The sequence below is a fragment of the Mesocricetus auratus genome, unplaced genomic scaffold (genome assembly GCF_017639785.1).
Source record: "Mesocricetus auratus isolate SY011 unplaced genomic scaffold, BCM_Maur_2.0 Super-Scaffold_100008, whole genome shotgun sequence".
NCBI lineage: Eukaryota > Metazoa > Chordata > Mammalia > Rodentia > Cricetidae > Mesocricetus > Mesocricetus auratus.
The window spans coordinates 30,000,269-30,576,984 of record NW_024429192.1 but is presented as its reverse complement, the minus strand read 5'-3'; the positions used below and the strand labels follow the sequence as shown (position 1 = coordinate 30,576,984).

The following is a 576,716-nucleotide window of genomic DNA, read 5'->3' as shown; positions in this document are numbered from 1 at the left end:
TTTATAAACATTTGTACTCTTCTTACAAGTTGTTAACACAACCTTTCTGTCTCTCATATACTTTGTTTCTGTACAGTACTTACCAATTCTCATTGACTTCTTAGTGCATTTTCTTTTTCAAAATTATTATCACTTTCAATTAATTCACAAAATAATGGGTTTCATCATGACATTTTAATGCATGTACCTAATGTGATTTGATAATACTCATTTCCCATTTTCCTCTCTTATGTTTTCCTCCCCCTCCTGCCAATCTAGTTCTGTTTTTCAAGTAATAGTGCCTCTTCTACTTCCATTTACTTTTAAAAATTACTAGTATTGGGCTCAAGAGATAGCCTCATGTATATAGAGTGGTTTCTGCCAAGGCTGACAGACTGAGTTTGATCTCTGGGATCCACATAGTGGAAGGAGGGAACCACTTTTGCATGTTGTTCTGACTTCCACACATGGGCTTTCATACATACACAAAATAAATAAACAGATATGAAGAATATTAAGTGTAATAAATACATATACTTATTTATTGACATTGCCAGACCTCAGGATTTTGCCCCCAGATATCCAGCTACATAACTGGTTGAACATATGATTTATGATACGGATGGGTTATATACTACCACAGACTCAATTCACATTTCATGTGATCAGGTTTGATATTTTGGTTTCCTTCATAAAACTATTGAAAGTTTCAAAGAAACCTATGAATAAAATATTATGAAAATTTGACCTCTTCTTGATTTTACAGTATGAAGAGAAATGATCATATAAAAAATATTATTAAGTAAGGGAAGCGATAACAGCTGTTTTCTTATGTGAAGAAATGGAACAGCTCTATCCACAAAAGGAAATATTAAAGAATGTGACATTAGTAATGACTGTAGATGGAATATTTTCAAACTAAAAATCACTCCTTTTTGATGAATTTTGGATTTTAATTATGAGCACAAGGATAATGTGTACTTAGCACAAATGAATTCATTGAAGAACATTATTTGTTCATTATCGTAGCTACTTTAGTATTTTGATGCTCCTGGTGTGTCTGTTTTGTTTGTCCCTCCACTTGGTATGTATTTTGTGTTTGCCAAAGAGGAAATCACTGGGGCTATGTTAAGGTTTCATAGAATAGTAAATGACAAGCACACTGAATATTGAGATTTCATCATGGTTTGCAATGACTTTTTCCTACTGCCTCTACTATCCTTTATTTACTTTATATTTTAAAAATATTAAGCATAAAAATGTCTCTGTTTCTGTATTGTTCATTTATTCTAACAGTATTTCAATGCAATTATAGCCCCCATTACAATCCAACAAATAAAATGGATGAGTAATTCAAAGAACCTAAAACTTTTTAAATTTTCTGACGTTCACCCTTCCCTTCTGCCATTACTGCTTTGCCAGTCTCCATTGCAAAAGGCACTGCTTTTTCTGTGTCCCTCTTCCAGGAAGCTGTCAAGTCTTATGTTTTCCTGCCCTGTGGTTTGTCTCTTAAACTGGAAAACTGTCCTAGAACTTCCTTCTAAATCTTTTAAAAATGTCTTTTATTAACAAGATTAAGAACCCAAAAGGGATATCTTTGACTCCCCAGTAATAGTTGGTCCTATGATTTGAAAGAGAGAGGAAGGAGCAGAAGGGAGAGAGAGGACAGGAAAGACAGAGAGCAATAGAAAACCATCTAAGTCTCCATCTCTAAAGGAAATATATACTATCAAAAAATCAATAGGGAAAAGTACTTTACTCTTGTAGTATATAGGAAGTGAACATGCTATTGATGTATAATTCATCTCTCACTTCAAAAACTACAGGATGGTTGGGTGGTGGTGATGCATGCCTTTAATTCCAGCACTAAAGATGCAGAGGCAAGGGGATCTCTTGTGAGTTAGAGGTCTGCCTGGTCTACAGAGATAATTGCAGTACAGCTAAGGCTACACAGAGAAACTCTGTCTCAAAAAGCCAAAAAACAAAATAAAACAAACAAAGCCAAACAAACAAATAAAAAAACCCTACAGAATGATCTGAAAAGCCAGAGTGTTTGAACAGGAAGAGGTATGTGTCCATAGGGATGCTGAATTTGTATACATTGGCCAAGTCCTGAGTGGATGAGGGAAGTGTGTGTGTTTAGGATACTTTCTGGATAAAGGTGTCACATGTGACACAACACAGATTGACTCTATGTCTGTCTCCCTGCTGCTTGCAAGTAGCTAGTAATGCTACTTGGCTGATCTCCTAATAAACTACAGGTGGCTGGGTGTTGAGGTTGTGCCATTACAAATCATCTTCTGTTAGATCAAAGTGCAGAGGGAAGGACAGCAGGTGTGTAGTATTAATAGCTACATTTATCTCTCCAGTCATTAGATAATTGGTTTTGGTGTGGCTTCTTTGTAACAGAGCATTCCATGGACTCCAAAAGCATTTTGATGAGGCATAATGGGCTCCATGCTGGCAGAGGTCACCTGTGCTGAGCATAGGTGGTGTGTATTTCATTTTCTAATGAGGCACTGGGTTAGCAAACTGATGCAGGGAGCTATGTGTGACTTCTCGTTCATGTTCCTCTTCTGAGAACAAATACTAGAGATGACCTTTGTGTTTTTAGTATTTGAAAATCAAACCTAGTTTATGAGTCACATTTTTATAAGTTTTTCCGATTATTTTGCAACTGCTGACCTTTATCAAGTGTTTTGTGTATGTCAGACAGATGCTTTCTTGGTTTCTATACACTTGTGTACTTATAGTTCCAATAATTTTTGCGTCAACTACTTTTTTTTGGTTTTTTGAGACAGGGTTTCTCTGTATTGTTTTGGAGCCTGTCCTAGAACTCACTCTGTAGACCAGGCTGGTCTTGAACCCACAGAGATCTTCCTATCTCCTGAGTGCTGGGATTAAAGGCATGCGCCGCCAAGGCCCAGCTGCAACAACTATTTTTAATTAAAAGCAATGCTATCACGAGTTATAATAGTAATCAGATATTGAAGGTTGACAGGCTAAAAACATTTGTCATTTGCCGTCTTCTTGAATAACTTAAAGCTTAAATTGTTATGGAAAAAGAAACCTATTCCAGAGAAATGAAACATTTTTCTAGAATTTCCAGTAGTTCTCTAGGTTTATGTGCCATGACAAGTTAATCGCTGAGTTTTGCAGTGTTTATTTTTGACTCTGATAAAACTTGGATGCCATTTGACTATGTTTACATGTTTGCATTTGACATTGTATTTTATCAAGTTAAAGTAAGCCCTGTCAGGTGAAATGAGATGGATATTTCAAGACATGCACTGTGGATATGTCTGTGCCCACAGTTACAGCCCAGCACTGCTGTGGACTCATTGACTACCAATGAACAATATGTTTGTTTTGCTTTCATTTCCTAGCCCCCATACATGCTAAGTGGCCCTGGATTCATAATTATCTTAAGTCTTCCATGTTACTGTTCTTCAAATAATGACTCCCTTGACTTTAGAAACAACAAGCCAGCTGTCTCACTCTAAGACACTGAGATACAGATATTAGATGACATGGAACTGAAATGGAAAGATAGTAGATTTCTTTCCAAAATGTGAAGTGACAGAATGTGATTGAACAATTTATTAAATTTATAAAATATGAATTCTGTGACAGGTCTGTGCAGATGTTTAAGGTATGAGCTGTTAGAAGGTAGTGATCAAACTCATTGTCAGGGAGGGACATTTAAGGTATTCTCTCCACTATTGCATAGTTTTCCAGTTGTTGTCATCCTTGTAGATCTCTTGAAATCTTACTAATGCATCCAATGACTGATGCAAGCAGAGACAGACAACCACAGCTAAACACTGAACTGAACTCCTGGAACCCAGTGACAGGGAGGGAGGAGTGAAGAGCAAAGGGGTCAAGACTGCGCTGGTGAAAGCCACAGAAACAACTGACCTGAACAAGGGGGATCTCTTGGACCCCAGACTGATGGCTGAGAGGCCAGCAATGGACTGATCCATACCCCCTGTATGTGGGCGTCAGTGAGGAGGCCTAGGTAAAGTATGATACCTTGGGTAGTAGATCAGTATTGGCATACAAATGGACTTTGGGTGCCCATCCCACAATGAGGGATGTTCTCTCAGCCTGAACTCTTGGGTAGGGCCTAGGCCCTGCCCTGAATGAAATGACAGACTCTAGAGATCCCCCATGGAGGGCCTCACCCTCCCTGGGGAATGGAGTGGCCTTTAGGTGGGGGGCTAGGGGGATTGGGTGGAGGGCCAGAGGAGGAGAGATTGGATTGACATGGAAGCAAGCTTGTTTCTAATTTAAATAAAAAATTTAAAAATAAATATATGAACTGTTTTAATAAAATCATGACTGCTGTATGCTTTTACATCATTTCTTTTTCTTCTACAATGTTAACTTGAATAACTTTATCACTAATTTTTATTCTACTTATTACATCAAGAAAATCCATTTTATTAGAAATTTGGAAAGTTTTCTGCATTTGATAATAACATTTCTAGGTTATTTACATTTCTCTGTAACACAACATGAAAGCAAATAAACTTTCTATGGGAAGCAAAAGATTATGTGAGGTCTTTATCTTTATGAAGAGGGAAGCATGTGAGGGGTAATTTGGCAGAAGGTGAGGAACTCTAATGGAATACAGAGCCCTTCTTAGTCAAGCACAGGACTTTAAGAATCCCTCTTCATGACTGGCACTGCTTCAGCTTGTATTACCCGTGAGAGAAGAGACAAGGCAAGAGTTAGGGGAGAATGGCTTAAGATGTGTGCAAGAATGTACTCATGTAGCTATGATACCCCCAACCTCTGATCATCATGAAGAGTGAGTCTACCACCCTATTTTTATTGGATCCTTAAGGTGTGGAAAACAGAAATTAGATGGAATCTAATACTTCAAGATTTATCTCCCTTTCTCAAGGCCATAAATGCTTATTTAAATTTCTAGTTATTCTCTAACATCAAGGAAGAAGAAATAAGCTTAAAAGGTTGCTTGAGATGGTACCTCACACTTTGAAGTGCAGGATATAGGACTTTTGTTTATTTCATTGTTTGTTTGTTCTTTTTCTTCCTTGTGGTTCTGGAATGCAATGAAATTTTTCTCATCTGTAGCCTGTTACATTTTTCTTAGTTGGAAAAGTAATCAGATTCTGCAGTAATATTTACTTGTGGAACAGACACACAGACACATGTATACATATGCATACATATATACATGCATACATATATTCTCTATATTGATCATGGCTTCATAAGTCATTTCTGTAGTATGTGATACAAAAGTTCTACGCTGCCCTGTTTTTCTATTTATGTCTAATCAATAACTGCTTTGTTTTATTTGTAAAAGGAATTATGTTTTCCAAATGAATTATAAATTAACCATAAGAGGAAATATCTTTTCTATTGTTTTAGTGATTGTTCACAGAAATGTTTTTATTAAATTTGTGTGTGTGTGTGTGTGTGTGTGTGTGTGTGTGCAAGTGTATCTGTCACACAGAGCAAAAATAGAGGTCAGAGCACAATCTTTTGGGGTCAGTTATTTCTTTCTACCATATGGGTCCTAGGAATCAAATTCAGGCTATCTGGACTATGGCAGCAAATTACTTTACCTTCTCAGGCATTGTTCCTGTTCCTACAAATATTTAATGATGATTTTATAGGAAGATAACTACTGGATATTTTTGAACTCCACTATTGCCATCTTTTTAAAAGAAATGAAAATAGATTTTTTCATACATTATATTCTGCTTACAGATTTTCCTCTCTCAACTCCTCCCAGATCTTCTCTGTTTCTCTACATACTCTAGTGCACATGCTTTCTTTCTATCTTTCATTAGAATAAGACAAGGCTTCTTAATTGAAAAATATTCTTGAATTTCAAAAAGACAGGATTTCTATTCCAAGGCTTCTACAATAAAACAGTCACTAAACTTATATGTCTCTTTTGTTTTAATGCTTATGTACTTATTTATTGGTGATTTTGTTTGGATTAACTACAACTAAAGTAGGAAACAATTGAATTATCAGGCAAGTCACAAACACATCTTTTGTTGGCATAAAATCTAGATTGCCCCATGTTTTTAAATGACATACTCTAGGTTTACTCAAAGGGTAAGTAAATTAAACTTTTTCCCACTTCTGTTTTTTTCTTCTTTGTATTCTCCTGCCTTTTGATATTGTAAAGATAAGTCCCAGTCACTCATTAGTATTTGTAGTTTGTTTTCTCACACATCCACACTAGAAGTTCATACGACAGCATCGTGAAAAAAGTGTGTACTACTAGAAACAGAAGAACAGGAGAAGGAGTGGGCAATGTAGATTGGGATCATGATAGAGAACAGGAACAGAAAATGAGGCCTATATGTAAAAATTGGTGACATTAAAATATTATCTTAGATTTCATTAATATTTTAATACCAATGCTAATACCCTGTTCTTGATTTTGTTTTTGTTTTACAGGATCCCAACACTTTGTAAAACAGTGTGAAGAATGTAAGAGGGCTTAATGTAATTTACAGCTTTCTTATGAATATACAATAGTTTTTATGAAATTTTAAAAAATTAAAGTACTGAGGTGCTTAGAAAAGTCGTGACTAAAATGATTGAGTATATCATTAAAAACATCTTAAAAGATATATTTATTTATGTGGGTGAGCATTTGCCTGCAGGTATATATGTACACCAATTGCTTGCTTATGATATACAAGGAGATCAGAAGAGGGCAACCGATCCTCTGAAACTGGAGTTGTGGATGATTGTGAATCACCATGTGGGTGTTGTGGTAACCTCCAACCATAAAATTATTTTGTTGCTACTTCAAAACTGTAGTTCTGCTACTGCTACAAATCATAGTGTAAATATCTGATATGAGGCCACTAAATGGGTCATGATACACAGGTTGAGAGCCATTGCCTTAGAAGCATGTTTGTTTTTTAATGAGAGACAGAAATGGGATGAATCTAGATGGGGAGGAAGTGGGAGGAGTAATTAGGATATATTACATAAGAAAAAACTTATTTATAATAAAAAGGAAAGAATATTTTTTCATGATGGGCCTAAGTTATGAAAAAACATCAGTAAAATTTCCACATGAGTATAAAAGTTGTTGCAACTATATTTTAAAACTGGGAAATTCAGCAATAGAACAACTTCAAGATCTCTAGAGAAATAAGTTGTGTTTGTTCACAAATGCTGAGCGGAACAGTTGATAGTGGGTGGGTACAGAAGGAAAATATTGGGAGTTTATAGGGAAATATTTTAGAAGTAGATGAGTGTTGGGGAGAGCAGCAAGAACAGCACTCCTTGTAGCATGTGAATTTTGGCTAAAGAAAGTTAGGATGCTGAGTTTGCTCTAGTGCGTCTACCAGTGAGTATTGAAAAAAAAAGTCTGAATAAATAGTAAGAAAAGAACTACCTCTGTGTCACATGTGTCTAAGGGGGACTGGTCTGGTGCTAGAATAGAAATGACTTTAATATGAAAACGTTGAAGAGTCATTGGGCCATCACAGCATCAATTTTTAAAAGAGCAGACTAGGCCCTCTAAATTTTGGTGACAATTGTGTAACTTGGGCAGTCTGTGGGGCCACTGGCAGTGGGACTGGGATTTATCCTGGATTTGGAGCCCATTCTCTTTGTAGGGACACCATGCTCAGCCTAGATATAGGGGGGATGACCTTAGTTCAGGTTCAACCTGATATGCCAGGCTTTGTTGACTCCCTATGGGAAGCGATACTTTCTCTGAAGAGTGGATGGTGGGTGGGGTGGGGGGAAGGTAGGGTGAGCAGGAGAAAGAAGGGAGTGGGAACTTTGATTGATTGGCATGTAAAATGAGAAAAGACTGTTTTAAAATTAAAACAAGATTTAAAAGAAATAAAATAGAGTAGACTTGGAAAAAATATATATTTATATATTATATGTAATATAAATATATAATAAACATTATATATATAGTTACCATATCTTTATTGTATATATACAAAACAAAGATATGGTATACTTTCTTTGGAAGAGATCATTCTTTTGTAGCTACGGCTGGCATAGAACTCAAATCTTCCTGCCTGACCAGATACACAGATTTCTAAAAAGAAGATTATTTGGTAAAGTAATATTAGATTATCCAGGATTATAAATAGTGGTCTTGCTTGGTAGTAGCGCACTTAGTTCCCAGCATACTTAGTTCCCCTGATCAGAAAATGAGCTCATGTTGTCATTGAACAATGGTGGGTAGCACATGAGCACAGGCATCAGAGGCATCCTGTAGAGCTCTACCCTCTGGGAATCTCATTTGTCTTCCCCATTATCTCTTAGAGCAGTGGTTTTAAAAAAGCCCTGTCCTTGGGCTGTGCATGGGATTAGTGCTTGGGGAAGTACAATAATTCAGTTCTTATGTAATAACTAGATAGTCTGAATCAGAAAGAGGTGGCAAATAGTAGTGGTTTCAACAAGCTCTCTAAAGTGATCTAATGTAGCCAAGTTCCATAAATGTAGGCTATACCATTTTTTTCCCAGTGAACTATTCTCTGCTCATTAATTGTTAACATTTCATTCACTACCTTCTATGTTTCTCTAAATTCCTTTTTCTTTTCTTTTTTTTTTCAGACAGGGTTTCACTGTGTAGCTTTAGAGCCTATCCTGGCACTCGCTCTGTAGAACAAGCTGACCCTGAACTCACAGAGATCTGCCTGTCTCTGCTTCCTAAGTGCTCAGATTAAAGGTGTGTGCCACCAATGCCAGACTTCCTCTAAATTTCTTACCTAAACTTTAATTCCAGGCAATCTTCAAACTTACATGTTCATAATACTCACCTGAAACCCTGCTCCAAAAAATAATGACTGAAAACATTTTGACACTCTGTTGTTCTGGTAGAAAAACAAAATATTTGTGTTAGTGCAGGTTGCAAATGAAAGGGTGATTTTCATCTGTTAAGTAACTGATGGAATTGAGGTCCCAGAAAGCCTGCACACAGTTCTGTGGAGCCCTAGTTCTAGTGAATTGATTCAGGAAATAGTTGAGTCTTTCATGTGTAAACATTCCTAGACAGACATGACTTGCACCTGTTCAGCTACTTCAAAGAATAAAAATGCTTATATACTCGAGACAGAAAATGCTATTCATGGCCAACTCCACTGTGAGGTATCATATAATGTGGGACTCACAGACAGGTCAGTCACCATTTCTTATCCAAAAGTGTCAGGAATACGAATACAAAGGACTTCCTTCCTTCCTCTCTCTTTCTCTCCCTTTCTTTATATTTTCTCCTCCTCCCCCTCCTCCTCCTCCTCTTCCTCTTCCTCTTCCTCTTCCTCTTCCTCTTCCTCTTCCTCTTCCTCTTCTTCTTCTTCTTCTTCTTCTTCTTCTTCTTCTTCTTCTTCTTCTTCTTCTTCTTCTTCTTCTTCTTCTTCTTCGAATGTTAAGCTAAACAAGGTAGGGATGTCATAAGCTATTTCATTAGAGAGAAGTCACTTACATGAGAAGTTGAGAAACTAACATCAGCGCTCTGCTGCTCTCTGAGACCTGACTGGATCCTGAAGAGAGAGCATGTCTCCTTTCCCTCAGGTCTTTATCTCCTGTCCCTACTATATATCTGTGACCATACCCGAAAAGAAGTGGCCAGTGGTACAGGTACCTAAGATCTCTCCCTACAATTCCCCTTTTAGTCTAAAGAAAAGAGTTAGACTTAAAACAAAGCTAAATTGTGTCAATATATAGAATGTCTCAAACATATATAAAATATATGTACATAGAAGATGATAAGGATATTTATGCATCAAACATCATGAATAGAAATAAGGCTTTACACAGTATGAAGAATTATGATGAAAAAATTATAAATCACCAGAATATATAATAATTTACTTACATCCCATCCTAAGTTTATCTGTTCCATGTAAACTTAAACTTATCTGAAATAGATGCCCAAGTTTGAACACCTCCTTTCAATCCCAACCTTAAACAATTGAAAGCTAACTTGAACAGGTGTAAATTACCTTGTAATATCAACAGTAGGGAAAAGGGGCATAGTGTTGTCAGAATTACTTCCTGCTTAATGGGACGATGACAACCTCGTGGGATCCTGTAGGAAGAAAATATTAGTGTAGTGAAAGTCTCAAGTGAACTAGCCACAACATTTGTATCCAGTCTCTGATTGGCGGGAGATACTTGATTGAAGTTCTTGTCTTGATGGAAGTTCTTGTCTGAGGCTATGGTCAGAGTGTAATAGGAAGGCGCACCATATCAACTAATTAGTCTGGAGTTGTCTAGATCAATGTAGTTCCAAACAGGTTTCAGGGTGGAAATTGTCAGTTCAGATGCATGAATTTGGATCAGGTGGAATCGATGAAGTGGGGCCCCACTAAGATCTCTCCCTCCTCCTCCTCCTCCTCCTCCTCCTCCTCCTCCTCCTCCATCTCCTCCTTCATTTTTCAGACCTCTCCAAACAGCTGTATTTACAGAAAGTCACATCCTGATTAGGTTGAATCTTGATTTCTAACTGCGCAGTTTGGTGGTCTAATGATTTTAGTTTGTGGTACTCATAAAATTCGTATGCTAAAGTAGCTGGGATATTTTCCCCTTTCTTCTTTTTCACGTCCCCATTATTTATAATGAGTCTTCCCAGAAAGTTTTCGGTGTGTTCTTCAACTGCATGAATATGGCCAAAGCAGGCGAAATAATCAACTCCAGGCTGGAGCTGCTCAGCAGCGCCAACAAGCTACTCATGACTCCTGCAGATGTTTCTGCTTTGGGGGGCCAAAAGAAATTTTATAGGACTTTTCCTCCCTTTCAGGGAAAATTGCCAGAACAGTCAAGAAATGGGAAATATATAGGCATGCTCACATTTCCAAGTTTGGAGGGATATTATATCCCATAAAAGGAATCTTGAAGAGAAGAATTTCTGAAGACACCATTTCATAATAACTATGTAAAATGTTCACCAGGAGGAAAGGGAACCAAGAAAAGTGTGATTGCATCGGATTTCTCTGTGTATGGAAAACTGTGGGAGTGCTATAGTAGTTAGAAATGGTATCCATTCATGGCAAAAATGCACCTGGGAGTGAGGAAGAATTCCCTAGTCCATACATACACAAAACACAGTAAAATAAAAATGAGAGGAAAAAGACACAAATGCAGACCTCTGAATTTCTGCCTCTTTTACTTCATCTCTCTTCAATTATTGTGAAATGTGTGTCTACTGAAGGATATGCAGGTCTGTGGATTTTTATTGTAACTTATCTATTAACTATCTATTAATTAGCATCATACACTATCATTTTACTCCAGACATGAGAAAAATAGCAACAATTTCTTTTTGAGTAGGGATATTTGAGATTTTCCACTACCCTTAATCGATTTCTTTGATTTTGATGCTTTTTTTGGATCTTAAGAGATGGGCTACACACTACATGCCATGGTATTGAATATCAGACAGCTATTCACATAGTATTCATGGGAGGGAATCCATGCAGCAGTACAGAATCATTGCTATGTGAGTTGAAGTATTCTTGCTTTTGGAATATGGTTACAGATGCATGGTTACAGATGATCCATTTGTCTGGTTTGTGTAACAGGAGGTAATGGGACTGGTGTGGAGAGCAGGGCTTCTGGGATTTCTGCTGTCTTCTCTGTGTAGGAAAGCTCTCTGTATATAATGAGAGCACTGAGCAAAGCCATTCCAATAACTCTTGCTACTGTAAATTCAAAATCTGCCACAAACGATTAACACAGGGAATATGACTGATGAGAAGAGGTAGTCAAGCTTATCCGGTTCATCTTTCATATTTTCCCAGCTTAGGCTTCACATGCTTGACAGAATAAAAGTGATTTGAGATGATTCTGATGAAGAATAGTACTATTAAGGAAATACATCAGCAGGTGTATTTAAAGTGAACAGGAAGGTGTCCACTTTAAAATCCATTAGGATTTTATTGTGGGAAATGAAAGTATTAATTGAAATTTTAGCAAAATGTTAGGAAGCCCTTGGTGAGCTCTGAGAAGAGACCACCCCAACCTATAAGATGCTTCATCTCCATGACAGTCTATACTTTTTAATGGAGTCCAAATTACTTAGCTTATTACTGTATCTTATTTAATATTTGATGGGCAAATAGTACTTGGATGACATTAAGAAGTAGTCTACCAAATTAAGATACAATGTGTAAGGAAAATCTGGAGTTTAAAAAGCATGACATTTTAAAATTAAAGTTAATACACATAAATGCCACATATATTGTAAGGGATAGAAGGGAGATGAAATGAGTATTTTCTAGACATAAAATTTAAAAATCTGTCTTCTATTCCACAGCAAATGCTTTGATAGGAGGGAATTCAGTTCCAGGGTGGCAAGGTTGTTATTAACCCATTATATATGGGGAAGTTGTGAAATGAGAGAAACACTCATGGAAACAGAAGCTACCCAAGAGTTCTAGTTGGTATACTTGGTCTTTGGGTGTGTGAAGAATGATGGGGAAGGGACTTACTGGTTTAAAAAACTGGTTGGAGAAGATCCACTCTCTCAAGGATTTGCAGGTTTGAAAGAAATTGTGTTGTCCTTTTTGTGGTTTCACTGTAGGCCGATTATTTCCCTGTATCCCAATCATATATGTGTTCTCCAACTCGGAACATAATTTATTTCTCTTCACAGGCTTGCCTTTAGTTCAGTAATTAATGGTCAGCCAAGAGAGAAATAACAGAGACTTTCCCCTTAGTACCAGTTTGACCATGGCTATTAGAATCTTTTGTGACATGGTAGTTATAGCTGCTGGTCCATGGAGGCCTTGGCTTCTATGCCAGCAATTACTGAAGAAGCTATTCAGCCCACCTCTGCTCTGCATTGTCACCAAAAGCCAGATTATCACAAATTATAATGATGCTATTTAACTGATAGCTGTATGATCCCTTTCTTAGAATTTCAATAGCAGTTCACGATTACAGACTGAAATGTCACCTCATTCATCCCTAGCCAACATCAATTCTTCTTCTGTGACTTTGACTATCTTTGTCTTCATACTAAAACACAAAACACCATGCGTTCATATTTGTGTGGAAAACCAAATACCCAAAGAGATCACTATATTTGTGTTACACAGAAAGCTATGGCAGGGATTTTATGATGAGCTAATGTGGGCACACTGCTCAAATATCAATCCCTTATTCTGTGTTTTTACCCCCAGCAACTATGGATAACTGACAAAGATACATTGACATTAACCCACATGGTGCAAGCCAATGAATATAGTGCTGTTCACTTATTAACTGGTTGAGAACAATGAAGACTAAAAAAAATCCCTCAGTCCACATCCTTCCCATCAGAAACCTGAGGATCAGTAATATACATCTTTACTTTCACTTTGTAGTCTAAACAAACACCTGATTTTCCAATAGAAACATCACTGCAGTGAAGTTGATGAGAGCCAACAAAAAAAGAAAGCCAACTGTGACAGGGGTTTTGTAGTTTCTCATTAACCAAAACTAGTTAGGTAACACTTTTCTAATTATCTACTAGGTTCAATAATTTATTACTCATTTATAAATGTATTTTAAACATATTTCCATAAACAATCTTAGTAGACTGTTTCATGTTATGTATTAGTGATAGTATTATTTAGCAATATGAGTGACTTTTCATCTAAAGGTATTTGCATGAAAATTCCAGTATAGGGTTTATTATGGGCATACGATTTTCCCAGAAGAAAACTACTTGTTTCACTACAAAATATTTTATGTTAACCTCCTGCCCTGCAAATGTGATGCTACCCCGAAGAGTTCATGGGTCTTAAGCCTAAGAGAAAAAGAGAAACCAGAGCACTGAGAACGAGGAGAGCTCAGCATCATTGGACTCTAACACTGGATGGGAACCATCCCTCCAACTCAACCATCTGGAAATCAACGCATACCTGGATTTCTTTACATTTCATCCTTTGCCTGACCTTTTTCCCTTCTTTAGGATGCTATTCAAGTTTAAACAAGTACTGTCAGGGAGCAGATGGAGTCCACTCCAGGATGGGGAAGAGCCAGTAAGATATAATGCAAGGTGTTCCCTTTTGACCTGGAGGCGACTGTAAACCTGATCAAAAGGGATCATTTCCTCTAGGGGGAGAAGTAATGCAGGCTGCTGTTGGCTCAAAATTCCTTGCTAAAGGCAGCCAGTTCAGCTGTGGTTCCTAAGGAAAGTCCACTGCAGTATGTCCTGAAGCCATCAAGTTCAGATCCCATGGAATGCCTCCTGGGAGTCAGGCACTGGCCAGAGAACAGAAATGAAGTAGCTGTTTCCAGCAATTTACAGTTCTCTTAAATATGGAAGAAAATGCATGGAGACATTTTAGCTCAGCAGGTTCCTCAGCTGAAGACTTTAGAGAAGTTTCCATTGCTGGCAAGTGCATTGATAACTCCATATGTAAATGGATTTTCTACCATCTGAAACATTACAGTACTACTCAACCCAGCATAAGAGGATAAATCCATCCTGCATTAAGCAGCAATGTGTAATATTTATTGAAAATCTTAAACTGTCTTCCCAAATTAATATCTGATTCAAAAAGGAGCCAAATGTGGAACCAGTTGTCAGGATATACATGAATATATATTATCTTCATAAATCTCTCAAATAGAAGGGATTAAACAGACGTCACCTCTATTAGAAAAGTTTGAGGGGCCTATAAAAATGGAAATGTATTAACTGTGTCTATGAAAATTTATATATACACATAGCCGTGGGTTAAATCAAGCTCGGGACCTAATGCAGAATATAAAATACTCATTACTTACTTTTGCTTTTCTTAGAGATTTTGGTAAAGTGATCCATCCAACATTTGGTAAATGTGCTACTTGGGCTCAGATGTGTGAGTAGGGGAAGAGGGAGAATCAACAGGGGCTTTGAAAAAATGAAGACATAGCATTAGTTTATGGCGATGGATCCAATATAAAAAATGTTTGCTAAGGAAATCTTAATAAATAATCTGTGGTAATAAGCCCTACAGAAGAGAGGGAAAATTATTCTCTCTGATAGATTCATATATATATGTATATATATGTCATAATTTTTAAATATTTAAACTATGAAGACACTTGGAGAATGCCAAGATCATTTTCCCGTTTGGAAATGATTTCCTTTATAAAACTTCACTAGTTATTTCCATGGTGTTTTCTCAGATGTCTTCAAACCTACCAAACATATTTTCCAATCTTTATTATAGAGCTACTGTGGAATTATGTTACTATTACTAAAAGAAAAGATAATTAAATAGGATTGCTTATTCAATTATCTTTTTTTGGTAAGGGCAACACAATCCTACGGAAGTTCCTAAACAAGAATATATACATGTGTGTGTATATTATATATGTGTGTGTTTGTGTACATATGTACATATATTTTATACATACATATATATTCATCACAATTGTGTTTTGGTTTAAAATTGATTTTTCTAGTTAATTGAAGGTTTGATCATTCCTAATATTCTCATTCAGATGCTTCACACCTTTAAATTACTTGCTTAGCCCTTGAGGGAATGTCAACTTGCAGCATGGCTTTGCTATCTGACATCAAATGTTGTCATCTCTCCCTTGATATTGTACACTCTTTGAAAGTGACATAGTACTTCCTTGATTTTCCTTAGCGCCAATTATCACAGTTTCTTAGAAACTGGATATTTCTTTTATTTTTTTTCATCTGATCGGCAACTGTTTACTATGCCTCTGTGCTGTTTTGGATAAGATAATATGAATGGGAATAAGCCAACTACATGAATCTAGTTACTACTTTGATGAAATTCAGTGGTGAAATGAGAGAATCTTTGTTCATTAGTGAATGAAATATTGCTGTATTAAGTCTTTTGCTATTATATCTTAGATTGGAAAAGGCATTATTATTATTATCATTCAGTGAATAAATGTATATGATGAATATTATCTCTAACATGGAGATTTTACAGGCTTCATGCACAGAATGTGATTAAATTTAGAGACCATCTTTAAATAAGCTAAATGAGGTCATGATGGTAGATCCTTGTCCAATATGAATGATATCTTTATAAGAAGAGGAAATTAGACACAGATACAGAATCAAGACTATATAAATTCACTAGAAAGAAAGTACCTATCTTTCAACTAAGCACAGAGGCCTCCAGAAGAAGTTATAGTTTCTAGAAATGTGAAACAATAAATTATGTTGTATAAACAATTAAACTCATTTTGTGGAGATGACTTGACAATACATAATAAGCTACATTGTATCTCTGACACCTTTGTCTCAGGAAGATGTGTAGTGGTTGGATACAAGTCCTCTTTGAAAAGAAATACAAACCTGACTTAAGTAATGGATTATAGGTTCATAGCTAAGTGGTCTGATGGCACAATTTTTTGAGTCTTCATTTTAGTACTTATTAGTTAATATGGCAGTCCTGTATTATACAAAATAGATAAGCAGGGCAGGAACTGAATATCTCATAGATATCAATAAATAAAATGTGATGATGCAGACAGGACCATTTAAAACTTCACTTTATTTCTAATATCTTAAGGACACAATCAGATATTTATACAAAGATTTATCCTAATATCATAATTATATACAGAAGATGATACAACAAAATTCTAGACCCCTGTCATTATAGAACATATTATGCAACTGTATCTGTTGTATTTACAGATATTTTAAATATAAATCTTAGTGAAAATATGGCATATGCTACATTCCAATTGCTTTTAAAATAATGCATTACAGATATGCATAAAAAGCTAACAAATACATGTATCAAAATATTCAGTGATTATTATCTCTAGATTATTATATTAGAATACTTTTATTTAGTAATTCATCTATAATACCCAAATAATTTCTAATAAATGTCTTATTTCAAAATAAAAGTAGTTTCAAAACATTTTTTTATTAGTTGGAATTTTAAATGCCAAAATTCCATTATGTGATTACATGCTTTGACCAGATAAGCCACAAGAAATTTTTCTAATTAATGCTAGTTCTCAAAATATTATAGGTGATATGGCTTTAAATATGTTAAACAGTAACTTGTAAACTCTGATTAAAGTCTATATATTCTTAGTGTGTACATACACAAATACTTCTGGAAAACCCAAGGTGAACTCACAGTGAGTAAATAACAATGATTCAATTCTCAGTAGTTTGTTGATTCTATACTCAGAAGATTAAAACTCACACAAGGGCATGCAGATAAATGTTACCTCTGTGTTGGCTTATTATTGTGTTATTTTTCAAATTCAAAATATTTGTTTATTTTCCTTATAAACACTTTTTATGCAGTAGGCATTTATTAAAAATTCATTACTCTTACATATTTATTTATGTGTATGTGGACATTTATACTATATTTTGCATGTGGAAATCAAAAGAAATGTTGTGGGAATTAGTCCCTTCCACCATGTGGGACCTGGAGTTCATATTCAGACTGCCAGGCTTGGCAGCACACATCCTTCTTCCCTGAGCCATCTCACTGGCCCATATGGCAGGCTATCAAATTGATTTCTTAGCCATCTTTAGGAGGTTAGACACCAATTGCTTAGATATGCATATACCCAGCGTCCCCACTGTCTAAAATATGAATCAATGATGAATAAAACATAATCGTTGTCTTTTACAATAAGTACCTGTGTGGTAAAAATAAATTAAAGATATATCCAATGTAAAGTTTTTTTTTCCTAAATTACATTGTAGCCAGATAAGTTGTGTGTACTCTCTGTTTCATTCTGATGTATTTATGATATGCTAATTTATACCTGGCACTTCTTTCTCTAAATTGTTTATTCTATCATTACAAAAGTCTTGTCTCCCAACAAAACTACAAATTAAAATATTGAACCAAAGTATTCTGCTATACTTGGAGGCTTTCAACAATGCTAGGACCTAAGATGGGTTTTTACTTGATCAAACAAATAATAGAAAGAGTAATTAAGGGAAATCATAGTAAAAATTTATCTACTTAGAAAATCATGAGAAAACTTACTTAAAGGGTCTTTTTACAGCTAAAAGGCGGTGGTGCATACCTTTAATCTAGCATTTGGGAGGCAGAGGTAGTCCAATCTCTGTGAGTTCAAGACCAGCCCGGTCTGCATAGTGAGTTCCAGGACAGATAGGGTTGTTACACAGAGAAACCCTGTCCTGGAAACCAAATGAAACCAACAATTGTTTTTACCCTTATTGTGTGAGGGTTGGTTTGAGGGCATGTGCTATGCATATGTGTGGATCTTGGAGGACAATTTAGGGTCTTGATGACCAGAATTCAATCCCCAGAACACTCTGGTAGTGACTTTTGAGCTTTTGAAGGATGGATAAAGTTTCAGGTGAAAAAGAAAGGAAATGATGATGTATATGGGTCAAATAGCATCGGCAATGAAATAAAGGCAAGGGAATTTGAGGTAAATTATAGGCAAAATTAATGTCTTATTTTGGAAAAAGTATAGAATGGAAATGATGAAGCCTTGGCAGGCAGGTCAGAAACGTAAGCAGGAGATACAAACCTGAGCAGAAACAGCTCCCTGTAGGCCACTTTGTAGAAACAGAGGGTAATGGAAACACTATTAATTTGGCATCATTTTAGAGCAGGCTTGGTTTGTGACATGGATATGTGAACAGTTCATCACACACATGATTTGATATGCAGTTGAGAAAAATCATTTGTACAGATACATTTGCAAACAGAATCATGTTTAATTTTAACACATTAAGTATACTAAAGCAACTAACACAAATTTATAGGGAATCATTTTGTTAATAAGAAATGCTATATGGAATTTTCCTCTATCTAATTCAGTGTGGATTTTCCACATTACATTTTTAACAAATTTAATGCAATATTAAATTAATTTACAGATATTTACCACTAGGTGTGTGGGTCCATCTTCTTTAAAGATGGGAGAATGGTGAAAATACAAAGCTTGATGTGCTGATACTCTTTTCTCTTTTAAGTTTTACACTTTTTAATAGCATGCAATTATTTTGCAGAATTAAATATAAGCATATCTCCTAGTTAGGGTTATTATTGCTGTCATAAACCCCTATTGACAATTGACACATAAAACAAGCCTGTTTCTAATTTAAATATAAGATGAAAAAAAAAGCAGTTTGAGAAGAAAGGGATTTATTACACTCACATTTCTTTATAAGAGTTCAACATCAAAAGCAGTGAGGGCAGGATCCTGGAGGCAGGAGCTGAAGCAGAAAACATGGAGGGGAGCTGCTCATTGGCTTGTTTCCCCTGTTTTACTCAGTCTGCTTCCTTATAGAACCCAGGACCACCCTCCCAGTAACGGCATCACTTACAATGGGCTGGGTACTCTCCCATTTAATTAAAGTGTCCTACAGACTTGCCTACAGTCTGAAATTAAGGAGGCATTTTCTCATTTGAGTATGGCTCCTCTCTTATGACTTTATGCCAAGTTGACATAAAACTATCCAACATGGGGCCGGGCGTTGGTGGCGCATGCCTTTAATCCCAGCACTCGGGAGGCAGAGGCAGGCGGATCTCTGTGAGTTCAAGGCCAGCCTGGTCTACAAAGCCAGTTCCAGGACAGTCTCCAAAACAATACAGAGAAACCTTGTCTCAAAAAACCAAAAAAAAAAAAACTATCCAACATGGCATATATTCTAATATGGAGTTAGATAATAATTGAGTTCTACAATACCTGGAGAATAATTATGTCGAATAACGAACAACATAAAAGTATTGTATTTTACATATAGGAATATCTATTCAATCTGTGTATATAAGACTAAGCGAATTCAAATGAAATATAAAAAGCTATGTGTCTGATGTCAGAAGAAGTAAGAAACAGGAGCCACATCTCTTAGAATAGGAGTTATAGATGGTTGCGAGATACCATGTGGGTGTTGGGAACAAAAAAAAAAGGAATATAAAAAACTAAAACACCTTGTGCCTCTTTCTTTTCATTAGGAAAACAATAAGCTTGATAGGACTTAGAAGGAAAGCAAATTAAAATAGGTATCACCTTTCCAACTAGATGAGTGTACATAAGGACTCTCTTGTCCAGCATATGCAATTTCTAGATAATTTGGTGGTCATATGGTAGCCATAGAGGAAAATTATTTCATAGGAAAAATGACCAAAATTTAATTCATACTTTTATTTAGTCTATGTAGACAACACTATATAGCAAAAGTGGAATTTTCAATACACATAAAGAGCTATTATATTTTTAAAGTCTTTCCATCCTCTAGGTTATATACACATTAAGTAAACATTTCTTATTTTTAAATTACATTTTACAAATGTATGTGTGTATGCATCTATATATTTATTTGTGGATAGATGTTGAACACAGCGTGTGTGTGTGTGTGTGTGTGTGTGTGTGTGTGTGTGTATGGCAGAGGACAACTGTCAAGAATTGGTTCTTTCCTCCTGTTACTCTGCCTCTTATGATCAAACTCAGGCCACCGGGCCATCAGGGTTCCTAGCAAGTGTCATTATCAGAAGAGCCATTTTAGTTGCCCAACAATATTGATTTCTAAAAAGCAGTTCATTCATGGCTCTAATATGGCTTAATCAATAGATGGTCTCCTATTTGATTTTTTTAACCATTTCAATGGGAAATATTTAGTGGACCAAACTGTTTTATTCTTTAATTCATTCACTTTGGCCTAATTTTGAAGGCCTAGTTTTATTTTTTAATTCTTTGGGTTTGGCCCAATTGAAGCCTCTGCTAGAGTAAACTTATTTTGCTATTGTAGTGTGAGTTTATAGTCGGGAAATTCTGAAACTGAGAAAAATGTGAAAACACACAGTAACAATACCTTCAATAGAGCATGCTATTATTTCCAGCACTCAGGAGGCAGAGGAAGATGCATTTTTATGAGTTTGAGACTAGTTTGGTCTACAAAGTGAGTCCCAGGACAGCCAGGACTGCACAGAGAAAGCCTGTCTTGAAAAAACAGCAACAACCAAAAAAAAAAAAAAAAAAAAAGGAGAAAGAAAGGAAGAAAAACAACACCCTCCCCATGACCAAGCAATAAACCAAGAAAAAAAACCAACATCTTCAAATTATTAACCATAACTCAAAATTTCAGACACAGATTTTGGGTTTTATTTGTTTGTTTGTTTTGAGATAGAGTTTCTTTGTATAGCCCTGGCTGTCTTGGAACTTGCTCTGTAGACCTGGCTGGCCTTGAACTCACAGAGATGTCCTTGCCTCTGCCTCCCAAGTGCTGGGATTAAAGGTGTGTGAGCTATCACCTGACTAGGACTCAGTTTTTAAATGTGCAAAATGTTTTTACAAAGAATTAATATACCCTAATCAGATTTTTTATTTTTCTTTCTTCCCTATGTCTTGTAAAATTTATTATAGCATTAATGATATTTATAAAGATAATAATAAAAATTGCTGTTATCTGGCATTTTTGCACAAGGCTGTTAGTTGTTAAGGAAAGTATATTCTATTTAATGACTAGAGAGAATGCCTACATTGTAGATATTTTATTCTTCCTAAAATTCTAAAATTCTTAAAGGTTCTCTCTGAAAGAAGTAATTTCTGTATACATAAATTAGTACTTTCTTGCCAGTTTTCTTTCAGAATTTATTGGAAATACAGTTGCTGAGCCAAAGATTGTAAACGTATCTAGACACACTGATAAAGCCTGTCAAAGAAAATTCCAAAAAGTTGTATCAGTTTACACCACTGGGGAAGAAGGTGCAAATAAGCTCCAAGTGATGTCACTTCAGCATGCTATTCGTTTCAGATGCAGAAATATAATTGCTTTCATGACACTCAACGTTGTATTTCTGACTCCAAGTAAAACGGAAAGCCTGGCATACATTTATAAGTCATTTGTTTTTATCCCTCTATGAATTTTCCTTTTTGATACCTTTTGCACACTTTTCTATAAGGAGACATATTTCCATCTTAGAGAATCATAGTTCTCATAAAGGATTAACAGTGTCATTTGTCTACACTGTATGTTGAATTCCTTTCCAGTTCACCTAGGGATTTTTTTTTTGAGACAGGATTTCTCTCTATTGTTTTGGAGGCTGTCCTGGAACTTATTCTGTAGACCAGGCTGGCCTCGAACTCACAGAGATCCGCCTGCCTCTGCCTCCTGAGTGCTGGGATTAAAGGCATGCGCCACCACCGCCCGGCTCACCTAGGGATTTTAATGGAGTTTGAGATTATTTTGCTGCTCTAAAGTCTCAATTGTATATAGACATTTTTTTCTTTTTCACTTTTTTGCCATTTTCTATTGATCAGTACATTTTCCCCATTCCCTTTCCCTCCTCCCTTCACCCTTACCACCCTTCTCCTGACACCCCCATGTTCCCAATTTACTCTGGAGATGTTGTCTTTTTTTCTTCTTCCTATGTGGATCCATGTCTGTCTCTCATAAGATTTTTTTTCACTTTTGATTAATGTCATTTGTTTATATGCTTAAAAGAACTTTCAGATAAGTATTAATTTTTGATAAAGTAGTTTCCATTAAACATATTTATTGCTTTAATTCTAAGTCCCCATTTAGTAATAAAACAAAAGAAGTAATGATAATAGAGCAATAGCTGAAATTGAGACTCCAGGATACCAAAAGTGCTTCCTCTTCCATGAACTGTGAAGCATTTGTTATTCTCGTTATGAACTTATAACATATTTAACACTTAGGATACTTTTTTCCTAAAAACTGTAAGTTATGCCCAATGACTAGAAAGTTCAAATGATCACAGGCCTATTCGAGGCTTCTGAATTGCACACTCTGTGTATGTAGTATTTATGGCAACATTGACTATTTATGCAGTCTCTAATATTCTGCTTTCCAGTCAGGGCAACAGCTTATATGTTAAGGCTGAACTGTAATCTCATGATCTCTCCAAAAAATTTCCATTGAGTTTTTAAAGTCTGTGTATCTTGGCTGCATTTTCATTGGTATTTTATTCTTCTATGAGAATGGGAGTCTTGATATGTACACAATATACACAAATTTTAGTGGAAATCCATTTTCAAACTCTGTGGCCTTTTTCAAGGATCAAAATGACTATCATGTTTGCAGTAAACTCTACAACAACAAGTGTTAAAGGGAAAGACAAATCAGAAAGCCATAGCCTTAATCTAAGTAGGGGATTTTTGTAGTTTAAGAGAGATCACAATGCTAAACAGTAATGCAATTTGTAAAGTGGTTATATTTTGGTTGTAGTTCTAAAAAATTCCTAAACATGATAAAAAAATTCCTACCATCTCCAAGGTCTTTAGGGTGGAACTCTCTAATGACAAATTGTCATTATTCTGACGGGATACGATGGAATGATCAAGTTATACAGGGGAAACAAATTGAGTTTGGTACAGGATAAGTTTGGAAAAATCTCATCATCTGTAGGTACATATGGTAACACCTAATCACCAGTGTGATGGTATCAGGATATGGATGTAGTTTTCCATCAGCACAGTGGCTGGGTTTTAATCTACTGCTGTTTCAGCCAGCACATGTGGCTCTGCAGTTACTGGCCCACTTCTCCGGCAGCATCCTGGCCACTAAGGCCATGGCCTGGTAGGAATTCTCTTCCTGTAGGCACTGGCTACATTGCTTCCACCAAAACCAGCTTTTCATTAAATCTCTATCATTCTTTCTATCGATAAGACTTGGGAGTTAAAGGCTGGGGTGAAAACCTGCTTCCTCAGAGAGGTTGAGTAGCAACTACCTGACTTTCTTTTATTGCTGGAGACTCTGCCAAACCAAAAAACGTCCATGCCATACAATGTCTCTCCCTAATACGTCCTGTGCATCTCTCTATCATCTTAGACTCCCTCTCATGATTAGTTTCTATCAACTAGTTGGTAACTCAGTCCCCAAGGTTGATTTTATTTAATTAATGCAAACTCGGTCTCAGGGTTCACGTGTTATCAAATGTCCTGCAACAGGTAGAGTCGTGAGACGTGATTAACACATAAGGGTCTTTATAAGTGGGAAAATGCCTTGAGAAAAAGGACCTTTAGGGAGCTGTCATGACTATGCATCATTAAAAGACACAGATATAAAGGACATCTATATCCAGAGAGACACTGAGGCTAACATCTTGATTTCATTCTCTTTAAAAATTCACATCTGTTAGAAATTATCTTATTTCTGAGGCACATAGTTTATGGTGTTATGTTACAACATAATAGCAACACATTTCAAATGAACTAAAAACAATAATTTATTGATGTTCTGTTTTAAAAGTAAAATGTCCCCTCGGGCTCATGTGTTTGATTCCTTTGCCACCAGCATCATTTTGGGAAGTCATGGGATCTTAAATATTATGGCTACCCATGACACAGTTTATCCAGAAGTGGTAGCTGGTAACAGAACTTTAAGGTGATATGTGCTTCTTATCATCCCAAGCTCTCTGCTTCCCAATGCACTAAGATATGAGGAGTGTCCTCTTCCCTGCTGGTGGACTGATACCCTCTGTAACCACAAGCCAGAAAACATTCCATCCCTTAAGTTGTTCTGTTTGAGTATTTTGTTCAATGACAAGTTACGTGTCTAACATAGAAAATTGGGTCATGACAACAAACCTGATAATGTGTTTTTTTATACCTTGATTGTTTGGAGATGTATACTAGAGAAGCCTTTCAATGTTTTAAGTAAAGCTTAAGGGAGTTCTACAGGCTGACTGCTCATAATAAAGGCTGCCTTCATAAACTTTTAGAATACTTCAATAACCCTTTCATGAATTCAATAGAGGCTATGATCTTACATTGTACAAAGAATTTGGCCATTTCTGCCTGTGTTTGGATAATGGAGAAAGACTGAACTCAAAGATTATGAGTGCCCATCACACTGTGCAAAAGCTTAGGTAAAATAGGAAGGTGCTTCATGTAATTAGACTTAATAGTGCCATTGTGGCATTAAAACGGGGAAAAAACTATGGCAGTTGAGAAACCAAGGAAAGGGCAGAAGAATGACAAATCGCTGGTCTAAACTACATGAAAGGAAGTGGGGAAACCCTTATAGCTTCACAGTCACCATCAAGGTGTGGCTTAAAATTAGTCCCTCCTCTACTACTCTGGCAGCTACAGCATGAATGCTCCCTCTTTGTGCCCTGCTCCCCTTGGAGTCTGCAGCTTTCCTGGGTTAAAGTCACATAGGTTCTCTCCTGCAAGTTAGACACCACCTTTATAGCTTCACTCATAATTCTGTCAGTAACTCCATGTAAGAGCTCCAACAATAGGACTCTCTGTCTTACGATATTAATTTCACCTCAAACTTTGGTATAAGCCCACAACTCTTTAACCTGCAAACCTAAAACATAGCACAGCATGGATGATGCCAGGTTCTGCTTCCATTTATTTAGAAGGCTTTACCATCACAGCTTCAGAAGTCTCTGACTTTCAAAGTGATGGGCATTGTTAAAGAGAAAGACACAAGTATTCTGAATTGCATCTTTAAAATTGTTATAATGATGTCATACATCAAATGAGACTTTAGTGTAATCAGATCAGACTTGGATTATCTCGTGACTTTTCATTTGGTCTCAGACACAAACTAATTCTTCCTCAATTTCCATTTTCAGTTGTTGTCATTGCATCTGATTGGTGTTATAATCTGGTGGTATTAATACTATGAAAGAAAGAAACAAAAAAAACCAAAATATAAAGTTGTTGCATGCTCTATCTGAATAGATTTTAGATTTTCCAGCTTTACTCCATCTGCATTTTTCAAGCCTGGTTCATTTTGTTACAACAGAACTGATGCATGTATTGTATTTGTGCACTAGTCAACATCCTTCTGGCTTCCCTACTATACCAGTCCTTCAGTATATGATGTTCTGTGTTAGTATTTTAACATTCAGTGATAATTTTCAGCAACAAACATAGTCATACCAGGTATATTTAAGGATATTATCATAAATATACAATTAAGCAGGAATCAACTGTAACAGTTTTACAACTTTCTCTCTCAAAAATTCATCTCTCCCATTCTTTCCTAAATGTATTCCAGTCAAACTCTTCAAGGAGATATATACCACAAAAGAGCATGTAGGGAATTTCTGAAGGGACAGAAATGCCCTGTGCCTGTACAATTGTCAAAACATTTTTCACTAAGCCTTTAAGAGCTATGGTTTTTACTATTTGTAAAGAATAACACCAAACAAGAAAAAAGAAAACACTAAAAGGGGGCCATGGCCTTCTATGTGCTCTTTGCCTTTAAAAAGGCACATATGGATAGAATCACTATAAAGAGGGAAAAAGTGTGAGGACGTGCAAACCTGAATAAGATTGACTCGTGGCAGGGATAAAGCAACTGAGAGCAGAAACCTGTAATTTGTAGGTATTTTAATTTCCAAACTATGTAATTTTGCCCTTTAGGGATTAATTATCTAGATTGGAGGATAAAGAGAGTAAAGCATAACCATACTTATTCAGAGTTAAGAATTAGTGGGCAGTTAGGCAGGGGTTGGGCCCAATGAAATCCCAGAAATGATAGGGCGGTAATCAAATAAAGCATATTGTGAACTCATCCACGGAAAGCAGATGTCCCAAGAGCACAGAACTAGAGTGCTCAAAAGAGGAAGCATTAGTCCAGAGTGTAGAATGTTATAGGGCCAAGCTGTCCTCTATGGACAAACAGGAAGGAATGGGCATCAGCAAAGAAATCTCAGGCATTCAGCAGCTCAGTTACTTTGATGAAGTCAGCTTTCACAGGAAAGATATGTTTTATTATTAAATTTAAATTTAAATTAGAAACAAGGTTGCTTCACATGTCAATTCCAGGTCCCTTTCCGTTTCCCTCACCTCCTCCGGTGCCCTCCCACCAAACCCCCAATATCCCCTCATTTCCCCAGGGAGGGTAAGGCCCTCCAAGGGGGTGTCCATAGTCTGTCATTTTATCCAGGACAGGGCCTGGACCCTCCCCCAAGAGTTCAGGGTGAGAGTGCATCTATCATTGTTGGATGGGAGTCCAAAGTCCATTTGTATACCGGGATAAATACTGATCTACTACCCAAGGCTCAATAGATTACCTAGGCCTCCTCACTGACATCCATATTCAGGGGGTCTTGATCAGTCCCATGCTGGTTTCCCAGGCATCAGTCTGGGATTCAAGAGCTAACCCTTGTCAGGTCAGCTGTTTCTAGGGGTTAAACCAGCCCAGTCTTAATGCCTTTGGTCATCAGTCCTCCCTCTCTATCACTGGATTTCTTGAGTTCAGCTCAGTGCTTAGCCGTGGTAGTCTGCCTCTGCTTCCATCAGCCACTGAATGAAGGTTCTGTTTCCCAGACTCTCTGGCCATGGGATTGTAGGCTGGCACTTCCCAGATCTATGTCTAAAAATATTTATGAATTCATATTATGACAGAGACCAAGAGTGGTTGCATTAAAATGTTAGTCTATTTTGTTATGCACACATTTAGAATTTCTGCAGGCATTTTGACCATCAAAACATAAGATTAAATTTTTTTGAGATTACAATGTAATTATGACATTTGTCCCTTCCCTTTCCTTTCTCCAAACCCTCACATATACCCCTCATTGCTCTACTTTCCAATTCATGGCCTCTTTTTTGTTAATTGTCGTTGCACGAATATAAGTATATGCATATATATCTGTAATATAGCCTGATCAATCTATATAATGTTAGATATATGTTTGTTTTCAAGGTTGGTCATTTGATACTGGATAACCAATTAGTGTGTTCTTTCTTGGGGACAGTCTCTTCTCTGGCTTTTCTGTTTCTTAGTTGCCTGGAGTTCTCTGTGTAGCGTTGAGATCACCTGGGTTCTTCTTTGCCCACTTTAGTATACCACTGGTCTTAATATTTATTTAATTCATATTTGAGTGGTCATGATGGTTATACTGTTTGTGTACCAAAATAAACCACTGCAACCATTTTTATCAAACCCTTTGTGTGTGCGTGTGTGCGTGTGTGTGTGTGTGTGTGTGTGAATGTGGTTTCCACACATGTGTTCACAGGTATATATACATGTGTATATGCTCACAGAGGAAAGAGGAGGGCATGGGTAGCCTGTTCTGGCACTCTCTACTTATCTTTTCGAGCAGGTTCTCTTGCTGAACAGAAAACAAGACTGCTGGCCAGCAATCAACAGCATCCTGATGTCTCTGCTCTACATAGCACAGAGTTTCCAGACAGCATCAAGTTTCCTCTAGGTTTCCACCTAGGTGCTGGGATCCAAACTCAAAGACTCATGTTCCCACAATTGTTCTGACCCATTTTCCATCTTTCACTCAGATTCCAAAGCTTCTTTTCAGTGAAGCTTAAACAGGTCTTTCAAAACATGTTATGACACAAAGCCGATCACTTTACTAAGCCAATTTAGATTTTCATGAGAGTACCATAACTTTAAGTGTTTTGCATTAAAAGGAGGGAAAGCAAAGGCTTTTTGTCTAAAACAGCACTTCTCTGCAGAGGTTCCTAAACAAAAGCCTCATGACAAATGCTCACATAATCAAAATTGTGCTTATTAGGTAAAAAACATTAACACACTGTATTAATTTGATGTTTTCTTTGATTAACAAGCACTCTCACAATATAAAATTACTCTGATGTTATTAGCACAAATACATATGGCACTTTTTTCTCTGTAAATACAAGAGGTGGGAAATATTAAGCTCTTGATGGAAAAACAAGCAATCTATAGAAACTACATGTTTCAGCTTTATAAAAATAATTTTTCTTATTATGATTTCCATTATGTTAGTCCAAATGTGAACCAGCTCTTAAAATATTAGCTTAATGAAGAAAGGCATGGCTTCTATTTTGATTGTGTGAAAAAAGGCACACATTTGACTTGCTTAAAATGTTTCTCACAGTTGAATTTAAGATGATTTGCTTTAATTGTGTTCTTAAGAACACTGTATACAATAACATTGTATTTTTGAAGGACACACAGCAGATCCCTTGGCATAGGTATTAATTTTTGGAGCTACTGTATTATATTACTGAGAGTTTGGTGGTTTAAAACTGAAATCTAGTCACACAGTTGCAGAATCAAGAAGCTCAAAACTTAAGTGTGCCTCCAGGTCATGCGTCTCTACTGGTGTCCATAAGGCTGCTTCCTTACCCTGTCCTATCTATGAATGACAGATGTCCCTCTCTGATGTTTCTTGGTATTCAACAGGTGAAATTGATTCCCCAGCCTGTCACCAGATAGTGTTCCCCCTCTTTATCTTCCATCTCTGCCTCTTATGGGTTCTCCAATTTTCTTGGGTTAGTGTCTTTCCAAATACGGTATGACCTCCTGATAATTACATTATGTCTGCCAAGACCTCATTTCCAACTGAAGATACAATTACTGTTTTTTTTCTGTCAAAATCAGGACATAGAAACTTATAATTTGATCTAAATTATAGGCAGACTTTGAAAGTTCTCTAGGAAAGTCTGTAAGATAAGGGTCAGGAGGAACAATATCTGGCCTCTGGTTCAGCTGTAATATCTACTGCACAAATGCTAAGATGGAGAAGGTGATGTTAAACTTTGTTTGAGAACAATGAAAGAATCATAGGAAGTTGGACAAATAGTACAAGAAGTCTACATACATTTCACCAGGTTACATTGTGCCTAATGTTCTATCAAAATTAGGAAGTTGATATTACCACAGTGGATTAAGTTCTGTGTTGCTTAATCTCATATGAAGAGCCCTACAACCATTAATGCAAACAAGATACAGAACTGTCATCACCTCAGATACCTCCCTCTTCCTGTACAGTCCCATTGATAGATGGGATTCTATAACTTACAGAAAACCAGTATTTGGGGTGCATCTCTGTGAGCCAGGCTCTTCTGAACATTACAGTACTTTTGTACTCGTGAACTTATGACAGCTGTTGTGGTCTGTATGGTACTTATACAAGATAAGTCAATCAAAATCCTAGACTGCATGGTGGAGAGGATCACAAAGGTATCTGAGGAGCTACTGACAGCTGGTAGCTGCTGGGGGAAGAAGAGTCAGTTTTGTTTTCAGAGGAGTGCTTCTTGCCTGGTTTTCCTTTCTATAACACATGCTCACATTCATAGGTGCAGCTTTAAGTGGACTCTGTGGATTTAATAAAGAGGACATGGTATTGGAAGGGGATGTATTAGTGAGGTTCTGGGAAGAGCTGGGGGAGAATGATTTACAGATATGATCAAAATACATTTTACAAATATATTGTATGGAACTCTCAAGGAATAAGTTAAAATTCATTTTTAATGAATCAATAAAAAGATGGAATTTCTTTGAAACACATAAGGGGAAGATGAAAAACATCTTAAGGGATGATGAGAGATAATATGCATCAAGTACACTTGGCTGTAATTTCTGAAGAGCAGAAATCAAATCTTATTAGGCCCAAACCCAGGCTATTCAGTCATGAATTGTTACCTAAACCAACTCATGGTTAGTTAAATTTTTATCCTCTTTTCAGAATTATTGTGACTATGAAAATGGAAATGTCCTCAAAAATTTTAAACTACAATCCATGAATTTATTCTTTCTAACAGTTTGCTAATGGAAGCAAGGCATGTTTCCTGTGGTTACCGAATTCAAACACGGAGCTTGAGCAAATCCTTTTCATAATGGCCATTCCCAACTTTCTGGTTCCCACCCTCACTGTCAGCTTCAAATATGTATGTATACATGGGATGAAAAGTGAATCTTGAGACAGTGGCTTGAAAACATGTGAACGGGAAGAATAACAGTGTATTAAGATATCTCTAGCTTGCTGTTTTATCTTACTTTAAATCATTATCTTTTTAAAATAATCAAATAAATAAGGCAAAGTTATTCTATCATATTTTCTATATAGATACCAATAAGCAAAGCATAAGCAGTAGTCTTTTCTCTTTTGAAAATGCAGGAAAATGTGGTACATTTATACAGTGGCACATTGCTCAGCTGTAAAAAAGCAATGACCTCATGAAATTTGCAGGCAAATGGAAGGAGCTAGAAAAAAATCATACCAATTGAGGTAACTCAGACCCAGAAAGACAAGCATGGTATGTACTCACTTATTAGTAGATATTAGGAGTAAAGTATAGGATAGCCAACCTAAGGTCCACAGCCCCAGAGATGTTGGATAACAAAGAGGGTCCAGAGAGGGATACATAGATTTCCCTGGGAAGGGGAAATGGGGGCAAGTAGGGGGCTTGAAGTATGGAATCTTGAGGAACAGGCTGGGCTGGGTGGGCAGAGTGCAGGAGGCAAGGCAGAAGGGGAGAGTATCAAAGAGACATCTTGATTGGGGGCATTTTGGGGTTATGGAGTAACCTCGTGCCAGGGAAACCACAAATCCACAAAGATGATCTCAGCTAAGACTCCTAGCAATGGTGGACAGGGTGTCTGAACTGGCCATCTACTGTAATCAAATTGGTGACTATCCTAATTGTCATCAAGACACTCTATCCAGTGACTGATGGAACCCCATACAGAGATCCACAGTCAAGCACTGAGCTGAGCTTCAGCAGGGAGTCTTGCTGAAGAAAGGGAGGAGGGATTGTTAAGAGCCAGGGGGTCATAAGAGGGAACCCACAGATGTGGCTGACCTGGGCTTTTGGAAGCTCATGGACAATGGGCAAAACAGTTGGGAAGCCTCCATGGGACCATCCTAGGCCCTCTACTCTTGTGTGACACTTGTGTAGGTTGGTCTCTTTTGGGGGCTCCTAGCAGTGGGATCAGGACCTGTCCCTGGTGCTCAGCTGGCTTTTGGGAACCTGTTCTCCATGCTGAATGACTTTGCCCAGCCTTGATGCAGGGGGTAGAGCTCAGTCCTGCTTCAACTTGCTCTGTTTTTTGTTCAAGCCCATGGGAGGCCTGCCCCCTTTTGAATGGAGATGGAGCAGGAATGGAAACAGGGGTGGGGGTGGGGTAAGCAATTGTGGTTAGTATGTAAAATAAATGAAAAAGAGTTATTTAAATAAAATAATAATAATAAACGAAGGGTTAAATGTTAATTTTTTAGACTATCAGTTTAAAAAGGATTAGATTGATGTAGCCATCCATGCATCATAGTATCCGTGAAAAAAATCATAGTATTCTGCACACACTATTTCCTTGTCTTATAATTCATTTTATGTGGATATCAAGCTTAACAATTTTTTCATTGTTGACATACTTCTCTTCAGAACTCTTGAAAGATATATAGAAAATGACATAAGGAAACTCCAAAACTAAATTAAGAAGTTTAAAATAAATCTGTAATTGAACATGAAACCCCCTTTACTTAGCTGTTTAAAAGCTTTTATGTCCATATAGCATTATTGAATGGCTATTCCCTGAGTCAACAGAGATCTGGGATTTCTGGGTGAGTCTGCTAGAAAGAATTCCTGCTTCCCTGGAAATATCTAGTATTGTTCAATTTACCAAAAAAATATTTTGGTAAACATTTGGTAAACATTTTTTGTAGCACACATACTTCCTAGTTTTGCTACAATACATAATTATGCTAAAATGCTAACTACTGTTCAGCTGAAGTTAGAAGGTAAGAATGTCAAGTACTTATCATTCAGCATCATTTACAGGCTTGCTTTGGATCCTCTGTAAACTATTGCAATGAGTTCACTTTTGTACAGATTTAAAGCATATGGTGTCATTGAACTTGTCTCTAAGGGTGTCATGTGTCAAGGTCTGGATGGAGAATATTCTTAGTGATTCCCCAGTGAAACTTCATATCTCTTTTCTTTGTCATCTTTTTATAATTTAAAAAGAGATTTGAATCAGACAGAAGGATCTCAAAACCAAACTAATACATTTCTTTCTACTTCTACATTCGCAAGAAATGAAATAATTGTCATAATTGTCATGCTAACACAATTGTAGGTTTAATTTAGCTATCCCTAGGGGGCCCTTCCATTCTAACACTGCCTGTTTAGACTCCCTCAGGTTGGACTATCATGCAATTAACCAATTTCTTAAAATAAATATATGTGAAAATGAGCCTCACATTTTTGCTACTGGTAGCCTTGATATTTTGAAAATAGTTGAATCCTATTTAATGAATATGTGTTCACTGTTTGTAGTTGGAATGTATGTATATATGCCATTACATATGTATCTGTTTTAAGACAGGCTTTGTGTTTAGTTTCACTTGCAAGCAAGCTGGAATTGGGTTATAAATGTGTTATCATATAAAGAAAAAATCTGTTAATGTGACATTTCTACTAGAGAAGCTCAGAAGAATATATTCTTATTTGAAAAATAAATGCCTCCAAATATGTGAAATGCCCTCATCACTTGTCACAAGCTCCTTCTGTGGTGTTAGAATATTTTTCCAGTTAATATTAAAAATGAAGCATTCCTAGCTTCTAGTTTCTTCCCTCCTAAGTTTTTAAACACAAAATGAAATATAATCTGTTTCACAAGCTTATGCCCCTCTGCCTTTTGTAGGAATGATACTTATGACTCACTTGGCTATTACATACCTTACTCTTTCAATTTAAACAATAGGAATTGTTGAAGACTGAGAAAAATAATTGCCTATGATTAGAGTGAATTTCAATGTGGTTTAAATTCTCTCTCTCTCTCTCTCTCTCTCTCTCTCTCTCTGTGTGTGTGTGTGTGTGTGTGTGTGTGTGTAAGTCAGGCATCCTTATTCACACCCCACCCACCTTATTTTTGGGGTGGTCTGTCACTGAAGCTGGAGATCCTGTTTTGCTAGACGAGCTGGCCTATGCAATCCAGGGATCTCTCTGCCTCCACTTCTCCAGTCCTGGGATTATAAATTTAGGCCACAGTGCCTCGTTTTTCATGTGGGTATTGGGTATCTACACTCATGTTCTTATTCTTTCAAAGTAAGCAATATACCTACTGAGACATCTCTCAAGCTCCAATACTACATCTCACCCATTGAAGATAGTTTTGTCTTTACTGAAACATTGTTTCTCTTCACTGTTGAACACTGGTTACATTTTTCTCTTTTTTATTGTTCTCCCTTTAAAAAATCGCCCACATTTATCTCATGTTTTGTTTTCATTTACTCCTCCTCACTATAATCATCATTTTGTAGGCCAATTTTGCTTGGAAGTCACTAGGTAGCTTAGGCTGGCCCCAAACTTGTGATCTTTCTGCTTCATCTCCCAAATATTAAGATAATAGCTTTAAGCTACCATGTTCAGGAACAATTTGCTTTTATGCAACATAACTACATTAAGGTAAAATCTACTACAGAAGTTACTAAAATTGGCATAATTTGTAACATATATAGTGCAAATATACATGTTAATATGCACTATTTGAATCTACTGTTTGTGACTTACTGCATATGAACATGCATCTACGGTAGACTTTGTCACCTGGAGCTGGACATCAGAGCAATATGCACAAGACTGCAGAAAATTCATGCCTGGTGATTTATAGAGCTGTAGAAGCTCTTCATATTAGAGGGAAGGGAAATGCCCCAAACACTAGCAGCACCTGTCTTACTCTGTCTGTAAGTGACCTGCTTTCATTCAGCAACTATGAAGAAAGTGATCAAATGGTTCCTTATTGGTCTTCAGATATTTAATTTTGATAATTTCATGTTAACAAACTAATGCAATTCAATGTTAAAAAACTGATGAATAGAAAATGAGGATAGACATCACAAAAATTTATATATTTTTCCAAAGATGATATACCAATGAGTAGGGCATACATGAAAAGGAGCTAGACATCACCACTTATCAGGGAAATATGAATCATGATGATAATGAAACTGTCACCATTAATTTATGGAGACAAGTGTTATTACAAACCAAACTAAAAATGATGAAGAAAAGATGGAGAAAAAGGAAACTCTGAACAATGTCAGAAGGAGTGTAAATTTATAATTTGTGGGAAGACAGCAGAGATGCCTTTAAAAAAATTAAAAGTAAGAGTCCATGTAGTCCATCAATCCCACATCAGGGAACATATCTGCAGGAAAATACCAGGCCCAATATATACCTGAATTTTTAATTCAATTTTTAAAGGATATAAAAATGGAGAATTGTGGTGATATAGTAATTATGAATTATTAAAGTTTGCTTGAGGATCCAGAAAGCAAAGCTAACCACAAGCCATAGACTCAGGCAGTGGTGGCACACACCATTAATCTTAGGACTCAGGAGACAGGCAGATGGATCTCTCTGAGTTCAGTGTCACCTGGGGCCACACAAGTGTCAAGAGTAACAGAGTTCACACCTTTGATGCCAGCATTTGGGATTACATGCCTTTAATCCCAGTACTAGAGAGGTGGAGATGGGAGTGATATACCTGGGCTGAGAAAGAGGCAGGAGGAGACAGGAACTCAGAGCTTTTGCCTCTGAGGATTCGTGGATACAACATCAGCCATTTTGGTCTAAGGTAGAGGTAAGAAATAGTGGCAAGCTGCTTTACTTGTCTGACAATCAGCTAGACTACCTCACCCCAAAAAGAGATAATATCTCACCCTCTAACCTCTATTACCCCTAAACTCATGATTTAGCCAATACTAACTATCTTTAAATCTTCACACTCCTGTCTTTGTCTTTTATGTGCAGGCTTATAAGCATCTATTGCCACACGGAGCTTAATGTCTTGCTATATATGACAATGCTCATAAGCCTAAGGGTAGATGTGACGGTTGAAATAATTAAAAGTAGAGAAATCAACAGAAACAATGTACCTTAGTGGGAAATGGTATAAGAAAAAAGTTCTCTTGAAGAGATAGAAACATTTGAGTGTTTGTAGGGTGGTACTGAGGTCTAACATGAAGTGGTCTTGATTAGTCATGACCGTCTCTAGGCCTCTTGTCAATATGACTTCACTGCCACCCAGACATTAAAGTTCACTTCCTTATCTCTTGTCTACAACATGGACTTGAATTTATTTTGGCAATCCAGTTTTGACGAGGAGACGTCTAAGTCTTGCAGGTATAGGCTTTAAGACATCTTCAGGTGTGCCTTTACCTCCTTTGGACACTTTCTCCTTGACTTAGGGAAGTCTTATCTGACCTATTGTTGGAGCCCCATGCAATGGGAAAAAAAATCCAGCTGACAGCCACACAGCTATTAGACATAGGAATGAGGCTGTCTGGGACAACTCCATCCTGTCAGACTACCAGATGACAATAACACTGTGAATGGCCCCAGAAATAAACTGCAACATGTATCTAGCTAATCTTGAATTGCTCAAATGCAGAAGCATAAAATATAAGGAATGCTTGTGTGCCTGTCGATAATTTGGGGATTATTCATTAGCATGAATAGAGAGAAGAGAGATGCCTAACACTTTTTTTAAATCATAGTTTTAGTTTCCTTCTATTTGTTTTTATGCTCATATTAGATAAACTAAAGAATGTTTTATGCACTAAATTCAGTTAGTACTTGACCATATCTGTGTCATAACCATATACATAATTTGTATGAGATACTTAATCAGTACATTATATGTGCTATAACATAATATCAATCACTGCCATCTATTTTAGAGTATTTCCTACCTGTTTACCATAGAATGAACAATTCAGGCGCATATGGTCAGAGCTGAGATATTTCTCTGGTAAGTCAGGTAATAAATTTAATTTTACGAATATAATTTTGAAATTGATATTTTATATATGAGTGTCTAATAACAAAGCATGCTATGTTTTTAATTTAAATAAATGTCTAACACTAGAGAGCCTGGAGTTATGTGAAGGGTTAAAAAATTAAAATTAAGCTCTTGAAAATGAGTTATTTTGTTATACAATAAATTATTCATAAATTCTATGATTCTTGGATAGAATGACTTGATTTTTTATGACTATTTTCAAAAATTAGATTGGGTAAATAACTTTAAAGAAAGTCACCCTATTTTAGCCAGCTTAAATATTCTGACCAGTCATACCTTTGTTCTCCCTCTATCTATATTATCTGAATTCAAGTATCTTCTAAACTTGCAACAAAGCAACAATTGGATTTATCCCCACCCATAAAATCATTATTAAATTTAACTATAAAATATAAATGGATTTGGTGAAGTGCATTGTAAAATGAAAGCTAATGTTATTAGTTATTAGTCTTAGTTTACTGTCTTCAAAATAAATGTTTTTAACAGATTATCCAAGAAACAAATGAAGTCACCATGTAGTGCTTTGGAAATCTCTCACTAAACTCTCTGGGGAAGGGGAGGAATGCATGGTTAACAGTGACTAACCAGGCACATAGGAATTCATGACTTCATGCTGTCCCTATGCTGAGGTTGTACCACACATGTTACTGTAAGACATCTTGTGGCTGCTGTTCTAGATTGTAATTCATACTAACAGATGTTTGGGGAAGGAAATTATTTGTTCAATTTGTTTATGAGTCAGAGGATTTGTGTCTGAACATAATTACATGAGGTGACCACAATTTATGAATGAATTGTATTCCAGCAGTCCATTTTTGAGTCAGCTGTTTGGGATGAAGAATATATATTTTATGTATAAACTAGTTTAAATCAGTGCTTCCCAAGAAGACCACAAATAGCTGCTTTAGTCCATTAATTGGCTCACAGAATCTTGGTCCTGGGTCCCTAGGAAAAGGATTTGGAGAGAAATGTCCTACTTCTTGTCTGTCCAGTTTGTTTTGATTCTACCTAAGAGAGACCTTTATCTTTCTAGATTGACTTTTGCCGTATTTTTTTTCCAAAGTCACCTTGAATGACAAGTCAAGTCTGACTCATCCATGACAAACTTTAAGCTATTCTAAAATCATGGGTCTCTCCTGAGTCAGCAACAGGACACGTTGTCGTGAGGCGATGAAGAATGATTCTTTTAAAAACAAAACTTAATGAAATTAATAAATATCCCAAGAATATTTGTACTTTACAAATGTAATATTTGTTCATGTAAATTCCTGTGCTTGGTGGAATTTGTAACATGAAAAGTGAATAAGAAAATTCCAGATGTTTGGAGAGAGGGCCTTTCCTTGTCAGTGTTGATATTCAAGTCTTCCTATGCCCCAAATTGTGCTTGAGTCATCTCCTCTGATGAATTTCCCTACTCCCTTTTTCTTTATGAACTAACACATTCTGTAAAACTTTCACCATTCTATTTCTACTTTACCACCAACAATGAATATTTAGCTAAGAAAACAATGAGCAAAAATGATTTTAATGATATATAAATTGCAATTTCTTGGATTGTACTTTTTTCTTCTGTCAAACCAATAGAGGCCTAATTATTATTTTGTTTGTCTGCTTCCCAAACTAAGCAGTGTATTCCCATGGTCAGTCTAGAACTCACTATACTGGCTGAACCTAATTAATCCTTTTTAAAAGGTATTTAAGAGATAAACTTTTAAGATTGGTCCGTATTTCAAGCACATCATAGTAGAGACATGAAAATACTTGAGTTAAAATGTGCTCACTAGACTTTGCATGTATTTAGGGAAATGGACAACATGGTTCTTTGACTATTTTACTCCAGGCAGTTCTTGTCCCTTTTGACAGACATAATAATTACTTTAGCTTTTATTACAAGTAATAAATAGGCACTGTTTCTGTGCATAAAGTCATTTTGGTTTACTTCTGTAACAGCAGAAAGAAGTGAAAAGTTGAGAAAGGAAACTACTGTTATTTTCTGGGCAGATCCCATATGCATTTGAGAAAATTTGGCATGTTTGTAAAGACAACTAATTTAAATAAGGAGGAATACATAGAATGGGAGCTCCAAGCTTGCTTCCCACATGTGTTAGTGAAACTGAAACATATGAAGTATGGTTACAAGAAATCTGAATTTACAAACGTAACCTGACATGAGGGCAAACGAAGTTCTATCTAGTGAGCTAATGCCACATAATGCGGTTGCGATGAACTTATAATTTGTACAGACAGTCATGTTGGATCCACGTTTACAATTTAAGCAACCCTGCAGTTTGCAAAGTATTTGGGTGGCCCTTTCTGGTTTGCACGTGGACACCGACATACAAAGCATGAATGTGTGAGGTCTGGAGAGGGCAGACAGCACACGACACATGGAGTTCCTTGTGTATTAGCAGGGATCAGTTAATAACAAACAGCCAGGCAAAGCCTCGCTCTCCACTCGACTCTCTCAAGACTGTTTAATGCTATTAACTTCAGGCTTGAAGTCTGTGGCAGATGTCAATATATGGGAGATTCTTTTCTAATGGGATATCTGCTCTGCATTTTCAATCACTGTTAAATTAATTCTTTAAATTATGTTTTTGACAGAGCATGCTGCCTAAAGAACCCATCAGGAGTAAATCCATTGCACCAATCAATAGCTTATTTGTTCCAAATACTTGCATAAAAATTTGACCTTACTCAATAAATTACTTGTAAACTAAATATTCCAAACTAAAAGCTGGTCAGTGCACATATTTTTATAGCAAACACATCAACATTGTCAGGAAAAAAATGAAGTTGTTCTGAATCGGTCACTCTAACAAATTACACAAACTGGAATTTCTCATTGGAAGCATTTCAGCACACTAAATATGCACATGCATGTGTATGCATGTTCTCCTGCACACATGTATGCGTGTGTGTGTGTGTGTGTGTGTGTGTGTGTGTGTGTGTGTGTGTGCACGTGCATGGACACATGCAGGCACAGATGTATGAAAATCAGAGGACAGCTTTCAGGAGTGATGTCTGCTTTCTCCCTTGTTCATTCATCCTCTCTCTTTTTTTTCTGTGACGTCTAGCTCACTTCAGACTCTGGCCCCAAAAGCATATTCCCGACTTCCACCTCCCATCTTGAACTAGGGATGCTGGCATGGCAGTTGCTCACCAACACATCTGGCTTCTCACATGGGGTCTAGGGAGCAAACTCAGATTGTGAAGTTTTGTGGCCAGGATGTTTACCCAGTGAACCATTGTCCAGACCACTGAGTGCTAATTTTAAATGAAATTTGGAGACAATTCCTTTGGGTCTTAGAATGTGTAATTCTTTATGCATTCTATGTGTCAAGAAATATTCACAGTCGTTGATCTGGAATGTCAATAAGAACAGATAAGAAATATTTATCTAGCTACGTCCTATACTTATCTATCCACAAATATGTTTCAGAGGAAAAGCAGAACACGCACACATTAATTGCCTACTAGTATTTGAAGGTTTGTATAAAATGATATAACATCCTTGTGCTGTTGATATTACCACAGTTTGGAGCAGTAGGCATGATTGTGTCATCTGTTTCATGGGTTGTAAACAGAGGAGTTAGTAAGTAACATAGTTAACCCAAAGTTGCTATCAGTCATCAAAACAATGAATCTGATGTAATGAAATGAGGTTCCTTTGTCCATCATGGTTGCTATTCCATAAAAATTTGTGGTTTGATTTGCAGACCTGGTAATATAAAACTTACCTTAAAGTCTGATCTGGGATTCTGAGTTGACAAGGCTTTGGACTCCAACCTCTCATCCAGTTCTTTGCTTCCTCTGTTTCATTACATTCAAGCTATCTCCTGAGCTCCCTCCTGATTTTGTATATATGATTATTCTGTTTCTATTGCTTCTCGGATGTCACTTCTGCAACTTTTTTTTAAATATCAGAAATAGGATTTTTTCATGCATTGGCATTGATTTGACTATGTGGTTGCACAAGACATCCATTTTCCTTTGACAGTGGTGTGTCTTGTGAGGCAAACCTGACAAGGTGAGCTAGGCAGTGGTGGCACGCACCTTTAATTCCAGCACTCAGCAGGCAGAGGCAGCTGGATCTCTATGAGTTCTAGGCCAGCCTGGTTTACAGAGTGAGTTTCAGGACACCCGAGGCTACACACAGAAACCCTGTCTCAAACGCCCCTCCTCCCAAAAAGAAAGATAATAATATCTGAGACAAGACTTCCTTGAATACTCTCTCTGGCTCTAAAAGGAAGGCAAACAGGGATTCTCTTCATGGGTATTGTGCTTGTAATAGCGATTTCTAAAATGAAGCCACTAGATATTACTGACCAAAACCACACTAAGTTGTTGCATGGCCAATCTAAAGGCATGCTCCAGAATTCCTTTGTGTGAACTGATAGATCACAGTTTAAAATCTTGTTCTTCAGGCTATATTTGGATTGGCCTATGCAGAATGCAGACAAACAAATGGTCAATGGACAATCCACGATTGGAAAGCATCTTGGTGCTATGGTTTTTGTACATCTAATAAATTATTGCCACTTGAGGGAGCTTGCATATATCGTTCTTTCCTTGGTTCACAAAAGTGAATAATTCTTGAAGAAATAAAATAAATTGTTAGCATGAAAGAAATTAACAAAGGAAATGTCAAATGAGTAACTAAAGAGGAGTTTACATCAGTTGTTTATTACAGAATGCTGTGAGTCATTATAGGATCTACATAATAAGAGATGCGTGTTTTCCCGAGATTTTGGTTCAAGTTGTAACATATGTTTCCATACAGAATGTTGAAAATTTCTGATTGAACAAAGCATTTATGGCAATCACCAAACACTTTTACAGGGGAAAAATAGAAAAAAAGGCTCTTGAGGACTAATCAAAGCAAGATGGCCTTGATCTTGTTGCACTCGCTTCCTTCCAAATGCCAGCTGGAGTTCCCTTGTTCTAGTCAATGTGTGGACTCTAAGGGCAAAGATGAACAAAGCACCCAGGATTTGTGGATCTAGCGGTTCTTGACAGGTTGCTGTGCACAGCATGATTGATTAGCAGGATGAGAATAGAACTGAGAGGCAGGATGAAATCTTGCCAACCTGTGGGAAATGAAGGTTCTATTAATCTTTTAATTAGGCTTTGAATACAACAAGCTGATTTTTGCTTTTTAGAGTTTGTTCATCACTTTGAGAAATTTAAACTACTCAGCAAAAAGACAAAACATTTATTTAGTATATAATCATCAACTCTGCCCCATGGCATAGGACAAAGAAGTTACATTTTTTTCTTTTAGGTAGCTAAACAATTTGATTATATTGCTCTTTTAATGTAGAAAGGGAGGCCTTGACTTTCCTATCCTAATATTTAAAACAAATATTATTTTCCACTGATCCTGAGATGACTTTGAACAACTTAAGTCCTTGAGTCCCATTTATCTTATTTGCAAAATAGGACAATGTTACCTACATGTAAGCATAATTATTTTTAAACTACTACAGACCTGAGTAACCACCTCACAGCAGGCCTCAAATCTGATTAGAATCCTGGTCAACCCACATGCCCAGGAAAGTCACAGGCCCAAGAGGGAAACATATTCCTGTTGCTTTGCTAGCTGAACATTTTGTTTAACTGCCTTCTGAATATTTACATTGATACCCATATATTAGTTGTGCTTTCTACCATGATCAGGTAAGAATTATCTGCAGTGAGATGGAGTCAGTGTAGAACTCATACCTGGTCAAGTGTGTACAATAAGTGATTGTTGATAATCAAGCCCTAGAAGGGACATGCACATCACTTCCAGCCCCAAGGCTCAATGAACATCATGAAAAAGTTGTAGAAAGAATGTAATATCCAGGGCACAGACAATAGTGCTGTGATGCTCTGGACACGACACAGCCATTAAACGTTTGCAATTATGAATTCAGTTACCATGGAAGGGGTGAAGTTGTGAGTCAATGTATATTTTAACATGAGCATGACCACATCAAGGACGCTAATGCCATGGACCCATGGAACTGGCAAAACCTTCCCTTGGCAAGGCTAAGAGCAATGGCAAAGTCTCCCCCTAGACCATATATACAAATGGTGGACCTTTAGGTGAAGCCAGTGTATGTAGAAACTATCACCAAAACTTCCTCCTCTCATAACCACAATGTGAGATCGCTCCCCTACAGAGAACTTTACTGAGATTAGCTAACTGCCTCTCTTTGTGCTCTATACAACGGCAGTGAGGTTCCAGATGGTGCTCATGCAGCTCCATCAGAGTGCATGGCTCATCTAATTCCCAGCTTTTCTGAAAATATATCTGCCCTTTATTTACTCTCACGTTGCCTCAATCAGGTCAAATCCTAAGCTGTACAGGTTATGCCAACAAATTGAGCCTGTGGGTACCTATACAAAACCCACACAAGTTTGGCCTATCGATATTCTGCTATGTGTGGTACAGTGGTTCATGAGACTCCATTCTTCTCTGAGAGTCCATGGACAGTTAATGGTTTCTGGGGGGAAGGTGTGTCATTTTCTTCAGTGGTATAGCCACTGATATTGCCTGTGCTCTTACATGGAAAGAAGGCTTTTACTGGGTAAGGTCGGGGGAAAAGTATAATAAAGACTGATGGCAGAGGCATATTAAGTATATGAATGTACACAATTTCTAAATTCTAATTTAAAAAGAAAAAGAAAAGCTGCATTTCATTGTGCTTGGATAAATACGAATTGGCTATACACTATTTTTAAAATCTGGTAGTTCGATTATATTCTCTATCATATTGGCATGCTTCGTGGAAGCCTTACATGACTCAGGTAAGATGACTTCCATAAGTAACTGTAATAAACATGAAGAAGATTATCACAAATAAGAGGTAACATGTGTAAAGTAAAATATATTTATATTATTGTACTATTTCTAAGTTATTTCCTATAACAGATTATACCCTAATATCCTCTTCTTAAAATAAATATTAGCATGTAGTTCTTGGTGACTGAAAGGAATTAAAACAATTATTTAAGGACACTATGGTCAATGAAAAAACATGCAATTTTCTATTAAACTCAAGAATGAATTTTAAAATATACTAAAAGACAATAGAAATATAGTTGTGTTATGTAGAGTAGATCAAGTGTTCTTAAAAATTGTGTAAGAGGATGTGAGTTCTAGGCCAGCTTGGTCTACAGATTGAGTTCCAGGACAGCCAAAGCTACACAGAATAAGCCTGTCTTGAAAAACAAAAACAAAACTCCAAAAAAACCCATAATTTAAAAATAGTTAATTTATTTGAAAAGTTTAAATGATCTGGGAAGCATACATAACAAATCTATAAATTTGATTGTTACTGAAGACTAACTACTGACCTATGTTTCTTGATTATCCTAAATAGTTCATAATAGTTTTCAAAAACTAGAATTTTACCTTATATTTTTAGTGAACTGCTTAGGTACAAAACCTTAAACAGGAGCAGAAACATACATAAAACATGTTGTATCAAAAATGGTCTCAAATTTGTATCAACATGCAAAAGTATTTAAACAAGAGTAAAAACATATACAGTGTAACAGAATTGAGTTTAAATTTGTATCCTTATATCAAAATCCATGTCAAGGCAAAAATACCAGAGATTAATAGATTTTTATCCTATATTCCTATATTACCATAAATTGTAGCAATTATCTATGACTCACCAAATAACCAAAAGCCTCTCACCATCCAGCTCTTGAAAATGTGGATATCATGAATGTGGAGAGGACATCTTTAGGGTCCCAGAGAGAAAACTGAGATAATAGTCATGTCTTGGGAAAACCAGCATTAACCTTTGTTGATACATATCACCTGTCAGAATTCAGGTCTTGCCTGGTCAAATGGGATGCATATCATTTGGGAATAAATCTGCAGCCTCTTGTTTCCTGTGTAATCAAAACTCCAAAGCATTTCTGATTTCCATTTGACAAATACATTTTTTGACTTTTTAAAAATTAAGACATTCTTAGATACTTAGATTGCTACATTCCCACAGTCACTCTTTCAATTCCAGGTCTCTTAGTAGCTGTCCTTTTCTTTCGGCAACCAAAAAGTACAAAAATCAACACAATTGCACAAGATCCAGACTCCCTGTGTGTTTCCCATCTCTACATGGTTTACTCTTTTTTTCTTCCTTTACTCTCTCTTTAACACTTTATCATTTTTAAACGGTTTCTGTCTTCCTATGACTGTCTATACCCTTTCCCTTTCTTTCCTAAGCCTACTCACATTGCAAAACACACTGGAACCTGTTGAGACGTTTTTCCTGTCTGGACCTCTTTTACTGCATATCTCCAGTAGTGTTTGGCCACAGGAGCAAACTGTAAACTGTTAAGCTATTACACCTGGGTGCTCCAAATGCAGCTCTATCAGCTGGCTCCACCCACTTCTGCAGTAGGGAAAGCTAAGCCAGGTGGGAGCTTCATGATGAAAAACTGCATTAAACATTTCCATCTTTGGAAGCCCATAGCCGTGTTGCCGCAAGCAGTTGGTTTTTACTTAGCTTGCTGTTTCTAGTTCTATCTAGCTCTGCTGGCTGAAGAGTAGTTTCTTAAAGGAACCTTAGTCGTCTTCTTTTTGTTTTGTTTTTTTGTTGTTGTTGTTTTGTTTTTTTCTTTTCAGCTTTCTCAGGCCTTAGATGGATTATCCGAACCCCATGTTGGGTGCCATTTTGTAGTTCGATGTTTTACTCTTTAGGCTTTTTGAGGGGCCCATCACCCAGCTCCCAAATAACTGTCACACAGAGGCTTATTCTTAGCTATGAATGTCCACCCTTCGCTTGGCTTGTTTCTGGTCAGCTTTTCTTAAGTTTAACCCATCTACCTTTCCCTCTGGGCTTCTATCTTTCTTACTTCTGTATTTCTTACTTTCCTCCTTTCTCCATGGCTGGCTGGCTGGCCCCTGACATCCTTCTCTCCTTGTTCTCTGGCTGCCCATACTCCTTTCTCCTCCTCTTTATACTCTCTGCCTGCCAGCCCTGCCTACCGTTGCTCCTGCCTCACTATTGGGAATTCTGCTCTTTAAAAGAACCACCAGGTGTTTTAGACAGGCACAGTAACACAACTTCACAGAGTTAAACAAAAGCAGCATAAACAAAAGCCACTTGCTTTAATATTTTACCAAACACAGATATTATATACAGTATCTGTGTGTGTGTGCGTGTGTGTGTGTGGTGTGTGTCTGTGCGTGTGGGCATGCACATGTGCTTGTCTGTGCTGATCAGACTACAACATTGAATAACTGTACATGCAAACCAATTTTTCTAACTGAAAACTTTGTTTCTGATTTAATAAAAACAATTTTACTTAAATGTTTTACATTGCTGAAAAATAAACAAATGTTAAATTGACATGTGCTGTCAACATTAAAGGTACTTTCCATGATTTTAAAAAGTTCTTGCACAAAGTCATGACAACAAAAGCTCCCCCTCATTTTCTATTTAACAAAACTATTAAATAATCTAATTATTTTTATTCCTATGGCCAAAAATATGACTAATACAAAATGATTGTATGGTTAAACATAATTAACACTTCATTCAACTTAATAATCAAGCAGACTACATTGCTGAATATTACCTCACACCTTCCATCCTAATAGTTTTTTAAGTGACAGTGATAGACGAGGGGAAAACAGATGCAGTGTTCAAGACTTGTGTGCTGCGAGGAACCCTGAGAGCTTCTTCTCTATGCTTCCCCCATAGTTACTGCGAGCGTCCTTTCCCATAAATCACACTTTCCCTGCACTATATCATCATCATTGGCATCCAAAGGCAGAATCTACCAAAGTATAAATCACTGCTCAAGACAAAGTTGGTCACGCTGAACACCGTCTTCATATTTCTCAGCTTCTGATTAAAAATTAACCAGATAGTACATGGTTTGAATATTTATTAAGCATTGAAGGGAATGGATATCAATCTTCTGTCTTCATTTCTAAAGTGTAGATAAATAATTGCTTGATATGTGCTTCCTAGACTTAAGGTACATTATTGAGAACAGATTGAATCAGATTTAATTTCTTTATGCCCTCAATATGAATTGTGGCAATGATAGGTATACAATTTTGATTTAAAGCGCATTTGAGAACAAAACAAAACTACAATAACATAAATTATTAACTCATTCAATACATTACAATCTAGTGGTTCATTAGGGAAAAAATATGTCACTTGATCTTCAAAATTTAACATTTCCCCCTGGCAAGCATCTTAGAGTTCAATGCAAAGATTATGTGTTCACTGTACTTATCCGAGAGTTTTGTGAATATATGTATTGCTCATTTAATACATGAAAATCCTTAAGACAGGGAAATAACATCTTTATATTTTCCTTTTCAAACTCATGGAAACTGCTATCTGGACTCCAGCAAGTATTTAAGAAGCCAATGCAATTAAACAAAAAATGAGCAATATTCCCATTTTGATTCACTATGAACAAGTGATTAATAACGAAATTCACTTTGACAAATTTTAAATATCTACTAGAACGTGTTATTTAATTTTAATTTTAAAATATGCAGCAGTTGTGAATATACCTGTGGCTTTTATTAAAACACATTCTTGTTTTGATTTCATTACATAATGGCTCACAGTAAGTAAATGGAAAGCACTGCTCAAAATAAAACACTGTATCTTCTTGTTACTGTTCTTAAGTTGATACCCATTTTACAAATACTTTAAAATTCTATGGATATAAAGGCAATAGTCAGGAAATGTATAGTGGTTTCTGCCTATAATCTTATCACTAAGAAGGTGTAGAATGAGTGAGTTCAAGGCCTGCCTCAGTTATAAACAACAATAGATAATAATAGTAGTCAGTAGTTAAGACATGAGGATAGATATATAAGCTATTGAAATTGGAAAACAGTCTAATTGAACCACAATTAATACTTCAAAAATCTTATTAATTCAGTATGGAAGAGCTAGCTATTTCAATAAATAGCCATGGAACTGTGAGGTTTTCGTATATGAAAAGTTAACATTAATCATAGACTCAGATGGAAGATTTGAACTATAAAGTTTGATAAGTCAAAAGAAACAACAGATAAAAACCTGACTATTTATTTCATAAATAGAAATCCCCCAAAGCTACAAATTATGTGAGAAAATAAATTATTCTTTATCAGTACAAAACAACATTGATTTGTGAAATTATGGAGGGTATAGGAGCAAGACAAGTCACAGAGCAGAAAAAAATCTTTCAAGACACATACCTGATACAATATTTGCATTGGAAATTTATTACATCTTTAAAAGAGAACATGTCCTAATCTGGTAGTGAGGCACACCTTTAATCCCAGCACTCAGGAGGCAGAGAAAGGCAGATCTCTGTGAGTTTAAGGCCAGTCTGGTCTACAGAGGGAGTTCCAGGACAACCAGAGCTACACAGTGAAATTATGTATAGAAAAATAAAACCAATAACAACAAGAAAACAAGAGAAAAATTTGAACAACCATTTTTTACTATAGAAAAAAATTTCAAAATTAAAGAATATGCTTAACAAATGTAAGTCGTGCGTGACCTTACTATGCAGCTATCAGGAACACTAATATTTTTAAATGGCAATGACAAATGCTACTTGCAATTATGAGCAATTAAAAACCTTTCAAATTCAGTATTCTGAAAGCAGGAGAAATAGGCTTCTCCAGGGAAGAACATATCAAGTTGTTGTACAATATCAAATGACTAGCACTGAAAATAAACATATAAGTAACATTCCATAGACTGAGCAAGTTTTACTTAATAATGTATATGTATACAATATACATATATGCCTGTAGCATACTATTAATGAAAAAATAGAATGTAAACATAAATAGAGCATTGGAGGGGTATATGGGAAGGTTTGGGTGCAGGAAAGGGAAGGACAAAATGATGTAATTATGTTATAATCTCAAAATTAAAAGAAATAATGAGAAGAGTAATTACTCTTAGCTCATTCATAGAGATATGGAAATATGTTTTGACACAGAGACATGCATGGAAATGTTCTTCCATATTTATTATTATTAGTAAAAACATTCAAATATGCATTAGATAATTAATAGACAAATTTTAGTATATTCATTTAATAGAATATTATTCAGCTGAAACAAAGATCATTTCCATATTAAGCAAAAATTCATGCTCAAGCTTGTACTCATATTTGAGAGCTCTGACCAAGAGTACTGGAAGTCCAAGACAGCTCTCAGCTACCCAGTGAATTATAGGCTGGCTTGGGCTACTAGATACTACATCTCAAGAAAATAAAAATAGAAAATAATGCCTTATTAATTTATTAATATATCCAATAGCATAAATAAATCAGAAAAAATTTAAGTAGAAGAAAGCAAAATAATGCATATTACATGATAATTGATATTCACAAAAGCAAAGCCAAACTTTATAAACATAGAATATAGAAGAGTGTTTGTCAAGAATTTCGAATGGGACCAGGGAATAATTTTGTGTAAGTTAGAATGTTCTAATATACTATACATTTGTGTTTTTAGAACTGAATACATTTGTCTGAACTTGAAACTATAGAAATAAAATATCAGACACACCATACCAACATTGGCAGCATATTCTTAGCTGTCAAATGAATTTTTGTTCAGCTACCCTATACAAATGAAATATATCCCCACCCCAATCCTTTGTATATGCCTTAACTTTTAATTAATTTCAGAATACTTACAAGTGTATAGTATTAATTTACACTCTTGATTTATACAGCACATTTTTCTCCTGGAATTGAACTTTTAACACAAGTACAGGTAGATGTGGCCTAGTTTTTCCATACAGGATAGACTATCATAAAATGAGCCTTTATAATTTTAACCCAAACCAAAGAGAATGGTTTAACTCATCATTACAACTTATTCCTGAGGAAGGAAACATTTATTCATTCTTTTTGGATTAATGGAAATATGGCTCATAGAACAAATCTGGTCTGAACCCTATGTATAGGTTAAAATGCCTCTGCTACATTTTAATTATCATAATAAATAAAGAGGACACAGAGAAGAAAGAATATATAACAGAAAATGGATGAAATACATAAATCCCAAAATATTTGCTTATCAAAAAAATATGTCAACTCCTGACTAAATGATTTCCAAGGGATAATGGACTTAGCTATCACAGATACTCAAATGATATGCTTATTTGTTTATTATTTACTCTACTTACATATTATATTCCACATATACCAAGTGCACAGACTAGTCACATTCATACAGAGAAAGCAGCATGGTTCTAACTCCAAGCTGAAGGGAGAGAAAAATTGCTCTCTGGGTAAAGTTTCAGTTTTTTTTTAAATTTTTTTTATTTTAAATAGCTTGTTTTACATGTCAATCCCAGTTCCCTCTCCCTCCCCTCCTCCCCCACTCCCCCCCTATTGCCAAATCCTTCCACATAGGGGATATCAGAGTCTGTCATTTTACTCTGGGTAGGGTCCAGGCACTCCCCCTAAGAGTCCAGGCTGAGAGAGCATCCCTCTTTGTGCTATAGACACACGAAGACTGTTTGTATATCAGGGATAGACACTGATCCACAGCTCAGGGCCCCATAGGTTGCCCAGGCCTTCTCGCTGACATAAGTTGAGAAGAATTCCGAAAGCGGGTAGTAATGGTAGTTGACCAGCAATAGGAGTTTCTTAGGGGTCAGTGGATGCTATAGTAACAATGGCTAAGGAAGTACATTTTATGTGATGTATATTTAGCCACAAAAGCTTTTGAAAAAATTATTCCAAGGCAGAGTGGACACCATGGCAATAAAGAGAAGCCAAAAAAAAATCATATCTCAAATGTCCACATGCATTAAATCTTTACAAAGAAACATCCGGTAGCATGATATCTGATAATGGCCTAGAGAGGAAATTGCTTTTTAGTGACTTAAGAGTAGCCATGACATCTCTTGAATTACTCACATTGTATCCTCTTGCACCTGGGTTTCCTTTGGAGGTCACCCTCCCAGACATTATCCAGAGCTGACCCTGTTGAGCTCCAGCGCTCTGATGAGCTCATAGCCTAAGGTGGTGTAGGTTTAAGGACTACATTGCAAAAGAGTAGAGCTGTCACAGAAGAAAGTGCAGGAGTGTATTTATTTCTTCACGTAATCCATGCGTTTCTACTTTATGTACCTAAATTTCTCTAGGGAGTGACCCAAATTCACATAATGTTCCTATGTGTTACAGTTTGTATTTTGATCTCTGGTTTAGATGACAGAGGTTTTAATAATAACCAGAATACTCCCCAGTGAATGTACACATACATTGAAAAAATGTCATAGTAATTCAAATTAAAATGCACAATTTCTTGCTCAGAATTATTTTGTATTTCATTTGCTCCTATTATCACTTAAAAAATAAGAGTTTTCAGTTTGTAAGTGAACTAGTTCTGGCCTCCTTAAGGGTTGATTTTTGATGTCACCAGTGAGTTGCCACCTTGAATAGTCTTGACTAATTCTCCACAGGCATGAAAAATACAAAGGATTTTATTTGAATACAGTGGCACTGATTATGTAAATGAAAAACATAATGTGTAATAATAATTTACATAATAATGGAATACCTTCCAAAATCATTCTAATAGAAATATAAATAACAGAGCAAATCTGACTGATATCGATGTTTGTAAACAAGTAGAGCCCCACACTGAGAACAACAAGAAGTGTTCCAAGGATGTCTAATGAACACAGCAGATTATATGGAATGGACATAGGTGGGGCATTGTATGAGTGGAAAGCTTTGGCTCTGGGAATCAAAGCTGTCATGGAGCAGGTGGTGAAGGCTACTCACAAAATCTACATCACCATCACAAGGCCCACCAGGATCTACATCAATAATCACTGGTTCCTTCAGATTTTGCATCATCATCATATGTGGACACTGCTCCAAACTGTGTGGAACAAAACAGGAGGTATTAAGGTAAGCTGTGTGAATACTGTGTGTGGTTGTAGAATGTAGTTTTACCCATCAGTCGCCTTGGGCCCTGCCGCGCTGTCTGAACCCCCAAATAACACACAGGACACTATATTAATTATGAAGCTGTTGGCCATTTGCTTGTTTCTTACTGGCTAGCTCTGACTTACGTATTTAACCCATAATTGTTAATCTAAGTATTTCTCTTACTGGAGAAAGGGTCCAGACCTCTTACTCCTCTGGCGGCTAAATGGTATCTCTCTCTGCCTCTCTTTCCCAGAAGCTTCCTTGACTCCTAGTCCCACCTATCTTGCTTCCCTATTGGCTAACAGTGCTTTATTCAAACCAACCAGATACATTTTTACAGAATGACATCTCCCAACATGTGGTGTCAGTTTAGATTTCTTGAAAGGTAAAGTCTTTCCCCAGGGTAAATGCTCAAATTAGTGTCTACTACTGTTCTGTGTATAACAGCAAACTCAACTTAGTGTTTTCTACATCCCTTGATATTAGCTGGAGATTTAGCCAGTGACTGACATGACCAATTACCCTTAGACATTTTCCTAGCAACTCTGCTCCTTTCCTTCCTAAGGATTTGTCTATGTTACTCAAGATCATATTTAAATTTCCTAGTGACTAAATCAATGTGCACTTGAGAGTACATCTCTTTGCTTGTTTTAAGAAAGTGAGTTGATTTAGTTTAGTTTTTTTTTTGAAGCATCTTATTCTGGATAGTTTAGTGACTAAACTTAGTGACTAATGACTAAGCATAGATATAAGATGCACTTCTGCTCCTAGGTGGAAGATGACCACTCTATTAAAATAAACGTTCAAATAGTCCATTGAAACTGGAAAATAAAATGTCCCAGACACTGAAATATTTTAATATAAATTAAATATTTAATTCCTACAAGATGCATAAACATGGAAAAGTTAAAGGCAAGAGGCAAATACTCTTGTATTATTAATGAAGAACTGGTTTATAAGTGTCTCTGTGAATACTGAAATTTTGAGTAGACAATATGACAATGTCTAGAGATATGTGGAGAAATGCCTGATATCAAAGAAGGTACACAGTGAAACAAAGACCATGTTGAAGAAAAGACACATAACCATGTAATATGAGAACACGGATGAGTTTGAAAAGGTAGATTCATGTCAAGAATTCTTAGGATAGTGTAAGATTTTATATGCTTTATTTGGATGGACAGTTATTAAAATTTTGGAAAATGGGATAAGTTGGCCTGACATCTTTAATATTTAAGCCCCAGTGATGTGTTGGACAATGTTTAACAACATGCTACCAGGGAGGTAGGGGAGAGGGTCTGTGGAGACTAACATATGGTGACAGTGCCCCCAGCACTGCCGAATACAAGCTACCAGTGTAGCACTTGTCTTCCTGATTTGTGCCTTTCAATATTGCAGCCATCAACTATTTTTGCTTCTTGACTACTATACTGGTTATCTGAATATTAAATTTTGACTAACTTCAATTCATTGAGCTTTAAATTGTTTATTACTAATCAATTAATATCTATTTATTCTCTTTGTGTATAAATGTTCATGTGTGCATGCTCCAGTGTGTGTGTATATGTTCTTCCATATGTGTGACTATAGGCAGATACATAACCCAGCACATGAGCAGATATCAGAGGAAAACTCTTTGGTGTCATTTTTTCCTGACTCCCCTGGGATATAGAGATTGAACTCCAGTCATCAGTCACAGGCAGCACTGCCACCCTCAGTGGCACTTAGTGATTTTTTTTAAAACATGAAATTTGATCACTGCTTAAAAAATTGGAGTTAATAGGAATGAACTCAACTAAGCAAATTTTTCTCTTCAAATCTATGTTTTATGAACTCTGAAGATCAAATATTTCCAGTGAAAATGTAGAGTTGAAATTGAAATACGCTATGTGTAGAAAACCACACTGGATATATAACACTTATCGTGAACAAAAGGAGGCACAAATTCTGGAAATCAGTGTTTCGAAAAATTGATAAATGTTGAAATGTGGAATCAAATATTAATTTTAAATAGGTCAGATACTAGACTAATATGTATATCAGCAATTGATTCTTTGTAATGAAGATATTCACATAAATGAATTGGATCTATTTCATTACATTTTATATTTCTATGACTGCTTTGCCTGCATGTATATCTGCACCTTATGTGTGCCTGGTGGCCACCAGAGGCCAAAGGATGTCCTGGAACTGGAGTTCCAGATGGCTGTGAGCTGCTCTGTGAGTGCTGGGAATTGAACTGGGTTCCTCAGCAAGAGCAAACAGTGCTAGCAATTACTGATCCATCTCTCCTCTGGATTGTATTTCCTCAGTGATGATCCTCACTCTGACTCTGAATACATGGTCCACTGACCCATCATTAACATTACTTGGTAGCTTGTCAAAAATGCAGTGTCATAGAGCCATCTGATAGCCTGTAAATATAAGCTTGGCTTTAATAGGTTCCTTGTGAGTACACTACATCTTGAAAACATTAATTTGACAAAGCTCAGATTGCTCTTTGCCACCTTCCCTGTCCAGCTATCTCTCTCATCACTGCTCTGCCTAAAGTACATGGAGCCTTACTTGGGAGTAGTAAGTGGCACACATGTTCCCGTATCACACATGTACATGACTTCACTGTGGCATCTTCCCCGGCGCCCGTGCATCTGATGCTTTAGACAGTTTTTGTTGTTCTCTACAAACACTATGTCTGCCATCACATTTTCCTTTGTCTATTCCTAGTCTACATGTGAACATATTCTTTTTCAGAAAAATTATCCATATTTTTAAATAGCGTAAAAGGAAAACTGCCAGTGCTTTCATTATCGTATCGAGTAGCTCTTGATTAGAGCCCATGAATGACTGCTTTGATTTTTGCAGGACTGTTTTTTTGTTTGGATTGTTGTTGTTGTTTTGGGGTTTTATTGTAAGACATTCTCCCTATTGTTTGGCTAAACTATTATTTAGCGATTAATAGCTTAGGCCGTCTGAAATTGTGAATTAATTGCATATTTGTGACTAGCAACTGAGGCAATTTTTTTTTGTTTTGGTTTGGTTTTTCCCAGACAGGGCTTCTCTGTGTACCCTGGGCATTCCTGTAACTCCCTATGTAGACCAGGCAGGGCTCAATCCCACAAAGAACCACCTGCCTCTGCCTCCCGAGCGCAGGGATCAAAGTGTCTACCACCCCCTCCCATAGTGTTTTATCTAATGAAAAGGCAACTGTAAAGTTTTTACATACGTACATGGAGAATATTAACTTTTTTGTCTTTTGATATTGTCTGTCTAGTGAGATCATTGTCTTATTTTCTTTCCTTAATTAAATAGGTTTCTTTTCACTTTTTATTTGTTGAACATCTTTACTAAGGATTTTCTAAAGTACTCAATGCTAGTGCACCATGTCCTTGAGTATCTGTTATACACTCCTCGAATGGCTCTTTTTTGTTGTTGTTGTTTTTGTTTTTTGTTTTCTTTTCTAAAATCTGGCAAGTTTGGTTCTTACATTGTAGTAACTGTGGGTACTAATTTTATCCCATATCTGAAATGCATTTCTCTAAAGGGAGGCTTTTCCTTGCTAGCCGCTTTGGTTTATCACCCGCCAGTCGCCTGGGCTCTGCTGTGTTGTAGTCCCCAAATAACACAGAAGATACTATATTAATTATGAAGCTGTTGGCCTTGCTTGTTTCTTACTGGGTAGCTCTGACTTAAGTATTTACCCCATAATTGTTAATCTAAGTATTTCTCTTACTGGAGCAAAGTTCCGGGGTTCTTACCCCTATAGCAGCTACATCTTGACATCCTGTGTTTCTCCTACCCAGAGTCCTCCTGGACTCCTAGTCTCACCTATCTTGCCTCCCTATTGGCCAACAGTGTTTTATTGACATATACACAGGACTTCCTCCATCACATTTCTAATCTGTTTGGTTAATAACTTAATGATACCTATTTTACTCACTGTGAAACTTGAGTCACTTCTGAGGATGGGCTTGTGGCCAGGGTGTGTGCCATTGTGATGGCTATGGCTGCATTCGGGGTTCCTTGAACCCTGTCCTTACTGAATCTCCGCTCACCCCTTGCTCCTTTGGCATCACCACTGCTGATAGAGGTCAATGGTTTCCAGTTTTAGTTTTTTCTCCATCCAGGACTCGAACCAGAAACTTCTCTGCGCTCTGGTTTAAATATGGGCTCTTGTGTAGGAAAGGACTTTGATGTTTGCTCTGATTCAGAGGGACCCTCTGAGCTGTCTATTTGCTGTTAAATCTCTGACTTACACTTTTGCTCATCCACACGGAGCGACCATCCTTTTAATCACCTACTGCCAGAAACATTACGGATTTCAAGAGCGACTTCCAGTGTGAAGGTGTGGACTTTCTTGTACTTTGTTCTACAGTCATTTCCTGTTGCGGAAGTGGGTACCTGTTTATTGCTTCGGAATGCTTATCCTATTGGTAAAATCTCTGAGTCACGCTTTTAGAGAGGATGTCAAGGACAGTGGAGTGTCATTCTTTTGGGAATATAAATGCTTGGATAAGGAGCAGAGGCAGGCAGGTACACTGACACATACTCTCATATCCTTATTTACACACGGTCACTGAAGCCTAGAGGATTTTCTTCACAACTGTGTGCCTGTGTGCTCTTACAACAGTTTCAGAGCCTTTAAATACTGGTGAAAAGTTTTTATGTTTTATCTATTTTGTTTATTGTTCTTGTGTGTGAGGACATGCACATGTATGTATACGATGGGAAGGGGTTTGCACATGCCACAGTAAGGGGACAACTTTATGGGGTCCATTGTTCTCTCTTACCACCTTCATGTAAGTTTTGGTATCAAACTTAGTTTCAGGGTTCTATGAGGCAAACGCTTTACCCACTGTGACAGCTCATTATCCCTTAAATAATTTAATCTTTTTCCAGGAGCCATTTTAGTTTGTTTGTTTCCTTGCTTTACAGATCTCACCGTAGCATTCTGGAAACAAATTTCTAACCTTCATTCTAAACTCATCGCACTAAATGATGTACTGTAAAATTAAAAATTCCCATTCTGATGGTCTCCATAAAACAATTTTTTTCAATGGCTAAGGAAAATATTGGCCGTTAGACAGGTTCTTTCATTTACAATTTAGAAAAAAACCAAATACTTGACACATTTTTTTCTTCATGTTTATAGTCTAGCAAGCAGGATTATGCTTTAGTATTATGATAAAGACTGCAAAACTTTCATTGTTTTCAGTGTTCTATTTTGTGTATTATTTAATCTTTGTTGTTGCTATGTCAAAGTTTATTGAGCTACTTGAAATTTTCTTGGGAAAAGGGTACCCTGATTTTTCCTGAAGAATAAAACAATCCTGCTACCGGCTAACTTGACCTTGTTCAAAGTGTAATTGCTAATCTTATGCACTGTGGTAACAGTATAGCTACTTCTGTTTATGCTAATGCAATGTGATATTAGAGATTACCACACACTGTTGTAACAGGACACCTATGTCTGTTTATGCTGATGCAATGTGATGCTGGAGATAATATGGTCAGAATGTTTCAGTTACCTTTATAACCCAAGTTCCCCATTTTCATTGTATTTCATCTATATTGCCATATTTGCCCTTTCTGTGAACTGTCTAAACTAATATTTGGAGGAGTTATAAACACAGAGCTATAAATTCAATTGGATCAGTAGATACCCTCTCTGGGACCTAATTTCCTAGTTTATAAAATGATGAAGGTGAGCAAGGCCAGAGACCACAGTCTACTCATCTCTTCCTTAACAAAGTTTTGATAGATTACTTGGATTTGAAAAAAATCTTTCTTTAGATTTCTTGAACAGATATTTTCCTTTATCCAAGAATGACAAATAAAAGAATAAACTGAATAGAAAATATTTCTATTCTGAGATACACACATACAAAAATAAGTTAAGTCACAAAACTAAACATGCACATAACAGCAATACTGAACTCTGAATTTTAAATTGTATCTAGCACAAAATATTGTCTTGTATCCATGTGTGGGTCACTGACAATTTTTACCACTTACTCTGAGTTTAGAGTCATATCTTCAAACACTCATACTCAATTGTTTCAAATATTCAGTTGGTATATTCATATGTAGAAGGCCATGCCCTACTGTCAGTCTCTGCAGCGATCATTGTGGTAGCATGATTTTCTGGAAAAAGGCTTAGGGACTCAGTAATAAAATAGGACTAAACATTTTTTTAAAAAATTCTTAATTATGTGAATATTCTTCGCACAGGTAGAATGTGAAAAGAGACATTTTCAATTATTAATACATTTTATATGCTACTTACTGTAAAAGATGGAACACTTACTTAATCCCCTTAGTAACCATTATCTTTCTCCAATCATCTTGGGGCCAACTACATATGGTGAGCTGTGAGCATCATCACAACCTCATAGTGTTTATGGTGTCCACCTGCAAGGAAATCAGGTTTTTACAGGATGGATCTGGATCTCTGTAACACTAACAGTTCTGGTTCCATTTTAATAGTGTTTTGTTTATCAAGCAGGGCACAGTAACTGAACCTCTGTTTGATGCATCTTTTGAAAAGACCTTCTTAGTTACGTTTTCTAGTTCAAGCTTTATGCTTGGGATGTAAATCGTTTGCTTTAGCTTTGTAGTAATTAGAGTTTTCACTGAAATCAAATGTCAAATTTTATGGATAATTCTTAAAGACTATCTATAAATCTAGTATATATATATTAATATATATATCTAATGTATATTTTGCATAGACAGATGGAGAGAGCAGGTTCTGATAAACTGTAGCATGAAAGGACTCTATGCAGAACTAATGATTTAACATTTGTTTCTTGGTTCAAATAATACATAAAATAATCTGTTGCATAGTTAGGGAATAAAACTTTTGAGATTTCATCTGTGTCCTTTTGCTCAGCATGAGCCTCCTTTCCAATATTCCCTTGGGGGAGGATAACTGGTTTGGGCTCAAGATCAAGAGAGAGATTAAGAAGATAGAACACAACAAACAAACAAGAACAACACAGCAAAGCCCTGTCTCAGTCTCTGGCTTTACTTCCAAAACCTTAAACCCTTTGTTTCTATATGAAATTCAAAAGCATGGAAGGATCAAGGTAGGCCATGTGAGGAGAAAACCATTCTCATTTATGAGAAAGAGAAGGGAAAGGTTACTAGCGAATGACAGGTAACTGTGTTCAGTATTAAGAGGTATTAAGAACAAAACAGAAGAAGTAGGTGTGCTCTTTGGATGAGCAGTGCTAATTTGGCACTTCTTTTTCTTTTGTTTTACTGTTAGAAATGTAGACAGAAAGGGCTTTTAAAACCCAGATTCAAAAAAAAAAAGAAAAGAAACATGGAAATTTTAGGGTTGGATATGTAAGGCATTGCAAACACAAAACTCTGGTTTACATGCCATGGTGGTTGCACACAGGCAATTCTAGAACACAAGAGGGTCAGAAGTTCACAGTCACTGGTACAGTTTCCCTGTCATATATAGAGGATACCATGTCACTGTTTCTCTGGTTCTCATAATCTTTCCACACACACCCACTTCCAATATGCTCCCTATGCTTAGGTGTAATGGTTGTATGTGTAATTGGGCTGGCCTCATGGCGGTTAGTTTTTCACTGATATTAGGCCAGTTTGTCGATTTCTGAAATGCTCTCCATCTGTTTCAAAAAAAAAAAAGAGCTTCTTTGATTAAAGAGTGAGAACTACACTTACGTGAATGTATAAGGATAAGTATTTAGAATGCAGTTAGGAATTATACCAGTTTAGAAAGTGCCAATAGTAGGTTCTTTCCTAGGGTCCACAATCTCACTAGGCATAGATAGTTGGCTAGGTTTACATTACCAGGCATGATCTCCTTCATGGTGAGTGGGTCTTAAGTTCAATTAGATAGCACTTGGTTACCCAAAGACTGAAGTTTCAGTACTGTAACCTTGGGTAGATCTTGCTGTTCCTGTCTCTGCTGGGGTTCCTAGGTTTTCAGATGGATAGGACTAGTAACTGATTTTCTCCCTGGACAGCATGCGTACCAGCTTCAGCTACTGTGAAAACTAGTCTTTCTCAAGGGAGCTTCTAGATCACTTTGAGCTCAGTTCTATCAAATCAGGTATTAGAAGTGTGTAGTATCTTCAGCAATAGTGTCTGATCACCAAGTAATGGGAGCAAGCAAGGACTATGGCAGAAACCCACATTATTTTGAAGGTTCCTTCTCTTTCTCATTTGTCATATGCACACATACTATCAATTTTATTACGAAGTGTAGGCTTCAACGGACGCTGTAACGATACGCGACACACAATTACTGACAGTAAAGCTAAGTATTTAATGTAGAAAATTACTCACAAGATACAAAACCCAGAGGAGCCAAGCAGTTCTCAGCTAGCTGCCGGACCAGAAGCCGAACTCCAGGAAAAGAGACTGAGACTTCCTGTGTGCTGTCTTTTATGCCTTTCCCCCGTAACGCCCCTAGCCATGCCCAAAAGTGGGCCTGGCTAGTGACGTAGTTCCGCCTACGTATGTATACATCTTTACGTCCAGCTGTATACGTCTTTAGTCCTGCCTAAAGTGGGTGTGGTTAGCGGTGTGGTAAACCGCCCTTTTATTACCTCATCTGTATGCGCCTCTAATAAGTCACATGTTTAATGGCGGCATCAGACTTCCTCCTACAACGAAGACTAAAGTTTACTACAAGTTAAGTGAGATTATGTCTTGATGAAATAAAATCAGTGACAGCAAAAAAAGTTTATCAGAATTTTAAGATGCTATATCTAAGATATTAGTTTTTGCTTGTATATACTGTTCTTGGTTTTTTTCTTCTCTGTGTTATTTATTCAATCTAAGAATATATTTTTGTTTTAAGGTAATTATAAGGTTCATGTATTGGAAGCCTATAGTGGCATAATGATAAATCTTTTAAAAGTGCTCAATTCAAAAGTAATAACATTGATATAAGACATGAACAAAGTTACAAAAATTAATATAAGTAATATTTCTGGAATAAAGCACATGTTACACAGAAGAAATTGTACCTAGAAGCAAAAGGGGGAAACAAATCATGAAATAAAAACAAAAATGCACACATACACACACACACACACACAATGTTTGATGGTTCTCTGAGAAGTATTGGATTCCTCAAATAATTTTACAGTTAGTATACAGTTTCTATTAACTATTTAAATTGTTTTCTCTAATTCTCTTCCATAAATTGTAAGAATGTTTTGACTGAAACAGTACTTGAACTTTTTGTAAGGATAATGTTAATGAATAAAAATGAATTATGCATATATTTAAAAACCCTAATCTATGAGCTAAGCACTTCACTGGTTGTGTTGGCAGTATTGATTACCATGCATGGATCTTCCTAGAAGACATGAATGGTCAAGGTTTTGGGTGTAGTTCAGTGATAGAATAAATGAAGAGCATATATGAGACCATGGGTTCAGTTCACAGCACCGTGAGAAAAATTACAAAATAAAATGTTTTTGTAGCTTTAAGGTTGTAATTTGTGTGTGTGTGTGTGTGTGTGTGTGTGTGTGTGTGCGCGCGAGCGCATGTAAGTGCGTGCGTGTGTGCATGCATGTACTGAACCATAAGCTAATGAGTGTTGCTGTGGAATGACATATACTAAGTGAATTCTGTGACACTTAAAATGGATGAATAATAGTTTAAGCAGTCAATTTATCATGATACATAGGAGGTAATAGTCATGCAATGATTCTTTTCCCTTGATCAATTTTCAGAGCATAATATTATGCCATTCTTTCATTTCAGTTTGTTTTACATTGGTTCTTTCTCTGTTATAATGCATGTACATCCCTTCCTTCTATATTAAAATCTCTTCTATTCAATTGTAGTATTATTGGAACTGTTATTTTACTTGTTGATTTTCTTGTTGATTTCAAAAAGACATCTGTTCCTATTCTTTATAGTTTAAATTATTAGTTTACAGTTTAAACAATATTACACACCCTTGATATTGCTGCACACAATAAACGTAAATATTTTGTGTTTTTCTGAATAATACACACTTGTAGCCTAACTTTGATCAAATTACATCACCAGCAACAGTGAGACAATGGATAGAAGGATGTAAGTTGTGGACATGAAGAATGATATGTCCATCTGTGTGAAACATGTGCACACCAGTAACTGTAAATGTGTGTGGTCATCCAAGTGCCATTTAATAATATGTGTTTACAGGATACTAAATTTTAGTGCATCCACAGAGTTACTAAATTTTCTTGTTACCAAGAATTGCTATTAGGGCTGCCAAGTCCTCAAGTTTACTGTTAAAACTGCAGGAAACTAATCCAGCTGGAGCCCGAGGCCAAGTGGAAATGAAAGTCCAACATATTGTGGCACGGCCAAGTGTGGAGCCTCTGCTTCCTGCTCTTACTGATGAGCTTGGAGCCAAGAAAGAGTTTGGCTTGACTCATAGAAAACTGTGTACAGTGCCTAAAAGAAGTGGTCCTCCTTGCTAAAAGCTAGAGGTGGATGCTTCAAAGATTACACTGGTGATGGATATACACTTTAATGAAGTAGGAATGTGTTCATTTTCTGACTAAACGTAAGGTCCAGAGAATGGAGTCATGGTTTTTATAACAAATACCTGAATGTTTATAACCAGTCTGACAAGACCTGAAAACTCTCAGAGTAATAGTTGACAAAATCTAGGCAAAGTGAGTGGCCGCTGCTCTCTGAGGTAAGTTAACTGATCAAGGAATGCACTCAAAATGATTGACTGAATACATGTATCCTCTGTTACCAGCTATTAAACTTGAGAGCTTTGAAAAGGAAGATGATGGTTAGGTTCAGGCAATAGAATTCTGCAAATCTTTCCCTAAAGTAACAAAATTCTCAGTTTCCTGGCCACTTTGCTTAAAAATTCCTCTTCCTTTTAGAGTGAACTCTGATTTCAACCCTTTGGAACAGGATCACAAACATCTGACCCAGTGATATAATTACTTAATACAGTTGAACTCTGGCAAATTTGTTGTTTTTAAATCACTTAGACACATTGTTTTATAAGAATGTTCAAATACTGAGTTTAAATGTGAGGGCACCAGATGAGCAGCAAAAAGATGGCTACTGACACAACCTCATCTTTGCACTTGAACTCACTGTAACTCCTTACCTCCATAAGACTCGCATAACATTGTGCCTATCAACATTTCAACAGAGATGGGGAAGGGCTTACCATTTTCTTCAGTGACATAGCCTCTGCACTTACCTTTGTGCCAGTAAATAAACTCTCACCCCCTACTCAGACAAGAAACTAAACTAGTGACTATATACATAAACACAAAGACATGAAAGAGGGGAATTTATTAGGGTATACAGGACACAGAGAAGTGGCAATGGACATGATTGAAACTCGTTATATCATGGTATGATACCGTCAAACAATTGAAAATACATAGCAACATTTATGAAATGTATTCAGGAAAAGAAAGCTATCATTTGGATTATTCCAGTGGTTGTAGTCTTAAAGTAATGTAGAGTGACTTTTCGTATTCCAGTAAATGTGCTTAGTTATTTCATTTCTGCCTTATCTTCCACATTATTTCAGATGTAAAAGAAAAAATTAAATGTACAGCTTGTATAATTTTCTTAGTTTTCTGAGTAGATGTATAGAAACTTTATCTACACACAGGGGTATAGATCGTTGTATAACTCAATTGCCATCAGAGAGCTTTCACCCAGCAACAGATGGGGGCAGATGCAGAGACCCACAGCCAAACATCAGGTGGGGAATCCTGTGGAAGAGGGGAAGGAAGGATTGTGAAAGCCTGACGGATTAAAGACACCACAAGAAAGCAACAGAATATTTGGTTCACAGAGACTGAACCACCAACCAGAAAATATGCAAAAACAGACCCAGGTCCTCTGCAAATATGTGACAGTGGTATAGCTTGGTCTTCTTGTGGGACTCCTAACAATGGGATCAGGGGCTGTCTCTGACTCTGATATCTAGGACACATTCCTCCTACTGGGTTGCCTAGTCCAGCCTTAGGAGGAGAGGAGCACCATGGCTGGCTGATATACATAGGAGGGCTGCCCTTTTCTGAAGAGAAAGGAGAAGAGTGGATGGGATGGGAGACAGGAGTTTGGGGGAGGGACCAGGAGAGGAGGGCAGGTGATAGGGCTGAAAAAAATAGTTAATTAAGACACAATTTAAAAAGAATATGCAATCCAAATTATAAGCAGAACAGGACTTACAGCAATAACTAGAACTGTTAAGAAAATACATGCCACATGATAATGGATAAAAATACAGCTTGAAATTATATTAAGACAAATTTCAAAGCATCAAGTAAGAATAGGGAAAACCTCAAGTTCTTATTTTGCCCTGTCTGGACAAACTATTTTCAGCCATGTGAATAATCTAAAGGATGATCACAATAATATATTTAAAAACCATGCAATAACTTTTTCTACTTAAGACATAGCTAGTGACACTATTGTCTTTGAAATGAACCTATGCTAGGGAAATTAAAGATTTCTTATAAGAATAAATATAAGAACTATCAAGCAGGCTGTGGTGGTGCAAACCAGTAGGATTTGCTCCAGAGGCAGAGGCAGAGGCAGGCAGATTTCCAGAGAAACCCCGTCTCAGAGAAATAAATAGATAAATAAAAGTAAAAGAAATAGAATAATAATAATAGATAAATAAATAAGCCACGTAAAGATGGAAAATACACAGAGAGTCTGGATACTGTATGCTATTGTGTTTTTCAGTTTTTTGATTGCTAAGGAAGAAACAATTACTAAAGTACACTTGATTATAAATGTTGCTAAATTAATTCAACTTATATCTTTTGAAAATGCCTTGACTTCAAAATTTAAGTATAATGATATGTTACTTTGGAAAAGATATTTGTGTTTTCACAGAAAATGGAAAGCTGTGGATTCCTTCCAGGCTTCTGTGGTTTGATGAACCAAGACGCCCGGAAGCAGTGGGCCAGGTGTTCCAACAATTGAGACAGCTAAGATGATACAGCCTTACAGACCCCAAAAATAAGGACTTATACAGGTTTCTGAGTCTTGTCATGATCCCCCATGGTATGAACAGCGCCCCCATCCAGTTGGAAGCAGTTTGGAATGAGCGACATCCAAATTCCCATATAGTTTATAAATCTTTGTTTTCATTTGAATGGGGTTAGCTTATAATTGGTTAATGATCACAACCAATCTCCTTTTAAAGGAAAAAGGGGATTATGGTATGGAAATGAATACTTTGTATTGGTATGGTTTATTGATAACAAATTCAAGGTCAATTTTGTGATATGTATATTTCTCCTCTCGATTAAGTATTGTGCTTGTACTGATCTTTTAAAACGCAATGTATAATTAAATACAGACTATAGATAGTCACATATAATAGTCAGAACTTTTAGTTAGGTTAGTTAGGTTTTCTAGATACAGAGATATATTTGAGATAGATAGACAGTCTTCAAACCTTTCAAAGACCTTCAGAAAATGGCATTTAAAATGGTTTAGGGTTTTTTTCTCTTGACAATGAGAAATGTCTGCTTCTGGCAGCCACCAATTACGTCTGAGAGGAAGATGGGCATCGAAGAAACTCGTTATGGAGTTGCTTTTAACATGGCAAGTTAGCCATTTGGGTAAGAAATGCTCTTGCCTAGACTGTTTAACTGTTGCTATATAAACTGGATATGCAGGACTCATAGGAAAGTGACTGCTGAATTCAAATAGTCCTTCAGGGTTCCTAATTCATTCATGAAAGAGTCTATGAGACTTTCTGCAGGACACAGAAAAATGAATGACAGACTGCCAATGCAGATGGACAGCTTGAAATTTCCTGCTTTGCTAAGAAGTCTTCCAGACATACTATGGCTTTATGGGCTGAAGATGGATGCCCCAACGTTGCAGAAGAACTTCGGGTGACTGTCCAGGTAGCGAGATGTCTCTGTCAATCCTAGTGTTTATATATTATCCTTCTGTGGTCTTTGGTAGAGTTGAAGACAGATAGTTATAATCTTAGTTTTCCTTAGTTATGATAAAAGATAAGCTACATGTAAGACTTTAGACTCACAAAGATAGGATAGATGATACTTTCTTTAAATCTTACTAAATGTTAATGGACAGAATATTGTAACTATGTTCTTACTTGATAACTGTTCTGTTATATATAATTTGACTATGTTAAAGTTAAAACCTTTCTTTTTATTTAGACAGAAAAGAGGAGATGATGGGAGATGTCATTTTGTAAATCTGTCTCTTATTGGTTGTTGAATAAAGCACTGTTGACCAATAGGGAAGTAAGATAGGTGGGACTAGGAGTCGAGCAGGATTCTCTCAAGGAGAAACACAGGGAATCACCATGTAGCAGCCATAGGGATAAGAGGTCCAGACCCTTTCTCTGGTAAGAGAAATACTTAGATTAACAATAGATGGAGTAAATACTTAAGTTAGAGATAGCCAGTAAGAACCAAACAAACAGCCAACAGCTTCATAATTAATACAACATCCTGTGAGTTATTTGGGGGTTCAGACAATGTGACAGGGCCCAGGCAGATGTCAGGAAAGCTTCTCTCAACACATCTCTTTAAAACTTCGTGTTAAAGTGCTTTGTCATTGATCACATGGACCCAGCAAACCCTCCAAATCAAAGCACTATGCTCCTATGTGACAGCCATTATTAAATGCTTACCACACACTTCCGTGTTTTTGAGCCCCTGTCTGTTTGATCACTGTATGATGCTCTGCAATGCTGGGACACAAAACTGCATTCCGATTAAAGAACCAAGACAATACCATGAAGACTCTTTGGGGTTAGTTACTTGGCATTTCTGTATTAAATCTACCTCCACCCAAATCAGTAGGCTGTCTGCAAGGGCAACTTATCCTTACTCAGCCCACTGAAACATTCTCATATGTACTTAGAGATAATGTTTTGGCAGTGAGCAAATGGGCATGCTCTAGTTGAGTTCTTTAGTTAATGTTTACCATGACAATTCCTATTTAGAACTGCAGTAGACAAACAAACAAAAGTCCCACATTTTGATTGCGATTTTATATAGGACAGAGGAAAAGTACTTTTCAAATGATTAAGTTTGATGTCATCCTTCTGAGAATGATGTCGTAAGGCAGAAGGTCATGTTACCCAGAATGTGGGTGAAGACTAGAGATCCTCTGCTTACTAATATGTTGTGAAATCAGTAACAGTCTAGTGCCTTGCCTGACCTGACCTTACTCAATGAAATGCGATGAAGTCAGAGAATTCTCTTCTAGAAAGTACAGGTGAATTCTGAAATTTAGTACAGATTTCTTCCACACTGGAAAACTGCTGATTCTGAATATTTCATAAAAGAAAACTAGTGACAGTTGAAGTTGGCATTGAAATTAATATAACTTCACCTGACTGTGAGGATGCAAACTCCGTAGAGATACTTTCATGCCTTCAGGATTAAAGGCTAATGTTTGTGAGCGTGGATGGCGCACAGCTATTCATTAACATATAATTGATTTTGGAGGGGAGGGAGAAGAGAGGCATTCAATATTTTAAATCGCATGTGGAATTATTGTCTCCGGGAGCCACTTAATGGGGAAGGTACACAGAAGGAAAGCTGAACAAGAAGAATGCAAGCGTAAAGACAGCTACAACTTTACGCATGCTATTATGGACAAATGGCAATTAAGATTCTCTTAATTAGCCTGTCATTTTGTATTTGTCATCATAATGTTTGTTTTACAATGCTTTATTAAATCTGGCTTTATGACAAACAGTCTGTTGGCAATGTACCCTGCTGTGCAGCATATGGTGTTGCACCTAATGAATATTAATGCTGTAAAGTGGGAATGGTCCTTGGGGACCGGGCTGATGGCTGGGAAACTCCCGCATATGATATTATTATTCAGAAAGTTTCACTTTATATGTTTCTCATCAGCCTTTTTTTTTCTTTCATTGAGGCCTACTCTTTTGCCTAAGAAACCTCAAACAAGCTGAAAATGCTTGCCTTTTGGCAGTGTGATCCTGCTCTTCTAGGTCCCAATAAGATACTGTTTGTTTCCACTAACTGATTTCCCCTGAGGGTTCTCTTCATCTGCATGCTTCCTACCCAGGTGTGTCTGTTGTCCCAAGTAATCCACTCTCAATTAGACCAGATGTTTCACTTTTATACCTTTACAGTGTCTGTATTTTCAAATTCAGCAACAGGTTCTTATGGATTCAATCTGTGTTCCACCCACATCCAAAGTATTGGTATTAGGAAGCGAAGCCTTTGGGAAATAATTAGATCTTGAGAACTTTGCCCTGGTGGATGGGATTTGGGTCTTTATACAAGGGCCCCAGATCTCTCCCTCTCTCCCTGCCTCCCTCCTTCCCTGCCTCCCTCCTTCCCTGCCTCCCTACCTGCCTCCCTCTCTCCCTCCCTCGCCCCTCACCCCTGCCATGTAAAAAAAAAGAGCTATCTTAAAACAAGGCAGTTCGTCTAAACCTGACACAATATTTACTGGTGACTCAATCTTGGGCTCCCTATTATCTGAAATATGAGCTATTTCTGCCTTTCTAAGTTACTGAGTCTGTAACAATTTATTGTAGCAGTCCACTCTGAATAAGTAAGTGGTCACTTACACAATGAGAATGGTATATTCTAGTTATACCATTTTCTCCTCACACTGTCCCAAGATTGAAATTTCCTACAATTTTTAAATATCCTGATATTTCCTAATTAGAAAAGAGGAAATGAACTGGAGTCAGAAACTTCACAGTATAAGGAATATTTTGTTCTACATCATTATCTCAAACCACACTTTGGAAATCAATTTGTGTTTATGTAAACAAACCATGTTCAATCCAGGGTACTACAAAGTGGTTCCAAAACACACTGAGTTTTCCCCTCTAATAATATAACATTTGGATAAGCACTTGAAAAAAACAGTTTCGTTTATTTCTTTCTTTTAGTAATATAGACAGTAGTTATCAATGACTCAATCAAGAATTTATATGACATTATTTAGACATAATCATCTCACAAATATTGAAAACGTGCAGGCTAAAAAATGTTTTCAAATAGCATGGTATATGCCATCTTTCAAATAGATCTTTTTGTGTAGTACAGCTTTAAAAATGCTCTCATGTGCATCGTGTGAAATGGATGCAAATTGCATGTATAGATCAGCTTTGAAATAATGGGGTTACCATTTATCAGCCTATCAGTATTCTGAAGATCGCTTGCCCCAAAGATAATCACTAGGCCTTCTCCCATTCACTGAGCTGTGAGTTCATTTACTTCCAGTACTATAGAGGTGGGAGGGAATGGCATACATTCCAAAACTTGATTTCAGCATCATCCAGAACAGAACGTCATCACTCAATTCAATATAATGGCAAAAGAGATGTTATCTAATGATGAATAATGATGCCTTTATTCCTTGTTGGCCATTTTATGTTTACTACCTTCTGTACACTAATTCAGTTTTAATAATCATGTGAAGTAAATGTTTCAAAGCATTTAAAAATGGAGTTCTCTTACAGAGTTCAGTCATCATGATGCTGTGCAATGGTGTAAAGAAAGAAGTATGCTTCCAGAAAGTTTGGCTATCGAGAGCTAAAATGAAATTCCATGGTGTGGTCCACATTTCCACCCTTCTTTCAGATTAGTTCTTCATCCAAAAAATGGCTATTTCTAGTATAAGGACTCTTTGTGCATCAATTTGATGAATCCTAGAGTGTGTTGTACCAGTGGGCAGTGCCTAAGAGAACGTAAAACCATGGAGCAGATGGAGAGGAGCTATTCCTTAGTTCAAACAGGGAAAACAAAGATATCAAACTGAGAGTATGGGGGATTGCCTTTTAATAAACCCAATTATATTCTGCTAAGTGCAGTATTGGGATTAATCAGGCAATGTGGTTGCATACAATACATCCTAGACCAGCATCAGGAACAATAGATTTCAGAAAATACCAGAAACTATTCTCTGAGTCATACATGGTTATTTCTCTTTTCTTCCAACAGGGTATTTAGTGAGAAGCATTTAGTAATTTTAAATACAACTATAGAATAAATGCCAAAATTAAACAAGGTTTCACATTAAGCTCAAATTCTTCTCAGTTGAATATAACTTTTGATGTTTGAGGACAGCTTTATCTGGATTTTTAATCTTAAAATATTCTTCAAAACTTGAAGTAAAATGTTTTCTACCCTCTTCTTGCAGTGTAAATGTAGTTACTTTAATTAAATATGCTTGTTACATTTCTTCTTTCATAATTATACCACAATGGTCCTTGATATCATAAGTATGTGTCTAGACAGGTAAATCACACCCAGGGATTGTGTTCTGATACCCAAAGTAGCAAAAACTAACTATACTAACTACTGCTCTCTGAATTGAAATTAAGAGATTGTCTCTAGATACTCTCTTTATTATAAATCCTTTAGTAACTTTTCCATACTTAAACATCTACTAATTTCATCTCATGCCCAGGATGGTAGTTGGAGTAGAAAACAGAGGTAGTTTATTTTCAGAGCCTGACCACAGAAAATAATGCACAACAAGGCATCATTCAGCTGAAGACTGAATTGTATAACAGTTTGCATATTCAGCAGCAAGAGGGAGAGCACACATTTGTGGGGCAATCAAGATTGGGAATAGCAATGTTGCCAAAAATGAGCATTCAAGTGGTCCTTGTTGGCTACTCAGTGTATATGTGATCTGGGTTTCATAGGTCTGCTGTCAGAACCTTCTGGAATTTTGCCTGTGAGAGAAATAAGGTTGGTCCAGCTGCAGTGTGTTTCAGAGAGATAGTGCAAAAGAAAAAATGTATAGCTTTCATTGTGTTCTTGACATGCTGCAAAGGAATGACTAACCTGCTAGAGCTCCATTCCAATAAATACAGAAGTGAAACATTTTTGATAATTCCCTTAGAAAAACTACCCTTTCATGTCTGTTGATCAAGAGAATAACTAGACAGTAATAGTAAATTATACTCAAACCTGAGTATAGAGTGGGAGACACTAGTGTTTTCAACTTGTATGTTGATTTGATGACTATCTTTTATTTTTTGATTTTAGATTGTCAAATAATTTTTATTGCTAATATTGTGTTAGAAATCAGTGAGCAATCTTATTTTAAAATCTCTACATGATTTACTTGGTAAAAAAGATATAAAACAATTTACAAAAGTGTGTGTGGTTACAATTGTTGCAGTATAACAGTTGTATTATGGATTTTTCATATGATTTCCAATGAGTTGAACCACCACTGGAGAATGACTAAAAGTTTCATATTCCATATAAATCACTGAATTCTTTAGATTCAGTTTCTAGTAAGCAACACTTTGGGATAGTAATTAGCAAGCCTATCAATATAAATTGCTTTGTACTCTTTGAGAAAATTTTCATTCTTCCCAAGTGTGGCCCAGTAAAACACAACAACAACAACAACACACACACACACACACACACACACACACACACACCTAACTTACATGGATTCTGGGATCCCATTCTAGTCCAATGTATGCATACCAAGTTTATTATCCCAGGGTCTAATTTTTTATCTTAGGAAGTAACAATATAATTAAAATATATTCAAGTATCTATAGAAATTCTTATCTCACTCTTTAAAAGCAGTCACTATTTACTCAAGTTGGACTTTTATTTTGAGGTAGGGTTTCATTATGTATCCCTGACTGACCTTACTCACTTTGTAGACCAGGGTGGGTCAAATTCACAAAGACCCATCAGCTTGTTCCTCCAGACTTCTAGGATTAAGGGCATGCACTATCATGTCCACCTAAGAAACTCAGTATAAATGTAGTGTGAAGATTGCTTTATTTTATTTTGCTTTTCTTTTCAAATGAGTTGAGTTTTGCTCAATATGTTTGACAATAAATGACAGAACATTAGTTTAAATTAAGGAAAGTTGACTTCAGGAAGTTTACACCAAAATGAGATACATTAATTCATAAAAACAAAGGACCCAAAATCACAGGCACAAAGAAATTCACAGACAATCAAGGATGGGAAGCAGAAGGCTTCGGGTTTTCCTTGCATCCCTCATTGCCAAGTTTAGTCCCTCGTTGTACAGGTGAACTTCTACCCTGTGGCAATCAGAAATAAAGCTGTCTGTATCAAACACATGCACTCACTATCCACGAAGAACTACTTTTCTTCCCTAAGTCCCATTTCCTATACAAATACATAGCCTCAAAGGCACACGCAACTTTTTTTAACGAGAGCCAGTGGATGGATCTGTAATCTGTGAGCTCTTCTTGAAACCACAATGTTGAAGTATTGATAAGGGTGGCAAGCAAGAGGGGAACATTTGTCCAAGTAGTGGATTCTACTATAACATAATATTGAGTCTATTTCAACACTTTTCTGACTTTTATGAAGTTAACATTAATTCTCATGGTTTTAAAGAATTACAACGTTTTTCTGTTAATTGTTGACTACAATCATAGAGAAATGGTAGATAAAGAGAGTCTAGGTTGTTGGCACACATTCTGATAACTGCATTTTTAATCTATTAAGAGGGCATAATAATACCTTTCAATATGTAAACTATCTATTTTTCAAGTTAATAAAAGTTTCTGCAATTGAATATTTTTTGGTGGTACTAGGTAATATTTCAAAAATTTTAGATATTTCACTCATTTGTATGTAAAAGTATAAATTATTTGCAAATAAAATTTAGTCTTAAGGAGAATTTATAGGTTTTCCAAAACTAGAGTTAGTATATATATATATTTTACATGCTACTAAGTCTAATTGATTTTAATTATTCCACTATGGAATAATTAAAGCTATACTTTAGTGAAATTGTAAAATCCATTGTAGATTTCTAAGCCCCAATGTGGAAAACACTGTTAACATGTATTTATTTTTATTTTAAAAATTAAAGTTTAAAATTTGTACTTAGATTACATCAGTTTCAAAATACAGGAAAACAGTGGTAAACAAAAATAGATAATTTTCTTCCACAAAGATTCCTTTCTTTCTTTTTTCTTTTCCTTTTTTTTTTTTTTTTTTTACAAATTTTTGACTCCTTCAGGATATGGGTTATGGGTAGGAAAACTTTTGCTATGTGCTGAAGGAAAATGCTTTGTTTATCTTTGCGTCCTCCCTCACAATAAACACACCATGATATCCCACAAGGATTCATTATGTGACTTTCTAGACAAGCATTTAAAATGTCCTGCCAGTCATTAATCAAGTATTTATCAAATGCTTACTATATGACATGAACAATTCAACACACCGAGGCTGATATTGAACATGATATACAAGAAAATTATAGTTTAGAAGAAGAATGATTGGAAAGTAATTGCAGCTTGAGTCCTTAGAGAAACCCTGAAGAACTAAGACTGAGACCTAAATGACAGAAGTAGCTAACGAACAAAGTATCAGACAGGAGTATGTTCAAGGAAAAACAAAATTAAGCAATGCAACTGAAAAGATCAATCTCTTGTTAAGAAAGAGACACCCTGAGTATTTTCACAATGAAAGTCCATAAGCTTTCACAAATACTCTAGGGCCTTTGGAATCAGACAAGGATGTAATACTGTAAAATGAAATTTTATTTTGAATCCAAATTGTATAGAACAATTTTATTTGGATAAATTGAATTGACAGAAAGAAAAAGAAAATTAAAGGGTTATTAAGTAGGGGAAGGAATGATAGAGACACACACTCTGCTGATTTTAGAATTGGGCTAGCATGTCTCATCTCTGCAAATTGAAAAGGGAAACACTTTAGGTGAAAATTGTCCAAGCAGAAAGAATATCAACACTTCAGTGAAATGTACTACTTTCACCAGAAGACAAAGCCTAATACCAGACAACAAATGGAGATGAACTCAGTAGCTGTTTAGTAAACTAGGAAAGTAAACTCAATGGGGCATGGTTGGGGAGAAAGAAGAAAGCATTATTTGGCTGCAGTGCACAAGGAATGTGTTAGAATTCCAAAGGGAAAATCAACTTGGTGTTTTGGACAGACAGATCACATGGTGATTGCATTTGAAGTTGCAGTATTTGGATAAAAGCACATAGAAATGGAAAGAGACTTGTATATAAGGAAAGCAAACGGGGAGCTCAGGAAAAACGTTGTAATGCAATTTAGAGATTTAACAGGGAAGGAGAAGAGGTAGAGACTGAGTATTAGGGTGAGAGGAACATGAAGGGTTCAGAAGAACTGGTATTCCAAGTGTCATTTTATCATGGGTTTAACAACATGCATGTCTTTGATCAAAGTCTAGAACGGTTGGGAGCGATCATTGTTATTTAAAACCTCTTGTAAATATTGTCAGTCTTTCTTAAGAGTAGTCTGTCCCCTCCTGTGCTTCCCTATGAACAGAACCTGGGCTCACAGGAATAGCTGATAGCAATCTACACTTAGGTTACTCAGCCCTTGTAGAAAGTAAGTGACTCTGGACCACCCTGCTACCTGCCAAAATCCAGAAACAGACCTGTGGCTTATCTAGGCATGGCTTAAACAACAGAGGGAGGAATGTGAAAGATAAAAGTTAGAATCTGCATTTAGGTTACCAGAGAACACAGGATGACCTACACATCCCACTGACCTTGGCTCAGCCAGGCTTATTGCAGCCAGAGCACACCCCCAATTCCTTCCCCTCCTCCCTTCCCCTATATAAATTCCTTTGGGATGAATAAAGTTGTCGCCTTGATCAGACTCATGTCTTGGCGTCCGTCCTTGTGTCCCCTGCCCCCCATCTTTCTCTGAGGTGTCTACAAAACCCAGATAGAGTATCCTGTGGGTTGGGACATAGAACCATGGAATAAACACAGACGAATGAGGAAGAGCGTCAGTAAATATCTGGCAGTATTGGCCACAAAATGAGACAAATCCATGTAGGAGTTGAACATTAATAAGCAATTATAAGAGTATGAAGGTTGATGATAGATTATTATTATAAGATGAAGGTTGGTGATAGATTATTATTGTAAGAAGTCTTTACTTTTTATTTTTCTCTCAAATAAACTAACATATGGGTGTGCTGTCTTAAATTAATTCTCTACATTGGCAACCTCCAGATCACCTTATCATGCATCAGATTGACTTTGGCAGGAAACTGTCAACAAAACTGACACTTCATTGACAATCAATTGAACTTTCATCATAGAAATCCACTTGTTTTGAAAGTTCTGTGATCCATTCAAGGAAACCCTTGTTTAGCTGCAAGGACTACTATAACCACAGTTACTACTAAGGTCCACACTGCAGCTTCAGGAGGCCTTGAATTTGCCATGTACTGAGGCAACTTGTGGTAACCTGAAAAGACTCCACTTGAAGTAACATTAACCTGGGAGAACTCTTTTTCACACTCTCAGGATGGAAAACAATATACCTCCTAACAATGCATCCAGAACTTCACTGTGATTGGTAGACTGTGACCTATGATTGGCTTTAATTGTTTGTCTTTAGAGCATCTCACTATTGGCCAGGCTAGCCTTGATCTTGGGACGTTCCTCAATATCTTGAATACAGACAGAAGCCACCATGTAAGGGAATGGATACTTCATTATGAAAGGCTCATGATTCATTTATATTCAGAGTTTATGATTGGTGGATCTTGAACCTGTTGAGCAGAATGGATATGGTGGAAATATAATCCATCCATAAACAAGCCACTCACCTCTTCCTGACACATGAGCAGATTATTTCTGAGTTATTTTCCACTATTTTTGGGCTATGCCATGAGGCTTGTTTCTGTATACTACTTAAGGTATTAGTGTACAAATCACTCCAAAATGTTTGTCATGAATATTTGTTTTTGCAAAGGCAGTTTTTATTATGGGTAAAGCAGACAGAACTGTCTCCATAAGGAACACATTCACATGCATGCACGTACTTGAACACACACACACACACACACACACACACACACACACACACACACACTGTTTGAGACAGTGGCAAGTGCAAGAAGAAACATGAGAGTTCCAAAGAGTGAACAGATGCTAAGGACCTAGAACCAAATGGTTAAAGCTATAACACCAAAAAGTGGGTAAGAATTAAAGAAACTTGCAGAGTGGTAAATTATTGCCCCATACCCAAAGATATGAGCAATAACCCTATGAAATGGCTGAAGGAAAGACTCTGCAGGAGCTAAAACTGTGGACAATGGGGCTATGCAGAAGAATGATGGGAGATACTGAGCTCAACTGTATCAATAAGAGACACTCTGAAGAGCAGAATGCTAGTGCCAGTGTTTCAAATAATGAAAGTCCTTGTTGCTAACAGAGCTTTGGGGAGCTATCTGAGGTTAAGGAGCTAATGTCCTCAGCACTCAAAATTGAGAAGCTCTGAGAAGTCACTGGGCAGTGGTACTCTACACTCAAAGCAAGGATATTTTACTTCCACGGTGTAGAGCAATAAACCTCCAGCTATCAGACCCCAGGCATAGATGCTGGTTGTCACAGCTTAAAGTTGAACACCTCCTGACTTGGAAGCTGAGCTTGTAAACATCTAGAATTCAAGTCTATCAAATTAAGGAAACTCTATTTTTCTGTGATTTCCACCTAGATAAAGCAAAAAGAACTTTGGGAAATCTATTTGTGACAAATAAGTGAATAAATAATAAACCACGAAAGGTTTCCTTAGTAAGTCTTGCTGTGAGAGAGTACCTGAGGAAGAAGACTTTGGTGAGAGTAAGGACAGAGGAAGATGTGGAGCTGTCTGTTTTGTTTATTTCTCCTTTTGTTTTGAAAAGCATGCAGAAGTGATAGTATCATTTGGGAAGCTGTATGAGGAAAAGATGGAAAAGCTAAGGTAGTGAAATCTTTGCATGCCTAAAAGAGCTTCAGAGGAAGTGATACTTTCCGTGAACCAGCAGCCAGTTGCAGCTAAAGACCGGGGACCAAGGGAACATTTAGAGCAGGGCTAGGCATATCAGCACTTTGCTGTTGACAGAGGTGCTTTGCAAAGGGCAGAGTTGAAGGGCTTGGGAGTTAAGAGATTAGAGGAGATTAATGGACATGCAGTGTAGTGTGGGAATGTGCATTCACTTGATGATGGATGGCAGTGGAATCTGGGGCCTCCTCAAATGGCTGTGGAGAATCAGAACGTGAGGAATGATGGGATTAACCCTGAGAGTTTCTTGAGTGAAGAAGGAAAAAGTTCAAGCTGGAAAACATAATATTGCCATGCATGTTCACCTCCTGCAGCTCTTACAGTTTAGATGCCAAAGGGTGATTGAAAATTCCTCAGAGACCTTCCTCGCTGGCTGAAGGCTGACTCCATGCAATGATGAACTGTAACTTTTATACAGTAGCATGGGCATGAAGTGACTGAAAACAAAGGGGATAACAAGGAATCAGGTGGCTACCTGACAGAATGAAGAACAAGTGAATGAAAGATGTTATTAATAATTCATACACATCCTTTCAGAATGAACAGAACAGTTCTTTGAGATGTGAGGAAAAGTATTTTAAAAAATATTCATTAATGATTTACTTTTTGTTGCCTTAGAGCACAAAGGTATAGAATTTCTTTATTCTTTCAAGAATCATCTGACTAGTCATTTATGAAACATGGTATGAAATCTGTACTTATACCAAGAGTGATGGGATTGTTAATTCTATTTACAAGGTTTATCTTCATTTTCTTTATCAGTCAGTGACGTGCCAACTGCAAATCTTTCTTTCCTTTCTATTGTTTTGCTACTTCTTTCTCTTCTTCTCCATCCTCCTCTTCCTCCTCCCTCCTCAATCTTCTTACATGTCAGTTTGTTTCAACAATCTTTTTTTATTTTACATACCAAGCCCAGTTCCCCCCTTGCCTCCTACCACTCCCCTTACCCCTTCTCCCCCACCCTACCCCTATCCACTCCTTACAGAGGCTAAGTCCTCCCATAGGTAGCCAAAAAGTCTGTCATATCACTTTGAGGCAGGACCAAAGCCCTCCTCCCTGTATCCAGATTGAGCAAGGTATCCCTCCATAGGGAATGGGCTCCAAATATCCAGTTCTGGTCACACTTCTGGTGGTCCCATAAACTCTCCAAGCCACACAACTGTCACCAACATTAAGAGGGTCTAGATGTCATCCAGAGTCAGTGAGGTTCTACTACCTCAGGTCAGCTGTTTCTGTGTGTTTCCCCATTATGGTCCTGACTCCTTTGCTTATATTATTGCCCCTTCCTCTACATTAGGCTTTGATTATTATTAATTTCTTCTGCTGGGGACTGAACCTAGGACTTCATGTCTCATACAATGTGCTAGGTGAGTTCTCTAACACTGAGTTATTTTAACAATTCCATTTTACATTTATTTTGGGAAAGGATCCCAATAATTTTCCCAGACATTCCTTGTTCTAGCCTCATGGTCCAGGCTGACCTCATCATCCGGAGCACAGTTCTGTGCCACCAGGAAATGCCAAACTGTGACTCTATGATTTTTGAAACAAGAGGTATGTGATGTGGGAAGTCCTGTGATTATGGCAATAAAACACTGTTGGGCCAATAGGAATCTAGATAGGTGGGACTAGGAGTCCAGGAGAACTCTGAGAAGGAGAAACACAGAGAGTCGAGATGTAACGCCATGGAGTAGGAAGCCCGGAAACTTCTCCAGTAAGAGACATACTTAGATTAACAATTATGAGGTAATTACTTAAGTCAGAGCTAGCCAGTAAGAAACAAGCAAGGCCAACAGCTTCATAATTAATATAACCTCCTGTGTGTTTATTTGGGACTGATGCGGCTCTAGAACCAGGCTGGCAGGAAGGCTTCTCACAAAGAAAAATCTTCCCTTTACAGGTATGTTTTCTGTTTTAGTTTATTTTTGTGACAATAAAATTATGTTAAAACTAAATTAACAGCAGTTTGGAAGGCTGGTGTCACTGGCACTACCTTTAACCCCAGCCCTAGGGAGTCAGAGGCAGGCAGATCTCTGTGAGTTTGTGGCCAACCTGGTCTACAGGGCGAATTCCTGGACAGGCTCCAAAGAAATACAGAGAGAAAGCCTGTCTTAAGAAACAAAAAACAAAACAAAAACCAGTTTGGAATATAATGTACATTGCTATTCTTCTCTCAGATATTCACCTATCAGAAGCAATTACTGAATTGGTTAAAAATATTTCTACAGTCCTGGAGAGATGGCTCAGCGGTTAAGAGCACTAACTGTTCTTCCAGAGGACCTGAGTTCAATTCTTGGCTCAATGTGGTTGCCAGGAAAAAACATGGTGGCTCATAACCACCTTGAATGAGATCTGGAGCCCTCTGCCAGCATGCAGGCAGAAGACTGTATACACAGTAAATAAATAAAATATTAAAAAATATTTCTACAAGAAATAAAATTCAGGATTTTGTAGTTCAGATTAAAAAGAAGGGGGCCATTTTACTTAGTTACAATTTGTTTTGAACTGTGTTTATAGATGTTGCTTTAAATCAGTCATGTCAATGTTATTACTGCTCAGTTTATTATTACACATATATTTGTTCAAAATTTATTGTTTCCCCACTTAAATATTCATATAAAATAATTTTGCTTGATATGTCTTTAAATTAAAATTTTGATTTTTTTCTATTTTCTACTTAAATAATGTGTCACAAAATACATTATACCCTCTAACTTTAAGATAAGTATATTTGAAAATATGTTAGTTCTTCGTGTGAGTGAAAAATGAAATTATCAATGGAATAATATCATAATTTTAATAAACATAATTTTAATATCATAATTTTAATAAACCATTAAAACTTGAAAACATACCAGTTAGGTATGGGGAAATATAAAAAAAATTCTAGGTGCTTAAAAATAAAATGTGTCACCTAATTTTTAACTTAGCAACTTTCTATTTTGTGCTAATTCAAAATTGCAATTCTCTTCATAAACTGGGATGGCTTTTATTGCAAAAGTCAGAATCTCTGCATGTTATTCAGAAGAGAAGAAATTACCATCAGGAGTTTGAAAGGCTAAGGGAATTTGAGAAACATTGCAGGTAACAGAATAATCTGACAAAAAATACTTAGAAAATACTACCTTTAATATGTATTCAAAAAGATTTGCTCAGTGTATACAAGTGAGACTGTGAAGTCACAGCACATCTAAACAAAGACTTATTTGCTTTAAATATATTAAACCCTGAAAAGAAAGAGTTTAAATGACTAATAAAAAGTATTACACTTCTGGCTTATTGTTCTGTGTGATGCAACTTGAACTAGACAAAATTCTTAGACAAAGACATGAATGGTTTCTCAGCACTGGATCTCAGTCAGCAACAATAGTCACCCAGGAAATCGAAAAGTGTCCCATTGTGTTTTGTAGATGAAATATCTAAACTGCAGGACAAGAAGAGGGAATCCAAGCAGTGCATGGAAATAGAACTGAATGTCTAAGAATATATGTTGTTACAAGGGCAGCATGGGAGGAAGGGAGGGAGGGAGGGAGGGAGGGAGGGAGGGAGGGAGGGAGGGAGGGAGGGAGGGAGGGAGGGAAAGAAAGGGGGAGAGGTAGAGGGAGATGGAGAGGGACACAGATGGAAAGATAGGCCTTGACGTATGTACAGAGACTGCAGCCAAACACACCTGAATACAAGTGCAAATGGGAAATACCTGAGCCTAGGAGAGAACTGAAGACAGAAATCAGAAAGATGGTTACTCTACACTCACAGACATGTTTGAGGGTTGTTTTCTTTGCATTCACCTGTCCAGAAAAATCACAATTCCTAAGCCATCAGACACAAGAAAAGCAGCTTGGCAGTGGGAAAGAATTCATCCCAGAGTAATGGCTGCTCTGGGCTTAACCAACAAATGTTCTATACTTTAAAAAGCCCCCAAAGAAGCAAACTGTCTCTAAGTTACTGGGCATCTTCACAAAGCTTATGAATGTTTATAGAATAACATGGATCAGTGAGGACACTCAATCACGTAAAAATCACCATCAAAATGATTATGCATGCAATTAAACAGAAAACAGCAACCCATGGTGTTTCAATAAATTACAGAATGAGCTGCAGCGGATATTGAAGAATTTAATATATTTAATAATTAAAATGAACATTGAGCATGGCTAGGAACAAAACAGAAAAGAAATCAAAATAAAAATTCTAGACAAGGAGACCAGAATATTTGAGATTAGAAAGTCTCTGCACATGATCAGTTTAGAAATATAACACTGAATTTGAAAATAAGGAAAGAAAACTATTAGCAGCAAGCAGGGAGTATAGACTGTTAAGGTACGGCATGGTGTGAAGAAGCCTACTGCCTGTGTAATGGGAGGCCTTCTGAAAGAGGAAACCTAAGAACTAAATGAACACAAATCATACAGAAACTAGGAATGGAGGCACATGCTTGTAATTTCAACCCTTGGGAAGTAGAAACTAGAGGATCAGGGGTTCAAGATGATCATCTTCAGCTCTGGGCCAGCCAGGACTCTATGAGACCATCTCTAATCAAAAGAAACACATAAAGAGTCCTAAAGAAAATTGCCCTATGCATGGGGGACTCATATTGCTTAAAGTAAGGTAAATAGGGGTACACTGTAGCAGAGGCACAGAGAAAAATAACAAGCAAAACAAGAAGCATACTGTATGGGCTGGTAAAATGGGTCAGTCATTACAGACTAGTTTCCCCACCAAAATTCAGAGGAATCCTGCTCATAATCATGAAAACAAATAAAACCCTAAGCCCTGGAGCAACTAGTAATACAAAAGGCAGTTGTATATATAAAATATTAAGATTATACATAATACAACAAAAGTGACAAGGTAAAATTTCTCTATCACAAAGAAAGAATAAAAGGAGGAAAAATATGGCAAAGAAGACATGGAGCAAAATTAAACAAATAAAAGCAATGATGGGTTTGATACCAACAAATCCTTTCCAGTGATAATACAAAATCAAATGCCCTGTATACATCATTTTGAAGATTTGACTGTAAAACAACACTCAGTGTATGTCACCAATATGATATTTGGGTAAAATATATTATGATTATAAAGACACAGATGAAAAGTAAATGCTTAAAAGCAAAAGATGGAGAATGATCTATCTTAGTAGAAACCAAAATCTACTAAAGCAAAAAATATTTACTGTTCCAAATCTCAGTAACTTTCATACTATAATAAAATCTTTTTAATACTTTTTTCAGAGTTACTTATAGAAATTCAAGTAAAAATAAAAAGATTTGGATAACTACAAAAACACATGTCCCGGTTGTCTTTTGTCAAACTTTACAAATCTAGACATATCTGGGAAGACAGAACCTTACTTGAGATGATACCTCCATAAGATTGCCTAGTAGGCAAATCTATGGGCCATTGCCTTAATGACTGATGTGTGGCAGTTTGAATGAAATGACCTCCATATGCTCATATATTTGAACACTTGCTCCTCAGTTGGTGGAGCTGTTTGGGAAGGATTAGGAAGTGTAACGTTCTTTGGAAGAAGCCTGTTACTTCAGATGTGCTTTGAGGTTTCAAAAACTCATACCATTCCCAGTTAGATCTCACGGCTTCATACTTGTGGATCAAGATGTCAGATTTCAGCTAGTACTTAAAAATCCTATGGAACTGTGAGCTCCAAAATGAAAAGTTTTCTTTTATAAGTTGTCTTGGTCATACTGTTTTACAACAACAATAGAAAAGTAAGTAAGACAATGTTGGCAGGGAGAGTCCAGCTCACTGTGAGTAGCACCACTCCAGGGATGGTAGTTCAAGGCTGTATAAGAAATAAGGCAGAACTAGTTAGTAAACATCATTTCCTCCATGACTTCTGCTTCACTTATTGCCTCCAGTTTCTGTACTGTCTTCCTTGGTGATGGAATGTTACCTGAATGTGTAAGATCAAATAAAGTATCTTCCTATGGCCATGGTGTTTCATTACAGCATAGAAATCAATAACAGCATTGTTGGAAAGCATGACATACTTTAAAGCAACCAAACACCACACAATTCCACACACCAAAATGGAGAACACACATTAACAAGTAGTTTCCATAGTTCATATTATAGACAAGTTTCAGTACACTAAAATAATTCAATCTTGTTCAAAGTGTGTGTTAAGAGGACAATTGAGTTAATCTGGAAATTAAGAACCAATGATATGTGGTAATTATGAAGACTTTTAGAAATCATATGTGGGTTGTGGAGCACATCAAAGTAGAATAACATGTTAGACTTAATAAAAAGTACACAACATATGAAAATTTGTTTAACTACAGTTAAGGTAGTGCCTGGTGTGTGATTTATAGTGTTATAAACAGACAATAAAGAAAGATTTTTTTTCAAATCAATGGATTCTACATCAACCTTAAGGAAATATTAAAAATAGTTAATCTAAAACATTTCTTTCCTCAAAAGGACAAAATAATAAAATAAAAAGGAGAGGTAATTTAAAAATATAAGCACAATAAATAAAACTATTAAAATCAATGAAACCTATTCTTATGCTAACTAAAAAAAATTGGGTGAAGAATAACAAATTTGAAAAAATCTAGAGAAAATTGTAAGGATACCAATATATGGCTCAAGAGAAGAGATCTAACTAAATATTCTGTAGAAGCTAAAAGAATTATGTAGAAGTCATGAACGAATAACAAATCTGAGACCATACATGGAAGATAAAATTTTCTTGAAGTAGAAAATTACTGAAGGACAATCAAAAAAAAGTAAGGCCACACATGTTACTACATTTTGTGTGGGGCTGTAGTACAATGTGTGGAAAAGTAACCCAGAGAGGGCTGACTAAAGACTCCAAAAAAATGTTAGGTCCTAACAGATATGCTACTTTCTTAATTTGATCATAGATTTACAGATATGGTTTGTATCAAAACGTGCCAAAGTATACCTGTGAAACAGTGACAACTGATTTTTAATATGTCTTCCTCTTTTAGCTGTAAATCTGGATAGTTATGCTTACATGTTAATGTAGTTTTATGAACATTTCCATGCATTATGCTGGAAGCAAATTTCTAAAGCACTGATTTGGCCTCGTAGAACAACAATGTGTTTCAATGTGTTTTCCAGCTGTTGTTGTTGATTTTTTTCTGTATCCTGTAGATGTAATAAAACTTGAGTCATCACAAGCATATTCTCCATAAGGGTTTTTATTCCTAGGACCTGTGGTAGATTATTCTTTCTTCTTAAGTCGGTACTTTGTACTTCATTTGGTGGAGTCTAGTCATTTTGTCCCTTTTCTTTCTTTAACTTTCCAAAATACCATTGACAATGAATAAAAGTGATTTTTCCTTCATTTCAAAGAATAGAAGCTGAAAATGATGTTGCAAACTCAGTCTCTAGCATGAGAACTGACATGCAATAATTGCGGAGTGTTAACCGTACCAAAAGTGATGTGACTGAAGGGTTTATGAAACATCCATATTAAAACTCACTATCTTGTAATCTGATTACAACGTATAATTTCAAGTGGCACACTTAGAAATCACAAATTAATTAATTAACAAAAATCCCAGGGCCAGTTGCAAAATATGTCTGTGTGAATTGTTGATCAGAAAGGTCCAACAGTTTTCAAACTAATAAAAGCTTTTGGCATTCTTCTTAGCTCTCTACCATAATTAGATGATAACGCATCGCATACTTTGATTGCCAGGTTTAGAGTGTGGCTGTTGTTGTAGAGAACTCAGCTTCAATTCACAGCACCCTTATGATGGCTAAGTCCAGTTCTAGGGCACCTGATGCCTTCTTCTGGCCTCTGTGAGCACCAAGCATGCATTTGCTTCACAGATATATATGCAGGCAAAACACATATGCACATAAAAATTAAATTAAAATTAAAAGAATGCATAGATTGAAGTTGTCAATGAATGCATTTTCTTTTACAAGGTCTCTAAAACAATCACACTATATTTTTAAAACATGAAGTTTAGCAGCTATTATTATAATTATAGGCTAAATTAACAGTAGGATCTTTTAAAATGATAATACATAATTATCAATAGTTGCAAACAGATCATTTAGTTATGTGACAATATAGTATAAAGATATGAGAGAAACTCATTGTAAGTAAAGATGACATATAAATGAGAGAGTATTCTAACATAATTCCACAAGTTTAACAGAAACGTTACCTTTCATATATATTGTATCTAATAATTATACTAAGTTCTCACATAAATGAAATTAAGGCAAAGATAACATATAAAATAAATTTTATTCTTAATTTTTGCATTGTAAGTTGTTAAACTTAAGAAAGATGAACTTTTCTCTCATATTTTATGACCATTATCCTCAAAACACTTAATGATATTGTGTTCATAATTCAAATATTAAGCTATATTTTCAAAGAACTTTGCCAGTACTAAAGGCAAACACACAGGTTAGTGTACTAAATTAATGTGTGAGAATGAGTCAAAACTGAATAGTAGAAAAGTAAATGAAAATATAAATGCCCATGTAAGATACAGAAGTGAGTTAAAAACACACTTTACAGCTGTTACTGTTATCATAGCAAAATCATAGAGCCTGGCCCATGTTTAGTTCATTAAAGACCTCATTAGAGAAATGCCTTGATTTCGACCTCAGCTTCTTTCTGTGACATGGTATTTAACCTCAGTTAAGTGTAGCTCAAAGGCAATGGAACCACCTAAATAATTTCAAAAAGGACAAAAGACATCCCATCCAACAGAACCCATAGAACAAAGGGCAAACGATTCACACAGCAGCTGCAGTCTGAAGGTCGGAAACCCTTCATAAGCAAAAAGACTCTGCAGGGGTTATTTAAAAAGAAACTGAATTTGATTCTGTTACTTTTGCTAATCCGCTGTCTAACATTTTCTTCTCAAAGGGATATACACAAATAAAAACCTGTAACTTATTCTGAGTGAAAACACACAAAACTGCATGATTGATTAAATGCTGTCTTCACTTTCTGTTTTCCAAGTAAGCAACTCAAATGAAAGTTCTTTCATCTCTTCACTATAAAGACTATCCCTGGTAGAAAAGTGTATCGGAGGCAGATGACAGAAGTGAGGCTTAAGGTCATAGGCAAATTTTCAAAGACATACATTTCCTGATAGTTTTAATATATAATCCAAAGGAGGAAACCTCTCAGAAGTAGGTCAGAGGATACAGAGAAACTCATGTGGAGGATGAACATAGAGAGATCTGAGTTAAATTCAATGTGAAGACTATAGGTACCAAAATTGTACAGTGTATAGAATTCCCTTGAAGAGATTAGAATTCAGCTATTCTCTTCATAAAAGGAAAATGAACAGTAGCTAGGTGAGTTGGTGGAATGTTTGCCTCACTATGATATTGTCCATTTCTTCTGTTATTTTATAATATATCTTCAATATACATTATTAATTGTCTAATTTTTTTCATTTGAAAATAGTTTTGAGATTATATTCCAGCAGGTAATGCAGGTCAATATATAGTGATGACAGATCCATAGCCCCCCCAAAACACAGAGGATATGTGTCTTCATAAAGAGATCTGTGCCTTTAGAAATAAATGAAAAGATCTTGGAAAAAGTCATTTATTTGAAATGAACATGGTAAATTAAATTGCTCCCATCTGTTATATATGAATTTCAAGTGGTATAATAGATGAACAATCCTCATAACATTTTCATTTGGTGTTCCCAGCATTTTTAACATAGTACATATGACAATTCTCACATAATAAGAAGGAGGTTGTGGGAAAATTGGCCTTTATGATTACAAAGGATACAGCATTATATGGAAAGAAATCCTCAAAAAACTGCAATCTCAAAATAAGCACTAGAATGTCATGCAGGCAGGTTTATCATTTAAAAGTGCTTGATAAATTAGAATGCAATTCTAAGTAACAGATATGATTAGAAAAATGGCAGAAAGAGAGAAAGTAGGAAATGGACAGAAATAATAATAGCAGAAGAGACCATTAATTGGGATAAAGTACATCTCAAAGCTAGACATCAATGATGGCATTATGAAGAATGACACAGATTAAAAGGCCAAGGTTATCAAAGCATGTATGAAAGAAAATTGTTTACTATAAAAGTCTTTCAATATGTTTCAGTACTTAAAAATCTGGATGTGTCAAAAATATTTTGTCTTATCACAGCTCAGTGTATCAGTGCCTTTGAACTCAGGTAGGACATGGCACAGTTACCTGTTTCTCTGCCATCACATACTTTTGACTGATTTCTGGACAAAGAACTATTTGATAAGTTCATGAAGGATTGCTTTAGTTTTTGTGGTCTATCAAGGCTTAAGTTGTGAGCTAACTGGCTAAGAAATGTAAATTAGTACTTTAGATTAAGTTACAACTTCTCTCAGTCTAGGAAAACCTTGAGTATGAAACCAATATTTTTGTTTTGTTGTTTTAGAGAAGTCTGATTAATAACTAGGCTGGCCCATAAAAGCTCACCCTAGGTGATTATTCTTTAAGAGGATATAGGAAGACAGAAAGGATTAGTCTCTGGAAAGTACCCAAATCATGGACAAATATATTTGGGTATACTTATTCTTATGCTTCCTATTATGTCTTAATGATCACTTTGCTCTTCTAGTATTCCATATACTTGAATAAAGTCCTTATTGCAGGTTTCTTCTAGCTACCAGAACACTAGGATCCCATCAACTCAGTTCAAACAAAGCCTTTACTGTTATTCTATCCCACAGTATGACCAATCATGACTGTGGGCAGTTGTGGAAACTCTCACTTTCAGCTAAAGAATAGTGAAGATTTTAAAGAGTGCAGCTCTCTTCCTTTAGATCTGTAGTCCAAGACTTTTGTTTCTCTTCTAGTATTGAGTTACACATATGCAGAGGAGTTTTTATGGTTCCTTCTCAGATACACAGGAGCGATTGCACATGCACACATGTCCTATTTGTATGCACCCCCTTCCAATTTCTGCTCTTGTGACTGCTTCCTTTTTCATAGTTGCCGTGCCCGCTGTGCAGCCTGTATCAGGGAATGTGGCAAGGGTGTCAGGATTGACAACACAGAGACCAGAAGGCTCTTCAAGGAGGCTCTCCTTTATTCCTACTCTGGCTGGTTATTACATACCCTGACACCAGAGGTGGAGGTGGGTGGGTCTGAAGAGGCGGTTAGTCTTTGGAAAAGGTCGAGGACTGGACAGTTCCTGTGGGCCAGCCCTTTTCAGGAACTTATTGCCCTGGGCATTGTATTGTTTTTAGTAAACATGTTTTTAGTAAACATTGTCTTATAGCTGCCTGGTCCCAGGATGATGGGGAAGTGGGTCTCTGGCATAGGTCTGTTGTCCTCACACATAGTATCTCATAACAGAAGCAAGTGTCTGCAGTCAAATCTCTGTCTAAGAAGTGTGTTCTCTTTAGTTGGGTAAATCAAGACTCCATTTTAAAATTCATTCTTTCAGGCAGTGATTAGAAGAAACTGTAGTGAAATGATTATGATCTTGATGAAAATGAAGCAAAATATAACAGTACCCCTTTAAGAAAAAAATTTAAGTGTGTGTGTGTGTGTGTGTGTGTGTGTGTGTGTGTGTATGTGTGTGTGTGCCCACGTGCCTATAGAAGCCAGAAGAGACCATAATATATACAGGATGGGACCCCTGATAGCATTTGTTGTGTTGCACATTCTTTGTAAAAACTATTGATTGTCTACTTTCCTTCACTCTTTTTATGGAGCTATTTAGATATAGAAGTACTGCAAAAATGATGGCTTAATCACTTCCAAAGCTACCAAGCATAGTGACTAAAAAGAACCATGCTTTTAAAGCACGTTTCTGTAATTAGTAATTTATAGCCCTCTCTGTGTCTCTTTTTAGCTGGGTTAGCTCTATTAATCCATCTGTTGTGAGGATTTGGCAAAAGCTGAATATCGTGAGTGCTGGAGATAGAACTGTGTGTGATATGATGCCTTTGACTCTAGGGAATGCAGGATCCACCTGGGGAAAAGTAAGATGTGATGAGAGAAATAAAGTATTACTGTGGCAAAATGTGGGGTAGGGAATGCTGGGGTCCAGCCTGTATCAGTCCTACGATGCAGGGATCATCTATTCTGGACTGATGTCTTTGAGGCTGTGCTGGGAACCAGTCAAACAGCCTCCCCACACCTCCCACCCCTGGTCTCACCCTGAGTTGGTGAGTGTGGATCAGGGAAGTCCTATTATCATGTATAGCGCTGATATCAAATATTTCCTTTAATCCTCGAGACACTCCTAAAACTGCAAGTCCTCAGTCCTCACTAGCCTTATGGCCAGTCCTACTCAATCCTAGGTAAGCCTCTCTAGTCCTCAGGATGGGTGTGGGCCCACCCAGGGTCCAGGTCTTTTGTTATACAAACTAGAACTCATTCTCCACTGTGGCCAGGCCAACTGGAGGTAACCAGCCCACATGTAAAAGACAATAGGAGATTCGAGATACTGGAATTCATCTGAGGCCTCTATGGAAATATCATGTTCGGCCTGACAAGGGAAACTCCGCAAATGATGCAAACTGAATATCTATTCAGGTCTGGTAGATGCTTGATGATCATGCTCTTGAAGCTTTCCAGACATTCTGAAGAAGAAATAACATGAGATGGTGCTGAACTCTGGTCCAAATGAAGGAATTAGATTTAATAAAATAATATTACTAACAGTAGAAAGTGTTGTTCTATGCATCACTAAATTTTACTACATTAAAGGATTCTTATTTGGATGACAGATGAGGTATCTAGATGTAGTTTTGTTTCTATGATGCAAATTTCAAATTTGGGTGTAAATTTCCTCAAGGACATACTAGAAAAAATATTAACTAACTTTGAAGATGTATTTCACTCCAATAATCTGAAAAATATTTCACAATATTTGCATTTATTCTAACTTGATTCAAACTCTATGGTTACAACAATTCCAAGGCCCTAGAGTTCATTGTGAATTGACTATTTGGAAAGAATGGACTAACAGGTACAGGAGACCCAAGAGAAGGTTATGGTCATGATACATTGTATACAAGTAAGAAATTGTCAGATAGAATTATCAAACTTGCTAGAACCATTTTGGGGATTAAATTTGATCCTTATATTATTCAATAGTTCACTTTCTTTTTTAACAAACTGATCTTGGAGGATGCTGTTGTCTTTCCTGTTTTATTATTCAGGGAGCTATTCAGTGCCTAAGATTCACATGGTGACTACCAGTTAGTTATCACACAGAAGAGTAGAAGAAACAAATGGCCCCTCCAAAATTAAAGCCATAGCATAGTACATTGTCTGTAATGTGTCTATCATCTCCACATGGATGGATTTTAAAGGACAAACAAATACATACATACAATGTACTAATTCCCATTATTACCCCCTGAGCTACCACAGTTTGATTTAGGAAGTCATTGCCTATGTCTAGTTATTGAAATGTTTCCCCTTTGCCTTTCTCTAAGATTTTAAAGTTTCAGGTCTTAAAATGGGGTATTTGATTCAATCATACTTGATTTTTTAAATTTTAAATTTTTATTATTTAGTTTTATTTCTCTGTATATCCCGGGCTATCTTGTAACTAGCTCTGTACACCAGACTGGCCTCAAACTAAATGATCCACCTTCCTCAGTCCCAACTGCTGGGATTCTATGTGTGTATCACCACACCAGACTATATATTCTATTTCTATATAGAGTGAATCTAGACTCAACTTTTTTTGGGGGGCAGCATGTAATATAAGGTATATGATAAATTGCTGGGCTTTTCTTGTTGAAAGCAAACTCTAGAGGTGAAGAAGTATCCATTGTCCTAGACTCCAGAATGTTATTTAAGAGCCATTTGAAACTCCTAATTCTGTTGTAGTCTGATGCCTTCCTCTGAGAATGGATGAAAGGAAAATGCTAATGAATATGAGCATTAAATGCGTTGTATTCTTGAAGACAGCTAGAAGGTAAAATATTTCCAACAGACATTTCTCTTATCACACAGCCCATCCATGCTAAGAATGCTCTGCTTTCCATAGAAATTTTTCAATCAGGAAGTCCGGTGTAATAGTGCAATAGTGAATTATGGGTTTCCCAAATCCTTTCTCATGGATGGTGTAAACACATAATTTGATGATGTTACTTTTGCTTGCTCTCTTAATCAAACTACTCCAGTCATTTCTGCTGGGTGCTGTAAGTGTCCAGTTTGATGGTTTTGTTTTCTCTATGTTGCTTCAATGTATACACTGTATATATACATACTACACTTATTTTTACTTATAGATTTTATTGTTATGTTCTTACTAAGCTCCCCAGTTTCAAACCAAAAGTATAACTTTTATAGATCATACCACATGGAAAAATGTGTATACCCAATTTTACTAGCACCATTTGTTAAAGACACAATGGGATATTATTTAGTTGTAGGGGGAAAGAAAATCTTCTGGGAAAATGGTTGATGATGAAACAATAGTTCTGAGGGAAGTAGCCCAGATCCAGAAAGACAAACATCCCATGTACATTTTCTATATGCAAATGATAGTTTTGAATATTTAGATAAATATTTAAATTGGAGTACCCATCAAAGTCAGAGAACAATAAGGAACATTAGGGGAATTTCAAGAGAGGATGGATAGAGTGTAGGTAGAAGGAAAAAGGACGGAGAATAATGGAGTTGGCAGGGTTAGACTGGGTGGGGAACGGAAGAGTAGAATAGAGGGAAGACAAAAAGCTGGCACTAAAGAACTTTGAAACTGCTATATAGCAACTGACTACTGAAGAAGCTTCCATGTCTATGTATATATATTGTCTTCTGTTAAATATATTATACCTATCCCATAACAGAAGACAATGCTTCTCCCAGACAACATTAGCTATCAAATAAAATGCTCAGTGCCTAGTATGGGCTCCCTCTTTGCAAATTGTTGGTTAGTAAGAACTCATAGGTTCCCTAAACTATAAACTATTGTTATTGCTTTTGGTTAACCATTACAACATGATGATAAGACCCTACTGCTGAAGACAATTACATATTTGAGGTAAAAAATATGGAGACATCAAGCTAGTACCAATATGGAAGCTGCATCCCTACTGAATAGCTTTCACAGTGCTGGTCAATTCTGTGAACACTACTAGTCAAGACAAGGAATCATATTCCTACCTAGATGCAAACTCTGCAAAGTACCACTCCTGGCAAAATATTTTCACTGGTACAACATTTCCATGAATGCCATGGGAGTAAACAACCATTTTCAAATTAGATTTAGTGACTGTTCCACAAAATGGAAATGTGTAGTACTCAAAATCTCACTACATCGTTGGCCCTAAGGGAGAAACTAATTTTATTATTCTATTGAATAGACACAATGTGAAACTGCTGAGTTTTATTTAGATTTATAGATTAATGCATCTTTCAACCCTGGTCAGAAAAGCTTTTTCTAGTGAAAGGTGATAGTGATAGATACTAAGGACCAGCTTGTCAATGAGAAAATAAGGAACTATGGAGTGCTTTCCTGCGAATGGGACACCTCTATGACACCACCTTCACCCAATGCTCAGGCATTATCATGGAAGAAAGGGCAAAAAAGGTAGAGATAGAGGTAGGAGATGACTGCAGTGAAATAGTGTTTGTCAGATATGAGAGGGCTGTTGCACACATGAATTCATAGCAGTTGTTACTTTGTGAACAAGATCTTCACAAGGTCGATCCAGCACAAATGGATGACATTCCCATGGAGTTTCATTCCTATTGGGGAACTCCTTGCCCTTGATGAGTTTTAGGGGTGGGCAGGTTAGTTTTCTACAGGAATGGAGCCCCTGAAATGATGGCCATTCATGATCTAGTAGGCAGTATAACACCAATGCACATAGTGGCAGCACTAATTGGATTCTGTGGTTTTAAAACAAGGTGCATGCATTTGTAATAGAAAAGTACTTGAGATAGGAGAGACATTAGAGGGGAGAACATGAGGAGCAGCTTTTATCAAAATGTGTTGCAAGCTGGTTTGAACTTCAAATAATATAAACATGATTGTTTTTCTCCCCAATGTGTTTTTCTTTTTTGTGGCAGTTCTATCAAAATTCAAATCAATTTAGTTGCTTAAGTATGTTAATTTATTCTTAGTTTTATTCCATTACTCTCTGTGGTTCGTGCTATCAGGTGTATATTTTTCAAATTATACTTTCTCCCCCTTTCCTTACTATATATTGAAGACAGGTATAGTGACATCTTCAATATTGCTTTTTGTGGAGGATTGCTTTGCTTAGTCTTAGCACCATTTTAGTAGCTTGCCACATTTTTTTCTTTTAATTTGGTTCAATATATTTCTTAAAATTTCCTACAGAGACTTGTTTATTGACTCAAAGACCATGCAGAAGCATTTTCTTAATTTCCATGGATCTGAAGATATTCTACTTTATTGACTCCTTTTTATTGTGCTGTAGTAAAGAACACACCCATTATGATGATATGTATTTTTTAATCTTTTAATGTTTGTCTTATGTTACAGTATAAAACCTCCTGTAGGTGGGAGTTAGTTCTTACTTGTGGGTGATTGTGGCAGTAGAGGCATCATCTTTCATACTATGATGGTAGATCATGCTAGTGAGAGATGGAAAGGACATTCATTATCACCTTGTAGTGTAGTTCCCTTTTCTAGAGCTGGGTCCTGATTCTGGATTCAACCATTTCTGACAGCACTGCTAGAAGAAACTGAGGTGTACCATCATTGATGGGTACTGATATCTAGTTTACTCACTGCCCTTTGTTGCTACTGTTGGGAATTAAGCCATAGTTTCTGGTTTAGTATTTTGTGAATTAGAGTGCTCATTAACTAAAAGTTTTATTTCTTGATATGCTATGGGCTTCTGTGTGTATGATTTTCTGTACTGTATTGTGCCTGTCAACATTTGAGTTTCTGATTTCTTCAGCTTCAAGAAAGAATATATGATGTGTACACACACATATACAGATACACAAAAAACAATATCCAGGAAAATAGTCACTGTGATATTTCTGAGATTCCATATTCTTTCTAACTATCAAATTTATTCCATATTTGTTTTATTATATGCTGTCCAGGCTTTTAGTTCTTGACAGAGTTACATGCCACAGATCTTAGCACACTTGATGCCATGTTAGAGGCACAAAGGCACAATTCTAACTCAAGAGCCCAGCACACAGACCCCAACATCTTCCAAAATGAGAACAAAGACCCAATACATCATAGTCCATCATTAATGGTAAGTCCTTAAACTAACCTTGCTTTTTGTCTTCTGAGGCTCGCCTTATTGTTAACTATTCTTGTTAATTGAAGTGTGTCACTAGGATATGGTTTTTGTTCATAAGGTCCAAGACCAATAAGGCTTGTGGCTACACAGTTAGGGCAAGTCCCTTATGTAGCTTGTCAAGCCAGCAAATAAAAACTATCTATTTCCTTTAAAAGTCCATGTGTTCTCTGAATGAACTACACCCCAAAATAGGAAAAATAGGGAAATGTATACTCACCCCATACTATACTTGTAGATGCAATAGTCCTAAAGCATTTCATTTTAAATTTGGTATATTTTCCACCCTTGATACTTGCTTTTCAACTCAGAAATGTGCTCAGAATGGGAGAGAAATATTATATGCTTATACACACAGAATAGTTCATCTCATTTTATATTCATAGTATATATATTAACAAGCTGATATTAGATGCTGAAAGCATGCCTAGTTGCCCTTCTTCCATGGTTAAGAAGTAAAGCAACAGTTCATCAGTAAAGCAGCACTACTAATTCCTTGGAGAGGAATTTACACAATGTCTATTCATAAAACCGAATGCATCAAAAAAATCTTTGCTGAATGAGTAAACAGGTGTACTCAGAATGATATTATGCATTTGACATATGTTACTTCATTTAAATGTCTTACAGTGCTATTAGTTACATCATTCTTAAGATTCAGGAGACAATGTTTTAAAGATGTTCCATAGCATGACAGGAGTGGTGGAGATGTAGAAATTTTGCGCTTCAACCCTATGCTCTTTTCATTATCTGTGTGCTGCCTGGCAGAGAGAGAAAGCAAAACAATCAAGGAACTCGATTCTACAAAATGCTCCTTCTTAATATTTTCCTGTTCTGCATACTTAGAGATGAATGGGCCTGCCAGTCAATCATATGTATTTACAGTGAAATGTATTGTAGTATTATTCCGGAATCAGATGAAAAAATACACCAAGAACTATGAGGCAATCGGAATAAATGCTATCATAAGTGCATGGTCTTACACCTCCGAAAGGAAGCATTATTTTAAATCTGATGTCTTCGACTTGACTTGGAAATTTGATGAGATTATATTAAGTAACAGTCAAATTTAGCCATTTCTTAAATTTTTCAGATAACTGTTTCTTGACTATACATCTACGAATATACTATTTAACTTTCTCACTTTTTCCCTATTAAAAACTGCCCACTCAAATAATATCTGTATCCTCTTCCAGGAGCACATATATATATGGTGATGGTGGGAAGGGAATTAAAGCTTATCTAGTTTATCTGTGTTTTCCCAAATCCAAAGCCCCACCACATTTTCTTGAGCTCCCCGTGACAGCTGTATCTAAATCCTGATTCAATCAGTGCTTCATGTCAACTAACAATCCCTTAAGCACAGCTTATGTGAGTTTATATTACTCCAGTAATGACAGACAAAAGCATACTTTCTGCTAGTGATAAAACACTATGAAAAGATCAAGGCCACAGATAAAAGATTCTTTCCTATTCCTTGGCTGTGTTTTCAAGATAATATTGGTCTCACACATAATACATAAAATTGCACATTGAACATTATCTACACTGGGAGACTATAAAGTTAAGAGCATCTTAGCAAGATAGTAAGTCTAAAAGATAAATATTTTGCAGTGTGTGCTTTTAAATTTTGTGTTTATAATTTATTTGCTTTTCTATAATCTTAAGAAGCATCAGAGGCAGTGTTTTCTGTGCCATTTAAAAGTAATTAGCATGCAAATATTGCATGATATGAATTTCAGCCAAGCAAAATTAGAATTAGTCTCATTAATCAAACTGGATTGTGAAAGTTGACAAACCTTAAAGCTGGTAGTGTGAGGTTGTTTCATCCTAAAATTGTTGGCATATCCTTGGGAGAATGTAAATAAAAGTCCTTAATAGCTTACAATTCCTGTGAAATTTGTTTGGTGACAGAATAATAAATGTCTGTGCAATCCAAGTGGAAGGAGAGACTCCCTGTCTAGATGTGGCATAGTAAGAGTCCACAAGAACAATCAAGACAAGAAATATCAGTTTTAAAACACAGTCTGTGCCCTCCTTAGAAAGGACGGTTCCTACAGTAGAGGATCTGTTCAGACCAGTCATATGTCCTTTGGCAATTACTCAGCAAACTCAATCAAAAGTTTTAATAATAAAAAAGGAAAAGCAGACATAAAGTTATTGTAGATGATTAGTGCTTCTGATATGCAATAATAGAGAGATATGCACATTACCACGAACATGTATAAAAATGAAGTGATAACTTTTTATGCAATCATAGTACCACTTACTTGTTTTGTATATTTATTCAATAAAGGTTAATCACATTCATTATGAGCTGGTCACTTCTATAGTAAGGTTGATTTTTGAAAAAATATTATATATATATATGTATATATGAACTAGATTCCAAAGTGAAGCATATATATTATATTATATTATTTAACTAACATTTCCTATACTGTTTTTATATGGGGTCTAGAAACACTCTATAACTGGTCACTTATTAACTACCTGTCTCCAAAGTGAAGTTTTACTAAGAGTTTTCTCTAGGCTTCGTATCCCCATGACCATATGAAAAGGGTCTTGGAGTTTGTTAAAGGGTCAATGGGTTGAAATGATTCCTGAACACATAGCATATATTGAAGAAATTTGGAAAAGCCTAACTTTCAAAACAGACCACTAAACAGAGAAATTAGGTAAAGGTTTGCATTATATAAAGGTTTGTTTATTGTGAATGTAAAAGTTGATGTTCTATTTGCGCTTTTTACTTGGAAATTATTGATGAAATTCTAAAAACCTAATAAGTAATTTAAAGGCTTGTCATATAAAAGTTAATCTAAGGTGATAGAATCCACTAACTGAGGGAGAAAAAGCTTGTTCTGAATCATAATTTTTAGAATGTACTACAATAGTCCTTTAAAATGTCTCATTTTGTGGTGTAGCAATGTTTCTGTCTTGAAATAATTATTTTATAAAAATACTTTTCTTATATAGTACATTTTCTTTTGAAGTGGCTGAAGTTCTTACTGCTATGAGTTAATCACGCTGGTTGCTCTCAGTCAATCAGCTGGTAAGCAGTATAATCCACTGGAAGACTAAATATGAACTCTAATTAGTATCTGGATGTGTAATGCATTCCTTGGCTTGATTGTGTGTTTTGTATATGTCTCGTGAACATCTGGTGGATTAAAAACCCTTGTCAAAATGTGGAGTGTGTCCTTAGATGTACCTGACAATAGGCTCAATATAGCTGGCATTACTTTTAAATGCCAAAGATTAAAATTGAAAGAAGATTATGCAGACAAAGTTGTGCAAATACCACCTACATGCTGCATGTTACCATACCTTTTAAGGAAGTGTCATTCAGTAGGCTTATGAGTCTTTTTAAATATAAAAGAGACAAGAAACTGGAATACACAGGGTGGAGCTTTGCCATAACAATATAATGAATATATAATCTGAACAATGTAGACTAAAGTCTGGCTATCTATAAATTAAATGATAAAGGAAATACCAGTTTATCAGAGAGTCAAGTAGCTACAACATGCTTTGGGAATGTTATTGTAATAAGTAATTACAATAAAATATTCAGTTTTCTTGTAACATTCTTTCTATAAATTGTATTCTCTGAATGTCTAAGATTTACTGTGATTAACTATTAGAAAACTGGAAAGTTTAGATTCATTTCAAATTTTAAAAATTGTGTGGAAGTATTTTGAAAACCGTAAGAAATCAATTAATTATTCATTTCAACAGTGAGTAGAATATCAAGCATAAAACAGATGAGATTATAAAATCTTAAGTAATTTATCTCACTCTTTAAAAAGAGACGGTTAATTTTCACTTGTTTGTTTTCTCTTGGTTGGCTAAAGGAAGATCGCTGCAGCTGAAGAGTAAGATGTAAATGTAGATATGCTTCTCTCATTCAGCTCTCCCTCTTCTCTTCTCTTCTTGTGTTGGTCTTTCCTTCCCTTTTCCCTTCCCCTCTCCTCTCCAGAGCCAATTATCTTTATGAGGCTTGTAGTCATGCTTATGTAAAGAGATGGATACACACTAAGACTCTACTGTTTCACAAATAAACACCATGCTGTAATTGCACACAGCATAATTCCCACTGCCTGGTGATAGGGGATTTAGTGACTTAGAGTCCATTCCAAGTATTTGATGTCTAAATAGAAAAACACTTGATTTCATGGTTCTTGTTACATCGATTTTAGCTGATTTCTAACTGGATATTTGTTACAGGCATTATTTTTTCCTGTGATTGTTGTAATTTGTTATTTATCATCATTTTTTGTTTTTTTTTAATAAGGGGAATCTCAGGTTTTTTTTTTAATTGCCTCTGCTAGCTGTTTCAACCAACATAACATTGCAAGTTTTTAAAATGGCTTTGGCGAGGCAGCTATGGTTAAAATCCCATTTCAGCTGATGGGTTATTTAAGAAATTTCCCTTGGTATTTAGAGTAGTATAATTCACTATAATGTCCAAAATTCAATAATGAGATTAGCAGGCTATTCTGAAAAACCAAATAACAGCTTAAATGTTTCGTTTAACTGTATCAGAAAATGCGGTGAAGTTAGCTGAAGAGGATAGGAATAATCAGGAGTTCTTTGGATATGAATGTGGAATGTCTGCTATGAAAAGATTTGTTATCTTTGCGGTTATTGTCATTATTCATTAGTGTGTGTTATTCCTGCTACAGCATGCCTATAGAGGTAAGAGAATAACTTTCAGGAGTAGGCCCTTTCATTCCACCATGTGAACCATGATCCTACGTTAATGTAGACATATTTTCACTGGCAAAACAGTGTAGAGGTATTATTTCTTTGTCCTTCACTCCTGGCAAGGGCAAAGGGAGGGCATGAAGCGACATCGGAGATGATGGGACTGATATGCAAGATGTAATATTCACAAAGCATCAATAAAAAAGATAGAGAAATCTATGTGGAAATATAGTAGCTTATGTCTGAATAACTGAGTCAGTCTCAGGATCTCAGAAAACAATTCTTGAAAAGATTTCTTTACTAATTTGTAGGGCTGTATTTTAAATCTGTAAGCACATTACTATGATGTTGTTTGTTCAGAAGAACTAATCTACATGTGGTGGAACATGCTTGTCCTCCTAGTGCTCAGGAGACTGAGGCAGGAAGATCACAATTTTGAAGACAGCCTTTACTAAATATGAATTTTCAAACCAGCCCCAACTGCAAAAGCAAACCTTGTCTCAAATATGAGAAAAGGACACTCTTTTCAGTGAATGGTATTGAGTCCATTAAATATTTAAAATTTAATTGGTTTTATGCCATATATAATAAATATTTCAACTAGATTGTACAAGTAAATCACAAAAACTATTAAAAATTCTAAAAGTAATATATGAGAATTTTCTTCCAATTTAGCAAAAGGAAAGACACATGAAACCCATCCAAGAAGTGTTCACTGTTAAAAAAGAATGGTGTTGACCACTGAGACATGTGTTTGAAGTCCCAGCTAGCTGGGAGGCTAAGAAAGAATGACTTGAGCTTGAGATGAGCTAGGGCATCATACTGAAATACACTTCAAAGAACTAGAACAAAGAAAATCAAGAAATAAACAACAGAAAACACAACAGAAGAAAGAAAGGTCTATGTTAGATTACACTAAAATTGAAAAATTCTTGTAATGAGAAACTAACAACAAAAAGTAAAAACGTAATCCATAATTATAATCCTTATCATTATTGTATACTATTTAATAAATAGTTCAATACTTATAGGTCTTATGAACTTACATGGAACATATTTAGTATATACTTTAGTATTTATCATGTTACAACTATGTATATAAAATATTTAGATTATGTATTGTATTTATCTTAGATGTACATATTGCATATAGCTTATATTTCAGTATAATGACAATGTATACATTTTAAAATACTTAAGACCACAGTCAAGTATATTAATTACATAAAAATTCTCAATTTAATGGAATTGTATATTCATGTTATTTATATACATTATTTCTAAATTTGGCTGTATATTTAATATTTTTAAAGGATTGGAAAATATGAAATAATAGAAAAATAATTTACTGATAGTTCATAGGACAAAATATTCTTATTGAAAGTATTTTAACGTTATTATTCAGCAGGGAAGTGAAAATTAAAACCATATTGAAGTCTAGCTTTGCCTTTGATAATAACTAAATTTAAAGATGCAGATGTTGGTATTATCTTTACAAGCTATAGATAATAGCTTTACAAAGGCTCTGGTATACAAACTGTCTTCATGTGCCTATAGCACAAAGAGAGATGCTCTCTCAGCCTGGACTATTAGGGGGAGTGCCTTGACCCTACCAAGAGTAAAATGACAGACTCTAGATATCCCCTATGTGGAAGGATTTGGCAATAGGGTGGGAGGGAGGGGGGAAGCGGAGTGCGGGAAGAGGGGAGGGAGAGGGAACTGGGATTGACATGTAAAACAAGCTATTTAAAATTAAAATAAAAAATGATTTAAAAAAAGGCCAGTTGGAATTCTCAACAAAACTATTCTGAATAGTTCAAATATTGATACTGATTTTTAGCATATTTATACAGTGCTTGAGTATTGCTGTCTTAAACATGCCTATGCCCAGCATTAATACACAATATTTCCATCAAAAGATATATGGTGAGAATGTCCACATCATTATTTTTTCTACTGCCAAATTGAAAGCTATGAAAAAGCACATCATTCATAAAAGCATGAGCTGTGATGTAGCCATAGAAAGAAATATTGCTCATGATGAATGAACAATAGTGGTTGTGGAATTTGATCCAACACTCTAATGTCAAGCCAAAAAATTTACAAGTACAGATAACTATTGCATGGCTCCTCATGTGGGAATTTTCGAAGCATGTATAAATAATAATTGATATTAAAATTTTTGTTAGGCTTAGCCATTAGGTAGGACAGAACTCATGGTTTAGTGAAAGGGACAACACTGTGACATATTAAGTTTCAACTTTTTGGTTCGCTAGTTCATTTTTGTGTGTATTCCACAATGAAGTAAAAAATAATTACATATGCTAGTGGCTTGTCTGCTTTTTGCTATGCTTTGCAAAAGATGGGGTGTGGTGAAGACAGAATGAATTGGGAGATGCATAAGAGAATCTATAGCATATTTTGAGACAATGTGGCAGTTTATATAGATGTTATGCATGAGTATAGACCAGTGAAATGTAGTATACACTGATGGGAGATGTCATTCTGTAAATCTGTCCCTCTTATTGGTTGTTGAATAAAGCACTGTTGGCTAATAGGGAAGCAAGATAGGTGGGACTAGGAGTCAAGGAGGATTCTGGTAAAGAGAGGCACAGTCAGACACCATGTAGGCCACCAGAGGAGTAAGAGATCAGGACCCTTTTCTCTGGTAAGAGAAATACTTAGATTAACAATTATGGGTTAAATATTTAAGTTAGAGCTAGTCAGTAAGAAACCAAGCAAACGGCCAACAGCTTTATAATTAATATAGTATCCTATGTGTTATTTGGGGGTTTAGACAACATAGCATGGCCCAGGTGACTGGCAGGGAAAACTACACTCTACAATGCACTTTCTTTTTTTTTTTTTTGTACTAGACAACAAGGATGCAGGCAGAACCTTCACTCAGGTACAAATGTAGTGTCTGTGAAGAATGCGGCTAGTCCTTTGAATTGGGGGCAATACCTTGAGTCTTCCAGAAAGAAATGTGGGTGTTTCTTGAATATAATAATTCTAGAGTATGACATTCAACTGTCTTTATGGTAGTAAAAAGACATGAAAAAGAACTATCTGTCAGTAAGGATTAGTACCAGCGGGAAGGAATCTCACTGAACCCGACATGGAGATTAGGGTTCTACAGATTTCATTTTTACAAATCATAACTTTGATAAAGCCATATAACACATCAAGTTTTATGCAAGTTGTGTCCCACCACAGACTAGGTAGATCTATCCAGATCATATGAGTGATCCTCTGTAGTTCAAGAATTTCATTTTGTCTCACAACAAATATTATGCTCTTGAAATTTTTCATTAATTCAGAAAACTATACGTTGAACTTTTATTTTCATAGTTTTCTTTATGCCATCCTCCAAAACATGCCAATATTAACATTTTCCCTGTTAATGAAACTGACTTATTAGTCCTTGCTTCTTTCATTTTCCTGTTTTCCTAGTTCCAACCAATGAACTGACTGATTTTAGAATCTTTTTCTCATAATATTTCTTTCCCTTCATACAGTTCTGAAAAAAATAATTGCATAGAAAAATAATTTGTACCTCCAGGCAATTTCTTAAAACATAGTGATTACTATTATTATTGTTGACAGAGTTTGCCATGTTCTGACAGCATCAAAAACCACCATGCTTGAAGGAAATAAAAATCAAAATGTAAAATCCAGAATTTTCTATTATGTTTCACCTTTTACAAATATTATGTTATATGAACTTTAGAAAAGTGTGATGCTATAGAGTAATATCATGTACACATACACACCACAGGCCAGCCGAAACCTTTGTCAGTTTCCACATCATATTCTCTTATTTCTAATCAAATTTTAATTATGTAAGACCCACACAAATATTCTCATTATAAAATACCAAAGTGTTAACTAGATTATAATTGCTTACAATGATTAACCTAAATTTTATCTCTTAATGAAAACTAGATGTTTCTATAAATTGAATTACAATCTCAAGTATAATCCTTTAGTAGCCCTGGGCTATTTAGAGCAAAAAGCTTAACCATATGCCTCCATTAAGGATATTAGATAGATATATTTAATCACAATACAATTACTGTAAATTTAATAGAATACAATTCTAATGTAATAAATGTTATATATATAGATAATATAACTAGATATTTTATGATATATGAATATAACAACCAAATGTGATATGTGCATAAAAGTTTGTGTATATTTTTAGCTATTGATGTTGCTATTTATTACCTACATTTTAGTCATTGTTTTCCTTCCATGTAAGCACTTATTTATCTGCATTATTCATGATAATTATGATATTAACTGATATCTTATAAATATTAGTTCATCCAAGTTTTGCAGTAGAATCACACTAGGAGCTTACTGTGTGTTTGATCTAAGTGTTTCTTTTGGCAGTTCTTAGGATATTGTTTATTTATATAAATACTTTATTGATTATGATTAAATTAATTTTCCAGGTACCTGTTGTATTTTAATGACTAGAAACCATGCATATTTTCATAAACCTTAATAACACTTATCGTACATATGCCATTTCTGTAAGTAAAAGATTATTTTTTCTTGATTTTTGCTTGCATTTTTCCAGTTGATTAGAAAGACTAGACTTTTTCCATTTACCAAATGTATCATTTTCTCTAGACTTATTATTCACTTAACATTAGATTTTTATTACATTATTCAGGAATTTACTCTGTGTTAAAACTTTCTATTTTGTAAGGAAGTGCTTTAAGACTTGGGATGACCTCAAGGAAGGTGAATCATCCAATCCTGCTCTAAAACTCAGGAAGTAAACAACTCAAAAACTTCAGAAATTCAAGTTCTAGCTCCCAGCTGACAGCTCACAGCCATTTGTAACTGCAGTGTCTTGGCATCCAACACATTGCACCCTCCAGTAACACATATACAAATTGTGCACAGATGTATATGCCAACAAAACAAAACACACACACACTCACACACACATACATAATGTTAAAGATATAAAAAACCTGGAACAGTAAAATATTTTAATAAGTCTTTTATTTATTCTTTGGCAGGTTCTTTATCTTCTTTAAGACTGAATATTATGGCCTAGAGATGTTAGCTAAGCCAATAAAGAGTGGTAAATAGATAGTTGCCAATACACATTCACAATAGCACTTGAACAAGAACAGGAAAAGAATGCCACTGAATGTATACTGAAATGGACTTTATTCAAATCCATTCTGCATAAGTTTAGAGTTCCAGAATACTGTTGACCAGAAAGAAAGAAGACATTAGCCTTCACTATCCAAATTTCATAGAATCACTACCTTAACACACTGATTTAAATACACGTAACAATATAAACCACAGAGAAACAGATGGAGGTAGTTGGCCTAGGAATTCTCCCTGTCAATAGACAATTAATTCATAGACCACAGAAGTAAATTTCTTGATGTCATAGATGCTTTTTGTGGTTTCAGGAAGTTTTTTTTTTATTTTGGAATGTTCTGGAAAACATTTAGAACAGAGAAGACAAAAGCAGAAATAGTTTAGTAATTCTCTACATAGCCCAAAAGAATCAGAAAAATCTTGAGCATTCTTTGTGAAGAAGGGAAATTGCTCTGAGGTGGGGGCTAGTGCTAGGCATAGCAGGAATGTAATGTATATTACAGTCTGGAAGGAAAATTCTATAAACTTCAAGCAAAGAGTGGGAAGACCTATAAGATGTTACCATTCCTTCTGCTTTCTGCAAATAGAAAACTTGCCTAATCTATCCCCAACAAAAGAAAAGCAATAGAAAAAATCTTATAGTATTAAAACAGAACTGAGGACTGGAGAGATGGCTTAGTGGTTAAGCACACTGGCTGTTCTCCCAGAGGACCCGGGTTTACTTCCCAGTACCCACATGGCAGCTCACAGCTGTCTGTAATTCAAGTTCCAGGGGGAACAGAAACTGGAATTGATATGTAAAACAAGTCAATTTCTAAATTAAATAAAATTTATAAAAAAGAACAGAATTGAGAGGGAACATGAACTTGAGGGAAGGCAAAATAATTGGTTAAATAATTGTGAAAAGTTCAAAATAACTAACAATGATTCTGTTGCATATAAAATTTAGAAACAGGTATTCTATATGATGATCATGGCCACCTTATAATTATGAACTTAGTGATGTCATATCCTTTTGCACAGTGGGGTTCAGAAACCCATGCAATTGTTTCTCAGGAAGAATTCAGAAAAAATTGTAAATTAAGGAAGTAATTCTGGTGCAGACATAGAAGACCAGAATACTGAAAAAACTTTTCCAGTAAACATTGCATTTGTGCAGCTTCAGAGGGAAATGCGTTTTCTAACACTTATTTGAGAATGGGTCATTCATGTCACCTTCTTACCAAGTACCCACCTACGTTTTGTATATGACTTGATAATTTGTACAAGGATAAGCTTAAAAATATAAACTAATGATTTTGATATAGGAAATCTCAAGACATTCCAATACACATTGTGACATGGATATTACTGATTTAGCAAGATCCACAACAAGATTGGGAAGACTAGCTGGAAGGGGCTAGAGGGAGATGAGGGAGGAATAAAAAGAAAAGTCCATAAAATTTATCTAAAGACATTTTAAATAAATGCCAACATTGAAAGAAAACAAAATGTAGATCCTCCCCTAAATTCCCTATCTTAACATTTTTTTCAATCTTCCCGTAATAGTTTTAACTTGTTACTTAGAAACACCAAGGAGATTATTTCTAGGTATTCTATGAGGATGATTCTAGAAATGTTTAGTTGAAGAAGAAATATTCACCTTGGACATAGATAGCATAAGGGTATGGATTGTGGTAAAAAGGTGAACAAAACAAACAAAAAACAAAAAAACAAACCAAGTACCAACATTCATCATTTGCTGAAGACGTAATGCGACCTGCCATCTCACGGTCTGCTGTGATAAACCTGACTCTGGTTCATAGGCATTTGAAACTGATTTGCAGAGAATTGTGGAAGAGTTTTGAACTTTAGGTTAAAAAAAAGAAAACAATCTCCAAAATGGTATACATATATCTTTATTCAGTGCTATGATAGGGGTTGGAAGACTAGAATGTTGAAAGAAACAGAGATCATAAAGTTTCAGACAGAAACAAGAACGTTTATGAACTGGCCCTAAATACCATTCATATTATATTCTGGTAAAAAAAAAAACTAGTTTCATTTTGCTATGCCCCAAGAAACTGTGCCAGGTGGAATTCAGCAGTATTGAACTAATTTCGTTGACAGAGATTAATTCAAGAAAAAGTAATATTTAGGATTCATCGTGACCATTGTTCCTAGCTCTCATCCAGGACTATAGGAAAAGACAGCAAGGATATGGAGCAGCTGTACAGTTGGTGAGAAAAGAAACATAAATTAATTTAAATTTTCAGAAAAGGCAAATGCAAAAGCAGCTGAATTCTTAAGGGAATGAACTCCATTAAATTAATCTCCATGAGATCATGGGGGGCAATTACATTCCTACTACCACACGGGTTATTAGTAGCTAATGTGCCTTGCTTGCTAAAGATGGGTTGGTGACCAAAGGAGTGACTAATTTCTTGTACCCATTTTTGCCCTTGGCTTCCTGATATGATTTAATAAAAAATTGTTGATGGGTAGGTATTCACTCTGAGAACTTAAAGTAGAAATGACTGTTGTTGTGTTTAAAAAACTTAAATTTGCGATTCTTAGATTTTTTTGTAAGATTACCTTTTGAGATAAAATGATTGATCCTTTCTTTATTACTGCAGAATTCAGCCTACCAGTAAAAGAACTGTCTGAGGCATATACCTTGCTGGTTTATACTCTGTTAACCTGAAACAAGTTACTTAGACATTGAGTGTATTTGGGTCCTTGGGAAACACGTAATCAGTAGCTGCTCCATACCTCCTTACCAGTTTTTCTAACCTGATGAGGGTTAGTCCCTTGACAAGAGATCAATAAAGTTTTACTCCAAATGGCTGCACTTTAACTTGAACTGACAGTAAAACAGGATATGGTAGTGGCATCCATTACGTATCAGTTTTGTAGCCATTAAAAATTCACAAGAGGAAAGCAGATGAGGACAGAAGTAGATGGGAGTTGTGGGAGGGAATGGGAAGAGAAAAGGGAGGGATACTGTGGTTGGTGTGTTAAAAATGTTAAAATAAATAAAATATACATGTTGTATTCAAAGTTAAAAAATAAGTAAATTATAGATGTCTGTTAAATTAAAAAAAAAGAAACTCAAGTAAGGAGGCCATGTGGTCTTCTGTAAAGGTTTCAGGAAGCAATGTATGTTAGGAGGCCTTAAGAGGTCATTGTATAAAGCTACAGAAGTAAAGTCTAAATTATAAGATGTTAGAAATTCTGGGATCATGGGATTAGATCTCCACTAAGTAAAAGATTATTTGTACTGCAAAGAGCTAGATGCTTCCTTGGGCAATATTAAAAGCAGTGGTGATTTCTGAGCTTTGGGGTCAGAGATGCAGGAAAGATAGATAAAGCACAGAGGAATTCAGAGCAAAAGTCTTTATAATGCTACAGTCTTGGATACCTGTCACAACATATTTGGTATACCAGTGGAATATATAGAACCAAGGGTAAATTGTCATGGTTTGAATATGAAATGTGTTCTTAAAGGCTCTGTGTCTAAGACTTGAACTGCTGGCTGATTATTTTGGAAGACACTGGGAACTTAGTTGCTCAGCATTATGTTGTAGGAAATAGATTACAGAGGTAAGATTTATTGTCAAGGGCTATACCTTGTCCTTATCTCCTGTCTTCACGTCCTGGTAACTATGGAGTGATCAGTTAGCCTTCTTCTATTATGCTTCTTTTCCCAGTATTCCCTGCTTTGTCTCAGGCAAAATAATAGTAATAATAAAAATAACTCTATACTAAAAATGAACTGTACTTCTGAAACCCTGGAATCAAATAAATCTTTCCATTCATGAATTGTTTCCTTTGGATATTTATCAGAGATATAAGGTTAATATAGAATTCCAAGGCAAACTGATTTTTATAGGAAAGTTAAGTGTCACTGTATATTTATCAATCAGCAAATCTACCAGTCTTTTTCTGGGTGTTTATGAGTTTTACAGTGTATATTTTAATGACATTTGGTGTTGTCAGGGCTACTAACATATCTAACTAATTAAATTTGTATTTTCCTAATAAATATATCCCTTTATAAATGACTTCCATCTACATCTCTTTGGTAAAGTATGTGTTCAGACTTTTCACTAACATCTTTATGCTGGTGACTTATTTCCTATTTCTAAGTTTTACAAGTTCTTTGCATAGTTTGGACACTGGTGGTTCTTTTTCATGTGTGCTTTTTGCTTTATTTTTTTTTCCACCTGACTTTGGCAAAAACAAACAAACACACAAACAAACGAAACAATACTTTTTTTGGAAAAATAAGATGAATATTTTAGACGCATGCTGTTTTCACTCAAATAATGAAAACTAAACAGGGTTATAATAAAACAGAGGCAGTAGTGTTTGGCTTTAAGATGTATGAGCAGATTAAGGCAGAAATACATAACAAGACTGAAGAAATGGCTCGATGGTGAAGACTGTGTGCTGCTCTTGCAGAATTCTCAAGTTTGGCTCCCAGAACCCACATGGGTAACTCACATCACACTGTGATTACAGCTCCCAGGGTATTCATTGCTCTCTTTTGGCATCAGCAGGCACTAAACTGTGTGCAGACACACAAATACACATAATTAAAAATTAAAATCAAAGGGAAGAAAAATAGGTGATTTAAAGGACTCAAAAATAATTGATAGTCTCCTAAGGACAGAGGTGCTCTCAGATATATTGGTTTCTGAATCATTCAATTCCAGAAAATAGGGCTTTTGAAAACATTTGGAAACATCATTTTAATTTTTCTCCTTTTTGCATAAGAAGACGTCAATTTTAAATTCAAGGGTACATAAAAGATCAATTCACGAAGTTGGAAGTGGTTCACTATACACATTGTTCACTTCATCATTTTATTTAGTATTTATTTAAAGGTATCACCATTTGTTTTCCTTAGAATAAACTGCTTGTAAAGTAAGAATTTGATGCAAAGATTGAAAACTTAAATGCATTTTCTGAACTATTTTGCTTTTAACTTTTTGACTAGGAGTAATGTGAGTCACTTGCTTTTTGTACTACTCTGGGAAGTTCACTTTCCATTATAAATTGGAAAACATCAAAAATCATTTGTCAACAAACTTCTGGATTACATACCCCCCCTTCCACTTTACTTTGGCTTTAGGCTACTTTACAAAGAGAAAAGAAAAGCATTGGAAAACAGGGAAATCTCCAAACATTGGTTTTAATTTCTTATAAAAGGTATGTTGCTGATTAAAGAACTCAATTTTCTCTAATGAGAACCTGATCTGAACTAGGGCAAATCTCTTCATCTTTAGTTTGTGATGTCAAAAGTACAAAGTGAGCCATGAGCTGAAAACAGTCAAGAAGGTCTGGACGTCAGTTAAACAATGTGGGGTTTGTTTGGAAGTTGGGTTATCACAGGTAAACAGAGCCGGTGAGCATGCCAGCATGGCAGAACCATGGACAACTGCAAGAGTGATGTCAACTGTGTTTACTGTAGTCATTCCTTAGAAAGAATTCACAAACTAACATCTGAATATTTGGAGTGAAGCTAACAGGCACTGGTTGAAAATGCACCAATATGAAGTTACCCACTTTGAATGGTTATGCATCAAACAAAGGAAACACAACTCAAGTATATTGTGGAATGTCTGGGTACATGGCTGTGCTTCCCTCTAAAGAGGAACCTGCATTTTCATAAGCATCTGTCAAGTTCACACCATACCTACTTAAGCATGCAGCATGATTAATTTTTCTTCTGAATGTCCCATTAGGATAGGATTGCAAGACTCCTGTTCTTTTTAATAATAATTTTATTTCACAAATTTATTATATGCCTTAGGCATTTAAGAGACAATGAGAACCATTTATCATTTGTTCAGATCTTCTAGATCTAGATGCTCATCTTGTAATAATTTGCTTTGTAAACTGCAGAAGGTAATTTTCATAAGAGGAAGTAATGAGAAGTGACAAGTATCCTATACATACATTGGTGTAAATAAAAAATCAAACTGTGCCTCCATATGCTTTCCTAAATGAGAAAATTCAAATTTGCTTTGAATGAGGAAGCACTTTTTATCCGTACAATTCTGCACTTAGATAACAGGGAAATAGAACTGTCTTTCTTTCACAATCTCTATTTTCATTACTTGAAGCCAGTTCTTGTCATGTTTCCCAGGCTATCCTTGAGTCCTTGGTTGAAATGAACCTCTTGTCTCTGCTTCCAAAGTAGGTTTTTTTATGTTGTTTTTGTTTTTGTTTTTAACTGTGTGTGTGTATCTGTCTATATGCTTTTTCTTGTCTGTCTGGACATACACATGTATGGCAGACACATGAGTGGAAGTCAAAGCGCAACTGCGAGGTGTCTGTTTCTTAATTCTGCCATGTAAATATCAGGAACAGAGTTCTAATTCTTGGCAGCTTGTGGCTTTACTCTTTGGGTGACCTTGCCAGCCTAATTTCTTTTTTTATCAGTTAGCAATACAGAAAAATCCAAATAAAGGGTTTGAGAGTTACCCTGAATTTTTCTGATAATACAGGATGTTTTATTATGTATAAGTAACTCTTCAAAGTACTGATGCATCGTGGAAGATGAGCATGTTTCTTTCATGCTTTTGACACTGTTTCTGCACTAGAAGGGAAGAATGGGTGGACTTGTATGTTTAAGGGAATAGCAAGTTTCAGAACGGCTTACTATTTTCTTATATCTTTTTCTTATCATCAGTCTTCTGAGGGTAAATCTTCATGATGCTCATTAACTGAAAAACACATGTATAGATTCCTTTTTGTTTCTTGAGGTATACTTTTTATTTCCTGTATTGGGATCTCTCTAGAAGATATTTACCAGATCTTCAACTGTTCTAGTGCATATTAAAACACAATAGAAAAAAATCCCAGTTTTCTATTTGTAAATATATTCATAAAATTAATAAAAACATGTTTTTATTCAGAAAAACCTTAATTTACATATGAATGAACTTACATGAAATTATATTTATTTAAGTTGCAATTGACTGTTCTTGATATCTAATTGTAATTATATAACAGCATTGAACTTACCACTTGAAATATGAGAAGCCTACAGTCTTTTAATTATTCTTTTACTTTTGTAGTTGAAACAATTGAAGTGAAATTGTTATAATACTTGACAAGAGAAAGGAACAAAGGTAAGACAAGGGATGATCTTTTGTCATTGACCACCTCCAGCAAGATAATAGCAAGGAGTATGGACAAGCAGATACAAATGGCAAAGCAATATGTCAAAATGATTGGCTTGCTATATCTTTGAAGAACATATTTTTCCCTCCCAGTCAGACATCAATTTATGATATTCTATACATAAATTCTGAACCTATCATTAGAAGGAAACCTAAATATTTTCAGTTATACCTAATAGTTGAGAAATAGTTAATATATACTTTACAAATAGATATCTACAAATGTCTATTTGTAAATATATTCATAAAATTAATAAATACATGTTTTAATTTAGAAAAACCTTAATATACATATCAATCCATGTTCCCTCTTCCTCCCATCCTCCCATGCTCCCCACCAACCCTGCCATCCCAGGCCCCATCTACTCATCAGGAAGGGTGAGGCCTTCCATGGGGATCATTTAAGTCTGTCTTATCTGTACCTGTAGCATAACATTTTTCTTTATGTTATCTATATACCACTACTCTTTTCTGAAATGGATATTCATACTCAGTATTTTGCCATAATATATTTTCTTATGTAAAAATAATTAAGTTTAAAAAGAAATAATATGGCAAATTCAATTAATTTCTGCTAGTCCAATTTTAGCTCAATGCTTGTGATCTGATTTTTTATTGGACACTGAACAGCAACCTAATGATTTTATAGGAGATATTTACAATTAATTATTGGCATAAGACAGTACTAATTTTTTCATGATGCTCATCAAGGAAGTCAGGTCAATAAATTGGTGATAGTCTCTTTAATGCTTTTTTAAAATTTTTCCATTGAAACAATTCTCAATTAAAATGAAAAATTTATCAGTAATTTTCATTTACTAATTTATGTTTTAATAACAACAATTTATGTTATTTTATTTAAAATCATAATATATTGATTTATATGGCCCAACTTACACAATAACTTTTAATAATCAATTTCAGGAAATTTTTTATCACTTTTCAGAATGTGAAAAACTTCAGCAAAAGTCTGATAAATTCCAAGTGAACCAAAAAATAGCTTGTCGACTGCAATACTAACATAGATGCTTTCTGAATATGTGTGATTATAGTTAAACTAAAATGTCACTGATCATGTCATGTTAATTAGGATCAGATCTGCTCATGATCATTAAGGACGCTACAGCATAACTCCCCTCAGACACTATGGACCTTTTATGACAATTCTTGCATAATTATCATTGAAAGAAAATGTTCGTTTGTAGGTACCACAACCTTGGTTATTGAATTTAGCATCACGGGACTATTAAAACTTCCAGTTTCATGTTTGCTCATGATAATGAGAGAAGTGTCACCAATTATTATATCACTGATGCAATATGTATTTTAAATAATCAGACTCCATTAAGGGTTTGAATAAATCTCTAATGTACACTGTCTTAACCAATATTCAAAAGGACTTTGCAGTATAGGCACAGTAAACATTCCTGTTTCCAGTGAAGGTAACTTGGCCTTAAAGCTGAATATTTTATCTCAGCCACTATGTCAGAATGTGTCTTTCTACAAACTGACTCCAAGTTGTGTTGCTTTGGCACTGACTTTACAACCATAGTATCTTCCTATTCTATCTATATAACTCCATATTTTCTGAATGAGAAGTTAGCCAAATTTCAAGATATTATCATAGATTGTTTTAATTTTCATTTTTATCGCTAATAATGTTCTTTCCAAAGCAGTTTTATGAGTAAGTGCAATTTAGCTGAGTAGGAAATAATATGTGTTAAGTTTCTTGTGTTTAGATATCACCATGCTCTGGGCCCTCTGATATTCAGTAATGATAGTCAAAACTTTAGTGAATATTGTAATAGACTCATACCTATGCTTGAATGATTGTCTTTGCCTGGAGACATAAAAATATAAATCTTAGCTTCAAGTTTTATACATTCTTGTGAAAATGTAATTTTCAACAATTTAAGCTTAGGTGTGTTGACATTCTCTAATTGCACTGAAAACCCACACATCTGGTCAGAGAAATGGAAAAGAAAATTGAGGTCTGGAAACAAATCAGCAAATAAACAAAAGCCAGGACAAATACATGACTTCATTTTCTAGAATGACTGAAACTGAGCAACAGGCTTTGGGTTGAAGGGATACACATCTGAGGACTTGCTTAAGATATGCAAACACTGTGATCTGTGACATGCTACTTTCATTCAGTAATGATGGAACGCTACACCATTTAAGTAACACTATCATATTTTGGCCCAGAGGCAAGTTTAGGAACCACTGCATAAATGAAATAACCTTGTTATAAAGAGTATATAGGTTTTATGTTTAATACTTCTAGTAGAGCTTGCCCATAGCTATATAAGGCATGTCCTTGCTGACTTGAGTACTGGAGGAGTGTGTATGTGAGAAGTGTAGCAATGGTGAACCAGATGTTGAGTAACTTGAAAGTTGAATAGATTTCTTGAGGAAAAAAAACCCGTAATTTCTTAATGTGTCTCTGAGAGTGTAGATGACATCAGTACTTGAATCAATAGGCTAAATGAAGAGCATTGTCCTTACCAGAGTAGGCAGCTTTGCCAATCCCTTTGTGATAAAATAGAACAAAAGCCAGCAAAGGGCACAGTTACTTCTCTTTCCCTCTCCAGGTATTAGAATAGTCCTGTTCTTCCCTTGGACTATGGTATGATGGTTATTTGGGGGACTGACATGAATAAGAAGTTACACTGTGAACTCATTTTATTTTCTGGACCTTGGTCTTAGACAAGAATTATATCATTGTTTTTCTTAATTCTCTTGATGTCTGGTTCACTAATTCAGTCTAAAAGTAAGGTTATTCAGATTCACATTACTCTTGAATAAGGTATCAATAGACTGAATCCTTGTTGAAATGCATATTTTTCAGCCGGGCGGTGGTGGCGCACGCCTTTAATCCCAGCACTTGGGAGGCAGAGGCAGGTGGATCTCTGTGAGTTCGAGGCCGGGCTGGACCGATAGTCTCCAAAACAATACAGGGAAACCCTGTCTCGTAAAAACCAAAAAAAAAAAAAAAAGAAATAAAGAAATACATATTTTTCAATGTTATAAAGATCCAAATTTCTGGTAGGCAGTTAGCAATCTTGTTATAGCAAGAATAAAGCAATTTTCTTCCTTCCTTTATCTTTAGGACCTCAAACTGAAACAAAATAACATTATAAATTCAACTAAATACTTTTTGTAGATAATTACATCAGTCAATTCCTTATTAGCACCTTTCTATAGATCTATTTTCATATACATGTCCTATTGGTTTGTTTCTCTAAAGAACACCCACCTTATTAGGACCCATAAATTTGGCTTTAGTAAGGGCAAACAAAATGGAATGAAACAAAGACAAAAAAGAAACAGCAAAAGACAACACTGGATAAGACTGAGTGCTATTCCTGCAAGTTTGGTTCCTGACCCTCAAGTTGGGTGGCTTACAGCTGTGTGTAGTCTCAGCTCTAGTGGCACTGACACCCCTTTCTGTCCTCTGGGGTACTTGCACCTATGTTCACATATTCACAGTCACACCCACACATATACATAATTAAAATAGCAATAAATCTTTAAAAACTCGAAGTAATGATATCAATGACAGGTATACTTAAAAGCATCCTCCAGGAAGTCAGACACTATTACTATCCTATATATTAATTATAACTATCACTTAATGTCTTTTCTGAATTACGATACTTCTTTGATCTATGTTTGTGTCATTAATGAACAGCAATACGTCAAATTGTACATGATGTTGGATCATAAAGTATCACAAAACAATAACCAGGAAAGCTTACATACTACACCCAAATCCTTCCCCAGGTGCCTTGATTGGATGGAGGAAATACCAGAAAAATATTGGGTTTTATTTTTAGTTCATACAAGTGAAATCTTAGGTCTTTGAGAATTGCAGAATGGCACACTCAATTATAATTTCTATTCACAGGTGTGGTCAAAGAATACACATATCAAAGGAATCTTTTTGAAATGTATTTTCTCTTTTATACATATCTGGTTTAAGCCATCTGGCAAATTTGAACTCTAGACAACTGTACTTAAGGATGGGCTTGTCTTCACCTCATTGGTTAGTTCGGTCTAAATGTGACATGATTAAAATCAATATATTTCTGTGTAAAGAGAAGCTTTTTCCTTGAGCCGCTTTGGTTTATCACCCGCCAGTCACCTAGGCTCTGCCACGTTGTAGTCCCCAAATAACACACAAGATGCTGTATTAATTATGAAGCTGTTGGCCTTGCTTGTTTCTTACTGGCTAGCTCTGACTTAAGTAATTACCCCATAATTGTTAATCTAAGTATGTCTCTTACCGGAGAATAGTTCCAGGCTTCCTACCCCATGGCGGTTACATCTTGCTCTCTTGTGTTTCTCCTACCCAGAGTCCTCCTGGACTCCTAGTCCCACCTATCTAGATTCCCTATTGGCCAGACAGTGCTTTATTGACAAATGCACAGGACTTCCCCAACATCTCTGAAATATGATATTAATGGACGACATCCTTAGAAAAATACATAGTTTTCCAATAATATAGAGAGCCACATTCCTGGTAGGTACTCAATATTGCTTGCTACAGCAATGTTGAAGTGAATTTTTCTGTCTACATTTGTCTTCAGGACCTCAAACTGAAAGGAAATAGTATATATAAAGTTCAACTAAATAATATTTGCAGATAAAAACTGAACATGATTCATCACCTGAAGCAAAATTACTAAGAGCACATTCTCATTTTGTCTTCAGTGAGAATATGACATGCTAGTCATCCCCAGATAAGCAGAATTTTGAATTTCTGATCTTAAAATTTGAAGTTTGAATTTTTAAAAAAATTTTAATCTAACATGTGACTGTTTTGCCTGAATGTATATCTGTGCCCCACATGCATCTTTAATGCTTACAGAACCCAGGAAAGAGCATTGGATCTCCTACAATTGGAGTTACAGATAGATGTGAGCTACTATTTGGGTCCAGAGAATCAAACCAGGGTCCTTTGAAAAGGCAGCCAGTATTGTTAACTGCTGAGACCACTCTCTAGTCCTGAAACTTTTGATTTTAATATTAAAAATTCCTATTGCTCCTAAACATTTGTCATACAGAAACCTTAACATTTCCTTTATTCATAGAGAATAAAGAAATTTTACATTTTCCTAAATAATGCAAAGACATAGTCTTGAAACTGGCATTATGTTTTCACCTTCTGTGTTATATAATTAGATGTAACCTCTTTATCAATACCCTACTGCAGTTAGCACACTGTCTAAAAGCCATATATTTAGTCAGAAGCTTAAATTAGACCATACCAGTTAAACAAGATGATGCATTGTGATGGAAAGCCTTCTTCGCATGAGAGAATCTAACATTTATCTCATGGCAACAGTAATTCAAAATATAAAGTTCAGCTTCTCCTACCTTAATTATTTGCATTTAACACATTGCTATTCCATTGTCTTATCTCTTAGGTCTTTTGATTTGATACTTTTATACTTAATGAAGTTTAGACACAGCACACAGAATCACATAAGATCACTCTACCTACTGCCAATGGCCACTGCAGAGGAATAGTTCTGCCTGAGATGGTTAAACTGCCAAATGGCAGAAATTGAGACTGGCAGTCGGCTTAGTTGTTCAAAGATTCAATCCTCTATGAACATCATATGAAGGAAAATAATCATTTATGACCCTTATTTTTAAAATATCACTTATGACCTTTATTGACAATAAACAGATAAGTTCTGGATGTTTGAAAAGAAAAATTAATATATTAAAGAATATTAGATAGGTCACAACATTTCCAAATCACCAAGCTTATCAGTAAAATTCACTAAATACTATTTCTCTTGTAGGAATTGCCCTGATGGTGGGGCAGGGGAAGCAATTTGAGCAAGGGTTCCATTCTCCGTACTATGAATAGCATATAGAAATGTACAGAAAAGCATGCAAGCAAACACAATAGCTATGGGGGAAGGTTGCCTCTAAGAAAAAAAAGACAGTGTGGATGCAGGATAACAGCATTCTATAGATACAGACATTTGTAGAATATTTCATAATTATATGCTTGGATAAGGATGTAGAATATAATAGAATTTTTGATTAAAGTCTTCAAAAAGAGAAAATATAAGATAAAAATCAATGGAAAGCTACATCCCTGTTTTGACTTTTGGTGGTTGTATGGCTTTTATTTTAGTTAAAAAGTCAACATTTTAAGAAAATATTTAATTTGGCCTAATAAACCTCAGGCTGTCACATAAATTTGATCACTGTGAAATAACTCAATACACATTTGAGGGGAAAGAAATGACTTGTGATAGTGGCCTGAGTTGCTGTCTTGTACACAAGATATAATAAGGAAGTGACATTGTGCTAATGGAAAATGCATCTACTGGTTGCCAAGGTCATCACAACCTAATTGTCTTGCATTTCTATCAGCAATTTATCAAATATGAATGCCCTCTGGGAAGAAATGTCTGAAAACCCAGGGCACTATATGCAAATGGCTTCTTGTGATTTATAAACAAAACAAATTATCAGCATCTTTGTAAACTATGAGTGCACATGTTGGACAAGAGCCAAATGTCAATGTACATAATTGATAGCAATAATAAATAAAATGTACCATAAGTATAACTGCATCATGTTTTAAGTACCTTTGAAGGTTTACCAATTTTTAGGCTAGAACATATTTAATTAAAATGTTCTTAAATGTGCAACGGGAGAATTATAAGGAAAAGGTAAGGAGGAAATGGTGTGTTTATAAGTTAATAAAATCTTTAGAAAAAAATGAAGGGATAAACAATGATACACTTGCCATAGTGTAGAAACAGCTCATTGGAAGTTGTTGCTCAGATGATGCTGTTAGATTTAAGGGATTAAACTCAGCCAAAGCCACACATCAATAAGGAAACTAGATGAGTACTCCCATTGAAATCCTCCTCTTTCCTTCCTCGCATCTCCTGAATGGACACCTATCCGTTTTACTTCTAAAAACTAGATAAATTCCACATTCAAGGAGAGGGTGATGGTCTATGTAAGTCATTCTCTCTGTGTATAGTCTGACTCAGAAACCTAGGCATGGATCTGGAGGAGTGAAGGTAGCCTATGAATCTATTATAACTAGCATTCTACTAAATCTCAAGGGTTGACTGACACTTAGAAGGAAGCTTTCTCAGGCTATTTCTGATCAAATGGAATAAAATCGCACAGAAAATTAAAATGTTTGTTTTAATTTATTTCTGAAGTTTGTAATCAAGTGGGATTGGTATCTGAATATGTATTTTCATTTTTAATGATCTTTCATAGATTTTTGATGCTACTGTTTAAGAGGACCACACTGTGAGAAACAGACCTATGAAATCAACATGGTAATATTTTAATCCCTTACTTTGTTATTTCCTACTTTGGAACAAAAGAAATCTTTAAAATTTCTCTGAAATAAAAATATTTATTTGTTAACTTATACTCAAATCTACCAATTATATAATAATTATTTATTTTTGAAGGGCGATGTTTGTGTTTATCTTGAATGATTTTGTATGTTATGTGAAAACACATCAGAAAACATATCCCCTTCACACTCAATAAATCAATACACAGTATTAATTTTAATTTATGCTAATAATCAAATAGAAGGCCAGTGAAAATACAATAAAACTATATATAACAGTCTGAAGTTATAAATGTATGCTTAATTGTTAGTCTTAAATTATTTGTATATATTATTTTTTCTTAAAGCAGCAACTATATAAAGTGTATTTATAAAATTTTGTGCCTTTTGACACTACATGAATAAGCTGCAATTGTGTTTTAATTATCTATTGAGATATCGCTCAAACCAGGGCTGAAGAGATGGCTCAGTGGTTAAGAGATATGGCTCATGCTTTAGTTAGTAGCATATAGTAAGTGGAATTAATAGTAGTTTTCACTGGACAAATTAATTATAGCCACTAATAGGTCACCATTGTTGACACTCTTGTAATTTTTCTTTTCCATTTACCCCATAGGATTTCAGTACTTAGGTACAAATAAAAACTTTCCAGTTAATAAATCCTTATTTCTTCAAATAAAATATTTAATCTTGGATGATAACCCAGTACTACTAGACAAGCCAAACTAAAGAGAATGACTGCAAGAGCCAAAGGCGGTAGAGGAGTGTCTTTTTCAGACTCAAGAGGGTTGACACAAATATATAGACTCATGGAGACTATAATAGTATGCACGACTATGATAGTATGCACAAGACCTGCACAGGCTCAAGCCAGTAACACATCCCAGCACAGAGAAGGGGGAATTGGACAGAAATCCCACCCATAACCAAGAAGTTGTTTAGGAAAGGGAAAATCAGTTTTATACAGTGAAGTGACACTGGGTCTATCAAACCACAGGCCAGTTCAGGTCCATGCTTGGGAGTAGACAGTCAACCAAAAACTGACTCCTTCATTTTTCGTGTTCCTTTTTGCTTTTCTATTGTCTTTTGCGGTTTTTTGTTGTTGTTGTTATTGTTGTTTTGGTTTTGAGGGAGAGAAAGAGCATGAAGTTTGGTGGGTAGAGATATAATTGCAACTAAAAGCATATGGAGATGTTCAGTGCAGCCAGACCTCTAGCTGGGCCTAATATATCAAAAATAGCTTGAGTAATAATACATTTGATTATAAACTATGAATATGCTTGCAGACAATATAGGAAAATAGTCTAGTACTGAGGTTATTCCAGAGAACAAGAAAACCATAATTCTTATAGCTTAGTTTTCTTTCTATTCCTATGATAAGACGCAATGACTAGAAGCATTGGGGGGGAAAAGTGTCATTTGATTACATGTTACAGCCATCACTGAGGAAAGCCATGGCAGGCAAGAACCGAAGCAGCCAAACTTGGTGGTGTAAGATTCACACCGGTGGTACTGGTTTTGAAGGTAGAAAGGGGTTATGGAGAGCCTATGAGGCTTGGCACTTTGTGGCAGGGCTGGAGTTGCTGCAGGGATAGGCTGCGGGCGGAAGTGCAGTCTAGTTGCTGCAAAAGACTCAGCGTTATGGAGATGCCAGTACCATGGAATAACCACCAGGAACATCTGCAGTGGAAATAGAGCTAGCTGGAGCCGGGAAGGCAAACAGTGTCTGCTACACAGGGCAGATCCAGAGACGTGAGCCAGGCTTTTTGGAGGAGCCCAAGAGTGTCACTATCTCGGGTCCTGAGTAATTTATGCACTTGAAGATTGGTTGTGGTTTGTTCAGATTGTGACTGCACTCTGTTTCTTCCCTGCTGAAGTAAGAAAGTATTTAGTTATTTTGATTTTTCAGGACCCTACAGTTGAGAGACTTGGAACTTTTTTAAAAAAAAAGAGATTTTGGATTTTAAAGAAACTGAACTTTTAGTGTGTTTGTGTTAAAGAGTGTGGGACTGTTGAAGTTATCTGTGTTTTATAGTGTGGTTTTGATACTAGCATTGCCATCTTGGTGATAAATCAAAAATCAAAATTTCCAGTAGGGAAGTGATGTTTGTGTGTCAAACTGACAAGGGATTAGTTATTCTAGCTAATTTTATGTCAATTTGACACAAGCTGAAGTCATCTAAGAGGTTAGAACCTCAAGTAAGAAAAAGTCTCCATATGATAATTTGTAGATCAGACTGTAGTCTGTTTTATTAGTGATTGATATGTGAAGTTCCAGTCTATTTTAGGTGGGACAGCCTAAAATTTAATAGAGCCTGATTGTATCTCCAGGTTCCTGTCCTGATTGAATTCCTGACCTGATTTCTTCAATGATGGACTGTAATGCATAAATATAAGGCAGTGTGGTCACTGTGTTTTTGGACCCTGGAGATCTCTGGGTATTGGCTCTATGACCTGTACTATGCTTTAAATCCATACATTTGTGTAGTAAACATTCTCCCAGTTCTATATGTACAACATTTGTGTAGTAACAGGTCCTGGGTTCTCTTTGAGGTACACTTTCCTTGCGTTCCTAACCACTGACATATTGTGTTCTACTGACAAGGGTTGTACTTCTTCTAGAGTGCTTAGTGAAGACTGCTAAAAACGTGGTGATTGAAATAATAATCCTTTGCAGTCAGAAGGCAACTCTTGGAGAGTCTACACTGACAGTTGAAATTCTGTGATTGCATGGCATTGTTTATTTTATGTATTATACCCTATCTTTAATCATTTAAAGAACTGTGAAGTTTGATTTAAGTAAGGAATTACTTTATAAGAGATATGAAATTATTTAAGATATGTGAGATTATTTCTTTTTTAACTATTTTTATTTAAATTAGAAATATGCATGCTTCAAATGTCAATCCCAGCTCCTCCTTGTCCCTCTACCAGCCCCACCCTCGCCCCCACCCCCAGTCCAATTCCCACATCATTCCCCAGGAGGGTGAGGCCCTCCTTGAGGGGATCTCCAGAGTCTCTCATTTCATCCAGGGCAGGACCTAGGCCCTTACCCATGTGTCCAGGCTGAGAGAGCATCCCTCCATGTGGAATGGGCTCCCAAAGTTCATTTGTACGCCATGGTGAACAATAATCTATTACCCAAACTCTAGAGATTTCTGAGGCCTCCTCAATGACACTACATTCATAGGATCTGGATCAGCCCCCTGGTGGTCTCTTAGCTGTCAGACTGGGGTTCAAGAGCTCCCCCTTGTCCAGTCAGCAGTCTTTGCGGGTTTTAACAGCACGGTCTTGATCCCTTTGCTAATCACTCCTCCATTTCTGTCACTGGGTTCCAGTGTTTAGCTGTGAGTATCTGTCTCTGCTTCCATCAGTCACTGGATGAAGGTTCTAGGATGTCATATAAGGTAGTCATCAACGTTATCATAGGGTAGGGGCTATTAATGTAGTCTCTCCGCTATTACTTAGTTTTCCAGTTATTGTTATCCTTGTAGATCTCTGGAGATCTCACTAGTGTCAGCTCTTTCCTCAAAGCTATAATGACTCCAACTATTATGGTATCTCTCATCCTGGTCTCCTCTATTCTTACCCCGACGCAACATTCCTGCTCCCCCCCCCAGTCTTTTTCTACTCTTCTCTTATCCCCCTCTCTTTTCCCTGGGTCCCTCTCCCCTCGCCCCATGTTCTCAATCTGATCAGGAGATCTTGCCTCTTTCCAATTCTCTGGGGGTATAATGCATATCTCTTTCGAACTTCCCTGTTTCTCAGACTCACTGTCCCTGGGATTGTAGGCTGACACTCCCCTGATCCATGTCTAAAATCCATATATGAGTGAGTACATACCATGTTTATATTTTTGTGACTGGGTTACCTCACTCAGGGTGGTTTCTTCTAGTGCCACCATTTGCCTGCAAATTTCAAGATTCCATTGTTTTTGTCCGCTGAGTGGTACTCCATTGTGTAAATGTACCACATTTTCTCTATCCACTCTTCAGTTGCGGGGCATCTAGGTTGCTTCCAGGATCTAGCTATTACAAATAATGCTGCTATGAACATAGTGAAACAGACATCCTTGTTGTATGAATGGGCATCTTTTGGGTATATGCGTAAGAGTGGAATTTCTGGGTCTTGTAGTAGATTGATTCCCATTTTCCTGAGGAATCTCCATAGTGACTTCCAAAGTGGGTGTACAAGTTGGCACTCCCACCAGCAGTGGAGGAGTGTTCCCCTCTCTCCACATCCTTTCCAGCATAAATTGTCATTGGTGTTTTTTATTTTAGCCATTCTGACAGGAGTAAGATGGTATCTCAGAGTTGTTCTGATTTGCATTTCCCTAAAGGCTGAGGATATTGAGCACTTTCTTAAGTGTCTGTCTGCCATTTTATACTCCTCTATTGAGAATTCTCTATTTAGTTCAGTCCCCCACTTTTTAATTGTGTCCTTTGGTGTTTTGGAAAGTAGCTTCTTGAGACCTTTGTAAATTTTGGAGATCAGCCCTCTGTCAGATGTGGGGTTAGTGAATATCTTTCCCCAATCTGTGGGGTGCCTTTTTGTCTTGCTGACTGTGTCCTTTGCCTTACAGAAGCTACTCAGTTTCAGGAGGTCCCATCTATTGATTGTCCATCTCAGTGTTTGTGCTGCTGGTGTTATGTTCAGGAAGTGGTCTCCTGTACCAATTCGTTCAAGGGTACCTCCCACTTTCTCTTCTAACAGGTTCAGTGTGGTTGGATTTATGTTGAGGTCTTTGATCCATTTGGACTTAAATGCATAGCGATAGACAAGGATCTATCTGCAGTCTTCTACATGCCAACATCTAGTTATGCCACCACCATTTGTTGAAGATGCTATCTTTTTTCCATTGTGTAATTTTAGCTTCTTTGTTGAAAATCAGCTGTTCATAGGTTTGTGAATTAATCTCACAGTGTTCAAATCAATTCCATTGGTCTACCTGTCTATTTTTGTGCCAATACCAAGCTGTTTTCGGGACTATAGCTCTATAATAGAGCTTGAAGTCGGGGATGGTGATGCCTCCAGATGTTGCTTTGTTGAACAAGGTTGTCTTGGCTATCCTGGGTTTTTTGTTTTTCCATATAAAGTTGAGAATTGTTCTTTCAAGGTCTGTGAAGAATTGTGTTGGAATTTTGATGGGGATTGCACTGAGTCTGTAGATTGCTTTTGGCAGGATTGCCATTTTTACTACATTGATCCTACCTATCCAAGAGCATGGGATATATTTCCTTTTTCTTGTGTCTTCTTTAATTTCTTTCTTTAAAGACTCAAAGTTCTTGCAATGCAGATCTTTCACTTTTTTGGTTAGTGTTACCCCAAGGTATTTTATGTTGTGTGTGGCAATTGTAAAGGGTGATGTTTCTCTGATTTCTTTCCCAGCCCTCTTATCGTCTGTTTATAGTAGGGCTACTGATTTTCTTGAGTTGATCTTATAGCCTGCCACATTGCTGAAGGTGTTAGAGATTATCTCCTTTTTTATACATATGGTGATGCAGTTAAGAACTGATAAAAGCTCTAAATGTGCAATCTTGAGTGCTAGTATTCTTGAAGGATGTTAAATGATCATGATGCTTTTCAAGAATAATTTTAATTTGTGGAATCATGTAATCTCTTCACATTCCATGAATACATAAGCAGCTGGCCTGCTTTAAGCTATTTGACATTAGGGAGTTAGAATTCAAGCAGTTCTCTGGTGGGAAATTGAATGACAGTGAGGTGACTGGAATGTGGCATACCAGTGAGCTAGTTTTCATTGTTATAAGCCAGTGTTTCTCAACCTCCCTAATACTGTGACCCTTTAATACAGCTCTTCATGTTGTGGGGATCCCCAACCATATAATTGTGTTACTACTTCATAACTGTAATTTTGCTACTGTTATGAGAAGTGTTAATGTAAATATCTGATATGCAGAACATCTGATATGCCATCTCTGTGAAAATGTTGTTTGACTCTCCAAGGGGTCATGACCCACAGGGTGAGAACCACTGTTGTAAACAAAAACAAGTTTACTTTATCTAGTAAAATGGTAAGTTATCAATCAATGAGCTGCCTTTATCTAATAAAGGAGTGCCTATGTGGAAAAACTGGGTGACCTTAATTGCTATATTAATCTCCAAGCTTTTGTCCTACAATCAAAATGTGTTCTGAAGTCCTCAAACTGCTTGATTCCTGATAAGAACAGAAGAGTGAGAAATTTTTATGGACGAGAACAAATTCCAGGTGAATTTCAGGCCATAGGAAAACATCTTCAATTTTAGGTCCTGCTTATAAATGTATCTCAAGAAAACAAGATTTGGAGTTGAACTGTTGCCCTCTTACAGAAAAAAAATGTCTTAATGTCCTTTTCTGTCTCTCTTGGAGGCAGACCATTGGAATGGGCACTTTTCCTGTAGTTAGCTTTAGAATTTTGTTTCCTTGGTAACACTAGAAAGGGAAGGTTCACAATAGCTCCTCTTTATGATTTAAAAACCAAGCGTAATCATTAAGGCATTAGGGCTTTGTGGAGGTGAATTAAGAGAAAGTTGCTGCTCCTGGTTAAAAGAATGGAATCTTTGGCCCTAGGTGCAGACATGGTCTGTCATAAAGACTGCAATAGTATATACTACCGTTCTTCCCTTAAGAGTCAACTGGGCTTGTCAATCACCTTCCAGGAGATCACCTCCTAGGAAGACTGTTTCCTCTGCAGACACACTAAACAGATGAGAGCAGTAAGTAGCGCCTTAATTACAGAATGTATTTCTACCTCTCAGAAGCCACTCTATTGCTGCAGTTATTTACAGATCCTCACTGCTAAGCCCAGCTGTGTTTCTACATAAAAAAGCTTACCTTTTTCTTGTCTTTCTGTGTATTTCTCAGATAATGACCAAAAGCCTACACAGGCTTTCCCAGATGCTGGGCTTTCTCATTGCCTTTCTGAAGACACCCCTATGCCTTTATGTAGCTATTTTTTGACTCCTGCACCTACCTTAATATTGTTGGTTTTTTAAAATTTTACCATTGTTATTTTAAATTCAGTGTGTATGGTTATGGTATTTGTGCAAAGGAGTGATGAGTGCAAGGTTCACAGAGTCCAAAGAAGAGTATAGGATCTACTAGAGCTGTAGTTTAGGTGGTTGTGAACTGCCCAACACTGGTGCTTGGAATGATCTCTGCAAGAGCAGTATGTGCTCTTAATCCCTGAGCAGTCTCTCCAGGGTGCTACTCAGGCCTAACCTGATGTTATGCTTGCTCTTCCTTGTCTTATTGTATCTGTCAGCATTTATAGCTTACGTGGTCTGTGGATTTTCTCTTTGACTATAATACATTTTCTTCAAGCTTCTTTCTGAACTGTTTTAAAATGCTTTTATCAGTGAAACTAAAACATCATAAAATGGGATCCCAGTTCTCGGGTGACACTACTTTAGTATCTTCTTCTTTAGCGGTTCTTACCCATCAACAATAAACATGTTCATGTTTACTAACTTGAAAGCAAAAAGAAACCAAATGAAAATAAAAAATCCTCTCAGTGCTTTCTTTTGTAATTGTGAATATTTTTTGTCAATTTCTGTTTCCTAGAATCCACTTATGTTAACTGTTGCAAATATTGCTATTTTTAGCCGGGCGGTGGTGGCGCACGCCTTTAATCCCAGCACTCGGGAGGCAGAGGCAGCCGGATCTCTGTGAGTTCGAGGCCAGGCTGGACCGACAGCCTCCAAAACAATACAGAGAAACCTTGTCTCGTAAAACCAAAAAAAATTGCTATTTTTAGACATATAAGAGGTAATTTATTTACTTATTTATTTATTTATGAAAGTGGTTCTGGAAGTCTTGTTTAACAGATGACCTGATCCCTCCTCCCCAAAACACTGAAAATACAAAAAAACCAAACTCTTTTTAAAAAATAATAGAGATGGTCTGTATATATTTCTTATACAATAGATTTTAGTGAATATCAGTTATTACTTTTACTTTTCACCTACTCTTTGTTACTATTATTTTTTACATTTTTTACTTTAATTTTAAATAGCTTGCTTCCCATGTCAATCCCAGTTCTCTCTCCCTTCTCTCCTCCCGCACCCTCCACCATACCCCCCAGCCTCCCACCCTATCCCCACTTCCTTGCACACAGGGGATATCCAGAGTTTTTCATTTTGCTCAGGGCAGGGTCCAGGCACTCCCCTAAGAGTCCAGTCTGATACAGCATCCCTTTTTGTGTTATGGACACACGAAGTCCGTTTGTATGCCAGGTATAAACACTGATCCACTGCCCAGGGCCCCATAGGTTGCCCATGCCTCCTCACTGACTCTCATATTTGGGGTGTCTGCATCAGTCCCATGTTGGCCTCCCAGCTGTCTGTCTGGGGTCCAAGAGCTCTCCCCTGTTCAGATCAGCTGACTCTGCTGGTTTTGCCAGCCCATTCTTTGCCAATTTGCTCATCGCTCCTCTCTCTTTGTCACTGGGTTCCAGGGGTTCAGTTCAGTGTTTAGCTGTAGGTGTTTGCCTCTGCTTCCATCAGTCACTGGATGAAGGTTCTAAGATGGCATATAAGGTAGACGTCAAGTTCATTATCAGGGATAGGCATTTAAGGTAGTCTCTCCATTATTACTTAGCTTGCCAGTTGGTGTCAGCCTTGTAGATCGCAAGAAGTCTCACTAGTGCCAGATCTCTCTTCAAACCTATGACTCCCTCTATTGTGGTATTTCTCATCCTGTTCTCCCCCTATTCTACCCTCCACTTAACATTCCTATTCCCCCATGACCTACTCTCTCTTCCTCTTCTCCCCCTCTCTTCTTCCCAGTGTGCACTACTCCCCCACCCCTTGCCATGTTCCCAATCTGTTCAGAAGATCTTGCCTCAGTCCTCTTCTCTAGGGTACCCTCTTAGGTTATTTCCTGTTTCCCAGACTCTCTGTCAGTAGAATTGCAGACTGGAACTCTCCTGATCCATGTCTAAAATCCATAAATGAGTTAGTACATACCATGTTTGTCTTTTTGTGACTGGGTTACCTCACACAGATAGGATGGTTTCTTCTAGTACCATCTATTTTCCTGGGAACTTCAAGATTCCATTGTTTTTTTTCCGTCGAGTAGTACTCCATTGTGTAAATGTACCACCTTTTCTCTATCTACTCTTCAGTTGAGGGGCATCTAGGTTGCTTCCAGGATCTAGCTATTACAAATAATGCTTCCCTGAACATAGTGGAGCAGACATCCTTGTTGCATGAATTTGCATCTTTTTGATATATGCCTAAGAGTGGAGTTGCTGGGTCTTGTGGTAGATTGATTCCTATTTTCCTGAGGAATCTCCATACTGATTTCCAATGTGGGTGTACGAGTTGGCACTCCCACCAGCAGTGGTGGAGTGTTCACCTCTCTCCACATCCTTTCCAGCATAAATTTTCATTGGTGTCTTTGATTTTATCCATAAATTGTCATTGGTGTTTTTGATTTTAGCCATTCTGACAAGAGGTAAGATGGTATCTCAAAGTTGTTTTGATTTGCATTTCCCTGATGGCTAAGGACGTTAAGCACTTTTTCAAGTGTCTCTCAGCCATTTATAATATTTAATATTTCCAACATTACAAATGACCTCATTGCTGCTAAAGCTGGAAACTTCCAAGGTCTTGGCTTGCTGGTTTTTCCTGTGGCATTGTTATTCTTCCCGTTGATGTCATTCTTCCCTATGTCTCTCTTGTTTTTTAGATTTTCTTTTGTATCAATTCTCAGTAATCTTTTTGAGAAATCATTTAGTTTATCTAAACCATACATTACTTTGTAAAATGTTTATTTTATTTATATTCAAGTGTATGTGTCTGAATGTACAAACACACACATTAGTATGCCCACAGAAAACTGAAGAGGGAATTGGCTTTCCTGGAGCTGGAGATACACGTGGCTGTGGGTTGCAGAACAAAGATTCTGGGACTATAATGAGTCCTCTGCAAAAGCAGTATGCACCCTTAACTGCCAGCCCATCTCTTCAGGTTCCTAAACCACAATTTCTCTTGTGGATTAATTTCTTTCTTATGTCACCTTCCTTTTATCTGTGACACAATAAATTGTCGATAATTTTTAGTAAAAATCAATGTAATGAAGCCACCCTGTTAAGCCAATTTGTGCCTTAGTTTCTATTCTCAAACCTCCCAAATACCTTTGACACATGTATCAATTGTCATGTGTTTCATGATCTGGTTTTAGGTGAAATACGCTCATCCTCAACCTCTCAGCTACTATTGTGGTTTGAATAAGAGTTGTCTCTCATAGGCTCACGTATCTGAATGCTTACTTGCTGTTGGCAGTGCTATTTGACAAGGTTATGGAACCTTTAGGAGGTGCAGGCTTACTGGAGGAATAATGCACCCTAGGTGAATTTGGGAGTTCATAAGCCCTCCTCACATTGTCTTCTTTCTGCTTCCTGTGTATTTGAATGTGATCCGTCGGTCACCATGTTTCTTCCCATTATGAACACATATTCCTCTGGAATCATGAGTCAAAAAAACTCTTCCTTAAGTTGGTATTTTATCACAGCAATAAAAATCAAACTAGATGAACTGCTGGTTTACCAGTAACCCACCTGTCAAACTAGAATGACTCTCTGATATTCTGAATATTGCCACAGATGCCACATTTTCTTTTTGCTGATGCCCCTCTCCTCGTGCCTGCATAAGTCTACTGGATCTGAGATTAGATGAAACCAGTTCTTAAATTAATACCTGCACAGCTGTGTTTATTGCAACACTATTCACCATAGATAAGATATGCAAACAGGCTTGGTGCCAGTCAGCAGATGGAAGAATAATGAAAATGTGTTATAAATGCAAAGTGGAGTATTAGTCATCCACAAAGAAGAATGGAAACCCAAACTTTGCAAGCAAAGTTTATAGATTTACAAGTTATTATGCTAAGTAAGATAAGTCAGACACTAAGAAAAATACTTTGCCATTTCTTCATAATTGTTAGTTAAAAATATCAAACTAAAATTAGAATAAGGACTAGAGATTTATAGGGTAGTGTGTGGGTTGGTTACGGAATGGCTAGGTTCATTCATTACATACTGTATTTTAAGTGCCCTTCTTCTAAAATTAAAAACATCTTAATACTCATTTGGTACTATTAGGAAGACTCTAAGCTACAGTATTTTAAATTTTATTGAATTTTATACTGTGCTCTCTGTTGCATTTATTAGGAAATCCATAATTCTGTCAGTTTGGAGGAAAACTTGGAGAGTTAGAATGCTGTGCAGTAGACTGTGTCTGAACCGCAATCTGCTCTGACACCTTTACCTAATGATGCAGCACAGTTAATAGTGAGGGAAATACTTGTGGCTGGGTGACTTGTTGGAAAGGCTCTTTGGCATGTTCCAAGTGAATAATGGAATGTAGAATGCATGCATCTTTCTGCCTTCACATGTTTAGTCTTTATTAACTATAGAATCATTAGATCTCTTATTAGCTACAGGATCTCATTGTATAGTGCAAATGCTGGATGTAAGGCTAGGCTTCTGGCAGATACAGAAGGCACGCACAGGCATTTAGCATAAGCAGATGGCTCAAACTCACAAAAAGTGACACTAACAGCTTCATCACTTTCCACTTAACCTCTCCATATTCCTTCATAGTGAGTTCTTAAAGGCCAATGAACTGAAGTAAAAGCATGGGTCTAGCTCACAAATGGATTATACATTAGCATCTGGCAGGGCATAAATGCTGGTCAGCAGCCTGGTCTAGAAAGCTGACAGAGAAGGCTCTTGAACAAAATGCCAAGCCATATGGCTAGTTTATTTCCCAAACACCCCAAGGTCCCATATATATGTGAGAGAGAGAGAGAGAGAGAGAGAGAGAGAGAGAGAGAGAGAGAGAGACAGACTGACAGACAGACACAGAGAGAGAAACAGGCTAGTCTTGGACTCAAAGTACACAAACTTGTGCTCATTTAGGTTGATGTGTATGCCAGCTGCCAACCTGCTAGTAGCTGTTCCTGTTAGATTAGATTTGACCTCTTTCTGCAGGTGTGAGGCTGTGGTTTATCTTCCTGGAATTACGGACATATGAACTTGCCTTCCTTGTTTGAAGTACTCATGCCAGAACCTCCATTAGCAGATTTGCAAAATATCTTATTTATAGCCGTGTCATCTACATATGACTGTTCCCGAACACTGAACTCATTTCACAATCATGGAGACATAAGAGTGAGCTCATGAGCAAGAGCTTCATTAGTTTCAACACAAACTCTTCACTCGGGCAAAGGTTTTTCCTAAAAGACTAGAATTGTCTTAAAGGTTTATTACACATAAGAGTTATATTGTAGCCTAATTTATGATTCTAATTTCTTAATAGCTAGTGATGTGTGTAAGGTTGGGAAACAAGTCCAAAGAGGCACCTTTCACTGATATATTTAATAGTCTTTCCCATTGGCCAGCTTCCTATTAATGTAACAAAATCCTTGAGATATAAACTTTTAGAGAGTCAAGTTTTATTTTGTTTTATAATTTTGCAGGTTTTAGTCCTTAAACAATAAACTTCATCATATATGGCCTTCTGTAGCACAATGCATTGTTGCAGGACCATATGACAAAGGAACTCTGCTTACTTTGTGGCCAAAACTAACTAACAAAGGAAAAAGGAAAAGGCAGGGTCCCACTGTCACTGTTAAAGCCTGTCATCAGTGACTAGATAGCCATGCATTAGGCCCTATTTCCTATAGATGTTGCTTCCTTCTGATAGAACTATGTGCTGAAAACCAAATCCTTTACCACACAGGTCTTTGGGAAAAATTCAAGGTTCAATCTGTTATATTTTGTCTATTCCTCACCCTAAAGGCTTATTTATACTTATGTCATCATGAAAAAGCAATGCAGTTCATTTCTAAGAGGTATAAAATCTCAGTTATTCCAGAACTGCTCCAAAGTAAAAACCACAGTCTATTGTGAGACCTAGGGAAAACTCAGCTGTGGCTATATGTAAAAACAACAAAAAAGGAAAGATTTCTACATCCAAGATACATGGATATTATTCCTATCCTAAAAGGAGTAGAACAGAAAGATCAGATCAAAGCAAAAACAAAACAAATGTAGTAGATCAAGTATTTATTCCTAATATTCCATGCCTAACATTGGCTGGGTGTGGTCTTCTGAATATTGGAACAAAAGTGGAATATGCTTGACAATCTCCATTGCTTCCCTCTGTCTTCAGGATTTTCTTACACTGTTGAACGTGCTGTGTTAGAGCCTTGCCGTTGTAGATCAGCCATACCTCCCTAACCTTCTGCTCTTTCTGGGCTTGGTGAATGTATATGCTAAGAGGTGGTGTGATCCAATAGTTGTAGAAAAGAAGCTGGGTCGTAATTTTAACAGTATTCTTCTGTTTGTAAATCTCCCACTGAGCTGATATTCAGCTGACAAGGCCTTTACTTGTGTTTTTGTTTTGTGGTTTGTAGATTAGCATGGATGCAAGACTCAGTACTTATATAAGGAAACTCATCTCTACCTAGACATTGGGCCCATGCTATAAACCTCCTCCTAAGTATACATTCCATGGTTAATAGTTGGAAACTAACACAGCAAACTTTCTCAAAGAAAGGAGGATAACTAGATTCTCCTTACAAATGAGGATAGATAATGGTTTCTAGACTCAGTTGAGTATGTGAAAGATATTTACCCTACATCTTGCATTCTTATTCCATTGTCAGTAATGCCTTTTCTTTCTATTACTGACAGTGTAATTGATTCCCACCTTCACTTATGGCTCTTCCCAAGTGTACACCTAGGTCTATCTTAATGAGCAGCACTTTCCTCTACAACTTCTAGGACAAAGATTGCCTTATAAAAACACTATTATTATTTTATAAATATAAACCTCTGTGTGTGTGTGTGTGTGTGTGCGTGCGTGCATACAGCTGTGAGCATGACTTGATACACATGTGAAGGTCAGAGACAACTTTGAGTAGCTTTTGTTGCTTCCTGTGCTTTTGAGTGGAGAGTTCAGTGATCTTAGCCTGCATTTTCTGTAACCTTCTCTATGCCAGTCTATTCATGGGCGAGGGCAAGTGAGTTTTCCACTACAATTCGAGTAAATATCACAACTGTCATAGTGAACAGTTACAGGAAGCCACTCCTATCTCTTCAACAATCTTCTGTTAGAATGACACTTCATTCTCAGAAACTATAGTAATAATGTATATAATCCTAGCACTACTATAAATTGTTGATTAACAATACCCCACTTAAATAGATGTATAACTGACATCTGAAGCAATGCTTAAAATTTCCATCCTTGGACTACTCCTGGTACCAGAAATGATATCAGTTAATGTAAGCCCCAATAGTGAATACTACTCTGAATATTTAAAACAAGCCTAATTTACCAGAGGGAAAATTTGCATAAATAATAGAGAAAAACCTACAGAAAAATTTAAAGGAGAATCCAGAGAGTGAGCAACAGTGGGCATTTTTTATCATGACTATACTGGAGGAACAAACAGAATATTATTTCCAAAGTTTAGAATTGTAGAAGCAGTTGATTCTAGAGATATGACTGGGTCATTATTTATTTATTTTATTTATTTCCACATTCAACCTGAAGCTACTTAACAAAGGAGTCTGGAGAACGCAGGTTTTGATATATTATGTGTGTCTGGTGATACACAGAGCAGTAGAAAGGAAGAGATGCATCCAAGTTCAAAAGGCCCAAGGGGTGGCAGATGCTAATGGGCTGTACTGAATGCTGGTTCACATAGCAACAATTTAAGGGCTCATTTCCTAATACCTGTCAGACCACAAAAGGATGAGGTCTCAGTAGAGGTATTTGACTTGTTCCTTCCTTCCCAAAATAGTTTTACTTTTTTTCAGGATGGGTTGCCAGAAAACAAGGTAGCAACCTCCAACAACATGTGAAATTATAAGATTTATTACTCTTAACCAGATGGATAAATTTAATTCAACCAAAACCAAATTCCCATTGGTTTCAAACTATACACTTAGGGTTCCCATTAGGTACTCCCTTTCCTATTGTTTTGCAAAGTTATTGTGAATTTAGATTTCAACCAAAACTCTCAGTCATGGGGGACAATTCAGAACTCATTCTTCACAGTCAGATGACATATGAATCATAAGCAAATGACTATGTGGGTCATTTCGTGTATCTATAACATCAGAAATGAATACTCAAATGACTCAAACTCAGCCCAGTTAAGCATGTCTTTAACAAAACCAGTGAAGAAGAAAATAGTCAGGGAGATTAACTGGGGGACTGTTTGTTCCAAGGCTCAGATAGATGCTGTCATTACTGCCTGCTTGATGCGAAAAAAATTCAGAATCAGAAAACAGAATGACATTTGTCATTGGGGCAGGCCTTTGTCTTCAATTTATTGTAACTGCCATCTATCTCTTCTAACTATTCATTTCCCCCTGATTTCCCCTTATTTATACACCAATCTTATGCCAAACATGTTAGTGATTGTGATGTCTTATCTATAAGACTGTCAAATGTCAAAACTATGCATATTTTCCTTTAAGCTTATAAAGCAGATAGAGTAACCACACATAAGAGTAACAATTTAGTATTATTGTTCACATTAGAAGGCTTTCAGCCAGGCGGTGGTGGCCCACAACTTTAATCCCAGCACTTGGGAGGCAGAGGCAGGTGTATCTCTGTGAGTTCGAGGCCGGGCTGGACCGACAGCCTCCAAAACAATACAGAGAAACCCTGTCTCGTAAAACCCAAAAAAAAAAAAAAAGGTTTTCAGATGGTTTATTGAGATGTTTTATGCATACAGCATTTTTTTCTTTTTCTGTGAAAAAGAAGGAATTTTTACCTAAGTGCTAAATATCCACAAATATTCGTTCCCTCAATGCCTTGCAAATTCTTGCCTGGACTATAGGGGAATTCCTTCTAATCCAGTCAGGCAGGATTTACCTTACACAGTGTCTGTTAAAAGAATAGTATTCACTGTTTTCCCCTAACAGTGATTTGTTTGTTTGTTTGTTTGTTTGTTTGCTTTGTTTTTGTCCAGAGACTAGTTATTGTTGCATGGTAGTTTCTCCCAGAATCTTTATAATTCCAATTCTACTTTCTTCTCTTGTTTTTTTTTAAATGAAGAAACCTAATTAATGACAGTATAAAATTTTCTCATAGATCCAAGCTTTGTATATTTTACTTTCACACATTTACATTTTTGACTCTTTTATAAAATCGAAAATCTTACTTGTCTTTAATTGTTTTTTTCTCCACTAGTCCCAAAGAATCTTCTCATGTGTTCAGGATAAGTGAGCTCATATTCTGTTTATGTATCTATTTCTCTACCACTCTCAGAGAGCAAGGACTGAACCTTTTATCAGTGCTTGGGTCAGGGTGTCTCTCAGAGCCTGGCACATGGCAGAGTTTAACAACTGTTCAATTCAGCAGACTAGCTACAAGAATAAACATAGAGCTTACATGAATGGCAGCATGCAGGTGCTAGGCTGAAAGTGCCAACGTATACCCAAACCGTATTTAGTGCTGTAGCAAGCAATTAGTCTGAAGATTGATTTGAAACTCAGTGAGTAGATACCTTCTATATATAGTAACAAATTATACATATATACCAGATTTTTTTAAACTAAAATAGAGGCTAGAAAATTTCTTAGTATAAGAAGTTGGCAGTCTCTACCCTATATTAACCTAAATCCTTCTGTAAGATAGCTTGAGTTTGAAAGGGTCAAACATTCTTCTTTGTCATTATTTCATTAATTAGTATCAATGATTAAAATAGAGTAGGTATTCAAAAAGCATTTATCTAATTATTGAATATAAGCGTTCAAAATGTTTTAAGGTATTAGTTACCAGTGCCATAACTAACTAATGAAGTAACAGACACAGTAGGTAGAATGACAAATAATTCTAGTAAATAAAACTAAAAATGTCTGAGATTGTAGCTCAGGGATAGAATATAGACCTAGAATATACTACGTCTATACAAACACACACATACACACACACACAAACACACACACATACACACATACTACACTCCACATACACACTCCACACACCATACACATACATATCACACACACACACACTAAAATCAAGAAAGCTATGTTACTTAAGATGTGCTTCTTTTGTCACTTTTTAGAGTATTAATAACTGTCACAATAGTTGACCCTCTTTTGTTGTAAAGTAAGTTCATATAAGTAAATATTCTTTATATGAACTAAAAGTTTAGGACTTAAAGAAAAACAAAACTACAAGGGCTAGTGTCTTGTATTTTATTTTATTTTTTTTGGAGGCTGTCGGTCCAGCCCGGCCTCGAACTCACAGAGATCTGCCTGCCTCTGCCTCCTGAGTGCTGGGATTAAAGGGGTGCACCACCACCGCCTGGCCTAGTGTCTTGTATTTTACAGATAAGGAATTTGAACCACACAGAAGCTATTAGTGGCCAGATTCTTTGCTTCCCTGGTCTTCAGCTTGAACCCCAATAACTGTCTCTGGGTCTTTGATTTTTTGAGTTACAAGGTTGAATCAAGTTGAAGATACTCTCACATTTTATTTGATATATGTTGACATCTCTCTCTCTGTCTCTCTCTGTCTCTCTCTGTCTGTCTCTGTCTCTGTCTCTCTCTCTCTGTCTCTCTCTGTCTCTCTCTCTCTCTGTCTGTGTGTGATTAGTTATAAATTTAGCTTTTCCACGGCAGAGAATCTACTTCTGTAAGAAGAAAGATTCCACGGTCCACAGGTTTTCTACTAGAAGATGCTGAATACAACAAATTTACATGAAAGTGTGACTCGGGAAGAATTTTCTCTTCAAAACTTCCCAACAGTTAAAATTTTTTATGTGCTTCTTTCTTCTTTTCTGGGGGGTGGAAACTGTTAGGAATATTTTTAAGGCTTTGTTTCACACAAAAAGTTAATCAGATTTATGTTTCAACTCAAAGTTGTGCTATACAATTTTAAATTAGTAAGTATCATGCAATAGGTATGTATGTTAGGAAATTTGACTGTTATATGCCATTAATTTGACAGATGGTGTTCAATAATTCCTCTAAAAACCTACATGCTGAGTTATATTATTTGTATAATTATATGCCCTTATGTTGATAGTATAAATCTACAATAGATTATAGGTCACAGCTTGACATTCCACAATAATAGTAATAATAAACTTATAAGCCATACTGCTGTATTTAATGCTTATTTATTCTCTCATCTCCCAATGCCAAATCTTGTATCTAGTTCTTTTTACAGGAGGATTTGAATTATTTCTTTTCCCCTAATGATGCAATGCAACCTTTGCAGTTCTTAACTTGATTGTGATTGCTTGTGGAATGCATGCCTTTTTTTAAGCCAGGGAGGAAACATGTTTCCCATGAACTTGAAAAGGATTCAAAGAATCAAGTGTTTTAAGGAAAGGATAAAATTTAAGGTGTTTCTTTATATGCCCACAAATGAGAGGAGGTTTCCACAGTCTCAACAGGTTTCTGGTAAATCCAAATTACATGCACAATGTGTTGAAGTACACCATGACCTACTTGCCAAATTTCCTGTGGTATTAATATACAGGGCTGTTCAGATGGTTCACCTTCTTGCTTACTGATAGGTGCAGTTGTTTGGGTGTCAGATGGGACTCTAGCTAGCAGTTGCCTTCCTCTCTGCCTTTCAACACTGAAAATTGTTTTGAGAAAATCATAAATACAAAAGGAGCACATTGATAGCAGTAGGATGTTTGAAATAGGTGACATAACTCATCAAGTACCAACTCACTCACCTTCTCAAGGGGGAACTTTTAATATTGTACAACAGAAATTATAGAAGTTAAAAGATACATTTTCATTCTTCAACTTGTGTCACCTGTAGACAGGTATACCTTATTTCTATTACTGCTCTTTCTGTCTAGAAATATGATTTAAAGGTGAAAATGTAACCATTCATGGCTGGAGAAAAATGGAAAATATCTATGTAATGATGTCTAATGATATTCTGATATACTCACAGATTGGTGCTTAACACAATTGTCATCAGAGAGGCTTCATCCAACAATTAGTGGAAACAGATACAGAGACCCACAGCCAAACATTAGGCCAGGATTGGGGAATCCTGCTGAAGAGAGGGAGGAAGGTCTGTTGGAGCCAGAGGGTCAAGGACATCACAAGAAAATCCACAGAATCAAGTAACCTGGTATCATAGGAGCTAACAGTCTCAAGCAATAACCAGGTAGTGTGAATGGAACTGACCTAAGCTCCCCACATATATGGGTCAATTGTGTAGCTTGGTCTTCTTGTGGGCTTTTTAACAGTGGGAGCAGCGGCTGACTGTAACACTTTTCTTGACTTTCAGGACCTTATTCCTCATACTGGGTTGTGCTGTCCAGCCTTAATACTAGGGGTGGTGTTGAGTCTTACGGAAACTTGATAAGCAATGTTTTGTTGATACCATTATGAGGCCTGCCCCTTTCTGAAGAGAAACAGATGATGAATAGTTTGGGAAAAGATGAGGGAGGAGTAAATGGGAAGAGAGCAGGGAGGAGAAATTGTGATCAGGATGTAAAATTAAAAAAAATAAATTTAAAATAAAGTAAAATGGAAATGTGAACAAGTATAGTTGTGTTATTCATTTTCAAACTAGACACCTTTAATGGCAAAATAGCTTGAAGTTTTATTCTAAATTAAAATTTTATTCTAAATTTTCTTATATAGTTATGATTTATAACCATGATTTCTTTTCTTTAGTTTAAATTAGAAACAAGCTGGCTTCACATGTCAGTCCCAGCTCCCTCTTAGTCCCTTCCTTCCTTAACCCTCACCAGTGCCCCAATCACCTACCCCATCCCCCCTCTGCTCCCCAGGGAAGGTGAGGCTCTCCATGGGGGATCTCCAAAGTCTGTCATATTATCCAGGGCAGGGCCTAGACCCTCCCTCAGATGTCCAGGCTGAGAGAACATCCCTCCCTGTTCTGGGCTCCCAAAATCGATTCGTTTGCCAGGGATTAATACTGATCTACTATCCCAGGCCCCATAGATTGCCGAGGCCTCTTCACTGACACCCATGTTCAGGGGATCTGGATCATTCCTATGTTGGCCTCTCAGCCATCAGTCTGGGGTCCATGAGCTCCCCCTCATTCAGGTCAGCTGTTTCTGTGGGTTTCACCAGCTCGGTCTTGACCCCTTTGCTCATCACTCCTCCCTCTTTGCAACAGGATTCCAGGAGTTCTGTTTAGTTATAACCATGACTTCTAATTAAAATAAAACTCTGATAAGATGAAATAATTTCCAAACCTTTGGGTGTTGAGCATTTTAGAAATCTCACTAATAAATCTGATAGCTCTATGTTTATACTGTTTAAAATTTAATTAATTCTTTAAGAGTTTTTTTTATGGTGTGTTTTGAACTTATTCACTCTCACTCCACCAAATCTTCCCAGATCCATGTTTCCTTCCCCTTGAGCCTAACTTCATGCACTTTTAAATTTATTATTATTTTAAACATATCAAGGTCAAATATTCTTGAATGCATTGCCTTCCAGTGGAGCAAGGTCAACTTACTAGGGGCTACACACTTATAGAAAACCAAGTCCCTAACAGGTAACAAGTGCCATTAGCTCTATCACTAATAATGAGAGTATGAGCCCACTCCCATCTCCAAGTTGGGATTTATTCTGGCTTGGTTTTGCATGTATCTTCTGCAAGCTGTCACAACTGCTGTGAATTCATATGTGCAACTGTCCTGCTGTGTCCAAAACTACTATTTTCTCATAACAATTCACTGCCCTGGCTCTTATCCTCTTTTTACCCCTTCTTTTTGAATGATTCCTGAGCTTTGATTGGAGGGGTACAGTGCATATGCTCCATTTAGAACTGAGCATTCTCTAATATCTTACTCTTTGCACTATGCTCAGTGATTGAGTTCTATGGTAATTATCTGTTAGTATTCAGGCATCTGTACTGGCCTGCCTGTACAGGGGATCTGACAGGTTAAGTCCTCAGCTGCAGCTACTGAGAGCACCACCTGTGCATATTCACTACATTCTCATTTAAAAGGGCCCTGCCTACTCCTAACCTCTCTCTCCCTCCCTCTCTCTGTTTCTCTCTCTCTCTCTGTCTCTGTCTCTCTTTCTCTGTGTCTCTGTCTCTGTCTGTCTGTCTCTCTGTCTCTGTCTCTGTCTCTCTCTGTCTGTCTGTCTCTCTCTCTCTGTCTCTGTCTCTCTTTCTCTGTGTCTCTGTCTCTGTCTGTCTGTCTCTCTGTCTCTGTCTCTGTCTCTCTCTGTCTGTCTGTCTCTCTCTCTCTGTCTCTGTCTCTCTTTCTCTGTGTCTCTGTCTCTGTCTCTCTGCCTGTCTGTCTGTCTGTCTGTCTCTCTTCCAAACTCTTGTCCCCAGGAACCAGTCTCTGTCCGTGCCCACCCCTTTTTCCTTCCCCTTCTCTCTCCTCTTCCAATAAACCTATTATGAGTCCTGTTGTATGGCATGAGTTCTTTTCATGGCTTTTTAAAAATTAACAATTGCCTACTGCCAGCTTATTTTCAGATGAGAGTTGAGAGTGAATTGATCTCTGGAAAGAACTATAAATCATTAGGATCTGTCCCTACCTCCTTTTTTAGCTGAATCACAGTAAGAGAGTCTTCCTTTGGTCCTATTTCCTGTTTAGCTATTGGTTTTTGTTCTGATAATGATGGCAAGTATGGAATTTATCCAGTAGAGTGTGACTTAAGTTCAACAATAAAAATGTTAAAGTATTCTCATGATGTTTATGCCAGTGGGCAAGTCTTGCCAGGCCTATCTTTCATGAAACTTGTAGAATTCCTATCTGGTTTGATTGTTAATCATGTTTTTTTTTTACCTCTCCTGTACACACACCACTTTCTAGCACTACAAAAGTTAGTCAAAAAGGATACAATTTGATTTTTTTATGTTCTATGACTAAGATATGTGGTGTGATCAGCAATAAGGTTTTACCATCAGTTCTTTTTTTATGTTAGTATTCTTATTTTCACTTACTAACGGAAATTCAAACTTAGGAAAAGTAAATATTTTCAATAATACATTTCTCTAGAAAGGCTGGAACTTTGTTAGAATCTCAGTTACTTAATATATGGTTCTGTAGCATTCACTCTGTTATGGCTTAGAGAGCATTTTATCCTGTTTTTCTTTCACAATTGATAGGATATTTATTTCAAGAGAAACATTTTTAATATATTCTAAGATATTGTCCCTTCTATGTCTTTAAGATTATTTCATGCCCATGTATTTTGGGATTGTATTATACTCACATACATGATAGAGATAATCATATTTTAATATAGAACTGAGAATTTAATATTGTAAAATGTCCATCATTCTGCAAGTACATTGATTTTAATACACCCTACTTATTCTGATAGTCTAATTACACCAAATCTACTGCTTGAATGACAAACAAATAGAATGATTCCTGAACTTTTACTATAAATGTACTCATGACTTTGAATCTCAAACTTCTTTCTTTAGAAACAATCATTTTACATATCAATATCCCCTTTCCTCTCCCTCCCATCCTGCCATGAATTAATATGATTTACTTTAGATGAATGAAATATAATTACAAAAATATATATAAAGTTTGTTATAACATAGCTTCAGTGTCCTACTTTAAGTAATTTTATCATATATGTGGATATATAAGCTAATATACATAATAAGTTTATATTAGATACATATAAAATAGCACATTATATAAGTTCAATAGATTTAATTATGTAATTCTAATTATACAGTTTTTACTCCTTTTTTATTTTTAAAACAATCTTGTTTTACATATTAATCCCAGTTCTTTCTCCCTTCTGTCTTTTCATTCCCCAGACCATCTCCCCATGCCACCCTCCATCCACTCCTCAGAGAGGGTGAGACCTCCTATGGAGAATCATCAACATCTATCACATCATTTGGCACCAGGATCAAGGCTCTCTCCCCTGTATCTAGGCTGAATAAGGTATCGCTCCATAGGAAATGAACTCCAAAATGCAGTTCATGCTCTAAGGATAATTATTGGTTTAAGTGCTAGTGGCCTTATAAGCTGCCTAAGCCCCCCAACTGTCACTCACATTCCTGGGCCATAGTTCAGTCTTATGCAGGTTCCCCAACTGTCAGTCTAGAGTCAGTGAGCTCCCAGTTTCTAGAGTCAGCTGTTTCTGTGGGTTTCCCCAACATAGTCCTGACCCCTTTTCTCATATTATCATTCCTCCATCTCTACAACTGGACTCCAGGAATTCAGCCAAGTGCTTACATTTTAATTCAATTTTCTTAAAATTAATCAGGCAAATAAAATATTATCTTTACATTATCCTTTTTACGTTTAGCTAATAATCATCTTTGATGAGGTTCTTTGTTCTTTATTGTTTGAATAACTATTAATGCCTGTATCTATGTCTGTTAAAATGAACAACTTGTCTATATTTTTAAAGTAATAACAGTTAGCAAAACATTTTTTGTTTCTTAAGAGAATGTATTCTACCATCAATTTGAAATGTATTTATTCTGATTATAGATTGGTTATCTTGCCTTTCTTTGTGTCAGTTCTTTCAGTGTTTTAATTGTATCAACTCTCTGTCTCTTGGCCTTCATCCATTCTGTTGAAAATGCAGCTGTTAATATTATTGCGTCCATATTGTTTCCCATTTTTCTTCAAGGTAATATATTGTTTTGAATTTGAAGTGTTTCAGTATTGTGTGTGCATGTCCAGACGCACATATTTTCACTTATATAATGGAGTTCCATCACTAAGTTGAAAATGTAATGATACACATATATTTACATACATATATCTGTGTATATGATAGTTAATATATTCATTACTTATATTAAAATAATTTCTTCAGAAATTCTGCTAATGAGCCAGCATCTTGGGTCAAGTCTGCGTGAACAAAAGTTCTGAAATCTAGATGAAATTTCAGGAAGAAATTGATGCTTATGGGAATTTGCTGGGGAAATGGAAAGTGGCCTAAGTTAAGAAATCCCAAGTATTAGCGAGATAATTTTTTTTGAAAAATGAATTGCTTAACTGTGCAAAAATATTTTCAGTTCCTCTATGGACTTTAAGTCATTTAGGAATTTTGGTTTTACTTTAGAAGATTGAGTGTTCTCTATGTAATTTAAATCAATTCTTTTAGACCCATGTTGTGTTTCTTTGGGAAAATATAACAAATAGTTTACAAAGAATAGTAAACAAGGCTGTCAACATAGCACACTAACTCTGGGGGTACAGTAGTGATATGCATAGCTCGGTGCTAACCATTCCCTTCTAGTTGGACTTAAAACTGTTCAGAAAAGGAAAAAATTGTTAGTACTAAGCAGGGCTTGTAAGTCATGAGTCTTGGAGGACAGCCTGCAACCATCACTTTTCTAAACCAATATAATGCCTAACTACACTGTAAATATTTGTCCTTATACCCACAGATAAGCATAGTCCTCACCATTTAGCAAGAAAACTTAGCAACAAAGAGAGACCATTACATAAAACCTCAACCAATCAAGATGAAGAGTTGTGGAGTCTTCCCAAGTGATACATCTACACAACACTCCTATTCTTAAGGATTTGGGAACATCTTGGAAGAGAAAGAAGATAGAGTTTTCTATGACACTGTATCTGTTAGAAATGTCAGAAGCTACACCCTTGAAGCCTCCCCAACATGGCTGCCTAAGCATGATCTGAACAAGGATAACACTAATAAACATGCTAGTGTGGAAGGGGTAAAATTCATGGACCGCAACCCAAGGCAAAGAACTATAAGCACTAAGGAATGCTCAGAATGAGAGATATAGTCTTCCCCAGGGAAGAGCACACCAACTGGCCAACTGATACCAAGTGGTCAGAACTGAAAATAGGCACGTAAAACTAACATTATGCAGACTGAATGGGTTGTATTTATGCATTCATGTATATATTTATATACATAGTGTAATAACAATTAAAAGGAAAAGAAGCCATGAATGGAAAACAGAGAAAAATGGGGTCAGTTGTATGGTTTGATGAGAGGAAATGGAAGACAGAAACAATGTAACTTCATTATAATCTCAAAAATCATTGAGATACTGAGAAATAAAAAGAAAAGTAGATTACTGTACCCAAATAGAATAAAAGTTAGATTAATTATAATGGGACCACCTCATCTAAATAATTTAAATTGTAGCTATTATAACTTGGATCACTGAATACTTTTTCAATTTTCAAAATAAGAGAATATCAAAGCTAGAGTGACAATGGAATGATCTAGCCAATATATGAAAATCAGTTCTTTTATTTTAAAAAGGAAGTCAATTTATAGTCTTGCCAATTCTCTGCTACAGCACTGGTTTGTGGTAAATAGAATCCTGAAAGCAAGAAAGGGACACTCGGATAAATCTGAATTCTGAGTACATATGTAGCTTGAAAGTGTTCCCTTCAATTCATATATGGAAATTATACTCCCTAATGCCTGGTTATATGACCTCATTTGGAGAATGTGTGTGTGTGTGTGCTTGTGTGTGTGTGTGTGTGTACATGTTAGTGCAGTCAATCTGCTAGGCTCTCATGTAATGACTGATGTCTGCATAGGAAGCAGTTGGGATACAGAGGCAAACAATGATGTTCAAACATGAAAGCAGAGATCAGGAGAATGTACATGAAAGCCAAGTGGTGGCACAGATTGTTAGAAATTAGAACATACATATGGATCAGTTTTCCATTCACAACTTTCAAAAGAAGCCGTGTTTGCCACTGCTCAGCCTCATATTTCCAGCTCCTTCAACTATGAGCCAATAATTTCTATAGTGTCAGGAACTCAGCTCATGAGACATTTCCACCAGTAGTCACCAGTCTCAAAAAACGAATACAGATGCTATTCACCGTCTTGCAGAAGCAATCTATTTTCTCTAGCTGTGGCTATATTTTTCTTTAGAATAGTTCATCATAGTCCAGAAATTATGGTAGAAGATATGCACATTAAAATCTGATTCCTAAATATAATTATTTGAAGTATAATCCTTATTTCAATACTTGTTAAAATAAATACAGAGCATAAAATAAAGCAAACAAAAAATAGAATAAACAAGCAAAATCAGTACCTCAGCTCTAGAAGCCAGACAAGCATTGCTTCTGTAATAGGCAACAAAAATGAGCCAGTGGTGAAAACTATTTCATCCACAGGAACATTTTAGTGAATTGTCGATTATTTTTGCTAGGTCTGACATGACTTCATCTACTAATAGCTTGCCTTTTTCATTTGTAGTCACCTGAGTCAACAAAATATAAAGCCTTATATTTGATTGTTAACTTTTTTTCTAGGTGAAAGAATTTTCAGAGACTCAGACCTACATAATTTCATGGAAAGACAAAATGGTTTGAAAGTCTGTTCAGATACTTGTAGGAAACAACACTAATGATAGTTCTGTGGAAGGGATATTAGTAAGGTATTCTATAAATGTGTGAATTTATTTGGCAATCATAGCAAGATTCAGTGGAAGCCTGCTTGCAAGGTGAGTACCAATGTAGTATTTCTTGTGATCAACTGGGAAAGCTAATACAAATTACATGAATATAGGCCAGTAAAAACTGCTATTATATGGACTTTTCATAAGTAAAGACCTTGAACACTATGCCAGGTAGAGGACTACTATTGTCTTAGTTGTTGACTAAAATCAAAGTGATCATAAAAAGCATAATTGAATGAAAGAAGGTTTAAAGACTATTCATAACCGTATTTCCAGCTGCATGGATGTGATTATATTGTATATTTACTCTTATGATTTGATATTTATGCATTTGCATTTACATAAGGCATTTTTCATTGTTATTCATTTCCTTGTATTGAATACAAATGCAAAAATATCATTTAGTACTTTATTCAGTGTTTCAATTATGGTTATCTATATATCCATATGTGTATACATGGGTTGCCTTAAATGGATCCAGAAGATAAAAAATTACACTGAGATATATGCATAGATTATGAGACTCTGTGTCTCCTCTTCCACACCGAGTAAGTATGGGAATAAGTAGAGTTAGATCAATTGAAACTTTATTCAAAATTGAAAAATGAAAAGAAGCAGTGCTCATCCCAAGGATGCACTGCTGGGTTTATTAGTTTTAACCAGATCTCACAACAAATCAGTCTGCTCTTCACTGCTTGGAACTATATTCCCCAGAAGTCTCTGCCTTGTTTGATGTAAGACTGGATCTCTACTGAAAAGACAGAGATCAATGTTAGAAAGTCAGAAGTGAAAGAGAAACCAAATATCACCAAATCAATAGGACAGGAGGGCTGCCCACTATGAACTCAGCTGCTAATAGCTGAAAACACAGGTGCAAACTTCATAGGTGCTTAACACACTTAACATTCTATGTGGTTTACCACTACACTTCACCACAGAATGTTTCTTCTTGGCACTCCTGATATTGGGCATGGCTGGGGACAGAAACTTGCTGTCGCTGTCCAGAACGGTGAGAGAGAACCACATTGTACTTGCATAGCCTGTTGAAAGGTCATACTCAAAATTCAACGTATGGCCTCTCTTGGATGAATTTTGTTTTCTCACCATGGTGCATTCAAAAATAGCATAAATAAGACTGCAACAACTTGGTGATCATCTGGGTTGATTCATTAATTAATTTGAATACAAGATAATTTTATTTAAAATGTACTGTCTTCTTAAATATTGTAATATTTGTGTTATTGTAGTTTTATTTTTATATTATGGCTTATGGAAAAATAATTAAGTTTTACAATAGATGAATGACACTTCTGTATAAAAATAGAGAAGTTGTTGCTGTAAAATAATCTAAAAGCACCCATTGTTAAGTAATGAATTAGTCATGTAAACCTCAATTTCTGTCTCTTTTGGAACCAGAATCTCTTTTAATGATACTTTTTTGTTGTTCCAACATAATATTTTTATTGATTATTTGGGAGTTTCACATAATGCACCCTGATTACAGTCACTCCTCAGTCTTCCCAGGTCTACCCCTCATCGTTTTGATGTCCCTCACCTCAAAAAAAAAAAAAAAAAGAAGAAAAGAAAAGAAAAGAAAGAAAAAAAAATACCAAGTCCTATTAGTATTGCCCACATACTCATTGGAGCTGTTCAAATTCCCATTGGCCAGCACCTTAAACCAAAAAGAGTCCTTCCCTAACACCACCTCCCTCCCCCACCCTCACCAGAAGCCATCAACTATGAACAATTACACTTGAGGATCCTAATAAAAATGTTTGAGTTCTTTTCTTTTAGTACTTTACTTTAAATTGCAAATGTCATAAGCACTTAATACACTTTATGTACTGACCCAGTCTGTGGCTCATCATCACACATTGGTGTATAGTATCTCTTCTTGTCTTTTGTGTAATTAAAAATGGTTTGAAATATATGTGAAAAAGTTAATTTCAGCTCTAATACATTTGGAAGTCAGCAACAAAACTGGATATGTCTGCATTATTTCTGCTATCATCAGTGTTGTTTACTTTTACAAACACATTTTAAATGTCTTATTGTTATATGATTATTCATATTAAATGCAAACTAAAATGTTCAATAAGTTTTGTAGTCAATACCAATTGTTAAATTTATTCCAGCTTTAAAAGTATGATGCTTAGAGACCATGACTTTATAAGACAAATTTTAAATTACAAAATAAAATAGGGTAACAGAAATTACAATATATAAGGCCAGGTAAGCAATAAACAAAATGGTTAATTTTGAAATTGAATTTAAATTTTTTATAAGTCTACACCATCCTCAAAATTATTTCAACTTAATATTAAGAAAAAAATAATGATATCACAAAAAGTAAACAAGATCTATCGAATAAAATATAGCAAGTATTTACAGGAAACTGATAGATTTTAAAAATAATCATTTTAACAAGTATATTTGAGATCTGCAAAGAATAAGAATTGTTAAGAGCCATAGTCTTGTCTATGACCTTGATATTATAATCTATTTAAAGTAACTGAATTATCAGTGTCAATTGGATACAATGTAATTTTTGTAATAAACTATAATCCTTACATCAAAGTCATTTAGTAGCTAAACCAGTTATTGTTCCTTTCATATAAATGACAATATCGATTGCTTATGTAAAACTTGAATAGGAAATCAAAGGCCTTAAATGTGATGCAGCATTAGATGCCAGGGATGTTGCTATTGACAAAGGAAGAAATCTTATTGAGTTAAGATTCCTTTAAAGGGCTTGAGAGATGGCTTAGGGATTTAGAACACTCACAACTCTTCTGGAGGAAATCAGTTCATTTCCAAGCACCCATATACAGCAGCTAACATTAGCCTGTAACTCTAGTTCCAGATATCCAACACCTTTGGTCTGCCTAGACACCTGTGCTCACATACACATACCACACAAACCCCCACACACTCCTATTTAACATGAGGAAAACGAATCCTTGTTTGAAAATTAATTTTTAAAATTTTAGAGGTTATAATTACAACATTTTCCCTTCCCTTTCCTCCCTCTAATACCTCCCATCTACCCTTCCTTGAAGATATGTAGACAAGATTATAAATGATGACTGTCATCTTTCATAAGCATTTTGGTACAAATTGAGGGAGAAAAATATAAGAATGTATACATCATGTGAAGAAATAATATAAATAAAATCAGCTTTTGCAAAAAACAACAAAACTATAGTGAAAATGAACTCTAGGAGATCACTTCCTCCAAATATTATAAGTAATATTCATAAATATCATTTTATCAATTGACATGTCTACTGCTTTTAATAGAAACATAGAGCTGTGTAAATTCTTTCATCAAATTCTAATTGTAAGAACTTAACTGACATCTAAAAACTGACACTCTTTGAAGTGTATACATGTGTGTTGTTTTACTATTATAGAAGTTGACAGCTAAAGAAAATATTTGGTCACTAAGATATAAACAACAGAAGAAAATTCATGTTGATTTGAGCTGCTATGCTTGAATTTATTACTATATCTTTTACATCATTTGCCTTTCAATAACTATGTTTTAATTAATGCAAACAAACATCTTAGAAACAAGACCAGGTACAGTAACTGACTTTAAATTTATCAATTGGTTTATGAAACTTCTCTAATTTTGTCACATTTTCCTAGATTCTCAGCCTAATAATATGAATATGGGACTGAGATGATTTTTGTTTTGTTTTTACTTGACAGCAACACCTGAATGTTTACCACATTTAAGAGGTGGGCGTTATCTTTTGACACAGTTTGGTCCAGTAATTGAAAGTCTCTATTCCTTATTTCATGTCATTCATGTGCCGTGATGGAAAGAGTCTTGAAGTTACATGAAAAATGGGAAGTCTCAAGATATATGGTGAATATTTTCTTCTCAATTGAACTAGATTCTCCAAGGGATGGTTAATGAATGGTCAAGTTACCCTCAGGCTTCTGTTGTAGAGGAAGGAGAATTGGGAACCCCTTGTAACTGCCAGGTGTCATTTCCTCCCAAGTGAAAAAATATGTCAAAACTGGTCGTGGCAAACAAAATATTCCTAAATGCCCTTGGATTCTTCCAAGCCATGTACTTCAATCATAAAACTAAAATATAAAATATTTCCAATTATGATATCAACAATGAAAATTTATTCGGATTTAATAGCTTTCTCTATGACTGTTTAAGCAATCAACTTCCTGTTAGTCTTAGAAGTATCTTAAGCCCAAATCAAGTACAAACTTATCTATTAAAAACAAATTCAGTCACAATTAATTAAAAGTACACTGTGGATTCAGTGATGGAGGTGCTGAGATAAGCAATTTAGAAGGAATGTGAAACCCTAGTTAATATTATAAAATCAATACTTTTCAAAGAGCAAATAAATTTGCATATTGAAAGATGCATCAACATTGTAATATATAAATGCTTATGTTCTATAATATTTGGATCACTGCTTTTAAATCACACTGATTTTGGAGCACTGCTTAATTTACTCTCAGACTCATTGTTAATTTCAGTTCTGAAACAGATCTGCTAGACCTAGCTGTTCTAGGGTTTATTGTTTTTACTTTTCATATGAGATTTAAATTTTGCATAATTAGTTAATATTGCTGCCTATATAAGTGAGTTCCTCAAGAAAGACTTATATCTACATTAGACATCTTGCATTTAATATATTAAACAAAGTTCTTTTTGTTAAATATAAATTAGATAGTAAATGAGTTAATGAATGATCAGCAAACACAAGAAATATAATTTTGTTGCTAAGCTACAAAACTCATTGCTAATTATTGAACACATAATATGTAAAGAAATTTAAAAAAATCTTTATAGATCCCAGGGTGCTTTGGCTTACATAGTCTAGCCAATAACTATGAAATATTTCTGTTATATCACAAACACAGTCAAAGACAGTGACTACATGATTAACTATTGGTATACACTAACAAATTCTCCTAACAAAGAAATCTTAAGGGCTATATGGAATTTTCTGATACGTATTATACAACTCTAATGTGGGAACACCAGACCTTGAGCAGAGACCCACTTCCCCTTCTGCCTGGGAGTAGGCAGCTGTAAGACAATGTTTAGTAAAAACATGTTTACTAAAAACGATACAATAAGTTCCTGGGAAAGGCCTTCCCACGAAAACCACCCTGACCTCGACCTTGTCAAAAGACTAACCGCACCTTCAAAAACCCACACACATCCACCTCTGGTGTCAGAGCAGAACCAGCCAGGGTAGAGGAGAGAGCAGAAGCTTCTCTGGTGGGAGCCTTTCTTAGGAAGTTTTTCTTGAACCTTTTTGGAGCCTGTTTAAAGTTTTCTTTATATCATTGAACGAGTCTCTGTGTTTTCAATACCCGACACCCTCCGCACGTTCTCGGACACAGGCCGCGCAGCAGTCGTGACAATTGGAGGTCCCACTGAGATCGTGAAAGCGAGGTAAGTGGACGGGGTTAAGAAACTATGGGGAATAGTTCCGGGAAGCTAGAATCATTGCAGTATCAACTAAAAAAGTTACTTAAAGAACATGGGACTGCAGTCAAGTCTAAAACCCTAGAAGGCTTTCTAAAATCCATCGAACGAGCCAGTCCATGGTTCATTACTGGGGGAAGCTTAAATATTCCAGATTGGGAGGAGGTTCGCCGTGATCTTCATAGACTTTTACGAAAAGAGGGATCTGAGTCCTTGCCCCCTACGACATTCTCCTTATGGAGATTAGTGAGGGGAGCACTTTTGACAGATAAGGTTCGTCACCACCAGGTAGTTCAGGACACAAAAGAGGCTTTTTTAGAGTTACAAGAGACTGAGACTCAAGCCTCCTTGAGTTCAGGGGAAGAGAGTGAGGAAGAGACCGTGACTGAAACTAGAGGCTCCATTGTTAGTGAGGATGAGGGGGAGTCTCTTAGTAACAACAAAAAAATGGGTAGAGATCTCCGGGCACGACCCAAAAAGAAGGACTCCGGTCAGAATCGGTTATATCCTTCTCTATCAGACCTAGAAAATGGAAGTAGCTCAGACTCAGACTCGTCACAGTCTGAAAAGGAACGGTTACTTGCTGAGATCGTGACCCTTAAAAAAGAACTAAAAAAGATTTTAATTAAGGAAAGACAGGACAGGGAGAGAAACCCTTCCCCATACTCTGAAAAAAGGGACTCCTCCTATGAGATAACCCAGTCCTTCTCAGACCTGGAGGGAAGACCCAGAGGAGGGGTCCAATGCTGCCTGGTGGTGGCCCCAGTAATGGAAGTTCCAGATCCGAACAATTCTGGACAGGTCATTAGGCGTCATAACCCTTTAAATTTTAAGGATATAAAACAACTTAAAGAGGCAACTTTAAATTATGGAGCACAGGCTCCCTTTACACTTTCCTTAATGGAATCTTTTGCGTCTCTTAATTTGACACCTGGCGATTGGCAGCAGCTTTGCAGAGCAGCTCTGTCGGGGGGAGATTATTTGATTTGGAGAGGTGAGTTTCAGGAAAGATGCAGCCAGACAGCTCAAAGAAATGCACAGGCCGGACAGCCCCAGAGAAATGTGGAGATGCTTACCGGAAGTGGTCAATATGCCACCATTCAGCAACAAATGCAATATGACATCGCAGTCTATGCCCAAGTGGCAGCAGCGGCCCAAGGGGCTTGGAAAGCATTGCCTTCCAAGGAAGGAGGGGATCATCTGTCCAAAGTCCTTCAAGGACCTTCCGAACCTTTTCAAGACTTCGTAGACCGTCTCAGTCAGGTAGCAGAAAGAATATTTGGGGGCATTGGGCCTGCGATGCCAGTCATAAAGCAGATGGCATTTGAAAATGCAAATAAATATTGTAAGGAAGCCCTTCGCCCCTATCGCAATAAAAGTCTAAATGACTATATCCGGATCTGTAGGGACATTGATGGGAACTTCATCCAGGGCCAAGTGTTAGCTGCTGCTATTCGGCCCCAAGTGGGGAAAGAAAGACCTACTCTGGGAGGGAGAAAAACATGTTTTAGCTGCGGTAGGGAGGGACACTTCCGTAGAGAGTGCCCTCAAAATAGTACTACGGGTCTCAAGAGACCTGGTTTATGCCCCCGTTGTCGAAGGGGATATCATTGGGCCAATAACTGCTACTCTAAAACTGACAGGGAGGGAAATTTCCTTTCTGCTAATAATAATCAGGGAAACGGGAGGAGGGCCCCGCCCCAGGGCCCCAAAACCAATGTGTACGGGGCAATGACCCCTGCTCTGGGCAGTGGCAGGACTCATTTTCTCCCCCAGAGCAACCCCTTCATATCTCAGACCTCCTTAGAGCCACCTCAGGGAGCACAGGATTGGACCTCGCTCCCTCTGCCCGGGCAATCCTAACACCGGAAATGGGGATCCAGGCCCTCCCTACTGGGGTGCATGGGCCATTGCCCCCAGGCACGGTCAGACTACTCTTGGGACGGTCCAGTACTATTCTTCGAGGCCAGGCTGGACTGACAGCCTCAAACAATACAGAGAAACCCTGACTCAAAAAAAATTTTTTTGGTAACAGTAAAGAGGTACTGGTATTAAGTAAAGAAAAAAAAAGGACAAAGGTACATGGAATAAAAAATTTTGTTTACATTTAAATTCTACTTTGTGAGTCATCTCTAAAAACTTTTGGCCAAAAGCCTGGCCTCTCCACCTTGCATCTACAGAGTTACAAGGAGTAGGTACGGCTGTACCCCATGACTGTAGCTCAAATGGAGGAATGATAAAGAACATACAGGACTTTTTAACCCTTTAAGTTCAAGGATTGGCTGGAGTTGTTCTTTTACATAGATTTCAATTAAGGGAGCTTCATTGCAACAGACTAATCATTACCTAGGGAAAAAGGGTGACAGAAAGATGCATGTATGTTCTGTATGTATGGTGTGGCCACACCGGTATGTATGAAATGTGATTGTGAATGCGTGAGTGTGAACTGCTTATATGATTAAAAGGATACTTAAATCCCTTCAAAAATAGTTAAGAAGCTACCTAGATTGCTTTAAATATAGCCAAAAGGAACATCCAGCCAGTCTGTTAATGTTTAAAAAAAAATTTTAAGATGCAAATGAGGCCTTGTCAGCTAGTGAGAGCTCTGCAGGTTAGATTGGGAAAGACTGCTCACAGACTTCAAATAATTTTCAAAAGTTATTTGGACACAGTATAGTTTACAATCTTTGAGTGATTTTCAGAAGTTTTTGGGAAATATTTAATGGATATGTCCTTTTTAATGGGCATCTACAAATAATCTAAGTAGTAATCCCAATTTACCTAGATAGTTAACCAAGGAGGGTAGACAAATCCTTCTACTGTTATGGTCCAGCTTCAACAGTTCAAAAAAAACTTTTTTTAGAAAATAAAAAAGGGGGAATAATGCCCCCAGTCCCCACATGACTCATCAAATAATACACTCCTCATTTAAAAATTTTATAATGTAAATGCCAGTGAGCTTCAGACAGATTCTGGCATGACGGAACCTGAGCAATCATTGCTCAGGTCAAATGGAGACATCCATACACTAGACAGTGGAGAAGACCCTAATTTGGGGTCGAGGGCATGTTTGTGTTTTCTTGTAGGAAAAGAATAAAAGCTTCGGCATGGAGCAGAGAAAAACTGGACCTGAGACCATGGGAGCCTACCTAAGCCAGTTTGAGTGAGATCTCCTAAATCAGTGTTCCTGACCCTTGATGTCATCGAATCTAGAGCCCAAGAAAGAAAGAAAACAAGTCGGTTCCAGATTTCCAGTTTCTCAACAGACCTGCTACATCAACCTTCCGGACCCATGAGTTTTCATCGTAAAGCCAACAGAGAAAAAAGGACCCATTTAAAATATTTGGACATTGGTATGGACTATGATGAGTGGCAAAAGCCTCTTTTCAGTATTTGAACAGGAAATGGTCACTTGAAATATCAGACTTGATGGTTCCTATTTCTGGAATCACAACTAGGCCAGTGTATTTTTCTGGAGAAATGCAACTTGTCCTAATGTGACAGCTATTGTTCATATTTTTCATAATGCTACATGTGTAACATCAATGATTGTGCCCAATGTATCTGTGCAAGTGCACTTTCTAAATGCTTTCCTGAGCAGATCTTGAAACGATTGTAAACTTTATCAAATTGTAACAGAATGTAAATCACGTGCATGTTACCCTTGTAACAGATGAAGGCTGGTAGAATGTTATGGCCCAGATCTGGTGATGGGTATGGTGATGGAGAGGCGCTATGTCAATGGGGGTCCTGGAAATGGTGGCAGTGGCAATAGGCATTCTGGCTTTATGCCGAGCTCAAACGTGCCTTGTTCCAAAGACAAGAGATCCGTAACCAAGTATTGTTTAGCTTAGCCCATGGCAATCCCGATAGCCATGAAGGTTGGTTACAGATGATTTAAGGTTGGGGTATCTCCGATGACGGGTAACCTGTGGGGAAGACCCCTCCCACCTAAAACAGGGGTTCAAGGTCCCCCAAAGACGGGAAAGGGAGGGTGACCCTACTTGACCTAAGCCAGGAGTGCCTCATTTAAAAATAAAAAGGGGTGAATTGTGGGAACACCAGACCTTGAGCAGAGACCCACTTCCCCTTCTGCCTGGGAGTAGGCAGCTGTAAGACAATGTTTAGTAAAAACATGTTTACTAAAAACGATACAATAAGTTCCTGGGAAAGGCCTTCCCACGAAAACCACCCTGACCTCGACCTTGTCAAAAGACTAACCGCACCTTCAAAAACCCACACACATCCACCTCTGGTGTCAGAGCAGAACCAGCCAGGGTAGAGGAGAGAGCAGAAGCTTCTCTGGTGGGAGCCTTTCTTAGGAAGTTTTTCTTGAACCTTTTTGGAGCCTGTTTAAAGTTTTCTTTATATCATTGAACGAGTCTCTGTGTTTTCAATACCCGACACCCTCCGCACGTTCTCGGACACAGGCCGCGCAGCAGACGTGACATCTAATTGCAACAAATTTGTAATCAAGTTTATTTTCTATCAAAGCCAATTCCACAGGTCAAGAATATAATCAAAGTCAAATGTGAAAAACAATAGCAAATGCACAAAATTAATGCAAAAATTAAAATATGTTTTAAATGCTGTGACAGATACACATACATACACCAGGGCACCAGCTAGGAGAAATACATATGTGGGAATATTGAATGGTGAAGATATATGTGTGTTAGCCAGGAAAGAAAGATACATCAACGACATTTGGACAATGCCATGTGTGAAATGATTACATCGGTGTTTGAATTCTCATATCAGAAAATTCTCAAAGAAAATGTTTAAGTGTTTATTTTCAGTGGAACCCAAATGCAGTTATAAAGAAAGCATCAAATGGTTTCATGTAATCACACGGTGTCATAGATTTTTTTTTCTTCATTTTTTATTTTAATTTTAAATAGCTTGTTTTACATGTCAATCCCAGTTCCCTCTCCCTCCCCTCTTCCCGCACTCCCCTTCCCCCCTCCCTCCCACCCTATTGCCAAATCCTTCCACATAGGGGTTATCTAGAGTCTGTCATTTTACTCTTGGTAGGGTCAAGGCACTCCCCTAAGAGTCCAGGCTGAGAGAGCATCTCTCTTTGTGCTATAGGCACATGAAGACAGTTTGTATACCAGGGATAGACACTGATCCACAGCTCAGGGCCCCATAGGTTGCCCAGGCCTTCTCGCTGACACTCACATTTGGGGGGGTCCAGATCAGTCCCATGCTGGCCTCCCCACTGTTGGTCTGGGGTCCAAGAGCACTCCCCTGTTCAGATCAGCTGTCTCTGCTGGTTTTGCCAGCCCATTCTTTGCCAATTTGCTCATCACTCCTCTCTGTCACTGGGTTCCTTGGGTTCAGTTCAGTGATTAGTTGTGTGTTTGCCTCTGCTTCCATCAGTCACAGGATGAAGGCTCCCGGATGGTTATAGACATCAAGTTCATTATCAGGAATGGGCATTCGAGGTGGTCCCTCCACTATTGCTTAGCTTGCCAATTGGTGTCATAGATTTTTAAAGCCATTCAGAAATGACACCAATAAGCATGCTTACTGTGGAAGGGGTAGGCTGTTCACAAGAGTATAATCCAAGACAAAATACTGCAGGCAACTATCAAATACTGAATGCTGAGAAGAGGAGAAATAGTCTTCCCCAGGGAAGAACACACCAACTGGCTGTCAGATACAAAACCATCAGCCCTAAAATCATATACATACAAGTAATGTTATATGAACTGACTAGATTGTATTTATATATTTTGGAACACATGGACACACACACACATGTAACATTAATTAAAGAAAAAGAGGTTATGTATTTGAAATGGAATATAGATAGGTAGGTGAAAGAACTTAGAGAAACATGAAATAAAAAAATGAAGTAATTACAGTAATTAAGATCAAATAATTAAAATGTGTTTTAAAATACCATGACGCTAATTCCAGAAACAATGTAACACAGTGAATTTAATTAAAATAGATTTCTATATAGATGTTATAAACAAAATCAAGAGAAAGTAAATTTTAAAACAATATTTACAGGTGAGTTTGATTCCTACCAAATATTCCACAAAACAAAGCAAAACTTAGATCGACAGCTCAATGATAAAATGGTATTGAGCACTAAAACGATGCTACAAGAAAATAAAATGCAAAGGCAGGCTGGAGAGTGACTCAGGGGTTACAGTGTTTGCTATTATCCAGCATCCTGAGTTCCATTTAACTTACAAAAGAAATCTTCAGTTTGTTATTTACTTTAGCATTGCCTATATGTAGACAAATGACCATTTTAAGATCTTGAACAAAGTGAAGCAGAATTAAATTTCTTAATATGTGTGAACCAATATAAGACAAACAATGAAAGCAGCATTTTTATTGTCTTTTGGTGAAAATTGCGGAAGATTTTTAATAATGTTGGGTTGTTATCTTTGAAAGTTTTCAACAATAGTTGTTATTTTGTTGACATGAAACTATGCTGACAATATGAAAATGTTTTGGTTACATAGATTATAATAAGATTGATAAAAATGTATCTGTTTATGCTTTTAAATTAGTGACTTTATTTCAACTAAAGTCTGACTGTATTTTCTCTGTGTGGAAGAAAAGAGATAAACATGTTTTCTAAAAATTGATAACACTGAGGGGTGTGATGGGATAGGTGAGTTGGTAAGGTACTTGCTGCCTAAGAAGGAGGCTCTGAGTTCAGTGACATAGTAGCCAATTGTGACCGTGTATGACTATAATCCCAGAGCTGGCAAAGCAAACCCAGGAAGATTCCTGAGGCTTTCTTCCCTCTAGTCTAGCCGAATCAATGGGATTCATGTTCAGTAACAGACTCTGTCTCAAAAGACTAAAGCAAAGAGTGATGAGGAGTGTACTTGAGGTTAACATATGGCCTCCATATGTGTACAGACCTACGTACATGCATACCTCCCACATGCTTGCACATATGCACACCCATCAACATACATAAACCCAAGCACCCAGTAAGCTAAATTACAAGGCATAAGATGCAATAACAAAGGATACAATAATTGTGGCAATGCTCCCACAAACTTGATTTCTTGTATTGTTTTTTGAATTGTGAACAGTGTTCTTTCATACATTAAGTAGTGCAAGTGGTGATATGGATTTTTCTGTGAATGAATCAGAAGTAAAGAAATTTGCAGGTTCTCCATTAAGTTATCCTGATATATTGAGCATAGTCAGTTGGGCTACTCATTTGGGATTGAAGGATAAATAAAGAATTGTTTTCAAGAAGTTGTAGATGTAATTATTTTCTTAGTGAAGGTAAACAAAAAATAAAACAGGGAGCTGAGATGAAAAATGTGAAGTCAGATACTATAACCCAGGTGTAACAGTCATCTTATTTTTCACTTTCCTTGGTTAAGCTCTTATGCTGCAGATTGATAAACAAGGAGTCTGATCTTGTTTTCCCCAGGTATGGGATATACTTCTGTATTTCATTTCCATTATGTATAAACCAAGTTTGCCCTGTAGAGAAGTCTACACAAATGTGCTGCATAGGTTGTCTCTGGATCTCACTCAGTTGTCAAAGTAGTTCCTTGAACGATCACTGAGTACCATTTTTCCATCACCAACAATGCCACTCTAGATAATCATGGAGACAAACACATTGCTTGAAAATATGTGACTCTAAGGATGAAGATGTACTGAGATTGAATTAAAGCTTGGTAGCTAAGTTGGCCACTCTCTTACATTATCTAGAAAGGAGGGATTCTCACAAGTGTGGCTGCCTATCCAGACCCTTTTTCCTTCCTAGAGAGTTTATATCACCTAGATCCCTGTGTTATATGTGCATAGCCTCTTTATCAAGTCTTTGTATTTGGAAAGCAATCATATCTCTCCAAACAGAAAGTAATATTTCTTGTCATCCTTACACTTTTTTTAACTCAAGTGATGTCTCCAACTTTAGCCTGATAATCATACATGCAGACGTTTTTGTTCAGCATTCATAGATTTCCTGTGGAGGTGATGGGAGAGAAAGATTTACCTTACTTTTGAAATTTGGCTTTGGATCCCTAGAGAACACTGTTCCAATCATCAGTGTGACATGAAACATTAAAGTCCAAAAAGCTTGTCTTTAGTTTCTTTACTGTTTTCCATGTAGGCTTTGTTATGCAAAATTAGGTTTTGTTTTGTTACCAACACCTGTGTTACAACTTTGACTATATTACTGAACTGTGTCTCACCCAAAATAGAGCTGGGGGAGGTTACTGAGGGTGTATTTATAAGAATAGTCATAGTTACACCATTTATTTATTCATCTCCTAGAAATAAGTGGAAAACTGGAGCATAAATGGTAACAGTGCTACCTCCCAAGTTCATGCAAAGACAGAAAGGACTGTCAGGGAAGGCATTGTCAGAAACCAGAGGTAGTCTATGTTTTTGATGGTTTGTTTTCAGGTTTAATATTGAGGTAAATATGGGACTTAAAAACATACATTTTGATACTGAACACTAAAAGAATGCTAATTGATTAACAGTATTCTTGATATGAGGGATGTAGTGAGTTATAAACGATACAAAAGAGTTATAAAGCATGTTTTTTGATGGACAGAAAGAAAGCTTTGAAACAACTGTAGTGAGCAAGAGTGGATGAGTTGCTGGCCTATATGTTCTTTATCTGGGGCATAAGCAAGAAAAGTAGGAGAATTAGTAATAAATGTGATTTTTGTCGACAAAACTTCTCCTCAATTAAGAGGACATGTACATTTCTTTTAAGACATGCATATAGGTTGATCAATAAACAAAAATAATATTTATGAAAATTCAGCTTACATTGGAAAGAATAGGAGTGTTTGAATAAAGAAACTAAGTAGTAAGTATTTGGAAGGAGCTGTAGATATGTAGAGAGGATTTGAAGAACCAGGGAAACAGCTAAAAGGTTAGTATCAAAGACAAATGAGAGAAAACAATAATTGCTTCTATTTGTTGACTTATATGGAAATGTATATCTAAGTTAGAAGACATAATAAGGGCTCAGCTTCCATAATGCCTACCCAAAGTTCCAGCCCCACTGAGACTCACTCTTGGGATTAGATTCCACTTTCCCTCCATTAAGATGGGAATCTCCAGAAACTATTGGAAGTCTTGTTCCTCTATCTTTGAGGAAGGACATTTCCCATATATGTGTTTTCCTTTCTCCAAATGTCTGGGAGAATTTAATTATTCCCTTCCTTATCACCACTAGGCTCATTCAGTTATTTTGTGTCTCAGTCTATTCATACTAATACATTTTACCTGCAAGTAAAACATGCACTCTCAATGACTTTTCCTCTTTCTCTGATCCTTGCATGTTTCTCTAGAGAATTTTGTATTATTTTGTTGTTGTTATTTTGTTATTGGGTGGTGTTTGTTTTTCTATTAATTTTTTATTTTATTTTGTTTTGGTGTAGAAAGCTGGACCAAGTCCCTTTAGAAAAATGCTGTGTGTTAGTTGTGTAGACCTTAGAAGCTGTTTTGGTCTTCCTTTCCAAAATAGAGCCAAGTTTCTTTATTTTCTATGGCAAAGAGGGATTTCTAGCTTACATTCTTTTCTAAGAGCTGTATCAGTCTTGTAATTGAAGTCTGTTTAAAGTGAACATGAGGTCCAAAATTCCCTTCTTTTCTTTTCTGAGAGCCTAAGAATAAAGATATATGTGGAATCAATATTTCACCATCTCCAGTTTCTACAAAGGATCACAGACCAAGTTTCTGTTTTATTTTTGTTATAGTTTGTATTGCAGCCAGTGTAAAATGTAATAACAATTTACTTTGATATCGATTATCAACACTTAATGTTGATTTTGGACACAACATTAAAATTTATGAATCATATCTCACAAAATTCTGCATTGTCAAGTAAACAAAGCATAATTATTGAAACTAATTATGTTGTTTACACAGACTACGTAAAATCTGTTATTGTCATCCAAAATGCTCCATGATGATAGATGAAAGGATAAAATCAGACATTTGACACATTTTCAGTTATGAATTTGTCCATGCTTTATTCTATAGAATTGATTGTTGCCCCAACAGACATTTCCTGTAATTAACCAACCCTGTCTCTGACCAATTTTAACAGACATTTCATCACAAGGTGTTCAAAATAGTTAGATTAAGCATGTCAGATCAATTTCTAATTTTATTTATACATGGTTGATTTTGGAAAACAAAACAAATATGAAGGTCTTGATTCCAATTCATTTTAGCTTTGCACATTTCCCATTAGACATTAGAAATTGCTGAGAAGCATACAGCATCAGTAACTTATATGTCCCTGATAGGCTCCTATCACTTCTCTAAGTAAATGCTATCTTGACTTTAGCCACCAAGGCCTTGCTCCACTGAAACAAAAACAAAACGTTGAAACTTAGCATAACATGCCTCTCCTGCAGAGCCCCCGTGGACCAGGTGTTAAAATTTGGACACTTTTTTTTTCATGCCCTTGATATATGAAAACAAAACCAGAAGGAAGCTTGTTGAGGAAACTGTGTTTTAAACGGTAGTAGCTCAATCTGTTGATTTACAGGCTACTGATTTACAAGCTGTGAATGAATTGAAGCCTTCAGCCACAGGAAGCTCTGCCATTGGGAAACCCTATAGCTCCAGCTGGAGCCCAGGGACCTGGTTGACTGCTTACAGGAACACTCACACCAGGAACCCCTGTAATCAGAGTTGTTAGGCAGAAGGAAATGTCTTCAGTGCTCTTACATGGCTCTTAATCAGATACTGACAGAGGGCCTTTGATCAACACATTAGCACCGTGAGGTTAGCCATCGGGTTCACTCTGTCCATACAGATTTCACAGTCAGCTCCCAATGTATACAACCGACAGAGGGACCATTCAAACCCATCTTGCTGCTGGCATCCTTTTGGTCCTCTAGACCTCCTGGCTCTGTTGCGAGGATTAATGAATCACCCCCCCCCCTCTAGTATCTTGCCATTTCTGAAGTCGAACTGAGAGAGAAATGTGCGGAATTGTTGGACAAGCCTGCTTGTTTCTTCTTTGATATTTCCACATCTTAATTGAAACCCCAGACAAGGGACGCCAGGCCATACCCCTGTGTTAGGCCTCTAGAACTTGCTAGAGGAGAGAAAGAAACCTCAGGGAGGAATTAGCTACAGAAAGAGCTCGCTGGTGGGTCAAATGTCCCCGGCTGAGTTATTTTTCATTTGCCAGCTTGGTTGGTAGCCACAATCCGTGACTGGAAATGAAAAGTGCCATGAACTACAGAGCAGGGAAACCCAGAAGGTACTGAGGTGTCGGTGCAGAATCCTGGCAAGGTGCAGCTTCAAAGGGGAGGAGAGCACAGCTATACATTTTTCTGTGGCTTTAGTTGCTTGTGAAATATTCCAAACACATTGTATTGGCGGATAAGTTGAATTGACTGCATTTCGTCCTAGGGAAAAGGGAGTGAGGGCTTTCTTCATGAGTTTGGCATGGAGGAGGAATAGATAAGTAGAAGGTAACTTTACAACATCATTTGAGCGTGCATTAAAGAAGTTCATGACATGATACATTTACCATACAGTAGAAAAATATAAACACTAGTAGGTCATGAATTTGTATGGAACTATCTGGCAGAGCCATGCTTAAAGTGTGGTTAAAATGAGTTTACTCAAATCTCTGAAACTGAATTTTCTGTTAGAGGCTGGCATATCATTAACAATATTTTACCAAGAACGAATAACTCCAACAACTCGCCACTGGAGGAAGAGATCAGGTTTTAATAGTTTGCCTGTATTATTTTAAATGGTAATTATAAGTTTCAAAATCTGACTCAGTAATTGATTCACTTAGGTTTTACTTTTAGACATTAGAAACAGGAGACCAAGAAAACCTACAATGCTTTAATTAATGGCCTGTAAAAAAGACAATTAAAAAAATCACCGAGGAAAAGAAAAAAAAATGAGATAAGCAGTTATGGTAGTTTGAAGATAAATTATGCTGATCATTATAGTAATTAAAGTTCAGTGGGCCATACCTTTTCAACATGGTATTTGAAGTTCTAGCCATTGCCATACCACAACAAAGGGGGATCAAGGGGATACAAAATGGGAAGGAAGAGGTCAAACTTTCACTGTTTGCTGATGATATGATAGTTTACATCAATGACTCAAAGAACTCTACCAGGGAACTCTTACAGCTGATTAACACCTTCAGCAAAGTGGCAGGCTACAAGATAAACTCAAGAAAATGAGTAGCCTTACTATATACAGATGATAAAAGGGCTAAGAAAGAAATCAGAGAAGCATCACCCTTTTCAATTGCCAAAAACAACATAAAATACCTTGGGGGTAATGCTAACCAAACAAGTGAAAGACCTGTATCACAAGAACTTTGAATCTTTAAAGAAAGAAATTAAAGAAGCCCCCAGAAAATGGAAAGATCTCCCATGCTCTTGGATAGGAAGGATCAATGTAGTAAAAATGGCAATCCTGCCAAAAGCAATCTACAGATTCAATGCAATCCTCATTAAAATCCCAGCACAATTCTTTACAGACCTTGAAAGAATAATTATCTATTTTGTATGAAAAAACAAAAGACCCAGGATAGCGAAAACAACCCTGTTCAACAAGGCAATGTCCTGAGGCATCACCATCCCTGACTTCAAGCTCTATTATAGAGCTATATTCCTGAAAACAGCGTGGTATTGGCACAAAAATAGACAGGTAGACCAATGGAATAGAATTGAAAACCCGGATATTAACTCACACATGTATGAACATCTGATCTTTGACAAAGAAGCTAAAAATATACAATGGAATAAAGAAAGCATCTTCAACAAATGGTGCTGGCATAACTGGAGGCTGGCATGTAGAAGAATGCGGATTGATCCATGCATATCGCCATGCACAAAACTTAAGTCCAAATGGATCAAAGACCTCAACATAAATCCAGCCTCACTGAACCTCTTAGAAGAGAAAGTGGGTGGTACCCTAGAACAAATTGGTACAGGAGACAGCTTCCTGAACATAACACCAGTAGCACAGACAGTGAGATCAACAATTAATAAATGAGACCTCCTGAAACTAAGAAGGTTCTGTAAGGCAAAGGACACAGTCAGCAAGACAAAAAGGCAGCCCACAGAATGGGAAAAAATATTCACTAATCCCACATCTGACAGAGAGTTGATCTCCAAAATTTACAAAGAACTCAAGAAGCAAGTCTCCAAAACACCAAAGGATCCAATTAAAAAGTGGGCTGCAGAACTAAATAGAGAATTTTCAATAGAGGAGTCTAAAATGGCTGAGAGGCACTTGAGAAAGTGCTTAACATCCTTAGTCATTCAGGAAATGCAAATCAAAACACCTCTGAGATACCATCTTACTCCTGTCAGAATGGCTAAAATCAAAAACACCAATGACAATTTATGCTGGAAAGGATGTGGTGAAAGGGGAACACTCCTCCATTGCTGGTGGGAGTGCCAACTGGTTCAGCCACTTTGGAAATCAGTATGGAGATTTCTCAGAAAAATTGGAATAAACCTACCACAAGACCCAGCAACTCCACTCTTAGGCATATATCTAAAAGATGCCCATTCATACAACAAGGATGTCTGTTTCACTATGTTCATAGCAGCATTATTTGTAATAGCCAGAACTTGGAAGCAACCTAGATGTCCCTCAACCAAAGAGTGGATAGAGAAAATGTGGTATATTTACACAATGAAGTACTATTCAGCAGAAAAAAACAATGGAATGCTGAGATTTGCAGGCAAATGGATGACACTGGAAGAAACCATCCTGAGTGAGGTAACCCAGTCACAAAAAGAGAAACATGACATGTATTCTCTCATATATGGATTTTAGACATAGATCTGGGGAGTGCCAGCCTACAATCCCATGGCCAGAGAGTCTGGGAAACAGAAACTTCATTCAGTGGCTGATGGAAGAAGAGGCAAACTCCCATGGCTAAGCACTGAGCTGAACTCAAGAAAGCCAGTAACAGAGAGGGAGGACTGATGACCAAAGGGGTTAAGACTGGGCTGGTTTAACCCCCCAGAAACAGCTGACCTGACAAAGGTTAACTTTTGAATCCCAGGCATCAGCCTGGTAATCTAGCATGGGACTGATCAAGACCCCCTTAATGTGGGTGTCAGTGAGGAGGCCTAGGTAATTTATTGAGCCTTGGGCAGTAGATCAGTACTCACTCCGAGTATACACACGGACTTTGGACTCCCATCCAACAATGTGAGATGCACTCTCACCCTGAACTCTTGGGGGAGGGTCTAGGCCCTTACCTGGATGAAATGACAGACTATGGACACCCCCATGGAGGGCCTCACCCTCCCTGGGGAAAAGATGGGGTAGTGGGGGGTTGGGGGGAGGGGAAGGAAAGGGAGAGGGACCTGGAACTGACTTGTGAAGCAACCTTGTTTCTAATCTAAATTTAAACTTAAAAATAAATAAATAAAAAGAAAAAAAAAAAGTTCAGTGGGGAACTCCTTTCTTCCATTCCCCCAAACTAGTTATTATTATTCTAATTTGAAAGAGTAGTTAATAATTTAATACAAATTTCAATATTTATCTAAAATCAAGTCATAGTCACTTTATTGATTGAGACTCTGGAGTATATTTACAAGTTAACCACAATGTAAAGGAAGTCATTCTCAAAACCTTTGTAGAGTTCATCACTTAGATTATATTTAATTAAAAACTGATAGTTCTGTGCTTTGATGAGTTTTGGCAAAATCATGACAATGTTTTTAATTGACAAGCTCTTAATTGGGTAAAGTGATGTAAGTCATTAGATGTGCTGAGGAGATAACAGCATGTCCTTTGAAGAGAGTGTTGAGTATTGCTTGATGTACCTTGTGGGTTTATCTCATTGTGCATGTGTTAGACAGGAGTTTACTTAGATGAACTGTGATAATGCGTATATTTCCTGGAATGGCATTACATATATATATATATATATATATATATATATATGTATGTATATATATATACATATAGCTATGGACTATATATATATAGCTATGGACTATATATATATATATATATATTCCATATTCTGGGCAGTGAAAATAATCTTATATTGACTATCAGTTTCTGTAATTCTTAGCTGAGTCTGCTTTAACATCTTACTGTATTCCCCTTAAATTAGAAACTTAAAGCAAACCTTTGACAGTGTGTTTCTTTTTATTGTGAGAACTACAATTTAATGTGTCTGAAGATTACATTTTATCATAAACAAAGGAACTATTTCAGTAGAAGTGAAGCTAGCTTCTACTTATGTTGACTTAAAAGATATTGTAAAAATTGTAAATGCTAGGTCTTCTGGTTAAAGATAATGAAATAAAAGGTCTATATGAGTCTGGAATATGAGATAGTTTTGTTTTGCTTATTGTTTTTCAAGCAGTTATAACTGTATCCTATTGTCTGCCAAACCTCATAGGGAGAAAGTGAATAATCGAAGCGAATAGCATAGCTAAATGTAAATAGGAAAGAAAATATGCAAATATGAATGGAAAATGGAACTACTATTCTCCCTTCCCACATGAAAGCCTATCTTAAATGCTGTCTGGATTCCACATTGGAATATAGCTCAGAGTCAAGAGAGAACTTTAAAAACAGAAATCAGAGTAAGGGAGTTTGATTTTAGTAATTTGTATTTCTTTCTTCTTATTTTTTAATAAAACCACCATGGATACCAATTTGAAAATACAAATGTAATTCTGGAGTTTGTCTGAAGAGGCCAGGGCATAAGTGTGGAGCATTCTTGGAATTCAGTGCATGCTTACTCTAGTTCAAGGAGTTAAAGGCCACACAGAATCTTCTGAGATAGTCTTTTCACAATGATCATATCAGGCCTGAGGAAACAACATAAAGGGATTTTATAAATTTCCTTCTCACTGATTACATTTTAGGTCAACTTACAGGTCAAAAGGATTCAATTTCCAAGTTGGAGGCATGAATCTATTTCTTCATTACCTGTCTGAGAAGCCAAGGCCTTTCCGATGCTTCATTTCGGGGAGAGTTGCAAAGTTCAACAGGGCAACTAACATAGCTAGCGTCTCACTGTACATTATGACACCCCAGCCACAGGAACAGAATCATTCAGTACTCAACAAAATGCCTCCTTTAACTCATGCTAAATATTTGTTATTGAAAAGCCATTTTTTTAAATTTTATTTTCCAGTTTAAATTTAGATAAGAAACAAGGTTGCTTCACAAGTCAGTTCCAGGTCCCTCTCCCATTCCCTCCCTTCCTCCCGTGCCCTCCCCCCCCGTTATCCCCTCATTTCTCCAGGGAGGGTGAGGCCCTCCATGGGGGTGTGCATAGTGTGTCATTTCATATAGGGCAGGGCCTAGACCCTTCCCCAAGAGTTCAGGGTGAGAGTGCACCTCACATTGTTCTATGGAAGTCCAAAGTCCGTGTGTATACTTGGGATGGGTACTGATCTGCTGCCCAAGGCTCAATAGATTACCTAGGCCTCTTCACTGACACCCAGATTCAGGGGGTCTTGATCAGTCCCATGCTGGCTTCCCAGGCTAATGCCTGGGATTCAAGAGTTAACCTTTGTCTGGTCAGCTGTTTCTGGGGGTTAAACCAGCCCAGTATGGAGATTCCTCAGAAAAATGGGAATAAACCTACCACAAGTCCCAGCAACTCCACTCTTAGGCATATATCCAAAAGATGCCCATTCATACAACAAAGATGTCTGTTCCACTATGTTCATAGCAGCTTTATTTGTAATTGCCAGAACGTGGAAGCAACCTAGATGTCCCTCACCTGAAGAGTGGATAGAGAAAATGTGGTACATCTACACAATGGAGTACTATTCAGCAGAAAAAAAAATAATGGAATCATGAGATTCGCAGGCAAATGGATGACACTAGAAGAAAAGCCATTTTTGACACAAATATTTCCAATGGGAAAAAAGAATATATGCCTAAAATTTCCCCCTTTTTTTGGCAACAAATATGTGAAGATTTTCTTACATTAAGTTTGGAGCCATACAGGAAAAGATTGGACAAAAAAAGTGTACAAAAAGAATATGAAAATTCCCAAATATAGAAGACAAAATAACACCAGGGGAACAGAGAAAGCATGAGGCATCGATGGGATATGAACAAAGTTGCTAAAAAGCAACTCTGAATATTTTATAAGACAGTTTACTATTGCTGAATTGTAGAGAGCTGCGAACTGCTGCACCCTTAAGATGGTGCTGGCTTCTGCCTTTTGCTAGCCCGATAGCAAGTGCTCTCTGTGATAAACAACTCCTTATTTGGTCAAGGCTGGATATCAGGCTTGCTTCCTCGTATGTGGACCTATCTGCTGTCGCCACATGGCTTACCAGGGTTGGCCGCCCAAGGGCCTTTTTAAGCTGTGGGCGGGCACTCCCTGGGGTCAGAAGATTTTGTTCAAGGTCCTGAATAAACTGCTTGTGAGAAGGATTCCTGAGTCGCATCTTCCTTGCTGGTCGAGGTCGTGACAGTTGGTGGCCAGTACGGGGACGCTCATAGGAAGAAAGGAATTCAGAACTCACAGCGGTCAGGGGGTGCACCGGTAAGTCCCCAGGTAAGGCGGGGATCCTCGAAAAGAGCGGGATTATTGTTCTCATCCATAGAGAAGGGGAGAACGGTCAGCAGAGCCCCGTCAAAGCAGACGGGAAAGCAAAGCAGTAGAGCCGCATCAAAGCGGACGGGACAAAAAGGAAAGTAGTAGAGCCGCGTCAAAGCAGACGGAGTAAAAGTGAAACAAAGGGTATTATTATTTTTTTCTTGGCCCTTTGGGTGGTATTCAATTTTATTTTTTGGGTTTTCTTTTCACTGTTTGTTATTAAAACATGGGTAATTCCACATCCCGCCCAATTTTTCTGGCACTCAACCAGTTTCTGCGATCAAAGAATCTTAGACTAAAAAGGGACCACGACAAGAGCGGGGCAAAAAAAGGACTGGGACAAGAGCACTTGGTTTACTCCTCTCTGTAGGTAAAGAGAGAGCAGGACAAATGGTTCGTGGAGCAGCGAACCGAAAGTAAAAAGCAGCGAACCGAAAGTAAAAACATTGTTAGCTTGGCTAGCAGGGAACCCAAAGTAAAAGCTAAAAAGAAACATTAGAAGCTTAAAAGAAACATTGTTAGTTTGGCTAGCAGCAAACCAAAAGTAAAAACATTGTTAGTTTGGCTATGGGCGCTTCTCAGTTGCACCCAATTTTTTGGCTCTGAATGAGCTGCTTCGTTCTAAGAATCTAAGATTTTTGGAAGTTAGGGAGAGATCTTGATTTTACATGGGACTGAGAAACAATATGGAAAATACACAGAAATTCTGGATACTGTATACTATTGTGTTTTTCAGTTTTTTTTTTTGATTGCTCAAGAAGGTGCTAAAGTACACTTGATGATAAATGCTGCTGAATTATTTCAAACGCTCAGAGGTGGTGTTCGGCCTGTCTGGAGACTAGTAAAAAGTTCCCTTGGGGATCAGAAGTGTAGTGAGGCAGTTAAAAAGGGGAGAAATGCTTTAGAACAATTACAAGAGGAGAGATCAGAGCAGACAAACGGTAAAAAGGGAGGAAAACAGAAAAGAAAGATGTACTCAGCTCTAGAAGACTCAGAGTCTACGGACTCCGAGGAGAATGAGGAGGAACTCCAAACTATTGTCATGATCCCCATGGTATGAACAGTGCCCCCTTACAGCAATGAAAAGGTAGATTTGCAAACATGCAGACAGGATATCCACGACAGGTGTTTGAACAGGTGGATCAGATAGCCATTAAGGCTTGGAAAATAACTGCCAAATTAAGGAGAAGTGAGTGGCAATCTTGGCACCTGGAGGCTGCGAGTGGAAAATACAAGGATTATATGTGTTCCTGTTCAGTATGCCAATTTTACAAAAGCTACAAATTTGTCTAAGTATTTGTCCAGTTTTCTTTTACAGAATTGGTCACCTAAATTTGAAGATACTTTGAAGGAGTTGAGGCTGGCAGTGGTCCATGTGAATTCCACCAGAGTGGACCTTTCCTTTGCATCGGGATTATCGTCCTGGCCTACTTCTACAATGAACCATCTTAAGGAGTGGGCGGGTATAGGAGCATTAGCAGGTCTCTTGGTGTTGGTCTCCCTGGTTTGCTTGTGGTTTCTATGTAAGATTAGAGTCACACAAAGACGCAATGCAGCCATGATCATTCAGGCCTTTACCGCTATTGAAGCAGGACAGTCCCCCACAGGCATGGTTAGCCACCTTAAAAACTAATTAAATGCGCTCAGGATGCGAGGCAGAGCACTGCACTCTGAGTCAGCTAATAATGACCCAGAGAAGAGCATGTCTGATTGCATGCGGGTTGGTGCCCAAGAGTCCCGCCTCTGGAAAAAAGGGTATCGGACGGGTCTGATGTTTGTTGGGTGGATGACGCCAAACAAAAATCAGTACAATGTTCCTGTCATTGTCAGAGATCAGACCTCTACTCTTGCCTGTTGCATTTTAAACAAAAAAGGGGGAACTGTAGAGAGCTGTGAAATGCCGCACCCTTAAGATGGTACTGGCTTCTGCCTCTGCTAGCCCGATAGCAAGTGCTCTCTGTGATAAACAACTCCTTATTTGGTCAAGGCTGGATATCAGGCTTGCTTCCTCGTATGTGGACCTATCTGCTGTCGCCACATGGCTTACCAGGGTTGGCCGCCCAAGGGCCTTTTTAAGCTGTGGGCGGGCACTCCCTGGGGTCAGAAGATTTGTTCAAGGTTCCTGAATAAACTGCTTGTGAGAAGGATTCCTGAGTCGCGTCTTCCTTGCTGGTCGAGGTGGTCGTGACACTGAATGAAAAATGTTTACTTCATAGATTATTTCTAATTTTGAGATCTATGTTGTATTATAGTCACTGGAGGTAAGGTAGTATCACCTTGTCATTTTTACAGTTTAAAACTAAAGATCTTGGACCAATGAGGTGGCTCAGCAGGTGAGGACACTTGCCATTCAACTTGAGTCCTTGAGTTCTATTATCTTCACACACACAATGTTCTAAGAAGTTTTAAAAATTTAAGTTTTTTTATTGACTAAGTTTGATGATAGTAAAACTAGAGATTTTCCCACAAATTGATTAAAGATGATGATATACCTAGGATTCTATCACATTGATATTTTACTTTTCTTTGTTTACTTACCTTTGTTTTTAGCAAAATTTCCATGAAGGCCCCTGAGACCTTTGTAGGATTGTTTATAAGAAAGGGATTCCTATTTTATAGTAATTTCCAGTCAATATTTCAGTGTTACCTGTTGACAGATCAGAATGTATAACACAATTTTTCTTACAGGATGACCTTGAGATTACTCACATAAAATTTTTATTTGCTATTATGAAGGGACTGAGTCATAAGATAAATCTGTAATAATGAATGAAATTTGAGCATTCTTTATTTCATTCATTCAGATCATAAGTTTTAATGAAAACAATTTATGGGTAAAGACTCATCAGAAATTCAAAGAGAATACTGGACACATAAAAATTAATAAAATCAATAAATTAGAGATTTTTCTCTATGACAGTGCAGATGTGTTATTAAACTTATTCCTGGTGATAATGTTGCTAGCATTAGGCATTTGTACTGGCCTCCCCTTGGAAGTCTGAGAGGGTACACCCTCAGGCCTTCAGCTGCCCCCACTAAGAGCACCACCTTTGCATATTCACTGAGTTCCCTTCCCTCTTTCTCCTTCTCTCCCTCCTCTGTCTGTCTGTTCCCCCTCTCTATCCTCTTTCCTGCTGCTTCTACCCCCAGAGGCTGTTCCCCCCTCCTCCTCTTTGCTTTACCCCTTGGCTTGAACTCTGTCACATAGAGTCTTTCTCACACTCCTTTTTTTTTTAATTACAACAAATGTGACTGTCTCTGCTACTATGGCTGTTATCTCCAAATCTGCCTTCGTAACTATATTGACTGATCCTATAATTGAAGTCTTTTGTGGACTGGGCTGTGTTTGAAGGCAACTGATCAACAGGTGGCCATAACTAGCACATATTTGAAGAAACACTCTCTCAATTATTTCTTTTGATACGAATATTGTTACAGGGTATTTTCATTGCACTGTGTGAAAGGTGCCTTCTGATTGGTTTCATAAAAAAGTTGACTGGCCAATATCTAGGCAGGAGAGGTTAGGGACTTCTTTGCAGAGAGAGGAAATCTGGATGAACCTAGCCATGAAAGAAGCCAGTAAGACACAGAGCAAGACAGTTGTACGGATTGGGGGAGAGGTAAAAAGTCACATGGCAGAATGTAAGTTAACAGAAATAGGTTAATTTAAGTTATAACAGCTAGCTGGGAAGGAGCTTAAGCTAAAGGTCAAGTTTCCATAATTAGCAAGTCTCCAACTCATTATTTAGGGGATGGACATCTACAATGAGTCTGACAAGAAAGACTTGCTGCAGTTGACATCCAGTGCCTGACCCATATATCCAAACATAGGGTCTGAGAAAGCTAAAACAAATGAATAGACAGACAGATAAATAGATAGATAGAGTGCTGAATAGGGAGTCAGATGCTGCTTCCTGGAAACCGTGGTCTCTCAGGTAGGCCCAGTGCTTATGGCGTACAGAGATGCAGCTCTTTAAGAGTCCCTGCTATGCAGCAGAGCACTTAAATAGCATGCTACATGTGGGAGACTTGTTAGGAAGGCCAGCATGGACCTAGGAACTTCCAAGACTTGAGGTCAATAGATGAAGTTCCAGGCAGGGCCTGTGAGCATGAAGCTTGGCTCTCACTGACCAGAAAGGGGCAGAGAAGGTCACCAGGGCTATGTGCTAGGTAGAGTCCATGGCAGCTAGCCTAGCTAGACAGTTAGCTATTTAATGTTTATGTGGTAAGAGATGCTGCAGATCACACAAAAAAAGGAGAAAGGAAAAAAATAAAAAAAAAATAAAAGAAGGAAACAAAATTCAAGTCGAGGCCAAGAAAACCATTGAACATGTATGCTATGCTTAAAAATGTGCTTAGGTGGTGAAGACAGAAATGAAAATGGGTAGAAAGCCATAAAAATAAGTAGTTTGGAAAGAATATGTAAACTCTTTAAAGAGAGAATACAATAATATAAAAGAAACAAGCCACATAAGGATGGGAAATACACAGGGGTTTTGGATGCTATATGGTACTTTGTTGACTTTGAGTTTTCTCAGTGCTAATCAACAAACAAAAAAACTAGCAGCTGATAAGAGATATTGAATTGTGGAAAAAACTTAAGAGTATTTTTACTTCATAATGAAAATCAGGAAATGTGTTATGTTGGGGAAGAGGTTATGCATTTGTTTCCACAGGAAAACAAACAAAAAAACCTATGGATTTCTTCAATAGTAATACATCTCCGATTTGAATGGGGTAGACCTTCTGAAAATCTTGGCTTCAGACAAGAAGAAACTAAGAAAAACTACAAGACAGGTTATGTATATGCCGATCCCTCTACTATGGGAACAACTCAGAGATTGGATGGGACATGATAAATCTTGTTGACTACAGAGTTCTCATGACTTATTATTACATGATAACTTTTTATATGAAATAGATGGAGATTTATGTAGGGAAAAGGGACCAGTCAAAGAAACACACCCTGAGCAGAGCCAAAGAAATACACTTTGGCCCTGCAACCAGAACCAAAGAAATGTATCCTGACCCTGAAACCAGTGCCAAAAGAACCACTGCCCCTGGAATTAGAGTCAGTGAAAGAAATGCACCCTGGCCATAAAATTGGAGCCAAAAGGCTAAAAAGGACCAGAGAAAGAAACACACTTTGGCTCTGAAACCAGAGCCAAATCTGACCCTAATCTTGTGCAGAAAACTAACCAATCCCTGAGCAGAGCTCTAGCCAATCTGAGCCCAGCACTAAAATCTGATCAATCCCCACCCTGGAAGCCCTATATAAACCTTGTGTCTGTTCAGCTTGTGCCTGTTCCGGCTACCCAGCTGTCCTCTCCCACTCTGGCAGAGGGCAGCCACTCTCCTGGATTCTTCCCTTCCAATAAACCCCTTCAATGAGCTTTGGGTGAAGATCTTCTTTTGTGGCCGCAATGGAGCAGAGGCGACCGTGGACAAAGCAGAGCAGAGCTAGCAGGGCTGTAACACTTGCCAGGGAAACCTTCCCTTGACAGAGCAGAGTTGTTACTCTCTGCAATCCACTCTCGGGAGCAAAGCTGAACTGTAGCAACTTCGCCCAAGAACCAAGAAATCTCTTGCGGAGCAAAACTGCTACACTGGGTGAACATCTCCAGGGGGAAGACACTGTCCTGAGCAGAGCCGATACACTGGAGCAGAGCTGATACACTGGGGAAGCCTTTCCCCAATGCTGGTCTGTAAGTAGCTAAGTTAACTGCAACCTGAGGTGGTCCTTGGCTCCCGAGCTCCAGGATACCTTTCCACCTGAGCTGTGTAACACTCAGTATTCTGTGACTCCCGAGTGCCAGAATACCTGAACCACTCCTGTTCCATCCCCATCCAGCCCGAAATGCTTACAATTTATATTACAGTTTGATTATACAGTCCAAACAGACTTATAGATTTGACAGATGCCTTTAACTGATTTATGCAGATCATATATTCCATACATGTGTTAATGCAGATATTTATGTTTCCTTTAAAAGTTTGTATGTTTTCAGAAAAAAAAGAACCAGATGCAAATGAATACAAGTAGCACAGATGATCCAGTTTCAAAACTGTATGTGTTGCAATTTCCTCAAAATCTGCATTTAGTACAAGCTCAAAGCTGCTAGTTAACATGGTTCAGCCTCACAGACTATTCTACTTAAGACTTCAGATAAGCCTGAACTTTCCTGTTACGCAAAGACTGGAAAACAAGCTCTGTGGTGATATCTTTCTTGCACAAAAGAGCCTGTCTGGGGGTCGGAGAATGGAGCTTGCTACTAGCTAACCATAGAGGTCTGAAGTCTGTACAGACAGACAGGAAGTGACACAGCTGGAAGGAATCAGAATATAAGCAGGGGCAAACAGGAAATTGCTCTCTTCTCTTCTCTGTGGAGACACTGAGTCATCATCATGTAGCAGGCAAAGGAGTTGCAGGTTCAGTAAGCCAAGACCACATGGAAATGCATGAATTAATAAAAATGGGTCAATAATTAAGTCAGCGCTACCCAAATAAGAAGCCCACGCCAACAGCCAACAGATTCATAATTAATATATGCCTTGGGTGTTTATTTAGGACAGCAGGACCCTGTCAGGGCAAGAAAGCTCATGTTATATAGGTCTCCTAGGACTTGACCACTTTCTCAATTTTCTTGGGGTCACTTAAAGATGCCATCATCTCCAAACAACAAGATGTAATTTTAAGAGCCTGATTACCATATTCTTGAGATGTAAGTTGAGTGGTTTTTGTTTGTTTGCTGGGTTATAGATGCTTGTCATCCTTTAGGGAAGTTTGTTGCAAATTGTTACTGGTCATAGTCAACCAGGAGGAAACTAAAGCAAAGGAGATTAGATTCAAGGATCTCTTTCTAGAAAGATAAAAAAGGGGATATAGGAATGATATGATAAAGGATAGATTATTGAATCTACTTTTAAACTAAAAGCATCTATTAATCTCAAATATTTTACAATGGTATGGACTTTTATATATTGATACAAGTTTTAAGGTTATATTTGTTGTAACATACTATATGTATGTTCCTACTCTTAAGGTATTGTACCTATGCAATTCATTTAAAATGTAAAGTTCTATTCCTTGAAAGCTATTACTGTAAACTATTTAAATAATTAAGAAATACAGGTTAGGACTTAGTCATCTATAACAACAAACTTATTGTCATATTAAGTATATTTTCAATGTCAAACGAAAATATTTTTAGATTGAAAAGTGGTCTTCAAACTCTTCAGACACCTACATTAATATATTTAAATAACACACAGTTTGTAAAATTCTCCTCTAATATACACAAGGCCGTCATCTCAAGCACTTCATAAGCCTGGAATAGTGGTGCATGCCTGTTATCCCAGCACTTAGGAGGTAAAGGCAGGGTGATCAGAAGTTAAAGGTCAAACTCAGGTATTAGGTACTCTGTCTCATGAAACAAAAACAAATATAGGATTTTGCGTCCAATTTCCTAATTCAGAATTTGCATTTGGCAGAATCCTAGGCGATGCATTTGGGTATGCTATTTACATTTGGGAAGTTGCTTACTCAATAATATTCTGTAGTCGGGACCCGTGATTTGCTCGGTGTGAATCTGTATGTGATAATACAGCTTGATAAAGGATCTTTCATTGAAGAACAAGATTTCATACAGAACTGGATTGGGGCTGTGGGACAGACAAATGTGTGCATCTGTAGCCAATATGCAGAAGCCCCAAGAATTCCCCCTACTTCGTAGTTCCTTCCCCCATCCCTCTCTTTCCAAATACTTTCTTCTGGGTTCCATCTGTCAACCTGAGATTAAGGATGTCAGCCACAGCAGCAAAAGAAAAATCACTCCATCTTACTCTTGCCAGTTGCAGGATGCTTTGTGCATTCTCTCCCCTTAGATACTTGCATCTTGTAAGCCACAGCATTAAGATCTGGCTGAGTTTCACCACAAGCATTCAGAGGGAGGGAAAGGAGAGAACACATGTGTGATAGTAGAACAAGTAGAAAGGAATATGCAGCTTGTATTTTCATAGGTGGATACTATTTACATATTTTTCTCCTAGAATAATTCACAGTGGTAAAATAATTATATTGTTGACAGTTGGCCAACTTTAGACCAGATAAAACCTGGACTGGATATGTTAGTCACTAGGTGGGCTAAAGGGTGAGTCATTGTCTCCCAATGCATTTTCTTAATCTATGTTGTTGATTCCTGGCAGTGTGTGGGAACAGATCTGTTTGCTTCACCATGAACCTGACAGGTGTCTATGTAGCTGATTATGTGAGAACTCAGACTGAAGGAAACAGTCAAGATTATACTCATTTCCTGGGATCATGTAAACAGGACAGCACTGGGCAAATATCTGGAGCATCACCTAAGACTGGAGATCTCTTCAGGATACTTGAAAACTAAGGTTTGGTTATTTTATGGGTCTACAAGCCCAGAAGAAGGCAGAGAGTAATCCAGTAGGAGTAGAAATGTACTGAGTGGGAAAAAACAAGGGTTAATCACTGCTCTTCTCCCATAAGGAAGCCTGGTAATGGTGACACCTGGCTAGGAAGGCAAGCTGTGCATTTAGTAGGACTGGCCCAGGGAAAAAGATGTTGGGAATTACGCATCCAGAAATATAACAGACTTCAAAAGAAATCTCAGACACATGTTCCAGAGAGGTCTAGTGTGTGACAGACAGGGATAGCTTTCCCCTTCATGAGGCTGGCCAGACAGGATTCTGTAGAGGAATTTGACCTGGAGCTGGTCTTTTCGAATACAGCTTGGAGACACACAGTATAAAAACAGCATGTATACCTGAAGCAGAATTCTGCTGTCTGTCTGTCTGTATCTTGTTCTCTCTCTCTCTCTCTCTCTCTCTCTCTCTCTCTCTCTCTCTCTCTCTCTCTCTGTGTGTGTGTGTGTGTGTGTGTGTATGTCTGTGTGTGTGTGTGTCTGTGTTTGAGACAGTTTGCAAGGAAACCATAGACCTTCCCAAAGCTTAAATGATGGTGGCTCCTGCAGACTTCCTGGCAGTTCTTCCCAATGAGGTGTTATGTAGCAGGTGTTACCTGTTAATGTATTCCTAGCAGCCTGTCTAGGAATAAACAGAATTTATTTTTTCACTGGAGGTTGAGAGGCATTTCAGCAGTGTCCCTTCATGTTTCAAGCAGAGACCCTTTTTTTCCAGGTTCCTAGGTGCTAGGCAGCAATTTAGGTGAGCAGTCATAATATTCTTCTAGGCAAGTATTGTACTGTCATTGTAAGCAGCTTAGATTTTACTTCAAAGTCAGTTACAAAAATGCATATAACAAGACTCTAGTACTTCAGTGTGTGTTCTACTTTCTCATTATATGGGGTATATTACATGTGGTAAAGCCATGTGTTGTGTAACGGTTAAATGAGGATATTGGAATCTCCATTACTTCCAGCATTGTTTTTCTGTGTCTAGAAATTGTACCCCTTTTGTAATGTCCAACTATATTCTAGATTGTTTTAATCAATGACATAGAAGAACCCCAGGGATTTCTGTTCTCTGTTTTGATTCCCTGTTGAAACTCTTGGAGCTCTGCTCCCTCAACCCCTCTTGTCTCTGTGATCAATGTTTCATACACTTTTCTTTTTTTGTTTCTGTTGTTGTTGTGGTGGTTTTTGGTTTTTGAGACTCTTTCTCTATATAAGCTTGGCTGTCCTGAATCTTGCTCTGCAGACCAGGTTGGCTTGAAACTCACAGAGATCCACCTGCCTCTGACTCCCAAGGCATGTGTCTGAAACAAGCAACAACACAAAAAACAAAGCAAACACCACACAAAAACAAACAAAAACAATTTAAAAAAGAAACAAACCGTACCAACCAAACAAACAAAAAATAAAAAACTGAGCACTGATACATAATCATATCACAGTATCATTTCTTTCATAATAGTCCCGATGAGAAGCTCAATATAAGGAGACCTATACTGACAGACTCCTGACTCTGCTGCTCTAGCTTTCTGTGGTGTGAGGTACAGCAAGCCTGTTTTCTTTTATTCCACTGGGTTGGAAATATAAAATCCTGAAACAGAAACAGCCAAATTCATAATAAAAATGAAATGGGGTTATTTCTATTTGCTGTTTACTGCAGTGGCTTGGCTGTCTTATATGGGCTCCAGTGACCCTGTCAGGTACAAAGATAGATTAAGATCCTTCAAGACCAGCATTCTTCTTACAGAAAGGAACACAGAGAGGACTGCAACTGTAGTGATGGAGGCTACAGACTTGAAGGCCTTTTTTTGTTTTGAGGTTCAGAGAGAGAGAGAGAGAAAATGGGTAAGCAGTTTACATTTAAATTCCAAATATATATATATATATATATATATATGTCTGTTAAAAGAACCATTTATTTACTACCTAAATTCCCATCAAGTCAAGATAAGAAGTTAAAAACCCATACCATAAATATGGTAAATAGGGTGAAATAGAAGAAAGAGAAATAGGGTTGTTCTGCATAAGTTTTCAATTTGGTAAGGGAAGTAATATGTAAATATGATGAATGTAATAATAATAGATGACAGAATCATAAACACAACAGATCATTAGAATTGCATTTAAACAGAGGAACCAAGAGAGCCTTAATGCTCACAAGATTTGTTTTGTACAAAGAAAGGGTAGTCAAATATAATATACATTATACTCATGAATATAGGGAAATTTTATGTTGGGAAATTAGGTGGTTTGTGTTATACGATGTTTGAGCCTTTACTATAATTCTATAGCTAGTAACTTTACAAGAAGCATGTATGAAGACATTCTGGATTTTCAGCAGAGCAATGGTACACACAGACTAATGGAGGAGTATATGGTATACTTGAATGTATCTAAAATATAATTTGTGGATTAAACCATAAATAATATTAATTAAGTCAGAAACTCTAAAAGATAGCTGAACATGGAGAAAACACCTGAAAACCAAGCTCTTGGCAAATAAAGGCAAGAAGATTAGAAGTTCAAGGTCATCCATACCTATATGGGAGGATCAGGAGTATAAGCTCATCCTTAGCTAAGTAGTAGCTAAATGCTACCTGATCTTTAGCCTAAGAGAGATGCGCATGGTACCCCAGAAAAGGGGAATGAGGAAAGATCTCCTGAGAAGACTGGGAGCGTGGAGGGAGGGGAGAGGGAGCCAGGAAAAAGAGAGGGGGAGAAGAGGAGGGGTGGGGGAGGACATGTGGTACTAGGAAGGTTGAGTCAGGGGAAAAATAGAGGAAAGCAGGAGGAGAGATACCATAATAGAGGGAGCCATTACAGGTTTTGAGGAGACATCTGGCACTAGTGAGATTTCCAGAGATCTACAAGGATGACACTAATTGGCAAGCTAAGCAATCGTAGAGAGACTACCTTAAATGCCCCCTGATAATGAGTTTGATGACTACTTTATATGCCATCCTAGAACCTTCATCCAGTGACTGATGGAAGCAGAGACAGACACCCACAGCTAAACACTGAACTGAACTCCTGGAACCCAGTGACTACTGTGAGCGATTGGAGAAATGGAAGGAGATTTTCTATGTTCAGGCTTTCTCTCTGCTATGCTCCAAGCCTTCTCTCTGCCTCATGTTCTCCCACTCAGCTCCTTTTGGCTAGGAAGTCTGAACAAGATAATCCCTCCACTAATTTTGATGCAGCCAATGAGCCTTCTCCCTGTCGAACAAAACCCTCAGCTCACCCTCTCGCTCTGGCCCTTCCGATTTCCTTTTCTCCCTCTTCATTGACAAGTTACCCTAGTCAGCTTTCACTGGCACCCACATTCAGCTCACCACCAACAGCCCCTAGTTCTCCTACTACTCAGTCCCACTCCATTAAGGGACCACCCCTTCACCTCCCTGACCTAAACCAGCTCCAGTTCTTCCCTTGCTGGAGGTTGCCTGGGTGGATGGCTTAGTCAAAGTTCATGTCCCCTTCTCATTGACTGAACTCTCCCAAATAGACAAAAGATTGGCATCCTATAGTGCCAATCCTTCCATCTTTATAAAAAATTCCAATATATTACCCATTCATATAAACTTATCTTTCATGATGTTTATATGATTCTTACCAACAATCTCCTCCCTGAGGAACGCAGGTGAGTTTGGAAACAGGCTAGAATCTATGCAGATTACATCCATCAAACTGATGATACCTACCCAGTTGGATCTATGGCAGTTCCTGACCAGGAGCCTGACTGGGATTACAATACCCCAGGGGGCATCCTAGCTAGGAAGAGGTTTTTAATTTGTCTCCTGGCTGGTCTCCCTAAGGCTGCTCTTAAAGCAGTAAATTATGAAAGGATCCAAAGGATCATCCAGGACAAGGAGGAAAACCCATCCCAATTCCTACACCATCTTACAAAGGTCCTCTTACAATACACCAATGTGGATCCTGAGACTCAAGATGGGAACCAACTCCTTATGACCTACTTTTTTCCCCAAAGTTACCCCGAAATTAGGGCCAAACTCAGACGTCTAGAAAAGGGCCCCCTAACTCCACAGTCAGAAACCCTAAATGTGGCATTCAAGGTGTACCATGGAAGGGATGAAAGGCCCAAAACAAAAAATATCTGATGATGGCTAAGACCTCTCGGCCAGCCAAAACAAAAAGCCCTGGCTCCCAAAGGACAAAGACTCCTACATTAGGTTGCTCAGAGAAGGTACTGATGTGAAAATGGGTGATACTGATTTATTTATTTTTTTCTTGAAACAAGTTTTGGCAAATCGCTGGAGACCACACAATGACAGATAAAATAACACAAAGAAGCTTAAGTTCTAAGCATAGACTACTCATCTCAAGGAATTTAACTCTTAAAGAACTAGTTACTGAATGGCTCTTTGGGAAATGACATTTGCAGAAAATAGGATTATTTCAGTGAATGCCAGCTTTTGTCTCTGAATAATGAAGATTTAATGTAGATAAAAGAGAAAGGAACCACAGAATAAGTCCAGTGAACTAGGAAGTGAAAAGAAAGACATGCTACAAAGTAGATGCATCTTCTAGCATTTGTTCAACATTATCACAATGTTCGCTAAAATCAATAATTTCTTTTTGTCTTTGTGTGTGTGTGTGTACTGATTTTTGTCTGTGCAAGTGCATTTGCATGTATGGAAGCTTCAGTTGCTTCTTACCCTATTTTGTTAGACTAGTTTCCCCCCTGGGCCTTAATCTCACTATTTAGGTGAGGCTGGCTATCCATCAGAGCTGAGGTTACAGGCCTTTACGCTTGGAATTTTATGGTTTCTGTGGGATCCAGCAAGCATCTTACTAACTAAGCCATCTTCTCAATACTTGCTAATGTCAATGCTTATGAGACATCAAAACAGCTAATTCTCAGAAGCATTACTCACCAATGTTATTCTTAAAAAGTCCATGCAATTTTCAAGGAAAGAAAAACCAACAGTTCTCAAATAAGTTAATCTTTAGGGTCTGTCCATTTAATAAACTGCTTCAAAAGTTGCTGTCATCTAGAAATTTACTCTTCCCCAGAGACTGGACTTTTCATTGGGTAAGAACACATACACACATGTTAACCAGAAAGGAGGAAGAATTCAACAGTACAAATGGAAAGTAAGAATGATAACTGGAGGCCAAAGAGAGTAACGCAGAAATATCTACCAGTTCTGTGGAAAGAGCATTAGCACTGAGAATTTCAGGTATAATTGAGGCCAACTAGGAGTACAGAGGAAGGAGACTGGGGAGAGGAAACTTTGGAACAGTAGCAGAGGAATTCAAAGATTCTCCAGTAAGAAGGAGAAAAGATTACACAGTCCATACACAGGTAGGCCTGCAAACACACAAACAAACACACAGGCACACAGACATGCAAACACACACACCCACACACAAATGAGCCTTGTACACCTGGAAAAAGGCAGTCAGGCTGAACAAAGATAGGAAACCACAGTATTCTAAAACCATTAACAACAGAACACTGCTTATAAAAATGCACATATCTTAGTCAAAGAAGTGTTACTATCTTCTTAATCATTATCTAGCTATGAAGACCTAGAATCCATACTTACATGTGCCCCAAGCAGGAATTCAAGGATCACTACTGTTTGGCATCTTCTCATGTCAAATGTTGGTGAAATAGAAGAAGAATAAAAATACACTTTAAAAAAAGATTACAGATTGGGCACATCCTTGCTGACACTATAAGATGTTTTTAAGGATAAGTAGTTTAGCCAGGCAATGGTGGCATACAACTTTAATCTCAGCACTCAGGAGGCAGAGGCAGATGGACCTCTGAGTTCAGGACAGGCTGCTCTACAGAGTGAGTTCCAAAGCTACACAGAGAAACCCTGTTTTGAAAGACCAAAAAAAAAAAAACATAAAAAAAGAAGAAATAATTTACTATGAACTATATATTAAGGTCTTCAGTACACAAAATTACTCTGGTAAATTGTCAGCTAAGAACTAAAGAACTAGAAGGCCTGTTTTCTAATAAGAAAGTTATGACTTCATGTATACCATGATTGTTTGAGGGGCTAGAGGTGTATTCCAGTGGTAGAGTGCTTACCTTCCATATACAAGGTATTGGGTTTAATCTCCCATTCTTCAAAAAAAGTAAAGAAAATTGGACTGTTTAAATAATGTCTAAAGTTAAGCAGATGCATAATAAAGTCTAAGTTTATATAGTTCTACACAAGTAGGTAGGTAGATAAATACAGGCTATAAGAGGGGAGAAAGACAGAAGAATTGTTTCACATTTGTCTATACACAGTATGTGATAATTTTTTTATTAAAAACTGTGATTCATTAATGAAAAACAATGAGTTTTAGCAAGTTTATATTTTGAAGTATACTGTACGTCTGACCGGATCAAATAGCCACTTCCCTTAAATTTTCAAATCTCTTCCTGTTTGCTAAACTCGCCCTGTGACGGATATCAGGTATTGTAACACAGTTGCCATTGTGTGTATGTTTATATATGATTCAAGAACCAAAACACAAATAAACAAAAGAGCCCACTGTGTTAGCCTCAGTACACAGGGGATTCTATGCTCAAATTTAGAGATTGGAAACAGATGTAAACATTTCTAATTGTGCATGTTTCAGGCTGCCTTACATGTACAAATAGAGTTGCTTCAGAAATTGTGGGTGGGGCTACACTGTTTGTTTTTCAAAGTGTAGAACAGGAGATGGGAGTGAATGCAAGCACATTAATCATGAGATGAAATTTATAAGGAGGCTGCTCACTTGCGAAATTCTGGTGCTGTTTAAAAATAAAAGTTTTCAAGTTGTTTGATTTTAGCCCCCTGTTTTTGAATTAATATACTCTGCAGATGCAAAGGGAGTCTGGGCAAGGCGTTCACTTTTTCTTTTTGTTGTATCTCCTCTATTCCAGGTAAATGCAATTTGGACCTCCTTTACTGACGCATAGACACAATATTGAGACAAATTACAAAGCAACACCCAATAACAGGCATTAGCTTGTCTGTTGAATGCCACCATTTATTTTTTCTTTGTAGATCAGCTTTGATTTTTAGCTTACTCCTTTCTAAAGAACTATGTTTTCCATCCTATGATAACTATACTTAGAATGACTGTGCAATTAAATTCAGGGCAGTTGCATATAAATAGACAGGTATTAGAGTTCAGGACGTACATTAAATAGACATCTCTACTTCCTTCACTTGTGTATGTACAAAATCCTTCTGAAAATGAGAGCCAAATGTTGAGGTGAGCAAATATACAGATACAAAATTGGGAGCCAGGAAGTTAAAACACCAAAGCCAAGAAGCTACTCTTCCTGCTTGGCATCATCTATATGTAAAGCTCACTTATGTATTAGAGAAATATGCCACCTTATCTAGTCACTTTGTTTGTCTATTAGTACTGATGCCAGCTCTTCATATAGTGTAGATTAAATTACAAATAGGTTGGAGTGTTTTCTTTGGTCAAGGGACAACCAAGGATTAAATAGCAAGAAAGTCTAGTACAGGGTTCAGCAAACAGTGACCCATAGAGTAAATCCCTCACTTACTGTTTTTGTAAATAAATACATCTTCATCAGAAAACACTGTTGCTTATTTTCATTGGTTTTTCCATGTTAAAATGGCAGGTATTGGTAGTTATGACAAGACTCACGAGTTGCAAAGCCTGAATCTCCCAGAGAGTATATATAAAGCAGTAAAAAACCTGGGCTTAGAGAGCAGGAAATGTTCCTCCTAGGTGGTGCTCTTTGAAAGGAACTTGGAAGGTGAGAGGAGCTAACTAAGTAAATGAATCAGTGACTTATTCTCTCCACTGTGGAACCCAAAGTGTTTTGCTCAGCACAGCCATTGGAAGTGCTGTTCTCTAGATGAATTCCCATGACACACAGTGTGAGGTCTGGCCACATCTTATCAGTCTTCTCTTCTAATTGACACAGAGGGCAAGCCAAGATTTTTTCCTGGTTATGAGTCAGTTTTCAGGTCTGGAAAGAAATTATTCTGGATAGTAACGGCTCTTTCTGAATTTTTTGTTGTTGTTGCTTGTTTGTTTGTATGGAAACTGCTTTGAAAGAAGTTGTAATTATTAGTGGATCACATGAGAGTAATGTGTTTAATAGTAAGAAAATATGGAGGATGGCCTTCAGGGCTTTACTGGGTCTCTTATCCATCTTCCAAATGCAGACACATTGAACAAATATTCTTTTTCTGATTCCCACTCTTTTTCTCTTACTGACTCATTTTCTTTATAAATTTGCTTATTAAATATGGGTGGCCGGGAGTTGACTTGGGGTGGTTGTGGCCCAAATTGTCCTTGAATACAAGGAATGACTAATTTAAGCAAGAGTCAAATCAATCTTACTTTAAAAATACAAAATTTATGTTAGTGTATATCTCTCTTAAGAATTCTCTATTTAGTTCTGTATCCCAGTTTTGATTGGATCCTTTGGTGTTTTGGAGACTTGCTTCTTAATTTCTTTGTAAATTTTGGAGATTAGCCCTCTGTCAGATGAGGGGTTAGTGAATATCTTTTCCCAATCTGTGGGTTTCCTTTTTGTCTTGCTGACTGTGTCCTTTGCCTTACAGAAGCTTCTGAGTTTCAGGAGATCTCATTTATTAATTGTCAATCTTAGTGTTTGTGCTACCGGTATTATGTTCAGGAAGCAGTCTCCTGTACTAATTCGTTCAAGAGTGGCTGGATTTATGTTGAGGTCTTTGATTTATTTGGATTTAAGTTTTGTGCATAGCGTAGACAAGGATCTATCTGCAGTCTTCTACGTGTCAGCCTCCAGTTATGACAGCACCATTTGTTGAAGATGCTTTCTTTTTTCCATTGTATAATTTTAGCTTCTTTGTCAAAGGTCAGGTGTTCTCACGTGTATGGGTCCTTTTTGGGGTTTTCAGTTTGATTCCATTTGTCTATCTGTCTATTTTTGTGCCAATACCAAACTTTTTTCAGGACTATAGCTCTGTAATACAGCTTGAAGTCAGGAATGGTGATGCTTCTGGATATTGCCTTGTTGAGCAGTGTTGTTTTGGCTATCCTGGGTCTTTTGTTTTTCCATATAAAGTTGAGAATTGTTTTTCCAAGGTCTGTGAAGAATTGTTCTGGGATTTTAATGAGTATTGCGTTAAATCTGCCACTTATGTCTCAGGATAATCTGTCTTTCTTTTATCTGGGCAGTCATGCCATGACCACAATATATATTCATTTTTTAAAAAAAATTGATTCCTCTGGTAAATTAATTGGTATTCCAGAATAAGTGGTAGAAAACTTTTTTTCTAAGAAATATAAATTCAATAGTAATTACTGAAACGCTATCCAATGACTTTGAAATATTAACTTAGAATTTATTGTAGCTGTGAAAAAAAATCACCATGTGCAAAATACTTTAGGCTTTAAACTAAGAATAGTAGATATGTGGTGCTGTGTTTTAACCAAAAACCTTATCCCATGTCTGTAAAAGATTGTAAGAAATTATATCATTTCAGGGATCTATCATTTTCCTTAATATGGTATTACAACTATAAATAAGTTCTATAAAGTTAGATAAAATTTAGGTTATATGGAACCTAAGATAGTAATTTTTTGACACTATCAAATTTAAATGAACAGATGAGTTCTGAAAAATAATTAGAATTAAAGACACCTCAACAGGTGTTCACATGAATCATTATCCCAATGTTTCTCAGAAAAGATTGATAGTGGGCCCATTCTTTTGTTGACCAATAAAACACACTCAGGAATAGTGCCTTTCAATAATGATCACTCACTATTTTCATGAGTTTATGAAAAGGATCACTTTCTTGACTGCATTTGGTTCTCTGGGCACTTTCAGTTGGCTCCATGAGTTTTTGTGTATCAATGGACTATTTTAGAGGTTTTCTCACAATGGCTCAGCATTTGAAAGAGCAATGGAAGACTTTAAGCCTTCAGGAGTGTTAACAGAGATTCAGTCACATCAATATGGTACTTTGTGAATGTTACTGGTTTCCTGTGTCAGAACTGATGTCTCATGATTTCAATGAATGATGTCAGAACAGCAGAAGTGCAAGAAGCAGAGTAAGTGAAGTAATTTCTCCCTGTAGCAAGTATTAATTGTCTTAATTTAAAAAGCAGTGCATGGGAGAGAAAGACAACATGCCATAGACCTCACATGGATTTTTTTTAATTTTTAAATTTAAATTTAAATTAGAAACAAGGTTGCTTCACATGCCAATTCCAGGTCCCTCTCCCTTTCCCTCCTCTCCTCCCACCAACCACCCCAATATCCCCTCCTTTCCCCAGGGAGGGTGAGGCCTTCCATGGGGGTGTCCATAGTCTGTCATTTCATCCAGGGCAGGGCCTAGACCCTCCCCCAAGAGTCCAGGGTGAGAGTGCTTCTCTCATTGTTGGAGGAGAGCCCAAAGTCCATCTGTATGCCCGGGATAAATACTGATCTATTACTCAAGACTCAATAGATTACCTAGGCTTCCTCACTGACACCCACATTCAGGGGGTCTTGATCATTCCCATGCTGTATTTCCAGGCATCAGTCTGGGATTCAAGAGCTAACCCTTGTCAGATCAGCTGTCTCTGGGGGTTAAAACAGCCCAGTCTTAACCCCTTTGGTCATCCGTTCTCCCTCTCTGTCACTGGATTTCTTGAGTTCAGCTCAGTGCTTAGTCGTGGGAGTCTGCCTCTGTTTCCATCAGCCACTGAATGAAGGTTCTGTTTCCCAGACTCTCTGGCCATGGGATTGTAGGCTGGCACTCCCCATATATAGGTCTAAAATCCATATACATGAGAGTACAGGCCATGTTTCTCTTTTTGTGACTGGGTTACCGCACTCAGGATGGTTTCTTCTAGTGCCAATGGATGAGTTTTTTATTGGGGGAAACCAAATGGGAAAAGGGTGGGGGGAGAGCAGGGAAGGGCTCTGGAGACAGGAGCTGCAGAAGAGAAGACTAAGGAAGGGAGGAAGGGAGGGGGATATGGGGAGAGAGAGAAAGGGAGAGAGAGAGAGAGAGAGAGACAGACAGACAGAGACAGAGAGAGACAGACAGAGACAGAGAGAGAGACAGAGAGAGAGGCAGAGAGAGAAAGAGAGGGAGATGGAAGGTGGACAGGGCTCCTGTAAAAGGAAAAATGGTGTATGTGTGCCTGCAGTTGAGGACTTATCCTATCAAATACAGATGCCTGAATACTAACAGGGTCTGAAAGATGACATACCAAGGAGCACTCTGTGTGAGCTGTTCTTTTAAATTCAGGGAACTGTACAGTATATCCCTACCTGCATGTTAATTATGTATTCAGCTAGAATGAGCCTGATTACTTCTTTCAGAAATTTAATTAAGGGGGGGGGGTGTTGTGTGCACATGAGTGCAGTTGCCTGTGGAGACCAGAAGAGGGTGCTGGGTTCTCTACAGATGGATTTTCAGGTTGCTCTGAACAGCTAGGAAGCAACCCACACCTCCAGAAGAGTAATATGGGCTCTTAACCAGATCTTGGTTGGATAATTTTACCGTGTGTTGGAAATTCTGACTGGTTGACAGGTTAGGTAAAAGAGTGCCAGAAAGTTCCAAAAGGAGCTGGTGTGAAAGGATACAGATGTCAAAATATCAAAGGCTTCTGAGTTACAGACATTTCAATGTGTCGAGACATTTGGGATTAGGGTTCTGTAGCTTCCATGGTGTTGACCCTTAGAGATGAAGCAGGGCTTACAGACAGCCCCCCCCAGGCCTGTAACCCTGACTAACTGAACATGGAATGGTGGTGACCTTACTCCTAATTATTTCTTTCTAGTACATTTGTTTGTCAAATCAAGACACAGGGCCATCCTAGATTTAGGGCTATGAAGAGCAGCATCCATTATTTGACTGGAGAATCTGTAAAGTCACACTGTGAAAGGACTTTGTGCAGTGAGGAGTGGTGAGTTAGGTCATCTTTGAAATCAATCTGTCACAGTACTTTTCCCACACATATACACGTATATTGCAAACATATTTTAGAATAAATTAAGTGGATGTTGAAATAGAAGAGACATATCTGAATTTCAAAATGTCATTAAAACAGATTATTTCTATAATATGTGTGGAAAAGATGTCAGCACACTGACATTTCAGGTTAAGATAATAATTAGGCAGCCTTGTGATATGTTAAATGGACATATTCAAACATGCTTATTTATAAAAGAGTGTCAACTTAAAGAGACAGTTCTGGTGGCAGCACATAAGGCATTTTTCTCGGCTCTGTTCAGTTTAATATTTAGCACCATTTATCAATGACTTGTATGAAAACATGGTTACTCAAATAAATGTTGACAGGAGGCTGGAGGGAACAGATAATGTTCTGTATGATAGCATGATTATTTAAAAAATGCTCTCAGCCAGATGAGAAAAGATGACATCGAATGCACTGATTTTACAGGGATACAATAAAAAAATTCCCAAAATGTCAGAGCTTAATGACAGAATACTTGCCTAGGATGAATGAGGTTCTGAGTTTGATTTTTCGGCATTGAAAAAGAAATCCTCAAATATCTGACTATTGGCAGGTTTGGTTGGGTGAGCATGTAATATTGAATAATGTGTCAGTTTATATACTGATACTGGTAGGCCATATTCTATAAAATAGAGTATATTCTACAATAATGCTTTTATTGCACTTCTATGTAAAGTATAGGAACAAATCTATATTTAAGTTGTTATAGCAAGCAATAATACATGTAACATGATCATGTTATTTGATTTTCAGTTAGTTTCCCAATGCCATTTGAAATTCACTTTTCTTGAGTATGCAAATTCTCACCAATCAAGGGAAGTGAATTAAAAAAAGATACATTTGTGGGTCAAATAGCAGGTCCTGTATGAATTGTTGCAGTCTTTTGTTATAATAATAAATAAATGTACCTGCTTTGTAAGCTTGAGGAACTAGGTTGTTTTCCATGAGCGAATATAAAAAAGTCAGATGATGATGTAAAAGCAGGGACAGATTAGATTGGAGGGTCCCTGGAGCTCACTGGCATGCCTTCGAGGAAAAAATCACTGAGTTTCAAATGTAGTGAAAGACACTGTCTCAAAATATAGGTAGATAATGACTTAAGAGTGTTACCCTATAACCAACCACCTCTATCCTCTACATGCTGGGCACTCATACCCACACTACAAAGTGTATAATTCCACAAATATATGTAACGACATACATAAATACACACATTAACTTATACATACCCAGAAATTAATAACAAATATTTACATTTACTATCAGAAATTAAAACAAGATAGTTAATTTTTAAATCATATATACAAATAGCAAAGTTTTCAAACCACTATACCGTAGTGATTTCAAAATATCTTTTAAGTTACATTTTATGTGAAAATGATGCAATGTGGTAAGACATAGTCAAAAATATGTGGAACTAATAGTTTTAATTTAAATAAAAGATTAGAGTCTGATTTCTGTTTAGAATACAGGAAGGAGAATGACATAACTTAATCAGTATAGTCTGTAAAGTCATTTTTTTCCTGATTTTTTGATGAAAATTTAAGGCAATTGTGTTAGAGAATTTCTGACACTTGACGAGTAATAGAATCATTAAAAAATGACACCTGACTCCTAAAGAATTTTCTCAAGCTCTGAATCCCATGAACTATCTCATATTGAGTCTAAAGTTTGATACTGGGAAACCTCTGACTCCTAGCAAAGGATGGCAAGCAACAAGGGTCAAGCAATTCCTGGGCATTGCTTAGGCAAAGATACACACAAGGACAAGAGCTGTAAGGGTGAACATGTAAAGAGAACCTATGACTGGGGGACCACTTGGTCCACCAGACTCAATCAAAAAAATCAGGGGTACCTGGATTCATCCTCCCAACACTCAGTGTAGCATTTGGACATTATAATGTACACCTGTGATACTGGAATGGGAGACACTTGAGAATACATGTCTCACTGGCCAGCCAAGCTCACTGAAATGTGAATACAGGCTCAGTGAGAGATCCTGTCACAAAAATTAAAATAAGGAGGAAAATGTTTTAAAAGATACATGTGCTGATCCCTGGCCTCTGCAGGTGCTCATTCTCCCACATCCCCCACCAAAGGAAGACTTGAGTCTGAACAGGAAGAAGAATTTCAAGAAAACCTTCAAGACTAGCAAGAAAATGCAAATATAGGAATTTCACAGGATCCCAGAATTGGAAGCAAATGCTAAAATGAAAGCAAGCACCTCTATAAAACCCTCCTGAAAAGGAATATGAGTTACCATAGTTCACCTATCATATGCTTTTAAAAGTATGCATTTCCATTATGAAACACTCATGTGTTGTCATATCATGGACCTTTCTCCCAAATAAACTCAAACTAAACAGAGCAAAATAATAAAAAGGCAATTAGCTGACCAAAATGCATTCAATTAGAAATTAAGAACTGAGAAGCCTGAAAAATTTTCAAATATTTGTAAAACATCACATTTCTAAATACCCCCAAACAAATTAAAGGTAAAGTGGATAAATGTTAAACAAACAAAAATCCAACCAAGCAAGCAAACAAACAAACAACCCAAAACAACAAAATTCCCTTTGTCTTTCTGTTAGTCTTTCCTTCATGGACAGAGATTTGGGCATCTTGGAGTCCTCAGACATCACACCCAGCATACATCATCACTGAAGCCAGAAAGGTGAGAGTCATGATGATGAGAGACAATTGAAGTTAGCTTCAGGTAGGCGATGTAATCTGACTAGATGACTTTTTGTTGAAAGTAATGTAGAATTTAGTTTTATGATATTCAAATGTAGGTAACATAACACTGTATTATACATATGTACAGTAAGTCATGGTACAGTGAACTTGAATTAAAAACACAATCCAAAATTTACATGGAATGGCAATATTCTACTATATTTTCAGTAAAACAGCCATATAGTTTGTTTCAAAAGTTGTTAATTTTGTTTTATTTTATTTAAATTGCCAATTGTTGCAAATGCATTTTTAATTGAATTTATGTGTGTCTTGTGCTAATTTTTTTATAATACAACAGTTTTTAATTATTTTGAAACATTAGAAATTTCTTACCATTTTGTATTATGTCAGGAAATTTAATTTACTATTGGAAAAGAGTGTTCTCTTTTTTGTAGCCAAAACCACATTCAATTTCAAGCATTTTAAAATTAGCACTCAGATGTAAATTCAAATACATTTGTTCTTATAATTGTAAATATTATATAATTTCAATATCTTATACTCAAGTTAGTTACTCAATAGTTACTCCTATATTCAAACATAAAAGATGAAAAATATACAAGATTGTAGTTTTTATATATGATTCATAAAAGATACAGGAAAAGCTGTCATCAGTTATTTTTTGTCAAGAGACGACCATTTTTAAAGTTTTTCAGATTGCATTTCTTTTATATTTGCATATATTTACATATTATGATGAATTTAACACATGCGTTTCTTGTGTGGTTTTTCTTTATATATTTTCAATTTTCATCTGAATATACTTTCATTAGGCTAAATAAGATAGTTTAAGCTAATTCTTAGTGTATGCGGTTACTTTTTGCAACACACTGTTTAGCTTAAGTCAATTTCTTTTTTAAATTGAGAAAACTTCAATTCGTGGTGTTCCAGTCATGATTTACAATATGGACACACACATTTGCCGTGGTAACCATCAAGATACTGCAAGTTTACACTGTTTGCTATTTCTGCCAAATTAGATTGATGACTTTCCTATACATGCAGCACCTTCCCAGAATATAATTATCTCAGTAAAACAGCTATTCAGTCAATGCTCAAAGAGTTATTATAGTTTTGTATTTTTTTCCAGAACTTTCATCTCTAAGATGGTCACAGGTTAGTGTCTTTTTGTTTCAGGCTGGAATTTCACTCAGCTTGTGCCATCCTCAAGCCAGTCCTCATGACCTACACAAAGACCTCATAACTTCTATTTCACAATCTTATTTCCTTAAATCCATTATGAATGATCTAGAAATTGGAGCCTATGGGCTTCAGAATGGACTCAACCTCCAAGGCCTGCCCTTCAAATTAGCACATGACCAGTCTCTCCTCCATCTGCCCAGTGTGCAGCTGACAAGAAGCAGAGCCTCTTGACAGCAATATGTGTGTGGCCAATGGTTTCATGGAAAATTGGAGAAGAGAGGAGCTGTGTTTTCACTGTCTAGCAAGTGATTTTACATCAGCCAGCTTTTCTTAATAAAGGGTAACTTGAACTGCAAATTGAGGGAGCAAACATAATGATCAAAACCATTTTATATAAGTGCTATTGTCTTTGTCTCACAGTTAGGCTTCCTAACAAGGACCACACAAGTTTCATGGAAAGACAATTGTGAGAATCAACAGCCCTTTGTGCACAGCAGAGCATGCATATCATGCAAGGTCTTGGATTAGGTCATTGTTCGTTTTTCTCCAAATTGAAAAGGCATGCTATATTTCTGTGATTAACATTAAATTCATCCAACTCAATAGTGCTTCTCCTGTAGCATCCTGGTAATGCTTTAACTGTCTCTAAACTTATAGCAAAGTAGGCAGAATGGAATTTTCAGTCTCTAACCAAATTTGGTATCTTTGATAAAAAAAGGCAACATCAAACTTAAAGCAAGTACATAGCATATTGTTTTGTATTGATTACCTATTGATTTTGTAACATTTTCTTCTTTACCTCCATTGACCAAATATGCAGTGATAGAGTTCTTTTTCTGTCAGATTGGTTGTTTAAGAATATCAATAATCTTAAAAAATGTAGATAAAGTTTTGAATATCTGTTATAGTTAAGAAAATATGATTGCATCAATATTAGTTATTATTTAGATTTCATCTTACAATTATACTCTTTATTCTTTCCATAATACAGGGATTTCTCAGGGATACTTATAGGTAATGCATGGATTTGGGTTTAATAAGTGAAATGGGTGTATAGTTAGGTCCTAAAATGAATTTTTATGTCTACATCCTTTCCTCTTTTATTCCTACAGAGTGAATACCTGTTTGAGGAAATGGGAAAGTCCAAGGCCCCAAGGCATTAGGCAGAGATATGGAAGCCTCTCTGGAGGAAACAATAGATGTAAACAAGGGAGGAAGAAAGAAGCTCACCAAAATCCTTAGGAAAAAATGTTTTCAAATTTAACTCCCACTCAGCATATGCAAATTTAAGCAGTAATCTCAATGACTTTCACAAAACAACACTAAAAGAACAGATGAGAGACCCACCCAAGTTTACCTAAATGTCCTCTATTAAAACTCTACTTGAGGTTAAGGCTTATTTGCATTATTAACTGTAAAGATGACTACAATATAGTTTTATATATTTGAATACTTCTGCTTTGATAATAATCCTAAAACCTATTTTAAAAAATTACTTAATGAGGTGAAAACCATCAGATGTGTTTATCTCATTTACATCTCAGTGTAATAGGAACGTATTTTCACCACATCAAATCAGCACATTTTAGAACAGCAAGCTGACAACGTCAAGAAAGATCTTTTAAATCTCTTTTGATTGTTGTTGATACTTAAAATATAGTGATAAAATTCTCAGACATAAAACATGTTTTTAAACACTTTCAAAAAGAAAATAGACTGCCAAAATACAGTTTTGGTAGACCAAGAGAGGGAGTTTCAAAGCACTCTTGTAGAAGAGCTGGTGAGAATGTGGAGCTGGGTTCCTTGCCCACTGTACTTGGAGTGTGAGCCAGTAACAAATGTAACAGTTCATGAAAAAATTAACAACAGAGCTGTCATATATCCTGTTCCTTGGTATAAAACCAAAGAAGGTGAAATACGGATGTAGAAGAGAGATCTGTATTACCATGTTCATTGGAACATTATTCATTGAAATCAAAACAGGGAGATATCTTTGATCTTTGAGTCACTTAACTAATGAACAGATGAAAACATGTAGTATAAGTACTTGAAGGAAAAGTGTTCTATCACACACACACACACACACACACACACACACACACACACGAGAGAGAGAGAGAGAGAGAGAGAGAGAGAGAGAGAGAGAAAGAGAGAGAGAGAGAGAGATTTCTGTCATTTAGGATCACACAGATAGCAAAAGGAAATCACTGAGTTAAGTGAAATGAACTTAGCACAGAAAGGAAGCACTTCGTAAATTCATTTGCACATAGAACCTAAAAGCCGAATGGAGAATGATAGTCACCAGATGCTGGAAATATAAGTCAGCAGGAATTGGGGAAATGTTGATTCATGATACTGTGTTTCAATCAGATAAGAGCAAGATGTTCTTGTGTGCTATTACACAGTAGGGCGATTTTGAGTAAAATTTGCAGTACTTTTCAAAGAACTGCATCATAGACTTTCATCATAGACTTATGGTGAGCTTTAGGTAAGATGTACAAATTTGCGTTCTATGTATCAAGTAGATACAAAGTTTTAAAGGACTACAGATGTTGCCTCAGGGTAGAACACACTTTATTATTAAGAAGCATTGCATTCAATTCATAGTACTGGATAAGGAAAATCACTCATTTGTATTATGCAACAAAATTCACTGTTTCTTCTTATTTAACTGTATTTTCAGAAATATTTAAAATCTGTATATTATGCAAATAAACACAGACATCTCTCTCTGGCCATTCCTTTTTATGTGTCATAGGTTTTCTTATTTTCCATCTTATATTATGGTGAGTTTGGAGCTTGACTCTTACATTGTACCATAGGCCTACCAAGGATGGTTATACAGAGCCTGGAGAGATGGCTTAGCAGTTAAGAGCACTGGCTGCTCCTTCAGAGCTCCTGAGTTCAATTCCCAACAACCACATGGTGGCTCACAACTGTATCTATAATGGCATCTGATACCATCTTCTGGCATAAAGGCATAAATGCAGACAGAGCAATTAAATAAATAATAAATGAATAAATACATTTTAAAGGATGGTGATGCTGGTTTTCCCTCTTTCTTCACAGTGCAGATTTCATTTTCTTTCTATATCTGATATTCCAAAATGCTTATTCAAAATTAAAGAATGTTAACCAGCTTAACAGGTTTTTTTTGGTATGGAATCATCAATAATGAATTTGGATTTTATCTGGATATATAGTTGATATGTCAGACCAGAATCTGAAAGAACTCATATTTGGTGAGTGGCTACTCAATAGGGCCAGTTATGTATGTAGAGAACTTCACCAGCAAATGAAATGTGTCTCTATAGTAATACCTGCCAATTAGTGAAATGACTTCCCATTCCCTGACATAAACAAGATAAGAAAATTGATCGCAGTAACAAATTCATGGGAAAAAAGGAGGTGTTCTCTTTTAGATTTTGTAGTTGTGCAAACAGAAAATGATGGCTAAGCAGTAGCATTCAAAGAATGAGGACCATGCAACAGAATTGAACACGTCTCTTCTAGAGACTGCAAAATATTTTTTTCAATTCCAAAAACAAAATGTTTGTGAGTTTGGTCTAGCTTTGAATATTTGGTCAAATTGCTGTTGAATATGCTACAGACAGTCTTGGGATTCTAACAGTGAATCAGTGGAAAGAGTACATCTAATTTAAAGTATCCTACCTGAAAATCAAAATTTAAATAGGCAGGTTAAGGAAAGTTTCATGTGTGTTCATTTGGAGACAGTAGTGCTAGGGTATATCCAAATTTGAGAAATACAGGGTGTGGTGATGCATGTTTGTATCTACAGTGCCGGAAGAGGCAGACCCATGAGCAACTCTGCAAGTTACCAGCCAGTCTACACTACAAAGCTCACCTTGTTTACAAATAAATAAATGAAAATAGTAAATGAAACCAGGATACTATTCATCCGTGAACGTGTCGGAAATGATATGCATTCCATTAGCAAATGTTCCAAGAAGTACTACCCCTTAGTTCCTAAAGCAGGTAGAATATCCTGACTAGTTCTAGTTCTGTTTGATGACAACTCAATGTTCCTGGGAGTTAATATATTGTACAAAAAATGTTTATTATTTGGAAACACCTTGTTTTGTTTACTTGTTTTTGTTATTTTGAGACAAGGTTTTTCTATGTAGTTACAGATGTCCTGGAATTGGATTTATAGTTCAAGATGGCCTTGAGCTCAGAAATCTCACTGCTTCTGCCTCCCAAGGCATGAGACATCATCACCCAGCTAGAGACATCTTTTCCTAATGCTGTTCATCATTTTTCATCCTCAAGTGTCATAATAATACAAATTAATTTATGTTTAACAGATTTTGCAGGAAGAATCATATAAATAGTAATTTCAGTTGTTTAGTTTGATTTGGAGGTATAGGCTGATAAACTGCCTAGATATTCATCTCTAAAGATGTAGACATCAAGCATTAGATAATACTCAGAATGCCATTGTTATCTTTTCACTGATAAACAAAACATTTCAGGTGACATTTTTGCAGTATACTCCTAGGCCTATCTTTCTGTTTTTTGATATTTTTCTTTAATTTATTACTCCCTGTCCTTCCTGATTTTGCTATGGCTCTTACATAAAGATGGGGAAACGGACTGGAAAGAAACCAGATTGTACAGGCTATTGTCACCATAGCTCCATTGCTGTTCCAAATGTCCTTTCAATGTCACTGAAGACCAGGCATTAGTAGATTGGGGAGGTGATCAGATCACCATCAAGATGGGAAGGAGTTACTTGTGGTGGGAACGAGTCTGGAAAGAGAGACTGGGTACATAAATGCAGAGCCTTACATCATAGGACTCCAAAGCTGAAATAGAAATCTGTATAAAACTTGGAAAAAGAATGGTCCACAGAGAGTCAGAGGGCCACTGATGAAAGCAGTCCGTTGATAGGTGAACAAAGGAAGACTTTGTGTGAACACAGGCTAATTAAGTCTTGCAATTACTCAAAAGGCTTTTCTTTTGTGTGGAGGAGCTAGACATCTAAGAGTGATGTACAAGTTCAGATTGAAAATTCTTATTTATATTCTTGAAGGGAAGGGCCATTTGCCTAGGAGACAAAGCCGAGGCTACCGAATTCGTGCTTCGAGCCGGCATGAGGAGAGTGGGAAGAGGCAGGCTTCTGAAGTAGGTGAAATTGTTGATCATGAAAAGTGCCTTTGACTCACTGTTTCAATGGATTTAACCTTTATTAAATATAGAACCCCTATGAAAATAGCCATAATCTGAGAGAATTGCTTCCAATACGCACTCCTTTCTTAGTCGTCATAGAAAAAACAAAGCCTGATAAGCTCTCGAGACTAGAGTATTCTTCTCCCATATGGGAGTTATTATTTCCAGTTCAGTGTGTCTCAAAGTAGGGGTCAGGTCTCCCAGAGGCCATCGGGGTCTGAGAGGGTTAACACAGAACAGAACTACAGAGCTCTTCAGTACAGATGATGGCAGTGAGCTCCCAGCTACATAAACCAGATGAAAAGGCCTGTGCTTGCAGTCTCAGGCCTTCACTTGTTTTGCAATAAATACTTCAGGCACTCTATCTCAAAGAGGGGGCTCCAAACTACTATTAGAAGGCTGCAAAGAGCTTATAAAAGCCAGGCTTGTTTGATTTTCCATGGGGGAGGGGTGCAGCCAACAGGAAAACCAGAAACAAGGAAGGAGAAAACCAGATTCAAATGTGTAGGTCTTGGCCAAACTGTGGAGACATAGACACAAGCTTCATATGCTGCAGGGCTTCTGGCCCCAGGAAAAATGGACTCCTATTGCTTTCTTTGCAAGGTCTTCCCAACATGTCCATCTAACAAAGCTTCCTTCTAGGAATCTTGGCAGTTGTTGCTGTTGGGTCTTCTACTCTACTGATGACCATTCTATGTCAGAATAGAAAACTATCCTATAAATATCCTTTAAATTCATGAAAGAAGTTGGGTTTTGTTCCCAACTACCTCTAAGGACTTTCCTATGGTCTTAGAATCAATGACAAACAAGGAAGGTAAGAGGAAGAATAGAGACTGTGGGAGTCATTAGGATCAACCCTTTTGTTCATAAGCTTTCTTCCTAGAGCAACAGATAGAGTAACACACCCACGACCCACCAGTCTTCATGATGTCACTTAAGAAATTATGCCCAAGAAGGTAACTTTTTTAGACAATGTTTCTCTCTTCTCTTTAATGGAGCAAATCATCACTCTCACACTTTTAAACTGGGATGTCCTCCTGTAAGTCAGATAATTTGTTGGAGGAAAATGCCACAGACACTTTAGCTTCAATCTTTCAAAAATCCTCGTGCAAATGAGATGTGATAACTAGTCTAACCTCCCAGGCTTGAAAGTTGTCAATTGGCTCAAGAGGGTTACTGCTTGCTTATACACATACAAACAAGACAGTAGTTGGGAAATAGCTATGTTGTAGAGGATAAACGGAGAGTTGGAAGGAGAGCAATGAGGAATATATGTAATGTATTACCTTAATGTATATATTCATAAAATTGTCAAAGAATAAAAAGTACTAAAATCCTGCCTTATTTCATGCAAAAACGAATATGTAAATGAGTCATTCCAGGAGCATGTGTTAAGGCTAAGGACATTGATATAAAAACAAGTCTCTGATGGAATACATTGATGCTTGCATTGATGTGTGGTATTATTTGTAAAAAGCAGTACTTTTCAAGATATTCTCTAGGAAATTTTTTGGCAATATTATTACGCTGAGTGTTCCATATCCAGATTCTAGGGCCACACTCAGGCTAACTAAAGATGACTACCTGCATAGACACAAGGCTTCTAAATCTATGTTTGCACAGACATCCTCCATAATTCCCTTATTCTGAAGTTTGAGAGTAACTAGTCAAAAGAATGATGCATTCATTTATGATGGTAATGAGTATATTTTCCCATTATTCAGTTCTGAAAACAGCATTACTTCTTATTTATAAAATGTGATACTACGTTTGGAAGCACATGTAGAGAGTTTGGTGTGGCCCTTCACAAGACTTAAATTTTATTAAGCAAAAAATGTGTTCAATTGAGAAGTTAAGAAGGAAAGCTATAAATTATAGAGCTCTAAAGATGGTATATTTGGTGCACACTAAGAAAAATCTCACAGATTTAAATCTGTCCTTTGCTTTGTTCTGTGTGCCCTAGTGGACATGCATGTTTTATATTGAATAGTCATTTATAATCAAAACTGCAGGACATATTTTTGAAAGACATATCTGAATTCTAAGAACAACTAATAAAATGTTCATTTTCTACCAACTTGGGGAAAATACACATTTAATGAGTTATATTGTTTTCAAATATGTGAAGTATGTGTGAAATACACGGAACTTAGCATACCTAGAAGCATATAACTTTTCTAAAATGTCTGTGTTTTTTCGAGGAACAGAGGCAATTTGCCATGATCTTTTATTCTTTAATCAAATCTAAGTTTATCCAAAAGATTATTCAAGTTTCTCTATATAGGGAAGGCATTGGGAGATAAGATTCTTATTAAACTAAAATAGAATATGTATCTCTCTACCTGAAGCGTAGAGTAGCTTGTAGAATTGTTGACATTTATTTTACAAAATAATAGCAGATGGGCATCCTTATGGATCTGTGTTTTTCTGGAATAAATTAATTTTCATATTATTAGGAAATAATCTTATACTCAAATTATCTCATACTCAAAGTCACCTAGAAGATACTACATCTACCCTAAGATGCATTTTACTTGGACCACAATTGTTTCTTAATGCTTTTCTGCGCTGTAAATACATGAGGCCTGTGCGTTCCCTGCTGTGCTAGGTATGCCTCTCTTGGGCGAGATCTAAGAACTGAAGAGTCATTTACTTGTTGCGGAAAGTGCTGAATATGTAACTGCTGACTCAGCTGGGTTGGAGGTGGTAAGATTAATGGACCTAAACCTGTAGGGAAAAGCAGTCAGCGAGTGTTAAGGGCCTTCGAGGGAAAAGCATTTTCTCAGTGAAAGAGAGAACACACACTACCCTTCTATCTACCCCACTGTCAAACATCCTGTTGCATAGGTTGGAGTCTCATGTGCTGGTTCTGTTGGAAATTTATATCTCTGTTCAGTAATGATTCAATCGAGCACCAACTCATCACACATCTGATCATAAACTTTAATGGTTGTGGGACTTTTAAAGGGACCAACCTTATTTTCATTGACAACATGTGCGTTTCGCATAAAACAGAAATTTGATTAAAATAAAGTCTCTCAAGGTGCACATGAAAAATGAAACTGTAGGAAAGTGCCTGTATTCAAGTGGACCTGATTCCCACAAATACTGAGGAAGAATGGATGTCTACACAATGTAAGGGGGGAGAATGCCTTTAAAAAATTAATGCCATGACACCCACTAGTATTTTATTCTTCTAGGTATATTTACATTTTTCATAATAAGTAGTAACAGAAGATACTCTAAGCTTTAATTTAAGGTTCCAGTAATTTCTACAGCAGAAAAAAACTACATTTTCTATTTTGTACCTATTTTTTAATGGGGTAGTTGATATTTTAACACTTCTCCTGGACTTTCTTTGTGTGTGATGAACATTAATTCTACTGTTTAAGATTTGCTCATTTCTCATATTTTAGCTTCTCAGTATAAGGTCTGTATTGGAAAACTATAATATGTTAAAAAGGATTGAATGCTATTAGACAGTAACTACTTCAAAGGAGGGTCAATTACTGGGAAGACTTACTTATACATGCAAAATTAAACAAACAACAAAAAACAAACAAAAGACACTTACACTTCACCTTTGTGGATAGTATAAGAGTGAATGACTTAAAGCAGACTCAAGAATAGGATAACTTAGTTAACATGAATGATTCAGTATTGAGGCTTGCTCTAATCAAACTGCGTTAAAAATACCAGCTTTGCAGATACAAATACAGTTTGCATACTGTGTATATATTTACCAAGGCTTGTGTACCAGAGGTTTCTCTTTCTAGTCACCAGAGAATTCTATAGTGGAGAATTAATTATAAAGTAGTGTCAAGAGGATGTGATGGGCTTTGTATAATTTAAGATGAATTGTGGAATAAATTGTCTTCCTTGCCTCTTCTTGAAGAAAACAAGCATAGATGCTGTGTCGGTGTCTCCTCTACCTGTCCCCACAAGTGCTTCCCTTTCTTTGCTAGTAGAATCAGGTGTACCCCAGCAGTCAGATGAAAACCAGAAGGCACAATTCAAGAGCCATGACAGTTTGGAATCATCGGTCACAGCAATTAACACTGTGATCCACAGAGAATTACATACCTTGCTCTAAACTTCAGTTTCCCATGATAATGTGTAGAATTTTACTGAAGATAATCACACGTTTGCCTTAAAAGAAAGGTTCACTTAGGAAGAAATGAACTTTTGAGGTAAAACATCAGCTTTGTAGATGGGATACAAGTAATCCACTAGGGCTTATGGCTTCCAGGGGAAAGTGCTCAATGTTAAATGACAGAAAAAAATGCTGGAACCAGAACAATTTACAGAAAACAATGATAAGCGGGTGTAGAAAACATGGTTCCTGTATATTTTAATTATAGCCACTTATTTTCTTGGGTGTACTTTCTTTCCTGAGAGTTAAGTTTTAAGTGCAAGGAAGTATTTGTTCCCAGCTTAAAAGTAAGTTGTCTTTAAAATACATGCACAGATGTAACAATGTGTGGTTCCCATAGGACACCATGCTGTGTAAGTTTTTTTGTAGAATGTGTCTGTTCTGTTATCTCAAAGGACAAAGTCAAGCATGTGTGTGGTGGGGGCTGTGGTGCTGGGCAGTAGAGTGTTACCTAAGGCTGTTTCCATCCATCTGTTTATATAGCAGTGAAGAGATGAAGCATTTTCCATGATCATTCAATATTTTTATTTCTAATGTTTCCTTTAAGCAAATGCTTATATATTGGTTACTCTTTCTGCCTGACTTAATTTATAGAGAGTTGCATAGAATATCCTGAAGGATTTTAATCCCTCCTTTCAGAAATACTTAGGCCAACAAAAAAGAGGGTAGAGATAAAGTCATCATACCGGGAAAAGCTCTAACCAGTCCCTGTTGTTCAGTGTAATTTGAAATGGCAATTTGTCATTTTGAGTTCATAATATCTTTAAGCCAACATAGTTTCATGCTTCCTCCAAACAAACAGACAAACAAAATAAGTACTAGCTGCTTTAAACATGTCTCTTGCTTAACACTTTAACCTTTAATCTCTAAATCATCATCTTCTTCACTCACTAGGAAGCCCTGTTTGTCTTTAAATCATTAACTCCTTATGATTAAGACTAGCAACGAGAAGGAAAGAGATCTGTGTATGTGGGCAAACCTTGTCTAATTAGCATTGGCTTTCACATTGCCCTGCACTGACAATAGCCTTTCATAGCTTGTGTTATTTTGGCATAGACGATGAATGCCACATATAAAATAACTCTTCCTTATTATTTTATTGTTTTGCTATGATTACTCATTTTCAAGGCTTCTTTTCCCCCCTCCCATCGATTACTCCCAAATTACTTCGGCATTAAGACCTTCAGATACCTCATTCTTCTCTTCCTGGGTATGGTTACATTTTTATATCACCAAATCTAATATTTCTCGTTTTTACAGTTACATCTGCTGCTTTGGGTCGGCCTCAGGAGCCATAGTTAGTGTTCAGGAGAGAAATATATTATGAATTTCATAATATATACACATATGAATATACACAGTAATCAAATACTATAGGTATAAAGGAAACTACTTAAAGGAGCAAAAGGTTAAAGATTGGATCATTTTCATTATTTTGACTTAAAAATGAGCAATTTCAGCATTTGAATTTTAGCTTAAAATCCACAAATTATTACCAAGCTGTTAAACTCTCCTGTTAAAAGAAAAGCAGATAGATATGAGAATCACTGTCGTAATAAGCCTATGTCTCTGCTGTAGCATACTTTCTGTACACATGGTCTCTTTGAAGGTGAGGTTTTCTTATTTTGAAATAGAAGGCCACATTTGATGTTTTTCATCAACTATCTTATATGATGATAAAATGAATGTTCAATTTGGCTGAGGTCACATTTTAACTTCTTGATTAAGATAGTACTTTTACATCCATGTATGATGCAACACTTGTATTTCATTAATTGCACTAATAACATTAAAACAAAAGAAATCAGTTGCCTTAAAAAGGTAAAAATAGTACATTTAAATTATTTTCTTAAGTAGTTCTTGAGGATGTATTCTATACTAAATCTTAAAGCAATACCTGTTCTTAACTAATCTTATTTGGTAGCATGTCTTATTCCTTTGTTATTTATAAGCTTTTAAGACTGAATGATTTAATTTTCACTTATATTCAATGTAGAGCCTAAATTACAAAACTCAATCAGCAGTGAGTCACTAACTCACAGAGGAACTTAATTGTTAGTATTGTACAATGAATCCCACTTGTTTGTCTGGAGCATCTGGGCCCTTCTTTGCCACAAGTCCAGTGAAATGCCTGGCTGGGGAAGACAAAACCTGATACTGTTCAACGAGACAAAAATATAAATATATACATTTTCCCGAATAATGAGAGATGAGAGTTTTTTAAATGTACAATACATCATTCAAAAGTTTATTTTAAAATAATTGCTCTTAAGTGAATTTAGATTAAAACCACTGGCATGGTCAGAGAACAAAACTAATAGTAGATTATACACGGAGTAAAGTTTGGGTGGGGAAGAAACCCTTTCATCTTTCCATTTACAACATTCTGTATTGACAAAAAGCTTCACTGTAGTCATCTTCCACCCCAATTTGTGGGTACTTAGGGGCTCCTTGGACACAATAACCCAGCCAAACACTTTTGTTAAGTGAACTTCTTAAAATGCTGCTCATTTTTGAAGAAGAAAGGAAAGATAATACAAAGCAGAATTGAGAAATGTAAAGGAAGATGGATTTCCCTCACTATTTAATTCAATAGATAATTTCAGAAAAATTTCAAGCTTGTCCTAAATTAGGCCAACAGACATGTAAAAGCAGATGATTTTTGATATTTGCCTAGAAATTTTATCACTAGTTGCTTCTGAGTTTTGTTTATTGTACCTTCACATAAGCCACAAACTGATTGTTGATAATCAGTCACTTTAATACTCATTATTCAATGTTTCAAAAATGTTTTAAAGCAAAACAGAATTACATTCCTTTCGCTGTATCTTTCCTCCCCCCTTGAATGTTCCTCACCTCCTGCACTCTTGAGTTGATAGCATCTTTCTTTTTGATTATATTTCATTATATATGTATATATGTGTATATATATGTGTGTCTATCCATATTTATAATCCATATTTATAAATCCATGTATACCATATGTATGTGCATAAGTATATTCACAAATATATATAAATATAACCTTCTGAGTCCATTTTTATTGAGTTTGTATAGGGCTTCAAGGCTTACCACTCTACTTTGGACAGCCAGTAAGGATCTTCTTCAGGGAGGCTAACTCTTTTCCCAGCAGTCAACAGTTTCCTGTAGTTCTTCATTATTCTATTTTAAAACTTAAGTTATGACATATATTAATATTTTCCTTAATTTAGTAGAATTTAAGATAACACTATAATTATCTACAATGTCTGTAAAAATTGTGTAATAAAAGGGAATCTGAAAAATATATGACCATGGAAACTTTACTAGTTAATAGATAAAATAAATATACATAAAACATGCATTGAAAATGAATCTAAGTGTTTGTACTTACTTTGATTTCCAATAGAATTTTAAATAAAGATTCCTTCAGATTATATTTTGTACAACTATAGCACAAGAAAATATCACTTTGTATACTAAGTTTTAAATATTTAAGTATTTAATATCATGCTTTCATAAATCTTAAAACATCCGTGTTTGTGATATAGATTGAATTATCAACTGGATGTTATTACAACTATTAGTTGCAGCTTTTTTGGTTTTCTATGTAATAAAATAGACAATAGCCAAAGTTTCACAAGAACTTAGACTATCCAAGTGATTAAAGGTAAATTGCAATATAATCTCTGAACAAATTAGAACTGAGAGGTTTTTTTCCCTTTAACCTCTCACTTGATGTTTGGACTCTTTTTAAAGCACATCATGATGTCCTGGATTGATGAACCAGATCAAAGCAGAAGTCTTCCAAAAATAAATCTGCTAATTTCAACATCAAATGTGTTTTTAGGATGAAGGTTAGACATCCAGTTTTAAGCTATCAACTAACACTTAAATACTGTGTCTCTAATCACCACAGTATCGCAGAATTCTAGATAAAGCATGGAAGAAGGAGATGTGTATTTAAAACTCTCTTTATAGAGCGATAGAAAGAAAGGTTGCCCAAATATCATTCAGTTTAGAGATAAAGACAGTGAGTAAATAGGGTGTCCTGGCTGTCAGTGTAATTTTTTCCAGCATAAGCTGTTTTTTAGTAGAGAGTAAGAACCATTTCCATGCTCTACATGCACGGTATCATGAGTTCTTTGTATTACAGGTGAACTGAGACAAAGACGTCAGTTAAAGCTAGGGACATAAACCACTACATCATGCACAAAAGGTCTGTAAAAAGTATTCTAAGTTTGTGAGGAGTTTATGATGGTATTTAAGTTGAGGTGTGTGTGTCTGTGTGTGTGTGTTTTATTGAAGAAAGTGATTCTGTAAAGTATGACTAAAATTTCACTGTCTTCAAACTGTATTTCAGCTTGTCTTTTCTTTTAAATAGAACACATCATGGGAGCCAGTTTTCTGACTACATTCAAGCATCAGTTTGTCAATGTTATGCAGATTGAATATATAAGAACAACATTTATCTCAGAATTTAAAAAAAACAAGAGAGAAAGGGGAAAGTAATTATATTTTATTGTCATATACTATATGGTATTCCAGCAGCTGATATGAAATTATGTAGTTCATCACTCAAAGAAAATATTTGCATTAATGTCACACATTTTAAGTTTGAATGATGAGCATATTATAAAATACAACAATTTCAATAACTGATTTTGGAAAAATGAGAAGATATATATGTTAACAGAAGTTATATTGAACATTACATTAAACTGAATTGATGGATAAAGATGAATGGATATTTTTAAAAGCTTAATTGTAATTGTGTGTGAGGGAAGAGAAAGTGAAGAGAGAGAGAGAGAGAGAGAGAGAGAGAGAGAGAGAGAGAGAGAGAGAGAGAGTGAAGAGAGAGAGAGAGGGAGGGAGAGAGAGTGAGTGTGGTTGTGACCAACCTGGTGTTGGTACTCAGACCAAACTGGGGTCTTTTGCAAGAACAGTAAGTGCTCTTCACGGCTGAGCCACCCTTCTAGCCTCAAGATGAATGGATTTTAAAAGGCGAAGGTGATCACTTAGTTCATTTCCCAAGACATAGCATTTTCACCTTAAAGATCTTGAGATTATACTACTTGAAGGTATAAAAATACTTGGGTATTGAAGACTATGGTAGGATATAGCCAATACAAGAAAAATGCAACAACAAAATGACACCATATCACAGAGTGTGTATCGCTGTGATAAAACACCATGTCCAGCGCAACATGAAGAAGCAGTTATTTCATCTTACACTTTTAGGCAATAGTCCATCACTGAAGAAACCAGCATAGGAACTCAAGCAGGACAGGAACTGGAGTCAGGGACTGAAGAAGGAGCAAGTGAAGAGTGCTGCTTTCTGACTTGCTCCTCATGTTTGCTCAATATGTTTTTTTTTCACAGTTAAGGGCAGCATAGCCATTAACGGTGCCACCTGGGTTCTTCCACATCAAACAACAACGAAGAACATTTTCACAGACTTGCTCACAGGACAATTTGGTGGGGTTCTTTTCTCCAGTTTGCTTTCTTCCCAAAAGACTCTAGCTTGTGTCAAGTTGACATAAAAAATAGCCAGGACATAATGTAAGCATATTAAATCTGAACAGACATTCTCAAAATAGTAGAATATTTTACACAGAGGTGTATTAAAAAATACAACAAAGTATTTGCTGGAATCCAGGCTTAGAAATTAGAATGTTAGTGGAAAAATTTACCAACTATAATTAAATAGTGACTTAATTCAATTATATTACAAGATATAAAAGGAAAGTATCCTTATACTGAAAAGTTAAACTTAGCCTTTATTTATTCAAAATTTAATATAAAGGCATTTCTTTAGCATGATACAAATTATTTGTAAAAAGGCAACACTATTTTGAAATAAGGGAAAGGGTACATTATTACCATGATTTAGATTAGATTTAGATTTAAATTCAAGCAGTATGCTAGAAAACACCAAGATTTTAAAGAAAATGACATAGTTAGGATTATTATTCACAATCATTTTATTAAATCTAAGAGAGCTAATATGATGATACCAGCACACATAATAGAACCCAGGGACATGTCTAAAGATCATCCTCTACTGTTTCCACTAGATTAAGTTCAACAACTCAAATCAACACACATGTTTAATTAAATGCCTAATTAAAAGAATCAATTCAAACACAGCCTGATCATATGGACCTAGTTCTAAATCTAGCAAGAACTATATAATAAATATGCAACAAGTTAACAAAGACAATTGAAAACTATTATCGGGAGACATTTAAAACTGCATATGCTGAAATCTATAATGCTCAGAGATTTTTAATATTGTTCATAGACCATAGTAATCTATTAATTCAAAATATCTCTATTCAAATCACAGGAGAAACTACTATAGAACAGTATACTATGGAAGAAAAATGTAATAAAATAGCTAGTGAACCTTTGAAAAGAAGCTCTCATTATCATTAATATTTAAATAAAAGTTTGTATTTGTAGTGGCGCCCCTCTGTACACTGCCCCTCTGGTAGACTATGGCTGGAGCCCTGGCCTTGCAGAGATGTGAAGTTCTGGATTCATACATGAACATCCTCTTTCATGTCCTCACACGCCTTTGGGGGATTCAACGTCAGGAGCAAAAGTGGAAAAAGTTACCCTATGACACTGTTGGGTTTGTTCCTTTATGCTGATGATTCTTGTTGACATCCGTTATTGTTTTACTGTTTCAAATATATGTGGCAGACATAATCTGTAATGGCAGAGTAAGCACCACAGAAAGTCATGTCCTCCATGGAAGAATTAAAAACAAACAAACAAAGAGTTTCAAAGCTCTGGAATTTAATTAGCTGCATATGTCACAGCCTTTACTCAAGAAGAGAGAGACATCTCAGGAAGGACCAATTGCATCAGTTAAAATACCCAGTGAACAAGTTCTATAAAAGATCTCGACCAGCAAAACCCTTCCATCTTCCGTTATACTTAATATTGGTGAAATCAATCCTTCTAAGATCAGAAATGAATCCAAGTTTACTCTTACCAACTATTTACAGTATTTTTCTGCATGTTTTAGCCAAGGCATTTGGCAAGGAAAAACAATATGCACTCTGTCAATGAAATGTCCTGTGGAAAAATTCTCAAGAATAAATGACTTCAAAAAAGATTCAGGATCAAGATCATTATAAAAATAAATTGTGTTTATATATTCTGACTATGGAAGAAAACACTTAAGAACTGATTAAGCATGCAAGGAAGATCCACACACTGAAAATACCACTAAAGGAAACTCAGAAACCAATATTTGTGACTGAAATGCATGATTGGATTAATGAGCAAGTAGGTATTTTAATACAGTCAAGATGACAATACTATGAAAATGTATTCATTAAATCAAAAATTTTATATGAATTTTATCAGAGGTCTCTGAAAAAATACGCTAATTCTGAAAATCACATGAGTCTGTAAGGGAATTATTTAAAAAAGAAAAGAAAGTTATGTTTAAAACTTGGGTTTTCTTAATTTCAAAATATAAAGAATAGTGAATGTGTTATTCTCATAAGAATCTATGTATAGTTCAGTTTAATAAACTTGAAAGGTCCTAAATAAACATATAGCTATGGTCAATTGACTTTTAATAAAGGTACCAAGGAAATTGATTAGGGGGGAATAATGTTTTCAAGAGGAACATTTGGGTAATTGCATTTTCATATGCATTGGAATGAATTTGTGCCTCTTATTTGCACCATAGAGAGAATTAGTTCCAAAAGGAATCATATTCAGAATGTATGAGCTGAAAATAGGAAATCTTAGAAGAAAACAAAGACTAAAATCTTCATGATTTTATTTATAGTACATGGCACCATGCACAAGTGAAATATATTTAAAATTTATAAATATGATTTCATCAAAAGGAAATCTTTAATGTTTCAATGGACATATTCAGTCAACACAGAACAGTAGAAAATATTTGCAAATCAAATATGTGAAGTGGAAGAACCATATAAGCTAAATAAATAAGTTGTGGAGTAGCAATTAAAAGAAAATTAATCCAAAAAAGAGCAATTTTGAATAAACAAGCAAACTAACTTTGATTAAATAATCTTCTCCAGAGAAGATATACAGATTGCTACAAAGCACAGGAAAAGCTGGCTAATAAAATTAGTCACTAGGGAAATGCACATCAAATCCAGGTGAATACTTCATAAACAGTAGAATGGTTACATTAAAAATAAAATAAAAATTGTCAGTGGACATGTGGAAAAATTGAAACTTTCATATTTAGAAAGTTGCTATAAGTTAGTTTTAATGCAGATTCTGAACATCTTGGATGGATGAGCTTGGGGACCCTTGAAGAAGGGCTCTGCTACACTGAAAGAATTTATGCTTTTAACCTTTCAGCCTTTGCTCAAAGGGTATAGCAATACTTACCTGAATGGCTATACTTTCATAAAAGGACAGCAAGCAAACACTGCAGGCATTAATACATGCCAATTCTAAGTGCACACCATTTATTGGCAAGTCAACACAATTTTGTGGTTCTTCCATCAGAGTAAGTAGAGCTCATGTGATCAGGGGTTATGTTTTCCTCACAGAAGAGGCAATAAGCAGCTACATCTCTCCAGGTGAAGATTACATAACTTAGTAGAAAACTAGTAAACCCCACATCCATTTTATAACTGCCATATGTAATATACATGTACTTCCTAGGGAAAGCTAAAAAGAGAGTTTGAAAATTTTGAAATTATTTTTATTTATTTTTTGTGTGTTTGTGTGTCCATGTGAGGTGTATGCACATATGTGCATGCCTGTGTGTGCAAAGAAGCCAGAACCAGAAGGTGAAACCCTCAGAACCGGATTTACAGGATGTTTGCTTGAGGACTGGCTTGCTATGTGGGTCCTCATGATTTTGTAGCCAGGCCTCAAATCCTCTGAGTTTTCATTCCAACCATATAATGATTTTTGAGTCTGTTAATATTTAAGTTAGACATGTTAGGACTAGAAATTTCATGAAATCTGAAGTTTTAAAAATAAAACTTGCATTAATCTTTTTGGGAAATTTCTTAAAAGCATTTCCTAAAGACCAGAATAAGACAAACATTTTACAACAATGGATAAAATGTTAAGAATGCAATCACATTCCTGGCCATGTATTTACAAATTTGTATATGTAACGATGTCACCTAGTAAGTTCACAGTGGTAAGTGTAAACTCTGTGAGGGCCCCACGTTTCAAGGACAATGATGATGAAGCAGATGGAAAACTCCCCCTCTTAAGTAAGAAAGGCTACACTAGCAGTATGTAAAGAGATGTAATTGAATACATTCATAATTTCTTGTGATATTTTATCTGAAAGCCTATTTGCTCTTTTATAACGATATATACTAGAAAAAGATTTACTAGGTCAATCCTTCCACCAGTTCTGTAAATGCAACCTAAGCTCTTAACATAATAAAATAGAATACAATGCATACTCATTCCCCAAGGGACGCAAAGCAAAAATCAAGTGCCAAATGGCAACACAAAATTGTGCTAGTGTTCCCATCAAGATAAAGGAAAAACAAACTTGATTTTTATATCGTTTTATGCATTAAAAATCCCTAAAACTCTACGAGTTGGTCATCATTTCCCCAGGGGTGTACTGAGCAAGATGATGGGGTTTTCCCTTTTTAACTTGAGGACAGCTGTAAACAGGACTGAGAGTTCAGGACAGTGTCTGATTCCGTGAACCCACCCACACGGTTGTATAAACATTCAAGATCGTACATGTGGAATCACTCAGTTAATAAATGGAGGCCTGAACTTTGCTGCTTCCTTTTTGTCACTGTGCAGGCCAATCTGCTTCGTCACAGTGCATCCTATCGTACTGGAAAAGCAGCAAGCTTTTCAGAAATCAACTGCAAAGGTACCGGAGATACAGCTAAGGAGAGAGCTCAGGAGCTAAACTCTTTGCCTTGCAAGCCCGAGGTCCTGAATTCAATCACTAGAAGCCACATACAAAAGACCTAGATGTGGCGGCACACATTTATAATCTCAGAAATAAGAGATGCTGTCTATAGACATAAATACATAAACAATCAAGCAAATAAATAAGTAAATAAACGGTGCATGGTGCCTGAAGTTGTCCTCTGGCATTTACATGTATGCACACACCTGTGAAAATATATGTATACAAGCAAATGCACACAAAGTATCCAGTAGAAAAACAACTGACTACAAGAAGGCAGGAAGGGTGAGAGTCTGCTTTACGTTGGGAGAATCCTCTTCCACAGCACCCTATGGAATACTTGCACAGATCGCACTTCCAGGCACCCATTCAGAAGGCACTCACGTTTCCATGTTAGAGACAGCTTTGTGTTCAGAAGCAGGCGACACATAGATGGAGGGGGCACACCCCAAAAGACATACTCATATAATTTTACACAGCTAATGTTTTTATAGGAAAAGCTAGATTTTATTGTCTATCTACGGACACATACTCCCTAAACTTACAAAACTCTGTGAAATTATCAAAGCTTATTTCCAACCTTGAAGCATTCCACTTTAATCTGGTTACAACCCTGGATACACATGGCAATATGATGCATTGTTCTCCTGGTATTCATTCTTCATCTTACACTCTGGGAACTACATCCCTGCTACTATGAGCATACTCTGTGACATGTATTTCCCTGGGCAATCAGCATGTCACTTGAGTTTCAAGCTGAAGTTGGACATTTAAAGCTCCCTGAAGACAGTCTGAATAACTTCTCCAAGTAGTTTTTGGACATGAGACCCTTACTGTGAAGACCCAGGAGATATTTAGACCCAGTGGGCATGTGCGGAGGTATACCCTATAAGACGTCTAATGAATAATATAGATTTCACTGCTCCTTCACATTCAGACCCGAACGTTCTTCTTCCTTTTGCACGTTTACGTTAGAGAAATTTTACAGATGAAGGTTTGAAGATTATTAAAGGTTAATTTTGTTTGAAAACAAAGTGATAAAAGTTGCATCCTGCACAGCATTGTTCAAGGCTGACTGGAATCACTTTGACGTCTTGTGATGTTAGATAAAGGTGGTATGTGGAAGCTTGCTATTATCCATGAGCAGCTACATGTCTGGATAGCACCAACTTCTGTTTTGACTGATTTGTGTCTGGCTTAATGCTACTTGAAAATAAAGGCTTGTCTCCTCCACACACACAGCTAGCTATGCTCTCTTAGAATCATCAATCAGGTTTTCACTTCCTGGCTAGCAAAAGTTAAGGAAGTCCTTGAATTTATATTAGTGATCTCAGACACTAGACACTAAAAAGAGTGAATCAAGATAAAGCTGAGCTAGCTGTTACATAGGGCAGAATTTACTATTGTGAAGGAATCTGCATATGATAGCCTTCATTACCTTATCTTTTTCTGTTCCAAAGATACATTATCCTATTCCTGTGTAATTCACGATCTTCTTTATTAGACAAATGAAAAACTACCTATTCAGTATTTCTTTCAGAGGCTACTACCCAGCTGCACCAGACTGTTGCTTGAAGATACACAGAAAACAAGTCAGAACTAGCTTTACTGAAAAACAAACACTAGTATTCACTTTATGCATTGTGTTAGTTTCAATAGAAAATCTTGTTTACAAATATTGACTCAAACAGCGGTGGTGATGTCGACACGAAATAGCATTCCTATATTCAAGCAATTTGCTTCTATTACTGATCACGGTCTCAGCTGGAACCTATGTCTGTAATCTCTAAAAATCCCTTTGAAGATCTCAGTAGAAATTTTACCAGTCCCTGCCACAAAACTCAACATACTTTAGCTTGACTTTATAAATACCACGTGCCGTGTTTTCTAGACACAAAGAGTCTTAATATGGCATCTATATTGCATATCTCAGGATGACTGGCTGACCTGGCTGAAACAAGCTGACAAGATATGTGGAGCTATTTAAGGATCTGAATTATTGGCAGGAAACAGTCAAAGATGAGTTGAGGAGACCTGGGTGCCTCAGTCTGCAACAACCGTTAATTTAAAAAAGGGGTCATATCAAGGTCAAAACTATTGGCTGAATGTCTTTAGATTCTTTAGGGAATTGGGATATTTGTGCATATTAACATACTTTCCCCTCAAATCTATTGTGATACAGATCCCAGCTATCAGCTTGATGTGTCATGTTTTGGATTTCTATTTGCTGTTGAGAATATGGCTTGACTCTCCTTACACAGTGAAATAGTTCCTAGTACCAAGTGGCTTCACTTGAAGAATCTTCTCAAACTTTGTGACAGTACCCACTGTGTGTTTCATACACCAGGAGACTCAGGTGGCAGCAATAGCTGAAGGCCTAGATGAGAAACTGAGGAGCTCTGCTACCTACATAATGTTCCAAAAGGAATGCTATTACTACTTTTTCTCTGTCTGTCATTCTGGAGGTGAAAAAAAGAGGTGAATCTAGGCAATACAATGACCAAACCATTGTTTCCTGTTTGTTTTTAATTCCCATAGATCACTGTGTTATCATAATAGTTCCTCTTAGTTCCAATTGTTTAATATCAAGTAGGGTTTTCAAGGAGACACTGAGCCAATGCTAGAGTAACACAGAGAAATGTGGGACAATTAGAATTTCATTCAACTGCAAGGAGTGTCACATCCTGTACTTGCTAAAAGGAATGAAATCTTCACATGATTAAAGAAGCCTCATGGAAGACATGTTCTATAGGTCAGCTGTACCTTGGAATGATTTCTAATGCAATATTCTTATAAACGTATCTTTGAGGTCCCATATGCTTCTATTGTAGTTAGGCTCTGCTTCAGAATAAAACAACTCACACTAAATATCTGGGTACCTCTTTGTTTGAAAATAACATTGTTCAAGCTTCACTTAGATGAAATCTTAATAATTGACTAATAATAATTCAGTAATTATACATAAGGTAGCCCTGACATTTTGCTGATATTGCAAATCTCATACCATCAGTAAGTTTCAGATAACTAATATTCTTCTCAAATATGGTATTGTCTTGAATTATATACAGAACATAAAAGGAATATCTAAAATATGACATTGATTTAGGTGTGATGAAATACAAACTTGGTTCTGACTAACCAGACCATAAGAAATCCATATTTTTAATTCTGTCCTCATTAATCCAGATTCTTCTAGGCATCTTAACTTCATTAATACTTGAAAATAGTTAAGTAAAAAGCAGTTATAAAACTGCTGAATCAGAAAAATTTGAAAATAGGACAACAAAATATACACAGAAAATCGCACATTTCTTGACAGTCATGTTGCCTTACATATTTTGCTATAAGATTTCTAAAGGTTAAAAGGAAAACAAGCAAAGAAAACATGTCCACCTTTGACCAGGATGTCAGTACAAAACATTGTACTGTGATTCAGAGCCATGCGAGACAGCTTTTCCCAGCATGTGCTCCCTTCTGCAAAACAGATACCTAGTGAAAAGCATTCTCTGGTCAAATAAATTTGAATGATGTCAAATGAACTCGGTTAAACAGATGTTTTCAGAATTGCCCTTTATAGAGCCTTTAACTAAGAACAATGAAGAGATTCACCAACAGAGAGACAGAGCATATGGCCATTCCCAAACTGAAAGTCTCACAGCACCTCTGTTCCTTTTCTCAAAGGAAATTTTTGCACAAACTTATTTTCTCCCTCAGGGCCTCTGTGTGTTTCATTGAAATGTTCTTATGGAATTAGTTATTAGCAATACACATTCACAGGCATGCTTGGAAAGATACCAGGTACATCTCAAAATGATATTTTAACTATTTGTCTCACAAAACAGGATGTAAAAGTATTACAAGTGGCCAAATACCTCACCACAGAGGTTTAAACTTGATTATTTTATGTTGCATTGCTTTGGGTTTTTCTTTCTCTTTTGCTTTTGCTTAGAGATATTCTTTATAAGATTGATTGATTTCTAGCATACTTAATTCATGAAGCATTCTGAATATCATCAAAGAGAAAAGCACAAAAGCTATGTAATTTACCGTATCCAGCAGTGGAGGTAATAGTGTGTAAATACAAAAGAGTATTGTTACATATCTGTTGTATTGTTGGAGGTAAGTTAACATTAAGCAGCGTTGGGCTTCTACAACCTCAAAGAACCCTCATAATATTTGTATCCTCTAAATATAGAAAAATGAAAGTTCAGACTTTTGAATCATTGCTTATAATTTAGTGCTTACTTTTCCATTCACTGCATTTCTGAACTCTCCTTTCTCTATGTGAAGTAGTCAATAATCCAGTTTGATTCATTTCAAATTCTTTTTTCTTTCTTTTTTTCCTGTCTGAACCACAACCCAACAGAAGGTCAGGTTTTTTTTATACAAGTTAGAAAATACTATTCATTTTTCAGGAAATGATAAAGGCATCCCAAACTGTTTGTTTCTAAATCAAAGAAATGTAGTTTAAAATGGTCTTGAGATTTCAGATTACACAAATTAGAAAATAGTCTGAGGAGAGAGCGAGTTCAAGAGCAGCTCTTAAATATTTTCTTACTGTTTTTGAAATGTTTCAGACTCTAAAACAGTCAAAATTATTCCTAGACAATCCTAAACACTGACAGCTCAGATCAGAACTCTGGGACTGAAAACCCTGCTCAAACTCCAAAATTACGAGCAGCTGCTCCCTTTGGCGGCCTGAGAAGTACCGTGCTCTGGTTCAAGAGTTTCCTTGTCATGCAATCAAAGGACGGAAACATTAAGGCTGCAGATGGAGGGTGGTGACACACTGTAATTTCATACAGACACAAGACGGTTTGGTGACATAAGAATTACTAGACCATGAGCCCCTGGGTCCATGAAGTGGATTAAAGCTTTATTGCTCTTTGGAGTTCTGACAATGACAAATGTTCTCTCTGATGTTGGGATTATCTTGTCTAAACTTTTGTTTCCTCAGTTTCAGGTTTCATTTCTTGCCTTAACCATCTTCTAAGATCCCAAATAACTTCCTTTTGCCATTGTTATTGGGAGGAATTGAGTAACACTACTTCATTTAGTGCCTTACTTTTGGCAACGTATCCACGCGTAAGTCATTTTTCAATTTCCAGTTTTCTGATGTGGATTGAACGATAGGCTTAATCAAATGGTCACATGACTCACGCCAAACTATCATTAAAAGTCAAAACAGAAGTAAATTTGAAATAAAATAAGAGAATTCTCCAAAAAGAACTCAGATAATACATATTGTATTTCATACTAATTGATGGCATTAACTGACTAAGATTTTTGATAGCAAATTTTTAATATATATTAATGCATACTATATAAATGGGTGATTGCCAGTGTATAAATATGAGCACAGTACACATTCCTGATGCCTCAGAAATTCAGGATGGCACTGGATACCCTGCAACTGGATTCAAGGATGATTGTGGATCACCATTTGGCTGATTGGAAATGAACAATAGGTACCCTTGACTGTGGAACTGTTTTTACAATCGTTAACAGCAAACTTTTCTCTTTGTACTAATTGTACTTTCTTATTTCCTCATCATTTTGTTTTTGTCATATCATCCATATCTAGTGAAACTTTACTTCTAGTGGTTTTAAGGAGGTAGAATCTGCAGCTAGGAATGGGTATAACTATAATCAGGCAAAATTTGACAGCATTAATGTTCAGTATTTCCTACTACATATCAAAAGCTGTGTGAAGGCTTTGAATTTAGAAACATGTAAAAAATTTTACATGTTGCTACAGCTTCCAGTAAGCCAGCTTGAATTTTGTTTTTCTAAAAGCATTACTTTCCAACTAACCTTATAGAGATTGCATTTGGACATATTATAATTGTATATACTTTTTAAACATTTGAATAATTGTATATGGATAGCTGTAATTCATTTATCCTAGCTTCCTTGATAGTTTTTATATTTTATAAGAAAAAAACACACATTGTTAAAATCTTGGTCTAAAACGTAGTTTAAATAAGGGCACAGCAAAATGGCATGGACCTTGCCTTGGGAAGAGTTCAATGAGGATTCAATAAGAATGACTCCTTTTGATACCTTGATAGGGAGCCAGCCTAGTTTGAGAGAGAAATCTAGCACTAGGGAAATAAATGTTCAGAGACCCACAAGGATGACCTTAAGTAGGAATACAGGCAGTAGTAGAGAGGCTGTCTTTGATGCCCTTTCCCTATAATGAGATTGATGACTATCTTAGTTGCCATCATAGAGCCTTCATCCAGTTGCTGGCACCCACAGCTAAACACTGAGCCATACACCTGGAATCCAGTTGTAGAGAGGGAGAAGGGATGAGCAAAGGAGACAAAACTGTGCTGGAGAAACTCACATAAACAGTTGACCTAATCTAGTAAGATCACAGAGACCATAGTCGTAAAGCTGGGGAACCATCATTGGACCGAACCAAGCCCTCTGAATGTGGGTGCCAGCTAGGAGACCAGGGCAGTCTTTGGGACTTCTAAGAGTAGAGCCAGTGTTTATCCCTAGGGCATAAATGGACTTTGGGAGCACATTTCCTAAGGAGGGAATTGCAGCCTTGATACATGTAAGAGGGTCTAGGCTCTTCCCCAAATGATATGACAGACTTGGTGATCCCCCAAGGAAGGCCTCACTATCCTTGAAGAGTGGGTAAGAGGCGGGGTCGGTGAGGGGCATGGGAAGATGGGAGGGCAAAGGAATGGGGGAGTGATATATAAAATAAGATTGACTACAATAAAATAAAATTTTAAAAAAGAAAAAAAAAAGAATGACTCCTTTCCCAGATGCAATATGAATTCTTTGGTTTGGGATGTATAAGACACTATTACAGACTTTATTCTTTTCTTCCTTGTAATTTTGAAGCAATTAGTACAGTGATAGGTGCAAGAAGCAAATAACTGTTGAAAACATTCGCAAGCTGAATATAAAAAAACATAAAGCTCCACAGAGTACTAAATATTACTTTAAATCTGGGGAGTTCCAGGTGGCCCAGTAGGGGCAGGGTTGGATAAGGAGAACATTATGGTATTAGGGAGAAACCTGGTGTTAGGGAAATTCTCAGGAATCCAAAAGGATGGCTCAAGCTAAGACTCCTAGCAATATGCCGGGCGGTGGTGGCACATGCCTTTAATCCCAGCACTCGGGAGGCAGAGGCAGGCGGAACTCTGTGAGTTCAAGGCCGGGCTGGACCGACAGCCTCCAAAACAATACAGAGAAACCCTGTCTCGTAACCCCCCCCCAAAAAAAGACTCCTAGCAATAGTAGAGAGGGTGACTGAGCTTGCCATCCCCTGTAATCAGATTAGTGACTACTCTAAATGTATCATACAACACCTATCCCCCAACAGATGGAAACAAATGTAGTGATCCACAGCCAAGCACTGGGCTGAGCTCCTGGTCTTCAGTTGAAGAGAGGGAGGAGGGAATCTTATGAGCAATAGGGGAGGAGTCAAGATCATGATTGGGAAAACCACAGAGACACCTGACCTGAGCTAGTGACAACTGGGGAACCTGCATGGCCCAAACTAGGCTCTATGAATGTGGGTCACAGTTATGTGGTTTGATCTGACAGGATAGGGGAAGACTGGCAGTGGGACCAAAACTTACCCAGGGTGCATGAACTGGCTTTTTGGAGCACACTCCCTATGTTGGGATACCTTGCTTAGCCTTGATATACCGATGAGGGCCTGGGTCCTGACTCAACCTGGTATGCCAGAATTTTTTAACTCCCCACGGGAGGCTTTACCCCTCTGAGGAGTGAAAGGGTTAGGATGTGAGAGGGAGTGAGGGACTCCTTCAGAACCATCAGTGATGTCCAGCTGTGGAGGGAGGAGTGATGAACAGGGGAGTCAAGACCATGCTGGGGAAGCCCACAGAAACAATTGGGAACACAGACCCCAGTCTAACAACTGAGGAACAAGCATGGGACTGAATTAGGTCCCCTGCATGTGGGTTTCAATTGGGAGTCCTGAGACGTCTATGTGATCTATGACAGTATTTTTTCCTAATGCATGAATGGACTTTGGGAGCCCATTCCCCATGGAAGAGTGCTCTCTCAGCCTAGATACAGACTATGATGATCCCCCATGGGAGGCGTCCCTGGGGAATGGATTGGGGAGTAGGATTATGGGGAAGTGGGAGGGAGGGAGGAGGGAAAGGGGATTGATATGCAAAATAAGATTGTTTCTAATTTAAATAAAATTTATATTAAAAAGATTCAATTGATCAAAATTGAGATTTATAGGCAATATATACATGTTCACAATAGCTAAACCAAGAAACAACCAAAATGTCCATCAAAGGATAAGTTTATAAGGATAAGTATATAAGTTCATATATACACAATGGATATTTTCAGGCATCAAATCAGAAATCAGTGCTGCTACATGTAAGAACATAAATGAAAATTAAAAATGTTATAAATGAAATAACCAACATATATAAATTTGTTTGATCCCAGTTATATGTGGAATCATTGTCAAACTCAGAAGCAGAGTATAGAAGCAAGATTGCCAGAGCCTGGGAGAGGGGTGTTGATTGAAGTTTCAGATCTTCAGGAATATAAGGTTCTAAGGGATTTGCTGGACAATATTGTAGCTATGGTAAACAAAAATGTGCTGTACATTTAACATTTATTGGGAAAGAAAATCTTATGATAAGTTCATAGCACAATTTAAAAAATGTGAAATTCACTGATATGTTACTGATTTATTCATGAAATTTTAATTTTATATCTTTTAAATTGAGAATTTTAGTGGTGCCCTCAGTGGCTTGGAATAAAACCTGGAGTGATCGGAGGAAGAGAGGAAAACGTGCCAAGCAGTGAAGTGAAGAAAGCATGAGCTCAGCAGGCCACTGGAAAGAGTGTGGATGTAGAGCATTGAATGCTAACAAAGCATCTAACTGTGACTCACCTTTCTGCCTTGTGAATATTACTGTGACTATAAGTGATTAAGTTCATTTTTATTCAAAGTGATATGTACTTACAGACCAATTAGATAAACAGCTTTAAAATGGCAAGACTTAAAATGCCCATGTAGAATTGACATCAAATTAGACATAATTTGGAGGAATGCTGAAAGTTTGGATAGAATGATTTAAGAATAATTCTTAGTTAAATCTAAGGGAGCAAAATTTGCATCACACATCATATTTCATATAGTGAAATTTGTAGAGCATTGAAAAATGTCTTAGAACATTAAAATTATATGCAAGTTGAGCAAGGTAGTTTACCATTAGATATTTAAGTTATAATGGAGTCATGCGATTTAGTATGTCTTAGGCCCTGCCTATCATGTGCTACACACTCAGTAAATATTAATGGAAGACAATAAAGGAAGCAGAAGAAATGCAATAAAGAAGGGAAAAGAGAATGCGAAAACTTCTCAGAACTTCTGTTTTGTTTTCTTTTCTTTCTTTTGATTAAAACAGTGAAATTCCCCCAAAACTATGTATAGCCAGCTACATGATGCAAAACATGCTGTTAACTGTACCATTAAATGGTGCAATGATCCCCTGAAGGCAAACACAGGGCTGAGACAGATGTCCTCAATCATGAAAGTTCATACAAAAACATGTTCCATATGGTTTAGGACACAAGATGTATGGCTTAGCTGGCCCATGCACAAGAGGAACACACAGTTTGCAGTGGAAACAGGAAACAGTATGAGCTCAGCACAGTGTTGATAAGGGTGTCCTTCCTAAAGCAGCCATGAAGGGCTTAGCAACTTGAAGCAGCGCTTCATATATGCAGATAGCGCTCTGAATTTTGAAGTTTTATTTTAGACATGTTTCCATTGCCCCATATTTGAGAGATTTTAATGAGGGGTATGCTTTAGGTAACTTCATCATTAGATGCATATGCCCCTATCTTAAGTGAAAGTAGAAAAAAATTGTTAAAATTTATTTTAGAACTAAAAGACCAAATTGCATCCAGCCCTGTAGGAAATTGTCTGTCTCCCCCACATGTCTAAACATGAAGTCAATGTACTCTAGTAACGTTAGAAGATCAGGTCCAGAGATCAGCCAGTAGAATTCTGATTGGTGCTTCCTGAAATAAGAGGTTACTGTTAGGAAGCCAATAGAAGTGCCTCTTTCCCACAATTTAATAAGGAGATTTCCACCGTGAGTAAACAAAAGCAATCACAAAGCTGCATGAGGCTAAAACTTTACATAAGAAATATATTTTCTTCTATAGACAGCACAGTGATACAAATAGCAGCCCAGCTGTTTTTCCATATTCTGACTGCCTAGGATGAAATAGTTCTCTCAATCCGTACATATATTTATAAATCTACCAAATCTTCTCAGAGCCTTGCATAATTTTCTTTTAATTTTTACGATATGAGAAACGATTTAACTCTTTTCAGACTAGATTTATTAACATATGTTATACAGAAAACCATAGTTACAGAAAAGCTATTTATTGCACTTAATATCTGTTCTTTTGGAATATTTCTATCCTCTAAATGCATGTAGTCAAAGAACTGGAAATATATGGCTTATAAGTTAAAGTCAGGAAATGGAAACTAAACTTACTTTTGTTTAACCTGGGACAAAATTATAATAGCTTTCATAGAAAGTGGAGATATTCTGATTCACTGGAGGAATGGTACTGCATTCTATGAGTTTTGATTTAAGAAATGTCAAATGCCAAATGTTATTTTCTTCATAGAGAAGTATATGAGGAGGCTTGTTGTACAGTTTTGAGAAAAAATACTGGGAGGCTAATATAAAAATTTAAAATCTATGTTGCTTAAATTTCTACAGTTTGGGTTACCCAAAGTTTATCTTTTGAGTATAATTAGTTCAGAATTCAAGTTTAATAAACCTAAATTGAAGAAACAGAATCAAAGTGTATAATTAGGGACAGAATATATCAGTACTTAGATAGGCAACTTAAGGAAGGAACTTAATATTTAATAACCAACTTTAATTCTCTAACTTTATTAGTTTAATATACTTAATATTATTTGTATAATGAAGACTGATTCTACAATTCAGGAGTGTTAATTTCAGCTAAGAAAACATAATGTTTTAAGTTCTTGAGGTTACTCCATCTTGTAATTCTGTTCCATTGGTGGAAAGCATAACAAATGTAAAAGCAAGTACTGACACGATGTGCAATGCCTAAAATATCAGTATGCATTTACTTTACATTAAAACCAATCATTTTAAAAGCCCTCTTGAATTCAAATAAAATAATTCTATCTGAACGTCCCTAAATAGGGAGTCAGTAGTCTGCCAACCTAAGCTGCCCATGAGACTCGTTCCCAGGACTCTTTACTGATGAGTTAGCCCTGGGAATAGTAAACAGTTTCAGTGTTGGTCTGCTAAAACAGAAAGCAAGCTGGACAGACTTCAAACATAGAGGCTCACATTGGCTAAGATACTGAGAATAAGTGACTAATGAGTATTCACTTATATGTTTCCATGAACCTTGCCCTGCAGTGCCCAGGGGACATTGCAGATGTAAGTATGAAAAGAACTTAGCAAGCAGAGGATGAGGCAGGGTATCATAAAACTCTATCATTCAGATATGACATTGCTGATGCAACCACAAACACTCAATAATTATGGATTTTTGGAAAATCTTGGGCCACCAAATTTCCTCCATGAATAGAAATGTTTTTCTCTGTATTGTTTTTGGAGACTTTCCTGGAACTCGCTCTATAGACCAGGCTGGCCTCCATTCAAAGAAATCCCTCTGCCTCTGCCTCCCTAGTGCTGGGATTAAAGGTGTGCCCCACCCGGTCTTAGAACATCTAACTTTATACTTTGTTTCTATTGCCTTACTGCTCTAGAGCAAACAGGTTAATACCATGAGCTCTTAGAGCAGTGTTTTCTACAAAACACTTTAAATTTATTAATGTTTTTATTAACAGAAAAAAATAAGCTCACAACAAAACACGTAAAATTCTTATAGACATTTGAGGAATATGATGAGAAAAAAGAGTTGAAACTCCCCCAAATTTTCAAGTAACTTCCAAAGATTTCAAGAAATGTGCTCTAAATTGTATACACTTAGAACCTTACATTCTCTGCAGACCTATTCAGAAGACTGTTTCATAACACTTTTAAGATTTATTTTTCCATACAAACCTCTGCCATTTTCAAATATCAATATTTTATCATATAATATGTATGTTAAAACACAAAGAATCTCTGTAGAAAGTATCTATGGCATTATCAATTAGCACAGATAAGAATGGAATCAATATTTACATCAGTAATATGAGTTTGGATCTGGTTACAAAGTTTCTAAACATTTAATTATAATAATCATAATAATCAAAAATAATGGGAAAATAATTGTAATAAAAAATGGATAACAAAGTGCATATAATGCACAAACTCACAAGAAATTAAGAAAGAACAGTAATATTTTAATATGTAAAATATTAGAAAACTTGTTTTTCATATTTTTTCATAGTGTATTTATTTTTAAATCAAATGATTCAATTACCTTAATTAGAAAAAAGTGTTTGGAAAATGAATGAAAATCAAATTCAGCTCCATGAAGTAAAAAAAAAAAGACAGGTATGTTAATAATATAAAGACATATACATCCTTGATTTTAAAAACCAACTCAGCTACATTTATGTCAGATAAAGCTGTCCTTATATTCACACACTATATCACTAGAGGAAAAAAAGGTATATGTAATAATGAAAATTCAAAATTCAAGTCACCCAGAAGCCATAGTGATGGTAAATGTGTCCATACCAAAGAAAGAACTTGACAATAAATGAAACAAAATGGGGAGAGATGATAAAAGTGTCAGCTATGCAAGGATTGCAAAACTTAACATCCCATCTATATATAGGAGTGCCAGATTGGAAAACCAACAATGTTGACAGAACTGAGAAATGCTATTATCCAAAAAAGTCAATAGACACTGATAAACCAACCAACTAAGCAACAGTATAAAATAATTTATTTTATATATGTTCTCACAGAACTTTAACTAAGATATCTCCTAAGTTGAGAAATGATTTCAGAAGAATGAAGCTATATAGTCTAGTCTTTAAGTAAACAAATAAAAAAGAAACCAATGATACAAAGATTACAAAAATATCTGAATCTAGATAATGAAACATTCTTTTCTACTGGTTGACAATTTTATAAATGGATATAACTTATTATATTCAAATCTAACCCTTTCTTCTGCTCTCCTCCAAATTCTCTTCTATCTTCCCAGAACTTTTCTCTGCCCTTAAAAGAATCCAAAAATAATAATACACTAACTTCACTTTGTGATGCCTCTAAGTGTGTTGGTACAGGACCATTGACAAAATCATGGCTTTTTTCCTAGTCATCACTGAAAAAAAAACTGCCTTTACTTGTAAGGCAGCTATCAATTGCTAATAGCTCCTTGAGTAGGGATGAAACTTCAGCAGCCCCTTCATTATCTACGCCAGGATTTTGGCTGAATGATTTTGTGCATGCAATTACAGCCACAGTATGTTCTTATGTGCAATGGCACTGTCATGTCCAGCAAATTCCATTTTGCTGCAGACATCCGTTATTTCTGGCTCTATAACATTTTTACCCTCATTGGAGATATTTTATATGTCCTGTGGATAAGATGTGACATAGTTGTTGCACTGACAGAGAAACATTACAGAATTTCTTATTCTCTGTATGCTGCCTCGTTGTGGATATGTATATTAATAATTGCCTACTTTAAAAAGAAACTTTTGTAACCCACACTCCTACCTCATTCTTGATAAAGAAACCAGCAAAACATGTTGGAGAAAAGACAAAATCTTCAACAAATAATGTTGGTGAAACTAGACAGCTACATGTAGAATAAAAATTCAATCCCCATATCTTGCACTGCACAAAACTCAAATTCCAAATGAATCAAGTGCCTCAAAATAGTATCTGGTCCCCCGATGAAGGAAAATTAGGAAGTATACCTGAACTTTTAGCATAGGAATGTGCTTTCTGAACAAGAAGCTGATTTCTCAGGCATTAAGTTCAACAATTAAAAGTGAGACTTCATAAAGCTCACAACAATCTGTGTGTGTAGGAAATAGTCATTCACGTGAAGAAGCCTACAGAATGAAAAAAATATTCCCAGCTATACATGTGACAGAGGATTAGTAGTTAGACCACATAAACAACTCAAAGTAACAATATCAAGAAAGCAACCTAAGAAGATGAAAGATGAAGAATGGACCTCAACGGAGTTCTCACGTTATAAAATGCAAAGTGGCTGAGAAACATAGAAATAAAATGCCCAATACTCTTTTATTTTCATAAGAGAAATACAAACTAAATTTCCTTTGGGATTTCATTCTACTCCAGTATTAAATAGTTAAGAAAAAAATACAGTAAATGCTGGAGTGGATCATATAAAAGAGAGAACACTTAATTATTTCTTATGGGAGGAAACTGCTGAAGTTACTCTGGAAATTAGTGTGAAGGTTTGTTGAAAGTTATAAATTGATCTTCCACATGACCAAGGTCTACCACTTTTCAGCACATACTAGAAAGAAACTTGCTCATTCATATTGATGACTACCGTACTCACAAAAAAAAGAAAATAGAGACAGTCTAGACATACATCAACTGATGAATGGATAATATACAGATGATAGGATATTGCTCAGCTGTTTAAAGATTATAAAATTTGCAAGTGAATGAATGAAACTGGAAAAATTAATTCTTAATGAGATAACTCAGGTCCATAAAAGACTAATGTCATATATTTTCTCTACTCATTAATGTTAGCTTTGAAACTTCTGATGCATTAGTTTGCATAGACATCAGAAAATTAGTAAAGTGACTATGGGAGAGAGCTTTGAAGATAGGAGATATAGAATACAGTGATGCAAAGTGCTAAATCATAATAAATGGAATAGGGAGGCTTAAATTTGGGTGCAGAGGGAATGCAGGGAGGGACAAACAATGAACTTTTCAAAAGCTTGTATGGAAATCCACTACAGTAGAAGCTACTACTGTACATAAAACAGTTAAGATGGAGTTGGTCTATCAAAGGGTACCAATACCGCTACTATAAACCACAGACAAATATAAAAAATAAAACAGTGTTAATAATGAGGTGCCCCTTTGAAGTAGTTGGCCATTTAGTTTCTGTAGACCCCACATATTACAAGATATTGTCAGTGCTGTCAGTTAACTTCTAGAACCTGACAGTAAGATGCTGTTGCTGAAGACACCACATATTTGAGTTTAGAAGCTGGAGAAATTCAGAGGGCACTTACTAGGAATTCTCACCCCTATTGCCTATCTTTTATAGTGTTGGAAGATGCTATATATGCCAATGGGGATAAAAACAATCACCAATCCTACCTCGCTCTGAACTTTATGAGTCATAACAATGATTGTCTTGTCAAAACATGCTCATTGATGCAAAAGTGACATGAACATCATGGAATGAACCTACAACTTTCTGATTGGATTTCAGTTTGTCTCCACCAGATGAAGCCTGCACCTGTAACAAATATAGGGCCAAGAACACATGGCTAGACAGCCCCTAGGTTCTAGAAAAGAACCTACTACTACTATTCTATTAAATGCACTAGCATAGAGTTGATTTCTTAAGATTTATGGTATACCCACAAATTAATGATTCATCTAAGTAGCTTCTATTTGCATGAGACTGTGCTTAATACAGAGATCCCAACACGCTAAGGTTCAAAAAATAAGAGACTATCTGATGGTAAGCTCTAATTTGTACTTCTGTATCATGTCCTTTCCTCCCAAGGTTCAGGGATCATTGAGGAAGAGCAGGCCAGAAAGAGGAGCCATCCAGAGGAAGTGGATGACTATAAGCAAACAGTGTCCTTCAGAAACAGCAGGACAGCTTGCTCAAGACAGCAGCTCTTGTATACCATGCTCCAGTGAAAGGCCATGTGAACCAAAATATAAAAGCTGAACAAATTGGACTTGATAGAATTAAAAATGAATGATAGCATAAAATTGGTTTGGTAGGGAAGGGTGGGTTGATCCAGGAGGACTTGGGAGAGCAGAGTGAATGTGATCAAAATACACTATAGGAATTTCGCAAAGAATCAATACAAATGTGAGAAAAATAAAACAGTAACACCAAAAACATGTACGCTAATTCAAGAAAATAGCAGGCTATAAAATCCAAACAAAAACAATATATGTAGGAACACTGAATGTAGGTAACTAAGGCTAAAAACACTGTATTGTTTATTGTTCCTTCAAAGACAATTAAATTCCTGGACAGAAACAAAACTCGTATATGCCATTATGCTATAATAAAGACACTGGTGAAAAATATTAGAGAACATAGATTGAAAAGTTTGCCTTAAATTCATACTCACTATTGAAATCCAGTATTTCAAATACAATCAATTCTGTACAAATTATCTGCTGCTTTAATAAAAATAATAATACGTTCTATACTTTAAAATATTCATATGGATTACATTGTTTACTTAAAAATATCTTTATATATAAAAGATTCTCAGTTTGCTTATGTGGACATTCTTGACCTGTAGAGTCTAAGTTTGTTGATTGTTTTCTCCTGAAAATTCTCAAATGTAGAGTAAGGGAATCAGGAGCGAAGTGTGGAGGAATGAGTGCTTTAGAGCATTTATACTAATTTATTTTGTTGTTCATATCAAAAGGAGATTGTCTGTTTGGTTGGCTGGTGTTTTTGGAGCAAAGGCAATTCTCTGTCAATTTGTCTCTGTGTTTCTTGAAAACAGAATCCACTAATTGACTTCTTCCTGATTACCTTTTCAAGAATGTTTTCAGTGAGTAAATTTGGAATATAAAATATGTTCTACTGCAGCAGTTGGCAGGTTTACTTACTTGCTGTGGCAAATGATAGGCAAGATTGCTTTCAGTTACCCATAAAATATTGAGGCCCTTTATATGTGGGCTTTCTTTCTTTCAGCATAGCCTGTTGCATATGTAGGCATGACTTGGCTCATTCATAAATGTGCAAACTGGGGAAACAGAGCATGAAAATGATGACACTCTGAATACTGCTTCTATAGTGAAAGCCAAGTTTTTTGTCTCTGACCCAAAACCTCAGATCTTCTGCCAGCAGCCCTGGAAGTGTGGCAGGCTAACATGATGGCTTCGGAAACTGGGGAAAATCTTCCTGACGATAGTTCTTAATATTTTTTTCCCTCTACTCTCCTCCCATGTCACACAAGGGTTTTCCTTGAAACAAAACACCATTTTGTGAAGAAGTCCAGACCAGAAAATAAAAACATGTCTAAGTATTCCAGCTAGTAGCCCAGTTATGTCCTTAGGTGACAGCCAAGTAAGATAAACAGATATGTGGATGAATGAAACACAAGATGGCTCCAACGCAAGGGTGAGTTTTCCTTCTGAGAGCCAAGCTACATAGAGTAGAGACAAGCTTTCTGTCAGGGAAGTTTTAATGCTCCAAAAACATGATTGATAACTATCATTTTCTTTCAAAATCATAAAGTTATATTATGAAAGCCTGATAACTAGATAAGCGACTAACAAAATCAAATGAATAACTTATTTTTATAGTTTTTGAAACCCATTCATACACACCCTGTCTGAGAAGGAAACACTTCTCAGAGTTTTTAAATATTATTTCTAGTTTGGCATTTACTAATCCCTTAAGTATTATTAAGTCATTTGCCATACACTTATTTTTTTCTTTCATAGCAAAAACTATATAGTTTTATCTGCTGTCATCTAGCATAACCGTGTTTTTAAAATGTGTGTCATTTAACAAACTATGAGTTTATTCTATGGTCTAAAACTTGGAGAAGTCCATATGATATAATGGATCTGCTGTTAGCAAGTTCTTTCTAAGTGTTCAGAGAAAAGAGTGTTGAGATTAATGCAATCTCATGTTAAGCCCAAGACCATGAAAAGAGTGACTTTACCCATTAGTTTTTCAGTAATGCAAATTGTACTACTATTATTAGATGAAAAATTGCATTAGTAATAGTGATAAATTAAACACCCATAATCAAATAATGCCTTAAAAGAATTAATTAAAAGAAAATATAGTCTTGTAAGGTTTTTTAATAACTTGAAAATATTAAAGCAATATCTCCAATTATGTATGCATATACTAACCTCCATGTATTAAAATTCAAGTTTGGGCTAGTAATTTGAGTAAAGGAACATATCACCAAACCTAGTACCTGAATTTAATCCATGAGCCACATGGTAGAGAGAAAGAAGAAACTGATTCCTACAAGTTGTCTTCTACCCTCCATATTTGTACACACATAAACATACGCATATGTATATAAACATGTGTGTATGAACATATTTCTTAATCTAAAATACAGTAATTTTATTTCAGTAATATACCTACCAGGAAATACTTATATTCAGGAGCATAAAACAAAATGCATATTAAATAAAGCATGGACCAAAAACAAAAATGATACTGGAAGATTGAACATTCTCTGAAGGAACATATGCAAATGAATTTTGACTAGAGTCTTTTTTCAACATTTTTTCCGCTGAGCTGCTGATATGAAATATATATTTATGATACAAGAATACCTATGGCAGCTAAATTCAGATAGTGTTATCTATAACAATTTGTATTGGCTTCTTCCCAAGGCTTTAGATTTGCCATGTATGAGAATAAATGGGAACCATATGAAAGTCAGTAAGTTCTTGATAGTACATGACATTCTGTGTTCTCTCATGCTTGATTTCAGCAAACATTCCGAGGTTTTGTCTTCCATCATTGAGGGTGATGGACTTCAAAAATGTAAGCGTTTTTCTTTGGCTCCAGATAAGAATCCCAAACTTAACACACTTTCATAAATCACTGGTGTGGAAATCTGTCAGAAAACAGTTCAAGAGCCCTATTTTTTCTTTGTGGTATTCGGTGTTTCCAAATTACATTATTTGTTGCATGTTCCAGACAGCATGCTTGCTTGAAGTGTTCACCATATGTCAGGCAGATCGCTTACTATTGAAATAAAGTTCACTGAGATGAAATCAAGGGTAACTGCCTGTTCCTCTATCATGGCAGCAGCAATCAAAGCATTATGCAGGAGTGCTGTTACTAGTTGAGCTAACCAGTAACATTATACATATAGAAAAGTGGCAAAATGGTGATGACCCAACACCTCAATTCTATAAAGCATTCCATCATTATCCTTCAGATTTCATTGTCAGATGTATTACTACACAGATAGTTAGGCTAGTATTTTGGAATAAACATTTTGGCATCAATTTGACTTCTATCTACTTGTTGGGCATTTGCTAGCTGACTTGATATAATCAATGACACTAAGCCTCAACTCATAGAGTATCACGCAAAGAGCTGTGGTGAGATTTAGGTAATTTAAAATTAGTCTTGTATGTGGGAAATGCACAGTTGGTATCACTGAAATTATTTAGAATAAATATAGAAGGTTTGTAAATTTGTAACAGATAAGTAATATGTGTTGTCAGGAAGATTATTTTATTATTTGTTCTCATTATTTTTATTGCTCCAAATTTCATCAAAAAATAAACTTTTTCATAGAAGAAAGATGATAGACCACCTAGACTGATTTTTAAAAAGATATTCAATTAAGACTCTTCTAAAAATAAAGACATTTCTCTGTAAACTTCTAAGTAAGATTTCCCAGAGAATTTCAGTGAGAACATGTTTACAAACTTCTAAAAATCTTCATTTTATGGTGTGTTTAACTCCACCACTTATTTTCCCAAATTGTATCTAGCTCCTCTGGGTCAATAGAATGTGCATCCCAGATGCCCCATAAGAAAGGCCGTTTTAGTAGGCATGCTGATGTTATTTGTACACAGTAAGAAAGTAGAGAGGATCAGAGAAGTTTTGGCATTCTCCTTGTTAAAATTTTATAGCTAAGCTCTGGTTTAAGGATCTACTTAAACGACTTAGCTGCATGAAGAAAAATGGGAGCACTGAGACCAGTGAAATAAGTCCACAAAATTCTATGAAAACGAACCAGTTTTAGTAGAGATCACCACAGTCAATGATCCAATATACATAACTGAAACATTAACTGGCTTTACTGACATGAAGGAAATTGACAGTTTTCCCTATAGGAGAAAAGTTAGGGATATCATCCTTTATTATATTACCAAAGTTTATTATAACAATTCAACTCAAAATTATGTGTATGCTTATTGAATATCAGGCATGATACTATGAGCACTTGTTCTCAAGGAAAGAATTCTTTTCAAGATGCCATCAGGGCAGGATGGTGATGGGAAGTAAATAAAAGGTATTTAAGTATAAGATGCTAAATGTGGTGACAATATTAAACACATAATTTAAAAGATTTTTTTGTTTGCTTGGCAGTAAAAGACCAAGTCCCCATTGGAGAAAGGAGGTCTGAGAAATGATATATGTTGATTAAGATTATAAACAGAGGAATAGAAAGGATAATTATGTTATATAATATAAAAATTATCTGAGTACTATGTATAGTTTATAATAATTGTATGTCATTAGATAAATTATATATGGTTGGTAGATGGAAAAATAAGAGGAAAGTAGTATATTGTTCAAGGAGTATCTTATGTGCCATTGATCCAAAGTATTCTGTATGCTAGAAATACAAAGCACAGGTATAGATCCATATCAGATAATGATTTTGCTATCTGCTTATTAAGGTGCTTATCATGTTTTAAATGTGTGACTAATTCTCTCAAATTCGTATAAGGGATTCTCTAGAAAAACAAACAAACAAACAAACAGGAATTCCCATTAGATTAATAGTGATCTGTATGTGAGTTGCTTTTGGAGGAAGTAAATGTGCCTTTTATGGGTCACCACAGTCATTGCTTGCTTCATGTATTTATATATAGGTTTATATAACCTTGCTGGCTCCTGAGGCATCTGAGTTTGTGAGCCTCCTGAGGATGAACTGAAACTGTAAACTTGCTATGGTATGGCAGTCTGGCTGCTTAGTGAAAAATATGTGGGTGATATCAGCACTGGAGTGGGAGAAAGTTTAGGAGAATCCTTGAGTGATGGGATGGTGTCACGAAAAGAATGTAATTAGACCTGCATCTTCCCCTTGCACAAAACAACAAATAGAGAAATCATTGTGGCCTGAAACTCTGAATCTTCCAGAGATAACACAGGCCATACCCTACAGAATACCGGTGTAGGAACCGACTCTCTGAATAGAACTCCATTTGCCCAGGAGTTAAAGCCAAATATGAGTAACAGGAACTTCTGAAACAAGAAGTAGTCGACACAGCTATAGAAACAATTAGTTGGGTGTAAACAAAGCTAACAAAAATGGGAGAGAATCTTTAGCATCTGACAGAGGATTAGTATCTAGAACATATTTATAAAAAAAACATAGTCATAAAATTAAATGGCCCATTCCAAAAAATGGGCCTGGAAACTGACCAGAGAGGACTCAAAAGAAGAAATAAAAATAGCCAAGAAATTATAACTTTGAGATTTTTTCTTACCCATGTCAGCATGGGAAAGATCAACAAAATAACCCAAAACATGCTAGAGAAGGAAAAAAAGTAGAATTAAACCCATTTCACTGTTTTTGGGATTGCAAAATGGTCCAGTCACTCTGGATATCTTTATGAAGGATCCTCAAAAACCCAAAAATAAAACTACCTTATATCCCAGCTAAATCACTCTTATGTATATGCCCAAAGTATTGTCAACCTACTCAATAAATTCTTGCTTAGCCATATTCATTGTGTCTTTATTCATAATACCTAGGAAATGGAAACAATCTAAATATTCATCAACTGATGAATGGATATTGAAAATTGGTACATATACGGTGTATAATATAATTCAGCTGTGAAGAAAAATGAAATTATAAAATTTCAGGTAAACAGATGGAACTAGAAAAATCATATTGCTGGAAGTATTTCAGGTACAGAGACTCAAACATAATTTGTTCTCTCTTATCAGCAGTTTTTAGATCCAAGTCACCAGATGTTAAGTATATAACCTAGAGCAACTACAGAAATAAGGAAGCTAAAAGGGATAAATGTGAAAGGGGACTTTAATTATGGAGGGGGAGATAGCCAACACAAATTGATCTTAATAGTACTTTTGGAGATTTTTTGGTCACATATTGCTTTGTGCATTTATTAAAGCCATTTTTCTATTTTGCTTATATACTATCATTTCCAATTTTGTATTTTATGGGGTGTGTATGTGTGTGTGTGTGTACAATCATATCTGGAGCATGTACATATAGTTATTCAGTTTTTTGTTTCTTATTTGTTTTGCTTCTCAGTTTTTGCCTTTTGTTTTGTCCTTATTTTTCTTTTAATTTGCCTATACGTTTTGTTAATAGAGATAAGAAAGACATAGAATTGAGAAGGTAGGGAGGTGGAAAGGATTTGGGAGGAGTTGAGGGAGGGGAATAAGTGATCAGAATATTTTGTAAAAGTGATTTTATTTTCAATAAGAAATAAAATAAAAATAATCTCAACACCAATGACTATAGTAAGACTGTGGATTTCTTGTCACCAGGTTACCATGTGAGAAAAAAATGACCTGACTCTGGTGTTTCTATGCCAATAACATTTTCCAGGGAATGACTGAAGTGGAACAAGGACTGTCAGGATATACACTGGAGTTCTGAAAGCCTTGGAGCTCAGAGGTGTTAACTCCTGCATTGTAGGGCTGAACGAATATAGCAACAGAAGGGTGTAGTTTGAAACATTTGTGTGCAAACAAGAGTGGACTATACTCTAGAGAAGGCCACTGGCAATTTTGAGCTTAACCTCTTTTCAAAGTAGGTAAAGGTTATTCATGAAACCATTGTAAGCAGTTAACAAATGACTTGTTACTTCCAAGAATAAATTGTCTAGAAGTTTGGTGATATACCTCAGTGGCACGTGTGGCCTCCCTGGGAAATTGAGGCAGGAGAACTGAAAGTTTCAGACAACACTAGTCTTCATAGCAAGTTCACAGACAAAACACGTTTCTTATAATAACATTGATTAAAAGCTTACAGAACAAATGAATACTTTCTTTTTTCTGCTAAAATTTACTTACTTAACTATTACTAATTATTCTCTACTCCACTCAAGAGGATGAGATGCCATTTCTCCCTCAAGACAAAATTAACTTCTAATTTGTTTTGTGTTCTTTTCCTAATTACTTCTGCCTCTATAGGTCTTGTGGTTTAATTCGTTTCTCTTTGAGTTAAAAACTCTTCATTTTCATATGAATCACTTTCTTTAAGTACACTACAATGGCAAAAAGCTCATTTTACTTCAGATATCAAGTGGGTCTCAACTTGTAGCTTGCAATTTAGTTTTTTTCGTTTGTATTTTAATTCAGCCCATCTATACCACCCTGGCTTGCTTTATCAGCCACATTCTTTCCTTTGGACAGGAATGATCCTGAAGTGTCTAACTTCCTTAAACACCATCGTTTCTGCATAGTCCCATCACTACTTCCCTGGATAAACTCAGGTCTGAATTTTTATCAACTTGAATAATACCTACCCATTGTGACCAAAGCAAGGTTTAGGATCTCTGATGCGATAATTAGGGAACAATGATAATTTCACAGGAATCATAGTATTGACTTACATTAAAATTAGCTAGGGTAGTATTTTCCACTTGTAAAATCATAAAGCTTCAAATTAACTGGCAGAAATATGGGCTGAAGGGACTTACAATTGATCACATGGCTTAAACTTTGGTTCCATCTCTGCCAGATAAGTGGACTGGGGTAAAAGCATAATAATTAAAGTGTGTGTGTCTAAGTGTGTGTGTCTGTGTGTGTGTGTGCATGTGTGTGTATGTGTGTGTAATAGACACATAATCAAGAGAACTACTATGAATATGTTTACTTGCTATAAAGATAAGAATTAGTGATGATTTTCCAAGCTTTCTGATAAAATTGGGAAATAATGAAGAGGACAAAGAAACAAAAAGCACATTATTAATGACATAGATAACGCTTCATTAATTTGCTGCTTAAATTAGCACATATTTCATACTTAAATAAAACATCAAAGACCACTTCTGTATTCCAATCTGTAAAAATATTTTCATTATGTTTATTATAAAAATATAAATGTTCCCACTAGAAATCATTTTACATTAGTAAGAGGCCATCTACATTGTGCAACATAAACTAAGTGAACAATGTCTTGAAAATGCAAGTTTAAAGTAAACACGTACTACCAATCATAACGTATTTATACATGGCTTGATAGATACTTATTACAGCATAGACTGAGTGCGTTGCCAGAAATAAATAAAATCTATAAATCAAATTTAAGATACAAATCAGATAATATGGTACATAATTTTGTGAGGGAGTGGTAGCCTCATTGTTATGGGAAGGCAATGTATTTCCTGTACAAAGAGATGGCCATAAGCGTTCTAGTACCTCTACTCCCCAGTCCAGAATCGTACATTGCTATGTTTACATATGTACAGGGAAGGGATTATGCAAAGTAAATTCATAAGTGGTCAGATGGAAAAAAGTAACTGACAAATGAGGAGTAATGTACTGTGTAATCCACCTCTACTTTCAAACATTAAAAAAGAAACTCAGCCTAAATAAATGCAGTAGAGTCAACAATTTAATCAACTACTTATTTTGAAATTCATTGTTGATAAGTGTGTCTAGAGTACTGCCTAAGAGAGTGAACACTAGTATGAGAAAACTGGTATAGAAGATAGATTTAAAATTCCTTTCTAGTTGCTTTCAGGGGACATAAGCAAAATTTATGACTAATTTCATAATTATGGTTCCAAAATGGTCAAACTCTTATAAGTTCAATACAAATTCTAGTAGCATGACTTGATTAAAAGGAACATTGCCAAAATTCAGGAAACAATTTCACATCTGAAAGAGCATACCTCACCCCTAGTATACACCTAGAAAGGTCAGCATTTGGCAGTTTCCTCTATAATTGGAAGCTGTATTTCTTTAGTGTCCCATTTTCCATATAGACATACTTGTTGCAGCATCTTTTAACTGTCTTTTTTGTGACACGTGCACTTCTTGAATCTATGGAATGGTGATATCAGCATGAAAAACCTGCATCTAAAATATTGCCTCAGCATGTATGGTCAGCAGGATGTCCACCAGGTACATCCTTGTTAATATTAATGAATATGCTAATAATTGGCCTTTAGACAACAGCAAGTCTACAGTCTCCACAATGAGACATCTTTTCATTGCCTGCATAAGTGGATTCATTTTCTAGATGAGTTGCTATTTCAAAAAAGTTATGTTGAATAATATGTGTAGAAGTTCAATCATGCACCCACATCACAACAGGTACATTGAAGTGGAAGACCCAACAATAGTTTTACCTGATATTGACGATGAAAATATGTGATTAATTTTTCTACAGCCCAGTGATGAAATAAGTAGCTTAATTATCATTATTCTCTACAAATAGTTCTGAAAGTTTAAGCAATGGTAGATACTAAAAGACTTTTCAAAGTAAGTGATTTTTTTGACTTTATGCATTTACCTATAGGCTGCTGTCCATTAATGTGCCATTTAACTTCATTTTGATCTTTCCAGTGTTGCAAATCTAAGGATCTTTGACAAGCTACCTTCATGAATGGAAGAAGTTGATGTCCTCTAAGCACCAGAGCAGGAAACGTATGATATCTTGTTTAAAATTGATTACATACAAGCCAATATATTACACTAAATTAGGAGCATACAGTTAATGATAAATGTAGAAACAAAAATGAATGGAATAATTCAAGCCATAAGTGATTTGGTTACTCTATGAACATGGAAGAAGTTTCATTTTGTTGGTACATATATGTGATTGTTCAACAGTTGGTACACATCATTCTCTGGGTCTAGTTAAATAATGTTTTTTACTGCTGACAATTTGAGATAGCATTTGGCACTTGGCTGTAACAAAACCCAAATTAAATCATGAAGGCATAAATATAAAACAATAAGAACCATCCAATGAAAATAAATATGCACTTTCCCCCCAAATTAAGACATGTTTTACATGGTATGCTTAAGGAAGTAACAATTAAAAATGTATAATATTTAAAACAACTACAAACTTCTTTTCTATATGCATCAAACAGATACAGATAAAAGAGAATACTAAAGTGATAAGGTAGTAAATATGGCCAGATAGTTTGAGGTATAAATGCCTCTATTTTGTTTGCTTTTAAAGAAACAAAATACCTGTTACTGACTTCTTTTGTGTATAAAAATATCATGAGTCTTTTCTTCTGTGGCCATCCATAACAAAGCTGTCAGGTCCATTTTGCTAGTTAACTTGATTTACGTTTAAGATAGTTTATGATCAATGGCTCTACACTGGTCCTTCCATTTTGAGCTCAAGAATTTTAAATGACTCCATCAATTAACATTAAAAAAGCAATTACAAAACAAAACATACCCACCCACCCATCTGCAAAAATGATAGGGGAAAATAAAGAGATTTTTCAATCCCATTTTAAGGCATTTGGACTTGTAACTGAGTGTCTTATTAGACTGGAGCTTTCATCAGTGTGTCTCCATCATTTCTGTCTGTCTCAGGATGATGCTGCATCTTCCCCATTTCTCACGTCCTTCTTGCACATTACACTGGAACAGGGCTGTTCTTGGATTGGGTTTCTAGAGCTTTAATGCTGCTAATGATCTTCTTCTGTGGCCCAACCACAGTAACACCAACCTTTTTCACATCACTGTAAAACAGCAAAAAGTAACTGATGAGAATCGTGGAGTTCTAAAGAGTGGAGAAATAGGACACTCTTAAGTTTCAAATGGATATGATTTTATGGGTACCTGGGTTTTGAATTTGTTTTTAAATATTGATATGTTGTTATATTTGAGCCATTCTATCCCTATCATGTGTAGGAACATAGATGGTGTAGTGGATTAAATATGTTTCTCAAATCTTTTGTCACCCACACCTTTAAAATATGTCTTTATGCAGAATTAGGACTTTTTGGACATCTGATTCAGGGAAGGATTAAGGCATGAGAGTACTAGATAATGGTGGATACTAAATTCACTGTGTGTTTCTTTATAAGAGAGAGGAAAGCATACAGAGTGACATGGAGAAGAAGAAAATATACAATTGGAGGCAGGGATTGAGTTCTACTGTCACTCATAAATCTCTTCATTCACCAGAAGCTAGAAGCAACAAGACTGTATTTAACAGAGACTCCTGAGCAAGTTTACCAATGCCATGATTTCAGACTCTTTCCTCCAAAATCAGAAAGAATACACTTGTTATTGAAGCTGACAACTTTGTGGAAAGATGTGATGGCAGAACAACTAAACTTGTATTTATTAGCCCAACTGATAATAGATGATTATATATCCTTTTTGGAATCCTTCTTTCCTGCTTTCTTGAATCGGGACCACTTTAGGGGCTATTTTGAGTGCTGGTACGTAAAAACCAAGTCGATATTGTATTGTTTCTTGAACTCAGGTCTTAAGACACAGAAAGCTTCAGCTTTGTTCCTCTTGAAACACCCTTTCTGGGTCTACAAAGCTACACTCATAGCTATGCCAAGGTAGACATTGAAGTGAAAACACTGCCAAACCCCAGATGGAAACTCTTTATCAACTGAATGTTTCAGTCAATACTAGATCTAGAGCAGCTAGATTTGACTCTCCTCAGTTCCTAAATTCATTATCCACAACACTGGTCTGTAACTGAATCTGATGTTTCCTTAGGCTTTGTTTTTATACAGTCATAAATAAATGGAAAAAGCTATATCTTTATTAAATGTAAAGTAGTTTAAGCTCAGAGTTAGTCATTAAAATAAATATTATAATGAAAGCAATTTGATTTTAAATGGAAAGTAACTTGGGGTATGCTGCATTATTTCTCTACAGATGCCATCCTCAAACACATTCCTAAAGTAATGTAAGCCAATAGTAGATCTACACGTGTTTAGGTTAAATGCAGAGGATTGCATTTGATTTTAGAGAACATATATAAATGATTCTTTTCAGTTATCCCCTGTCTCTTTTTTCATTTTAAATAGATCCTCTAACTTCTTAACTTCTGTCTTTTCTGAACCACACTGGCAAGTTCAGAGTCTATCTAGCAGCTGCTGCAGTCTCAATAGCATGCCTTGTGTGTGCAGGTCATTTGGATTATCCTATCTTTCAAAACTCACAAATAAAGAGCAACTCCAGGTCAGGATCAGGGGCTGCTGTGTTATCTCTAACTCATACACAAAGGGAATGGTGGTAGCACTTAGGAAATGGCATCAAAAGATGCACAATAATGACCTGTAGCAATGTCTGATTGGTGTTCATTACCCAAGTTTAATCTGCTCCTGTCTCCACAATTTCCATCCTCTGTGCTCTCCTTCTTTCTGGATAGACCCCCCCCCACACACACACCTAAATCTACTATATGCTGTAAAGTAATATTTTAGTAATGTTCATTAGAAGTATTATATTGGCTTCATGTGAAAATTTGGGAATTCTAGTAGCTGTTGTTTTAAAGAAATTCCTAAATTTACTGAAATAATTAAAATGTATTTGTGAAGGAAACTCTCCTGACCTTTTCATGGTGCTTGGTCTACTGAGCAGGAAAACAGGAAGAAATTCAATATCCTACCCAGGTGTCTGACTATTCTAGGAGAATTTCTAGGGTTATTTGGTCAAGAGGATTATTTCTGAACTGAGCCTGGATAGCACAAAGAACATAGAAGTTGAGGCAATTAAGTTCAAAAGATAAGATCCTGAGGGCAAAAGGAAACTTAAAATGTCTAGTTAAGCATCTTACATCATTTGATGTGAAAATGTTGCTTGATTATGTTTACCCTGATCATAAGTGAATTAAAGACAGCATGCCTGGCTGCATATAAATGTGTCACTGGGCTTTGCTTTTATGTGAATACTGAGATTGGAACTCAGATCTTGGGTTTGTGCTTGAGTGACATTACTTAATGGACAGAGCCAACTCCCCAGCCAAGTAAGGGTTTTCTTTTGCTTTTCTCGTTTTTCTCCTGCTTATTTAATTTTGTAATAATATAACTAGAGACATGCAAAAGGTACAGATATGGGTACTCAGGGCAGAAACATTTTTCAGACAATAAATATTAATCCTACATTGTTCTTTAATTGAGAACAAAAGACAGAAATAAAAAGAGTTTAGGGGGTAGAGGACAGACATCTAAAACTATCTGTGGGGGTTGAAAGGGAATGCCCCAGTAACCTCATATATTTTAATCAACTTGGTGAGACAGTTTGAGAAGGATCAGGAGACATGACTTTGTTGAGGAGGTGTGTCAATGGGGATGAGCTATGAGATTTTAAAAGCTCAGACCGTTCTGTTAACTTTCTCTCCTCGCTTCTCTCTTGTCTTCTCCTCTCAATCTATCTCTCTCTGTCTTTCTCTGTGCCTGTCTGTCTGTCTTTGTGTGTGTTTCTCCAAATTTTAGATCACATGTAAGGTCTTAGCTACTGCTCCAGTATCAAATCTGCTGATATTCCCTGCCATGATGGTCATGGACTAACCCTCTGAAACTGTAAGCAAGCCTCCAATTAAATGTTTTCTTTTACAAGTTGTGTAGGTCATGGTGTCTCTTTACAGCAATAGAACAGTAACCAAGACACTCTCTGACTATGAAGAACTAACCTGAAGGAATGGAGACACTCAGAAAAGGTGAGTTTGCTTCCTGAATGCATATTTACCAATTATTCAAATGCAAATGATTATGAAAGAAAATTTTGTACCAGCCAAATAATTTATTGCTCACTACTGAAGTACTGACACAAATAAATCACCATTTTTTAATTAAAAGATGCTTTTGCTCACCTGTTTTGTACAAATGGTTTTTTTTATTCCATTCATAGCTTCTAAAGTCAGACTGCCTTTAAATTTTGAACTAGCAGTTAATCTTAAGAAGAGTGTTCTGCCTCTTATATTTCTATGTAATGTTTCATTATTCATTATGGAAAATAAACATTTGCATAATTTGCCTTTAAAAATCTGACAATTGGGTGGAATATTCAACTCTATTGTTATTTTTATCACATCTCTATGCTCTTAAGCAGGTGTCTTGTAACCCTAAGTGTTATGATATACAAATGTGACTAAAATAAGAATGCATAAATATGTTCAAAGGAAAAAGAACCTTGAATATATGAATATATCCTGTAACTGTTGCTGATCAAAACAACTACCACAGAAACTTAGAGTGCTGTTGACTGGTATGAAATCCACTCAGCAAACATCACCTTCCACTTTAAACAGGACTGTCAGTGTATTTTAGATGGACTGAAGTAAATTTACTTCCTGAGAATAAGTTATTCTTCCCAATATCAATAAACACTTTTACAAGTTCTTTTGTAATATTAAGTGTCTCTGATTAGAACATAATCATGCAAATTATTTGTTGCATACTTATGCATGGATTAACTATACTATGTGCTCCTCTTTAGGGGATCTAACATGTGACTCCCTACAATGACGTTGTTGAAGTGACTGTCAAGGTACCGTTCAAAGTCTTTACATATGTGCAATGGCTTTTAAATACCGCAGCTTATGAGGGTAAGACTTAAATGAACTTGAAATAGTGAATAGCTACATTCAGTGAAGTGAAGATCAAGGAGAGAAGGACTCTTGACAGTATTTTGGTCAGGTTGGAGTACATCTGCCCAACACAATCATCTTTCTTTAGACAGTGTCTCATTTTACATTGTATGATGGCTCTCTCACTCTACTTCTTTTGAACAGAGTTGATAAGTAATGGCAAGCAGGTGGCTTTTGAGATTCTAATGGCCAAACGGAAACAAATCATTACTTGTACTAAGTCTACTAGTGACTTAGTTAAGAGAGCTGCTCTATGCTCTATGCTCAGGTGTATGATAGGAAGACAGAGTTAAAGAGCTTTTGTGTTACCAGAGAAATACAATACGGTTTAGAAGATGAGAAAAGGATACCATCACATCAGCAAGTGAGGTAAATTGGACCTCATTTACAAAGAAATAAAGAACATGACCAAGTGTTGGGCTTTCCAGTTTCCGGTCATCATACCCTAAAGGTAAGATAAAGTATAATTATTTCCATTGGGATAACTTGGCTTGTTTCTCACTTTTGGGGTGCAGAATTTCATGTAAACCAGACTTGTCTCAAACCCTTTATGTAGATTAAGATGACCTCAAACTTCTGATCCTTTGTCTCATTTGCAAGTGCAGGTGTGTTGTAGGTGTGCACCTCCACGTACAGGTTACATAATCCTGGGGATTAAACCCGGGTCTCATTCACTCTACCAATTGAACTATACACCCAGCCTTCACTTGATTCTCTATAAAGCCCTTTCTCCTTTAGTCAAAGAGTTTCTCAAATCAGGAGATTCCCCTCAGAGTGACCCCAAAGAAACACCACATGCTATATTTGGTTATTATTGATCTTTAACATACAAAACTATGTGGAGAGTAACAACCACTGTGAATATCCTCCTCAGCTACCAGTCTTTTAAAGAAAACAAACATTTCCTGTTTCAAACTTATTGTTAACTTCACTTTTCTGCATGCTTTTCTTCAGGGAGCAAAGACTTAATTGATGCATGTCGATAGAAGACATTTAGCAGTTATGGAAACTGTTTTGGATTTTGACCTGTTTCTCTGTCTTGTATATGTCTAATTCGCTGCTCACTTCCGCATAAACACAGATGTAAAACTTTCATAAGAAAATCACAGGAAGTCACATACACAGGAATACATACTCTACCTGATAATGTTTTATATTAGGGGTTGGGGTTATTTATCTTCCAGCACATTCTGCTATGTAGGAAGACCCTATTCTGAAGATTTTTCATGAAAAGAAGGATACCTCAACATATATCAATAGGGGTATATACAAAGGACTCGAGGGTACTGCTCTATTGTGACAGTGGATGGTACTTTCGGAAGTAAAGCAGGTATTATAATCCATTACTATTAAACAGATACTAAGATATTTATAATCCATTTAGATAAAATGCATGGGACCAGGGGGAAGTTCACAACCCTCTGCTTTCTTGCCATTATGACACTTACTCTGTGGAGATCTTGGCGATGGTGTCACAGGAGCTGTACTCTACCCCTGTGAAGATTTCCTTACAGTGTCCTGTCCGGACGCCATTAAGCCAGTCACCTGTTGTGTGGAAGGTAGTGATGTCGACGTTGCTTTGGTCCAGAAGAAGGTTTGATGGCCTACAAGATAAGAAAACATCCAAAAAAGATAGATCAGGAGTGATTGGGTGGCCAAGTGTCAAAATTTGACACCAGCAGCAGCAGTAGGAACTTCCAGACTGCATGTGGTGTTCCTGTTTATTTGAAGAATTGATCTGCCATGAAGTCTTCATCTGTTCAAGCTGGCTCCTTGGAAGGAGATGGTAATCATAAGTCACCTAAGTGCTACCTTCTCTGCCCTTCACAGCTTTTAAAGCCATCAAGACATACCACACATATCTTTTTGTATTTGTCATTTTAATTCATTAGCAAAAGGGGTATACTTTAGAAACAGTTGTAGCAGGCATGACACAGTAGACACTTTGCTATCTGCGTCTTAATGCACTCTGTTTCAATATTAAATCCTTCACAAAGGGATGGTTGTTGCTAGAGATTGTATAGCTTTGGTGGGTAAAGAAGAATTTTAAATATAAGGTACATTTACAGCAAGATATGAAGTCAGCACAGATTGTGATAATACTACCAATGCTATTTAAAAGTAAAACTTACAAAAAGATTAGAGAATGTTAGGTCACTAATAATATATGAAATTATTCCTTATTGAACAGCACCAAATGGATATTGTACATGCACATGCAGCCATACATGTGTGTGTGTGTGTGTGTGTATGTATGTTAAGAGACATACAGATATAGAGGTAGATTGTGATATATTGACATCATTAGTCAGCATTCATTAGAACACGTTTAGGATTGATTTATAGAGTCGTGGTTCTATTAGCACATCCAGGAAGGTAAGCCAGATTTGTTGAAGCAAAAGTCCAAAATAAAAGGGAATCTTGGACACTGTGTTTCTATTCTCAAAGAATGTAAAGAAACAAGTTATTGGTAAACTCATCTGAGGTAGGGTGGTTGGGATTTAATCTCTCCTAGTTCTTTGTGCCCCCCCTTTTTAACTGTCCTTGAACTCATAAGAAATGGAGAATTTATTAACACATTTGGTTTTTTTCATGAGGAAGATTAAAAGCAAAGCAGTTACAAGGCCCTTGTTTGTGTATTAAATTTTTAAATTTATAAGCACTTATACTGTTCCAGGCCCTATGCTAAGCACATTACACAGCCATCAGAGTTAACCATTACAACATCAGTTATGTACAGATGGTGTATGCTTTGTAATAGATGCAGAAGCCAACACTAACACAAATTAAGTTACAATCTTGGTTTCCTCAGACAAAAGAGACAGAATGGGGATTTAGACACAACTTGTACCAGAATTGACATTCTGTACTGCTCTACTACACCATTAGGTTGAAAGGTTGTTTAAGTTGGATTTACTTTGTTTCATATTGAATGCATTCATAGATGTTGTGAAAGGTCAGGGAGGAATACAGTGTATAACAAATACTATCTATGTGTCCTGGGGGTTTACTGTTTTCCTCATTTGTAAAATGGGATAAATGTGATAGAAGTGATACAGCCATTTCACGGCTGGCAGACACATGTGTGGGTTTTATTTAGAGCAATGCTGTATCATAAATGCAGAGGTTTGCTATTATTTTGACACAGGTCAAATACTCATTGAGTCTGGTTTACAATTTTAAAAATTCAAGAAGAAAACATTATAGTAAATTCTAAGCTTGATACAGTGCTTGGATTGGCATGATATTGATAATTGCTGCATGAGAGGCTGTAAGTTTAGTCATGTGTAATACTATGTATATGATGGTACAGCAGCCCTGTAAAGTGGCTATTATTAAAGGCCTCATTAGAATAGTCAATAACCTTTACAAGCTCATTATGAGGTCACAGGCAACTGTTGTAAATGGGTGTGCTATTCTGCCTAAAATCATTATTAAACAGAAATTGCTGTTTACATTAGAACTTCATCTACCATAGCCTAATTTTTATAATTGTGAATATGCACTTTGATTTTTTTACCTCATCGGAATTATTGTTCAAAATCTTTTATCTTTTGTGAAGTTGGCATTGCATTTAAACTTTATTAATCTCTGAAGACATTTTAGTGTATTTTAAAATACCTAAGACCAAATGTGTAGTTCAGTTTAGAGTATATTATTAGCTTCCTTGATTCAATCTGTAGCAAGAAGTATCCATTATCATTGTTTTTAAAATGCTTTTATTTTTATCCTCTTTAAAACATGTGCCTAAACTAAATATATAATGTAGAGTGTTAAAATTCAACATTTATAAATATGGGAACTCAACTTGGTATCCAGAGGACTCCAAGATAAGTGAAGAATTATCAGTATGCCTTACTCCTTTACTTTTGAAGTAAACTTAGCTGTGGTTAATTATAGTCAATCTCATTAGGTAACCGAAGGCATTCAGCTGTACTCCCTCTCCCATATGAAAGTAATAGCTGCTTATCAAGTAGTCCATGTGGAGAAATGTGCCTATTGTAACCAAGAAAATAGCTCTGAGGAGAATTCATAAATTTGCCAACTCTGCATCTCAAATGTACTTTTAAATGCCAATCGTCCCCATCATTCCTTAACATACAAAAGATACATAAAGTATAAGGTTGAGGATTTTTACATTTTAATTTATTTATTATCACCCCTACCATGTGTGTGTGAGAGAAAGAAAGAAGAGAGAGAGAGACAGACAGACAGAGCGAGAGAGAGAGAGAGAGAGAGAGAGACAGAGACAGAGACAGAGAGAGAGAGAGAGACAGAGAATAATGTGTTGTAGATGCTTGCCACAGTGCACAGGTGGATGTCAGAAGATAACATGATAAGAAAGGTTTTCTCTGTCCACTCTTAACTCAGTTCATCAGTCCTGGCAGCAAGTCCCTTTACCTGCTTAGTCATCTTATTGGCCTAGAACTTGAGTTTTTAAGGTAGAATTTCAGAGCCTGCTCCAGTTCTAAGTACTATTAGTCAGCTACTGAGAAACCTATAAATTGATATACGAACAGATACATTAAAATAATTCCATTAAAAGTTTCAAATTTAAAACTAGTTTAAGGAAAGAAGGGCCATGTTACATTTCAGTCTTCCTCTATTTGTGTCATCTACAGACAATATAGCTGAACAATGGACTTTTTTGGACAAATCATCCTTTCTATGTATAAAGTGCACAGAATAGCAAAAAGAAAGTATGAGAAAGTTTTATAAGAAAAATGAAGTGAAGCCAAGACAATGAGATACAAAACTACCTAGGATGTGAGAAATATAAAAATACCCTAGGATGAACACACACAGTCCAGTTTCCATGTCTCCGGTAGCTGTTGCCCAGAACCCATGTCGTCTCTTTGTCCCATGAATAGTAATACTTTGTTATTTATGGGTTTGTGGGTACAAAGAATCAAACCCCAGGGAATTTATTCAGGATATTTATGAAGTGTGCCTAATAGCAAAATGGGAAACATTTTCTTCTCAGCTCAAGATGGTTTGTATTTCTAAACTCAACACTTTGGACAGACTCAACAAGAAGTTGGAGAAAATTAGTATAAACAAATTGAAATAGAACAGGACGTGTGGATTAGGGATTAGAGTGACCCCAGCTGAGTTTTTCTGTTTATGGTTTGGATCAAAGTACAACCAAGACAAAAAAAAGGGGGACCTAATTTTAATGCCAGTGACCTCAGAATAACCAGTCCTGAAAAGTATCATTTTTCCACTTCCCGGATTTCTCTAGGGATTTCAAATAAAAATTGGTTTCTTTCCTCCTCCGAGAGGACATCTGGAGAGTTTATCAATGCATAGGAATTTGTCTCTCACTGTGAAGAGCCTGTGATGTCTCTTCATGCGCACCAAGGGAATCCAGCTTTCGGGGCAGCTGCAGGCAGCAGGGTTTTTTTAGATCCAGCCCCAGACTTGGGGTCTGAAGGGGAAATTTATAGTCAGGGTGATGTGCACTGTGAGCTCACACTTTTACTAGACAAATTAGATAGGTTTCAATCCAAGCAGCTGTAAACGATGTCCTACAGAGTTCCACCTGATCTTTTACAGCTTTTCATAAATCAGTGCCTACTGGCCACAGACCGCAGTCATTAAAAAGAAATCATGGAAATTACATGTTTGCTCAGGGGAAGCAAAAAATAACTTTCCTCCCCTGCTTGCTCCCTCCTTGTATTTGGGTTTGTGAATTATTCTTTTATGGGCTTTCATACCCTTGCATTAAAGAGGTACACACATTTTTCTTCCCATCAACTCCTATTTTAGCTGCCAGAGCTTACATACCAATTAGCACTAGGTAGTGGGGAACAAATGTCAGCTACCGACTGCCAAGTCCAGGAATATCTCCTGATAATCAGCTTCTTTCAATAATGCCCCAGATTCATTAGGATTGAATCTTAAGTTAATCTTCTCAGGCTTTTTCTTTACAAATGGCTCTATTTCCATGCACTAAGATCATGAACTAAACATCTAGTGAATATGCTATAACATCTAGAGAGCTCACTAATATTGGAGACGCATGCTGCAAAATATTTAAATTTTATTTATTGAGAAATAGTTTCAAGGAATATTAAATTATTTCTTAAAGCCAAATTATTAATAACATTTTCCATTATTACATTCATCCTTTTGTAATTTACTTTTTAAATTTCAATTTGATGCCTGTTTACTAACTTTGCAAAGGAATGTTCAATATTCAATATATTTTAATGTGGATCAATACTAACCTTGTTGTCTTTATTTCTAAATCAAAATTCCAGATACTATTAAATATACAAACTTTCCACTGTTAATAGACAATAACCTTAACTAGACATATGCATTCAATATTATATAAATATATATATATAGAATAAACACTTCTTTATTTCCCAATGAAACGTTGCTATACAAATGTAACATTGAACAATGGAAGCCATTGTATTATTTAATTATCTTTATCTCTTAACAGAAACTTGAGTAGTTATAGCTTTATGCCCACTTTAGTCACTACATATTGTAAAATTAGTTTTTTTGATTTTAAGATTTCTAATATGAAGACCTGTGTATCCGGTACATTTGTTTCCCTGTAAATTATTCTGTAAATTATTTGTCAGAGGGCAAAATCACCCTGTCAGTTCAGAACTTGAGTTAAAAGTCATTTTGAAGAATAAGGTAGAATTGTTTTTTGGTTGTAGGCTTTATCTTGAAGTACAAAGTATTTGTAAAAACATCAGCTACTCTGAAAAATATTGTTTTGTATACTCAGAGGCAGGAAGTGTTTTAAAATAGCATTTAGTTAGTGTCATTAGCAGGGAAATGATGAGCATTGCTTGCTCTTACTCATATTTGTGGTGTCAATTTATTAACATGAGCCTTCCATAGTGAGCAATGCAATGAAAGGCAATCTTTACAATGATTTCAATTAACTCTGTATGACTTGGTCTTCAGGACCTCATCATATATACATTAATTAAAATATTTAAATCTTTATGCCACAGAATTGGTTAATTTCATTTTAATTTTAATGTCTTTTAAAATTCCTTATGTCAAAGATTTAGATTCCATGAGTCAATTATAACATTAATGGAAATAAGCTCATAGGAGTGGTAAGATAACTCAGTCGATAAGCCACAACCCCTGAGGTTCTCAACCTGTGGGTCACAATCCTTTTGTTGTTGAATGCATCAGATATCCTGCATATCAGATATTTACATTATGTTTCATAGCAGTAGCAAAGTCGCAGTATGAAGTAGCAACAAAAATAATTTTATGACTGTTGGGGTCACCACACCATGAGGAACGGTACTAAAGGGTCACAGCATTTAGCAGACTGATAACCACTGAGACTTTGTGTGTAAAAGGCCAAAGGGATGTGACAATCTACCTCTAATCCTAGGATCTGTCCTTTTTTAACCATCTTATTCTCTGTGGAATTTCCATCATGATCATTTTAACAAAGATACCTCAGAATCTTAAGGCAAAGGAGGGGGCTACATGCTTCCTTTCCATAGATATACATTATAATTGTGTTTTTCTTCTAAACTCCTCAATGGTGCCATTTTACATTTCCTGCCCTCTTCATCCTCTAGGCCTCTTATAATTCAGACAGTGATTCTCAGCATTCATAATGCTGTGATCCTTCCTTTCATTGCTGCATAATAACTATAGTTTTGGTACTACTGAATCATAATGTAAATATCTAACATACAGGATATCCAACATACAACTCCAAAGGGGTATCAATCCACAGTTTGAGAACCATTGTTCTCAAAGAACCAAAATAATTCCTTCCATTGGTGAATTCCAAGTCATTCTGCCCCTTCAGTTTTACAATTCTTACTCTTATACATGTGGCAATGTTTTGCCCACTATTGACCAATTCTTTGTACTCCACTTAACATTTCTCTGAGTTATGGTAGATACTATTTATCAAAGCTCTACAGAACGTTTTCTTTTTGGGTAGGAGTGACTCAACTGTGCTATGAATTTCGATACCCATTGATGCTTATGTCTCTTTTCTTTTTAGGATTAACATCTCCTGGTATTGAGTGATTGCACAAAGCCCATATAAACAGCCTCAAATCTTCCCAGGTACCAACAAATGTAATTATATTCAAGCAGAGGCCTTTGACCCTTTTAGTGAGTGTTTCAGAACCTGTAGAATTAAATTTAGTTACTTGCATGTTTTAACTGAGCCACTTAGAGGCTTCACCATAATCTTTGAATCCCATTGCAATACAGAAGTTGCAACAAGCTGAAAATTATAGTAGACTTGCAAATTAGAATTAGGGTAGCTCACTGTCAATCTACTAGAACTATATATCACCTTCATAAAGTCTCACAGTAATCCATGGCATGAAAGCTTTCTCAAAAATTAAACATCATTAGGAAGAATGAAAAAGGATGTATTGGTGATGAATACCACCAATTCGAAATTTCACCTATAAAACAAACAACCATAGTTTCTATGTCATGTCTATATTAATAGCACTCTAAACAGAGCTTAACTCATCTCCCCCTCGATGCTGTCTTGAACCTTCAGCTTCCTGTGGTACTTGGTGTTGAGCATGCTCAGTGCCTGCCCCTCACCCATCTATCCTCTTATTTTGCCTTTCTCTCTGTCCAGGATATTACAGGAGCCACAACCCTCCAAGTGTAAAACCCAGAAGCACTTACTAATTTGTTCCATCACTCTGTACCCGTACCTCTCATTTGCTACCATGTCATTTAGTATTTACGTTGGTAGAACTATTTCTTCTGCTGTATCTCAGCATAAGCCTTTGTTAGACATTCAAATTATTTCCTATTTCCTTATTTTTCCTTTGTCTACTTCTAGTTTTTCTTATATAGGGCTGCCACCAAATTATTGCCTTTTTTACATGGGTGAAAATTTACCTTCCTGTAAATGATATTTAATATTTATTATTATACAAAATACATTTTTAGGATTTTTTAATCCTTATAATCTCTTTTTAAATCCTATATTTCAGTAGAAATACTTCATTCCATGTAAATTGGATGCCCCTATTATGATCTTTGCAATTTGCCTTTCTCTGCAAAGTTTCCAGCCTGTGAAGTTTAATACTTTAAGTTGTTTATAGAAATTTTATATAAAATTCAAAAGTTATTTCTTAATCCAGCTTCCAGGGAATAGTAGGACTAAACACATCCATTCATGACTTCTAAATAATTTCTTATTTTCCTTCATATTCTTTGAGACATCCTTTTTTCCCATACTCAAATGTAAGTTAGGACTGGAGGTTGCATCTTCTACCTATATAATTACTGTAAGATTTAACATCCTTTTATGAAGGATGCTATTTAACTGCTGTTGTGTAAATTCATACTAATGTACTGTCAGCACTGTAAGCTCATATATGTCTTTTCCCACTTACTCTACTTTTGAGGAAATAAGTCAATTACATGAAAAGGAATGTAACAAAGTTTAACACATCATTCCTTCTCATTACTCCTTGTAATGTCTAAAGTGGGCTTGGTCCTGGAGGAATCCTGACTACTAGTAGACTACTCAATGCACAAAGATACAAAGAAAAGAAAGACTCTGTTGTGAACCAATGCAAATGAAGTGATAGTTTTAATGAATTCACACAGAAAGTCCAGAATGAAGACAATCATTCTGTAAAAGAATTATGGCTTTAAATTTTAATTATATTACCTGAAAACTCTGGCAACAAATACACGATGCATTAGCTGCCTCCATAAGGACAAAATGATGCAAAGGAAAATCTGGGATGGGAGAAAGCAGGTGCTCCTGTTTCTAAAGTGCTCCATGTACTGAAGTAACTGGATGTGCCTCTGAGGCTGGTGCCTTGCTAAGTTAAAGTGTTCAACTCTAAAGTTTAAAGTGGCCCCCTCCTCTTCACATGTTCACCTGCCCTCCAGAATGCAGCTAAGTAAATCAAATCGTGTAACTTCTAGGCTTCAGATATTTTAATGGATCCCTTATGCACTTGAAAAGGAATCCCAAAGTCTTCACAATGGCCTTAAGTGCTCTGGCTTCTGTTTGCATCTTGAGGATATGAGGAAACCATCCTGTCTCCACCGTTCTTCAGTAATATTACCCATCTCCCTCTAACCTCCTAGTACCTCTAAATCACTTCTCATCTTAAGATACCTTCAATTCACCTGGACTACTCGTGTGTGTGTGTGTGTGTGTGTGTGTGTGTGTGTGTGTGTGTGTGTGTGTGTAGATGGGGGCGCTGTTGACTCTTTAAATAGATAAGCCACTACTATCCTGAAGATAATAGCTCAAATTCCAGCTCTTCAGAGGGTGTGATTTCCACATAGCAACCTATTGACTTCATATTATAGTCTGTACTGCCTCCTGCATATTGTATATCTTCTGTAACATAATTGCCAATATGGCCAGGGCTATCTGGCTTCCTCATTTTCCAGGGACTACATAGTATCAATTACATAGAAGGTAGGTCTATCACAAGCGCCTACAGAAATTAGTGAATTAATAAAAAGTGTCACTGGGGAAAACAAGGATTTGTGAACCCTCAAAGTAGTCTATCAATTCTTCTGTGTTATAAAGAGAATATAAAATTTACTGTAAATTGGTTGAAGTTATATTTGTTTGGATAAGACAATCTGAGTGCTATATGGATAGAACAGGGAAAAAGAGAAGAGCAGCTTAATTAAGCAGTGGTCCAGTTCAGTGGAACACATGTTGAATGATGGTATGCCAAAAGTTACTCTTTTACTGCTTTGGGAAAGTAAATAAACACCAGAGTATTCACCTCAACTCCCCTACAAAAATAGTAGAAAGAATCTGGTTGATGCGGAACAGGGAAAGACGAATGTTTCAAAACAAAAATTGGAGATCTGTTGAAACCGCTTTTTGGGAAGTTTTGGTTTGAGGAATGTTACAGAAATAGGGATGCAGTGATCCATGATAAGTGCCCATACAGGTGACACTGAATGAAGCCTCTTAAATTCACTTGCCAAGAGAAAGCAGACTCCAGAGTTTTACCAAATAAGCAGATTCTAGAGTTCTTTCTTAAAAATTCAGAGTCAGACACACTCTGTAAATTCCCCTGGTGATGCCTGTCACCGTGAAATGTGAGAAATATTGTCATGAAATATATTTCTATGACAAAGATCATATCACATAGGAATGAAAAATTTAGAAATGTACAGAGACGGGGCGGGAAGTTTAAAAAGGGGAGGAATTTGCTCATGAAGTTCAGACAGACACTTCCTCTAAAAATGACTAGAAGCAATGAAGTGGGTAAGAGCAGGAGGCTGCCCCCATATCTCCAAAATACATAATAATTTTAAAACATTTCAATCAAGAATATTTTAAGAACACTGAAAATTAAAGGACAAAATGAGTTCATTCAGTTTTGAAAAAAATAATATAATCACTGTCAAACAGCAGACACTCTTATTTCTAAAGAAAACAATATTGAAATCCTTGAGTGGCAATGAAGATGGTTGACAATGACTTTGTATGGACTGGACTCCCAAGATAAATACCTTTGTAACAATAAATAATCATAGAATTCCTCCAGTTTTATATTCAATAAACTAAAATCAATCATGCTTTGTAGAAAAATATCTATCTTTTCCCCAGAATTAAATGTTTTGTGACTAAATATTTGGAAATTATTTAGGTAGTTGATGCTGTATTAGCAAAAAGTAATATAACATAAAAATCTATTTAGAAAGTCTGATAAATGTTGGATTCTAGTATATCCCGAAATTCTGTAATACAATGTAGGACTATTTTATCCACAAAATTGGGGTTAAACATCTCTAGATCATATAGTATAATTTATCTTTATATTGATAAGTTCATCCAATAGAAGGTTTAAATGTCTTCTTAGGAGATGAAGAGAGCTGAAGAGTAGTTTTTCTCTGCTACAGTTACAACTGAGCAAAGATCAAAAGAAATGGTTTCAAGGTGTAAAATGAGGACCATATGCTTTGGCTAGGAAAGGTCTATAATCCAGCCAGTTGTCAAACTGTCAGGTAGATTTTCACAGAGTCTGTGTTATCTCTCTCCTTGTGAAGTTTGGGACAGAGCTGAATCTTGGTCGAATAAATTATGGTAAATTTCTTCTAAAGGTACATCAATAAATTCTCTTGTAGTATCTGTTAAATGTTATATGAAACTAATAAACCATCATTCTTATGTAATGACATTAAAAGCATGATTTAGATTTATCTTCTTTTATGAAAATAACTCTTATAAATCCTGATCATGTATATTCACTATACTCAACTCAAAGTGGATTAAAGATGTATCATAAGATCTAAACTATAAAATATATATCTAAAAAACACTACTATATTGGTCTTAGAAATAACTTTCAGATATAGCCACCAAAGCAAAACCAACAAGTGGAAAAAAATAAGTATGATTACAAAAAATCAAAAAATCTTGCACAACAAGGAAATCTTTCAAGAATATGAAAAGAGAAGCTACAGAATAGAGAAATCTCTACATACCATACATATAATAGTAGGTTAATATCCAAAGTGTATAAACAACTCATGTGCTAACAACAAACACCCAACAAATGATATAATAACACACAGGCAAAAGACTTGCACAGACTACGTATATAAAAGAACCTGAAAAAGTTGTAACTGATGTGTAAACCATTCACCTACCATTGGGTCATGCAAACAAAAACCACCGTAAAATCACCTGCTATCTGGTAAGGTGGATATAATTTAAAATACAATATATTTTAAGAGATATGGAAAATTTGAATAAAAAGTAATACTATTGGTGGTTATTCAAATTCATGCATCATGGAATTTCCTCAAAAAATTAAAGGTCGATGTAAAGTATTAGCCAGTACTTCCAATTCTGGGTGGATAGCCAGAGGAATAAATTAATCATCTTTCAAAAATATCTTCCCTATTGCAGCAGCAGTCTTGAGGTAAAATAACATAAATGCCAGCAATAAATGATGAAGAAAGCATGACATCTCATGCATGTTCTTAGTATGTATCAATATATTTACCATTTATGACAATGGAAATGAAACTCGAGACATAATTTTAAGTGAAATAATCCACAAATGAATAAGGAACCATGCTAGGAAGTCACATGCTGAATCTAAAACTAGTTCAACAGAGAAAATAGAGTTTACCCTGAATCAGAGTTGAGAAAAGTTGGAAGATTATAATCAAAAGAAATACACTTGCAACATGAGACAAAAAAGCTGCAAGACTTCATGCACTTTATGATGATTGTGGAAAATAGTATATAAGAATTAGGATGGTGGCCTAGAAAGATCTTAAAGTGTGTCATTGTAAAGTTAACTAAAGGATCTTAAAGTTAAACATCTAAAATGATGAAGCATTGCCTAGTTTGATCATGCTAATCATTTTATAATACATGTCTATAAAACCACATTAAAGATTTGAATATGTTGAATTAAAAATTTAGCACACATACATGTGTACATGGGCCCTCATTTCCCCTTTGGCTTTATTTTCTAAAATGCTGTAAATAGTGCTTGTATTTTAAATATTAATTGTTTCTTCATTGTAGATTTAGGGACATTATTTTAATTTCTTAAAATATTTCATCAATTATTTACATGAAAATTTGGTCAAACCTCATAATTAACTGAACCTTGTGTATTACATATTCTCTCTCTCTCTTGCTCTCTCTCTCTCTCTTTCTCTCTCTCCCTCTCTCTCTCTCTCTCTCTCTCTCACACACACACACACACACACACACACACACACACACACACACACACATTTAATCATACACTCTTACTGTGGCTGATCTTCTGGTTTGTTTTGTGTTGTTGTTGTTGGTTTTTTGTTTGCTTGTTTTCAAAGTCTAGTGTAACTCAGTCTTGCTTGCTCTCATTATGTGTCTGAGAATGACCTTGGTTTCCTCCACCTCTCAAAGGCTGGATTTACAGGTGTGCACCATCAGATTTTGCTCAACTACTGGAAAATATCTTTAAGCAAACAGCTCACCACCACCACCCCTCTTTTCCTTAAACAATGAAGAGTAAAATAAGCCATGTGTTTGGTTTTCATATTTTCCAGACTTAAGCTTGAAGATATGGAAACTTCTAGCTAAGAAAATACTAGTATTTTCATCATTATTCTAAGTCACATGAGAATTCCTCCCCAAGTTGAGGAAAGACAAGCAAACAGTATTACTCCAGTTCCGAGAACTACAGTTTCTAAAAACACCATTGAATGGGGAGTGGGGAATATGCGTCATGAAGGAAGTCCAGCATGCATATCCAATGTGTCACCTTGCTGCTGCACTTGTGATGATCTTCAGGCTTCCTGGATTCCGGATGAGCTTGTCCAGTATGCTGACGATCTGCTCAAACTTGGGTCTGTTGTTCCTGTCTTTCTGCCAGCAGTCCAGCATCAGCTGATACAAGGCAGCTGGGCAGTCCATGGGAGGTGGGAGGCGGTAGCCCTCATCCACTGCTTTAATTACCTATGTGAGAAACAGAGTTTCCGGGGACAGAAGGCACGATATTTACTGGACTTTTTCATTTTCAGTGGTAGGATCATTTTAAAGTTCAATAAGACAATCTTTTTTTAAAATGCCCAAGAAGATAATAGCTGGCAGTATGCATAGCAAATTTTCATGCCTGAAATTACTATGTAAAGGAGAATTAAAGTAGAGATAGTTGTGTGTGTGTAAAGATCTTGGGCAAATCAAGGGAAAAATTAATGTTCCATAGTATATGAAGTTTGTTGCTACTAAAAATGATTATTTATTATACAGATTATTATATAAGTCCTGTATTGATTCAGGAAAAATAAATTAGAATGTAGATTCTAGCCATAGTACAGTTCAGAACTTTGTAAACCAGAGAAGTTCTCTTTTGTAAACTCCTATGGGCGGTGCCTTGTTGTTTAAAATACACAAAGGAGTAATTTTAATAACTTAAATCATAAACATCTGGAAGACTTCTTATCATTCAAAGTCCTTTCTTATCAATGACTGAGTTTCTGAATCATCCATACTGGGGGATAGAATTCTGAAAATTTATTCATAACAAGTTCCTAGGCCAACCTGAAGTTGCTGCTTCAAGTACTATGCTTCTATATGACATCAATTTGGAGAAAATACATGAAAAACTTAATGTGATTTTCTTGTATTTATTGAATTTAAAAATACTTAACATATTTGATAAAGTACATTATAGATACATATTATCTATATGCCAAAATATAGTAGAGGAAATCTCATAAGCAGTGACTTGAAATGGGCCAGCATCATCTCAGTTTGCTTTCTTAGGTTTGGGTTCACGCTCAACATTTCTGGTAAGCTTAAAGAAATATGCTATTCCAATATGCCAATAGTATCTTTTTCCTAAATGGTAGCAACATTTGATAAATGCAAACAAAATTCCTTTTTAAAAAAATCCTTCATGTTATAGGTATAACAGAATGTCAAGATTGTTTTTGCCTGCCTCCCTGAATTTTTGTGATTAAATTCATGTGCAAGCTTAGAGTATTATTAGGAACAATATGGTAGAGATTATTAGTTTTGTCTTTTTGGAATGAATACTAAATTTAAATAAGGAAAATACTGGAGCAGTTGTAAAAATTTAATCAAGAAATGATGGCAGGCATATCTTAATGTTAAGTAGAAAAAATTTTAGCTAAATATTGTTAATACTCTATGATGTGCCTGTACACACATAAACACACATTATTTTATTACATTCTTATTAGAATTTTATTCCTTAAATCTCTGCTTGAGGGAAACAAGTAAAGCTATAAAAACAACTTAATTAATACCCTTGCAAGATGCAAGACTAGTTTATTTTTTACATGTAAATATTCAGCTTCCATGTCACCAAGTAGGCACTACCTGGCTTCATTATGCTCCACTTCCTTGCACAGCTTGACGTTTTAATCTCAACCCATAACTCAAAAACTACAAGCACACTTACATCCTGATTGGACATCTCCCAATATGGTCTTTCTCCATAAGACATTACTTCCCAGAGAACAATCCCATAACTCCACACATCGCTGGCTGATGTGAACTTGCGATAGGCAATTGCTTCTGGTGATGTCCACCGTATTGGTATCTTCCCTCCCTTGGGATAGAAAAGTCACATGCACAGTGAGTAAATAATATAATATGTGGGCATTTTGCAAGCCCTGATGGAAGATCTCTTTAGAACAAAATTTATCCCTAAATATAACGGTAGAACACTGAAACCATGAAAAAATTATGTTGCCTAATGTCTACAGCTAAAGTCATCCACTTAGAATTGAAAGAAATCACAAATCAACTTTTACTGATTTACCAAGAAATGTTAGTTCAGAAAAATATTCTGGTGGAGGTTGCTAATAATTCAACTTTCTATCATTGGCAGAATGTTTATATATGCATCCACAAAAGACAATGTATCTGGTCCTTGATAGAGTGGTCCATAAGCATCCTGTCTTTTCTGTCATTCAGCTAACTTCCCGTAGGTAACTAGTTAGCATACCTGTAATCTTACTTAAATTCCATAGGTGAGGAAACAATGGAAAGTTCACTATTGGCTACAAAGTACCACTAAAATTTAGCAATTTTTCCTGTCATTGCTAACTAAAGCAGACTAAAAACAGTTTTTAATTTCCCCCTTTCCATGTGTTACTATAGCACATCTCTCTGCCTTTAAATGAACACAGAAAAATTGATGTTGAACATATTTAATTAAAAACACAAACTGCAGAAAAGGATTAAACCTAATAAAATTACTGCGGAATTAAGAGGAAAAAAAGAGTATATCTTTACAAATTGTTCAATTCCAGCCTTGTAGCTTCAAAATCTTTTTGTTCACCACTAGTACAAAGATGAAGTAGAACTAGTATAATGAACTAGTAAAATGTCCATTGACATAAATAAAATAAAATACAGTGTTCCCACGCTATCATTTGAAATCACAAGCCCATGAAAGCTGAATATGCAATAAAAGCAAAGGTTATGAGCATAGCACATGTGGGTCCATGCCGACCACACAGAATATTGCTTATATTTAGATTCATTGTCTTGGCAAGAGATCAGGCATCAAGAAAAGCTTACTTATCTTAGTTGAATTCCCTTTCTCCTATGCTCATGCTGCTTTCAATTCACACTGTTGTCTTTTTCTCTGGAGACCTTCTCCCCATTCAGTTTTCTGTCACTAGACCCTCCCTCAAGTGTTTCAAAATTGCACGTTATTATTGTCTACACCTAACCATGCAGAACGTCAACCTTTGGCCGATCTGCGGTCCAGCACCTACTGGCCAACCATTTGCCTTCAGTCCTCTATTTTACACTCTCCTCCTTTCTTGGTAGCTATCATTCCATATTAGTTTGTATGAGAAGAGCTTTATTGGAGTATATATGAACCACATAGCATAGCAGTCCCCAGACCCATTAATGTAGATGAAAATGGTAGGATTTTATTATTTCCGGAGAATAATATTCCATTGTGCACCAATGTTGCCTTTCTTTTTTCCTGAATTCCATGATGTACCTATGCTTGGTGAGACTTGAGAGCATGGCTGTCTTCTCATTCTTATTCCTTACACATGCAGGGTAACCTTAAAACCTGGTTCTCTAAAAGACTGCTCTTGCCATTTCAGACCACATATTCCAGTGTCAGGGACTCTGCATTCTGAGATGCTTTTAATCCTTTTGAGTGTAAATGATATTAGTGATCCCCAATTATGAGACACAGACATAGCTCCAGACAGTAGCAAATATCCACTGGGGAACAGCATCATCCTCATGTGAGAGCTGCTGCTTCAGATGGTTCATGTTAATTGTTGATGAGCTAAGGAAAAAGTCAGATGAATTCCAGAACCAGCGCTTTAATATGAACTGGTTGACTCACACTCCCTGCCTCACAGGCTGACTTTTCTGGGATGCAACTTCATTAAGTAAAGCAAAGGTACAGTTGAAAAGAGCTATTTTAATCCCTAGAGTTTGTTAACGTATTGATATCCTTTCTGGAATTCTCTTTAATTTGAATCATTCCTTCATCATTTTTCTCTGTCCTGGCCTTTTCCCATTCTTGTTTTCTTTAGGAGAATTTATTTTGTATTTTCTGTGCATCTTAAATTAACCTAATAGTTTAAGCATCATTTTCCTTCTCAGGTGGAGCTTGTTGGTGGCCTAACTTCAGTAGAAGCACTGACTCTGGAACCAGATTGTTCTCATCTGTCTGCCGATGCCTGCATGACAAGGGCATGGAAAAGTCTTAAAGAAATGTGGCTAAAAGAAGGCATGCCTCAGAAACTCTAATAATTGTCATAATGTACAATGCAGTCTTTTTTTTTGGTTGAGTAACTGCAGGGTTGAATTGAATGCATGAAAGACAGACTCACTATAATTCTTACAAACAATTAATTTCAAAACATATACATCATTCTACTCATGATTAACACAAAGCTTGTTTCTTCTTCATCAAACCACCTCAACAGTTCATCTCAGAAATTTTAAGGTTCCTATTTTGTTTTGAAATTGATTTAGAGTTTATTAATACATATATTAAATATGTGTAAGTAGTTTTTTAATAACTTTCAAACACAGGCTTCAATGAGGTTTGAAAAAGTTGGATCTGATGAGACACTTTGCTGTCATTATTACTTGGCACATGTGAAATCAAGGCAACTTTATTGCAAATTTATGTACTTAAACTTGGAACTCATTTCATAATTTACATCTTCTTGGTAAGTTACCACCCAGTTTTCAGAATATTTTAAAAGTACAATTAGTTATACAAATAATTTATGATGATGCATTTCCCCATATTTAAGAGGTTTTTAACTAAGCATTTATTTGAATGTCTTCTATGTCCACATTTAAACTCCTCAGATATTTATGCATTTGAGGAAAGTTCCTAGTTGACTGGAGCAAACCCAGAATCACAGCATATGGACTATATCTAAAATGTCAGTTTCAGAGGAATCTCCAGCACACTCTGGAGTTAATGCTTGCTTACCATCTCCGAAGTATCAAACCTAGTCATGTCTAGTCAGCATCTGTCAATGTGAAACTCTAAGAATTGGCAGTGTCAGGGAATATTCTGTTATTTGTCCCACTTGGATACTTCACGTTAGCAGGAATAATAGTGTTGTTTTCTGGGACCCATACTGATCCTCCTGTTTAATTTTGCCAAGTTGCTTGACATTTCTGAAGTTATTTTGCCATACATAAACCGAGGGCCATGGGGAACATAAAACTTAACTATATTCTGTTTACCTTCTCTAACAGCCTAACAGCTTGACTAGCTTATAAACCTTAGATCTTCAGCCTTCAAATTTCTGTGTTAATGCATGTGAACAACATAGATGCTAACATTTACATTTAAGCTCTTTAAGAGAGATTACATTCATACTAAACTCTGTATCTGCTTGAGCATGTAACTTATGTTACTTCCATACAATTTAAAGATTATTTAAAGGGGATAAGGAGAGAGCTTTATTATCTCTCCATCCCTCTCTCTTCCTCTCTCTCTCTCTCTCTCTCTCTCTCTCTCTCTCTCTCTCTCTCTCTCTCCCTCCCTCCCTCCCTCTCACTCTCCCTCCCATCCTCCCCCTATCTCTCTCTCTCTATGTGGTGTGTTTGTTTGTTTTATTTATTTTTTGAAACTTACTGGAACTAGCTCTGTAGACCAGGCTGGCTTTGAACTCACAGAGATATGCCTGCATCTGCCTCCAGAGTACTGCGATTACAGGCACGTGCCACCATAGGCGGTGAATAAAATGTTTTAAATACACATGGTTTGTGTTCAATGAAGTAATGTTTAACTGCTATCTTCCAATCTAGTATTACCAACAGGAGTTTAAAACATCTCTCAAGGCTCTAAAATAAAATAGTGAACTGTTCCTAAAAGTTCTAAAAAGTCAAAATTTTAGGAATTCATAATTTAAATTTGATAGCTTTCATAAGACCAGGGTTCCCACCCTTGCTATTGTTACATGCAATTCTTCAATACAGTTCCTCATGTGGTGGTGACCCCCAAATATAAAATTATTTCATTGTTACTTCATATCTATTATTTTTCTACTGTTATGAATCATAATTTAAGCACATGATATGCAGGGCGTCTGATATGCCACCACGGTAAAAGGGTCATTCTACAACAAAGAGGTCACAACCTACAGGTTGAGAATTACTGTGTAAGGCATTTGGCCAAATTTTAATTATTATGTGCCCCCCCATCAGGAGCTCATTTAATGTCAGTTCATTTGCTGCATGTGGGTGGCCTCTGGTTTGACTTCTAAAGTATAATGGCTCAAATACCTAAGTGCTAAAGTGTGCTAACTTTGTAAACCTCTACTAACTTTTTTAACCTCTGTTTGTGAAAATAACTCCCTTCTGATTTAAGAACCATACCGAGGATTCTTATTTCATACCTTTTGCCCGTCAGCTTTGTCAGATTGTATTTCAAATGACGAAGTACTTAAGAGGGTTAATGTGATTCAACCCAGAGTGATTGAGTGTCAGATCTGTAGACAAATATTAACCTCTTAGGTTGAAAGCAGAGCAACAGAAATAAATCATTTTGCTAAAGGTCTTAGCACCTATCTGTTATCATGAACTCAGCTCCACTCACTATAGTAGAAAGCAAGGCACAATCCAAGGAGAAGCACATCCCAGGGGAAGCATCTATTCTAATCCTAAGTAGCTCCAAACTAAGGCCACTGAGAGAACAGTTTCAGCAGATGTTGTTTGCCATGAGAGATCAGACAAATGGTTCTAAAGTAGCAGAAGCCCACCCTTGAACTCGAGATTTTTTCAACGTATTAAATGATTAAGAATTTATTAATAGACAGGAAAGTACTCATATTCAAACAATTCTGAGGATGCAAAAACTGTAACACAAATAAGCAATGTTTATGACCCTTCTAGATGCTCACAAAACAGCATAAAAGTTAGCTATAATGATGGGAAATGGGTTCTATAAGACAAAATAAAACCTGAAGAATACCATAAACTAGGGTCTAATATTTAAAATATATAAAGAGCTTGAGAAACTTGACATCAAGAAAATTAATAACCCAATTACAGGCTTGTCAAACTGGAAGGCTGCATGTACAAGAATTCAAATAGACCCATACTTATTACCCCACACAAAACTCAATTCCAAATGGATCAAAGATATCAACATAAAACCTGATACACTGAAATTGCCAGAAGAGAAATTGGGAAATAAAGTTGAGCTCACTGGTGCAGGAAAAGACTTTCCACTGAACACTGTGAGCACAGGTACTAAGATCAAAATTTAATGAATGGGACCTCATGAAAATGAAAAGCTTCTGCATGGCTAAGTACACTGTCATTCAGATACACTGGTATCCTACAGAATATAAAGAAATTTTTATCATCTACAAATCCAACAGAGGGTTAATAACCAAAATACAAAATGAATTCAAAACACTAGATACCAAAAAAGCAAAGAGCCCAATTAAACATGGTGTGCAGTTCTAAACAGAATTCTCAAAATAGAAACTCACATAGCTGAGAAACACTTAAAGAAATATTCACCACCTTTAGCGGGAAATACAAATCGAAACTATTGTGAGACTTCATCATACACCTGAAAGAAAGTCCAAGATCAATATAACAAGTGACATCTCATGCTTATGAGTATGTGGATTATCCATTGTTGGTGGGAGTGCAAACTTATACAAGCCCTATGGAAATCATTTTGTGGACCTTATTAAGACAAGGACAGCTCTTGCCTAAGATCTGGCTATATCACTCTCAGCATATGCCTAAAGGATACTTTATCCTACCAAATGGACACTTGTTCAACCATGTTCATTGCAGCCTTTTCAAAATATCCAGAAACTAGAAACAATGTAGATATCTCTCAACAGAAAAATGGATAAAGAAAATATGGTACATTTACAAAAGGTAGTATTACTCAGCTGTTAAAAAATAACATCATGAAATTTGTAGTCAAATAACTGAACAAAAAAAGTATCCTGAGTGAGGAAACCCAGACCCAGAAAGACAAATACGGTATATGTATTTGCTTGTATGTGATTATTAGCAATAAAATAAATGATAGCCAAGCTATGATCCATAGAAACACAGAGGGTAGGTATAGACTAAGGGAACAAATCTCATTAGAAAAAGAAAATTATATAGAGATACAAACGGCATTTTAGGCATGGTGAGATTACAAAGTAACACTTGTCCCCTCTGCTGGAAGAGCGGCAAAGAGATAAAAAACAATGAGCTACTCTATTAATGTAAATGTTCTTCCTTCATTTCTATGTGACTGCAAACTTATAAGATCAGATCTTGGCTCTGCCATCTCAAGTTTCTTAAGCTCCAGTACTCTGTCTGCAATAAAATAACCACTAATTTACTGCACAAATCTGTGAATCATACATTTTATAGAAAATTAATCCCTGCAGGGACCATGGTTTTCCCCTTCAAAATTAGAGCTATGATTTTCCATCACATCAATTCAGACAAATTTGTATTTCCCAGGCTAATATGATCATGATATCCATCTGTCTAAAATGAAAGGTAAGAATGTTTGTGGTGACTTATCAAATTTATTACAACATTGATAAAATATATCAACAAATCATTTAGACTTTCTATGAGTAAGTAGCTTAATTTTGTTGTTACATACAAGACTTGTTATGCCTAATATAAGAGAATGGGAAATAATTTGGAACTTCTATTTTTTGATTAGTATGAAAGTTTATTGTTAGCATACATAGAACATTGATTAGATATTTTGTTCTTACACTTTTCATTCGTGTGTAAATGAAGTATAGTGTATGTTATTATCTATCTAATATGTATTGTGTCACTTTTGATGTTAACAGTTTTTGGTTGAGAAACCTTCAAGAACAAAAAGTTAGGCTTACATCCTTCAAAATGGAGGCACTGTGAACAAGACAAGGCCACTTAACTTTTTAGCATTAGGCACCATTTTTACTGATTTAAAATGTGAAGTTATATAGTACCAAGATATCCATGATCAATGACGTCAGTAGAGTCACAGATGTAAAAGCTACAGAATATAAAATTTTCTTAATGACCAAATATAGGATGCTCTTAACTATCCTTGAAATTTTATTGACTGTGCTTAGTATGCGACGTCAGGATGGAGCAAAGAGAAAATGATGTCACACTGGAAGATAGACCAAAAAAATTCAAATGGCTATCCCAAGTTTCCTGAAACAATTCATGCAATCATTACAAGACAAAGATGGTTGAGATTGTCAAAAGGAATAGGTTACCTGAGTGCATGGTATATAATTAGGAAAAAGTCTACCCTTTCTCTAGTGGGGACCATGTATGTAACAGCTGATTTACAACTGGTATATTGGAATTGTGGATTCTACTTCAACATGATAGTGAAAATATTCATTGGCATAGAATCATGCTGACATGCATATTTACAAAATGTTAAACTAAAAAAGATCATACAAGCCAGGTGGTAGTGGCACACACCTTTAATCCCAGCACTTGGGAGGCAGAGGCAGGCAGATATCTCTTAGTTCCAGGCCAGCCTGGTCTACAAGAGCTAATTTCAGCACAGCCTCCAAAGCCACAGAGAAACCATGTCTGGAAAAACAAACGAAATCATATAAAAAGAAATATTAAAACTTATTCAGTGGCACAAAGTTCTCACCAATAGCTTCATGGCTCTTTTATTTTATTTTTTACTTACTGTTTTCACGCGTGTGTATAATTAATTGTGTGTATATGTATACTTATATGTATTTGTGTGTATGTATGTATGTGGGTATGCATGTGTGCATATATGTGTGGAGAAAGAGAGCAAGAGGTGAAGAGAGAGAGAGAGAGAGAGAGAGAGAGAGAGAGAGAGAGAGAGAGAGAGAGATCAGAAGCCACATATCATATACCATGGATTGTCCATGTGTTTGGAGGTCAGAATACAACTTCTATAATTAGCTTCTTGCCTTCTGACATGGTTCATTTAAAGCCATAGTTATGTGATAGAACAGGCTGAAATGAAGAAGACAGGACATATCGTAATTATATTGTTAAAGTAAAATGTAGAAAAAATGGAAAGAGGGAATTCTTTGTTGTTTGTTACTCAACAACAGAATTATTTTTCAAGATTTATACTTGTGGGGCTGCGTGTTCCAATCCCACTGACCAAGTGAATTCAGTATGATTTGTGAAGGTATAGACTGCAGCTGCAGTTATACTTCACAAACAGCTCTTTAAAACATATCATATTGCATAAAACTACATTATAATTTAGAATGACTACTGAAATATTTATTTAGTTTTGAAGGTACTTTTCCTGATAAAGCACCTGTAGCTATTGTCTGAAAAGAGTCCTTCAGGCATCTGTAGGGATGCCAAGAGCCATTTAGGGAGTCTATGAGCTTTAAACTATTTTCACAATAACCCTAAAACTTTATAGTCTTTTCACTTGCAACATCCCAAGAGTTTGAAGTGGGATTTTTACGGAGAGTCCAGAAAGCATAACATTGTAAAATGTGCAGCGTCAACATTTGCAATTTTTGCATAATTTAGGAGTGAAAGATGGAGAGAAATAACTGGATGTGGGTACTGAAAACAGCTGATTTCTGCATAAAATACTTATAAAAGTAGAATCAGACACACACGCACACACACACAAACATAAACACACACAGAAACTTGTCATGACATTTGAAAACATGAGGGGAGAGCATTATGTACCTTAGACCACAGAAAAGAGCAGTAATGGAGATATAGGCAATATGTTTAGAGAGCAGGCATATTTGCATCTCCATAAATGCTCTGCCCAAAGATTTTTACATTTTATTTATTTATTAACAAAATGATGTTTATGTGAGCCAGGTTTTTACATAAATACTCATGAATACATAGTAAATGCTCCTGCCTACTGATATGTGTACCCAGTCTCTAAGGGTCTTTAAAGTACAAAATTCACTGATAGAATTTCTGCACTACACTATCACAGGGATTCGGGGCGTGGGAGAGAAAGGAGCAGACACCCTCCGTCAACAACACTGAATCAAATATGGCTTGTGATTTCTTTGTTTGGTTTTTCTGTACCTAAAGGTGACAGCATACAGAAAGGCATTGGCAAAGAGTCAATGCATTGAAATACTGAATGCTAATTCCTGAACTGTAAAAAATACAGGCACAATGCAGAATGTGGTGTTACTTAAGTAAGTGTGGTGTCATGTTTAAAGTGGGATCGTCAGATTTATACAAAATATGTGCCTCTTGAAGTTTTTATTTTTTTTGTTTTTGGGAAAGACAATTATCAATGAATATTAAGCCAAAAATGATGTAGAATTTAAGCTTGATAGAACTGTTTTGTTTTAAAAACTAAATGAATAAACTTTATCATGTATATTATGTATTTTATGTGGCATCAGTTTTCTTATTTGTGGTTATAACCTTTTTATCTCATTCAAGTATATTTCCCTAATTCTATTGCCTAAATAATATTTTATTAATGCTTCTTGACACACTGAGGTTTAAATTTCAGAAGGAGGAGCACTCTAATACTATTTGTTTAAGCAGTGATCCTCCAGTCAGTATACATTCTCTACACAACTGCTTAGAATGGCAGCTCAGCTGTTTTGGTGTGTTTACAAGAAAAAATAGCAGCCCAATGACTTTATAATCATACTCATCTTAAGAGTAAATCATAAAATTACTGTACTAAACAAAGCTTGTTATTGGAGATTAAGTCAGCAACTTCCAAATTACTGTAGACGTGCAGATGCTTCTCAGAAGGAAGCTGGGAACCCCATGGGTATTTGAGAGAGTGCCAAAGGAACACAGGGATGAACTGAAATGCTTTGAGCAACTATGTGTGGGAAGGGAATGGATAATCTTGGCTGGTGTGGTTGGCAAGGATCTTCTGCCGCTGGAATTTCAACACAATGCCATTTGCATTTTTATTCAGAAATAGTACATAAGAATATTGACAAGGCAACTCCTTCCTTTTCTACTAAAGCCAAATAAATGATCCCCAAGTGTCTTTACTCCTAACAAAGTCACAACCAGTATAGTGCAACTGATCAGAAACATGGTTGAACCTCCAGAAAGCAGATGGTCGTATTTGTAAGCCCCTGTCAGCTTCCCACTAGATCAGTCATTCCTTTGAGTATTAGGGAATCAAGAATAGAATTGGGGTCACATTTAATAATACGTGCCACAGAGAAATTAGAATCTGGTCAAGAACAAGCTTGTATTATAAATAAGATCAAGTATACATCTCCTATCAGATGTGGTTTATTAAAACTGGAAGATCTTTTTGAATAAGACAGTTGTTACAGGGACAAAAGAAGCAACAATATTTCTGGACTGTTAGATGTTTATAGTGTTTCAAACGCTTGCAAAAGATACCTTTTGAGGATGGAACAGTAGTGGGAAGAATAAAGTCCCTTCTTGGCAGGGTAAGTAAATATTTTCCTTTGCTACATATGCTTTCTCCTGGGAGGAGAGTGTAGTCAGAAATAAGATGTTGTTTTTGTACAGTCTGTACTGACTGATATTTGTGGAGAGTAGAAAAGTATCAAGAGAGACTCTTACCATTGTTTAACCACCCATGTTTCTAACTTCATCAGGTGTTCAGAGCTATAGAGTTGATGTCACTTTTATAAATGCATTCTACTAGCTACAAGGTTAAAATTTTTCATAATCTAAAAGGAATAATTTCCTTACATACAAAGAATATATTCATTAATAAAGTAAACCTGCTCCCCAGAAACATATATATAGAACATATATGCAAAGGATGAAAGAAAGCCTCAAAATGGCATTAAGAATACCCTTCCTTCAATTTATGAATCTTTGTCGAGGACATTGCCTAGTGGTAGAACCCAGAGAATTTATCAAACATGACTGTTTAGGGTCTTGTGAGTGGTAAAATGTCCATAATTTAGGCATGCGGAAACCTTGTTGTGTTGAAGAGTGGCTTATTAGCCCAGGTGTGTTATTTCAGAAATGTAATAGTTGTTTGAGGGTCAAATGCAAATCATCATTTTTTCACACAATAAATGATACTTTAATTATTGAGAGAAGACTCAAACTTTAGAAAATGTAATTGATACATGATTTTATGTTATCATTTCTACTTGTTTATACACCCAGAAATTAACAATATGGAAAACCAAGATTGTGGGAATGCCCATTACTCACTCTAGTGGTGTAAGCAGCTTCTGGGTCATCTTCAAGCACCCGAGAGAGTCCAAAGTCAGAAACTTTACACACCAAGTTACTGTTGATCAAGATGTTCCGAGCAGCAAGGTCCCGATGGACGTAGCCCATATCTGAAAGGTACTTCATACCCGATGCTATCCCACGGAGCATTCCCACTAGCTGGATGACTGTGAACTGGGCATCATGTTTCTGAAATGCATTTGCAACACAGGCTAAAATGTGTTCCTTTTACTTTACAATGTCATATGTCGACATTTTTCATTATTGATTCTATATATTTTAACTAATAGTACGTAATACTACTATGATGTTTAGACGAATGAGTGCATAGCTAACACAGAATTGATAGTGATTGCACTATCCAGTACAGTATCATATAATCTGAATTCAGTTCAAAAGTAAGAATGTCTTGATCTTTGTATGATACTCAAGATCCTTCTCAAAACCCAAGACCAAAAACAAAAACAACAAAATAAGTAGATACCATGATTATCTCAAGTTGATAGTCATTTGGTTGAAATTTTATTCGTTTCTGTTGGTTAAATGTTTAATAATCATCAAAAAATTATATATGAGAAATATGTGTTTACCTAAATTTTATGGTTTGGCATGATCCTTAGTTATTGCTAATCAGAGAAATTATGAAAGATAAAATCTTAGAGTCGCGGACAGAGAAACTTTCCAATACACTGCATTTATATAGTAATATATAGTCTTAAAGTTGTGATTTGGGACAATACAAAAGCCTTATGTATTTTTAAAAGTTCCATAATACAAACCATTCACTTTAGAATTACAAGAAAAGATGAACTTTTAGAATTTTCCCTTTGCTAAGTAATTTTGACTATTACTTGAAATTTAGACATCAAGATGCTTAGAATAGTATTAAAATGTATCTAATATTTTCTATAGCTTACTTGTCAATATGCATATTTATTTACACTACATCATATAAACACATAAACATACATATGATATTTTACTCACACGTAAGAAACTATCCAGGGAACCATTCTCCATGTATTCTGTAACGATCATCACAGGCTTACCTAAACATTCAATATTTGATAAATATATACTCGTCAGTACACTTAGTTGGCATAACATACTTATATACTACACTTCAAAACATATGATAAACATGAAACTTTCATGTCCTCCAAACATTACAAAGTTGAATTAAAAACAATTGTGACTCAAATAAAATTTTTAAAAATGTATAAGGCTAGGTTCTAGAACAAAAGCCCATAACCTACTTTATCTAAATTAAATTATTTATTATAGTGTTCAAGAGTCAGATAATATCCAACTATATATCTTTGTTCTTTTTCTTCTGAGGTATTTTTAAGAATCAAATATTTTGTCTTCAACCTCATTGTCTTAGTTTCATTCCTGTTACTCTGATAAAAATACCTTTCCAAAAGCCAACAGGGGAGAAAAGGTTAATTTTAGCTGACAGCTCTACACCACAGTGTGTTATTGTGTGGAAGTAAAGACAGCAGGTATTGCAGTAGTGAGTTATTGTCACAGATGAGAACTGAGAGATACTGAATGTATGCATGCCACTGCACGTTTTCACTTTTCAAAGATGGCAGGACCCAAACCTAAGAAATGATGCCACCAACTTTAGGCTAGGTCATCCCACATCTAGAAACATAATCGAGATAATCTCCCACAGGTCAGGTCATCCAAATAAGTTCCTCATTGAGTCTCTCTTCAGGGGAGATTCTAGACTGTGGCAGATTGACAATTAAAAGTAGTCACTACAGTGAGGACACACAGGAATTTGGTGTTCAGTTATTTGGTCTTTAGTAATTGTGGAGCAATACGTTGTTTATCAGTCTCACGTGAATCCTCCTACTTTTCCTTTCCCCCCTAATTTTTAATGTTAGTATGCCACCTGTACCTACACTTTCGTGTAACACAGTATAACTGGTCCCCTTCCAAGTCTAGAAGACCCAAGATTAATCAGAACTGAGAGGTCTTGAAAGTCCTTATACATGTAACAGGCTTTGACCAAACAACCACATCCATTTAATTGTGTGACATAGCCATAAGCTTCCCTTTGAAGCTTCTTATCTGATATGGAGATATGTTTATGTTTGTTTGTTTATTTTTAATTATACTTTCTCCCTGGTATGTTTTTCTTCATTTATATTTAATTTTGATCATTTTAAATATATTATACCTGTTTTATTTTTTCTGCCTTATGGTTTTAGTTACCTTCTTTTTATTTTTAAAACAGTCTCATATAGTTTAGGTGGGTCTTGAACCCACCATGCAGCATAGACTAGCAATGAACTTTAGATCCCATCTCCTTCCAACCTCTGAGTGTTCCTTGTATACACATCTGTCACATTTAGTAGCTCCAGTGCTAGGGATCAGGGCCCCTGGCTTCATGCATGCTGGGAAGCAGTCCATCAAATAAGCTACACTCGCAGCTCTTTTGTCATTTTGATTCTACAAACAATCTTCGTTTCTTGACACTTTCCTTTTGTTGGTCAATATTGACACTGAATCCTAAATCAGTACTATGCAGATATTTTTACAGTACTTACAGCTTGAATCTACAGTAATAATTTTAGTTAGATATACAAACATTTATGCTATGTAAAATTCTAGGTAGTTTTCACATATATAATTCTCAACAGGTAGCGGCTGACTTTCAATAAGGCATTGCTTCATTTCTAGTCTTCAGGTGCCAGGTCAATGTATCTCTGACCTAGTCATATCTGAAAAATATTTTAGTCAAAATCTTCATCATTTACGGTTTGCTGTTGTCAAATTCTGGCCAAAATTTTGTTTGATAATTCTCAAGAAGTAATGCAAGGTTTACTAGTGCCTTAGAAACACAGTTGAATCCTATGCTGCTTTCCACAGCCCTGTCCTGTCCTGATTTAAGGAATGAATGAATGAAAAGAAACCCCGCTCCTCCTAAGTCTCTCCAGATTACGATCAGGGTCTGTGCTCCTTCATTACATATTTCTGGGGAGAATAATATGCTACCAAACTTACTTCAATAGTAGTCGACCACACTGCTTCCTTTGGCTGGTTACTGCATTTGTATACCACTCATCTCTCTGCTTATCACTGATTTCCTCCGACTCTCAGCCTTATGGCCATTTCATTTCTCATTAGCATGTCTTGTAAAACATTTGACAAGGGAACTAAAAGTAGCTAGAAAGTCAAGCCATTCAATTAAGCCGTGGCCCCATGACCATTCAGAAATAAGATCAGGCTGCCTTTGGTTCTTCTAATTTAGGTATTTGTAAACACTTCAGTTAAGATAGGCAAGCCTGGAAATATGCTTTACATTAAGTTCAAAGATCCGGCAACCCAAGTGGACAGACAAAGAGCACACAAAATCACTTGGAAAGCAATATCTTAAGAGTTTCCTTTGTGATCTCAATAAATATGCTTAGAAAAAAGACTCTGGAGTAGTGGTGAGAATTTGCTGTGGCATGCAGTAAATGCAGTGGGAAAGGATCTTCAAACATCAGCTCATCTGTGCATTATGCAGCGTGCTGGTACTAAAGTTTGCACGACTCACCCTCTGTACTTTGATTAGCACACAACACAATCTGCTTCCCAAAATTGGAGGCTGTATCATTTATGAACATGAGAGACCCCAAAACATAGCTGGGGATATGCACTAGGCCCAGTCGAAAATCAATCCTACGAGTGGCAGAAAAATCCCCATCAAAAACCACCAAGGCAGATTTCACAGTGCATCTTTATTTCTGCTTTTAATTTTACTCAGTATAGAAAGAAAATGGTTGCGGGGAGGTAGTCTCTCACAGATGTACACTAACAGAATCAAGTCAGTATGGTCTAAGTCCCTTTCTCTAACTATCCACAGTAGTTCAGAGATAAGTGAAATCACTTAATCACTGTCCAATGGAAATATCGAAATATTCCAGATTCAGCCCTGGATATTACAGACCACAAGTATCCTAATCACAATTTCCACAAAAACAAGATTTGGATGCTGTAATATGTCAGTTGTAGTCATATTGTCTTTACAAATTTCTAATCTTTGTTTTTGGGTTGAGATAGTTACAATTAAATTTAATTCTAGTGGTTCAGAAATAATACCAATTTTGTTTAACACTCTAAATCGCATGTGCTGTTTGCTGGTCTGTTTGTTTCATGACAGAGCTTTGCTGTGTATCCTGGTTTGCCTGATGCTTTCTGATTGACTGGACTGGCCGGAAACTCAGGGCACTCTTGCATGAGCTTCTTGTATAGATGGTTAATAAGGAGTAATTTTGTGGCTCCTTAAGCACACTTTTATAAATGGTTATGATATACAATAAAAACCACTGTTATTAGCAGACAGTACTCTTTCAGTGATACTAAGTAATCAGAGAATATTAGAAAATGCAGAGAAGGAAATTGGAACAAATTCCAAAAAATTACTTCCTGGTATTTCTGAGACAGAAGATATGAATGATGAAAACATGAAAGATTTTCCTTTGTATATAATAAATTGATACAAATATTTTAAAAAATTAAATATGTTTAATTCTTATTGGACCATTACAAAAACATAAGGTAATATTATTATTCCATTTTAACAAGGATTCTTTTATTGAAATAACCACTGTTTTATTCACTACTGTGTGTGCTAGTAAAAGCAGAGGCCAATCCCATTTGAATTAAGTTCTAGCTCCACTGCCAAGCACCAAGCCAGTGACAATTGCAGAGGTCATGTCTGTGACTGGGGTTTGGCTAAGGATGACATCTGATTTTGCTATGTGTCTGTAGCTCCAAGAATTCCTTAACAATCACACTGGCCATCCTAATACTGAATACTTACGTTAACTGATATTAAAGTGTGAATATTTTACTTAAAAACACCGTGTATGGTAAATTTATCCTCATGCGTGCATATATGTGTGCATACCCGAAGAATCCAAACATCAATTTCACCTCTGTTATTCTATTGCTTTCTGCCTAATTTTTTTGTGACAGTCTTTTCACTGACCCCGAAACTCACTGACTCAGCTAGAATGAAATATCCGTAACCTCTGGGGATCCCTTTGTCTCTACTTTGCCTCCATTTTACCCCAAGCAACTGAGTTCATAGTTGTGTGAACAGCTGCCACACCCAGCTCTTATGCTGAGTCATCATCTTTGTGTACAATAACTTTACCTACAAAGCCATATCCCCAGCCAATTAAATTTAAATATTTTCTATGGCTAGATGTTAAACATAACCATTAAAGTAGTTTATTTTATGAAGATATTAATACTTTATTTTTAACAAAGCAAAGCAAGAATTTCAAGATATTAATTATTAAACAAACCATTTTGTATTTTTACAATAAACAAAACTTGGACATAGTATACTATACTTTTGTCTGTCTTCTTGATTCCCCATTAATAACTCTTTTGTTTGTACATTGGTAACCAAGACTTTATAATTTCTATTACTATATATTATTCTGCACTGTCCCTGTTTCTACTTTTCTTCCGTTAAGAAAGTAACTTTGGGACAAGTAATAGTGGCTCACACCTTTAAAACCTGTCTCAAAAAATAAAGGACAAGGAAAGAAAAAAAAGGAGTGAATTGATGCTCTTGGAAATGCCCACCTCATGTGTCAAGGAATCACGCTCTAACACATGCTATAAGTTAAAAATATTTTTTATGTTATTGTTTCTTTGAGAATTGCAAACAATATTTTTGTTGTGTGACCCCTTCCCCACAACACACTACCCTAGCTTTGTGTCTTCCTTTTATTAATTTAAATTTGTCAAGCATAGGTTTAATTTCCTCATGGTGTTTGATTTCAATTTGTGGCCCTCCCTTGGAACAAGGTTGAACTACAAGTCTCTATACCTTCAAGAAGGTTGAGTCCCCCTCTCCCATCAGTTATTATATCCAATAGTTCCTTAGTTATAAGTGAAACTTTGTACCGTTTCCCACCTCCATGGGGAGATGTTTCCTTGGCTTGGCCTTGTGAAGGACATGTGTATGCTGTCATAACTTCTTGGATTAAAACATGGTCTCCTTGTAGCAGTCAACCCTTTTGGTTCTCATAGGCATTCTGCTACCTCTTCCACAGAGATGCTTGAAGAGGGGTGTGACATAATTGTGCCAATTATGGCTGAAGATGCCACAGTCTCCGTCTTTATAAATTCCTGGGTCTCTAGGTTCATCATTATATTCCTTAAATTGAATTTAATCTTATGATGTTGACATGAAATCATGATATTTCTATAAATGCCTCACCAAATCCTTTGTAATTCCAATATAGATATCCATAAGACATTAGTAAAGGGTCAAAAAGAAATAACCTGACTCCTTTAAACATATAAGGTACCATTCTCTTCTTATTTTTCTCAAAATACACTGATAGACCTTCCTACTTATGCTACAAGACATGCTGATTAGATATGTGTTGTGACTCAGTTGTCACTTTGCAGTTGTGAATGTGTGACAGCAACTTACATCATCAGCAATGCCAAAATGTGTTATTCTACCAAATCATTCCTATAATTGTTGAAAAAATTTCATGTACACACTGGTTAATAAAAAATTACTAACTCAAGCACAGATTAAACTTTTATAGAGAAGCAAGTGAAAAAATTAAGATTTTGTTTTGTCATTTAAATATGACATCTTCTAGTAATGTTTACTCGTCTTATGTGAAGGAAATAAAAACGTCTAAGCCTTTTGTACAGTGTGGGCATTCAAAAGGACACATAAGAAATCCTTTGATACCCTGTCTACAGCATTCATCATCATGCAAGGATACATATGAGATATATAGTAAATCTTCTTGTTGCTATAATTTTATTTTAATTTCTAGAAAAAATTCAAGGGGAAAATATACTAGTCACATCCAGTACAAATCTCTCTCTATGCTACTAGGTAAAAGTTGCCAGTGGTAATTATAGTTCGAGCCGGAGCATCATTTAACTAATGGTGTGATGGCAGAAATATCAAACATTTGCTGAAATTAAGTTCCATCCTTTTGAACTTCCAGTAAAATTGATAACACATGTTAGTGCCTAGCTCTGAGCAGAATGTGCCCCAGCTTTCTGCTACTTTGAAGATCACAGACTCTATCACCTTCTCCTGTTCAAGGCCATCAGGCTCAGCAAGTACCGTGCCATTAACATTGTTTATGGCTCAGCTCAAATAAATGAAAAAGTAATGACTATATAATGAGCTCCCCCCTCCGCAAAAAAATGACCTGAAACAGCATATTACGTAGGTTGAGTAGTTGCAAGCACAATTGATAGCAATAATAAAAAGAACAGGTTTTATATAAAAAAGAATTATTTTCCAGAATTTTCTTTTGTTGACTCATTGACTGGTGCTTGATCAGGAGTGTGTAGTCTCATCTGATATTAAGATGTCTCAATACCACACTTGTATCAGTATTCCTCTCACCTGAGGAAGCCTCTGTAACAGTTTGACTTGCAAGAGTTCTCCCACTGAGTAAGGTTGACTTGGAATGCAACCCCTGATCCACTGTCTCCTAATTAAAACATGAATTTTTTTCCTTTGGAAATGTCATTGTGTTCATGAAAACTAAGTTCCACTTAACACTGCTTGTGCATGCATAGGCAGGTGTCTCTGTACTTTATAGAGAGAATTACTTTAGAAGTCATAGAGTTTTAGGAAACAAAACAGTCATCAGGACAACCAACTTTCAGAGGTAGATTAGCTCCTTTCTATTAAATGAAGCATATTAAGCTGATACTAAAAAGGTTGAATTTCCCTCTGCCATGGCAGAGTGCCAAGCTTACCGCTTTCGACATGCCACTGAGGAGCTCACAATCGAATTTAAGCCGACTACTCTATTATGTTTACAGGGAGTGCTGTGGCTGTATTTATGGATTGGGCTTGGCAACTGCTCATGTTATTTGAGTAGGGAGATATAGCAAATTTAGAACTTTCACTCCAAGGAGTTAGTTGTAAACGACAAAAGAACTTTCAAGAATCAGACATCAATAAGTTGTTCAACATATCCTACCAGAATTTTAAAAATACATTTTGATCTGAAACCTTTACTTTTTCCTACATTTTTGTCTTGGGGATTGTTTTAGATATTTTATTGTTTTTTTTGGATCATTATAATTCAAAGTATTTGTCTACTTTTAGATGGAAAGACAATTTCCTGGAATATTCACTGTTTTGTTTTGCTTGTAGTGCCATAATCATGTTCTTATGCCTCAGCACAACAGGTTGCTTTCACTAATTCATTAGAGTGGAATCAAAGGGAACAATGCCAATGGGTAAAAAAATGGAACCCATCAATAAGTGTCACTTGAGGCCTAACCTTGTGTTTGATGATGACCTTTATCCAATCTCTCTTAAATGTATGTTCTGGAAAAATTAGTGATGATTCTATCCAGAGTAAAATGTAATCATTCTCTCCATTACTCTCTGATTGAAGTAATCAGTTAAGTAATTGAACTTCTATGAAAAATACAGTCAATACAATGACACAGGAAGCCTATTAACAACAAATATTGCCCCCTCCCCTCCTGCTCCCCTGGTTCACTTCCTTTTCTTTGCCTTCATATTCCTCCTCTTTTTTTCTTTGTTTTACTTATTTGTTTATTATTTTGTGATTTTTACATGACTTTTTAATTGTTTGATATTATATTATCATTACAAACATTATTTTCTTTTTCCCTTTCATCCCTTCATTCCTTTCCACATTCCCTATTCTTGCTTTTTCAAATTTGTGGCCTTGTTTTTACATGCATGTATGTATATACATGTATGGCACTTTCTTCAATCAATTCATTTTTGATTCCTGACACAACGAAAGAATATATTTGGATTCAAGGCTAATATAGTCATATTCCTGTCATTTCTACGATATTTTATCTAGTTTGAGGTGTTATACTATTATTTTTCTTTTAATATTCAGTTTTTGAGGGTGGTAAATGGAACTGAACTGTGCACAAGCATGTCTGGGCCAATGGATGATATCTGGTGTTCTCTATTTTTCTCTGTGTCATTCCTGAGAAACAGGGTTTCTCAGTGAACCCGGGGACTCAACTTTGTGGTCAGTGAATAGAGTAATCCTCCTGCCTCCTTCCTTTTCAGCACATGTGGCCATGCTTTTTGGCATGCAGTCTGAGTGTTCAAAGTGAGCTTCTCATGATTGCACAGCAACCGCTCTGAACCAATGACTCATCACCCAGCCCCTTTTTCAGAACTTAGCAGTAGCAGATTAATACAAAAGTTGTAGAAACTTGAAATGGTGCTGCATTATGGAAGAAAGAATTGTAAGTGGAATATAAGGATATAACATGAAACCTCAGCTGGGGAGCTGGCTTAGCAGCTAAATGCATGTGCCTCCAATTTGGACGATTTGAGGTATGTCTACAGGAGCCACATAGAGAAAGATGAGAGTTAGCTTCTTGGGTTGTTTCTGATCTCCTCACACAAGTGTCCTAACACACACACACACACACACACACACACACACACACACACACACACACACACACACTAAATCCATGCTAAAAGAGGAAAATTAAAACATGAAAACCTTTCTCTTCTATATTTGGGGTTAGAGTTAAAATAGAAAATTATATTTCTCAACATCTGTGGTGATTTCTAGAAAAGAGCCATATGTTGTATGGTTGTTCATGAAAATGTAAAGGAGAAATGATCAATTCCAATGCACCAGGTGGTCATGACAATGTAAGTGTTCCACAGTCCAAAGTGAAAGCCAGCAGGCCCTTCATGAAGTAAAATGAGAACCGCAGCAGTAAAAGCTGAGAATGAGAAGACTAGGTTCATAAGTAAAAATGGATTGCCTTTCCCAGTTGGACTCCAGATCCACAGAGAGACCACTTGATCAAGATGTCATGATTGACATTAAATGTCTAAATGACAGTGAAAATCCAATGAAATGTGACCTTATACATATAAACCAATTTTTTCTTTCCCAGAAGGAACAATAGAATCACTCATCTTCATAATCACACTTTTAGTGTTATGTTTTAATGAATTGTTAAAACAAAAATATTTCCATCAGCGAATATTTCAATATTACTGATAATACTGATTGAGAGTTAAGAGGCAAGAAATAAATATTTATAAGATTTAAGAAGGTTATGTTGTGTGTGTTTAGATTACTACACATTGTTAAGTTCTTAATTTTATTTATTTAGTATGGAAAAATCAAAGTATTCTTTAATTATACCATGCTTTTGTGTAAAGCGAAGTAACGTTTTAAACTGCACTAAACTGGTAGAAAGTATCAGGGGCCACTTGGAAAGGACTGCATGTAATGTTACAGAAAAATAACACTGTGCAAAATATAACGGGTAATGTCTGTTGGTAACCATAGAGTATGGAAATGTGGTGCCAGTGAATTATCCCCTGAAGGATGCCAAATTTTCTACCATATGTTGTCATTCACTGTATGGAGTCTGTTGCCAATTTCACTTATTCTTCACCCTGCGCTTCAAAATCTTGAGAAAAAAATATTCGCAGCCATTCTCTAGAGGTTTTCATTGGGACTGGAGCCAATAATCACAGATCTGCCTCACAGGATCCCTTTAGCCTGGCTGAAGAAATCATCATGGAAATAAATCCAGACCTCTGTGATGGCTCTGAGCCAGAGGCTCCCCAGCCCAGTAAGGAATCCACCTGGAAGCCTAGGTCGGAACTACCTGAAATCCACTGAGAAACGAAGAGAAGACTAATTCCCCATCTGACGTCTTGGAAGCATCCCCAAGATTCCTATAATATTACTATAGGCAGGAGGACAGCAAAGAGGCAAAATTTGAGTGCTTAAACCAAGATTGTGATTAATACATGACAAGGCAGCTAGTTGGGAGTTCCTTCAAAAGCCATTCATTGTTTATCCAGCTCCTCTGTGAACAAAATCCTTCTCTGCGATTTTCTTTAAGACAACCTTTCAGTCAACTGACTAATGTCAAAAGTCAAAAGGTTTTGTGATGTGCAACAGCCCTGCAATTCAGTCTATTGCCAGAAAAATGTGTGTTCATCCTTGACAGAATTCCAGTTAGCACCAAGCTACTGGTGATAAGAAAATCCTTCCTTGATTGACTTTGAGTTTATGTAATACCTATTCAACATAAACAAAAGCAGACATTGCGATTTGACTTACTTTTAGTGACAACCCCTTCTAGCCGGATGATGTTGGGGTGGTCAAACTGTCCCATAATGCTTGCTTCTCCCAGGAAGTCTCTCCTCTGCTTCTCTGTGTAACCTACTTTCAGGGTCTTGATGGCAACTGAGATTTCTTTTTTCGAAGGAAGTTTTAAGCGACCACTGCAAACTTCTCCAAATTCACCTGTTTGAGTATGAAAGAACAATAAATTATAATACAAAATTTAAAGATTCATGGGGTTCAGTGGATGGTTTATTGGGTAAAGTGTTTACTTGCAAGCATGAGGTCCTAGGTTTGGGACCCTAACACCCAGGGTAAAGACAGGTATAGTGATGCACATATACAACCTCAGTGCTGGGTGGAGGAAGCCCTGGGCTTGCAAGTCACTCAGTATGAGCACCAAATTAAGTGAGAGATTGTATCTCAACCACAAAACAAACACGAATAGTGATCAATAGAGGAAAACATCCAAAGACAACCTCTGCCTTCAATGTATACACACAAATGCATACACCACACACACATACATACATACATACACACACACACACACACACAAACACACACCAAAATCATCAAAACAGAGCACCCGTTGCTTTTGAATAATGCTGTTAAAGTATATATGTTTGCACTTCCAAGTTATTTTCCATAAGCTCGAAAAATTTTGGAAGACAGCAATTTAAAATTGCCTAGAATTTCCAGGATATTCATGGGCCTTTTGAGGAGCTCAACATGGATTAGGTCACCACATCATGAAAATGCAAGAGAAAATTTGAGAGAAGCATCTATCAGACTTTGCATTCCTTATTCTAATAGCTAACATGATTTCAGGGTTATCAACAGGCTAGCAAAGATATTAGGGTTGAACATTAGATTAATTTCAGATGTTTGAAACTATTCTGTTTTTACTGTGAGGGCCAAATTGGCTATAGACTTAGACTCACTGAAAATGAGAGTGTAAGCATCTGCTATCAATTCATTTTATTGGAGTATTGGTTTGTTGTATTATTGACACACTTGCTATAAAGTTCTCTAGGCTTCTGGGAGAAGAACAAAAATATAACAATATCAAATGAAGCATGGCCAGTTTTACCTAAAAACGCACCGAAGAAATATTTTCTTAGACTGGAATATCTCCATAAAGTTATCTTAATGTATCAATGACCTAAAATTGGTTGAACATGAACCATTGCTGAATTTTAAAGTTTCCAATATGGTTGATATAAAATTTCCCTGAATTGTTAGGACCCTGCCAGGTTACTACTAACATTCACCTATCACTCTTCCAATAGATATGTGGCACTGAACAGAAGCCCATTACATATAGTTCTCTGCCTCCATGGCAGCCATGATCGCTACAAAATAATACTACCCACAGAATATCTCTTCCTATTATTTTACAGATTGTTAGACCTGTGTTGTTCCATAATTAAAAATCATTCTTACAATAACCAGAAAGAGCTTATTTTGTAGTGTTTTTTAGATTAATCGTATGATAATTTTGTCTGTTTGTGGTCTTAATTTGCTGCGAGTTTCTTGAATATAGTGCCCCTTGTACCCATTAGGAAGAAGTGGTAAAAAAAAAACTTCTGTTTCTTTACTTATTTTTCAAATAAGTAACTGGTTTGACCCACAAAATAAGAGGATATCCTATTGACTCACCCGCTACATGACAACACATTGTTTCCTTCTCTTTAGGAAGTTTAACCTTCCCTGACTTCACCTAATTTTGAGAAAAAAAATCTTCATTGCTTCCAAAGCAATGACTTGTGCTATATGTTGACAAAACCACTTAAGAAATCAAGGAAGAACTAATCCTTATTTCTGAACTATAGTGTTCCTTAGGGTAAGGGCTATGAAGAAGGAATATTTTACATCATTTAAAACACACACGCATAACAGTTATATTGCATTTTTGTCAGATGTGTCAGCCTTTTATTTTTGATTTTTGGTTCTTTGAATTTGAAAAAGACTTTTAAAAGGAAAACCTAGATTTACAATTACTAATTTTGTTTATCAGGAGACTGTCTTTTATCCCGCCATCCCATTTAGTCAGTAGCTTTGTGACACATGATCAGCCTTTAGCCACTGCTACTGCTGTCCCCAGAATTCCATAAATAAAAAACAGCCATGGTCTGAGAGTCTGTAAGTCTGGCACCTTTGAAATAATTGCATTCCATTAAATGGTGCATTTTTTATTGGCTGTCTTTGATCATGAAATCAGAAAATGCCTGTTTCCATAGCAATACACGTAGGTCTCAAAAATGAGCAAGTTCATGTTCCTCGTGTAGCATTCTCACTGCTAGTTGGAAAATCATGATTAGCAACTTGTTGTTAGGAGAGCTATTGACATGTTAGTTACCTGCTCCAACAACTTTGTCGATGGATATGTTGGTGGCATCCAACTCCTTCGCAAACTCATGAACTGCTTGTGTAGGATCCTCATATGTATGTGGGTCAACATATGTTCTGAGACCTGGAAGCTTTACTATTACAAAAAGAGACACATGATTTTACAAAGTGAATTTCATAACATTAGTGGCTGCAAACATCTTTATCCCAATAAGTTATATTGATCTTTAGTCTACTAAATACTACTCTGCACTATTAAAAAATATGATAGAAATATTGTACTAGTTGTAGAAAAAACATTTTTAAAAAGTTTTCTATGATATAACATACAAAGGAAGCAAACTAAGGTATTTCCTCTGCTAAAACAAGGGAACACTGCAAATCTCAAGAAAGAAGATGACAAGGACATGAGTAGGCCAGGTAATTACCATCACGAGCCATCATGGCCACTATGCTACCAAATATTTCTGATTCAGAGGCACTAGACTAGCCTAATATCTGCTGCATTATACTATCTGATAGTAAACCAAAACACACTAATATGCTCAGGAGGCAGAAGAGATGTGTAAGAATGCCAGCATACTGTCAATGGACTGAAATTGCGTGTAACTTTCGACATAACTAAAATCAACATAAATAATGTCTATAAGTTTAGTAGTTATGCTGAAAAGTCATTTCATGCATAAACCATACTTGTAACTTCATGCCATGTTTATTTATTGAATTATTCTGAAGGTGAACATTACATGAATTTCTATAAATAAAGTATCAAAAAAATCCAGATGTAAATCGTTCAATATCATTAAGTATTATGGGATTTGAAAAAAAAAATGATCACCTTTGAAGAGATCACATTAATGAATGTTCAAACAATCTTTCTTTAAAAGAAACATTTTCAAACAAGAATGTAAGATCAACCCATGAACACACTCTATCTAACATTAACAAGTGGAAATTGATTGCCACAATATATTTGTTGACATTGTAGATAATTTTAATTTTGGTAACATGGATCATATTGTTTTGATATGATGTATGCATGCTTGAAAGATGCAGCTTTTCATTTAATAACACTTAAATGTAAGAGAACATCTTTTATTTAAAAAATAGTATCAGATACTGTAATTTCTAAAAATTACTTTATAATTTGTGCATATCTTTTCCAAACATGTAACTAAGGATTGCATAGGCCCAGTAGGCATCTGAGTTGCCTTTATGGGGTATTAAAAAAGTGTGGGAAGGTGTGATGAAGCCTTTAGCACCGTGGAGCATCAGCCAGTGAGCCCTGCATTTCACAGTAAATGTGTTCTTTAAGGCTGATTTTTTTTCATGAAACAATTATTCTTTTCTATGAAAAGAGATGGTGTCAAAAAATTGACAAAGGGAAGGATTATTCTTAATATTAAGCTAATACAGCTCCTAACTAGCAATACTATCAATACCAAGACAATGAGCCTAAGGAAAACAGTTATACCTTTCTTGATTTGGAAACGACTAAGTTACTAAAATATATTAGGAAGCAAATATGTGTTAGAATCTTTTAGCCTTAGTCAGAGTTTGACTACATTTAAATATTCATTTCTTATTACTGATTCGCTGATCTGCCTCTACATTTGAACAGTAAAGAATCTAGCTTTTTCGCTTACACGAAGTAACATTTTGAACATAATATAAAGTTGAATATTTTTTGTTAAATAATTGCAAATCTTTGACCTTGTTAAATCTGAAGAATAAAGCTCATTTTAGGGAAAGTTGATGGCGTTAGAATTTATAGTAATGTGAAATAATTTTTAAAATGTAATATCTGAAAATTTAAAGAAAATGTTTTGCTGATTTAAAAAGTTCTCAATTGAGATTTTAATGTCAATCCTAGGGAAAATATGTTTCACTAAATAATATGAAGCTTGGATAATTATTCTTCCTTCAGAATCTATCACATTCACTTCTATTTTTTAGCATAAAATACATTCATTTTCCATACACATGACATTTGTGAAAAATTATAAACACAAACCCATGAGTAAAATTGTCTGTTCACTAGGGACTTTGGCTGTTGATTTTTAACTGCTCACCCTTGACAGTCTGGGAACCTGGAGGCTTGGGCTGCAATGCAAGAAATCCCTTCACACCAATAATTAAGGGCACCATACAGAGTAACTGGGCTCTGCCATGAAAACCAGATAATAAACACATGCCCACGTGTTAAGCTGCACTACTTTACAGCTCATTCTGTGCAAACACAATAATTTACATTTCCATTTTACCAGCATGAGTTGCCCTAAGGACGGCAAAAAAAAAATTGTGAAAAATTGTCCAGGCAGTGAGGGCAAAGGGACAGGATCTTAAGAGGCAAAACACATTTCTTTTCTTTTGAAGCAACATTATAAGATTTGTAACAAGGCTTGAGGGAATAGTTCAGAGCTACAGCTTTTTAAAGTAATACCAAATAAATGGTCTGAAATAAACCAGCTGTATTATTGAGAGGCAGAGTGTCTATGACAGGCATACAAGTTGCTTTATGGTTTTAGACCTGAGATAATATGCATTTCTTTGTTTAAAATGTCTATTGTAAAGATACAGTGCATTTAAAAAGTTGTTACAAGAAACTCAGCCATAAAAAGCAAGAGTAAAATACTAGAACCTACTTAGAATTGGTGACAGATATTTATCAAAGTGCATATTCATAAGGCTTATGATCCCTGTAAAGATAGCTAAGTCACCATGGTCCAGTATAGAGTATTCACAGGAACCACCCACCTCTAACTAAGAAGGATCCAGGTCACAGGAATCAATGGTGCAACCTAGTCAGACTACAGAGAAAGAGAAGCCCACTGTTTCATAAGTTTTTAATTCATGAAGTGTGATTAGTAAACTGACTTACCAGGGTTGGAGTAACCTGTGTAGATGTGGCATTGAATTAAGCCGAAACCTTGCTGTTTTATTATAGAATGGTTATTTTATTACATCTCTACAAGGAGATAAATAAAAACTACTGCATCTGCAAACTCTTGTACAGCTTCCATATATAAACTTGCATTTTCATAAACATTTTCTCTGCTTTTACATTATGTAGTTCGCTTTCTACTTGTAAATAGGGGAATAACTTTTTTTTACATTAGATATACCTCAAAGGTAGTTGATAGGAAGCATCCTGTTGATTAGAAGACCTTTTTTAAAATAAAGTTTATTTAAATTAGAAACAATTTTATTTTACATATCAATCACAGTTCCCTCTTCCTCCCATCCTCCCATGCTCCCCACTGACCCCCCTGTCCTATCCACTTTCTGCTCCCCAGGGAAGGTGCCTTCCATGGGGGATCATCAGAGTCTGTAGCAAATGCAAAGTAGTTATTTCTTACAAGACTTCCTAGTTAGTTCTATAAAGGTGTTTTAGAGCAAGTGAGCATCCATCTACACTTTTGCTAACTTCTATAAAATCTTGCTGTTCTTCTGAAAGCCATTTATTAGTGTTTGTCCCCCTTGAATGAGCTGATTTGGAAAAGAGATATATGGAATGACTCATTTTAGCAGAGGGAATTTTTAAAAAAAAATACATCTTTTTGTTAGGCAAACTTTTTTTTTACCCAAAAGTATATTTCTATTACTAGAGGTCAAATTGGTAGAAACTGAGAGGAAATCCTTGTCTTTCCTACCAATTGGATGACACAAAACTTGAAAATAAACAGTTTATTCTAAAAGCTCTTTCCTGGTTGGTGGAACAAATGGAGTAAGGCATTTCACATAAACATTGGTTGTTTACATGTACTTGGCAGTTGAGAGAGGGAAAATGCTCCTATTTAGTTTTCAGTAGAGAATTAGTAATGAAGAGGTTGAGGGTATGCTTCCATTTGAGCCATGCAGCACACACTGTAGTTCTCAGGACACATGACAGACATTATTTGAACATAAACAACAGGTTACCCTTCTCTTTAAGCATGCTGAAAAGCAGCCATGGGAAAATTGTTTAATGTAGAGCCATGGATTTCCTCCTCTTTCTAAGATAAATTTAATTTGTGCATTTTCCCTCATAATACTACTCTAGAATTCTTTTTGTTAAAGGGAAGTTATCCAATCATAAATCAACAACCACTAAAGCTGAAATGTTAAAACAAAGTCTGGAAACTCACAGTGCCCATTCCCAAAGTGAAGTCGCTTCTCATCTGAACTGTGTTTTGATTTGTGATAGCCACAGAACCTAGAAGCAAAGCAAAGCAAGAAAATACTTAAATGTGCTATCCATGCTGAGAATATGTAAAGCCCTCCCCCAAATAAACCTTCCCCCTGAAACAATACATTAGTGAAAGCTTATTGACATCTTAGTTCTAAGTCCTCCACAGAAAGCCTCTTTTTCTGGGAACCCTGGGAGGGAGCCTAATGAGGAGATATGTAGAGTTGCCTCCCCACTGAGCAGACACCTCCAGTTCAGTTTTTATAATAGCATTAGAATGTGTTTATAGTATTTTTAACAACTACTGTTGGAATGAAGAAAGGATAAAGTCTCCTTTGGTAATGATTAGAACTGTGCCTTGTTACCAGTGTTTGGGGTGAGAAAGTGTCAAGGAAATCTGGGGTTATTAGAAGAATGAGGGGATAATTGGAAAAAGAAGGTGGAAACTAGGAGGGAGCTCAAAAGGGAAGTGGTTTGTGTTAGAGGGTGAGGATAAGAACTAATGGAGATCAGGGTGTTTGTGGTGAGCATGTGTCTCTGAGTAATGTTGGAAGTCTCACCAACATGACTCCCTAAATATAAGCTAGACAAGGATGGTAACAATAGACATGCTAAATTAGCTAGTGGAAAGCCCATGAGGCATCCACCCTACACAAAAAACCTACAAGCAAGTAAGGAATGGAGAGAACTGGAGAAATAGTCCTCCCAAGGGCTCTTTAGATAACCAGCACATCAGCTGGTTGTCTAATACCAAACTCTTAACCCTGAAAACAAGTGACATTGTATAGACTAAACAGATTATATTTGGGAATATGTATGTATATACATATATGCATTCAATAACAATGAAAAGAAGAGGCCATGAATTTGACAGAGAACAAGGAGAGGCATATGGTGGACTTTGGATGGAGGAAAGGAAAGGATGAATTGTAATCATATTTTAATTTTTAAAAATAACGGAGAAACAAAAGTGAAAGGGAAGATGGATGAAAATAAAAACAAGAAGTCTATGACAGAAGCATTCTAATCCCTTCAATGACTTCTTGGAGTACAGAGAAAGCCAGTTAAGGTCAATTGTTCAGAAAACTAAACTCACCTCCCAATCAAGACATAAATGACAACAGTAAGGACAATGATGGCCACTGCTGCTGAAATGGCAATCATCACTACATGGCTGTTTTCACCAGAAATGGAGAAAGCTGTGAGGTTGAAGGAAATAAATACAAGAACAACCATTACCACCACGACTGACTACATGACAGTGGCTATATATATTCACCCTACATGCTGTTTTTATCTGATACATAGTTTTTATCTGTGAAATAGAAACTCTGTCAGAAATAACACAGAAGAAATTCACTGAGTTTCAAACAAAAAAGACATATTTTGAATAACTTCATATCAATGTGTATGGCTTACTAATGAATTACTTGATTTTCACATCATCCACAGTACCCAAGAGTCTACACATGAAATATGGTGGCCTGCTTTAAGTCTGTCCATATTGGCATGAAACTCACTGGATAAGTCAGAAGTCACTGGCCAAGCACAGTAAACAGGGAGAGTTTCCAGTAAGAAACCAGATGAGCTTTGGGAAGAATCTTCCTTTATATCTGATGTGTCTGTTTATCAGGCAGGGCAAGCTTCATTTACACGAGAATGGATAAAGCTGGAAGGTTTTTTACAAAATGAAATTACCCAGGCAAAGGACAAATGCTTTGTGTTCTCATACACACAAATCTAGTAAAAGTCAGACACATGCAGTTAGAAGATTTACAGGTATCAGAGGCTCAGAGAGAGATAGGGAGGAGGAAAAGTGGCAAGTGGGAATTAAGTTCCAGTTAAAAAGGACTTTTCAATCTCATGCTAATATAACCACAGCTGTTATAATTTATTGCTATTAAATAAAAATCCTCACTACAAAAGATGATGGATGAAAGAAGATAATTTTTAATTATAGCAGGTTAACCTGTTAGATATTCTAATATAAATTTAAACATAATTTTATATACTTGCTACATATATACAATTATTATTTTTTCAGTTCCATATACAATTTGAAGAACACTAAGGTCAGGAAATGCTGATTTGTGTACAGCCATCGCCTGCAAACTCTCCCTGTGTTTCCTGATTTCTTAAATAGATCATCGTTCTTTGATTCATTCATTTAGAAAGAAGGCAAGGAAAATGATTCTAGTTCAAATCTACTCATAACCCAAATAATATATGGGTCATATCTAAAAGGGCTCAAATTTTGGTAAAAAAGAGGAAAGTTATAAATTTGACAATTCTATGAACTTCAGTTTTCTGTGTTCATTAATAAATATTCATTGAACACAGACACAACTGGGAATAACTGGCTTTGTTGAAGTGAGCACCATCAGTAGAGACTGTGTGGACACAGTCTCAAGTATTAATCTGCCCAGTTACAGTTTATGGAATTTTGACTGACATCAACACTTCTCTATCTGTAATGTAAACAACAAACCCCTGAGCAAAGAAGTAGACTCTGGTTGTTCATGGTGGAGCCAGGGTTAAGACTGTGGGAACTGCTTATGAGTCCCCAGATGACAGTGGCAGGCCTGCTTCCAGACCCTGCATTTAACTAGGTAAGATCAAGACTGCAACTGTGAAATCTCCTCCTCATTTTACTCCTGATCATTGCATATCCAGTTTGTCATCAAATGTTCTTGATATAGTATGCCATGTCTCCATTTGCCTTCTAGATTACAATTCGAATCTCAAATTTGCTCTCTGTTCATCTTTCTTCTTTTTGATCTTTCCATTCAAATATTCCTTCTACAAAACCAGTCTGCTGTACTATTCTTACACACAAACTCTTAGTTTCTGACAACTGTAGGACTGAGTATACATTTTAAACAAGGCATTTAGATTAGGACACTAAGTCTCAAGTTTAATCCATTCCAAAGAGCATCCTAACCTGAAGACTTCCAAAATGCTCAAAGTTCCTGAGAAAGTACTGTGTACACTCACATTGGCATATACCATTGTGCTGAAGAAATGCTGATTGAATATATGATGAAATCTTGATTCAAAACTGAAAACTGGAAGGGAGGGAGAGAGAAACAGAGAGAGACAGAGAGAGACACAAACACACAGAGAGAGACTGTGAGTAGTGTCATTGTTAGTATTTAGGCATTTTACTGGCCTGCCTTTGGAGTTCTGACAAAATACACCCTCAACTGCTGCCACTAAGTACACCATCTGTGCCTAGTCAATATGTTCCCTTTGAAAGAGGGCCCTGCCCACCTCCCATCCCTCTCTCCCTCTCTCTTTCTCTTCCTCTCTCTCTGTCCCTCCATCTTGTAGAGAGCTGTGAAATGCCGCACCCTTAAGATGGTGCTGGCTTCCGCCTCTGCTAGCCCAATAGCAAGTGCTCTCTGTGATAAACAACTCCTTATTTGGTCAAGGCTGGATATCAGGCTTGCTTCCTCGTATGTGGACCTATCTGCTGTCGCCACATGGCTTACCGGGGTTGGCCGCCCAAGGGCCTTTTTAAGCTGTGGGCGGGCACTCCCTGGGGTCAGAAGATTTGTTCAAGGTCCTGAATAAACTGCTTGTGAGAAGGATTCCTGAGTCGCGTCTTCCTTGCTGGTCGAGGTGGTCGTGACACCATCTCTCTCTCTCTCTCTCTCTCTCTCTCTCTCTCTCTCTCTCTCTCTCTCTCTCTCTCTCTCTCTCTCTCTCTCTCTCTCTTCTCTATCCTGCTTCTCATGTCCCAAGAGGCCAGGCTGCTCCATCCCTTTGCCCTTTTTATGATCCCTTTCCGCTAGTAAGAAAACCTTGTTCTTGAACTCTGTCACATGGTGTCTTTCTCGCACTGCTGTTTTCAAAATTACAACAGTCATCTTATCAGAAATGAACACTAGCTCTTTAATTTTAACATGACCTAACTATCTTTGGAAAGTTTTCTGCAAAACAAGTGCTTCTCGTATTTAAAAACCAACACCATGCCCAGCAGTAGATGGCCAATATAAAACATACACAAAGGTATTTTTGGTGGAGGTTATCTCATATTGCTTTGTTTGGACTTTCTTTATATTTTACCTGTCTTTTTCTTGTATAGTGTTTTTTTTTAATTTCTGGGATTTGGGGGTTTTGATAATGTGCAGGCAAGACCTTCCATATGTATACTCTTCTCATTATCTTTTTTGTTGTTTTTTGTTCATTTTATCATTTTGTCTATTTGTCTATTTTCTTTAAAGAGAGAAACAGACAGCAGAAAGGCTGAGAGAGAGAGAGAGAGACAAAGAGACAGAGAGACAGAAAGACAGAGACAGAGAAAAGACAGAATTGAAATGGTGGGGAGATGGGAATCATACCATACTTGCTGTTGAAATTTGAATAAAAAACCTGAATGACTATATGAAGGTAATATAATGACTAATATTATACACTGAGGTCACTGATGACTATTACATTTGTCATGAATTCCATTTGAATGCACTTTCCCATTAATTAGATCCTCCACCCTTTCTTTTTTATGTATGTTTTTTATTTAAATTAGAAACATGCAGCCGGGCAGTGGTGACGCACACCTTTAATCCCAGCACTCGGGAGGCAGAGGCAGGTGGATCTCTGTGAGTTCGAGGCCGGGCTGGACCGATACGGAGAAACCCTGTCTCGTAAAAATCAAATAAATAAATAAATAAATAAATAAATAAATAAATAAATAAGAATCACATGCTTCAAATGTCAATCCTGGCTCCCTCCTTCTCCCTCCACAAACCCTAACCCCACCTCCCCACCCCAAGCGCAATCCCCACATCATTCCCCAGGGAGGGTAAGGCTCCCTTTGGGGGGATCTCCAGGGTCTGTCATTTCATCCTGGGCAGGACCTAGGTCCTTCCCCATGTGTCTAGGCTGAGAGAGTATCCCTCCATGTGGAATGGGCTCCCAAAGTTCATTTATATGCCATGGTGAACACTAGTCTACTACCCAAAGCTCCAGAGATTTCTGAGGCCTCCTCACTGACACTACATTCATGGAGTCTGGATCAGTCCCCTGTTGGACTCTTAGTCATTCGTCTGGGGTTCAAGAGCTCCCCCTTATCACATCTCATTTCCCCTTTATTTTAGAAATCATAGTATCTTTACATCATTTCCCTTTTCCTTGTTCCTCCCATCCAAATACCCCTTGCTCATTTTCAAATTCTAACCTCTTTTTTTCGTGAATTGTTGTTACATGCACGCATTCTCTCTCTCTCTCTCTCTCTCTCTCTCTCTCTCTCTCTCTCTCTCTCTCTCTGTCTCTCTGTCTCTCTCTCTCTCACACACACACATCTATATATATGTATGTATTTTTTCCTACATATAACCTACTCAGTTTATATATTGTTACTTCTGCGTACACTTTCAGGGATGAGCATTTGTTATTGGGCGGCCAGTTGGTCTGCTCTTCTCCTTTTAATCCATGGTGTTACTAATGTACTCATGTGGAAAGTAAAAGGTTAAATAAGATGTTGTTCTGACATAGTAAAATAGTGGAAGCATATATATGTGCCACAGTCCTGTTTATCTGGACACTCTAGAATCTATTGAGGCAAATGGATATTATTAGTCAAGGATGTGATCCTAAGAACTATTATATCAGGATGCCCAAATATCTCAGATCATGTTATTAGCCCTGTGCATTTTTACTAGGCTTAGATACATCACCATACCAAAAATAATGTGATTTTTACAGTTGGACAAAAATATTTAGAAAAGAGAAAATGAAAGTGCCAGAAAAAATGGGAAGTTAGAATGGTCAGAAGAGATTACAAGGTTTCTCTTCAGTAGAGTGCTGGGCCTCGTGGCTCTTTCCAGGATAATTCAGGTCTGATTGGGGTGGAAATTTCCCACCTCTGAGAACTAGTTTCATAACTGTGGCCTTGGCTGTATAAAAACCATTGGTGGCATATATGTTTTTTCTACTGTAATTAAAATGATACCTATTCACTAGAAATATAATGAATCATCTCTTTTAGAAAAGTAATACATTTAATAAATTTCTTTGTTCCATGAGATCTTATCCACATAATGTACTACTTTGTCCTCTGGACATTTTTTTAGTATGCCTCAATTCCTTAATACACACACACACACACACACACACACACACACACACACACATACACACGTCTGTTCCAATTAATTTTAGTCTCATTTTAATTGTGTTAAATAAATCTTTCACTTATATTTATGTTTATTAGCACTGTAGTAATGACCCCTACCACAAACAATTCTATTGTAGCAGAAGCACTTTAAAAATAAGAAATAAGTACATTTCAAAAAGAGTAAAGCCATTGAGAAAATGCTTGCCAACTTTAGACAAATTTTATCCATCTATGAGTGAAATTGATAGTCTATTTAAGTTGCTTATGGATACAAATGAAACTATATCTACATTTCTAAAAATTTATAAAAATTTCCTCTAGTTATATGTATTATGTGTTAAGGATTAAACAAATCTAATGTAAAAGTTGTTAATCACTGTTAGGAATTCCAGGAGTTAGAATAAATTTAACACCATATAAATATGACACCACATACATAAGAACATACAGTTTGCTGAAGGTTCTTTCAATATACCAGCACTTTCTAATTTTTGGTTAATGTTAAAGATAATTGATCAGAACTTCATAATTTTGCAACATCCCACTTTTTATAGTAAACCAAAGTAATACATACAGTCTGGACTAGTTTCAAACTCAAACTTTCGGCTGTTGGTTCCATATCCTGCTGCTGTCCGAGCTCGAATTTGAAATACATAAGTTGTATCTGGCTTGAGGCTACTGATAGTAACGTTTGTGCCTCTTGCCCTCAAAATCGTATAACTTGTCTCTTGTTCCTGCTTTGGAGTAAGAAAAAAAATCATGTTAACACCAAACCTTCATAATGCTATCATAGTAGATTATCTAAAATTTTGTCTCAAAGTATAAGATGTCAGAAAGTACAAGTAATGTTAATTATTTCATTACTTGGGTACAAATTATAAGTCTAATTTAATGGAATGATTTACCTGTTGTACAGAAACCAGGAAAATGAGGTTTCACTTTTTTAAATTTCCTAATATGAAATTATACCTATTATGAAAATACCCTTTCTTCAAAATCAAAGCCGATATAAAATTTAAAGTAATTCTAAGATTAAGCTTATAAATACAATACTTCTTCAGAGTTAAATGGAAAAGAAATACCCCATGAATGACCAGTAGGAAATATATTACTCTAAAAATATCAAAGATGAGCTATTTTAATAGTTTAAATTGTTTGTCTCAGTATATCTATATTTACATTTAATCTGACTAACTATTATTTATTAGAGGCGAATATTTTGAATATCTTCATATCAAAGTCTGGAAGAAAACAGAGCTTCCTCTCTTGGGCTACAATTCTCAAACTGTTAAGTCACAATCCCTTTAGGGTCACATATCAGACATCCTGCATACCATATATTTACATTATGAATCATAACAGTAGCAAATTACAGTTATGAAGTAAAAATGAAGTACTTTTATGGTTGGGGGGTCATCTCAACATGAGGAACTGTATTAAAATGTTGCAACGTTAGGAAATTTGAGAACCACTGCTCTACATGGTTCATATGGCATATTACAATTCCTTTCATCAGGTAATGTTCACAAAATGAGTATATGTAGAAGTTCATTGTCCTTCGTGAATATACTCAAGTGGTAATTAAACAGGTATTTTCTTTTACTATTAGTTTGTATACATACAGAGGTCAAAGTTTGACATGAATTGTCTTCCTCAATTGCTTGCAGTCTTATTTTTGAGACAGGGTCTCTCACTGAGCAGGAAACTGATTGGCTAGATGAACTTTCCAACAGTCCCTAGGTATCCTGCTATATTCAACTCTCCTCTTCTTCAGGGATTCCTGGGCCCATTTACACCTGGATTTTTATGTGCTGTTAGGGAGCTGAACTCTGGTCCTCATGCTTACACATCAAACTGTTTGACCAATGAGCCATCTCATTAGCTCATAATTACAGATGTTCATTAACTAAATATACTGACTAGATGTTATCTGAGCTACTACATTAACAAACAGAATTGAAATTATTTTTATGTCATTAATTTACTTATTAAAAACATTAATATAATAATCAGAATCAGACCATATTTAGTCATATTAACAAAGTAAGCACAAAGGAAGATAGATCTTGTGGGAGATGATTTAGTAAAACATTCAAACTGTTTATTTGAGAATAATTTTAAAATTCATACCTGCATGCTATAAGAAGTACATAATATATATGAAGGAGTATAATCTGAATTTAAACTTATATATACAAAATCCTTTAATGTCTAGTCATTTTCCTATGTTACCTAATAGTTTTTTTAATTATGTGCTTCAGTTGTCTGAGGAGCAACTATATAAATGTGCTAACCTAGTAGGAGTTTTGATGAGAACAGACTTAAATGCCCTGTCTATTGTCATTACTAATTGGGTTACATTTGGAAGTGATAGTCACTGTAGGAAAAAAGAGGATTTGACAAGATGATTTCTAAATTTCTTCTACCTAAAAATCAGAGAGGCCATATGACCAGGTTATAAACAGGGATATGCCATGTGTAAGCGACATCATTGGGTTATTTGAAAGAGTGTATATAGCTCCTGAGATAATAGGGTTTCTGTCTACCCAGTCCAACTGAGTAACACTTTTCTCCCACCTTTTCATAGTATTTGACCTCATAGTCCAGGATAATTCCATTTGGGTGCTCAGGTTCTTGCCAAGATAAAGAAATACTGTTTCTGGAGGTCCGATCTTTCTTAATTGTCATGACAGGTGATGGAGCTGTAAATAGATAAAGGGAGAGATTGAGGGGTGGGCAGTAAGAACACAGGGAGAAGGCAACAAGCACAGGGAAGCTACCATTGCTCTAACCTTTGGCAAGAAGACCTTTTACTTTTCATTCCCATGGCTCACAAGCATTAATCTGGCCTCCTGTGCTGCTCCAGCAGCTGGATTGCATCCCTGATGCGTGAAAGCCTATAGAGAATGAGCTGAGACTTTCTGCTGCTGGTGTATTAGTGGCAAGTGACCAGATGTTTTCAATCTGCTACTATAATGTAAGCAGTGAAAAATACTTGATGTATTAAAACATGGAACCAAACATGGGACTACCTATTTGTTATAATGTTGCAAAGTTATTAATTCCAGATTCTTTAGCTCATTCTCATTGATAACATTTTCATGTGTAACTCTGGAAGTGAACTAGAATCCGTTATGTACAAGGAGTCCCATGATATCTATAGATAATGCTAGTATTTAGTGTATTATACATTAAATATGATACATAACATATTACAGTAGATCTTGACTTCTATTAGAAATTTCATGAATAAAAATACATATTCAGGAAACAATATTATACTTTTGAATTTTCATTTCTTAAGAGAAATTTAATAAGAAATAGAAAGACTGTTATATATATTAGATATGCATATGCATTTTAAAATAACTTTTTAAGTGATTCCATATACATTTTGCAAATCATAAAATGGCAATAGGAACTCATATATGTAGGCCAGATATGATGTAGACATCTTCTTTTTTATCTTAAGATGAAATATATTTGAAGAAAATTCCTACTTAGAGAGGGAGGAGTGATATGCAAAGGGATCAAGACCAGGCTGGGGGAACCCACAAAAACAGCTGACCTGAACAAGGGGGAGCTCATGGACCCCAGACTGACAGCTCAGAAACCAGCATAGAACAGAACCAGACTCCCTGAATGTGGGTGTCATTTAGAAGACCTGGGCAGCCTGTGGGGCCTCTGATAGTGAAACAGTATTTATCCCTAGTTCAGTGGGAGCCCGTAGAAGGCCTCAACCTTTCTAAAGAACAGAAGAGAGATGGGATAGGGGTCGGTGTGGGCCATGGGAGGAGAGGAGGGAGAGAGGACTGGAATTGATATATAAAATAAGATAGTTTATAATATATATATTCTTCTCTTTAAAAGGAAAAATATATTCTGTCCATCCAGCTACTTATACCAAGTCTTGAATCACTACATAACTGAAATACCTTGCTGGAAGCAACAGCACTCTGTCCTCTTGAATTATACTGCTCTGCATTATAAACACCAAGCAAAAGCTCACAAGTTTTAGGTACATTAGCTGCTGGAGTTATGAAAGAAGCATTCTTTATTTTTTTTTAGCAATGTTTAGATTTTTATCAGAATCTTCCAGCTTTATTCAGGCTTACAAAAAAATGGTACTCTTTTATTTTCCTTCTTTAATGTATTAGTTCACTAAACTCCAAAAAGAAAACTTTCCCTAACCCATTGATTACGTCTGGGTATAATTTGAATAAAATTTAAATAAATGCTGGACCAATTTTACTTACTTCTAACTTTTCAAACTAACATTTTAGCATCATCCAAGAATGGCGAATACAGGGCTTTCCTGTTGTTATAGCCTGGTTGGATTAGCTGTCATTAGATGTTTCAAGCCATTGAAATTGTACTGAAAAATGACAAAAGAAACTATAAAATCTTAGCAATTCTTACAAATTCAAACGGTACTTGAAATGTGTGTGTTTTCCTTTCCACAAGAGTGAATACCACTAGGTTACATATTGGTTCTTAATTAGATGTTTCTATGGTCACTACATGACAGCTTTTATATTATTTCATCCAAAATGATCCATCTACAAGGACCTCTCATGTTTATTACTTTCCTAAAAGTAAAGCTTTTTTTTATTAGTCATTACTTGTACCACTTCAGTTAACATCAGTTAATACCCTCCTCTTTCTTTTGTTTGTAAGAGCCAAATATTAACTTAGGCTCTAATGAAAGTATCACTATGCCAAGTGATTTGGGAATGAAATTATAAATTTTTATACTAAGGAAAATGTAGGTTTTGCTTTTTAAATGAAGGAATAAGTTGATTTTATTTTTAACTTTTTCTCATTAACAAACAGTTATTTTGTATGTCAATTTACGGTTCAGGCATACTCTTCACCTATTCAATATTCTCTTTTAATTGACAAATTGGCCTTCTCCCTTACCTTTGCTGCCCTGAAGTTAATTTCAAAGAAAATATGTTATTTTATTTATATTATAATTGACATAAACTATTCAATATTTATAGTAGAAATTAGTAGGAGCAATGTTGAAAATTTGAGAATTATTTCTCTCTACTTAACGTAATACAAAAATAAATTTATAATTCAAGTGCTACCAAAATATAAATAGCCTTCAATATCCTTGTTACCATGTTTAATTCTTAAGCAAACAATGGAGAAGTTTCTGTCCTGAAGCACATCTTTTGACACAGAATATTTTAATACCTGCCTACAGAGTATTTCAAAGAATTTAATGTTGAAACCATTTCTGCCTAAGCCCCAGAAACCTTCCATTTAATTCCATATCTTCATGAAACTATATTATATTTCATTACGACTGAAATGCGTGTCAAGGTAGTTTTGGAAAATAACCAGTTCTAATATTGCTCCCTATAAATAGAGAGAAAATGAAGTCCAGGAAAAGTGGGATGAGGATTGTATTAACTTTTTTGCAATGAAAGCATTTGTAGGGCAGCTTTGGGATCTGCCCAAATTTTACTGCTTCTGAAGTGAGCAAGACTTTGTAACTGTTGGATTTCTTCAAAGGCTTTTGAGCAAGTTGCAGGGCCCCTTTGGACTGTAATAAATAGCCTTTTGTAATCCCACACTTACTTAAGTAGAAGCAATTGCTTGAAGCTTGTGCCATCTCTATGTTAAATGAACCTTTTCTGATTGCTGCTTTTAGACCCCTGTTAAGTCATTTGTTCTGCTCTCTAATACATGCCCCTTCTGCTGACTGCACTGCAGTCCAGTTCAACCCAGTTCACCGGCGGGAAGCTCATTACTCTGACACAATGCTCATCAATATTTTAGCATTAATAAATAATTAACAGAAATTGTTTTTCTCTCTCCTTGTAAATAATGGTTGGACATTACAAAATAATGCAGGAAGACCAATTCTATGGACACTGTATTTTATCACTTTTTAAAAAAGTTTCTTAGAGCACTTTTTAGTTCACACACTAAGTTATAATTCTTCCACACTTCATGTGTTCTAAAACAATTTATAATGCTAATGAAAAAGCAATTTAAATTATATTGCTTTAGTTTTTAGGTAAGAATGGTGACTTGTTGTAATTGCTAGTTCCATATTCAGAAATCCATTAATCCATCTGTGTAAATAATACAGTATTACATCTCTATCACAGAATCAGTTTGACTAACTTTCTTCAAATTCTTCTATTTTTCAAAATTGCCACTTAAAACAATGGAGGTTATTGTTGTAATTGAGGAAAAATGCTAAAGTAAAATCAAATAAAAAGAAATTAAGGATAAAATCACTAAGTGAAGAGTACACTTCTCATATGTGGAAAACCCAATATTTTACCTGTAGCATGTGTTTCCTTATGAAAATGTTTAGTAGGCAAATCAGTAGTTATTGGGGAACAAATTCATAAATCTGCATAAGATTTTAACTGTGTGTCTTTAACATACTCTAAACAAAAGATAATGTTATTGTGTCATTAAGAGCACAGATTATCCAACTGGTAAATTTAATAAGCTTTTATACAGGCAACTATTATTAACTAGATAATGTATTGAGAAAAAGACAGATATAGAGAAGATTTTGAAATAAGTGAAGTTAGTTTTTCAATACTATAAGTCATGTCTTGATATATGAAACTGTTTCACTGGTATTTTCAGGAAAGATAATATGTGATTTTAGCTTTGCTGTTATAGGTTACAACTAGTAGGCAAGTCCTTTATAAAACAAAACAGAAGGAAGTAATTACAACAATCATATATGTAACTAATTGATATCAACTGTACTCATGCTTCTTTAAAGAATAAAAACATGCGCTGGTGTGAACATCTTATTACCATGTTGATAATAAAAAGGTCTGGGAAATGAAAGAAAACACACAAAGTGTAGTAAGGTTGGTACAGAGGATCAGGTTAATACATCATCACACAACTTCCATGAAGCTCTTCGGGATTTATATGTTAGTGAGTGGTAATAAATTCTTAACTCTTGCCACTGTGGATTTGTGCATGGTTCTTATAGTTCTTGAGCCATGAAAACAAAAGCAGTTGTGGTCTTAACAGGCAACTGGATGGATAGCTATTTTCTCCCATTATGTTTTGGTAGTCTGTGTCTTATGAACGCTCCTATTACCATGTTTTTTTCAATCTGTGTTCTGAAGAGTCATAAGTAAATGGAAATTTGGGAATAAATGATACTCTGGATGCTTTTCCAAAGCAAAGAATTGACACTGAGCCAGCAACATGCAATGTTGAATCCACACACGTGACAGAGAGGCAGATATAGCCCATAATAGTTTTCAGTTGATACCTAGCCTAAAGGTTGAAAAGAACTCTTTCTAAAAAATACTTTCTTCAATTATGTGTAGAAGAAGAACAATACTGTCACGGTTAATGTCACCAATGTCACTAGCTCCCTTACTGAAATAACAGAAAAATGAGATACAACAGGGTTGTTCCAAAAGGATTTTCCTGGGGAAAATTTTTCCTGTGTGAAATTATTGTGGAGATAGGGCATGATTTGCTTGTGACATGTATAAGACAAGATGAACATGGATGCATACCCAGTCTGCTGACAGATGGGAGATGGGTTCATCATTTGTATCATGATGCTTTTGAAGCTCCATGTACTCTTACTCTGTAACTAAAATACAGCCCTTCCTAAGAGTCAGGAAGGCAAAAATTTAAAAATGAAACTCCCAAATCGTCTGGTTTGGTGGTTTGTTTTTATTGGGACTTTCCTCTTTCTGGGTTTGGGAATTTCTAATGAACCTCTGAGGTATCACAGTGGTCAGGACTTTGTGCAAGTTAAAGTAATAACAAAAGAGGCTCAGTATTTCTTGTCTAAGTGAGCCAAGACTTTTAAAGATTATCTCTATGGGAAAATATTGTGCAGTGAATGGTTGAAAGATTTTTGAGTCAGACGTGCCTTTCTAATCTTTACTCTTCTAGCGTTCTTTACCATTCATTACAATGCCCACTTAACATTTCCTTTGCAGTATTTCTCAGACATGAACATTTCTATTAAATCCAGAATCATTCCTGGGTTCTATTTAGCATAATCTTTCATAGCTGAATGTTCTCCATCATCCCACCACACCTCAACTTCCCTTAAACTTGCCACTCTTAGGAGCTGCCCCTTTTGGCCACACACATTGCTCTTTTCGGTGTGCCTCATATTAGAGTTATACTTCTTTGTACCTTTTCCAGGCTTACCAACATCTCCTTTTTTCATCTGACAATTGCCAGAACTTCCACTCTGTTCAGTCTAATGAGCTATCAGTACAAAAAGCAAGTTGAATAGCCACTTCCTGATTTGTCAATATCTCAGAAGCTCAACTGTTAAGTAATTTCTTTTTTGCTGTTTTTTGTTTGTTTGGTTGGTTGGTTGGTTTGTTGGCTTTTTTTGTTTTGTTTTTTGTTTGTTTGTTTTTGTTTTTTTCTAGACAGGGTTTCCTGTTTAGCTTTGGAGCCTATCCTGACACTCACTCTGTAGATCAGACTGGCTTGGGACTCACAGAAATCCACCTGTCTCTACCTCCCCAGTGCTGGAATTAAAGGCATGTGCCGCCAACACCCAGCCTAATAATCCCTAAATGCTATGGGACAATAAGCTCCAAGATATAAACCTAGACATGTACTTTTTTTGTACAGTTGACTTTGGTAAACTTTTCTGTTCATAACCATTTCCCAAATACAGTTCACAGTATGAAAGAAAATGTATTCCCCCTGTAACGTAAGTCTTCCTTAAAGGCTTCAAAATAATAGCTCTCTTACTCATTGCTCTTTATTTAAACAAAGTTTTGATGGAAACTTGGTGCTCCTCTGCCAGCATTTATGCCAACTGTCTTTCCTGAACTCCTCAGCTGACATCTGAAACCACACACAACACTGTTATATAGATTGTAGTTTTTAATTTACATTCAAGTATATGAAGAGTGTTAATTTATAAATTGGGCAACATCTTACATTGGTTATAATGAAAAGTTCCTAAAATCAAATAAATAACCACTATGATTCCCAAGCAGTCTACTTGATAACCATGGAACCAGCTATGTAACTAACAAGCCAGTGGCATGTTAGGGTGTAAAGGTACTGTGCAAAGAAATGACTCAAATCCCAGGTGGGTCAGAGAGGGCTATCATGGCACTTCATCGCACTACTCAGAATCATGAATGATTTAAAACTTATGAATTGTTTATTCCTGGAATTTTCCATTAATATTTCAAGCCACAGTTAATGTCAGGCTACTGAAACCATGATAAGTGAAATCATAAACAAGGATAATCTACAGCATTTTATCCTCAGGTATGCTCAAACTTACCATTCTCCTTCCTCAGCCTCCTAGGGCTTGACTAATAGTGAGTGCCAACATACCTGAAAGCTATATATATTTCTTATCAGTATGGCTTTCTCATTAGATGATAATTATTCTTTTTTCTAAGCAAGCATATTACCAGCCTTGCTTGAGTCTAGTCAAGGTTCTTAGTAAGCTATTGATGGAATACAGAACATATTTTGAGTCCAGTTCTTGTAACAGGTAAATTTTCTTCAGCACTCAATATTAAAAATAACAAAATTCAAACTAAATGTATAATTAAAATATACTTAGAAGAGAAAATTATTCAATATGAACTCTACAGTAAAGAACAAGGCTATTATTTTTCAACCAAATAATTGGTATTGAGAGAAAACAGTCTAAGATATAGTGCATTGACTATGTGCTAATGCTGGCCTTTAGAGTGTAATCAATATTTGGGGGTCTGAGTCCCAAATTTCTTGAACACCAGAAGTGTTGACTATTAAATTTTAAAGATTTCGGGGTAGTTATAAAGTCTGTAGGCAAAAGTCAAAAATTTTACACCAACCCCACATCTGACTGAGGGCTGATCTCCAAAATACATAAAGAACTCAAGAAACTAGACATCTAAACATAAAATAACCAAATTGAAAAATGGGGTACAGACATAAACAGAGTTTTAACCAGAAGAATCTCAAATGATCAAAAGACATTTAAGGACATGCTGAACATCCTTCATCATCAGAAAAATGCAAATCCAACAACTCTGATACCATTGAAGAGAGCTTATTTTGGAGAGGATGTGGAGTCAGGAAACACTCCTTCACTGCTGATGGGAGTGCAAACTGGCACATCCACTTTGGAAATCAGGATGGTGGTTTCGAGGAAAATTGGGAATCAAACAAGGTTAAGCAATACCACTCTCGAGCATTTACTCAAAGGTCATTCAATCATACCCTAAGGAAACTTGCTCAACTATGTTCATAGCACCATGATTTGTAATAGCCAGAATGTGCAAACAACCTAGCTGCCCCTCAACTGAAGAATGGATAGGGAAAATGTGGTAGATTTACACAATGGAGTACTACTCAGTTGACTAGCCAAATGTTAACTCTTGAAACCCAGGCATCAGCCTGGGAATCCAGCATGGGACTGATCAATACTCCCTGAATTTGGGTGTCAGTGAGGAGGCCTAGGGAATCTATTGAGCCTTTTGCAGCAGATCAGTACCCATCCCAAGTATACACACGGACTTTGGACTCCCATAGAACAATGTGAGGTGCACTCTCACCCTGAACTCTTGGGGAAGGGTCTAGGCCCTGCCCTATATGAAATGACAGACTATGGACACCCCCATGAAGGGCCTCACCCTCCCTGGGGGAATGAGGGGATAACGGGGGGGGGATTGGGGGGAGGGCACGGGAGGAGGGGAGGGAATGGGAGAGGGACCTGGAACTGACTTGTGAAGCAACCTCGTTTCTTATCTAAATTTAAACTGGAAAATAAAAAAAATAGTTTCCTGTAATTGTATTAACAATGAAGTTAATTCCATATCCTCAGTAATAAATTCAGTGGTCTCAATGTGTAAAATGACTTTCTCTGCATATTTAGAATCAGTAACTATATTGAGAGGCTCTGTAAAATCCATAAGTGCCATGAGAATGGCATACAACTCTGCCTTTTGTGCAGAGTTGTAAAACTTTGAACTGCTTTATTTGTATTTCTTGATTTAAACCTGTTTTTCCTGACTTTTTTGCATCAGTGTAGAATGTAAGGACTCCAGAGATTGGCATTTTTCTTACAATATGTGGAAGGATCCAAATTGTTTTCTTTATGAATTTGATTTTCTCTGTTTTGGGAGATCAGGTATCTGTAACCCTAACCACGTGGCCGCAGGTATGTGATCTCTCCCTACAGTTGAGAACTGTACTTCCAATAGAGCATGACTGTTTACAATTTTGCTCTGATTGTAGACAAAAAACATCTCAAACTGGATGACTTAAAGCAATAAAAATGTACTCTTTCTCAAAAAAAAAAATATACGTAGGCTTGGGAGAGAAAAAGAAACAGGATAGTGGTAAAAGAAGTAGAGAAAGGGGCTGTGGTGGTGTACACCTTTAATCCCAGCACTCGGTAGGCAGAGGCAGGCGGATCTCTGTGATTTCAAGGCCAGCCTCATGTACAGAGGGAGTTCAAGGGCAGCCATAGTACACAGAGAAACCCTGCCTCAAAAAAGTAAAATTAAAAGATGTAGAGTAATAAAAAAAAGCCACGTAAAAAAAAAGAAAAAAAGGATGGCCTCATGAAATATGCAGGCAAATGGATAGAACTAGAAAAAAAACATTCTGAGTGAGGTAACCCAGACTCAGAAACATGATATGTTTTCACTCATAAGTGGATATTAATTGTAAAGCAAAGGATAACCAGACTACAAGGCAACATGGAAGACCCTAACAAGGACTCATGGATTTACCTGGAAAGGTAAATTAGATTGGATCTGCTGGATAAACTGGGAATGGGAAGGAGGGGTGGTACTGAAGAGGGGAAGGATGATGAGAACATGAGGAAATGGGATGGTTGAGAGGGGAAGGGAGGCAGTAGAAGAACAACAAAAGAGATATCCTAATAGAGCCACTATGAGGTCAGGGAGAAACCTGATGCTAGGGTAATTCCCAAGAATCTACAAGAATGACCCCAGCAAAGACTCCTAGCAATAGTGGAGAGGATGCCCAAACTGGCCTGCCCCTGTAATTAGATTGGTGAATAACCTAACTGTCATCATAGAGCCTTCATCCAGTAACTGATGGAACCAGATGCAGAGATCTACAAATCACATCTCAAAGTCTGCATAGAGCAGGAAAAAAGATAAAAACTGAAGGGATAGGCAGTGGTTTCAACCTGTTGGTCTTGACTCCCATGGGTCACATATCAGATATCCTGCATATTTGATATTTATGATTCATAACAGTAAAATATATAGTTATGATGCAGCAATGAAGTAATTTATTGTTGGCAGGGTCACCACAGCATGAGGAGCTGGATTGAAAGGTCATAGCATTAGGGAGGTGGAGAACAACTGGGCTAGAGGAAGGAGTCACTTTAAAAACTTTTATTTCATACATTCGTGAAGTTGAAGTTATGCTTTTTAGTTTCTCAATTCATGTTCCAATTCATCCTTAAATATAAATTGTTCATTGTTTGACACCATCATGTTTTTCAATGGAATCATCCGCATCTTGCCATGATTACAAAATCAATGAGACAAATGTAATGTTTCTAAGTACAACTTTCCATATGAAAGAATCTACTGTTTGCAAACAGGTGCACTTTTTTTTTTCCATTTTAAATTTAGATAAGAAACAAGGTTGCTTCACAAGTCAGTACGAGGTCCCTCTCCCTTTCCCTCCCCTCCTCCCGTGCCCTCCCCCCACCCCCCCCCCCGTTATCCCCTCATTCCCCCAGGGAGGGTGAGGCCCTCCATGGGGGTGTCCATAGTCTGTCATTTCATATAGGGCAGGGCCTAGACCCTTCCCCAAGAGTTCAGGGTGAGAGTGCACCTCACATTGTTCTATGGGAGTCCAGAGACCGTGTGTATACTTGGGATGGGTACTGATCTGCTGTCCAAGGCTCAATAGATTACCTAGGCCTCCTCACTGACACCCAGATTCAGGGGGTCTTGATCAGTCCCATGCTGGATTCCCAGGCTGATACCTGGGATTCAAGAGTTAACCTTTGTCTGGTCAGCTGTTTAAACAGCTTTTCAAGTTGATTAATACCAATAGTTAGAAACTTTCTGTGTAATAACTGATGCAAACCAGAACAGATAAAGCTATTTACAGTGGATTCCGTTTTGTAAAGTATTCGATCCTAGAGTTTCTGTGCATATATACATCTGCAATATCAGTGTAGTTTAAGACAAATGGTTCTGGTATTTTCTGTGACTTTCTTCTTTCTTTAGGTCTATTGGAGAGCCATGATACTGCCATTTCTGGTTCAGCAAACCTAGTTCTAAGAGAATAGGGTTTTTTGTTTTGGTTTGGTTTTTGTTACTGAAGGCTGTGAGGATTGTGGGGAATGTCAGAGCAGTTTCCAGCCTATGCTTTTGCTCTATTTAGAGGGTACACTACTGTAGGGGCATTTGATTATCTTTTGTTTTAAACAAAAAATAAAGGAAATTCTAGTATGTCTATATATTTTTCCATTTTTAAAAATCCATTTCACTTGGTATATAATGTGTTCAAATTATTAGACAAATAGTTATTTAACTCTGAGTTCAAGTTTGAAATGCAGTATTTCCTACTTTATATCTAAAAATATATGCTTTATATTCTAATTATTTATCTGAGTCTCAAGTTAGAAATATGCATTCCAGAGGAAACAAAAATAACCCAGAGGAAGGGAATAGAATCTTTCCTCCTTTAAAGCCAAGAATAATTTGAGAAACTCCTCACTCCATTAAGTTTCTAAATATCTTAAATGTCCAAAACATACTACTTCATTTTGAGTAAAGTCAAATGTTTAATTCTAAATTAGGCAACAATTTGTTTGCTCATAAGTTACTAGTGATAATATTTAGAAAAAATTCTTTGTTGGGATTGGAAAAGTCTAAGTCCATAGGAATGCTGGGTGGATCTTTACAGTACCTTGGCTTGTTTCTTTAATAAAGGAAATGTGTTTAGTTAAGTGGTGTCTACAAATATGAAGTTATAATAAAACAACAAAGCAAGTCAACATGAAATCTTAGCAACAATTGGAAAACATCTCACAGAACTTTTGAATGCAGATAAGCTTATTCTTATCACAGGTACCCCAAACACCACAGAAGGGAGCTGTTAGATGTTAGTACAGAAGTGAGATAAAGTGAATGACCATGATCATTTGAAATTGAGCCCAAATAAACCAAGAAGACAATTCTGGTTAGAAGCAGGTTAATCACATGGAGATTTTATTATTCTGCTTGTTTTGTGTTAAGTCCTGCTAGGATGCCTATTCTGTTGTGGATCATGATGACTTGGGTGCAGTTACCACATTCTAGCTCAGCACAGATGGATTGTTTCTGGATGCAGCTGGAACACGGCATGGGGCTTCTCAAAAAAGGACATGATGTCTGAATTAGCTGAGGAATTAAGAGGCATAACTAAAACACATTATTACTATAAGAAAGACATTCATACAATTTCCACTTTAAAGATTATGGTGAGAAAACATCGTTGATGATGATCTATCTTCCTGTGTTGTTTGGTTTCTAGCCTAAAGCATCAAGTCAGAAGAATAGAGCAATTTACGTTTATTGGGCCATATTATGTTTAGAAATTAGGGTAAATACATGCTGATCTAAAACAAATTAAACTTTGATTAACACTGTGGCTATGGACTAGAAAATAGAAGCAGAGATCACTCCACATTGAAAGAAGTAATCTATCTTGACATTTTCAGGTATGTGTGTTTGTCATAGGAATTTTTCCTTTGTGATCAGTCAAGACCTTTGTGCATTAATAGCACCTCAATTTAGACATAAGAAAATTTTATAGACTATACAGTCATATTTCTGTGTATCCCTGTAGGAACTTATATTTTTTATGTATCCTTCATGCTTTGGCTTCATATCTTTCTTTACTGAGAAAGAACTGCCTCTTTTGGAGCTGGTGGATTACAGAAAGCAAATGAATATAGCTAATAACAGTAAAATTCCTTCTTGTCTACCTCTACCTCTTATCAAATAAATAGTTGATCTCTGTCCTAGTCTCTAAGTAATGTACAGGATATGACAAAGCCAATTTTTGTTCCTGAGTCCACCTAACTACTTAAACTGCCCAATCATAATTCTGTTTATTCTGCTTTGAGTTCCATATGGAAACTACACAACGGCTTCTGTATGTGCTCCCTTTCACATCTCATCTGTTGATCAACCTTCGTGTACCTACTTGTGGCCCTATGTCACAAGGAATGACATACCTTTTAAGGAGCTTGAAGAGCAAACTTCCTTCTGGTTATACCTTTTAAATGTTATCATATTTTTGCTTCCATACATACAAACAAAATTATACATCTTTATTGGATAATATATTTTGGTGAATGAATGCATTGTACAATATTTTAAAATAGGCTGGGAGCTCCATTGGTAGAATCAATTACCTCACAGTACTTACAAACTATTAATTACCACACAGTACTTATAAAGTGTATTAAGCATGTATGAACCATCCAGTATTTACCACTTCTTTGAGGTGAAAGCATTCAGTCTTTCCTTCCAGCTTTATGAACTGTCCTGAACTTTACCAATCATTGCTTGGCAGTAATTCCAGTCGCGTGAGAGCCATGTTCACAACCTAATCATCTTCCTGCCTCTTAACACCATCACATTGGTTATTAGGTTTCAGCTTAAGAATGTAGAGGGGCTACAAACAATCAGACCATCAGAGACTTTCGTGGTACAGTGTCTTTGATGTTTAATTTATAGCCAAGTTCTGAAAAAGCCTGTAAAAGCTAAGGTAATATATGGTTTCAATAGCACACACCAGTTAAAGGATAGGTGCTTCTACACTTACAAGCTTATTACCTTGGAGGCTCCTGTGTCTCTGCTGGTTAGGGTCCAGGATTTTAGTTGGATTATATTTCTGGTGAGAGGGTGGCACTAAATCACAACCTAACACAAGCATCTTGAGCAACCCAGTACCTGGTTAGTAAAATTGAGGCCTCGCATCAGCATGTTTTATTTATTTTTTAATCTTTGCTGAATATTTTCATTTTCAAAGCAAAATATCTTTAAAATATAAAAAGAATCCATTATTACTATGGACAAACCTTTTTGGAGGCACTGTAGCACACCTGACAACTGATAACCAGAAGTGAAGTGCAAATGTTTGATGCACACACATAGACACATATATATGTTCAATTACATAGGTCCAACAGTAAGCCTGCATTAACCTCATTCACACTTCAGTACATACTTGGGTAAGTGAGAACAAAAGAGATTTACTGCTGAAGTCATGATAATGCTCCTTATAAATCTTGTATACATGACTGAGCCATTGTTTAATTCTTCTGTTCTATGAGTCATGAATTTTTATTATACATTATCTTTTTAATTTTCAATTGTAAATGTAGTAGAAACCTTAAGAGTATGTGTTTGACTTAAGTATTATTCATCGTACATACATCTGGGAGCAAACACAAATTAAGAATAATCGGAGATATTCTTAGCACACGACTTGTGGATGTCTGGCCCATATGGCTTGTATGTAAGCCAAGCAGGACCTCCTCCAAGTCCATAGGCCTCTAACTACAGCAGAGAGCAAAGACCTCTTGGGAATAGTATAGTTGATCCCTCCTTGAGGGAGGTAGAAACCCAAACCTATCATAACAGGAAGTCTATGGAGTCTGCCTGAACATTTGGAAATCAGATTTTAGAAGTCAGGTGAGATGCATTCAGCTTACTCATATATAGAAGTACACAATGCTCTAAGACACATAGGACAATAATGTTGCAAAAGAGGGAAAACTTAATAGGTTACTGACTGAAGAGAATGTTAAATATCTTGATTACAAACCTGATTCCATGTCACCGTGATGCAAGTAGCTTATTTAAAACACTGGTATGTTCTTTCTTATGCAATTTTTAAATTTAAATTAGAAACAAGTTTGCTGCACATGTCAATCCCAGATGCCTCTCCCTTCCCTCCTCCCTAGCCCCTCTACCAGCCCTCCAGCTCCCCACCCAATTCCCACACCATTCCCCGTGGGGGGGTGAGGCCCTCCATGGGGAATCTCCAGAGTCTGTAATTTCATCCAGGGCAGGACCTAGGTCCTCCCACATGTGTCCAGGCTGAGAGAGCTTCCCTCCATGTGGAATGGCTCCCAAAGTTCATTCGTACACCATGGTAAATTTTGATCTACTACCCAAGGCCCCAGAGATTGCCGAGACCTCCTCACTGACACCACATTCAGGGGGTCTGGATGAGTCCCATGCTGGCCTCTCAGTCTTCAGTCTGGGGTCCTGTACTCACTCATATATGTATTTTAGACATGGACCAGGGGAGTGCCAGCCTATAATCCCATTGCCACACCTTCCATCCAGTGACTGATGGAAGCAGAGGCAGATACCCACAACTAAACACTGAACTGAATTCCTGAAATCCAGTGACAGAGAGGGAGGAGTGATGAGCAAAGGGATCAAGACTGTGCTGGTGAAGCCCACAGAGACAGCTGACATGGGTATGTTCTTAAACAATCCAGGTTATTATTTGTTAATTCTAAGTAACTGGATAAAATGGAACAATGTTAAATACATTGGACAACTAGACCCTTATAGACACTTCTGCATCATTTCCAACTATTCATTCCAAACCCATTGCCAAATTCCAATTAAAATATAACAAATTAAATGCTAAAACGTATCATGTTTATTAATTTTCTTCTAGTCTATTTTTCTGAAAGAAGCAGGTGGGAAATAAGTTGATTTGTATGTTTGCAAGTTTATACATCTGAGATGAACACCAGTAGAGACTTGCTGTTTTCAAAGCTATTGTGCCTGCAGAATGTCTTTTCTGGCTTGCTAAGCTTGCTTTGTGTCAGCATGCAGTAATGCTTCCAAAACTCATTTTGCCCCAAACAAATTTCTTCTGTCTCTGACCCTCATCACTCAATCAAGGAATGCAAACATTTATTCCTCATGAGCAGAGAGCTTTGAGAAGCCAAGAACAAAACAAGACTGGAGAAATTGCAAAGACAAACTACCTGCTGTTAATATTCACAATGCCTGTGACTTGACTTGTTTACTACCAGGAATAGGATCATGTTTTTTTAATTTTTAAATATCTTTCAGTCAGCCATGAATGCTGAAGCAATTCTTGTTCTTGAGCCCATCCAAATCAGGGAAATGCATTGGTGCACATTTTTCAAATTATGAATACTGCATATAACTGACCTTAAGATTTTGAGAACTGGAGCATATTAATTTTTCTCTGCACCATAAAAATTTTAGCACATTAGAGAAAATCGCCTGAAGTTGTTCCATTTTTGGATTGCATGAGTAAAACTAAAAGGAAAATTATGTGGATACATATATAGTAGTGCTTCTTTCTTTCAATTTTGGCTTTTATCTCAGAATAGGTATTTGGGATTCTTACTTCAATAATTAACACAAAATCTTCACCAGTAAGATAGCCCTGTGTGGCCTTCAGGCTCGTAGGGAAACCATTCTATTTTACTTAATGTTTGGAAAATCTCTAAACCTCCATCTTAAGCTTGTGAAATAAATTTAATTTTTTTCATTGATGAAATTGCACATTCCATGAGATTCTAAGGTTGAAATTTATTTAAAAATATAAGTAAGGGTAATTATGGATTTGTGCTGTTGCTCAATAGAGGTGAAAACACTCTAAAACTAATTTATGAAGTTGATGGCATCCATCAGTAAATTTACTAAAATCATAAGGTTGTACCCAGGAAATGGTGGGTATTACAAGACGTAAATACACTCCCAATAGTTATTATAAAAATTAAGTCACAAAAAAGTATGGGTGGGGTCAATACATACACTTAATATATATAATTTTAAAAATTGGTGGGTACAAATATTTAATAAAACTAAATTCTGAATTAACAATGGACCAGTATCATTTTTCACATTCTTCCTCACTGCTTCTCTGCTTAATCAAAATTATTAAAGTATATGTGATAAAATGATTTTATTCCTGAGGAGCTCCATGCCTTTCCCAGGAGAAGTGTCATGAAAGTGAAATAAAGGAGATGGTATAAAACTCAAATGGGGAGTTGTCTATAAGAAACTAAGGACATTCTCAACATTAGAATTGACGCATTTTGCAAATTTACTTCTGATGTAAATGCCGCACTCTCCTAAGTACATGGGGGCTCTGTCTTCATCATAGTTAACCTTTGATGAGATTGAAATCCTCCAACCCATTTGGCACAGCAATGAACTTACTATGTTGATGAACGTAACCACTTTCCTTTGGAATTGACTCTAAAGCAATGGTTTTCAAATGACAGTCCCTTTAACTGATGACCATGTTCTGTCTGGAGTCACCATTGCATACACAGTATAGTTTGTCTTAGGAACAAATATTTTTCTAATTACTTTTCACACTTAGACAGAGTGACGGACAGAGTTGTTAAACAAGCACCACAGCTTCCTCTTGCGTGTGGTAACTAAAAATCTCATGCTTTCTGCTCATACCCATAGTTTGGGAACATTGAACACTTTCCCAGGGAGCCCACGTTCAGCTGTTTTTCCCTTGGAATTCCCTTCCCTCCATTGTTTTAGCTTTGTTCTGGTCCTCCTGTGTTTAATGGAATCATTTACTCAGTAAAGAGGTGTTGCACAGACCGTGTGTGTGTATGTCTGAAAGAGAGGGGGAGACAGAGAGAGAGAGAGAGAGAGAGAGATTTGTCTTGCCAAATCCCAAGTAACAGAAAATAGCTAGCCTAACATTTCATAGATGACAAGGGATATAAGTCCATGTGAGTTCAAGAGTCTATAATTGTATGCATTTATATTTTACTTTAAATTAATTAAAAATTGTTAACTCCACTGTGGTATTTTTTGTGTATGACGTTATAAATGATGTCATAATGTGCAATATCATAATGTCAAACATACAAATATTGCATATCATATTAAATGAGTGAAATAGTTCCTATTTGACTTAAAATGAAATTTCATTATTAAAGATGATTAGGACTATTTAATGACATACCCTCCACTCTGCAATTCTCAAAGCATTAAGGAAAGTTGCAGTTCTACACACTGTCGAAACTGCTCTATAGACACTTGGACTAGCACTTACTGTGAGGTAACAATAAATCTTTCCTGACAGTTCACATGGTGAGTGAAAATTATAGTCTGCTAGGAATCAGACAAAAGGACAGGGAAACAGGTTCCCCTGGGAAGGACTCATTCACAGCTAGGGTGATAATATCTGGTACTCACCTGTCTAACACCTTTCACCAAAGGAGACACCTGCCACTTAGAAGTTGATACAACTGGGTTGCACAGCAATCTTCTGTTTCTAACTCCCTGGGCCTTGCTTGCTGCAGTAACACTGCTCTGTAACAACATGTTTCACAACTGCTACCTCCACAGTTTGCTTTACCAATGAAAGGAGATGTGAGAAATGCAGGGGAGTATATGCAAGCCCATTTTTTTTGGTGGAGAACAACAACAATAATGTTCTGTGTTTTTGTTAAGTAGTTATCTTTCCTAAGGACACTGTTTTACAAATGGCTACAAATGATTTACAAATGACTAGCAACATTTCTTGAAAATTATTAGTTTGAAAATGACTATACATTCTCACATATACACAATTAGATACATCCAGGAAAAGCCCAATTTGAAAACCTGAGTTGAGATATATTCATTCTTTGTCTTTAGAGAAATCTGTACATTTCTATATTGTAAAGAGCTATGAAGAAAGGTGAAATTAATTTAAAAAATAACTCTAGAGATGGATACAACATTTTATAGTATGATTCTTATCCTGTGCCAGAAATTTTAACCTGGGAAAGTTCAACAAGAATTAAAAGTTTTTTTTAAAAAGAAAAGAGTATGAAACCAAAGTGATAAGTTATAGGGATGTACACAAAACTCTATAAATTCTTAATCAGGGTGCATGCACTTGATCAAATTACCTTTGCATGAGGCAGTTCTATGCAGATGCATGGTTGGTGGTTTTGCATGTGAAACTTTCTGCATACTTTCAAATATATTACTTGCATGATATGAGGTAACATACCTTCTTTTGAGAGTCAAATGTTAAGCTATTCTATTTGTTTTATTTATGGCTTACAGAGACTGTCTCATTCATCAAGGATAACGCTAGCCACAGCTTTCAGGAGACAGACAAAACCTTTCAAATGAATGACTATAGAGTGAGAGGCTCATGCCAAAAGATGATTCATTTGATATACAACATATTTGTTGAACACACTTTGAAGCTATCCACACTTATCAGTTGTCTCTATAATTTCCCTTCTCTTCATAAAATGGAAATCAAAATCAGCAGTACCTAGATTGATTAAGTGACTACCAATGAATCAGCTTTGTACAATTAGAAACATAAGATGAAAATAATGTTTTCTGTCTGTAATATTTACTTTTATGTCAATTTAGCTGGGCAAGCTGATACACTGGAAAAATATAACTTCCTACTCAGTCAAAGGAAGGTATTAGCTTATTTGTTTTTTTTTTCAGAAAGGGTTTCTTTGTGTAGCCCTGCCTGTCCTGGAACTACTTCTGTAGACCCACCTGGACTCTAGCTCACAGAGATCCTCCTGCCTATGCCTCTGGAGTGCTTACCACGGCCATACATTAAGTATTTTTGGAAGAAAGTAGAATCTGTAAATACTCAACTACAGAAATCCTTCTTCCTACCCTGTGTTTATTGGTCTCTAAGTTGAGGTAATATCTAAAACGGCCATGTCAATAAGACCCATGCTAGCCACTATGAAGGAAAAACTGCAGGTCGTGCCTGGATCATGACCTCAAATACTTAGAATATAGAAGTTGAGATGAAATGCATATAAAATTTTATTATAAAATGAAATCAGGCACAAATAGCTGATGCCCCTGTTCAAATGTTGTTGTAGAAGTTATGAGGAAAAAACACAGTGACATCCATCTTAGAAAAATTACAAAAAGATAATGGAGAGTCTGGCATTCAGTTTGGGCAGGGAAGGATGACAACATATACATCTGAGGTTAAAGTAACTAAACTTGCCAACAGTCCCTGGTGGATAGAAAAGTGTTAAATTCATTGTTTGAATCAGGTGGTCTTCTATGGACATAAGTTTGAATCGACTGTGAAAGCCTTCAAAGTCTAGGTTAAGAAGTGTGGTGTTTTTACTGCTTACTACAGAGAGCCATTTGGAAAGTCAGTAAGAGGATCAAAACCATGTGTTAGCCAGAGTCACCTTGTATTGATTTCTGCAGAGCTCAGCAGACAGAGTTAAGAATAGGTCCCTGCTTTTGAGCAGTCACAAAATTTGGCAAGCACAGTTACTGAGTCAGAGACTGGTGCATACAGGATTCTAAAGCAGGCTTGAACACTTTAATTGGGAAATGAGAAAATTCTTTCAGAAAATGACACAGGGCTTGAGTCTTGAGAGAAGGGAAATGAACCAGGTGTAAGGAGATAAAATTTCCTATGTGGCTACAGGTTAAATAGAGATTAAAAGACACTAAACTTCCGAAGTTTTTTAGGAGTCCAGGGTCTGTATTTCCACAGAATCTTTCATAGGGTGTTCTGGAAGAATGGCAAAGCATTCGAAAGTAAGTGTTTACACAGATGAGGTAGAAAAGCAATTCCCAAACCAATGTTATTATAGTTACTCTGATGAGAGATGATGGGAGCTTGAAATTAGTAACATCAGTGAAGACAGAAGGGATATTGTTGTAGAGTTGATAGTATAGACAAGATAAGTCACTCTTCATTTTATTACCCAAAACATTATAAATACTGAAGAAATTCATCAAAGTTAATAAATGAACAAGTAAACAGAATTCCTTGTCCTCTTAGAACTTAGATTTCCTGAGGTATGGTAAGTAAAGAGACAATAATAAAATAAAATTTTGTGATACAGAAGATAGCTCAGTCAATGAAGATCAGACACAACTGCTCTTGGCACACCAATTCTGTAAGAAAGTAGGACTGGCATTGGAGAAACTCATTATGGAGTTTGCCTTTGACTTGGCAAGGCTAGCTATTTGGGCAAGAAACTGCTCTTGCCTGGACTGTTTGACTGTTTCTGTAGAAACTGGACATGGAGGACCCATAGGAAAGTGACTGCTGAACTTGCAAAACAAGATGGACAGTCCTGAAGGGTTCCTACTTCATGAAAGAGTTTGCTAGACATTCTGCATGACACCGAGAAAAATGATTGACAAACTGCCAATCCAGGCAGACCATTTAAAATTTCCTGCTTCACTGAGAAGTCTATCAGACACACTGTGGCCTATGGGCTGAAGATGGAGACCCAACATTACAAAAGAAATTCAGATGACTGTCCAGGCAGCGAGAAGTCCCAATCTGTTCTAGAGTTTAAATACTATCCTTCTGTGGTCTTTGATGGAGTTGAAGACAGATAGTTATAGTTTTTCTTAGTTAGGATTAAAGATAAGTTACACCTAAGACTTTAGACCCACAAAGATAGGATAAATGATAAATATACTCTATAAATTTTGCCAAATGTTAATGAACTAAATATTGTAACTATAGTTCTTATTTGATAACTGTTTTATTATATATTTTACTACGTTAAAGTTAAAATCCTTCTTTTTATTTAGACCAAAAAGAGGAGACGATGGGACATGGTCTTCTGTGTATATGTTTGTCTTATTAGTTGATGAATAAAACACTGTTGGCCAATAGGCCAGCAACATAGGTGAGACTAGGAGTCGAGGAGGATTCTAGGAAATGATCCAGGCAGGAAGTGAAGTAGCAAGGAAAAATTAGTGTATAATCAGGGACAAACAGGTAATCACTCCTTTTTGTCTTCTCTGTGGAGACACTTAGGAGGTACAGTGTGCTGTGGCTTGCTCCTTTTTTCTGATCTCTCAGAGTTTCCCTCTATATCTGACTCCAGTCTCTTATTATATAGACCAATTTAGGACTGCACTTACAAAATACTTGTCAGGTCAGCATGAATAGCTGAATTTCAACCATCAGCACCCATATAAAAGTGGGTGTACCACATGTCTGGAACTCTAGTATGTGGATGACATATTGAGGCCGATTGGTCAATGGAGCTCATTGACCAGCCTGGCTATTTGAATGGTGATTGAGGAGACACTCAACACCAATTAATGCCTTCATACATGAAGTCAGGAATCTTCTTGTATGCTCATTAACTACCTGCTGTCCTTAATGTTTTTCTTTGTTCCTATGTTTTCTAATTTATCTTGGTAGCTAGCTCATGGGTCTTAGAGGAAACTCCACTTCTACTACTTGAAAAGAACATTACAATATAGTGCCCCAAAATGACATATTGCTTTACTTATAGAGCAGTACATTTAGCTATCAGCAACAAAGCTGCTTCTTGCAGTAGTAGATGGTAATTAACACAGAAACCTAAGCCGAATCAATGTGTAGAGAGCGAGAGACTTTGGAGCAAGCCCTCTTAAAGGCAATGCCTTTATTACATCCCTCTATTCAAGGTTCTATCTTGAGGATGAAGTAGAAAATGTGCAAGAACCAGAGGTGAAAGATGACTCCTATGAAATGAAACCACCCTGATACAACAGGGCTCATACATACATGAGGTGATAGAGACTGTGAGAGCACACCTATGACCTACACAAGTTCATACCAGACAAAAATCCCAGTAGAAATTAGCAGAAGTGGTTACAAAGTCCTGCCCATAGCCAAAATGCTATTAGCAATTTTTGCCATTTGGCAAAAGGCAAATCAGTCTTCTCTAATGGAGTATCTTTCACTGAGTGTACTAGCCACACTCCAGAGTAGGCCTGTGCCCAGGAGTAGTCAGCCAACTACTGGTAATTTTGTCTTATTGGTTTTTCTGTCTGTTTTAGTTTTTGTTCTTTGTTTTTCAAAACTATTTCTTTTATTTCCTGGAGATTATAATATAATTATGTAATTTCGCCTTCCCTTTTCTTTCCTCAAAATCCACCCAAATACCCTTCCTTGCTGTTTTTCAAATTTACGACATTTTCATCAATTGTGTTTACACACACATGCACACACAGACACAGACACATACACACACACACACCAATATGCTCAGTTTGTATACTAATACTTTTATGGAAGTTTTTAGGTCTGACTGTTTGGTATTGGATAACCAACTGGAGTAGTCTTCCTTGGGGAAAACTACTTCACTTTTGGCATTTCTTAGTTGTCAGTAATTTTTTGTGTAGGGTTAAGGGATCCTGGATTTTCAAAGGTTCAGGGATCTTTCTGGGAGGGCTATGGAAAGATTGTAAGGAACAAAGAAACTAGGAGTTGCTGAGAAATTGTGTCTCCTAGGAATGTTGAAAGAACTTGAAATTGGGTAGATATGAATGTCAGGAAGAGTTGTCTGTGGGGAAAATATGGAAAGAAATTCTTTTTCAATAAAAAATAAAATGTCTATCGCTGACCTACACCCTTTCTCATTAAATATGAATACTTCCAAGTATAAAATGAATTTTTAAGGATTGGATCTCCTCATAATCAGACATTTCTCATCACTTGCTTATTTTGTATAATTTCTCTATAGGGATAACCTCCTTTTCCCTGGTTTTCATAGTGTCTAAAACTCCCCTTCCTCATAGTGAAATTGAACATTGGCTTCATCCTGAGTCTTAATCTGTTTAAGTAACTTTCATGTCTGAGTGGCTTCTACTTTCTCTTGGACTCTAATTCACACTTGGCTAATTTAAAGCATATTTTATGCTTTGAATATCTGAGAGATCAGCTGTCTCTTCTCCCCAGTTTAGTTTGAATCATTATTTCTCATATTAGTTTGTCAACTGACTTATTTTTCTTGCAACTTCATTTATTTCCTAAGTCACAGTCCCAACCCTATCTCAGTCTACTGCAACAAGCATCACCCACTCCTTCCAGCTGCCCTATCCTAACCATTCATAACATACAAAGCATATTATGCCTACAAAATACAGGAAAAAAATTGCACACCAACCTGACTAGGTGAAGAAACTGCATGCCTGGCTCTGCAGGTAGCAGTCGCCTGTGAAGGGGGGATGGAGTAGGCAGTGACACTAGCTCTGATTCACTCCTTATTTCCCCATTCCTGGTGATATTGATGGTGCATATTTGGTTCAGCAGCCAGAGTAATTCACTAAGGATAAACAGTCCTCTAAATTCTGGAAGCACCACTTTTAAAGTGAATTTAGCAGATTCTGTGGTACAGAACTGAACACTGAGGATCAGTATAACAGCATGATCACCCCATGTTTTTGGTGAGGCAATGTCATGGCTGCATCGATATAATCAGGTGGTTATTCTGTAGGAAGCTAAGACCCAGGATGAAAAGCTAACTTAAAGTGTCTGCTATATATTCTTAACTCAATTAGTGAGGAAATAGACGTGACTATATGTTCACACCAAACAAAATTCGTTAAGAAATAGAAGCGAATAGATGTTCATTACAAACAAAATCCTGCAGACCTGCCTATATTTTCAAGCCAACATCACCTACTCACTACTCTTAATGCTATCATGTGCTAATGTCTGTACTGGAATAGAATTAACCTTTTCAACCTTGTTACTCCTTTTTTTCTGGTTTTAAATATCTATTCTCTTAGGTGACTATTCAATCGGCAGCCAATTTTCAAGGGCTACCTCAACTTCTCCCCTCCTTAAAAAGTCTTCCTTGACTAGAGATAACCATCACTACCACCACCACTGCCACCACCACCGCCACTACCACTGCCACCAGTACCGCCATCACCATTGCTACCACCACCACCATCAATCTTGTATCCCAGGATAGCCTCAACTCACTGTTAGCTTCGAGCTTAGCATGATTGAACTGCTGATCCTTTAGTGTAAACAGAGGTATGCATGAACATTTTGCATCTTTTTTGTTTTCTCAGTATGATACTGGGTACCAAGGGTTCATACATGCTAAGCAAGCAGTGTTCCAAACCAGTTACATCTTCAGAGCCTCACTTTCTTGGCATGAATTAGATTTAGTTATTATGTATTGCTTTATAAATTTCTTCAGACTAGCAGCTATGTATTATCATCATAATTACCTTAGCTACATACCGCAGTGTGTGCCACTTAAGAACACTCGGTGTTTGTAGGGACTAAAGTGAACAGCTATGCTATCAGAGATGATAGCAATGCCATGTAGGAAGAAAGAATGGAAAGACACCTTAAAAACATCTTCCCTGGCTCCTTTTAGACTTCAGTAACAGTCTGTCAGATCCCTCTGAGAGAAATGGTACAGCCATGGATAGGGAGTGGGAGATTTTGAAAGGAAACAGATTTTAAGCACTATAATGGAAAAATTCCCAAACTGCTTATAACTCATTTTCAAGTGCAGGCTTCCATGGCTAGATTAGCAATAAGAGAGAGCTGGCCTTTTGGCAAGTGAGAATGACTGGCAAGCTGCTTCTAAGTAATTGCAAAGCTATAGGTGAACCAATGACAGGGGCTTAAAACAGCTCAAAACTAACAAAACTGGGAGGTTAAACTGACAGCAACAGATGCATTAATTATCTCTCCCTGACTCAAAGGCAAAGAAACTTGGTAAATTAACAACAAGAAAATGCAGTAATTTATCATTCTTCCTTGTATAAAATATCCAGAGTTTTAGGTCACACTTAATTAACTGCAAGGCTGAGACATATAACACTAAGGGTAACTGAAATCTGCAGCCTGCCTGTTGTGTTGCTTTCTCTCCAATAAAATTGTCCCTAACCTTCCTCAACCTCCTTTTCTCCCTCCTTCCCTCCCTCTCTGAATTCGTCTATGCCGAACTCCCTCCATCTTTTATACTCTCCTTCTTTCTCCCCTTCCTTCTCTCTCCCTCGCTTCCTTCCTTTCATTTCTTCAGGCCTGGCCTCAGTATAGCCCTATCTTGTCTTGTGTAATTCTCTTATCTCGACTTGCAAAATGCTGGGATTAAAGGCATGAGCCATGTCATCTAGTTTCTGAATGTTTTTCAATTATTTTATCAACACCAAGTACTTGTAAGGATAATTATTTGCCCTCTTCTATGCTCAATACAGACTAGGCATGAATAGAATTTTACAGAAATTTTTACTTTTTCTTTTCTATTTTTATTAATTTATTTTTTAAATTCCATTCCCAGCATTTTAAAGTTTTTATCACCTTTACACCCAACAAGTTAATTTCTGAAATTCAAATTCTTTTTTGTGTTTTTTATAAATTTTTATTTAAATTACAATCTTAATTTTACATATCAGTCCCAGTTCCCTGTCCCTCCCACCTTCTCATGCCCCCCACTGTTAAAAAGCTACAAAGAATAATCAAAATGTAGATGAATAAAATGTTTGAGTCAGTTAATGTGTAGTATGAACTCTATAATATACTTATTTACACATTTTTTTGTTTTGTTTTTCAAGACAGTGTTCTCTGTGTGGCTTTGGAGTCTGTTCTGGAACTTGCTCTGCAGACCAGGCAGACTTCAACTCTGCCTCCCAAGAGCAGGGATTAAAGGTGTGTATCACCACCACCAACACCTGGTTTACAATCTTTTTATTCTATGAAATGTCTGGGGAGAAATGAAACATAAATCAATACTAAAATCCTTTATAATTTAGTGGATCCAAGAAATATTGGCAATAAAAATGTTATTTTAATTTGAACAAAACAGAAAAATGTTTGCTGTATTTTTGATACCAAGATAAGATTAGTTTACATAAATCTGCATTTTCACAAAGGTTTTCCTATTTCAGAAAATTCATGTGCATTGACTGTGGCCAAGAGGTTTATTTAAGTTCATGTTGAAATGTGAAGGACCTGTAGACATCATGATTGTCTGTGAGCTTATAACTGGGAAGAAATAATTCTGAGAACTACACAAGAGGTTGTTGCCTGGATTCATCTACAGTGTATTTTAGGGAACTCCCAATTATTTTCAAAAAGTCTCCGTCAATCTCTATTATTAGCTGAAAATCAGTACCTACAGTTGTGCTGGAAGACATAAGAGATATGTTAGGAACCATGAATTTAAAATTCACTTGGCTAGGAGTCTCCATCATTACTATTGCTCAAAAATATGTAACAAACACCTGTATTATGGTGGCATAATATGGTTATTTCCTGGACATAAACAGGTCTCTTTTACACAGGAAAAGACAAGTGTTCAGAAGGCTATCTCAGCATATCTGACACTGCTCCTGTTACATTGTCAACAAGCCATGTGAAGAGAAAGTGACCTCCAACCGATCCTGTGCACATGGAGATATTTCCCAGGAAATATACCATAGTACAGCTTTCTCACAGTTTTATACATTTTATCACAATTATATATACATATTTAATTTAAATTACATTGGTATTTCAAAGTTGCCATCCAGGTGAACTCTTCAAAGCCCACATATTTTGGATAAAACTATATGAAATATTTTCATGGGGTACTATCTCCCAAGCAAAACTCAAGGGAAGTCTGCTAAGGAAGAATTAAGAGCCATAGGAAGAGAATTCCAGGATGGCTGTGTGGCTGAGGAATACAACTTAAAGATTGGAATCTCTGTTCACTTTTTCCGATATTTTATTTAAATGTGTGGAGTTAGAATTCATGTAACAAAGAGACAATCTATGAGACCACTGACATGGGAGACAGTGATGATTTCACATAGCAAATTCACTAACTATGAATTCTTGATACTTGATCATACACTAATATTAATGTCAAGATGAAGGAGTTCTTCCAAAAGAAGTAAGAATCTAAAATAATAGATTCAGAGCAAAGCATACCATACATCACAATATTGGTGGTGGACTTTGTTTCGTTGGTTAAAATCCATAGGAGGCCAAAAAGTAAGTTTAAAAATATCAGAATTCAGAATTAGCCTGCTAACTCTCATGTGGCAATCATCAGCCTCCCTAGTCTCCAGCTTGCTGGAACTCTGTGGATTTTAGACGTTCCTGACCCAAAACAGAAGATACTAATTTCTTAAGATTGTATGTGTTTATCTTGCTATTTCTTGCTTTCTCTATCTCTATGTCTGTCTTCATAGACACATTCATGCTGTTTCTCTAGAGACTTTGACTAATAATAACATCATTCAAGGAGTGCTTTGTAAAACAACTCATAAAAGTAAATTCTACTCACAAAATAAAAGTATCTCTGCAGTTTTACACATGGTCAACTAACAGTACTATTTTCTTGAAAGCCACCACTAGCCACCTTTCAAATACTATCTGTTTGCGTTGACTTGAATTCGCTTAGTAAAATCTTAGGACAATGTAATGAATAAAATATAGACCAGACTAACCTCTTAGTTTGAGTTAAATGTAACCCCGATCCATGAGATCATTTTCTCTTGACTGTGAATGAATGTGAAACTTCAGTCTTTGGGTCTATGCTTGATTCTGTTGATGGTGCTGCTGTTTCTCCTTTATAGGACAAGGACTCAAGTCTACAGCTTTCCCAGCATCTCCTCCCAGGTGGGATATGCTCTGGAACTTTTCACAAGCACTCAATCACATGCAATAAGCACCCTCTTTCTTGTCTCACCTCCCAGCCTTCACTCACACACATGCATGCAAGGGAAAACGTCTTTGTGCTCCATCTACTCTCTGTGCTGCTCACTGTAGTGGTCATAGAAAAGTTTCTGGTTGGAGTGTTGGTGACTGGAAAAAAGTAACTCAAATCAGGTTGTGCAGGTGACTACAGTGAGGACAAGAGCGCCCATAAAGAAATGCAGACAAGAAACGCAGCTGCCCAGCACCAACTGCAGAAGACAGCCAGGGCAGCTGCTTTCCCCTGCATAGAGGTGGGGCACAACTCATTCCTCAAAGCAGTTGTTAATGCAGAAATAACTGCCAAACTAATCCCCTATCATCTCAACAAGTATTTGGAGAACAAAAGGGAAATAGCAGGGTTGCTTCCAGTATCAAAGACACAGGAAACAAATTTCCTCCCTTCAATGGTTCATTCTTTAAGATAGGAGATATGTTCTTGTTGGAAAATATATGATCAGACATTAGATGTCTAGCAGACACTTGATCTTGCAAAAGATAAAAAGAACAACACTCTTACTTTTTGTTTTTAAAGGGATAGCTGTGGTGGCTAATTAACAGTGGAGACAACCTCTTTGAAGCTTCATTCTTTAAATGGTGGAACTGGATTCTTTGAATTGTAAATAGGGCTCTGGAGAGAAGTATTGCAAAGCTTTTGATTTAAATGGTTATAAAACAGTTTTTACTTTTGAAACAAAATACATATCACAAATGAATTTTTCCGCACAGCAGTACCATCGCCATTTATGTTAGATTTAGATCACTCCTATTAGGAAGTTGTCAAAAAGAGGAAATTATTAAGCTATGTTCAAAGGCCAATTCTCATTTGGTCCCTGCACTGGTGGTTATGTGAAACTCAAGTTATTATCGCCTCCCCAGGCTAAGGGAATAGCAGGAAATGGGCAAAGAGAAGAGTGACACAGGTCTGTGGAGGTGAGTGGTCAGAAAATGTGCATCTTAGCTCCAGGAATCCTTAAAGGAGAATGTCATCAAGCAAAAGTGACCTTTCAGTATTCCCTAGACTAAACTGTGAAACATTTTTGAAAAGCATAAAATCTTTATTTATGGTAGGAATGTTTGAAATTCAAAAGATAAATGCCATTCTGAATGCAAGCATGTTCAAGGCATCTAATATATAATGGGACACAGCTGTAATAACAGCCACTGAACCAGAGGCCTCTCTATATCATGTCACTAGTTGACTTGTTATAAGCTGATCTTCAAGCCCTTTTTATAAGGGCCACTGGGGTAAGAAGGAAATATATCACACACTGAACATCTGTGGTTCTTTTATGAAGCACTCCTCATATCAATTTTCATGCTGTATCCAAGGCTACATATAACAGTCAAAAACATGGTTCTTAACTAGAAGAATAGAAACTCAAAGGTTTTTATCTCCAAAGATTGGAGAAGACAAGGTCTGGGCTCTACCTTGGGTTACAGTAGTAGTATATTTATGTGCTTGTTTCAGTGTTCTTACCAGTTTCAAGCCTTTGTACACTCTACGTAAGATTCTGAGAGAAAATATTTTTGTGAGATGTTACTCAGAAAACAAATGTCAAGTACCCAAGCCATTGCTCTAGTGAATTTTCATATCAACAGACTACACATAAACCCTATAAGCCCCTATCAGTTGCACTACTCATGATGTGTCTTTCTTTACATAGATCTATCTAACCCTATCAATGCTGCCTATCATATTCAGTGGCCAAATGCTAAACAATGCCAATCCTGTTTAATTGGACACCCGACAAATGAATTACATAGCAGAAATAAGTGAGGAAATGTTTTATCTTTGTAAAATATTGCATTCCATACCAAGAAGAAGCTTGAACCACCAACAGGTGTAAACACAGACAGATTAACTGATAATATTGAAGACTGACTTTCTAGACAGCTATAAAGATACTCTTGGGGGAGGGGAAGGCCTAAGGGAAGAACAAAGCCATTTTAGTTCACAGATCTAAGTTTGCTTGTTTGTTTATTTATTTCAGAGCATTTTATGACAGCAACGGAGCGTAATACAACATTTCAAGGTATATCTCTTTTTCTTTTCTCACTATGAAGACCTTTGGAATCTATGCACCAATCTATCTAGTCAATCTATTCAACTATAAATCTGTCTACCTGTCTCTCTTGCTATCTGTTTACCTATCTGTTTGTCTGTCTATCTATCTATCCATCTATCATCTATCTATATCTACATATTTGTTTATCTATCATCTATGTATATTTGTATTATGTATCAATGTGTCCATCTATCTATTTACCTATCTGTGTATCTACTCATCTATCTATCCACCATTTGTCTCTTTGTCTATTTATCTTTCTATCTATCTATCATCTATCCAACATCATATATATACCTCCTATATCTCTCTCTGAGGAAGATAAAGTCTTATTATAACCATCAGATTGGACTTCAAATCCTGTAAATCTTCTGGTCAGTTAGTTTCAGAGATGAGGATTTGGGCTTGTGATAATGTTTCTGTTTCAAGGTACATATGGTATGTATATGGGTATATGGATTGGTGTGGGTGTGAGTGTTAGAATCATGTAGAATGACTATGGTCTTACTTTTATACTTAAGTGATGGGTACGATATTATGCTGTTGGATAGAGTTAGCTACTATCTGGGTATGCAAGATAAATTATTAGTTGTCTTCATTCAGCTGCAGGTGCTTCTTGGAGCATCTTGGCAGCTGGCCTGCCTGACTTTCCATGGCCAAACCAATCAATTTCATGCAGGGTTTTTTAGAACTTTTCAAACCCCTTAATAGGGAGCTCCTTGAAGATAGTCACCACATCTTAATCACTATTTTGTTCATAGTGCATGAGATATAGCTCACAGAAATTGTTCTGTCAGTGTTCAGGAAACACACAAAATAGCAATTAATCAAGTGTGTTATTTACTGACAAATGAAACCAGGAATTATCTAAAAAGTGTTCAGGTCTTTGAGAGTGAATCTATTGTTAAATGTTCAACATTGTAATTAAACATATAATTAATAATTATTGATCACTCAATAAATATTCAGTACTGTACGAAAGACAATTTTATGTATTTGTTCTTCCCATCTCAAAATTCATCCATAAACACAATCAGAACAGAATGTGTAAGATGCTTTAGAGTAAAACCAGAGGGCTCAGTCAGTGGCTAAAGTGTCTGATGCATAGACATAAAGGTTTGAGTGGAGTTCTACAGAACCCACATAATATCCACATGAGTTGTCATGCACCTGTAACCCTAGCTCTAGGAGAAACATAGAGATACAAGGATCCTGGAGGGCAGGATGGTTAGAGACCAGTCAGTCTCCAAAAAGAAGTGAACTTCAGGTAGAGGTAGAAAACAATGGAGGAAGACATACAACCTTGCATACATGGACATGATTGTAGACCTGAACATATGTATGCATCTTCATGAATTTACACACACACACACACACACACGAAAGAGACAGAGAGAGAGAGACAGAGAGAGAGAGAGACAGAGAGAGACTAACCTAGTTTAAATTTGCCAAAGCAGAGAAGCTTATGAGCGGACTTTCTATCATTTTAGTAGAAGGGAAATAAAACAGAGTTAATTCAATGAAACAAAAATAGTGTTGTCATCTGAAAATAGTCACAACATTTTATGTTCCTAGAGGATCCAAACAGAAAAAACTGAAGAAAAATATCTGACCCAATGCACATGCAAGCAATATGATGACTCAGACAATGTCTAAGGTAGGCAAAGTTGTATTTGATGAAAATCTTAATTTTCTCTTAGTGGCTATATGCTACACTTATTAAAATGTGATTCAAAATCTGTAAGAGCAACTAACACAATGATTACAAGTAAGATGGACCTTGCACAATGTGCAGAATCTTCCTCTCTTGGATCTGTGGAATCTATGGCAAAATATTCTTACTCATTAGCCAGAAAAAAATTTTGAATATTTTTTGTCATCTCATTTCTCCCTGTACCTCTTTCCATTTCTTTCTTCAGTCTTTTAAGATATATGTAGCTTTATTGTCCATGGGCTGATATTATATTACTTTTATTAGTCCTCTGCTATTATGTGTGCTTTGAGGGAATCTCAGAACTGTAAAGTCAGTGTAACTTTCCATGAGTTTTTTCTATTATATACTCTCAAAATATATTGGGCAAAATCTCAGTGGGCAAAATATGTTGTTGTCTAAACATATACACATGTTGAGGGGATAATAAGGAATTAGCTAGATGACTTAGTGTATTAGGTGCTGTCTCATATCACACACATGAGCGATACATTTAAAAATGTTGAGGTCCAATCACTAAAGTATTTACCTTCCTGTATTTTAACATTTTTTAATTAGTATTTGTATTTTTGTGATTTTAAAAACAAAGGTCTATTTGACCAGATTCAACAATAGCATTTTCATTATGTTCAGGATATTGCAAAGAACAAACATAAGAACTTTTTCAAGAATATGTACCCTCTGTCCTAACAATCTGCATAAAATTCTACATATAGGAATTGGTTTTGCCACCTATTTTGTAAAGGAAAGCATTTCAGATTAACCCAAAAGCTCCCTTGCACTCATTTTACAGTGAAATTTGAAATATACAAAACACATTTTCCTCTCTATAGCATGAAGCACCTGGATTTACAACTGGGCTTTAGACTCACCCTTATTCTTCTCTGCCTTTCAAATGAAGTTTGTTTTGTTTCAGTGAAAACTGTGTTTTCATCTCACCAACTGCATTATCTTTGTTTCCTAAAACAAATATTTCTCAATTTTTAACAAAAAGTGGTGTTATTACCTAGTTATTTAAAATCGCTTTATTGAGGTACAGCAGAATTAAACTTGTCATCTTTGATATTGTTTGCTACAAAAGTATAAGAAAGATTTCTGTGCAATAATATTTTTGAGATCATGGCAGAATTCAGTTAAGATAAAAGAAGTTAGCACCTATCAGCCATTCTTTTCTATCTTTACATGTTATACTTACTGAATTTCTGTTTCTAGATGATCACTTATATGCTTGGACTTGGGAATATGCTTCAATAGGCCTCAATTAAGGGTGAACATACACCAGGCATATGAGGACCATATTTAAAGTATTAAGGATTAGAGATGAAGGCTTGACAAGACTACTATTTAATTTAGCATGTTCCCAAATGGCCCCTGATTGCTCATATCCTATATTGTTATGTCTTTAAGTTCAATGTTTGAATAAGAGTCACAAATAACTATATTTAAATTTGTTGTTATTCAGCATATTGCCCATCCTGTATGTATGTAAGATTTCTACATACCTGGACATGTTAGGTGAAAGATAACAATCATGTAATAATTGTTACTAATGGTTCTGGCACACATCAATGCAAGAAGGTTTTCTCAACTAACATAGTTATCAGGCCCTGCTTCAAAACAGAAGAGTAGAAGCTCATCTACCACACAAATAAAACGCTCTATCAAAATTGTAACATACATTGATGGGCAATCTCTGGGCCAGACTTAGACCTCATATGTTGAGAGAAGTTCAGATAGAGTTTTACTTCTTAGGATGTCTTCTTATTTTGTTTTTTTCAATCTTGCCAAGAAAAATGGAGTAGGATGCAGAGTAATGCATTAGTGCAGTTATCTGGTCTTGATGATTTTGGAAAGAAGTTTTGATTACATGTCAACTTTCTCATTCACTTCATTGATGGTACAAAGTGTTATTTCTTATGGAGTCTTCTATTGTCTAACATAACTCCCAGAAGGGTAAATGTACAGTAAAACCAATTCTGTAGGTACTTCAGCAATAAGGGGATCTCAGTCCACAGAAGATCAGGATGTGACTTTTCTATTTTTATTTTTATTTTATTCCAATTTCTTTGAAAAGTTACTTCTTTTGAGATTTGAAAGTCTGACTAGTTGTCTTTGATAAGAAGCATTCTTTGGATTTTTTGTTATGTTTGGATTTTAAGTTTTATACTTCATGTTGCATTAAAAATAAAGAACAAGAAACTGATACTGTTGATCAAGCAAAGCAACCAGCCACTATCTCTTACCTCTGCCTCAGACTGAAAAGATAATCCTGCTAGCTCCATGAATGCCCATACTGCAATCCTAGACTGTTGCCTGTCCTCAATATGACTGGAGACTTAATACTTCCTATCTTCAGAGTGGCAGGAGAAGAATGCCTCTTACTGAATACTGATGACCCTGCTTCTATCTTTTGTTTAAATTTAAATTAGAAATACGGTTGCTTCACATGTCAATCCAAGCTCTCTCTCCCTCCCCTCCAACCATGCCCTCCCACCAATCCCCATCCCCCCTCCTCCAATCCCCACTCCTTTCCCCAAGGAGGGTGAGGCTCTCCATGGGGGGTATCCATAGTCTGTCATTTCATCCAGGGCAGGGCCTAGGCCCTCCCCCAAGAGTTCAGGCTGAGAGAGCATCTCTCATTGTGGGATGGGCACCCAAAATTCCATTTGTATACCAGGGATAAATATTGACCTACTACCCAAGGTCCAATAGATTGCCTAGGCCTCTTCACTGACACCCACATTCAGGGGGTCTGGATCAGTCCCATGCTGGATGCTTCTATCTTTTATACCTCTCTAGTGCTGGGATTAAAGGCGTGTGATCTGTTACTCATTTTAGACTGATTCAATCTCATCTATTCCTGGGTGGGATGAGATCTAGTCTTGGGAATGGTGGAGATTATTAGGACAATTTTGTGCAGAGTATCCCTTTTAGAGACCCATAGTAATAAAGAGAAATAACCAGGTTTATTTTAACTGGTCATGACACATATCTCCAGGGCCAATCTCCATTCTCTGGTCAGCATTACTATTCTTTCTTCATGACACATGTCTCTAATGGCAATATGGAAGAAGAGTTGGGTGGGGAGACAAAGGAGTTTGAAATCTTGATGAAATGTGGGAAAATGTCTGGATCTTTTCCAGCAGAAGCATTTGAACAGATAGAGAACTCAAAATTTCATTAATTCTCAGACTCTTTCACTTCATGTAATCCGAATTTGTTATCTGTTCTAGAATAATTAAAAGCCATCTATTCAATGATGCAGATTACAGCTAAACAGATGGATATTCCACCAGTGGAATGTACATTTTCAGAAGTAAAAGGTAAACATTACTACTTAAAGGAGTAAAGCAAAAGTTGGCAATTTATTTCAGGCTGTAACTTTAAGATTTTTATTTTGAAACCTGTAATTCTCCCTCTACATGTCTGACTTGATTATTCCTGGATATATTCTTTATATATGTCTATGTTTTTAATCTTGCTGACTTTGGTCAAGTATGAGAGAGTAGAACTGAAGTCCGAATTTACCTCATAATCCTCTACAATTTAGAAGGCACCTTATCAAGCGGTTATCTCAACACTTTAACAATTTAATCACAAGGAGGATCAGTAAACTCAATCTTAGAAGCTAAATTAAAAGGGACACATTCACTTTTGTCCCTTATAGTCATGTCAAAGAGAGAGGAAACAGAAGGATTGATGCACAGGGCATTATATCCAGCACAGCCATGTCCTTCAGATGCCTGGGAGGTTAGTTTTATAAGGCTACCAGTCAATTAACCTTCACAGGAATAAGGAAAAGAATAAAATAGAACAAACAAGCATTCTCAATAGACATGGCATTGCTTACATATAACCCTGTTTACATATAACCCTCACCCTGGGGACTGAAGAAGCCAAGAATTCTGTCCCCGCAGGCATACAAAATGTTACAGACACCGTGTAATAAAGTTATCATTTCTGTTGTTCCACACTGTGGTCAAATCTCGGACAGCTCTAAAAAGAAAGAGGAGTCAGTTTAGGAAGAGTCAGAGGTGAAGCCTGGTGGATCTCTGCCCCATGGTCTGATTTATAACTGGCCATGGGGGTGGGAATTACAATATCATCTATTTTGTAAGGTCCTGGTCTTCTCCCAGTTGCCCCTTTACCTCTCCCCTCTGACTGTATGTATTCAGAGCTATTAATTTTCTGATTAATGTATTACCGGAAAGCCAGAGGGGAATGATAAGATAGGGTCTAAGGAGCTCCTGCTAGTTTTTAAATGTTTTTGTTTGACGTAGAAGATAATTAGGGCACAGATTGATGTTCCTGTTTAAAGGCAGTAAATCAGCTTGAACTAGAAGATTGGAGTAAATCATTTACCACATCATTAAAACCACAGAATTCCTATGTCCCCTGGACAGGAACAAGCATAGTCATGTAATATATAACATGAGCATTGTTCATCTTTCAATATAAAGACAGTCAAGTAAACCCAAGTTACACATTTTTAATATGATTAGTTGTAAATAGGAAAAAGTAAAAGCCTTTGTTTTTGGAACTGGGATCTGGCATAAAGAGGGACAAAGCAAGGTTCATAATAGAGGTTAAAGTAACGGCTGATAAATACCACAAAAATGCCCCACATTTCCCACAGATAATGATGATGCATCACAATGATGGAATGTTAAAGAAAACTACATTTTCATTCAGATAATGATGGGATGGGAAGCAACTTTAGGGAAAAACAACAACAAAACCAAACCTAGGGCTGAGAATTTGAAAGGCAAATGTAGAATTACTTATTCTGTAAGGAGTAATGTTCAATTGTCCTGCCAGAGATAGGAACTTTCCAAAGAGGGCAGTGCTAGTCCTCAAATACTGAAGCTTCTTTCCAACAACTGGAGTCTGGGAAGATGAGGATGGACCTGAGATGATGCGTTAGGGAATTACTTATCTTATTTGAGGCCCACCCTTTCCTGCTGTATTTCTAGTCTACCTTGCTGGATTAGAACTACTAGAATTTGAAATATTACTATCCAGCGGAGCCATATTTACAGACAGATTATCCTGTATCAGCTTTGGATGATACTTGTTAATGGCAGTCAACTTAGTCTTCTGCAGACAGTCAGGAAAGGTGTTCCAGTTTTACTTTTGTTGCTTTGGTAAAATACTCAGGAAATAATATTAAGAGAGAAAAGCTTTCTCTCAGCTCACAGTTCTGGGTAATAGTCCACTATTTGGGAGAAGTCTCGTGTGACAGGAATTGTGAAAAGCTGGTAATGTGGCACCCATAATCAAGAGCAGAGAAACAAACACACACTTCCTCAAGCTGGCTAGCCTGTACTCAGCTGTGTTTCTCCACTCTCAAGCAAAACAAGAACTATGATACTTAGGGCTTTCAGGCAATATTTAAAAAGTGAGTAACTAAATATGAACCCAATTTAAACAATATATATTTATTCATATATATAAGAAACTGCTTGTCTCATCTTTGCAAACCTCAAACACATGTTAGGTCTTTCAGGTTTAAAAATAGGTAGCCCATTCTCCAGGGAGGACTACTCTCTCCGCCCGGATACAGAGAGGAGGACATAGGCCCTACACCAAATTGTAATAGACTTTGATGATCCACCATGGAAGATCTTACTCTCCTTGGGGAGTGGGTGGGGGTGGGAAGGGGAGTCATTGGGGGGCAAGGTAAGATGGGAGCGAGAGGTAACTTGAATTGATATTAATATAGGATTTTAAAATTAAAAGATAGGATTGTTTCTAAATTAAATAAATAAATTTTAAAACTATTTCAAGGAGCCCCCTTACTACATCAGTGCCCCACTAGACAGCAATAGGCTTGAATAGTTTTGAAATTACCTGGCAAATTTGGTTTATTCTGATTCAGATTATTACATTGTATTACTAATGGACCACAATTGTCTAAATATGAGATTAGAGAAAAGTTTGGGTTTTCTTTTCCATCACCACATTCAACTATGTTTTCCTTGCTTTCTCTGTTCAAACAAGGCTTGGTTGGACATGACAGCTGAAGTCTGAAGCGGCCCAAGTGTACTCACCAGCCTGATTAGTCGTGATGCTGACTGCAGCAAACTGTCTGGGTGAAGAGCTCAGCTCTGACACCCCGTTAAGGGCATCGATCTCAAAGGTGTAGTTAGTGTGTGCCAGGAGGTCTGTCACTGTCACCGTGGTGTTGGTGAGTCCAAGCTGCCGAGGGAGGAAGCGGACATTGGGGCTGCATGGCTCGCATTGCCTCATATTCCACCCACATTTTTTACATATGATGTTGAAGGTAATATCCTTCCGGCCTCCTGTGTCCAGGGGCCAGCTCCAGTCCAGGATAACTGAGGTCTCGTTTATGTTAGAGATAACATTTCTTGGTGCAGATGGAGGTCCTGCAAAGTAGTTCCACAAAGATTAGTAAACGTCACTTCTAGTTTCTACTACAAGGGAAATGGGTCACTTATAAAGGATCCGAAGAGGTTAATAACCATGCTGTCTTTATTATCTACTCTAATTCATCCTCAGAGGATTCAGGAGATTATAGAAACGTGAATCCAAGAGGAACAACCTCCCCAAGCTACAAACTGGAATTTTCTACTCATGAGTGGAGATCTATTCACAATGTCCCACAAAGAAATTTACTACTAAATTCAATACCCTGGTGGAAAGTTATGAAAACTTCAGTATTATGTTTATAAATCTTAGTTCCTGCCCTCGACTCTTTTATTTACCGTGACCTATGACCAAGAGATAGCAAAAGAAAATAAAAATCCCCAAACATAAATCCCCATCTGTAACCTCTCCTGTCCTGGCAAATGCATTGTGAGATTCTAAAGTCAGATTCATAATTTGGTTTTCCTTGTAGGAGGTTGTATTGCAGGAAGTGCTTTAAAAACTAATTCATTTTTGTGTGATAAATGTTGCGTTTGTGATGAGTCAAGCATGGAAAAGGAGGAAGAGTTTTCAGTTTGCATATGGAAAGCAGAAAGCAATGGGCAAATGCTTCACACTTGCATACACACACACACACGCACGCACACACACACACACACACGCGCGCGCACACACACACATACACACCCCTCAAAAACAAGCAGCACAGCCACAGGATAAAACAAAACAAACCAAACATGGAGGCATGGGTTGCAGCAGAACTACTCACGGGTACAAGCCATGGATGGAGGGTCTTTGTCTGCCCGGAAATAATTATTCTCACACCTGCAGTTCATTGAACCATCTTCGTGTGTCGAGCTGTGTGGTGGGCACTTAGCACATTTGGCAGTACCGTCTGAAGCCTTGTAGAAGCCTGGTCGACAAGCTGCAAATAAAATGGCTCTTTTAACATTTCGGCAATGTTTTGTCTCTTGAAACGTGTAAGACAGATTGCTGGATGTCAGAGCATGGATTCCTTATGAGTAAAATGAACTTGTCTCCTCCCATAATTACAGAAGCAAGTAATGTGGGCAGTGTGATTTCCTCTTGTATTCATTTGATGTCGATTTGCACCAAATGTCAAGGGAAATAAACCAAAAAAAAAGCCACAAGATTTAGATTATTTTGGCACTGAAGTGTAGCAAATTTTTCAGCTTATATCTTCACAGCTTTAATTGGCATTATACAAATTGTGGTAAGAATAAGGCAAAACTATGTCATGATATACCCATTCTGATTCTAAAATTGAGGCAGTGTGTGTCCTATCTGCAATGTAGTTGCCTCTAAACTGCAGGTTGAAATGTTTTTACAACTTCATTCTGAATACTGTAAAGGAACGAAGGGAAAAAAAAAGTTCATGGTTTTCTGTGTACCTAAAGATTGCTAAGATGATTTTCATGAACTATGATTATTATTTTGTCTTGACAATGGCTCTTCACTTGAAGGACAATGGAATACTCACAAGATGTAAGGACATTTCCTCATCTATGTCTGAAACAGAAAGTACTTTCTCTTTCACTGTTGTAGGCATGAACTGCCATGGGTAAAAGTTCCTTGCAAACTCAAGCTCTGTAAGCTTCTTTCTTTCTGTGTAAATCTATGTGTAATGTAGTGTATGAGTCAACATCAACAAGCTGTTTTCCAAATACTGATCTGGCTCACCATTGAGACTTTATAGAGACTCTCTCCCCATTAAGTTCATTTAGTCTGATGTAACATTTAACATGTCCTTCTGTTTCATCTGAATCATTTTAAAGATAATACAATGGGAACTGAAATCACTGTGAAGTTTCTAACAAGATTTCTGTAGAAATCTAGCAACCAAATTCCAGGCTTCATTTTTTAAAACTCAACTTAAGGGACACCTTGAGATTAGATGGTTTGTGGCATTTGTATATGCACTAGCATGCACACAGTGTAACCAAATTTAATAATTTTCTTCTATTAACATCTTGTGAACGAAGTGTTATTTGTACGCAAAATAAAGACCCCTTGTGTAGACGTATCTTAACTTCTACAGCATCTAGTGCACTTTGCAAGTTCGAGGATCCACAAACACACTGAATTCACTCTTACTCAAAGTTTCTTGAAATTAAATTAAGACAGTATAGAGATAAAAAGGACAATAGAGTTACATAAATGACAAAAATTATTCCTCGTCTTGCTGATTTTTAGTTCCTAATAAGAATGTCTGCTCCAGCATGAATTCATAATATGTGAATTAACATTTACTGTTATATTGGGGTTCAAACAAATAAATCCTACTCCCCCAATCTAGTCTGCATTGAATTACACACATTCACCCCCACTGCACTTAAGCACTGCTTATAAACCATATCTCACAACCTATCATGCCACCCGGAAATGATATAAACTACATATGCAAACCATGCATTGAGCTTATGCTTTCAATTTAATTCATTACAAATGGTTTTTAATTTTCAGGAAGGCTTTGTTGAATCTTTAAAAAAATTAAGTTGCAGTACACTGATGTGGTTTATTATTTTGTTTGCTTGTAAGTTTATCTGTATGTTTTTGTTTGAGGCTTTTTCAGTTTCAACATCTGGCATAAAGGTATTAGCTAAGTTCTTGATCAGTTTTTGTTCATGTTTTAAATGCCTATATTATATTTCTAAATGAAGAAGCTGTGTCTTAACTACATCACATTTCGTCTAGATTATTGATAACACTTGAAGATAGCTATATGCAGTAAGCACACACACTTGAAGATAGTTAAATTTAGTAAGTCTATGAGTTACAAACATGATTCAGTCTGGTAAGTAGAATTTGTTCAATAATTGTTGAATAATAATAAATGATAATAAAAATAAGCTACAAGCATATTTAGTTCAATAAATGTTTGGCAGTTAACTACTTTTACTGAGGATATTGGATAGACATGAAGGGAAAATTATCCCCAATTCTAATCACAACAAAATAGCTCTTGGAAGGCTTGATGGGGCAGACTTTTAATCTCAGCCCTTGGGAGGCACAGACAGGTGAATCTTTAGGAGTTCTAGGCAGGCCAGGGCTACAAAGTGTGACCCTGTCTGAAATGTTAAGTGAAATGTAGACAGCCACAGATGGAGTGTAATTTGAGAGACATCATGAAACTTGAGTCGGAAGTCTCCAGTAAGACTTAATTAAATCCACAAATAGGTCAATATGTAAAGGCAAATTATTATTTAGTGATCTATGGCCAGGATTGTAGAATATTAACTCTATATAAAAAACTTTACATTTTCCTTCTTAATGGCGTTCTGATTTTGTTGAGAGTTATATCCTGCCAAGTATATATATTTTACATCAACTATGAATCAGAGGCAAAAATAAGAGCAAAATCGTGACTAAAATATTTAAATATAACTGTCTGCTTTATCTACTATACATTATTCCAACCTTTCCTGTGAAAGCATTATGCATACAAGTACAGTAGCTTATATGAGACAGAGAGTTGAAGTCTAAGAAATCAAAGGAATGTGTAGAGTGGACTCAATGTTTCAGTCAGTACTTGTCTCAGAATTTCTTGAAATTAGAAAAATCTTAGCACACTTTGTAAAAGGACCAGACCTTGGTGAGGTATAATGATCCTAAGAAGTCACATTAGCCAGAGTAGGTATGTGACACATTTGAAGACTGACTTTCAAAAAGAAATTCATATGTAACCAAGGACAGAGTCTCTATATTCTGACACCCAAGAGCTGGAGTGAGGGATTGTCTCCTACTATATACGTCTACTAACTGAGTGTCAAATCTACAATAGTTTCTGCACTAAGATGTAAGTCTTACAGACATCCCTATTCCTTCTGAATGCTAACCTTATGTGCATCTAAGTGGAATCCTACAATACCTAAAATAGTCAGTGTAGACATGAATCTTCTTATTTGTATCATGGATTAGCCAATTAAAGGAGGAGGAGAAAAGAGGATGAAGTAGACGAAGAGAGAAGCAATAACTTATGTGAGATAAATACATTCTGTGAAATAGTTCAGAGAAGCAAGATTTTTTAAATCTGGTTTTATTTTTTCCCCTTTGGTTTTTTGAGATAGTGTCTTGCTATATAGTTCTGGCTTGCCTGTTACTCACTATGTAGCTCTGGGTGCCTAAGGAAAACGGACAATCCCCTTGCCTCTTCTGCAATGGTTTAGGTTATGTGTATAACTTAAATTCTGCCTTGAATTTTTTTAGAAGTAAAAAAGTTAAAGTAATTTACTCACTAAAACATGATTTTCACATTAAACTTGAACGGTATACACTCATTCTAGAAAAATAATAATCTAAAATTACTGTAATAATAGCTTTTTTTCTTAAAAAGCTTTTGCCATCTACTACAAATAAGAAATGATTTCAGAAACAGCAATGCTGTAGTCTACAAGCCTGCCTCAAAGATTTTCTTGTACTTCATATCTAATGCTGGTATGGGGAAATGAGAAAGGGCATTACTTATTCGAAGAACAGACAGACAGAGAGAGAGAGAGAGAGAGAGAGAGAGAGAGAGAGAGAGATAGAGAGAGAGAGAGAGAGAGAGGAGAGAGAGGGAATGTCAATTTCACAAACAGTGAAAACAGAAATTTTAGACTTCAGGAGTCCAAAAAGGAGGCCATCCATGAGTTCCAGACCAAGTTGGGCTACAGAGTGAGGCTTTGCCTCAAAACAAACAAGCAAAACAAATGTGGTGGCATGCTGAACTTGGCAAGTATGTAAAGAAATAAATTCTGCTTTTCTTATTGTATGTAGTATAATTTCCGTGATAACTTCTCTGAGTCACCCACTGTAACTAGGGATAAATATATATGAAATATATTTGAAAATAAAATTTAAGAATGTGTTTTAACTAATAAAATAATTACTCTTTAGAAAACAAATTTCTAGGAGGTTTATACATACAAATATGTGTTAATATATGTGCATATTTATTAACATAGAAAGCAATCTGATTTTATCCTACCAATAAAGCATCTCCCTCCCCTATCAGAAATGCATTTGTGCTGAAGTACCTATCTATCAATATGGATTGTTCATTCTTCAAAAAAATCTTTATATAATTGTTGAACACTTTACATTAAAATGCATAAATATATGCTTCTCTTCCTTCATTAAAAAGCTAGTGATATAAAAATTTACATATTTCTCTCATTCAAATATATTTTATATGCTAAAAAGGTACCACTTAGAAAATGAAAACCATTTTCATTTTCAAGTAAAGATTAGAAATTTGATGTGTTAATGTGTTTCCTCATGGCTGTCCTCCTGCCAAAGTCTCCCTAATGATAGAATTACCTCTGTGATGTACTATCTCTAGTTTGACCCTGTTTTTGGAGTTGTCATTCTTTTCCTGACCTTCTAGTAAGGCAAAATTAGACAGCAATGCAAGACATTCTTTAAAACACACACACACACACACACACACATATGTTGCAACATTTTTTTCTGAAACAGTTTAAATATTTCATGTGTGTATTTCTGTGTGCCACATGTGTGTGAATACCAGATCCCAGGAGCTGGATGTTCTTTGAGCCTACAGAAATAAATGCTAGGAATGGATCTCATGACCCCAGGGATAGTTGCAAATTTTAACCATTAACTATGTCTCCAACCACAGTGTCCCATTTTGAAATGAAATCCTCAGCAATAAAGCCAAGGATTACTGTGATATAGACCAGTTAAGAAGTATGCAAAGAAAGTAAAATCATATTTCAAACTGGCTGCCAAATTAGAGCGCTCTAATTTATAATTTCCCTTAGGTAATCTGGTAGTAAAATGTTCTTCATCAAATGCTGACAAAAACTATTCAGGCATTTCAAGTCCATGTTAATAAAATCAAAGGGCAATTAAATAATTCAGATGTCTTAAGAAACAGGGAATAGCTTAAGTGCTACCTATCTATTTTTCCTGGTCACTTCTTTGATTATTTGGTCCTTGATGTTTTGTCTCTACTTGTTACACAAGATATTTTAAAACTAGTTATGAATAGGTACTCTCATCTTGGAGATTTTTAAATCAATCATTGAATGATAGGCCAGTTTAGATTAATGACCATTGATTACATATGATCTTCTACACAGCAGGGTGTATTGTTCAGGCCTCTTTGTGTCTTTGTTTTCTTATGTGTTGTAGTCACAAATTTATTCTTTGATTTTTTTTTAAATTTTATTTTACATTCTAGCCACAGTTCTCCCTCCCACTCCTACTCCTGGACCCCTCTCCATCATCCCTCATCCACTCTCCCAAAGCGTAAGTCCTCCCAAGGGGATTCAACAAAGCCTGGTACATTAAACTGAGGCAGGAAATGTCTCCCCCTACATTAAGGCTGAGCATGGTATCCCACCATATGGAATAGGCTCCAACAAGCTAGCTCATGCACCAGGGAGAGATCCAGGGTCCTGCTCAGATAAACTAAGCTACACAACTGTCTCCCAAGTGCAGAGGGCCTAGTTGTGTCCCACAGAGGCTCCACAGCTGTCAGTCCGGAGTTCATGAGTTTCCACGAGCCAGGTCCAGCTGTCTCTGTAGATTTCCCCATCATGATCTTGACCTCCCTTGCTTATTTATTCCCTCCTCCCTCTCTTCAACTGGATTTGAAGAGCTTGGCCTGGTGCTTGGTTGTAGATCTCTGCATCTGGTACCATCAATTACTGGATGAAGACTCTATGATGACAGTTGGGAGTATTCACCCATCTAATTAGAGGAGAAGGTTATTGTTTTGCTATAGCTGCAGGCGACGAAACATGAACCACAAAACTCAACAAAATCCATGTAGAGTTTATTGGGGAAAGGAACAAAGGGAGGGGTAGGTGTTGGCCAACTGGGAACACAGATGGAAAGGGAAAGGGGAAGTGGAAGGAAGGGAGAATAAGGGGGAAGAAGAAAGGGCGAACAGATGCGAGGCGCTCGTTTAAATGGGAAAGCTTGCACATGCATGCAGAGTCCTTACGCAGCCATGTAACACATGACATAGGTATGCAACATAGGGCCCTTTGAGCTGTCTAAGTATCTGCCTGAATATAGGTGTGTGTACCTTGCCAGTTGTCAGGGGGTGGGGTCAGCATAATGCCTGAATCCTTATAAAGGTCAGGTCGGGACCACTATTGCTAGGTGTCTCAGTTGCGGTCATCCTTGTGAATTCCTGGGAGTTTCCCCAGGACCAGATTTCTCCCTAACCCCATAATGGTTGTCTCTATCAAGATACCTCTTTCTCTCACTTGTGGGTGCTTGCTTTAAATGTTTAGTTATGTGTTTCATTTAGAATGCTCCTAGAAATCATGAATTACCAAGGGCCCATTGTGAAAGGACTTTGAGGGGAGCTGAAGTGAATTATAGAACAGGAAAGGACACAATGAGAATGGGGGGGGTAGAAAGTAAAAGAGGGCAACTCAAGGGATAAATACCACTAAAGATATCACAATAGCTATATGGAAATATACTGTTGTAGGACCTTTCTAAAGCCTATCTACATAATATGTAAAAAATAGTTAAAGTGAAGTTACACTGTAACAGGACAACAATAACCCTTCTAGACACTACAGGCTAAAAATAAAAAAAAATACAATCCAGAAAATGGGCTGCTTCTTTTAGAGTTATTTGCACATGAGATTACAAAGACCTCCAAATACACTCATTGCTCTTAGTTACTCTCAAGAACTTTAATAGTAAGAACTTAATACTAAAAAAACACATATTTCAATCATAGAACATAGAGAAATCCAATTAGGATTCTATTGGAAGATTTATCCTACTGCTGTGCTTTCATAGTGCTAGAAGTTTCTATTCATGCTACTGTAGGGACAATGTAGTCAAAATAACACAGCTGTGGAAAGGACATTGGGGTTCAAAGTTCCATCCCTAGCCAAGGAGCTGTCGATAGTTTTAGCTACTGGGAGATAAGAATCACTTCACTCTGAGTACAATCCATGATGCATCTACCAGGTTCTAGTGCAAGACCACATTCCCCAAAACATTTCAGAAGCACGAGTTTTTAATTCCTAATACCAATGTAGGAAGCTGGATATTACAGTGTATTTTCCTGTACCCTCAGCATTGGGGGATGGGATGGAAATAGGAGAACTTCTCTGGCCACCAGCATAACTCTGTGATCAGTGTTACAAAGAAATAAAATAGAGTGGAAAGTCAGGACACAGGACATCTTCCCTTGGCATATGTATTGGTAGTTAGTGATACATGTGTGCCATGCATCTACAGTACTCAAACGTACATGATTACACAAGTCTAATTTGGTGAAAGTCAACCAAAATGTTGATGATTTATTTTAAATTTTAAAATTATAAAATGATATGAGGTTACCTTTTAATGGTAAAGAAAATTATATGATGGCCAAATGTTAAAAATGCAGCTTAAGCGGGCGGTGGTGGCGCACGCCTTTAATCCCAGCACTTGGGAGACAGAGGCAGGCGGCTCTCTGTGAGTTCAAGGCCGGGCTGGGCCAACAGCTTCCAAAACAATACAGAGAAACCCTGTCTCGTAAAACCAAAAAAATGCAGCTTAAAGAGAGTGCATTTTTCCTTCTTTTGATTAGTTAGCACTGAGGATGAGTTCGCCTTTCTTTCCAAATTAGTGTTTAATATTCTTACTTGGAGTGGAGAATTAGTAGGAATACAATTGTTCTCCTATTGTGATGGTCCCTAAACTTCTAGAAAATGGGAAGATGACTAACATGGAATGGATGGGGTTGCAGCTACCATAGTTACTTTTTGTCATCTTGACATAAACTTAGCCATGCCAGGGAAGGGAAAAATATCATTTGAGAAATATCTCTCATTGGATTAGCTGGGTCTATCTATGAGGCACTTTCTTGATTGTCGATTGATGTGGGACAGGGCTGCCTATTGTGGGCAGTGTCATCCCTAGGAAGTAGACATGGGCTATATATATAAAAGGGCAGACTAAGAAAGTCATGAGAGCCAGCCAGCCAGCAGCCTTTCTCCATGGTTCCTGTCTCTTTAAGTACCTGCCCTAGCTTCCATCAATGATAGATTATGATCAGGACTTGTAAGTAGGATATGCGATTGTCTTTGATTAGGAAAAATAAACCCTTTTGCTTCCCTAAGTTGCTTCTGATCACATAACAACAGAAAGCAAACAAGAGCAAGATTGCTCCCAAATATTAATCAGGGTATACAACTAGTATTAATAAAATAACAGTAGTAAAGATTATTTTAATCCATAGTGGAAGAATTAGGAACATTTTAGAACTTCTAATTTTATAGGTGAAAAAGTAAAACAATTAGATATGAATAAAACACTCAGGGATAAAATCATACTCTGTCAGCCCCAACAAATAATAAAGAAGAAAAGAGTGAAATAGGAAGTATTGCAGGCACAATGCCTATAGTGGGTAATAATTACAGAACTGTTTTGAGATACAAGATTGGCCTCCTCCCCAAAGCACACAGCATACTTTCCCTGCAGGTTATAATTGATGGGTTTGAGCTCTGCTGATACACAGAGAGGATCAGGTTACCATAGTGAAAGAAAAACAAATGTACTTAGTAAACCTCGGTGGCTACTGTTGAAGGAAAATAGACAGTCTCTAGATACAAAGTGAATTTTCTCTCCCACTGACTAATGTGGCTGACTTTTAGAAACATGGTCCTAATTAAGGTTTAAAAGGCTCATTTCAATTTGAATTAACTTTAAATTATAAAACAATGCTGTTGGTAAATAGTGTTCTTTCTGTATTCAGACCTGAGCTGCTACACACAAGGCTACTCCACCAATTCCCAGCCGTAAACACAAATTATTGGCCAGAAACACTACCGACCAAGCAGTCGGTTTCCTGGCCTTACAAATCCAGGCTTGACAGGGGCTATTTTCCAGTACAAGGTCAAAGCAACTGTTTATTCTCCAAATGAGCTGGACCCCAGAATCTTACAGGAACCCTATTCTTTGTCATCTGAATAGAGGTACAATGCTTGGTAGCAAGACTGGGACATTTCCATGCCCTGGAAGTACCTCTGTTTAGTCATTAAATTGCCTGCAAATCACATCACTGACAGAATGATCAAGTATTTCATTCTTGGGCTACTTCCTTTCTTAAAAAATATGTGCCTAAGGCAAAATGCTACCACATAGATCTCTAACAATATGGTATGACTCAAAGGTGGCTTGGCAACAGGACTTTATTGTGTTTGCTGTCCTATCAGATTAAGCAAGAGATGTGCCAGTAAAATTGAAATATGTTCAGTGTGCTTTTACCATGGAGAATGCTAAGTAAGCCTGGCTCTGACAGTATGCTTTTCTATCTTTCCAGGAAAAACTGTAGGAGTTGAGTAATATCCAATAATTGGGAATATATTTAGAGAGAGAAAATGATTTTTATAATATTTTATCACAAGGAATATCAATGTGCAATACTGAAATCCGCACCCACAATCTAAGCAGTATCTTATGCTTTTGGCGTAATGTTAGAAGTTGTCTTGACACTATAATAGGACTGTCCCTAAGAGGAATTTGGGAGGAGGTAAATCCTGTTTACATCTAATACTCCCTTCTTTGGATTGCAAAGTTCCTTTCAGCACTGGAAGTAGAGAATGAGAACATCCACCAATCCCGCATTTATCTTTATAGTTTGGGAAAATAGATTTAAAGGAATTAATTAAATATGAAATATACCACATGCTATATGTCTAAAATTAAGAGTTCAAAACACAGGTTCAGTTAAAACACACCAGTGAGCTACAGGTTTATTGAAACCACACCAGTGAATTACAGGTTCAGGGAAATGACAACAGTGAGCTATACGTTCAGTAAAACCATAGCTGTGAGCTATATGTTCAGTGTAACCAGAACAGTGAACTATGGGTTTAGTGAAACTACAACAATGAGCTACATACAGGTTCAGTGAAACCACATCAGTGACATATAGGTTCGGTGAAACAATATAAATGATTTCTACATTCAGTGAAAGACATGGTTTTATTGTGAGTCACACATTGGGATGCCATCTCAAAAAACATATTAGAAAAACACAACTTATCAAAATGCAGAGAACATCTGAATTTGGGGTACCTAGCCACAATGGAAACATCTATAACACAGCTCCTGAACTTAAGACCCAGGGAAATCATAGAAGAAGGCCATAAAGAATGTAATGGCAAGAGGAGATGTAAATCTGCAGTGGAATCCTGTCTCCTAGAAATGACAGTGAAGATTCACACACGACACCTCAAAACTGTGGCTGGTTACAGGATACCTGAACAAGAACCATATCAGAAAACTTACTACCATAGAAGTGGGAAATCTTATGGCATCCCAGCTCCCAGACCTATACCCTGACAATTAGCTTATATAAGGAAACCAATCAATTTTAAAGGTGGAGGAGAATGCTCTTTCATCTCTCAATACCTCCTTATCATATTCTGTATGTCTAGTTACTCTGTTTAGCTAGCCATAAACACCTGAAAAGACTACCAATTTGAAGCAAAAATCTCAGGGTAGGGTTCAATTATAAAGCTTCAAAATGAAATATTGTGAAGAATATGAACAGACTTTTAAAAATGGTTATGTGTTCCATTCACTGATAAATGTAAAATATGTAATATAATTAACCTATATAATGTACAATAATATGTACATTTGACCAATAATAAGTTGTAGTATAAAATTTAAAAAGACTCACCCAGTTTTTCTAAATGTTCCTTTAAGAAAGTATTGAGGAAAACATCTTTAGGGTAAGAAAATATGAAATATAACTATTAAGTCTTCATCTTTACCAAAATGAATATTTTAAGTTAGATAACAAATAAAAGAAGCAAAATTTTAACTGAACAAAAATACTTATGGCTATGTTTAATAACTAATATTAAAATGAAGGCTGCCATTTTCTTAATACGTAGAAACTTAATTCGAGAAGTTATGTGATACATAAAAGGATAAAGCAAATTGGAAAGCTACTTTTTCTGAAAACCGAGGGACAGGAACGAATTGGAAAGAATATGAAAGAGAACAAACCCAACCCTGAATATCGCTGGAACAAAATGTGTGGGTGTCAAGCTAATCTTGGGTGTCATGCAGATCAATCAAGTCATGAAACAGTTGGGAAGCTGCATGCTAAGGTATTGCTTTTAATACATATTGAGTGTTGTCAGAAGTCATTGAAACTTCATGCATGAGGTACACAGTAATCAGATTTATGTTTCAAAGTTCATTCTTGCAACATGAGGAAAATGTATTGACCTGAGTCAGGAGGCAACCGAGAGAAGTCTGGCGAAGCAATCAAAGCAAGAGCTGACAAGCCAGAAGTCAAGAAATTGTTACAGATACTGAACCATGATCCATTATTTGTAAGTAATTTTTATGAGTGTAGGAGATGCAAAGAAGGAATGCAGAATGAATAAAACAAAGTTTAAACATTGACTAGGTGAAATGATGGGCATGTTAATTCACCTGACTGCAGACATCATTACATAACACACATGAGCACACAAGCAAAATAAGTATTTTCAGGAATTCATGATTATACCCCAATATAGCTTTAATTTTTAAAAATAGTTTAAATTATTAATAAAATTTAAAAAGTGATGTACTTTGATGAGTTGTCTGATTCATCAAAGAACTTGTTGAAATTGAAACAGAATATTTTATTTCTATTTTCATGTGCACCAGATATTTGGCTTTAAAAAGAGAAAAAGAAGCATGTTGAACAGACATCGTGTATCCATAACACAAAGAGGGTTGCTCTCTCTGCCTGGACTCTTAGGGAAGTGCCTGGACCCTACCCTGAATGCAATGATAGACTCTAGATATCCCCTATGCGGAAGGAATTGGCAATAGGGTGGGAGGATGAGGGGATGGGGAGTGTGGGAGGAGGGGAGGGAGAGGGAATTGGGATTGACATGTAAAACAAGCAATTTAAAATTAAATAAATAAATAAATAATAAAAAAGCTTTACTGCTGTTTGATAATGCATAATCTTTATGATAAAACAGAAGAGAAATTATGAGCAGGCCCACATTACATATCAATAAATTATAAGGCATCTTCATGCCTCAGGCTCTTTTTCATAAAATGGAAATGTTTAAAAGATGGTAATAGGGTTTTGTGAGTATTAGATGAACATGTCTTAAAATGCATATTAGAATTTAGTAGTGAAATATTTTACCAGAGTAGTTGAATAGTTGCATAATAGGTGCAGATGCTTGCAAATGTATGATTCAACTCAGTTTATCAATATATTTGATCAATATTAAATCACATTTACCTTTTCTTAGTTCCCTTATTTAATGATGTTTATTATTTGGAATATTATACTATCATCATCATTACCTATTGAAATTATACCCTGAAATAATTTATAAAAACAGCTTCCTTCTTCCAAAGATAGCTCTTGATAGACAGGTGACAAATCTTGTCCTCTACTCCATACTTACAAGTACTACTGAGGTTTTCAAAGACACCATTATTTCTACACGACTTATTTCTAAATCCATATATATGGCAGGGTAAATTTCACTCTTGCATGAAATGTCAGCTTTTCTGGTCACACATAGCTCACTAATACCTTTTTTGTCTTCTGATATCCTCTTGTTTACTTGTAGGATGACCAAAGCCAAGTGGGTCTGCTACAGGCTAAATGAAACAACTACCTCCAACTTTGCAGCTCAGAGCCTCTGCATCTTTGTAGAGATTCACCCTGCCAACCTTTAATGCAGCAATTCTTTACTTGTGTTTTAGAGACTGCCACATCCACCAGCAAACACTTTCAAACTTGGCTGCCTTCCCTCCACATCTTGTCCTCACATTGGGATAGAATTTTTCCTTTATTAGATGTCAAAACCCATAGTACATTGCAACCTTTTAGTTTTCTATGTCTTAGTTCTTAAGTACAGAGCTGTGCTTATGTGACACTGACCCTCTTAGCTTTCTGCCACTTGTCCCAGTCTGCATCATGTTGGCACTGACCAAAGTCTCCTTTGTCTGATTTTTTTCTGACAGTTAATGAGAAGGAAAAGGCCACAGCTATTAGTCTAAATCCTAAGGAATATGTGTCCATAGTATGGAAACTGCATTCACACATGGCAATAATTGGCAGTCTCTTCTAGGTGATCATAGTATTGAACTCAATGCATGATGATCCTTGCAAAATTCCTTGGTACAAAATAGGAAACTCTTTTGCACAGGGCAACTATGTACATTTTTGTGTGCATTATTGGTTTTCTCCCCCCTGCACAGCGGATTTTTCTGAGGAATCTGACTCATCTGAATAAAATGGGACAAAATTTATATAATTCTAACAAAAGTCTAGGCTCATATTTAAAGTAGTTTTAACTGCTAGAAATATATTAAGCAGCTCATTCTATAGAAAGTATTTAGGATTTAAGCAAGCAGAAGACAGTATATTTGGTTATCTAAGTGTCATAAACCTGGGGACAGCAAACCAGCTTCATAAATAAGTTTGCGTCAAGAAACTTATCAACATTTACAGATGGGCATTAATCAAATGGCACTTCCTGTTCTTTTATGAAAACCAGCACCGCATTGTACCTTACAAAGTTAATCAGATATTTAATTTGTAATGATGCCACTTTCTGTAAGCATATTTATTTATACATCTAAACAGTCTCCCTTGCTCACACTAGTTTCTGAGGCTCCAGTATTGTTTTGTTTGCTCACCCTTGATACTGAATTGAATGTCACTAGACTATGAGCAGGAGAATGTTTTGCTGCTAACGGAACAGCTCACATTTCAAGAAAGTGCAGCTCTCATGCATTCTGGAACTGACTTCACGATGAGTGTTTTTCTTGGTGCAAAGAATGTTCTAACTCCTTTGACCTACAGAATTAGCTTCTTTATTTAACTGTATGCTTTTTCATAAGACGAAGAACCTCCTCCCATCTCTCCTTGATTGGCATGTGAGTACTGTTTTACTGTGAAGGAATCCCTCTAATTTTAGCACCAGAGGGTGGGTGGAGCCAATATGTGGAAGACCTCCCTATCCTGCACACTGCTTATGTTGCTTTCACAGCATAGAGTTTCAAGGGAAGCTAACAAATTGTTCTTGTGTCAATTCATGTGCTACGCATGTGCTTCTGACAGTATTTAAATTCACAGACTGTTTGAATGTAATTAAACTTGGAAAGTGTGTCATTTGAAGCAGTGCTGTGAAGTTCCAGGTGAAAAAATCAGAAAGTCTCTCCATCTTTCCACTGCCAACTGTTGTAGGTATGAAGGTTCCCTTTAAGTAGCTATGGTGATAGTGGTTTTATGTTAGCGATCCCTTTTCCATTTTAAATTATAAGCAGAAACAGCAACCAATCGTAGAGATAGTTTCTCATCTATAAGAAGGGTTATTTTATCCCTATGCCAAAGTAAATTTTTAGGACATTAAAAGTATTTCCAAAGGAAGTTTGTTTTCTGTTTATCTGTATTCATCAGTGGTACTCTAAACACTATTTGCTGTTCTCTATCCTAAGTGGTTATATAAGAAGGGAAAGTCTTGTTATGCAGCCCTGTAGCTTTAAAATCAACACCCCATAATGTTGCTTTATTTTAAAATCCACATTTCAGAATAAACCTACTGCTACCTCTGCTTATCATTCCTCCCCCAGGATTAGAAGATGACACAAGTTGGTTCAGTGATTAAAGCGGAGAATATGTTTCCCCTCAAGCAAAGATAATTGTCTCCATAGTCACCTTTACTTTTTTATTTCAAGTTGGTGCAATTTCTATTCCTTTGTGTCAACTCTAACTTGAAAATTAAACACCTTTGGGGACACCAGGGGATAGCACAAGATGAACACCATTTTGACCACAGCTGGAGTCCTGCTGGATGCTGCTGCATTCATTTGAAGTGAATGGTGTGGGTGTCATGGGATGATAATGGCACGGAGTTGGTGCTTTCCTCCAAGGTCTTATTGCTTTTTTACTTAAATGTAGAAAGATACTACTTTCTTCTAGTTATCACTAGTGAAACTGGTAGTCTAATACTGGGAATAAAATGATTCAAACTATAAATTTATTTTAATAATAAATATTTCCTATATTCAGAATTCTCAGCCTTTTGAACATAACAGTTGCTTTCATATGTTTATTATAATCTTAGAAAAATGGATTTTAAATACAGCTATATATGTTATATAGTATCTACATAATATATAATATTACTTTGTCAAGACAATCCTCAGAGTATTTTAGTATATCTTTGGAAATATTTATAGACTGAAGATTTAAATTGAGACATTGACATTCAGACTTGAGGGAAAACTACTCAAGTCTCCAGTTCTAAGGGTGTTCCTGGTCATTTGTACTTCTGAGAGCTAATGCCACTTTAAATCCTCAATACATTTCTTGTACCAGTCTGAAATTCTAGTTATTATACAAAAGTAAATGTAGTAACAAGGAGTTTTGGTATTGGAAACAACCCCTCTTCTGAATGGGGCTTTGACGGGTGTGATTCATGTTTTTAAGCTTCCTCTTATTGACGTTATTACTTGCTGTTTCCATTTCCATTTTGAAGTTTAATCCCACCAGGTATGCAGGATTGTTACCACCTTCCTTTTTGGTTCATGCTTTGACACTACTAATTCATTCAGAAAGGAATCATGTCCCATATATTATGCACCATTAAATACGTTAGCACAAAGGTATAATTAACAGCCAGTGCAACAGACCAATCCCTGTTCATTTGTGCATACAGATGTGTGTGTGTGTGTGTTTATGCTGCCTAGTGTACATGCCACAAAGTTAGTTTCATTCTCAACCTATATTCACTCTATAATTTAGTATCAGTCATTCTTCTCAGCAGTTATTAACACTTTAGGATAAACAACAAAGAAAGAAGAGAAAGGACATTTATTAACAAAAAATCACAACATTTTCTACATTTTGGAGTAGAGAGAGAACCATGATATTGAGAAAGAAAAATGAGAAGGATGAAATGAGATGTATAGATATTAGAGGTCAATGATCTTATCAGCACTTGCCATTCCTCGGGTGAAGAATAGTATGCAGCCCTGATTTCATGAGACTGCTTGTAATTGCTTTGTACAATTATTTGTGTATAGCATGACTACTAATAAACAGAGATAAAATTGAATGACTGGTAATTAGCTTTGTCTTGCAATTTATACCTCTACCGTACTGTGCAGGTTAAGGTATGTTTGCTTTTCTTTTTTCTTTCTTTTGTTTTGTTCTTTGGGTGGGTGTTACTTTTGCTTTTGCACATTGTGGTTAATTCTGCTTGAACTGTGCAAAGTCAGAGTGCTGCCACTATGTTCCCAGGCCTTGATGTGTATGTGATTATTTAGAGACCATAAGCATAACCTTTATGATAAGAACTAGCTTGATGGCTGATCATTTTTTTGTGCTGTTATCTGTATGCTCATTGTATGGAACAAGTGGGTACCTTGATACAGGAAAGATTTCCATGAAAGGTCAAATGTACCAGATAAAAGTATTTTGACACAGTGTCTGAAAGATGATGTGACAAGAAATCTACACAAACCATTGTAATATTCACATTCTCAACAACAAACAAAAAAAAAGTGGGAGGTAGCTTAGCAGAGTAACTTCCTTCATCGCTGCTAATAATGATTAAAATCATACCTCAAACTCTCATCTCAGGAAGAAAGTAAATTTTCTTTTCACTATGGAAACCATGGTCTCCCATCACCAATAGGAAGGCTTTACAGAATGCCTCGTCAAGTTACTCTAGCCTTTTATGATCAAGTCTGATTATAAAATACGATGTTACACAAAATCAATAATAAAAATATTCATATGATCCAAGGTTTTCACAAATTAAATCTGCCTGGGTCATGGTAGTAGGCTGATATCTAGAATGCAAGTAATATTCTATATTATTGATGTGTGCCAAATAACGGAAATTGTTACAAATTAATTCATCCTAACCTAATTAACCCTGTGTGCAATATTATATGCATTCCAGACAAGTCCTGTTTTGCTCTGGCCATAAAACTAGAAAAGACAGTATTTCAACCCATAAAATCACCATTTAAGCCACTTAGAAACCTCAAAGTATATTGCTTATGAAGGAGAGAGATGCAGAAGAATGCATTACCTCATCTCTTTGAGTTGTGGCATAACGTAAAAATGTTCTTTAACATTTTTAATTGTACAAATAATCTTAGGAAAATACCTAGTCTGACTTTTATATAATGAACTGGTGGACTACATTAACACCAACGCATTGCACTTCTTTAAAACACACACACACAATCATTCTGGAGCAGGGGTTGGAGAAGTTTTATCATCTTTGGTTTGCTAGAGCATAAATGATTGCTTTATGTCTTAGACACCTTAGAAGTCTGACTTTTTAGGCTCATATAAATCAAGCAGCATTTATCACTGTGTATATAGTGATTAGGACTGGCCTTCATGGAATCAGTAGGAAGGTTATAAATTGCTTTCATGACATTTACTATGTCTCTTTATCTCTCTCTTTGCACATCTCTTTCCCTGTATGCATATTGCAATAATATACTTACCCCTTAGCAAGATATGGCAGATTTTAAAACAGCCATATCTAAAATACTCCTTTGCTCAAAATCTTCCTAGGATCTTCTCCATGTTGATATTACCAGTCTTTTCCTTCCTAAAGCTGGCAATGCTTGTGAACTATACCTTTAGGTTTTCTCATTACTAACAAAAGATATGGCAACTCAAATGAGAAAAACTTATGTAATTCTTTTAAAGTTTCAGTCTGATTTTCTGTGATCATCATTGTTGTCCCACTACAATTTTTTCCCAGTAATCACAGCAGAAATTCTATATTTTCTAATCTTCTTTAGAATTATCAGATAGGTAAGTAAATTCATTTAAAAGGGGGAGAAAAGGAGTGCTGGAAAATTAGATTGTCAAGGCATAGTATGTAGATGTGATGAGTAGAATTTTTAGGGTATTGAACTTAAGTTATGATCCTATAATACTTGCTCAATCTGTCTCAATTTAACTCTGTATATATAACGAATACTAAAATGTCCGTTTCGGTAAAAAATTAATCTTCGTAATATGAGGCTGAGGCGGGAAGATTAAGAATTGCTGACCAAATTTGGTTATATATAAAATCTCTGTCAGAAAGAAGGAAGGGAAGGAAGGAAGGATGGAGGGAAGGAAGGAGACAGGGAGGGAGAGAGAGAGAGGGAATGCAGTTTAAGTGGTAGTTTTGAAACTGGCATATTTGACTATAATGTGTCTATCATAGCACAGACGTTCACCAAAACAAAAAATTCCTGTGACACTATTATGTTTACAACCAATACTATTTGCAATCTTTACATTTTCATTGGCATTGTTTCTTCACTATATTTTTTATTTAAATTAGAAACATGCTTGTTTCACATGTCAATCCCAGCTCCCTCTCCTACCCTGCCTCCACCAGCCCCTAGCCCCCCACCCAATCCCCCACACCATTCCCCAGGGAGGGTGAGGCCCTCCATGGGGGATCTCCAGAGTCTGTCATTTCATCCAGTGCAGGACCTAGGCCCTCCCTCATGTGTCCAAGCTGAGAGAGCATCCCTCCATGTGGAATGGGCTCCCAAAAATCATTAATAAGCCATGGTAAACACAGATATACTACCCAAGGCCCCAGAAATTGCCAAGGCCTCTTCAGTGACACTACATTTAGGATGTCTGGATCAGTCCCCTGATGGCCTCTCAGCCATCAGTCTGGGGTCCAAGAGCTCCCCCTTGTCAGGTCAGCGGGCTTTGTGGGTTTTCCCAGCCTGGTCTTGACCCCCTTGCCCATCACTCCTCCCTCTCTGCAACTGGATTACAGGAGTTCATTGGCATTTTTTAAATGTGGAATAGTTATTAAGTATATTAGGAATCTAAGAGTGTCCGTGTCTGTCAAAGGAAATTAAGCACCATCAAAGAAAAAAACTGATGCAGACCTTAAAAATACATTTCTCAATTTAACTTCAGGGAAAAGGAGAAATACTTTGTGACTGATCTCTATTTTAGGAAAAAAAAGTACAGATACATAAAAATGTTAGAGTGTAGGATTATATACAGATGTCGTTGAAATGTGTTAGTGAAAAATCACATCTGATTACAAACTAGTGTGAACTGAGGACTGGCTGAGCAGAAGTCACTGATGGGGTGACCTGTATTCCTGACACCACAGGAAGGATCAAAGCATCTTTCCTGGTGATTAAGTTGGAAAAATAGATGGGAAATAATTCCAGAGAGAATGATTAAGTGTGAACATCCCCACCTGGTGCCATGGAAAAGGCACATGTAATTCCTAATTCAGGCATAGTGTCCCCTTCTGTACTTACTTTTTTAAACAGGGCTATCAGCTGCCTATATCTCCAAGGCCTTTCCAGAGATGCCTCCTGTCTTCATATTGTGTTTTTAAAAGACATTTCAAGTGGGCACATAATAAGACTTATGCATGCTTGGTTGCAAGACGCCATGCTCAGATAGTTCCCTGGTATACAACTCATCCATCTTTAGAGAGATTCATGGGATCTATACCCCAGATTTGTGTCAACTAGAAAATGAAGTTCTGAAATGAGAATAAACCTTTTACCTCAAACTATGCTCCATTTATCACAATTAGGCTACTGACAAACAGTATCTTAGTGTTAGTTTTTCTCCATAAATTTGCCTGTGAGGTCAGTTCTGCATGAGATCCAAAGAAAGCTAACTTTGCAGATCAGGGCTCTGGTGATGCTTAAATCATAAGAAGGCACCAGGTTTTATTTCTCTTCACAGGTTTCAAAAGATAGTGACATCTTTTGACCTCAGGGAAGAGTCTCCTAAAACAAGACTAAATGTAATAGCTAAAGCAGGTCAGTTTGAATAGGTTTCTGAGAGCCAGTATTATCCAAATGACAAAAGATATTTTATTAATTCCTGAAAGGGCATGGGGGGGTTAAGTCAGAACTGAATCATGAACTGTAGTATCATTCCAAATGTCTCAGTACTAGTATGTAATACTATTGATTCACAGACAAAACATGTCCCTTAATTATTATCATATCCAAACTTTTTGTCAAAAAATTAAAAAAATAAGAATGGGTTTTTATAATCACACACACACACATACACACACACACACACACACACAGACAAGGACCGGCAGATAGACAGAGACAGACAGACAGACACACACACACAAACACACACACACACACACACACACACACACACACACTCACTCACTCACTAACATAATAGCCATCCGGGAATAATTTGCTGGGTGTTCTCAGATGATGTAATGAAGCAACAGGTATTTTTCTTACTAATTTATTAGATTTTAGTCAGGCTTTATGGTCCATTTAAAAGCACTCTGTTTATATTTTGTAAGCTGCCTGCAAGGTGCCAGACAGCTGAATGCTTCTTATGTTACTGATGAGGTCACCGTTGAGTAGCATGCTGAGAACAGCAGGACTGACCCCAGGCTTGGGAAATGAGGCGGCCTTCTAGTGTCTGTCTTCATCTGTGTTCTTTCATATTCATCTCCAGAAGCTTTTGTTCTGCAAGCAGTGTGCTCTGGGTCTTTGATGAACATAGTATATACATACTGATGTCCTCTACATTAAGTTGCTTGGTCAAATTATTTTATTCATTTCAGGATGATCATAAATTGCACAAACATTGCCATCATAAGATAAAGTACAATAAACTACTGGTGATAATTAATGATTTTAATGGATCTACTCTTACTTTTGTGTATTGTTCATGTTGGGGGAACTGACCATGCCTAACTATGTATATAGAGGTCAAGGGTAGCTTACAAGAGTCATCTGTCTTCCACTGTGTAGACTCTAAAGACAAAATTTTGATATTGAACTTTTCCTGATGAGACATCTCAAGGACACATGAAGAAATTTAAAACTAGAAAAGCAACCTTATATATATATATATATACATATATATATGTATATATATATATACACAACAAAACATTAACTTGCCTATGTGCTGATAATTTATTGGTTAAGACAACTAAAACTGAAAAAAATTCCTATAGACTTTGGGGAAGAGAATGATCTACTGGTGTCTATTTAAGTCAGGTGTAAAGTTCTAATAGAGGTTTCTCAAATAACAGAATGCAGAAAGATGTATTGACAATGCTTTCTATAATGGAGAGCAATAATGCATGTCTGTGTGAATAGATGATATCAAATTAATGTTACAATGGACTCAGTTACAAACTGTTAACAACAGACTATGTTTAAAAATTTCACAAGAGCAACTTACTTTGCAAAAATATACATATCTCAGCGAGGTGTTGGTAGTACATGACTTTAATCCCAGCACTCAGGAGGCAGAGGGAGGCAGATCTCTGTAAATTCAAGGCAAGCCTAAACTACAGAGAAATTGCCAGGATAGGCTTCAAAACTACATAGAGGAACCCTGCCTCGAAAAACATACATATCCTATTATAAATGTGATAGTTTCTTCTATCTTACTAATGAAAATTTTAAATAGCAAGAAATGGCATTTAGAAACCAAAATGGCACATCTGAAGTACTGAAAGTCTCATAAAAATGTATTCCTATCATTAAAAACTTATTAATAGTTCTTTTCCTCCTCAAATTATTTCAATGTCATGGGTGGTTAAAATAAATGTGAAGGAATGTAGTTGATTTTATAACTATGTATAATAATAGCATAAGACTAAAGGGAATCTATATGTCTGAAAAGTTCACATTTTATCAGTAACAACTTGAACTGAATAAAAATTGATACAAATTTTAAGTAGATTGTAGAGTGTTATCAATGTTCATTGAGATAACTGAAGAATCCACTATAACACACATAAAAGACAGTTTTCAAATCAGAATGGAGTTCTGAATGTAGCTCTCATTTCAAATGTCTTAGTACCAGCATGTAATACAAATGATTCATAGACAAAACTTATCCTTTAAGTATTATCATATCCAATTATGCTTTTTGTCAAAAAATTAGTAAAAATAAGAACAGGATTTTTTTATAAACACACAGACACACACACACATATACACAAATACACACACACACAGAGACAGAGAGAGAGACAGAGAGAGATCAATATGTGATACAAAATTATATCTAAGTTAAAATCTTAGTATAAGAAGAAAGAAAGGGACTGGAGAGTAGGCTCAACTTTTAAGAGCATTACTCAGTCTTCAAGAAGGCTGAGTTAGATTCTCAGCATCCACTTGGTGATTCACAACCCTTTGAACATCTGGTTTCAAGATAAGTAACCCTCTGCTGGCCTCAATGAGCACTGAAATTATGTCATGTGCAAAAACATACATTCTGGGAAAACATCATAAACACACACACACACACACAGAGAGAGAAGGAGAGAGAGAGAGGGAGGGAGAGAGAGAGAGAGAGAGAGAGAGAGAGAGAGAGAGAGAGAGAGAGGGAGGGAGGGAGGGAGGGAGAGAGAGAGAGAGAGAGAGAGAGAGAGAGAGAGAGAGAGAGAGAGAGAGAGAGAGAGAGAGAGAGAGAGAGAGAGAGAATTATGAAGTGGAACTATAACTCCAGGGAAGCAAGCATTCCCAGGAGTGGAAAACAAAACCCTAACCCTAACTCAGTTAGCATACATGAAATGTGAGTGAACTAAGCAAACCAAACATCTGGTAGAATTTCCACATTGGAATAAAAAAAAATCAAAGTCTAACTGTATGTTATTTGTAGGAAATGTATTTTAATTAAAATGCAAAATTCTATTTCTTTCACAAATATGATTAAAAGTAAGAAGATCGAAGAAAGTATTTGCAAATTGTAGAGTAAAAACAAAACAAAAAACTAACAAGAAACAAAGCACAGAAATCTTATGAGAGGTAAGAGTTGGAATAAAAGTTCAATATTGTTGAAAGAAAAAAGTTTTAAAAATCTATTCGAACCCATAAGGAAAAAAACAGAGTTAAATTGATTAAATTTTAAAGATAAAATTAGGAGGGAATGTTTAAAACTGAGTTTTTTTCAGACCCTTTCAGTTATCTAATGTACTGAAACATAGTCCAAAGCAGAACATAAAACACTGTTGCATAACTTTGAACTCTGATGATTCAAATTATCTCTCAAAACATCTTCTTTACTTCACAAATTTAATTTCTTTCATAATTTGTGAGATTTGTGAATGAAAATTAACTAAATATGGAGTCATTTTAATCCATATCTGCATTAATTCCTCTACCAATAATATGTGTCCTAAATATTCATTTTTTATATGCAAGCAAGAAGACTGAAAGAGTCGGAAAAGCAACTGTATTAGGATTAATGAGCTAATCCTAGGATGCTGATATGCCTGGGCAGTAAAAGGGGGCTTCTTTTCCATATTTCCTTCCTGTTGATTTCAAATAATTCTACTTTATCTAAGGGTATATGTTGTTGTCTCTATATTTCCACAAAACCAAGTCTAGTTACACCATGCTCCCATTTTCAGTATTCTTGGCAAAGTTGTATCAAAACATTTCTCAGACATAGGATGGAAATATTCCAACTTATACCGCCTGTTATGAAGTGGTAAAAATACAGATCCCAGTGCCAAGGAAGCAAACACTGAAGTTAAAGAGCCGTTTGGAAGTATTAATGATACAGACACTTAATAAACAATGCAAGAGTTGGCATTGCTGAAGAAAGACAATCTATAGTCACTAAAGTAAAATAATAAACACCAATTTTAAGAGACAGTTGATGGCTCAGTCTCTGAACCCCTTAAATCCATAGGGTTCCCTGGAAAAGATTGCTGTCCTCGAGCATATCTGAAAATTCTAAAAATGTATTGGCTTGATTATGATTATAATTTGTTTCTTTCCAGGCTAAGAAAATTATAAATGCAGAAACAAAATACAGACCTTTAAACCTGCCTCCATTACTTTGTTATACTTTAGTCACCAAACTTGACATTATCTCACTTAGATTGTTGGTGGAAACATCCTTTACAAATATAAGGAGAAAAAAATGGTAGTCTGTTTCTCTGAAATGTCAGCATTCCTTTTTCAAGTTTGTCAGTTAGGAGAAGAAAGAAAACATGTGCTGATGTTAATAATTTAGTTTTATATTTATTCCATTTGAAATTCATAAACTGAATGCATTCTACTGAATTTTAATTTGAGATTGAATTAATGCTATATTGTATTCACAAAAATGACTTACTAAATCATAACAACCCTTTTTAGAAGGCTTAGCATTTACTAAGTTTCCTTTTACTGCTGTTTAATATTATCTATATCTTCAGTGACAGTACCACAATGAACATAATTATATATGAGAACCAGACACCATAGTAGTAATGAAAAAAGACATGGCAGAATCAGGGTAAAAAAATCTCATCATTCTGGCTGAGATTGTGAACACATACTTAGATTCCAGCAAATTCTAAGTTGAGAAGGTATCTCCAAAGATTAAAAATTTTTCTTATTGATGTTTGTACCTAATACATATGCTATATAACAAATAAGCATTCTAATGAAGTTAATTAACCATGCCTTATGCTTAACTAGCTGTCTAGAGATAAGGAAATGATTTATTGAAAGATTCTTTTTCCTCTTACTTTCTCTCTCTTTTGACCTCCAAGTGTACACATCTAGTTTTTAATGTGATAATTTGACCTTACTTACACATAGATATGCTTAGATGCTCATAACTGACTTATTTCTGCCATTTAAAGAATGGGCAAAGTGATAAGTCTGATGAATGTAAGAAACAGTCTTTGAGAGAAAAATATAAACTCCATGTCCATGATAAAATGCCTTTAGTTTATCTACCTGTCCAAGGTAACATACAAATGAACTGTTGTAACACTGTGGTTAGTCACATGTTTTAAGGAATGCATTTCATGATTTTCCTAAGGAAGCTTGAGCATTTATTAGGATAGATGGTGATCAAGATTTCGATTTCTTCTTTTTCTTATAACACTATGATACTTCTTTCCTCTCCCTGAAAATCAGTACTCAAGAGGTCCACCAAACACTTTCTCACTTGCCTTTTCTTTTGCATGCCCAGGCGTCACCTTATGAGGAACTCTCTGAGGGAAAACTGAGAGTTTCGGGTCTGGTCAGTCTCTACTAGGAAGACAGTTTAAGACCATGTGCCTATCACAGACTGAGGTTTCCAGAAGAAAGCTCACTAGCATAAGGGCTCTGTTGTGAGGACATGGATTCAATTCTTTGCCGAGTATTCATTTTGTAATTTGTAAGTTGTGATAAGGAGGGGAGCAATGCATTCTAACATAGACTAAGATTTTCTTTCTCCCTTTCTCCCTTTAAAGTATTTTATTGTGTGAAGAAAAGAAAGAAGCCACGAGCGTAACAACCTCCTTTAAATTTCTAAACATTGTGTACTTAGAGCATGTTTTTCTTGAAAACTTTAAATTTTGACTTATATTATTATTGACTTAGGGAACAAGGATTTGGCAGTGAAACGCAAAATCTTTTTACTTGAGTACTATGAAAAATTGACTTAACAAAAACAATGTTAAAGCCATGAATCAAGTTGGAGTCATTTGTGGATCTCTCAATATGTGTAGGAAAGCCTAAAAAATGCATATATAGGTATATATGTGTGTATGTATCTTTGTGTGTGTATGTTTTTGTATGTGTATATGTATGTCTGTGTATCTACATATATCTGTGTATGTTTGTGTATGTGAGTATGTATTTGTATATATGTATGTGTGTATATACATGTATGAGTGTGTGTTTTTGCATATGTATTGTGCATGCGTGTGTTTGTTTATGTATGTTTGTATGTGTGTATGTTTGAGTAATTGTATGTATGTGTTTGTATATGTGTGTATGTATATGTGTGTTTGTATTAAATGTGTGTGTTTGTGTGTATATTGTGTATACATGTGTTGTGTGTATGTATGTGTAAATGTGTATGCACAGGAAAGAGGCTGGTGCTAACCAGTAGTTAGGAAACAAAGTATAATGCATGCAGGGATTGTGATGAAACATTTTCTTTGAACCTTCACCGCATTTCCAGCCACACTCTTGGTCATTGCCACCTAGAGTTTTAGACACCTTCATGATGATGTCTCTTGTTTTTGTTAGCCTAATTCCAGTAGTGCATGGGAAGGCTCAAGTAGGACTTTCCTTCATTGTCTTTCCAAAGCAAACAACTGATGCATTTTCATGTTCAACTCTCAAAAGTCAATATGAGAAAACTTCTACTTTATTTGCAATTTATTATTCCTATTCATTCTCCAGTTCATGCTAATTCAAATGAAACTATTTTAATAAATTCAAGAATAACCTTTCAGTTGTTAAATCAAAAGTCTCCTTCAAAACTCTACTTGATGTTATACAGCAATTGATCTTTCTCTATTCATCTTAATAACCCCCAGAATTCTGCCTGTTAACTCGGTTGTCTCCTGTTTAACTGTCTAGTTTCTGACATGTTTCTCAGAATCTTCCTCTGTGAAATTTCACCCTAAAATGCTGTCTTTAGGAATTAATGATTGAACACATTTAAAGTTAGTCTGAGAAAGTATTGAATGCTTCCGGTATTCACTGAATTTTCATCTAACCATTTACATATGTATTTAGCAATCAACACATCTACTACATGCAAGATTACTGAATTTCATTCAAATTATTATTTTCAGTTGCTTTTAAACAAAACTTTCTGGTATTTCACAAATCACACTCCCTTCTCACAAGGGCAACTTACTGTCATATGGGATATGATTCATTGTATTTACTTATTTTCCTCCATTTCTTCTAAAAAATATTAAGTCACAAAGCGAAAAAATAAAAGTATCCCTGGTATTCAATTCCATAAATTGTTTGTTTTGATGCTGCTGTGTTTCTACTACCCCAGATAAAACTCTTAACAAATCCATTGTTCTGTCATTTCCTTGGTCCCTTGCCTGTATCTCTAGGGTTCTTGTATCCATCTCCTGACTCTGCCTTAGGCATAATCACCTGAATTTTCCAACCTGATGCTCAATCCTCATGTTTTATAGTCCTAGGTGACATCAGTGCCTCTTCTAAACTTTCTTTTGAACACTTTTACAAAGAAGCAAAAATATAGTACACACTCCACAATCAGAGGCTACATAATTGACATAAAATATTTACATGTGAAAATTAAACAATGATCTAGCTAACCAATATATTTACAAAGATCACACTATTTAAATTCAACTTTCAATTGCAGTAACTATCACAAAATATTATTTATCAGTATGTCGAATTAAATTTTATTTAACATATGTGACCAAGATTATCATACTAATGAAAATTTTGGAAATATATTGGAGAAATTTAATCCAAAAGACATAAAGCTAATCTGCCACACACTAGGAAAGTTAGGAGTGTGGTTCTTCACAGATTTTTAAAATAAACTCATGATTGTTTTCACATTAAGTTGTATATTAATCTTATCAGCTGAATAATTAAAAACTTCACACGTTTATTGGGGTAGAGACATGACCCAGCATTTAAGAACACTGACCACTCATACAGAGATCCTGACTTTGATTTCTAACATCCTCATGGTGGCTCATAGCCATCCATAACTCCAGGATCAGGGTATATGGTGCTTTTTCTAACCTCTGTGGGCCCCAGGTATTCACATGATACACAGATATACAAGTAAAATACAATTAGGTAAATCTTTAAAATCTTTACAAGTTAGTAGTATCGTGTAAAAAAATAAATATAATTTTAACCTTAGGTTAAAAGATTTGGAGAAAGGTATCCTGCATGAGTGAATTAAAATACCAAAGATGCTACGGTTTCTAAGCAAAAATCCCAATACTGGGTATGGGATGCCACCTTATAAGTTGTTGGTCAGCAAGGACTTAGCGAACTCCAAAACAATATAGGTTCTTGCTATCCCTCTTGGTTGTCCATTAGAGATATATGATGAAACTTTATTTCTGGGGATACTATACACCTTGGTTAAATGATACACACAGATACAGACTGGGTAAGCTGGAGCTGATCTGAAAGGCTGTTATGGATCTGCTAACTTTCATACTGATGGATGATGCTGTGAAATTTGCCGAGAGAGAAAAGTCAACAACAGCTTCAGCTAGCTGTAGTCCCTAAGAAAAATGAGTCCAAACTGCTATGCAAGAGGTGTCCTTTATTGCAATGGTGGAATGATTGCTATGGGGGCAACAAATCCCTCTGTGATTAGCTCTGAGGTCCACTCCTCTAGAAAGAATCCACACCTGATTTTTTGAATGTACAGTTTCATATTTAGCTTTGGGTGTCAAAATGTATGGCATTCATTCTTTATATTTTGAAAACTGTATGTACATTGTGAATAAACTTGGAAATAGGATTTAAGAAAAGCCATTCAAACGCCTATAGAAACAGAGGTCTTAGATCCTGAAACTTAATTCTATTATTTCACTGAATTGATATAGTACGCCATGAGGAAGTCCTGTGTATATGTCAATAAAGCACTGTTGGCAAATATGGAAGCAAGATAGGTGGGACCAGGAGTCAAGGAGGATTCTGGGAAAGAGAAACACAGGGAGACATCATGTAGCTACCATAGAAGTAAGAGGTCTGGACACTTTCTCTGGTAAGAGAAATACTTAGATGGGTTAAATGCTTAAGTCAGAGATATCCAGTAAGAAACAAGAAAATATCCAACAGCTTCATAATTAATATCCTCCTGTGTGTTTATTTGGGGACTGCAACATGGCAGAGCCCAGGCAACTGGCAGGGAAAAACCAAAGCAGCTGGCAAGGAAAAGGCTTCCCCCTACAAGTACCAAACTTCCTTTTCAATGTATAGATTTATACTTTAGACAACTAATTCTTTCACCATAAATCAAAATAGCTTCCTTTTCTAGTGGAATTCAATGAATGCAGAAAGTTACAGATTCCAAAAACACTAAGAATAAACAATAATTGAACTCTCATACCTAATAAATGTAGATGTGTGGATTGAGATTCACTGGACTAGGCTCAATATAGTTTAATGTAATTTTATTCGGGGAGAAGGCACTTACACAAGAAACAGATGACCACAGCAAGTTCCCACTCCAAGGATTCACACAGGCTGCTCTCCACAACCTCATGGGAACCAAGAGAGAGCATGCTTGGCCTGGACCCCTGACATAATCCTACCCACCCTCCATCATGTCTGCACCTGTGACCATGCCCATTTGTTGACCGCGGTTAGCGCTATAGGTGTGGGGTGTGGGTTGTATATCTCACAACAAACAAGCATGTCTGTACAACTTTGTCAAGGCTCAGAGATAACTGAAGAAGAGAAAGTGGAAACAATGTAAGTTCTGGAGAGATAGAAATGGTTTGCAAAGTCCCATCTTCTAGAAAATAAACATCTATCCCAGTTACAATCTCTCAACAACTGTATGTACCAGCTCTGCATAAGAATGGGACTATCACCAGGCAAGCATGGATGGAAGACAAAAACAGTGGGGTTTGCCACTTCCTATTTTTTATTTATATGGATAGATTCAGAGAAAGAGGAAGCCATTGCTTTCAGTTGTGTATATAATGCTAACACCAAAATCCAATGAACAGTACTAATCTAATGGCCACATAGATGATCATGGTTAAACTAAATATGTCACACAAGCCAAAAGTAATAAATTTAGGAAAGGGACATGCAGGGGGAAGAGAAGGTCAATAGTGGTGGGATGAGGATTATTGGGTGTGAAGACAGAATAGTCAGAATACAACATATTATATAAAATTGTGTGTGTATATATAACACATTATATATTATTTATGTATAAATTTATGCATGTGCACATGTATATATGCATATGTGTGTATGTATATAATATGAACAATTCTCTGGCTAACTTTCCTAGTGAGGAATAGTGACAAGCAGTTTCCTGGGAGAGACAAAGACAAAGGTAGTCATTTTCACGTGTGGAACCTAAGAACTATGAAACTCAACTATTTGGAGAAGGAACAGAATTCCATATAAATATAAAATGTTTAAAGAACTAAATAGTATTTTAGTATGCCTAATTTTTGTATAGAAAATATTTACAACACACATTTCTTCAGATTTCTCTTTATTCCAATGGGTTTTTTTGCTTTTATCCGTCCTTATTAATTTTATAAACTCCTCATTCTTTAGCCAAGATCTTGCCAACTCAAAAGTCTTAAGGCTTCTGCATGACTTGTATGGATATTTAGCAACTAAACATTTTCTTCCCACCTTGAAAATATCCAGGAAACTTGGAGTTTCTTGATCCAAATTTATGTTATATTATTATCATTATAGTATTTTAGTGCATCTAATAACAATTTCAAGTGTAATATAGAAAAAATCTTGTAAGTTATGACATCCATCTTCAATGTACTATGGGAATTTGAGTTTATCAAGTATGTTCAAAATCAAGGAATCCATTGAACTAGTCTATGTACAGATTGTCCATCATTCAGTGTTGTGCAACAGAGATGTGTATTCTCATTTTTTCATATTTTTAAAAGATGTATGTACATTATGAGTAAACTGGATCCAGGTTTCTACGTAAAATTTGTGTTTCATCTACATCCTGCACATAAAACCGAAATGCAGTTTTATATAAGAATTTTAGTATGCCTACATTTTGACTGAGATAAGTCATAAAAGATGAAGATGTACTCTTCTGCTTGTTATATAATATCAGTGCTCACAGAGTTACATATGCAGTACAATGCATGTTAACTATAAGTGGATCAAGAGAAATTAGGAAGCAGATTAAAGGGAGAGACATTCGGACACAAGCATGTGCATATTTGTATGAGGGGGGAGAGGGAATGAGAAAGAGAGGAGAGAGGAGAGAGAGAGAGAGAGAGAGAGAGAGGGGGGGGGAGACAGGGGGGAGAGAGGGGGGGAGAAAGAGAGAAGTTAAACCAGAAAAGAATAGAATCAGCCAGTGTGGAAAAAGAGGGATGCGAAAGTGGTGGGAAGAGTTGAGTATGATAAGCAAAATGTTGTACCTGTATGAACATCATGATGAAAATAACACAACTTTTAATTAAAGTCTTTCCATCTCTCAGTTTTCATGCAATTAGGCATGTCTATTCTCAGAGTAAGAACTCTTACCTTATATTAACATGTTTTAATGCCACATTTTTCTTCATTTAAATTTTGATTCATAACTAGTTTTGAAATTTGTAAGAAAACAGATAATCAGCTCAACATGTATTTTCAATTCTGAGACTTCCTTCTTCATTCTCACCATGAGAAACCCTGAAAGTTCCTTAATCTACAGAGGATTCTATTCAATTCAAAAACCCTAACTTCACAGTTGGCAAGTGTTCATTTGACAAATAGTGGAAGACACAGCCTTCAGGCTAGCCAAAACCACAGTAGTGTTCTGATCAAATAGATCCAAACCCACGAGGCTTTCTGAGTATTATTTACAGTTTTGTGTGAATTCATGGCTAGACTGAGCTTAGGCAAGTCAGCCAGGAAAAGCCAGAGTGTCTGATAATATATCAAACCTGAATTTATATCATTAATTTTACTGCCATTGTATAGCTCATGTCTTTGTTTCCCAAAGGTCTTACCCAAAATTCTATGATAATTTGTCATTTCAGGCTTTAATATGTTCACTAAGTACTTTGGGGATATGTTCTTAAAATGGGTAATATGGTAAAATTTAATTTTCTGAAAGCAATGGCTAACATGAAGTCCACTAACCAAAAATACTATTTATGGTGTCATTCATTGACCCTGCCCCTTCTATTTTTCTCTTAGCAATGATTTTAACAGTTAATGATCTTGTCTTACTGTGACTTAAATTCTCTTTATATAATGTAGTGACTATGATGGTTCAAGTATAATCATTAAGGAAATGTATGATAAATATAACACTGACGTTGGATTTGTGGCATTATTAATTTACAGTCTACATCTGCAGAAAGTTATACTATCTCTGAGATCCTCAAGTTTCTGATCTGTGAAATAGGATTGAAATGCTAATACCCATATACCATGTTTGTAGATAGCAACCATTATTAAATGTAGGGTCTAAAATAAGGCAAGGAATGAAATCCTGGCATTGATACTGATGACAACAATGATTGTTTATTTACAATTTGGTCTTGAAAATGATGTTAAGCACACAGAAGGATAGATTAATTTTCCTTTCCTACTCAACTCTCAAAAACTAAGCTTTCCCTTACATAATCACATTCATTGTATATAAGACTTAGTCTAATATTTCGTTGTTAATATTTTTAGGGAATAATACCCAAGTAGGATCTTTTTTTCTTCAATATAATCTCTGAGGTAAGAAATAGTATCAACCAATCTGATTTAAAATGCCAGTGAAGATACTGAAGTCAAATCCATGATATTAGAATAATTTTCAAGCTGCACTAAACATATCAAAAATCAGAAGTCAGAAGCATTCATTAAAAATAGGAAGCTAACCATGATAGGAAGAAATGATAAAATAAGTAAACTCTGTGTGAAAATGTTAATTATGTTGACTGGATATTGAAGAAATCTGTAAGAAAAAATAATTTCTGATATAAGAAATCATTGTGAGATGAACTATCTAAAAAGTGCTTTGTGAACAGAGTCTTAATCAGAATAAGAACTGTAAAAATTCCATGCAGTGAATAATCTTTTAACATATGACTAGAGAAGATCAACATGAGATTAAGATGTCTGTTAATCTAGTGATGCTTCTGAAAACACTAGTAAATCCAATAAATACTGAACAATAGTTGTATTATGTGACCTTTTGAAGTTCCTTAGGATTCATTAGCGAAAGAAACAAAGAATACTTATTGTAGTAATTCATGTAGTATAATACAGTGGGCAGAAATAGGGAAAATTGAGAGAGAGAGAAGTAGCGGATACAATGTAGAAATGGTAAATAGATATGTTGTATTACATTTGATATAATATAAATTAACATAGTTAAGTGAAAACCTACATCCAGGAAGGAAGTTAATGAACAAAAGCCCCATGGAAGGCAATTGTTATGGATAAATTTCGTTCATGATTTAATGTAATCTGCAAGAAAAATTTACTTACTTGTCAAAATGTTTCTTGGGAATTGAAATATCTCTCAAAAACATCCTTAAATGTGGGCTTAATTATCCATGAAATGTTTATGAATAAAGAAATAATAGTTATAGACTCAGATACATGATTTTATTAAAATATGTGAAAATTTGCTATAATTTAGCAGAATGTTCTTTTCCTTCCATTACGCATTTTGTTCTCCTTTCTTACTCCATCCCATCTCTTCTTTCTCTTCTCCACTTTTGCCAACTATCATGGTATGTGTTACAAAAATCACACGTTTTGGTAACAAAGAAATATTTGCAAAAATTGCCGCTGTGGTGAGATCTGAAGAGAAAAGTGAATAGTGGAAGACATGAACAGTCCCAGAAATCCCCAAAAGGGAAAAGGTCCTGTGCTATAAGTGCCCTTGGTTGGGAGTTGGGGGTGGTGGAGGGACAAGGGAGGAGGGGTGGGAAAGGGAGCTGGGACTGACATGTAAAACATTCACGTTTCTAATTTAAATAAAAACATATTGAGAAAAAAATAAAAGTAAATAAAAAGTGTCTAAAAATTCTCAAAATACTTTTAACCAAAGAAGAAAAAACGCAGTTCAAATGATGCCATACGTAATTTTGTAATAAATAGCTATTGTAATTAGACCACAAGAACACAGTTATGAAATATGAGGTGTGCTTAGAACAAAAGAGCTACGTGGACTGCAGCAAAGTCAGGCTTGAGAAGAGCGTTGGTGATGAAGAAGCATTCTTTGGTTCTGTCTCTGACTCCAAGTTCTGAAAACCAACATACTTCATGAATATTTTTCCAATAGCTTTAAACATGTGGAGGGAAGGCCATTAGAAAAATAAGCAGTCCCGGTATACATGTGAAATGAATCCCAGATGGTGTTGTGCACCCACAAGCAGTGTCTTTCACCACTTTGCTCCTGACTGTAATACTCTAATCATCCCCACCTATTCAGTTTTTGCTCTGCAGCTTTTCATGTGTTAGGATCACGTCAAACTCCTCAAACAACATTAAATGCAACGATTTTGCACTGCTCAGAAAAATGCTACGTGTTAGGACCTCTTTTGGTTCTCCAGATTAACTGGAATAAAAACATAAAACAAGACAGCTATCAAACAGATAAAAGGTTATCAATGCAGGAAATGAAATCATGTGTAATAACCCCTAACAACACATAGGAGAATTTAGTTTAAAATTACATCACCATATAACACGTCTGATACAGAATCAAGAGAGTGCTTTCGATTACATATGAGACAACTTTCATTGCCACGTTTCTATTGTTTCGTCCAAAGTTTCACACAGTCCAATACAGCTTATGAACAATTGTGAAACATTTTAAATCACCATTTAGTACTAAAATGTTCTTTTGCTTACACAATCTCATTCATGTTCATTTCTAGAAGGAAATATCATTTCAACACTAAGTAGATAGGTTTTAAGATTTACTTTTGTTGTCTTTAATTATATATGTTTATGTTTGTGTATCTGCCTGTGAGAGCAGTGTACTCAGAGGTCAGAGATGTCAGATCATCTGGGGCTGGAGTAACAGGCAGTTGTGATTTATCCAGCATTATGTTGAAAATATTTAAGAATGTAAACTGAGTCACCATGTAACTTGTCTCAACTAATATGAAACAATTTTATCATTAAGGTAAACATATCAGTTTTCTACTTCATTTATTAATTATCTATTTCATAATATACTAGTCATTGTTCAAGGTAAGTTTAAAAAATGGCCCCTTTGGATTGATATAAAATGACTGTGAAGTTATGTTATCAGAATTTTCTGTTAAAATAGCTTTATCACGTAAAATTCTAAGTTACTGGGGCAGTTAAAAGTGGAAGCTGAAGCACGAGAGGTCTGCACACATTGCAGCTAGAAGCAGATGTTTTAAAATTATTTTTCAGTTACTACGAGAAACATTTTATGATTCACGTGAAAACATTTCCTGTGGTACTTTGAGTTCATGACTCATTTCAACAAAACCTAAAACAAAAGCTTCATGTGACGTTTTATTTGGTGATTTGTATTGTATTTATTTGCACTTGTCCATAGGTTCAAAAGACATACTGTGGTACCTTCATGGAAACATAAGCCACAGATAAATAACCAACCCCTTATGGACAGAAGTGACAGGGAGGAATGAGCTGAGATCTCTGCATGATATGGAGACATGGGCTGTGCATTTTACGGGGTATGTTTCATTCTTAAGAAGCTGGTTTCACTGCACAGGTTTTCTTTTATTAACGTAAACGTCTGATCATATTGACTCAGTGTATCTTATTTCAGAAGAGTTAAACGTTGTGGTTGGTCAAGAACTTGATCTCTAAAGTGAGACAGTGAAGGGAGAAAACTGGTTGGAGAGCTTATTAGTTTGTATCAGACAGCTGTCAGACAAAGGACACAGTTGTTGAAAGTATTAAGTGTGTCATCTAAAAATAGAATTGCTTAAGGTGGTTCCAGGAACATAGTAATTTACCACCAAGTAACTTACACTTCTCTCTCTTTTTTTGTCTCTGTCTGTATCCACACCTCCCCGTGTGTGTAGCAGTGTCTTGTTTGAATTTCGGCTAGGTGTGCAACCATGATAGCACTAGATAAAACTGTCTTTTTAATCCCAAGAGACAAGCTAATATATTAGGCATAGACACAACTGCTCTCATGGTAAATGACAATTTAGATTGCAGAAGAAAAGAAACAGCATGACTATGGTAGAAGTTGTTGCTTGAGGCTATTAGAATATTTTCCTTAATGTTATATATGGCAAAAATCAATTTTGTTTTCCAATGTCTTACACCATATTAGAGTCTTCCTCAAATGATTTCTTTTTAATGATGTACCCATGCAATGTCAGTGTCATAATCTGTAATGAGAAACCAGGGCCTGGATTTAGATATGCTGCTGTTTAAATGCCATTATCAGCACATTTCTGGGCTATAGGTAGTAGACTCTTACCAATGTCCTTTTGTGTAAATACCAAGCAATTGTAAAATCTCCTAACAGTGCTGGGCTAATGAATGAGGCTATCGGTGTAAGCCTTTTGCTTTGCTTTATATATTGCATATTTAATATCTTTTTATTTTCTCTTACTACATTGTAGTTCTCTTTTGGTTCATTTATTTATATTTTAAGACTGAATTCTCTGGTCATTCCATTTTGTATTGACAGTTTCAACATTATTTTCATAGAATTCAGTCCTAATAGAGGTTTGTTGTGCTCATTAATGATTACAGTCTGGACTAATTATTGCTACTTTACCATATGCAATGACTGTTCCATCAGACCTTTATCTATGTCCTCAATACCACCTCATAGTACTCCCTGGATAAGTACTCTTTATTCTAGTGTCATATTTATTTCCTTGTCAGTTTTGGAGGGTTTTTTGGTTTGGGTTTTTTTATTTTTTAAGGCAGTAAAATAAAATATTGTTACTCTGCCTACTCTTGGGGCACTTTTCTTACTGTTGTGTTAACCTGTCTAGCCTCGGTGTGAGAACTTTTGACTTGTCTTATTTTGTTTTTTAATGTTAGGTTGTTTTCTCTTGGAGGCATGCTCTTTTCTGAAGGGAAATGGAGGAGGCAGTGGATCTAGTGGAGAAGGGAGGTGGGAGGGATGCTTGAGAGGAATGAGGGAGAAGAAACTGTGGTTAGGATGTGTTGTGTGAGAGAAGAAAGTATTTTCAATTAAAAAATAAAGCTAAACTAGAAAATCCCAAGAATCATGGGCCACTCAGTGCAAAGGTACCTTTCCTAAGTAGGGAGCATTAACTAGACCTTGAATAAATATATTTATACAACATATCAAATCTAAAGACCAAAGCTCCCAAGGGCCAAATTGTTTCTTGATAACTAGGCAATGTCCCACTGTAAAGCTAAATAATTGGAATTCAAATCTATCAAATAATCATAAACTAAAATTAACAATGATAAATTTCTAATGAAAGATAACATGTCCTATAGGACGGTATACTCTGACAGAAGAGGAAAAACATCCAAGTCAATTAAGGACTTTTGTAGACATTAGAGATAGTGGACTAACTGAGAAATGTTCCCTATAGGTTCAAGTATTTGAAGAATCCTTAGTAGAGGCCACATTTTAGGCACTGTTTGAGAAGTATGCCTACCTGAAAGAAGATTGTCACTAGTTAAAGGTTTTGAGAGTTTCTAACCCTGTCCAGCTTTCAGTAATTCTCTCTGCTTGTGTGTGTGGTTGAAGATGAGAACCCTCAGCTTAGTTCTTGTGCCCTTCAGAGTAATTATGGGCTCCTCTTTGCAACTATATATCAACATTAATCAATTTTTGGGTCACGTTGTTTTACTATAGCAACAAAACAGTACAGAAGGTATATAGGTTATGTGTTTTATGAAATAAATTAGTATAATTATATCCTAAATTCTTTATTAGAATATAAATGGATAGGCTACAAGAAAGCACACATGACATGAAACAGATTAAAAGATATTATAACTGACATGAAAATATATTTAATTAAAATTTTAGTGGGCTAAATACAATAATGAAAAATATTCCTGAGCTTGAAAACAAAGGAATAAAAGCATCCTGAATTAAAAAAATAGAGAAAAATAATTATAAAATGTTGACAATTCATGAATTCAAGACTACTTATGCTTAGATAATATACTATAGTCATTGTAGTTTTCACCAAGCAAAGGCAACATTTGAACAGATATGTTTACACAAAAGTAGAGTGATAATTTGTGAAGAAAGGATAATCAACCAAAAAAGTTTCTGAAAAAACATGCATTTACAAAAGACTTATATATTACATAATAATTAACAAGGTTAATACAATGAGTCATAGGCTTAATGTTCTTATGTAGAGGATACACATAAATTGTGGAAATGAGAGAAGGGACTCTATCAGACAACCTCAAGACTGTATCAGTAGTTCTCAACATGTGAGATGTGACCCCTTTGGGCATCAAATGATCCTTTCAAAGGGTTTGCCTAAGACCAATTGGAAAACACAGATATTTACATTAAAATTCATAAAGGTAACAAATTTACAATTATTAAGTAGCAATGAGAATAATTTTATGGCTGGGGTCATTACAGTAGGCGCTGTATTAGAGGATTGCAGCACTAGGATGGTTAAGAACGACTGGGGTACTGCACCCCATTCTCAGCACTCATGGAATGCCTCAAAGTGTTTAACTAGAAGTCAAGGATAGGAACTAAGCTGTCAAAAAGGAGTTAAACATGTGGTAAGGTGTAAAAATACAAATGTGCCTTGGTAGCTAAATATCCTAATGGACAGACCATTCCCTTTTAGTTAAGCATCATTGATACTGCAATATTTTGTACCCGTTGTTTCAAAATGAGTCAGGTAAAAGCAAACGCGTAAATTGACAAGTATACAGGGCCCCATCTTACTCTATGTTATATAGCTAAATAATCTTCAACAAAAGCGTGAACAACATACCTTGGAAAGAAAAAGTATTTTCAAGAAATGATGCTGTGAAACCTCAATATCAACATGCAAATGAAATGAACACTGAACTCTCATCTTCACATTGTACAAAACTCTATTACAAATGTATTATGACCACAATATAAGACTTGGTACCCTGCAAATGCTGAAGGATAAAGTAGTTTGTAATCTTCAATTTATAGGAACAGGTAAGACATTCAGTATACAACTTCTGTACTCAGATAGTAAGTTCAACAATTGACAAATCGGATCTCATAAAAAATATTCTATGCAGCAAAGCAACCTATAAAGTGAAGAGGAAACCTATGGAATAAAAGAAAGTCTTTTTGCAGCTGTACACTAGATAGAGGGTTAGCAATTACAATGGGTTTAGTAATTGACATATAATAAGAGATTTTAGAAAATTTAACATGAGGATAATAAAGAACCCAATTCAAAAAATGGGATAAGAAACAGAAGGAAATGTGTCAAACAAGAAAAACAGATGGCTGGCAGATACTGTTAAAAGCATTCAATATAATCAATATTTAGATAAATGTGTATTAGAGTCACATTAACATTCTCTTTCATTCCACTAAGAATAGGCATGATCAAGAATATAATAGTAAGCCATGATGGTATGGATGTAGGAAAACAGACCTATAAACTGTTGCAGAAAACACAAATAAGGGCAGCCTCTTGGAAATCAGTCTGGAGGTTTCTCAGAAACCTATAAATAAGACCCTTATGGCCTAACTCTATCACTTCTGTGCTATAGCCAAAGAACTTCTCAATATTTTACTATAAAGATTCTTGACCATCCATGTTTACTCTTGCTCTGTTCTCAACAGCTTGAGGTGTCCATCAACTGATAAACAGATAAGTAAATGTGAAGGGATAAATAATAAAATACTACTCACCTGCCAAGAAAAAATGAAATATGCTGGTTAATGATGGGATTGGGGAAAAATATACATGTATGTGTGTATGTATATGGAGTGAAGTCACTCAGGCTTAGAAAGACAGACATTTCATGTTATCTTTTATATGTATTTTATGTCATTTATTCTTTTCTTCTGTGTATTTATTTTAGAGTGCATATAGAAGACATATAATTAAAAATAGGTGATTGAGGGAAGATCCATTAAAAGAGGTGAAAATGAAAGTTGAGTGGGGAAGACATGAGGTGTGCATTGTAGGTTCATGTGTGGAGAGGGATAGTGAATGGGGAAACTAAGAGGGAGGGAAGGATAAACCCAAATTAAGGGTATGTGAAAAAAACTATCTAGAAACACATGATCTTGCAACCAAAGCTAACAAATGTAATTATAGTGCAAGCCCAAGCCAAATCAGATCTTAGCATGGCATAGGGAGTTGACCATAAAATCCTTCACATAGTAAAAGAGTTTTCAGCAATTGTTAGTTGTTGGGGAAGAGACATTTTTCTCTCTGAATTTAGGTTCTGGTAAGTTTAGCATTCTCTGGTATAACACCATATGTCTCATAATATTGGGCAGGTCAAATTGATCGTGTTGGTTTTTTTTTAAGATGCAAAGCTGGGTGAGTAGGAAAGTGGGAGTGCTTCTGAGAAGACAGGGAAATTAATGCAATCAAAATAAAGGGTCCCAAATTCTGAAAGATCTAACAAAATTTTCAAATGAAATTCGATGAGACAATAGAATACAGGTGACCTTAAAAACAGTTTGTACATATTGGGGGGAGGTATTTGGGTTAAAAGTTTAGATGGGGTTGGATGCAAAGGGCATAAGGGAAAGCAGGATACGTAAGACAAGGAGATGCAAGAGCCCCTTTTAACAATGCTAAAAATTGTATAGGAAATAAGAGGAGAAAACTACTATGTCTTATTGGTTGGAAGAGGACTAGCACAATGTCTCACATGCTAGACCTGACCATCCACCTGTCATACATACATACATATCCAATAGACATTGACATTTCAGGAAAAAGAAAAGTAGAACCAGGAAATAGGTACTTAAGGTACTGAACATGCTTAATTTACAGAAATTAATTCTAAATATAGAATGAGATGCCATCTCAGAAAAACAAACTTAAATGATTGATTGCTTATGCTAAGCAAAAGTGAAAACCAAATAGAAAAAGCAGAACTCTCACATACTTCCGATTGAAATATAAAATGTTCCAAACATTGTGGAAAATATTCTTGCACTATCTAAAAGTTTAAAGGTCTCATGTCGCTCTCAGCATTCTGTTTATAGCATGTATTTACAAGCAAGCAAGGTAACTAAATAGAGAGTCTTATTAAAAATGTGGACTAAATTCAGTATTTCTAAAATTTAGAATGAACTTTAACAGTAACCTTGTTGAGTGCATTATATCTATGTGTGTGTGTGTGTGTGTGTGTGTGTGTGTGTGTGTAGAGCAAGGAGAACAAAGTTAAACTAAATTAAATGGAACTGGGCACATTGCAGAGTGTTGAGAGAGATTCGTTATGGTTTATGGTCTTCAGAACCAAAGTATACATAAGGATTTTAAACATATTGTGAGATGGAATTTCAAGTTAACAAACAATCTCAGAATGCAGGACATTTCAGATAATAACATGAAGAAATATTTTCTGTTTCATGTTAAAACTTGAGTAAAATAATTCTTAGAAATACTTTATATTATTTTCAATAACATGATGTTTTAGTTTATTTGACAGGTAATAGGCATTTATGGAAAGTATTAGTGCTTCTGAATTTTCTTATAATGGTCATATTAATCTCAGAAAATCAAAAATCTCGTTGGGTACCAGAGCACAGTAATTTATTAATTACATGCAGGCTTGATTGGTAGATGGTTTACAGATCTAGGCATTATTGCTAATATACAGAACATTTATTCTTTAAGCAGTAGACTAAGGATCAAAGATACTTTCATTTAGCCTGGTTGGCTGACCTATGTCCCATAAACCACATCCAAGATTAGCCTCACTAGATGGAAAGTCCCAGTCTTTTAAGTGTCAGTATCATAAAGTAGTGCAAATGATCCTTACACATAATCCCATGCAACATCACACTTCAAGGTCTGCAGATGGCAATGCAGTAATAGCTCTTCACTTTTAAGTACCCTCAATTGACCAGAAGTTCTCTTCTATCTGCCCTCTGCTACTGATTTCATTACTCGAGACTCTTGTAAATAACTTTTATCTGTAGTCATATTTTTTTGGGAACCTGGTCAAAATTGAGCATGAATTACTAAAACAGTAACAAATGTTCTATGTCTCATCTGGGCAAAATTTGGAAAATATTTCTATACTCAAAAAGTCAAACAGGTTTTATGGCATATATAACTAAGTATAGTAAAGTCTTTGTAAAATACACTAAAAATTAAAACATGCACAGTGTAGGCAGGGGATATACCACCATTAGAGAAGTGCTACTCTGGAATCATGAGGTCCAGAGCACAATTACCAGCCCTTGGTAGACTGGATGTGGTGGGACCATAGATTCTGCACTGGTACACAGGGGCAGGAAGACTAGAAAATCAGGTCTTTTTGAATTATAAGGTAAGTCCAAGGTCAGTCTGGGATTCATGAAACATGTCTAAAACAAAAATCAATCAGGAAAAAGAAAAGAGATAGGGAAGGAAAGAAAGAAAATATGTATAGTAAACTGTTCTCCATAATTATAAATTTATCAGAGGAAATTCTATAATCAAAACACATGAGAAATTGAGGGAGGGGCACTGAAAACTATCAAAACCATCCCTGTAAAATTAAAATGAGATTGGATGTTTTAGTGAAAGCCATTAAATGCTTTGGTTGCAAGTTTAGTATAAATACATTCTCTAGATGAATTTTGATCTCTGTCCTCATCTACTTATTAATATAAAGTTGCAGTGCTGATGTCTAATTTATGTCAACTACAAGGTCTATACTCAGAAAAGGGCACTTGGAAGAGAAAATCTCTTCAGGGTTGACTTTTGTCTTTTCTGGAATTTTTGTTGCTGTTGTTGGTTATTTTTTTTTTTGCTTATTTCATCTATCTTATTCATCTCACATTAACAGAGAAAACAAAGCCATCATTTCAAACCACAGCTTTGAGCATTAGGGTCTATTATTAATGGTGGGGACCGTTGTTTGCAGTGATGTTTTTTAAAACTTTGTAATACAGGTTCAGTCTGAATCAAACATGTGATCCTATTTACTTTAAACTGCTTGAAAAAAAAGAATGTGTACCATTAGTACACACTCCCATTTTAATAAGCTACTGATTCATTGTTGTGTTTGAGTGTATCTGGGTGGCCACTGTTATATATAGCATATGCTGCATGTGTGAAAACATATTTTCCTGAGCAGGAAGCTTATGATATCACATTTGCCATACGATTTCCACCAAGCCACAACAGAAAAAGAGTGAGAAGTACATTTGAGCACATTTAACAGAGACTCTTTGACAGAACTGGTTAAAATACTTAAATGTGCTTTACATAGGTGAGATCATGAGCAAAGACATGGTTTGCTGAGAGACTTTTCTGTAATAAAATTGAAGAAGGAAAGTGCCCAGTTAGACTGGAAGGAATGGTACTCTATTACTCAGGGAGAGAAATTTTTAGAACAAAACAGAATGTTCTAACAAGGAATTCCAGGCAGCATCATAGAGAGTTTGTATGATTTGACATCATGACACAGGTGTCCACTCAGGATGAAAGGAAAATATCAAGGTCAGCTACATCAGATAATCCTCAGGCTGAATTCCCTTTGATGCTTCCAACCTAGAAACCCATATTTTACCCACAATAGCCTCACTCTCCAGAAATGCCATTCAAAGAAATGTAACATAGGAGTCTGCGTCTGTGAGTCAGACATGAGTGGAAGCCAAAAAAAGAGCAGAGGAGAAGCAAGGGCTAGATTTCCAGCTTTGTATTCCTTACACACATTGCTGAGCAGGGTCTCTGCTCTCCACTCTCTGCTGTCCCATGGCCCAGCAAAAGCACGCAGTTGTTCCCATTTAAGCTTTTGAGTTATTCTCTGTAATTGAGAGATGTTTTGGAAATAGAATTATTTTAAATTTTAACATGTATCCTTGTATTTGAAAAATTATTATTAAGAAAGAATTGGCTTAAGCAATTCCTGAGCAATCCAGCTACATTGACTAAGCCAATTCTTTCCTTGTTTGCTATAAATTTTTATTTAAATTAGAAACAAGCTTGTTTTACATGTCAAGCCCAGTTCCCTCTCACTCCCCTCCTCCAATGTCCCCTTCCCATCTCCATCCCATTCCCCTTATGCTCCCCAGGGAGGGTGTGACCTTCCACGGGGGATTTTCAAAGTCTGTCATATCATTTGAAACAGGGCCTAGTGTGTCTAGTCTGAGAGAGTATCACTCTTTGTGGAATCGGTTCCCAAAGTGCATTTGTATTCTCGAGATAAATTCTGATCCACTACCAGAGGCCCCATAGATTGCCCACACCTCCAAAATGGCATCCACGTTCAGCGGGTGTGGATCAGTCCTATGCTGGTTTCCCAGGTATCAGTCTGGGGTTCATGAGCTCCCCCTTGTTCAGGTCAGCTGTTTCTGTGGGTTTCTCCAGCCTGGTCTTGACCCCTTTGCTCATCACTCCTACATCTCTGCAACTGGATTCAGTTCTGAGTGTTATTGTGATACCATTTCTCGGTAAATAAAGTAGAGAGAGATTCACACATACTAACTGGATATTAATCTCTAACCTCTATGTGCAAACATTTGTACACACACCCACATGCACATGTATGTCCTCACACACGAAAATACATATGCACACAAACAACACATATGCAGAGCAAACAAACGTAAACAGAAACTCTGACACTGCTAGAGGGAAAAAAACAGGAAAAATATTTCAAGGCAGTGGCTTCTGAAAGGGGCTGACACCAGTCCCTCAGGAAATAATGGGAAGAGCTGCCAAGTGCAATTAAATGAAATTAAAATGCTTCTTTACAGCAAAAGGAAATCATTAATTGAGTTAAGAGAAAATTTGCACCATGTAAGGAAACTGTGCTAACTACAGATCTAACATAAGATTTGTAACTGAATATACAAACACTCAAAAAACTAAATAAAAAAAACAAAAACAAAAAGGAAGCAACCAAATCAATACATGGGCTATAAATATACAGACACTTCACAAAAGATGAAATATACATGGTCAATAAACTTGAATAGAATTGTTCAACATCACCAGCCATTAGAAAAGTACAAACTTAAAAGTGCTTTCAGATTAAATTTCACCACAGTCAGAATAGTCAATACTTAGGAAACAACAAATTTGTTGATGATGCAAAGAAAAAAGAATACTTTGACATAGCTAGCAGCACAGTAGATTAGCCCATCCTCTATAAGTATCAATAGGACATTACTATAAAAAACTAAAACTATATCTAATATATAACCCAGCTACATTACTCCTGGTATTTACCTAAAGGACTCACCATATAATGAAGATACTTGTATGTGAATATTAATTATGCTGTTATGCATAAAGATTAAATTATGAACACAAAATTGATGCTTGTCAACCTAGAATGGATAAAGAAAATATGATACATGTATACAATGGAATTTTATTCAGCCATGAAGCAGAATCTATCAATTGAAGGAAAATGGATGCAATTGGACATTATTAAACTAAGTAAATTAAGCCAGAATGAAATATATTGTAGGTTTCCCCTACCTGTAGATACTTTTTATAGGCACAAAATCAAATAGGTATCTATGGCATAAAAGTAGAAGAAAAACTCTAAATGAATGAAGAGAATTTTAAAAAGTGGGTGAGTGGGTAGGAAGTAGGAGAGAGTAAAAGTAGATATGGTGGGGGAAATGTGGTCAAATTCCATTATATACATGTATGAAAATGTTCTTATGCCAGGCAGTAGTGGCACACACCTTTAATCTCAGCACTTGAGAAGCGTAGACAGGTGAATCTTTATGAGTTTGAAGTCAGCATGCTCTGCAAAGCTAGTTCAGGACAGCTAGGTCTGTTACACAGAGAAACCCTGTCTCACAAAACTGAAAAGAAAAAAAAAGAAAATGTCCTTATGTATAGACTTTTGAATAAGTATAGACATAGTGAATAGACTCCAATTGAAAAGGACATATGAAGACATAGAATCTTGGTGAGACATGGTGACTTGCATCTCGAGTTCTAGCTAGCTTCTTGGAAGACTAAGGACAGGAAGAGCTCTTGAGCCCAGGAGTTCAGAGCTATCTTGGGCAACATAGAGACCTCATCTTAAAAATTAAGCATTCAGGTTCTTGTCTATCAGAGTTATTCTCATTTTAATTTATCTATGAATAGTACAATTATAAGGTAATACTTAAGGTGTCTCTAAGAGATATTTGGATATCCTTATACGTTAAAAATCTTAGAATTCTTTTTCACTAGTGTGTTTGTACATCTATGGTAGAGTTCTTATATAGAATATGAGAGGAACTAGTTAGTATGTATATGTATATATTGATCAAAGAACACTTAAAACTGCATTCCTGTGAATCTAAAATTTTAAATTTGCTTTAAAAAAATGAATAACTCGAACTATCCTGTTGATACTCTAAATGATAGTGCACTATTTTTCCATAAAATTGAATAAAGGGGATATCTTTCTTAAAACCTATGTGGTGTTCTTAAGTTTAATATGCATAATAATGTCCAAAACCTCCCATAAACAGTATTTATTTTGAAACTAATTACAGGGGTGTTTAGTTGAGTTTGTCATCTGAGACCCGGCTATGTAGAGTGGCCATTTGTGGCTGACACAGAAGCATTGGCCAACGCTATATTTCCATTTTCTAAAAGTCTCTGCCATCACAGAATATTGAAGTCCATAGCACTTTCCATCTCACATGCTTGTCCACATACTGGCACTTTAAAATAGATACACAGTACACTGTGCAACCATTCAAGGATTTGAGATAAATCCTATGAAAGTGGCTATAAATGTCAACACTGTACACCATCATAGCCCTAAATATGTGTCAGGAAGGGATATTACCAGTTTCAGGCTGTAATCAGTCATAGCCTATCAAGTAATAGCATGACACATCCATTACAGCGCTGTTTTTCTCACTTAGAATGCTACATTATAAAATTGACTGCATAGGTCATCTAACCTAGATATACAACACTGACTTTGGCTGGGAGAAATGCTTTTATGTAGTGTGGTCATTAACATAAACAATGCATGTGCACATTGGTTTTAATTTTATTCTTTTGCTACTTTTGGCAATGTGCCCTTGTGAGAAAGAAGACACATCTTTGGCGATTTTCTACTGCAAATATCAGCTCTGGGATGTTTTCCTGTCAAGCAGACATAACTCTGTGCAGCTGTAGCAGCGATTGAAGTTACATTACCATATTCAGACACTCACTGTCAGAAGTAAGGAAAGAAGGACGGTATATTGCATTTTCATTCATTCTTACGGAAAACTCAAGGTCAAGATCCCAACCTGGATAATTTTTAAGAAGAGAAGTAAATGGTCAAGATAGGATTTGAGATCCATTTGTGTCTGTGTCTATATTGGTAGCTTAATTTTCTAGTTTATAGAAAAGGGCACACATACAAACACACACAAACACACAATTTTTTCCTTCAGAAAAAAAACAGTGATGAGCTATCTAAAGTACTTTAACACTGTGTTTTATTGTTGTTTATTTTGGAAGACAGTTTATTCTATGTAGTGGTAGTTTTCTTTCCTTCTTATTTAATACCACATCCTTTCTAAATTATAACAGTTTATAATCCCCTCCAAGCTTTGTGGGTATGACACTTCTGTGGACTTCACTATTTTCATTTCTTTTCTCTGTTAAATATTAATATTGGATAGTCCCAACAAAATTGCTAAATGGACACTGGAATTATGTGTTTTAAAAAAAGCATTCTCTACCAAAATTTGGAAGACATTTAGCTTTTTGGGGCCTCAGTTTCCCCGTGTATAAAATGAGAGCAATGACGATGTTGCCATTACCTGGTTGTTCTATAGTTTCAGTGGCTTTATTGTGTGTAAAGACAGGAAACTGCCTCTGAGGCAGAAAAGAATGTTAGCCTTGTTAGTTTTCTTATAATCAGTTGTGGCTATAAATGAGCTTGCTCTTAAAACAAGGATAGGTGATTATATTAATTTGGTCTTGTATACATTACCGCATGCTTTTTTAAAAGATTTATTTAAATCTCTCTCTCTCTCTCTGTGTATGTGTAGGGGGTGTGAGGTGTTTGCTTATATGCATATGTGAATGTAGGTACTTGCAAAGGCCAGAAGAGGCCATCAGGTACCCCAGAGATGGAGTTACAAGCAACTGTAATCTATCTGATAATGAGTACTAGGAGCAGACTCTTGGGTCCTCTGTAAGAACAGTACACACGCCGTTACTCTGATTCTTTCTGTCTTGTAGAGTTCTGGGCTGTGTGTGTTTAACCATTCTTCATTACCTCTTTCAGACTTGGGCCTAACACTGAATTTAAAAGATAATAGATTGTCTTCTTCAAACTTGGTATATTGTATGTGCTTTAGTAATAAATGGTGCCCTTTGTTTGTGTTTATTTCCATCTCTGAAAGCAAGCTCTCATGACTCCTCTTTCATCCCAAACCCAATTAGAAGAAACTGATTAGTTCTGCGTTCAAATACATCCACAACTTAGCCCAGTCTTACCATCTCCATAGCCACACCCTAATGGTCTACCACTCCATCATCTCTTGAATGTTTCATGAGAAATTTTTCTAACTTAACACTCTGTTTTACTTTTTTATCATACAGATGAATCTGAATTATCAGTCAGAGGAAGCATTTGTGAGATAATTACTCTCTTCTGTTCATCAGTTCCAGAGCTCTTATTTCATTAGAATACAAACAATTTTCATTATAACTCAGAAGGTCCCTGCTACTCTGGTCTACCTTTTTCAGTTTAACATATGCCAAATCCTACTCTATATATCCACTTTACTTTGCAATAAGGGAACTATCCTTAGTATTAAAATGCACACTAATAATGCACTGGGCTAAATTCCATTGGGACTCTACAAATGGTTGGATATTATTGAATTTTTATCATAATTCTTTATCATTCAATTTCTTTGAGGGCTTTGTTTAAATATTATCACCTTAGTGGGGTCTGTTTTAATAATTTCTCTTATATTTTGTAACTCCCAGTCCTTAGAATGTCCTATTTTCATTTTTCATTTCTACTTTATTTTGCCTCAAAGTAATTACTACCTGATCTCTGACTGTCTTCTTGCACTGTTCTCTGGTCTTGCATTGGATATGAACATGCTAAAGTCAAAAGTGTTTTCCCTTTGACACCCTAGGCTGAACTTCAACTGCATATACAATACACTAGTAAATAAATATAGCTCAAGAATTTACTGAATGCAAGAAACATAGAACATAGAAGAAGAAATCTTTTCTGAAGTATGACAGTTAGAGGGAGGGAGAGAATTAGGCAATGTATAATTAGAGAGTACTCTTGGTATAGTGACACATCATTGTCAGTTCTTACAGAGAGAGAAAGAAATGACATCAAATAATTTATATTGTTAAAAGATTGAGTTTTATGTTAACAGAAAGCCAAAAGCATCTTGGAGTGTATTAAATAAGCAAGAGATGAGTAACAGGAATAAAATCTGAGAAGGAAGCAGGGGGCAGTTGACTTGTGCCTGCTGGGCTAAGGTAAAAAGCAGAATACTCATTTATAGAGAAAAGGTACCTTTGTCTATAGTTGTTATTGAAGGTGAGCCTCAGGAGAAGTGATTTTGTTTCAGATGTCATTTGGCAGCACAAAAGCATCACCCAAAAGTTAAGAGAGCTTTCTGTAGAATCATGAAGACTGTGTTACAGATCTCAGGATTCATTTTAACAGGAAGGGCAATTAGGCCATGCCCTTCAGTCCTTCCAAGGAAACTTTAGCCCAACATTCAGAGAGTAACACTGCCTCAAATAAATTAGCGGATGGTAATAGAGACGGACAAATAAAGGATATATGTGAAAGCAAAGCATGCTAATAAACAATTTCAAACCCCATCCTGGAGAATTAGAGGCTCACTCACCAGATGATCTAAACTAGTGGTGAGTTCAAGGCTAATGATATATTTTTATCTCAAGAAGAAAATGAATGATGCCTGAGGACCTGTGTCCAAGGTTGTCCCTCTGGCCTCCATGAACATGCACAAACCTTCACACACACACACACACACACACACACACACACACACACACAGAAGCAAGAAAGAAAGAATCAAGATAAAACATTTTATATCTTTATAATTATTTTATTTATCCAACTTAAGCATACATTTATATGGAGAGAAAACCTTCAAATGTATCATAGGTGCTAAATGAAAATATATGTAATTACATAATACTAACTCTATTTTATTTTGTGGGTCACCTTCTCTTGAAACAGGCTCCACAGCCATTAAGACATATATGAGTTTGCATCTTTGGCAAACCTAATGGCCTAATACCACTTTGAAATTTAAACATTTGTTTACTTTTCTTATGTTGTAAAATCTACTGTGTCTCTGGTCAATGCTTTCTGTTATTCATAAAGCCTAGGTAAATCTTGCCATTGCCTTGTTTCATCATCTGAAATTACTTACACTTCCTGCTGGGCATAGCAATTTGTATTGATTGCATCTACACAGCTTTTTTGCCTGGCTACTTCTGTATCACATAATGAAACTGTCAACTGTTAAACTGACAGTTATATAAAGATTGATACAACTTAAATTTCATGAAGAGATGACATAAAATTTCAGTGACTTCTATCGTTCATGTATCTGTTGATGACTAAAGAATCAGCATGGTACATAGTAGTGATATTGTTATACTTAGAAAGTTATACTACATCTCGCTTTTGATGTAACGGATGTTTTCACCACAAAGAGAACCCTTTTTGGCCACCTATTGTGTGTGTGTATGTGTGTATAGAGTGTGTGTGATTTAAAATAACCTTCATTTTCCAGGTTGATTATCTTATTATGTTTAAACTCAATATTGGCACATAAAATTGATTATGGATTTATAAAAATGTCAATATAATAAATTAAAGATATGGTAGAAACATACTATATAATTCAAAAGAATGATGACCTGCCACTAAAATCAATGTATGATGGATTCACATGAGAGCAGATAGTAGAGAATTGCTTTCCCTCCATAAGGAAAGAGGACACAGGTTTGAAAAGGAAACTGACAGGAAAAGAATGTCTTCAGAGCAGGGCATGAAACCCTGGTGTCCCAAGAAAGTAAACAATAATGGCTTCTGTATTAGAGGAGAAGCATGTAAGATCACTGTACTTTCCCAGCACCCTAATCAGTGTCTTCTAGGCAATCATTCTTTCTGAAGACTTGCAGGATGCCAATCTAAATGTCACTGTCTGCCATTTGCAGAACAGTCTACAGTAGAAGCATCACAGCTGTGGTTGAATCATTACTATTTTTTCTAGAATACTAAAAATACCAGAAAAAGCAAGAGAATCCCCAAGTGTATTCACCCTAAAATCTGACCTATCACAAAATGCTTGGTAAATTGCATAAGAAAAGACTAAACAACAGGCATTCATGGGTAAGTGATTGACTAGTTTAAAATCTAATTTACAGTATCTGTCTTAAAACATATAAATCAGCTGAAGAAACAAGAATAAGAGTTGAAAATATATTATTAGTTTACTGTAGGATATGATGCATAATAGGCATTTCTTTATCAGTGGTCACAAAATGCACGGTGTTGAACGCTGTGACACCATTATACTTTACTGGAGAGTTTCAGGAGACACATATTCTATAACATCAGGGTGAAATACAAAACACAAATATATCCTAAGTGTTTTCTTTTGTTCACATAGCTTGTAGACTAAAGCTGTGTCTTCAGTGGAGCATCTTGGGGACATTATTTTATAAATACATTTAAATGTTTACATAATTTAATTGTATCTATTAATGTTTATATCCATTATTTAAGAGTAAATATTTGTTGAAAATATTAATGGAGATCGCTTAGTGGAACAGATATGGGGCTGTTTCCTATGTCTTTGAGATTTTGTTCATACCGTGGTTCAAAGGTGGGATGTGGTTCAAAAGTGGGATGTGTTCTTGTGCAAGGTACTCCTAATATATATGATGTTTTTTCAATGTGGTTATCCATCATGTGAATATCATGTCAGAATATTAGTTTAAAAGCCTATTTTTATCCATTATTATTATGAGCCACTCCTCTAATTAAATACACATGCCAGTGGCAAGAACCATGGTTATGTTATAGAGCATAATTTTTTTTTGGTCTTTCAAGACAGGGTTTCTCTGTGGCTTTGGAAGCTGTCGTGGAACTAGCTCTTGTAGACTAGGCTGGTTTCGAAATCACATAGATCTGCCTGCCTCTGCCTCCCGAGTGTTTAGGATTAAAGGCAAGCACCACCACCACCCAACAAGCATAGCTATTTTTTATGGTTTTTTCGTTTCTATTATTTATTTTTAAATTTAAATTAGAAACAAGGTTGCTTCACAAGTCAGTACCAGGTCCCTCTCCGTTTCCCTCCCCTCCTCCCGTGCCTTCCCTCAACCCCCCTCAATATCCCCTCCTTTCCCCAGGGAGGGTGAGGCCCTCCTTGAAGGTGTCCATAGTCTGTCATTTCATCCAGGGCAGGGCCTAGACCCTTCCCCAAGAGTTCAGGGTGAGAGCTAGTTCTAGGATAGTTCCTGAAGCTACAGAGAAATCCTGTCTCGAAAAACAAAACATAAATAAATAAATAAATAAATAAATAAATTTCATGCCTTACTATTGAATTAAATGTCATCTATTTAGGTGTTTGGAGTAGTTTCTCCTTGCAGAATTAACAATTTGAAGATAACTTAGAGATTTCATTGCCTATTTTCATTTTCCATTATTGATCCTTTGCAAAGAGGACTGTAAAAAAAATCAAACAGTAAGACTATCTAGTTGACATATATAACATGGCTTCCCTGTCCTTAGTTTAAAATTATATCAAATAAGTACTGCAGTATGCGTTTTTGAAACAGATGGCCTCATTAAAGAGCACTTACTTGTCTGGGAAAAAATCAATTAGCCCAAATTCTGCACTACAGTTGCTTCATGGACAGATCACTTCACAGAATGCTAAGAAGGTGCAGTAAGTCTAAGAATGCTGAATAGTATCTAAGAAATTTTAATATCACTTACAATACTTAACCACATGTCTAAATCAGTAATTCAGCACATAGTTAATATGTATGAGTATAATCAAATAGTTGTAAAGAGTAAAGTCTAAGTCTTTCTCATAGAACAGTTCTCTCATTTGAGGAGAGCAATACGATGTATTAATTCCATTAGGAAATAAAGGATCTTGTCTTTAAAATTAATTCTTAGGACAACTAGACATGTATCTTTATACTTGAATGAAGTGTTGTATCTGTTGTAATGTTAATAAAAAACACTCGAACTTCTAAGAAACTAATGACGCAGTTATTTAATTACAAAGCAATTTTAGTTCATTTAACATAAGTATTTACTTTTAAAATAAAAGGCTTCTCCTAGAATTTAAATATTCCACATTCTCTATTTTAGAAAAAAACCAACTGTATATACATTTGGTTCAGATTTTCCACAGTTTAATCTATCACCAAGCAAGTTGGCTGCCTATGTCAGAATACACAATACATAGGATGCAGTTCTAAACACACTTAACTATGAAATTTGTGACACCCCTCCCCCAGCCCCAGACACATAGAGCAATGAATTCTATCCTTTCTTAAAATGTTAATTCACACCCGCTTTGGAGCATTTGTCCTGGGAAATTAAGGCAAACCTCTCAGGCACTGGGCCTAGTCATCAGACACGCTTTGGCCCCAAAGCTAATAGCTTACGGAATCAGTCTGAAATCAGATTTATCAAGATCTACTTCCCTTTGAAATTGTTGTGCCTGAGGTTTTGGTTGCTGACTAATGGAGAGAGGGAGCTGGGGTCTCCCAAATAGGACTTTTGCTTATGAAGCCCACAGATGACAAGGTAAGGAAGCCCAGGGCCTTCTGGAATGTCCTCCTGCTGGGACTGCACATGGCATTTCACTCAGCCTATGAAACACCAGCTTGTTTAACAGCAGCAGACAGTGAGAACAGGGGGTCCCTGCACTGCGAACGCTTTCATTTAATGAAGTTAGTAAACTAATCAGACTTCCATGACTCTTCCTGACAGCTTGATTTCCCACCTGGAAGATCCAAGCGTCTCTGGCTTCAACCACCTACAGGGCAGAGACCTGATTTCCACACTCCTGTGGCAAAATGCAGGCTGCCACCATGCCACTGAGGTCCAGCAAACACGATACCGTGTCTGAATAGTGTTCCAATATGCGTGGGATTAAGAATAAATCTTTTAAAATGAAAAGTAAAGCAGGAAATATATATAACATACTACCCTTTGGGGTAAAGCCCATTCAAAGGGAAAGCATTTTGACTCTATTTTAAAGGACTGCTGGGGAATTATACATGTTTTTGGAACGGCATCTTGTAAAAAGTATAAACCCATCATAAAGCTTGTAAAAGCAAAGCTCGTTGTCAAAATCTAAAATATATTTGAGACAAACCTCCTGAACCTTTTCAGAAAAGCAGCTGTAGCCAGCCTCCTGGCTGTGGTATGAGAAGTAAGAGTTAAACAGCCCATTGGAACTATATTCACCATCCAGGGAGGGTCCAATAGAGATTCATTGTGTAAAAGATTCTTTGAAAGGAAAAAAAGAGAAAGAAATATGCTTTAAATCATATTAGCTAATGCACTGGGAATTTTTATAAAAACGAAAATGAATAGTCTGCGGAATAAAGGCTTAGGAAATTTTAGAGTAAAAGCCACAGAACACTAGGGCATCATATTTTGACAACAAATAGGCTACACACTGCAATCATTCTTCCCATTAGAAATGGGTGGTTTCAAGTTTGTAAAAAGTATAAAAATGGATGCAGTGTGTGCCGTTCTGTATCCATATCTAGGAATGAAGAAATAAATTGCATAGTTTATCAAAACTCAGATTTTGTTGTAGAAATCTATCTTTCTGTTATTCTCTAGACTGCGATGCTAATTTAGATTTTTAAAAACTGAACGTAACTAATCAATTGATCAGTTATGCAGATTGAATAATAGTTGAAGAAATGAAATAACCATTGCATTTTGAGCTCAGGCACATTGGAAAGCTTGAAGACTCATCTCATTCGACTAATTCCATTATGGTAAGGTGTCAAACATTGCTGCTCCTTTAGATATACATGCAATTATTTCACTTAAAACTCTGAAGTATGATGTGTTAATACATTCTTATTAGAAATAGGAGTTTGGAGGCATGTATTATAAAAAAAATCCAGCTATTTTTAGAGAAACCATGTACTTTTTTTGAGACTTTTTTTCTGATGGGCTATTCATTAGATGCAAAGTTGGCAATGCAGTGTCAAACAGGAAAACAATTTAGCCCGTGAAGTTTCGGTGTTTCCTAGTACATTTGCCTTTTTTCCAGAGGTGGTTGATCTGACAGGCAATGGTGTTTCATATGTGTGCAAGGGATCCTCAGCTCCATATGATGACATCCTTAAAAAGCACATACTTGCTGAAAAGTGTTCAATTGATACATAAAACCTTGAAAGCATAAAGGTTGCTGTGATATATTTAGGCTAATAGTGCAGCTGGATAGCTTCAAAATGGACTGACTTTCAGTTATCCTCTTTAATACATAATGTGTCCTTTAGAGCTGTAGGGAAAATGCATCATTTCCTGCATTCTGTGGGAACCTGGGCTTCCTGAGAGGCCGATTCAGATTAGAATCATAAATCTTTCTCTGAAGTACAGAGCTTGCTAAGAATTGCTTTCTCGTTCAATCAAACCCAATAACACATGTTTTCCTACAAATAACATATAAGGAAAACAGAAACACTATTATCAGTTGTGCATACTCTTGACTCCTGTGTTCTTAATTTTTACACACATTTTAAAATCAACGTATTAAAGGTAAAATAAAGCAAATTTTCTTGCAATACTGTATTATCAGAATTTTTCTTACGAACACAGTGGAAAATTTCTGCTCACATACAGTCATCCATTTAAGTATTCCACCTTAGTCAGTCAAAATGTACCCAGTTCAAGTATTTGCTACTATAATTTAAGCACTCAGAGTCTATGGATGCACTACAGTGTTCTACTCTGGGAAAGGGGATAGAAAAAGGTTTTTTTCGTTGTTTACATGCTCTTCAAAAACAATGAAGGCTTTAAGAATGGCATATTGTCCCACTGATGAATTAGTCACAACAGGCTCTGGAGTAGAACACATGTGGAAGGTTTATGAGCATTTTCACACCTATTTTAGAAATGTAAGTGAAACCGTTTTAGAACTTCTGAGTTTGCAGACTTATGGACACTCTGAATTTTGCCTGTGCTTCCTTTATTTCTTGTTGCAAGACCTACTTGCCCTGAGAGTTCCAGTTCAGACAATTTCTACCACCCTCCTGTGCTTTTCTCCTGAGCTATGAATGTTAGATAACTCATGTCTTCTCTTGCACAGTCACACAATCTTTTTTTTTTTTTTTTTTGGTTTTTCGCGACAGGATTTCTGTGTATTGTTTTAGGGGCTGTCCTGGAAATCCCTCTGTAGACCAGGCTGGCCTCGAACTCACAGAGATCTGCCTGCCTCTGCCTCCCGAGTGCTGGGATTAAAGGCGTGCATCACCAACATTCAGCTTCACACGATCATTTTCATGGGGCGGGGGGAGACTTGCTGAAATCATTTTTAGCGTGTTTTTCAGAACCTTTAGCATAACATTCATAAAATTTTGCTGAATGAAATACTTAAAAATGCGAAGTTGTTAAATGCACAAAGTGTTATTTTATCATGTCACCTGGCCAACTAGGAAAAACCTGAAGACTTTAACATGGTCCTGAGAAAATTTGACAATGGGGAAAAACTTGATGCAAGTGATCACATTTGTAAACGAGTTAAGACTTTGTATTTTGAAAACCATCTTCACTTATTTTTTTTCTCATTTGAGCCTCATGCATCTAAGAGTGACAATAATCATTATACCCATATTTTTCCATATTTTATACATGGAAGATTCTGTTAGTGTTACAATAAGTCCACGCTTTCCCATGGCTCACACTGAAGATGTAGAGAGTTACCCTCCAAAGGAAAATCATGAGCATGCTTAATGTTAGGGAAGAGCACGGGGCAGGTCCACATTCTCCCTTCTTCTCTGCTGGTATCTTGAATTCTGGCTGTCAGTGATTGTAGGCACTCCAGGAGTGCCTAGAATTTATCTTGCTCTTTGGGATCTTTCTGATGGAAGAGTCAATAATACAAAGTTTGTTTTGACTCACATAACACAGATATAAAAGAAAATGTATAGACTGGAGACACAATTTTAACTGAATTGCTTACTATTTGACCTTGAAAAAGGCATAACTTCTCCAGCCTTGAGTTTACTGTTAGTAAGACTCTGTAGATATTAATGTCCTTGTGATAAGATGTCAAGAGAGCCGAAATATAATGTAAATGTGAAGTTATAGATGTACACGAGGCTGCAACATAGTTGCATGAAATCTGATTGACACATGCGAAGATGGAGGCTAAAATTATAATTCATTTGACCTTCTTCCTAGCTTTAAGTGTCTTAAAAATATTATATGTTCTTATTGGTCTCTATTATTTTTAAATAATCTTAGTCTATCTAACACTAGCTATTACTGTAAGTCCTTGTTCACTCTTCAAAACTGCAAGCAATGCTGTCAGACGGAGATACCAGGAAGACATTTAAATAGCTACATAAAAAGGATGGCAATAGCAATTATATAGATTATAACCACCAAATGAGCAACTTCATGTCACAATTTAGATTCTGTTAAACATGCATTATCTATTCTCTACTTCACAGACCATTGGTTTTCTAACTAGCATATTCTATATGATCTTATGTTCTTTATTCAGTAAAATCTCAGATTTAAGTACAAAATCTTACTTAGACAAAGAGTTTGATGATTCCATTGAAATAAATTGATCTTATTTTTCCATCCCCTAAATTTGCCTGTGTATTGTAGAAAAATAATTAACTCCACCAGCAAACACCTGAGTATCTGAAATAGTCATAAGCTACTATGTAATACTCAAAGAAAACTAGCTTTTAGAATACCTTTCGATAAAGATGGATGATTTTTCTTCTCAAAGTTTTAAGAGGAAAATAAAGTTTAAAACATATTAGATTTCTATGAAATGCAGTCTTATAATCTCAGTGCACTAAGCCCACTGAGGCAGCAGTACTGAATTCTAGGTCAGTCTGGATCTAATTATGAAACCTTGTCTCAAAAAACATGAAAAATAAAAGAAATATACACTTGAAAAGATTCATAGGAAGGAGCAATCTTATTAGCTGAGATACAGATGGACACAAATACACAGGATATTATGAAGCTGACTTATTCTTGTGGATTCTGTATTTGGAAGCTTTTCTAACTAAAAGTCAATAACTCATATGGCTTCCACTTGCTGACTTGTGTCACACACATTTGGAGCTGCCATCAACGAACCAAATTTTACTTCTTTCAAGTCTCCTCAGCAGCTGTCTATTTAATACAACATTACTTATATTTTGTGAAAGTTTAGTGATATCATTGTATAACATGGCTCCAAAATTTACAGCTGAAATGTCAGATATTGCTCTTAAATGAAAAACAAAAACAAAAACAAAAATTCTTTTAGAGTATACGTGTTAGAAACATCACTGCTTGGGAGGATTAAAGAGAGATTGGACAAGGTTAAGTTACACTTAGTTGGCAGTGGGTTTCTGCTCTGTTACTGCGCAGAAGGGTATCTGCAGATATTAAGAATCTACTCGATATTTCAAAAGAATGTGAGGACTTTTGGATGCTTTCATCATGGAGAAATGGTCTATTTTTTAGGAAAGCAGATATGTTTAACCTAATTTAAGCATTATGGACAAACGCCAAAGTATTTGTGTTCAGTGTAATGAGAAATTTTAATGTAATTTAAATTGTATTTGGGCATCTTGTTTCTTTGGTAGTGATTTTTAACATGAGTTATAGTATAGCTTCCCATTTAGGAATCATATTTTTATTTCAAAAGGTGTTTTGAACAGCAAAATGCAGGAACCATTCATATACCAATTGGCATGAAATCTTTATTATTATTTTAAGTTTAAATTTAGATTAGAAACAAGGTTGCTTCACAAGTCAGTTCCAGATCCCTCTCCCTTTCCCTCCCCTCCTCCATGCCCTCTCCCCAATCCTCCCATTATCCCCTCATTAAATCTTAACAATCTGGCTGCCTAAAAAAGACCTGAACAATGACATTTCAATATGACTAGCAGAAATTTCACAAGTGCCTCACCCCTAAATGAAAAGCTTCAGGCAATCAATGACTGTTGAGAGAGGAAGAACATATACATTCTACTAAACAGACTCAGTGTTTATTTATTCATGTATGCGTGTGTGCGCGCACGCGTGTGTGTGTGTGTGTGTGTGTGTGTGTATTTAGCAATAATGGTAGAGAAAAAGGACTTTGAATTTGACATAGAATGTAGATGATGAGAGAGTCTACAGGTAGGTGTGTAATGATAAAGAATGCATACATAGGATGTGAAAAACAGAATATCTAATCTAACAAAAAACGTGACCAGTGTCTGGATGAACTTCAACATATTACATATGTGAATTGTTTTATATAAAGTAATTGCCAGAAATAATGGTCATAGACTGTCTGTTAAAACTAAGTCTTTTTAAGTTCTACGTAGTTGTTGATATTCTAGTTTTCAGTCAGGTAGTAAATGGTTGTAACTTTTGCACTGATGAAAAGATTTCTTCTAAATTATAGCAATAGATAGTGATATTTTTTGATGGGAATGAACAAGAAGAAGATATATATGGCTCTGTTAGTAGAACATCTCATCTAAATATGAATAGCAATAGGTAAACCTTAGAACTGTTCAGCTAAGAGGAAAGTACACTGAGTAAATATGACTCCTTCTAGGGTTCTGTCACTTTTCCAAAACTCATTTGAACCTTGGTTTGGTATTTATAAGATTGGTATCTTCATTTTACAAGTAAACAGAGAGGCTTCAAAAGACAAAGTAATAACTTTAAAAGAACATGGTTAGAGATGGAGGAGTTGGAATAAAGAAACAAATCTGTTGGCTCACAGTAATTACAAACATTAAGAAATTACTTGGAAACTTATCCAACCATGAAACCAAGTATTTTTGATCTATAAATGACTAGCTGGATAAATAAAATAGCCACTTCTTTTGCTGAATGCACAACCAGACTATGGTTTTATAAAGAATAATAAAGTCAGAATTTATTTCAAGCCAGAGACGTGGATGTTTTAGAACTTAGAACTTTTATACTGACCATCAGAGAACATTAATTCTATAAAGTACCTTCCAGATTTGCATGTTTACTTAAAAACCTCTTTGTGATTCCAAGTTGTAAAAAGTTAGTGCATTCCCTAAAGGATATTCCAACTTCCAAGTATCCCATGGTTACCTTTACGCATGAAGCCTTTTGAATAACATGAAATTGGACAAAGAGTAAAGCAATGCATACAAAATAGATCTGATAAGCAATCCATGTCACATTAGACAAAATGGCTCTAAGATATTTGATGTGTGACTCTCACATACAACTAGACACATGATAAAGATTAATTTTCTTAACATTGCGTTCTGTACAATTGGAAACCTGGAATGGTGTGTGGCTCCCTGTTACTTTTAAAACTTTGGTTTTAACTTATGGTCCCAAGTACAGGTTCCAGGATCTACTGCATATTAGGTAAGCACTCTTTTACATATTTCTCATTTATTTTAGCAGCCACTAATGGAAATTCCTTGATATTTTCAATCAGGAACATTGAGAGACACTGTTTTATTTGTAAAAGTGAACCACAGATTAAAGATCATTATATTTCATATGGTCTATAAAAATAGCCACAGATATGAAGTATATTAGTTAAACCAAATGACTTATTAAATATTTTTTTACATTTTTACTGAAGTCACACAGTTTTATTTCTAAAGGTAGTACATGAAGTTGTTAATACTAAGTACAACAAGACTCACTCAGCAGCCTTCACTTTCCTTTTATTATTTCTAACAGTGTATCTTTTTTCTGGGTATTTATTTTGGCTGTTCCTTCATTTTTCCTTCCTCATCTCTCCCTATATCACTTTCTTTCTGTTCTTTCCTTTCAACATGGTGCAGTCAATTATAAGCTATCAAGATAAATGTAGGAACATGGAAGAAGATAAAACACAATACAGTTTGTTTTTACTATGTTACCAGATGACTATAAATTCAGAAATCTCAAGCATTTTCTAAATAACCACATTAATGAACACTGAAGACAAGGTAAGGCTAATCTCACCCACAGCTCTTGAATCCTTTAAGTGAAGTCCAGCTTTGTAGCATTCACCATTAAAATATCAAAAATATCAAAATATCAAAAAGACATTTTCCATGAAAATCATTTATGCCTGATACAAAGAATAGCTCTTTCCCTAGATGCCTGTAGAATGCTATATGGTGCTTTAATTTCTAGCTATGCCTCTCATTCTTTATATGTTTACTAATGACCATTTGGAGACATCAAAGGCAGCAGAATGAGTTAATATAACTTTCTCACTATTATTGGACTTAAATTTGTCCTAAAAACAAGAAAGAAATCACAGGGTTGTTTTTTTTTTTTGCTTCAGTACTCAAACAAAACATGTAACAATGTAAACAAATAAGTTATAAGAATAACATATATGTATACTACAAAATATAGAGAAATGGTAACACTCATTCCATATTACTTTTTATACTTGATAAATTTGGGGAAATATTATTGCTATACTGAAATATTATAGTGCATGAGATTTTTTTTACCTTTCAAGTAACATATAATTTTTGTGAAAAACAGGTAAACTAGTATGTAAAATTTTTTTCAGAAATTGTATTTGAAAGTTGACAAAAATCTTAAAGAACTGTTAAGCAATTATAATTTGGTCACTAATATATATAGTTTTATTCACTTAACCTAACAGAAACGATCTTAGCAAGAGAAGTAGACATGTTTTATTGCACTGAATTTGTTACGAAAGTTTATAATTTAACACATTATTTAATGTCTTCTTGAGGAACTAAGACAGACAGGATGATCACATTGATTAGAGATCCAGAGATGTTAGTTGTGAGAACAGGTGGACCATAAGTTGCTCTGAAACAGACAGACAGAAATGAGTAGGCACAGGGAAAAATCTTGTCAACTGAAAGATGGAGAGGGTTTTCTAAGGATAAGATATTAGGTAAACCTATAACCTAATCTTGTATAAGTAAAAAAAAACTAGTACTGATAATTATGGATAATATTACCATTTACAGCGATAATAATAGTATTTCAGTTACTGACCACTTGACTGCTGACAGCATCAGAATACTAGAATCCAATAAATCAATGAATTTCCTCCTAATAGCACCGTCAATGAGTTTCTATTAACTGGCAGTCATGCCCCAGAATCTAGTCTACACCCTCGAAAATGTCAGTTACTTTAAATCATACACTTGGTTTACAAGATCTGATGACTCCAAACTGGGGAACGTATTCTTAGAATCGATGTTCTACATCAGTGGTGCAGAGGCAGGCCAGATGACAGGGAAAAAAGAAACCACACAGTAACTGAAGACTGTTGCCACAGCAAAGCTTCAGGACATTGTGACAGCAGTTTGGTTGTCATTTGATGATAAGTAAGATCACTCTAAACTGGAACCAATATGCCCCACCAAGGTGGTCTCTAACCATCCTCTCTCTCCTTCATCATTATAATGACATCTCTGTATCATTAGCTGTAAAAGACTGGCTGTTGCCATATGTGTTGATGCATGATGTATCTGAAAACTTGGCAAGAGTGCTTGAAAGCAGAAATAAATGCTATCCTCATTTTACTTCATTTTTCATCCTCCCCTTCATTATCATGACCATATAATATATTTCCTGAAACCCTAGCAGCTGACCCTCACTTTGAGCAGTGGAATTCCCACTTTCTCTGTGAAATAAAACCTTTCTTTCAGGTCCTTATTTAGTCCCACAGAAGCCATTTTCTGATGGCATAAGCTCCTGAGCCAGTGAATATAAGTCTGTCTGTCTCACTCTTTGTGCCTTCTAGGATCTCCTATTCCTTGTCAATAACAGAAGTTGTTAGATTGTAGCATAAGAAGATCATACGTTAGAACCTGGCAGAATGGCCAAGATAAAAAACTATGATGACAGTTTAATCTGGGGAGGATGTGGAGAAAGGGAAGAATCCTCCATTGCTGGTGAGGGTGCAAACTTGTACAGTCATTTTGGAAATCAATATGGCAGCTTCTAAGAAAATTGGGAATCAACCTACCCCAAGGCCCAGCAATTCCACTTTTGGGCAAAAACCAAAAGGTTGCACACTCACACCACAAAGAAACTTGCTCAACTATGTGCATAGCAGAATTATTCATAATTGTCAGAACCTGAAATCAACCTCGATGCCTCTCAACTAAAGAATGGATAAGAAAAATGTGGTACATTTACACAATAGAATACTATTTAGTGGTAAAAATATATAGTGACATATTGAAATTTACAGGCAAATGGACAGATCTAAAAAAGGTCATCCTGAGTGAGGTAACCCAGACCTAGAAAGACAAATATAATATATACCCACTCATAAGTGGATAATAGACATAAAGGAAAGTACCACCAGCCTGCAGGCCACAACATCAGCGAACCTAGGTAACAAAGAGGACCTTAAGAGAGAAATGCATGGATCTGCCTAGGAAAGGGAAAAAGACAAGATCTCCTGAGTAATTTTGGAATGTGGCAGGTAAGAGGAAAGGTGGAAGAGGAGAACGGAGGAGGGAAAAGGAGTAAGGGAAGTGTACAACACAATAAAAATATAAAACTAGAAAAAAGTAAACATACCTCCTGGCCATATGTTATGAATGTCTCAGTCAGTAGAAGGTGACGCCCAAGCATATGCAACTCTGATGTGTATCCATATGACACCAGTGAAACAAATGCTCCAAATTACTGCTCTACAGCAACTTCCATGTTTGTATCATATGGATTCTCTGTGCCTCTGCCTTTGCTTGTAAAATGTGTGAAATAAACTTTCTTTATGATATTGCCTTGAGGAATAAATAGCACTGTGACAGGCACTTAATACTGTGTCTAGCATATGATAAATTAAATACTTGAGATATTTTTTTATTATTGGGTCTGGTAGACTCACAAAAGTATTCCTCTAATTACAATATGATGTTTACAACAGCAGGAAACTAGACCAACATCCCATAAGCCCATGTTAATCTTAAAAATTCTAGTGCCCACGGGTTTCTCCTATAACATTGTATGAGGAAAACAGCCTTACTTTGACCTCACCTGGACTTTATTTTTTCTTTTTTTTTAACATGTGCAAAAGCAAAGCTGTATCATTTACCACAACATGGAAGGCTAAAAAAACTTGTAAAATTATTTAATAGCACTTTGTGAAAATAATGGAGTTTATAAAAGCTAATCATAAATTTCACCTTTCTCAAAGAACATTGTAAATTTCTAATACACTGGATGATTTACCGCTATAGCTAAAGTGCTAAAAAGTATTGAAAGATTTTTTTATGAAAAATCAGCTGTTATGCTGTCTCCTTTAATGCATCATAGAAATAGCTTACAATGGTGTAATCATCTGCAATGTAGAAAGTACATTCAATTTCTTCATTTTTAAACAAAATAATTATATAATAAAAACAGGAAAAAACAGATAAACCACACATATGAAGAGATAAGAAATGGAAAATAGGAAATGTGAAAGTTAGAAACAAGATTTTTCTTTAAATAGTCATTTGGTGAATTTGGTTGAAAATTAATGTGAAAGTGTCTATCACAGAGAACTTCAAGTCAATTAAAATTAGCAGTGGAACTTGGATATAGCATAATGGTACCAACATGTTCTAGAAGAAAATGTTATTCTATCAGTTTATTTGCTGTTCTGTTGTTGAACTTCAATCAGAATCATCTAAGAATGTGCAGACAACCTAGGATAGTTTAAAATCATTCCTGGCCTCTATTTGTTCCCAAATGTTTATATTTTCAGGTTTTTTGTTTTTTTACATGTTTGTTTACTTTATACATTACAACCAAGTTCAGATAGAGTTCATGGTCTATGTAGGAAAATCCTGTTTCAAAATAAATGAACAAAAACAGAGTCAAGATCAGGCTGGCAAAACCCACAGAGGCAGCTGACCTAAACAAGGGGGAACACATGGACCCCAGACTGATAACTGAGGGCCCAGCATGGGACTGATCCAGACATCATCCCACTGAACCTGGGTTACAGAGAGGAGGCCTTGGCAATCAATGGAACCTTAGAGAGTAGAGAAGTATTTATTCCTGGCATACAGACTCTGGGAATGCATACCATGTGGAGGGATGCTCTCTCAGCCTGGACACATGGGGAAGAACCTAGGCCCTTGCTGGGATGATGTGACAGACTCTGAAAATCCCTCATGGAAGCCCTTGCCCTCCCTGGGGAGCAGAGTAGGGATGGAGTGGAGGGTGAGGAGCTTGGAGGATTGGGGGGTGAAGGAGGAAGGGAGGGAGAGGGAACTGAAAATGACATGCAGTAAAAGTTAAATAAAAAATATGGAAAAAGAAAAAAAACACAGAAAATTGCAACAAAAACAAACAAATGAACACTGATGGGCAATTGAGACTAGCTTTTCCATATTAATCTCTGATCAATTAACCAATTGCATTTCCCTACCAGACTCTCTTTAATCCATCTCCTCCAACATGAAGGTATTTCAGTTTTTTTAAATCTTTAGCTTTCTCTTTTTACAGGCTAGCTCTGATTTGTTAAATGTCAGTCAGAAGGGGCCAAAGCATCCCTTTCTTAATGAGAATAGGACACTAGACTAAATAAATCAAGTTTCTTCCTGCCTGCCTGAGAGAGAGTAACATCTAAATTAGCTACAGTGTAAAATAACCAGGGATAATTAATTATATGCCTTGAGACAACATTCATTCACTACCAAGTCAAATATACAGATATCATTTTAACATAGCATACAAAGAAAATTATAAGGACGCTTACCAACTTGAATTTCTTGAAGTTTATATCATGATTTAATGTTTTTTATAATACAGTATTTGAAAAAGTAAGTACCTTATATATTGAACTTATTTTGTTCTCTTTCGACTTCCATTCATTTTTTATCTTTTTAAATTTCTTTTTGTATTAAAAATCATTTAATTTTTCTCCAAGGACATTGCATGTGTGTTGTATACCACCTTATAGTCTCTAAGGAGAAAACAGACCCACAGAGATTTCAGGAAACATTAAAAATGTAATTTTTTAAATAAGACACTATTTCATAACTTTCTTGTAGACCATTGACTTTTCTAAACCATAGTTACATCATTTTAAAATGGATAAATCTCTGTTTCTGAAGAAAATGTGTAAAAACACACAAAGTGGGTATCAAAATAGTAATTTGCATTTGATGAATAATACAATTTTCATTATTTTTAGTTTTAATTTACCACTTCTTACTTTTGAGTTCATTTCTTTTCAATTAATGTTTTTGCATATAATGATTTTATTTGTACCCAGACCAGTAATGATATAAAATCATAAAGATAAAAGAAGTTAAATGTAAATACAAAGAAATTATTAAATTTATGCACAGTGATCAACATGCTATTTGATAAATATTATATTGTTAGTGTTTTAAGCATATTAATATATTATTTACAAACATTTGGAAGCAAAAAACGTAAATACATTCAGTCAAAACCAAGTTCACTGATTCATATATTATACTGTACTTGAACATGAATTCTCAATTTAATTTTGATATTCCTAAAATACAAAGCAGAAAGAATATTTATAAAACAGTTTATAGCAATGGAAATTCATGTGCTTTGGAATACATAATAATATTGAAACAAATGCTGAAAATGAGAACAATTTTAATAGGGAGTAGAGGAGAGATAAAAGTCCTCAAGAAGAAAGTGGAGTGCAGCTGACCAGTTCCCTGTGAACTGGTGAGTTTTAACTCCAATTGGTAAGGGGACTCCTGTGGGCTTAGACGATTAAACATGGACACAGAGGATTATTCTTAAACTCTGAAACACTACAAGATTCATCTGCTGGAGTTGGATTGCTTAAGAGAAACAATCCCTTTCTTCCTTCTATTTTCTAAGAGAATGGGCTTGTCTTACCTTATGCCTGTCCCAGTGTGGCATGTAGAAGGAAAATAATTGATTTACTGAAGTCAAGACTTAGAGATAAAGAGAAATTTTCCCAAAATCTCAGCTGTATATGAACTAGATCATAAGCTACTTGACTATTTTGGTTGATATTATATAGAATAATACTTCAGACATAGGGCTGGTACAGAAATGGGTTATCTGCTGACACCATTTGCAAGTGGTATATGTAATAATTTGGGGGGCAAAAAAATAAAAAAATGAATTTGGGGGCATAAAACAAACTTTGATTAGGCTAAAAAATATTCCCTTAAGTCATATCTAAATGTAACTTTAAAATGTAACTTTATTTGATTATAATGTTTCCCGGTATTACTAGTTTAGGTAATATCTTATCAGTTTAGCTAGGCTTTTAATCACCTAATGATAGGTGTACTTATAACTTGGTCATGCCAGTTAGTGCACACTAGGAAGAAGGGACACCAAAGAATGAAAGTACACCTCTTATTCCAGAAGTCAAGAAACTAAGGAGTGCCAGCAACCACAGACAGTTACAAAGAGGCAGTGAAAGCATATTCAGTGGTTCCAGATGAAGCTTGGATTGCTTATACTTTGATTTTAAGCATCTAGGCTACAAAACACAGGGAAGTTGTGTAGTAATTTCTTAGTATCCCTGGGAAATTAATACTGTGTGTTATCTCAATGCATTGGTATATTGTGGGTGCAGTTAGAGTAGACACTGTTACAGGTATTGTAAAGAGTTAGAACTCTATTCCATAATTAATATGAACCAGATGAATGTAAATTTGAAAGACATTTCTCAGGTTAGGTATAATGATTGAGCCTTTCCAATACAAAACTGTGATTTTTGCATGACACATATTCAAAGTGTTATCATTTAGCATATTTAATAAAGTAAAAAGGTCACATAACATCATTGGAGATTTTATTGTGCTATAACTAATGTGCATGTTCATCTATATGTGTTGGTTCCTGTATGTTTGATAAAGACAATATATTTTTCTAATGGATTATTTGAATACACAGAACAACAAATACAATACTCTGGAGATATGAGTGAGCCATTGTCTGATATACGTCACTACTTTTTATTTACATAATTATTTTTATGAAGAGTTTACCATTTCATTATAAGGAAATTAGTGTTTTACAAAAAACCTATTTATTTATAAAGCACTTGAGTATACACCATATATGAGCCTCATGGCCATTGCCAGGCTGCATTGGGAAACCAGAGAGAAGATTAATCAACAGGAAAATAGATATAGTTTAAAAAATACACTTAGAATAATAACATGTACACATCGGATAGCCATTGGGAAGAATAACAAAGAATGTATTATCACTTCAAGGCTCAGAGATAAACATTCTGCAGATTTTTTAACTGAAAGATTAAGTATTAAATGGTAGTCAACACACAAATAATAAAGCAAGAAGTTGGTATTTTGATAAAACAGAACATTCTATGGGTAGAAAGACAGTGTATCAATGAACCACATTTTTAAATGTGCCAAGAAAAGATTGTATATGAATGTTAAAGTTACTCTAAAACTGTAAAAAATGAAATAGCCCTTGGCAGTATTTCAATTTTCACAAAGAATATCCTTGTACTATCTTTAGGGCCATGTCTGAAAGCAAACACTGTAGCCTGCTTGCCTTGCCATTTCTCCTTTCAGCAGTAAAGTTTGCTGAAAATTAAATGCCCCAAGAATAGGAAGCTCACCATCACAGTAGTATCCTTTATTGGAATGTAACTGTACAGAAGAAGCACATAGAGAATGAGGCCAGCGGGACACCGTAGCAGCTGCAAGGCATTGGGCAATAGTAAGAAAGCCTCAAAGGCAGAGGGGGGCTGGGGATGGGCTAAGGCTTCAGCCTGGAAACAGTGGGAAGCATCAGCCTTTCACGAAGGACCCTGCAATGGCACAGGTGGAGATTGTGACAGTGTGTGATGGGAAAAGGCAAAGGAAGAAGAAATATCATGTCCTGCCAACAGTGCCTACAGCCTTAAGCTGAAGAACAATGCCTGCTTATTTATCTTCTTCCTTTCAGAGCTCAGTCATAAACACAGAAAAGTCTTTTGCACAGCAAAGAAAAAAACAGCTGACAAATGTAAAGCTCAGCCCTGCACTGGAAAAACAAATCACATAGGCAAACTGCTTATGTGACCAAATATAATATCCAAAATACACAAAAATCTGCTATGACTTTCAAAAAGAATGTTCAATCAAAGAGGCAAAGCATTTGAATAATACATATCACTGAAAATATAAAAATATGCAAGATATGTGAAATGTTATATATTAAAATCACATTGAGCTATTACTTCACAGCTATTATGATGACTATTATCAAACAAACAGATAACAGTTTTAGTGAGTATGCAGAGAAAAGTAAATCCTAAATACACTGTTAGTAAGAATTTAGTACAATAAGTATAGCAATTATGGGAAAGCTTGTAGGGGGTCCTAAATTTTTAAAAAATGTTATTGCATGATAGAATATTATTCAACCTTAATAACAGAAGATCTGAGCAGTTACCTCAATACATATGAACCTCCAGGCATTGAATTATACAAAATAATTACATGAGAAAATATTAATTTATCTCAGTCTTATGTGCAACAGAGATAAATAACAAAATATTTCCTGCCATGGTGAACCTCGGGAGAAACTAAAATGGTTAAAGCCGTTGAAGTAGAAAATATTAAAGTCCACTGTATATTACATTGACTTAAAAATAAGAGCTTCCTGCACGGAATCACTGAGAAAATGTTAGAATGAAGACCTGAGAGAATAGCATAAGATTTGAGAAACAGCAAGATTGATAAAGATGAAGGATAAGATGAAGGAGGAAGTCTGAGAGCAATAAGGGGGAAGAGAACCTGGGGAGATCTTGCATAGGCAGGGGTGGGATTTTAAAAAATGCATCTCTAAGTAGATTTGCTCATAGAATATATGACTAAAACTTTCCCATATACCTATGATTTGCCTTTCATATTACGTAACCACAGCAACTAATAAGGCAAAGTGTAAATGGAAGATTTCTGTCCTACCTGGTCCCAACGCCCTTCAGTCACAAATAAATACACTGAGGCTTATATTAAATTGTTTGACTGATGGTGCAGGCTTCTTATTGGCAATCTCTCTCCTAATTATTAAAATTTTCTCTTAATCTATGTATCTCTACATGGTCTTGGCTGACCAGAGAATGCCCAGGCATCCTACCTTCCCAGGGGCTACATAGCATCTCCCTTGCAAGCCCCCTCTCTGCCTTCTTCTCAGCATTCTCCTAGTCTGGTAAACTCACCTATACCTCCTGCTTTGCTACTGGCCAATCAGCATTTAGTCATAAACCAATAAGAAAGACACATACAGAAGGACATCTCCCTTCGGCAAAGAACTTGGTTTCACTATAATGAAATATAGCAGATTACAAGAAATTAGAGACATTTAAATTCCAAGAGATTTTTCGATGTGTTTCTCATTGTTACTACTCACATAAAATTGTTTGAGATTTATATCAGGTAAAGAATAATTAAATTTTACCACAATCAGTCCAGGATTCTGTGTTCTCTAAAAGCATCTCCCTTTACTGTCACACTTACCACATCCCTAACCCCTGATGAGTACCCAAAACAAATGCTAACATGGACTTTATCATTTAGTTGGGGCTCCTTGAGAGCGTTTTAAATAACTGAATGGCAGGACTTCAAATTTACAGATGTATTATTATATATTATATACTAAGTGTGATTATATAAAATATAATAGAGTTTATTATACCTACTCATTACATGAATTTCACAGTGTATTATGTAATTAATTCTATAGTTATGTATATGTGTGTAAACATTTTTGGACATTGTATGTTAAAAGGTAAAGGTAAATGTTTATGTGACATGGGGATGTTTTTCAGCAAAAGAGCACCTGTTTACCATTATCTAGGATGTAAGTTCAATTTTTAGTATTAAAAAAATTCAAATATATAGTGTTGAAATGAAAATTTGAATATATTTTTATGTATGCGTGTGAATACACATACCTCCACTTAGTAGCCTTTATGACCTTTACTTTGTATTAACACAAATGGAGTCTCTAAATGTGGCTTTTCCTCTGTATGAATTATCTGAATATAATATCCATGCCTCGTGACAGTTTCAACTACTGCATGCCCCATTAAGGACTAAGTCATAATTTTTGTGAGTACATGATCACAACTAAACAATTCAAGATGAACACTATCTTATCTGATATATGTAGCACTAATTTTTTTCTCTTCAAATACTCTGTAAAGATTTTATAATCAAGAAATTAATCAGTATCACAGATAACACTTGGCTATTTCGTATCATCTAGAAAAATGTCTTTGTTTTTCTCAGTTTTTCTCTATTTTGGGATATTGAAAATTCCAGAAAATCAATACATTGTATGTCCTAAAATACAGATGGATTTGCCTGATATTTTTATTATTTGATTGGCTGGGCTGCTTTGTTTTTGCTGTTGTTTGTGTAAATGTGAAATCGGAGATTTGCAAATGTTCTCATCTTTTTTCTGTTGCTGTGATAAACATTGTGTCTAAAGCAATCTACAGAGTAAAGAGTTATTTTATCTGTTATATTCCAGTCTATCACCAAAGAAAATCACATCAGGAACAGAACCATAGAGGAACACTCATTTCTGTTTCTGTCATTGGCTCATTCTCCACTACCTTCTTATGATGCCCAGCCCACTTTCCTAGAGATGTTACTAACCACAGTGAGCTGGGCCCTCCCACTTCATTAACAAACAAGACAATCTGTCATTTGCATGGTCACAGGCCAATTCGATCTAGACAGCTCATCAACCATTCCCTCTTCCTGGTGGCTCTAAATTGTGCCAACTTGACAATAAAAACCAACTAGTGCAGTGCTCTTTTCAATATTACATCACCAGACATTTAATAGAAGTTTGTCTCATGATTGATGCTAATTTTGACATATTGCGGTTCATCAGATCTAAGCTTCAAGTAATTTATCCTGCTTTTTAATAATCTGCATAGTAACATTTAAAGACCAGTCAATACTTTACCTCAACACTTTGACTAGTTGTTCGTGTAGTTATCATAGTAAATATTGAGAAGGTTCATAGGACATAATAAATAAACCTTTCAACAATACTCTATACAGATGTATTTTCTCCCATGTCATTATCATTCAACTAGATTCTTGAATTTAAAATATAGTTTAGTGTTGATGTTAGCATTACTATTCCTATTTCTTTTCTCATTTTATTGATCATTGCCATTAATTAATATGTAATTTTCTTATGTTAATAGAAAGTTGGCCAACATGGATTCGTTGTAACTTATGTACACTGGCCCTATATCCTGTAATCATTGAATGCTTTCTGACTTTTGAACAATAAAGTACTCTATGATCATCTTCAGGTATGGAACCAACCACTTCTCTGAGAGTTCTAGATTGCTTTAGGAAGGGAATTCTAGGTTGGTCACCATTCAAGAATGGGTCTTCTGAAGAAGTGGTCCTCAGACAGGAAGCAGGTACAGGAGTTGGGAAAAGCCATCATTATATTTTGATATAGATGATTACAAGTCCATGGCATAAGAGCAGTACAAGTCTACATGTTGCAAGTGGTGAGAAGTACTTTATGTTACAAAGGTCATCAGCATCCCTGACTGGATGTTGAGTCTAAGAGAAAGACAAGAAGCAAATGTGCCTCAAGTTCTATGTCTAAACAGCTAGGAATATAAAAGCTGGAAACTTGGAATATAAAATCTTTGATCTATATTGCAGTTTTGTCATAGTTTGAATTAGCATGGCCCCCTATGTTCTTATATTTGAATGCTTAGTCATCAGGGAGTGGCACTATTTGAAAAAATTTTGGAGGTGTGGCCTTGTTTGAAGAAGTGTGTGACTGGGGGATGGGCACTGAGGTTTCAAAAGTCCATGCCAGGCCTACTGTCTCTCACTCTTTTTGATGCATGTGGAACTGGTTGCCTAACTCTCAGCTACTTCTCCAGCACTTATGTGTGCCTGTGTGTCTTCTCGCTTCCCACCATAATGATAATTACAAAACCTTGGAAACTATAATCAAGCCCCAATTAAATGCTTTCTCTTAGAAGAGTTGCCTTGATCTTGTAGTCTCTTCACAGCAATAGAACACTAACTAACACAAGGTTGTATGTCCAGAATGCTTTTCAAGGCATTTGAAATACTTCAGATGTGGTGACACAAAAAACCAAGCAAGACACACATTCAGCTTCTTTCAGTATCATATTTAGCTACCCACCTGGATCAGTGAATTGTAACTACAATAATTTTATATTCATGAATAAGAAAAGCACCATTTAAGACTATTGAGATGGCTCACTGCCTAAAGGCACCTGCAGTGAACCCGGCAATCTTAATTCTATTTCTGGAGTTCACATGGAAGATGGAGAGGACTGACTCCTGTAGTCTTTCTTTGACCTTCACATTTGCAGTGTGCACACATTCACACACTCTACATAAATATATTCTCATAAAGAAGAACTAGAAAAACATCATTGGAGTATGGAAAAGGCTCTTCCATCCACAGAATCTGTATAGTTTATCTCTAAAGTGATGTGGTTACCGTGTGGTTCCTAACTTTTCTCTCTCAGGTTACTATATTTTCCCAATGGAGTCTCATCTAAGAATATACAAACAACACAGAAACATTTGCTATTAAGTTTCTCATCTGGGTCACCACAAGACTCTGGCTTTTAAAGTCATGAAGTGACAAGAAAGCTCTTTAGTTCCCATAGGACTTATCAACAATTTCCTTGGAATGCTAGGTCTGAGAATTTTCTTTAAAGAAGAGTTGGGTAAATATGTTTGGTTAGAGTCAAATACTAAATATCTTTGTTTTTAGAAGTCAAATTGCTTCTGTCACAGATACTACCATTGTGTCTGCAGAAGGAACCTGAAACACGTATTAAAATGAACATATCTGTATTTTAATCAGTTTGCATTTACATAAATGGTTGAAGGAAGAAATTGAACCTGTTTGCTAGCTATTTAAGGATATTCCTCATTAAGCAGAACATTTTAAAGCTGACATCAAATTATTATGGCCTTGATAACAGGAGATCAAAGTTGAAGCCAGAATGTAAATTATGTTTTAGTTTCTTTTATATAGCAAAACATATATAAATACATGTACCATCAGTGTCTTAAGGAAATTAATTTCCAAAGTATCTGCCACATATAAGAATTTCATAAAAAGTTTTATGCAAAAATTCTATATGAAGATATTGTGTTCTTTGGACAAGCTATAATCAAACTTCTAAGGGTAGATCATAACTATTTCCCTATCATTTGTATGATTAGTATTTGAAGAATTGAATCAAATAATTTTTTGTGGGAAACAATTATCAACATAAAGTATGAAATAAGACAGGGAAATTTCCTTTCTCCATTAAAATACTTCCATCCAAGAACAAACTATTTCCCTTATAGAAAACTATAGCCTACTAAAATTATGATTGATATTTAAGATATGGATCACTATAAGATGAACTTTGTCAGTTCAAATATGAAACTTCGTGATAATGTTAAACATCAAAAACCTCAAGTTTTCCTGGTCATGAGTAATTGAGCGGTAAGAATAAATGGGGTATTGACACTTTAGAAATTACCCTTAGCATATTAAATACTATCAGAATGTAGATATGGAAAATGATTTGTTTAACTCTTATAGAGTTGAGGCAATAGAAAATGGAACTTAAAATTCATAGCAAAGAATTGTACAATTTACTAGAAATATAATTGTAAGTAATCATTTTATGTCATCTAATCTTGCTTAGAGTAAATGCAAAAACACTAAAGTTGAAATGATGAAAATGGAAAAATAAAATAATTAATAACAAAACTATGGTATAGGTGTTCTCTGTTTTTCCAGTATGTAGGAAAATGATATCAGGTACACATTATTATAGACTATCATTTTTCATCTAAGTTAGGACAAATCCAAAATTAACTTCCAAAATAGTGAAAAAGCATTATCAAATGCCTAAATTGCATGCCTTTAAAATTGCATGTCTTTAAAATGACATTGCAACATTTTTATTCTGAAACATTACCTATTTATAATTCTTAAGCAAGTATCTCTTGCGTGTGTGTGTGTGTGTGTGTGTGCTTGTGTGTGTGTTTTATTTTAAGGCCAGGTTATAGATTATATCTATATACAGAAGCCAAGAGAATAGTCAATGCCCTAAGACAAAGAAACATTATCAGAACTTGAACATTCCATCTTTAAAAGAATTATAACTTTGATATTGGGGAAAATGCATGGTCTGGGTGTGAATAGCTTGTATCTTTCAATGTCCTAAATCCAATGCTTCAAAGAATATCTCAAGAATTCCACATCTAAATGTTTTATATGTATCGTATCCATCTCATCCACGAAGCTGAGGGACTGATTTTACCCTAGAGGTAAGGTATCACTAGATGTTGAATAAAGAGATAGAATACCACATTTTATAATTTACAGTTACTAACAGGGAGAACTCTTCTCTCCTGTCCTTTAATGTAAGCCTATAACTCCTGTTGGGACCAGATGGATTGTTTGCACAGCTCTTTTAACCATCGCTTCACCTTTCCATTTGTCAATGTATAAATCTTTTTCTGTTGCTTGGAATAACTAACTGACAACCGGCAATGAGGAATGACTAAGTTGGGAACAAAGAAAAGTAAAGTTAGTTTGAAGTAAACCATTTAGAAAAACTAAATCCAATAAATTTTTTTCTAAATATTTTTTAAAATGTTGTATTAAAAAAGATATTATGTATATGCACAAAAATTTATAAATATAGTTATGTGTACACATATATCTAAAGTCTTTTAAAATTTTTCAAACATTTCTGTTTAAGTTCTTATACAATATGTTTTGATTTCTTTTTCCCCTCCTCCAACTGTTTTCAGGCCTTACCCACTTCCCTACCAACCAAACTCCTTGTTCCTTGAGGTTTTTTTTTAATTTTCTATTTAAATTAGAAGCAATCTTATTTTACATCTCAATCCCAGTTCCCTTTCCCTCCCATTGTCCCATGCCCCCCATCAACCCATTGTCCCATGTCCCCCATCCCCTTTCTGCTCCCCAGGGAGGGTGAGACCTTCCATGGGTGAACATCAAAGTCTGTCACATCATTTGGGGAAGGGCCTAGGCCCTCCTCCATGTGTCTAGGCTAAGGGAGTATCCCTCAATTGGGAATAAACTCCTTAAATCCATTCATATTCTAAGGATAAATACCAGAGACCACATAGACTGCCCAGGCCTCCTAGTTCTCTTCTATCTCTCTATGTGTGTCTCTCTGTTTCCTCTGTCTCTCTTTCTTTCTTCTTTCCTTCCATCTGTCTGCCCTTCCTTCCTTCCTTTCTTCTTTCTTTCTTTCTTTCTTTCTTTCTTTCTTTCTTTCTTTCTCTTTCTCCATTTCTCTCTCTCTCTCTGTCTCACACACACACACAGGAACATGCATACACACACACACACACACACACACAAATAATTTAATAATAAATAATAAACTTGCCCTTCCTAGCCATAATATATACTTTTTAAGGTAAGATGAAAATAATTTAATGATATTGAGAAAAATAAGAATGAACAAAAAGTTCAATTTTTCCCAATTGTGTAGTACATTGAAAAATATCCAAAAATGTGTGTATGTTTGTGTGTATGTGTGTGTGAAAGAGTAATTGGTAAGTGGCATATGTTATTTTTTAGCCAACTGTATTTTGCTATCTTGCATCTGTATGCTACTTAGGTATTTTTTCTAAAATAAATAGTGAAAAATATAAAATATTCTCTCTTCTTTTGGAATTTAGTCTAGCAAAATATATGTTTTAATATAGTCCTAGCCAGTTCTGGAATTCAGCATTTCTCAAAGAATGCAATGAAACATTAATTATCATTGTTCTTGGCAAGCATCTGTGGAAATTTGGAAATGGTTTGCAGTATGAGAAATATATGGAAACACATTTACTCCTCAAATATTTCATATTTCTTTTGAAAAGAAATGTTCCTATAACTATGACATGTTTTTCCTGCACAATTTATTATTCCTGAATCAGAGATCTATATAACCTGTGACTGTACTATAATTCATAATTTTCTTAGTCTTAGGCTGTATATACCATAATTAATTTTACCCATGTATGTTCCATTAAATGTCAAACCAAACTAAATATGTCACTTCACAAGAAGTCTTATATGCTGAGATATTAGAAATAATAAAATGCCTCATTATTTTACTACTTAGAATATATACCTGTAATGTTATTAAATTTGTATTTTTTCATCCAAACACTAAAAAAATTTTCTGAAATGAATATGATATATCAATGCACTAACTTCTGTATAAGGCAAATTAGCAAAAATTCCATTCGTTAAAAATAAAGACAACATTTGTATATTAATGTAACATTTACTTCATTACAGGCATGTGATACTTGAATGAGAATGAGCTCAGAATTCAGACTGATTATTGTTTAAATCAAAGTTGTATATCTTTCTGATTTTGCACCTTAGAAATATTAATATCACTGAATTATGATGTCTATCTTCATTAATGAGATTCATATCACCTACTTTTATTGCTGACATATTATGTAAAGCATAGCCAATGCTTAATATTCCTTCATACATCTTAACTGCCTTCCTCATATGTCATTTTCAATGTTTATGTATGATACATTAATTTGACGACTGTGATTGAACCATTTATCACTATTTGTGAGTTGTTACATAAATCACCTTCTTTAAAGAAATAACCATATTGTATTAGAATACTTTTTTAAATTCTGAAGAAAAGTTCTCACGGATTCTGATTCAAGTGTACTTGAGTAGTTTTTTCTTGTTTTTCCTTTATATTTGTTCTGGGAGTTTCTAGATCAAAGAAAAGTCAGTTTGACATGAAGATATCAAAAAAATTGTTTATTGGCTTTACTAGCACGTTTCAGGTACAAAATCATGGTTGTGTTTTTCTAGCTGCTTAAATTCAAGACTGGACCTTTGTGTCATGGGACCAGATAAGCGATTCTCCATCTTATGTTTCTCCTAGTACTTCCATGACAGATAAATTTTAATTTTGTCCTTGGTGAGCTCCATTAAAGAGGTCCCAGAGCTTCTGAGGACAAACATGTTATTCACATCACCAAATAATTATTGAGATGAAATTTCACTTGGCCAGATGAATGATGATGTAGGTGGACCCTTTATGTAAATGTGGTATTAAAGTATGGAAAATGCATGTCAGGAATTCAATAGGATGCCATTCCAAAGAAGAGTTAATGAGTATAAGGTGAACTAATAAACAGTGCTGAGGTAAATTCTAATGTAATTTAAATACCTAGTTTGACAAATGTAGAAATGCCTCTAATTTAGTTTACATTCAGCAGTCCTCTTTATCTACCAATTTTATACCTAATAGTTTTGTCTCCCAGGATTGAAAATAATCAATATAGACAATAAACCCTCACTGAGTAGGTAGAGATGTTCTTTTTTTCTGTTTCCTAGGTCATACAGCAGAACAATTATTTACAAAGTAAATTGTGTCACTATCCTAGGATCTACATATAACCTGTAGATGATTTAAAGTACATGGGAGGATGCACATAAATTATATTTGAATACCGTACCATTAAATTTAAGAGATTTGAGCACTGACAGATTTGGGTATCTGGAAGAATCCTAAAACCAACACCATGAAAATATATAACAAGTGTTTTAGGATACAAAATAATCAAATTGTAAATAAAAGCAGAAAGTGTATGAGACATATCTTAAAGTTCTATGTGACAGTGTGTGTGTGTGTGTGTGTGTGTGTGTGTGTGTGTGTAATGGAAAGGATCAAAGAATTAATATGAAAGTAATGCATACAGAATAGCTTGTTTTAGGAAAAATTGCATCTACTTTTGTATCTGAATTTTGTAGTTTTTTTCTTGCTTCTCATACTCTATCTCCCTTGTACCTGTCAGAATTAACGACAGAAACTGCAGAAAAGTTGATTGTTGTTGGCATTCTTAAAGAAGCATTACAAAATGATGAATAACCAAAGCACTTTCCAAATCACCAACACCAAACAAGCAGATGGGTAATATAAACAATACACAAGAAAATTAAAAACTGCAAATGCCTGTAACTATTTTATGTCCAAGCAATTAACACCAATGTTGCCAATAACCTATAATGTCTACGGTTTTTACTCTATGTACCTCAACAAACTCCATCAATCTAAATGCCATGAAATTCCAAGTTTGTTTGTTATGATTTGAATACACTGTATCTTTTCCAAAATTCATATTAGTATTTAATTGTCAATGTGACAGACTGATAAGTGGTGAGCCTTTAAGAGACTTCAGGGCCGTGGAAAATCCATCTTCATGACGAGATTAAATGTTTCAATTACAGTTGATTTCTTATCATCTAACGATTAACTTACATTTTTCCCTTTGTGGGTGGCTCTCATATGCCTTTCACCACCACAAGGGCCTCACTGCCTGCACCCACTGAACGTTAAACCTTTCAGTTTCCAGAGCCATGAGCCAAAATTGTCTCGTCTCATTAATTTTAGTGTAACAGAAAACAATGGTGGCTTATGTTTTATATTTGGTGTTGTATTTTGATTTGGGTGTTCCATAGTCACTTTCAATTCAGAGACGATCACCACTAAACTATCACTTGACTCACATTGTGTGTAGTGTGTGTGTGTGTGTGTGTGTGTGTGTGTGTGTGTGTGTGTGTGTGAGAGAGAGAGAGAGAGAGAGAGAGAGAGAGATTTTTCTCATCCTCAGGTTTTGTTTGCTTGTTTCCCACTAGCTCTTTCTAAAAAATATTTTTAAAAAGTGTTTATGTATTTTTAAAATATGTATATTACAGGATGAAAAACACAAGAGGGCAAGAACAAAGTCACCCACTCATAAGCAGTTCTGCTTGATGTGCCCTTCTAAGTCCTCCTACTTGCTCTTAAAAGTTAACTTTGTCCTCTCTTTCAACTTCTATTCACTTAGCATAGATGGTGTTTTCTGCAGTCACAGCAGATGATCTTTCTGCTGAGATTACTTCCTTTACTTGTTTTCTGCTTGTTCTTCAACTCCTAAGAATGGAGCTCTTTTTTCTGATGTGTCTTTGAATAATTCTGATTATCTGCATAAGTAGTGTCATAGTTGGTGCTCAGTAGATTTTTACCTAATGATTACTATTGAGAAACTTTAACAACAAATACTACTAGGCCAAAATAATATATACTGAAGCACGTTATTGTTTATATACAAAGTATCTCTCTCTCTCACACACACACACACACACAGACACACATACACCACATACACACACACACACTCACAAACCTATGCCAAGTATCAGCCAGAATAAGTAAGATCTACTGGGATTAAAATCCAGATTGACGTCATTGAGGAAGAAATTAACCAAATAAAAATAAAATATTGATTCTGATCACTTCAAAGGAAACATTAGATTTCAGTGACTGTGATATTCTGAATGATTTCTAAATAATCCTTGGACTTTTCATACCAGAATTCACATTTCATTTTCCTAACTGCTCGGCAAATTTCTGTCAAGGAAAGTGATTGAAAGCAAGCCTAGTTTAGCAAATACAGCTCAGAGCATCAACTGTCACCCTGCAGATTCACACATAAAATAATTGAACTGCCATTGCCCACACATGGTGGAAACCTCATTGTGTTCCTTGTATGCTCTTTGACGTTGCCTAGTCAGGAATTCAAAGAACTAAATCAACAGGGGACCAAATTCATATTATATACTCTGAACAGATATGTCCTGTGTCACATTAAAGTGATGTTACAGCCATCAAAATGTCATGCTGACTCTTTATCTATCTATCTATCTATCTATCTATCTATCTATCTATATATATATATATATATATATATAGTTTCATTTGAAATTAAAATTAAATTTTCATTTTTCTAAAACTTAAAGCATATTAAATAAACAATTTCTCATATATTTTAATGGTGTAAAAAGAGCTTTGTACTTGTCTGACAGAATTCCTTTATAATTTTGCAGTTTTCTTAACTACACTTATAACTACTATATATAAATATAATATAGACTACTATTTTCATTATTGCAATGGAGGGGTGATGTATCTCAGCCATGGACCAATATTTAGAAGTAAGCAGAATTAGAACCTTACATCATGTTTGTTCCATTTAATCAGAGCAATCAATAGAAATTCTCCCCTCTCTTTCATGAAATCAAGGTAGAAATAACCCTCATGGGAGTGTAGACTATTTTTCAGGTTTATATTAACAGCCAATCACAGGTTATATAAAGCCATTCTAGAACTACAAAGCACTGCTCCTATTCATTCTGCCTTGTTTTTAAAATATTCTACAGATAATTATATCTAGTATTCAATATTTATCATCATTAATGTGTGAATTTATCTCAGAAGCAAGACACAAAAGAGGTGTGTCCTGGTATGTGTAAGCTTATCCAAGAAGTTAAAGTTCACACACCATGAGACACGTATTACTAGTGCTCTTTGCGGAAATGTCTGGCTGTGAGGAACAACTGCTATACATGTGGATATTTTGATTGGTTTTCATCATTTTGTAATGTTTCTTAAAGAAAGCCAACAACCCTTTCTGCAGTTCCTGTCTGTAATTCAGACAGGGACAAGGGAGATGGAGTATGAGAAGCAGAGGTGTTTTTCAAGAGGGTTCCATGCAACTGAACTGTGCCAGAAGCAGCAGCTGATAGACGTAGTCATAAGACAAAGTTAAGATTTACCAAAAGACAAGCTAAGCAATAGTGGAGAGACCACCTCGAATGCCCATTCCTGATAATGAACTTGATGTCTATAACCATCCGGGAGCCTTCATCCTGTGACTGATGGAAGCAGAGGCAAACACACAATTAATCACTGAACTGAACCCAAGGAACCCAGTGACAGAGAGAGAGGAGTGATGAGCAAATTGGCAAAGATTGGGCTGGCAAAACCAGCAGAGACAGCTGATCTGAACAGGGGAGAGCTCTTGGACCCCAGACCGACAGTGGGAAGGCCAGCATGGGACTGATCTGGACCCCCCAAATGTGAGTGTCAGCGAGAAGGCCTGGGCAACCTATGGGGCCCTGAGTTGTGGATCAGTGTCTATCCCTGGAATACAAACAGTCATCGTGTGCCTATAGCACAAAGAGGGATGCTCTCTCAGCCTGGACTCTTAGGGTAGTGCCTGGACCCTACCCAGAGTGAAGTGACAGACTCTAGATATCCCCTATGTGGAAGGATTTGGCAATAGGGTGGGAGGGTGGGGGGGAAGGGGAGTGCGGGAGGAGGGGAGGGAGAGGGAACTGGGATTGACATGTAAAACAAGCTATTTAAAATTAAAATAAAAAATGATGAAAAAAAAAGATTTACCAAAAGAATGCTTAACACAAAAGCCATCATTGAGAAAAATGTAAGTCATGACATCTAATAACATTACTAATTGTTCAGGATTCAGATGAAGAAGCCTTCATAGCATATTATTGATTGTAGTGTACTGACATCATGGTGATAAAGTGATACTTTAGAATAAGTAATGAAGACAATTTGAAATAATTGCCTACAACTGTAGTTCTTTTGTAGGTGCTCATGGAAACATTATAACACAATGTTATCATAGTAAATGGATATTTTTGTTAAAAAAACACATTTGTTTCAATAATTATTGGTTTATCTAAAACTGTTTATAAAGTCTTTTATTCCACTTAAATACATGGAATTTATAAAACTATGTGGTCCATGTAGTAGTTTTAGCTCACTGTGTATGATTATGCTACATAGTTGAAGGCATGAAGTTATATTATAGTCTATATGACTAAAATGCAGATACATCAACAAAAATATAAAATATAATGGCACTATTAATTTTCCTTCAGATTTCCTTAAAATATACATCCCTGAAAATATAGCTTTATTGACATAATTCTGTTAGATATTAAAATATTTATTAAGACACAACTTTTCCATTATTTTTTCCAAATTAAGGCTCGTGCATAGATAATGAAACAACAAATTACTACTGAAATGCAAAGTTTTATGAGCTGCCAGTATTTTCGTGTTTCCAAATGAAAAATTACATCATTTCTTAGCCTCAGTTTCAGCAACACATTACTGAGTTATACAATGAGGATGCTGAAAGGTGGGAGGGCCTCTATTTCTGTTTGCCTTGACTAGAAGAATTTCTAATAGTTACTAAATGAAATGGGTAGAAATGTGCAAAATCGTAAGTAGATTAGATAAAACAGGAATGAAAATAAATGTTGCCCTGATATCTATCTAAATGATTGAAAATTCCTCTATTCAAACTCATTACACACAGAAAACAGGAGAAAGTCAAAACATCTTGTCGTGAACTGCTTGACATCCTTTGAAGTCTCAACCTTATACATTCTTAGAAGCTTTGTTATCACTCTGGTATTACTATTGTATTTAACAGGAATCCTTTATAGATTTTAGCCTGTAGCGGGAACCTTAGTCTCAGTAGAATCAGAATTCTTGGCTTGCAATTGCTTTAACCGTCATCAGCTCAGGTTGCAGCATGTGTATCAATTAGACAAAGGCACTCCTTTCAAGGCTTTGAGTGAGATTACCAGCTCTGCCAACTGTGCATTTTCTTTCTCATCCTCATTGATTGGAAAGCACCTTCAGAAAATGAACCCAGGTTTAAAATCAGCCCTGCATTGTACTTAAGGACAGCTTCATCTTGTTTGCTGCAACAGAGAAGTGTTACTTTATTTACTGACCCATCAATGAGTGGTCAAGGCTTCAGGCTCATAATTGTCTTTGCTGATCTCTTTAGTTTATCTCTAGGGAGGAAATAAATTGAAATATTCAAGAATTGTAGGAAACGTTTGGATAGCTAGTTGAAATGTATATTCTATTGCACATGCATTTGAAATTAACCCTATAATGAAATGCACTATTTTATTTTTTTACTTAATTGCATTCTAGTATAGAGATGACACACCTATTAAAAATGAAAAAGAAAGGTCATGGTATTTTTTTAAAAAACACATAGAAGAAATCTAAAAAGGAGATGACAGATTTCTTGGTTCTTAAAATAGATTGTATTTTTCCAAGAAGACTGTAATAGTAATTAGATGTTCATGGCTTATCTATGCATATCTGCATATCTGTATGTATGTGTCTCATGTGAGTGGGGTATAGCAACATCTACCATAAATAAGAACACAAGTGCTACATGTTATTAACGGTGGTACATAAATTAGCAGTAACAGGTTTTAATAAAATTATAAACAATAGCAATCCTATGTTTATTATTGTGGCTGGAATATATAACACCACCAGTTTATTTCAGGATTGCTAAAATACATGAAAAATCAGCAGTGCAGCAAATTTTAGTTGGATGTATGAATCAGGGGAAGTGCCCATTGATTTTCAATTAGCTGACATTTAGCTACAGGATGTTAACAGTGACTGGCTGATTTGGTGATTAGTGTATGATATAAAAATTCCCACTAGAGACGTTGAATCAATTGGGTGTTCAGTGAAAAAGCCAATCACCTTTTCCTCATTATCCCTGAGGGAAAGTGGGAAGAAAGCAAACAGAGGAAGCATGAATAGCTACAATATCTGATGAATTTTTAAATGTTTTCGATGTTTATATTGGATTAAACTGCTTTTAAGCAATAGACTGACTACACTATATTAGAAAGTTAGCAGATTTATAAAATGTACTTCAAAGACTAAATAATTTAAAGAAAAATCACATTTGGTAGAAAAATGATTTCTAAAATGTTTTTATTAAGTGTGTTTAATTTTCAATAAGCCCATATATAGCTATTTCTAAATTTCAGGGTTTTTGTCAGAATTTGCTCTATAATAATGATGCAATTTTATTAAATCAGCTTGTCAATCTTCATAATAGACATGCCCATACAGATAATAAATTGAAATATCAACTGGATGAAATATCATACTTTTTTTACATGTATCTTTGGATTATTCTAGAGTTTAAAACCTAGCAGGACACAACATTCTTTGCATGAGTGTGTGGATTGGGGAGAAGCTAGAACGAGAGTAAAGGTAAGTAGGGCCAAAATACAGCACATAAAATTTTCAAATAATTAATAACATTTTCTAAGAACAAATCCATATATATACATATATATCAGATTATATATACTTATGTGTGTGCATTTTATGGATATAAAATGATTCAATTCCAGTTCATTTCTAATTGGATCACTTACATATTCAGCCATCATTAGACAAATAACATTATTTTATGTTTCTTTTTCAGCAGTGATGCTTCTTCCTAAAAGATTTGAGTATATTATTTTCTAGATACACATGAATAGTTGAATACTATTTAGTATATACTTATATTTCAAAATAAGTTGTTATATTTTGCTTACTTACAAGTATTAATTGCTTTAATCACACATTTTGCAAAATAAATAGAGAATCAAGCATTATAGTTACTGAAAGGTTTTCAAGATGTGTTTGGGAAGTCTTTTTCCACAACATGAAAAAAATAAAACAGCAACAACAAAAACTCCCTAAATTGCTCTGTAAGACCATGCCACTATTTCTGTATAACGACTCTCCATTAAAGTCATACAAATATATGATTTCAGCCATCTGACCTGCTTTCATCCCTCAACAATAAGCTGGGAAGAGTAACCCTGCTCTGGTCCACTGTGCTTAGATGACAAACCCTTGACCCTTTGGCCTGAATGTGCTCAGTTGTCAGTTTTGCCAACCGCAGCTGTTGGATATCCCAGAGGATCAGATGGCCAGAATAGGTCTGGATAGACCTATTAGCATCTCAATACAGCCTCTCAGTTCCCTTTATTACTAGGTCACTCAAATTAATTAATTTTTAATTTTGTGCTTCCTCAACTATAATAAATCAAGTCAGCCAGAAGACAGGAAAGCACCTGAAACCCGAGCCTGTCTGTGGTCTAAGTCACAGTGACTCCACTTTTGCAATCTGTCACTTAGAAGATCAGAAAAAAAAAAGGCAAATTGTCCTGTGCAGAGATTATTGAAAAGTACTTGTTTGATGAATGATGCCCCTTTCAAATGGCCCCTGAGATGAGGAGTGGTGATAAATGTCTTGGGTGTGTGTAAGCCTATAAACAACAAATAGATTCAGAGAGTTTCTGCCTACTTTGTATGAATGAGAGTAGGGTGCTATTTTCGTGTAATTACAGACCGGGCCAATAGTGACTTCCATTTAATATTGTCTGGACCAGCAGTAACTTCATCATACCCCTACACCGTAAAATTACCCACATTATTATTAGTGTTACTATTGTTCTCATAATTTTGCTTGTTTGGTTACACTTTCTTTGAGGCAGCATTGTTTGCAAAGCATGAGGTTTTAGAATGTAGAATCATCTGAATTTAAACAACTGGTATTCTGAAATATGGAACACAATGCAGTCATTTGTAAAACATCATTCTGAGATCCGTTACCTTTGATGTACTTGCCTGGGGTATTATCAGTTATGAAACTGGGGAAAGAAGAAGGCTACTGATCATGACAATACTTTCTGAGTGAGTAGTGATGACTTTGTTTATCAATATTCCAATGTGAACAGTTATAGACAGAGCAGATGGAATTCTTGTTTTCCTTGAAATTTCTGGAAAGTCCAAAGACTAAATACTTTTAATCATTCTGGAAAACTGTATAACTTCTTATATCATATTCTTGAGGAGAGAAATGTTGTCAAACTTAAGATATATGTATAGCATGCTGGGTATGATTTCTTAAAAAATATAAAATAAACCTAACTGTGAGACTGAATACAATTGCTTTCTGTTCCTGAGACAAATAAAGGGTAGATTCATAGCTGCCAAATAACTCTCAAGAAAGTTTCCCCCCTTAAATATAATCAGCTTCTCTGGTGTAATTTATTACATAAATCTTCATAAGTAGTTCTTTAAATATTTACAACTATTTTAGAAGTACTTGCACATAAAGATGTAAAATCAATGTAAGACATTTGTTGGAATTATCATTGCCATGAAGAAAGGTACATTGCCCATTATAGCATGAAATTTGCCAGAGAATACTATTTCTGAAAGTTGGTTGTAAGGATATTGCCTTGGGTGACAACCATGTGTAGATTAACAGGCACTAACATGGAAGGCTTCTATTGCTTGAGAATTATTTAATGTAAAGATAAATTTTTCAGGCTATACACTTTGTTGAAAACAATTTACATTCTTGATGCTGAGGTGTACTCAACCACGGCATTGACTGAGGGTAGAAGACATATGACTTTGGAGACAATTTACTCATGTACTCAAAAATGACAAATACATGCAGGAAATTTAATTTACTAGGACACAGGAAAAAAGTCTTAAGTTCCCCAATCTTTTATTGTTCTTGTGGAGACAGTTATGCAAAGTCTCCCTCTTGGTTCTTTGGCAGAACATGTTGATCCAATTGCCAAACTGAACAGAAACTGGCTTCAAGATTCCATCTGGCAAATCCATGGATGTCGTTTTCATCCTTTAAAACATGTGTTCTCCTTGTAGGAGAAGGTATCCGCTGCACCAATGAATAAGAAATATCAAATATTTAAATAATGTACCATTGCTATTTATTCAGTTATCTTAGCAAGAAAAATTGTTTCCCTTATTTTTTGCCTTCATATTGAAAAATTCATATAATGTATTTTGAATATTATCACCCTTCCCATCAAACTGCTTGAAGATAAAGGTCTTTCTCCCCCACCTATCCAATTTTGTTTCCTCTTTGTTTTTAGCCCATAAAGTAAAATTTGAGCTGTTCATATATTCTGAGATATGTGTAACTACATGGCAAATTAATTGGGATTTTCTTCTCATGGAGCTTTAATATAAACATTAAATCTTTATCACAATATCATACTGTAAAGTCAAATATTGGTTATGATTTAGCTTAATAGATCAAAGTCATCATATTCTTTAAATATCTCCTTACCAACTAATTTTTCATAACCATTAACTTCTCATAGAATTTGACTTAATAACAGGCAGTGAAGCTTAGAAAACCACATGTGAAAGAAGATAGGATATTATGACATAATGGTTGATTGGATTAGTTTTGGAACTGAGTTTACAAATAAGAACAATGAAATTTTCTGGTACGTAAAAATTTTTAACTATTTGGAAACTATGTGTCCTGCATTTATTCATCTGTGCCTTTATTTTCTTGTTTCCTTAATTTGATCATCTATTCATCCAGTCATTTGTATGCTTCTCAAATAATAGTGTAATAAGCATGTATACATCCATCATTTAGAATGGAAAAGCACTGGGAATGTAGACCTTACATGAGTTTTGGGGTCACTGCTCAGTGGCCTATCTTCCACCCCAAAACCATAATAGTTCAAAATAATAAACAGTGAGAACTGGAATATGAATATGCAAATTCCCTACCATAATGACAATTTTCTAACTAGACCAAACTCTCTCTTCCCAAGGTTATTAATATTCCAAGTAAAAAAATCGTCTCATACTTTAAATTTTGTAAATACTTCAGTCATCTTCAAGTTCATGTAAGAGTGTCATTATAGATGTGGTTTTCCGGTATTTGTTTCACTTAATACTACATTGCTAAGGCACATGCAGAATTTATATGAGTACTTCCACTCTCTTTGGTGTATAATACTGTATTATGTGAACATAATACAACTTCTCCTACTTTCTTTTTATCTTATTTAAATTACCTCCAAATCTTACATAGTTTGAATTTTACTTATAATACACACACACCTAGGAAGTAAACCACTTTCTTATCCTTGTTTTATTCACAATCTATTTGCCGAATTAACTAAAATATTTAAATTTCATAATTATATTAATTGATACTAGAATACACAAAATCACAGTTTCCTAAATATTCATATATCTTATTTACAAACTAGAACATATATATTTCCAAGTAAGCAGTTAAAATTACTCATTGCCTTCTTACTTGTGTCTTACTAATCATTAGTGATATTGATAGATCATCTGAAATTTATTGAAAATATATATGTGTACTCATTGGAGAAATGTCAGTTCTGTGTTCATTTTTCATTGTGTATTAGCTTGTATTTTGTATTTATTTGATAAGAAGATTACTATGAATTTTTAAAAATATATTGTTAAAATAAATATATTTGAATATAAAAAATTACCATTCAAATTTAATCAGGTACTAAAAGAAAAAATATGACTTTATAAAATTAACACAAGTGATTTTCATTGATATTGATATATACTATGTTAACAGATAAGAATACTCTTATGAAAATATACTCATTTATCACCTATACCTACATATTGAAAAAATTCAAAGAAGAAACTTTAACTTTACTCATGCTTGATAACATGGTTCTTACATGTATGTGAAATAATGAAGGTAAACATTATCAGTGATTTTGAGGTCAGAAATTAGAGTCTCATCTCTTGAAGTATCAGTATTAACAAAGGTATATAATTGTTAAAGTGAAATATTGCCAAGATAGCAAACATATTTTATGTAAATACATTCATGTAAAATGTATTTGCTATTTTGACTATTAAAATTAAATGTCCATAGTACAGTAAAAGGTCACATAATTTTATGTCTTTAATATTCATCTTCAGGACAATGCAACTACATTTAAGTCTCATTATATCTTGACTCAAGTTTACTACCAATGAAAAAGTGAAAGTTTTAATGCTATTTATTAAAATCATAATCACCAAATTATCTTATCAAGTCAAAGAGTTAACAAGATAAACAAATGAAATTTTACCTAGGTTGTATTGTTGCATTTATTAGATTTAAATACGCATTTTTCAATTTGGCTTTATTGAGGACAATAAAATTTCATTGATAATAACAAATGAAAATAGCTGTCATATGAAACAATGGTAACACTAAAATTAATGTAAACTCTATTATAAAGAATTTCTCTTTTCTATCAATATTAAGATTTTATGTAATTATGATGTTAAAGAAATTCCTTTTCTGTTTTAATTCCTGCATATCAAACATCATTATTACTCAACAAATTATATTTAATTGATCAGTATTTTCATTTGAAAATGTTATACTTTCTTTTGTCCTAAAGTGCATTTTTTGTTGAATTAATAGCTCACATTGATTGTACTTGGTTTATCTGGGCAGTAGAACTCAGTACTATAACTATGGAAATGTTCAAATTTGATTCCTGCTGTCAGTTCGACTCCTTCCTCCTGTATCCTGCCTGCCAACATTCTATACATTAATGGAGGCCTCAAAACAACATGTATTTCTTTTTGCCTTCTTAAAACAAAAGACAAGTCTTGATTAGTTAATTATGGTAATTATTTTGGATTAAAATCATGGCTGAAATTCCTCTAGGTGGCCTCACTTTAAAAGCTGAAAATTTTATCACTATAAAAACATGGAGGCTTTATTAAACATCCAAGGATTAACGGGGTATTGAAAGCCAGGAGTAAATGTTAATTTTAAATGTTTGTGTATTGTAGACAGTAAATCATTTATCATCTTGCCTCAGTCTGGCCATGTGGCTCTTCAACTGCCACGTTCTTGGATGGAACAGAAACTGAAGCATGAAGAACTATTGCTCAGGAGCTGTCCACCACAGTGTCACTCCAGAGTTGGAAACAGTCTCATAGGCCAACTTCAAAGTGACAGGCAGTTCAGAAATATTGCTTCATTTCCTCTTACCTGGGGGCATCTATTGGTTATAGGAATACAGAAATAAGTCATCTGATAAATCATTGCAATCATACATTCACGCTTCGAAGAAATGGTGATCTAGTCACTCAAGATGCAAGATGAAATGAAGAAGGATGTTACTATTTTAATCCTCAGAAATCTTAAGCAATTCTAGTGTCACCTTTGCATGAAGGAAAATGTAATTCAGAATCTATGGAAGAGTTTACTTTTTACCTCTTCTAGCAAATAAATTCTAATTGCATTTATTTATCTTCCATGTCCAATCCTGTTTCCCTCAGAGAGATGTAAGAGGACTACATCCTAGTCTAAGTTAGAAATTGTTAAGTTTTCCTAGTGCTAACAGTAACTGAAAATTTATGGAGTTTTTTACTCCCCTCTTGCAGCCTGCACGACAGCAGCTATTCAGTACTGCAGAGGAAAAACAGTCATGGTGTGGAGTTCTTAGGGTCTGACTCAGCAGGGAGACTGAAGCAAAGAGACCTGTCAACAACAGTAACAATGGAAGGATTTTAGAATGCTTTGATCTTATGAATAGACTTGGTATTAAAGGCAGTGCCTGCTGTCCCTGTATTAACAACAGGGCAAAAAGAGCAGACAACCTCATTTATATAGGCTAGTTCAATGCCAAAGGCAGAGAAATTGGAGGAGGGGGCAATGCAACCTTGGGAAGGGTGCAGTTAATTTGACAGCACCATCTTTGATTGTATTTCTCCAAAATGTTGCCAGCAAGGAAGGCCTTCTATTTTCCCCATTTTGAATTTTAGTTTTGTATAGTTCATCTCACATATAGACCAAGGAATAAATTATACTGAATATTCCTGAGCAGAGCTTACTCTGTTCAAAAATTCCAACAGTTTTTGTAATCTTATGGGTGACTATATTGACATACAATAAATATTATCTTTTTCCTTTCCTTTTTTGCTGTCTTAGGGATAGGTCCATCCTATGCAGACAGCTGTTCTACCACTGAACTGTATCCACAGCCAAAGATCAACATTTACACCTGGAAAGTTGTACATGATCTTACCTTAGTAAACAATTATGACTATTTTATTAGTCCTAACTCAATCATGTTTGGATACACCTATATTCCATTCTTTTACACCTTTAAAGGCTGCACAGTAAATTCAGATGCTGGAAAAGGCAGCTGATGGGCTTCCTACTTCTTTTTTTTTTTTTTTTTTTTTTTTTGGTTTTTCGAGACAGGGTTTCTCTATAGCTTTGGAGGCTGTCCTGGAACTAGCTCTTGTAGACCAGGCTGGCCTCGAACTCACAGAGATCCGCCTGCCTCTGCCTCCCAAGTGTTGGGATTAAAGGCATGTGCCACCAACGCCTGGCTGGGCTTTCTACTTCTGATAACAAAATAACCTCAATGCCTCAATGTGTGGCAAAGTTTACTTTCCCCTAAATCTGTTCTAGACTGGAGTATGGATTAAAGAGGGAGAGAGGGAGAAAGAAAGGGAAGAAGGGAGGAAGAGAGAGAGGGAGGGAGAGAGAGAGGGAGGGAGAAAGAGAGATCTTTTGGTAATTATTCTTTAATTAATGAAAACAATCCTTGTGCCTTTCTTTTCCCTTTGTTGAGATGGAGAGAACAGATTGCATAACATGATGATATTCACTGTCTTCCATTATTTCATCTGGAACACATCTGGAAATGGCTTCTGTGCAAAGTTACAGTTATCATACTGTAATTCCCCACAACCACTGACAATTTCCCATTTTCCAATAAGTTGAAAATATCACAGATAGTAGGCATTTGATAAAACACCTGACATGAACAATGTAAAGGTAGGGAACATTTGTTTAAGCTCAGGATTCCAAAGGTTCCTCTTAGAGTTTGTCCAATTCGAGTTCTGTGGATCTGAGGGAAGCTGAAGTGCTATTGGAAAAAATGCACTGAAGCAAAGCAGCTCACCTCACATGGACAGAAAGCAAAGAGAAAGAGGCAGGAAGGGAAAAGACACATCCTTCAAAAGCAAAGACATGCTGATGTACTTCCTTCAACAGATCCCTCCTCATTCTTCTGCCTTCTAGTGACAACCTCACATTCTGAACCCAGTGGTGGAATCACCCATTGACAATGTCAGTGTTCTCATGATCAAACCACAGCTAACAGGTTTTGAAGTCTACCACCTGGGGAGCAGACTCCAGCACTATAACCTTTTGGTAGCAACAGTTCATACTTGAAAGGTACCAATTACCTAAAGACCTCTATTTTATTTTAATATGAAATTTAAACAAAATATACTATTTGTTTCATTAAAGTTATTTAAAGCACATGATATCATTTATTTTTAACATGAATTTATTTTGTTCTCCTTTTATAAGCTTGTCTATCACATTTAATAATTATCTGATGCCTTGATGCCTAGCCACCTAGAGGGTGCCAGGCCTTTTATTCTCATAGTGCCAAAGCTTTCCAGTCTTTAAATCTGGCTATAAATAGGTCTTCTTTAACCAACTTCTAAATACTTTATTTTTATTTCTTAAACACATAATTCTTAATGAAATATGTTTTATGAATGTCTATTAACTTTTTCTCTAAAATTGTATTAAGGTGTGTGGTTTCTAGGGTTTGGGATTTCAAAACTGAAATAGGGCAATTTGTAATGAACTGAAGGGTCATTCTAAGTTGTGAAATATTTGTTGAAGATGTGCCATACTTGTTTATGCTGTGGAACATTTGCTTAATGATACAAAGATGTGTTGCATGGTTTTATATTGCATTTGTTTAACTCTGTGAAGCTGTGTTACTTCACCTGCTTAAAACATCCAATTGATTTAATAAGTAGCTGAACAGCCAATAGCTAGGCAGGATAAAGGATGTCAAGGCTAACAATCACAGAGAATAAGAAGAAGGAGAAATCTAAGAAGAGGAAATCAAGGGCTAAGAATTGAAGTAGTGTGTGAAAGTTATTTGGGAAGTTTTGTGAAGAGGAAAGGAAAGGGAGAAATGCAAATAAATTACAATCATGAAAAGAAGAGGAAGAGGGGGAAGGAATGGAGAGGGAGGAGAAGGAAAAGAAGAAAGAAGAGGAAGAACAGAAGAGTATACACAGTGAAGACTCTAAACATGTTGACTTCCATTGAGTCACAACCTGCAACGATTTTGCATGACTGTTCCTTGTCAAAACTAAACATAAAATACAGCTTTCTTGTGTATTTAGATCCCCATTGCTATCTTGTAATTCTTTGAAAACATTAATTTAGTTTTTTTCTTGAACCTTGAAAAATAGTATGTAAATGATACTTTAATTGTCATGTAGGATAACCTCTTCAGATAATCAAGGAAACACAACATTTAAACCTCACACAAAACTGTAGTTGCTTGATTAGAGTGGAGGCCTGCTAGCCTGTCTACCAATAACCAAGAAAGACCAAAGAGGTTGTGATTATATATGTAAGAACATACAAGCACACAGACACTGTGATAAGAGGTGGAGCAAAAATACAAGCTTGAGAGTCTGGGGTTAAATACAATAAAATTTCTGCACAGATCAGCTTTACTACATATAAAAGTTGAATATGTAAAAATTAGTTTCCTTAAACTTATGGACACCACTTATCTCTTTGGAATGATTAAATATTTAGATTATGTGGATTTTAATTTTAGATGTGTTTTTCTATGTGTGTGGGCATGTGTTTGTGTGTGTGGAAACTTTTAAGTTTAAATGCCTATGTTCTTAATATTCCATGATGACAATATGGCTCCATTCATGCCATATAATTATATATCTGTTCAATTTTTTACTTATTTTTATTCTCTTAGTGTTTCATATATGTATATGATGAATTTTAGTCTTTTTTCACCCCTATTAACTTATCTGCCTCTCTCTTCCACTCAAAACCTTTATCTTCCAAATTGTGACTTCTCTACTTTACGTTTTAATTTTTGTGTGTGACTTGTTGAGTTTTATTAGACACTAGCAGGATCTTGGGAGCTGAATAAAATGATGCTCCCTGTCACAGCCACTATCCTCTGACAACAGAACCTTAAGGAAGCCTGAAAGTACACACAAATACCCACCTTTGATGGAATGATGACAGGCTCAAGTTTGCACATGCTATGAGCAAGTAATCAGTGAATTCATAATGGTTATTTGTATCAAAGTCTAAATCTCTCTATATTGTTTTTTCATAATACCCTTTTATCTTTGTTTCTTCACATACCTCAGTCCCCATTCATTTAACTGAAGCTGGCTTTGGAGTTGGATTGGCTCTCCTACTCTAAACTCAACCATATTATTTAAATACAATTCACAATTTCTGTATTATATCAAAGAGCCATTGATATAAGACAGAACAAAATAAAATTAGGGACTGTTATCTGTGGATTTCTTTTTCTGAAAAGTCTAATTTCCTTCAGGTTTACCATCTCCCCTATTGTCACCTCTTCCAGGATACATACATATAAAAGTTAAAATATTTCTTTGTTAACATTAATGTTTGAGTTTTCCAGAGAACAAGGGATTTCCTGACAGCAATCTTCAACTGCTTCAGAAAGAGAATGAGGATCCACTTCCTTGACTTCACCTGATTCGACTGGAGGCATCTGAACTGCCCCACATCATTGACTCCACCTGACAAGCACTATCCTGAAACTGGCTTGAAACTACATCATTCTACACAACTCCGGACCAAGAAACTGAAATAACACATCTTCTACAATCTGGCCAAAGCTTCAGATGAGAGCTTCAATCAACACTAGAACCCCAGTCAGGAACTTCAATCAAGCATCTCCTGCCATACAGAGGCTGTCTGATCTACTGAGATTTTGTTATACTAACATTTTTCTTCTCACAGGTCCCCATGAGATTATCATCGTCCCATCTCAGCAGGAAGTAGTTTTGAGAATTCCACGCCCCCTCTCCCTACTATTGATATTGTAAGATAGTTTACACCTGTTAGTGTTAGTTTTCAATTATTTTAGAGTTGGGATTGGAAGGAGGTGTTCATATTTGGGTGTTTCTTTCAGATAAGTTTAGGTTTAGATAAAATAGATGTTTGATACATTTTGTTCATGGACACAAGTTAGTTGTCCTTTTTAGACTAAAAGGGGAATTGTAGGAGGAAGTCTGTATGCCACCATTAACCATGTGACTTACTAGAGGCACATACAGATGAGGTAATAAAAGGGCGGTTTACCACACCGCTAACCACGCCCACTTTAGGCATGACTAAAGTCGTATATGGCCGGACGTAAAGACGTATACGTACGTAGGCGGTGAACTACGTCACTAGCCAGGCCCATTTTTGGGCATGGCTAGGGGGCGTTACGGGGGAAGGCATAAAAGACAGCACACAGGAAGTCTCGGTCTCTTTTCCCGGAGTTCGGCTTCCGGTTCGGCAGCGGGGGGAGGGAAACTACTTGGCTCATCTGGGTTACTTGTTTGGTATCTTGTGATAATTTCTACAATAAATACTTAGTTTTACTTTCAGTAAGTGTGTCACTTATCGTTACAGCGTCCATTGGAGCCACAGTTATTGCATGTCCTGAAGAAATATTTTTGTTATACGTGTCCTCATTTTTTTTGCTCTTACAATCTATCCATATCCCCTATGATTTAATCTTCCAGGAGATTTTAAACATCATGAGAACCCAAGATGCTCCTCACAAGCATAGCATCATGCACAATTCTATATTTAGTATATTAAACAATAATAAGCAATACAGATGGCAATCAATTTCCAGTATCATCATCAGATATTTACCTTGTCAATTTTATGCCCCATGATCTGCACACAAAATTTTCATTAAAAAATATAACAGTTTTGCTTCTCACCATTTCTTCTCTAAGATGATGAATGACCAATATGCTATACATGCTAAAATGTGTTTGTCGATAAGACATATTTCTGAAGTCTGTAAATGAAAACCAGTAAGTTAATTTATGCTAACTTCATCAGCAGTGTTTCAAATTCCTATTTTCTACATTTGTTTTAGAAACACTCCAGTCAAGTGTTCACTTTAATACTCTATCTTCTTTTCTAGTACTGTATGCCACCAAATAAACATTGTCACACATATTCACTCTTTCCCTAAATACCAGCGAACAACTGAAACTATTCTTAGCAGAAACTTCATTGTTTTTCATTTAAGTAACTCTCAGTGGACATTTTATCTGGGGACTATGTCTAAGAGAACAGTCATTTCTAAGTAAGAATAGCAAAGTCAAAGTCACAGCAAATCCCCTTTGCAAGGCTATCACACATGCCAAATATAATATTGAACTAGGAACAAAATGACTGTACTATGGAGAATACACTATAATTAACCTTGTAAATTCATGTTGCTTACAGTGTGAGCATGTTCATTCTTTGTGAAAGAAGTCACAGTACTGAAAGTAAATGTGAAATTTGCTAAATAAATTTTTGGAAGCTTAAGTCATTTGACCTTTTCAGTTTCAACAAGAGTTAGTCATTCTTGGACATGGGACATTAAAAATAAACTGCCCCAAATAATAGCTATAATGTTCTGGGATATCCCCCCTATAAATTACTGTAGTAAATTTTTCTTGAAGAGTTAAGATAAATAAAAATAACATTAAGCTTCTTGAAATCATAGAGATCTAGCTATGAATCATTTTTTTCCTACACTTATAAGACTCTCAGCTTATTCCTGAAGGGGCAATAGACACTTAAACAATTTTGTCCTGAATTCCAGGGTTTAAATCAGTGTCATGACTTGCAAGTTCTTCGCTTAACATACTCAACTGTGACTTAACAGTCATTACTTAGTGATGTATATGTTTCTAACTACCACTTAATATTTACTCAAGAAACACATATAAAAGAAATTATGATTGATAAAAAGAAATCAGAGACCTGAAATTGATCCCTAGAGCTTATATCTTTAATATCTAGGCAATGCTGCCTCTAAAACTAAAGTCATTTTCAGAAATGCCTAAAAAGGCTATGACTAATTACTCAACAATTAGAAATAATTCACTTAAGATGAATTGAACAAGAGTAGCCACAAAATATTTCTGAACATTGAAACTTCTATTGATTAATGAAAATAAAAGTACTTAGAAATGACATTCAAAATATTGAAAGTATGAATTACTTGCTATTTATAATAACTACATTACAGATCTCACAGAAATCAATATAAATTTACTGACTCCTGAGTACTGTGGAGGGGTTCTCTCTTATTATTTTGAACCAAGCCTATTATGTAATATTTATACACTTTCTTTTGTCTCTGCTCCATTTTAATCTTGCTTGATGTCTTAACTGCTAGATGCTCTCACCTACACATGTGCACATTAGTAAATACACATACAATGCACACACAGCACTTACGCCAATACACTTACAGTCTTATACAGTAGAATGCATGGGGGGATTTAAATGGGATTCTCAGCTCTTGCACAAAATTCAAGTTTATTGATATTTTTAAAATAAGAATTATCTGATACTGAGCATAAACAGATATTCTTCTATGTTACTTCCAATAACCAGATCATAGAAAAGTAGCTCTGAATGTATGAAGAACTCAGAATTTTATAACTTGCAGTGTTTTAAAACAAACAACCATTAACCACAGTAGACAGACCATCAAAACCAACTACCAAACTAACTAAAGTGATTTGATTTTTTAAAAATTATTCAACCATGGATCAGTTGAAGTCCTAAATATGTTTAAGAATTGAAGACCTCTCAATTTCGACTTATAGAAATAGTTTATGTTATAAGATGAATTGTATACTGTTTAGTTAAAATATTTTAGTTTGGTATTAGAAGGTGAATTCTTGGCTGTTTGTATCTCTGAAAAATCTAGGGTAAAAGATGCTTTTAGACAGCTGTCTTTCCGCTATTAGAGAATTCATTCTTGTTATGACACAAGTCAATTCTCATTAAGCACTGTCTATGTACCAACATGTGTTGCACACCTTGTATTCATGTCACTTTTGACCCCATAAACAATGAAGCAGACAAAATTTTCAGGGTTCTCCAACTTACAAGTGAGTAAAATAATCCAAAAGGATAAGTTATTTATACACTATTTCATACTACATTAGAAAGGTTTACAGTCATGGCAAAATTCAAGTTCTTTGATTTCCCCAACAGAGACTGACTAAAGTATTGGTCTGATTCATCTTTGTCTTCTGTGATGAGGACATTAGAGACTGTATCATAGAATAATCATGTTAAGTGGACAAGCTGTAATGTAAGCATATACTAGTTATTCAGGTTCACAATAATGAATAATTTTACTTTTCTTTGCCCCCTTTGCAATTGTCTTCAAAACAGAACAGCAACAATTAAAAAGAAAATATGTTTCAGAATGGTGTTAGTATCTGCAGATGGTACCACCATCCTCATTTCTTTTTCAGAAATAAAGGTAAAGGCAATCCTTCACCTCAGCATCCATTAGTTCCTCTGTTTAGAGTTTTTTATTTAAAAGGATGAACTCATGTGAGGCAAACTAAGATTTCAGTAATTTACTAGACTATGCTTAATCACTTTCTTGTTACTCCAAGACATCTGCCTTGAAGGTCTCCAATGTTTAGGTTTCTGTTCAAGAAGAATGGTTCTTGTAGCAGGTAATTTGTCTCTGTTATGAGGTCAGATTGTGAATATATTTGGTGGGAAATGATTTCTATGGGAAGTATCTATGTTGTACTTCTGAAATAACTAAGATGGGATGGAATCTCTGCTAGAATGTCTTGTTCCAGCATGTGTTTCCATGAAAACTACTACTCAAGTTCAAATTTGTTTATATTATACTTTCTTTTAGATAGTCATATAGTACATACATCATTAAGCAATACTGAATTTATTTAAAAAGTCTGTAAATATTCATGAAATATATTCTCCCATTGTGTATAGATTCAGAATTACATTCTAAAAATGTATGATGGAATAAAAAGCATGAATACTTGTGTCATAATCAGTGCAATATGTAACAATAACAGATTGTGTTTTGATCTTTAAAAGCATTCATATTTAGAATCACATTCACTAATCATATGTTTGTATCCTGTTTAATAGTTTCCTTTGAACTCTTAAAAAATTAGTCTGTAAAGAAATGGAAAACACAGCAACAAATAAATTCAGTTATAACATTTAAATGAATTAACGTAAACAACATAGCAAGATATTAATTCAGGACACTTATTCTACCTTAAGGAATCTTTATTATCTTGTATTCCATTCAAATACATACTTAGTCCTGCAAACTACTGCGATCCAGTGAACCCTGTCGAGTAAGTCCCGACTCTATTACTGGAGAATGCACAGGAAGTTTTTATTTTCCCACCAGATCTGACAATCCCTGTGAAATCATGACCGTCCCATAGAGTTTAGAGCATATCCTTGGCCACTAGCCAGCAAGAGGGATGTTTAAATGTCTGGATGGCAGCTCAGTGAGCTTTCCAGTGTTCATCTGTTTTACCTACTGTGCTTAAGAAAGAGCAAGTCAACGAACGTTTTCATTTTCCTTTCATCACTAATAACTGTCAGCTCTATGAAGGGCGGAGTCTGCTTCTTCTTCCATGCATCTCCTCACTGAAGCATCAGTAAGTCCACTACACCACCCACCATCATTGCTCAGACTTGCATTTAAGCAGTACATTTCTCAGCATGAAGGCATGACCATAAGGAGTGTAATCCCTGACAATCACATCCTGTGTTGAATGTTGAAATTTAAGAGTTTTACCACTATAACAAAAATTGTCAGTAATCTACCTTCAACTTCTGGAAAGCTCGAAAGTTTGGGACTGTTTTCAAAGAAACCCAGAAGAAGTCTGTGATCTATCATATTTCAAATAAAAGTAGCTAGGTGTGACCACTATTAGGAAACATCCTCACTGGTGACTTGGAGAAGTATGTGTATGTTGAGCTACACTGATATACCTAAAAGCCTGCCAAATATTAAGAGTATGTACTGTCTGCACTGATTTTAGAAGCCATGTGTTTTTAGTTTAACAGGGTTTGAATAGTGCCTCATCCAAAAACTAACACAAAACAATAGAAGAATGGATGAATTACCATACTAGTATTTGAAGTTCAGCTTGATATTTTACTATAGACTTCAGTAATTTGTTAAAAATTAAGAATTTAAAGTTTATAAGAACATGTTTAATGACCTAATAAACATATAGTGATGAGTGTATGTATGTATAGGATATATTTAATATATAAACCTAAAGTATAAGTTATAAATATACTATGTTACATATGTATATTACATGCCTATTTACATGTATACACATGTGCATATATATATATAACTGCATATAACTATTCTTGCATTAAATAGTATTTATGAGCTTAAAAAATAGCAGAGTCTGTAACAAATATGTCAGCCGTCTCCAGCACCCATTCCCAATCTGCCACTTGGAGACCTGTCAAGCTCATAATGAGGCATATTGTGCAGGCATAAACACTGGGCACATAGCAAGCGTCTTACTGAATGCTGGTTCTCCACTCACCACCATCTCCCATCAATCATGTCCTCAGCAACAGCAGGGGCAATGGAAATAGAAGCAGAGGTAATTAGAGGCGTGACTCAGTTCCACATGCCCAGAAACTAAAAGCCAGACCATACCCTGTGAAAATCTTTTTGTGCTGTTGTCTTACCTAATTACATATTGAAGAAAGAGGTTAGTGTTAATGAATGTGAAGCTCTGATCTCCTTAACTAACCATTAGCAATGTATTTTTGTTTCTCAGCTCTTAACCAAATTAACTTGTATTCATTTTGGTGGCAAGAACATGAACATTTACACAGTATGATGACTTGGAACAACATTATTAAGTAAAAAAATCATTTATTAAAAGAATGAAAGTGTTGGGTTTCAGAGCTACACCTAAATTTCCATTGTGACATGACACAAATTGTAAGTCATCTTAGTCCTGGTCTGGCAAAATATGGTTAATGATGTTTACCTTACAAGGCTTTTTATTGAGAATCAATGACATAGTGATTATGGATATTTAAATGTAATTATATTTTTCACATTTAAGACAAGGCTCCCCAAAATGGGATAGATTATTATAAAATATATTTTAAAAGTTAAAATATAAAGGGAATATCTAAAGTGAAAAGATGTATGTGGTAGCTTGATGTACTGCCAAACTCATTGCTCTCTTTTAGTGATCCCAATTATTATATTGACGATAAATCTAAATAGGAAAATGTTACAGCATCAATTTTGTATTAGCATATTGTGAGGGCATATCTACATACATATTCAGCACTTGTAAGTACGTATAGTTATGTTTCTGTTTATAAGAAAGGACAATAAGAATCCAATGACCATTCCCTCATTGATGGAACCAATCCAGTAGCCCAAGGAACAACCAATCTTGGCACTGGAAGCAGGGCTGATAATAGGTGCCTCAAAAAAGAAAAAGAAAAAAAGAACAGGCTGGAAATCACTGACAGCAGATTAAGAAGCATGCCTGCAGTAAGTCCAGCCCTCAGCTTCTCATCTCCTGTGATGCAGGTGGGAGGGCCTCAGGTGCCTCCACTTCCTTGGTTTATAGAACAGAATGGTGGAGATTACAGGGTCAAATACAGGTGTTCTGTTCAGTTTCAAAATTCAGTAATTTACCAACTGTGACATCAGACATTTATTCACTTTTTCCAACTTTAAGTTTCTACTCCTTTGAAATGGGGGGATAATAGCATAGAATATGAGAGAGCTACATGAAGTTCCAGTCTCAGAGACATAACAACAATTCAAAAGACAAAGATATGGACTTTGCTTGTTTTTTTTTAAACAAATAGCTGTTATTGACATGCTCCTTTAATTTTAAAGGAGCAGTTCTAGAATTAGAATTTGGGGAGTTTTAATACAGAGATGATTAATATATAAGCACTGTCAACCAATAAACTTTACAATATATTTCCATCTACTGCCACAGTTGTAGCACATTACAGTAAAAGGGGAACGAAGACGTCTGAACTGTGTCTGTAACACGCTCGCCCTCCAAGCACTTCCTGTCTGACAGCTTTCCCTGCTCTGTTTCTAGTCTCAGCACTTCACTACCAAAGTAGGCCCACTCATCATCAAGCCTTTGTGTAGATCTTGGCAAATGTGTTTTCACTGCTTAGAAGCAGCTTCACTTGAATGATCCTAAAAATTTTAATGTCATTTTTTATTTTTAAATTTAATTTAGAAACAAGGTTGCTTCACATTTCAATTCCAAGTCCCTCTCTGTTTCTCTCCCCTCCTCCCGTGCCCTCCCACCAACCCCCCTATTTTTCCCTCACTTCCCTAGGGAGGGTGAGGCCCTCCATGTGAGTGTCCATAGTCTGTTGTTTCATCCAGGGCAGGTCCTAGACCCTCCCCCAAGAGTTCAGGGTGAGAGTGCATCTCTCATTGTTGGATGGGAGTCCAAAGTCCATTTGTATACCTGGGAAAAATACTGATCTACTACCCAAGGCTCAATAGATTACCTAGGCCTCCTCACTGACACCCACATTCAAGGGTTCTTCATCAGTCCCATGCTGGATTTCCAGGCTGATGCCTGGGATTCAAGAGCTAACCCTTGTCAGGTCAGCTGTTTCTGGGGGTTAAACCAGCCCAGTCTTAATCCCTTTGGTCATCAGCCCTCCCTCTCTGTCACTGGATTTCTTGAGTTCAGCTCAATGCTTATATTTCTCTGTATAGTCTAACTTGGTCAACTTATACTTAGGCATCACTATTGAATCAATGAAGCATGTTATGTCTGTCTCTAAGAAAGTCCACAACAAATGATGCTAAGACATTATTCTAAAGTGTGATAGCTTTGGTTTCAATATAGACTCTCACATGGGATTTTACCTTTTAATCTTACTTAGAGTTTCTGGAACAAGATTCATGTTGACTAGGCTTTCTCTGCCTTGACTCATCGTTTATGCGTCTGCTTCCATCATAATGCTTGAATACTTTGTTCTGGGATGCTGTGAGATGTCAGAAACTCTTTGCTTTAGTAGCAAGAAATGTAAGTGCCTTTATACATTGCTAAATATCCTGGAGTGGTGGAGGTGATCAAATCAGTTGATTAAGCATTTATGGGTCAACTTAAAACTTCCATGGGTGATCTAATAAAATAATCCATAGATGATTTGAAGATTCCATTGTATATATAGTTGTATGAAATTATGCCAAAGAGTTCTCTAACACATACACACTCCGTTGTAATAGCTATCAGAGAAGAGAAATATTCTTTCCCAACCTGTTAAATACTCTAATTTGCTTCTGAATTTCACATTTTTCTGTCCTTATACATTAGGTTAAACTTTCCTGTTTGTGGTCTTTCAACACTGAATATCTTTTTGCATTATATTTATTTCTTCTTGTGTGTGTGTGTGTGTGTATGTGTGTATAAATGTATGTGTAGTATATGGTGTGATGCATGTACATATGTGCTTTCACATACAAATTTGGAAGAAGAGAATATTGGTTATTGTGATATTTTGAAAAAGAATGATCCCCACAGGCTAACAGTCTTGAATGTTTAGTCATTAGGAATGGCAGTACTGGGGAGGGGATAGAAGGTCTGGACTTGTTAGAGGAAGTGTGTCACTTCAGGGTGTTCTTTGATGTTTGAAATGCCCATTCAAAGCCCACAGTCTCTCTCTCTCTCTCTCTCTCTCTCTCTCTCTCTCTCTCTCTCTCTCTCTCTCCCTCCCTCCCTCCTTCCGTCTCTCTCTCTCTCTCTCTCTCTCTCTCTCTCTCTCTCTCTCTCTCTCTCTCTCTCTCTCTCTCTCTCTCTCTCTCTCTGCTGCCTTTAGATCAGGATGTGGAACTCAAAGCAATCATGTCTTCCTGAATGCTGCCATTATCACCATCATCCTCCCTGCCATAAGGATAATGTGCTACTCCTCTGAAACTCTAAGGAGCCAGAATAAGACAGTTGTTTTTCTCTCTTCTTTATCCCTTTGAGACAGTCTCTCAAGCCTGATCCTCCTGTCTTCAACTCCATAGCACTAGGGTTACCAATGCATTAGCCTACACCACACTTTATAGGTTGACGCTAGGATTTGACCCAGTTCTTCATGCTTTCATAAAAAGCACTCTTAACCACTGAACCATCTCCATAGTCCTTGACTCTTTTAAAATACAAAAGTTCTGTATCTGATCATGTGGTGGGTTTGAGTTCCATGATTACTCTCCATTGGGACCCTAGAAGTTCTTCCCCAGATATATCTGATTAGAAACTGAATATGTGATTGTGTTTCTGAAGAAAGATCAACAGTTCTACACTGCAGTGTTGGCAATAGGAATATGATGAAATTTTACTTTTTAATGATATGTTCCTAAAACATGCATCCTTCACTGAATACAGAGTTACCTGCAAACAGGATGTTTTGTCTACATGCTAGAAGATAGGACACTACAGCAGAAGATCATGCATACTACATTTCTCAGCACCTTATACTTTCCAAGTGGCTCTTATTTGAAAAACACCGTCATCAAATATTACCAAAAATATCCTTTTCTTCACAATTGTTCTCTATTAATGTCAACTCCAGATGCCACAGCTGTAAAGTTAACCCTCATTAGCTTTTATAAATTCTACCCTGTAACTAATGAGGGATTGTCAAAACTCTAAACACAGGAAGAATTGTGGGGTAGAAACCACAGGGGACATGGTGGAAAGCATACAGTAAACACGGGTGGACAACAGCAGCCTTTGGAAACACTTACCAATACAATTAACACAATCCAAGAACCTGAAATGGAGAAAAGGACAACACTCCCCAATTTAATTTGCATGTTGTTTGATTTCTGTAACTTTGGAAACTGTTGATTTATACGATCAGTACACCGAAATATACAACTTTAACCTGTGTTTATAATTGTTACATGCGTTTTCACAAGAGTTTACAGTATATTTTTATGATGTATAATATGGAATATTTGGTAATATATAAATAATTATAAAATGCAACAACTAAAATCCATATGTCCTTTACAAAAGTCAAGCAAGATATACATTTAAAAATATATTTAGAAAAATGACATCAGCAAATTAAAAACAAGGAAGGCTATCTATGTAAAGTAGATTAATCTAAAGCAAAGAAATGTCAACACTTTTCAAAAAGTTTAGTTAGGTCTAATGGTAAATTGCTATGGCACTTCCATGAGTTATCTGATAAAGCATTGTACATCAAGATGTGTATTCTTTTTATATTCAACACAACCCTTATTCAGCATCTCAATAAGGATTGATATATCATTTTTCTTGGAAAGATCTATTCACTTTACAGATGTGTACAAATCTGGCTAATACCCAGATAGTGTTTTATTAAATAATATTTTAATGAAAACATTTATTTCAGGTATGGAAGAAGTACTTTCCATTCTAAACTGAAGCGATTTTTCATCATATACTTTTCCCACAGAGAATACTGTCCCTGCATTCTTGGTTCATGATTCACAATGGTTTCTCAGAAAACAAACTTCTCAATATTCAAATTCGCACATTTGCTAGTCAAGATTTACTAAAATTACTATTTGTGCCTTTAAATCCTGGATCAGAAAGGGCATCTGAATGCCCAGAGAATTTTGTATATTGCTAATAGTAATCACAGTAGTAGTACTGATAATAATAGAAGATGGCAATGACAAAACAGGAGCTTGGCTTTCTCAAAGATGTATTACCCAGACATATCATAAGTGATATCTGTGTTTTAAGTTAGACTTCAGAAAAAATATGTAAGTAAGGACCTTTAGAACTTTTTTCTAGGTTGGAATAAACAAGAGATGTCTTACCATCTTTATCTTTGAGTTAATAATTTTGTATAGTTAAAGCTAATTCATTTGTGGTAAAAAATCTACATTTTCCCGAAAAGGCGAGTCTTACTTAGTTGGAATTGTGTGTTAGAATGTGTTTGGTATCAGCACTGGAGAGGTGGCTCAGTGAATGCAAATGATTCCTGCCCACCCTGATGACCTGCGCTCTGTTCCTGGAACCCATGTGACGATGGGAAAGAGGCAGCTATGCTATTTGTTTTCTGACCTCCAGGCATAGAATTGCACACTCATGCACACAGGCACACACACACACACACACACACACACACACAGATTTTAAAGAAATCAATGAAAACATTTAAAAAACAGTGCTGAATGTTCCTATCATTTGTAGAACTGTTAGTGAATTTTAAGTTTATTCATAGTCTTCATTGTTAATCCCTGAGTCAGTATGGAGTATTTGAATAGCTGGATCCTGGATCGGGATTCATCTTCTCAAGTATAACCATGATTGTGTACCTCCTACATATGTTTGCAATTAAATTATCTCTGACTGCTTTAAAAATATGATTTGTAGTCTGTAAAGAAAAAAGAACTCACTGATATTCTTAATATCTTAAACATGAACCTCTATGATTCACATTTACACTGTTTGTCTTTGGCCAGACTAAAAAAATGTGAACCATGATACGATAAAAAATTCTCAAATAAAAAACACTCTTTTATCTTTATTTGAAAATAATTTATTTAATTACTGTATAAGTAGTACAGTGATATAACTTGATTGTCTATTTTCAGTAATATCACATAGTAAATTCATATAAGATCACATGGCAAATCCTACAACTTTCAGCATCTCCTCTATCTCTACAATGTTTAAGGAATTCTCACTGAATATATAGAATATCCAAAATAAGGCAAGCCACACACAGTAACTCAACCCATTCAACATACATATCCTTTTCTTCTTCATTCCTGAGTTGCATGATTCTTTCAAAACAAGGACATTATGTCCAACTCATCCATTAAAAGTAAGTGTTAGGACATTAGCATACTATGAATGCAAGATTAGTGTTTTTGAATACTAAACGTCTTATGCATTATAGCATATTTTAAATTGGATTGTTGTACTTAATTAAAAAAACATATTGTCTTACATCAGATCAAATCTCTCTTTCTAAATGGGCAATAGAAAAAATCTACATATAAATTTATGAAATATTTAAAACAATTCATTGAGAAGGGTCATGCTATGTAAAAACAAGAAGAAAGAGAAAAATTGACAAAAATGATATGAAGATGGTAAGGAGATGTGTTCGAGGCACGAAGACATAGGGAAGTAGATATGATGTAGATACATTATATGCATAGATGCAATTTTCAGTGAATAAATTAAAATGTTCTTAAATGGTAACATCAGAAAAAATTATCTAGGATTAAGTAGAGGAACTTTTAAAAAGCCAAAATGAACCTCCTGCTCCCTGACTTCTGTTTCCCTCTGAACTGAACTCAGAACCTTTGATTCCAGTAGTAGTCAAACACTCTACCACCAAGCTACAAACCCAGGTAAAAATTAAATCTCTTCAGAAAGGAAAAACATGCTGTTTGACAGAAGGTGAGCACTGAAGGGATGATATAAACAACTAAATAAATCCATTGATAATATTTTTCTTGTCAAGATCACTAAAAGCTAACAAAAACAATGCAATGTGGGGAAACTATCTTATTCAAGTCAAGACAATGAAGAGAGGAAAGCTAATGCATTTCATAGATGATGATGGGAGACATTGATGATGTATATCTTTAATATACTGCTGGATGTTATATAGTGAGCTGAGCAAGATCTTGGATATTATCACATGGTCTTTCCATTTGTGGATGAAGAACCAGAAGATCAACCTGTTTTGTCAAAAAATTCAGCCAGTAACATTTCTCACACACTTGCTAGTAACAAGAACCTTTTGATAACTAGAACAATTAAATACAAGCTGATCCTCAAAGTCTGGCTCACTGAAGTTTGAACTTCAAGTTAATGTTCCAATAACCTGTTATAAAAATCTATGAGAAGACATATGATGCTAAATAAATCAAATTGTAGTTATTACCAAGCTATTATAACACATTTGTCTAATTTGTTATCTGAAAACTTATTCATATTATTAGTTACTAGCAGCATAGATAAATGTAATGACTTCAGACTATGGCAACTTAAATGCTAAGGACAAATTAAAAGTAGGGAATTATCATCTAAAACACAGGTAAAACCTTGAGTTATAAATATCTTACTGTGTGGAAATCATGGGACTGACCTACTGAATGTTGGTGTCAGTGAGGTGGCCCAGGTAATCTATGGGGCTTAGGGTAGTATTTGTCCCTGGCGTACAAATAGACTTTGAGTGCCCATCCCACAATGAGGGATGCTCTCTCAGCCTGGACTCTTGGGGAAGGGCCTAAGCCCTGCCCTGGGTGAAATGACAGACTCTGTAGATCCCCCATGGAGGGCCTCACCCTCCCTGGGGATCTGTGTGGAGATTTGGTGGGGGACTAGGGTGCCTTAAGAGGGTCATGGAGGAGGAAAGGGAGAAGGAGTTGGGATTGACATGTGAAACTTAAATGACAAAAAGAAAATAAAATAAAAAGGAATAGAGTAGGAATCAGTGTTGGAATGGGGACTGAGCAAACAAAAGGGATGAAATTTTCAATTGATAATTTTCAAAGATACTAACACTCTGCTGTATATAAGCATAAATTTAGCAGTGATTAATTTTTATAAAGAATAAAATATTATCAAAACAGAAAATAGAAAAATATTGAAAATACCATAATTTCTTCATATTATATATCTGTTACTCTTTAATGGTGATTTAGATGACTCTGTATTTTGTTGTTTGTACATGTATGTGGCCTAATAGACAAAGTGCTCATTTCAACCTACACGAAACTTATGCTTTGATATTCATAGCTTAGTGAAGAGCCTAGAATATTTCAAGGAAATAATGTGGACTAAGTTCTCCTCAGGAATCACACGCTAAAACTTGGAGTTGACAGAAACCATGTAGTTATTTCTGTTCTATCAGTCTGAAATTGAGTATCACTCAGTAGTTCTCTGCGAGATTCTGGGAACACAGTGTCGAAAAGATATTCGTAGTCTTTCTCCTCAAGGATGTTCCCCTCTGGGAATTATGGGAAGGCATTTTTTCTTAATTTATTCAAGTATCAAAGCTTTTGAAGTTCTCGCCAATGCCTATGACTGTGTGCACAGACTCAAAAAGCACTAAAAATATTCCAGTGAAGTCTTTGCTTTTGTGTTTCCTCTGATCAGCAAAACGAATCCTTAAATCACCCTGTACTTGAAACCAGACAGCTGCTCTAAGACTTTCTGAGCTGGCACAGGAAATAGTGGAGAGGGAAGGCTGGAGTCTTCAGTCATCAGTAAAGAAAACAATTTTGAGCAGTCATCAAATAGTCTAGCTGTCTTGGAATATTATATCAAACACACTTTTCTATTAAGTTTCTAATGGAATAAAGTTAACATTCCACAATTAGTGTGCAGATAAAGCACCGAGCAGTAGATTCCTCAGTGACATTAATAAGGTATTTGGTACACTAAGTCTAAACGAATTTTGTATGAGCAGGAATATTTATAGTAACCTCCTGCTATCTGCTGCAAACGCAATTAATTCATCATATAAAATCCATTTGCATTTTCATTTATTTTTTCAAAATAAAATTAAAGTAGATAATACAATTCATTAGCAGGGATTAGAAAGAGGGCAGGTGAAGACCATGGTATTAGCTTGAAATCAATGCGAAATCCCACACACCTCCAATTCTTAAAAGAAAAAGAAAAACCAATTGGTGAAGATTTATGCTGATACGTAAGACATAACAAAACGATGACAGGAAACAGATGATACAGTTTTACAAAATTATATCATCAATTTGGTATTCAAATTCATTCCTTTTTATTCTTTTATTTACTCATTTAGTCTTATTATTTTGTAGCGCTGGGGTCAAAGTCAAAGCCTTGTGCATAGTAAGATAACATTCTAGCACTGAGATAGTAATCTATAATGGATCTAGAATGTAACCAATAAAATTTAAATGAAAAGCGATGCAATGATTTCCTCTTTTGTTAAATATGTGCCAAGGCTGATTTATTTATTTATTTATTCATTTGTTTGTTTGTTTGTTTTTTGAGACGGGTTTCTCTGTGGCTTTGGAGGCTGTCCTGGAACTAGCTCTTGTAGACCAGGCTGGCCTCGAACTCACAGAGATTCGTCTGCCTCGGTCTCCTGAGTGCTGGAATCAAAGGCATGTGCCACCACTGCCCAGTTTACAGCTAATTTAAACAGAGGATATATGCTAGAGAAATTCCTAGAAAGCAAAAATGATGCATGACTTTTTCCCTTCCTTACTCACTCTCATCTTTCTCATCCGTTTATGCAGAGGCTGGTCCCTCCTAAGGACTTCTATTTGCCACATTGATTGCAATAAATTTTCTTTATCCTTGGGCTACATGTTTTCTGTTTTCTCACTTTTGTGGCAAGCAACTATGGAAAGGATTTTCGTGACAGTGTTTCTTTCCTATCTTATTCTCTGCCTCTATTCAAGCATAAAGGAACACCATTTCCTCAGTTTTTTTTTTTTTGAACTTTACATCTTGGGCTCAAACAATGGAACAAGAACACAATACAAAACAAGAAAGCTCTTTTCTAATGAAAGGTGGAAAGGGAGTTGATCCAGAGGCGGGGAGGTAGGAAGGAACTAGAGGAGTAAGGAGAGGGAAAACTATAATCAGGATATACTCTATGAGAAAATAATCTATTTTTAGAAAAGGAAAAAATGAAGGAAGATCAGCTACATAATATGGCATATTGTTGAAGATAGGCTTGCTATCTTGTAACTTTCCTCCTGCACCAATACCTGTTTCCACAATAGCTCCAATAGCTTGTGTTCCAGAGTTCTTTGTTAATTGATTAACTTTTTATCGGCTCTTGAATTTTTGACGCAGGATCTTATACCATAGCCCAACTTCACCTGAATCTCACGGTGTACCTCTGGCTGTCCTCATATTCATAGCAATTAACCTGCCGTGAGCTCCTGAGGTCTGGGGTTACAGATGTAAGCCTTGCATTTAACTATATTTCATGAAAGAGAAACTTTCAATTTCTCTCATAGGCAGATCGAATCACTTTTAAAGGCAAACACATATTTTAAGGGTTTGTTATGTGTGCATGTCTGAATGTCTGTTGAAGTGTGTGTGTGTGTGTGTGTGTGTGTGTGTGCGCACGTGCGCATTGCATGTGCCCACACTCGAGTGTTCTCACACACGCATGTGCCGCATATGCATGCAGACGTCAGAAGAGGAAGTTGGATGCCCTGGTGCTGTAGTTACAAGTGGTTGTAAGATGCCCAACATGGGTACTAGGAACAAAATTCTGAAGAGCTGCAAGCACTATTCTTACTGTAACATCATTCCAGCCCAACTTTTCTGAAGTACAAAACAAATTAATTCATCAATGATGATATTTGTCTTTTGTTTTTTATTCTAATGTTCAACCCTGAACATAGCACATGTTAATGACTCAGTAAATACTGAATTAAATCCATAGTCAAATGATAATTCCTAAAAATTTTAAGTAAGACAGTAAAAGTAGATTATTGCAAAAATATAAATTGCATACATTAAAATTCCATACTTACAGTTTTTCCTCTGGTGAATGCTAATGTTTTTTCTATTTTTTTAAAAAATAGATGGATGTGTTGGATGAATATAAAACTTTTTATCAGTGTAATTGTCCAATCAAGTATAAATTGTCACATTTTCATCATTCATATCAATGAACATTAAGTGTCCTAATTATCTGTTTAGATTGGGGTGATAATTGGCATATTAGATTAGTTATGTTAGGAAATGGCATAGAAGTGAAATTGGATCTCCTGAAGGCCTCTTTGTGACAGGGATTCATGCGAAAACACTCTCATGTGTCATTTGTATGTTTGGGGGATTTCCGTATAATGATGTAATTACAAATGGGAAGTCTGTCTTCTGGAATATGTAACAATCATAGGGACAATTCGTCCTCATCTTCCTATTGCAAAAAATTGTAAACATAATAACAATGAATCTAAAATCAACACAAAGCCATCTCATAATTAATTAGCAATTTTTATGTTTAATTTTGAAATTCACAGTATTAATGTCTCCTCTACTATACTGGCAAACTATTGAACACAGGACAGGTAATTTATGGGCCTGTCTTCCATTAAATGTACTAATTTATGCATCTGTCATTCTGAGGAGATTGTGTGCTCCTGGAAGGTAAAATCTGAGATTCATTCATCTGCATTTCTCCCTTGTCTGCTATATTATTATTTTGCACTAATAGATTGTGAGGAACACTTACTGGATTGCATTTCACAGACTCTTTTGCAATTGTAAGATTCTCGAAAATCTGTAATTTAGATTTTCTTAGTTGCCACTAGACATAGCTTACAGAACCCAATCAATAATGATCTTTAAAGTAATTACTAAATTTCTGAAAACAAAATAGATGTCAGAAATAAACAGATGCATATAAGGCATATGATAGATTATTGATAATTTTGTGCAAGCTCTTTGGGGCCTTATTTCCTTCAAATTGCTCCCATAAAATATGTACACTGTATTTCCCCTTCTCTGTCACTCTTCAGCAAAATGGTAACAACTTAACCTTTGGGTCCTGCCTGTCTGGTTACCTATCTCAGTTTCAATACTAATGTACTGAGGTTTAAAGGCAAGATATGAACTTCAAAACCACAACAGAAACTGGAGGAAAGGCTTAGTGGTTAAGATCACTGGCTGCTCTTCTAAAATCCTGGGATCAATTTCCAGTACCTCAATGCTGGCACACAGTTTCCAATAACTGCAGTTCCATAGGATCTGACATTTTATGTGGAACCAGGCATACACATGGTGTATAGACATGTAACAGGTGAAACACCCCTAAACACTAAATCATAATAATATTAAAAATAAAAGCAAATAATTTTCTTACTGTTAACTGAAATCTGTTGGGGAAGTCCTGTGTATATGTCAATAAAGCACTGTCTGGCCAATAGGAATCTAGATAGGTGGGGCTAGGAGTCCAGGAGGATTCTGGGAAGGAGAAACACAGGAGAGTTCGAGATGTAACCGCCATGGGGTAGGAAGCCGGGAACTATTCTCCAGTAAGAAACATACTTAGATTAACAATTATGGGGTAATTACTTAAGTCAGAGCTAGCTAGTAAGAAACAAGCAAAGGCTAACAGCTTCATAATTAATATAGCCTCCTGTGTGTTTATTTGGGACTGATGTGGCTCTAGAACCAGGCGGGCGGGAAGGCTTCTCTCAAGAAAAGGCTTCTTGTAACAGAAATCAGTGTATATTTCCTAGGCTATTATGAGATATAAATATAATAGGTCATTGGCATTTCTTAGGAGAGTCACAGTGCCTAGAATGTAGTAAGTGGCTAATGCAAAGAAAAATTCTTTAAATTTTTAATATCATCATTAAAATGAAGTAGTTATCTAGCAAGTATTATAAACTGGACAGTTTTTCAATTATTTTGGTGGTACTTTTTTATGATTTCATTTGATGTTAATTTTTACAAATCCCATATACCACAAACAAATATCCTATTGACAAAAAAGAATTCAAATGGAATATGAAGATTTTTCTCCAAAACTGAATCTCAATAAAATGTAATTACACAGTTTTTAAATTTAGAATTTGTAAAACCATTTTAATAATGCCATACTGATGGCATTGTTCTGAACAACACAGAAAAATATGATGCTGCGGTATACAAATTGTTCTTATTTAATGTATTTGAGTACAAACACTTGTTTGTATAAGTGAGTGCACACATGGCGGTAGGTACGCTTGCCTATGAGTAGACATGTGGAAGCCAGAGTTCGACATTGCACATCATCCTCTACTGCTCCCCACTGTTTTCTGTTTGTTTGCTTGGTTGGTTGGTAGGTGGGTGGATTGGTTGGTTGATTGAGACTTCTCTCTCTCTCTCTCTCTCTCTCTCTCTCTCTCTCTCTCTCTCTCTCTCTCTCCTTCCTTCCTTCCTTTCTTTATTTCTTTCTTTTGCAAACAAGATTCTTTCACAGAACACAGAATTTGCTGCTTTAACTAGACTTTCTGACCTGCAAGCACTCAGATCTAAGGGCTTCTGTTCTTCCCTGTACCAGCACTGGGGTTACATATGACCACTGCATATGGCTTTTATGTGAATGCCAGAGATCTAACTCAGGCTTTCGTGCCTGCACAGACAGCACCTAGCCCACTCTGTCACCCTGCCAGTCCCTTATTTAATGTGCTTTTGGAATCCATGCTTGTAGTCAAAGGAAAGAGGCTGTAGTCTATTGACATTTTTTTAAAAAAGAACAAACCACATAAAGAGTATATCACTTCCTTCACATGGGCTTCTGAATTTTGATTACTGAATGTACATCAGCGGAATAATAGACCCTGTTCTCTTGACAGAATGTAACAGCAAATACAAGTGTGAAAACAAACAAAAGTCACAAGAATACCATCCTGAATGCACTCGATCTCGTCTGATAATTTCTGATAAATTAGAATTTTCTTTTAAAATATTTTAATTCATTTTTTAATTCAATATATATTGATCACGCTTTTCCTCCACCTAGTGCATCCAGATTCTCCCTGCTGCCTTCCTACAGAACTTCATGTCTACCCCTGCCACACACATACACACACCAAAAACAATTCCACTACAATAGTAAATAAGAATACAACAGGTTTGGATTTTTAAATAAAACGATTTTCATAGATCATTTAAACATCCACTCAGTAGACAAGTATCATTGAGGAACAGGTCATACTGTATAAATATGAAAAATATTGCTGAGATTGGTGGATCCAAATATAATCACCACAATATCTAATCCTGTTATAATTAGACTGAGTACCAAAGGCATTCCTATTCTCCATGTCAAAAAAGGTAGATGTATTTCACTTCAATGAAATGCCTACCACCAGTCATGAACTAGCAACCAAATCTCAAACATGGGAGATGGCACAGTCTGTAAAGGTGCCTATTAGCAAGCCTGATAACCTGAGGTTGATACCCAGGATCCAAATGTCAAAAGGAGAACCCACTTCCTCAAGCTGTTCTAATACCTTTACAAATGCACCATTGTATGTGGGCATTCTTCCAACTAACTAACTAAATCAAACTACAATGAAAAAATAGCACAGATGACACCTCTACAGGGTGCAGCCCAGCACCCCAGAGTTATACCCATTAATATTTCACAACAGATCACGAATCAACACATCAAATAGGATAATTTTAGCACATAAATTGACTCGTGGTTCTGGGCTATGTTGTGCTGCCAAGTGAGATTAGATCAGGTTAATTCATTTTCATTACTTCCTAATAAACTCACAGGAGGCAAACTTAAGTGTAAAGAAAAAGAGAAGGCTCTTACCTTGGCATATAAAACCTCGTTCTTCATAGCCAGCATTGCAGGTGCACTTGCCAATGGGGACAAGCCATTCACCCTCAGTGCTGCAGTACATCCTGGGAGGATCCTCCTCCTTGGAATTATTGACACAAGAGCCCCTAACCTCCACCAAGGACTGGGAGTCCATTGGCACTGTGTCTGGAAACATAGCCAGATTCTTCACTGTAAATGGGCACTTTTTGAAGTACACTCTCACAGACACCAAGGCAACGCAAGCACCAACATCTTGAAAAGCCAAATAAAACCCCTTTTTGTTGACTGGTCCCACTTCTCTTATCTCAGTGTTGAGTTTCAGAATGCGGTCCCCAAGATCCATCTGAGTGAAACTTTCATCAGCTGCAATGGTGTCAATCTTTGTAAATTGATGCTCTCGGAATTTCACACCATGGTCATCATCAGATTCCATGTAGTACAGGTTAAAGGTCTCCTTGCAAGTCCCCAAAACCAATGGAATGCTGTTGCAGTCTCGTAGTGTGAACTTGAGCTCCACATAGATTTTCTGAGCCGAGTTTCTGGGGACCCAGTTGGTCCTCAGCCAATTATTTTGGCTATGATCCATGACATTGCACACCTGGTAAGTCCTGATGGGTGTGTAATGTTCATCAACACCACTGATTTCTTCCCACTGAAGCCATCAAAACAAAAAGAGAGAGACAGAATTAGTGAGGTAAGGGTAATGATGGCACATACAGGACAAAAGTGCCAAGACACATTAACTCACAAAGACAAATCCAGCATAAATAAGAGGAGGCTTTGATGCTATGTATCTCAGAGATCTGTGGACCAACTTCTAACTTTCTAGTGTATGGTTATTGGCAAGATTTGTTGAATTCAATGCCTCAAAGCAGTTCATATGCCTTGCACTGCAAATTTTTAGGCATTCAGGAAAGGCCACAGGTCTAGTCAGTATGCAAAGCCAAAAATTGCAATAGGAAATCCTGGAAAGAATGGGAAATGTAGCACATTAAGAACTTGCTACAATTCTGTGTTTTGTCTGTCTGTCTTAAAAGAAAACAAAAACTCACAGTGCCTAATTTTTTTTATTTTCACCCAACTTGACCAGCATTGAAGTAAAAGTGGTATATGGTAAAATTTGGAGAGTCCAAGTCATAACATCACCATGTAGCTTCACACACAATAATTTTAAGGAATCTCAATCATTTAGGTGGACACATGTTGGGAAAATGCCAGCCTCTCCAAAACAAACATTTAGTTATTATATGTGAAAAAGGAACAGTCATATAGTGAACATTCACTTTATACTGCTTTAGTTTCCATATTGGAAAAGAAAAAAGTTAATGTGCTGTTATTATATTAGTTATAATGTAAAAGAAGAATTTTTCAAAGTTTTAAGTTTAAAACAAAAGGAACTACAAATGTGATCATAGAATAAATCTTGAAAAATAAAATTCAATTCATAATATTGCTTATATTACTCATGCTGCTAAACTTATTATGCCAGTCCTTCCAACTGTTATTGCTGTGTGTGCATTTTCTTTATTTCATGTACAATTTTGCCTACACTTTTCAGGAACCAGTCTTTTACTGAGTTACTTTTCCACTCTAAGTCTTCCATGGTTTTCCAGTACCCATGTAAATAAACTTTTAAACTCTTCAGTATGGAATCTCAGTTCCTTCAAAAATAATCCCAACCTACATGCTAATTTTCAAAGATTTCAAATAGAGAATAGAAATTGTCTTTCCAATGGGCACTATTTTATTGTTTTCAAGAGCCACCTTAGACCTTCTGGCCTTTATCTGCTTGTTTATAGTATAATAACATTGGAATATGTTTTTCTTCCTTTATGATATTAATAGCACCATTGTTATTTAGACATTATATTTATTTGTCAGATTAAATCATCACTTGTTCTTTGATAAATGTAGAATTTTTTCTAAAACTAAATTAATAAATTTTGAGTTATTCAGATTTAAAACACTATATAAAAGATTATTAGGGAATTAATTAAACATTACTTTTCCTGCAGTATATGCAGATATCATTTATGAGCATGAACCCATAAGAAATTGTTATTAAGATAAGCTTTATGGTGCAGTGATGGTATCTTGTCAATATTATGAAAAGTTATATATTTGATTTAAAGCATGAAAAGAAATGTTAGGGAATTTTTAAATTTTGGAGGTCAATCATTGTAGTATACATTATAATTGTACTCTTAAATCTCTTTCCATGAAGAAGACTTAAGGAGATAAAGGGGATAAACAGGAAGTTACAAAGTATCCTTAATTAAGATGGTAGGATAGTATTAATAAGTGACTCTAAAATTTCTGCCAGAAACTCCTACAACTGCTAAACAGTTTCAACATTACAGCTGGACACTAAATGAACTCACAAAAGCAATAGCTCTCTGATATACAAATGGTAAACTGACTCAGAAAGAAATCTGTGAAATACCACTTTTCACAGTAACCACCAATAATACAAAATACCTTTGGGTAACTCTAGTTAAGTGAGTGAAAGCATGGTATTGGCACACGTATAAGATATAAGCAGAATTCTCAAAAGCAAACTCAAATGGCTGAAAACCACTTGAAGAAAATTTCAACATCCTCCTTAGCCATCTGGGTTATCCCAATCAAAACTGCTGGCTACATTTGTTATAGTGGCCCAGATCAATTAGACATGTGGCAGCTCATTTTAGCAAGGGTGTGGAAAAAGGGGAACACTGATCCATTGCTTGTGGCTTTGCCAGCATCTGAAGCCAGCATGAGAATCAGTTGGTGGTTCTTCAGAGAGATGAAAATGGATCTACCTCAATATCCAGCTATACAACTTTTGAGTACATCTCCAGAAGATGTTTGCCCCTACCACAGGAACACTTATTCAATTATATTTACTGCAGCTTTATTCATAATATCATGTAATTGGAAACAACAAGATTCCCTCAAAAGAAAAAAATGGATAAAAAATGTGGTACATTGCACAATGGAGTATTACTCAGCCATTTAAAAATAAAATCATGAAAATTGCAGGTAAATGAATAGAGCTAGAAAAAATCACTCTGAGTGAAGTAACCTAGACCCAGAAAGACACTTATCACTTTTATGCGGATATTAGCTATTAGGTGGATGATATCCAAGCTGCAATCTGAAGAACCACAGAATTTAGGTATGCATATGGACAGATAGCTATCCCTATGAAAGGAAAATAGAACATATAGGTATGGCTGGATGTGAGGAGTACTATAATGGGAGGATATAGTGGAAAAGGCAATGCAAGAAGAGATGAGTTAGTGAATATTGGAGAAAGATGACTAAGTCTAAGGGCCATTTGAGGGATAATATGGAAACCTAACACAATAGAAGATTACTAAAAAATACACATATATTAAGAAGATGTAAAAGGGGAAAGGAAATATAGCATATTCTTTAAACTCACAATTAGGATACAAACAAATAAATAAATGTAATTGATCTCCAATAACATTTCCAACATTCATTTCAATTGTGGATTCTATAGGAATCTTTTCTGAAGAATTTCCTGCAAGAGGTGTCTCAGTTCTAAGGAGTGTATGGTAAGGAATTCATAGTGATAAAGTCACAGTCAAGGCAAAAGGTTTAATTTTAGAAGGGAGAGGGGCTGTATTTGGTGTTCAAAAATTTCTGGTGTTAAATATCAATGTTTTGTGTTAGTGCTCTATTCATGAAAGTGAGGCAGGTTTGGATGCATTCTGAGTCTTTATGGCTAGATCATGACATTGTGATTAGAGGGGAAAAAAGATCAATTGTTTTCACATTTTTAAAACAAACTTTCCTAAGAAAAGACAAATATTTATTTTGATCAATGAGTCCTTTGAAGATTTCTTTTGCTATAAGCCATATAAGCATCAAGCAGCAGATTCTGAAGAGATTTTCATAATGTGATGTAAAATATGATTTTAATTAAGGAATTCTCATTGTAGTTTAATTTGGCAAGCTATCCCAAGTCCTTGAATACAGAATTATGAATTGCATGAAGATAATGCAAACAACCCCAGCATGCTTTGCACAGAGAAAGTCGCAGGGAGCAATTACCACTTCATTAATTTGTAATGAAGACCTAATTGCCTGAAAGTGATGGTGAGCTGCCATCTCCAACCATTTACAAAGCCAGATTCTCTAACTCTGGCAATTGCTGAGGAAAAGCGATAGAAAAAATAATCTCGAAAGTAACATTTTCTTTCTTAACATTAACGATGTCAAAACCATTAGCTAAAACTCTTCTTGCAAGTGCAGCCTTTATCAATCAAAAGGTGTCAAGCTTTGCCATATATCTTTCCTCTCAGAATAAACATACTGATAAATTCTTACAAATGGAATACCATATAACAATTGTCCTAAGGCAAACATGGAGAAGATCACTGTAAAGCAAACGCAGGCTTTGGATTTCTTGTCATTGGAGAAATCATTCTGCAACTTCTTCCCAGGCGATTTCATTAATATTTTCTGAAAAGCAAAGTTCCTATTTCTTTGGAGCCAAACATGTACTTCTAAGGAAAACAAACACTTTTATTAATTAATTTCCGTGTAACCTAAAAATTGTTTTTTCCTTTATACCTCAGTTATATTAATTAAAGATTTATTTTTTGGTTTAAACTATTTCCTCTCATGGAGAACATTTTTAATGAGTTGAGAACAGGGAGTAAGAGTAACAAAAGCAAAAATACATGTTATCCAAAGGAGGAAATGTTCAATTATTTAGTACATGCATAAGCAACTATGTTGGAGGAAATAAGTAAGATGAGAAAAATAACTTCATAATTTACCTCTAAGGAGATAAAACTGGTTTATCAAGAATTTGAAGATGACAAAAATAAAAATGACAGTATTAGTATTATTCTGATTAAAATTGCATATAGATTCCAATGGTTCACAGGAAGGCATGAATCTATACTTTTCCTAATAATACTAATGACTGTGGTATTAAGTGATTTTTGTGTTCTTCCTGTCAACCCTCATGCCTTTAAGTCATGTAGTTATTCCCTTTGTATAGCTATACCCACTGCAAAAACCTCACTGTCTGGCCCATAAATATTTGAGCACTCTCCATGAAGCAGCATTTGAAGTCTGAAGAGGCACCTTCTCCAACACTAAGAATGCCACTGCTAAGATCATCACAGAGATACGTCAACAAAAATTGTATTTCTGTTTATGCATTACTTTTTTAGCCAAATCTAATATCAAAAGTGTGTACACTTGTGTGAGCATACATGCAAGGATATATTTCTAATAGCTTAGTATAAAAATTCAAGTAGTTTAAGAAGTAAGACAAATGAATAGAATTATTAAAGAAAACTTTTTGATGATGTCTATGAGGGTAAACAGTATCATGCTTGTTATCATTGGATAGAAAGTGAGAAAGAAGATGGGAAGTCAGCAGTGAGGATGTGATTTAGACCAGAGTCAAGTAGAGAAATGTCAAAAACGTCATGGCTATGAAGGAAAAGTTGATAATCTTGGTAACAAGTTCTGTGTATACATCCCTCAAACCCACTTTAACCTCTAGATATTTGATAATGACATTAGAACAGTCTCACTGGATATGGAGAAGACAACAGCCTCATTTAGATCTGACATATTGGAAAGAGATGAAAAGACAATAAGAAAGTGAAAAGATGAGGATTTACTGATGAGGAAAAGCTTGTAAGGGTTCAGAGGGAGAACATCCATCAGCAAAGAGTGACTTTAAGGTCTGTGTTTGGGATTCTCGGATACTGTGCAGGCGTTGGTGCTGTCTGAAGTTATAACAAAACATTGTTAAAGACACCGGGTCCCCAGGAAACTTGGGTGAATGGGATCTTTAGGTTCCTTCTGAACATGTGTCTTGGGTTCTGTCTCTACATTATACAGTATGCCCAAGATGGGTTCTCAGATACATCTGTTTTCCTCCTCAGTTATTTTGTTTGCCAAAATACAGAGACTGACATAACAACTAAAAAGGTTCATTTCCACCAAGCCTTTGTCTGCAATTTCAGATATTCCTTCCCAGATAGGACTAAGCAGAGCTATGTGGGGACCTCAGAACTGTTATTCTTTCTGTCTTGTCTGTGACTATGGTGCATCTGACTCACTTGCTTCAGTGATTCTTGATTCTGGCCAGTTGTTAGCCAGACAACTTCTAAAACATGTTGTTTGGTGGGTCCCTCCCCACCTATTGTTTTATTCTGATACACAGGGACTTAGCTGAATGTAACAAATATTTGTTTGAGAACCAGTGAATTAGCTTTGTCATTTGACCTTCAAAATTTCGACTTCCTAGTGCCATATGAGAGGGGGCTCCAATATCAGCTTCCATAACTTCTGGGTTACAGTAAAACTATACTATTTAACATGTCATGTTTAGCTAAGCGCTCCAAACTGACCAAAACACAGATATATCTTTCTCAGAGGCCCATCTAGATATTCTCTTCTTCCTTCCACAAAGAATTATAAGATGTTATTACAGCAAACAGAGTAAATCTAATCACAGGCTTCTATGTCTGACTGTGAGCCATACATTATCAAAAACATGTCAGCAGCACACAGGAAGTGGATGGGTTACTTCCTCCAACATATTTACTCTGTTATAAATTAAATAAAATTGATTTTCATATAGGATATTTTTATAGTATACTGTAGTTTGATATTATGTGGTGATTTTTAAAATAACTTGCTAGAAGAAACTTTATTTGACTTTGAATGCACCGATTAAATATTTCTGTGAATAAATCCTGGGCTAAAAATCTGTGAGTATTTAGAAGACAAATAATTGTGAATATTTTGTTGCTGTTTCTGCTGTCTTGAAGTCGACAGTGGATGAGGCAGAGTGACATACAAAGTCAGTGAAAGTATGCTTGCTATTATTTGAGGAATGCAAAGATATACTGGATAAAGAAGGATTACTGATGAGAAGAAAACACCAAGAAATCTTTATGGAAGTGGTAAATGGAACTTTAAGAGTGTCAGTATGGGGTATAATCAGAAGAGAGAAAAAACAATCAGTCGATGATTAAGGGTAGATTTCCTCTAAATAGCTGGGTTCCAGTGTTGGAGGGCAGAGATATTGTAGAATAATCTTTTTTTACACTGTGAAGAAGTGTCTCTCTGATTAGTTTAATAACTTGCTAAATGGCCAATAGATAGGTAAGAGGAAGAGCTGGGACTTTTGGAGAGAGAAAGCTCTGGGAAGAAGAAAAATAGGATTGCCAGCCAGATGGGAGGAAGCAGGATGGGCATTACAGAGTAAAGGTAACTGAGCCACATAAAAGAATATAGATTTCAAGATATAGGTTAATTTAAGTTATAAGAACTATTTAGGAAGAAGCCTAAGCTAAGGACAAACTTTCATATTAATAAGAAGTCTCCATGTGGTTATTTGGGGGCTGTCAAGCAGAACAGAGAAAGACTGGTTACACAGTGATCAGAGTCGCTCACCAACAATTAAAGCAGTGGGTCTAGGGTCACTTGAGAATCTGAACTGGCCGCTATACTTAATTTGCTTCTGTGAGAAACCTCTAATTGGTACTTCAGATGTAAGGCAAGAGGAGAGATTTAAAGGGAGTACTACAAAGGTGTAGATGACAATTTCAGTATCACCTTTGCTGAGTCAATGCTCACTCAGTTTCCACCCAAGAAAACATGAAGAGCTGTCCCAACGCATGCTATGAATGCCAAGTATAAGACAAGTATTAAAACAAATTTCAGGAAGACTCATCATCTTAAGAGAGGCAGTATCATCACAAAAATTTTTCTTGTATCTAAATAAGTGGAAATGTATTCTCATTAGACACAGTATACTTTCATAAAGAGCTAATTCATATTAATTAGCCATGACGCATCAAGCACTTCATTGACATTCAACAATGGAGGAAAAAGGATATCGTCATCAAGGAAATAGTGTCCAGGTGTATGTGTGAGTATTATATATAAGGTATACATATAAATACTGTTGAGTGTGTGAGGGTGATGTCTCTGTGACATTTGCAAATGCGTGCATTCCCTCATGTGCAGGCCATAGGAGGATGACAGATGTCCTACTCTATCACCTTTGGGCTTTTTCCTTTGAGAGGGTGGTTTTTGTGCCAAAATTGGGGTTGTGCTGTCGCCACATGGATTTTTCTATCTCCACCCCCACAGTGCTAATTTCTAGATGGTCTCTAATTTGGATCATTTTCCATTCTGAAGCATCTGTGCCAAAACTTAAGTTACTACTCCATAGAGACTTAGAGACTAACTAAAATTAAATGGCATATGACGTGTCAAGTGCCAAACATATTGCAATTAGCAAAGCTCAGAAATGTGCATTTGGTTGCATAAGGCATTGGATTAAAAACAACAAGTCCTTTAGTTAGATCAGATACTGTCCTTAGCTGACTGAATATCAGGCCTCTAATGAGTTGATTTTAGAAGGGACAGAGTAAGAAAGAATTTTTTTTAGTAACTGTGTGTCAACAAATTTATGATACAGAGTTTTACGCTTGATGACATGAAGAATTTTACAAGACAAGTAATTTGAAAGTATAGAATATAGTGTCACAGAAAAAGAGACTACATTTTAAACTGTGGAAAAAATCTTTAAAAATGGGGTAATATGAGGGAATTCTTAGGCAGAGGAATTGATAATCAAGAAATATAACACAGGGGCTATAGAGATGGCTCATGGGTTAAGAGTAGTTGTTCTTGTAGAGGACATGAGTTGAGTTCCCAGCATCCACATGCTGGCTCACAGCCATCTATCTACTACCACAATTGTAGAGGATCCAGTGCCCTTTTTAGCCTCTGTAGACACTGCATGCACAGGAGGCATAGACACTCTGAAGGCAATCATACATGCAGGGAAAACTCCTACATACATAAAAACAAAATATCCACTAAAGATTTACCTGTAGGTATCATACCTAAGTGGAATAGCACATCTACTAGTTGGATTTAGTTTTCTTATAAAAGTCAATATGAAAGGAAGCATAAGAAATGTTTCAGTATAGAGGTTTGACGTACATGAGTCACCTGACCCAAACTCGTGGGAGCTCAGGGACTCTGGACTGACAGCTTCAGAATCTGTCTGGGACTGAACTAGGCCCCCTGAATATGGGCGACAATTGTGTGACTTGATCTTTTGGCTGGGGCTGGGGCTGATAGTGGGATCAGAACCTATCCAGGATGCATGAACTGTTTTTTTTTTTTTGGAGCCAGTTCCCTATGGTGGGATACCTTGCTCAGTCTTGATGTGGGGTGGTGCTTGATGCAGCCTCAACTTGGTATGCCAGACTTTGTTGACTCCCCAAGGAAGGCCTTACCACTCTGAGGAGTAGATCAGGAGTGGGAAGGGGGGAAATGGGCAGAGAAGGGGAAGAATGGAGAACTAAGGTTGGTATGTTAAACAAACAAAAAATTTAAAGGAAGAAATAATTCTATCTTCAATATAAAACTACAAATAAAAATTTTTCTACTAGTTCAAAATTATATCAGGAAAGAGAAGGTCAGTTAAGTTGGATAATGAAGTATCATCTAGTCTACAATAACTGGATAAAGAAAAAAGAAAAAAAACACAATGTAGACACTCATCAGAGATTTTCTATACCTACCTTTATTTTCATGTATTGTTAAATGGCCCTATGATCTCTAGAATAAATTTCTCCTAACTATTAGGGAGCAGGACAATAAGGCTATCAAGTTTCCAACCCTTAGAAGAATGTTCAAGGTGAAATTGTCCAATAAAAAAAGGTAATTTTAGAATTGAGTGTAAGTGCTCGAAATTGATAGGAGAAAATTCCATGCACATGGACTTAATATGTCTAGACTGAATACTGCTAAGATAGGCATTTGCAGAATTATTACAAATGGCCAACGACTTAGAAATTAATGCGTAGCAGTGACAGCAGCACACTGCACATCAGCTGTGAGACCCATGTAATTTCCTGCTCTGATAATAGGTCACAGCCGCAGCAATTCTTCGCAATTTGCAATATACCTGTACAGAACCCACAGTGACGGAAATGAAATTAGCTTGTGTGACATGAATCCTGCACTAAGTTTTATAGACCTTCTGATAGGAAGTTTACAATTTAACCAAATATGTGTTACTCTTAAGAAAACCGTCTCTGCAGCTGGAGTTGCTGTACAGTGAGAGGCGAAACGTGCAGACACTTCAGTGAGTTACAGCTTCTCAGAACTGGAGCAGCCAGTCTGGATGGAAACACTATCAGTCTTCTAAACTTGAACACCCTGTGGATTCCAGACTTACAGGCTTAAGCTCTGAAGATAAACAGACTAGGTTTGAAATGGAGTTGTGATGCTTACTGGGTAAGATATTTAATAAGCAAAGGTTTGCTTTATGCATCAGTGACATGGAAAAGACTATAAAAACTTATGGAAATAGCCTGGCACTAAGTAAATTTGTGTATTTAAAATGTTTGTAACTGTGTCAGACATTGCCAGCAGTAAGCATGCTACATTATTATTCTGCTAAAACTGAGTTAGTCTGCATGACATTTTTTAAAATAAAAATAATACATTGATTGATTTTCTTATAAGAAGAATGCATTTTTCAGTTAAACTTTCTACAGTTCATTTTTAAAGCTTATCTAGAGCTGTTTTTAAATTTTATTTTACTTAAGGAGACTACAGCTCAAGACAGGAATAAGCCCTTACTCTCTTAAAATTTAGTGAGCATAACTCAAATTAAAAGTTGAGGGAATCTTTTGTTTCTTAGCATTTTATTATAAATGAGCCAGTCATCATTTCTTTACAAATAGTTTGCAGTACTTCTACATCTAGTAAAATGGTTGGCAGCACTCTTCCACACTTTACCAAGTTTCACAGACCTCACTATTATTACACATTTATTTCACTGTTACAGTACTCTTTTAAAGGGATGAGGGGTCAATACAGCATGCTGATTGACATATTCTATACTTTAGTAAAAATAAAAGTAAATTATTTTGCCTTTGAATTTTATACTGGCTAGTATATTAGCCTTGGTTACCTCATACCTAAAATGGAGATAATAGGAATTCTTTATCTTAAAATAGGAGATAGAGAATAAATACTTATGCAGCAATCATCTGCCAGCTAAGCAAACACTTATTACATTTTATTATTACATATTACTTATTACACTTACTATGAACTAATAGGAACAGACAAAGCACATGCTAACTAGGTACCTTAGGTATAAACTGAAAGTATGTGTTTACACAGTGATCATATATTAACTAAGAAAAGTAGGTGCTTACTAGTCACCTGAATTCTCTCACATAATCTGATACTACCATTAAGATAAAGATGCAAACATTGTAGTTTCTGGATTTTAACTTATAAGACTAAAAAGAAGATGTTATTCACTTATCTATTCTACAGAAATCCACTGTAGGCCAGGATGTCTGTTATGCCCTGGACACTTTCAACAATTGCAAATCAGTGCTGTTCTCATGGAATCAATATTCAACCCGAGGGAAATGATAATAAACAACACACACACACACACACACACATTGCATACTTTTGTTAGAAAACATAGGTATAAGACTGTGAAAAATAAAACAAAAATACAAATATAGAAAGAGACCGAAAATAGAATAGAATTTTTCATAGAGTTAGCAGTGCATCTATTCATTTTTGAAGCTACAAGAATGAAATGGGAACCTGGGAAAATAAAGCATCCTAGACTGAAAGAACAGAGAGTCTCTGGGCTAAGAAATAGGAGAATGCTAGGCAAGCCGGATCACTACAAGGTGGTCAGTGTGGGTGAGGGTGAGAGTGTGGGTATCATGGAGAAGTACTAGAGGACAAATTGAGATGACTACAGATTAGGAAACCCTTTCAAGAACTTGAAATGTTTTTCACATTGGAATTCAGTAAAGGGTTGGGGCAGAGGAATGGCATGTCCTGAGTCATGGTACAGAAAGGTCATGGACTGACTGCTATGTGGAAGAAGAATGCAGAAACATGCAAAACACAAAGCTTTAAGAGAATGAGGCCAGAAAGTGATTGCATTGGTGGAGTCAGATTCTGGAAGTCCCTTGTGACTGAGCACAATGATCTGAAGACAGATGAGTGTGGGACACTAGACGGAGGGTGAGCGTGATTTACAACACCAGAGAAGAGGTTGGAAGTCTGAATTTCATCATCAAGAACTGCCTTCCATTGGTATGAGAAGCAAAAAAAAGAAAAGAAAAATTATGAAGTAGCACTTAGGCAAGGTATTCAAACAAAAGTAGAAAATTACTAAAAATAGGTGAGATGAAAAGAAGAGGGAAAAGGAATGCATGCCAACAAGGAAAGTCACATGGAAAAGACACCAATTAAATTTGGTATTACTAGACAATGTCTGGAGAACTGAGGCTAGTTTTCAAATAGCACATATTCTCCAAATACCTGCTGGATATTAGTGGTTGATGCTGGCACTATAGCAATCAACATAATCTGAATTCATTCTTACAATGTATTTTTTCTTGTAATCACACATAGAAGGGGAAAATAAAAAGGTTGCACATTGTCTGGTACAGTGATATGTTTCTTAAAATATCAATGAGGAATGTAAGTGGAAAGGCAAATTGTGTTTCTTGATAGAGGAAATTTTGTTCATTGCTTGATTTTTAGTTAGTGAGTTTGTTTATTGAATAGGAAGATTTGATCAAAAGATAGTGTTTGAATAAAGGACTGAAAAGATGGCTGTGGTAGTGGAAGAATTCTTGGGAAATATTTTAATAAAGGGATATGGATACAAGAAAAGGGGAAAAAAGAAGAAACCTTATTCTAGGGAACATCTGGCTGTCACAAAGAAGAGGAAGAGCGATAGAAGAGGAGTTTGGGCCCAATATTGAGATGGGAGCACAAGACAGACGACAGCTCACTTTTCCATGCAGTTGCTGACTAAAAGGTGGTGATAACTGGAGAATTGAGAAGAGATTACATGAATGGTTTGGATTATGAATATTTTCTCATCATGCAAGAGATGACATTACACTGAAAGTATTGGGGAGGACTGGAGGAGAAGTGAAAACTAGAGAACAGAATACTTACTCTAATTCTTTTTAAAGTGTTACTAAAAGGAAAAAATGCAAAAGGAATCAAGGACTGTTTCTAGGAGTGAAATAAATCTGTCATGTCATTAAGAAATAAAAACCTCAAATATGTTAAAGACAGATTTTTTAAAAAGAGAAGCATGACTCTACTGGAGGACACTTTTCCTTTCTTTGGAGCTATTGGAGGAGTGGCAGTTGTCTTTTCAAACAGACACTTACTTTGAAGAATGCCTGACCTGGAACATACTATTTAGGAAAAATATGTTGTAAGAGTGAATTCAGGTTATGCTGATTGCTATAGTATCAGCATCAGTTACTAACATCTAGATAAATGCCTACAGGAAGTTCTCAGTTTTGTGGAACCTGCTATATGAGAAGTAATTGTTACTGAGAGTCCAGGAATAAGAAACAAGTCAGATTTGTAAAGTAAGAATTGTCAACATTAGTGAAGTTGGCTAGAACAAAACCTGTGGAGAGAGATGAAGTAGAAGGAATACAGGAGTTTTCACAAAGTAAAAATCAAGTAAACCCAGTTGAATATCTTGAAAGAGTCTACAAAGAAATAACTAGGACTGTTTCCTTTGCCGTAGAGAAGCTTCTCAGTTTCATGAGGTCCCTTTTATGAATTGTTGGTCTTATTGTCTGTGCTACTGGTGTTATGATCAGGAAGCAGTCTCCTGTACTAATTCATTTAAGGGCACTTTAGATGTTCAGTGTGGCTGGATTTATGTTTAGGTCTAAGATCCCTTTGTTCTTAATTTTTGTGCTTCGCGATAGACATGGATCTATCTGCAGTCTTGTACATGAAAGCATCGAGTTATACCAGCACCATTGGTTGAAGATGCTTTTTTCCATTGTATAATTTTAGCATCATTGTCAAAGATTAGGTGTTCATACGTGTATGGGTTAATATTGGGGTGTTCAATTCAATTTCATTGCTCTTCCTGTCATTTTTGTGCAAATACCAAGCTGTTTTCAGGACTATAGCTCTATAATAGAGCTTGAAGTCAGGGATGGTGATGCCTCCAGACTTTGCTTTGTTCAACAGGGTTGTTTGGCTATCTTGGGTCTTTTTTCCATATAAAGTTGAGATTTATTCTTTCAAGGTCTGTGAAGAAATGTGGTGGGATTTTGATGGGGATTACATTGAGTCTGTAGATTACTTTTAGCAAGATTGCCATTTTTACTATATTTATCCTACCTATCTAAGAGCTTGGGAGATCCGTACATATTCTGGTGTCTTCTTTAATTTCTTTCTTTAAAGACTCAAAGTTCTTGTTATATAGGTCTTTCACTTGTTTGGTTATTGTTACCCCAAGGTATTTTTATCTTTTTTGTACCAATTGTAAAGGGTTATGTTTCTCTGATTTCTTTCTCAAACCTTTTATTGTCTGTATATAATAGGGCTACTGATTTTTTTGAGTTGATCTTGTATCCTGCCACTTTGATGAAGGTATTTATCAGCTGTAGGAGTTCCTTGGTAGAGGTTTTGGGTCACTTATGTAAACTATCCCTAGCCCTAACCCTAACCCTAACCCTAAACCTGACCTGACACTGACCCTAACCCTAACCCTGAAGCTTCTGTAAGACAAAGGACACAGGCAACAAGAAGAGAGACTCTTAAGAAAGTGCTCAACATCCTTAGCCATCAGGGAAATGCAAATGAAAACGACTCTTAGATATCTTCTTACTCCTGTCAGAATGGATAAAAGCAAAAACACCAATGATAGTCTATGCTGGAAAGGATGTAGAGAATGGGAAACACTCCTCCACTACTGGTGGGAGTACAAACTTACACAGCCCCTTTGGAAATCAGTATGGAGATTCCTCAGGAAAATGGGACTCAGTCTACCACAAGACCCAGCAATTCTACTCTTAGGCATACACCCTAAAGAAGCACAAGCATACAACAAGGATGTCTGTTCCACTATGTTCATAGCAGCATTATTTGTAATAGCCAGATACTGGAGGCAACCTAGATGCCCCTCAACTGAAAAGTGGATAGAGAAAATATGGTACATTTACACAACGGAGTACTCTTAGTGGAAAAAAAAAACAATGGAATCTTGAAATTTGCAAGCAAATAGATGGCACTAGAAGAAACCATCCTGAGTGGGGTAACCCAGTCACAAAAAGACAAACATGGTATGCACTTACTCATATTTGGATTTTTAGACATGGATCAGGGAGGGCCAGCCTACAATCCCACTGCCAAACCTTCATCCAGCGACTGATGGAAGCAGAGGTAGACATCCACAGCTAGATACTGAACCCAGTGAGAGGGATGAGTGATGTGCAGAGGGGTCAAGACAATGCTGGTGTGTAAAGGGAAACCTTTTCCTTGAGAGAAGTCTTCCCGCCAGCCTGGTTCCAGAGCCGCATCAGTCCCAAATAAACACACAGTAGGCTATATTAATTATGAAGCTGTTGGCCTTGCTTGTTTCTTACTGGCTAGCTCTGACTTAAGTATTTATCCCATAATTGCTGATCTAAGTATTTCTCTTACCGGAGAGGTTTCCGGGCTTCCTACCCCATGGCGTTACATCTTGACTTTCTGTGTTTCTCCTTCCCAGAGTTCTCCTGGACTCCTAGTCCCACCTATCTTGGTTCCCTATTGGCCCAACAGTGCTTTATTGGCATAATCACAGGACTTCCCACATCACTGGTGAAACCCATAGAGACAGCTGACCTGACAAAGCAGAGTTCTTGGACTGATGGCTGAGAGGCCAGCATTGGACTGATCCAGACCCCCTGAACGTGATGTCAATGAGGAGGCCTAGGCAATCTTTGGGTCCTTGGGTAGTAAATCAATATTTACCATGGCATACAAAGGAACTTTGGGAACCCATTCCACGTTCAGCCTGAACAAATGGGGGGAGGGCCTAGATCCTGTCCTGGATGAAATGACAGACTCTGAAGATCCCCCATGGAAGGCCTCACCCTACCAGGGGAACAGTGTGGGGATTGTGTGGGGAGCTAAGAGGCTGGTGAAGGGGCAAAGGAGGAATAGAGGGAGATGGAGATGGGATTGACGTGAAGCAAGCTTGTATCTAATTTAAATAAGAATAATTTAATTTTTTAAAAAAGAAATAAATAAATAAAAGCAAAAGAATGACACTGGGCAGTAGTGGCATACAACTTTAAACCCAGCACTCAGGAGGCAGAGGCAGGTGGATCTCTGTGAGTTCAAGATTAGCCTGGTCTACAAGAGCTAATTCCAGGACATCCTCCAAAACAATACAGAGAAACCCTGTCTTGAAAAACCAAAAAAAAAAAAAAAAGAATAAAAAAAAAGAAATAAAAGAATGACATCATCTTGTTTCTGTTGGCACTAATCTAGATACCACTTACATTAGACTGATATACAAACGTAGGATGCACACACACCCACACACATACACACACATGAGAGAGGGAGACATAAGCATTGGTACACACATATACACATATTCTAGAGATATGTGCATGCTAGCTAGTTATTAAATTTAAGGACAATACTCAATAAATTAAAAAATATTCAGGACAGTGAGACTTTTCAGAAGGTAAAGGCACTTGCTGCCAAGTGTGACAGACTGCATTTGATTCTCAGGACCCACATGGTGGTAGGTAGAAGTTAGTTACTTTAAGTTATTCTGTGGGCTATACATATGTTCGCTAACTAGAGTATACCCACAGAAATCTAAACACAGTTTCTTGTGCACACTGGTTCATGCACACGCATACAGAAAACTGCCTGCACACATACCCACACCCACCCACCCACACACACACACACACACACACTCTCTCTATCTCTCCCTAAATAGTAAATAAATAAATACAACCAAAAATATGTTTGGTTTTCCAGGGATATTTACCCACATGTTTATATTATTTAATTTAAGTTAATAGCAGTTAACATTTATTGAATTAGCAACTGTAAAATTTCTCTCTAAGCATTTTATCTTTGTATCTTATCAACAAAACATAAGTATAGTTATTATAAAAATAACTAAGTATACGGTAAATACTTGACTTCTGGAAATCATTAATTTGGCCAGATGACAAATAAAAATACTTTTCTTTATTCTTACCAAAGGATGGACATGAACATTAAAATTACAGATACAACAAAAAAGTTAAGTGCAATGCTATGTCCAAAGTAATTTCACTGCATGAAGTGAGAGTGTCAACTTTACTAAGCTAAATATATTCTCAGGATTAACACACATGTGAGGAAAAAGGTTGAAACTTTATTATGGGATAAAAATGAAACAAAGCAGAAATTGACTTCACACAGCATAATGCAATAGTCCTAATCATGAATATAAAAATCTTTAAAGATCAAAAACAGGCCTCAGGTAACAATAAGCTTAGCAAAGCTAGTTCATTAGACAGTTGACAGTCTACCATTGACTTTATTTAACAAGTTTTTGAAATGTTCTGTCTCTGTATAGTGGAATTTCCTATAGAATTCCCAACTCACAACATGTTTTTCTCTTGTCATGTACCTAAACACTGACTGCACTGCGGAATCAGTATGCTAGGTTGAATGAAACTGTAAAAAGCACCAGCTGGCACCATTCAAGATGGCACTTGTCCAGGTCTCAAATGTCTTATTTATATACAGTGGAATTTTGCCAGATGTTTAATATTGAAGGCTAATAAATGTAATTGGCAGTACTACATAAGCACAACCTACAAATACCAGAAAATGCATAGCATTGTGAAGTTTGACTTATTCTCATTTCTCGTAATGAATTTGTAACGGAGGAAAATGGTTTAAGCAGCTTTGCCTTTGAAATTAAAAAAAGTTTTTTAAGGAAAGAAATGCTAAATAAGTTATAGGTGCATTGTAGGTTTGCCATTTGTTCTGTATTTTATTAAATGCAGTAGTGAAAGGTAACCTTTATACCATATGTAGAAAAACAAAGACATTTATTGAGCATAGGCAAAGGGGAAGATACTACACCCTTGAAGAAGTCATCATCTTGTGTCAAACATGTTTATTTATCTCCTGGAAAATTGGCAAGATTGACCAAGATATACCTATGAGAAAACTAAAATCTAATCACTAGGGTACTGAACTCAACATAGTGATACAATATTGGGATCCAGGCTTTCATTTCTAAATACAAACAGACATTGACTACTTCTTACTGAATGGAGAAGGTGGAAGAAAGGGGAAGGAAGGAAGAGGGGCACAGAAGAAGTGAAGGAAAATGTGAATTGCTAAAATAACCATATTGTTTTAACAATAGGCCAAAAGACATTCTTCCTCAAAATGATTCCTTTTTATGAGACAATTCTGCTACTGAAATATAATTTCTGCTAAATCACACTTTATTTCATCCTTGGAGGTTATCACATTCCTGAATATAATTACATCAGAAACCTACATCATCATTTCCATAAGTGTTAATATAAGAATCAAGAATGCTCTGACAGTAGACATGGAGGACGGGGAGGGTGTTGTTTAGGTTGGGAACCACGTGGAATGAAAAGTGATGGACAAAAGTCATTTTTCAATTTCTATATCCTCCATCCCCTGCAAGGCCCACTGGTGTATATCTAAGGGATGACAATGTCATTAATTTTTACCTACTTATTTTAATCCTTCAATCTAAAGGAAGAGTTTGCTGCATTTAATTGTAATATTTTCAGTGGAAACATGAGAACTTTGGTGAACTTAATAATTATATTATTGATGCTTTTAAAAATTGTATTTTGCAAGTTGTTTTTTTTTCAGACAGAATCTCTTATAGCACAAGCCTCAAACTCAGAATATAGCTGAGGATTACTTTGAACTACTGACTCCCTGCCTCTATCTCCTGGGATTTGGGATGTTCACCACCAGGTCAGTCTTTAAGTTGGGTTTCCAACTACACTTCTATTTCAAATATATACTTATTTGGTGTTTTATTGAATATATGAATAAAGAAGACATAAAACATAAGAGGAACAATCTAGAAATACGGAGATAAATACAGCAAGATTAACTTTGCTATTTTAGACTTAGAGAAACCAATGGCATTTTCCAAACCATGCATATTCATCTGTCTCCTGGGAATAGAGAAGGTTTGAGAGTGCTTAAGTGAAGAGGTTGTACAGGACAACCATTATGAGCTTGACATCTTAGTAGCTGTACAGCAGGCCCTTTGCCTTAGACTTCCATCTCTTCCCAAACTCAAATTATCATTTAACTAAAATACACTCAACATCATTGGATGTAGAGAAACCTTGTAAAACTATTGCTTCTTTAGAGTTTTGTTTTATTTTATTTTATTTTATTTCAGCACTCACTAAAGCTACTGGGAATTCTGGCATGAAAACATTTGTATTCCATGGGTACAGTATCTTGCAGAGATTTTTTAAAGGGCATTTCAGCATGTGTTTATATTTTGGATTATACTCCTAAAAAACACAAGGGTTTGGTTGTTCCTGGACTTGTTTATTTGAAAAGTTCTCCAATTGACTGCTTCTCTGTAATCTCTGCTTGTGATTATTGAAAATAGAATCACTTATGGCATATCTAAACTAAATTCAAAACAACCGGGGTGTAATTAGATTAATGCCAACGTAAACTACCAGCTCCATGAATGGAGGTCTTTTAAGCACAAACAATATAGTGGTTTTGATGCCAAGAAATCTCTGTGGTCTGGGACTTCCTATAAGATGCCATAGCACACAGGGGTCTCTAGTTTGATGAAGTCACTCAAACAAATCAACCAGGCACTCACCTACTTCTCCAAGCATGACCTCCTGTTTCCTTCACTAGTTCAAGGGAAAACATTAGTTTCCAGTAGTGGAATGTTTTTGTTGTTAATATTGTTTTTGTTGTTAATATTGTTTTTGTTGTTGTTTCTTAAGTTCCTGTTAAATTCTAAGTTTAACAGAAATGACTATTTCCTTCTGTCAGTGATACCAACTATTTGGTCTCTGAAACATTTGAAAAATAACAACAATAGCAATTCTATTTACCCTGAAAATATAATAAAAAATACTGTGTTCTGGTTATGTAAACTCTAGGGTTTTGCAAAGGAAATTTCAGATGCAGTGAAAAAGACTAAATCTACATTCATGCTTCTTCTTCTAACTTATTAAAAATGTAAATTCAAGTTTCTGTTCATAAACTGAAAGGAACAAATATCTTCTTTGTAAATAAATAATCACATGAACCAAAAAGTCCTTACATTTATACCTGTTGTCTTCTAAAAACAATTTGCTATTGGGAAACTGTAGATTAGCTGACCAAAGATTGAGTATGAGAGTGCATGTGTATACAGTGTGTGTGTGTGTGTGTGTGTGTGTGTGTGTGTGTGTGTGTGTACAGTGTGTATGCAGGGGTATGGTACATGCATGTGTTTGTGTGGGGGAATGTGGGAGGTGTGGGGGGACATTTGTCTCTCTGTGTGTGCAGAAAGTACTTTAAGAACTCTAGGTCACAGTTGACTAAGAACCTAAAAGAGAAGCAGAGGAACAAAATGAAACTGAAAATATTGATGTCTTCACATGCAGCTTAATACATTCTCTCATCAGTTAATAGTAGCAATCTCAGTAAAAGGACATAACAAGAAGAAATCTAACGCACAAGATGAGAAATTACTGAAAGTTTCAAATTCTACCGAAAGCATCCTTCGGGAATGTTTAAAATGGGATCAAGACCTCTCTGAGGTTCAGCAGTTTTTGGGGAAGTGGAACATATTAGAAATTAAATTGGATGATGTTTCTGTGATTCTATTTTAATTTTGTTTTATTTCCATTTTGTGTCCCTTGTATCAAAACATACACAAACATATGTAATAGCTAAATTTATCGAGATATGTAAACATAAAATGATAATTAAAATTAATTATTTTAATTATCAGGTTCTATCATCAAAAATTGGGATTCTGGCTATAAGAATCCTTCATTTGAAATTTGGACCCAAAATACCTGATGTTCCAACAAAACTTAGGTCCTTTCCTTGTGTGAGCCAATAAAACTAAAACCTATTACTCATAGGAAATTATTATTTATCTAAAATATTAGAGGTGCTATTAATATATATGCTATTAATTTTGTAAATTAGCAGTACATGACTTCTCACCTTTCAAGGGAATATTTTTATTTTTCTAAGATTCCTTTTAATAAGGAGAGTAGTGAAACTCTTAACCCCCTGTCACTTTTAGTCTTAGATGCATTAACTTGTATTCATTCTATCTCAACTTTGGCACACATATATTCTTTGTCCAGATAAAAGAAACGAATCATACAGTCATATAATTCACACACAGATTTAACAGCTAAGGAAAAAAAAGAAATGCCTATACTTAAGCATTCCATGCCCAGATGCTGTATATGTATACATTCTTTTGAATTCAAAGAACTTTATCTTCCTCCTGATGACATAATGAAAACTAGCTCCCTTTAAATTTGCTAACTAAAATTAAGTAGATCTTAAAGAGACAGTGAACAACTCTTTCAACTGTAAATTTGCAACCCCAAACATTACAGGATTTCCTGGGGTCTTCTTTAAAAATGACACTTGCACACTTTTAAGCTGCAGTGACCTGGCCACTCTCCATAGCGAACATCCACGTTTTCTGCAACACACAGCATGCACCACCAGCAATTAGACACTCCCAGACTGATCATTCACAGATGTCAAGAAGAGCTGAATAAAAATGTCGAGTACAGAGATACGTTTGGGACAGCAAAGAGTCAGCACTGAGTATGGCTTATTCTGGTTAAAGAAATAAAGTGTGGTGTGACATACATGTTTGTTGTCCGGTACAAGAAGTGAACTGAACTGAAAACAATGGTGGGATGGGAGAAATGGGAAAAAGTAGAGGACAAGAAAAATAAAAACCACACAAAAGGGTGATCAGTATGTGTAAGAAAATCCCCAGTGTAATATTACAACAGGAAGGCATGTACATGGTGATTATCACATGTCTGTGCAGTGTAAAGGGCCCATCACTGCCTGAACAGTCTGCCCACGGGATGTTACTAATAATCCACAACATCTCTTAGACTACAGTCTCTAATGTTTACAATAATAAGTGACAGAATTGAAAATCACTTCTACAATGAGGTTTTGTTTTTTATTTTTTCTCCACCACTAGGCTCGTAGGGTCTTGGATGTGCCAGTTGTCACACATGGTTCTCTGCTTAGAGGGGGGTGATTTTGTTTAATATTTTCTACTTACCATTTTAAAATTATTAATTTTGAAGAATTTTACCTGTGTCCTAACCCCACATTTTACACTGGAGAAAGACTCCCTCAATGCTATTGATTTGTTATGTGACGAAAGATTAAGAAACACGGGTGTTAAATATGAAAACACTATTACAAGGATAACTCCTCTACCATTTCTCTTATAGCAGCTATCATTTATTTACTAAATTGATGTGGCTCTGTTATTGTCTGCAGTCTCAACTGATTACATACCAAATACAGCAACTTCAATGTATTTTCTCTCAAATATTTTATTTCAGAATTCAGGATTCACAGTGTTTGTCATTATATAGTGACTTTGTCTGCATTTGTCATAATTATTCAACCAGACATCAAATTCAGGCATTCTTTCACATTTGTGAAAACTCCTCTAAATTTTTGAGAACAACATAGGTATGAAATAATTGCTTATAAATTCACTGAAAACTTTAGCAAGAAAAATGGAACAGGGATTTGCTTAAATTATAAGAGCAAGTGGTCATTATAAGTCTGCCACATGTAAATAGCTTAATCATAATGTAGGAATGGTTGTATTTATATAAAAGAAAGTCTTTCTAAGATATTTCATAAAGTTGCAATTATATGTTAATGAACATGGGAAATATTATTTTTAAAGTAGTTAACACTTTCTGAGGCTTTTAACATCCTCACTAAAAGGCTGTGAAAAACATCTCTTTCATCCTGTTTTTTCAATTCTCTGGAAATAATTTTGACTCCTGTAATCTAAGCACATCTTATAGATTCTAGCAACTACTTGCTACAGTTACTTCCATATACAATCTGTTAATTTCAGGCAATGCTCAGGTTTGCCACATTACAATTTTATGGAATGAAGACATTTTATTTTTCCTTACTGGGAAAAAATATGACAGGGGAAAATAAATGACAAAGCTGTAGTTGGGGAATCTTGGAAACTGTTCAATTGTTTTATCAGCTGCACCACAAGGCAAGTAAAGTGTCACCTTGCTTGGCCCTAAAACAAAACTAAATTGCTGCCTTGAAACTGCACTGTAAATATATTAAAAAAGCAATGCAAGGTTTAATATGCTGATTATTGTAAAATAAGCTTCAAGTCAAAACAACTCTTGACCCAAAGCATCACTGTGGCTTTCTCATACATGCCAGTCAGCAAAAGTGTACATCATAAATCCAAGACTGTGGTCTCATCTTTCCTCTGCTTGGGAGAACTGAGTGTATGTACACAGACATGGAGATTGAGAGAAAGTGACTGTGCTTCACTTTGGAGTATAGTGAGAACTGGATATAAGAAAAAAAAAATGTGTGTGTGTGTGTGTGTGTGTGCGTGTGTGTGTGTGTGTGTGTGTGTGTGTGTGTGTGTATAATTAGATGCATCTAAATCCTTTGTCTGATAGTCTCTCAACACTCCATTCCCAGTGTGATAATTGGCACAGATCGGGAAGACTTGTTGAGGTCAGTGTAACAGTAAAAGGTCAGTCAGAATGGATGTGTTAATTAATCTTCCAAGTCAATTTCATTTCCAATATTATTCCAGTGTTTGGGACTTTCTTAAAATATGAACATGCATCTGGAACAATCCAACACTCCAAGAAATTATGAGGAACTTTTCTAAAATGGCTAGGTACACCAAAGCAATCATTGCTTTCAAGTTTTAAAAGAGACAAAGAAAATAATTTTAAAACAAAATATATGGTATTGTCCCTTGTTTTTAAAACAATTTCACAATTAGAAAGATATTACATACCTAGGTTTTGTACTGTTAATATTTTCTGATTTTGACTATCTTGTTGGATATAATCTGTCACTGCTTACTAAACTATTCTGACCTTAACCATACTGAAAAAATGTGAGATAGTACTGTAAGGCAGCTATCAATATTAAATGTTTCTATTTTTTAACCCTAAAAATATAAACTTTTATTTATATGAGGATATTAAAGATAGTTCAAAAGTTTACAAGAATGCTATGGTCATTTAATAGCAAAAACATGGGAAAGTTAGTATTTTAATGCTTAAATTTTATTGTTAGTATTAAAAATACCAGAAAAGTCCTTATATTTTACAGTGAACCTAAAGGGAAACTCTGTCCTCACAGAATGATATTCCATCTCCTGACACCTCCCAGATAATGTTGCATCTCTAGTAATAAATAACAGCTCAGAGGAGTCACTATTCCCCTAGGTTGAATGTTCAGAATAAGAATTTCTTTTAAAAAATTTTCTTTGCAATGACATATGACTTCATGGTCAGACCTCTGTGTCAAATTCCTTCATTACTATAGTGTATGTGTCATCATATGCTTTCTGATACAATTTTATTTACATCAACCAAAATATCCATTAAATACAGTTAGAAGCCAGAATAATATAAATTTCAATGTATGCCAATAGGAATATATATATGTATGTGTATATATACATGTATATATATATATATATATATATCAGGTTTTGGCTCATAGTAGTGAGTGGACTGCACACTAAGTTATTTTTAAGAAGGCTGTAGCTAATGCTTTAATAGAATGTATAAAGGAAACACAAAATATCAATGGAAAGATGAAAACCTGCACAAAAAAACCAGTGCACCCTTGGGTCTTTAATTTTATTCCTTAGGAATATTGTTTTCATTGTCCTTGGGCTTACATTTTCATTTTGTGTAAAATTCTAGATGTGGCAAATGAATGTGTCAGTCATTAGCTGTTTAAATTGAATGCAATATCAATAAAAGGTGGTTTTGAGTCAGCGAATGGGAGGTAGAAGAAGAGGAAGAGAGCAGGAACCAACATGTAGGAAGGTATAATATGTGTGGTGGTGCCAGGACCACAACTGGACTCTCCCTGAGGAGGAGTACAGGATGCCCTGATAAAACAGTACGTTTAAGTAGCCATCACTAAGTAGTACTCACAGTTAGAAGATTTGCTGTTTTATACTTGTACTGGCAGCCTGAGTAGCTTTTCAAAGTCCATTTGCAACAAACTAAATCTTAAACATAACTGATAATTTCAACCAGAATTTCTGATAAAAGTTAAAAAATCAACAGGAGGGGGAGAAAACCAACTCTTCCCATCTTGGTCTGCTGTCATCTTATGCCAGTCTTTGAAGTTGTTTCCTGCAACCTTACCTGGGGGGGGGGGGGAGTGTCAAATCAGAAGGAAGAATGCAGCTGCAGGAGACATAAATCTGTTGTTATTGCTGGAGTTCCAACGGTGGATGAGCCAGGGCATCTGGCTTAAGGTTGCTTTTAGAAGCCCCTAAAGATTTCAGTACTAGGTTGTCAGTGCACACCAAGGAATGACCAGTACCCAGACAAGGGTCTTTTGCAAATCTGATATATAGAGTGGCTGGCAGGTAGCTGATGATCAGAATTCTCTAAGTGCTTGAAGATAAGTAGGAATTGGAAGCATTTAATTTTGATAAGTTAAACACACACACACACACACACACACTCTTTTAATATATGCCACTTATGAATTTTTAAATTAGCCATTCTTCTATATTAAGTCCTTTTAATTTTTCAAAGTAGTCATTCTTCTATATAAAGAAAAATTTAGCATGTGTACATATGTGATATGTGAGTTGTACGTGTTGGTTTACTTGTTTGTTGCTGCATAATTTTCTTAAACCTAAAGGAAATTATCTGAATATACTTAATTTCTAATAGTCAATATGAAAATTTTAATCATTCTTTGAATTTCCTATGGTGTGTTCCATATGCATTTCAGGTAATTTCCATAGTGATTGTTGAGAGTGATAAGTATTTTAATAAATATTTAATTAAATATGTACAGAAGGTACACTAGATTGAAGACAACTGAAGTTTGTAACATACTTCACAATGTAGCCATAAACAATTCCATGAGACACATTTCTTTCAATCTCAAGATGGGCTCACGGACACTTAGAAAGGCTGTGCTAAAGGTACAAGAGTAAAAGTAAAAAGGAAGTCAATAGTCACAAGTCAAGAACCGTATTTAAATGTCCATTACCTCTGGTCTGCTATGTTATTAATGTAGCTAATTCAGAAAGCATTGAAGTTTGTACCATTAAAACAACTGTCAATTAAGCTGAATCAATATAATCAGAAGAGGAAATAAAGTCCTAAAACAAGAACATTTTTCCCTGATTCTCTTACTTTCATCTCCTTTTCTTTTATTTTCTTGTCTCTTTTACAGTAGGAATCCTCCAGAAACCACGAGAAATATTAGATGAGAAGTATTCCTTTAGGAAAATATTTTCATTTATTTGAATCAAATATTGAAAGTACATCAGTGTGTTGACTAGTATTAGCAATATTTGTTTAAAAAATGAAAGCAGAATTTTATTAATGGAATATAAATCTAAATGAGTTAATGCACCTACAAGGTTCAGAATAAACCATGGCATAAAGAAAATGTTTATCAGTTCTTCAGGAAATGCTATCATAAATGGCAAACATTTTTATCTCATGAACATACACCACTACTTTACTTTGAAGAACAAAGTTGGCTGGTGTTGAAAGGGTCATGAAACCTAGACACAGCTGGTATAAAATACAGTCTAAAACATGGACATTTTTCCAACTTAAAGTGTTTCCAAATTTTCCTGGAGCAAATTGTAAACACCAATTATTTTTACAACACTTCAAATTGTATAGTATTGGCACTTGTAATCCAATTTGTTCAAGTATTATTTTAGATTTCATAAAAAAGGGGGTATATTTTCAAAGACAACATTCTACTGCCAAATATAACCAACACATGTTTATTTCCTCAGGTGAAAGGTTCAGGGCCAAACTGAAAAAAAAAAAAGACCGTTTCTTCATTATAAAACCTTATGTCATCAAATTTTTGGAGCTTTACTTAATTTAAAAATATTTGAAGTGAATGGAGAAATGTTTTCATAAGCAAAAGCACCTGCTGGACAAGCATGGGGACCGGAATTCCAGTCCCCTGACCTGTGGCTGCACGTGCCCCATGAGACTCTCTTAAACAGCAAATTTCACGTTTAAAGAGACCGTGGCTCAGAGAGTAAGGTGGAGATCAGCGGAAGATACCTGTTGTCTTCCTTTGGCTTTTACATGTAAATGGGTATACACATATGCACACCACACACAACATCAATATAAAACATTTTGATACACAAGAGCAGGTAATGTTATTTTATATACCTCTAATTAGACTTATGCAATATTATCAGTTTTAATGTCAATTTGCCACAAATCAGAATCCCCTGAAAATGGAGAACCCCCTAAAACAATTGTCCTGATTGACATGGAACATCCTTCTCAGTTGTGTGCACCACATCTTTGTAGGAGCCCAGATAAAAGGGCGTGTTTCAGAAGGAGGTATAGTCTGGTCTTTTGCTACACTGGCCTTTTAAAGCTTCCCTCTTGCCATAGAGTAGAGTTGATCTACAATGCTGTTGCAGTTATTTACTACTTTTTTATCAGTACAGCCAGCATTTCTGCTTCAAAGTTTTCACCAGGAGCTCCCCATTAACTTTGCAAGCTTCTGACCCCAGATTGGGACAACAGGTACCATGAAATCTGGTCTGTGTAACTATCCATTATTGCCCTGCAGTGAGAGACAGCTATGCTTGTACTACTCTGCTTGTTGAAGCACTCGGTCTCAAGGACTGAGTATTGTTGTCCTAGCATCTCAGGCGCCATTTGGTCATTGTCAAGATTTTAAAACTCTCTTTATAAATTCTGAGATGTGTTCTCCCAGAGAACCCTAACCAAAAAAAATGGAAGCATCCAGAGTATTGAGATGACAGGTTTAACCAGGTGTTTTGGAGAGGACTGTGGTAACATTTGAACCTTGGGTTAAAAGCCATTGGTAGCTGTTCTTTGGAGGTTGGAAAGCCATGCCTCCATGGCTTCTACATCAGTTCCTGCCTCCAGATTCCTGCCCTGATTTCCTTCAAATGTGGACTGGGTTATGAAAGTGTAAGTGAAATAAATCCTTTCATCTTTCAGTCACGGTGTTTCATCATCACAATAGAAACTCTAATTTATGAATTTGGATTTATTTATTTTGTTCTACTTGATTAATTTAATATTTATTTCTCTATCTCTGTGTGTGTGTGTGTGTGTGTGTGTGTGTGTGTGTGTGTGTGTGTGTTTGCAATGATGCCACAGCACACATGAGGAGGTCAGGGGAAAATTGTAGGAGCTTGTTCTCTCCTTCCAGCACATGGATGTTTTGGACAGACTTAGGTTGTTAGGCTTGGTGATCTAACATGAAGTACATAAATTGTTGCTATTGTCACTGAAGCTAAGTGCTTAGTAACATTAGATACATGTAAAAGACATTTTCTAAATGGCTTTTCTCTTTGGACAACATCTGTTAAGAAATCCATAAGCAATAGAAACAAGATGCAAACTGAGTTTATCATAATTAAATTCAGTATTTACTACTTCAATAGTCTTGGTTTACATAATACAACTCTTGATTATTAAATATGAAACTATGAGTTTTAAAAATGTCATCAATTTAGTCACCAAGCAATTTCAGTGTAAATCTATACTGATTCTTTCACGAAACACATTCTAATATTTTACACTATTTTTTACTTTCAAAAATATCTATAATATCCCATTTCAGAAGTTTTTGAATTTGTAAAGTTTACTTGAAATGCTGAACCAATTTCTAATCCCAAGTTCAGGTCACTCTGGTCCATGGAGAGAATCTAAAGAGTTTCAAACTATTGTCTGACTGTATTTTTGCTGTATTGTCAATGTGACATAAGGAGGAAGGGACACTCCTCCTTGTCAGCCATACACTTGACACGTCCTATTTTTATTACCAGTGTAGGAAAGATTGCCATTGTGTCTGTATGAGCAGTCACTCAGTTTCTTTTTATCCCTGCAGTTTTGAACAAAATCATCTCAGTGAGGGAACATTTTTTTCCTCTTCCAACCATATTTCTCCAGCAATTTTACATAGATATTATTCTAATAGTTCTCAATGGATCCACTTGAATTGACTGACCAATGGAAAGGTTAAGTTGGAGCAAGAGAAAGCATGGCGTCTAATTAATATGTCAGTGGAGTACAGCCCCAGCCAAAAGAGTTAATGAACCTTGCTAAGGACACATGTGGGTCTTTTGTAATGCAGGGCTGACTGTACAGGCTAGTTAGGTTAAATTGTCTGTCAGTTACTGGCCAGTTGGCCACCACCTGGCTGCCTAGTCCAGATTTTCCCTCATCCCAACAGCCCTCTTCCCAGCACTCAATGGCAAGCTGCTGCCACTAGACAGCTCACAGCCTCTGACAAGGTTTGTGCACACAATGGGCTCCTGACATGTGAATGTAGGGCCAGTGCTGTGTGCTGAATGGGGAAGATTTTCCCCATTTAAACTCATAATGTTCACAACAACACCCATAAAAGAAAAGGGCCATCCTTGGTGTCAGGCCATTAACATTTATAACAATATGCTAATAACCTTCTAGATTACTTTCAGTTTCCAAGGATATTTAAATACATGAATTGATGGCTTTAGATTTAAAAGGGGTGGGGTGGGGGATGAGAAAGGGAGGGGCATATGGCTGGAAGGAGGAAGAGACCAAAAGCAAATAGTGGAAACTGCAGTTTATCTGGGATAAACTACTTTTCACACATTCCAAAGAAGCAAGATTATACAGTCAGAGTTACATGATACTCAAGAAAAGTGTTCTCAAAAATAGGGATGATAGTAAACTTGACTACCACCATTCCTATTGTGGATTCCAACAAGTAAAATAAACCTTTGTTTTCTGTTTATATGGTGATTTTCATTCATTCATTCACTCATCTCCTACAAGAGGATTTCCACTGAAGCCCAGACAGACTTTAGAAACAAAGCCCTAAGAAAACTTTCTAGATAATGCTAGTGGGGGGAAAAATGACACTGTAAGAAAAAATAAGACATTTTGAAATCACCATGCAGTGGTGTATCTGAAATAATTTATAAAGGAATAAACAAGCCTCACTGAGCAGGAGGAACTGCTTCCTTCCCCATTCGAATCCCATTCACCATTTCCTTAAAATTTAAGAAAATCAAAAACAGAGTGTGCCGTATTATCTCCCACCGTATTCATTCAACATGAACATCAAAATTCAGCGCTAATTTGTGTCACCATCACTAACTGCCTGTCACATTGTTCATCAGAACTCATTGCTCTGACAGCAGCTCAGACTTCAGTGCTGATGAGTGATGGTTGGACCATTTGAGAACTAATTTGTACCATGGACTTCAATTTTGGATACTTGATCCAGAACTGTAAATGGTGGCTTCCAATGAAAAGAGACACTTCGAAAACATGGTGTGCAAATTTTAGATTTTATCAAAATGAACAGAAGATTTCCCACAGATATAGGTAAGACTCCCAGAATTCACTTTGTTGAGTGAGCAATAGGCTTCCTAATGCAGGAGCTCCAGAAACAACATTCATAACATTAAAGATCCAAATTTTTCAAGTATTATCTAGGTTAATTAGTACCAATATGCTTATGCATGGCCTTGGAATGATACAGAGTTCTCTCTTCAAAATGTCCTATCTCTGTCCAGCTACACAAAAGTATTGGAATAAACTTGTTTGAAAGAAATGTTTATGAAGAGTAAAATATTTGCTTTTCTAATTGTAAACAACATGAGACCTCAGAAATGTGCTGAATTTTAATGGCACTGTAGACAATAAGCTAACCATATAACTTCATCCTAGGCAATAATTAATAAACATAATGTTCTCCATAAATTATTTTATAATTTAAAAGCAACCTTCAGCTAGATTATTCCCTTTGATATCTTTTACTCAATGGTGTCAAAATTTCCATGTGTCTTTTTTTCCCCCATGACACTATGTAAAAAATACCTTTAATTATAATTCCTATTTAGAATTCAGAACTACTCATTTGGGGGTTGGAATCTCACTGCACATGTTGTGCCTTCAATAGGTCATAGGGGACATTTGTCACAGGAGAAAACTGTAGAAAACATCAGTTCATAGGTCAACTATTTGAGTGAATTTTGCTCCAAAATTGTGTTCAAGCTAAAGACCAGTTTTACTCCATTTCAGTAGGATATAAGATAGGCAGCCATGTTCCAGATCAGCTGAGTGTAGTATTATCTGATATGACAAAAGGTTGTGAGGAAAAGGAACTGAGAAGCTATGTCAGGCATAGTCAAGGGCTCTAAATTTAAACTGTAGTAATGGTACATCTCTAAAGACAATTTAAAATTATATGTTTGCCTATGAATGAAAAACAAACATCATTTAAAGAATGGTTATGGCTAAAATTATTGAAGAAGGTTATATAAAATAAGATTGGGTCAATATTTCAAAAGCAAAACTAAACCCAATTACTTTACATGAATGTAAGACGACTTTGCTAAGTATAATATATATTTATGGTGTATATTATATAAAACATGTAATATTTTTGTGTTATATAATTTACTCTAGCAAAACACACACACACACACACAATTTTAGAAAAAGAAAAGCATACTCTTTCCTGAATGAGTCTACATGCCTTAACAAACTATTATAAAACAATAGTGCAATAAAAGTTGCCTAGTGTTCATTTCAAAGCTTGTCTGAAAATTCTATACTATATTAGCTATAGTTCCAGGAAAAGGAAGTTTAGTTTCATAGTCAGGTGACCTAAAAGGAAGGTTGAAATTCACAAAACAAAGGTTGGTTGTCTTAAACTCTAGCCAAGACACAACTGAACATAGACAGACACTATTGTTGATGCTTATTCAGCTGAAAAATGAGAATATATTGAGTGTTTGAGTACTTATTTAATGAAGAAATGAGTTTCATATAATTCATTGACAAGAAACTATAAATACAGCTCTGTAAATGTTATCATAAGTTTATTTTTCTTATGGTTTGATCTATGATGCTGTGTTAGAACTACATCACTATTGATATTTCCAATTCTTCATAAATTAGTGTTGATGATTATTTTGTAGAGTAATAGATTTAATTGTAAGATGTTAGCTTTAAGAATTCAGCATATAGCTAGACATCTGTTGTGTTACCTATTTATAAGATAAAAGCTTATAAATATAATATTATCACATATTGTATCATTGAAATTACTTGTTATATTTTAAATAAACTTATGGTCTGATGGAGTATGCTATTAAAAATTTCTGCATAACTGAAATGCAAAAGGAATTTCTTAATTACTATGATGTTATATTTGGTGTAACAGTTTCAACTCAACATTACATGTGCAAAAATTAATTATAAGCAAATAAGGAATTCAGAATGTTTGCTGCCAACAAATGCTCTTTTTTTGCTTCTTTAAAATTATACTATATTTTATAGTTTTAGAAAATGACTTAAGAAACAATGTTGGGGAAAAATAGAAAAACAAAACAACAACAAAAAAAGCTTTACACTTTTGTGATCCAATCACAAAATAACACCATTGCCAAAGTTATCTGCTTCCCATCAAGAACTATGTTTGGCACAAGAAGCATTCAATTCATTCATCATTGTCAATGCACTCATACACTAATTATTTCAAATTGTTTCCTCAGCCAGAGGTCTAGGACAAATCAGGCAAGCCAAAAATAGCAGTTATGAATAATTATGCATAATTTAGCTCAAGGCCCAGGCCAGTCTATCATTAAAACTTTTAGTTGCCACTCTGTGATCTGTGCTAATTGCAAACTTTAAAATTAGTTCAAGGCTGTCTTTCCAACCAGTGCCAACCTCAGGACTTCTCTTCAGTGACTTTCAGCTAGTTTGAACTTTTTAAATAATATGCCAGTTAAAAAATTTTTAAATATATAATATGCAACATAGTTACACATACATTAAATGAGAGATGAAGATTAGTGAAAGTACTGTTAAAACCCTTGTGATTATTAGCAATGTTTACAAATGGTGGACATATGTGTTATTAGGATTCAAAATACAGTAATAATCTACCTGGGAATTATATCTTGTTTCAGTTAAAAAATATGGGTTTAAATAAACTGCAAATATTTGTATTCTGCATAAAATTCACCCTATACATTCTAGAGAAAAACTTTCTTCACATTGTGCTATTCATTAAGAAGCTCGTGAATATTCCTTTGGCCTTTGTTTACAAATAGAAAGACAACTCATGAATTTTACCACTGATTTAAAATTTCAAATAGATATAAATTTCAAACTGTGCAGTAAACTTAACACTCAAAGACAGCACATATAACTTTCTATATGAGGAGATTGTAGGCTCTGCTTGGGCCCCAACTCTTGTCATCAATCCCTCCTTGGATCTTCCTGAGCCTGCTCCTCCAGTAGAGTGGACCTGTCCCAGGAGGAAGGACTACACTGAGTCTAGCCACACCTCACTCTTGATTCCTCCTCTGCCCTCTGCTTGAGTGAGAAGAATACCAGGAGAGACCAGACCATCCAGAGTTGCAGACACTGAAGTTTTGGCCCACATATGCCACAAGGAAACTAGAGGAGAAGGAGAGAACCTACCTGTACCCACTTGAAGATGGGATGGGAAAACAACAGTATAAGAACACACTCAACAATAGAAAGACCAATATGACACCACCACAATGTAGGGACTCCACACCAGAGAGACCAACAAAGATGAAGTAGAAGAGAAGGACCTTAAAAACTATTTTATGAAGAGGAAGAAACTGGAGAATAGTCACACTAGAGAATTGGCAGCACAACAGAAATCTCTAGAACAAAAAAGAAGCAAACTCACCCCAGAGGAGTAGACACCAGGATATAATCAAATTGAGGGCTGAAATCAATAAAGTAGAAGCTAGGAAAATATTTTTAAAAAATCAATGAAACAGAGTTGGTTCTTTGAAAAAATCAACAAGATAGACGGACTTATGTCTAAATTATCCAAAAGGTAGAGGGAGAGAGAGAGAGACCATGCTAATTAACAAAATCAGTAATGAAAGGGGGTCATAACAGCAGATACTGAGGAAATGCAGAGAATCATCAGGCCATACTTTGAAAATCTGTACTCCACAACATTTGAAAATCTAAAGGAAATGGACAATTTCTGGATAGATATCACTTACCTAAATTAAATCAAGAACAGATAATAAATTTAAATAGACCTATAAGCCCTAATAAAATAGAAGCAGTCATCAAAAGTCTCCAAACCAAAAAAAGCACAGGGCCAGATGGTTTCAGAACAGAATCCTACCAGAAATTAACAGAAGATATAATACCAGTACTCCTCAAACTGTTTTACTCAATACAAACAGAAAGGTCATTGCTAAAATCTCTTTACAAGGCTTCCATAACCTTGGACACACTAAGAAACAAAACTACAGACCAATGTCCCTCATGAACACTGATGCAAAAATACTCAATAAAATAGTAGCAAATCGAATCCAAGAACACATCAGAAAAATCATCCACCATGATCAAGTAGGGATGCAGGGAAGGTTAAACATATGAAAATCCACCAAAGTAATCCATCATAAAAAAAAAAAACCTGAAAAAGAAAAACCACAGGATCATCTCACTAGATGCTGAAAGAGCCTGTGACAAAATCCAATACCACGTCATGATAAACATCTTGGAGAGATCAGGGATAACAGGAACATACCTAAACATAATAAAAGTAATATACAGCAAACCAAAAGCCAACATCAAACTAACTGTAGATAAACTCAATGCTATTCCTCTAAAATCAGGAAAAAGAAGGCATTGTCCACTCTCAACATATCTCTTCAATAGTGTACTTGAAGTTCTAGTTAGAGCAATAAGACAACAAAAGGAAATCAAGGGGATACAAATTGGAAAGGAAGAAGTCAAACTTTCACTGTTTGCAGATGATATGATATTTTACATAAATGACCTGAAAAACGCTACTAGGGAACTCCTACAGCTGATAAATACTTTCATCAAAGTGGCAGGATACAAAATTAACTCAAAATAATCAGTAGTCATATGATATACGAAAGATAAACCTGATGAGAAAGAAAAATCAGAGAAACATCACCCTTAAAATAGCCAAAAACAACATAAAATATCTTGGGATAATGCTAACTAAACAAGTAAAAGACTTGTATAGTAAGATCCTTGAGTCTTTAAAGAAACAAATTAAAGAAGATGCCAGAAAATGGGAAGACCTCCCATGCTCTTGGATAGGTAGGATCAACATATAAAAAATGGCAATCTTGCCAAAAGCAATCTCCAGGTTCAATGCAATCTCCATCAAAATACCAACTCAATTCTTCTCAGATCTTGCAAGAACAATGCTCAAATTTATATGGAAGAATGAAAGACCCAGGATAGCCAAAACAACCCTATACAATAAAGAAACATTCCCAAGCATCACCAACTCTGACTTCAAGCTCTATTATAAGCTTGTCCTATTAACAGTTTGATATCAGCACTAAAACAGACAAGTAGATCAATGGAATCGAATTGAAAGCCCTGATATTAACCCACATACCTAAGAACACCTGATTTGTGATAAAGAATCTATACAATGGAAAACAGAAAGCATCTTTAACAAATGGTGCTGGCATAACTTGATACCAACATGTTGAAGACTGCAGATAGATCCTTATCTATCACCATGTACAATATTTAAGCCCAAATGAATCAAAGACCTTAACATAAATCCAGCCACACTGACCCTCTTAGAAGAGAAAGTGGGAGGTACCCTTGAATGAATTAGTACAGGAGAACACTTCCTGAACATAACACCATTAGCAAAGACATTGAGATCAACAATTAATAAATGGGACCCCCTGAAGCTGAGAAGCTTCTATAAGGCAAAGGACACAGTCAGCAAGACAAAATGGCAGCCTATGGAATGGGAAAAATTTATTCCCCAACCCCACATCTGACAGAGGACTGGTTTCCAAAAATAAACAATGAATTCAAGAAGCTAGCCACCAAAACACCATACAATCCAATTAAAATGTGGGGTTCAGAACTAAATAGAGAATTCTCAATAGAGGAATCTAAAATGGTTGAAAGACATTTAAGAAAGTGCTCAACATCCTTAATCATCAGGAGAATGTAACTTAAACAACTCTGAGATACCATCATACACCAGTCAGAATGGCTAAAATAAAAAAACACCAATGACAGTCTATGCTGGAAAGGATGTGGTGAAAGAGGAACACTCCTCCATTGCTGGTAGAAGTGAAATCTTGTACTACCACTTTGGAAATCAGTATGACAGTTTCTCAGGAGAATGGGAATCAGTTTACCTCACGATCTAGCAATTCCTCTCTTGGGCATGTACCCAAAGAATGCACATACAACAAGGACATATTTTCAACTATGCTCATAGCAGCGTTGTTTGTAATAGCCAGATGTTCATCAACTGAAGAATGGATAGAGAACATGTGTTACATTTACACAGTGGAGTACTACTCAGCAGGGAAAAAAACAATGGAATCTTGAAATTTCCAGGCAAATGGATGGAACTAGAAGAAACCATCCTGAGCGAGGTAACCCAATCACAAAAAGAGAAACATGGTATGTACTCACTCATATATGGATTTTAGACATAGAGCAAAGGATTACCAGCCTACAATCCACACCTCCAGAGAAGCTAGGAAACAAGGAGGACCCCAAGAGTAGAATGCATGATATCCCGAAGAAGGGAACGGGGACAAGAGCCCCTGAGCAAACTGGGAGCACAGGGAGAGGGGGAAACATAGCAGGAGGACAGACAGGAGAAGAACAGAGGAGGGCAAGAAAAGAGATGCCTTGATAGAAAAAGCCAGATTTGGAGAGAGATCTGGCACAGAGGAAATGTTAGGGGATCCTCAGGAATGACCTAACTAAGAAGCTAGGCCATGTTGGAGAGCCTGCATTTGATGCCCTTCCCCCATAATGAAATTGATGACTACCTTAGTTACCATTACAAGATCCTTCATCCATTAGCTTATCAAAGCAGAAACAGGCACTTACAGTTAAACACTGAGCCATGCTACTGGAATCCAGTTGCAGAGAGGAAGGAGGAATAAGCAAAGGGGCCAAGAAGATGCTGGAGAAACACACAGAAACAGTTGACTTGACCTAGTGAGAGCAAGGAGACCCTAGTTGTAAAGCTGGGGAACCAGCATTGGACTGAACCAAGCCCTCTGAATGTGGGTGCCAGCCAGGAGGCAGAGGCAGTGTTTATCCCTACAGCACAAATGGACTTTGGGAGCCCATTCCCTATGGAGAGATAATATTGCAGCACATATACAAGAAGGAGGGCCTTGACTCTACCCCAAATGATGTGAAGGACTTTGATGGTGCCCTGTGGAGGCCCTCACTATCCCTGGGGAGTGGCTGGGGGTTGAGCCGGGGGTTCAATGGGGAGCATGGAAGGCTGGGAGGGCAAGGAATTGGAGGAATTGATATGTAAATAAGATTGCTTCTAAACATTTTGTAAAAGTGTAAAAAAAATGCAAGAACACCAGAAAAAAATTTCTAGTCATTCTTCAAAATATTCTTTATTTACATCTGTGAATGTTAGAGATGCCTTTCATTACCATGTATTTCTCACCCAATCGCTACTCATGTTGCATCTTATTATACCTCATGTCTCATAAAAGTTATTAAAATAATACAAACAAATTGTTTTGTTTTATCCTATTACAGTTTGTTTATGTTTTATCTTATTTTTATTGCGATGCCAGTTCATTTTCAAAGGAGATAGGAGATAGAGAAAAGGATTAAAATGGGAGGGAGGTGAAAGCTGGAGGAGGTGGGACAGGAAAACCAGAATCTAAATACAAGCATGAAAAAATCTATATGAACATGGATTTAAAATTATCTCTTTTCCAGGTCTTCAAGTTATTACAAATTTTTACCTTTCTGCAGTTGCTTGACTTTCAAGTCATAAAGATATAACAGAAAACTGTCGTTCTCTTGAGTTATTTTCTTTGTATGAAACACAGGATGCTCCACTGCACACCAGACACATTTGAAAGAGAAATGCATCAATGTCCTGGAATGTTTTTCCTGGCTATGGCCTGTCATATAAATGCCTTTATTCCTCCCCCTTTTAATAACACATTATACTTTCTATGTTTTCATACTCACATATTAAGCCAACTTGTAAACTGGTGCTCTTGGAGACTCTACTCAAAATGGCTATGCATAACTGTATTCCAAATTCAACTAAAGATTTTATTCTGTGTTTGTCCTCCTTTAAAATTTTTTTCAAAGTTAGAAATTCCTGATGAAAAGCTACTTTGGAAGCTAGTTAGAGGCAGAGTGTCTGAAGAAGTGTAAGATTGAAGGAAGCAGGTAAATCTTAAATAACAAGGAAAAGGTTGAGGAGAGTAAATGATTTGTGCTCAACATTGCTAAAATAACCTTGTTGGGGCTGGACGATAGCTCACTTGGTAAGGTGCTAGTCTTTAAGGCTTGAAGATCAGAGTTTGTTCCCCAGGAATGCTGTGGAATAATCCTCTTGTACACTGTAAAGATTTGTCACTCGAAAAACATTGACTGTACAGTAGTCATGCAGGAAGTATAGGCAGGGTGAGAAGACTGAGGATGATGGGAATAGAAAGGTGGAGTCAGGAGTCACAACCAGATGCAGGGGGAGTAGGAGATGAACATGCCATTCTAATAAAGGCACCTTCATGAGGCAGAGTGTAAATAAAGAATATGGGTTAACTTAAAATGTAAGAGCTAGAAACACTGAACTGAACCCCGGGAACCCAGTGGTAGAGAGGGAGGAGTGATGAGCAAAGTGGTTATGATTTGGTGGGTGAAACCCACAGAATCAGCTGACCTGAACAAGGGGTAACTCATAGACCCTAGACTGGTAGCTGAGAAGACAGCATGGGACTGATCCAGACCCGAACATGGGTGTCAGTGAGGAGGCCTCAGCATCTTTTGGGGCATGAGGCAATAAATTAGCATTTAACCCTGTTATCCAGATGGACTTTGGGAGACCATTCCATGTGGAGGGATGCTGTCTCCACCTGGACATATGGAGGAGGGCCTAGGTCCTGCCCCAGATCATCTGGCAGACTTTTGAGATCCCCCCAAGAAGGGCCTCACCCTCGTTGGAGAGTGGAGTGGGTATTGGGGAAGGGGTTAGAGAAGGGTTGAAGGAAGGTGGGAGAGGAGGGGAGAGTGAGCTAGGATTGACATGTGAAGCAAACTTGTTTCTAATTTAAATTAAATTAAAAATGTAAAAGCTAGTTAGTAATAAGCCTGAGCTATTGGCTTAGCATTTATAAGTAATATTAAGCTTCTGAGTGGTTATTTGGGAACTAGCAGGTGGGAGAGAAACATCTGTCTACATGGGACTCATGCAACAACAATCTGGCTGTTATACACTTGTGATCCCAGCCCTGAGGAAGCAGAACACATAAAGATAAATGGGCTCTGTTAGTATAACCTAATTTGTAAATTCCCAGGCAAATGTGAGACATTATTCAGAAGAAAAAGTTCATGTATGTTGAGGTCAGAAGAATGGCTCATTACTATTTAAATTTTATTATTTGAAAATAAATCTCTGTGAAAGAAATACTACCTATATCTCAGTAACCTTCACAGTCAATATGATTATCATTCAATTCTTCACTTACAGATGAGAAGAGACTTCAACAAGTACAGTGATCTTTGTCTTACCAATATTATTGCCTCCACAGCACACAGCACCATTTCCAAGAAACTCTATGATTGCAATGACCTCATAATTCTGTTTTGAATTTCCATTGAAGTTTGATGACTTAATAAACTCTTTAAAACTCTCAGGATGATTTTCTGTGGGGTAAATCTTCATGGATATAACTTACATATGTAGCCAGCATTAAAATAATCTTTAAGAACATAGCTCTGGGATCAAAAATTTAGAAAACCAAGTAAGAGGAAATTTACTGTCCTGTTTATAACAATTGTAATGTAGAAACTCCTACTGGTTTGAGATGAAATCTCTACTGAAAACTTGTGAGATACTAACAAAACCAAATCTCTGATGAACATTTGTGAGCAAGATGAACTAAATTTGTATTAAGACTAAGGAAAGGTCTTTATTTACCATGAATTTATGAAAAGTTTGTCTGTATAACATAATCACAACCATATTAAGATGAACATAGAGAGGGGCTAGAGAGATGGCTCACTGGTTAAGAGCACTGACTACTCTTCCAGAGGACCCGGGTTCAAACCCACACGGCAGCTCACAACCATGTATAATGAGATCTGATACCCTCGTCTGGCCTGCAGGCTTGTATGAAGACAGAAACTGTATCCATAATAAATAAATAAATAAATCTTCAAAAAAAAAGAGAAAGAAACACAAACACCACATAAAAGAAAAAAGATGGGCATAGAGAAAATGGAGAAATTAACATTTCCTTTCTATGGCTAGTAGTACATAGAGTAATCATTTGCTAAAATAAAAATTATTTGTTTGTGGACAATGATAATTTTTAAAACCTTTTATTGGCTCTTTCATGCTCTTAATGACCTGGGGAGTTACCGCATGCTGTTAGTAACAGGTACTGGCTAGATACTTGGTGTCACTTTTGCTGTTTTTCCATGTAACTTACCAAACTTCAACATGCTACAAAATTTACTTATTCATTATAATTATATAATAAGTTAAAGTTTAAAATCTTATAGTTGTGTAAGAGTAGAAACCCCTAAAATTTAGAGTTTCAATAAGCAATGCTCCATAAAATTATCAATTTCTAACATATTGTCTTTACCTGACAGATTATAAGATAGATTGCGAATATTTTTTATTCAAACTTCTATATTATACACTTCCAGATAAGAATGCTTTTAAGACAGGGTCTTCTCTTTGAACTCAAGTGTGTAGTGAATATATCCTTGAACTTCTGACCCTCCCATTTTACTTCCTTATTATGGAAAGTAGAGGCCGGCACCATCATTACCCAGTTTATATAGTGCTCAGGATAGAACTCAGGGCTCCTGCCTGCTATGCAAGAACTGTCTGAACTGACCTACATTCTCAGCCTAAAGTATCAGTGTGACTTTGCTATTTACACACACACACACACACACACACACACACACACAAACATACAAACACACAAACACACATACACACACGTGTGTTATAAGGTGTTCACTTTTTATGAAGAAGCAAAATATATATGTAGAGAGAAAATGGGAATAAAAGGAAAAGGTGGAAATAACATAACAAGTAAAAAGTGATGGAAAATGGAGAGATAAAGCAAGGAAGAAAGGGAAGAAGGAAGGAAGGAAGGGATAAAAGAAACAAGGAAGGGAGGGATGGAAGGAAGGAGAGAGGAAGAAAAGAGGGGGGGAAAGATGAAAAGGAGAGAGGAAGGGAAGAGGGCAAGAAGGTAGCAAGAACAGAGGGAGGGAAGAATGAAGAAAGGGAGGGAGCAGAAGGGGGAGAGGTAAAAAGGCAATAAGAGGAAGTAAGGAGAGTACTTCAAAGCTGTGTAAAGGGTCCTTGCAGTTGTAACCTTTGCAGTTAGAATCCTACTTCAACACTTCTACAATGAATCTGACAAATCACCACGTGAAGTTGAGCATTTCTGTGTACCCCAATGTAACAATTACAAAGATAAAACACTGACAGAAACAAAAGTAATATTAGCATATTTAAAGACTCTACCTACTTAGTAATCAACACTTTTCTGTTTTAGACACCCACTCATGAACTGTTGCTTCCCTGGTTTTTACGGATCCATTATACATCTAGGGCTGCTGCTTGCTAAATACTCCTGCCTATGAGTTTTCATGGAAGATAAAATCATTGGGCAATTCATTATGGTGGTACAGATTTCAAGAAAGCCAGGTAGGTTCCTCAGCAGCTTTGCCAGGCAGTTACTGGCAGTGGAGAGAGGCAGCGGCAAGGGTTTCACCAGAGGACACTGATACTCTCTCCTCCCCAAATTTACTTCTTTTATTTCCCTATTTGTGTTCTTCAAATTCTTCTCCTGAATATACCAAAAATCAATAGATATCTGATGCTCAAAAATAATCATTCTGATTCTTAAAATGAGAAATTAATTTTTGTATGTAGCTACATATGGTATTATCAAAGTAATAAAAATGAAACTAAAAATTACATCATCTCAATGTTTGATAAATGTTTCATAAATGTTGCTTATTAAGCTCATAAGGCATATTAGAAGTATCTGAATGCATATCCATAAAAATAGTACATAATGAATTAATACATCAAAAATTAAGTAAATAATGCATGTACTCTTGAGCAGATATGAGCAAAAATATAATATATTTCTACTAGTATAAATTATTTAGTTTCATAACAGACCATGTTTTATCTTTCCATATTACATGTATGAAAATTTTTAAATTAAACAAAATATATTACGTTTTCAATAGTCTCCTAGATTTGCACTTCCTTTAAACAAAAGTGTTTCAAACGAGGCACCTGATCCAGCTTTCTTAGACAAAGCTGCTTGGGATATTAATGGCTTGTGTTGCAAGGGAGATGCGCAAGGTAAGAAATGCTTGTTGGAAAGGTAATGTTTACTTCAAGCAAGAATTCTGAAGGCCTATAAAATATTAAAATTGTTTATTGTGGATGCAAAATAAGTGACATAATGAGCACCACCTCATAAATTCATTTTACCTTCTTTAAAAAAAAAAAGAAACCTTTGTTGTAGCTCAGTTTCATGTTGGAGAAATGGGGGTGTTCTTGACACTTTTAAACTATAAACAAATAGTATGTTTTACTATTCACATCAGTTTAAAAGCAAAAAGAAACACTGTCAATGTATAGTTGTTACTTAATTGAGAAGAAAAGAGTCCACATAACTAATAATTACACACTCATAAAAATGATCTACAATAATGTGGTAGAGTCTATAGCAATGTATTTTTTTGGTAAACAGGTCAAAATGTTAGAGAAGCATCTGGAGTTAAGCTGTCTTCTCCACTAACTGGTTGGGAACCATAGTTAATTCATTTATATTTATTGTAAATTTTCAACTTAAAATGTAGTGTTATGTGGATTAAATTTGTGAATATTTTCAATGTGTTGATACACACTAAACTATGGAGGTATGTATAAAGTGGGTAAATGATTAAACAAATGGCTGTCTTCCACAGCAGATGGAGGTGAAAGAGACTGAGCTGATTTCTCTACAACCCTGCTGCAAATTGCAACCCTATCCATCATGTTCTTCGGTTTAAAGATTCTTCTCTCTATAGCCAATGTCACCATCTAAATGTCATATATATTATTCATATTGTTGTCTGTCCCATTCAGACAATAGGATAATTTGTTCTTTTATTTATTTCCTATCTCCAGAGACATGTAAAGACAAATTCCTGGAATTAGTACCTGCTGGATACTTGTGAAATCAATATAAGTCCATTATGAGCCTCAGAGGGTTGCATCTCCGTGGCTTGGTTCTGGGCCCTGTTTTTTATCCCCACAAGATTATCCTTTATGGCAATCATCTGTGTGGAACAGCCTGGTTACTGAGACAGCTATGTGTTCCCAGAACACAAAGGAAATCAGCAAAACACCCCAATGAGTGTGACAGCCTGCACTTCTTGCTCGTCTTCCTTTCTCAGCATTTTTTCCCAGGGGATCTGGTTTTATGACAGATCACCATTAGAACTGGCTACAGGTGTTGAGGACAACAGCTAAGGGTGAGAAAGGCAGCCTGGCTACTACAGGTTGAATATTATTTGTTTTCATTCAGCAGGGTTAGTCATTGTCTGAAAGCTGCAAAATGGGCTATCTGACTTTGAAAGTGTCTATTTTATATTTAACTTTCCTGAACAAAATATCCCAAAAGTTAAATATTTAGCCTCAATTAGTAAAGGGTTTGCTCTACCATCCCATCCTTTTTGTTTTTTTTTTAATTTTTCACTTCATCAGATTTTATTCTTCTATATCTGCAAACTAGAGTGTCCATGAAAGTTTATTACCCCCTCAGCTTTGGGCTCTACACTCTAAAGGTCGGACACTCTGCTTCTGCCACACCATTCACAATGTGTGGGAATTAGTTCTCTGTCAATTTTGAAACCTGTCCAAGTAACAAGAGCTGTCCTGCTTTCTGTCCTGGGCCATCTGGCTGCCTTGGTTACAATTTGCTCAGGAAAAAGTCTATGTGGTAGACATGAGTCAATACAGGGGGAAAAGGACAGAATTGCTTAAAAACAGACAGAGAAATGTGTGTAGAAGGTATTCAGCTGCCCAGGCTTTGCTGAGCTCTGAAACGAAGAAGTCCTTTGTAACACATCAAGATGATCTAATTTTAGATTTACAGACTGACTTGCTTCAATAATTTTTAATTAATTTACCAATTATTATCATTCCCTTTCTACTTTCAGAAAAGGAGTAATTGCACTTTTTTTTCATAAGAAAAAGAAAAAGTGCAGACACTAGCAATCCAGGTCTTAAAGTCTTACCTCACTGTTGAATAAAACCCAAAAATAATGGATGAGTTCTTCTGCCAGTTTCCCAGATATCTAAGCCTGGTGCTTAGGCTTCATCTTGCCCAAAGCCTACCAAATCGCCCTCCACATACATAATGAGAGAAGTAGCATGATACGCTAAACAAATTGCTTTAAAAATAAACAACTTATCCGAGACCAGTTAGTCACTCCTGATTTTATAATGTGTTTTAACCTTTTCCAGTTCCATCTATTTTTTTTTCTTGTTTGGTGCAAGGAAGTGCTGGATTGCTAACATCCAAATAAACCAGATGTGAGGCACACCCACTTAACAGGAAGTGCTCTCACAGTACCAAACCCATATGAAAGAACTTGTGCCAAGTTTCTTTAGACACAGTTTCTCTCTCCCCTGGAAAGCATTCTAGCCATTGGCTTCTTCATGATAAGAGTTGCTGTTTATATTTGTGTTTTGCATTTATAAAATACTCTGTTTCTTTCCTCCACAGTGTAAACACCAGGCTCTGAAAGGCCAAGTTTACCAGTTAACCACCATGCTGTTCAGCCTGTAGACTGTTATTTCTTAGCCTTTGGATTCTTACAATCTGTTTCTTGTAACATGGAAACGAGGTTGTTTTGTCATGTTGAAGGAACTGACAGCTGTAATTACTCCTACCACTGCTATAGACTCGGTTCCCAGCATTTAACACATACTGCTGAATGCAAGAATCTGCTCAATGTTTTCAAAGATGAGAAGGGCAATCTTGTGATAGAGGCCATGAAAACCATATTTCATTCTCTCCAGAAAATGAAGTCCTTAATACACAAGTATATGAGAAGATTTCTTTCAACATGCTAGCACCCCTGAAATGTAACTGGAAAATAGCGATAAATTTCTTTGTTACTATTTGGAGTGTTGTGAAACTTGACTTTGGTATTGACTATTTCATTTATTTAAATTTTGTATTATGTGTAAGTGCCTACGTGGCATATGAACATAATGCAGATGCTTGTGGAGATCAAAGGAGTTGGGTTATGTGGAAGCCAGACTTACAGATCATTTCAATATACGTATGCAGGTGCTAAGAACCAAATTCAGTCCTCAGCAAGAGCAGTAAAAGTTCTTGACCTGTTCTTAACTTCTGCATCATAGCTCTAGCAACTCCATCTTTTCTTTATTCACAGTTTTGATGACCAAAGCCACCCTGGATATCAGAGCAGATTGCAGTAATAGTACAATATCAAAGTTTCCTTTAAAGTGATTTTACTCTTGCATTCATAATAGCATATATTGTTCACAATCAAAATTGGATATTAATGTACCTTTGGGAAGATTAAATAAAACAATATATTAGCCAGTGTCTGATAAACAGTAAACATTCATTAAATGCTAGCTAGTAAGGATTTTAATTAGTAAAAAGTATTTTATGTTTCCTAAACTTTGAACACTTTGTTTTAAAGAAAAGATTATATTATAGTCACAACATATGAAGTATTCATAAGCTATTAGTTGAAAGAGTAACAGGAACATCAGCTATACCTTGGAACAATGTACACATTACTGTTGACTATGTATCCTCTAAAAGGCCTCTAGTCTTGTGCTAAAGGCAAGCACTGAGTTTTCATTGTTCAATGTACACCTCGATCAGACATATGCAAGGGGGTGATTCATGAATGCCATTTTAAACAGACTTCAATTGTAGTTCTTTTTTTGAAACCACAAAGCCTTCCCAACACTTGAACATGATTTGACATAAAATTTTTAATCATGTAATGCAATTTTTCTATTGGAAAATTCTCTGTTACATACTATATAGATTCAAGTACAAACATGAGCTAATCAAAATTATACTTAGCTCTCTGTATAGCTAAATGATCAGAGCCACACTTGGTCATTGCTTTGCTCAATCAGTGAGATTGTTTTCCTTTACAAGACATAATTTTAGTAACTTTAAGTTTCATATTGAAGCTATCTTAAAAACTGAAACTATGTTAAGAATGGTAAAATTGTTGATGATAAAAATATTTTAAAAGATCGCTTCTCCTTTTAAAAATAAACAGAGCCTGTATTAGTAATTAAGATATTCTGCAGCCACTGAGGAATTCAAGCTTATGTCAATGGGGTGTGGCTAACTTATGCAACATTCCATAACTTCCATTGTTCCACCATCACAATCACAATCACAATCATTGTGTGACCTTGGATGCTTTGTGTGATGTAAAGACATTGGCTAAGTGTGTAATTTATATTGGAGTTAAATATATGGATAATTGTTAAGCATGCCAAATAACATACTGCCTTCATCTCACAGTTCCAAAGTTCCAAGTTACGATCTGTTTGACTCAGAAAATTCTGCCTTGAAAATCTTCCCATAAGTTATAGAATTGATCTAGCTTGATCAGATAATTTAAAATACGTTTGCAGTATTAAACAAAGAAACTGAAGAACCAAGTCCTAGTCAGTGTCCTCAAAATTGATAGTAGAATGTGTTTTCCTGTGATCTATCATCACATGCTCACTAGAAGTGATTAATATTCCTCATGTATCTTAAAAAATTAATCAGGAAAGGAACTTTTTTTGTATAGGTATTATTTAATTAGTTCAGGTATTTAATAAATTATCTATTGAGCATTCACCTTCTTCTGTACCTTTAGGATAAGTTAGAAAACAAAACAGAAAAATGGGAGAAGAGATATATAATACTAAATTAAATACACCACAGGGAATATTAGGTGCTGAGAAGTGTTAATGAGACAACAGCAGTTAGTGGTACAGGCAGTGCTGGGGGGGGGGGGGAATGCAGCTTGGATCACAGTGATCAGCCCACTAAGGGGCTGGCATTCAAGAAGAACTGAAATGAAGGTTGGTGTTTGGGGGAGGAAATCTCAAGGCTGCAAGACAGTGGGGGATACATTTGCAGAGAGAGGGAAGAATAATACTGAAGCTCAGACACAAAGAACTGGCTCTTTCAAGGTCAAAATGAGGGTAGCTGGGATGGAACTGTGAGGCTGGAGAGAAGACAGTATCACAGCAGAGAGGAGACGTGCAGGCTGTGCCGATAGGTGATTCTGACAACTGGTTTCCACTCAGAGGGACAGTAGAAGATCGTGGGAAAATCACTTTTGAAAAGAGTGACATAAGTTGACCTAATCTTTAAAAAGGTCTGTGTGCCTGTATATGCCTGTGTGTTTATCTGTAATATGCATTCTCCCCTCCAGCCTAGTCCCAGAGCAGTGCCAGTACCAAATGAACACACGGGATGCTATATTAATTATGAAGCTGTTGGCCATTTGCTATGATTTCTTTCTTTCTTTCTTTCTTTCTTTCTTTCTTTCTTTCTTTCTTTCTTTCGTTCTTTTTTGTTTTATGAGACAGGGTTTCTCTGTATTGTTTCGTGGCTGTTGGACCAGCCCTTCCTTGAACTCACAGAGATCTGCCTGCCTCTACCTCCGGAGTGCTGGGATTAAAGGCGTGTGCCACCGCCCAGCTTGCTATGATTTCTTATTGGTTAGTTCTGACTTAATTATTAACCCATAACTGCTAATCTGAGTATTTCCATGTGGTCTTCTCTTACTGGGAAAAGGGTTCGGACCTCTTCTCTCGCATCCTACATGATGACTGGCTGTGCCTCTGTTTCCCAGAATCCTCCTTGACTCCTAGTCCCACCTATCTTGCTTCTCTACTGGCCAACAGTGCTTTATTTATTAACCAATAAGGCAAACATATACACGGAAGGACTTCCCCATCATGTATTCTTATGGATGATGAAGCAATAGGACAAGGCACAGGTACAAGAGTCAAAGGATATCTCACGTGTTGTTTCTTGCCATCTCCTTTGCCACACTGTTTATGGCAGGGCATTTTTGCTTCTGGTCCATGAACCTCAGGGAATTCTCTCATTTCTCCCTGTCAGCTTACAATAGAACTGTGTTTATAGATGCTTGTGACTGCATCCAGCAGTATGTGGACTATGAGAACCAGAAGTCAGTACTCTCTCTTGAACAGCAATTCCTTTACCCACTGAACCATCACTCCCCAGCTTAGCATTTTTACCAGGGTCAGTTTCAATTGGATACAGATTATAACCACACTGAGACAAGGGCAGAGGGATAAGACTAGATTTTACAACTATTCAGTGATAAAAGATGATAAAAATTATAGATTTCTAAAATCAAAACAGAAAGGTTTTTCTACCATTGAAGGTGAATTATGAGACTATAAATATTTAAACTGGGCTCCAGAGACTCTAGCCAGTCAATTGGAATGAGATGGGGCCACTGATTGAAAGAAGGAAGGCTACAAGAAAAGTGTATTTTATGATACAAAGACGGGAAGATGAGATATTGAGGAGTCTATCTTTTGGAGAAGTTTACAAATAGAGAACCAAGAGACTGCAGTCAAAACCTTGAAGAAGAGGTCAGTTCGGTGAATGCATTGAGGTATTGAATTTGGAGACTGTAGTATCATAGGACGCTGAAGAGTAATTATGGCACAGTCTCACCTCTCTGACTCATAGACAACTCTCAAAAAAAGAGGTGAAATCCCACTCTTAGTACTTTATAATTTAATCATCCAGTTATATGTTCTAAATGTAAGTATCTTCTCTTGCTCACACCAATTATTACTTATGTAGTAGTTAGTATTTAGCATGTGTTGGGGAAGTCTTATGCTAATAAAGCACTGTCTGGCCAATAGGAATCTAGATAGGTGGGGCTAGGAATCCAGGAGGATTCTGGGTAGGAGAAACACAGGAGAGTCAACATGTGACGCCATGGGAGTAGGACACCGGGAACTATTCTCCGGTAAGAAACATACTTAGATTAACAATTATGGGGTAATTACTTAAGGCAGAGCTAGCCAGTAAGAGACAAACAAGGCCAACAGCTTCATAATGAATATAGCCTCCTGTGTGTTTATTTGGGACTCATGCGGATCTAGAACCAGGCTGGCGCGGCAGAGCCCAGGCGACTGGCGGGGGATATACCAAATCGGCAAGCAAGGAAAAAGCTTCTCTTAACAAGCATGTAGTATGTTTTATTAGAGTTCTGATGACTTAAATATTCTTTATCATTGTCATGCATATTTAGATTTTAACCACTGCCTAGCTATTAGAACTCATAAATATGCATATGCAATAAAATATGATAAACTTGTGAGCGCTGTATTGGTGTATTATTTTTTAACAATGAAATTGTTCTCATTTTATACGATATCATTTTAGTTTTGAAAAAAATACAAAACTGACCAAGTAGTAAATGTATTTAGATGGCCTTTCAGACACAATATAGATGTTATTCTGAGGACTGAATCCCTCATTGGGAGGAGAGTGATGCAAGATGTAGAATTTTTTCAAATATATAATAGTGTGTATTTTATTAGTCCTTTGTGACATGTTCACATTGTGAGCATCTGAGCCTGAGTGTTATTCCTGAAAACATATGATGACAATCAGCTCAGCCTCCTGGATGGTCCTGAGTTAAGACATCCATGTGGAAGAGAGACTGAGGGCAAAGAAGAGGAGAGCCTTTCATCATGACCTGCAACAGCCCAAGGAGGTGTCGGAGGTTTGCCAGAGTAGAATGAAAGCATTTCCTTTATGTGGTTGTCCATGTGAGTGTCTCACATAATGTCTGACCTCCTGTCCTTTGTGGGGTTGTGCATAAGGTTAGAGTTGGAAGCCAATAAAGTGGGGAACACATGGAATCAGATCTGTGTAAATATCATAATGATGACAATTACTTCTCTACTCTTGAAAAGAGTAGATAACTAGTTGTCTTCTATGCTGCTTTCATGAATCATTAATTATTCTATCCCTGTTACTGTGTTTCATTTACTGACTGCATATTTCTCATTACTGAATTTGGCATATTTGGCAAGTATCTGACAGGGTCTACTCCAAAATAACACAAGTGTCAGAATTCATCCAAATTCTCAAAGCTAATTCAAGACTGAAAATATGAAATTAGTATGTCTTCAGACAAAAATAGTGTTCTATTCTGTTTGTATCAGTCTAGCATTTTAGGATCATATGAAGTGAGTAACTCTATGAGAAAATAGATATTAAATTCAAATTGATATTTATTATGAGTCAGCAACATACAATTTAAATGTAACTGGAACACACAAATTTCATTTTGTTTTGTTTTTCTCAGTTACAAATGAAATTTAAATTCTGACCCTGACCACTCACTATAAAAACCCTACTGTATATATTCAAAATGAAGTGCATAAGCCAATCCTGTAGATACCTTTTTAGCCTCTTTAACTTCTGATTTCAATACTCAATGTGCATTGTTTTCTATCTTATAAATTAACATAACATACATCCTAGAATATCTAGCACACTTTATAGAAAAACACTGTTTATTTTGTATCTACTTTAAATTCAAGGCATCTGTTCAAAAGCATATGCCACAGGAGCCTCATACTGTTTATTATTGCTTTGACATTCACATCTGTGTTGTCTGTTATGTGACTACATATAATTTAACTTCATAAGAACTTAAATAATTAGTCACAGAAGCATCAACATGCCATTAATGTCTTTTAAGAATCACAACCCTTCCAAGGCCCATTGTATCACTGAAAACACCCAAAGCTTAATAAAATGGGTAATTAAACAGAAGCCACAGGACTTCTGAAGCCATTTATGATCCCTGATGAGCAGCAGTGATATCTCAGATCTACTCTGCACTCTTAAACCCTCTACGATGTTGATTCCTTTATTCTAAGAGCAAAAGCATATGCAGATATGTATCTAGGGTTGGGGTGAAGGCTCAATGGTGAAGAACACTTCCTGCTCTTACAGACTATTAGGTTCAGGTTCCAGTACACATGCCAGGTGGTTCACAAACCCAAACTAGAGATCAAGTGACCCTGATGGCCTCTTCCAACTCTGTAGGCACATGCATACATGTAGGACATATACACAGACAGATACACACACATAAAACAAATAAGTAAATAAATACCTAATTTTTGCTGTTACGTGAAATACCATGTCCTTTTTCTTAATTTGTATTTACAGACAGATAAATCTGCTTTACATATGGAGTACCTTAGGTTATTTCTTAGTATTTGAAAATATATGAATATCTATATGAAAGTTACAGAATATTCTATAGTATCTTTTCATAATCTCCTATGCACTGAATGAAGGCATTTTATCAATAAGTACATGCCAGTTACTCAGAGCTCATGATTATATTCTCATGGATAATATATGACTTCTTTGTGTCTGGTTTAAATATGAGTTTTTAAAATTCCAGAAAAGGAATTTCATACAATGACTAATGTTCAAAAATATTGATTGTTCCATGCCCATACAGTAGTTTAAAAAATGCCCAGCAGTGCTCCAGTACACAGGGCCTTTAAGCAAATATTTAGAGAAGGAGCAAGTAGCCTTGAAAACAGATCTGCTTACATTCTTTATATTTGAATCTGTAAAATCATGCCAGACATTCCTAGTTTCAGACAAAACCAATATTCCATGAAACTCCTTGAAGTATGGAAACTTTGATTACCACTTTGGCATGTGTGAAGAGACTGCTGAGGTGGCATTTGCCTTGCCACCAGGTGTATGTCTCTTTCAAAGGACCATGACCTTTGATCAATGTCTACTCAGTTCACAATTCATATTATAATCATATACCTCTCTCTAACTCAGTACCTTCAGATCTCCATACGATTCCATCATAGCAACTAGATTGTGGTGTCAGTGTCATGCCGGCACTTTTCATAGGGTCAAGCTAAATGGTAACAAAAACTTTCTTTAAAGAACAAACATCTACACTTTTATGTAGATATTACTTCTAATGCTTTGGATATGTTTATTTCATTCAAAATATTCAGAGGTTAAGAAGCTAATAAGGGATGTGTAGGAATCTTCCAGGGAAAGGAAATTAGACTATAATTTTATAAGGGAATAATAGAATAGGAAGATGAAATGAGGTGGGAAATGAGAGGGAAAGGAAGAGGTGGGAATGTGGAAAGGCATCGTTAAAATTAAAAGCCTTTGTGAAAATCCATATCCAAAGCTACTAATATAGAATTTTACTAAAATATATACATATGTAAAAGGAATTTACATGGACTTACCATATAGTGAGAGAGACAACGTTCAAACTAGACATCATAGGCTGCTAAATAAAACCCCCAAGTCAGCTTCAATGTTAAAAAACTCAATATTAAAAGATAATATAAACATACTTTTATTTCCTTCTAAATGTTTCTAGACTAAATTACTATTGTTACTAAAGAGATAAAAAGGACAAACAAGAAAATAGGTCAAATGTGAAATAGTTCACTTAGTAATTATTGCCTTGAGAAGGGCCGTGTTCACTAAGCTTGGACCTAAGGAATCCTCCTGTGTATGTCAAGGTTAAACTATCATTTATCTCCTGCATAAACACTGTTAACAGTATATTTCTGTGTTTACATTGAGGATCATAATCTCTGTAAATGTTATAGCTGCTATTTCCTTGTCTTTCAAGGAAAGAGATATTGAAAAGATGAACTTGGTGGCACATGTGATGTAGGAAACTATATCATTTGGAGAGTTACACTCTAGATTTCAAAATTTCCTATTTGACTCTGTGTACACTTCATGACTAAGTTTTAAGATATTTTAAGAAATTACCATTCTGGTAATGCAACTACAATATAAAACTAATATTGGGTGAAAACTTTTAACTTTTAGCTTCTACACAAACTCTGCTGCCAAAATACACATAGTTTTATTTGACTTTTTTTGTTTACTTCACAATAATTTTCAAATCCCTGTGGCTATCTTTATGAAACTGTCTTCTTAAGAGTCTCCATGTTACTGTGTCTTAAGAATTATTGTTAATATGGCAGCAATGCCCAATTTCAAAAACTGAAATAGCATTTGAGAAGTTACTATTTTGTTTTGTATAACATATGCAGGTAAGTGTGTATTTGCAGCTAGATGTGGGGGACTGTGTGCATATACATGTCATAAGCAACTAAGAATAATTCAAAAAATACTACACTCTAAGACCATTTGTGATATCACAGTATAGCACATGTTTAAGTTCATTTAATTTGTACTCTTTACATTTCTTAAAAAAACTTTTTCAAATAAATTTTTAGGATCAGATCTTAATATTGATCTTGTGTTTTCATCCCAAGTATATTTCATGTACCAGTACCACTATCAATGCATTCTAAATAGAGAACTGACATACAACAATTCTAATGCACGCGAATTTGAGAACCTGCCAAACAAGGTAGCCAAAATGAGTGTCATTAATCATCTATTACCCTCACCGTCATGAAAATTATCCTGGAGTCTTGAGCACTTAACAATCAAAACTGCTCCATTAATAGCCAAGGCTTTATTCTGGCTCAGTCTCCTCTCCCCGCCCACTCCTTGCAGAATTGCTATCCACTATCTTCTCTATATCTGAATGACCTGAACTGTTTCTTCTGTCAGTGAAAAAAATGTGTGCTGGTGCATTGCATGTGTACCTGATGAATCCCATTCTTTGTCAAAGCTTCACAAGCTGAATAAAATTTTCCTTGACACCAGTCCAACAGAAGTGACAACACTATCAATTCAATTGTACTTTATCTCTACTATATTTGAGTGGATTGTTGCAATACACTACAGTTACTCATCTAGCAGTTTCTTCCACCAAGCCTTAAAGCTTCCAAAAAATGGTGATGTACCTCCCTCAGGTAGATTAGTGTGGAACAATGATGATGTGTGGTGGAAAAATCAGATTGTCTATTATCTGTTTTTGAGCATGTTACCTACTATATACACATAATCTTTGAGTCGCTTAAATTCTGGTGCCTTCTCTTTCTTCTTCTTCTTCAAAGTGAGAACAAAATTGTGTGGTATTTTTAAAGAAATTTAACAGTAGATTTGTTAGGAATACTAGGAGCATTATATGACACATGGCAGAAATTCTGGTGTTGCTAGTGTCCTACTACCACTGATAGTACAGGCCTTGTAGAAAAGAGAAGTCACAACAGTTGCTGCATAATCAGATGCTATTAAAAATACTTACTTGGAACAAATAGTAACTATTGTACCAATAGAAGCTGTTTTGTGACATCCTTTCCATTTTGAAATAATGTATTTTATTCATTCATTCACATCATTTCTTTCACAACAAAATTTACCATGCAAGATATAACCATCAAGGAAAATTCACATGAAATATGTATAGAGTCATAAAATTTCTATGTGGTCTTATATTTTTGTTTCAGGAATTTGTGATGATCTAAATTGACCCATACTTTACAATTGTCTAATTATTTTAATGCTATATATAAATGTCATATCCTACTATAAAATATATGCCACAAGAATTTGGTGAGAGTTTTAATTTAGAAGGCACAATAAACAAACTGAGGAGAGATCACCATTGGTAGGAGCGTTTACTGCCCAGAATCCATGTGGGTGTTAATAAGTGGGTGTTAGATAGGATTGCAGAGAATTCCCAACCAACCTCATGAAAACAAAAAAAAAGGGGGGGGAAACTTAAGATTGAGTAAGAGAACCTATCTCCATGGAAGGAGAAGAGAGGTATACAGCAAGATATCTAGCATTCTTATTTTTTCTTATGTGTGCATATGGGTGTAAACAAATGAAAACACCCAAAAAATGTGCCCCCATGAACTCATGTGTGGACTTCCAAACCCACAAGAATTTACACAACAATGAAAATTGTGAATATTTACTGGTCAAGATACAACATATAGAATCTTATTTTAAGAATCATCATATTAACATTACATACAATATTCTAAAACCTAAAATTATTTATTGATGCTTTTAAGAACCAAAAGTCTACAATATTTCTTTTGGCAATTAAGCTAACATTTTCAAATAGATTGGTATTTCTCTTTGACCTATGATAAAAATCAATTTCTAGTTCCCAAAGAATTCGTCAAGCACCTTTTGTGACAACTTAATCTATGGTTTACAAATTCAGTTGTGAGGAGGAGAAATACAACCAGAAGAGCTAGCTGTAATCAGCTTTCTTTCTCACAGATTCATGAATAATAATATCTTTAACACTGAAGACAGCAGCTCCAGATGACATCTGTCTCCCAAGACTTAGCAAACTCATGGATTCTAAGATGGGTGAACTTCTCAGCTATAAATCATTTATTCTCAGTTGAATTCTTCCTTAAGAATGCCCACTGTAGGCAGTCGAGAACTTGATCCAGAAAGCAACAGTATGGCACAAGAAAGTCACTCTGTCATCCCAGGATTGAAGAAGGCCTAAGCAGAGAATAGACACCCATGCTTTATCCTACTGTCTCTGCTGCCTTTAAAACCAAGTCATCATTCAAACATATAATGCTGTGTAAATATAGTAAAACTTTTTTGCTTTTAATAAAGTGAAGCATCTCTATCAATTACTTTATCACAAATTTCCACAGAAAGAATTTTTATTCCTTCACATTGTATAACTTTAATGTCTTTATGACATTCAGGAGACCAGGGGATTCTCTATCACGGTTACAGTACCAGTTCTACTGTAACTTATCACCCACCACTCAACCTACCAGGGAGTGTTCAATGCCATGAAAACACAGGACTCCGTGAATGAGAAATGCTTACCAAAACAATTCACAAAACCCACAATATTTCAAATGTATTAACTCTGAGTAAATCCATATTCATGTCTCTCAGATTTATTGAGATGACAAATACAAACACTGGATGAAACTGGTCTTAAATTAAGTCATTGGGAAGGATAAGCAATCTCACTTTCGGAAGAGCCCTCAGTTCCACTGTCTCTGGCTCTGGTTCCTGGTTCTTATCTACTCCCTGCAGACATTATAGTCAACATATTTTTATATAGATGTACAGGGGAATGGAACATATTAAATCTGAGGGTCTGGAAGAAAAGTGAGGAGTCTTGGACACTTAAAAAATGTCTGTATTAAGCTTTCCTAAAAGTGATTGGGGCTTCTGGGACCCCTTATTCTTTTCAGGTTTAAGTGACATCAGTCATTTTGACATTAGTTGTTTATACTTTCTACCTGTTCTCAGGCAAAACAAAAAAAAACTTACATTACTTTGTCTTCCCCTAATTCTGGACATGATGGTTGTTTTCAGCTATTTTCATTTTGTAAAATTCTTTACAATAAAATTGCAATTTCTATTTTTAGGAAGGGAGAAGAAATAAATTGCTCTTCAATTATCAAATTGCATTTTTCCTTCAATCTTCATTTTCTTGAGTCCTAGTAGTGACTTCATGGTATTGTCCTTCATGCAATGAAGCAACCATGAGAACCACTGTTACATTCATCTGAGATTTAGCTTATTCCTCTTTTTTTGGTTTTTCAAGACAGGGTTTCTCTGTATTGTTTTGGAGGCTGTTCCAGAACTCACTCTGTATACCAGGGTGGCCTCGAACTCACAGAGATCTGCCTGCCTCTGCCTCCCAAGTTCTGGGATTAAAGGCATGCACCACCAATGTCTGGCCAATTTAGCTTATTCTTAAATTAAGATGCAAGAATATTGTGACATTTTCATAAGGAAGTGAAATTAGTCTTACATTAACATATGCTATTTTGTATTTAATTTACCTTTCTTAGTTTATTAGATGATTTCCATTTCACTGACTCATGCAAAGGTCTTTTGTCTTAGTTTTCAAAGCCATGCTTTATTTCTTTTATGTCTGTATTATAAAAGTAACTTGTTTGAAAGAAGGGGAAGGGGAAGAGGAAGGAAGGTGGAAAGTGAGAAAAAGTCAGTAAATAGAAATAGGGAGAGGGAACTTGCAACGGGACAGAAGAAGTGTTTTTGAAATTTAAGGATATTTTTAATGTATACCATTTTATACAGTGAGATATATGGTGGTTCAAATCAAGGACCAGGTCTGTCAACATGAATCATAAAGAGGGTCTCTTACGACTCTCTTTCTGATTCCCCACTATCATTCAACTGCCATATAATAACCTATTCATGTTATCTTTGATTAATGTATTGTACTTTAGTACAACAAATAAAGCTAACCATAATCTGATCCAGAAACATCTCATCATCATTTCCCAGACAACCTTATACTATAGCAACTACTTGGCTGGGCTTCCATAGTTGTTTTCTATTTCCCTGCCTCTTAGTTTATGGTGTTTCTAGTCTTCTTATTTTAATACCATTTATATTATCATGAGCAGTGTTTGCCAGAGAAATACATTATAAATATTTATAAATACTGAAGATAATACATGCTGTTCAAACTGAACTACAAGACTACCTAAGGTACTTTTGTAATTCTAAAAGCAAACATTTTTCTTGAATTGCTGATACAATCTACAACCCAGTAATACACATGTTTTCTCTTTCTGCATGTTTACTGTAAAATTATATATAATCTTATAATTAGATAGAAAAATAGATGCATAGACAGATAAAGAGATAGATGTTGATAGGTATATGAATTGTGAGTCATGTGCAGTGTTAGATTTATTTGGAAATTCATGTAAAGTAGAGCCCAAATTAAAAAGTTAATAGAAACCTGAGTAGGAAATGAGGGTGAATCTCATGCATGCTGGATAATAATATTCTAGCACTGGGATTCCAAAACATGGGCAACAGCAGAATCACACTGAAAGTAAGATCCAAATCCAATTGTTATACTCCAACTACTTAAAGTTGTAGGTTTGGTTAGGATAGTTTTGTACTTCTAACAATTGCTGTCAACAAATAAAAGTAAATTTACCCTATTTCCTTATATTTCTGGGTAGCTGTTTGTATTCCAATGATGCAAGTAAGATGTGGATTTTGGATGGGTGCGGAAGTGAGGAGGATCTAATGGGAGTTGAGGGAGGGGAAACCATAATCAGAATATATTGTTTAAACATTTTCAGTAATGTAAAGAATTTTAGAGGGTGAAGAAAGCAGCTAAAGAGATAGCTCAGTAGTTAAGAGCACTGGCTATTCTTGTAGAGAACCTAAGTTTGATTCCAAGCACCCACATGGCATTTGAGAACCATGTTTAACTTCAGATCTAGGGTATCTAATGCCCTCTTACAGCTTCAGCAGGCATTGCATGCATGTGTACACAAACATACACAGGCATATCCTGCCATGGAGGTGAAATATTGTTACAATTAGCAATGGAATCTCAGGTGCTTTACTGATCACGTGCCTGTATAATAATTTAAAACATGGATAGTCATACAATGGATAGTAACAGGTTACACAAATACATGAGATGCATTATAAGCATCAAGGCCTTCAGTGTTTTCAATTCCAATAGCAGTCATTATACTTATATTAAAAGTGTTTCACATCAGTTTCCTACAAGAAAAACTTAATTTCTTTATAAATATTTCAAAAGAAATAAATAGCTGGAATACACCAAATCTAATGGTCAAAACTGTGAAATTAAAAGAGACAATATTTTCAATAAGCAATTTTTTGGGATGAATTAATTTTTATAAATTTTCATCAAAATTCTCATTTACAATTCAATGGACCAATGGAAATGAAGATACTTCAATCTGTACATGTTTGATATGTGTGTGTAGTGTGTATGTGTGTGTGTGATATGAGAGCTTGAAAACAGTGATTATTTTACATATACTCTTTATAAAATATTAAAACAAGAGGTTATTACTGAGGTATACAGCATCATATTTAGTTTAAATACAATGCATTCCATGTATTTCAACAAATAAAGTTTTAATAAATTAAATGTGAATATCATTTTAAATTTTATTAAATATTATTTGTGTGTGTGTGTGTGTGCATTGTGAGTACATTGCAAGTGCGCTTGTGTGGAGGTCAGAGAACAGTATACAGAAGAAGGCAGATCTCTACCTCCAAAAGATTTGGCAACAAGGTCCGTTATGTACCAGCAATCATCTCACAGGCACATGAATGTCATTTTCAACTCATTATAGGTGGACGTGTGTGTGTGTGTGTATGTGTGTGTGTGTGATGAAGCAACTTTTGATGTAATCAGAAAATACTTTTGATTTTGCACATGGTGGCAAAGTTTAAAGTAAAAAAGCTAATGGTATTAAAGAAAATTACAGAAAGGATGCATCACACAGAAATATAAAGCTTTAGCACACATGGAAAAATAAATTCTATTTTAAGGCACTAAAAATACAATGCTCAGATTTTCACAGATTAAATGTTAGAATTCAGCTTTGACAATTTCTGACATTATCCATAGTTTCTCTTTTTTCATGGTGCCTTTTGTTTCAAGGAAAGCTTTGTCATGGTTTTCATTTTGATCAGCATACTGGGTGGAGTGACAGATTTAAAACAGAGAGCAGAGGCAGGACTTCCAAGTGACCAAGAATCACCTATCATGTGTCACAAATTTGAATTTTCTGGACCAGCTCTTGAACTGTGATTCACAAAAGAAACTCCCAGGTGATTTCTCCTGACATCCTGTTGTCAAAATATTTTTCCTACATTTCAAACTTCATCCATAAAGTGAAAGTAAGAAATCTAGGAGACTTTACAGATTCAGATAGCATAATTCATTGAGTCAATCCAAATTCCATTGTTCTGGAGAACAGGAAAGCAATTGTTCAGTTGTTCTTTATTCTTTTTACATTTTCTTTATCACTTTAAACATTTTCAATTCTTTGGTAAAATGAATTTATTTGCAGCATTCTGATTATTTAACCACTAAAGAATAACCATTATAATTGCAACATAAAGCCAATTTTAGCTAGTTTTGTTTCCAATTGTCTTGCAATGTATAGGTTTAAATTATTCAATGAATATATAGTCTACTGAAGCAGTTAATGAAATTAAGGAAGATACAATAAGCAGATGATAGAAAAATTTAAGGAGCAGGATATTTGATGAAAGATAAAAATTATCACTGCTGTTATGGTGCTTTTAGTTTGAAAGTAGGAGAAATACTAAGAAAACAGTTTACACAAAGATATCTCTGTGAAATTCAGTGTTTCAAGAATGCACTAGTAAGTGAAAGCTTTGGGGGTTTTAATACACATATGCATGCATACATACATTTACACATAGATAGACATACATGTGTGTCTATGTATGTTGCTATCTCTCAAAATGGAAGATTTATATAAATATATAATTACTTCTTAAAGGTTCTAGCTATGATTAAACCCAGGATTCAAGGGACAAGGAAAGGTAATTGCTTATATGTAGTTTGTAAAACTAAACAAATACTGTGTCAGGCAATATGTCAAACAAAACCTTCCATTGGACAATGAATTGTTATTTATAACCTTACAAGTAATTTGAAGATTCAACTTCATAACTAGTTTTATGACTTTTATGTAGGGACCACTGTTTTGTTATACCCCCCAAATGGATCTTTGAAAAAATTATCCCAAGCCTAATAATATAGTAAGAATTTATTTCTGTGTTTTCAAAGATTAATTTGCTTTTGATTACATGTCTATGTCTGTCTGTCTGTCTCTGTGTGTGCATGTGTGTGTCTGTGTGCTCATCTGTGTGTGTGTGTGTGTGTGTGTGTGTGTGTGTGTGTGTATTTATGAATGCATGCTACAGGTGTGGCTGTAGGAAGAGACAAGTTGCCCTGGATCCCTTGGAATTGTACTCACAGGCAGTTGTAAGCTCCCTGGCTGGGGTGCATGGAGTCTTACTTGGATCCACAAGAAGAGTACACTTAACTACTTAAGCCTGTCTTCTGTTGTGAAGAGCATTTTTTAAAGATAGAAATCTTTTTGTAAGGAAATATAGAGTTTCATAGCAAAGCTCTACCATGAATACATCTTTGGGAAATGAGAGGTAAGAAATAGAAATAAAATACATGAGGAGGGGACCTCCATGTGGATGCTCTCCCTGAGAAGTTTAAACAAACTTTAGCGAGCTCTGATGATACAATCATCCCACCCAAGAGTCATTTCAAGTTTAAAATAAATTATCTGCTTTGCAAGTTTTGCACTTCAAGATACTTGGAATTTGTGACTACAATACAACTGAATTTAAGTAACAGCTGGCACACTCTCATCTCTTCAGTCACCACATACAGCTCTAGAGGGAATGTCAACACAAATTCCCTAAGCATTGTCTTCTCAACATTGGAGCTGTCATTCTCTGTTAGGAGAGCTTCCATGTTCATGAAAAGATTTATAGCAGGACTCCTGACTCCTTCCGCATATACCAATCCTGCCCTTGCTTCCAATATAGCAACATCTGCAAAGATTGCCAAATGTTGCTATGAGTCAAAAACAAAATTACCTCTCTTCCTTATCTCTTTATTCATGGCTCTGATTCAGTGGTTCTCAACCCTTTAACACAGTTCTTGATGTTGTAATGACCACCAACCACAAAATTAATTCATTTTTACTTTATAAATGTAATTTTGCTACTGTTATGAATTTTAATATAAATATATGACATGTAGGGTATCTGAAAGAGTAATTCAACTGCCAAAGCATTTAAGACCCATAGCTTGAGGACAACCACTCTAAATCAATAAAGTATAAATTTAATTTACTCTTTCCTTTTTTTTTTTTTAGTTTTTCAGGACAGGTTTACACTGTGTATACTTGACTATCCTGGAACTCACTCTGTAGACCAGGCTGTCCTTGATTTCAAAGAGATCCATTTGCCTCTGACTCCCAAGTGCTGAAAATAAAGACTTGTGCCACTACCTCCCAGTGTGATATTTTACCATTAGTACTTTATCATTGAATTGCTTTAGTTAGCAAAAATATAACTGTAACCTTCAAAAGAAAGTACTATATCTTCTTCTCAGTAACACATGGAACCTTCTCAAAAATTAACTGTATACTTGGCAATATAGAAAACCTCAATAGATACAAAATTTGGAATAAGCCGCTGTATCTCATAAGACCACCATGCTTTAAAGTTAGAATTCAACAACAACACAAATTTCAGAAAAACCACAAACTCATGGAAATTGAACAATGCACAATTACATGATTCCTGGGTCAAGGAAGAAAAAAGAAATTAAAGACTTCCTAGAACTCTATGAGAAAGAAGTATCTCAGTTTTAATATTTTCTTCTATTATTGTTTTAAGACAAGATCTTACTATATAGCTTGCATAAGTCTACAACTCAGTATCTAGGCTTCTCTGATCTTGAGCTCACAATTGTCTTCTTCATCTTCTAGAGTTGACATTATTGGTATTTAGTTTATGCCTGGATCAATTTACTTGTGTTACCTAATTTTTCCCCTCCTCTTCAATATAAGAAAGATGAAATCATTTTGTGTCTGTAATTGGTTATTAAGAAAACAATTATTAAAGTTATGGAAAGCTTGTCTATAAAATATAACATTTAATAACTGAATTTGAAAAACTCAAAAGTCTTATTTTAACTAATTTACTCTTATAACATCTGTCTTTGATGTTGAGATGTGTTTCTTGTATGCAACAGAAGGATGGATGCTGTCTTCTAATCAATGCTGTTAGCTTGTATCTTTTTATGGGTCAGTGAAGACCATTAATATTGAAGGACATCAATGACCATTGATTGTTAATTCTTATATGTTTTGGATTTGTTGGTGGTGGTAGTACTGTATGTCGATTTGACTCACTTTATTCTTTTGGCTGTTGGTAAAGTGGGATTATCTATTGTCTGTGTTTTTGAGAGTGTAGTTAACTTCCTTGACTTGGAATTTTCCTTCCAAAATATTCTGTAGGACTGGATTAATACATATTTATTGTTTCAATCTAGTTTTGTCATGGAATATCTTGTTTTCTCCATCTATAATGATTGAAAGCTTTGCTGGGCATAGTAATCTGGGCTGACATCTATGATCTCTTAGAGTTTGTAGAACATCTATCAAGGACTTCTGGCTTTCAGAGTTTCCATGGAGAAGTCAGGTATAATTCTGATAGGTTTGGCTTTTTATGCTACTTGGCCTTTTCCCTTTGCTGCTTTTAATATTCTTTCTTTATTCTTTATGTTTGGTGTTTTGATTATTATATGGCAAGGGGACTTTTTTGTGGTCCACTTTATTTGGTGTTCTATAAGCTTCTTGTACTTTCATTACTCACTCATATATGGATATTAGATAGAGCAAAGTATTGCCAGCCTACAATCAACATTGCCAGAAAAGCTAGGAAGCAAGGAGGACCCTAGAGAGACATACATGGCTCCCCCAGAGAAAGGTAAAGGGGCAACATCTCCTGAGAAAATTGGGAGCATGGGGGTAGTGGAGAGGAAATTAAGAGAAAGAGAAGGGGAGAAAAGGAGGGGAGAGGAGGATATGAGGGAATAGGAAGATGAAGTCAGGGGGAAAATACAGGACAGCAAGAAAAGAGGTACCTTCATCCAGTGACTGATGGAAGCAGAGGCAAACACCCACAGTTAAACACTGAACTGAACCCATGGAACCCAGTGACAGAGAGAGGGGAGCGATGAGCAAATTGGCAAAGAATGTACAGGAGAAACCAGCAGACACAGCTAATCTGAACAAGGGGGAACTCTTGGACCCCAGACTGACAGCTGCGAGGCCAACATGGGACTGATCCAGACCCCCTGAGTGTGAGAGTCAGTGAGGAGGCCTGGGCAGTAGATCAGTGTTTATCCCTGACATATAAACGGACTTCATGTGTCCATAACACAAACGGGGATGCTCTCTCAGCCTGGACTCTTAGGCGAGTGCCTGGACCCTGCCCTGAGCAAAATGACAGACTCTGGATATCCCCTATGTGGAAGGAAGTGGGGATAGGGTGGGAGGCTGAGGGGGGGTGGCAGGGGAGTGTGGGAGGAAAGGAGGGAGAGGGAACTGGGATTGACATGTGGAGCAAGCTATTTAAAATTAAAGTAATAAAAAATAGTTAGGAAAAAAAGAAAAGAGGTACCATAATAGAGGGAGCCATTATAGGTCTAAAGAGAAATCTGGCTCTAGGGACATGTGCAGAGATCTACAAGGACAACTCCAACTAAGAATCTAAGCAATAGTGCAGAGGCTACCATAAATGCCCTCCCCAACAATGAGATTGATGACTACCTTATATGCCTTCCTACAGCCTTCATCCTGTAGCTGATGGAAGCAGAAGCAGACACCCACAGCTAAAAACCTGAGCAGCACTCCTAGAATCTAGTTGTAGAGAGGGAGGAATGATGAGCAAAAGGGTCAAAGCCAGGCTAGAGAAACTCACAGAAACAGCTAACCTGAGCAAGGGGGAGCTCATGGTCCCCAGACTGATAGCTGGGAAACCAGCATAGGACTGACCCAGACCCCCTGAACATGGGTATCAGTCAGGAAGATTGGGCAGTCTATGGGGTCTCTGGTAGTGGATGAGTATTTATCCCTAGTGTAGGAATGGACTTTGGGAGCCCATTCAACATAGAGAGATACTCTGCCAGTCTAGGCACACAGGAATGGCCTAGGCTTGCTCCAAATGATATGACAGACTTTGAAGATCCCCCATGGAAGGCCTCACCCTCCCTAAGGATCAGAAAGGGGGATGGGATAGGGGATTGGTGGGGCACCAGGGGAGTAGGGGAGGGCAGGGTAACTGGGATTGACATGTAAAACAAGATTGTTTCTAATTTAAATCATAAATCATAAATAAAACTGAGATTTAGGTCCAATGAGAGGTCCTGTCTCAAAAATAAGGTAGACCGGAATAAAGTAAGACTCTTGACATTGAATTCTGACCTAAATATACACACGAGCACACACACACACACACACACACACACACACACACAAAGGCACACAAGCATACACACATATACATTCCACACTGCATACACATATACACACAAACTTAATGTATGCACTTGTATGCATATATATTCCAAACTGCATACACATATACACACAGACAAACACACACACAGTTAGACAAACACACAAGCTGCAACAACAGAAAATTTTCTATCTTCTTTTTTTTGCCTGAAAATTATGTCATGAAGTTCAAGCAGTTGAAATGCATCTTTAAACATCTGAAAGTGGGTCAACAGAGGGAAGAAAGGGATAGAAAGAAAAGATCTGAGGGAAGCTGTCTCCCCCCACATTAAAAAAAAAGAAGAAACTGAAAACTGTACACTAAGAAAAACATGGGACAGCTAGGACAAGAAGAAGGAAACTGGGCCAGAGGCTCTGGTCCAAGTGTGTGCTTGACAAATCATAGTGAGATTCTGATTCTGATTCATGGAATCTAAGGCAACACTGATAACTGCCATTTTCACTTATCTTTGGATGCTGATGTTGACCACACTTGTATTATAGGATTTTATATACTCAACCCAATCTATGTCTGCATATAGATATGCCTAACTTATTTTATCGTAAAGTCTTTGAGATTAACAACAGGAAACTGTTAAATTATATAATAAAAATAGAAAAGACTCTATTTACCCTAATTCTTAATATGTGGAAATGTATTATCTTCATGCTGTTTTAAAAAGAAAACATATGGTAGAGTGTTGTTTTGGTACACAAATTCATTTCCTGTGGTTAACAAAATAGCTACATGTGTGTATGCTTGTGATAGTAAAACTGTCAGTATGGAATTCATGTTTCTTCTATATTTAAGCAGTAGGTTTTCACATTATGCCATCAATGAAATAATGAAAAGCTCAAAGATATAAAAGCAAAATTGGGTATCACTTTCGGCTAAGTAGTATTATAAGAGTTATCCAACTCAGTCTTGAGTTTTACTTTTCTGACAGCTAAAGCTATGTTTTATTCCAATTGTTTAATTCCCTTACACTTACAGGAAAGCCAAATCCTGTCTTATTTCATTCTCTCCCTTCCAAAGCAACATGGAAAATCTGATGATGGGTTTTGGCATTTTGTCAACGTCAAGGTGTGCCAGAAGGAAAAGCAGATGCAAAGAGGACAGATGGATGAAGTATCCTTGACAGAAAACATCCCCTCATGAAGGAATAGTTGATAGCACTGTGAAAGTAAGTCAGTATGTTTAGGTATCCCATCAAAAGATGGACACCAACAGTAAATTATAGTAATTAAAATCACTATGGACAGAATACAACCACAGAAAGGAAGAGACCACTTACACTTATTTCTATGAGAAACACATCAAACTGTATTTTCTTCAAACTATGCTCACAAAGAAAGTAGGTTTGGATAGTTTTTTCAGTGTTGAGAGGTATGAAAATTTTCTAAACATATCATCCTTTTTCCCCAAATAAATAAATATAATTTTCTTAACTAAAAGACTCATTATAAACATGTGGAATACCAAAATGCCACACATCTTAGCTAACAGTGCCTGAATTGGCAATGTCTAAATTTATATACAAAGTTAAAAAGTTAAGGTCTTAGCATCTAAATAAAATCAAGTTTTTAAAGAAGTGAAAGATATTCAAATTAAATGATTGCAACATATGCTTTCACAGTTGAATATTTATTTCTGTTGTACATGAACATGTCACCGTGGTTAATTTTTAAGGCTATAACTTGGGAAATTACCATTACCAAATATACACTAGGATTATTATATGAAAATTCTATCTTGTCAAATAACTTATCTTTATTCTATCACAAAAGCTACTAAATATTTATACTTAGATTATTTATAAAATTCCAATAATAATTGAAGTATTTAATCATCCCTGTGCAGCAACTCTGAATCCAGCAGAAAAGCACTCTTAAAACTTCTGTCACTGCACAAGGTATGAACATTAAATTGTGCTGGTCCAAGAGAGGACTCACTCACCAATATAATCTTTCCTAAAAAGTACAGAGATTTCTTCAGAGAATGCATTGAACATCCCTTATTATCTCTGAGAGAGGCAAAATCATCACAATCATTTCAATGATCTACTGAACTCACCCCATGCGATGGGTAGGAGATCCAGCCCAGCTCCCCTTGAATTGTTTTTGAATCTAGTAGATTAACTACAAGAAAAAAAATAAAACAAAGAATGTAAGCTCCATGAATATTTGTTTATTTTAACAATGCCTGTTTTGAGTATTCCCTAGTAAACACTTATTGTTTATTCATTATAAATGCCTGATAAGAACAACAAGCAAGCTACAAATACCTGTAGAGAAATTAGATCAAAAGTTGTTATGGACTTTTAAATTTTTACATTTAGGACAGATTAACAATCAAATATTTATATGCCTGACAGAATGATATTCCTAAAGGGGAAATAAAAATGCAAAATAGGTAAGAAATTAATTCTAACATAAAATAACTGCAAAGACAACTAATTGAGTTAGCATATGATTCCCCTATGAGTTGTCTTAAATAATGTAATAATATAATTAATATTCCTTATTGTTTGTGTCATCTGCTTACTGCTATATTATACAAATTATACTTGCAATGTTTATATTATTAGCACATATAATAAACAAAGTGATTCACTATGGATCTGAGGAGTAACTGAAGCAAAGAAGTCAATGTTTTAGAATATCATTTGTAAACCTTGATTATGTATAAAGAAAGATTTTGTATAAAGAAAAGCATTCTACTAAAAGGTACAAGTTATTTCTTTCTTAACATTGATATTGACTAGTCTGACTCCTAAGTCACATGTATAGAGTAAAAGTAAATCACATGTAGCTACGTTTTATTAGATATAAATAAAATTCATATTTGTCAACACCAAGATTTTTGACTTGTTACAGGTCAGAAATTATTGTATTGTTATGGTACTTCAAATTTAATCAACAATAAAACTCACTTAGACGATGTGTTTTACCTCCTCCTTCTATATTAGAAAACAACCTCATGATTGACTAATGGAAGATGTAAAGGAAGTTTACATAAACCAGACATCTATTATTAATGTTGACCAGAGCAGGCAAACAATAAAAATAATAATTGCATTTTGAAAACCTCAAATGTGCCCATGTTAAAACATAGTGTTAATCCCCACATTGTACACTGCACAGATTTGTGGATCTGAGAAAATTAGTACATTTTTTTAAAATCTCAATTAATTAGTTACAAATGAAACAAAAACAATGTAATATATTAAGGAGGAAAATATATGTGATAGAGTTTTAAATAATAATAAATAAAATAATAACATGACTAAAAATTTTAAAAAGTCGTCTTGCTTGGACTGTTAAATAATAAACACATTAAATTCTCTCCTTTGTAAGTAAAGAAACATTCAGTCTATTTCTTTTTTTTTTTTTTTTTTGGTTTTATGAGACAGGGTTTCTCTGTATTGTTTTGAAGGCTGTCGGTCCAGCCCGGCCTCAAATTCACAGAGATCTGCCTGCCTCTGCCTCCCAAGTGCTGGGATTAAAGGCGTTCGCCACCACCACCTGGCTATCTTTATAAAAATTTAATAATTAAAAAATATTTAGGGTTCTAAAAACATCATATTATACTAATATCTAACTAAAAATGTCTCTAGTATATGTAAGTTGGTTTGTAGATATGCATGTATAGTTAAAAAGTAATTTTCCCAGTCGGGATAACAATGTTCCCCCCCCCCACAATGAACCACAGACCACCTAACAAAAACTCCAGCAACACGAGTGTGAAGCTCTCTATTGAGTTGATGACCAAAGCTGTCCAAGAGACTCCCATTATAGGTTATTAGTATTGTTCATTGTCCCTCAGAGATAAAAGGTAATCCCTATGGCTAAAGATACCATACACTTAAGAAACATGTCCCAGGTGCCCCTGTGTTTTACCTGACCTGAAAGCCTCTTCTCTGAGGACTGCTTTTTATGGTAGCAAATGGATACATATGATCCTCCAAAGGAGGTAAGAAAGCAACAGTTCCACCCAGCTGTGATCCTATAAATCACAATGATGAAGCATGTCACAATAACCCTAAGTGTGCAGTAGTGGCATGCATACCTTGGTGATAACAACCTAGCTCTATAATTGCACTTAGCTCGATGAAAGAAAATTCATACCTGATACTGGACAAGTAGGCAACACCCAGGGCTAGTGAGACCATAGGTCATGGAGGGGAATCGATTGGCACCATGTCACCACACTAGCATAATCCATATCTACATTCTAAATTTTGTCCTTATGGCTACAGACATGTGTTGTCCTCACGTGTCACCAAAGAAACTACTTTGAAAAAAACAATGGATATCATTACAGAAAACCACAACCAGTCAAAATACAGAGTTGAGAAGCTCAGTCCCAGTTTCTACATCTATACTACATCTCTTACAGCTAAGGTTCAAAGATAATTGTTGGAATGATTGGGAAGATTCTTAGAGCCAGAGGGAGTTTGCTGTGGGAATGTGCCTCCTATGCCTGTCAGGAGCTACACTAATATCTCACTAACACGACTGCCTTAATGTGAACTGAACAAGGACAACATCAATAGATATGCTAATACTGGTAAGAAAAGTTCAGGAGGACATGAATTAGAAAGATCAAAAGGAAGGTCATAGAAGAATCTTTGGAAGGAGGAAAGTGGGGGAGAAAATGATGTAATCATCTTATAATCTCACAAAATTAAATAATTTTAAAAGATAATGAATTAATGTTAACTTGATTCTAATTGGAAGTAGTTATCTTTACACCCAAAAAATACGGTAACTGCATGGATTATAATTTTGATGAATAAATCACTTCCTAAAATAATGGTTTAAAAATTAACCATATATTTAACTACATTCTCTCAAAAACCAATGAAAATAACAAAAAGTTTACTGATTATTTAGTCTTCTAATTATACTTAAGAATTTGGAAAATGTAAATTTAAATGTATTACCAAAATTCTTTCTGATAAAAGTACACGGATGGTTGGCTACAGCTGGCAGTCATCAGTTGATTTCTGAATTTTAGGTAAGATTTGCATAGGAAACACTTTCTTAAAGTATTTGTTTAAGCTAGGTTTTCACAGTATTTCAAATCAAAACAACAAATGACCCCATTAGTCTTTAAACTTCTCTCTCAAATCTCACAAGCCAGACCTCCATCCTCTGCACTGCTCTCCACAGTCTTATATTCCAAGTTCCCACAGAACATCCCACAGAATTCTTAGCACTCAGTTGCTCTTCTAACCTAAAGTTCCAACATCCTTCTACAATCCTACCAAAAAAATGGTCAGGCCTGTCACAGCAATATCCCACTATGCTGGTACCAGCTTCTGTTTTAGTTAGGATTTCTACTGTTGCTACAAAACACCATAATCAAAAAGCAAGTTGGGAAGGAAAGGGTTTATTTGGTTTATACTTGCAGACCACAGTCCATCATTGTAGGAACTCAGAACTGGAATTCAAGCTGGGCAGGAACCTGGAGGCAGGAGCTGATAGGGAGTTGCTTACTGGCTTGCTTCTCCTTGTGGGCCCTCCCCCATTGATCGCTAACTGAGAAAATGCCTTTCAGCTGGATCTAAGGAAGGGATTACCTCACCTGAGGCTTCTTCCTCCCTGATGACTCTAGCTGGCCTCAAATTGACACAGAAAACCGACCAATACAGTACTTATTAGCTCATTGTCCCCAGTGTCTCTAGGGGTCTAAACAGATCAAGGTGTCATTATGTATGTGATAGTTGAATTAGCACTGGACAATGTGTGTTATATCAGTTGCTAAGATGAATGAATACTTGGCTTAATTTCAGTATTTATAACCAGCAGAAACAAAAATAAATAAATAAACAATGTAAGAAACAAAGAACAATTGTGACATTGCCTCTTCTTAGTAAATACCTCTATGGGCAGTAATTTTATAATCAAAGAACTACATTATATTGTCCCTGATGTTAATGATGAGGGGAAAACACCAGACTAATCCCATTTACATTTGGATTCTGCTCAAAGAACAGCTAATCCAGAATGAATAATAATGCCACAGTCAATTAAAATAAGTGTGCAGATTAATTAAAAATTTCATCTCAGAAATTGTACTTTTAGTCTACTTAACTTATGGTGAGTAAAGAAAACACCAACATTACTCACAATTTGATCCTGCTATCTATCAAACATTTAATTTTGTCAAGCATGGTTATCTTACAATAATATTGTACTGATCCAATCATATAAATATGCTTTGAACTACTATGCGCTTTTAACAAGCTATGGAGCCAGTGTTCTTGTAAAATTACCCCATGGAACAACAGTTCCAATTTGACTTCTGAATTTTGTTTATAATCAACCATCAACACATGACCTAATGGTGAAGACTGGCTGACATCAAAACATTTTTTAAAAGTTCTTAATTTAGGTTTATAAGGTGCCCTTTGTTTGTATCCAAATGAGAACAACACAGTCTAAGAACCATAAACACTTTAAAGTTAATGGCTGCTGAATTAGTAATTCCATAACAAGTCTCTAGTTACATGCAAGTAGTACTTTTATAGTGAATACTGTGTGTGCAGCACACACTCATACTGAGATAAGAAGATTAAGTTGGGCAATTTGAGAATAAACCAGTGTGTGATTTTTCCAGTGCATTGACTAAATCTCAGATGAAACTCACTTTTAATTCCCCTGTTGCTAGAGGTAAGAAGCTTGGGTATTGATGCTTTTACCTCTTGAAATATATGAAGATCCTGTAATTTCCTCTCCAGTGTTGCCATCATTCAAATGCCAAGGGGAGGAGCTATCTATATGAATTGTTCTGTGGACGTATCTTTATTGTAGTCTAATTTTTAAACACAACTTGTAATAGGAAGAGATTGTTTCAATTTCTAGAAAACCTAAATTCACAATTTGAATTTTAATGAAGAATTAGGAAATTGTTCCTGGAGGTTGTTAGGCTCCTTTAAAGTGCCCAATTCTCTGTTGTCAGCCTCATGCCAGTTACTTACAAAAAATCTAAGTTGCACTTTTTACCATATCTCATATTCTAATGAAATGAGTTCCTAATATTTTGGTGTGCAATATGGAAATAGATAATTTTAATATATTCTCTTCTAACAGATATGTGGACCACATAAACTTTAAAAAACTAAGATATTTTTTAATTGGAAACATTTTTCAATGTTAAGATTCTGTTTTAGTTGTGTTTGACAATAAAATTTTCATTTGGAAATCACTGTTTTAAATTTGGAAGTACATGGTTTTGTATTTCAACAGATTTACTGTATGTAATTTTATAGCTTTTACATAAGGATGCATGAAGAGGCAGAGGGATTATATTCCTGAGAGGGAGAGGCCATCATCACTTGGACTTCAGTCTTTGTTTGGCACTCGTGTTAAGATTGGTAGACACATGCAAGGGTGGTATTTAAAGGAAATCCCCATGTTAGAATTGACTAAATTCATAAGAAATAAGTCAAAAGTAAATAAACTTAAATTGGTTATAGGAAATTCTGGAAAGGGGGATACTGACCTGTCATTCCTGTGACTAATTTTACTGGCACATTTCCCACGTTTCTGCACAGTTGAAAGAGGATTCCTGAGAGTCACCATTCTTTATCTTTTCCTCTCATCTGTCACAATGACCAGAGGTATATCTTGGTACTGGTTCCCTGAGGCCCAAGATTATAACCTCAGAATCACAAACAAGTTCACTTATGACATCACAAAGAATTAGCTATAGCAACAATTGGCTCCATATCCTTTTATTAGTAGTAGAAATGCTTTAAATTTCTTACCATAAAACCCTTATTTTATTGACTTTTTCTCTTGTATTGCAGTGCTGGGATTGACAGGTCTCAATTCACACAAGCTAAGGAAGTTTTCTACCACTGAGGTCATCCACACGCTCAAAGACAAAGGTATTAGAATCAAATTGGAAAACAAATGTCAGATGGTGTGGATGATTAAAATCTCACAACATAAATCTCTGGAGTTTCTCTTAAAAATCCATAAGTACATTAATATTTTTTCAAGGACATCCTAATATCTGATTCAGAATCTCTGCTTTCCCACTTACAAAGACTGACAGTTGACCTAATACTCACAGATACACACATTTCTTACTTATGCACTGCTATTTACAATGTAAAGAAATTGTAAAAACTAAATGATATAATCTCTTGCTGGAGCAGATCCTTTCAAATCTCTAATAGTGCATCAGTCTACTTTGTGGTGATATAATGGTTACATTTAATGAAAATATGGAGTTATTTATAATTATCAAATAATCACTTCAAAGCAGACATCCAGCTATAATAGCTAAAGGATTTCAGGTTCCTCTAATAACAGACATATTTTCTTGTAAAACCTTCACTTACAAGCAGCCTTTAGAGCCTGTAAAAATAACTATAAAATGAGTACAACTGAAGACAGTCCATCCTTTCATTACATTTTGCTTTGACTGAAGAATAATGACTTTCTAGTCTGCTCACATCATCACCTCAGTTGCACAAGCCACAGTTCATACACACTTATCTTTATCGTTTTCATCACTTTCTATTACAATAAAGAGCATGGTTCGGTTTAGGTTACAGAAAGCAGAAGGGCCTTCTAATCTGCTTCTAAATAATACTTAAGCAGCCTAAACAGAAGAAAATGACACAGAAAGGACTACAAGTCATTTTTGGTGTTGTAAATATCTGTGTAGTCCTCTGTCATAAATAATACTGGGTTATGAAATCAAGATTTGCAAATGTGAACTATAGCTCAGCTTTTTTGGCTTATTTGTACATATTGGGATATTCTATCGAGGATAAATTTAGAGAAGTCAGTTTTGACATACCTCAGACTGAATTTGTTTAGTATTTTTACATTTTCTTAGTTTGAATGCTTCTGTGGGATTCATGCTAATATTTTTATACCTTTCTAAGTATAATAGAACTTTTTAATAGAGGTTTTGTGCTTCAACTAATAACTGCTAACATGTTAGTGACCATATAAAATATTTTAATTGTTGTCTATCAATGTTAAATTTAATATATATTATGTTATGTAAATACCTACTTATGACTAATTCTCAGACTTCTAAATAAAATATTTAAAAAACATCAATAAAAATGGCAACCCTTTACATTTCTGCTATTTTTAAGTCATTTATTACATGTTACTTTGATGGATTTTTGTGTGTAATACAAGATTTCTCGGCAAGGCAGGCAGTATACTAGAAATTTGTTGTTTTTCTGGAATTTTCCTCTTAAGAAGAATGTTGGATTTACTTCTGTACAGAGCTTAATTGTAAAAGAAACTGTAATTACGTGCCTCTTCTAAACCTTTACAAACACCAGGGAGAATGCTTTTAAATGGAAACACACAAAGTCTCAACATAAGATTTGCTGTTTACCTGATTATGTAGCTCCAGGAGATAACAGCCAAAATTGCACTTGTAAAGGAGCTTTTCACAGGTGTAAACTGTACTATGTTTAAGCACTGAGCATTTTTAAGCATTCCCCTTGCTGTTTGCCTTTTCCAATCAGAAGAAATTCCAAAGGTTATACCCTGGCAATGTTAATGTACACCCACGAAGCGCTCAAAATCTCAATTGGGGCAATATTTCCTAACAAATAATTCTTTTATATAAACTAGTGGGGTTTTTGTCAGTGAATGTTTAGTAAATAATGAACCCCAAATGTAGAAACCATCACAAAACAGTAGGGTTCTGCTTCTGCACACTGGAAACTAATATATGACTTATTTAGATACATTTTCCAGTTTGGACCTATTTTCAAAATGTGTCTAACAGTCTAATATTACTCCTTAAGTATACATGGTATTTTTTCAATATATACTTTTTTGTCAAATGTTCTAGAAACAAAACAACTTGTTTACTTTCAATTCAGAAAAGGCTTTTTAAAGATTACCAATTAAAAGTGAAAAATATTCAAGTATGGTATAAAAAGCAATAATTACGGCAAAGAACATTTTAAATACCTAAAACTAAACATTGTATTTATCTTATAATATCAGACTACCTTCATGCATTTTAATTACATCTTAATCAAAATATCATACAATCTTGATTTTTTACCTTCTGTATTAATCAATAGAGAAGGAAGCTCTACTGAGTTAGAGTTTGACCGATGGCTATGAAAATGGGATAGAATCAATTCTAACACTCTTTTTTAGAAATAAGAATGCTCATGGAAGTTCTTGGACATAAGGGACCTAAATTTTAGCAGTAGAAATGAAACTGCGGGAAGAAAGCAGTTACACTTCAATTTAAGAATAACCTCTGGACATTGTAGTGTCTCAACATGAATTTTACTGGAAAAGAAGGCAATTTTATTATGAATAAAGCATTTTAAATATCTGGGGAAAACTAAAAGCAAGGTATAACTTTGAATTCTTAAATTTCAGGATGACATTTATTGAGTCATATGCTATGGATTTTGATGAATACGATAAAATTTGAGAGATAGCTATACACACACTCACACACACACACACGCGCGCGTGCGCAAGCAGGATATTTTATGTAATACATTTGGATCTTTGTAATTGTCTACTGAAGATTCATCTATTTTAAAATTCCAGCCATTTTCATCAAATTTTGGGATTATAGTGTCAATGGAAAATATCAAACTGACTGCTGGGGACGGTCAGAAAACATTTAAGATACTGATGAAAGAGAAGGTGGAGTTCAAAAGGACTTCAGCGTGGTTTTTCCTGGTAGTATAATTACATTGTGAAGAGGGCCTGCAGAAGCTTCTATTTTGGGATGTCCCTCTCGTGTTGGTCACATGTGTTTCCAATAGACTCACATGAACACATGAATGCATGCAGATCCAACACAGAACTTATGTTCACATTACATCTATGCTTGTTGGAAATATTTATCAATATTCAGTTTCTCAAATATAGATGAATTTGAGTTTGTTTAAAGTATTAAAATCTAGAAACAGTGACTAAAAATCTAAAAAAGCCTTAAAAATATTCATGGCTGTCAAATTAAATGCAACAAATAATTAAATCCTTTTTTAGATGCTGAATTTGCAACAGTAATACACCTCCTCTGGGGATTTATGTCATAACTTTCCCAATTTCGTATGTGTCACTGCATAGTTTTTCATCAAAGAACTTATAGAAGGGTTATCTTTTCCACCAGAACTGATATTTACAAGGACATAGAGCATTTCAGACTTACAATATATTCCAAAGTTTTGTCTGTAACTAACCATTAGCTGCACACTCTTGGTAAATAGACATAAACAAACCATTGTAATTATGAAACACTAGTTCTTGCATAATAAGAAATTCAGTGTATCTCACTTTTCTTGACTCCTCTTAGCAGTTTCCAAAACTGGGAGTTTGAAATTGAGTTTAGGGTGCCGGACTTTTTAAAGTTATTTATATTTTATTTATGTGTTTGTGTTGGTGCCTGTGTGAGCATATTGCAACGCATATGTGTTCAGGAGCCCAAGGATCCTAGTAGAGAGCATCAGATCCTATTCAACTAGAGTTGCTTGTCATGTGGTTGTGTGCCAACATGTGAGTGCTGAGAACTGAACTTTTGTCCCCTACAAGAATGGCAAGACTTGTCCACAACTGAAGTAATCTCTCCTGGTAATAAATCTACTACAAATACATACCTGGTCATATAAAAATATGCATAACTCCCAAAGATGATCTTTTGCAGAGGAAAAACATTTAAAGGTATTAAAACTATATCTTTTTTGCTGTTTTCTCATTTAAAAGAGTCTTTTTCTACACTAAAACACTTAAGATGATTTTAAATATCATTTTCAAGTGTATGAAAAAACTACACTTTACATTGTATAAATGTTTAAGAAAGGCAATTGTACTTCAGAGTATAGGGGAACCATTATTGTCATTGTAGATTAAATTAACCAGCACAGTCACCTGAAATACACATAATTACCCATGGGAGAATTTGTTTTTCATGAAACAAGGACATTAAATGGCTCCGCTCTAGACCAGAAATGTTGATAACACGCAGTAAAGGCTATGAGTTTTTCTGTTGAATTATCAAATGTAAACGAGTCTTATCTATGATAAAACAAACAGAAAAAGTAAACTGAGAGGGAAATAGTATATTTTAAAAAGTATTTGTAGGATTTTACAGTAGTTAAATTTTTGTAGGATTCTCATATTTAATAAAGGGGTAAAATTTTAATTTGTTGCTATACTTCGGGTAATAATTTTAGTGTCTTTCCTTCTTTAAACAGAAAAAAAGACTACCTTAACTTGCTTAGGAATGTTTGTGGAGAAATTGTCTTTATTATAGACAGTGGAGGAGGGATGGAAATTAACCTATGACAAACAATGATTGTTTTCATTGTTAATCTCACTGACAATTAGTTTTTCAGAATAGAATTTATAGCATCTTGTGTCCTGGATATTATGCATATATACTCATCCATAAAATTGTAGTCACAGTGTGGGAACGGCTCAGTTTTTCAAGATAACTCTATGATTGGCAACAACAACACACACACACACACACACACACACACACACACACACACACAGACACCCTGTATTGCAAACAGCTATTTCCTTCTGAGTAGTGTTTTGCTTATCCTAAGGATTAGTAAAATGAGCCACATGGAAGCCATTGCAAATTAGTTTCCCAGCCTGACTTCTCAGTGTGAAGACAGTCTGCCATCTTTTGAATTAAGAGACATATCTTTCTAATAGAATATGTTTTAACGTTACTGCTCAAAATATATTACCAATTGCTAAACCAGGTTTGCAAATCAGGAAATTCACTACCTATTAACAATAGATGTTACTCCCTTTAGATATTCTGAGAGAGACTGGGAGCGTTAAAATTTCAAGGGCATTAGAAATCAACCAACTTTCTCAGGAAAAAAATTACAAATTGTGGATTTTATATTTTTAAGAAACGATGGTTTCAGTGTCACTATGCCTATAAGGCATATTCATCTATCATTCTTAATTATTATGGAGGAAGGGTAGTTTATCCTCTTCATAATTTGTAGATGAAACAAATCTGATGATGCCCGAGTGTACAACTTAGCAACCATATTGAATGGCATTTTCCAAGTTGTCTTAGTCCTCTTAAAGGCCCAGCTACTTATGATTGCTGTTTTGAAACTCAATAAAATTCATTTTGGGGATTTTAATACATTTATAACATTTTGCTTAATAATTTATTTTTAAGTCTTAGAATTACAAGAGGTCATATTTTGCAGCTTTATTTTAAAGGAAAGATTTCCACAGATTTCAATATCACAGGACAGTAAGAACGTATTAATAGAATACAAGTGTTTTATAAATTCACATAATATTCTAGTTAAGAATTGAATTTTAAGTCAAGTTTACATTTCCCTTTATTTGGAAGAGTTAATCAAATCCATACAAGAATTTTAAAAACCACATTTAGGGAAAAGAATTTCTGAGCTATTTTCCAGACATGAAGGTGGGGGGGATAAGCTATCTAAGTTTCTCTTTTCCCAGTGACTGAGTGGCTGGATCCCTCTTCAAGGGCAGAGAGTATAACAGACAACAACACATTAGAATTTTTAAATAAAAGCCAGGGATAGCCACACACTTCTATATAATCCCAGCACATGGGAACAGCAAGAGTTCAAAGACAGCTTGGGCTACATAAGGCCATGTTTCAAAAACAATAAAAAAACAAATAAATAAAGTTTTTGTAGTTTAAACATTGGCATTATAGCAAGAGAAGAAAAATACTTAAAGGCAACTTGCTTTCTTACTTAGAAGCCTGATGTCATTAATATGCTATTTTTGCTTCTTGGCAGGTAAAGGGAATTTATTGCATCAATTAATGCTAAACATGTGTGCTGAAATTCTCCATGAAAGGCATAATTGCCCCCTACTTAATTTGATACTTTCTAAAGTGCTCTTTTAGCTACCTTAAAAAAACTCTCTTAAACAGACTGCAAGCATTTTAATGTAAACAAAAATACATCGTTTTATTTTATTTTTATCATATATATATAGAGAGAGGGGGGCGTTCCCATAGGAAGCAGCAGCTACATAGCTACATTTTGGAGCATGTTTTATCTCAGCCTCCATTTTTATTACATAAAATCCTCAATCTTGACACCCTGTTTGTGGAGACAATGTTCTCACAGTTTTCTGTCAGTGGAATCCTGAGGAAATCTTCACTTTGGAGTAAGGCCTGTGGTATGTGTTAGGAGAAGAAAACAGAGGCCCAGGTGGGAGCAGAAAGAGGCTTCCCAAGCCTTACCTCCTGTCCTCTGCATCAAGTCCCCCTAACAGCTCTTCATAACCTTGACTAACTTACACACAATCATGATTTATGTGCATCTCCACTTTGGAATTCCAAAGTCCTCTTACTGATTTAACTTTATTTCTTCTGCCAAAAATCTCAGCATTTTGAAGTTAATTTTACAAAGTCACACACACACACAAGAATTAGTTGAGTCACAGTGACTGAAGTTGACAATCAAATATGATTCTGGAATAAAAGGAGTCTTCACAGGTACACAGGATATGCAGAGAGGAGATAGTAGTCAACATGGAGATTCAGAAACAAACTGGACCCTGGATCCAGTGGTATGTTATTGCCATGGTCCTCAACTGTGTCAAAGAGATGCTCTAATAATTAATTTAGGGGTGATTGATGCAAGATCCTCTAAGGAATGAATGACAAAAGAGATAGACAGTGAGCGGTGAGGTTGTAAACCCAATGAGTCAGGACATTGAAAACACGTAACTAGTAGGTTCAGGCAACATTTAAGAGGAATATTGACGGCCTGACACAGCCACAAAAATATCAGAAGCAGTCAACCATGAATCCACTTGGATTATCCCACTTTGAGGAAACATTCTATGGATCTGTTCAAGTTTACTAAATTATGAAGAGAAAAAATGGTACCAATCCCAGACAGGACGTTGACCGCGGGAGATGGCACTGGAGGGAGACACTGGATTGTATAGGGGGGAGAAGGCTTACGAAACACTCACTCAGTAATGAGTAAAAGACTAACAGGTGACACCAGCAGGAGACTATAAAGTAAACTGGAAAATAAAAACAATTCCTTTATTTAGAAACTGGAGGAAAGAAAACCGTGGAGAGAGCAAAAGTAGCAAGGAGGGCCAGACAGCAGCCAACACGACAACTGTGTGCTGCAGCTGAAGGAGAAGATGCTTTTCCAACCCTTTATCCTCCACCGCCCTCCATCACCCGGTGGGCAGATGAATGTAGATGGCAGACACCACCTCGTCCCCTCTGTACACCAGATTGAAAGGTCTGGATTACAGCAACGGAAGAGCGGCAAGGAAATCAGAGATGTGGGATCTCCTGCGTGATCAAGACTTGTTGCGGGGGCAGAAGGGGGTGTGTGGGTCGCGTTCTCTCAAGGTCTGATTGGGTGCAGGTGGCAGCCAGGTGGGGAAGAGAGGCTCGGTGGCAGCCCCGAGGCTGCAGGCAGAGGGCGCGCGTTCGTTGCTTGCTAGCCAGTTTGGGCTAAAATTGGTCAGCTTTCTGAGTCCAGGCGCTCTTCAGGCTGCTTGCTGCCAGCACAGGTGACTGTGGCAGCCAGCACCGCACTCAGTGGGACACTGGGTGTCCAGAGCAGTCAGCATCCCTCCACCGCGCCGGCCATCCCGGCTCCGCGCCACGCTCCAACGTCCTTGGCCGCCGTTTTGAGGGAAAATTGTACGAATAGCTCCCAGGCCCTGGAGGGCTTACAGCTGGCTGTTTCACACCCAGCCTGGGTTTTAATGAGGGGAGCTTCCAGTGAGAAAACAGCGAATGGGGCTGGGGAGGAAAGCTGCAGGCTTCCTTGGTGCCACCGGTCCCCACTTTCAAGCAGCTGGGGGTTAAGACGCCCTGGCGTGGGTGTGATGGCAGCGAGGGGTGCTTGATTCCTTTGTGTCCAACCTTACAAACATTCCCCGTAATGTGCATAATGCTAAAAATTTACTAGGGCACACACTTTTAGAATGTAATCAATAGTGCATTATCACATGTGGACAGTTAAAGTGAAGAGAAAGAGGCTCAGTTGCCTCCTCCACTGGCCACCCCTGTGCCGGACGAGGACTGTTCACAGCAGTTTGTTTGTACAGTGCTGCGATTTGTCCCCCCGCCCCCTATTATTCTCAGTTCACCATGTTGGTTTGGATTATGTGGATTTTCACCCTTTGCTTTGACTAGAACAGCAGGACGTGGTTTAGAAAATGAAGGGGTGTGAGAGGAGGTGCACATTCATGGCTTCCAGTTTAAGAATGTCACTTCAAGTTTGAAGCTTTATTTGCTGAACTGGTTTTGATCCCTCCACGTGCATGAGCCCAGGCTTTCAACGGGTGAAACAGCCTTTGGCTCAGACTCTTAAAACTTTTCTGGATAAGGCTTTTGCTTCTGGAGAAAATATCAGAATAAGTGTGTAAACGTGAGAGGAGAAATAAACAAACGTGCACACCCAGTTTTTGAACAATAGGTTTCTGAGATTTCATTAAAAAATTGATTATCCAGATGATTTAAGTGATAAATATCTTTTAGGCAAAATATTTATATATTATCGTTGGCACTGGAACCTCTGAGATCTTCTCTCCATCTTTCCAATCAACTTTTTATTTTCTTTTAACTTGCATAGACATTCTTTGTACTGAACTACCTTTTCAAAAATGTATTTTGAAGAAAAATGGTGGGAAGTAAAATAAAAATTGCTGGCACTCATATTTTTCCTGGGGGTGGGTGAGATCTACTAAGTTCAAACAACTACCTTATACCGGACAGCTGCGAACAGACCTGCAGAATTTGAAATCAAGGCTCCCGTTCTTTGAACACAAGAGCAATGGCTTCCAATAGTGATGGATTCATGGTTTGGAAAGGATTGCATTTTAAGAATACCACAGCACTGTTTTTATTCCTAAAGTCATTACGGCAAAATCACCTAAGGTTTTTATTTATTTCCTTATTTCTGAGGAGTAAATATTTGATTGTAGTTTTCTATATGTATGGAAGAATAATTTAACAAAGGTTTCACACCAATCAACCCATTATTTGAAAAATGTGTGAAAAGTTACTTGCACACTTGGTAGAAGCCCCTTACTGACCCTCGGTGGTGATACAATCCAGATCTCTTAAAACAACCAAAGAGAGACACCGAATCTGCTCTCAATCTCACTGAAGCAAGAATTGAAAGAGCAAAGTTTATTGAATGCTTTACAGACATATGTGCATGTTAAAAAATAAAGTTGGAGATCTTGACAAGAAAAATCTCTCATAGAAGTTAGTATTCTTCCAAGAAATACATATTTCTCTGTACATCTAGTGGTTATGCCAAACAAAACCATTGGAAAATGACTGAAATCAAAGGTAGCCCACATCACAGATCTCTAAGTAAGTTCTGTCTGTAAGAACTTATCGAGTTTTGATGATTTGTGGAAAGTTTTATTAATACTTTCTTGAAGACTTTATGACTTGGAAAATGTAACTTTCAAGAACATTTCTGCTGCTTCCATTTCCATTGAAGTCACTAAATCAAATATATTGTAGAAATATGCTTTGCCTTTAAAAATCCTTCGCATATGTAACTGATTATTTGATATTTAAAAACTGTGTATATTTTACTTCAGAAAAAATTTTCAACATTCCGCTATGAAATTGAACATTTATGGATCTTTATAAGGAAGAAATATTTTGAAATAGTATTAAAAGTGATTTGATCATTAAATAACATACAGAAAATTAATGTTCAAATGGGGATAATACACAAGATAAAGAATCTTACTGAATCGTATCTTTAAATTCAAATAATTGACCATCAAGTTATATCTACCACATTTTAAATGAGCAAGAAACAAACAATGGTGAGATTCAAGTAGCACAGAAAACTTTATGTGAATCTTTATCAAGTTAGTAAAAACTGGTAAATGCTTTTAAATTATGTTTTTTATAATACTTTGTTTTAAGAGTGGGTATTAGTTACAATCATGGGAACTTTAGGCTTCTACTAATTCATAGAGAAGCTATATTCCCATACAGTATAACCTTGACTTAACATGTCAGTGGTGTTTTGTGTAGTTTTCATTTTATAGGTACAGCCACTTCTGACTTATAAACATAACTTTTTTACTTTAAGGGAGAATAGAAATTGTATACATCATGGAATCAGTAAGGGAAAGGCATAAGAATTCCATAGCCACAGTAAGGATGCTTTGTATACCTAAATTCACTGTACTTGCTAGAATCCCTAGTGTTTTAAAAGGATTATTAATTTTTCACTTCTGACAAGAGATGATGCCAAAATGGGGTGAGTAGGGTTTTAAAGTGAATGTTTCCTCACTTGAATTTAATGGTATCAATATTATTCTTTAGGAAGATATAGATTCAAAATTAATTAATTTCATGATCAATTTTGAGAGGTCACAAGAACTTTCTTTTTGGCACAACCATAATATTATCATAGCAATTCAGATTGTCAGTAAAAGCTTAAACAAATTTGCTGATAATCCTGTTAATGACCTAGGTCAAGTGTTAACTGTTGTGGGTTATAAAGTAGTGAAATTAAGGTTTCTCCTACCTCCAGGCAAACAGCACAGTTATAACTACTGGGGGTGGGTGGAGAGCCAAGCTATTAGGAGAACTATTAAATTACAGAAATGTATAATGCATTTAATTATTTAGTCTAGCATGAAGAAATGCTATTAAAAGCAAATGCAAACCTTCTTTTAAAAAAAAGCCCATAAAGATGACATGATAGCTTAGCTCTCTGTTAATGTTTCAATCACAGAGAGTTTTATTTGAGGTTTAGAGTTTATATACATTGAAGGTAATATGGATTCTGAGTAACTTTTGCAAAGGAGAAATCTCTTATTTAAATATTTAGTGTGTCAACATTTACCTACTGCTCTAAGAGAAGCATATAGCATACATCTGCAAGTTTTACTTTTAATCTTTAAACAATCACATAATCACCTCTTGTGCTTTGCAGATATTTCATGGTTGTGTTGTAGTCAATCCAGAAGAGTTTCCCAATAAGATGTACACATGTAGGCTGAATTTTACTGAACTTTATTTTTAAAACTCTCATTTTCAGTGTAAAGAGTGCAATGGGTAAATGTGAATCCAATTTGTGAGGACTTTTGGATGGAAAATATTGCATATAATATTAAATAAGCTGTGCGTTATGCTTCAGACTGCTACAAATATTTGTGTATAAAGAGTATTTCATGCAGTTCCAAAGTTGGCTGAACTAATAAAGGTCAATCACTTCACTCTTTATCCAGCAAGTTTTAACTTCTTTCCAAACTTACTGTTCACTAGAGTCACTGTACAATGGAAGCAGAGCAAGCATACAAATAATGCATAGGGTCTATCTGCTTTGAAACATAAGTGATTTCCCACTGGAAGTCTCTTCTTGTGCCATGTGAGTGGAAACAACTGATCACTGTGAGCAAAGCCTTTACTAACTTCTGTGAGTGAATTCAGGCCAGATTTTAAATGATCCTCTAAACCATGCATCTCTATAATCATCCAGAAGACCACCGGGAGAAAGTAGAACTTGGAATCTTGGAATCACTTTCTTGAAAGCACATTAGAAAGTCGCTGTAAGTAACTGGTAGGTTAGACAGTTCACATTAAGTCCGTAAGTTATTTTTCTTTATATTGGACTTGTGGGACTTCAATAGTTTTATTTAGGGATCTCAAATTGTTTAAGCTCTCGTAAAGACAAGTTCATTAACAATCAGTTCAATGGCCAGGAAATTTGTCAATTTCCATCATGTCTAACTATGTGATAGGAGAATATATTCTAGTTGATATACTATAGTAAATTACCTGTAATTTTAAAACATGATTTTAATCATGATCTATCTTATTGCACATCTTCAGCTTTCAAATTGAACTGTTTCAGGTTATCTTAGCTCTATCTATGAGTCCAGATTATTTGTTAGGGGGAATTTCATAGATATTGTGACACACATTTGGAATTTTCACTTTCCATATAATTCAACTGTTAAGAGCCACGATACTGGATAAATATTTAAAGTATCACTAAAGTATTATCTAACTTAAGCTATTCATGTAACATTTATTTTAAAGTGCTAGAAATCTCATAAATAAAATGAGACTGTAGCCATATGATAGTGTGAAGGACTAGCCCTGTGAACAATAGACACATAAAAACTTTCGCATAAGCAAATTAAATGAATGATAAAAGTTTCATGAGTATTCTATCATTATATATCTATATTGTTACCTTGTACCTGACTGTTGGCATACATTATGCAATCATACATACATGAATGTGGTTTAAAGGCAATTAAGATAGAATTATACTTATTTAGTTAAGTTAATATGCTTGCTTTTACATGACTGTGAACAAGTTTAAGCGTTGTTTTTTTTTGCAATTTAAATAAAGGTTAAGTTGACCTACAAATGCAGTTTCATCTATATCCTCTTTGTCACTAATTGAGTCATCAGCGTCAGGACAGTTTATATACATTCCATTTGAAAAATACAACTTATCAAAACAATGTGGTAATTATATTGTTGTCTTGCTATTGTTAGTGTTTCTATTATATTTGGGAAAATAGTTCAAAACTCTAATATATTGCAGTTATTCATACACCTATGATTACTCATGTCTATTTTCTTCATGAAGAATGACAGACCATTACTTTCAAATGAACATTTTTAATTTGTGTCACTAAAAAAGTCATTTGTGGTAAAGATGGTTTTCCTAATCACCATGATGAAAATACAATCCATTTTTCTATTGAAAAACAGACAAATTTAATAAACTCTGCCAAATTGATAAAGACAGCCAAGCCACTAAGGAAAGAAAATTATACCGTCCCATTAGCATCGAAAGTAGGTCATCAAGCGTTTGAAGCAGTCTTTGTACAGAATGGGTTTGCATATATTTTTCACATGGGCATAAAAATAATGCATACTACATTGGCTCTACGAAGTATTTTAAGTGAGTGTTGTACACCTACTGTGCTTCCTGCCCATCAGTTGTTCCCTATTGTTAGCTTGACCAATAAGATTCTACATGTTCAAAATCATTAAGAGGAAATTAAAGTTGTACATGTTGCTGCGAGGCAATCAGTTATTCTGAGAAGTTACGTTTTTAGGGTTTGCATTCTCAAATCATTAGGAGCAGACTGTGAAAAGCCCTCAGAAAGGAGTCAGGAGTACGCTTGGTACACACAAAAACAAATATTCTCAATATTAGGTTTGCACTTTGATCCATTGAAAAGCCAGGGATGCCCGTTTACGCGGACAATAACTGATCCACCATCAAGAAAATGCCGTTAGCGGTCCGTGGATGGTCTTTCTAATTTGCTATTCAGTTATTTACTGTATCTGCCCAGAAGCTATTCATCAATCCATCAATAAACGCCTTCTCCCATTTGTATGAAAGCCCCTTCTTTAAAAGAACCCAACTTAAGCTCACTTCCACCCCTGCAAACATCACTGCCTCTAATGTGGCATGCATATGCTGCCCATGAGAACCGGTATTGCTGAGCACAGCATCGCCCGGCCGGCGGGATCCACATCACTTCAATAAGACGGTTGCAAGATAAACATACGCACACGCGCACACAAACACCTCGGACCCAAAGAGTCCCTTTCCCTCTAGTCCATTCATAAGTGCCAAAGGCTCTAAGCTGGAGCAACCTGTCATTATCTTTAAAACACACCGCGGGATCTAGAGAGACGTTCTTTGAAACTTCCCAGAGAACCACATGGTCATGATTAAAAAAATAAAATACTGCCTTGGCTATTTGGCAATTAACAGAGTGGGTTGGGGAAAAAAGAAAAACAACGGAGGATTTTCTTTCTTTCTGCTTCAAATTGGCAAACGTAGTAAATGCTTGAATCGCTGTCACATTAAAACCATATTTTTTTTAAGGTTTCCACAATCCCAAATCATCTCCCAAAAAGTATTTGGGGACTGCTACTGGGCAAAGGCAAGCTTTCGCTGCCACCCGTTCGTTCTGAAGGCACTTCGGGGAGCAGTGCGGGTGCAGGGGACTGGGCACTCGGTTCCGGGGGCTGAGCAGTACCTGGCTTACCTTCGTTGGAAGGCTGTGGGCTCAGTTCCCCGGAGCAGCTGAGGACGCAGCAGCCGAGCAGGACGAGGATGGAGAGGTGGCAATCCATGTTGCTGGTGCACCGGGCAGTGAGAGGAGCATATCTCCACGAAGCATGCCACTGATGTGAGGGGGAGCGCTCTGATTGCTGGAGAAGTTACCATGCTCCGCTCACAGTCTGATGTCAAGTTTGACACTGGAGATAAGGAGGAGTCTGGCTGCCTTTCTGCGAACCTCGCTCGGGGACTTCGCTGGGTCCTAGTGCCGTCGGAAACCAGCGCTGAAGAAGACAGGGGGAGCTGGTGGCTGGCAACCAGGTCTGGTGCACCCCAGCCATGGAGAAACTCAGTGGGGTGGAGGTCTGAGGGTCGAGGGTGTTGCTAATTGTACAGAGAGGCTAGAAGTTGTGCTGGAACAGCGATGTAGAATCGGGGGAGTCACCCTGTTTTCTCTGAAAGGCTGCTATTTGTGTGCAATACTTGATCAGTTGTCCATTTCCCAAAGAGCCCCGATAGAGGTACTGTGAGTTAAAAGAAACTAATGTTCAATAAAACAACAGTAATGTTTTTAAAACTGGGAGGCATGCGTTTAATATTTATATAATTCCAACGATCATTGTTACGATTCATTTACTGTGTTGAATATGACCACAATTCTCTCTGTGGTTCAGCAAGACAAAAGTAGAACTCCTAGATCAGGAAGTCTGTTCAGTCCATCACATGGCATCAGGCTGTCAGAGGGATTTATCAGAAGATTTCAGCTCACCAGCGCACATTCAGGTTCCAAACACTGGGAAGAAATCTTCCCCCCTCTTGGGACAGTAGCTATCCTAACCATAGCAATAGCTTTGGGCCGCCACTCACTCCATAGGGTACTGGAATTGTAATATTAATCAAACTGAGTTCTGAACAATGAATGTCCTTGCCTGCACCACCTAGCCTTAGGACTTTGCTATTCTGTGACACTCAGCATAACACACAGCTCCCTGTTCAGGCTTCCAGCCGCCAGTAATCTAGTAATGTTTGAAGACTGTTTTCTAACACTGAAAATCCTGCAGCTGCTAGAGAAGAATGGCCTTGTTTTTTCTCACTTACCTTGCAGTGGGCTTACAAACTGTCTCACCCTGAACAGTCGGATTGCAATCTATTTCAGCTACATAGGTTTTTGCAAGTTATACTAAAAGATATTTCAATTATCTTTGAAATACATCCCAGACAGTGATTTCTCACCCACCCTCTCACCACCCATTCATCTCGGCCTATCCTGAAAAGAAACAAGATGATTACCTCACGTAGATCCAAAACCAAAACGGAAACTTAGGTTGGCAACATTTACACCAGTGACCGGCATTCAAGCTCTGAGAAGTGAGCTGTGTAAGTTTTAAAAGATCCTGGCATTAAGAGATTCACTTCACAAGCACTGACTTTCAGTGATACAGTTTTCACATGAATTTAGCCTAATAGCTTCCAATAGCATTTATTGACTGCTTGGTGAAGAAGGGTTGGGCTGAGGAAGCCAGATGGAAGAGAAGGATCCTACTCACACACACTTCCATGAGAGACTTATTTGTCTCCCTAACTCCTTCTCACAATATGCCACCAGGGGCTGTAGAGCCCACCAGTGTTAAATCTGTGAGTACCGAAAATAAGAGATGCTGATCAGAAAACAGGAACAGAGGGACCTTGTCATGATGTTTATAGTGCCACCACAACAGTTAACATTGCTTTGCAACTGAATATGATTTTCCCTGGAACTTTGAAAAGAATGGCATTTGGTTCAGATTGTAATTTAGAAGCATCTGGAAAGGTCACAATACTATGCTGGTCTTTATGAACATGAGTTGCCTTTCCTCTCCCTAGCCCATTACTTCTCTTTCCCATCTAAGGAACACTGTTGACTATGAAAAGGACATTCACGTTTGAACAATGTTACAAGTAGGCAAAAAAGGAGTTAAAAACAATGACTGTGCCAGACACAAAATATAAAAGATGCAGGGTTTCTCACTTGTAGACTCCTTAGACCTAAAGACATGAGAGTTCCTGGATCTGAGGAATGAGGCCCTGGATTCTAACCCAGCATTTCAGAAACAGAGTATGCAACACAGAACTTTGGAGATGAAGGCAGGAAACTCAGAACTTTAAGGTGATTTTCCATTCCACAGTGAATTAGATGACATCCTGGTTGCCAGGAAACCTTGCCTCTGAAATCAAAAAAGAAAGAAAAAATAAATGAAAGGGAGGAAGAAAGGAAAGAAGGAAAAGTTCTCATAAACTCAGCACTGTTAGGGACACATGTGAAAAAGAATCAGGCCAATAAAGAGAGAACAGGCCAACAGAAGAGAAATGAGTTTGGCCACCTTAGGAGACGTTGAACTGCTGGGAGAGGCAAAAGTGTAACATTGATGGAGGGGCTCAGAAGGCACTGTCAGTGAGCAGAAGGAGCACAAACAAAATTAGAAAATGTCCAGTGGAAGGGAAAGTACTTTAAAGTTCTCACACATGTGGGTCATAAAATCTTTTTTTTTTGAGCCCTGTTAGCATCAGAGATCAGAGAACAGAATGGAAGCCAGAGTGATGACTGTTTAGGTAAATACTCTTCATAGGGCACAATGAAAACTACACAGAAATCCCCTCACTGGTCAATATGTTTGCAACCTACCCTAGACTAAAGAGAAAGAGCAAAGCCAAAAACCCAGAAGTAAATTGATCATGTATGAGTTTTAGGAAATTATTGTAGTCATAGGTTAGGCCAGGGCATTGTCAATGACGTTGAAGGACAGAGAATGAGTACTGAAAGAGATCTCTTCTTCCCACCACAGGTGTGACCCTGAATCAGAGACTTTAGAACCCAGGCAGTTTCAACTGGACAACTGCTGGGTGAGAAACAGGAAAATTCAAAGATGTGGTGCTTACATCAGAAGTCATTATTAAAGTAAAACTGATTGTAGGACAGCACTCAGATTTATCAGGAAGGATGAACACCTCCTGGATGGGGAAAAGCTACATTTTTTTCCAAGACAAAGAGTTAGGGACCTGATTTAGATGTTAAGGGAACATTCGTGAAAGAGACAGAAATTGAGTCGCATTGAGGAAGAGGAGACAGGATAGGTAATAAAGACATGTGCTGCAGAAAAAGAGTGACTGTAATAAGCTTCCTAGAGGAGGGAACGTCTGTTATTGGAAGATAGACACTGAGGTTGTGTCAGAATTTTGGGAGAGGAGAGACAGGAAAGCTTGGAAAAGCCTGATCACGAGTTCTGAGAACTTATGGACTGTGGGATGATTTGGGATACAAGAGACTTAATCTGAGTTTAAAAATGGGAAAGTTGCAACCAAAGTGGCAACACCAATAGCAAGGGATACACCAACCCTCCTTGATGCTGACTGGTGTAGCTGACATTATGTCTTCTGTGGAGCTTTCTGTTTAAATCAGTGTACGAAGCAGTTGTTTTGGTTTTGCTGGCTTTCAGTGAGATTTTGGCACTAACAGATCCTATCTTAGTGTAAGTGTTAAGTAATGGTTAGGATGTTATTGAGTGATATCCTAGGGTCTGACATGTAAAAACTTGTATTATATAAAAAAGTCACTAGCCAAAGTAGAGTCTAGACTGTATAATCTGAGTAGTAACAGAACTTCAAGTCACAAAATCGTAAGTGAGGAAGTTGTCAAACTTCACAATAGGTTCATGTTAAGAAATGAGGGATACAATGAGGAATACTAGTGTCTATACAGCCTTTTAAATTCTTATTTGACTACATGTTTAAAAAATATTTGAAGATGGAAAATGGTAGAGATTGTTATGTTACCTAAGTCTAGTTGGAATAGCCTGAGGGAAAGTCAAAGGAAATGAACTATCCGTAGACAAAGACCTTACCTGGTTTGTTCTGTTAGAGATTATGTATATATAAATGTAACTAGGTACATGTTTGCAAGGAAAGTGTAGGCAGGGAGATAAAACTGGGGCATGCACCAATATTTAACATCTTGAGGCTGAAGTGGAGGACAAGGAGCTAGAAGAGATGAGCTCATTGGAAGACTGGAATATTGAGTTTTCACAGGCATGCGCTGTAGGTAGTATTTCATGCACAAACCCCAGTATGAGTGACTCCTGGCTGTAATAAATTTTATGATAAACCTCTGTCCTGTACTCTGCTACTTCGGCCAAAGCCACTGTTGCCCTCTGATGAATGGCTCTCTCTCTTTCAGACATATACAGAACACTGCTGAGAGTATGATATCTCCTATTGGCTGATGTCTCTTAGCCTAACAATTGAGGCATCCTGTGTGTATTCTGATTCCAGGACTACTTGACACTTGTAACATTCTACAAACACATGTTTCTTTGTCCCTCTTCTTACTTTTTAAAATGTTCTTATTTAGATGACATTTTTTACATTTATTTTGCAGACTGACCACAGTTCCTCTTCCTCCTCTCTTCCTATCTACCCACCTCCCCATCCACTCCTCCTCTGTCTCTATTCAGAAAGGGGCAGGCCTCCCATGGGTTTCACATGGAACATCAAGTTGAGGCAGGACCAAGCTCTTCCCCTTGCACCAAGGCTGGGTATCCTTGCCCTCATCTCTTTTTTAATAATCTTAACTATTCCATTTGCTCTTAGTTTTCACACACACACACACACACACACACATACACACACACACACACACACACCACATTTGTGGGCTACAATATAATAGCCAACATAGATCAATATAGGCTATTTGTAATTTTCATCTTTTCATATGTCATCTTCACGCTCTTCTCCGGTTATTTTGAAAAAGACGGTTACCATGTGCTGTACTTACAGTATTGTGCTTTGGAATTCCTTCACCCTATGTCTTCTGGTTCTCATTATATGCCTTCTCATTCTTCCCTATTATTGCTTTCTCTTGCCAGCTTTCTGACTTTCAACTTCTATGGAACAACCTTTCTGTTTCCACAAAGGGATAACAACTTGTGATGCTGTGTTTCAGTGCCTGTCTTATTTCACTTAGTGTAATGCCTTCCACTTCTATCCACATTACCGATTTAAACCCCTTTAGACCCAGATATTATTCTACTGCACCTATCTAACACATTTTTAAAATGCACCCACCCATGGTAAGGACATCTCAACTGAGTTCTAAGCTACTGTGAATGATTCTGTACTAGGCATGTGCATCCCAATATCCTTTGTCATATAGATTCATTTCCTTCTGATGGATAACCAGCAATCGGCTGCTAAGTGGAAGTGTGAGGATGGAGGTTATAGAAGTGTTATTAAGAGTCCGAAGTCTGCACAGTGGATCTCAATAATGGAGTAAATGGAAAGAGGAGCAGTAGAAGGGGTTCATGTGCTTGCCTGAGCACTAATGCAAAGAACTGACAGAAAACAAAGTGAACCAAAGATGGGGGAAATGGATTCTGTTTGAGATACACTGAGAGCCAGCCAGAAGTTCTGAGAAAAGCAAGAGCAGAAACTGGAATTTAGGAGATGAGTGGAACATTGTGAGTAGCTTAATTTAGAGAAATAAAGTTGAATTTCCCAAAAGATCACATACAGTGAGGGGAAATGATGTCTCTGAATTTAATTCTGATAAAATAAAATTATTCAAAGTGCAAAAGGAGGTTGAATTTATTATGGTAAACTGGGATATGTATTGTAAAGGGGATGGTAAGGAGAGTGAATCAGAAAGGTCACCAGAGATGCAGACTCTAGGAAGTGAGCAACCAACCAAAAGTAAGGGGAAGTTTCCTCAAAACTGCGAAGAAAATTGTCTTGTAGTTAATGGACAGAATGGAAGACCAAGAATCTCTGCCTAGAGGAGGTTTTCAGATGCAAAACACCTCTCAGACTATGTTTTCTTAAAGAAGGATAAGACACCAGGGACTCCATTATACTGTGGGGCCTCCATTATGCTCATGGGGTGAAAAGCAAATGTAGAGAAAGGATCTCAAAGAATGTGCCATTTTGCAAGTAAAATATCGAAAGTGATACTTGCCATAACCTTCACAAAAGGGCTTCGGAAGGAAGGCTGGATGGAAGAATGCTTTCTGAAAGATGATGGTTTTTCCCTATAAAACTGCCGAGTTTAGTTTGGGGATTAGAAAGTCTGCATATGTAGTACAAAATAACTCACTCTATTTTAACCTCGATACTCACTGATACAATAAATCTTGAATTTAAACATGAAAGTTTATGCAATCAGTGTAAAAATTAACCTGTATAGATTCATTGAAAAAAAGTAACTGTAAATTGGAACTTTTTCCCTCAATTGTAAAGCTCTCAAAAGAGAGGTGGAAAAAAATACATCAGTGATATGACCTGCTTGGTAGAATTCACACTTATTCTTACATGAAGTTTTTAACTTACCTCTGAAATATATTTAAACTTTTTGAAACAAATTTTATTACCATAGTTACTGCTTGGTCTTCAGTTTTTCTCATCTAAATAATAGGAAAATAAGCCAGGAGCTCTTTTCATAAATCTAAGAAAATATCCAAAACTCCAAGAAAGCTAGCACTTTGGAGTGATGTGGTGAGAGAATAAGAGAGGATGATGGTTGATGTGAAACTTATAGTTTCCTACAACCCTCATATAAGCTCATTTGTGAGTAGTAATCCATGTGTACATACACATTCATTCAGATAGATTCATTCTTCATTCCTGTACCCAATGCACATATGGGATTGGATGCTGTCCATTAGGATTCTCCCTAGTAGATCTAGAGACCTTATTAAAATACAGGTTAGCGTTACCAGATGTAGAGCAGGGCCTAAAATACTACTATGCCCAGAAGCTCCTCCTGATGTCTGTATGACCACCTTGGCAAAGTTCTATATTTCTTTTCGTTATATTACATGCAAGTAACACTGACATGATCAAAATGAGAAAAATGGATAAAATATGGTTCAAAATTAAAATGTGTCTCCACGTAAACCTGGAGAGTGACGTATTCCCGTTGTAAAGCACATAATGCTATGCAATACATTTTCTTATTTTAAAGTCACAAAACTGGGACCATGTCTTCCTTACTATGAACTGGCATTACTATTGCAAAAGCCCTGTTATACACTCTTTCTCAGTATCTTATCTGCATTATTTTAATTTTTATGATATTTTTAATTTATGAATTGCCTTTTGATTATCATATGCTTAAATGAGAAAGTAAATACCAGATAAAACAATACCTGGCACAGTAACATATACAAATCTATTTCATTATTCCAGATGTGATGAATATGTGACCATAATGGTTTGATAATTTCTTCAGCAAACTCTACATAAGAACCATTATTAAAAGAAGCTCGTGACCAACGACAAAATGTCTTTGAATTTACAAGTAATAGAATGTTTTTCTGTCTTTCTTTCCTTTCTCCTTTTTCCTTCTTTCTTTCCTTCCTTCCTTCTTCCCTTCCTTCCTTCCTCTCTCCCTTCCTTCTTCCTTCCTCCCTCCCTTCCTTCCTGCCTTACTTTCTTTTTCTTCTTATTTATTTATTTATTTATTTATTTATTTATTTATTTATTTAGAGACTGAATTTCTCTGTGTAGCCCTGGCCATTCTAGAACTCACTCTATAAATCAACCTGGCCTCGAACTAAGTGATCTGCCTGCTTCTGCCTCTAGAGTGCTGGGATTAAAGGCATGTGTGATTAACACCCAGCTAACAGGATGTTTTCCTAAAGCTGAGAAAGAAGTCTGTACTTCTTGTCAATGTATTTTAGCTGGAAGATGGCATTTTCATTGTCTCAGTGTACTGTATTATGATTCAATGAATACATAAGAGCAAGAAAGGCCTTCCAGTTGAAGGTGATTTGATTCAGGATACTGTAACAGGTGATATATGATAGCTCAGGTAAAAATGGAGGTCATCCCAAGAATTTCCTCACATTAAAAAAAATGGGAAAAATCAAAATGTTCTGTGATGGTGCAATGAAGTCATACTACATGTGAGGATCACATTTCTTTAGGTTTTAGCTCCTAAGTATATGGTGAGCCTGAACATAAAATAGCATTACTCAATGCAGAATAATTAACCGATTATGTGCTTGTCTAACCACAGCCATTAATTCAGCTGGGAACCGGAAAAGCAATCCATAGCGAGCTATAGATATCTCGTTTCAACAATGTTAAACATTTGTGATTTTTCACGGATGCTCTAGTTTCTGCAAGTGCCCATGCAACCTCACCTGCTTTTCCAATTTGTCTCTTAGATTATGCTCTAGGTCAATGAACCCTATTATGTCATGCCAATACAGTGGCTAAATGATGATAAATAATTGAATATGTGACAAGTAATCCACATCTGAATGTCAGTCATCTTAGTTAGGCACCATTTCCCCAACTGGAGGAAGAGTTATTCCATTTCAAATTCTATGTTTTGATATTTCTAAACATTTTATAATCTGTGAATACACCAATAAATAAAAATGTATTTGCAGAGATTACTACAATTCAAAGAAAACTGATTTTGAAAAATAAAGTGATGTAAAATATTTACAATTATGCATTTTAGAAATTTATAACTTTTATAATTTAATGATAGTAATGAAAGAATTTAAAATGTGCATGCAATACTTTTCAAATATTTCAAGTGCATGGGCTTTGGTATTTGTATTATTTGCTTAATTTATACTTTTCAAATAGTCTGTTGTTTTCAAGCACAAGAAAATGAGTTTTTAATTCTGTTTCGACTTTTAAAACTATCATCCTAATGTCCAGAATCTGTGATACCTTTACAAATCAAGTTTACACACAGGAAGTCTGTCTATTGAAGGTACCACTCTAGCTAAAAAAATGAAGGAACAGTACCATACACAACACTTCATCAAAGATTTTTATTGTTAAACCCTTATCTGGGGAAACTGCGATGTAGCGCGTTCTCCACTAGAGGGCAAAGAAGAGGCAGCGGCCACTGCTGCTCAGGTGTTCAGTTCAGTACTATGTTCCAGATTACCAAGTGACCATTGGAGAAAATAGCAAAAATTTATTTGTTGGTTCATTTTAACTACTTTTGAGCTATAGAAAATTCTAAAAAAAAGATTTTAGAAGTCCATGCACATCTATAAGTTCTGTCTAATCACCCAATCTTGTTCTTACCTGGCCTAGATACTTCTTTAAATTCATCATGGTTGGAAAAACAAGAGTCACACTTGATTCTTGGTCCAGGGAAATCTGCAGCTTTCCACACTGAAAAATCGCAGAGATTGGTGGCACACGGTCTCCTTTCTCATCCTCCTTGAGAGACAATGTCTTTCAAATTAAAATATTTACTCAGAATGACACCAATGTAAATTTACAGTCTACTAAAGTCATCAACTGACAGACGTGGTTTTAGTAAAATTGATAGCAAAGGAAAGGAAAGGCCATAAAACTGAGAATGAAATAAGAGGGAGATCCAAAGGAGTCATTATTTAAGTTTTTCCCACGCAGGGACAACAGGAAGGAGGTCCCCTGTGGCACTCACAGCTAACATTTCTGGGGAAGCAAATCCTATGGAGACATTAGAGAACCTTATCTTGTCCTTTAAATCAGAGGGATACAGACATCTTTAAGAAAGAGCAAAGGAGAAAACATCCTTTTTGTAACCCAGTTACAAAAAGACAAAAATGGTATGTACTCACTCATATATGGATTTTAGATACGGAGCAGGGCATTGCCAGCCTACAATCCCACTATCAAATAGTCTGGGGTGCAGGGAGGACCCTAAGAGAGATTGCATGGTAACCCGGAAAAGGTTTATGGGATGAGATCTCCTAATTGGATTGGGGGGGAGAAGAAAGGGAAGGCAGAATGAGATGAGAGAAAGAGAGGGGGAAAAGAGGAGGGGGGAGGAGGACATGGGAGACCAGGAAGGTTGAGCCAGGGTAAGAATAGAGGAGAGACGGATGGGAGATACCATAAAAGAGGGAGCCATTATAAGTTGGAGGAGAGATCTGGCACTAGTGAGATCTTCACAGATCTACAAGAATGACACCAACTGGCACAAAGCCTACCTTAAATGCCCTCCCATGATAATGAGAATGATGACTAAATTATATGCCATCCTAGAACTCTCATCCAGTGGCTGGTGGAGGCAGAGGAAGACACCCACAGAAGGGAACCGAATTGAACTCTTGGAACCCAGTTGCAAAGAGGAGTGGTGACCAAAGGAATCAAGATCAGGCTGGCAAAACCCACAGAGGCAGCTGACTTAAACAAGGGGGAACACATGAACCCCAGACAGATCCAGATACCACCCCCCACTGAACCTGGCTGTCAGAGAGGAGGCCTTGGCAATCTGTAGGATCTTGGAGAGTAGAGCAGTATTTATTCCTGACATACAAATGGACTCTAGGGACCCATGCCACGTGGGCTCTCTCAGCCCAGACACATCGACACATTGGGGAGGACCTAGACCCTGCCCAGGATGATGTGACAGACTCTGAAAAATCCCTTATGGAAGCCCTTACCCTCCCTGGGGAGAAGAGGGGGAATGGAGTGGGGATGAGAGGTTGGGAGGATTGGGGGGTATGGGGGGGGGAGGGAGAGGAAACTGAGAGTGACGTGTGTAAAAAGTTAAAAAATATGAAAGGAAAGAAAGAAAGGAAGGAAGCAAGGAAGCAAGGAAGGAAGAAAGAAAGAGCAAAGGAAATAGACCAAATTCCCTTCCTGTGACTTGGTCCATCAATACAAAGGAATTATTCTGCCATAACTTTTAGCTGCATCACAGAGCACGTTTGGGGCAGAAGCAGAAAATTCTAAGAATGATTTCGGAAGAATAACAAGACAGTTAATAAAAAGCAGGATTAATCTAAGACAAATGAACTGGTAAGTAAAACATGTGAAGCTATTTTAACTCTACTGTAAAATATAGTACATGTCTATTTTAAGGACTTGCAGAGAACAAGTTTGCACCTGCTTTATAATATTTAAAACTGTTTTTTGTTTAGCAATATTCTTAGTATTTTATTTAATGGGGTGTTATTCTTCATTGGATTGATATGGCAAATTTGACATAATAAGCCCATTAAATCCAGAGCTCTTCACTTTTGGAAATTAAGACCCACACTGAAGGGCAATAACGACTGTGATCACCCATGACCAAATTTTCTGCCAAAACAACTACTTCATCCAAGACACCATACAATTAAGGAAGCAAAGGGTAATTGCCAGGGAACCAGTTTAGTCTAGTTTGTTTACCATTTTACTCCCAGCCTTCAGAGCAGTGTCTGATACATGGTCAATCTACAATCCAATTTTTGTAGGTAAATGAAAATTTAATTCAAATTCATGATAATATATCTAAAGTATTGTTTTGTTGATTTGTTGTTTTTCAAGATATTTTTATATCATGCATCTACATGAGTGTCTGTGTGTAGACTTGTGTACATGGTACAGTACCTGCTGAGTTCAGAAGAAGGAGTTGGATCTCCTGGAACTGGAGTTACATGAAGGAGTGAACCACCTCACCTGAGTCCTGAGAAGCCTAAGCAAGAATATCAAGCACTCTTGTTCACTGGGCCATCCCTCTAGCCTCAGAGTTTGTCATTTTTGAGTTCGTTTAATTCCTGACTTCAGTCCTGTGCTTATTTGCTTAGATTTTATTTTTCCTCTTCAAAAACTCTAACATAGTCCAGAAATGTGGGCAAAAGAAGATAATAGCATAGACATAATTAATTAGGTCTTATTTCATTGTATTTGAATAAATGAACAAATTGCTACAACTCTGGAAAAGTTAAGCCAGTAATTTTATGTCTTTAAAAATAAGATAATTTTTTCAATATATGCATTTAATTTATTTAACAATCTTTATGTTAATGTGTCATCATTTATGATATGTTGATTCTCATATGAAGGGGAACAAAATTCTCATTCAACAAAATTATGCAAATATTTTCCATCTGCATGATTGTTCTAGTTCCTTGACAGTGATATTTTATAATTTTTTCCCAAATACAATGAAGGGTGTTTTATATTGTCAAGCTTCCATCAAATCAGACCTCAGTCAGAGAGCTCTAGGCCACATGTAAATAATAAGGAAATAGCTATTATGTATGGATAGATTAAATATATGCAAGCACAATCATTACATCATCCAAAATTCAACTTTTAGACTTCCTTTAAACTTTTGGCAGGAGTGGGGAAAATGAATAAGAACAGTACAAAGTTTCTATGGGTCATCGAAATTCTCCATAGACTATGGTAATGAAAGACGCATGCATATTAAGGCAAATAACATAACACACTACACTGTGGTGACCAACGTCCTTATCTGTTATAGATGTATATGTGGGAGAGGCTAGGAATGTATGTGAAATTTCTGTCCCTTCTTACTCTCACTGTGAATCTCAACCTGTACAAAGAATGACTTTATAAAATTATTTAATGCCTACAAAGCCTAACTTGTAGCTTTAGTTACTTCTACAACAGGTTGCTTTCATCATCAAAGAGGCACGGATAATCAGCAAGTTAACAATATTTTAAATAAATACAAACATCTCAATGTAGAATGACAAGAATATACCCATACCTTCTGGCAGTCACGAAACTGAACCTCTTTGTTTCTCCTCAGGGTCAGCAGATAGCATGAAAGGACAGCAGAACATGAGCCACTTACACACTGATTCCAATACTCATGAATTGGCTGATTTCCATTAACACTACTTCAGCTGCTTGTTTTCCTCATCGGTCTACAATTACTTTAACACTTTCCTAGTCACAACTATCCCTAGGGAAGAACCTTGAGGCCCTAAACTAATTGAATTAATTATAAGAGAAGACAAAAAGTTGAACCCTTTCATCTTTGATGATACTTTTATTGAAAATTTTAAGACTCAACAGGGAGAAGAAAGGCTTTCTAGAAGATCCCACCCTCAGGAAGAGGCAGCAAAACACAATTAAAGACACAAATAGATAGCAATACCTTTTCAGAATACCACCACCTACATGGTATTATATTATCATTTCTGATGAGTAGATTTTTTTTAAAAGGGGGAAGCAAACTTGCAACTGAACAAAATAATTCAATTTTAATTGTTGTGTTTTTTTCCTGAGACAGGGTTTCTCTGTGTAACTGTCCTGGCTATCCTGGAACTTGCTATGTAGACCAGGCTGGTATCAAACTCACTGAGATCCACCTGCCTCTGCCTTCCAAGTGCTGGGATTAAAGGCATGTGCCACCATTTAGTAGTAGTAATTCAAATTTTTATACAGAGGTTTTGTATTTGGAGAAAATGAGTTCTTAAATATTTCTTTGGAGGTTTCTATACTTTATGAAGCATTTTATCTGAAGCCTTATTGTTGTTGAGCATTTAATCTTCAAATGTTCACTCGCCATTACTATACTTTTGAAATCCTTTTAGTTATTCATCTGTTTTATAATTGGTTGTGCATTTCAGTTAGAAATAAAATGTATATTATGAATTATAATCCTTTGAAATATGATTATACATTTCTTCTGACCATTGATTTATCTTCGTATTGTCTTGACATTAAATTGAAATTTAAAACAAAAATATTTTAAGGTAAATTTATTTGTAAATAAATTTTTTGAATTTGACAAAACCTGGTGCACACATGATATAGAGACCATGCTTTTTGATCTAGTTTAAGTAAACTTTGTCTACCTTAAGTAGAAAATTTTTGATTGTACTATAGAAAATTTGAAGTCTAAATATTTAAGCACTTCATCAACTTATAGCTATTTGTTGTGTATGGCATGAGCAACAATTTAAATGTTCATGCTTTATCTCTGATTGATTTCCAGTTCTATCACAATTTTTGAAACATGTTTATTTACTCACTGAATTGTCTTGTAATTTTTGTAGTAAAACTCAACAACATATTTTTTTCAATCTTTATTTTTGTATTCAGATCCTTCTTTCACTAAGACCATACTTTCTTTTTAAAAGTCCTAAGATCAGGTTAATTTCAAACCTTTCTCGTCCATTTGAATGTTGGCAATCCTGGATAACTTGTGGCTTTATAGATTATGTGGCTTGTATTGTAGGAGGAAGTTTGTATGCCGCCATTAAACATGTGTCTTATTAGAGGCGCATACAGATGAGGTAATAAAAGGGCGGTTTACCACACCGCTAACCACACCCACTTTAGGCAGGACTAAAGACGTATACGTACGTAGGCAGAACTACGTCACTAGCCAGGCCCACTTTTGGGCATGGCTGGGGGCGTTACAGGGGAAGGTATAAAAGACAGCACACAGGAAGTCTCGGTCTCTTTTCCCGGAGTTCGGCGGTTCAGCAGCGGAAAACTGTTTGTCTCGTCTGGGTTACTTGTTTGGTATCTTGTGAGTAATTTCTACAATAAATACTTAGTTTTACTTCCAGTAAGTGTCGCTTATCGTTACAGCGTCCTTTGAAGCCTACATTGTATTACTATTTTCTGAAGAATATGTGCATGGAATTTTATTCAGTTTATACTTACAGAAGAATTGCTTCTTGGTGATCCTCACTCTTCTAACCTGTGAACATGGAATTCTTTACTGGTCTCCTCTATAATTCCTCTAACTGAAAATTTTATAATTTTATAATTTTAAGTATAAATGTCTTGCCCATCATTTGGCAAGTTTCTTTTTGTAATTTTGGTTTCTGATGATAATGCACTTGTCATTTTCAATAGTTTTATAATGGAGTGGGGATTGGGTGTGGGCCTGGGGGACAGATGGAGGCCTAGGAGGGGTAAGGAGGGAGAGGGAGCTGGCATTGACAAATGAAGCAAGCTTCTTGCTAATTTAAATTTTTAAAAAAGGAGGGAAAAATGTAATTCTTCAGTTTTGTTGGCTTTGTATCCTTCAGCCTTGATGAAGTCATTAATTGGTTCAAGTAGTTTTGTATGCTCCTTATGACTTCCGGTGTCCACAGCCTACCATCTGTGAAGAGACAGGTTTTTTACTTTCCTTTTCAGTTGTGCTTTATCTTCCTTATTATAGTGAATATCATAATGCTGAACAGAGTTAATTTGAATGCTCAATTTGTTCTTGGTACCTGTTTTTCATGGAAACCATTTAATAATATCATAGAAATAGAGTTTCCATTGCTCATCACTCCTCTAGGGGTCAAGACCATGATGATGAAACCCACAAAGACAGTTGACTGGATAAGGGGGAGCTCCTGAATCCCAGACTGATGGCTGAGAGGCCAACACGGGACTGATCCAGACTCCATGAATGTAGTGCAGGGAAGAGGCCACATAAATCACTGGGGACTTGGGTAGTAGATCAGTGTTCACCATGGTTTATGAATGAGCTTTGGGAGCCCATTCCAAAGAGAGGGATGCTCTCTCTGCCTGGGCACATGGGGAAGGGCCTAGGTCCTGCCCAGGATGAAATGACAGACTTTAGAGATCCCCCCCAAGGAGGGCCTCACCCTCCCTGGGGAATGATGTGGGGATTGGGTGGGGGGCTGGGGAACTGGTGGAGGGACAAGGGAGGAGGGGTGGAAGAGGGAGCTGGGACTGACATATGAAACATTCACGTTTCTAATTTAAATAAAAACACATATTGAGAAAAAAATTTAAAAAAAGAAGTAGAGTTTCCAGAGACATGGAATAGTTAGAGCACACACACCTGTATACACGCACCACACACACACACACACCACTTACAGGATACTGAACAAACTATAAATGTTTCAAGCATAATTATATAATTTGTGCAAAGTATAACTTATATAATAGTCATAATGGAAATATTATAAAGATCTACAATAATTAGAGGAGATCATACAGGCCATCTGATTATAACCCTGGAGGACCTACTGCTCACCTGGAGCCCTAATAGAGACAATGTCATAGTTAAAGCAGTAAGAAGTTCCTGCTTGGAGGCTGGCCCACTACACAAAAGCTGATTTTCTAGACTCCACAGGCAGTCTGTAGTAGAACAAGTGAGAGATGATACTGAACATGGAGTATTGGAGTATTCGCAAAATCCTTTCCTGTTTGACAGGAAAGTTCTGGTATTTTTGTTCTACTCAGTCCTTCAACTAAATAATCCATATGGAAAGCAATTAGCTTTACCCAACCAATCTTGACTAATTTAGATGTTAACGTCTTTCCCAAATTCCCCAAACAGTGCTTGAATACTGTTGAACATCTTACTGCCCAGTTGAGTAATACAATTATTAAGCGTACTACTTATAATGATATTAGCTGGAGGCCTTTGGAGTTGCCTTTCATCAGATCAAATTACTTCTTTTTACTCAGGAAGGGAAAAGGTTTTAGTGTGAATAGATGATGAATGCCATCAAATGCTATTTATATTTTTCTTGAAAGAATTATATAATTTTCATGCCTTATTCCCATATGAATTAGCTGTATTGATTTTAAGTGTTAAAACAAATTTACAACCCTGGTCATAGTCTATCATTTAAAAAATATCTTTCTATCCCATTTGCTAATGCTATGTACTGACTCTGGTTTATACATTCTGAGTCATATTGATACTTTCCTGTTTTAAACCTTTTGTCTTTAGATATTAAGATGATCAAAATCCAAGTTAAGAAACATTTTATCTTTCATTTGTTTTGACAATGTTTATGGGCAATTTGATTAATATTTAGCAGGTTTGATCAAATATTTGTCACAGAAACTTCTTTATGGTCAATTTGGAGGAAAAAATGATGTGTCTTTAATTACTTAGTTCTTACTTTATTTTGAAATAGGATCTCACTGTATATTCCTGGCTGGCCCAGAACTCTGTATTGACCTCGCTGGTCCCATAAAAATCCAACTGCATCTGACTCCCAATGCTGAATTAAAGGTATGTTCCACCATGCTTGGCATTTTTGCATTTATTTTATCGCTCTCAGCAACATTATAAAATTCTTCCTGCAATTGTCTCATATTTATGCTAATTATTTTACTAAGTGTCACTTAAAATTTTCTATTCAATTTTTCTCCATTATTTTGATCACATTTTAAAACAACTTTAAAATATGTCTCTTTCATCTAAATTCTGGATTTTCTTGACATATCCACTAATAAATATATATGATAGAATGTACCGTACACATTGTTAGCCTTTAAACTATATGAATTTTTCTGGATTATTTCTTTCTAACCTTATTAGAGCTGTTAACATTTTATAGTTTGCTCCACTGAGAAAAGCCTAATGGCTTTATCAGGTTTAAAAATCCCTAACTGCCACTTTCTTTGCGCTACTTTTATGAACATTTTACAAGTTTACACAATGTGAATAACAATATCCTATTACTGTTTTATCATCATTTCTAAAATTCTATTACTTAGACGATCACAAATATAGTTGCAAATTATGTAATAGCAAAAAGGAGATATACAAGTTCTTTATATATAAACTGTTATTTATCTCATTAAAGTTTCACTCTGGTCTTGTTAAATAAAATTTAAGTGTAATTAATATGTGTAGCTCAATAGGTTTAGTTTAAGATATATTTGTCATTGGGTAAAAGTAAGGGAGGTTGGAGTATGTGGAAGGTAGACAATGCAATTCACAATGTAATGAACTATATCAACATAAAATAATCATAAAAGGTAAAGAAATTAATATAAATTAATGTGCCCACGATATGCATGAAACTCTTTGTAATTTGTTCACATTGCAGCTACTTTTATACCACTACTGATTCAATGTTTTCATTAAGAATGATCCTTGTTTTGTTTTCCACTGCTGTAAAAGACTATGACAGACTGGGTGGATAATAAGCAACAAAGTTTCATTTCACTTCTGGCTTTAGAAAGTCAAAAATCCACTGCATGGGCTACAGAAGAAAGCTTTTTTTGTAGCCTTTTGGAAAGCACAAGAAACATCTGAGAGAGACACAAGGAAGGGGAACTCCAAATCATTTAGTCAGTAGCACACTCCCAGCAGAAGTGTGTTGATCCATACTGAAGAGAACAGCTCTCATGAGCTAAACAGCTGGGCCACTCCGTACTGTTACAATGCCATCTGGGAAACTTGAGACCTCAACTGTTCTTGTGAATGCTCCCTCTGAACTCACATTAAAGTTGTCTTTGTAACAGCTCACAGGGAACATTCACTGGCACAGTTGATGTCTCAAGTGTCCTCAAAGAAACACGTGTATCACACAGATCTTCCTTTATCCATGGGAAGTGACAAAAGATGTGAAGAACATTAGTTATATTGCATTTGAAGGAAACTTTTCATAAAGTCCCTCTTACACTCATGTTTATAAAAACGCTAAGTTATTCAGGAAAGAGTATTGCCATTTTTATAATCTTGTAACTACAAATGCTATCAGGATATTTGCACAAATAAGATTGGGTTTTAGATTGAAGTATTTTCTCACTTACTTATAAAAGCAAGAAAATAGATCCCCAATTTTTTTGTTTTGTCCTCTTTATCAACAAAGGCATGAGATCACTAATTACTTCTTCCCATTCCAGCAGGAAAACAGCCAACTGATCCAAATGAGAACCTATCTGATCCTGAAGCTGCTTCTTCTTGGGGATCACAAGTAGATCTATATTTCTAGAACTGAGTTTGGACTTTATTTAGGAAGTTAGAAAGTTAAGTTTACAATTTTAAAAAAGTTATTTTCATAAATATAATCATTGCAAAATGCAATACAGATATTAAACATTTTTAAAAACAAAATTCAGTTCTCATTAGCATAGTCACAGAATTGCATAGCATCACCACCATCTGAATATGGAACATTTTAACAAGTGTGTGTGTTTGAGTGTGGGGAGGGTGTGCCATGAATCTTGTTCCAGTTCTATCTGGTTTGTAAGGTTACTTACTTCCTGAGGGTCATAAGATTCCTCCAAGATAGAGTATTTCATCTCAGAGGCTATTATTACAAAACGAATAGTTAATGGGTTTGTCTTAATTAAGGTTTCTATTGATGTGAATATCTATCTATCTATCTATCTATCTATCTATCTATCTATCTATCTATCTATGTTTTTCAAGACAGGGTTTCTATGTGTATCTCTGGAGCCTGTCCTGAAACTCACTCTATATATACAGAGATCCATCTACCTCTTCCTCCCAAGTGTTGGTGTTAAAGGCATGTGTACCACTGCCTATCTCCATGCCAACACTTATAAAGGAAAACATTTAACTGGAGTGGCTTATAGTTTCTGATGCTTACTCCATTATCATTCTGGTGGGACACGGCAACACACAGACAGATATGGTGCTGGACAAAGAGCTGAGAGTTCTCCATCTTCATCCACAGGAAACAGGAAGTGAACTGTCTATCACATTGAACATAGCTTGAGGAAAAGAGACCTCAAAATCCACCGAATTTCACTAACAAGCACATACCCACTCCAGCACAAACACAGGGTTGATTATCTTCTCATGGGATTATGATTTCCTTGAATATTTTCAGTGAGAAAATAGGTATTAAAAGCCCTTCCTTAATTTTAATTGAATTACTAACATTTATATTAAGTACTGTTAAGTTCTTATGTATTTTGAATTGTAACATGCATTCTTTCCCGCCATTTACCTGGGTCCTGTCTCTGTCTCTGCCCCCAAATAACACACGAGACACTATATTAATTATGAAGCTGTTGGCTGTTTGCTATGGTTTCTTAATGGCTAGCTCTGACTTAATTATTAACCCATAATTACTAATATATATTTTTATAAGGATGTATCTTTCCGAGGATGCCATCCTGATGTGTCCTCTCCTCCCAGGATCTCATGGTGACTCTCTATTCTTGAATACACTTCCCAGAATCCTCCTCGACTCTTCATTCCACCTATCTTGCTTCCCTATTGGCCAATAGTGCTTTATTTACCTGCCAATAAGACAACATATACACAGAAGGACTTTCCCTACCATTAAATAGGAATTATTGCCAAGTTTTCAATGTTCTATTATAACGGTTTTGTTTTTATTTATCTGTCATTAGTAGTAAATCAACTAAACTATTAATTCTAATTTAGCTTGTTTTTTATTGTACATCATATAATTTTGATATGTACTCAATACCTAAGAGACCATAAACATTACTGTCCAACAATATTGAGTCCTATGGTTTTTACCAATTTATTTATAATCCTTGATCTTACATGTAAGGTCTAAAATTGTTTTGATTAGTTTTAAGCAGTATGTAACATAAATTATAATGTATCCAATATTATTTTCTTACTACTGGTTATCTACTGTAAGAGCATTTCCTGAAAAAATATATTGCCATTTCTTCATTCTATTTTCTGTGAACCCTTTCTTAAATCATGGCCTTTTCCTGATTTGCGTCTTTGCTATATTCATTTGATTCCCATCAGTCAAGATGCTTGCTGCCATTAAATTCTCCCAACTCTAATCCAAAAATGACCTATTCACTACATAAAAGCAGGATTTTAATGAAAATATTTTATTTAAAACTGATAAAGCAAGTAAGCAAAAATATAAACAGCATTCGGGATAAATATAATTCTATTTTTCTTTTTTTTTTTGTAAAACTGATAGTGTCTTCATCATTTGAAATTTGGAGTTACTTTCGAGTTACAGTCAATGCACATCAATTTTAATATAACACATTGTAGTTTTCTTGATTCACACCCACTGCTACTTTTCAGTCCCCCCCCCATGCTTTTCCATCCACAAAACTGGGGCTCAGCTGTGAGTGGGAGTGTTTCCCAGGCCCTTTCCAAAGTTCACCAACTGTTTCCTTATTTTATCATTAAGATAGGATTTTGACTGTGGGAGATGTTAGCGGGTTCCAGGAATAGTGTCCCTGAAAGAAAATGATAGGGCTCAGTAAACTTTCTTCATGTGCCTTCAACTAGAATATACAAGATGAAAGGAACATATATATTTTCAAAGCCCTGTTGGCATTCCAAGTATGCTGTTTTATTTTTTAAGAATTGAATAAATAAAACATTCTAAGTTTCAGTGAGAGACACACAAAGCAATGGAAGGAATCACTGGCTCTGAGCTTCCCTGCGATTTTGCAGTGGCCCTGGTAAGGATGTGAGTGTCCCTTTCATTTCTGACTGCTATATTAGAAACAAAGTCCAGTTTGTTTTACCCAGATCGTAATCTTAGAAACACAGTTGCCAAATGGTCCAGTCCCTAAAAGCTGGCTATTTATCACCTGAAGAATGTAGGAAGATTTACAGTAAAATCAGCTTTTAAAGTATGAAAGATGTGTGGTATCGATTGTGGCGGAGGAGGCAGAAAGTCTGCATTTTAAGCAACTTTGTGTGCCTTGAACATCAGCAGATGCTGTTGATGAATCCCAAACAGGAGCATGTGAGATTTATCCTCCTCTATGCTCTTCTCTCAGCCAACATTACCCATTCACTCAGGAGCACTTATGCTTCTGGAACAAGAACAACAAAAAGAAAGCGCTCTTGTAATGCATCAGGGAAGAATATTTCTGCCTAGCAAAAAAGAAAACCATTACATACAATACATAGCTGAATTTCATTTATAAGGTATATGCCAGTGGACTTACAATATTGTCTTTAATGCTATCAGAGAATAATTTTGATGCAAATCCCACTCACATGCAAATAAAACAATTGCCAAAGTAGCTCTCAAAGCTCAAATATTCATCTTGACCTCATCGTCCACCTTTTGCAACTAACATACAACAGCCTACGATGGCCCTATTTCCTGGGAAAATTATAAAACTCATGCCACAAATACTGACTTTAGTGCTTTTCCTTATGTGTGCATGTATGTTGTATGTGTGCTCATATATATGTGCACATATACATGTGTGAGCACATGTATAGCCACAAGCATCTAGAGGGCCTTTCTGTATGCTTTATCCATTTTGTAGTTTTGAGACAAGGCATTTCAATGACCCAGGAGTTCACTCATTTGTCACTAACAGCTATTCAGTGATCTGCAGCCATCCTAGCTCCACTCATACCAAGCTAGACTTACAGGCATTTATTAGGTTTAGATTTTATGGGTCCTTGGAATGGAAACTCAGGCTTTTGTCCTTATAGAACAAGTCTGTCACCCACAGGAGTACTCCCAGCCTTGATAATTCTTTGTTTAATCTAGCATAGCAAATAGTACATATTGTATACTTATTCCCACAGTGCAACTAAGTTTAACAAACACACAGCAGCATTTGCCTTAGAACATTAAGACCCATGTTGGTTTGAGAAGTCCAACCAAAATGCAGTTACTTGGACCTTACTGACATCAGTGTATAAACACAGGATTGCAATTATCTTCTTCCTGGCAAATTAGCTTAAAAACAAAACTCTGAAAATATTTTCAAGCAGATAATAAACAGAATACTGGAAAAGGATGCTGGGACATAGAAAATCTGCACAGGGAAAATTTAAAATAATCTTTAGATAGAAAGTGTGGAAAAGCAGATTGTAGCATTAAACACTTTATTAGCTGACACACTTGGAATTAAAACCATGTGGAGAGAGAGAGAGATTAGTAGCAAACAAACACAACAAATAGCAGATGATTACAATGGGCAGGGAAATCAAGAGGGATTTTTAAATGTCCATTGCTGCATATCCTTCAATTTTAATTATATTATATATTATAATACATTACAGATAGAAAAAAATGTTACCATTTGCTCTTTAATGGCATAACCCTAAGAAGAAATAGTAGCATACAGTAAAGTGCATGGATCATCATAGAAGTTTAAATATTCTGTGGTTTTTTTACCCATTAAAACTTAAATATCAGTGATTATTCTGAGAAAATGATGATGATTTCTGCCAGGAATCAACCAAAAATTTCAGTCTCAAGAGAGAAAGTACTAGGTACTTGTGAATACACTAGACAATTCCAAGAATGCCAGCCCAAATAATTTTAATTGCTGTATTTATTTTTACTTTATTTTTTATGGATTTTTTATTACTTATTTTTAAATTTAAATTTAGATTAGAAACAAGGTTGCTTTGCAAGTCAGTTCCAGGTCCCTCTCCGTTTCCCTCCCCTCCTCCCGTGCCCTCCCCGCAACCCCCCACCCAATACCCCTCATTTCCCCAGGTAGGGTAAGGCCCTCTATGGGGGTGTCCATAGTCTGTCATTTCATCCAGGGCAGGGCCTAGACCCTCCCCCAAGAGTTCAGGGTAAGAGTGCATCTCACATTGTTGGATGGGAGTCCAAAGTCCATGTGTATACTCGGGATAAATACTGATCTACTGCCCAAGGCTCAATAGATTACCTAGGCCTCCTCACTGACACCCCCATTCAGGGGGTCTTGATCAGTCTCATGCTGGATTCCCAGGCATCAAGCCTGGGATTCAAGAGTTAACTTTTGTCTGGTCAGCTGTTTCTGGGAGTTAAACCAGCCCAGTCTTAACCCCTTTGGTCATCAGTCCTCCCTCTCTGTTACTGGCTTTCTTGAGTTCAGCTCAGTGCTTAGCCGTGGGAGTCTGCCTCTTCTTCCATAAATACGTATAATTTACAGATGTATGTGCATTGTACATATATATCCATAAATGTATGTGAGTATAGTAGTAACCTCCCATATCTGAGGTTTCTGTATCCACGATAAAGCCAAAAATAAATGGAAAATACTTTGAAAAGTAATTGTATCACAACTGAACAGAGATGACAAGAAAGTGAACTTTCCCGTTATTATTTTTTAAATGACAGGATGAATACTACTTGCATTGCATTTCTTTTCTTTCTTTTTTTTCACTTTTTTTGTTTTGTTTTTTGAGACGGGGTTTCTCTGTGACTTTGGAGGCTGTCCTGGAAGTAACTCTAGTATACCAGGCTGGTCTGGAACTCACAGAGGTCTGCTTGCCTCTGCCTCCCTAGTGCTGGCATTAAAGGGGTGTGCCACCACCGCCTGGCTACATTGCATTTCTACTGTGCTATATTTTATAGGTTGGAGGTGGTGGTCTAAACTATATTGTCACAGATGTGTGTAAGTCATATGCAAATTTTGTGCCATTTAATCTAAGGGCCTGCAGCATCCATAACTTGGTTCAAGTTAGAATTTGGATGCTGCATGTTTTGAATGTTTGTAGCTTGTAGCAACTGATGTAATTGTCATGGGACTTTTAGGAGGTGAAGTCCGGCTGAAATCAGATATAAGGAATGGGCATTTGACATTGACACCTGTCCCTGATTCTTACCTGGCAGCTGCCATGTAAATAAGATATTGTGTCACTCTCATCCTCCCGGATGGAGCTGTTATGCCCTGCTTCATTTGCTATGATGGACTGAAATTTCTCTGGAATGCACAGTCACATACAGACCCCCCCACAGACACAATTTGAGTGAGGTTACTCATAAATGCACATCATTCATAGTAAAGTGGGAGGTTCCTGCAGTAGATTGGCTTCCAGCAAGCATAGAAGTCTTTGTAAGCCATATGGAACAAGACCCTCCTTCTCATTGCTCTCCTCAAGCTGTTGTTCTACTTTTCATTTTATTCTGCCCCAATATTCTTGAATTTGAACTTATATGTAAAAAATATCGATTCTGATTTCCATCGCAGATTTCATTTCAATCTGTTCACTATTTCTTCTTAGCTTTCCAATGCAGAATTTCTAGTCTTTTCTGAGATTCATCCCAGAAGAGCCCTCTTGACCCAACCCTCTCTCATTTTCAGAAGCTCACTCACTTGTTTATGTTTTTGTCCTGTTTCTCTTTCAAAGAGGGCGTAACAGTCTCAAACTGATAAAATTATTTCTATAACTGTTTCTTCTTTCTCCATAGATCAGCATATAAACACAGTATTATTTATACACTTAATCAACTATTACTAAACATCTGCCATTCCCAGGTACTATTCCTAGCACTAGAGACATTGCACAGATAAAGACGAAAAGAAAAAAAAAAGACCCAGGAAATCCATCCTCTATTCAATTATATACTCTGACGTAAGAGGAAGAGGGAGTGATAAAAAATGTTTACATTTTACCATTTTGGATTGCATGCTATAACTATTAAAAACAAAAATCAGAATATCTAAGTGATAGGGGCAGGCTAATTTTATTAGTTACATTTCTATTGCAGTGACAAACACCATGAGGTTCCCACCACAAAAAAATTCCCAAAAACAACAACAACAAAAAACTTAAAAAAGAAGGTGTTTAATGGGATTTACAGCTTCAGTAGGTTAGAATTCATAGTTGCAGAGAAAAGTCATGTCAGGAAAAGACAAGCACTCATATCTTGATTGGAGATCAGGGGACAGAGAGCACATTGGGAATGCAAGAGTCTTTTGAAACATCAAAATCCTCCTCTAGTCACACGTGTCCTACAAAGAAGCTGTGTCTCTCAATCCTTCCAAACAGCTTCACTAACTGGGGTCCAAGTGCTCAAACATATGACCATGTGGGGGCCGTTCGCATTCAAATCAGACGGTTATGAAGAAGCAAAAGAGTAGTGTGTGACTACATGGGTGAAATTTTAGGACTTGCAAATGTAAAGCACTCTACATTTTGACCAAGGAAATGACCAGGACACCCTTGTGCCTATAGCAGAGTTAGCAGTGGAGGACAGAGAATTATGAGTTTGCTAAATTAGGCAAGTGACACCACAATGATACTGATGCTCACAGACTGCAATCTGATCTCTGTGCTACATTCAGAAGGAAATGGGATGGGACTAGGTAGTACAGGACAGGGTAGTATTTTATCTCTTTTCTTTCAACTAACTTTCTGAATCTATAATCCATGCAACTATCCTCAATTTACTCATCTAACTGTACTGCAAGATGGTTTCTGCCCATTTTGTTTAGCTGAATGTTACAAGCAAAGAATGACAAAATCTGCTTGGATGTTCTTACTGCCTTATTGTTCAGATCTTTGCTCAGTTACCCATCCACTCCTGCATGCAAGGAATTTGCCTGAATCCCACGTTTCATACTTATGTTCAATGTGATATCTATATGCCACCATCTCCACCTCATTAGCGAACGGGGGATACAAATTGGAAAGGAAGAGGTCAAGCTTTCACTATTTGCAGATGATATGATAGTTTACATAAATGACCCAAAAAACTACCAGGGAACTCCTACAGCTGATAAATAGTTTCAGCAAAATGGCAGGATACAAGATCAACTCAAGAAAATCAGTAGCCCTACTATATGCAGAAGATAAAAGGGCTGAGAAAGAAATCAGAGAAACATCACCCTTTACATTTGCCACAAACAACATAAAATACCTCGGGGTAACACTAACCATGCAAGTGAAAGACATGTATCGCAAGAACTTTGAGTTATTAAAAAAAAAAGAAATTAAAGAAGACACCAGAAAATGGAGAGATCTCCCATGTTCTTGGATAGGTAGGATAAATGTAGAAATAATGGAACTCTTGCCAAAAGCAATCTACAGATTCAATGCAATCCCCATTAAAACCCAAGCGCAATTTTTCACAGACCTTGAAAGAACAATAATCAACTTTATATGGAAAAACAAAAGACCCAGAATAACCAAGACAACTCTATTGAACAAAGCAATCCCCTGAGACATTATCATCCCTGACTTCAAGCTCTACTAAAGAGCTATAGTCCTGAAAAAAGCTTGGTATTCACACAAAAATACACAGGCAGAACAATGGAATCTAATTGAACACCCCGATATTAACCCATACACATAGAACATCTGGTCTTTGACAAAGAAGCTGAAATTATACAGTGGAAAAAAGGCATCTTCAACAAATGCTGCAGGCAGAACTGGATGCTAGCATGTAGAAGAATGCGGATAAATCCATGTGTATCACCATGCAAAAATCTTAAGTCCAAATGGATCAAAGACCACAACATAAATCCACCTACACTGAACTTCTTAGAAGAGAAAGTGGGAGGTACCCTTGAACAAATTGGTACAGGAGACAGCTTCCTGAACATAGCACCAGTAGCACAGACACTGAGGTCAACAATTAATACATGGGACTTCCTGAAATTGAGAAGCTTCTGTAAGGCAAAGGACACTGTCAACAAGACAAAAAGGCAGTCCACAGAATGGGAAAAGATATGCACTCACTCCACATCTGACAGACGGTTGATCCCCAAAATTAACAAAGAACTCAAGAAGCAAGACTCCAAAACACAAAAGGATCTAATTAAAAAGTGGGCTACAGAACTAAATAAAGAATTCTTGGCCGGGCGTTGGTGGTGCACGCCTTTAATCCCAGCACTCGGGAGGCAGAGGCAGGCGGATCTCTGTGAGTTCGAGGCCAGCCTGGTCTACAAGAGCTAGTTCCAGGACAGCCTCCAAAAGCCTCAGAGAAACCCTGCCTCGAAAAAAAAAGAATTCTCAATAGAGGAGTCTGAAATATCTGAAAGACACTTAAGAAAGTGCTCAATATCCCTAGCCATCAGGGAAATGCAAATCAAAACAACTCTGAGATACCATCTTACTCCTGTCAGGATGGCTAAAATCAAAAACACCAATGACAGTTTATGCTGGAGAGAATGTGGAGAAAGGGGAATACTCCTCCATTGCTGGTGGGAGTGCCAACTTATACAGCCACTTTGGAAATTGGTATGGAGATTCCTCTGGAAAATAGGAATCAGCAAAGTCACATGATCCAGCAATTCTACTCTGAGGCATATACCCAAAAGTTGCACATTCATACAACAAGGATGTCTGTTCTACTATGTTCATAACAGCATTATTTGTAATAGACAGAACCTGGAAGCAACATAGATGCCCCTCAACTGAAGAGTGGATAGAGAAAATGTGGTACATTTACACAATGGAGTACTATTCCGCAGAAAAAAAAACCAATGGAATCTTGAAATTTGCAGACAAATGGACAGCACTAGAAGAAACCATCCTGAGTGCAGGAACCTAGTCACAAAAAAATCACACTGTATCTACTCACTCATATATGGATTTTAGACATGGATCAGGGGAGTGCCAGCCTACAATCCCACTGCCAGAGTGTCTGGGATACAAAACCTTCAACTAATGTTACATATATGTAGATGGCTTAGGTTGGTCCAATGCAGGCTCCCTAGTTGTTGGTTCAGACTCTGTGAGTTCCAATTAGCTAGGGTAGATTTCTGTGGGGTTTCTTGCGATGATTTTGACCCCTCTTGATCCTATAATCCTTCTTCTCTCTCTTCTTCAGGATTTCCCGAGTTCAGCCTAATGTTTGATTGTGGGTCTCTGCATGTGATTACGTTAGTTACTGGATGAAGGCTCTCTGATGACAATTGGTGTAGTTACCAATATTATCACTGGAGGTGGCTGGTTCAGGCTATATATCCATTATTGCTAGAAGTCTTAGCTGGGGTCATCCTTGAAAATCTATGGGAGTTTCCCTTGCATCAGGTTTCTACATGACCCTGAAATTCTCCCTCTTTCCAGTTACCTCTTTCAGTACTGTCTCCCTCCATCTACTCCTCAGCATGATCCCCCAAGTTCCCATCTTCCCAAGCCCCCAAATCTTCCACCTCCTCACTCCTTACTCACCTACCCAGGAGATCTCTTCTATTTGCACTTCCCAGGGATATCAATTCATCTCCCCTTGGGTCCTCCTCTTACCTAACCTGTCTAGGTATATGGATTATAGCATGGTTATTCTCTACTTTACAGCTAATATTTGCTTATGAATGATTATATATCATGAATCATTCTGAGTTTATTTTACTTCACTCAGGATGATATTTTCTAGTTCCTTACATTTGCCTTCAAATTTTCTGATGTCATTGTTTTTAGCAGTTATATAATATTCCATTGTATAAATGTACTACTTTTTCTTTATTCATTCTTTGGTTGAGGGCATTTAAGTTTTTTCCATGTTCTGCTTATTATGAACAAGACATAGTTGAGTGAATTGAATTTTCTTGTGTTATGATTGAGAATTCCTTGGGTATATGCCCAAGGGTGATATAACTGGGTCTTGAGGTAGATTGATTCCCAATTTTCTGAGGAACTGCCATATTGATTTCCAAAATGGTTGTACAAGTTTGCACTCCCACTAACAATAGAGGAATGTTCTCCTTGTGCCACATCCTTTCCAACATAAACTGTCATATGTTTTTTTTAATCTTAGCTATTCTGTGAGGTATAAGATGGAATTTCAGAGTCTTGATACTTCTCGGTGCTCTCTGACATTCTCCAAAACACAATTGCCATTTAATATGTTTGCTTTATGGACATTTATTTTTAGTTAGGCAGCTAGAATTTACTACTGTATTTTCTATCACTCAAGGTTATTTGATTTCTAAAAGCATCTATTGATTTTATACTATAAAGTTAGTGTTATGTTCATACATAAAAGCTCTAATCATTTCATAATAAGTACTAGAAGAATGGAAAGCTCTGATTTTTGTTAAGGGAATTATTGTTCCTAGTATAAGAGAATGAATAAAATCCTGAATTTGAACTTTTACTGAACAGAGCAATATTCTTAACTGTGTTTATATAAGAGTTTATATAAGACAATTACAACAAAAATTTAAACCTTATAGATACTGTTAAAACTATTAATAGTAAATTACATTTTTGTGGACAAATGCATGGTAGGACCATGACCTACTCAACCTCTTGAGGACACACACGTACAGTTATGTTCAGCCCTTTGGTTCAGACATATGAGTACAAATAATATATAATTTTCAGGGTGCTAATATTCTTCATTATCTCTCCTCTTGATGACATATAATAGTCTATTTAGTAAGAACTTCTATCAGCCTGAATTAAATTCAATTCCATACAATGATGAATTCATATACTGAATAAGAAATGGAAATTCTTATTTTTAGCAATTGACACATTTATATTTTTAACACTGAGTAAAAACTATTTTGTAAAGGATAACAGACTTTTGATTACACATCTTTAAATAGATACTAATAATAGGTTGCTTGCAATGTTAACTGTGATATGACTTATATAATCAACTCATTAACTTTAATAGTAAAGGATGAGCTATATATCCATAAACAAATAAACAGCACAAGCAGCTCCAGAAAAGTGAGCTAATATACCCAATTCTATACACTTATTGAGGTGGGAAGTGAAGATTTTCTGAGTTGCTGCTCAAGTGTTTCACTATTGGGGAGGATTGGGTCCTAGTGTATTCATTTATTAACTCTTTCTGAAAATTAAGATGAAATTTAGTCTTTAATAATTCTGGACTCAGACAGACTGAATGGAAATGTCTATTCAACCTGTGAATTGTGTCTGTATGAATTATTTATCCTTTCTTAATCTTCATTATCTTTTGTGTAGTATGGAGTGACAAATAGAGGGGGAAAGCAATTAGTGTGATATTCTGTTTATATATTATTAGTAATATATATTATCCTATCCATTTATTAAAGATACTGGGACAAAAAAGCCATTACATTAAGCAGGTCATAGTCCTTTTTCTTCAAGAGAAGCCAAAGTGTAAACCAATAATTATTAAATAACATAACATTATTGAAGACTGATAAAGCTAGAATGTTCTTCTATCCACATGCATTGCATGACAGGCTTCTCCTGTCAGGTTTTAAAGTCAGGACTATTGCCTGTGATTATGAGCTATCCCAGAGTAGGAGTTGAATGGATGGTTTCAGGTAACTAGATGATCTCTCCTAGACCAATTCCATGCAAATAAGGAAGTATTCAACACTAGAATACACCACTGAGATCTATACCTTCTCAGAGACCCTGTGGAGTATCGTGTTGTCTTTCTGCCACCTCCCTGGGCCCTGCTGCAGTTTCAGCCCCCAAATAACACACAGGACACTATATTAATTATAAGCTGTTGGCCATTTGTTATTGTTTCTCATTGGCTAGCTTAGCTCTGACTTAATTATTGACCCATAATCACCAATATATATTTTATAAGGATTTATCTTTACGAGAACTCAGACTTGTGTCCCCTCTTCCTGGGAATCACATGGCAACAGCTCCTTTCGCTGAATCCTCCTAGACTCCTAGTCCCACCTATCTTGCTTCCCTATTTGGCCAACAGTGATTTATTTATATGTACACAGGACTTCCCCATCCCTGTGGAAGTGATGCTCCTATAGCAGAAAAAAGAGTTTCAGAAGTTTTCTAGAAGATAAGGTTGGTATATATTCTCCCTTAGTTGACTGATTTGATGACTTTGGGAGCACCAAGCAAGAAGTAATACATTCACATTTTCTGCTACATGTCTACTTTGTCCTCATATGTCATACACAGGAAAGACACGAATGGTAAATTATTTTCATTTCTGGAGCTATGGGAATACCAGTGATATGGATTGTAGAGCAGTCAGCTAGGAATAGGATGTTTCTCACTGTGTAACACTAGACTTCTATAAAAACAGTCGGCATTGAGCCTAGGAAGATGAGAAGGAAGGTTAGAGCATACATATGCACTGTTTTAAAGGTCTATTTTTTGTTGCAGGGTAAATGTAAGAATGTAATTAAGAGCAAATAATTCCTCATTGAATAAATATTTAACAACCATGTACTCTGTACACTTCCAGGTATTGCAAAGTAATGATCAAAAGATTAGATATGGATTCTTGTGGAGCTCAAATCCTTGTGGAAAAAAAGATAACATGTGGAAACAAATAAAACATAGCCCGGGAATGATTTGCAATGTTAAAAGTGTTACAAAGTCAAAATAAGGTGTTGAATAAAAGAGTGACAAGGGGACAATGTGTGAATCTGCTGTCAAATATCAGTTTCTATGCTGAGATCTGAAAGGTGAGGATCATGGAAATATGGGAAGATATGTTATCAGAGTCTTTAGGTACTGGTTTGGGTCTGATGCTATCACTGGCAGAGTAAACTCAAACCATATGAAGCAATGCAACCTTCAAAGTGTTGAAGCAGAGGGTCTTGGAGGAAGTATAAAAAGATCTTCTCTTCCTGGTGGGCAGGTTGTAACTTTACAGTTTATTCTAAGGTTAAGGGCCTAGTAAAATAGTTTGGAACCAATTCTAGGAGAAAGTAAAATCAGAGAAACACTTTGAGAACTAGCAATTCCACTGTTTAAGTTAGTACCGATAAATTTTTGTAGGGTTTCTACAAAAATATTCTAGTATAAAATTTGCATACCATATACTCTTCCAGTATACTTGTCAGTAATTTTTAGTATGTTAGTCAGTTTATTAAACCATCGATTTGATCTTAGAGAAATATCATCCGCAAAGAGGCAAATTTGGATCTTTAGCTTTCTTCTTATTTTGTCATTCAATTTTCCCCCAGCATCATATGGGTACACACACACACACACACACACACACACACACACACACACACACAGAGAGACAGACACACACACAGTGTCTAAGCAACTTAGTCTATGTCTTATATATGTTTTACATCCATAATTTATATGCTTTGGTCATCTTTGAACAATATAATCAGCCACAGGAGAAAATTTAGAAGACATTGTCATTTAAAAATGAAGTATCTTTTGGTAGGTTAATGTTTTTAAGGCTTAATCCCAACACTATAATAATGAGAGCAGTGGGACCTAATAATTGGGAAATAATTGGATGAAGAGGGTTCTTACTTCATCAGCGGAACAATCCACATGTTGATGGATTTGCAATTGCATGATATTATTGGGATGTAGTGGAAATTCTAAGTAGAGGGAGTAGGTCTTTCACAGAGAAGCTTTCAAAGGCTACCTTTATCCTATCCACCTGTCTGACTCCTTTCTCTCACAGGGTGAGTTGTTTAGCTCCAACATGCCTCTCTGCCACAGTCCTCTGCGTTATGAAATACGAGAAACAATCTAGTCAACTGACCATGATATAAAACTGCTGAAGACATGAGCAAAATGCTTTCTCCTGAAAAGATGTTTATACATGTTTTCATGATGGTCAATAGTAGACTAAAAAAGAGGTACAATGGAAATTCAGAATGGAAAAACAGACACATTTGGATACTGGAATTTTGATCAGCACTAAGAAGAAAAGAGCTATACAGCAATGAGAAGATATAAAGATATATCCACATATAGTATATATCATGTTTCAGTTGGGTTCCCTCACCAAACTGAAAGCCCATATATTATAGATTTCAAGCAATGATGTTTGGAAACACATATCCAGTGAAAACATTCAAGATCAAAAGAAGTTAGGAGAAGGAAAATTAGTAGGTGGAACACAAAATCTTTTAGCAAGTAAGAGTGCAGTGTCAGAAACGTTAGTCATGAGTGTATGGAACCACATTCATGTAGAACCACAAAATGTACAATATGCTAAGAGTACACATAAAACTATGTAGTCTAGACAACATTGGCCAATTTTGTCCAAATTTTTTGACAAATGTATCTTCTGATGGGAGACACTGATAAAGGATGAGGCTGAACATCAATAACTTCAAGACAGAAATGTGAAATCTGTATAACTTTTACTCGGTTTTTCTGTGAATATAAGAATCTAAAATATAAAGCTGTTGGGGGAAGTCCTGTGCATTTGTCAATAAAGACTGTCTGGCCAATAGGAATCTAGATAGGTGGGACTAGGAGTCCAGGAGGATTCTGGGAAGGAGAAACACAGAAAGAGTCAACATGTAACGCCATAGGGTCGGAAGCCCGGAACTATTCTCCGGTAAGAGAAATACTTAGATTAACAATTATGGGGTAATTACTTAAGTCAGAGCTAGCCAGTGAGAAACAAGCAAGGCCAACAGCTTCATAATTAATACAGCGTCTTGTGTGTTTATTTGGGGACTACAAAGCGGCAGAGCCCAGGCAACTGGCGGGAGATAAACCAAAGCGGCTAGCAAAGAATATAGGCCTGTATGGTGGCTCATACCTTTGTTCTCAGCACTTGGGAATTGGAAGAAGGTGAATTTCCAAGAATTTGAGTCTAGTCTATAGAATAAAACACAAAACATTAGAACATAAACAACACACACACACATACACATTAACTTACATATGTACATGTTAACTGTAGTTGTGATTTGAATTGGGGTGCCCTTTGTGGAAACAATGGAAAATCTATGATTTTAAAGCTATGACTTTCATATACAATAGATATATTGGGTGGTAAAATTTCTCTTACTCTGGAGGTTAAGTTAGGAACAGACTTAAATACAGGAGTTAAGACCAGCCTGGGAAATGTAGCAAGAACTTATCTCCAAAACAAGACAAATAATAAGAATAATAAAACAAATCAGATCAAAATCATTGTTTGCAGTGTGCTGGGATAGGAGAAAAATAAATGGTGAATCACTAATTTAATGCTTAAGACTAAATTTTAGTTTTCACTGTAGCAGAGAAATGTAAGGAGGTCTCACTTTAGTTTGTTAGTACATAGGAATGCATGGCAGCAATCAAGTTTGTTAGTTTACATCTTTAGTAGAATGTGTGGTTTTCACATTCAAGGGGAATTTTACATAGGTACAGAATAGCATTTCTGAAATTCAGGCGGAAATTAATAGGACACAGAAGGTTGGAAGACGTGCCAGATTAGTCTGTGTGTTCTCAGAGACACTCATCTCCTTTCCCTGTTCTGCTCTGCATCACCAGTGGTCTAGTCAGTGTTGGCCAAGTTTCATGGTGTTTGGACAATGGAAGGTACTATTGAAGACTGCAAGGCAAATGATGGAGGTTTAGTGTCTCCCAGATCTACTAGCCTCTGGGGATCTGCTAGTCACCTCAGACTCTGTGTCTAGATGTATCTCTCCAAAACCTGATGCTCTTTGATACCTTGCTCTAAGAGTGAAACATGGCAGTTACCTCATTGCTTCCTCTCTGTCCTTCTTTTACTTTTGACATCTAACCATTGAGTTTGAGTAAAATTCCTTCATAAATCCTAGAGAGATTATTTTGTTTGTTTTTCTGGAGTAGATCCTAATTTATAGATGTTTTGAGCATGTGATGGAGTGTATGTGTGTGTGTGTGTGTGTGTGTGTGTGTGTGTGTGTGTGTGTATGTGTGTTACTTAAAGCAATAGGAAAACTAAATGAAACAATAGTTGTGTTGTTTTATTTCTTGACAATAGCACTCATAAGGCAGAACATTTGTCCCCTTTATTCAATCATACATTTTCAGGGCATAGAACACTACTTAGGCTTTGTAAAGACTTGATAAAAGTGTTTTTAAAAACAAATCCATCAAATAATTAGGTGATTTCTGAGAGCACTGTTAATATTTTATTTATTTCAAAGTTATTTTTAGACTCAAACATCCTTACTTCTTAAAATTAAAATTTTATATATGTTATGATTGAAAATATGTTATTTGTTTTCTTCTCCTTCTGTACTTTAATCAACACCACTGTTTCTCATTAAACTTGCAGGGACAAATTTAATAAAAGTGATTAAATTTGGTACAAATGGAATGAAAAACAAATAGTGATTCATATTCCAAATACTGCATTCACAATATAGGTCTATAAAATCAAGTTTTGAAGGGACGAGAATTTTGTTTAACACTCTTTGATATTTTAAGTATCAATCCAGTGGAGGCAAATTTATTTTCTTCCTTTTTCACTAATTTTAAAATTCTACCTATCTATCTATCTATCTATCTATCTATCTATCTACTTACTAATTTCTGAGATAGGATCTTATGTCGCCTAACTGGATTTGAGTCACTAAGTAGCAGAGGATGACCTGGAACTTTTGATAATCTTTCCTCTACCTCTTTAGTTCTAGGATTACAAACATGTGTAATCATATCTGGTTAATGCAAATCTAGGGTCTTGTACATGCTAGGCAAAAAACCAGACCGACTGAGCTACATTTCCAGCCTTTAAATTTAATTTCCTTCCAATAAATTGAATTGTATCTCTAAAGCTACTATTAAAAATAACATAGTGAAGATAAGAAGATTCCATATGCAAAGACGGTTCTTTACTCCTAAGCAAACTCTATCTATCCTTCAAAGACATGCATAACACATCTCAGGGTAAAAGGGACAAAGAAAAAATGGGAAAGCATATTAATTTAAAGGAAGTGAGTTGGCAAGAAACTATAGGAAAGAAAGTTGAATAAATTAATAATTTATATAAAAGAGAATCTTTAACCAGAACATACCAGTGTATACCACATATGGCAATATATACACATATATATGGCATTTCTGCTTTCAGTCGTCAAGGCCCTGTCCCAAGGGTGGCGCTGCCCACAGTCAGGTGGGGGGAAAAAAGATATGCTAATGAGATAAAAGTCCCTTATGTTGCTCAGGCGAGCTATAAATCCTTGCTTTTGAGACATCTATTCCAGGATTTAGAATTCCCGAAGCCTTGGGTATGCACCATTGTATTCAGTTTATGCTCAGGTATTTTTAAATTGCAAACTAGTTTCTCATTTTTAGCAGAGTATGGTTTCTGAAAAGTGAGAGTAAATTAGTAGCTTTCCACTTTATGCTCACATTTAGTGAAAATACTAAAATTATTTCAATTCTACCCAGTAGTTTCTATTCACTCTGATCCTATAGCCTTTCTATCCTTGTTGTTTCTATGACAAAATGGATGTGTCCATTTTTTTCCAAAGACAATTTGAAAGGCACATTGATCAACATCTGTCTGCAACTATACTCCTCCTAGAAAATATAATTCATTTCATGAAAAGAAAATAACAAAACTGCAAAAGGTTGCTGACAAGAAAGCCTGACATTTTGGTGCCCAAAAAGAGTTAAATAAAGATGATACCATTTTAATTTTTCCCCATAAATATATGTCTCTAAACAGTACTGTTTAATATAAAATCTCCTTCCTGGTACTTAGTTTTATTTTAAAAGAAATTTATTTTTATTGTCACTATCTTTGGTATGAAAGAAAACATAAAATATTACATATCTCTTTATACAAATCCATCTGTGCATTTCAGTAAAAGACCAATTTAATTAATAGGACATGGTAAAATAAAATTTAACTATACTGAGATCTGGAGATAGTAATGGGAGAAAAGACGGTTACATTGGCATTGAGACACAGTCCATTGGGAAGCATCCACGCAGCCTGGAAAAATAGCATCTAGCTTCTCAGATGCCAAGAACAGGATCTTTGTGATCCTGATATGGAATTCCTGGTGAATGGATTGCAACCCTTCCTCTTCATCCAAAGCAATAATATGGTGCTTTCTTTGCCATGATCAAACCTGCCTTGTTAGGGTTAGGGCCATGGCCCATCTGGTAACCTCCTTGCAGTGCAAGAAAACAGACTGAGGTCAGATCTCAAGCACCCACTTAAAAAGGTGGGTGTGGGAGCATGGAGGGATGCCTCAGTGTTCAAGAGCACTTCGTACACTTAATAGGAGGACCTACATCCAATCCCCAACACCCACATATTGGCTCACCTCAGCCATCTGCACAGCTCCCTCTTCTGACCTCTGAGGGCTCCAGGATTGCAGATGTTTCACAGACACACATTGAGAGAAACCACTCATACACATAAAGTAAAATTAGTTAATTAAAGAAAAGCTGGGTGCTTCTCCCTTAATCACAATTCTGGGGAGGAGAAGACAGGAGGATCCTGGAGTCTCACTATTCAGACAGTGGCAGAATTGATTCACTCCTGCTTCAAGGAACAACCTTCTCTCAAAAGACAAGGTAGAAAATAACAGAAGCAAACCCCAATGCAAGTCTCATATCCACAATCATGTGACTGTGTCCACAAACACACATAACACACCTCTTTTCTCCATGATACAGAATGAATAGACTTGATTTAAGAAAAACTCTAATCATATCAAGGCTTCATGATGACTTATGACTGAAACCACAGCTTTTGTAGAGCTGCTACTGAATAAATGTTTTCAAGACACACACCTTTGTTTGATGGAACAGGTCGCATTCTGTAGCTTTGGATGCCTGGAAATCACAACATAGCCCAGGCTATCTTCAAATTTATAATAATCCTCCCACCCCCAGATTTCCCAGTTCTACAATGATAGATGTGAGCCTCCAAACCTGAAAAAAAACTCATACATTTGGTGTTCTATTTTGTGAATTCTTTTTTGTTTGTTTTGTTTTTACGAGACAGGATTTCTCTGTATTGTTTTGGAGGATATCAGTCCAGCCCGGCCTTGAACTCACAGAGATCCGCCTGCCTCTGCCTCCCGAGTGCTGGGATTAAAGGCGTGTGCCACCACCGCCCCGCCTATTCTGTGAATTCTAATAGTCATTTCAAACAATCTGTTTGAAAACATTATTGACCCTTCAGGCTCTTAAAATTTGTAGAAAATAATAAATACTCACTTAATGAGTTTGTTTTTTGAGCAGGTGTTCATTAAAGAAGAAAGTCAGCAGAGATCAGTTTATTAGCACTTTATATTGATGATGACATAACTTATTTTACAGATTTTTGCTCAATTTCTAAAAGTCTTTCAGCCTCATTCTCAGACTTTAGGCATCACCTATACAAGATTTACAATTTTTCAATGTGTATATATAAAATATTCTCATAGTGGTATGAAAGAGAAGCATAGCAATGATCATAAAATGCAGAATGTATTCATATGATTTTCTGGAGTGGTCTCCTGGTTTATGGATGAGGTACTAAAACCACACTTATCTGTGGGCATAAGGCTAAATGTTTAAAATTTTTTATTGGGAATTATTCTAGTCCTATGAATTAGTGATTGCAAATCCTCATCCAATAACCATTACTTCACTAACAACAAGTTCTTAACTGGGTTTCCAGTACCAGACACGGGACTCTTCTTGAGTGGGTCTTAAGACCAATTAGTTGCTGTCGGTTATCTCCAAGGTATGGTTGCAGCTACTGAAACTTCAGAGTTATTGTGGTATGCTGGTCACTGTAAAGGTTCATGAAACCCCGGGGTTATTGTGGTATGCTGGCTACTGCTATGGTTCATGTATGTCATACTTGTGCTGGACCATAGGTTGCTTCCACCTATGGAAGCTAGCATAGAGCCTCATAGCAGCATGAAAGCTAGTTCTCAGGGAAGGAGATAGGAATTCAATGAAATTTACTAATTGTATGCAGAGTTGTTCTATTGTTTTCTTCTTATACACAGAAGGTCAAAAAAGACACATAATAAAATGAAGAAACCATCTGAGTGAGGCAACCCAGTCACAAAAAGACAAACATGAACCTCCATCTAGTGACTGATGGAAGCCAAGGCAACACCCACAGCTAAACATTAAACTGAACTCCTGGAATGCAGTGACAGAGAGTGAGGAGTGATGAGCAAAGGGGTCAAGACTAGACTGGTGAAACCTAGAGAAATAGCTGGCCTGGGCAAGAGGGAGGTCTTGGACCCCAAGCTGATGGCTGAGAGGCCAGCAGGGGACTGCTCCAGACCCCCTGAATGTGGGTGTCAGTGAGGAGGCCTAGGTAATCTGTGGGGCTTTGTGTAGTAGATCAGTATTTATCTCTGGCACACAAATGGACTTTTGGTGTCCATCCCACAATGAGGGATGCTCTCTCAGTCTGGACACTTGGGGAAGGGCCTTGGCCCTGCCGTGAATGAAATGACTACTCTGGAGATTCCCCATGGAGGGCCTCACCCTCCCTGAGGAATGGAGTGGGGATTGGGTGGGGGGCTGAGGGAGCTGGGTATAAGGGGATTGACATGTAAAGCAAGCTTGTTTCTAACTTAATTTTTTTTTTTTTGGTTTTTTGAGACAGGGTTTCTCTGTATTGTTTTGGAGGCTGTCCTGGAACTCGCTCTGTAGACCAGGCTGGCCTCGAACTCACAGAGATCTTCCTGCCTCTGCCTCCCGAGTGCTGGGATTAAAGGCGTGCGCCACCAACGCCCGGCTCTAACTTAAATTTTAAAAAAATTAAATAAATAGAAAATTAAAATGAAATAATCAAATTATTTTACCACAAACTAAGCACACACAGAGATTCAAGTACACAACACCTCTTATCCTACATTTGTCTATAGGATTGTAGGGAGGAGAGTTGAATATGAATCTGCTTAGCACACTGCAGAGAGAACAATCAATATTGAAAAAACATAAAAAGTAATATATTTTACTTATTCATAATCAAAGGTAGAATAGGAGAAAACAACAAATATTGATGTATGTTTGCAAATATATATGTCTGCATGTATTCTCGTTTTTTTTTTTTTCAGTTTAAATTTAGATAAGAAACAAGGTTGCTTCGCAAGTCAGTTCCAGGTCCCTCTCCCTTTCCCTCCCCTCCTCCCGTGCCCTCCTCCCAGCCCCCCCCCCATTATCCCCTCATTTCCCCAGGGAGGGTGAGGCCCTCCATGGGGGTGTCCATAGTCTGTCATTTCATATAGGGCAGGGCCTAGACCCTTCCCCAAGAGTTCAGGGTGAGAATGCACCTCACATTGTTGGATGGGAGTCCAAAGTCCTTGTGTATACTCGGGATGGGTACTGATCTGCTGCCCAGGGCTCAATAGATTACCTA

At 36.1% G+C, this 576,716-nt stretch overlaps 1 protein-coding gene and 2 long non-coding RNA genes across 5 annotated transcripts; 1 reads left to right on the top strand and 2 right to left on the bottom strand.

Moving 5' to 3' along the window:
• Window positions 1-234,711: 234,711 nt before the first annotated feature.
• Window positions 234,712-536,758, bottom strand: Epha3 (EPH receptor A3). 3 transcript variants are annotated; one of them, XM_005076760.4, is made up of 17 exons: window positions 536,558-536,758; window positions 516,591-516,655; window positions 449,333-449,993; window positions 333,544-333,699; window positions 332,438-332,773; window positions 294,723-294,847; window positions 292,720-292,882; window positions 287,124-287,226; window positions 285,987-286,054; window positions 281,870-281,995; window positions 279,505-279,690; window positions 269,378-269,439; window positions 268,370-268,579; window positions 257,163-257,312; window positions 255,498-255,691; window positions 242,697-242,852; window positions 234,712-237,370 (listed from the first exon to the last, which is right to left on the bottom strand). In XM_005076760.4, exons 1-17 carry the CDS (start codon window positions 536,643-536,645, stop codon window positions 237,265-237,267), a joined length of 2,955 nt encoding a protein of 984 aa, XP_005076817.1. In that variant the 5' UTR covers window positions 536,646-536,758; the 3' UTR covers window positions 234,712-237,264. The 3 variants fall into 3 exon arrangements, with proteins under 3 accessions (XP_005076817.1, XP_005076818.1, XP_040606540.1); XM_005076761.4 differs by having other exon boundaries at window positions 292,720-292,879; XM_040750606.1 differs by lacking the exon at window positions 536,558-536,758 and adding an exon at window positions 522,027-522,161.
• Window positions 536,759-536,980: 222 nt separating this feature from the next.
• On the bottom strand, window positions 536,981-549,080 carry LOC110342152. The gene is made up of 4 exons (XR_002384160.2): window positions 549,068-549,080; window positions 545,656-545,793; window positions 538,580-538,775; window positions 536,981-537,095 (listed from the first exon to the last, which is right to left on the bottom strand). It is a non-coding gene; the product is annotated as an uncharacterized LOC110342152 (long non-coding RNA).
• Window positions 549,081-553,214: 4,134 nt separating this feature from the next.
• Window positions 553,215-569,457, top strand: LOC110342140. Its single transcript, XR_002384137.2, has 3 exons — window positions 553,215-553,312; window positions 567,882-568,104; window positions 569,076-569,457. It is a non-coding gene; the product is annotated as an uncharacterized LOC110342140 (long non-coding RNA).
• Window positions 569,458-576,716: the final 7,259 nt, after the last annotated feature.

Coding starts and splice junctions, on each gene's coding strand:
- Epha3 (XM_005076760.4), bottom strand. CDS start 536,645: ATGGATTGCCACCTCTCCATCCTCGTCCTGCTCGGCTGCTGCGTCCTC. Junction 332,774..333,543: donor TCCATCCATGGCTTGTACCC/GTGAGTAGTTCT, acceptor ACTACTTTGCAG/GACCTCCATCTGCACCAAGA. Junction 255,692..257,162: donor GGGAGATGTCCAATCAGGAT/GTAAGTGTGCTT, acceptor TTTCTCACATAG/GTAATTAAAGCAGTGGATGA.